The 576,716-nt window shown below is 44.1% G+C and overlaps 1 protein-coding gene across 2 annotated transcripts; it reads left to right on the top strand.

The window, feature by feature from the left end:
- The first annotated feature begins 97,099 nt into the window (after positions 1 to 97,099).
- PTCHD4 (patched domain containing 4) lies at positions 97,100 to 567,987 on the top strand. Of its 2 annotated transcripts, none has more exons than XM_078646758.1 (3): positions 97,100 to 97,525; positions 226,102 to 226,582; positions 565,416 to 567,987. In XM_078646758.1, the coding sequence occupies exons 1-3, from the start codon at positions 97,100 to 97,102 to the stop codon at positions 567,047 to 567,049; spliced, it is 2,541 nt and encodes an 846-aa protein (XP_078502884.1). In that variant the 3' UTR covers positions 567,050 to 567,987. The 2 variants fall into 2 exon arrangements, with proteins under 2 accessions (XP_078502884.1, XP_078502883.1); XM_078646757.1 differs by having other exon boundaries at positions 97,100 to 97,699.
- Positions 567,988 to 576,716: the final 8,729 nt, after the last annotated feature.

Here is a 576,716-nt window from a genome sequence, read left to right as displayed (position 1 = left end):
CCCTCGTGGAAATAGATCACAACAAAAAGCACAGAATGAAGACGTATGCTGATCAACGCAGACACGCCAAAGACTCTGACATACAAGAAGGAGATTGGGTGATAGTGCGAGGTGATAGGCGAGCCAAAGCAGACAGTCGATATCTCGACACTCCCATGCAAGTCACTAAGAGGAAATGAACCATGGTCACAGCCAAAGCTGACCACAAGCAAATAACGAGAAACATCTCACACTTTAGAAAATGCAACCGGCGCAGCCGACATGAGACCGTGTCAAATCAACCCTCAAGTGACTCCTCCAATCAGAGTGACAACAGTGACCAAAGCCACCACAGTCCCATGCGAATGGTGGAAATCACAAACCACCACAGTCCAGCACCAAGACACAGAGAACGGCCGCAACGTCTAATAAGAAAACCTCGACGTCTGGTCGAAGAGATATAGAGGAAGTGAGACTTTGCAAAACAGGGGAGATGTAGCATCGTCCCGCCTGACCCTTGCTTGGTACAGGACAGGCAAGCAGGAAGAGGAAGGGACGTCACAGGAAGTTGGTAGTTTGTAAGCCAGTGTGAGGCTGGCAGGGAATAAAGAAGGAAGCAGATAGCCTACCTCTGTGTCGGTGTGTTATTTCCAAGAGCGCTGCGACACAGTCCTGAGGCTGGTAGTGCAGCGAACTCGCCATTTCTTCATCTTTAAAGTAGAAGGTTTGCGGGAAGTATTATCCATTTTACCAGAAATGGGGGTAAATGGCGATAATGGCATAGCTGCTTTTTAGTGCTCACACAAAACACATCAAAAAGCATTTTAATAAGCCATGCAGACTTCTAGCTAGGAAGGAAAAATTGATGATATGTTGCAAACCGTATCACTTGTTTGCATCATATTAGTGTATTGACTGACATTAGAAAAAATTGTTACTTAGATCTCCTACTGTGTCAGCACATCCTAAATCTTATTTTGCCATGTGGACCAGGCCTAGATACCATGTTTCTTTGACACGACAAAGATAAACTGGGCCAAAAGATAAATATTAACCTGTTGCACTCGGGGAATAACGTAGATCCCTGCACCCCCTGAGAGCGGGGGGGGGAGGTGCAAGGCCATTGAATATCAGTGATATAGGGGAGACTTGCGGGAGGTGCTTATCACTTTCTCCAAGGGGGCCCCATCATTTTGCCCTATGCCACTGGTCGCACTAGAAAGAATGAGTTCAGCAACAGGACTGCATTTGGCGGCTTCCTTCATTCAGGTTTACAAATAAATATAGCTAGAGATTCTTCGCATGTTTTCTACACGGTATTCAGGAATCCTCTATAAAAGGTTCTGTGAGAAGGGCATGTATTTGTGATAAACAACTAATGGTAAAAAACAGAAATATAGCCAAAAACGAAATTCACATTTGACAGTGCTCGACGAGCTTGCCTCTATGGCGTGAGAACTTTTCAGGTTTTCCAACAAGTTTTCTCAAGTTTTCCTTACTGGTGCAGTGCAAAAGCTGTCCATCCTTTACATGTCACGAAATAGGACGAGGTACATGAGAAAATGTTCACAGAGAGGTGCACTTTGCACATGTTTCCTAATTTAGTGCTTCATGAGAAAAGCTACACAAGATTTATTAGAGGAGTGAATTTATTGTAAAATTAGAGAATACTTAGGAATATGCGATTAACTATGTTGATTAAGATGTTTTAATGAAGCTTGATAATACCAAAACCATCCTAACTCTATAACATTGTATCTTCATTGATGAAGAAATCTGACTTTCCTAAACGTGTGCTACTCTGACTGTATAGCATGTAATCATATGAAAAGTCATTAATAATCATTCTTGTATGTGTAAGATCATGCTGCAAACAAAACGAAATTTAAAATATAATGTATGCATTCATGTTACATGTATGCACATCCAAGTGTAGTTCTCAGCCACACTTGCCTTTGACTAACGTGATTATTTAAGGAATGCTTTATGCAATATGAACTAAAATGTATTAATTAATTTATGTTTGTTCATAATAATGTGTGCACATGCATATGAAATGTACACCATTCAATTAAATATTTAACTTAGCTTGACTCTAAAGGCCTGTATTTCACCCCTCTTCATAAAGCTGATTTCATGTTCTGCTAACTCGACAAATTCACATGCATAGTTAATTTGAAAGTAGATACATATGTATTAGTAATAGGTAAATGCCTTGAGAAACAGATCTTGATGTCGAGCACACGAGAAACCAAGACATTAATGAAAGGACTTTTATTCCTTAACCTGAGTGTGGGAAGGAGATGTCGTTCCCATGTCTAGTGTGGGATTTTGCTTGGATGTTGCAGTCTGCAACGTGTGAATACAAAGGAGAATGCAACAAATACAAATGACATTTGACCAGAATGTGTCTGCAGGGGTCTCGCCTACAGACTTTTTGCATTATAATATACCGCTCATCTTGGCTGACTAGAGAGAGATCGCTTTGGACTTTCTTTGAGGACTCTATGTTGGACTTTTTGCTGAACCCTTTTTTGCAGACTCTATGCAGAACCTTCCTTGGACTCTAACCCGAGCCCTTTCATGATCCCTAACTGCTCCCTGAATGCAATTTGAGAGGTTTATCCCTCATGCCCATTTTGCCTTGTTGCTCCGAGTGTGGCTTAGTCTAACACTTATTCATGACCAACTCTTACCTGAGCTTCTGAAATGCTAATTCTTGTTTTACTTACTTTTTCCTTAATGGACCTCTTTTATTTCGGAACTTCATAAATACTTGAACCATTTCTGTGACTTGGACTGTGCTTGGAAGACTTAGATTACTAATGTATAGAAAAGACCAATTGAGATTGTTTTCTGAGCATCAGCTATTGATGTTATTGTTTTGTATTGCACCCACAGAGTTCTTTAACTCTGGTCTGCCTCAATTTCTTCCAGAGACTATGCTGACCTGTTGTCATTCTGTATCTCTATAGTATGATCTTAAGAATGATCTATTTGAATTTGAATACTGGTTTCTAATAAACACCCTTGAACTAGGCTAGTGATTCTTGGTCCTCATTCTGTAGCCATATGGTTGCACTGTTAATAATTGAGTAGATTGGAAGACAGAATGCTAACTCTCTTTCCGCTGTGTGAGGCAAAGAAAAGATTCAGCGGAGGACCAAGATAGAAAGTAAGAATAAAGAGTTCCAGAGAAACAAGAGCTGTGGGCTCAGAAACCCTGGATCAGTAGCTAGTCCATCCATAAGGTTTCTAGGCGTGATTGAAATATTCCACTTTCCAAAAGCAACTAATCAAGACTCCAGTCTCTGCTAATACAAATATATGAAGCCATTGACACAAACAATGGCTTTGCATGACCTATAGTTACACTGGCATCTAACAGATTCATCAAGCCCAATTTCGCTTCTTGAAGCTTCAGTCTGTAGCAGGAGGTTATTAAGTCTGCTGGTCAGAACCTTTCACTTATACAGCTGTGCAGACAAGGTGAGCAGCCACATGTAACTCGAAGTTGAATTTGAAAAAGTTTAAAATTTCCCAAATGTTCTTTGAAAATAATTTAAACTCCATTTTTTTAATATAGAACACCAACACCTTTCTCTGGAATTCTAAAATAAAAACACCAGCAGGTACTCAACTTCTTACAGTGGCACCAGAGAAAGACTTAGTGGTTACTTGGCACTGCTGCACATCCTAAGGTTCATACGGGCATAAGTAAACTAAGTTCAGAAATACTAATAAAAAAGGACTTATCGTAAGAGAATAAGATTCCCATTCTAACTCGGGCATTCATTTCTTGCCAGGTATTAACTCCAGTGATGTCTGGTGCAAATCGTGGGTCACCAAGCCCTAATTCTGGATTTGCGAACCTCAGAACAGTAGAACAATTGTTTTACTTCCTATAACAAGGTCTGAAACTGTGAATGGTGTAGAAACTGCACACTTGCCAAGGCTCGTATCACACACTGTGATTTGGTGGTAGTCAGAGAAATTGATGTGAGGAAGAAGGTGGGATGAATTCATTTGTCTTCTCCTGATCAGTTTCGTGTATTCGGTCTACAGTAGTTTTGCTATTCCATTTAATGTTATTGCGGATTTGTTGATTTTTGCCAATGAAGAAGATCTGGTGAGCATCCATTTAAGCTTTTTAGTAAGATCGTCCTCTCAAAGTGTCTACAGGAAAGTTGTCATGCCCATGCCAGTCATGTGTGTATTTGATAGACAGGAGTACAGAGGCATGTTACATTTTTTTGAAAGCTTACTTTCCCAGTGTAACCAACTAATGGAGGCTATTTTGCTGAAATTCATAACGAGCATAATGTTTCTACAAGTTGGCTTTATGAACTGAATGCTCACCACTGACAAAATATGGCAGTTTAGAGGTCATGAACAAAGGCAAGAAAATTAATTGTTGGCATTTGTCCATACTTTCCATACTTTGCACTTTGTAACCTAGATACACAGCTGCAGAATCCTTCATGACCAATTAAACAAGCATTGGCATAGCCAATAGGTCTCGCCTTTGGGACCTTATAGGTGTTTAGCCATGCAACAGTTGGTGTTGTTGCACCAAGGATATTGTGCTGGTTAACTAAATACTTATAAGGTGCCAAAAGCGAGACCTATTGGCTAAGCCAGCTTATTTACTGGACCAGTCTGCATTTTTAAGCCCAGGCTAGAAAAAATATAAAATAAAGCAGTGAAATCCTGTATTTTTCCCTCCTGAAACATACATTTAAATCATACAACACAAAGAAATCAGTTTAAAAAGTATTTGAGAGCTGTCTAAATTGTTTCAGGGTGATTATTGCAGTCAAAGGAGACGTAATTGCTACCTTACATAACAAGGCTGGCAACTGTAGAAGAATTATTTTTCACCTACCATTTCAGTAGGCTGTTCTAGAATAGCAAACTTAACTGAATGGACGGTATTTTTGCAAAGAAAATAGGTAATCCTAATTAGCAGGGTGAGCTTCATTTTGTAATATACAAAAAATACTATTGGTTTTGGTGGTGCGTTGCCTGGCTGTCCTCCTGCCCTCCCTCTAAGTGATCACCACTCCGAGGCAGTTAGAAAAGTGTATTCGAAATTCATTACGCATGCGCGGGTTTCTTCCCATGATGATGATGTTTTTCACGAGGGGACGAGTGATACCACGTGAGAGGGGTGTCATGGGGAAGCGGTTTGCACTCTCGTGTGCACAGAAACAAAAATATAAAGTCGTGAGGGAGCAGCATAGAGAAACTAGAATACAAAATTAAATGTTAACTAACCCTGAAACCCAAAAGCGAAACTCTTGTGGTGCGAACCTCCAGTGAGGTGTGTTGCAATGACGGAGAGGTGTTGTGTGATTTTCTACGGCCCGTTGGGGTTCCCCTTTATGGCTAAATGGTTTGTGTTTGTTGTGTATATCGTGCCAACTACAGGGAGAGCAGGTTTGTGTCGCTGCGTTTTTGAACCTGTTAACTGATTGCTCCCCCCGCTACCGGTTACCTGCTGCCACTGGACCTTGTTTTCGTTTCTCCTCGGACGGGGGCCACCTCCATGTGGGCGTCATGTTGTGGTCTGCTGAATGAAGTCATGGGGACCGGAGCCGTCCGAGGCCATCAGGCGGGTTCGGAGGTGGCGCAGGGCCCTTCAGATTTGCACCAAACGCCGATTTGAATAAATACAACAAGTCAAAACGAAACCTAAGAGCCGCGCGCGTGAGCTTCTACCGTAGACAGCTCACGTCGCGCGGCTCTTAGGTTTCGGTTTCCAAGGCGCATGGCAGAGTCGGATTCGGACGCGCGCGACCCAATCCCAAGGCGCGCGTCAGAATCCGACTCTGCCATGCTTCTTAATGTTGCGCGCGGCCACCTCTTGTCTCCACTCGTTAGGTCTCGGCTAGAAGCTGAAAAGATCACTATAGTTCTCTGGCGAGAACGCGCTTCGCGCGCTTTTAGCCGAGACCTAAAAAGTCACTGGAGATGCCGGAGATTGATCCTGGGGCCTCATACATGCAAAGTATGAGCTCTACCACTGAGCTACATCCTCTGATGGAAAACATGAAAACTAGTCTCATATGTGGGTGTGTCATTGACGGAGGGAAGTTTTGATTTTAATGTTGGTTTGAACATATGTAGTGCGTTTTCATATGTTTATTCCTCTATCATTCTGCTCACAGGTATGTGCTTAGTATGTACGAAACGGGTATTTTAGTTGTAATTAAAATCTTTGCTGGAGGAAAAAATATTAAATCAAGTTAGTATTTCTGTTAAGAGCAAGAAATATGCAGCATATTTCTCCTCTATAAACACAGTATGCGTTTTTTACAGTTTAAACACTATAAATCGGTTCATGTTTCGACCGAGCTCCTTACTAATAGAGTTGTTTCATTCAATGTCGCCCTATTTATATATCTGCTTTAAAGAACTCTTGTCTCACTATATTTCGCAAAGGCTTCAGCTGACATCCAAGTGGTCCCCATACAAATATCCAAATAAGGCACACTTGTCAGAAATGCATATACTTCCATGTCATCTTGCCCCAACAAAAAGGCTATTTATCACACTTTTATGGCATGTTGGCTTGGGAGATAGCTTGAGTAACTAGATGTTAAACAAGCACAGCCGCTGTAAGAAGTAACAAGCACAAACATGCACGCCTCACGCGGTGGGGGGGAGAGGAGGGGGACGGGCGCTATTCACTTGTGGGAGCGATAATTGCTGCCAGATGGTGGCGCGCACTCCCGCGAGTGAATCTCCCGATGTGCACACGTTGACATTGATGGCAATGGAACGCGTGCACGGGCTTGGCTGAAAAGCCAAAGCAACAGGAAAAGGTCTTTTTGCCTTGCAGCGCATGCGCGCTGCGAAAGCCGAGACCTAAAAAAGGAATTCCACCTAAATGTATGTCTTTCTTACCCAGTTGAAGCAGGAGCAGGGCAGACACCTTGCCATACTGGGCACACATACTGGAGTCTTGAAATGCAGTTGAATTAGTCCTGCAGTACACTTGGAGTGAGCCTTAAAGTTGATCCCACTTGCCGCACTACCATGCATGTTATATCTTATTATTTTGAAACCACGGTTGCCCACCTCAGATGACTTGTGCCAAATATGCTATTAATGAACCATATTCACACAAAATAGAGAGGTAACATTACACAAGGACATGAGTAAGGTCTATGTGACAAATGTACAACACGAACAGTTGAACAGAGAGGTTCTGCCAGTGATTCTTTAGATTTTGATTCTAAATCTTCTGTTAACCTACACAGTTGTGCACAGCCAAAGCGTTTCATCCGGTTATAGGCTTCCTCGGGGCAAATAAATCAAGTAGTCAGTCCTATCACATGATTCAGGGCACAAGACACACTGTGTCATAATTCAAATGCAATTTTCCTGCCTGTTTTCTTGGGGCACAATCCAACTATTGTGCTGTATCTCTTGATTTCTGTGTGCCAAGGAAGGGTCACTCTTGGCATCCAGTCATCTGGGGCTGTGTGGCGTCTTCCTGCACTATCACATTAAGTGCATCTCTACAGAGCTCTCACTCATGGACTGCTTTAAAAGAATGTAAGAGGTCTAATGTCATTGGCAAGGATGTGCTGGGGGAGCACAGTGACAAGAGCACATCATTCATGTAAAGTGGCATTTTATGTTCTTGTGCCCCGAACGGTGTTCCAGCCACTGAATCAGTCTGCCATATCAATTCTACAAAAAGGGCAAACAGAAGTGGAGAGATTGGGCACCGCTGTCTAGTGCCCCATGCTAGTCCCCCTCGCAGCATGAAGGGCACCAAAACGTGCCCAATCAGGGTAGCTCTCACTGCCAGTCCTGCATATTTGGAGGAAGTCATTTTCATAAAAACAGGGCCTATTTCCATTTTCTGCCGAGTAAGGTGCATAAAGGTCAAATATACACAGTCAAAAGCCTTCTTGACATCTCAGTATGAAAGAATTGCCAGAATTTTCTTTAGGTAGGCCATTTTAACCAAGTGGATAGAAGTACAGATATTATGCTGAGTCTGGTGTGCCCTGACAAATCCTATTTGGTTGGGGTAGACCAGGGATTGGAGCATTTCATTTATGTGAGTGGCTAAAATTTGGGTATACAATTTCACATCAATGTCATATAATGTAATTGGGCGATAGGACGAGCAAGGCTCGGGGTCTTTGCCATTCTTTGGAAGAACTGCAATCATGGCTTTCCCCATAAAGGATGTGACAGCCAACATCAGGGGAACCAAATCAGAGGACAGTTTAGAGGTAAATGTCTTATAAAATTGGGAAGAAAAGCCCTTTGGTCCTGGGGCCTTGCTTAGTTTCAAAGATGTTGTATCCTGTTTAATGTCTTCTAACTGGATCGGATGCTCCAAAGTTTTCCTCTGTATTCCTCTGGTTTGATGGAGCCTTATATTTTTCAAAGAAGCTCCTCTGTCCCATTGTGGAGGCAGGTTCTCTAGTGTAGCGGGCAGAGGAAAAGCGGCAAAATGAATCGGATTTTTCAGTGTAGTCAGTTCGTTTTTCTCCAATGCAATTGGAAATTTCTTTTATGTATCCTTTCTCCCTTTTCCCTCTCAGTATTTTGGCTAGTTGAGTTCCTCACTTTATCCCCAGCAATGCATAAGTTTTTTTAGGGTTGAGAAGGGCAATGTATTCCTTATTAGTGTAATGCATACAAAGTTGTCCTCTGGCCGCAATGAGTTTGAGTGTGATTTGTCAAGAGGGATTCAGTGCTCTGTCTCACTCCAAGACCTTAATTTCCTGTCCCAATTTTTATACCGCTAGCTTCTGAAGGCATTGCTTTTCTGCTGCAGTCACTAAAAAGTGTCTCCTAAGCAAAACCTTTAATGCATCCAAAACCCTAGTAATCTGTATGTTCCTGCTCTCGTGAATTTCAAAATATTTGTCAATTTGGAGACTCATTTCATCTCATAGGAGCGAATCGCACAGTTGTGAGGGGCATTGACACTAACCCCTCTACTGCTTTGAGGAGGTATACCACAATCAGAGACTGGTTGGAAATTGAGACTACTCCAACATCTATCAAACTGCTCCAGGCCTTCATTGCATTGTTCAACCAAATATAATTCAATGCGGGGAATAAAAGGTTTAAAACGGGTCAGAACTGCATAATCTGCACCAAGCATCTCTCAGACTAAGATTGGTTAGGGATGTCTTCAGCTGCTTAGAGAAAGCCATTGTCTGAAACACTCTCCCTATTTTCTGTCCCTGCGGGAATCTCAAACAGCATTGAAACATACAGTAAAGATAATGTCTCTGCACGCAACCTCTGCCAACCCCTTCAGAAACTACAAAAGGAAATTATTGTGTGTTACTTTGGGGCATAAACTGTGGTCAGGTTTATTGGGTGCCCCTGCAGCTTCCCAACTATACCTCCCATCTTTATCGGTTTTAGTCTGGGAGGTGGAGTAGGGTGTGTTCCATTTCATATACATCGCTACACCCGTTGTTTAATGAGGGCTGGAGAGCAGTAGGCAGACTGATATGCAGTGCATATTATATATGGGCTCATGTCTAGAATGATTTTCCAAGCGGCCCCTCTTTTGTTGGGCGACTAGGTTGACCATCTAACCCACAAGGTGTATGAGCCAAAGAGGTGGGTGTGAAAAGGCAAGATTAAGTGTAGTAAGAATTGGTGGGAACCAGACCTTCCCCCTCAAAAACAACCAAACCATAAGAGGTCAAGCCTACAGTAAAACATAACAGGATGATGTCATTGTCCCTCGGGCCCTTCGCTTCTCCAAGTTTCTACTTTTGGAGGACTTTAATATTCACCTGGATGTTCCAGAAGCTCCTGACTCAGGGGCTCTCTTGGATTCACTTGTATCTGGCTCAGATGACCCAGTGGGTCAAGCAACCATCCCATTCGGGTGGCCACTTAATTTACCTAGTCTGCACTAACTTTGATGTATCTGTAACGGAACCTGAACAAGTAACCTGGTCCGATCATTATCTGATCAGGTTCTCGTGGTCCATGGGGAAGTTTCCTTGCACCTCTGCATTGCCCCCTGGCCCCTCCCCTCGCAAGATTAATCTCCCGTCGCTTTCGGAGGCTCTGCTTCAGGCACGCCCGGTTCCTGCCCTGGATCTTGAAGGGACGGTGGATAACTTTAATTCTTGGATTAGCCGGGGGTGAGCTCCTCTGCCAAACCAGCTTCCAACAGAAGACAGCGCTTTCCTCCCTCAGAGGCTTGGTTTTCGAGCCCTCTTAAGGAGCTGAAATTGGGCTGCAAAAAACTGGAGCGCTGTTGGCGTCAGGAATATTGCTCCTCTGCTAAGTCTGCTCTCTGTATATTTCAGAGGGATTACTATACTGCTATTAGGAAAGCTAAAAGCAACTATTATGCTGGGCGGATTGTGAAGGCCAATATTAACAGCAAGGAGATTTGTGCTGTTGTTAAGAGCTTCCTATCACCCTGTGTGGTGCAAATGACTCTTCCAGTTTCCCAACAATGGTGTGAGGAACTGTCCTCCTTTATTATTGAGAAGATAACAAGGATCCAGGACAGCTTGGGAATATATTCCCTGGAACAGAGGACTCTTCCTCTGGCGTCTCCTCTGATTCCCAGTTTATCCATCCCCTTGTTCACACAATTCCTGCCTGCAGCTGAGTCTGACACTTTAGCTATCCTTAAATCCCTTAAGTCGGGCTCTCCTATAGATCCTTGCCCGGACCGAGTATTAGCTGGGGTAGCTGAGGATATTTTCTCAGAGGTAGCGGTGATTGTTAATTTATCCCTTCGGACCACCACCGATCCTGTGCTCTGAAAGCAGGCTAAACTCTTACCCCTTCTCAAAAAATCTTCTTTAGACCCCTCTGTTCCAACAAACTATTGGCCCATTACTCTTTTGCCAGCTTTGGCTAAAGTTGGTGAGAAGGTGGTGTTCCGGCAGCTGGAGGCCTTTGTGGAAGCATCTGGTGCTCTTCACCCTGCTCAATCCGGGTTTAGATCTTCTTATAGTACAGAGACTGTGCTGGTGGAGATGTCGGAGGCGATCAGGGAGTGCCTGGATGGGGCGGCAGGGTGGCCTTGATTTTGCTGGACCTCTCTGCCGCCTTCTTGCCCGGTTGTCATCTATTGACATTGTTGGGCCAACATGGGATTGGATAAAATCCTTCCTTAACGAATGCACTCAGCAGGTCTGGATGTCTCCCTTCTCATCCTCAGTTAGGAAACTTTCAACATGGGTCCCTCAGGGCTCCACACTGAGCCCTCTGCTTTTTAACATATATCTGACCCCCTTGATCTTTTTAGCGGAGGAGCTGTGAGCAAAAATTATAGCTTACGCGGACGACACCCAGCTGCTATTTACCTGAAAGGGCTCTGAGCTGGACACTAATGCCGCCCAGTTGTGCCTCGCGTCCATCTTCCACTGGCTTGCAGATGCCCGCCTAAAGTGCAATGAGGACAAGTCGGAGGTACTCCTGTATGGCCGGTTCCCTACGACCTTCAGAGAATCTTTGTGGCCTCTGGATTTTCCCTGCCCTAAATCAGTGGGAGGCCCGGCAAAGAACTTAGGGGTGTGGTTTGGCGAAGATCTCCGGTTTGTAGATCATGTTAAACAAATTGCCATAGTCTGCTTCGGTACCCTTAAAGCCTTAAGAAGGGTTTTCCCTCTGCTTCCAAGAGAGGCTAAAGAAATGGTAGCCCATGCCCTTATCCTCTCCAGCCTCAATGCTTTGTTCATTGGCATTCCTGGCTATTTGTTAAAGAAACTTCAAATCATACAGAACGCCGTAGCTAGACTTCTGTTTGACATCTCCAGGAGATTGAGTGTTCGGCAGCATCTGCGGGATCTGCACTGACTGCCTGTGGCCCAACGGGTGCAATTCAAATCCCTTACCCTATCCCACAGGGCCCTCCACGGTCAAGGGCCTGTGAATCTTAGGAGGCGATTTGCTCTGTATGCGCCCTGCCGATCCTTGCGATCTGCCTCTCCACGCCGGATGGTCATCCTGCGGTTTTGTAGATCACGTCTGGTGGGTCAGTCTCTGTCTGTTAAAGCAGCAGCTGCTTGGAATGCTCTCCCCACGGACTTACAGCATACCCAGGATTTCCGACTTTTTAAAAAACATTTAAAAACTAATTTTTTTAGTCAGCTTATTTAAACATTTCTTGCCCTCTCTCCCACAGTTCACTCACGCGCCAGGACACTCAAGAGTATTTGAGCGCGATATAAGTCTTTTATAACAAAACAATATGAATCAATGAGGGGTTGAGAATTCCCTCCAGGACACAATACATGGAAAAGGGGAGATGTCCAAAATGTCATCATAGGGAGCAAGAATACCCTCCCCAGCGATGTCCGGTGGATGCTGGGCAGGGCTTAACCCTCCCCGGTTTCGCCAGTGCGACTAAGGGTTTCAGCCAGGTCTCCCGTTTTTCATTGATGTCAAAACACGTTTTAAAGCTTAACCCGACATCATCAAACAAAGACCCATTCTAGAACGATTGCTAGTCAAGCAGGATAGGCTGAAGAGAACGTCTCCATTTTCTTCACTAGATGGCCCCTTTAAAAAATGATTGCTTGGGGTGAGGGTTTGGGGTTCATCAGTGAAACAGATGCATCCCAGAGTGTGAAAAATTAATAAAGGACTGCCTCTTTGAGTGTGACAATAAAAGATATGCCATAAGGAATTTAGAAATAAATCTGGCACAGAGACATTTTATACTGAAAGTAGAGACATGCAAACTACTATGATTGTAACTTTCATACAACATTAATCGGAACAATGTGTACTTTCAGTATATTACAATACTATCAAAAGTTGCTAAAAAAAATCTAAGAAAAACGTAACGACATACTTTCTGGTTCAAATTCTAGGAAGCAATGCTCTCAGAATGACAGCTTCCACGGAAGATGTTTACCTTGGCTAAGTGGTGCTCCAAAACTCCACTTGCTTCAAACCTTACAGACTACTGTGCTGAAATATCTTTCAAAATGTGATCCTTTTTATTGATCCCCCCCAGCAGCATGGAAATGGAAAAGAATCAGAATCTAGGAGGAGGACCTGTTTATCCAGCTCAATTCTCTTAATCTCCATGACTGCATGTCCTTATCAGTGTTCTCCAGACATTACTCAGAACCAGTGCTTTCCAATTGCTTATTATCGGTAGTAATTGCAATTCAATGGCGCCTGCATGTTTAAACTTCATACATCCTTTGTTTTCCTCATTCATCTTATTACCATAGCACAACATACGTATATCTTGAGTAACATTAAGCACTGCACGAATATATATAATGATGTAATTCGGGATGTCATCAGTGATGTCATATGTGAGGTCATGAGCACTGCATGTTGGAGGAGAAAAATTGATTTTGCATAACTTTCTATAACTAGTGTAATTCCTGAGATTACACTATTAAGCCACAACTCATAATTACACTCCTGTTATAGTACACATTTGTCATAAACACATAGCAACAAAATGAGCGATGGAGCATGAGAGACTATCATTGACAGTACTGTTATTTTTTAGCATTTTGGTTAGCTCAAAACGGATCATTGCGCTCTAAGAAAACACAATAATTAATGTTGTGCTACAGTGCAGTCCTAAATGCCAGTTTTGCAAATTGTATAATTACGCATAGTTTTGCATACTTTTCAGAAAATGTATGTAATTACGGAAAAGCAAATTGTGCAAATTTAAACAATCCTAGCCTTTAGGTTTAGTACTGAGCCATAACATTACGTTCTACTTTTTCACAGAAATTTGATGTTTTTGCAAGCAAATGTTAATAGGTTATGAGCTAAACTGGATTCTCCAACCGCGGAGACTATGTGGCACTCAAAGGGCTGCTAATTAAATCTATTTTACCAAAGTTTCATATAGCACCAGGGGTTATAACCAACACAGTTTGACTGTGGATTGGTCTTGCACTTCGCTTGTGAGCAGCGTTGGCCGCAGGGCTTGCACTCAACCTTCTGCGGGGAGCCAAGGGCGTTTCATACGAATTTAGGAGTGAATCAGTTCAGTTGTTTCTGCTGTTGGCACAAGCAAAATTGCCTATCATCTTTAAACTGTGAAAACATAACTTTTTTCGCCCCCTCGCCCTAACCAGTTTTCGCCTGCACAGACCCCAAAATATGTCATGCGGGTCCTTAACTGACTACGCTGCACGGATATATGTATACAAGGATTTGCCATGGATTAAACACAACAATCCTAAATGTAAAGTGCTCTGATACCCTCTTTGGTCAAGTTTGCGCTATATAAAACTTTATAAATAAATAAATAAAATAAATGCATGGATGGGGTCCATTTAATAGTTAGTTTGAGTTGCTGTACTACTAAACACAAATTCACACTTTTATTACTACAGTGGAAGGGACCACATTTACTGCTTAAGACCCTGAAGATACACGTTGTCATCACTTTACTCAGGCAAATACCTCTGCACAAATGTTAGTCCATGTGCTCTGATTCTGGTTAAATACCAATAGGTCATCAGATAGTGATACTTTAGAGGAGAGAGGCTTCAGTCTTAATGCAAATTGTGACTGAGCTCCAACACAGTTGCATCAATCAATCACCTAGAAACAAATCTCTTGTTTCTGTAAGGAATCCTAGCCTCATAATCAGTAGCTTCCCAGAAAGAGTAAGGGTCTCTTTCAGCGAATGTGCACCTTCTATAATATAAAGTACTGTAAATAAATTCAAAAACATTTCCAAATCAATTTAGTAAACATTCATTATATTATTATAAAGGAAACCGAAATGATACCATGATGCAAAAATAATACACAGATCAGGAAGTACCTAGAAATCGACTTCTGAAGTTCTTTGCAATTAAATACGTTTTTGCAAGTGTGTAAATTATTCATGCCAAGGCCCATGCAGGGATTTCCACAAGTATTCAGTAAGGGGCATCAATTATTCAGATTTTAGAAACTAAATCAACAGGACCCAAAGTTAACTAAAGTGAATAATTCTCTGGAAAAAATGTTGACCTTTAAAATTCAATTCCGGTTATGTACAGCAAAATGGTCGCGCGCTCAAAGTGCCCCCAAATCCTCAGGAACTTATTTGACTATAAGACTAGCATGTAGAGCCAGTGGTTCAAGAATATTCAGGTTCAGTCCTCAATCCTTTCTCAGGCATCCAGGAAGGTGATCTTCTTTTCCTCTCTGTTCCAGCAGTATTCTGCCTTTCAGTTTGGTGAGAGCAATCATTTAAAATGCTATACACATTATAACTGGTGAATTTAATGAAATGTATTGTAGCAAAACTTTTACACAACCCCCTCCCATCTTCCCAGCACTTAGGGCCTGATTTTGATGTTGGTCGGCGGTCCTGACCGCCTCATTAGGATGCAACCGAACACTATTAGGTCATATTACGGCCATGAACTGGCCGTAATGCAAGCTCCCATAGTGAAATGGGAGGTGTGGTTCATCCCTGTACCTTGTGGTTCACGCCTCAAGGTGCCTGCCACAAAGTGCAGGGATCAACAGAACAGGGGGACACTGTAGGTGCCCCTTCAGCCTCCCACCGGAGGCTTTGCACTGATGGGGGCCCTGCTGGGGTCCCCCAAAGACGCTTTCTGACATGGTTTCCATGTCGGACAGGCCAGCATGGAAACCATGCCGGAAACCGTGCATTATAATCTCAAGTAAGAAAAGGCCCGCCCTTAAGATAACTAGCTGACTTCTGACTGGCGGACAGTCTCACCGAGCCCGTCAGAAGCCAGCCAGAATGGCAGCCGGTTTCCTTTCCGACCGCCTCCATCCTAATGAGTCGGTTGTAAAGGAAATCAAGCAGCCCATTACAATGCAGCCCGAAAGCTCTGACCACAGGTCGGAGCCTTTACGGGCTGCATCATAATCAACCCCTATATATGCATTGCGTAAAATGCTATATTTTCCTATTTTCTTAATGGCACTAGAGAATCTTTATCAGGGTTGTCTGTTCGGGTTCCCAAGTTCCAACTCTGAAATTCGCCGCCTGCAGCCATTGCCATGCTTTGCCTCATCAAAGAAAATCAAACCCCTTTCTAACATCCCTCCATTGTCATGCAGTGCCTGGGTGGCTGTGGGATGCCTTTCCATCTCACAAAAGGATTCTGTGAAGCTGTTCCCTTTTCACATGTATCTGTTATCACAAAAGTCAGGATGTCTCATAGTGAGGACTTATGTTTAGCTGTAAATGTTCTATGTCAGGAGGTTCTGAAGCCAGTGAGCAGATAACAGCTGTCACTTCTTTTTCTGTCTATGCATTTGTGAGTGAAATCTGCTAATAACTGATATTTATCAAACCACAAAGAAGGACAGACCTTAGGAAAGTAATTGTCCTGGGACAGCCACAATTATATTGGCCATTTACTCATCCCCCACTTTCTGGTCCAGTTTGGAAGTGATCAAATGAACATAAAACACACTGATGGAACCCCCAAGTAGTAGCTATAGCTGGTAAATTGCTTTTTAATGTTGGGCGCCACTAAATTGCTATAGTTAGGTTTGCCTTCTGTAGATGGAGCATTTTTTGGTTTTCTAATAGCTTGGGCCCCATTTGAAGAATTTTCTTAAAACGTTCCGAAAAAACATTCATCCTTCTCAGCTCCTTCCTTTCGGAGTGATCCATCAAGTGGGTGCTGAGAAAACATGTGCATATTCTACAGCAGCTTCTTTTCGGTCTTCCATTAACATTATGATCAGCCATTTCTGACTAAGGATATTTAACCACTCTTTGTAGCTTTTAGACAGTCTTTTTACCCTGTGCAATTTTCAGGTGGGTCCCACTTCTCCGTCAGTCTGAGCAGCAATCAATACGTTATCACTTTCATCACTTATTTCTAGATTTTCTAAATCTTTAAGAACGATATAAGTCCATTCAGGGCCTCTGAATTTATTAGTCAGCCTTTTCAGTCGTGGACTTCTCCTTCTTGGTTGTATTACAGACTGTTCAGTTTGACTTGTTATTTCATCCACTTGCTCAGGTTCTTCATTTATGGTCTTCAAACTGAATTTCCTAGGATGCCCACCCCAGTGGCATAGTGGTGTCCCTGCTAGCATCAGTGCGGGCAGGGAAACCTGTGTTTGCTCTCATTGGCGGGAGCATTTTGAATCTCCTACCAAGCGGGAGCCAACACCAAGTCCGTTCCCAGCTGGTGGGAACTTCAGAAATGCTACCGCCCGCTGGGAGTGAACTTTTCATCTATTTCCTTGCCCGCACTGATGCGAGCAGGAAAACAGAAAATTCTTCCTTTTATTCATTTTTCCCTGATTAAAACGGTGGCAGGAGCGTTAGTGCTATCTACAATAGACTATTGCAACGCCCTCTATCTTGGCGCTGGAGCATGGCAGCTCACTAAACTCCAATCACTGCAAAATGCAGCAGCACGAGTACTGCTTAGGTTACCTAAACACCACCCCACCTCGGCCAGTATAAAGCAACTCCACTGGCTTCCAGTGGGATGGCAGGTGGAGTTTAAAGCTCTCTGCCTAGTTCCTAAAGCCCTCAGTGGAGGAGACGCAATGGACCTACAATCTCTATTCCCTCGATATGTTCCATCTCGTTGTGTAAGATCTACTGACACTGGACTGGTACAGCTTCCGAGAACAAAAAGAGTAAGATGGGGAGGAAAACGTTTTTCAATCCAAGCGGCTAAGTTATAGAATTCCCTCCCGGTCCAACTTCGACTTCAGTCCTGCCGTACGCTTTTTAGGAAGAACATTAAAACCTGGCTCCTTACGCAACTCTAATTCTCTCTGCTGTTCCGCCTTTCACATTCCCCCAGCACCAAGTCGCCTCTGCAATAGTGCGCTCTATTAATATTTCAGTCAGTCAGTCAGTCAAGCTTCATTTGCCCACATATTGCGGTGTAAATTGCTATGACTTTACACATAGCATAGTTCACAATAATAACCAACCACAAATATATGGGAAACCCTCATTGAGTACTGTGTTCAATCTGTTTACAACTGATCAGAGAAAGCCTAAATATTGAATGCCTATTTGTAATAATGTAATAATCTTCAGATTAGAATACACTATACAACACTATTCCAAAACACAGGCCCTACTCGGGACAGCCTTTATCTGTATAAAAGCCCTGACACACACCGAACCAAAGAAATGAAGTTGATATCAGTGGAAAACTCAGTACTGTAAACAGTGTTTACTCTATAGAGACAGTTAATTCTATACCACACTGTTTGGAAACACTGAAACTCTCACAAGAAATACGCCACAGAGTCTTTAAAAAAATCGACTAAAACAGTGTACATTCTATGCAACAGCTGTCAAAATGGGCCCTATTGGGTACAAAAATAAGCAAGATGAGAAGGTGCTGTAGTGTAGTTCCTAAATTCCCAATAGGCTCTGCGCATTGGAATAATATATCCTATAGATGTGACGTAGGACTTATGTCTACTAGGTCTCTATCGAAATATATTAGACTTAATTGTGAGTGCCAGCTAGCTCAGAGGTCACTAGAAACTTTCTTGAGTTCACAAGAAGGGATTTAGTTTCTGACAACCGCATAAACATGACAACTTTGTTTCCCCAAGATAAAACTGGTCTTCGGAGTCGTGGAAACAATAGATAGATATTTTACTCAGTCATGCAGAGAAATGGATAGACGGGCGTTTTCAATAAAAGGTATTTATTGAACAGTCTTCTTTCTCAAGCAGAAGAAATGAACTGCTACAATCGTAATACTGGTTTCAAAGTAAAATGCGTACAGTAAGAAGAGTAGAATAAAATAATACTGTAAGAGCATTGTATGGTTCCTAGACCATAGATAAATACATACATAAATACCAAAAAGGCTAAAAAGTACTCAACTGGTGCTTCTAAAATACGCCTACCCCGATGTAACTAACCTAAGTCTAGTACGAGGGAAGAAGTAAGTGAGGTGTAGCATAAATTTAGTATTCTTTGCCAAGAATTTATCCAAGATTTCTCTTAGGGTTTATTCAGCTCCGTACCTTGGTTTAGAATGAAGAAGGTCAATCTCAGGACTCGATCTCCCAACAACCCGCAAGGGTAGCTTGGAAACACTGGAGTTGGATTTCTCGGCAAGAGAAAAGACACGTCTCTCTCAGTGCGTCTGCTGGAGGGTCAGCTTCGTTCGGCACTTGCTGTAGCAGGTTGCGTCGGGCAAGTAGATAGTCGAACTGCTCCAAACCACTGTGTGTTCACTATGGCAAGTGTGGGCATATTTATACATTGAAGGTGCCGAGTTTGAAATAAAGGTGGACATTATAACGTCATTAAAGAGTCTCAGTCCTTTAAAAACTCCGTGAGTTCTTGGACAACTCAGTATTCGAGCAAGGGGAAGTCCCTAGCTGCTGAAGCCGAGTTTTCCAAGAAATCGTTGTAGATTTTCGGAACTAGTGGAAGTAGCCTTGCCGTATTTGGACTGAATGAGCTATGTCTAAATATGGTTATAATTTCTATGCCTATATAAGTATATACTGATTTATACCTATTAAGGGCATGAATCGGGAAAATTACAATAGGGTCCTAAAATATTATACAATAGTGCTAAATATCATACTAAATGCACCCTTCATACTGTGGTGAAAACTTTACAGATAGCACTTCTTCTGAAACAGGTGTACATGAGTTAGTATAAATATAAATTATCATTCTGAAATGATTCTCTCTAATAAGTCAAGTCTGCTTACAAAGGTTAGTATCCACTGTATAGAATCTTTCTCCTGTTGGAAACTTTTTCTGCAGAACCAAAACGTTGTGTGGAGCATAATAAATACAAGTCAATTCTCACTTGCACGAATAGTTACTTTTGAATGTAAACATGTATAACATGTTCATTACCTCTACACAGCACACGCATTTTGTAAACATTCAAACTCATTAGCTGCATCCAAACTGTGTACAAAAGTATGTAGAATAATATGGCATTTACTCGCCACTATGTAAACTGTAATTCAAATCTGCACACTCATTAGATGATGTCATTAGTGATTTAATCAGTGATGTCATCAATGATTTCATTTGAGCTGTCATCAGTGATAAAATAAATGATTTCATAGAACAAGTCATGAGTTCAGTCATAAGCAATGCTTGGTGGGGGTGCAAGTTATAGTAAGTGCTGCTAACTATGGGGTCAATTAGGATGGCGGACGGATCGCCACTGCCATGCAGGCGGTGTCGATCCGTCCGGCATCCTTGCCCGTCCGCCACCTATTTCCCCCCGCCATATTACAATGGCTGGGGGGACCGTGGCGGACGGGAAGACCGGCCACCGCTTTTCCGCCGTGGTCGCCTTGCGTCCGCGGCGGAAAAGCTCTAATATGGTGGCGGTGTCTATTAGACACCGCCAGCCATATTAGGATGTGCTGGGGGCTATGCCTTTCCGTGGCGGCAATGCCGCCACGAAAAGGCATACGGTCCTTGCTTTGGGGGCCCGTTGTGGGCCCCCAGGGTGGAGGGGTGAGTGGGGGGTACACATGGGGGGTACAACATGCATTTTTAACACTGCGGCGGGCGGTGCTGCGCGGCAATGTAAAAAATGCGGGATGCACCCGCCACTTTGGCGGGTGCATCCTAATTCCACGGACGGGACCTCCGCCCCTGTGGCGGACGGTCCCGTCCTCAGACAGGATGGCGGACGGACTTTGTCCATTCGCCATCCTAATTGACCCCTAAAACTGGTGAATTTCTGTGTTTTGTTTAGCTCAAAATGTTAATGTTCACACTGACAAATTCATGCATACACAATAAATCTATAAAAATATAAGCAATAAAACAAGGAAAATATAATAATTCATGTAAGCTATAAAAATAATATGAAAAATTAAAAAACCCAAAAAAGACATTCACAAATTAAATATAACCTTTCCAATTAATTTAAAAATAAAGTATTATGAAAACTATTTGAGTCTGAGAATACTACATATACTTTTCCCACTCTAGTTTATGCAACAGTCAAAAAAAAGTTGTACTTTTAAAGGGGTTAGACTTACTATTCCTACTTCTGACAGTGCAACAGTAGGGAAAGTGTTGGACTTCGGAGAGAGGAAAATTACTATTCCCACTCCATTCTACACAAAACTAGGGAAAGTGTTAGACTTTGGAGGGGTGAAATTTACAATTACCACTCCAACAGCGCAACAGTGTGGAAAGGATTGGACTTTGGAGAGGTAAAATTTACTATACCCAATCCAATATGTGCAACAGTAGGTAAAGCTTTGGACTTTGCAGGGGCACACTTTACTATTGCCAGTCCAGTCTGTGCAACAGTAGGCATTTTGGCAGAGTGAAATGTACTATTTTCTTACTAAACAGGGCAAAAGTAGTGAAAGCATTAGATTTCAGAGGAGTAAAACGTACTCTTTCCACCTTGGAGAAATTTATTATTCCTACTCCAGTCAGTGCAACAATAGGTACAACTTTGGGTTTTCGGTGGTGCAAAATTTACTGTCCCACTCCATTCAGTGCAAGAGTAGGGACAGTGTTTAAGAGAATTAACTTTTCAGCCTACACCACTACCAACCTAGCAGACCACAGCTAAAATATAAGTAAAATAAATGAGTATTTCATAGGTTAAATAATAAAAAACCATTTAAATAATTAATTAACAATTAATAATTTATTGTGAATTAATTATTACTTAATATACTTTCCAACCTCAACCCCTACTAACCCAACAGCAAGTAAATAGCATATTTTGTGAACTGATCCGACCCATTATTTAATTTAGAAAAAACATTGTGGTTGTAGTTTGCAACAAGGTTGTGCAAATGTAAAAATAATATATGTGACAAACAATAATATTGTAGCCACCAATGCCCTGGTAGTGATTATATGACACAATAAAACTGTTTCCGGCAGCAGCTTGTGTAGAGCTGTGGTTCTTAACCTTTTGACTTCTGTGGACTCCTACTTAGGGCCTGATTACGAGTCTGGCGTCCAAGGACCACCAGACTCACAGGGGTGGTGTTCCAGCCACCACCCCACCGGCAGTCCAATCGCCTAATCATGAATTGAGTGGATGGACCGCCATGGGACCGCCAATGCTGCCAGGGAACCACTGTTCCCAGGCGATGTTGCCACAGCCAGAGGCCGCAATATGCTTGGCAGGACTGACACAGTCCTGCCAAGCATTTTTACTAGATTCCTCTCTGCCAGCAGTGTCATGGAGGTTCTTACTCCATGTACCCCAAGGCGGAGAGGAAACAAAGAGGGGCCTATAGGGTCCTCTGTGCCTCATCCACATGTGGATGCACAAAGGGGGGCATAACATGTGCCTCCCAGTAGGCATGCACAACAGTTCCTCGACTCAAAAGTCCATGCCGTGCAGGAACATTGATGTGTGATCCCATTGCAGTGCCTTTTCCAAATGCACCTCTGCCTTCAAAATAGCCACTGCAGAGGACCGCCAAGTAGCCCACTCGCCAGACCACTTTAAATTGTAATCTGGCACGCGGGCAGCGGTGACTCTGGGCAGTGCGGGGGCAACAGTGGCGTGCCACCCGCACTACCAAAAGTCTTAATCAGGCCCCAAGTCATCACTGGAATCCGTTAACCCCAAGTCATTTTTGGAATCGAGTAACCTACACTGAGTCATTACTAGAATCCAGGGAACTCTGGCCAAAGCAATTTCCATTATTTGAACCTCAAAACAATGCACAAAAATACAGTAAAATAATTCAGCAAATAAATATACAAATAATGAAATATTTTATTTAATACACAAACCAGTTTGAAAAGTCTTGGAAGGGTGGGGGTTTTCTAAGTCCTACTCAGACCAGCCATTATCCATAACACATTCTGTTTGATGCATTTGCACTGCTCCAACAAATCAATCTGAGGACACCAACTTAATTTGTAGCCTCCAATTTGAAATTCCTTCACGCTTACAAAACATTTTCCAATGTTCACGTAGCATTTTATTTTTTCATTGATATGTCCTTTATTGTTTTGTTAATTGTATTTAATTGTCTAAGCAATTGTGGACTTCCTGATTAGGCATCATGGACCCCAGAGTACCCCGGAACACAGGTTAAGAACCGTTGGTTTAGTGTGCCTGCCCTTAAATGTGCAATGGTCTTCCATCATCGACCAAAGCTACTGAACACCTTCTGGAACTTAACAAAATGCTGACAACCTTTCCCCTAAAACAAACTTTCATCCCTGGCCCTACAGAGTATTTCAGAGGAACATATTGTAAGGAATCGAAACAAGCTACATTCAACACATGCCTTTGAGAAAGGCCAGGACAATGTAAAGACCCTGTAGCATCAGAATCAAAATAATGTTTTTATTATGATCTAACAACTTGTAAAACACTTCCTCTGTAATAGTGATAAAAACCAAAAACTAAATCAATATGCTCACTGATATAGGAAGAGGTGTGGCGCCGCGGCCAGGGCGACTGACGCTGGAATCTGGGGACCACGGTTCGATCCCCGGCTCCGGCGGCAGGTTAGCCCAGCACCATGTGACTCTGGGCAATAGCTTGCTTAATCTTCCCGACGGCCCCCAGCGCCTAGAGACCCTTACGGGTGATTGTGCGCTTTACAAATGTGGACTTTACTTACTTTTAAAGGCCAAATAGTATTGTCTTTTACAAGCAGTTTTATGGTAGTTTAAGTTGAGCGATCGCACCTGTGGTATGCATTTAACTTGCGGGACGAGTCTTTCATCTTTCTGAAGTTTCTAGAAATGAGCACTTATAAATTAAGCAATAGTGGCAGCGCAAATAACACATTTACACTAGTGGTGAGAGTAAGTTGCATATTTCCGTGTAATGTAATCATGCAGAATCACCCAAACATTCAGTGGCATTACGCAGAATTACACAAAAAGAGTAATTTTGCATTTAGCTCTATTTTCTTGGTGCAAGAAATGCCCCCTCACAGCCAAAATGGATACTAAATGTTCTCCCATAGTAGGGTATTTGCCTTTTAAGTACACGAGATGACATAATCATGTTATTATCAGTAATTCTGCATCAAAGAGTAATGCAAAATTACCAAAATAACTCCAGAGTAATTGAAGTTCCCCCTGGCCTAATGTAAACAAATAAAACATACGCTCATTTTCACAACACAGCAAGAAAATAGCATTTTGTTTTGTGCCAAAATACCTAAGAAGAGGTTGTCAAAGGAGTAAATGGATGGAAAAACAACATTTTAAAAAGTAAGCAAAATGGAGAGCAGCCACAAAATAAAACGGTGTGTACATAAAAAGAAAATGTAACGGTTTGCTTGGGGAAATGCCACAAGGGTTCACAAAGAACAAAAATGCAACTGTAGAAACTGTGTTACGGTAAAGCACAGTTTCAATAAATTAAACTTGGCTCAACCCCCTTGCAGCTCTGACAAATGGCAGACAGGCTTGACTTAAGAAACCGTGTGCAGTATTTGAAAGTAACAAAACAATAACAATCCCACAACTTATTTAGTAGAATAGAGAAACATGTTATGAATAAAATTGCACCAAATGCCAAAAATCTAATCTGAAAGCGCCGCCCGCCGCAATGGTAAAAATGCACGTCATGCATTTCAAAGCACAACATGACAGGCACCGCGCGGTGCCTGCCATGTTGTACTTTGAAATGTGGGGGGTACCATAGGTACCCCCCATGTGCACCCCCCACCCCCCGGAGTCCCTAGGGTCTGCAACGGGCCCCCGCAGGGATTCACCGCATGCCTTTCCATGGCAGCATTGCCGCCACGGAAAGGCATTCACATTGGCCCATCATAATATGGCTGGCGGTGTCTCATAGACACCGCCACCATATTATACCTTTTCCGCCCCGGTCGCCTTGCGACCGGGGCGGAAAAGTGGCGGACGGTCTTACCGTCCGCCGCGCTCACTCCCGCCATTCTAATATGGCGGGGGGTTTTCAGAGCAAGGATGGAGGGCAGATCGCTCCCGCCAGGCCGGCGGTGGCTACCGCCAGCCTGGCAGGGGCGATCCGCCCACCATCCTAATGGGCCCCTTAGTCTCTGAGATGAAAGTTTGAATCCTCTCTCTAGTCAGCGTTGCATGCTGTATCTGCGCATGTCTGCTCGAAGCCATATAGTCATTTGACTGGGTCCACTGAAGCCCTTGGTTTTGGTGGGAAAAGCTCTGAGTAGGAGAAATTCTAATTTTGAGGGCACGGAAGTTCTTGATGGTTGGATACTTTTCACAACTTTGTCCAGTCACATTTTCAAACTTTGGACAATGGGCTTGATTTAGATGTGGGTGGACCGGTTATTCTGTCACAACAGTGAAGAATGTCCCGTCTGGTGAAATATAAATCCCGTTATATCCTATGAGATTTATATTTTGGTGGATGGGATATGCGTCACCGTTGTGACAGAGTAACCTGTCTGCCAAGATCTAAATCGGGCCCTTAGTACAAGCCTGGTGTTGTAGTCAACAAAGTCCTTTCAAAACTGGCCTCTTTGGTGTGAGATCCCGCTAAAGGTCAGGAGGTCTTGGAAGTTCACTATTTTTTTTCAAGCCCAAACATTTCAGAGTTTCCGGAGTAACTCCTCTTTATGATTTGTAAGGATCCCAGGACCTCTATAAATTATAAACAATAACATCCAGTTCTTATTTTCTTCTTCGTTTTATTTCCAAGTTCTTGTCATTTAGTTGTCAACAGCCACAGCCAACACGTGTTTCGTCGCTTTTTGGGGGGTTTATTCCCACGACATCCTCAAGGCTGTATAAATGTAAACATACAAAGTGCCTATGTTGATAACTAAATTACAAGAACTCGAAAATAAAACGAAGAAGAAAAAAAAAACGTATGGAATAGTTTATAATTTAGTTTGCATGATGATGAATTCTTCTCAATCATAATAGGGAAAATTTGACGTGTGCTGGGGAGCGAAGTATATTGTGTACTGAGTTGAGGCTCGATGTTTGTGGAGTGTTGTGGTTCTCTACACCTTACAGCACCGTCCCATATAAATGTTATAAACCTTAAATAACCTGTGTAACTCTACCTCGAGGCGCCGTAATCCTAGTAGTAATACCACGTTTCGAAGGCCAAATCATTTTTAGAGTCTACTTCTTTATCCTGAATACAAATGTGAGTAGGGTGAGCACTTCAACTCTCCTCACAGACCTAACATACCAGGTTCAGTACTCTTCTGTTCTTGCACTGGTCCAAAAGAGTGTGCGGGTGAGCTAGGAGTGAGGTGCCAGCTGTGTAGGCCTACCTAGCCAGTGGTTGACTCCTCAACACTGGCTAACAAATTAGAAAACAGATCCTAGAGACAACTCTTCCTACTTTTGCAGTATTACCAGTTTTTCTTGCTGCAAACTATCCCACAGTGCACTCTTCTGAGGCAAATACAGCATGGCAAACCTTTTCTGACCATGAAAGGAGCTTGTATGCCATCCAGGCTGTGTTTGGGGAAATTAGCATTACCCTCTTTCTCAGTTACACCAAACTGGCTCTGGTATCAGTTCCCTATCCCACTGGGCTGGTGCCAAACTGGGGGTCTTGTTGGGACTCCACCCACCTTTGCCAGTCATGAGTGCTAGGGTACGCTCTCATTGCCCACTCATGGCCCCTTCATTTGTTTTAGGATGTGGGGTCCTAGACACTGTGTTCAGCAATGTTAGTCGCAGCAAATCAAAGAACTTCAGGTCTACAGACCTGAAATAGGCAACTGGAGAAACTGCTCCGCCACTTTATCACATTGCAGTATTTTTCAAAATATGGGTCTGCTAATGGTTTGTGATCCCTGTTTCTAACTCCGCTGTAGGTGCCCAACAGTTCCAATTGCCTGCTTCCTCCACTGTGCGTGGCCTAAGCATTCAGCCTTCTATTTTTATTATAGGTTACCTCTGGATTTCCCCTGGACCAACTGTCCAGATAAACCTAACCTTCTAAGCCCTTCATGCCCAATCCTAGCACCTCTTTAAATGATCATTTCTCAAAAACGGCTGCACAGTTTTACATGAAATCAGTGCATATAGGTATACTATCTGAAAAAAGTTTGTCAAATTTGGTGTAATTACAGTCAGCCTTTTTTACTGTATCCAAGAGTATCCAAGATCAACATTTCCATTTGGTGAAGTTCTACTTCAGAAGGTTGCATTTGGTGAATTTAAAATGTACATCAAAGGTGAATGAGAAATCCATGACTGTGCTGGAGCACTGGGAAGACAATATCACTTCAAGTGATTGGCAGATATATCCCTTTATATGTGGATATATCAGACTATTTGTCAAGCTAAACTTTAAAAGATACTATGCGTCTTATGTTACCCTATATTTAGGACCCTACTTCGATGTCGGTCGGAAAGCCTCCGTTCTGCGGTCAGACGCTTTCCGACCAACATCTTCGGTTTCACTTTCGACTGCTGCATCAGTATGCTGGCGGTCGAAAGTAAAACTGGACAGTCATTCCGGCTGGATTCCGATGGACTCAAGGGGTCTGTTGGCCAGTCGGAGACCCCACAGTAATCCCTGAGGACTGCGCATCCGTTGTCGGAAATCCAATGTCAGTTTCTGACGGGCTTTGCATGTTGGGCTTTCCGAAATGGAAAGCCTGTCGTAAAGTGACTTTAGGGCCCCCATTCCTCCACTGTCTCCGGTTGTGGGCCAAGGGTTAATCCCTGCATCATGTGATAGGCACCTTGTAGTGCCTGCCATGCTGTGCAGGGATCGACAGGAGCTTGTGCTACTGCCGGTTATGGCCACAGCACAAGCTCCCATGGAGAAATGGGAGTATGCGACCGCACCATGTGCGATGACATTGTAATGGCAGTGTCAGGCCTGCCGACCCGAGGTTGGTCGGTCCTGAGCCCGCGGTGACATCTGACCGACATCGTAATCAGGCCCATTATATTTAAAAATAGAATTCCAGTGCAGTAGAACTAAATGAGGGTGTTAAACAAAGATATCTTTAAGTATATTTATAATATAAAGTTGATATTGATACTCATAATATTCTCATAAGCCAGACTGTAAGTATGTGTTTGGCTAGTATCTGGGAAGCACCTGACTGGATGGACAAACCTGGGCTTATGTTTAAGTTCTGTTGCTTTGTCTAATGGCCTACTGTTTTCAAAACATTTCGACATGGATTTCAGATGCTATTCCGGTTTGCTCTTAGCAATCAGGGACTACCATTTGTGCCGCTAGCCATAGAGCTAAACAAAAACAGCACGAAGAACACATGGGGTTTCATAAAGTCAGTCCAGCAGAACCAAGGCTTTTGGTCGCCTGTTTGCAACAGAAATTATGATGCACACTCTGCTGAATACGAATTGTGCTGTCCTGCAGGCTGAAAGTGATATTGTTCATTACTACAAAGTATGGGGCATTGGAGGACATTGCTATGGAAACATAACACTGGTATTGCATGTTTAGGAATCATCGTTTTATTCTAGATTACTATTTTTAGTATTATTTTAAGATGGATAGAGTGTCAGTGCATATTTATTTTCCTCTGGCAGCCTGCCTCCAAAATGAGATGCCACAAACCTGCAACTTTTGGTGGAGAGATTTGTTGACGTCCCTACTGACTTATAAGAAAGTTAGGAATTAATGTCAGTAAGACTTTGCATCTCTATTTGCCTGAAGTGGTATTCCAGACTCTACAACAGTTTTCTCCAGCCTGAGATGGACTTGTCTGACAAGGGACAAGTGCAGCTAAAAGTGTCCGCTCTACTTTTCATACCCACAAAGCATGGCATTGGAGTAAAACAGCCAGAGGAAGACACACAGACAAAATACTAAATAAGATTAGAACACTGGAATGTTGGTAGCTCCATTGAAAACAATGGAGTGCTCCGGACTTAAAATGGCTGGCATAAGCCCGGAGCTCCAACATTCCAATGTTTCTTTGTTCACAGCAAAGGCTTCAGGCTGCCTGAGGGGATTCCAATTCCCTCGCACTTCCTGAAGGCTTTGTTTTATTTGTTAGAACATTTTGCCCTCTAGTGGCAGAATGTTCTAATAGCTTTATAGCCCTTCGTAGCAGGGTTATTCCGGCTTTTAAAGTCCCTCTGCTTTGTTAAAGTCCCTCACTTTGGCTCGGGCCTTTAACACTGCAGCGGGCTTTTAATAGCCGGTATAGCCTGCTACATTGTGCTATAAGGCTATAGTACCTTAAATGTGGAGGATGCTTTTAATGATGTTTATTCAATGCACGTTACAAAATATTTCTGAGCACAGGCCTCAAATCTATATAGTTAAAATATAAAGAAACTGTAAGATGTCTGTGTCATGGCTAACAGTTTCTGTTTGCTAATATTTTATTGATGACACAACAATTACGAGAGTAACAGCCTAATTTTAAGAAAAGGGATATTGACAATATATGTCATCTGCTCTCATACAGGAAACTGTAACATTCAAGCATGTAATATGCATAATTGTTTCCTAATTTCCAATTATAGAAATGTAAGAGAGACAAAAATAGCTAGAAACGAAAGGCCAGATTTATATATTGTCGATATATATACTCATTTGCAGCGACAACGGAGTATACATACCACCAATATGAAAGTCCTCCCGCCTGCTATAAATGCAGGCAGACCATCAGTTTGGCCACGGTGGAGACTACTCTGTGTCTGCCGTGGCCAAACCTCTCCGACGGCCCTGGCGAGTAAGGGCTGCCGGAGATATAGCTACATGCCCGCCCACCCAATTTGGATGGGAGGACATGTAGTCATTTTTATGTTTCTTCCTGCAAGGTAAATCCTGGAGGTAAGAAACAATAAAATCGTTATAATGCTTCCCTCACCATGAAAGCAGGATCACATTTTTTCTTCTTCCCATTTCCGGATTTTCTTTTTGAAAAGGATTACTCTGTTCCACATGGCTGCGCCTTGATGCCACAGCCCCATAGCACAGTGTAATATGTTTTGACAGGAACAGCTGTCACGGCCGTTCCTGTGAATGATTTTATAAATGACCGCCTACATGGCTGTCATTTAAAAATTAGGTGGGCGGCCTTTCCAATGGGGTCGGAGTAATTCACTATTATTCCAGACGTTTGACTGTGAATGGTAGAACTCAAAAAAGTCTTAATTTTATAGATATCCCAAAAGTACTCTTTTATAAGGGCATGACTTATAAAGCCTTTGATCACTCAGAAAGGTCTTGTTTCCTGGGAATTGTACATAATACATAGCTATTATTACCATTCAGTAGTGTCTTAAGCACGGCAGGGTGCCTAATTGCTCATAGCACTCTCAAAGATATCGTTCAATTCCCCATGTACAGTTGTATTTCCCTTAAACCCTGTCTGATGAGGTATGAATTTCACCTCTGGCTGCTATTGTTTTGCTGTAGAAGACATATGCACATTTTCACCAATCATTTCTGAGCCACTTCGCCACATTTTGGGAGCAGGTAGGTTCAGACTTTATTGATCATATTGATTTTTTGTACGCTTGGTCAAAATCTTCTCGAAATAATGGCTTTGCCATTCAAGTATATTTGTTTATAGTGATTTCTAGCACATTTTAGGGTGCTCATCTTTATGAGCGAAAACCTTTGTCACAAAGACTTTCCCAATGCTCTTAATTACTTCCTTTCTTTATGGTGTTTCATCAATAACCAGAGGTCTGACTCTTTTCAGTTGAGTGGAGCAAGCCATCAAAGGGCAATAAGGCAGAGCAAATTAAGTTACAATGGAGCCTCTGCCTTGTGTGGGTTATTGCTGTATTGTGTATGACTATTTTAATAACAAAATCTTTTCAATGAATGTAGAAAGCAAACAAAAGATCATTTATTGTGCAAATAAGTAAAATATGTGTATTGCCTGATAGCATTACATATCCACTGAAATGTATTTCTTGCACACTAAATTGATTTCATAGAATTATCTCATCAAGAATGTACTATTACATAAGGCAAAAATTCCAGCATAAGCCGTAATAATGTGATTATATTTCATCAGATGTGAAAAATTAGTTATGCTGGGTATGGCTACCATTATTAACCATTAGCTTGAAAACCAATTTAAATTTCAATTATTCACAGCGTTTTACATAAAAAAAGTGAAAAAAATATGTTTTCACTGTCATGACATCGCCTAGGGAAGCACTTGGGAGCATATTATCAAGGGCATTATCACCACTTTAGCGGAACTTATTCCCGCTAAAGCAGCGATAATTTTATCGCCCTATTAGCAAGCTGTCGCTAACAGCAGTTAGCGACAGCTTGTAGGCGATAGCGACTGGTTTGGGCCCGCTTTGCATGTCCGCGATATTTATAGCTAATGACATGCAAAGTGGGCGAACCCAACCTGTTAGCGACTGAAACCAGTCGCTAACATCGCTATCGCCTATTATCAACGCAGTCGAAGCGATAAAAACATTTGCGCTAAGCACGAATATCTCCAAAACCTAACGCCTGCTCAGACCACTTCTTAACCTCTATATCCAATGGGAGGTGGATATTCAGGTTAAGACCCTATTGGCGATGATGCCTGAATAGCGATATTCAGGTATTGAGCCGCTATCACCGGATATTTTATCGCATTTGAGATAAACGTTGCTAATAGCACGTTATCTCTGCGATAAAATCCGCTGATGCGGGCATTAAAAAAATAATCGCTAAGCTCATTTAGCAATAATTATCGCTATTTGTTGCTAATATGCCCATTAGTCTTTCTGTTTGGTGCTTACCCTCAGCTGTGAACTCGTATGTCAATGATTTAGCAATCGGGACAGGAGGAGAAAGGAAGGCATAGAGCAGGGTGGGCCATAGCGCCAGGATAGCAGGTATTTTAAGTAAAATTTGGGTAAGGAAAGTTGGCTAGCATGGGTCGTGGAGGAGAGTGGCTGATTGCAATGTATGTAGTGTATTTTGTAAAGCGCACAGCTGCCCCAACTGGGCGTCCCGGCGCTGTATAACGCTGTGGAACCCTTCCTGGCTCTCCCTGTGAGAAGCCCTTCCTGGGCACCCCCAAGGTGAAGCCAGGCATCCCAGTGTTGTTGGGGCCGATGTGGAGATTAAGCAAGCTATTGCCCAGAGTTGCAGCGTGGGACCCATGATTAGAGTAGGTGCCGAGGCGAGAACTATCGAGTCCGCGGACATTGAGCTCAAGACCCTGCCGCGTCGGGACTTGAACCCTGGTCCCGGGACTGAACTCTGCTTCAGAGTCTGCCGCTCTAGCCAGTGAGCCACACTTCTTGCTTTATTTTATATCTGGGTGAGGAGAGAGAGTTATCGTTGGTCATGGAGGTGGGGCAGGAATAACATTTCTTTTTCATTTTAAAAGTGAAGTGTTGGCCAGAGGGTAGGTGAGTGATGGACAAAGCATGCATATATAATAAGGTATGGCTAGGAGACAGAGCCCGGAGGAGACAGGGCTCCCCATAACTTCTCTAACTCCGCTCAGTTGATCTTTCCTAGGATAAACTGTTGAAGGTGAGCAGATTTAGAGGCCATACCCAACATAGAATTGTACAAGTCTACCACCGAAGCGTTCCAAGTGCAATCATATACAACTTGACTTTCACTCCAGTTGTCTGTTGAAACCCCTTAAGATCCATTAAATTCCTTTATTTGATGTGATGCGATGCAATGCAATGCAATGTTTAGTACTGCTCTGTTCGGTTACGTTTACTCTGTTAACATTTTTGAAAGACCTTGCATGCTATCATTTACCAGTGGCATATTAAAACACTGACATTTCTAGGTGCAGGAATAATTTTAATAATGCTGGTCTAATTGGAATCCGTGTTACACTTTGATGCAGAATTACAGATTATGACGGGATTATGCTTGCTCGTGTGATTAAGATTAATTTGGGGGAAACAATCCTACCGTGAGAGCACATATTGTGACCATAAGTGGCCGCTGGTGCTCAACATTTGTGTTTTGCCTCACTTAACACCATCTCAAAATGCAAAATGCATCCTCGCATCCATTCTGGAAGCAAGGGTGCATTTTGCACTAAGAAAATAGCACTAGATACCAGGAGTAAGTTGTGGGGAAAATTCTACCCCAACAGCAAATTTAGCACTATTTCCTAGTGCAAAATGACTTCTCATATCCATTTGGGACGCAAGGGGGGGCATTTTGTGATTTTTAAAAAACGGAGCTAGATGCCAATTGTATGTTGGATGAAAATCCTACCCCTAGAGCACATTTAGCGAGCGGCTGCTCACACTTGCTCTTCGTGTTTTGTTGCATTTAGCACTATTTCTTAGCACAAAATGCATTCTTGCACCTATTTTGGACATGAGGAAGAATTTTTGCATTAAGCATATTGCTAAATGCTGAATTACTCTTCTTGCATAATTATGTATGATCTCATAGAATTTTTATACCATTCCGCAGGATTACCCCACACAAATGACATGAGTTACGCCTACCCCTAGTAATTTTTTTAAAATATGACAAAGAAGAATCATTGATGTGCAGACCAATAATACCGTTACTTTGCCTAATGACCACCCTGGTCAATCGCAAACATGCCACCTGACAGTACATTCCACGGACATTGACATTCATTTTGTACAAGGAAAATTGAGATTTGAGATGAAAACCTGCTGTTAGTTTCAATTCAATTGATGGGGATACGTCACACATATATCTCTAATTTGACATCAATGTCCTTCTAGCTTTCTTACTAAACGAGTTAAGGAACAAATCTCTGCTAACCTTATAAATGCTTGATCATTGCAATGAACCCTCCACTAATCTTGATCCTTCTTAGATTCTTAGCATTTGTGCAAGTATATAATATTTCCTGGCATATGTTACAAGATACAATTAGGAGGAATGTCACAATAGCATTACAAAGAATTAGGATCACACAAAGATCATAGATGTTCAATTCTAACAAAAAGATGATTTGTGTTCCAATCTTCAATTATTTTTTAACTATAACAGTACACAGCCAATATGCAAATCTTGTAAGTTCCACACTTTTATTAAAAGACTAAGTAGTTGTTGAATTGTATGGTCATCAAGTGCACTTATAATAGTGAAAGAACCACCTTTGTGGCAGTGGCATAACAATAGCCCCCGCAGCCCATGCTGCGCTGTCACTGTGCATGGGCGGTGGGACCCCTGGCCAGAAAGGTCCTGACTGGGTCCGGCGCATGGGGGGGGGGCCTCTGTGAACTTTGTGGGGGGGCCCTCAAGTTTTGTTATGCCACTGCTCCATGGCAGATTTTCCACTGTTGTAAATGTAGGGTAAGAGACAGGTCACCAGGTATTTCAGGGTGGACCACCATGCAGAAGCATGTGAGCAGTCACAAATGTGTATGTTTACTGGTAGGCACATACTTCTGGCAGATAGTTTACTGCTCAGGAAATGCATGTAAAGGTCAAAAGTGGGCATAACAAGCTTGGTTAGCATTGTAAATTTGGAAATGTCCACACACCTGTTTATACTTGTGGGCATTCCCAAACTCCAGTCTGACTCTTTCTCACCCAAGGGATGGGAAGACTTGCTCCCCTTCATGGATGGGATAGGGAGCAGATCACTTCCAGATTTGGTATTTGTTGTGGTATGTGTTGATATGGATTATAAGAGTGAAGGACTTTTTCCCACTGGCATTTTAAATGTTACATGTTTTAGAAACTATATGCTTTGGGTGTGGCTGGAATGGCCAAGATGGCAGGTGCTCGTTCCTGAGCTCCGAGTCATGGTCTAAATCCTGCCATAATTCTGCTCATTCCAACCCATCAAGCACCCGTCCAAATCCTGATGGAGAGCTGACTCTGTGCCTGGGGGCTCCCTGCAGTTGATTTGACCCCCTTGTCGATGTGGCTGATCAGTCACCATTCTGCAAGCTCGCTGTAGCTGTGGAGGTCAGGCATGAACTACAGTGAACTGTGTTCGGCGCTGGCCGCCAGGAAGTCTAGGTAGCGACACCGGAAACAGGCAGGTTGCTGGACTAATATGGGTTTGTCATTTCATCCCACCACCTCTCCACTGAATAAATACCTGATAAAAACCAGTAACAATGGGCTTACTCGCCCCCCCCCCCCCACGCCTTTCCCTCTTCTTGACAGGACCTGCGGAGATAGTTCAGCCTGGGGGAAGATCCATTTCTGAGGGAATGACTGGGCTACTATGGTCCCAGCCAGGCAGGCGAGGCTGTCGCCCTGGCTGTTAGTCCTGGGTGGACAGGACATTTACCGGGTGGTGACTGTACCTCTTTCCCCAACTCACATCCGCATCTATATTGATTGGTTATACAACCAGTTTGACTCTGCATCACTAGCGGCTCAAACGGGGATGGGTGGCCAGTGGCCGATCAAGACCCATACATTCCTGAATAAATACAGCCTTCACACAGTGGCAGCAAGGACATAGAGCAGGGAGGCCTGTTGTAGAGCACATGGGAGCCATCCTTCTGAACTGGGGCACTGCTTTCTCAAGACAACTTATCCCCACACCTGTAAGATAAGAACATCCCACCCTTGAAACTCAGAAATTCTACCAGCTGTAGAAGTAGTTTATTATTATTAGAAAAGCACACCAGTTTGAATGTCCTTTTCCGATACACAACTGCAAGAAAGGACAGTTTTGACTGACGACGTGGAGGAATTACTTGTTTTCAATTAGTCGACATATGGGTCACGGTGCAATACACTCTGAGGACTTACTATTGGGACAACTCTTGCTTCTGCAAACATTACTATAGAGTTGTACAATTGGTCGCAGACTTCTTCCTGTGTGATCTTCTTATCACAGTCGGATCGCTTCATTCCAGATAACGATTGGAAATATTTGCCTACCACAAACAGCACTTATCTGGTTACTGATTCTGTCATACGGGGTCGCTTTACTGCATTTGGACCCTCTCTTCCAAGAATTCCAGTGGGAGATGCATTCCTGCTAAAGGCAGGCTTACCGTGGAGTACTCTGCTCAATGTGAAGAGCCCAATTTCCGTACATCAACAATTTACTTCTTTGTCATTTTCATCCCTTTCGACGTATAACCTACACATAACATATTGTTTGCCCTGAGGAAGTTCCCATCTTGGGAATGAAACTCGTTGGCTGGATTGTCTTAACTCAATGAATTTTTAAGGAATTTTTGAAATAAAGAAGTTATTTTTCTACCTGAGAGAGCGCAACTGACTTAAATGTATGAGTACATCACACTTACCTGTAGTAAGCACAAATCATGAAGAGAAATGCCATGAGTGCTAATAGTATCTGCAAATATATTCTGAATGTATAGCTAATGTAGAGATTTAAGTAGAATTGGAACTAATACAGAAATGTGTGACATTATATGATTTTATTAGACGTGATTATTTTTGAATCCATGTCGTGAAGCTGCTAAAACATAAGATGGTATGTGGTTAAACGCAGAACGTGGTAGGCCTCAGAGCCAGAGCTGGAGGGAAAGGGAAGATGGTTCTTTTCACGACACAGATTATATTAAGGTTTTTGGTCATTGCATTAATGGGCCATGATTTATAAAATGTTTATTGAATAATAGAATAAGAGTATTAACATGCTTTAATTAAATGAAGAAGTTGAATGCTATAATCATAATGAGAAATATTGTAGGCCTGAAATGTTTTAACGTTGATTTACACGTACATGTCTGGGCTGAGAAATGTTGCAAGCCTTTTTAGAAGTCTATGAGAGTTGGGTTCTTGGCGGCAGATATCTGTCTGCAACAGGAAAGGGGGGATCCAATTATAAATGAATGAATAGAGGTCTGTTCAGTAGACGGCCCAGACATGGAGGAGGGTTCTGGAATGTTTGAGGGGTATCAGCGGGCCGGAGAAGAGCCTGAGAAGCAAGGTCAACTCTAACGTCTGAGGCCCAATACAAAGCATCATGGAAAAAGCCTGAAGCTACACCACGTGAGAGGCGTTTCGCAAGGGGCGTCTCAAATGTTGTTGACTGTTTTGTATTAGGGACAGCACCCCTGGGTGGAGTTAGAGCAGATACCTGAGGACCCTTTAGAGAGCGGATGGGTAGGCAGTGAGGGGTCATGACTGGAGAACTATAGGTTTTCACCAAGAGACTTAGAGTGAGTGACTTCCCTTGGGGGTCATTCACTGCTGACACCTTTGTTAGGTTGGGATTTGGTTAAGTAGGGATACCATCTAGAGCAGGGTAGGGACGCCTAACCTGTGTGTGTTTTCCTCCAACCTAAATGAAGGAGAGATATGCGTCTATGCTGATAGCTTTATTATTCTTAGAACTTGTGTTAGTGATTTCTGTTGCTCGTCTGAGGGCTTTTCGAGAGCACATGTATGTAATTGGACCTGTGTATCTCGTGAATCTCATTCTGAGATGCCTGTATTTGCAGCTCATTATATCTTTACAATAAACTTTGGAAAACTAGAAGTTGTCCGTGATCTTTGGGAGTAGAGTCCTTTCTTGGGTGAACTAACTTGGAAATAGGTGCACTTTCTTTCCTTACAGACAGGCAACAAAGGTTCAGTCGACCAGATCGAGGTTTGGATCAATAGATATAAGGTATCGATCAAAATCTCGCCCTTTCAGTTGGTAGCTATAGAGGATGGTTGCCTTCTTGAGGACGGTAACCTAGGCCAGGTTAGCTTACCCCAAGGCCCCTAGAGATCGATGATTGGAAGAACAGCCCGCTGGAGAAGATCCGGATGACGTGAGACAGGAAAAAGCAGCAGTATCGGTTGAGAGTGAGTATAAAGGGTTATGCGTGTTAGATTGCGGTGTTTTGTATTGTATCTATGTTGTAATGTCTGGCGGAGTTGAATGTCTGTAGAGAGATTGTGGAACAGGTTGTGAGCGCGCGCAACCGGTGGAAATCTTAAGTTCAAGGAGAGCTTAAGTGGTTCGGGTGTATCGGACACCCAGAGTAATTGTCAACTAGTGTGAAGGGGGTCATGAGGTACCATTGATCACCCGAGAGACCGAGATAGGGGGAACGTAAGAGTGAGTGCGTGAGTAACGGACGCTGGTCGGAAGTTACTGTGGGTGTAAGCAACCTATCAGAGAGACGATAGACATCTCGTCAGTTGTGTTGACAATTACAGATAGACTGTGGACGTACAGTCGAGAGAAGTGACCGCTTGGTCGGAAGTAGTCATTTTTCAGTGTATGAATGGGACGCATGCATAACCGGGAGACGAGTTGAGAAAGGAGGGGTGCTGCTGCGAAGCGGAGAAAAGTGACGTCAGGTGGTGTCGCGCAGTGATTGGCCGACCGGAGAAAGACCGCGCTGTGATAGGCCAGCTAGCAAACACGTCAGGTAGGGTCGCGACGTGATTGGCTGACCGGAGAAAGACCGCGCTGCGATAGGCCAAGCTAGCAAAGCCGCGACAGGATTGGTGGATTGTCATCAGGAAGTAAACAGAGTAGCGAGGCTGGATTTTGTGCGCATAATTATGAAGTGTTTTAAGTGGCTGAAAGCGCTGTTTAAGAAAGAGAAGCGGGGATCGTATGAAGGGGAAGAAGCCCCGCCGGAGGGTACGCCAGCTCGTTACATGGCAGTAAATGTTGGGTTGCATACGATCCTTTGGATATCAGAGTGGAGTAAGATTACTGAAGGAAATGAGGAACTGACGTTCCCGAAGTACGGGACGTTCAGATTAGAGGTGTTACATCGATTAAAATCAGTCATGACCTCAATGAGACCCTTGCCTAGACCAACCCAGTTTGAAGCTCTTGAAGCATGGATTAGGGCAGCGCATGAAAAGAATATGAACAGACGACAAGAAAGGGTGAAACGATCGGTAAGGGCAGTGCAGGATGCCAGGTGGGATGCGGATGCTAAAAGGTGGAGAGTGCATAATTTGGAAATAAATAAACTGTACCCAGTGTTAGAGGCGCCCGTAAATAAAACCCCCCTGGAAGAAGATGATGAGAGCGAAACAGAGGATAGCTTGATAAACAGATTATTGACAGACAGGCCACCCCCGTATAATAGAGAAGGGGGAGAGGTCGAGAAGAGTGAAGGAGAAAAGGGGGGCAATGCAGGAGAGCATAGACCGCTTCCCAGTTCAGAGTGGGATCCTGAGCCAAAGAAAGAGCTGTCCCAGCCTAGTCATGTGCAACAGGTGGTCGGTAGGTTTGTGGTACAAAGAGCGCCGGAAACGGAAAGCGCCACATCCTACCCATTACCAGATGCACTACAGGTACCTGTTACCATAGGTCCTATAATATCGATATATGACCAAGAGAGAGCAAGAGGGGAAGAACGGAAACGGAAAGACAGAGAAAGAACAGAGGAGGCAAGGAGGAACGATACCACTAATTCCCCAAGTCAGATGCCGATACCCAGAGAGTGGAGTACACCGATGCACACAGGAGGGGACCCAGGAGGAGATCCTGGGGGCCCTAGATGGCCAATGGATCTGAGGGGATCTGGACGAAAATCCTTTCAAGAGCTAAATGAGTACATGAAGCAGTGGGATGAGGCAGTGAAGGCTCAAAAGAGCATCAATACTGCGGAAGCTGAAAGGGAAAGTCAGGACAGCAGAGCACGGACTCACTGCGGGGCTGGGGAGAGTAGCCCGGAGTGGGACTGTAGAGGGAGTAGGGGAGTCACCCATTGGGCCCGGAATGGAGGTAGAACAGACCTGGAAAACGGGGGCCCTGGGAGCGAAGGGGTGGCGCGCCCAATACTCAGTGAAGGGGAGAGGAGAGCACAAGAGTATAGAAACAGCTTTAAATGTCCACACTGTGTGCCCGGCACCAGAGAACTGAATGGGAGTTGTGAGAGGTCGCACCATAGTCCCTGTGATGATGGAAATGAGCGCAGCCCAGGGAATATGGGGAACCAGGAAGGATCGTATCGGATACTGAGCGATACGAGGCAAAGGGAGTGTAGCGACCAGAGGGAAAATAACAGAGAGATGTGCGGTGAGAGGAGAGAAGAAGATGAGAGTGGGCAGAGAGAGAGTGGGGGTAACAGGCCCGTGTTCCATCACCTTCCTAGATCGGATGGCCGAGCATGGGACCTGGAGAGATGGGAGCGAGGGAGACCACCCATTAACTCTCCCGAGCCCAAACGTAGAGCTCGGAGTTGGGATGGTAGGGAGACCAGTGAGCCCCCTTCAAAAGACATATTGCGAGCTGAGATAAAAGCCAAGAGACTCGATGTCTCCAGTTTAAGGTCAGACCTGGATGACATGGTAGATGGTACCCTGCCTTTAGAAAGAATGGAAATGTATGAACAGGATGAAATACTGTATATGGCAAAGGACATTACTCGAAAAGCGAGAGCAGTCCATGAGAAGTTAGTCGAACTAGCAGGCAAATATATGGTGGATCTGTCAAGAACCAAAGCATTACAGGGTAACCATAGGCTACATTACTCAGATCGAGACCTAGATGAGAGGAGAACGATTGGGCTGAAAACACACATAAGGGAACTGATTACTGGAATAAGGACGTGGAGGGCACTAGATAAGTGGGAAGAGAGGTGGTCCAAGAAAGGGACCGGCAGGAGAAGCATGATTGGTATGACACCAGGACAGCAGGGAATAGAAGCTTACCCTTTGCGTGAAGTTGCAAACGGGAACTATGTACATGTCCCTTGGAGTAGGGGAGATTTAGCTGCTTTTACCACCTCTTTCCCCAAGTTACGAGAGAACCCAGTGGAGTGGTACAAGCAAGTGGAGAGATTTGTAAAAATCTCAAAGGTCCTTTGGATAGATCTGAACACGCTGTTTGACATTGTAGTACCAGGAGATCTGTGGACAGCATGCAAGGTTAGCGCTGAGTGGCCCACAACGGAGCCAGAGAGAGATGCCAAGACTAATGGGCCGTCCGAGATTGTGATGGCAAAATTCGAGAGAGTGATGACTTGGCTGAAAGAAAAAGTGCCAATGCAAGACATAGATTGGGTCAGAATAGACCGAACAAGACAGGAACCCAAAGAGACAGTTCATGAATATTACGAGAGATTGCTGAAGGCGTTTAAACAGTATAGCGGCTTGGATGTAATGGATCCAAAAGACATAGGGCAATTTGTGTCCAAGTTCGTCCTGGGACTGAGACCGGATATTAGTTTAATGATTCAGCAACACTCGATTTGTTGGCAAACTAAACCCCTAGATGAAATACTGAGATATGCCAGGTACTGCTGTGATGAGATAGATTCCAAGGCTAAGAAACTAAAAGAAAAGTTGATGGTGGTACAGATGCAGGCAGCAGGGAAGGGGGGACAACAACAACAGCAGCAAGGGACAGGTACAGGAGGAAAGAAGCAGTACAGTCAGAACAAGGGCAATGAGGAGAGTTCCACCTTTAGACCCAGAATAGACATAGCTACCTTGAAGAAAACGACTAGGTGCCACCAGTGCAACGAGGTGGGGCATTGGAAACGCGAGTGCCCTTACAATGTAGAGATTGGAGAGCAAGAGATAGAGGAGGAGGAGGTCCAGAGCGCACCTACAAGAGGGGTAACGCCATACCAAGGAAAGGTGCTCAAAGGGGGGGGGGCTCCTCCCCGAGCCCAGTTCCCGCAACCTCCTCGAGTAGGGAGTATGGGTAAGACCTATAGACAAATGCCCCTGTTTGTGGAAGGGGAAGAGTGCTATTATGTGGACCCATTAACCGGACAGAGAGTGGAAAGAGAAGACTGCACCCTCGGGGCAGCCTTGGAGGTAGATCAGAGGGGACCCTATGTTGAAGCAGAAGTAGCAGGGTGCCCTACGACATTTCTGGTGGACACAGGAGCCACTAGATCCACGATCAGATCAGCTGCAGTTCCAGACCTGCCCATGTCTGGAGAGACCATACAGGTGGTAGGGGTCGCAAACAGGAGAATAACCAGCCAATTGACAGAACCGGTACAGGTGAAAATAGGGAAGTACAGTGATGAGCACCAGTTTGTGGTTTGCGATTCAAGTCCTGTGTGTCTGCTAGGAAGAGACCTGTTGTGTAAATTGAATTGTACTATATACTGTACACCTCAGGGAGTGGAGGTATTGACCAATGATGATGATGCAGATTTCAAAGTTGCAAACTCTAGAATATGCGTGGAACTGTACCCTACTTTAACAGTAGAGGAGCTCCCCTGGGACTTGAGAGAGACAGTGGCACCAGAAGTATGGGATTTCACTGGGGAAGAGATTGGATTGGTCAAAGGGGTGGACCCAGTGAAAATTGTAGTGAAACCGCATGCTGAGTTCCCAAGAACACCCCAATACAAATTGACTCCAGAAACGATTGCAGGAATAAAACCCGTGATCGAGTCCATGATTAAACAGGGAATACTGAAAGAAATCGTGGGTAGTCCATGCAACTCCCCGATTATGGGTCTGCAGAAACCAAATGGGAAATTTCGGATAGTGCAGGATCTTCGAAAGATTAATAACATAGTCGTTTCATGTTGTCCAGTGGTACCGAATCCATCAGTGATACTGTTTCAGATTCCATTCCAAGCTGAGTGGTTCACTGTGATCGATCTTTGTCAGGCTTTCTTTTCGATCCCTCTGGACGAAGAAAGCCATTTTCTTTTCGCATTTAAGCTGGAAAATCGCGTCCTAACATGGTGTCGTATCCCTCAGGGGTATACAGAGAGCCCATCGATCTTTAATCAGCTTTTGAAGAAAAATCTTGAAAGTCTAGTGCTGCCCCAGAAGTCAGTTCTGGTCCAGTACATAGACGACCTCCTTGTGGCGTCAGAAACAGAAGAAGCTTGCAGGGAAGACTCCATTGCTTTGTTAAATCACCTAGCTGCCAATGGGCATAAGGTGTCCCCGGGAAAATTGCAGTACTGCCTGACAGAAGTGCAGTACTTGGGACACAGAATTGAGAAAGGCAAACGAAAAGTGTCACCAGACAGGATAGAGGCGATCATGAAAATGAATGCGCCTCAGACACAGAGAGAGGTCAGGATGTTCCTAGGGATGGTGGGTTATTGCCGACAGTGGATCGTGAACTTTTCACTGAAAGCAAAGCCCTTGCAAAAACTGACGCACAAAGAGGTGAGTGATCCGGTACCATGGGACAAAGACTGTTTGATGGCGTTCCTACAGCTGAGAGAGGACCTGTGTCGTGCTCCGGCATTGGGAATGCCTGATTACACTAAACAATTTTTTCTTTACTGTTGTGAGAGAGAAGGTTGCGCGTTGTCTGTGTTGGTCCAAATCCATGGGAATGCCCGTAGACCAGTTGCTTATTTCTCGGCTACTTTAGACCCAGTAGCCGCAGCGTTGCCCGGATGTCTCAAATCCGTTGCTGCAACGGGTGTCAGCATTGAAAGATGTGAAAATATCGTCATGGGGCACCCGTTAGAGGTGTGCGTGCCACATTCTGTTGAACTGTTAATGACCAGGACCAAAACACAGCATCTGACCAACAGCAGGCTCACGCGCTATGAGCAAGTTATTCTTGCTGCAGAGAACGTGACCCTCAAGAGATGCTCTGTTTTGAACCCTGCTACATTGATGCCACTTCCAAATGATATTGAGGATGATGATGAGTATACAGACCATGACTGTCTCGATGTGACTGAACTATGCACCAAACCCAGACCCGACATTGTGGATGAGCCACTGACCGACCCAGACGAAGTTTTCTTTGTCGATGGCTCATGTGTAAGAGACGAAGTTGGGCAGTTGAGAGCAGCTTATGCTGTTTGTACAATTGAAGGAGTTGTGGAAGCTGGGTGCCTGGAAGGAGTACACTCCGCTCAGGTAGCCGAGATTATTGCCCTGACACGTGCTTGCTTAGCAGGCAATCAAATTCGAGTCACCATATACACCGACAGCCAATATGGCTATGGGGTAGTTCATGATTACGGGCAGTTATGGTCTCAAAGAGGGTTCATGACCTCTTCAGGCTCTCCCATTCGCAATGGAGAGTTTGTGCGTCTGTTGTTAGAAGCATTGCAATGCCCAGCAAGTATCGCAGTTGTAAAGTGCACCGCACATACCAGAAATGAGGACTTTGTTTCGAAAGGCAATAGATATGCTGATGAAGTTGCGCGGTATTGCGCGGAACAAGGGTACTCTTTCACAGAGGTGGAAGTGGGTGGAATAAATGTAAGAACTGAATTAGCCATGATTCTGGAAACTGTTGATACTTGGGATGAATTGTCAACCATGCAAGAAAATGCTCCTGATTCTGAAAAAGAAACATGGGAAAAGGCAGGATGTGTAATGGGTGAGACCCATTTTTGGGTCTCAGCAGACGGCAGAGCAGTGTTGCCCAATGAGATGGTGAGTCCAATGGCTAGACTCATACATGGTCCCGTACACTTAGGGAGAGATGCTATGCTGAGAGTGTTTAGACAGACTTGGTACAATCCTAAGTTTAGAATAGCAGCAGAAGCAGTGTGCCAGCGTTGTGTGACCTGCCAGCAGCTGAACGTAGGGAAAAGAACACCAGTTGCACTAAGTCACATAGGAAGGTCTGGAGGTCCATTCAATCGAATGCGGATAGATTTCATTGAAATGCCAAAGTGCAACCGCCTCCGATATGTCTTGGTGGTTGTTTGTGTGTTCTCCAGATGGGTTGAGGCATACCCTACACGTAGGTGCGACACCCTCACAGTGGCCAAGTTACTGCTTAGAGAACTCATTCCTCGCTTCGGGGTGCCGGCCTTTTTGGAATCAGATAGGGGAACACATTTTAACAGCGAGCTTGTGAAGATGATCTGTGTAGCTCTAAATATTGACCAAAAGCTGCATTGCAGTTACCGACCAGAAGCCTCAGGAATTGTGGAGCAGATCAATGGCACGATCAAGAGCAGGATAGCAAAAGTTTGTTCCTCAACGACCCTGAGTTGGCCTGATGCCCTGCCATTAGTTCTCATGAGCCTTCGTAGTACCCCAGACAGAAGAACAGGGTTGTCACCACATGAGGTGTTAATGGGGAGAGCAATGAGGCTGCCATCTATTCCAGCTACTGCACTGTTAAATATCACAGATGATATGATCCTGGACTATTGTAAGGGGCTGTCTGACGCCATGCGTTCTGTGTCCCTCCAGGTGCAGGCTGCCGAGGTTCCAGCCTGCCAGGGCCCTTGCCATGACCTGTATCCTGGGGACTGGGTCCTGGTGAAGAAACATGTGAGAAGAAGCTGCTTGGATATTCGTTGGCGTGGGCCCTTCCAGGTCATCCTGATCACAAACACAGCTGTAAAGGTGGGAGGCCTGCCCAATTGGATCCACGCGTCACATACGAAAAGGGTTCCAGCACCTCTGGAAACAGCTCCTCTCTCGGATAGACGTCCAGCAGAGGACCGAGAAGCCATAGAGGGGGCTAGCCAAGCTGTAGAGGTGCCAGCGGAAGCAGGGAACGAGTCTGACCAAGCTGAGGACGGTCAGTACAACAGCGAAACAGAAGACGCTACAGAAGGAGAAAGTAGCTGGGAGTACGAGTCAGACCCTGACAGGTCTGAGAGAGAGCGAGAACAGAGAAGAAGAAGAAGGAGTAGAAGGGCACGTGGAGAAGCTAATTGGCCGCAAAGAAGGAGCTCTAGCCTGAGGTCAACTCCAGAAGCAACCCTTCCTCCGATATCAGAAGACTCAGACCCAGAAGAAGGTGCTCAGGGCGCTGAAGCACCGGACCGAAGAAGGTCAAGAAGAGTGCGTGTGCCTAACAGCAGATACTCCACACCTGAGTGGACATATCTGGCGACAAATGTCTGTGAAACCGGAGACAGGGAGGATCCGAGCGGTGGTGGTGTCCAGTTCTGAGCCCATTATCACCGTGGAAATACGACTGTTGGTACCCGGTGTCGAACAAGAAGGGTCACTAACATTCATGCTCCCCAGACCTCCCCGCCTCAGCAAGTTAAAACACATGTTCCTTACCGAATTGCAATTCCCCGACTTTGGTACAACGATAACAGCACATGAAGAGCACAATCTTCGTTTGGAAATACTGAACTATGCTATTGAAGCTGCAACCACAAATCTGATAGTAGACTGTTAAGGGACTTTGTAAATAAAGCAAGCAGAAAAAAGAAGATTACCTAGCGCCCAGGAAGCAGTGAATTTTAGGGAACTTCCCTTGAGTGGATGGAGAAGGGCTAGGGTTGTCTTTTTTGAACTGTTAAAGGACTTTTGCGAAGAAGGTTGTCAGCCTCCAGTTGTGTGGATTCTAAAGACAAAAGGATTGAAAAGAGACTGTAAAGGAACGAGAGGAAAAGAACTTTTTGCTAAGATAAGAGAGAGCCAGATTGTCTGACGAAATGGAGGCCGGCACCCCGAACCGCAGAGCTAAATGTATAATAGGTACACTGATAGTAGGAGTGATAATATTAATAGCTTTAGTGGTAACAATTTCTTATGTAAAGGGACATGAGGAAGAGGTAAAGGTAACTGATGTGAGTTCTGTAGTAACGCTTACACCTATTGTTGCTGGTGAGAAAAGGGAAAACACTCAAGAGAAAGCGTTATTGGCTGCAGAAGCCCGCAGGTTACACGTGGACGAGTCCCAAGGAGACTTTAGGTCAAATGCTTATGCTAAACTTTTATATGAATACGTGGATGCCATGGAGGTTAAGGATTGTTATGTCTGCATGCAGTTGCCGGCATCTGTAGACGAGGGTATTAGATACCATCACCTCCCTCTGACATATGGCATTACATGTAGCTTATTGCTTAGTATATTTTATGAGAGAGATAGTTTTGAATACTATTTCTCTAATTATGATTCAGTGTTGCCAGAAGTCCCAAATTATAAGCAGATGAACAAATGGGACTACTGGAAGAGTGAAGACAGATTGGCCAAATTCTTCATTCCTTGGATTACCTTAGATACTTCACATGCCCGTAGAAATAACCTGACATGCAAGGTGTCAGAAGTCGAGAAAAAGTTCATAGGGCAGGTGGATGATCGTTACAGGAGACAAAAGATTTTGAAAAAATCAGGACAAGGGAAAATAGATTGGACCGAGGAAGAGAAGTCACATAAGAGAAAGGGTAGTAGTGGTCCAATAGCTTTAGATAAAGCGCAGAGAGGAAAGTTATGTCTTCACCGAGCCAAAACGTATTATGAAAATGTATACGTGGGTGAAGTTGACTGTGAACATGCTTTTAATTTAGAGTACTACACTAAGGATTTCCTGAAGGGAATGCAAGTGATTCCAAATGTGTATTTTGTATGTGGAAGAAATGCTTACGTGAGACTACCTGACAACTGGTATGGATCATGTTACTTGGCAATTGTCTTCCCCAAAATATATCATGCACAAGACTTAGTGATCATTGAGGGTCAGACATCCTCGAGGGGAAGGAGAGATGTAGGTGATGCCGAAATGGTTGGAGATGTCTTTGGAGCTATGTTCCCTCTTTTGGGAATAATCCTTAATGATGTTAAAATTAGACGACTGGCAACAGTTGTCGACAGGTTGTCTGCCAGCACTGCTCAGTCCTTAATGCTGGTAGAAGGAGAGATGCAATCGATAAGAGCTATGGTTCTTCAAAATCGGCTTGCATTAGATGTCCTATTAGCAAAAGAGGGCGGAGTCTGTAAGGCTTTGAAGGTCCAGGAATGTTGCACTTACATTCCAGACAATTCGAAGCCCCTTGAGAAAGTTATTAAGAACATAACTAATATTCACAAGGAGATCGAAGACTTGAGTAGAGAAAATGTCTGGGAAAAGGTGGGCCACGGAATGAGTACAGTTGGAGGGTGGTTTTCCACCTTAGGCAAAAGCTTTGTATGGTATATTCTAAAGCCTATCATCATAATATTGATCTGTGGGATAATATTGTGGGGATTGGTGAGGGTATTCAAATGGTACAGAGCAAGAAAGTCAGAAAGGGCCCAAAGAGAGCAGCTGCAGAGATTGGCTGCCATACAAGATAATCAGTACAGGAGCCTGAGGGCTCTGGAAGCGCAGAGAATGCTACCCATAACTTCAGTTTAAATGTTAGTGATGACCCCGAGAGGTCATCAAAGGGGGGAACTGAGAGAGCGCAACTGACTTAAATGTATGAGTACATCACACTTACCTGTAGTAAGCACAAATCATGAAGAGAAATGCCATGAGTGCTAATAGTATCTGCAAATATATTCTGAATGTATAGCTAATGTAGAGATTTAAGTAGAATTGGAACTAATACAGAAATGTGTGACATTATATGATTTTATTAGACGTGATTATTTTTGAATCCATGTCGTGAAGCTGCTAAAACATAAGATGGTATGTGGTTAAACGCAGAACGTGGTAGGCCTCAGAGCCAGAGCTGGAGGGAAAGGGAAGATGGTTCTTTTCACGACACAGATTATATTAAGGTTTTTGGTCATTGCATTAATGGGCCATGATTTATAAAATGTTTATTGAATAATAGAATAAGAGTATTAACATGCTTTAATTAAATGAAGAAGTTGAATGCTATAATCATAATGAGAAATATTGTAGGCCTGAAATGTTTTAACGTTGATTTACACGTACATGTCTGGGCTGAGAAATGTTGCAAGCCTTTTTAGAAGTCTATGAGAGTTGGGTTCTTGGCGGCAGATATCTGTCTGCAACAGGAAAGGGGGGATCCAATTATAAATGAATGAATAGAGGTCTGTTCAGTAGACGGCCCAGACATGGAGGAGGGTTCTGGAATGTTTGAGGGGTATCAGCGGGCCGGAGAAGAGCCTGAGAAGCAAGGTCAACTCTAACGTCTGAGGCCCAATACAAAGCATCATGGAAAAAGCCTGAAGCTACACCACGTGAGAGGCGTTTCGCAAGGGGCGTCTCAAATGTTGTTGACTGTTTTGTATTAGGGACAGCACCCCTGGGTGGAGTTAGAGCAGATACCTGAGGACCCTTTAGAGAGCGGATGGGTAGGCAGTGAGGGGTCATGACTGGAGAACTATAGGTTTTCACCAAGAGACTTAGAGTGAGTGACTTCCCTTGGGGGTCATTCACTGCTGACACCTTTGTTAGGTTGGGATTTGGTTAAGTAGGGATACCATCTAGAGCAGGGTAGGGACGCCTAACCTGTGTGTGTTTTCCTCCAACCTAAATGAAGGAGAGATATGCGTCTATGCTGATAGCTTTATTATTCTTAGAACTTGTGTTAGTGATTTCTGTTGCTCGTCTGAGGGCTTTTCGAGAGCACATGTATGTAATTGGACCTGTGTATCTCGTGAATCTCATTCTGAGATGCCTGTATTTGCAGCTCATTATATCTTTACAATAAACTTTGGAAAACTAGAAGTTGTCCGTGATCTTTGGGAGTAGAGTCCTTTCTTGGGTGAACTAACTTGGAAATAGGTGCACTTTCTTTCCTTACAGACAGGCAACAAAGGTTCAGTCGACCAGATCGAGGTTTGGATCAATAGATATAAGGTATCGATCAAAATCTCGCCCTTTCATACCTATATACTGGCTTATTGGACTTCTTGAGCTGCGCCCCCCCATTTGTCCCACAACTTCAAGAAATATATTTATGTAACTAAGTAGATTCCCACAAGTAAATTTTCCATTGGTTAACAGGTGTTCTCTTTTAGAAGCAAAAGTCACAATCTCTAACTACACCTTCATGATGTGAACTGGGCTCACAGCACTGAACCGTGTTCATCGGGTGATGCCTGGGCAGCAGAGAGTGGGGGTGCCCCAGGCATGGACCCTTGTTCTGACTGGAAGTCTGCTTAATAAGACTCGGACAGACACTGGAAGACAAGTTCATAGGAAATTTGGGGCGAATCCGGACAATCTTATTCACCCGATATCTAGAAGGGCTGGTGCTAGGTCAATCACATGTGTCTCCTAATCCCACATGACCAGCTGTGCTGGGGGCACAGCCAGCCACATGTGAGCTTGAAACATGGCTGCCTCTACCGCATGCCAGACAGTTTTTGAGTCACAATCCTTTTTACAAAGGCCCATTCTCAGGTTGAAGTTTGTATTAATGTTCTATTAGTAGTGCAAACTCCACTGTTACATTTCACCCTGCCTCGTACATCACTGCCTTTACACACCGCAGTGCTTCACAGGTAAGGGTATAGTACACACAGGACAGTACAGCATCATTGGTACACTCCTTTAACTCGCCTGAGGGAGGGGTGTATGCCTCGCCTCACAATTCTAAGGTTTTCTATGCACACACCCTTTGCGTTGCTGGCTGTGTTTGCTATGCGAGCATGTTCAATTAGAAGGTTAATAGGCAGATCAAAGAGTCAGAAACAATGAAGCAAAAAAGACGAACGTGTGCTCAGTCCTGTTGTCATACCGTATTTTCTACAGCGCGCTAGAGAGTGGCAGCCCGTCGTTCAGGGAGCTAACCCGCAGACTCACTCTTTAGGAAGGTGTGCTTTCATTGACCTGATTTCTGCACCTGACATCACCAGCTATTTTTAGAGCGCGCGGATCAAACGGAGCATCATTTGCATCTCAGAGTCCGCCAAGGCTGTTTCCATTTGTGCAATAGACATCTGTGCCCAGTTTCAAAGCCATGAGGCACTCTCAGTCTCAGGTTAGTCTATGGTCGTTTTGGAACTGATTAAGGTATGACTTTTCGATAATCACCACCCTGCCCCTCCCCTGGGGACCACATTTTCCCACCCCCTACCTGTACACTTAGTAATGCCAAAGACCTTTTTCAGTGATAGGTTTTCAGCTGTATTCAGTTCCAACTGCAGACATTTAATTTTTGCTCATCCCGCCCAATATGAGAATAAAGTTCTGGTATTCACACTCTCTGACGGTATTTGTTATGTACAGAAGTTGGATTTGGGATCCCAAAAATGTTGCGAATGTGACCCTTTGTATATAATACAGGTGCCAGCATTTTGCTTCATGATGAATGTTTCCATGACAACTACAGGCAAGTGTTCTTGTCCCAGAGTTTCATTAACTTTCTTATGTACAAACAGGAAAACACATTTTCTCCTCTCGGTTTACTTGTAGAAATCAGTCAAAACTGAAACAAATTGAGCCTGAAGCATAAATGTCCTCATAGCTTTGACATTCCCAAAGGGTTATACGTTCCTGTCACTGAGATGTGTTAGTTATTCCATGCCATTTGGACTAGGAAAAGCCAGCAACTTCCCTCTGCCTACCCTGACATTTATGAAAAAACATACAACTCTTCATCTTCAGAATGTTAGTAGCATGCGAGTATTGATGTGTTCACACTGATTGTCCTATGAGTAACCAATTTTGGTCCACCTTGTGTCCTTGGTCCCATGCAATGTTCGAGTAACTGATTGTTTAGGACAAGAGAACTATTCCTTTCAGTGACTTTGCTTGTATTCATTTATAGCACCGATAAGACATTTCTCCTGTCTTTTTTTGTTTTTTTGCAGTAATGTGTGGAGCCCCAGATTGTGAGGGACCCCTGGAATTGCAGACTGGTGCTTCTCATGGTCACACGTTTTGTAACCCTCAAATGGAAAGACCCTTCGTTGGTCTCCCATCCTATACTCTCCAGGGGATAACTACTCCAATCCTCTCTGCACAAACCCTATTGATGATAACATGTCTATAGTTTTCAGGGTGAGCGGTTGCACCCCGGGGTGCTGCCCATTGGCCTCCCAATGTAGGTTCAAGGTTTCTGGCTTCTCCTGGCTGCTCCTTTGCATTCATTATGTTGTGGCTGAAAAGTTTGTGAACCTTATGAGAGATAATCTTTGCGATACCACATGTGCACACGGTATGTGCTTTGCAAACACTGTTGATGGACCAGTCGTTAGGGTCACCTTTAGCGATTTGTGAGCATTGATTTTTGCATGAATAAATGTTGGAAGGTGGAGCTTATCTGCTGCCCTCGTCATAAAACCTATTCCTCGCTTCTTCCTCTGCTGGGGTTTGTTTTCCAGTGTATGCTGCCCAGAGCAGCCGTGGCCCGTTCAGGTAAGAGCAGTGGGGCCAGGAAAGGGGAATATCGACGGATGATGACAAGTTAAAATTAAATAAATAATACATTTTCACTCGTCATCGTCTGTCAACATTTCACTTGCACGACACGGCTCGCTGCCTCACCGCTCTTACTTGGACAGGCCGCAGCTGGCACAGAAGAAATACACATTGTTTCACCCAAGATGCTTAATTGAACAATGAAATATAAGATGTGATTTAAAAAAACGTTAGCAAGCATATACAGTCGATTGAGGTGTACTGTATAACTAAAAATGATTTATAAATGTAGCAGAAAAGCAACTTTTTCGTATATTTGCTCAGAGATTGGGCCGTTGGTCAATAGATGCCAAACTTTCTACTCTATTTAGAGTGGCTGTTCCAACATAATTGTTTTATGTTCAGGCCTTCCAGGAAAATCCTGGCGTTCCTGGCCAGGAAAACATAAAACATTTCCCCCACACGCTGGGATAAAACTCCCTGGGTATCAAACCATTTTTTTTTGTTTTTCAAAAACAAATCCCAGCCTTGGGTGCTTGTTTTTGAAAAAAAAAACTTTGCTGAGAGAGCCCATTAAACATATTGGCTGCTGAATAAAGTTATAGCGCCTTCAGAGGAGCCACCGTGCAGGCAGCACTATTGAAAGCAGAGATCTCCCTCAAGCAGGTGGAGAGCTATGGGTGTGGCCGAACAGCAGGCAGCTGCCTGCGAAATCTTAAAAGTGGTCTCAAATTCATAAGAAGTTAACATTTAGTAACTTTCAGAAAACGTATTTGATGACAATATGGAAAAGTATACTGGTGAATATATGTATTTGTTTAATGTAGCAAGCAGTACGTGTCATTTATTGAGAAATTATGGGTGCCTATGATAAATGGTGAACAAGTCATAAAAAATCAAATTGTAGACTTTCTCCTTCGAAACACTGAACCTTTTCAGTGTGCCAAGGGTAAAACTCAGAAGACTCGTGAGGGTGCACAGTCAGATAATACTTAAAGGCTTGCTCGGAGAGTGGTCACTTAAGGGCTTCGATTTTTATATGAAATGTATTCTTCTCCAGTTACTATAGAGAGCTGCAATTGTTATGTAGGCTGATGGAAGATGGGTTATTCAAAGGGTATGAGTGTAAAGGCGTTACCCCTGGCAAGGTTGGTTGGTTTTCAGGTATTGTTCACAGAAACCCTACACAAGTTAGTTTGGAAACTTTAAATATACTTTGAGACTTTTTGATGCAAATATGAAAATGAATAATTATATTTTTCTCCTCTTTCCTAGCATAATGGTGTCCTCGCCTACATAATGGCTGTAGAGGCACTATTGTGGTAATTCTTTTTTTTTTTAATTCTTTTTTCTTAACAATGATCGTGAGACTATTCAATACAAAACAATATTCATGCAGCACTTTGGGAAAAACACAAGAGTTGACAAAAAAGTAATCATTAGGAAGCAGCGAGGATTGTGGTAGTTCTTGACATATTGTAGGCACGCTCAGAACTATATGGTACATGCCCTTGGGGTAATGCTTGCACTTTCATTATGTTCATACTTTTTTACATATATTGTTGGAATTCTTGGCACGATGCCACACATCTGTATTTTAGTGAATCCACAGTCATATTATTGGTAAATCTTGGGCATTTTACAACACTATTGCTACTACTGTCTGAGACCTCAACTGATAGTATTGATTTAATCTGCCTCCATCCATCCATTTATTCATCTATTAATCGAGTAATTCACTTGACATCAGTTCCAGTGATCCATTAGTGCACTAACATATTGAACCAATCTATCTATGTGGACACTCGCTCTATATTTGCACTCACATAATCATTCACCAATCCTTGCAATCACTCATCCTTCCAGCTTTTGACTTATCATATTTACCTTCTCACAGACCCACACAGTCACATACAGAGCTCGCCAATTAGAGAAACATCACTTCAACTTGTAAGTAAAATGTCTAGATTTATTGGCAACACACAAGCAGCATAGGTTGCAATGTGACCAAGTTTCTTTTTTTACTTCCTGTTATCAACAGGACACCACATGCCCAGTTGCACTAAAATATAACACACTTGTATTGATACAGAATTTCAGTTAAAAATAACTGAAATATGGGTCGCAAACATGTACAGTTTGTTTTTCCTTACAGTTCCTATCTTTACATTTGTCAAGCTACGAAAACACCATCTATTATTTCAATAACAGGTAATCAATTACATATTATCAGTAAATTACTGAGATTTTTCAGCAGTCATTTTTCTTTATATGTCTCACCAGTGTCTATGCTAATTTTACAGAACATTTTTCTTTATTATACTTCTTTCTGATTGCCATCAAGTTTGATGCAAAGCCTTATGCATTCCTTGTTGTGTACCTTTGACCCAATTTATCCATTTATCCATTTAACAATGTTCTTCCATGCCATTTCTGAATCTCACCTTTCTTCTTAGTTTGCATTCTATACTTATGTGAAAGCCCATCCCTTTCCCTTTTCTAGCCAAATAGTCTAAAGAGTACACAATTTAAAATTTGCAAGCAAATTAGAGCGACAGATCACATGACTGGAACCCTCTCTTGTTTCCAGAACTGCTCCAAGCCCACAGATTACATACACCTTGTGGTAGAGTGTTGCAGGCGGGTTCTCCCATTTTATACACCAGGAGTTTTTGTTTTTAAATCACCCAATTTCTGGACCTTCACTGTGAGTGAGTCTCACAACCTGAGCCTCACTCACAATAATTGCATGGTGATAGGATTGCACATGTTTACTACCAACTTCCACCTTTTCAGATAGGTCTGATGCGATGAAGTTAAAGTAAAGGACACTGAGCTGGGTACACATGAACACGAGTGCGCACGTGTGTGTGTCTATGTGTGCTTGTGTGTGAGAGACTACAGTCATGAAAAGTCTGCGGCCACTTTACACTGCAGATTTAACTTGTTGAAATACCCATTTTCACAGGCCTAGATCTTCCTTTTAAGTATTTAAGTCACCTCTATGTAGGCCTTACTGGCCATAAAGATAGAATGTAGATATTTAAATATATATTTAATATTGAATATGTCCTTGCACTGAAATATCCCCCAAAACTATTTTCACTATAGTGGGCAGACTGCTGCCATAAGGAATTATTGGGCCACGTTGTTACATTTATTGAATACTAAATTCAGATTGGTAACAGCTAACGAAATACTTCTTTCACTCATTTTAATTGTAATTTAAAATCATCTTCCATGGTACAGATGGATTTTAGAAATGCCACAGTAGAAAGTCGGAATTTCCTTGTGTAAAGTTTCTGGGGACTTTCTGGGAGTTTCCTGCTGCCTAGGCTGGCGATGACTCTCCCACTGAGAAACGTTTATTGGAACAAGAGTGTGAACAAAAGAGCCTGGGTGTAGAGGGGAGTGTGTCTTCCTGACAGGATGGCCGAGGAGAAGTTGTACCCTGACCTGATTGCGCTTCAAAGGAAGCTGCCACGAGCACACACAAAGGAACCTGACACCAGGCCTGCCCTTGCCTTTGTCTCACCAGCCGGGCCAGAGCCAAACCCAGGGGAAAGGGAGAAACTGACCAGAGTATTAATACTAAGGTATCACAGATTAAATTATTGTAAACTAAGAACAATATAGAGCTGTATTTTCTCAATTTAGCTGGTATTTGTGGGAAATCAGATAGTTAAGCTATGTTGAGACAGACCGTGGCCCTAATGTGAGCTATGAATATCCTATCCTAAATTCCAAGAAATCTGACTAATGACAGACTGGTTCCTATAAGAAGTGGCTAGTATACACAAGGTTTTACTCAGAGAAATATATGTAGTACATGACAATTGGTCATGAGTTATGACAAAAAATAACTCTCCCATTAAAAATAATGGGGAAGAGAAAAGTCAATCCTATCCTAAATACTGCAATAGACCAATTCTTAGGCACCTTTCCTGGACAACTTGTGATCGAGTACAGCTGGAGTAAGTCTGTGGTTCATGCCAATCAAATGTTTTGTCTTCACATATAGAACTATTTCTGCAGGTCAGAAGCATCAGCGGGGTATGTTTGGAAGCTGGAGTTTAAAATTGCTTAATGAAGAAAGATACATTTGATGAGTATCATGTATGTAGCCTTTGTTATTTGTGTCAAACATTCAGAGAAGGAAAAACACTCAGATAAAGCAACTGTTGCCACAAGGATTTCCCAAGTATGTTTGACACCTTGTCCTTGTGCTCTAGCGATGACATTTGTTCTAAGAATCAACTTAAGAAAACGTTCTCTAACTTTAGTTTCCTGACCCTAAAGTCTTCAAACATTTTCCAGCTGCAGAAGAGCTACTCACACATCTAGCTCAGGTCCACAGCAAAATGTTCAGTTCCAACATGATGTTAAGATTTCCCTGCAGCAAATTCAGTTGCTGTTTCACATGAGCAGACTTCTCCAGTTGAAATTGGTGCAATAGTTTCCTTTCAAAGAGTGTAGAGTTTTCTCTGTTCCAGGTTCTTCTTCATTCCTCAGCTACAATTTGATAAGACCCACCCCAACAAACATGCCACACTGGTAACAATGTGGCCATATGTACTTGTGGTTCAGCAAAGGTTCTTGCCAATAGATATTATAGAGAAAGTGGTGTAACATCAGCCCGTGTGGATCTGGGGGCCCTGAGTTCCTGGGAGCCCCGCCAGGCGCTGTGCACAGGTGGTGGGCCGTGGCCTGAGAGCTTCTGACTGTGTGCAGCGCATGGGCAGTCTCCTCTATGTACTTTGCAGAGGAGTCCTCTCAAGCTTCTTTACGCCACTCTACAGAGCAGCTTTTCAGTCCCAGAAGTTCAAGACAACGCTAGAGACGAACCTTTTACGGTCCTCTGGTCGTCAGGAATTAATTAATGCAGGAAGCAGGAAATGTTATGTCCTTCCCGAAAGTGAGTTAACAGTATCTCTTTAAAGGGTAAAATTAATCTGCATTGGTGAGGACTTTTGAGACAATCAAACTAAAATTTCCATGCTCCCTAATCCCACTTTGTGCAGCAGTATGATCCAATTCCTGATTTAGGGATTTACATTTGGAAAGTTATCTCATAGTCCCCTTGTTAATTTTGGCTCACTTCTTGCTTTGCAAAACGCACTGGCAAAGGCAAACCAAATATTCCTACCAAGGTTTAAAGAAAATGGTTACCACCAAGCCCCATCTGACTATCCCTTGTGTTATTTATGGATTCGCAGGTCCAAGCATGGCCTTCCACTACAAAAGAAATGTGTTTTACTGGGGCCAGCCTCAAACAGATGTTGCTTGGGGTGACCTGTGGGCATTTTGTCTGATTGCATAGGTTGTCTTTAATATATCAATTGCATGTTCCCTCCGAGAACATATTGACTGTGAACAAGAAGAGGTCAGTCAGGATTATAGATGGCCTCTTTTAAACACTGAAGCTGTGCTTTAAGGCAGACTTCATTTAATATGTTACAAAAGGAATAACCTCTTATAGGCAAACAAAACAGGATTGTTCATTTGTTTTCCTCATATTGATCAACCTCTACACTGCAAATATAATTTTGATAGCTGATCTTGCCAAAGGTCATCTAAAAAGAGTTGTTTCAAGATTGACTATTAAAATGATTTCTGCGTCTTAGCTCCACAAACTATTCACATCCAAAAGCAATGATTATGTTGTAGGAGGTGGTAAAAATGTGTTTGCCTCCTTCTGGCACCTATATCTGTGATTACACCTTTAGCACACATATAGTCGATTTATCAAAGTGCCATGTATGATAACGTTAAACTAAAAATAGCTATTTAAAAAAAGAACAGCATAGCTCATTTAAATGAGACCAGGTAATCAAGTATCAGCAACTTGTGAGGTTGAAATATCAGGGTTGCAAAGCACAAAAAGCAGAACAGCAAACGGAAAATAAAGATTTCAAATAGTATTTAAAAATGATAGGCATGATAAAGTGGAGTTGCACCCACACCCATGAAATGAAAGAAGAAGGTTGACCATAATAAAATACTTGACATGATCTTAATGTGGCTGAGGGTAACAGGGAGAGATATTTTTATGTGCACCTATCTGCAGGCAATGGGAAACAGACTTAAGGGTTCAGCTCTGTGACACAAAGGAATAAGATCTAAATATTTTTACGTGTGGAGGATTTCATTATCTGGAGTAGAATATGTTAAGGAAAATAGCTGCGATAGATTATTTTTAAGTGCTCTGTTCTAAAAATGTTTATCCCTTTAAATGTTGGGATTACACACAAGGCAATGAATATATGAAAACATTTGCATTAATGCCTCAAAATCTCTTTGAAAAGAAGTCATGAAATTATTTTGGAAATCACTTGAATAATAATAACCATTAAAAAGACAAAAAAAGCAGTTGAGAAAACCTTCTAATTCTTTCTGAGCATTGTGTTATATTGATGAGAAAGTTATCACTAGTCCAGTGGCGACTTAATGGCTCACAAAGTCTTTAAATGTGATAGGGAGCAATAAGTCCTAAAGCCTTGTTTCAGGGGGGATGGAAGGGAGGGTTTTTTTAGGGTCAGAGGGGGGTGCAGGGGGTGGGTCACAAGGGTGGGGAAAAAAGGGTGAAAAATCTGCAGTTATTCGAGAAGTAAATAAAGAGAATCTTCGGCAAAACCAAAAATACTGTGTAGGCTTTAATCTGCAATTTGAGATAGCATTGACAGAAATACCAACTGACCAATTATTATGACCTCTTTGGGGTACAAATATGTACCTGGAATCTCTCTGGTCTAAACAGTTGGAGTAAAAGAAATCGTGTTAGAGCTAAATTACGTAATACTCAGCCTGATATGGTCTGTCTCCAAGAGACGCACATACCTTGGGCCCAAAGAGCACTTTTAGAAACCTTGGGATATTCACTAGTAGTGGCTTCACAACAATCATCCATGATTAGAGGAGTTGCAATATTAGCTAAAGATAATAGGGTTACTATGGGACAGTGTTTAGCGGATAAGTGTGGAAGATGGGTTATCGCAGAATGTGGTTTCGGGCAGGCTAAATTTACAATTTGTGTTGTATATGGATCTAATTTGGATGAAGCCTCCGTTTTTGAAGAATTAAACATAGAATTAGCATCATGGGGGGAACTGTTGATTTTATGTGGGGACATGAACATTAATTTAACAAATCTAGATTTTCAGAGAGGACCAGGGGGCTATCATGGGCGGAAACCACGGGCGTTTAAAGCCCTGTATGATTTTGTATATGATCATGCCCTGATTGATGTATGGAGTAATTTAAACCCGACAAACCCAGGGTTCACCTATTATTCTTATCCTCATAAAAAGTGTGCTTGCCTGGATTATATTTTTTTTGTCTTTCTCTTTAAAAGATGATGTCGCAATCCAAGTTCTACCAAGGATTACTTCAGACTACTCTCCGATTATATTGACATTAAATGTCATTACTCAGTCTCCATTTATGAGGACTTTTTCGTTTGATCGAAAACTTTGCTTAAATGAGAGTTTCAAGGAACAAATGTCCCGGTGGATTAGTGAAGTTTTCATCAATATTAGAAATTCGGCCCATTGCACTGTAGTCTGGGACTCATTTAAAGCATGTTTTAGGGGGGAAGTGCTAAGTTTTGTATATTGGCAAAACCGGAGGAAAAAGGTAGAGCTACAGGACGTGTATGTAAGGCTTAAGGATGCTGAGGACAAGTTAATCCAGGGGGTTAGATCAGGGGTAAATAACATTGTGGAATTTGAAGAAGCCACTGAACAGGCGAGGGCTAAAATACAAGGGATCTGGAACACTGAAAATGCTCGTAAATAATTGGCTAATAAAAAAGAAATGCATAAATAAGGGGAAGCCGTGGGTCGTTGACTGGCATGGCGGCTACTAAGGAAGGAAGCTATGGGGCGGATTAAGGCTCTAAAAGATAGGGATGGGTACTTTCTCAGTAACCCATAGGGATTCTATCGATTTTACATAAATGTTATTCAGATTTATATACTCAACAAGCACAAGATCATAGCTATTTTATTAACCTAATCGATGGGGCTTTGAAACATTTAGATCCTAGTGATATTGCACTATTAGAGGAGCCCATCTCAATGGTAGAAGTAGAAACTGCTGTTAAAGGTCTAGCCCTAGGAAAAGCTGCTGGGCTAGATAGATTGCCCACAGAGATTTATAAGCTTTTTTTAGCCTAATCAAAACTGACATGTTGAATACATTTAGGGCTGCACAAGAGGGATGTGCGCCGAAATCCTAGGCAGATGCCACTATTGTAGTATTCAATAAAAAGGGTAAAGACCCAGAACTAGTAGGCTCATATGGGCCAATATCATTATTGAATTGCGATAGTAAGATTTATTCAAAGATACTGGCTACTCGCATTTCTAGAGTTATTAGCTCATTGGTTTCACGTTTCCAACATGGGTTTATTACAGGACGGAATACAACCTCGCATATTAATAAGGTAGTGACATTATTCGATATTGCACTTGTTGAGAAACGTGATTTGGGTTTCATTTTATTAGACACAGAAAAAGCGTTTGACCGTGTGGAGTGGACATACCTGTGGGCATTAATGCGTCATATGGATTTTGGTCAACGTTTTCTCACAGCCCTACAGGTTTTGTACACTTCACCGGACGCAAAAATGTCTGCCATGGGATTAACATCTGAGACAATAAATATCACTAGGGGCACTAGACAAGGGTGCCCCTGCTCACCATTGTTGTTTGCACTTTATATTAATCCATTCATTGAATTATTGGGCAACAATGATTTGATTAAACCGTTCCTTGTACATAATATCCCATAATCAGTATTTGCCTATGCTAATGACGTCGCAATAGCTACTTCAGATCCCTATTTGGCATTGCAAGAGATAGAACGAGTGACTATAATTTTCGGTCGAGCATCAGGATATAAACTAAATGCAACTAAAACACAAGTATTAACCTTAGAGATGGTTATAATGGATGATGCTCGCGTCGAGAAGGAAGTAACATACTTAGGTATAAAAATTTGAGCAGCTATGCAGGAAATACTGGAGGTCAACTGGGGTACGCTAGTAACTAACATTCAGAATTCATTAGATAAGTGGTCACTATTACACCTCACATTGAACCAATGTTATTAAGATGAATGTATTAGCCAAGGTATTATATCTGTTTAGAGTGGTTCCTTTAGAAGTTACTGTAGTTCAACTACAACAGTTACAATCTATATGTTCTAAATTTTTGTGGGCACCTGGTAAACCGAGAAGGGCTATGCGATTTTTGACTCTACCAATTGAGCGGGGGGATTAGGTATTCCTGATTTTTCTCTTTATTTTTGCTACGAATGTGGATACTTCTGACTGGAGAAGATATAGGTAATGAAGCAGAGGCCCCCTCAATCTTTCAAATGCTGTTAGGACCAGAGGCACGACAATAGAAATAGATGGAAGCTATTTTAAACGGACTAGGTTTAAGGTGTTAATAGCCGCGTTTAATGTATGGAAAAAAATTCAAAAGTTATGTCAAGTGGAGAAATTATCCTGGTACACCCCTATCAATGCCATTAAACTTTTACCTTCTATTTTTTGGGATGCTGTGGTTGCGGGGTGGCGGGCTCGAGGTATTGTTCAATTGGGCGATTTTGTAGGCATAGATGGTTTGTTAATATCTTTTACAGACCTGTCTCGATTTTATAAATTGCCGGAGCAACAATTTTTTAAATACTTGCAAATTCGCGATTTCATGCTACAGAAAAGAAGTACATTGACTTCTAATTTAGTTATAAAGGCCACGCAACGACAGGCAAAAATTGGGGAGGTGTACCAGCTACTGTTGGCATATAGAACAGACGATCTAGAGAAACATGCTGATAAATGGTCTGGGGTCTTGGGGGTTGATAATGTATCTCTGAAATATGCTATTTTAATGGCAAGGGAATCGGTATTATCTGGCAATCTGCGAGTGCAATGTTATAAAAGGTCCTTAATTTGTATTATACCCCGGCACGTATGTCTAAGTGGAAAATTGGACAAGATGGAAAATGCTTTTGTTGAGGGGCGGACAATGTCGATATGCTACATATTTTTTTCAGTTTTGGTCATTTGGGGAATTTTATTGCCAATATGGAAAAGTTTCTAAGTAGAATTAGTGGGAAACCGATTGTTATAACATTTACAAGTATGCTTTTGGGTTTGGGGCCGCAATTTGTGAAGGGTGCTCCTTTATTTAAACATCGATATTTCATTTTCATTGCGATGACGGTAGCAAGGCTGTGTATTGCGGCAGACTGGCTTCAATCGGAAGCTCCATCTTTTGTACGTTGGAGGAATAGAATGTATATTTTATTTAATCTTGAGTTTAGTTTATATTCAGTCAAAGGGGTGAAAAAATGCAAGATTGGTATTGGAATATGGGGAGTATTTGCCGAACATATGCATATACATCTTTGAAGTGATATAAAATGATATGTATTGTTTGTTGTTAATATACTGCGGAACAAAAAATAAATAAATAAATACATAAATAAAAAATGTGATAGGGAGTGTACTGTATTTTGTCGGCCTCTTACAAAGGCCTGATTATGAGGCTTTCGTTTCTTATCAAACCGTGCCTAAATCCCAGTTTACACACAAGTCAGAAATATGATTTGAGTGTTCTTGTTAAATACCCCAACCTCCATTACATTTCAGGAGGTCAAACCTGCAGAAATTTAACAGGGCAACCCCATATGGTAATTACTGAATCATGCAGATTTTGGTGCGTTAAACAGCAAAATCCTCATGTTGTTCCCCAGAAACATTTATCGCACCCAATATAAACCAACAATGTGGTATTGTTATTTACCAGAGGCGTTAAGTTGCACGTACACTTTTGTTTTTTGAACTGAGTTTTATATAGCGCAAACTTGACCCAAAGGTATCGGGTATCAGAGCGCTTTACACGAACACCAGTTGCATTACATGAGGACACATATACTTTTGTTAAGCACGGGGAGATTGTGATTTGCCCAGCATCACAGGATGTTCAGCATCATTGCTGAGACTCGAACCCAGTTCCCCCGAATCAAGGTCCATCACCCTAGCCGTTATGCCAACTCCTCTTGTATCAGGACTTTGATATGTGGAATGTCATCAGGTGTGAGTGTTAGCAGAATTAGGAATTCCAAACCTACAATAATGCTAGACATCCATAATTGAACACCAGTTTTGTTAAAGTTCAACTCTTGGTTTATATGCAGTCTTTCACTCTGCAACACTTGATATTAAGAAAGCCAGTTAAGCCATATTTATAGCAGAGTGTGGACACCTTTGATTCACTGCAAATCGTACAGTTTTAGAGATGTTTTTCATTTTAGTAATCTTGCCCTTAAGGTGTGTTATTTAGGTATGCACTCACTTATTGTCACTTTGTGGTTCCTAAAAAGAGTGCAGTGGGCCATCCACAAGCTTTTGTACTGGTAAGAAAGTAGATATTGTGGATTAGATAAAAACAAAATTCACCATAATCTCTTTAATGGCATAGTGAGTATATAGGAATAACTTCACATAAGGACCAGGTTAGTCTTAGCATTTATTTTAGTTCATGACGCATATGACTCTTTCCCCTGTCACTAAATGAGTCTCTTGTCTACCACCATATATTGTAATGTTATTTAATGTGGATTTGTAGAGTGTGCTTGCCACCTGTGAGGGTATCCAGGCACTGGTAACTTTACATTCTTTTTGAAGTCTGATAGCCCATTATGGCTCCAACAGTGTAGAAGATTAAGCAAACATGATATGTAAATGTAAATGTATTTCGATTTATATAGCGCACTAATCACCCAGAGGTCTCAAGGCGCTTGCTTAGGGAACCCGTCCTGGTATTCCCCTGTGTGATAACCCCGGCAGGGTATCCACAAGGTGAAAGCCAGGCATCCCGCCGCGAGGGGCCATAGTGGAGATTAAGCAAGCTATTGCCCAGAGTCGCAGAGTGTGAACCCATGAGTTGAGTAGGCACCGGAACGAGAATTATCGAGTCCGTGGAATTATTGAGCCCAAGACCCGCCGAGGCGGGGAATTGAACCCTGGTCCAGGATCGATCTCAGCTTCCGGGTCTGCTGCCTCTAACCCCTGAGCCACACTTCTCCACTAAGGCAAATCGTAATCTTGGTGTGAACTGTAACTGAGGCCCAATAACTGTCTAAAGACAAGGAATCAAAAGTCTGAGATACTTTTTCACCAAGGGCACTACTGCTTGCCCTTGGTTGCTTCTCCTGAGCAGCAATACAAATAGAAGAAGTGCTTGTCTAAAACATATTGAAGTACAACAATACAGTAAAATTAAAGAAACTCTCAGTCAAATTAGAAAAAAGAATACAAAAAATGCATAGGCGATTGGCCACAAAAAAGAGAGCACAGGATAAGTGGTTCAAGAGATGTCACCTCATAGTACTATAGGAAACAACATGAAAGCATATTTTAAATTCCTGTAAAATGTCATGGTTCCTCCACAGAATATTCAGATGCAGCTAGTGGTCCAGCAAAGTCAATCCTGAACTCAATACAGTCCGAACATTTTTTAAGCTTATTGTTAGACCTGTCAGCCTTAGGGGGGTCTTCCCCCAACATTTTGCCATCCTCCACTATTTTTACTGGCTTTCTTCTGCTGGCCCTAGGCTTCTGTACAATTTACCACTGCTAACCAGCGCTAAGGAGCTTGAGCTCTCTGCTCTGAAAATGGTAATATTGGCTTATTCCCAAATGGCATATTTATTTTGCTTATACATCCCTAGTAAAGTGGGCACTACATGTGCAAAGGACCTGCAAATAAAATGCTAGAGTGACTGCTACAATTATTGTGCCATCCTATTAAGTAGGCCTTTAAACGTGTCTCATCCTGCTACTGTAGGGGCTGTGTGTGCAGTATTAAACTGTTGTTTCGACCTGGCAAAATAAACCTTTTGTCAAGCCCAAACCTTCCATTTTGATGCATATAAGTCACCGATAGGGTAGGCCCTGGACAGCCCAGAGTGCAGGATGCAATGTATTTAAAAACCAGGCCATGTACCGGTAAGTTTTGCATGCCCTGGTAGTGAAAAACTCTTACATTCATTTTACACTACTGCAAGTCCTATCATTCCCATAGTATGAAATTAGAGTTGTCTTATTGTATTTTATAAGTGTAATTTCAAAATGGGAAGTGATGATCGGTTTATGTTTGGTGTCTCTGGAATTTCAATTTAAAATCCTAACTTATGGTGAAGTCAGATTTTAAATTGCAATTCTGAAATTGCCACTATTAGAAAGTTGGTATTGTGTTCACCGTGTCTATGTAAAATCAATAAATATATATATATATATATTTTTTAAAGAAAGTTGGTATTTTCTTGCCTTAGCCATTTAGGGCCGGATATGGGTTTACATTTCCCCATAGACACAGAATTGGTAAAACAGTTTGATACATCAGGTCCTTAGTGATTGTAACCTGTCTTGGGTCACATGACTGGGAGTAGTTGCCAGTTGAGCTCTGTGTATTCATATTAGAGAGCAACACATAAAAAAGAGCTTAGGTGTGCCTGGTAGGGCCATCACTGGTAGGACGGTACAGCCCTGCTTACACCTGGATAGGTCGCCTCCTGCCTCCACGCAAAGAGCTGCATACCCCCTGTAGTTAGTCTAGAGCCAGGCAGGGTAGGCAGGATGCCTGGGGACTTCGAAGAGAAATCTCTAGAAACTTTTCCACCACTTCAAAGGCTTAACTGGGTATTAATACTGGACCTTAGACACCAACTCTTTAGTACACTTCTAGACCTTTGGACACTCTGCCAGGAAAAAGGACTGCTTTGCTGCTGAGGGACTGCACTCTGCTGAACTCCTGCTTTGCTGCACTGACCTGCCATCAGCTGCACTTTTGCCAAGCTGAGAAGGACTGGACCCGCATCTCTTAAACCCAGAACCCAGAGTTACTCCAAAGGCTAATTGTCTGGCCACCTGATCTGAAGCCTCATGGACATATCAGGCTTCCAACAACCCTGCATCTGCACCTGGACTCTACCATCTGTGAGTTTACCCGGCCAAGTGATGCCACCCCAGCCCTTGACCTTTGGAAGTGGGCTTAAGGTGCACCACCGGACTCTGTGGACCCAGTTGAACCAATGCATCTCCTCTGCTGCGTGGCGCAGTCCTGAGCAGAACCAATGCATCTCCTCTGCTTCGTAGATTGGGCCCCTTACAGAGACCCACATTGTTGCCGCATCCTGTAAGGCCTTCGGAACTGCTATGCGTAATGCATCCTCGGCGCAGGCCCTCACATCCCTCTTTGATGGCAGCCTCAATGACGGACTCCGCATTGCAGCTTCACAGTTCCTCAGAACCGTTGTATCGTCCAACTGTATGCCGCATCCTCGATGCCAGACTTAGCATTGTATACCCCATCGACATGATCCTTAACAATGATGCTGTCCCACGCATTGCAGCCTTGCCGCACCTTGGAACCGGTACTTCGGTTCAGTTGCGAGACATCTTTGATGCGGATCCATGCAATGATCTTTCAAACCAGAATTTAAGGTAATTTGTTCAGTGGGCCAAACAGGTTCTCTGTAGCTGGCCCATGTCCATCGCAGTCCACCTGAACTTGTTGACTTTGTCCTGTACGGTGCAACCAGATATTCACAGCTGGTGCTTTACGCCTGTTGGTGCTATTTTCTCTAAAACCTTTCAAATTCAATTTCTCCAGTTCTACTAATTGCACGTTTTGTCATTTTGACCTTGTTTTAGTTACTAAATTAAGCTCTATTTTCTAAACCAGGTATGGCATTCTTTTGTGCATGATGTTTTTAACTGGTATACTGTTTGAAGTGTTGTACAAATACTCTACACGTTGCCTCTAAGTGAAGCCTGACTGCTCTGTGCCAAGCTTTCCAGGGGGTTGTGCACAGACAGGTTAATTTGGGGTTTGCTTGTACCTTACCCATAACAAGGATTGTGGTTGTTGCGTGACTAGAGCCCACACCCCAGTCAACCAGTAACCCAATGTTATTCACTTATGTTAGTGAAAATTCTTTCTTTCATGAAGAAGAAGCATTGAAATAGAGACTCATGATTAAAGGCATGAATTGAAGACTTTAGGGTGAAAATCTCTAGAATGAGACAATAATATTCTTTCTTGCAAGTTTTTGCTTCAGAGGCTTAATGCTAGATGGTCACTTCGATCTCAGAGGTATAGAAACCTGGAGATTTTTCTAGTTAAAGATCAAAGCTTTATCTCCCGACAGTTAAAATTAGTCTGCGCAATTGCAACACACAAAGGCAGTTTTATGGGAAGGGTATTAATTTTTTCACAAATGGCTCAAGTGAAAACAGTCCACTTCAGGGGAGTTGTAATTTTACTCCACATTTGGATGCAGCATCCAGGCTTCTCGACAGACCAAGTTTCAGTATTTCTGGATGTCTGTTCAGAAAAACTGAATGCTAAAATCTCTGACCCAAATTATTTTCAGGTAGAGATTGAGGCTGAAGGTTAATTGACTTTGCTAATGTTTGCCCAACAAGCAAAACTGGAAAGTTCCTTTTCTGAAGAAACCAGAATCTTCCTTCTTCTCAACCTTTCCCAAGTTGAACTGAACAACTTTTGACTTTGCTGTGATTTTTAAAGTATTCGGACTAGCCTTTCATTGGTGCTATCCGCAACCCAGTGCCTAGCTGTTGTTCAAGTGTCTGACTGTCCTTTTCGCAAGAGTTAGATGAAAGTTCATCTCTATGACCTGTTATGTTTCCTTAATGGTAAGAAAAATTTCACAGTCTCTAAATTTCAAGATGGTGGAAGGCTCTCTTTTTGAGGTGGAGCTTTGCTTGGCCAGTAGACCCATCTCTTGTTTACCAGACTATTCCCCTTGTGTACCTAAAACCTACCTCATGGCTGGTTGAAAACCGGAGATTTAGACCGAGTGAAAGAACAGAGATGGAAAGAGCAGAGTTTAAACACATCTTCACACCTCATTCAAAATGTGGGAAATCTTAGACAAGTAAAAGGAAACCCATTCCCTCATCATTTTTTATTGTATAGAAATCTTTAAGTCTACATCAAAACCGCTAATTCCATTCACAACAAATCAGCTGCTAATCATTCATTTAATCCTATCTAAAATGTATTTATTTTATAAACGTGTATGCATAAATAAATAGAATAAAATATTGATAACGTTTTCACGTTTGTACATTTTCACTATTATATGTTGCCTATAAAACCTTGCCCGCCGATATTACATGACAGTGGTTTCACTTGGCTGCCAACCCGAGACTACTTAATGTATTTAAGTAAAACATAATTCATACCATTATCTTTTGCACCCGAAGCGCTGCCAAGATTAAGTCATCTAATTCTGTAGCAATGACTTCAGAAATAAATTGCATGTTCTGGAAAAGTATGAACATAAATTCACACATTTATTTAACCCTTAAACCCACCTACTTTAGAATCCACTATACATTAGAGAATACTTCTTAAAAATGAATATTATTAACTTTTACACATTTTCTGTCTAATTCTGATTAATCAATGAAACTCCATTAAAGCACATGTTAATAAGCAGGTAAAGTAATCCGTCTATGTAATATTTAAATAGGAACTATGCATACCATTTTCAATAATATTTCTGTTGTTATTGAATAACTTCAGAGCAAACATTTGTCGCAATTTGTTTGATCGATCAAATTTACAATTATCTCCAATTAGACGTTAAGGAGAATTTGGGGCAAAATTAAAAAATACCACAAATATAATATCCAGCGGTGCATGCTCCCCCGTTCCTTTCAAAATGTAATGTTAAGTGTGTCAATGTATGCAGCAGCTGGCAGCAATGCAAGCTTCTTTCACATACACCATGCACGTACAGAGAATAGTTAAAGCACAGAAGGCTGTATGTAGTGTAAGCTGTGTCCTGCCTGTTATTAGTGCAGCAAATGACAGTGGACGAGGCCCCAGAAGTTTGAAGGGCCCATTAACATTAACCATGACTATCTTTTACTACAAGCTGGTGGTGGTAACAGTCCTATTACCTATTCTAATCCTGCTGAGATAGCTCGGTGCGTTCAAGCAGCTGTTTCAGAGGTCCTATTTTAGGCAACTGGCCACAGTTGTCAATCCTGGTACATTCATCAGTTTATTAGGCACCTGCTGCAAACCTGCGCCTGCTTGGAAAAATATAGTATATTAGTAGGAATCACTTAAAATCATAGACTTTAACACTAATTTATTTCATTAGGTGAAAAATACCATTAAGTACACAAATTGATACAGTTTGCAGTGTTTGCTTAGTAAAAGGTCGCATTTCAATAAAAGAAAGCCCTTTCTACGCGACTTAAACATTTCTGTGGTGTGTGGGGTTTCTTGTGAACCTCGTGCAAAAACAAACCCATATGTAGCAAAAGATCACAGAAGAAGGCTTTCGATCTGTTCCTAATAAGGCCATCGAACTGCTAAAGAGACTGCAAATGTGAGCCCGATGTCGACCCGAGAAGAAAACAGAGTGACATTCAAAATAGGACACAACTGTATGTGGACATGTGGTGGCGCTTCAGACACAGGAAGAGTGGAGACATTCTTAGGCTGAGTCAGTGAAGGGACACTTCTGTGTGCACTGTGTGTTGTGTATGTGCCCACAATGAATGCCAGGGGTGATCGATCCTGGGATAAAGTTGTCCATATGCTGGGAATTCTTTTTATGGAACTGTGTGCAAGTGTAATTAAAGTCATTCATTTTTCATTTATTATCTTTATTTCAGATACAAAACCCATAAAAGTACATAAATACAACCAGCACAAGTAAATTATTACAATACTCATTAAAAATCACGACTAAAACAGGTCAGCATGGTATAAAATATGCTGATGGCTCTAAGATTATAAAAAGGTCTTCACTGCAATAAAATATTTTATATAGCAAGGATTGCACTGACATATGAACAACATAAATCTTGGTTCTGGATGAAACAACCACAGCCGCATTTTTCCTAAGGAATAAAAATCTTCAGAAAACATAGAATCATTCTCTTGAGCACTTGAGCACTTGCCTTCCTAGACATACTAGCCTAGGACAGGTGTTACTAAAATTGCACTGACTATGGGGCCGATTAGGATGGCGGTTTTTCCGCATCCTCCGGGCCGGCGGAAGTGTCCGCCGGCCTGGAGGATGCGGAAAAACCGCGGCGGAGACTCCAAAGACCCACCGCCAAATTAGGATGGCTGGTGGGTCTGATAATCTGTCCGCCGCTTTTCCGCCGCGGTCGGAAGGCGACCGCGGCGGAAAAGCACTAACATGTCTGGTGGTGTCTATCAGACACCGCCAGGCATATTAGGATGTCTGAAAATATATGCTTTTCCGCGGCGGCTTTACCGCCGTGGAAAAGCATACGGACCTTCACTTCGGGGGCCCGTTGCGGGCCCCCTGGGTGAAGGTGGGGTGGGGGGTGCACATGGGGGGTACCTATGGTACCCCCCTGCATTTGCGTGCACAATGCAGCAGGCACCGCGCGGTGCCTGCCGCTTTGTGCACGCAAATGCTGTGCATGGATTTATTACATTGCGGCGGGTGCAGCTTGAAGCTGCACCCGCCGCAATGTTAGAGGTAGAGGATGTGACCGCCACCCTGGCGGTCACATCCTAATTTGATCGGAGGGAACGCCGCAGCCCATGCGGACGTTCCCTCCTCCTCAGGGGTCGCGGACGGACTCAAGTCCGTCCGCGATCCTAATCGACCCCTATGTTTGGAGTAAAAGCTGAAAACCTGTTACCTTGACATCTAGTTTAAATAGAAATTGGGATTTTACTCCATACAATTTATAACATGTTATGTTCGAATCACCAAAAATCCATAGAGTAATTAAATTCAGCTTCTTGTGTAGAACTAGTTCCTTATCAGAGAATGAGGGGCGTTTGGCAAGCTGCAGTGTCAGAAGATAATAAGCAACATGAAGATTAGACCTGGGTGGTGAACTCCGCTCCGCTTTATAGATTTGATAGAAATCCAATCAAAACGCCGTCGGCAGGGCAAGAAATGCAGAGACTTACAGACGGTTGACGAAAAATACCAGAACCTACGTAGACTCCAAGTGAGGATTTTCAAAGCTTTCCTAAAGAAACACAAATTAAATGACGTGTTATGTTATTGGGAACACTGTGCCAGGACAACATACAAGATGGCACTCACTAACGTCCTATCCTGAATTTCCCAGCCCTGAGGAAGGCCTTCAGAAAATCCTCACGGTCCCCACACGATGGTCGAAACGTGTCAACACCCCCCTACACTGAGGCCAAGGGTTTCCCTTGTATGAAAAAACAAGCTCCTAAAAGACATTAAGTCTAAGCTGAATTCAGACAGATTTGTTACGGACTTCCACAGGTTTTTCCCTGTCCTCAACACTTTGGACCCAAGAACATTATACACCAACAAGGCCCGAAACATCACAAAAATAGAGTAGGACTATTCTACCTGATACGATGAAAATTTGTGTAATGTATTTTAAGGTTTGAGGTTTCACTGTATATAGAGTCTTAAGTACAATTGTCATTGAAGTAAGTCTTTTGTGTTTGTAATAACTGTTTTGTCCTAAGAAAAGAAAAAACAAAAGAAACAATATAATGTTTTGATAAGACGAATAATGCGTTGAACTTTTTTGATTACTGAGTAAATGTTTATTTTATGGCTCTTACCTTTTCACATAAAAAGAAAATGAAATAAACACAGTTTATTCCCTAAACAGACTCGCAAGTACTAATCCAAATACCTTTGAAGTTAAATGATTAGAATATTGATGGTCCAAGAGGCAACTGATAATTGTATTGTTTAAACAAATTCCAGCTTCTTGGGTCCCGTTTTTCGAAATGTATCGGAGTTACCACTTGGTCATACACATTTAATTGACAGTGTAACCCATTTGGCTACACAATATGTACCAGGAACAAGCATATAGAGTTGCGAAGTTGTATTATAAGTTAGCAGTTAGGTTGATATTAATCAATCTCAATACCATGCTGTAAATGTACAGAATAATAACTGGATTGTCAAACCTCCTGATGAAGTTCAGGCGCGTCAGTATAAGACAAAAAGTACAGGCTCAGCAATACAAAGAATTAACAACAGAATCTGATGCTCAGAAAACAGTCTTCGATCTTCTCTCCTAAACATGGTAATATCTAAAGTCATCTAATTTAGAGTATTAGATTAACGAGGAGGATAATTTGAAAAGGATTTTAAAATGTTAGGAAGTATGCAGGAAGGTTGTCAGAGGGTGACAGCATTTCAGAAGCTCAGGCAAGAGTCTTCTAGGGATAGGGAAATAATTTTAATCCTAAACCACACTCAGCAACTAATCTAATGGGGTAAGTGTTGAGGTACTTCCCTCTCAAAGTTCAAGGTAAAGTGGCCAACATCATCCTGCGAGAAAACTAGTTAATACCACAAGAACTGGCTAGGCTATTGATCACACCATCAAAGGCTTCTTTGTCTTTTCCATTCTCACTCTGTCAGCTGTAACATTAGCAGATTCTCCCAGGCTAGTCCTGAGAATGACATTGTCCTTGGTAACCTGTGACTCCTCACTCATTACTGAATAAAGCCTGTCAGTTAACGATCTGGCTCTCCATGTTCTTTTCAACGTCTTCTTCTCAGGCTCTCTATTGCTAGTACAGAGTTACATCTATTCTCAACCTAACAAACCATGTGTCACGCAAGCAAAAATGGAAATGCTGTATTATATGGAAACAAAATCACTGAAAATGAAGGACCATTTAAATTTCTACAATATGGTGCTTTTGACTTAAAGATTATTGAAAACATATGAGAAAAGTTAAATGAAAGGAAGCCACCTCCTACACCCACATAGTTTGAAGCATTGAATGCTTGGGGGAGAGTGTCTCATGATAAGGAAAAAGAAAGGTACCAGATCAGAGCAAGGAGAACAATGTGACATTAGCAGCTGCTCAATGGGATGAAGGCTAGTGGAGGAAGTGTGTAGTTGAGGGAGCTAGAATGTACCCAGCTATACTACAGAAAAGACTAAAAAGAATCATAAACGGGTAAATGATGATAAAGTAGCTGCAAAACAGATACTGAGATTGACTCATGAAATGATATTTTTAAGACTTTGTTGTCCTCACGTCCACTTCCATATGAGGATCCTCCAAAAAATACAGATGGTGTTACAACCACTAGGGCTATGGTGGCTATGCCCCTTTTGATCTAAGCACAATACAGAATGAGACCACTTCCAGCACTTTATTGTTCCTCTACCTACTGAAGCATCAACTACTGTAATTTCTTGGGGTGTTACTGCTTCAGTTGTGACTATTCCTACACCAGTGTCACAAGTTGTATACGCTCAGACATTGGCAGTGCCAGTTACTACTGTACCAATAAATATTATTCTGAATACTGTTGCTGAAGGTGCTAGAGGAAATGTGGCTGTGACAGGGTCTGTCCTAACATCGCAGAATTCACAGGTTGTTGCCTGGCCACCACCACAAAATATCCAGTCAAAATCGAGTGAGTGGTGACGGTCAAATACAAGGAATGAATCAAATGCAAATGCTACATTTTCTACTTCATGTACCTGCTCAATGAATGGAAATGGAAATGTTGCTCACTCATACAAAAACACAGTATCTGATAAAAATCAGATTTACAAAGTCTGAACAACAAATACTTGCACTAGAGAATGTTATATTAAAAAGATGTCAGATGCTAAATCCAGCTACATTATTACAATTGCTTGAAATAAAATTGATGGGGATGAGGAAGGAACAAGTGTGAGAAGAGAAAGACCCCCATTGAGATCAGAATGGATGAATGGCATGAAGCAATTGAGATCAAGTGTGACAGTTGATTAAATACCACAAACCATTGTTGAAGAAACAGATTAGCGGTATAAGCGAAACAGAAGATCAACGGACACAAAAGAGATCCAAGAGTGCTCGAGTGCCTTTTAGAGGTATAATGCACCTGAATGAACCTATTATGCAGAGAATGTACCAAATGTGTCACGTCAACTTCCTAATGAACTGAGATCAGAGATATTTGAACCTCCATGATATGCCACACTGAGGAATAGCACTGATTAAGTGAGATTTCTGAAACAAAATTACAATCAATGAATTTGACAATCACTATTTAGTGAAATCAAAAAGTGAATCAATTGAGATGACACATGATGGACTGTATTTGAAACTACGAAATAAAAGACTTTAATAAATTAAACAAAAAATTTTAAATGAAAAAATTAAGAGGAGTTCCCTAGGGCCAGAGTTGCACTAGAAAAGTTGAGAAGACCCATATAGAAGATGGAGTTGGGTTAGAGATGTCTCACAAAGATTTCTGAGTATAAGTTTAATGAAATAACTGCAAGATATCAATCAAGATGTTTTACATGTTTGCACAAGTAGAATCAATGCAGAATATTGAATCTGTCTGCTGCTATTATTCCAATACAAATTCAAAGTATTGTTTTTACCCAGGCAGTTCGCCTGCAGAAAATACTCTAAATGTTCAGGCAAACAGTTTCATGAAAATAGAGAAAAACAAGTCATAATCGGTAAAGAAGTATTAAAATTCCTGGCCAAAACTGTCAAGTTCATAATGGACCCCTAAGATGGGCCACATCAGAGAACTACAAGGCAAGACGTGGTACAAAATCCAACTAATTGTGCTTGGTCTCACATTCACACAGCATTGAGTAGTAATTTTACCTATGCAGTGACAAAAAAACCTTTGGCAACCTTTCACTTTGGAACATACATTTCTTTTTTGGGAATTTAGCATGTCCCACTTTAATTTATTAGGCAACCAGCCCTGCAAGATTGCAGGACACTCTCTGGGGTGATTAGCTAGTGTACGAATGTAGTTGGAAAGCAAATGAACACGCTTGTTCTCTCTCTGTATGAATGTGTGTGTGTGTGTGTGTGTGTGTATGAGAATACTGTACAACTGGGAACCTGCAGCTCTAGACGGCAGGTGATCCAAACATTCTGTCAAATGCAAAGCCATGCAATCAACATGTGATATTCAAAGAGACAGCCCCATATGTGAGAGCCTGTGGAAATGTACCCCTTTTTTTAAGGGTACACTGGTGCAGGGTCACCCTTCCGTCCATGGGTTCAAAAACCAACAAAGTAGAGATCAGCTCTGGAGTAGGAATAAATAACACGTTTATAAATCACTGATCAGTGGGACTACGTCCAAACAGCACTCTCAAGTGCTGGATGAGGTAGTACACTGAAATCACAGAACACAGGTTTACTTCTCAGTAAGCATGTGAACAGAAATAGGGAGAACACGTTTTGGAAATAGTTATCAACAAACAAGGGCAGATGAAAACTACATGGTCATCAAAGTGAGAGGGGGAACAGGAGTGCTTAAGGCAGTAGAAATGATTGACAGACTGTACTGGCAGCTACAAACTCTCAGCACGTACATCGCTTTTAGCTGAGTAAGAAAGTCAATTAAAATAGATAGCACAGGCAGAAAAAGACGAGCAGCAGAGGACAGGAGAATTAGGAGGGAAAGGAAAAGGACACCACAGCCAAAATGGCTGGTGCTTATGCCAAATACAATATTACACGTTTTCCACAAGCCTATGTCATCTATGTATTAAAGCAGCAATTTCTTCATCCATAAAATGATTCAAAGGGCTTATGCAAATGTGATACTAACAAATGTATGGCAAAAATGCATACATGCAAAAATATAACAATAAATGGATTCCAGGCTCAACCCTCAGAAAACTAAAGTAGATTCAGGCAGATTTAATCAGGCACCCCTTTACCTATCTGGTCCAACAGAGTTAGCTTGGTGTCAGACCTTTTGAAATGAATGCACCCTTAAAGTTAAATAATAATAGACATAGCAATGCTCTGGTCATTCTCAAAATACTGTCTCTTTTTTGGGTGTCCCTCACATCTTGGATCTGGCAACAACACATCATACACACTAGGGGTACCAGAGATCAGTTTATTCATTTGAAAAGTGGGCAGGGCCGGACTGGGTACGTAAACTGGCCCTGGCAATTAAGTCTGACTGGCCGTGGGGTGAGGGGGAGGGAGGTGCTGGTGGGAAACACTGCTGCTGCTTTTGGTACCGGGGGTTGATATTGCAGCACTGCTGCAAAACTGCCCCCCTGTAGAAGACATGGCCCTGCTGGTCCAGAACCAGCCCCCACCCTTCTGACCACTGGGAAAACGCCTGGTGCCCACCACGGCCGGTCCGACCCTCAAAGAGGGTAACCATTCTGTTAGACCTGGCATCTTTGTTGTGGTTTCCTCCTATCTTTTTGCCTCTACCTCCGGTATTTTGTATGCTGTGTTGGATTTCGTTTTTGCTGGTTTAGATGCTTTGGGCACTTTGCCACTGCTGTTCAGTGTCAAAGTGCAAGTGCTCCCTGTGTAAATTGATATTGTGATTGGTTATCCATGATTGGCATATTTGTGCCACCAAGAAGTCCCTAGTAAAGTGCACTGAGTGTGCCAGGGCAGGTGATAACAAATGCGACTAGTGGGCCTGCAGCACTAATTGTGCCACCCACATGAGTAGCCCTAAAATGGTGTCTCAGGCCTTCCACCGCAGTGCCTGTGTGCAGTCTGTGAACTGCCATGTCCTCCTGGTCAGTGTCCCCACTGGCCAGGCTTAACCCTTCCCTTTCTGTACACATTGGTCACCCCTATGGAAGGCCCAAGGTACCCCCTTGGGCAGGGTGCAGTGTATGTGAAAGGTAGAGCATGTACTTGTGCAGGTGACATGTTCTGGTAGTGAATTACAGCCATTTTCGTTTTTCACTATTGTAAGGCTATCTTGCCACATAGGCTATCATGGGGGATGCTGGCTACAGTGGCTACCAGCATATCTTCCCATAGGAGATAGGACATAAAAGTCTGGTATCCCTGAACTCAGAATTTTATAACACATCTTTTAGGAAAGGTTGTTTTTAAATCCTGTGTTTGAGAACAGCACTTTTAGAAAGTTGCTGTTCTCTTGTCTGACACTTCTGTGTGCCTTGGCCTGTTTGTGAATTGGCTGTCTGGTTTGAGAGTGACAGGGGCTGGGAGCCCCCAGGAGGCTGGCTGGGTCAGCCCTAGGCTGAATGACTGAATCTGCATCTTGAGTCGTGGGAGGGGATAGCACCTGGGCCTGAATAGGGCTGTGCCTGCCTTCCACAATGCTGGCTCCACCTCCTGCTGGGCGGCTGGCCACCCTGCCCCTCTCCCTGAAAGGAAAGGAGGGGACAGGAAAACAAAGTGCTCAAGGAACACCCAGAACTGGTTCAGACCGGGCTCAGAGCCCACCTGCACAAAGGGATCAAAGACTTTTAGGGGTATAAGTACAGGACCCCTGACTACAGAACATTAGGTCATCCTGGAAACAAGAAGGAACCTCTGTCAAGGAGAAAGCTGGAAGACTGAAGAAAAAGGACTGCCCTGCTGTGTGATGCTGGACTGACCTGCAGTTCCTTTGCTGCCTAGGAGAGGGGAAGGACTTTGTTGTTGCTTTGTCCCCTTACTTGAAGGAATCTCCAAGGGCCTGTTGTGAGCTGGCTCCCTGTTTTGAAGTCCCAGGAACAAAAGGACTTCACCCCCAGCTTCCCTGAGCTCTGCTGAGAGAGCTCTGTCCTTCCTAGAGTACTTGGGCCAGTTGTGGTGCCTCTGTAAGTGATACTTGTGTTGGGAAGCTGGAAACCAAGATTTGAGAGACTTTGCTACAGAAAAATGATCGCATCGCTCGCTTGCGGAGCGCATTCCGGACAGTGCGAGGATATTCCCGCCGCTTCGAAGGCCGAGATCGTCACAGCGCCTGTTGCCGCTGCCGGAGACGTCGCATCCTTTGTTTGCAGGAAGATTACCATACCTGCAAGCATCGTCGCAGAGCCTGTCATCGCTGGGTGAGATCGTTGCACCGCTTGCTTGCGGAACGCATCACGTCGCTGCGAACATCGTGGCAGAGCCATTGCACGAGGAGCTGCGAGAGGAAGATCGCCGCTGGATCATGCATCATCGCCCCGGAGATCGTCGCAGCCCCTACGGATCATCGCATCATGCCTTTGCGAGAACCAACTTCCTACGGAACCTACGCACCGTAATCCATACAAGTCATCGCCTTCACCCCCATACAGACCGGATTTGTCGCAACACACCCGCTGCTGCAGCGGGGCTGTCGCCAACGCCTCCCAATGGTCTCAGGAGCAACGCATCGCTTGTTTTCCACCGCACCAGCGTCTGCTTTGGAACTTTGTCACATTTAAAAGGTACTGTTGGTAAAACGTGACGCAACTGTGAACTTTTCACACAACTGTGGATTATTTTTTTTCGCAACTTTAAGAACTCTTTCGCAACCGTATTCTTGAACTGTGTATGTTGGATTTATGTTGTTTTGGTCTTGTGTAGTTTAGATTAAATACCTTTATTTTTCTAAACTGTTGTGGAGTTAGTTTGTGGTGTTTTCACTGTGTTACTGTGAGTGTTGGTACAAATACTTTACACATTGCCTTTTGATAAGCCTTGACTGCTCGTGCCAAGCTACCAAGGGGGTGAGCAGGGGTTATCTAAAGAGTGTAACCTCCTTACCCTGACGAGAAGCAAGGGTCCCTATTTGGACAGTGGTACCTACCTCTCCCAATTACAGACCCCCAGTTCTGAGACATTCCAATTTGGTAGACACAATATGGTTGGGTCGGATGTATGTCGCAACAACGAAGGCTTTTACCACAAATGCATAATAACGACACACCCTTTACCACGCCAGTTTCTATAGCAAATATCATTATCACGCCAGCACGTAGTGAATCATTTAAATAACTGTAACAACGAATGCCATTGTAAAGCTACCTTTACATCGATTAACGTTTTATCGCCTAATGGAAATAAGTGTTTTTAAATATAGTCAATCCTAACGAAATTGAGCTGTGATTTTTTTATAGTTTGAGTTCATTGGATTGGTAGTTCTTGAAATTCGAGGTAGCTGATTGGCCTTGTGTGTCAACCAATGAGGTAATTTTTAAGTTTTGCCTCGTTCTATGCTCCAGATTTCCTCCGACTTCCTGTACATGCAGTGGGGGCGGAGACGCTTGACAAACTTTGATGCCTCTTAACTTTTAAAATGATATCCGTTTTCTTGGTTTGTGAGTACTATTTTTATTTGTTTGCCATTAATTTCTGTTATGTGGGCCTTCCCCTACTTTAAGCCCTAAGACCCACACCATGTGCACTTCCCACCCCTCCACACCCTCAAGAAGCATTGTTTGTCAGCTGAGGTGGGACATTTCTCGACAAGACAGTTCCCATGAACACCAAGAAATCTGTAACCGACTGGGCATCCTGCTGTAATGTTAGCTGTGTCTGCCTACCATGTTATAAACTGATTTCCAATTAAACAAATACATTGTCATGTACCCCGAGAATCTGTCTGGCCCACTCCAAACAGCACCTCTCCCTTAACGATGCACCAACAGTTTTTCACTTCAAAATGCCGGTGCAGTGTTAGTTTTACTTTCGTTGTGATGCCATGGGTTGTAATAGAAGACGGTTTGTCGTAAAGACGAGCATAGTAATGACTCTATCGTGGTGCCAGTTACGTTGTTAAGGAATCTCGTTATAAACCCAATTCCCCAAGGAAATTTTCATTGAGTTCAAGTAGTATTAAACTTAAGGAGAAAACACACAAAAATCCTCAAGACAATTTAGAAAAATAATTGGAACTTTTATAGAGATATGACACGGATATAGTGCAAAGCATATTAGAAGAACCAGATATGTGCATTTCTAATGTTTTACAGCAAAAAGAACCAAAAAACAGCAAAATGCCATGAAAGACAATGTTTATGGCAAATTGGCCCTTGACGTGATTTCATGCCCCAAAAGAATGGGGGTGAACTAAGCCTAGTTTGTCACACCTATCACAGGTTTTTACTGTGGGACTTTGTTGCTTTTCTGGTCCTCAAGACAGAATGAGGGAACACCCTCCATCAGTCTGATCTGACCTTCCCACCTTGCAATGGGCTGAAGCGAAGATCAGCAGGACCTTGCTAGAGTAAACAGGTTCAGTCAAGTGGGTTCCTATTTTGGACCTTCCGGTGAAACGGGAGTTTGTTGCCAAAGTCCTTTTTAATACAATTTTTCCTACTCCTCCCACATGGCACATCCCAGGAGATTTGCATTACAATAGCCTCCATGGATGTAAAAGTGGCTGTTATATCCCGTAGCAATCAATCAATCAATCAACACATTTGCAGTGCGCGCTACTCACCCATGAGGGTCTCAAGGCGCTGAAGGGGTGGGGGGAAGCAGCTACTGGTCGAACAGCTAGGTCTTGAGCAGTCTCCTGAAGGTCAGCAGGTCCTGGGTCTGCTGCAAGTGGGCTTGGAGGGTGTTCCATGTCTTGACGGTGGGAGAAAGATCTGCTGCCGGTGGTCGTTCAGCGGATGCGTGGGACGAGGGTGAGGTCAACTGAGCGAAGCTGTCAGTTCGGGGTGTAGAAGGATAGTCGTTCGTTGAGGCATGCTGGTCGGGAGTTGTGGAGAGCCTTGTGATCATAAGTGAGGAGCTTGAAGATGATCCTCTTGTTGACCGGGAGCCAATGCAGATCTCTCAGGTGGGTGGTGATGTGGCTGTGGTGAGGGAGTCCGAGGATGAGGCGTGCTGAGGTTTTTTGTATGCATTGGAGTCTCTTCTGGATTGTAGCTGTGATTCCTGCATAGAGGGCGTTGTCGTAGTCCAGCCTGCTGCTGACGAGTGCCTGGGTGACCGTTCTACCAGGTGAAGTCTTCACCACAAATGTGAGTGCTAACTACAGCCACTGGAGAAAAATCAGCCAGCAGAGCTAATGTAATTATCTTTAAATTTCAGACAACACAAAGTACATTTTTGCTGTGTTACTTTTAAACTACAAATAATAAAAACATAAAACCTGCATTTTCTTTACAATTAGGCTTGCTCAGTACAAAAGGTAACGTTGCCGAAACACTGACATATAGCTTTTAATAACCTTTGACTAAGAAGACATACTTTCCTTTAATTCCTTTAATATTTGGTATGTTTCACTTTTCTACATTAAGTGCACAGACCTGTGTTTTTTCATGCCACACTTAATCCTCAATGACCATTTGCAGAGTACTGGGGTGGATTTACGGGACATTAAATTTAATTTGTATGGAAATGTGTTGCTTCTGTACTGTAAATCTTAGCAGTTGTAAATATATGTGGTAGGCTCTCTGTAGGTTGGAGGGTAAGGGAGAGAGATGGGCAGGGCAGGGCAGGACTGGGAATGGAAAGCACCCCTGAAAACGTTTATCAGACTAGCCCCCATACTGCATGTAACAAGAGCCGTGAGCAAGCTTGACCACTGCAAGAGGGAGTTTGGGGGTCCCCTCCCCCAAGAATATTTTGAAACATATTGCAAATATGGTGTGTCTTACAACATATTTCTCATTTTCAAAACTTGTCCAGTCATTGGATGGATGGACATTGGAAACATGGCAGCATGGCTCAAGGAATAAAAAACTGGATGGTCTGAACTGGGTGGATAAATGAATTCAAGAATGGAAGACAGTAATAAATGTAGTGCAAATGGAATGGTCTGAATGCACCAACCTAACAACAAAAAAAACAGGAATGAGACTTGACTGAAACAGCCAAAGTTTCATGAGATTCGTCCGGATGGTTTCACCAGTCAAATAAATCTTGTCAAGTTGTTTCACACCCATTTTTCAGGTCTGGGGGTACCCAAGACTTTCTTTATCTATGCAATCTTGTCTATGTATGGAACTCTATCTATCTATCTCTCTCTATCTATCTATCTATTGTGGAACCTATGTATACAGCTCTCTCTAGTTGACTTTGCAAGCCTCCCTTCTTACCTATCTTTTCAAGGCTACTTATATATTTGTAATAAAGAATTACCAAAACATTACAAAAAAAGCATTAGAAAAGAGGCTGCCAGCAAACAGTACTTTGGCTTTTTTACGGTATGGTGTTATTGATTTGACTAAAATTATGTGTGTAACATAGGGGCTCATTATGATGGCGTGCAGATGTCCCATCACTGCAATTAGGATGCGTCCGCCATGCTGGCGGGCGCATCCAGGGCATTTTACATTGTGGACGGTGCTGCTGGCTGTATCACCGTACGCAAAGCTAAAATGCCATGCAGCATATTTCCCTGCACTATGTGGCAGGCACCATGTGGTGCCTGCCACGCAGTGCATGGAAATGCAGGGAGGGTAGCATGGTACCCCCCCAGTGCAACCCCACAACACAGAGGGGGCCCGCAACGGGTCCCCGAATCCAGTGTCCGCCTGTGTTTTCGAGGTGGGATGACATCTGCAAAAAGACAGGCGGAAAGGGATTTCATAATCCCTATGGCGGTGCCTGCAAGCCACCACCGCAACGCTTTCCTGTGTTTGATTCCGCAAGGCGGGTGAAAAAAGACCGCCTTGCACAACTGTGGCGGACGGACTTTCCTTCCGCCACAGACACATTGGGATTCCCACTGCCATCCTAATGTGGTGGTGGGAATATCCTGTGTGATGGCGGAAGGACCGCCACCGCCGGCCCGGCAGTGGCAGTCCTTCCGCCATCTTAATTACCCCCATAGTTATTTAGAGGATTTTTCAGTCCTTCATGCACTAGTCTTGTGATTCCTAACATGTGATCTGGGGATCCCTGTGGGTCCGCGAAGCCTACTCAGGGCGTCCGTGATTACTTAGAAAATTACTAAATATTAACTGATTAATAAAGTCTATTTAAATAAAGAAGCTAAATGTGCAATTGCAAAGTTTAAATGTGCTGTAAATGTGAAGAAATTAGAAATTGGAGGCTAGAAGTTAAGTTAGTATCCTCACCTTCTAGGAATAACTCAGTGGGTGTCACCAATTCAAATAATAATTCACAGGTGATCCCCGGTTTCCAGTAATGATTAAGTAGTGGTCCTCAAAAGTCATATGGTCAGGAGCCACTGTCTGTTGTGTCATTCAGTTTTGTCTTCCATTCACGGCAGCATGCATCATGGCCAATGTGCCAGTCCCCTTCAACCATTGACTGACTTCATAGTGATTTGCTTCATGCAGCCCTTTCACAAAAAGCACATCCACACTCAAAGTAGTTCTGTTAAGTGCCATGGACTACTAAGGTAATGTGTGCTTTTTGCAGATCAAACAATATTTTCTCCTTCAACCAATTTTTTTTTTGGGTTGGTGAGGGCCCAGCAGTTTCTCCAGTAAAAACACTTAGCTAAAATCACAACAGAACAATACAAAAATTGCCAAAACCAAAAGGGCGGCGGCCTGCGCCAGACCTCTTGGCTTTGTCAGTGCTTGTTCTGGGTGTGGACGAATGTAACAATTATTAATCAGGGGGAGAAAAATTAACGCTTGAAAGCATGCATTGATTTTATTTTGCCTGAATTTCTAATAGGGCCCTTAGTGGAGATGTGTTTATCGTATAAAAACAGGTTTACTTCATGGCATTACCCCTGTTGCTGCCATATCTTTGTGCAGGGGTTTAAAACTGCAGCAAGAAACATCAACAGTGTACAAACTATATTTTACCCTGCACACACCAAATGTAGAATATGTATTTGCATTCAAATTTAAATGGTTTTTAATATATGTTAAATTGTACACCATTTTAATTAATAGCTCCATGTTCAATGTTTTGTGTCTTGTAATCCGAAGTAAGATGTCCTGTTACTGAAATCTATCTGAATTCTATATTTGAAACATTGATGAATTGTGCTAATCATGGACTGTATACCTTTATTTAGAATTCACAGTATACTCTTCATCAGCTCAATGCATATTAATGAGCATTTTAGGAAATTCTGTAAAGAGACACCAAAGAAACAATACACAGGTATATACAGATGGAACACATTTCTACCTATTAAAACGTTTGTGATTCGTTTGTATGTTTAGACCTCTCTGGACATGGCAGGTAGAATGAGAGTTTATGTCCTGTGTTATCTAGATAAATGCTGATAAGCATCCGTAGACTCGGACAATGGATCATCTTTGTATTCTATAAAAATTGCTTGGTGATGTCATCTATGCATAGCATCATGCAGTCAAATCTGTGCATAGCATCATGCGGTCAAGTCTATCTTCACTTTCCATACTGTTGTTACTGCATTATGATGTATGATGTGTTGTAATCCACCTTACACGCCTTAGCTAAGCCCTGACCATTGTCTCTCATTACTTTTGAAAGTCCGGATGCTGCAGTACTCTACAGTTCATAAAATTGTGTATTCCGTTTGCGTACGCATTGTTCCTAGTTGGATCCCTGAGTGAACCACATACATTGCTTGTGAATCAACCATATTTTTGTATTCCTGAATGCTTGAGCCACAGCTGAAGTAATGACCATCACAAATAAGATGCTGGGAGAAATAATATCTATAGAACATTGTAGCATCCTCCCCAGCCCGGGAGCATGTAACAGACCACGCCATACATGGCTCTATGTTAGCTCTATGTTTGCACGTATTTATTCTTCAGCATGCAACCATTAACTGGACGCACTGCATCACAAACTTTATTAACCACACCCAGCCACACCCGCCGGATTACGTAATACTTGTAAGGAGTCTGCAGAGGCCCACTAGAGGCCTCATACACACAAACACAGGGCCCGACAGGCATGTTGTTTTATGATTAAAAAAAAACCATCATGAGGTATATGTCGGGAAAATATGATATACACAACTTCTGTGCTTAAAGAGAAATAACACCTAATTAAGTACTGTGAAATAGAACAATTTCCTTCAGTATTATCGCCAATATATTCCTTAAAGTATGTAATTCATCAACATACTTATCGCATTAAATTAAGAACATCTAATGCCATTACATGCTACATAAATCACAAAGAACCATCCATGATACTTAAAGCATTTAGAGCAAAACAAACCCTCAAAGTATTGGACAGTTGACCATCATTTTAGGTTGTTTGTGAGCAGCAGCCACATGAAACATCGAGCAGTCTGTGTAGTGGCAGGACTGTGCAAACCTATTTAGTCCACACAGTACACATACAGGCATGCTCTGGAAAACACCACTCTATAAATTGTCAAAAGGGTGAAATACAGAGTGGTAAGGGTTCTCTACATCAGTCTTCAGCGCACTGGGCTACTTTACAAGCTCGTAATATCTACCTGTACTCAAGATGAAGGATAAAGCTTATAGGCTGGTCAAATTATAAATGCACAAATATTTACATTTCCTACCCTTTATGACTGCTTTGTTACTTTTCCATGAAAACATACTTTCTTCCATTAACTAAAATAAATGGTTCACATAACACTGAATCTTCGGCTACACTGAGATATTTTACCAGCCAAAGTTCAAGGGTCTCATACTGATGATAGCTTCTGTCCAGCCCCTCAAGGGTTATACTTAGATTTAGGGCGCCTGCCTTTCCTGATTAGTGTCCCTGTCTAGGGAGTTCTCACAGATCCTTCTGGGGACTCCGGTCTAGCTTCTTGAAGAAACCTAATGAATGTAATGAGAGCACCTTCTAAGGACTTTTCTTCAGTCTCCTGAGGGCTCCTTACAGCATCTTCGGACTCCAGCTAGGTTTTTTGAGGGCTCAGGTTCAGAAGACTCCTCTCTTGAGAGTTAATGCACATACAACTAGGTAATGCCCTCAAACTAACAAGTTTATTGATTTTAACAAGACATGTTTTTACCGCTTCAAATGTTCAGAGAGGTATTTCTGTCAATGTCAAGAGTATATATGTATCCAGGTTGGCAGTAGGGTGTAGTAGGGTGTAAGAGAAGAATCTACTTCACTGAACAAACATTTTCTCTTGCTGGAAAAAATATGTCTTCAAGTGATAATTGGTTACCAGGACACCACATGTCAAACAGAGTATCAAAAACCACAATATTCTGAAAGGTTTCATCTTGGGCTGCAGGGTTTTGTTAAACACCGTTACCTTTCCTGCTCTACATATTAATACTTTCCTGTCCTTCATTTAACCACATTGCTGCTTGCTAGTTACCCCTCCTGTGATGGACAGTAACGAAAACCGGTGTGGTCATGACGAGCTCAGCTCGTCATGAGCACCTGAGAGCTGGGCTCGTCATGAGCATGGAAGGGGCTAATTTAATTTGGAATACAGTGAAATTTAAATTTAGAGACATTGAATGTGTAATTATACAGTTGCAGAGTGATAAATCAAATGGTTCCTTTTAAGTCAGTAGGTGAGTTATGACATATCCACCTATATACTATGCAACATGAACAGAACGTTCCCTAAATGTTATAAGGGTATGTATGACATTACAACGCATGCTTTTACCACGCATGCCTTTACAACACAGTTTTTACAACGCATGCCATTACAACGCATATCGCTTTGGGGTGCTGGATAGTGAATAGTTTAATTTACTATTCCAACTCCAGTCCCCGTGGATAGTAGGGAAGGTGTTGGATAGTAAATTAAATCTATTCCCTATCCTAGAGCGCCCCCCAGCGCAATGCGTTGTAATGGTTTGCGTTGTAAAAGTTGCGATGTAAAAGCACTGCGTGGTAAAAGTTGCGTTGTAAAGGATGTTTCCCGTTATAAGGAGATAGGCAAAAACATTCAGATGCTCAAGGGTTCAGTTGGGTTGTGTTGCCATACTAAGGCTAGAGGATATGCCATGGTACATTATATCGCGAAGCCTATGATTGGAGAATTCCCATGGTGTGGGTTCTCACGTGGAGAAAGTGCAGTGACCTGTTTGACTACCATCATCGATAATGCAGGGCATTTCATGGAAGATGGATGAAGACACCACTTTCAACAGGCTGAGGGGGGGAGGCATAGCACTGCCTGGGAATTTACTGAAATAATTTAGTTGAATGGTTGCTAACTAACCACAATGTTCGCTGCTAATAGGGAACTTTTAGTGCCTGCTGCTGGAGGTAGACCTAAGTAGTCTTTATTCAAAAAGGTAAACTTACACTTTTGGTGTTAGTGTAGCATTTTTTTTTATTCACAAACTGAGTTTAGTTTTACGTGTGCATCTTTACAACTGCTGAGAACTCTGCACATAAAAAAAGATAGGGCAGTCTCTAGAGTCGTAAACATACTACACATTAAAGTACATTCGTAGCGCCGGATTCAAAAAGGTAAACTTACACTTTTGTGTAAGTTTATTACTGTGAGGTATTCACAAGGGCAACCTTAGACCAATAGTCAGTATTCACAAAAGGCCTTTGCAATCACTATCTTTACGTCGCCCTTGGGGCGAAATCTCTGCCCTGAGTGCAGAGATTCTACTCCGGGTCTGGAGAGTACACTTTGGGTAGGAATTGTACTCTCCACACACGGAGTGAAATTTTCTGCCCTCTGGTGGAAATTCCACCAGAGTGTGGAGATTCCGCCCCGAGTGCAGACGTAAAGATACTACTCGTAAATGCCATTTGTGAATACAGAAAGTCATAAACTTGGGAGCCCATTATGATGGTGGGCGGATGGCCACCGCCAGCCTGGCGGGGGCAATCCGCCCGCCATCATCTCTAGTTTTCCCCCCCGCCATATTAGTATGGCGGGGGGACCTCGGCGGACGGAAAGACCGTCCGACACTTTTCCGCCCCGGTCGGCTTGCGGCCGGGGCGGAAAAGGAATAATATGGTGGCGGTGTCTATTAGACACCGCCAGCCATATTATGATGCCCAAATTACAATGCCACCACGGAAAGGCATGCAGACTTCACTCTGGGGGCCCCCTGGGGGCCCCCAGAGTGAAGGACAGTAGGGGGTGCACACGGGAGGGTACCTGTGGTACCCCCCTACATTTGCATAATCAAAGAGGCAGGCACCACGCGGTGCCTGCCGCTTTGATTATGCAAATGCATCACAAGCATTAATAGCATTGCGGCGGGTGCTGGTGTGAAAACCGCCCGCCACAATGTTATTAAAGCATGATGCGCCCGCCACTGTGGCGGGCGCATCCTAATGCCCACATCGGGACCCCCGCCCTTTAGGCGGGCAGTCCTGTTTACCGCAAGGGTGGCGGTCGGGCCTAATAGGCCCCTTAGACTTTTTATCTAAATTTATCTTTGTGAATACCTAAAAGTAGTAAACTAATCCAAAAGGGTACGTTTACTTTTATGAATCAGGCCTGGAGTTTGTGAATAGGAAACAAATAGTAAGCTTACAACAAGTTTACCTTTGTGAATAAGGCCTGCTTGGCCCAAGAAAATGTTGATTTCTTGAGTATAACAGAGACTCGCACTGGGAAGGTGGCCTAATGGTGCACCACTAAATGGGCTGCCAACAAACTTGCTGGCAAATTACCCAAATAAAATGAATTGCCTCTTTTCTTTATGGGCAGGATGGCATTTCTGAAAATAGTGCCTGCTGGGAATTTCCCCATATAGCTCCTGGTGTATAATATAGTAGACAGGTGTATAATATAGTAGACAGGGTTGTGATAGGTTGTGCTTGTGAGGCAACTAACATGTAAAAAAGGCATACTTTCAGCATGCAAGATATTTCACTCCCACTGCTAACCCAAGCCTAAAACAAGGCCATAGAAAGATGAAACATGAAAACATATGGAAGTAGAGACCAAAGTATTGCAAACTACTCATTTCACTAGACATACAAAGCAGTTAGTGTAATAGCATGTAAAGGTCATCCAGCATTAGGAGTGGGTAATAGGCAGGTTCAGGAGAGCCCAATAGGGACAGGGTACACAGGATAAAAGGGGCAGTGCGGGAAAGGTAAGAATGACAAGGTTCGGAGAATAACAGGACCAGGGTGCGAGGAGTCAAAGGTGAGATAGCCAGGGTAGGGTAGGTGAGTCAATGTTTTTAAATAATTGACTTTTCAATGCCTGCTCTCAAATGGGACAACTATATCATTTATAACGTGTAAACAGATGAACACAATGTGAGCAGTTCACAAAGAAATAAGTACATGTGTTTTTTCTTTTTACTGTGTTGCAAGAATCGTTTGATAAAGTAGGATTTTGAATTTTGCGCACCCTTTCTTTATAAAGTCATGCCTTAAACTGTGCATGCTGTTAATAACTCATCCCAAGGCCCAATACCTTGTATACACTACCTGTATGTATGGCTGCTTTCAGCTGCTATACCAAAGATGTAGTCTTTGACCTTATTGATGCTCTTAACTTTGGCATGTATTTAGGTATGCCTTGACTCATGTTTCATAACCCATATATGGATTGGCAAAATTAAAACTCAACATTTCCTTGTCTTGTTACATGCCATACCTACCTTCAGCACTGCTGCACAAAAGTACACAGAATGTGCTCATAGCTTCAATAAAATAGCCTGTGACTCATTGCCACTTTATAGCAAACAAGATTGTCATATTGATTTTTATTCCCAGGACAAAAATACGCTGACGTGCCTTGAATGAGGTTGAAGATGAATTTCCTAAAAAAGTACATCAATGACTCAATACATGCTGATTCATCATTCTGAATGCCCTGCAGGTTCTCCTAAATGGAAGGGAATTGTGCCGTTGTGTTGATGTTTGGACGGACATGTCCTCTGCATGGTAATGGACATGTTCCCCTGCCCTGAGTGCCCAACAGTACTGTTGTCTGCATCCCTAATGCTGATTTTTGTTGTCATAGGCAAACACGGATCATGCGTGTGCTCCATGACATAGTACTGCCTCACAGATTGTGATCTTGTTGGACTGGGAGGGGTGCTCAAAGCGCTCCCTTCATAGTGGTGGAAGGTTACTGCCTTCATCAGGAGTTAAGCAGCAAGAGCGCAGTGGTGTCAGCATACCATGTAATGATCAGTAGGAGAGAACAGGACTTTTTTAACCTGTGTCAGTAGACTGAGGCCTACAGGCTCCCTCATTTTTAAAGTTCCACTGCTGTGTGTTTGTTCACCCCTTGGCCTCAATCAGTTAGCTGTAAAGTGCTGCACAGTGCAAGAGTGGTTACTCTGCACTGGTTGTATGTGTGCCTTGGAAGGGTACCCTAAAGGGTTGGAGTGGTATGGTGCAGTGTGGGCATGGTGAGTGCATGTACTGGGTGTATGTGGAACTGCGAGGAATGCAGTACATTAGAGATGTAGTGCTATGCAGTATGTGCATGGTGTGTGCATCTACTGGGAGTATATGTACCTGTGAGGAGTACAATACATGAAGTGTGTAGTTTTATGTAGCATGTGGCACAATGTAGAAAGGCTACAGTACTGAGCAGTGCATGCAGAGTGAATGTGTGTGCGGAATGTATATCTGCCTGGGGTGGCACAATACATGGAGATAACCTGGCTGGAAAGTGGATATGCTGTGTACATATAGTGAGTGCAGGTGTGCCTTTAATGGTACATTACATGGAGGACCCTGAATTCCATTTTGGGAAGCTCAAGCCTGCCTGGTTTAGACACGAGGAGGTAGAGGGATCCCCCAGCCAGAATTGTCTGTGTATTGCTCCATTTCTATGAATCAGGTGAAACATACTGGAGAAAGGAGAGAGAGAGAGACTCCTCCTGTACACTTCAAAGGGTACTCTTTGAAACAGTGAGAGATCACTAGGAAGGGATACAGAAGGGGATGATGGACGGAGTGGTTAAGCAAATCAAACACTCACCCTCAATCAACTGATCTGGGTTTAATCCATCACCATTCTTTAGCTCACTCCGCCACCCCAGTTCATACATACATATGCAAATCAGTCTGACCCTGTGCATCATGGGAACAGTCCAGCCCAAACTGCCAAAAACATGTCTTCCCTGGACCGAAAACAAGCATCCTGGGACCGGTTTCTGGCATTCCAGCCGTCTTCAGCCCGGCTTGCTTGAATCCAGTGGCAAAGTGAGCAAGGGACTCACGTCTGAGCATACCCTGCCACACTTATGGCGGCCAAAAGTGGTACAAAAGGGGGTGGTGATGGACGGAGCATCTGAACCAATCAAACACTCACACCCAGTCAAAAGATCTGGGTTTGATCCATCACCGTTACTACTACCTTGTTTATTTCGCGACCAAAGTCTGACTTTGTGTAAATTTGTGTATGTCATTACAGACACTGCCCCCATCCTAACATTTTCACCAATAAATCACTGATTTCTGGTGTGATAGCCTAATCAGCTTAATAGATGTAAAACCATCACACAAAAATCCAGGATTGGAAGCAAAGTCCGTAATGATCTGGAAGGAGGTGGCCACCTTACCTCCTGGTGTCAGTATTAAAATTTCGAGTTCTAGTTGGTGCTGAAAATGGGTGTGCCTTTTTTTTCTCACAATTTAACTACGAATCATTTTTCCTTACGACTTTGACATTGTCTGGATGTTGGATTTGTTTCTCCAAACAACTTCAAAGGGGCACTAAAGTCTTAATTTTGATCTCAGAGCCAGATTTAAGCTTGCCCAGTCTAATCAATCACTTAGGTCGAATCATCTGTGCCTCTTATGTTCTCCCCGATTTCGTCGCTCCAGAACGGGGGCCAGAGCCTTCATGGGAACAGTCCAGCCCGAACTGCCAAGCCATGCCTTCCCTGGACCGGAAACAAGCTTCCGAGGACCGGTTTCTGGCATTCCAGCCGTCATCAGCCAGGCTAACTTGAATCCAGTGGCAAAGTGAGCAAGGGACTCACGTCTGAGTATACCCTGCCAACTTAGGGCAAACAAAGCGATACAAAAGGGGATGATGGACGGAGCCGTTGAGCAAATCAAACACTCACTCCCAAACAACTGATCTGGGTTTAATCCATCACCATTCTTTAGCTCACTCCGCCACCCCAGTTCAGACATGGCCATATGCAAATCAGTCTGACCCTGTGCCTCATGGGAACAGTCCAGCCCGAACTGCCAAAGACATGCCTTCCCTGGACCGGAAACAAGCATCCTGGGACTGGTTATTGGCATTTCAGCCGTCATCAGCCAGGCTAGCTTGAATCCAGTGGCAGAAACCGGTCCCAAGGTGCTTGTTTCTGGTCCAGGGAAGACATGGCTTTGGCAGTTCGGGCTGGACTGTTCCCATGAGGCACAGGGTCAGACTGATTTGCATATGGCCATGTCTGAAATAAAGAATCTTCAAAGCTTCTTCGGCTACTTGTCACACATCACAACACAGTGCTTAGAAGTCAATAGCTCCAACTGGGGCTATCTGGTCACGCTTGACTGAGGCTAATCCAGTCCTACTGTGATGGAATGCGGGCCAGATACAGGAGTCACGCAGACCCACTGCCAGTACCGTGGATGCGTCGACGCTCGGGGATGATGCGTTTGTATCTGGAGGTGATGCATCAGTGTCGCGGGTGATACTTCCGTTCCGAAGTCACGTAAGGTCATTGATGCGACAATGTCAACAGCACAGTGCATCCGTTCTGAAGGCGTAGAACCGCTGGGCTAGAGGTGATGCGTTGATGAGGGAGACATCATCATATAAAGACAATGGAGAAAGGACTATAGTGCCTAACCTCCCTCCCCTTGGTAAGAAGAAGTATTATTATATAATAGAAGATCTCTGTGATTTGTCAGCAGACCCCATACCTTAGACTATAGATAATATTTCTACATTGTACGTGCATGTTGCTCTTCTCCCTGGAAAGGTCCCTCTCCAAGTGTCTATCACCTAAACATGTATCCCCATAATATCAAAGTACAAGTCTCCAGCAGCAGCTGCATTAGTATATTTTACCTAGGTGCTAGGGCCTGACCAGAACAGAATAACAAGGAGCATTGTTTATCGACCTTGCTCACAATCAGTTGTGGCTGGTGGCATTTGAAAGTAGTGGGGCGTAAAAGATCAGGATGAGTGTCAGCAATTTTGTACTGTGTGCACAGTTTGAACTGACCACTCTATTGTCCTCTGTACTGGTTGGAAATGCCTACAGTCAAAAGCAGCCATTCCTAATCCTGCATACCAGCCATGCGAGGCCAAGCACCCAATGAAATCATTCTCACTAGATACTAGTGTCAGACAAAGCAACTCATGAAAGCAACTCACATGAGTCCTCATATGTACCTACTTCCTAATGCATGTCCGATATCACGATTGTGAGTAAAACGGTGGACATTTGAGGAACAGCTGAAGCACCACAGGTTTATGAACCAGTAACATACTGCTGCTTCCCAATGAAAGATGGTGGTGTCCAAAAGGCTGCGAATGTAAATGAGTCCAGGCAGTTAGACCTGACTTTTTGGCTAATACCAAACAAAAATTGAGGTTTAAGAGTATTTTGGAGCGGGGGATCACGAAGGCTTGCGCTGTGCTGTGGTCAATCACATATATATTTTTATATAAGTAACTTTTTTTTTAATGAAACAATTTTATCTCCAAGGAGATAAAAACAATTTTTGCTACTGGGATGATAAATAACTATATTCAAAACACTTACATGCTAGAAAACACTACACAACAACCATCCATACTACCTAGTCCAGTTCGTTTTGTTATCCTTTCCCTCAATTGTTATAAAAACGCGTACACTATTATATAACTAATGCAGACTCGTATTATGAGAATATCGGCTTCTCTGACTTCACGATGTTCAATGCTTCGAAACCCGCAGGGGTCAAATCCGCGCTACATAAAACAAATATACATAAATGAAATAAACATGTCAATTGTAGCATCAGACAGGAAGACGAAGAGCGACACTCTTTAAGCCACTCACTACTTCCAGAGGTCCTCCGAATCATATACACGACCATGTTATACAACGAGGCGGCTCAATAGCCTAGGGCTTTTTCAAAGCTCCAAGGATAGAAATGGTGTGGTTGAAGGTAAGTTTCCTACATCTTAATGAGCAGGTGTGTCCACCACCATGGGTGAGGTGAAAGGATAGGGAAAAAGTGACCAATTAGATAAAGTAGTGTGATGTTAAAAGAGTTTATTAGTATTTTGTGTGAGGTACATTTTAGAAAATGGGTGATGTCTATTTTCCACATTCATATATGTACAAGTCCTCTAACTCTATAATTTAATTTGTAAGGTCTAGTATAAAGTTTTGGCCACAAAAGATCATAGTGTGTAACTGGTTTTCTAAGGCAGTCATATTGTGTTGGGTACTAGCATGCAACTCTTTTGTCGGACGATGGGAAATTAAAATGCTTTTTAAAAAGTTCAAAAAAATAGAATTAAACGTGAAAAGCCCCATAAAAGATTGTGAAATATTCCCAAACTTCATGTAGTTTTATAAATACAAATCCCTCATTTGATTTGAATTATGTTCCTGCAAATACTTTTTCTTCCCATACAAAGATTCGTTTAAGTCCTTATAGTTCTTGATACGGTTCTGTTAAAAGTAATGTTCAAATCATTGTAGGGACAGTGTCTAACAGATAGATCAGAGTGTTGATATTCATAAAACAATACATTTCCTCATTTAGGATGGGTTCAGATCATGGGTGCTTTAGAAGCAAATTGTGCTGCAAGTTATTTGCTCTAGGAGTAATAGTCTTGCCTATATAACATTATAAATCTGACAGTGCTCTACATTTAAATGTGTCAATGCAAGCTACGTCTCAAAGATACACATTGGTCGACTAACTTATATGTTGGAAGTAAATGGGCTTGCAGGAGGTTTATATTGGTAGTCATGCGAGGTGTATTGCTTTTAGAGTTTAGAAATGCTAAAAGTGTACTATGGTCGTGCTAGACGCTCTACGAGTTAAATGAAGTCAGTACGGAGAAAAACTATTTTGGAGGTAGTGGGCTCGCGAAGTTTATACTTTTGGGCATACAAATGGTCTTGCTCTAGTATTCAGGTATGCTAACAGCGCAATACGGTTGCGCTAGATGCTCAACGAGTTGAAGAAGTCAGTGCTGCTATAATTGAAGTTGCTCCATGGTCTTGCTAAATTGACCCAAGTCCGGCCTATGGAGGTGCTGGATACGGGCATGGGCCCCTTGTCCCACATAACTTAATGTTATGCTAATATTAGCCGCTGATACTAACCATTTTAGGAGTAAATAAGCAGTAGTTTACAAAGGATGACAAAAGTGGAAGGAAATGTACAGATTGTAAGTACTATGTTGACATATGTTGTTGGAGTAAGGCGAAGAATGATAATGTTTTGTAAATCTTTGTACATATTCCTTGAATGCATTAAGGATCTTATTATGAGTCTGGCGGTCCACGGACTGCCAGACTCTGGGTGGCGCTCTCTCACCACCCTATTATGACCTACCACCCTATTATGACTAGGGCGGTCAGGCCGCCCTGGGACCACCGCAACCGCCAGGGAACTGCCGATCACCGGTGGTTCTGCAGCGGTTCTGAGGCCGCAAAATGCTTGGTGGGACAACCGCAGTCCCCACAAGCATATTACGAGTTTCCTCTCTGTCACGGGTTTCATGGTGGGGAGCCCACCATGAAAACCGTGGCAGAGAGGAAACAAAGGGGGCCTTACAGGGACCCCTGGTGCCTCACGTCGGGTGGATGCACACAGGGGGACACAAAATGTGTCCCCTGTGTGCAAGCACCGCAGTACCTGCATGGCATGGACTGCAGCAGTCCATGTCATGCAGGTACTGCATTTGATGTTCCCATTGCGGTGCCTATTTCATCAAATAACGTCAAAGAACTGCCGCCAGACCAGGAGAAAACTCCTAATTTGGTGGGCAGTTCCTACCCAGTTTGGTGGTACGGGAGTGGGGCGGTCCCACTCCCGCACTGCGAAACTCATAATGAGGACCTAAGTTATGTGGGGCAAGAGGTTGAGTCAATGAGCTGCAAATTATGTTTTAATAATATTTGGATAGCTTCTTTTTTGGTGCTGTCTTGTCAAGATGGGCTCATAATGTCAATGGATTACACGAAGCAAGATGCAATAGGAGAAAGAGAGAGAGTCATGAGCATTGTATCTGGTTTTATGTATTTTATGTGTTTTAATGTTTGGGTTTGTATATATTTTGCTTTGCAACCCTGATGAAGTACTCTTGGAAGGACGAAACGCGTTGGCTGGATTGGATGGTTTTATATTTGAAGAATAAACTTTGTTGAAGACTCATCTCCATGTCTTTAGTGTATTTATGGACTATTACAAGAAATCTTTCACCTGTTTTGACGGTTGATTTTGTTTGTGTTGTTGGATATTGGACTTTTTGTTTAGAAATTTCACACTACCTAGATGCTCCAGTAGTACTATGGTAGCGCTCCCTATGCTATCTTTCGGTATACTGCTGCAGAGTCATCTACTCAGAGCTCCCAAAGAGACTGATAGAGTCCAAAGACTGCAAAGAAATATCACCATAATGTGAATGAACCTTCGCAAACATGACCACATCAAAACAAAGCAACATTGAAAATGCTTCACTTGTTCTAGGTGGCAGCAAGGATTATTTATAAAATCCACTACATTGTCCATGTAACCTATTTATAGAAAGGCCCAAAACATTTGCCATCTCTTGTCCCCACTATTACACAAACAAGAACCTTCACTCCATGACTGCACCCAAAGAGCCTGTAAACCACTTAAAACAGACTGGTCCTTGTGAGTACAGAGCCCTAAGCCATCAAGTGTTGTGGGCCCACATCTGAAAGCGAATGTATTGAGATTTCCATGCAGCAAAGGGTCTTGATGGCGCTACTTTAAAGATCAATCACTTACAAGCATGCAAAGCAGACACTTTAGTTTTAGATTTGTTGTGAAGAATGTTCTAAGTAATTACATACCACTGCACTTTCCTGTTTCCATTGCAGAAGACAACTTTCTTATTGGAGGGAACACGGCAGTTATCCAATTATTAATATCTTGTCTTGGGCTCTGACAGCCTGTGAAAGATATAGGCACCTGCATTCCGTTAGTCTACATTTCAACATATTTTACATACCTTGATCGGTAAAAGTTTCTAAATCATAATGCACATTTTGAAAATGGCATTCTGCCAGTGTGTGTGCAGATGTATACATTACAGTGCAGGTCTGAGCAGGCTGCCAGCATGCAGTGCTGCATGCCCAGGGAGATGCATATCATCCTGCCGCTAATGCTGTACGTAAACACATTACTGTAATTGTTAAAATGCTGCATTGGCCAGGTAGTGCTCTACACAAGTACGCAGACTCTGCTGGCTTCAGTTCTTGCCGCATGCCGGTGTCATTACATTACCACGAACAGAAGCAAAAAAAATCCTTTTGTGAAATTGCTCTCTTGCTGCAGCGCATAATCAGAACAATTAGTTAATTTTCAATCCTTCTTTCTCTGATTTATTGACCTGGAAACCCGTGCCATTGAAAGGCTAGTGAAATCAGCCATCCGGGTTTTATTGTGTTCCCCTCTCTCTCTTTTTATCCCCATCTCTGCCTTTTCTCAATCGCTTTCTCTCCCTCTCCGCCTCTCACCCTCGCCGCGCGCTCCCTCCCTTCAGGACAGCGAGGCACGTGGTTGCAGTGTAGTACATAATTCAGGCGGCACTGCCGGGCGTCCCTGGCGTGGCACCGCGTGGAGCATTGGTAGTGCGGCAGGAATCTTCGTAAACACCAAGTCTGACCGCCGCCGAGGGCAGGGAAGAGCCGGATCCAGCAGTGCCCACGGGGCAGGGAGGGCACCGCGGGTGTGACTGAGCCACGCACGTCCAATGTACTTTCTCCGGCGCTCTGGAGTCTACGCCGGCAGGGTTCGGAGAAGGATGCTGCAGCAAGCCGCCCACAGAGGACTCCGGGCGTTCTTCTACAAGCTGGGCTTGTTGGTCAGCAGGCACCCCGTGTTCTTCCTCACCGTGCCCTCGGCGCTCAGCCTCATCTTCGGCTTGCTGCTGCTGCACCGCTTCAAGGCGGAGAGCGACCTGGAGAGCCTGCTGGCGCCCAGCCACAGCCTGGCTAAGACGGAGAGGAGCCTGGCCAGCAGCCTCTTTCCACTGGACCAGTCCAAAGCCCGGCTCTACTCGGACCTGCACACCCCCGGGCGCTACGGCAGGTTCATCCTTCTGGCCAAGCCGGGGGGCAACATCCTGCAGCAGGCGGAGCAGGTGCTGCGTGTGCACCGCTCCGTCCTGGGCATGAAGGTGAACTACAAGGGATACAATTACACTTTCTCTCACCTGTGCATGTTGGGGGACGAGGACCGGAAGTGCGTGGTGGATGATATAGTGTCAGTGATGGAGGACCTGAGGCAGGCTGCCCTCTCCAATAGGACCACGACCAGGCTGCATGTCAGCTACCCCAGCACCAAACTCAAGGTATGCCCTCGCTGCGTGCTGTGGCACACTCGGAGGGGCAGAGCGTTGCACGTGAGCTGAAAATGTTAAGAGCAATCTAACTTACGCCATTGTGTCCCTGATTATTTGTAGGTCGGGGGCCAGGTCTAAATTTATTGCAACCAATAACATCTCAATCCTTGGGATCAGAATTTATCAGGAGTGATAAACTGCACATGTTGTAACTTTTTGTGGAATAACATGAACTTTTTGTTCTTACCGCACCAACATCTTCCCGCAATGGTAAACATTGCACACTTTTCCCCCTTATAAAGTTCTGCAGGTTTGACCTGGAGGAGTGTACTAAAGAGTGAGGGCCTTATCACACCTGATAATTACTGGTTGCAGTAAACTGCACACCAATCGGAATTCTGACAACTCATAATCATAACCATAGATGTGGACATACTTCCAAAAATCCCAATTGTGGTGGGTAGTTAGTAAGTAAAGATTACAACAAATTATGCATTCTAAGTTTTTACGTGACATATAATCAACCAGTCTCTAAGACATAGTGGTCTGGAGGTATCAAGGCAGTCAGTTGAGTCCTCCTAACAATATTATAATACTCATAAGAACTGTCTGTCCCTAGTGTGTAGGACTGACACAGTGAGTGGAGAGTACACTGGATGGGTATCCAGGGTTGCCATGAGGCCGTTTTTAACTGGTTCCATCTGAACGGCCTCAAGTGCAACTCGGATAAATCTGAGGTACTCTTTTTTGGATGCAGCGCGGATCCAGAGTGGCAGGAATGGTGGCCGAAGAACATGTTTCCACCTTCAGGTTCATCTCAGGTGGCCAAGAACCTGGGTATTAAGATCGACAAGGACCTGTCTTTGCGTTCTCAGGTAATTGGGCTCACTGGCACCTGTTTCGGTTTGCTTCGGATGCTCCGCAAGTTTCTTCCCATCCTATCAGAAGACCATAGGAAGGTAACGGTACAGGCGATAATCGGTTCTAGACTAGATTACGCCAACATCTTGTACCTTGGCCTACCGGAGTATCTGTTAGAACGATTACAGGTGGTCCAGAATTCGGCAGCTCGGGCCATTTTTGGTCTGTCAGGCCGGGCTCGAACCTCGGGTCTCCTGCAGGCTCTGCACTGGCTCCCTATTCGGAAGCGAATAACTTTCAAGGCCCTGACCTTGGCTCATAAAGCTCTCTATGGGTCAGGAGCCAAATACCTCCGGAAAAGGGTAGCTTTTTATCACCCTACAAGATCCCTGAGGTCTGGATCTTTGTTTCTTGCGGCGGTCCCTCGGATCAAGAGGGCCCGCATAGGTGGCCGCTCTTTCAGACTGTTGGCACCCCAGCTCTGGAATTCTTTACCACTGGCGCTGCGCAGCACATCCAACTTACTGATGTTCAGGAAGGGCCTCAAAACCTGGCTTTTTTCTACTTAGCTTTGGTTTCTTAGGCGAGTCTGTATCTTTCTGGTTTTCTCCTCCTTTTGCCCTGCTTCTTTTAACTGTGTTATGTTTTCAGTATGTAGCGAAAAGCGCCGGGACACTCTCTGAGTAGCCGTGCGCTATATAAAACAATTATAACATAACATAACATAACATAACATGGGAACTAACTTATTTAAGGGCGACAGCCATTCCCCACCTGTTGGGTGGCATGCTTCATCATCGGGACCCTCCTGGCACCTTCCTATGGTGGGTTCTATGGTGCAAGCTACTGTGCAATTGATGTTTTTTTTTTATGGCGAGGTTATGGGGAGATTTTCTGATGGCTTTATTGCTATGTCACTAATATGATATCTCAAGAGTGAAGATTGTGTGCAGAGGGGATTCAAAAAGTGAGTGTTAAGAACAACCTAATGGCTGGAAATTCAGCTTTTATTGAGTCCCCCAGTGGTGATGTTAAAAAAGAGCGGGAACTATTTCAACCTACTAGCGGAGGTCGACATGTTTCTGCCCATTCGACCCTTCATAGAGGTGTTATTGGCATTCTTCAGGAGCCTGGTTGCCCTCTGATGTGGGCAGAGAGGGCAGCAAAGGTGGGCCCTTGAGTGCCCCTTAGAAATGAAGAAGTACCAGGAAACCATTCAACCAGCTCCCAGTTCCCAAGGTTAGTCATCGTTTCTTCCTGCTACTACACGCCGAAACTCTACTTTCTCTCTGCAAGTAGAGTCTAAGGGGGTCATTAGGATGGCGGGCGGACTTTGCCCGCCGCCATCCTCGTGCAAAACGGGACCGCCCGCCATAGGAGTGGCGGTCCCGCCTTGAGCATTAGGATGCGCCCGCCACACAGGCGGGTGCATCCTGTATTTTTACCATTGCGGCGGGCGGTGCAGAAAGTGCCGCCCGCCGCAATGGTAAAAATGCACATTGTGCATTTCAAAGCACAACATGACAGGCACCGAGCGGTGCGTGCCATGTTGCACTTTGAAATGCGGGGGGTACCATAGGTACCCCCATGTGCACCCCCACCCCCCGGACTCCCAGGGGACCCGCAACAGCCCCCGCAGGGAGTCTCCGCATGCCTTTCCGTGGCGGCATTGCCGCCACGGAAAAGCATGTCAGGAAGGGCATCCTAATATGGCTGGCGGTGTCTGATAGACCCCGCCACCATATTATTCCTTTTCCACCCCGGCCGCAAGGCGACCGGGGCGGAAAAGCGGCGGACGGTCTTTCCGTCCGCCGAGGTCCCCCCCGCCATCCTAATATGGCGGGGGTCTTTAGTGCAACGATGTCGGGCGGATTGCCCCCGCCAGGCTGGCGGTGGCTACCGCCAGCCTGGCGGGGGCAATCCGCCCAACATCGTAATGGGCCCCTTAGAGTTAAAGATCTGCAGATTTACTATGGATTTCACACTTGGGGATGGGAACTCCTGTGATTGACCCGACCGGAATTAAAAACCCATGCACGACAAGGAACAGAGAGAAAAGCAATGCCACCCATCTGCAGCCAAGAGGTGTTAGCTGTATTTTGTTTAATGTGTTCAGATAGTGGTCACCCTGCCTCGAAGGCAGGTAAGAGTACTGCACTGGAAAATACATGTTATTGGCAGCTTGGCTTCATTTTAAAGTTCTAGTGGAATACTCTTCACAGTTTAATGGCCCTTCCGATTAATAAAAATAGTAGGAAGTTAATTCAGAAGTGGAGCAGAACTCATTAGGACAATTTGAGAGAAGGCGTTCGATGTCTCACTGTGCAGGAGTAATGCATTCAGACTGAAACTGACATGAACTTTATTGACTTGACAAGTTCTTCACCTGTTGCTGAAGTAAATGCAGCGAGCAGACAAAACGGCATGAAGGATGCATTATTATTTTCCAGTTTGCACCAACACATATTTGTGCAGACATCTCTGGTATCAGATAGTGCGCTTGGCTGATAAGAAGGTGTGACAGGTCTGAATGCTTTTTGTGCTTTGGAACGAGGCTTCACAGTTCTTCATTTTATCGCTCTCCTTCTGATCTTTAAGAAGAAAGATAATCTAGAACTGTTGTTTTTTTGGATAGTGCAAAAGAAAATGCCTGTCTATATACAGAAGCATGTCTCTCTGGGTTTTCACGTCTGTTTTTGTCAAACAGATTAAATCAGTTGCGGATTACTAAATAGACAAAGGAGGCAACAGCCTATGGGCTCCACTCCTTTTAGTGCCCGTGACAATGGATCAAATAAAACTTAAAGTACATAAACCAGAGACATCAGATTCACATAACAGTTTTTCTCTTAAAAGCTCATCTTCTGGCATCAGTCAGTTTGTAAAAAAAAATCCGGTGCATTGGTATTATAAGATAATTTGCGAGGGCCCCCCTAAATTTAGGCTGCCTAGGCGCCTCCACAGGGTTTAATCCCGTACTGGTTTTAATCAGTTTCTTTTGTGGGCACTGAACCCCACCCTACATTTGAAACGTCCTTCTATATCCGTATAAGTACTGTCATTAGATATGGTTTTGTTGGTACTTTTATTTGTTAATTGCAAAGCTCTTCTTGGAGCCATCTGCAAGCAGTAGCAACTTAACGAACCTGGACCAAGTCACCTGTGGCGCTGCAACACTTTTTCGAGAGATTATACAAGGAAGAAGAGAGGCAATAGAAATATGCAGTTAAGTAGCCAAAATAAATGTTCTTGAGTCTTCAATAAAAATAATTCTTCTTTATTGGTTTCAACCCAGTGCAAGTGCACCCCAATAAATCGTTGGTTGTTGTTCGCGTTTCCCTGATGAAGCCCTGTTTAGGGAGAAACGCGTTGGCTGCACATGCCCTGGGTTGAAACCAATAAGTAAGAATTCTTTTTATTGAAGACTCAAGAACATTTCTTTTGGCAACTTAACTGCCTATTTCTCTTGCCTCTCTTCTCCTTATGTTTTGTACTAGCAGCCCGCCCCAGCGTTGCCTGGGGCAGAAGGGGGCTGGGGGCAGCATTTCCGGATTGCGGCAGCGTTGCCCGGGGCAGAAGGGGGCTGGGGGCAACATTTCAGGCTTGGGTGCACTCCCACCCCGGCCCCCGCCCGCCCGCCCCGACATTGCCCAGACCTCCTCCCGCCTCCCTCCCGCCTCCCGTCTCCCGCCTCGCCTTTGCCTTTGCCTTACCTGAGCCGTCGCTCTTCCCCGCGCTTCGGACTTCACCGCCACTCATCGCTGCTCTTCACCGCTCCTCCCCGCCTGTCGTCATCACGCACGTTGCGGACATCGCTAGGTCGCAGAACATCCATTACAACGCAACTATTACAACGTAGTGCTATTACAACGCAGGTATTACAACGTAATTACTATTACAACGCATGTTTTTACAACGCATGGTGTTACAACGCTAATGCTATTACAACGCATGTATTTACATCGTATATTAATTTTTATAATTTATTTTGGGTATTTAGATAGATAGTTATTTATATAATTATTTTATAAAATTATTATTATTTTAATAAAAATAATTATAATACTTAGTGATTATTTGTAGATTTTGGGTATTATAGATATATTGAGAATTATTTATTTATTTATTTATTTAATTATTAATAATTGATATATATATATATATATTGAATTAGTGTATTAGTATTTTATAAATGTAAGAAGTATTAATATTTAGGAAATTATGTAATATAATAAAAAAATAAGTATTAATACTCAGGTAATTTTTACAAGATAAATAACATTATTTTTAATTAAACTGAATTATAATACTTAGTGATTATTTGTAGATTTTGGGTACTATAGATATATAGAGAATTATTAATTTATTTATTTATTTAATTATTAATAATTGATATATATATTTATATTGAATTAGTGTATTAGTATTTTATAAATGTAGGAAGTATTAATATTTAGGAAATTATGTAATATAATAAAAAAATAAGTATTAATACTCAGGTAATTTTTACAAGATAAATAACATTATTTTTTATTAAACTTAATTATAATACTTAGTGATTATTAGTAGATTTTGGGTATTACAGATATATAGATATTTAAAAAAAAATTTTTTTTAATAATAATATTTATGGGGGTATTAAGATAAACATTTATTTTTTATAATTTAATTAATTGTTTTAGATAAATATATATAAATATATATATATATATATATAATTAGTCTATTAGTATTTTAAAAATGTAGGAAGTATTAATATTTAGGTAATTATTTATTATAAATTAAATTAAAATTTAAGTATTAATACTTAGGTACTTTTTACAAGATAAATATCATGTTTGTTAATACTATATTTTTTGGTAGTTTAAATTAAATATTAAATCATTAAAAAAAGTAAAGAAGATAAAAAAATCAAGTATTAATATTCAGGTTTTATTTAAACAAAGAATGTAATATTGTAAAATGTTACATTAGCAATAAATAAATCTATTTAATATTGTTTAGTGTTTATAATATTTTTAATGAATTAATAATATTTTTAAAACTATTTATAGAATCATATTTATACTTTTTCCCACGCTTTTGTATTGATTTCAATGAAGCGTTTTGTCCTTCATTTATTTCGTTGACGTCTTGAATGGGATCCGCGGGACAGTTTGCTATGCTTTTAAAACAACGGATGCAGGGGGGAGAAGAAGGAAATAAGGGTAGACAAATGGTAAGTGATAAAAAACATAATTTTTAATGTGTGTATTGAAATTAATAACGTTTAAAATAAAAATAATAAAAATAGAAACCATATTTTGTTCGAATAAAATTTTGTTTATTGATGATATCAAATGTAAAAAAATATATGTATTTTTATTTCATTTGCAAATATTTTTATGATTTTTTTTATTAACATATAATAGATTTTGGAAATAATATAAACATATAATAGATTATAATGTAATTGTCCATTTTCTATTTTGATGTTTTTGGATGACGTCTTCACGTTAACGTCGACGCAAGCCGCCATCTTGGATTTTCCGATTGCTGGAAGTAGCTGGAAGCTGATCTGCGCTAAAGGTAGGAAACTTTTCGAACTTATTTTATACTAAAACATATTTAAAAAGATATATATAATGTAATGAGAGGTTAAGTAGAGGTTGCTTATTAAACTAATAGTTGTTTTGATTATATTACAACATGTCGCCGAACATTTCACTGTTATATGCCATTGTCGGGTTATTTTTCGGGACAAATAAAGGGTAAATATGTTAAAAAACATAGAGTGATGATTTATATTGTATACATTTTGAACGTAATATGTTTTGTGTAGTGGTAGAATAGTTTGGATTCTTTTCATTAGATGAACACAGATAGGAAATGTTAGAAACAATTTTTAGGAAAACTGATTGCATTTGGCTTGTTTTGTATCAGAGAAAACTGTTTTTTTGGGATTTAAAAAACAGTTCGTTGTTTAATTAACATGCAAGGTTTTGTTTATTTGCTTTTTAGAGAATTTACAAAAATTTTCAAAATTGATTTCTTTGTTTACATTTTGATGTTATCGATTTGTTTGAGAAAGTTGATTTCGTGGTCCGTTATTTTAGAATGGAATTGTTTTCATATTGGAAATAAAAAGATTTTCATTGAAAGTATTAATTATTTTTTGTAAAAATGCCAATTTGATTTTTTTGTTACTGAGAAATACTGCAGTTAGGTTGTTTAGTTAGCGAGAAATACTGCAGTTAGGTTGGTGTGAAATAAATAATGAAAAAGTCAAATTATTTGGGGTAGATTTGACAAAAAATGCTTTAAACTTAAGCTTAGAAAAAAAAAGTATCTTATCTTTTACAAAAAATATTTCTGTTTCAAATAGCACAGAAATGTTTGAAAAATATAATAAAGAAACAGATATATTTTTCTATAATAGTACCAGTTTACTAATAAAATTTTTCACAAGCCAGCATCAATTTTCTAAAATAAAGGGGTGTCATTTTGTATAGTATAAATTTTCTTGGTACGTTCAGAATGTTTACAAAATTAAAAAAAAAAATGGAATGCAAATTATTTCCATTTAAGTTTTCATAAAGATTTTTAATAACTATTATGTTAGGGTTTTCTTCTTTTCACAGAGATAAGAAAAACATTTTTTCTTATTTTTAACAGGTGTACTTTGAGAGAATTTTTTTTAAAAAAGGTAAGGGAACCCGACAAGTAATAATTTAAAAAATGTTTTAAAAAATTTCAAATGAATTAAAATATAGAAAAAATAATTTAGGGCAAAGCAGGAAAGTAAGTTACATAAAAAATAGTTAAAAATGTAAAATATTAGCAACATTCTCTAGGTAATCCAAAGCCACACACAACGAAAATTGTTGTAGTACACCCAATAGTCTCTCAGACATTTCCTTTGTTTGCCTTGAAGGACGTGGGTTTAGAATACCTGACAATGCCTGAGCAAGTCTCATTTCTTGAAAACTTTGCTCCTTCTTCAAAGTTTTCAGGAAAGAGTAGAAATTAGGATGGTGTTTGCCAATCGTGTGACTGAAGGAGTTATGCCATCCCTCTATGGCATTATTTGTTTTTGCACCACCTTCTAAGCAGGTTGAGTAGCAATTCCACCACTCCACATGGTAACGTGGCTTCCTCCTGCGACCCGATCTGCCTAGACGTCCAATCCATGTGTCTTCGAAATAATTTAAAATGGGTGCCAATTTTTCCTCATGTTCTACAAAATATTCTGACTCTGAAATTGCTGTGTAGTAGTCATCTACACTATCAGGTGGTACAAAACAAAGTGCAGTTAATTTTTTTAGTTCGAATTGTAATTTGCTATCAGACGAGTAATCAGCAACCAGGGATGTTTTTTGAAGCTTACGCCAATATGCCTGGGAAAAATGAAAAAAACATCCCTGAATTTGGGTATCCGTGTACAATTTGTTGATGACATTCATCATTGTCAATTCAAAATCTAATATGATTTTCCTAGGACTTATTCCAGAAGTTTTGTCTTTAATAACTGATAAAAACTCAGTATAGGTTGCTGATTGCTTATCTGGTAATAAACTGTATACTAAAGGTACTACATTATTATTAATTTGAGCATGAATACTGTAAATTTGGGTGAATGGATGGGGCGTACTTTTAAACGTCCCATCCATCATCCAAATTTCTGTATTTTCTAATTTAAAAAGGTTACGGGGAGTGCTAAATATTAACATGCGTTTGAGAGGGTTTTGGTTATCATACAGTAGAAAAGGTTCATTAGAGAAGGAAAGAGTTAAATCATGAGGAATTACAATGTCAGCAAAAGTTTGAGGAGTAACAGTTTGTGTGTTACTTGCCTGCTTTTTTCTTTTAATAATTCTACGCAAATTTGGGATTGTTGGCATATTAGAAGCAACATGTCCAGGGATATGTTGAGCAACCTCTCTCAAAATCTGACCAGGAGTTTGATTGGAGGTGGATGCAATATCTTTCATTTCATTGATATTATCGCGTATCTCAATCTCCATTGCAGAGGCAGAGTGGTTATGTTCTGTGGTTCTTACCACTATCTCACCAACAGTAACAGCTCTGCCGCTGCAATGGGCGGTATAATATTGTACACACCTCCAATGTCTCCTGGGTTCACTTAGCCTCTCATTACAGTATATATACCCACAATGTTTCAGGAGTCTGTTCCCTTTTCGAGATTTGGTGTAAGTTGCAGTATTTTGGCTTGCCATTTCCTGTTGAAAAAAGGAAATATAAATTATATTCTATTTAAGATACACACATTTTTTAAATTTTTTATTTACACATAATTTGAAAAATATTTATTTGCTTTTACTGTAGATTTTAAGTATAAAATGTACTTTTTCTACTTGGAATTGTAAGTGGCATTTTTATACTATCCATCATATCCTGTTATTTCTTTGCACTATCCAGCACTTTCTCTGTATATGCACTTTTTTTGAGTTAGAATACTAAGAAGTAATAAGACACTATCCTGCACTTTCTTTGATTATGCATTTGCCAGGAGTTTGATTAGAAAGTGGCATTGGGACACTATCTAGCACTTTATCTAATCATGCACTTTTATGGAGTAGGAATACTAATTGGCACTTTTTGACTAATCAGCACTTTCTCAGATTATTCACTCATTTGGAGTTAGAATAGTAAATGGCACTTTGACACTATCCAGCACTTTCCCTACTCATGCACTTTCACAAAGTTGGGATAGTAATTGACACTTTTTCACTAACCAGCACTTTCTCTGAATATGCACTCACTTGGAGTTAGAATAGTAAATGGCACTTGGATACTATCCAGCACTTTACCTACTCATGCACTTTCACAGAGTTGGGATAGTAATTGGCACTTTTTCACTAATCAGCACTTTCTCTGAATATGCACTCATTTGGAATTAAAATAGTAAATGGCAGTTGGACACTATCCAGCACTTTCCCTACTCATGCACTTTCACAGAGTTGGAATAGTAATTGGCACTTTTTCACTAACCATGCACTTTCTCTTAATATGCACTCACCTGGAGTTAGAATAGTAAGTGGCACTTGGACAATATCCAGCACTTTTCATACTCATGCACTTTCACAGAGTTGGGATAGTAATTGGCACTTTTTCACTAACCAGCACTTTTTCTGAATATGCACTCACCTGGAGTTAGAATAGTAAGTGGCACTTGGACACTATCCAGCACTTTCCCTACTCATGCACTTTCACAGAGTTGGAATAGTAATTGGCACTTTTTCACTAACCAGCACTTTCTCTGAATATGCACTCACTTGGAGTTAGAATAGTAAATGGCACTTGGATACTATCCAGCACTTTACCTGCTCATGCACTTTCACAGAGTTGGGATAGTAATTGGCACTTTTTCACTAATCAGCACTTTCTCTGAATATGCACTCACCTGGAGTTAGAATAGTAAGTGGCACTTGGACACTATCCAGCACTTTCCCTACTCATGCACTTTCACAGAGTTGGAATAGTAATTGGCACTTTTTCACTAACCAGCACTTTCTCTGAATATGCACTCACCTGGAGTTAGAATAGTAAGTGGCACTTGGACAATATCCAGCACTTTTCATACTCATGCACTTTCACAGAGTTGGGATAGTAATTGGCACTTTTTCACTAACCAGCACTTTTTCTGAATATGCACTCACCTGGAGTTAGAATAGTAAGTGGCACTTGGACACTATCCAGCACTTTCCCTACTCATGCACTTTCACAGAGTTGGAATAGTAATTGGCACTTTTTCACTAACCAGCACTTTCTCTGAATATGCACTCACTTGGAGTTAGAATAGTAAGTGGCACTTGGACACTATCCAGCACTTTCCCTACTCATGCACTTTAACAGAATTGGGATAGTAATTGAATAATTTTACTAGTTATTATACTGCACTTATAATGTGTTTCACAATGATTTCTAAATGCTCTGAAATATGATACTCGGATGTGTTTATTAAGGAAAATTACCTTGGGTTTCGGAAGGTTCTTTTCGAAAAACTGTTGTATATAGTTGTGGAATAGACTGGCTTTTTGTGGATATCTGCCTTGCAGTGGTTTCTGGTAGGCTGTGAAGAAAACAAGTTGAAAAGGTGTTCAATGATTAGAAAATGTATTATTTTATTGCCTTCTCTATATATATGTGGGGGGAAAAGCATTTACCTTTATGCATGTTTATAAATATGGCACATGTTATCATTAAACTGCATTTTCTTTCAATATGCAATGATGTGGTGTTTAAATAGTCAGAGGCACTTTAACACTATTCTGCACTTTCCCTACTCATGCACTTTCACAGAGTTGGAATAGTAATTGACACTTTTTCACTAACCAGCACTTTCTCTGAATATGCACTCACTTGGAGTTAGAATAGTAAATGGCACTTGGATACTATCCAGCACTTTACCTACTCATGCACTTTCACAGAGTTGGGATAGTAATTGGCACTTTTTCACTAATCAGCACTTTCTCTGAATATGCATTCATTTGGAGTTAGAATAGAAAATGGCACTTGGACACTATCCAGCACTTTTCCTACTCATGCACTTTCACAGAGTTGGAATAGTAATAGGCAATTTTTCACTAACCATGCACTTTCTCTTAATATGCACTCACCTGGAGTTAGAATAGTAAATGGCACTTGGACACTATCCAGCACTTTCCCTACTCATGCACTTTCACAGAATTGGAATAGTAATTGGCACTTTTTCACTAACCAGCACTTTCTCTGAATATGCACTCACCTGGAGTTAGAATAGTAAGTGGCACTTGGACACTATCCAGCATTTTCCCTACTCATGCACTTTAACAGAATTGGAATAGTAATTGGCACTTTTTCACTAACCAGCACTTTCTCTGAATATGCACTCAATAGGAATTAGAATAGTAAGTTGAACTTGGACACTATCCACCACTTTCCCTATTCTTGCACTTTCACAGAGTTGGGATAGTAATTGAATAATTTTACTATTTATCATTCTGTACTTATAATGCGTTTCACAATGATTTTTAATTAATCTGAAATATGATACTCAGATGTGTTTATTTAGGAAAATTACCTTGGGTTTCCAAAGGTTCTTTTCGAAAAACTGTTATATATAGTTATGGAATAGACTGGCTTTTTGTGGATATCTGCCTTGCAGTGGTTTCTGGTAGGCTGTGAAGAAAACAAGTTGAAAAGGTGTTCAATGATTAGAAAATGTATTATTTTATTGGCTTCTCTATATATATGTGGGGGGAAAAGCATTTACCTTTATGCATGTTTATAAATATGGCACATGTTATCATTAAACTGCACTTTCTTTCAATATGCAATGATGTGGTGTTTAAATAGTCAGAGACACTTTAACACTATTCTGCACTTTTTCGACATATGCACTTGCACAGAGTAGGAATAGTAAGGGGTACATTTTCAGTATCCAGCAGTTTTTCAGAATAGACACTTACCTGGAGTTAGAATAATAAATGGCACTCGGACATTATCCAGCACTTTCCCTACTCATGCAATTTCACAGAGTTGGAATAGTAATTGGCACTTTTTCACTAACCATGCACTTTCTCTTAATATGCACTCACCTGGAGTTTGAATAGTAAATGGCACTTGGACACTATCCAGCACTTTCTCTACTCATGCATTTTCACAGAGTTGGGATAGTAATTGGCACTTTTTCACTAACCAGCACTTTCTCTGAATATGCACTCATTTGGAGTTAGAATAGTAAATGGCACTTGGACACTATCCAGCACTTTCCCTACTCATGCACTTTCACAGAGTTGGAATAGTAATTGGAACTTTTTCACTAACCAGCACTTTCTCTGAATATGCACTCACCTGGAGTTAGAATAGTAAGTGGCACTTGGACACTATCCAGCACTTTCATTACTCATGCACTTTCACAGAATTGGAATAGTAATTGGCACTTTTTCACTAACCAGCACTTTCTCTGAATATGCACTCACTTGGAGTTAGAATAGTAAGTTGAACTTGGACAATATCCAGCACTTTCCCTATTCTTGCACTTTCACAGAGTTGGGATAGTAATTGAATAATTTTACTAGTTATCATTCTGTACTTATAATGCGTTTCACAATGATTTTTAATTACTCTGAAATATGATACTCAGATGTGTTTATTTAGGAAAATTACCTTGGGTTTCGAAAGGTTCTTTTCGAAAAACTGTTGTATATAGTTGTGGAATAGACTGGCTTTTTGTGGATATCTGCCTTGCAGTGGTTTCTGGTAGGCTGTGAAGAAAACAAGTTGAAAAGGTGTTCAATGCTTAGAAAATGTATTATTTTATTGCCTTCTCTATATATATATATTGAAAAAATCATTTACCTTTATGCATGTTTATAAATATGGCACATGTTATCATTAAACTGCACTTTCTTTCAATATGCAATGATGTGGTGTTTAAATAGTCAGAGACACTTTAACACTATTCTGCACTTTCCCGACACATGCACTTGCACAGAGTAGGAATAGTAAGGGGTACATTTTCAGTATCCAGCAGTTTTTCAGAATAGGCACTTACCTGGAGTTGGAATAATAAATGGCACTCGGACACTATCCAGCACTTTCCCTACTCATGCATTTTCACAGAGTTGGAATAGTAATTGGCACTTTTTCACTAACCAGCACTTTCTCTGAATATGCACTCACCTGGAGTTAGAATAGTAAGTGGCACTTGGACACTATCCAGCACTTTCCCTACTCATGCACTTTCACAAAGTTGGGATAGTAATTGAATAATTTTACTAGTTATTATTCTGCACTTATAATGCGTTTAACAATGTTTTTTAATTGCTGTGAAATATGATAATCAGATGTGTTTATTTAGGAAAATTACCTTGGGTTTCGGAATGTTTTTTTTTAAAAACTGTTGGCTGCCTTTTAGCGGATGTGCGCGTTGAAGTGGTTTCTGGTAGGCTGTGAAGAAAAAAAGTACAAAAGGTGTTCAATGCTTAGAAATTATACTATTTTATTGGCTGCTCTATATATATGTAGAGAAAAAAATTTACTTTGAAGGATGTTTAGAAATATGGTAAATGTTATTATTATACTGTACTTATAATCTTAACGACATTGCTTTTTATTTACTATGGCATCTGTAAATGCAATATATATATTCATGGAAATTACCTTGGTTTTTTGAAGGTTGTTTTTTAAAAATTCTTCAAAATACTCTCGATTTTGGTTGATTTTTCGACGTTCTGTGACTTTTGCAACTTCTTCAGTTTGGCTTTAAAAAATAGAAATTCACAAATTTTATTTAAATGTGGTGTTTTTTAATCAAGATAAAATTGAAAAATAATATATTACTGCACATTATCGTACGATTTTGTATTAGCTTTTTAATTTTTTAGGATGGAATGGAACCTTATTTTTTTAATATATATATATACAAACTTTTTAAACTGTATTTGCTTTATCGTTTAATCATATTTATTTTTAGTATTTCAGGTTATTTACTGAACTGAGTGGGGGTATAAATGTAAATGTAAATGTAGTATACTTGTAAAGCGCACAGCTGCCCCAGCAACGGGGCGTCCCGGCGCTGTATAACTCTGGGGAACCCGTCCTGGCTTTCCCTGTGGGATGGTCCCTTGCTGGGAGTCCCCAAGGTGGAGCCAGGCATCCCCGGAATTGGTGGGGCCGTTGTGGAGATTAGGCAAGCTAATGCCCAGAGTTGCCGAGTGGAACCCCTGATTAGAGTAAGCACCGAAGCGAGAATTATCGAGTCCGCTGACCACGGTCCACGACCCTGCCGCGTCGGGAATTGAACCCAGGTCCCATACACGGTTCGTTTTTTTACGTGATATGTTATTTTTGATTAAATAAAATAATTTAAACAAACCATTTATATTTTTATAAGCAGTTATTTGATAACGATTTTTTTAATATACATTTAATGTTCCAATTATATGGAAAATATTTTTCAATAATCCAGTTTATTTAATGCAATTATCAATTTTTGTTTTCCACTTAGGTCTGGCTGAGATAATATTTCAGGAAACTTTTGAAATGGATTAATAGTTGCGTTGTAATGGATGTTACCGTTTTGAAATATATGTATTATTTATTAATAAATCGTTTACCATGCATTTGGATGTACGAATAAAGAAATATTACTTTTAAGCCATTTCTCATTAGTTTAGAAATGTTGGCGTTTCTATAAATACATTTTTAAAAAGTTTATTACTTCACGAAATATTTTAAATTGTTGAATTAATTATATTTTGTTTATCGTTCATTAAATACATTTATTTCTCTTAAAATAATTTTTAACTCTTATTACCGTTCACTATGTTAACTAAAAAACGAATAAACCTTACATATTAGGTTCTAAGTGTTACTAAATTAAAGTATACTACTATATTAATTAATACAAAAATTAAACAGTTTTAGGAAATATTACGCTAATAATATGTTAACCTAAAACATTTTACCAATCGTTTTAAATATCTTACTGTTCTATGAAATAGAAATGCTTCTACGGTCGCTTTCGGTGATATTTATCTCAAGAGGTCAGAGGGTCAGGTTTTCACGTCTGATTACTCTGCTAGTTGATAATCAACTGTTTTCAAAATGGTGGGATACGTCTATTTATAACTTTTCTTAAATAGCATTAAATTTTTCGTAAATTATATTGATTAATTTCATAAATTTTGGGGAATAATTTCATGAGGAAACATATAATTTAAATTGTTTTATTTAAAAGTAAGCTCAACAAACTTTCGTTCCGTTTTAACATCCATTTTGAATGTCTTGTTGACATTGGAGGGCATAGAAATAGTAGATGGACATTATTTTTCATTGCAGTGTTTAAAATGGCGTTCATTTCTTCGTAAGGTCATTATTTTTGTCTATCGAGTATTGGAAACTCTTATTTCTCCTTTATATTCTTAAAATATATATATTCTTTTGCGTTTTTAAAGAATTCCATGGTACACAGTATTTTTATAAGTAATCGAGTATTAATTTATTAATGGTCTAAATCGGTATCGTGTTATTATTATAATTTTTGAACCCATTTTTAAATATATTTAGCCACCCCTAACCTCTATTTTCCATGTAAGCCGTTCTACGTATTATTTAATAAAATTTATGTATTTTTTTGTGTGTCACTATAGTAATCGATGTTAAATAGTATTATTTTTTTATAATTGGGTATTAATTTATTAAATAAATAAATATGTTTTTTAATACTCGGGTATTAATTTATTAAATAAATAAACCAAATTCGTAATATTATAGTAGTTTAATGACCCGTTTTTAATACACTTAACCACTCAAAAACCCTAATTTCCTTGCATCCCGTGCCAGATTTTATTTTATAAAAAAAAAAAAATATATATATATATGTAATGGTATGCTTTGAAATGTATTATTTTTTAATACTCGGGTATTAATTTATTAAATAAATAAACCAAATTCGTAATATTATAGTAGTTTAATGACCCGTTTTTAATACACTTACCCACCCAAAACCCCTAATTTCCTTGCATCCCGTGCCAGATTTTATTTTATAAAAAAAAAAATATATATATATATGTAATGGTATGCTTTGAAATGTATTATTTTTTAATATTCGGGTATTAATTTATTAAATAAATAAATATGTTTTTTATTACTCGGGTATTAATTTATTAAATAAATAAACCGAAATCGTAATATTATAGTAGTTTAATGTCCCGTTTTTTAATACACTTACCCACCCAAAACCCCTAATTTCCCTGCATCCCGTGCCAGATTTTATTTTACAAAAAAAAAAATATATATATGTAATGGTATGCTTTGAAATGTATTATTTTTTAATACTCGGGTATTAATTTATTAAATAAATAAACCAAAATCGTAATATTATAGTAGTTTAATGACCCGTTTTTTAAAACACTTACCCACCCAAAACCCCTAATTTCCCTGCATCCCGTGACAGATTTTATTTTACAAAAAAAAAATATATATATGTAATGGTATGCGTTGTATTAAAATGCGTTGTAACAGTACTTTTGAATCAGTAACACTATTTTACGATGTAATAGCATGCGTTGTAAAAAAACGCGTTGTAATAACAGTTGCGTTGTAAAAAATGCGATGTAAATGCATGCGTTGTAATAACATGCGTTGTACTGACACCAATCCGCCAGCGCTATGTCGCGGCCGGCGCTTCTTTTAGGGGACTACTTTGTTTTTAAAGTTTAATTTTTTAATTTACGTTTTTTTTTTTATGCAGCCTATGTCCATCTACACACCCTGAGGATTACAACAATGTATTGGGTGTGTGAATTGGCGCTGTGGTTCCCAAGTTTACCTTGCCAAAAGGTTTCTGTTCTCTCTTTATAATAGTAGTATAGATAACCTAATTGTATGGTCTAGAAGCAGCAGACCTAAGGCGTGGGCAAAAAGTTACATGTGAATCTTCTGTTTCTATGTTAATTCAAGTAACTAACTGGGCTGTGTGGCTTTAATCATCCCCATCTGTTTGTGTTTGGAATATGATTATTTTTTTAGAGAGGGTTTGCTGTCCTTCACCATCACTTGACTTAAGTGCCTTGCTTGTTCTTTCCTTGCTGCTGATACATATACTGATATATTTGTATGTTACTTTGTAAAGCTACCACATCCTTATGTACCTGATGGAAAACCTCTGACATTCTTTAGCATCCTTCTTTCACCGGTACCCCAGCAAGAGTTAAAATTACAAAAAACCCTTACCATGCAGTAAGAGAAGAGAATAGTAAATACAGCTCTCCTTATTAAAAGGACTAGCAGCACCTTTACATTTGGGATTGACTGCCACCAGACAGTTTGTAGATGAGCACAGGCCTCTTCATTCTTCGTTCTCCATCTGAACTCCATGACAACATTTTATGGGTGTTGCAGCGCCCCCACGCCCCTACTTCCAGCGGCACTGCACCTGCGTTCTGATTAAGGAGCCTATTCGCAAAGGCGTTTTGGAGTATGTAAACTTGTTCTCCTTTAGTACCTTTTATGTACTCTTACATGCCACGTAAATATACCGAAAAATACCTAGAAGAAAATAAAATATTCAGGGAACAGTCACATATATTAGTACAAATAGAAAGGACTTACTCCTCTTTGCACTTATAGGGAGTTGGAAGTTTTGGGGCTGACTCACAAAAGCATGTAAGAGTATTTAAATGAGTATCCTGCAGTACTCTTTAACATACTGTTATATGCCTTTGTGACTAGACCCCTTACTGCGCATGAACTACCCAGGGCCCGATAGACTCCCCGTATGGCCATCCCAGAGTTCCCACACACTGTGCAGAGTGCCACTGCTTTCTGCTTAGGTTTACAGTTTATTTAGACACACATACTTACAGTGAGATTATTCTACATCAAAATACCAACAGTTTTCAATTTCAGCATTCTAGCTGTCTAATGTCACTTCTGCCTCAACGAGAGGTATTTTGGGGCAGAGGTTTCACACAGGACTATACCAGGTATACAAAAATGTGGTTCTCTGATAGTGCTTCACTGACTTACTTAGTGCATCTAAATAACTGTTTACCTAGTTAATATGAGAGCGAACAAGGGAAGGGAAAACAGTATGGAGTAGTGTACAGGAACACCCTGTATAAAACACATAGGCCCTCATTACGATCTTGGGTGGACCACCGCCGGCAGGCCATCAGTGGCAGTCCGACCAACATACAGGGCATCGGTCCGACTGCCGCATTGCGATGCAGGCAGTCCGAGGGATAATACCGGTAGGAAAGACTATCATCTCTGACAGGATCCAAGATCCCGTCGGGCGGGCAGTCTGACTCCTGTCCCTACAATGGAGGCAGTGCCTGTGCAGGCACTGCCATAGGGATTAAGATGTCCTTTTCAGTGCAGTGCCAGAAACAGACTTTGGGAGCATCAAGCAGGGCCCCTGTTCATTGTGGGCCTACTAAGTGGCCTGGGGGGCACATGTTTTCTGAACATGCCTTTACACATAGATATGTCATTACATGGGTAGGTACAGAGTTCAAGGATTACCAAATGTTACCAAATATAGTAACATAAACTCAGGAATTCTAAAATTCCAAAATGAAGCAAGTTATACAGTAGATATTTACAGCAATGAAACAGTTGGTGCATACAGACATGAAACATTTGCTAGCATTAAAACATCTGTACTTGTTCCTCTCCAACATCCTCGAAGACTCCGCATTTGTCCTTCTTGAATGTCAAGTCTGTACCTGTTCCTTTCAGCATATAGGTGGGATCACCAGCGTCGGATTGGTAACGGGGGCATTCGGGCAATGCCCGAGGGGCCGGGGTCCGAGTTCCATCTGAGGGTTGCTTTTGAGCAGCCTGGGGGCCGATTTGGGCGGTGTCTCTGTTGTTCGACTATACCTCCAGCGACCCAGTGGGTGTCTAAGTAGCCTTTCTGGAGGGAGATGGGCACTCATTACCTCCCGTATAGCAGCAACAGGTAGAGGTGTCACCCCTTTTCTCTCGCTGGGCCTCCCATTAATATAGGCATACTAAGCGGGGGAGGGGGCCTGAGCAGAAGTGGCCTCACTTGTTTTTTTATGCGTGCCCGGGCCGATTTTTAATCCCAAAACAACCCTGGGGATCACATCATTTTATACTCTTCAGACTCTTCCTAGCCCTTCTGTGTGGTCAGATGCCCAACCCTGAATTACCTGTTCAGTAGTAGAACCGGAGTCCTCTTTGAAACGTTTCATCATTTCAGGGATGTCGAGGCTGGAGTTTTTCATATAATGAAGCGCGCCAGCTCCGTCCCGCCCCTCACACTTGCTTTCATTATTCCTTGTCCATTTTGTGCTGATGCAGCTTCCGGTTGCATGACAGGCTTTACAAATAACGAATACATGAATATTCCCACGGTAGCCCTTTCACGTTTCTCCACCTGTACATGCAGTTCAGAAATCTTTCCAGAATCTCTTTGGCTGTCCCTTTAACTCAAATTAATGTTCCAGAGAATCTTCCTATTCTCTCCCCCTATGCCTTAAATTTTCCACAGAGGATCTCCACATTTGGATGTTTCCCAACCATCTTATCAAACTCCACAGCGGTCTATAACTGTTCCTCACAAATCTGGCCAGTAGTTTTTAGCTCGAGCCTGGGCAGCGCATGCGCTGCTCTGCGAGGCATGCTGTGTTCGAGTTTGGACTTGAAGCTCCGCCCATGTTTCATTGGCGAGTCATTGTCCTTTGTAAATGATTGCTTATGATTAGTTAATAGGCATGTTTATTTCGCGGTACAAAAGGGGGTGGTGATGGACGGAGCATCTGAACCAATAAACACTCACACCCAGTCAAAAGATCTGGGTTTGATCCATCACCGTTCTTTAGCCCACTCTGCCACCCCAGTTCAGACATGGCTATATGCAAATCAGTCTGACCCTGTGCCTCATGGGAACAGTCCAGCCCGAACTGCCAAGCCATGCCTTCCCTGGACCGGAAACAAGCTTCCGAGGACCGGTTTCTGGCATTCCAGCCGTCTTCAGCCTGGCTTGCTTGAATCCAGTGGCAAAGTGAGCAAGGGACTCACGTCTGAGCATACCCTGCCACACTTATGGTGGCCAAAGCGGTACAAAAGGGGGTGGTGATGGACGGAGCATCTGAACCAATAAAACACTCACACCCAGTCAAAAGATCTGGGTTTGATCCATCACTGTTCTTTAGCCCACTCTGCCACCCCAGTTCAGACATGGCTATATGCAAATCAGTCTGCCCCTGTGCCTCATGGGAACAGTCCAGCCCGAACTGCCAAGCCATGCCTTCCCTGGACCGGAAACAAGCTTCCGAGGACCGGTTTCTGGCATTCCAGCCGTCTTCAGCCCGGTTTGCTTGAATCCAGTGGCAAAGTGAGCAAGGGACTCACATCTGAGCATACCCTGCCCCACTTATGGCGGCCAAAGTGGTACAAAAGGGGGTGGTGATGGACGGAGCATCTGAACCAATCAAACACTCACACCCAGTCAAAAGATCTGGGTTTGATCCATCACCATTCTTTAGCCCACTCTGCCACCCCAGTTCAGACATGGCTATATGCAAATCAGTCTGACCCTGTGCCTCATGGGAACAGTCCAGCCCGAACTGCCAAGCCATGCCTTCCCTGGACCGGAAACAAGCTTCCGAGGACCGGTTTCTGGCATTCCAGCCGTCTTCAGCCCGGCTTGCTTGAATCCAGTGGCAAAGTGAGCAAGGGACTCACGTCTGAGGAAACCCTGCCACACTTATGGCGGCCAAAGCGGTACAAAAGGGGGTGGTGATGGACGGAGCATCTGAACCAATCAAACACTCACACCCAGTCAAAAGATCTGGGTTTGATCCATCACCGTTCTTTAGCCCACTCTGCCGCCCCAGTTCAGACATGGCTATATGCAAATCAGTCTGACCCTGTGCCTCATGGGAACAGTCCAGCCCGAACTGCCAAGCCATGCCTTCCCTGGACCTGAAACAAGCTTCCGAGGACCGGTTTCTGGCATTCCAGCCGTCTTCAGCCCGGCTTGCTTGAATCCAGTGGCAAAGTGAGCAAGGGACTCACGTCTGAGGAAACCCTGCCACACTTATGGCGGCCAAAGCGGTACAAAAGGGGGTGGTGATGGACGGAGCATCTGAACCAATCAAACATTCACACCCAGTCAAAAGATCTGGGTTTGATCCATCACCGTTCTTTAGCCCACTCTGCCATCCCAGTTCAGACATGACTATATGCAAATCAGTCTGACCCTGTGCCTCATGGGAACAGTCCAGCCCGAACTGCCAAGCCATGCCTTCCCTGGACCGGAAACAAGCTTCCGAGGACCGGTTTCTGGCATTCCAGCCGTCTTCAGCCCGGCTTGCTTGAATCCAGTGGCAAAGTGAGCAAGGGACTCACATCTGAGCATACCCTGCCACACTTATGGCGGCCAAAGTGGTACAAAAGGGGGTGGTGATGGACGGAGCATCTGAACCAATCAAACACTCACACCCAGTCAAAAGATCTGGGTTTGATCCATCACCGTTCTTTAGCCCACTCTGCCACCCCAGTTCAGACATGGCTATATGCAAATCAGTCTGACCCTGTGCCTCATGGGAACAGTCCAGCCCGAACTGCCAAGCCATGCCTTCCCTGGACCGGAAACAAGCTTCCGAGGACCGGTTTCTGGCATTCCAGCCGTCTTCAGCCCGGCTTGCTTGAATCCAGTGGTAACGTGAGCAAGGGACTCACATCTGAGCATACCCTGCCCCACTTATGGCGGCCAAAGTGGTACAGAAGGGGGTGGTGATGGACGGAGCATCTGAACCAATCAAACACTCACACCCAGTCAAAAGATCTGGGTTTGATCCATCACCATTCTTTAGCCCACTCTGCCACCCCAGATCAGACATGGCTATATGCAAATCAGTCTGACCCTGTGCCTCATGGGAACAGTCCAGCCCGAACTGCCAAGCCATGCCTTCCCTGGACCGGAAACAAGCTTCCGAGGACCGGTTTCTGGCATTCCAGCCGTCTTCAGCCCGGCTTGCTTGAATCCAGTGGCAAAGTGAGCAAGGGACTCACGTCTGAGGAATCCCTGCCACACTTATGGTGGCCAAAGCGGTACAAAAGGGGGTGGTGATGGACGGAGCATCTGAACCAATCAAACACTCACACCCAGTCAAAAGATCTGGGTTTGATCCATCACCGTTCTTTAGCCCACTCTGCCGCCCCAGTTCAGACATGGCTATATGCAAATCAGTCTGACCCTGTGCCTCATGGGAACAGTCCAGCCCGAACTGCCAAGCCATGCCTTCCCTGGACCGGAAACAAGCTTCCGAGGACCGGTTTCTGGCATTCCAGCCGTCTTCAGCCCGGCTTGCTTGAATCCAGTGGTAAAGTGAGCAAGGGACTCACGTCTGAGCATACCCTGCCACACTTATGGCGGCCAAAAGCGGTACAAAAGGGGGTGGTGATGGACGGAGCATCTGAACCAATCAAACACTCACACCCAGTCAAAAGATCTGGGTTTGATCCATCACTGTTCTTTAGCCCACTCTGCCACCCCAGTTCAGACATGGCTATATGCAAATCAGTCTGACCCTGTGCCTCATGGGAACAGTCCAGCCCGAACTGCCAAGCCATGCCTTCCCTGGACCGGAAACAAGCTTCCGAGGACCGGTTTCTGGCATTCCTGCCGTCTTCAGCCCGGCTTGCTTGAATCCAGTGGCAAAGTGAGCAAGGGACTCACATCTGAGCATACCCTGCCCCACTTATGGCGGCCAAAGTGGTACAAAAGGGGGTGGTGATGGACGGAGCATCTGAACCAATCAAACACTCACACCCAGTCAAAAGATCTGGGTTTGATCCATCACCATTCTTTAGCCCACTCTGCCACCCCAGTTCAGACATGGCTATATGCAAATCAGTCTGACCCTGTGCCTCATGGGAACAGTCCAGCCCGAACTGCCAAGCCATGCCTTCCCTGGACCGGAAACAAGCTTCCGAGGACCGGTTTCTGGCATTCCAGCCGTCTTCAGCCCGGCTTGCTTGAATCCAGTGGCAAAGTGAGCAAGGGACTCACGTCTGAGGAAACCCTGCCACACTTATGGCGGCCAAAGCGGTACAAAAGGGGGTGGTGATGGACGGAGCATCTGAACCAATCAAACACTCACACCCAGTCAAAAGATCTGGGTTTGATCCATCACCGTTCTTTAGGCCACTCTGCCGCCCCAGTTCAGACATGGCTATATGCAAATCAGTCTGACCCTGTGCCTCATGGGAACAGTCCAGCCCGAACTGCCAAGCCATGCCTTCCCTGGACCGGAAACAAGCTTCCGAGGACCGGTTTCTGGCATTCCAGCCGTCTTCAGCCCGGCTTGCTTGAATCCAGTGGCAAAGTGAGCAAGGGACTCACGTCTGAGGAAACCCTGCCACACTTATGGCGGCCAAAGCGGTACAAAAGGGGGTGGTGATGGACGGAGCATCTGAACAAATCAAACACTCACACCCAGTCAAAAGATCTGGGTTTGATCCATCACCGTTCTTTAGCCCACTCTGCCATCCCAGTTCAGACATGACTATATGCAAATCAGTCTGACCCTGTGCCTCATGGGAACAGTCCAGCCCGAACTGCCAAGCCATGCCTTCCCTGGACCGGAAACAAGCTTCCGAGGACCGGTTTCTGGCATTCCAGCCGTCTTCAGCCCGGCTTGCTTGAATCCAGTGGCAAAGTGAGCAAGGGACTCACATCTGAGCATACCCTGCCACACTTATGGCGGCCAAAGTGGTACAAAAGGGGGTGGTGATGGACGGAGCATCTGAACCAATCAAACACTCACACCCAGTCAAAAGATCTGGGTTTGATCCATCACCGTTCTTTAGCCCACTCTGCCACCCCAGTTCAGACATGGCTATATGCAAATCAGTCTGACCCTGTGCCTCATGGGAACAGTCCAGCCCGAACTGCCAAGCCATGCCTTCCCTGGACCGGAAACAAGCTTCCGAGGACCGGTTTCTGGCATTCCAGCCGTCTTCAGCCCGGCTTGCTTGAATCCAGTGGTAACGTGAGCAAGGGACTCACATCTGAGCATACCCTGCCCCACTTATGGCGGCCAAAGTGGTACAGAAGGGGGTGGTGATGGACGGAGCATCTGAACCAATCAAACACTCACACCCAGTCAAAAGATCTGGGTTTGATCCATCACCATTCTTTAGCCCACTCTGCCACCCCAGATCAGACATGGCTATATGCAAATCAGTCTGACCCTGTGCCTCATGGGAACAGTCCAGCCCGAACTGCCAAGCCATGCCTTCCCTGGACCAGAAACAAGCTTCCGAGGACCGGTTTCTGGCATTCCAGCCGTCTTCAGCCCGGCTTGCTTGAATCCAGTGGCAAAGTGAGCAAGGGACTCACGTCTGAGGAATCCCTGCCACACTTATGGTGGCCAAAGCGGTACAAAAGGGGGTGGTGATGGACGGAGCATCTGAACCAATCAAACACTCACACCCAGTCAAAAGATCTGGGTTTGATCCATCACCGTTCTTTAGCCCACTCTGCCGCCCCAGTTCAGACATGGCTATATGCAAATCAGTCTGACCCTGTGCCTCATGGGAACAGTCCAGCCCGAACTGCCAAGCCATGCCTTCCCTGGACCGGAAACAAGCTTCCGAGGACCGGTTTCTGGCATTCCAGCCGTCTTCAGCCCGGCTTGCTTGAATCCAGTGGTAAAGTGAGCAAGGGACTCACGTCTGAGCATACCCTGCCACACTTATGGCGGCCAAAAGCGGTACAAAAGGGGGTGGTGATGGACGGAGCATCTGAACCAATCAAACACTCACACCCAGTCAAAAGATCTGGGTTTGATCCATCACTGTTCTTTAGCCCACTCTGCCACCCCAGTTCAGACATGGCTATATGCAAATCAGTCTGACCCTGTGCCTCATGGGAACAGTCCAGCCCGAACTGCCAAGCCATGCCTTCCCTGGACCGGAAACAAGCTTCCGAGGACCGGTTTCTGGCATTCCAGCCGTCTTCAGCCTGGCTTGCTTGAATCCAGTGGCAAAGTGAGCAAGGGACTCACGTCTGAGCATACCCTGCCACACTTATGGTGGCCAAAGCGGTACAAAAGGGGGTGGTGATGGACGGAGCATCTGAACCAATAAAACACTCACACCCTGTCAAAAGATCTGGGTTTGATCCATCACTGTTCTTTAGCCCACTCTGCCACCCCAGTTCAGACATGGCTATATGCAAATCAGTCTGCCCCTGTGCCTCATGGGAACAGTCCAGCCCGAACTGCCAAGCCATGCCTTCCCTGGACCGGAAACAAGCTTCCGAGGACCGGTTTCTGGCATTCCAGCCGTCTTCAGCCCGGTTTGCTTGAATCCAGTGGCAAAGTGAGCAAGGGACTCACATCTGAGCATACCCTGCCCCACTTATGGCGGCCAAAGTGGTACAAAAGGGGGTGGTGATGGACGGAGCATCTGAACCAATCAAACACTCACACCCAGTCAAAAGATCTGGGTTTGATCCATCACCATTCTTTAGCCCACTCTGCCACCCCAGTTCAGACATGGCTATATGCAAATCAGTCTGACCCTGTGCCTCATGGGAACAGTCCAGCCCGAACTGCCAAGCCATGCCTTCCCTGGACCGGAAACAAGCTTCCGAGGACCGGTTTCTGGCATTCCAGCCGTCTTCAGCCCGGCTTGCTTGAATCCAGTGGCAAAGTGAGCAAGGGACTCACGTCTGAGGAAACCCTGCCACACTTATGGCGGCCAAAGCGGTACAAAAGGGGGTGGTGATGGACGGAGCATCTGAACCAATCAAACACTCACACCCAGTCAAAAGATCTGGGTTTGATCCATCACCGTTCTTTAGCCCACTCTGCCGCCCCAGTTCAGACATGGCTATATGCAAATCAGTCTGACCCTGTGCCTCATGGGAAAAGTCCAGCCCGAACTGCCAAGCCATGCCTTCCCTGGACCTGAAACAAGCTTCCGAGGACCGGTTTCTGGCATTCCAGCCGTCTTCAGCCCGGCTTGCTTGAATCCAGTGGCAAAGTGAGCAAGGGACTCACGTCTGAGGAAACCCTGCCACACTTATGGCGGCCAAAGCGGTACAAAAGGGGGTGGTGATGGACGGAGCATCTGAACCAATCAAACATTCACACCCAGTCAAAAGATCTGGGTTTGATCCATCACCGTTCTTTAGCCCACTCTGCCATCCCAGTTCAGACATGACTATATGCAAATCAGTCTGACCCTGTGCCTCATGGGAACAGTCCAGCCCGAACTGCCAAGCCATGCCTTCCCTGGACCGGAAACAAGCTTCCGAGGACCGGTTTCTGGCATTCCAGCCGTCTTCAGCCCGGCTTGCTTGAATCCAGTGGCAAAGTGAGCAAGGGACTCACATCTGAGCATACCCTGCCACACTTATGGCGGCCAAAGTGGTACAAAAGGGGGTGGTGATGGACGGAGCATCTGAACCAATCAAACACTCACACCCAGTCAAAAGATCTGGGTTTGATCCATCACCGTTCTTTAGCCCACTCTGCCACCCCAGTTCAGACATGGCTATATGCAAATCAGTCTGACCCTGTGCCTCATGGGAACAGTCCAGCCCGAACTGCCAAGCCATGCCTTCCCTGGACCGGAAACAAGCTTCCGAGGACCGGTTTCTGGCATTCCAGCCGTCTTCAGCCCGGCTTGCTTGAATCCAGTGGTAACGTGAGCAAGGGACTCACATCTGAGCATACCCTGCCCCACTTATGGCGGCCAAAGTGGTACAGAAGGGGGTGGTGATGGACGGAGCATCTGAACCAATCAAACACTCACACCCAGTCAAAAGATCTGGGTTTGATCCATCACCATTCTTTAGCCCACTCTGCCACCCCAGATCAGACATGGCTATATGCAAATCAGTCTGACCCTGTGCCTCATGGGAACAGTCCAGCCCGAACTGCCAAGCCATGCCTTCCCTGGACCGGAAACAAGCTTCCGAGGACCGGTTTCTGGCATTCCAGCCGTCTTCAGCCCGGCTTGCTTGAATCCAGTGGCAAAGTGAGCAAGGGACTCACGTCTGAGGAATCCCTGCCACACTTATGGTGGCCAAAGCGGTACAAAAGGGGGTGGTGATGGACGGAGCATCTGAACCAATCAAACACTCACACCCAGTCAAAAGATCTGGGTTTGATCCATCACCGTTCTTTAGCCCACTCTGCCGCCCCAGTTCAGACATGGCTATATGCAAATCAGTCTGACCCTGTGCCTCATGGGAACAGTCCAGCCCGAACTGCCAAGCCATGCCTTCCCTGGACCGGAAACAAGCTTCCGAGGACCGGTTTCTGGCATTCCAGCCGTCTTCAGCCCGGCTTGCTTGAATCCAGTGGTAAAGTGAGCAAGGGACTCTCGTCTGAGCATACCCTGCCACACTTATGGCGGCCAAAAGCGGTACAAAAGGGGGTGGTGATGGACGGAGCATCTGAACCAATCAAACACTCACACCCAGTCAAAAGATCTGGGTTTGATCCATCACTGTTCTTTAGCCCACTCTGCCACCCCAGTTCAGACATGGCTATATGCAAATCAGTCTGACCCTGTGCCTCATGGGAACAGTCCAGCCCGAACTGCCAAGCCATGCCTTCCCTGGACCGGAAACAAGCTTCCGAGGACCGGTTTCTGGCATTCCTGCCGTCTTCAGCCCGGCTTGCTTGAATCCAGTGGCAAAGTGAGCAAGGGACTCACATCTGAGCATACCCTGCCCCACTTATGGCGGCCAAAGTGGTACAAAAGGGGGTGGTGATGGACGGAGCATCTGAACCAATCAAACACTCACACCCAGTCAAAAGATCTGGGTTTGATCCATCACCATTCTTTAGCCCACTCTGCCACCCCAGTTCAGACATGGCTATATGCAAATCAGTCTGACCCTGTGCCTCATGGGAACAGTCCAGCCCGAACTGCCAAGCCATGCCTTCCCTGGACCGGAAACAAGCTTCCGAGGACCGGTTTCTGGCATTCCAGCCGTCTTCAGCCCGGCTTGCTTGAATCCAGTGGCAAAGTGAGCAAGGGACTCACGTCTGAGGAAACCCTGCCACACTTATGGCGGCCAAAGCGGTACAAAAGGGGGTGGTGATGGACGGAGCATCTGAACCAATCAAACACTCACACCCAGTCAAAAGATCTGGGTTTGATCCATCACCGTTCTTTAGGCCACTCTGCCGCCCCAGTTCAGACATGGCTATATGCAAATCAGTCTGACCCTGTGCCTCATGGGAACAGTCCAGCCCGAACTGCCAAGCCATGCCTTCCCTGGACCGGAAACAAGCTTCCGAGGACCGGTTTCTGGCATTCCAGCCGTCTTCAGCCCGGCTTGCTTGAATCCAGTGGCAAAGTGAGCAAGGGACTCACGTCTGAGGAAACCCTGCCACACTTATGGCGGCCAAAGCGGTACAAAAGGGGGTGGTGATGGACGGAGCATCTGAACAAATCAAACACTCACACCCAGTCAAAAGATCTGGGTTTGATCCATCACCGTTCTTTAGCCCACTCTGCCATCCCAGTTCAGACATGACTATATGCAAATCAGTCTGACCCTGTGCCTCATGGGAACAGTCCAGCCCGAACTGCCAAGCCATGCCTTCCCTGGACCGGAAACAAGCTTCCGAGGACCGGTTTCTGGCATTCCAGCCGTCTTCAGCCCGGCTTGCTTGAATCCAGTGGCAAAGTGAGCAAGGGACTCAAATCTGAGCATACCCTGCCACACTTATGGCGGCCAAAGTGGTACAAAAGGGGGTGGTGATGGACGGAGCATCTGAACCAATCAAACACTCACACCCAGTCAAAAGATCTGGATTTGATCCATCACCGTTCTTTAGCCCACTCTGCCACCCCGGTTCAGACATGGCTATATGCAAATCAGTCTGACCCTGTGCCTCATGGGAACAGTCCAGCCCGAACTGCCAAGCCATGCCTTCCCTGGACCGGAAACAAGCTTCCGAGGACCGGTTTCTGGCATTCCAGCCGTCTTCAGCCCGGCTTGCTTGAATCCAGTGGTAACGTGAGCAAGGGACTCACATCTGAGCATACCCTGCCCCACTTATGGCGGCCAAAGTGGTACAGAAGGGGGTGGTGATGGACGGAGCATCTGAACCAATCAAACACTCACACCCAGTCAAAAGATCTGGGTTTGATCCATCACCATTCTTTAGCCCACTCTGCCACCCCAGATCAGACATGGCTATATGCAAATCAGTCTGACCCTGTGCCTCATGGGAACAGTCCAGCCCGAACTGCCAAGCCATGCCTTCCCTGGACCGGAAACAAGCTTCCGAGGACCGGTTTCTGGCATTCCAGCCGTCTTCAGCCCGGCTTGCTTGAATCCAGTGGCAAAGTGAGCAAGGGACTCACGTCTGAGGAATCCCTGCCACACTTATGGTGGCCAAAGCGGTACAAAAGGGGGTGGTGATGGACGGAGCATCTGAACCAATCAAACACTCACACCCAGTCAAAAGATCTGGGTTTGATCCATCACCGTTCTTTAGCCCACTCTGCCGCCCCAGTTCAGACATGGCTATATGCAAATCAGTCTGACCCTGTGCCTCATGGGAACAGTCCAGCCCGAACTGCCAAGCCATGCCTTCCCTGGAACGGAAACAAGCTTCCGAGGACCGGTTTCTGGCATTCCAGCCGTCTTCAGCCCGGCTTGCTTGAATCCAGTGGTAAAGTGAGCAAGGGACTCACGTCTGAGCATACCCTGCCACACTTATGGCGGCCAAAAGCGGTACAAAAGGGGGTGGTGATGGACGGAGCATCTGAACCAATCAAACACTCACACCCAGTCAAAAGATCTGGGTTTGATCCATCACTGTTCTTTAGCCCACTCTGCCACCCCAGTTCAGACATGGCTATATGCAAATCAGTCTGACCCTGTGCCTCATGGGAACAGTCCAGCCCGAACTGCCAAGCCATGCCTTCCCTGGACCGGAAACAAGCTTCCGAGGACCGGTTTCTGGCATTCCAGCCGTCTTCAGCCCGGCTTGCTTGAATCCAGTGGCAAAGTGAGCAAGGGACTCACGTCTGAGCATACCCTGCCACACTTATGGCGGCCAAAAGCGGTACAAAAGGGGGTGGTGATGGACGGAGCATCTGAACCAATCAAACACTCACACCCAGTCAAAAGATCTGGGTTTGATCCATCACTGTTACTACTACCTTGTTTATTTCGCGACCAAAGTCTGACTTTGTGTAAATTTGTGTATGTCATTACAGACACTGCCCCCATCCTAACATTTTCACCAATAAATCACTGATTTCTGGTGTGATAGCCTAATAAGCTTAATAGATGTAAAACCATCACACAAAAATCCAGGATTGGAAGCAAAGTCCGTAATGATCTGGAAGGAGGTGGCCACCTTACCTCCTGGTGTGAGTATTAAAATTTCGAGTTCTAGTTGGTGCTGAAAATGGGTGTGCCTTTTTTTCTCACAATTTAACTATGAATCATTTTTCCTTACGACTTTGACATGGTCTGGATGTTGGATTTGTTTCTCCAAACAACTTCAAAGGGGCACTAAAGTCTTAATTTTGATCTCAGAGCCAGATTTAAGCTTGCCCAGTCTAATCACTTAGGTCGAATCATCTGTGCCTCTTACGTTCTCCCCGATTTCGTCGCTCCAGAATGGGGGCCAGAGCCTTCACAGTTATTACTGCTCAATCATGGAACAGCCTGCCATTATCTCTTCGTATGATTGAATCTGAATGCCTGTTTCGACACAATTTAAAAACCTGGCTGTTTTCCAACCCTTAGCCACGCTGAGATACTCACTGCTCCCTATCGTCCATAGTGCCGGGACACCCCCGTTGGGTGTAGCTGTGCACTTTATAAGCTTAAAAAATAAATAAATAAAATGTGACACGACATCCATTCACCAAAGGGGCAGCAGAAGCGACATAAAACACCCTTGAACTAAATGACATCACAGGGGCAGTAGAAGTGACATCAATCACTCTTAATCTTAATGACATCACAGAAAGTGAAATGCATCATCTTTGCCCCTTAATAGTCCTAAGAAGTGATATCACATGATCTCATAAAAACACAACTTAGATAAATGTATATTTTACACAAAACCTATATTCAGGGCCACTGGAATTATGTGGCAGGAGAGGGCCTCAATATGCGGTAGGGTTGAGTAAATAATGCGGCATGAAATGGCAAATATTGCGGCATAAGGCAGCACATTTTGTAATGGTGTCACTTCATTTTTTAAATAATTTTTAAACATGGTAACTCTGTCTTCGCATTGATTTCACCTCATTAGTACCAGTTGAACACCCAAATATAGCAGTAAGCAACAGAAAACTGACCAGTCAAGTTTTGAAAAGGGTCTACCACTAATGTGCAACAGCCGGTGATTCAGATGATGTATCGATGTCGATAACACAAGAAAATTCGAAGGGTTGGGAAGCCACTCTGTAAAGCAGTTTGCAAAACAGGACCCATACCCTCTTTTTAGGTCTCGCCTGGCGTCGCTGCGCGAAAGCACTGTCGCCAGCGAGATCTATTGTCAGCGACTTGCCTCCGAAGTGGGACAGACCGGGGCACGTGCAGGGCTTGTGGCGATTGGGGTCTGTGGGCACGCTTATGAAGACGCGCTTGCATTTAATGGATCGGATGTGCACGTGTACGCTGGTGCTTGGCGCCGCGTTAATTATGCTGGAAGCGGGAGTTAACTTTGGAATGCGCGCACACACGTACCGGCCGCCCCCAGCCACGCACACACGCACCAGCTGCCCCCAGCCGCGCACACACGCACCATCCTCGCCCAGCCAGTGCATGCGTACACCAGCCCCCACGGTACAACCAAGCTCCACTCACCGGGCTCTTTTGTGGCTGCTACAGGCTCCGTCTCAGGACTACCCTGGTGTCAAATCCTCCGCCTCCATTGACGTGGCACACGCGGGGCTTCCCTCACTCATGGGAGCCCTGCACTTGCATCGACAGCCTCAGCCGCCACTTCTGAGCCAGGGCTTGTCCTTATTACTTCTGCCGCCACCGCGGGGCTCTCCCTCAGGCATGGGAGCCCCGCGTCACCACTTTCCTCTCGGCCAACCACTCTGTGGGCACGGGCTTCCCGCGGAAGGCAGAAGTCCCGCCCCACAACAGGCATGATGCTGCCGGACTTCCGGCGGTGATACATGGAGGTCTGACGTTTCTTGCAGGCTTCCTTCCAGGGTTTGCAGGGGCTCCCAAAACACCTTCTGCCTGGTTGCCTTTGGGGAAGCCATGAGTGCAACTACCTTGGAGAAATTGAGCAAGTGCGGACAAAACATAAGTAGGTTCACAAAGGAAAGAAGGTCCTTGGGCCAACACGTTTTGATGTTAGTAAATCTTTATGTATAATATACTTATGTATGGGGCTTTCTGCCTGCTCTCTGTAGCATTAGTCACATGTAGTCATTCACATTTTCTTCTGCCCTACACAGCGTACAGCATGCGTGCAGTCGGTTCGACCCCTTCGGCCTTTGACTAACTTCACTGTTAGGCAGCCCTGTGAGAATGCATGTTTTCTTTATTCCAGCACCGCGCTCCTAGCGCCAGTACAAGCTGTCAGTGTTATGCTGGAACTGAGGATTGGGGGACCTGTCCCGGAGGGACGCTCGCCTCGGTTAATTTTTGTTTCTAGAGTGCACACTCTTCCCGACATGTCCCTCATGTTACATAGAGTTACATCTTGTTGTTTTGAGAATCTGGTCACCCTACACTGGCTGCGCGTGGCCATGTGCACACGGAGCACCGGCACTGCTGCACTGCAGCTATACCATGGTCTGCAGTGCAGCATTGCCAGAGCCACTGGTGCACGCCAGCAGGGTGCCAATCACCCGCCACTGCAAACCGCCACTGCAAACCGCCACTGCAAAGCAATTCTTTATTTAAAGAAGCCCTGTGTATTAAATGGAGGTCAACGCATTAGGCAATTTTATGAGTGTTAATATGGGAGGCTGGACAGCGTAAAAGGCTGGCCTGGCCGACATTGGCTCTTTCTTCCCTTTAAAGGGCCGCTTCTGACAGCCCCCACCCCCCAGGTTCTCGCATATAACGCCCAGCCCCGCATCGGCCCACAGAAGCTTGCAAAGTGAGTCGTGACAGTTGCTCGGTTTGCACAATAGAGTGCGAGCGGGAATATGATAATCTGCTGTGTGTCACGATAGTCCGTGAGCTGAGTCGCGATCGCATGTAGGCCGAGCCACAGTAGCCTTGAAGACAGCATGGCATGGTAGCCCGCCAGAGTAGCCCGAGGCTGCACAACGGCATTCTAGCCCTTTGACCAGGAGTGACTTTTTATTATATCTACCACCCACGCAAATGTCAGGTGAAAACTTTGGAACTTCGTTTAGTGTGTAAATGTTTTTGCTTCGGGACGTAAACAAATGAGACTTTGTGACACTTTTATGGTGTATATTAGTGTTGTAGTTATCAGAAAACACAGTTCATGTTTCTCTGTTTCCACAATGACATTGTGAAAATAAGACCTCTGCAAAAAATAAATCATTTCCATTCTATTTATAATCTTGTGTAATTTCAATTTACACTTGTTACGAGTAAATCCCCAAATTATACTATTGTTGTGTAATTATTCCTTTTGCATAAAACGTGTTGCACACGGGCGCAGAAAATTAGAATAATCCCAATGACGAGAACTGAGAGGCTGCAGCTTATGACACTTATGTTTCTTGTGCTACTTATTCTGACCTTAAATGTGTTCTCACGTCTATTTCATTTTACGCTAATATATGGCATCAAATGCAAAACCCATAATTTTGTATTCTTCGGATGATGTTATTGTACATGGAAAGCTCCGCATATGGCGTCGTTACTACCAAATAACTGCACTTATGTGTCTCAAAAGCAAAATAGAGTAAGAGTTGAACACAAGGGAATAGGCAGAAAATGAAAATACCCTCCCCCCAACTTCAAACCAAAGCTCTTATGGCACCAAGCAAACACATCAAGTCATCGCGACCCTCCCCAGAAGACCTCTCTTGTCTTTTTCATTCAATAATCTGTCCATCCACCTGGTGATATCTACCATTTTACCTTTACATCTGTCGTCCATTCATTCTTTCATCCATCATTCAGTCTTTCTTCATTTTGTCTGCTTGACCATCTATATCCAAACCTATCCATTAAACCTATCCACTCATCCATCATTCCTTTCTCTCATCATGTGTCCATTCTCAGTTTCACTCATCCAGTCACCCTTTTATCTATCCATCCCTCCACCCATCCTCCCTTTCACTCATCCATCCATTCTTTCACTCATCCATCTATTTTCCCATTCACTCATCCATCCATACATCCAATCATTAATTCATCTATCTACTCATCCATCCTTTCACTCTCCCATCCATCCACATATTCACTCGCATCCATCCTTCCATCCTATCACTCGCATGCCTTTGCCTGCCAAGTTGCAGACAGAAGATGCCGATCAAGAACATCACCCCGGCTGTAGCTGCTAAAGGTGGAGTTCATAATGCCCCAGCATCCACCCTTTTACTCATCCATCCATCTTTTCGTTCATCCATCCATCCTTTCGCTCATCCATCTATCCACCCTTTTACTTCATTCATCCATTCAGTCAGCCATCCATACTTTAACTCACTCATGCATCTATACTTTTCATCCATTCACCCTTTCAACCATCCATCCATCCACTCTTTCATCCATCCATCCACCCTCTCTTTCAGTCATCCATCCCTTCACTCATTTATCCATCCAACTAGTTTCTAAATCCATTTAAAACAAGCATTTGCAATGCAATAGATCTCGCATTAATAAAGTTTGAGCTATTGGCATTGCTAAATATTGCAACACCAATAGCTCAAACTTTATGCTTGTTTTATTTGTGCTGCAGCCCTTTTCCTGGGAAGTAGTACAAGTCACAGTAGCGATAGGCAATTTCTGACCAACAGCAGGGCGGTCCCATCCTTGTTTGGTGGATAGGACTGCCGAATCAATGTCGGGCGGTCTCCTGCCCAAAGCGATGGTCGTCCGGCCGACTGCCATCGTAATAAGCGCCTAAGAGTTAAGTCTTAAAAACACATGCATTTGTGTACAGGATACAGGAGACAGTGAAGTGGAAACACAGTGAGCGAGGGATGACAGTGCAAAGCAGGAATACTCGAGCATCCATTCCCACATGACTCCTTATTCGAATGACAAATCTTAGTTCTGGGCAATCTCTCCGTGGCACCTACACCGGTGCCATAACTTGGCCAGTAATAGCACACCAGGACCTGTATTACAAATGGGGCAACCTATCCCTGCTTGCGTCACAGTACACCTTTAAACAGGTTCGCTGGGCACAGACAGGGACTGTTGATCCTATTACAATGAATGCACAGGCCTAGGACAGCAGCGAACTTTGCACTGCGCCCGGGGCAGTGCATTCAATGAAATACAGAGCTTCTACTTCAAAACAACTCTGTGAGGGGAGAGAGAGCTCCTTGCAGGCGGGTGCCGTGACTAGCAGCACCCCAATACAGAGGGATGTCTGGGGGGGGGAAATCAGTGGGACCACCTGTTACCCCTGGAGAGGGCTGCCTTCAGGGGCACACTGCAAGTGCACTACTTTTTCGTGGTGCACTGTGAGTGCACCTCCCAATGTCATATTTGCATGTGCACCTGCATCTATAATGCCATGCAGTATGCTGATGCAAAGACATTTCTATATTTGCATGGACCCCAATGCAAATGTGGGAATACCCTCTCAGGACAGCGCTGGTGTTAGACTTGGCATCTTTGGCATGGTTTCCCCTGACTTTTTGCCTCAACCTCCTGTATTTTTGATGCTGCACTGGATTTCATTTTCGCAGATGCCCTACCATGACAGCGCTGGCACTACATGCGCGCTAGCGCTACCAATATTACAGAGTAGGTCTCACAAGTGGCTGCAGCCCTTTCTGTAATACCATTGTGCCCCAGGGTGCATAATGCAGGCGCACAATCCTGTTGCTCCCGTGTGGCACAATGTATAATACGACCCCTAGTGGATTTTGGAATGCACAATTTCAGCAAGATAAATCAGATATGAATCGTGTTAGCAAACTACGCACATACTGAGTTTGCTGTCCTCGAGAGAGGAGAAAACACGTCATTACAGTAGTATAGTCAGTTTCGAGGTCCAAAACTTGGAAAAGTATTATGTGTGCACCTGGTAAATGCATAGTCAGAAGCATCTGTGTTAACGGAGTGTGCAATTGCAAGAGTTGCATAGAAGGAGGAATAAGTCCTTTAATGTTTATTCTTAAATATTTGAAAATAGTTTCTGCATCAGTATATTCCTTTTTGTGAATGTATCCATTCAGTACCAATTGCTTGTAAGCCTTTTCACTGTAAATAAACCTAGGTCACGTTTTGTCTGAAATACACTAGAAAGGAGTGTAAAAGAAATCAGCAATAATAACTGTGCAATTATTAAGTAATCAAAAATATGAACACAACTGCCAATTTTAGAATTTGCATGTGTGTGACCAAATTTAAGGCTAATGTTTTTGATGCGAGTAGTTTAAGTTGAGCTGTTTTCTGAGGGTGAAGCCTGTCCCATAAAATAACGAATTCGTGACTTTGAGTAATTTTGAAAAGTCATCAAAAAAAGTGAGTACGTTTGAGATGTAACATTTCTTTCTGGACAACTTCCATTCCAAAAACACATTCCTAGAGAGAGAGAGACTTTTAGTCAGTGTAGTATTGTATGACTATGTAATGGGGAGGGAGCAAGGAATAGAAAATTAAGGCACAAAGGAAAAACATTAAGAAGAGAAAATGACATTATGAAAAAAACTGAAATATTACGAAGATTTAATGGTGAGAGAGCTAGAAGAGAAAGTCCAGACAACAGACTTGGCCACATCCACATTCTATTTGTTCTCCTATGGTCAAATTAAATGTATATATACATGCATTTCCTAAGGTCAAATTAAATTTATAGATACATGCATTTCCAAGGGCAAAAAATAAATCCTTATCCACAGAGTCAGGGCCAGTTGTACGACCCTTTTTTGCGACTACAAACAAGAGATCCCCCCGTTTGTGAACGCAAAAAAGGGTAACAGCATGTACCAATGCTATTTTGCGAGTCACTGACTCGCAAAATAGCATTTGCGACTCTTGCTATTAGGAAGGGGCATCCATTCCTAATAGTGAGTCAACATGCTATGTACTAATGTATTGCGACCGCATTTGCAGCCGCAACACATTCGCAGTTTACCACCTATTTCAAGTAGGTGGTAAACCACTCGCACAGGGGAAGGGGTCCTTTGTGAGTATGTGGGAAAAAAAATTTTAAGAGCAGGCAATGGTCCCAGAGACCACTGCCTGCCCTTAAATAAATGAAATTGAAACAGTTTTTTTTTCTTTTTTAAATGCATCCCGTTTTCCTTTGAGGAAAATGGGCTGCATTAAAAAAAAAGAACTGCTTTATTAAAAAAGCATTCACAGACATAGTGGTCTGCTGACCCCAGCAGGCCACCATCCCTGTGAGTGCTAGTCATTCCTAATGGGGTCGCAAATTGCGCATGCCTCATTAAAATAATGAGGCATGCAATTTGCGACCCCATTAGGAATCGCAAACAGTGTCTGAGACACTGTTGTGCATTCCAATTAGCGAGTTGCAATTGTGACGCAATTTGCGACTCGCTAATTGGCGGGTCCTACATCTGGCTCTCGGGATTGGTTGGATTTTACCAGAGCAAATGGAATTTGATTCCGCAGGAAATCCTTGCTCTTGATGGAAATCCCATGTCAGAAGGAATAAGGGGAGCTTCTATGTGTATCCTGATAGGTGCACCTGCAAAATGTGATGGACATGTGCAGGCGAGATAGTTGCCCCCTTCATTGCAAATTTACTTCTGAAAAGGTAAGAGTACAATTTTCAAGTTTCAAGTTAATTCTGAGCACACTTTGGGACAGAGACGGTTTGTGTGTCAGATATAAGGCATGATCCCTACCAACTGCAATAAGATAAAATCATAAATACATAAAAATAAAATCCTGTACTGAACGGGAAAATAATCTCCTCCTATTATGGATGGACAAACAAGAAATTTGTGGAGCCAAAAATGGATCTGTTTTCCCCTTATCAACTAGTGCCCAATATGGGAAATGTCCTCTGGCATTGAGAGAAATCGTGCAAAACATAGTTGAGATTCGAAGAGTACAAAATTGGGGGACTTGACTAGGAATTGTACGTAGGTGGGGGAAAAGTGAGAAAAAGTGCTGCATAGGGCAAGCCTGAAACATGAGATCGACTGTCTCGAGTCTTAATTATGCTTCAAAGACTCAGATAGACTGCTTTCTAAATAACAAACGAGATGAGTTCATTTCATTTATCTGCATTGTCCTCAGTACCTTCAAATCAATGCTAATGATATCCACCGAGACCATTCTCTCCTTCAACCAGAATAGAATGTTATTTTGTAGTGACTCCCAATTTGTAGTGCCCAATCTACCAATACCATCTTTTACTTGAACTGGAATAGAATGCTATTTTGGAGTGACTCACAGCTTGTAGTGCCCATTTTCTGTGATGCATCCGAGCATAATATGCTGTTAACTTTATTTATATATGGCACTGATCCTGCTCTTTTTTTCTCCAATGACTTTCCAGTTTCACATCTCAGTTTTCTTTATGTGAAAAATCTCACTGTTCACATGGATGACCCAGTCTACTACTAACCACCACATTAGTCTTGTATGCTGGAGTCACTGCGATATGGCAAAGGTGTGCTTTGGAGAATGGGAAGAGTAAGAAAGGACAAGTTTGTAGTTGCCATAGCAACTGAAAGTACAACAGTTCAAGCTTTGGGGCTTTGGCTGGTTTGAAGGTTGTTGTGTGCTCGGGCTTTTTTGGTATCATTACCAAAAATTGCATCAAATATGTATGAATTGAATGCTTCGTTTGTTGGCATGTGGTGGGCTTGTTTTGGTGGGGTTGTCTCTTCTCTGAAAGAACTTCAAGCAGCTCTCCGTGGAGCCCTTTCCCTCCTTTCTTGCTCATTAACTCAGCATGTGCTAGAGTTAAAAGATTTTCTGCAAGTCTTCCCCAGGTATTGTAGGCCTGGCCTATCAGGAACATCCCTACTTTAGATAATTTAAATCCATTTCAGTCACCAGGGAACGATCCTTCCTATTATCCAGCACACTCCGTTTGCCCAGTGGATAGGTTAACCTGAGCTCCGCTTTAGTATTTAAGGCTACAGTCAGTTATCTCCAATGTTGACTGAGGGTATTGAGTACTAGGAGAATTAGAACGATCCTTCTAAGGGTATTTTTAATTTACTTCTAATATGGTACAGCAGAGGATAGATTCTGCGTTTACACTTTTTGGATATTTTAGAAAAAGTGTTTTTTAGTTCCCAAGGAATTTCTTCCATTCCTGCCAGAAATCTCATTGGCACCCCTTCTTCTCTTTTTCTAAGCAATACTGATTCCCTAATCATACTCCAGGTTGTAGGTCCATCCTTTAAAGACCCCACTCCGTTCTAAAAGTCTTTAGATCACGTAGGGCTTGTTTATTGCCAGATTCTCTTTACAATTAATTTGCAGTGACTTAAGTGTGGATTGATTAGAGGGCAGAACGTGAGTGTTATTGAGGGAAAGCCTTTGATATAAACTGGTGAGACTAATATAATTATCTGTTATTTTGGGGTTGTTTCCCATTAAAATTCTCTGTAATATTCCTTTGCCTTGACTTATTAAGAACATGGACATCATGAAAGAAATTGTAAGGAGTGGCTTACATGTGAGGGTTTGTTGGGGTCTAAATAAGGGTAGAACCTAGAGGATGATGTTGGCCTAGTAACTATGCGTACTCCTTGTCACTGGCAGGCAACAACTGGAAGGAAGGATCTTGGGCCTGGTTTTGGCCCCCAGGCAGGTGCCATGGGGCGTTGATTACAGGGGCTAGCCTGAGGACAGGCTCTGCTGCCAACCCCTGTTGTCCACGGCCAAAGTTTGGGTGAAATGCAGCGGGGTAGCTGTAGTGATGTTATAGTTAGGTGTTGAAACGAGTTTATAACTAACATTTAACAACCAGAAAACCACTGAAGTTCGGCAATCATAGTTTGCTGAGCTAACTGTAACTTGCGCTGCCATCATGCACTCCTATGACTTTACATATTACATCAATCATGACATTAAATTATAGCATTAAAGACATCACTTGGAGTTGGCTGCAGGGCCTGGCTGCAACCTGCAATTGAGTGACCAACCCTCTTGCACATGGCCTTTGACTTATAGTTTATAAATGTCACCCGAACCCCTTGATGGCAATAAAGGTCCATATTACACATTGTATTTTATATATAAAAATGAAAAACCTTTTTTCATGGTCACCACAGACTATTTGCCTTTTTCTATACCCTTTTTTTGCTGGCTTTACAGTTCTATGCAGTACACCACTGAAAGTATCAGAGTGCTCATTCTTCCCCTCTGAAATATGTACTGTATTTTGACACTTGCTATTTGGCCTATTTAACTTTTCCCATAAATGCATTTGAAATGGTGCCTAAAATACACCTATGGTATGGAAAGGTAAATGCCTTTTGTGGAATGCATGATGGATTTACACCACCCACATTTATATCTATCTGTCTATATATATATATATATATATATATATATTACTGCTCCCAAATTTCTCCACGTTCCTTCCGAAGAAGAAATAGCACTCTCAGGGGGGTATCAGTACCAACAAATCTTTATTGGTTAACCAGCACGGACAAGACGAGTTTCGGGACTTAGCCTTTGTGAATTGAGAGTGCTATTTCTTGTTCGGAAGGAACGTGGAGAAATTTGGGAGCAGTAATTTTTTCGGCGGGTACACCCCCGCCTTGAAGAGCACCCGCTCGCGAGTGCAGCAGGCTGGTGGCTTTTGGAGCAAACATATATATATATACCGCTGTGACACATTGCAGGGAAAAATACCTTTGCCATTTGTGCTATTTATACATATCTATGTCATCCCTACAGTGTGCCTTTTAATACTATAGGGCGGAATATTTAAAATTGGACACACTACATGTTGGGATTAATGTGCCCTCGCTGTGAAATAAAGCCAAATGCTATTTTTTAGTGTGGACTTTGCTAGACCTTTCCCATAGTGAGCTTAGATGGGGCTCAAATCTTTAGTCCCTATCTCCTCTTGGAAAAAGGCTAGGAAAACGATTCAACATTATATCCTGCTTGGTTTTTACTATAAGAATTAATAGTGAAATCCGATATTTGATGACTTCATCAGAAAAGTAACTTTATAAAAATGTATTTTAAGTTGCCTGATCCAGAACTAGCATAGAATTGGTTCTGCTACTCATCACATCTCCAGGGCTGGAATACACATCTTTGGCTAGAAGAGTTAATGGGCCTGTGATTTAGAGCTAAAGCCATGCATGTATGGTGGCAGCTGGGGTTTGCCATCTTGACACTGGTGCTACTGGGTAATTTTACAGTAAGGAAAAGAGTAAGTGATATAAAAGGTGGCGTGAGAAGTTAACATTAGGAGGCACAATTTTTCCAATCATTGGTTAGTGCACACAATAAACCGATCACATACACCATCACCACCTCCAACATTCCTGGACATAGAAAAACTACATCTTAAGAAGAAGGAACTGCTATTGCTAGAAGAGGACTCACCCAAGGACTCCTATTTCCTGCTGGCCCCCAGGTATTGAAACTGCTCTGCAACACTGCGACAACCCGCCTTGTTTGCCTGCACTCCTCTTCATCATGGACAGTCTAGGATCTGTTGGCTGCCTTACTAAATGTTGTAAAATGCTATTGTACAACAGTAGAGACTGGTGTCATCAGGCACTGGAAGGCAAAGTGTCTTATTTAGAGTTTTGCATATGTGTAATAATAACCAAAAGGCAGGAGATGTACTGCCTGACTGTATGAGTGTGCATTGAGGCCATACTGGACATCCACCAACTTTAGGCAGATATCTTGCATCCAACAAACTCCGTAAAAGGCCCTAGTTTCCTGTTCCCCCCCTCCCGTTCATTTGAATTTCTTTCACTGTAGATTCCTTGCACTTGCTTACCTGCCTGTTTGGGGTCAATCAATTTGGGACCTCATCAATGGGCAGGAACCACTAAAGAAATGCTATAATTAAATATAATAAAACACTTCCCCTCCTTGATTTAAAAATTATTCAACCATGTTTTTTGTGTCTTCACTATATATGTATGATAGTGGTGCGGAAAAGCTAAATTGTCTAAAGCATGGATCGCAGAAATGGGTCAAGAAACAAATAACGGGCAGCTTTCCTCAGCTGGATAGGGGTGCCTCAGGGAAACAAGTGTTCTCCTGCCATTCACATAATAATAATAAAAATAATTATGGTAATTATCTGTTTTTATATATTGCTTCATACTACACTGCTGCTGTTTCCATTACCTAATTTAAAATACTCAATGTACTTTCATCAATGTATGAAAGGCTGAGTATGACTTACTAGGATTACATTTTTTGTCAGCAGCGAGCATTCAGGTCACGGAGCGATCTTCTTTGAGTCATAATGTGCAGGACAAAAGAGCCCTTTTATTACTTCACCTGATTGACTGTTTTTCAGCTTTCATCTGCAGGTAATCAGAATGGACTCAATAGAGTGACCAGTTCTGCTTGTCAGTAGCGCAGATCTACATATTGGTAGCATTACATCAAATTAATTGGGATTCTTCACTGACCATTCTCTCTTCCTGACATTTGCCCTTGGTTGATGGAGGTAATTTGTGTTTGCATGCCAGAGAGGCAGATCATATAGCTTTGTAATGCTTTCAACAGTAGACAATGAGAATGATCTTAACAATCTGGTTTTCTGTTATTGTTGTCTATCTGTTCCCTTTATTTTCCCCAATCTATTGTGCCTTGTTGTGTCCTTTTTTATTGCGCCTTGTTGTGTCCTTCTCTTGCCATTTTCTCACCGCTGCTGCCCCTGCGGCCCCTTCCACCTGCGGGTTCACGCCTCCTAGCAGCGCTCCCTCCGCTGGCACGCCAAAGGCAATTCCATCAGTGTCTGTCCATGATCGCGACCAGCGCCAGGAACCCTTCTTCTCCGACTCCCTACCGCTACGACTCAACCGCCTTCCACGCACTCAGAGAAGAAACAACTGCCAGCTGTCTACGCTGGACACCACCAATGGCTAGTATGCCTGCCGACACTGCCACCGAACTTTATTCAACATCTGCACCCCCACTGCCCACCCTCCAAACGTCAGCGCACCCGAACCCCTGAGGTGCATCCTCCTCAACCTATGCTCCCTGCACAGATGCACAGTAGAGATCTGGGACCTCCTCGACACCCTTTCGCCAGACGTCGCCTTCCCCACAGAAACCTGGAGAAACTCCACCTCTGGCCCCGACATCACCACTGCCATCCCCAACGGATGCAAGATCCACATAAAGGACCGCCCCAACCACCCAGGTGGAGGGCTCACCATCGCGCACAAGTACTCCTTCCTACTCACCACTTCCAGCACAAACGACTCCTCATCCCCCACGGAACACCTCCATTTCCTGATCCAGACCAGCCCCAGAACGACCCTACACAGTACCCTCACCTACAGACCTCCTGGACCATGAACCACGTTCACCACAACCATCATGGACCTCATCGCGCCCTACGCCTTCACCTCCATGGACTACATACTGCTCGGAGATTTGAACTTCTACCTCGACAACCTCATCGACCCCAATTCCACCGTCCTCCTGGACAGCCTTGCCAACATCAGACTGAGACAGCTCGTCACCACCCCTGCCCACGAGGCAGGACACACCCTCAACCCTATCTTCGCAGGAAGGAACAACATCCACTTCAGCTACACCACGCAGCCTCTCTGGATGGACCACCACTGCTTACACTTCTCGTTTAAAAAAACCTACTCGCACACTTACACCACACCCTCAATGAAGGAATTGGAGCATGGTCACCAAGGAACACCTCAACTCCACCCTCAACCATGATCCCCCTCCCACATCGACCCACATCAACTCTGCAGCCAACAAACTCCACAGATGGATCACCAACTGCACAGACAAGCTCGCCCCCTCCGTAACTCCGACACACACCGCCCCATGAAAGCCACCTGGTTCACCACCAACCTCCGAGAATCCAGTCGCACCCTCAGATGTCTCGAGAAGGTATGGAGATACACCAAAACCCCAGAAGCTCAGACCACCTAAAAGAACCCATGACAAAATACCACCAACGCATCAGATCCACCAAAAGGACCTTCATCCAGGACAAAATCCTTGTTAACTCCAGCAACTCGAAGGAACTCTTCAGCATCATTCAAGAATTCACCAAACCCCACAGCGAAGCCTCGGACGTCACACCTTCCAGGGCCTCTGCAACAAACTCAGATCCTGCAGCCATCTCAAGATCAAGTCCCTCTACAACAACTTCAACAAACAGACACCACACTCCAAAACCAAACCCACCCCCAGCAACACCAGCCAGCCTACCACCTCCGCCTGTAACTCGGTCACTACCAAAGACACCGCCACGACCATGAAGAGCATTCACTCAGGAGCCCCCATGGACCCCTGCCCACAGCACATCTTCCACAGAGCCACCACCACCATAATACCCGAGTTACAACGCACCATCAACACCACCTTCGAATCCGGCACATTTCCTAATGACTGGAAACGTGCAGAAGTCAAGCCCCTCCTCAAGAAGCCCTTTGCATTTCCTTACCGGCAGAGCACAATGAGTCAGACTCCCGCCTTTCCTCTCCGAACCCACAGAGATCAACTGCAGAGTACCCCAAGGATCGTCACTCAGCCCCACGCTCTTCAACAGCAACATGGCCCCCTCACCCCCATAGTCAGACAGAATGGACTCAGCATAGTATCCTACGCCAACAACACCCAGCTCATCCTCTCCCTCACGAGGCAACCAACACCACCAGACTCCAGGAAGGAATGAAAGACGTTGCATCCTGGATGAGCAGCAGCTGTCTGAATCTCAACTCAGACAAGACAAAAGTCCTCTTTCAGCATGGGACAACACTTGGTGGCCCACCGCCCTCCCCCCACCACTTCAGACCACGCCTGTAACCTCAGCATCATACTCGACTCCTCTCTCACCATGACCCGCAGATCAATGCTTTCTCCCCCACGTGCATTAAAACGCTCCACATCCTTCGCAAGACCTTCAAGTGGATCCCCCCAGAATCCAGAAACACCATCGCCCATGCACTCATAACAAGCAGACTGGACTACGGAAATGCCCTCTATGCCGGAATCAACAAATCCCTTCTCTGGAAAATCCGACCATCCAGAACACCGCTGCTAGGCTCGTCCTCGGCGTCTTACGACATGAACACATCAGCCAGAACCTACAAGACCTCCACTGGCTCCCCATCGAGAAGAGAGTAACCTTCAAGCTACTCACTCTTGACTACAAATCCCTCCACAACACCGGACCCCAATACCTCAACGAAAAAGTCTCCTTCTACGCTCCCAAGAGAAACCTCTGCTCCGCCGGCCATCGTCAAAACCCAGCAGAATGGATGGAGAGCCTACTCCTTCATCATAGCAAAAACCTGGAACAAACTCCTGCTGAACCTCACACATTCCCCCACTCTTCACACCTTCAGAAAGAGCCTCAAGAGCTGACTCTTTGGCTGATTCGGAGCTGCACGCCCCCCCCCCTCCCCAGCGACTTGAGCCCCCCATGGGTGAGTAGCATGCTTCACAAATCCTTGATTGATTGATTGATTGAATGCTGATTAGTCAAAATGTGTCCTATCTCAATAGTGCAAATAAACATCCAGGAATTGTAGGCAGTCTGATTGGCCACCCTGAAACTAATTAGAATTGAACCTTTGTCTCACAATTGTGACTAGCAGTAAAGGAGCTAATCCCAATAGGTGGGCAGGTGCACCTTTCTGCACTGGAATTTTGATCCAGGAGGGTGAGGGAACCATGTTGAATTCCTGCACGTATGTGTGGTGAGTACATTTGGCGGCACTGAAATCTATGCGATTGCTTAGCACCAATGTTGAAATATGCATCTTTCATATCTTCCATGTTCTGAAAATTACCTACTCCTGCGATCCACTTCTATCCAGATTTTTGGTTTACCTCATCTACTTAAATAATTTAATGAGCGAAATGATTATACCCATTTTATCTAACAAACTGCATCGCGCCTCCCCCACTGAAGTGACATACAGAAAATATTTTCACTTTTAATGTAAGAAATATTTTATCAATTCCAAGAGTAATTTCAAGGCCAACAGGCAGAACAGAATAATTTTGAATTTTAAGGATGCTGGGCCTCTGCCAAAAAATGGTAGGTGCCCCACCCGCCAATCTCACAGTTCTCACTTCCCACTTAGATTCGGGGGAACGATCAGTTTCAATTGGTGGAACCTCTCCTGGCTCCACTATTGGGATCCATGAAACTGATGGCCCATCCACCTCTGGGTTGCTAGGTCAAGATGATGGTCACCGATCTGTATTTAGGGCATTGCCACTATCACTGGGTGCGAGGCATGGTGGTCCTAGGAAAGGAAAACAAATAATAGCCCAAATGCACAGGGAGTAATCTAGTTTTGCAGCATGGCCATTGTTTTTTTTTAAATTCCTATCAGGTTTTGGTTGAGAAACAGAATTTCTTTTGTCCTATAGAGCAAGCATGGATCCTGATTGGCAAACTGCTATGCCTACGACGCATCTACTATAAGAACAGATGCACAGCTGCATTGTATTGAATTCAGTGTGCTCCTGCCAGGCAGATAGGGATCTGAAAATAGAGTGGGCGGTCTACTCCAGGAAAAACGGGACCAGGGCCTCCATTGACCTGGCACACCAGCGGGCCTCCAACCGAGGCGCAAAATTACCTAATTTCTTTCCCTCCAATCTACATATTGATTTGTTGAAAAATATCAATGATGAGACTGGCCTCATTTGTACCCACATTTATATAATGCTATATTTATGGGGGCCCACCAGCTTCTGGATTGTTTGAGAACTTTCGTATTTTGGAGATTCTTTTGGGTCACATCCACCATAGAATTCTTCAAATAGAAATTCAAAAAATGAGAAAAAATAGTTTTGACATAGACATTGCATTATGTGGGCTCACTTCCTGTGCCAGGCCCAATGTTGTTGCTTCCATCTACAATTTTGGCTTTGTTTCTGTGGGCACATTATACCCATTAAGGAGAGGTCGGTGTCATAATGTAGGTATTTTCAAGATATTCAAGTCTGGGGGTGCTCATTGATAGTGAGCTCTCATTAAAACCACAGGTCAACTCAGTTGTGTCCACTTGTTTTTTTCCAATTGCGGAAAATAAAAAAGATCAGTCAGATGCTTACTCAATCTGCTCTGACCCAGGTGGTAATGGCCTTGGTGTTGTCACATTTAGACTACGCCAACGCCATCTATCTAGGCCTCCCCGCCACACTCAGTAAACGGCTGCAGATGGCACAAAATCAGGCGGCTAGACTTATATATCGTCTTCCGCGATGGCAGTCAGCCAGACCTCTTTTGAGGCAACTCCACTGGCTTCCGATCACACATCGTGTCACCTTCAAATCGGCCTATATAACCTTCAAGTCCCTACACGCACGTAGCCCTAAGTTTATTCAGAAACTTCTGCTCAGATACACTCCGTCCCGTAGTCTTCGGTCCACTTCTCAAATTCTTCTGACTGTCCCCCGTTACAAGTTCTCACGCAAGGAAGCCCGCAGGTTTGCCACTCTTGCCCCCAAGCTGTGGAACTCCCTCCCTCTGGAAATTCGTTCCTGCACTACTCTTCTTCCAATCAGGAAGCTCTTAAAAACCTGGTTGTTCATCCAGGCTTCGGCCTAATGCTTTGATGGTCTCCAACTGTAGATTTAGAGTCCTTTCGGTAAGTGCCATGAAACCCTTGGCTGTGCGATTGCTTTATGAAATCTTGTTAAGATAAGATAAGATAAGATAAGATTCATGGTGGCAGCTCAATTTAATATGAACATGTAAATATATATGCATTTAATGTTAAACCTAAAACAACTAAAATTATATTGCTATGACCTTACATGTTAGCTTAGTTTTACCAGTTATGAAAAGTAACTGTAATTCAGTCAGATCTAAACATACTGCTGTACCTGGATTTGATTTGGACTGTATGTTATCCAGAGGAGTTTATTGCGACGTTTTTCAAAGTGGACAATTTACACATATAAACATGTAGATTTAAATCATTGTATATTCATGGCTTACTTTGGATATGTATAAAATTGTATTTGTTGATTGATTTAAGCTATGTGTCATGAATTTATACTATATACACTACTTGCTGAACCGTCTAGGAGGCAGTTAAACTGCCATTCCGAATGTTCATGACCATTCATGCCTGGGGCAACAATGAAAACACTTATAACAAGGCAAGTTCTTCGCACATCATTGCAATAAATAGCAAGTAAAAATGGAGCAGCAGGAAAATACGGTGCATACAAGGTCATTAACTGCATTACCTTCTAGAAAGGGAAAAGCCAGCCAATACACTAAAACTTCATATACGCATGTTAAAGAAACAAGGTTGTAAAAATATTCGGAAGAGCATTTTACAATCTGCAGATAATGCGCCAGCACAGATAATAGCACCATACAATAGATAACAAAACACAACCATGAAGCCAATCAAAGCAATATAGTAGTAAACATATTCAAAGGAAAACCCAGTCATGACAGAGTGCTTCAAAATAAGGCACAGGCAACTTGTTCAAGATTCCATGGCATTCCTTCCTACTCTGTTATTTTTCATGCTCCTGAAGCAGTTCTTCCTTACTATGTTCTGATAGGATGACTTGTGTCCTTACACTACTTGCATTCGGCAAACTACTTTTTTTATCTCTCACTGTGAGTGCATGCGTTTTCTTGCTCTTTCCTCTGCGTGCTTCTTTGTCCTGTTTTCCGTGTTGTCTCAAACTCCTGGTCCCCCGTACCTCACTGTAGTGTCGCAGTTAGGGCCTAGTAGGGAACACACTTGAGACCGCACAGCACGAGTCGAGTGGTGGCTAGTAACGTACATAACCACGCCCAGTGACCCCGGGCATTTTCATTCACATTCGTGAGTGCTGGCCGAGCGTACGCCGGGTCAGCCCATTGCATGGCGTAGCTGGGTAAAAACCCCTTATTCTCTATCCATGTGGATTAGCCCACCCGGACAAACATTACATTTCCCCTTTAACCAAAAGAACAAACCAACAATTACAAAGCAGTAATAGCATTAAACACTTTAGCAATCAGTCCATGACAAATTGGATAATAACGGAGCAGTCTTACTTGGTCTGCAGGTACCCCCTGTGTCTTCTGCCAGGAGACCGACAGCAGGTTACAAAGTCCTGATACTTCTGGGATGGCTTTTGACAGTATTGACTCTGGCAGTATTGACACTGGCTGTTCCTGGCAAGGGGAGTCGACAAAGGTTCCCCCGGATTGTCATTGCCTCGTGGCGGCTGACCGCTCTGGGAGTCCTGATCATGTGTGTTCTCGGGTACTGGGGGACTTAGATCCACTTCCGTGGTGACAACTGGGGGATGGTTGTCCTCTCCTATGGACCTGCGTGGACTGCCTAGTTCAGCCATCCTTGGCTCATTGAGTGGTAGAAACTCTTTTGCGTCATCGGCTGGTACTCTCTTGATGAAAGAAATGTTGCGGGTCACGCTGTCGTGTCCCCGTGGTGCTGTCATCATCGTACCTTTGATCCTTGTGACGGTCCATGGGGTTATCTCCAATGGTAGTCTGAATTTTCCACCCGGATGGCGATCCCGCACAAGTACTCATTTACCGATGCTGATCAGGCTCTCAGTTGCATGCCTTCTCTGGGACGCCTCTTGGTTAATCGTCTTCCGCCTTGCCAGTGACTGGTTTGGACGGTTCGGGGACTCGGCCCACGACGGATGGTGTGGGATAGTGTCGGTCACCGCTCGACCGAAGCACAGGCGGCTCGCAGAGATGCCGGTGGTGCAGTGAGGGGTGAGGCGGTATTCTCTGAGAAACTGGTATAGTGCTTGTTCAAGTATGTGGCCGTCTGCCAGAGCTATTTGGATCGTCTTGTTTAGGGTCCGCATCAGACGCTCAACTTCCCCGTTCACCTGAGGCCACCTCGGGGTTATCCGGCGGTGCTTGATCCGGTGGAATGATAGCTACTCGAGTAGCTCAGCGCTGGTGAATGGCGGGCCACTGTCTGTCCGGAGTTCTTCTAACAGGCCATGGGTGGCCATAATCTTTTCTAGCTTGGGAATGATTTCTCCTGCTGACGTAGAGGACACAATTTCGATCTCCGGGTATTGCGAGAAATCGTCCACAACAACCAACTTTTCTCCTGGTAGGCTGCCGAAGTCTGCGCTAGCTCTTTCCCACAGAGGTTGGGACCTGTTTCGGTGATTACCGGTGCGGGTCTGCTGGGCAGGCTGGTTGCAAGGCAAACTGGACAGTGCTGGATGATCGATTCGACCGGTTGATCAAGGCCGGGGAACCATACTTTGCTACTGGGGCGGTTCTTTGACTTTACAATTCCTTGGTGTGCACTGTGTGCAAGGAGGGCTGCTTGGTGTGTCAGGTGTGTCAGGCGTCCTGGCAAGACAAGGCGAGGGCCTCTCAAAAGGCACCCATCTGTGGATGCAGACAACTCGTGGTGCACTTGATGTAGAGCCTTCAAATTGGTTTGAGCTACGGTCGTGCGGAAGCGCGTCAGGTTTTGTAATGGCTTCCAGTCACCCGAGGTGATTGCCTGGATGGCGATCTGCAGGCAGTCGTCCTCTTTGGTGCCTTGTATCACTTCATTCAGCGAGATCGTATGTGGTCTGGACTGTTAGATTATCATCCGCACATAGTCCTCAGTCGCTGGTGCTTTCGCAGCTTCTGGCTCGGTGACTGGTCTGGCGTGCCTGGAGAGGAAGTCCGCTGGATTCCGGGTGCCCGGTCTGTATTCTACGGTAAACTGGAATTCTTGCAGCTGCAACACCCACTTCTCTATTCGTGGGGGAGGACGGGATGATGACCCTTGGAACAGCGGGATGAGAGGCTTGTGGTCGGTCACTACAGTAAACGGATGTCCGTACAGGTAAAAGTGGAAATGGCGACAACCCCACAGGCGATGGCCTCTTTCTCAATTTGAGAGTAGCGTTGCTCCGTGGATGTAAGTGTTCTGCTGGCGTAGGCAAACGGGGCCCACTCTCCGCAGCTCTGCTGCTGGGCCAGGACTGCTCCCAAACCCTTGCGGCTGGCATCTACCACCAACTGGGACTCGTTGCGGGGGTTGAAATACACCAGCATCGTGTCAGCCTAGAGAGCGGGTTTCGTGCGGCAGAAGGCCTCTTCTTGTTCTGCTTCACACACCCAGTGGCTGGTGGCTTTGGTGAGGTCACGGAGGAGTCCAGTCAGGTCAGACAGGTTTTTGATGAAACGTCGGAGAATCGAAAGTCAAAGAAACTGATGTCTCTCCACAAGAACTCACAATTTGCCCCGTGGAGGGTGAGTCTGCTATCTCGGATACGGGAGAATACGGCTTGGAGCTGCTGGATGTGCTCTTCCAGTGTGGGTGCATGCACCAGAATGTCATTGCTTACGTTGAGCACACCTTCTAGCCCCTGGAGGACATTCTTGACTATGTTTTGGAAAACTTCGGCAGTGCTGTAGATCCTAAAGTTGAGGTGGGTGTAGCGCCAGAGTCCTGCATGGGTGAAGAATGTAGTGATGGGGTGAGAGTCTGGATGGAGGGGAATCTGGTGATAGCCTAAACGAAGCTCCATTTTTGAGAACCATTTGGAACCGGCAAGTTCCCCGATGATGTTGTCTATGGTCGGAGTCAGGTGGCGCTCACGTTGGATGGCGAGGTTCCGAATCCTCATATCCACAATGATGCGGACTGCTTCGGGCTGCTTCAGTTTCTTATCGACGACAATGGGGTAGGGCCGCATACCCGTTTGATGATTCCTGCTCTCTCCAGAAGGTGTAGTTCTGCTTCCACTTTTGGGCGCAGATGGAAGGCTATTCTCCTGGGGCGACCGGTGCGACAGATTTGTCGATGTGTAGCCGGATCTCTCTGCGTTTCAGGCATCCAATACCATCGAATAGCCTTTTGAAACCTTGCAGTAGGTGGTCCAGGCCGTTGGTATGCATGGTGAATGCAAAGCGGATAGGATTGAGGTCCTGCGCTGTGCGGCAGCCTAGTTGAAATCCGGAATCTTCCTGTGACACATAGACCTTGGCTTGTTGGTGTGCCGGCTCAAGGGAGAGATTGGCCTGGAATACCCCACACAGCTTGAGTGGAGAATGTGTGCGGTAGGCATAGACTTGTACTCTGGTAGGGCGTAGTGCAGGAGGGTTGGGCAAGTGTCTGTAGAGGCTGGCAGCCATGAGATTAATGGTAGCACCTGTGTCGATGAGGGTAGCTACAGCATGTTTTTGCACTTTGACTGTGCACACGGGTGTGGTCTTCTGGGTGGCCGATGGAGTGTTCAGCATCCTGACCACATGAACCGTGGTGGCATCGGCTTCATCGTCGTCCATTTCACTGCAGGGGGAACCATTGGGGGGTGGTTCAATTGCACGAACTCGCCGTGGTGGACCGTTTTGTCTCCTCCTCTGCGTGGACCGGCAAACCATGGAGAAGTAGTTCACTTTTATGCAAGCGCTGCAAGTTTTGGCTTGCGCGGGGCAGGCTCTCAGAAGGGGTGAAGGGCCACCACACCACCCACACGGGCGACTGCGGGAGTTCAGCTGGGACGCTGTAGTCTTCGAACGGGTGGACTTCTGTTGTGGCTCTTGGCTGTCGGTGCGAAGGGCACACATCGGTTCTTCCTTCACTGTGACTGCCTGCTTGGGGTCCATGTGCGCTTCCCTGGCTTTTGACAGGTTTTTGGAGCGGCCCAGGGTCAAGATGTCCCTCATTGGCATGTTGGGCTCCTGCAGGATTCTTTCGCGCAGCTTGGAGGACGCGCAGCCCTGTATTAACTGGACTCGGATCTCATCATCCTCGTCCAGGAGGGTGCAGGTGCTCGCCAGTTCTTTTAGCCTTGCGAAGAAAATGTCCACCGACTCTTCTGGCAGTTGGCCTGCCTGGCGGAGTAGGAACCGCTCGTAGTCGGGGTTGGCAAAAGGCTTGATGTGAGCCATGATAGTGTTGCGCATCATGGCATAGTTCCTCGGGGGCCCGCCTCTCTCACAGTCTTTGAAATTTTGTGAATGTCGGCTCCTCCGAGGTGAAGGAGCATGGGCCTTCTCCAAGGGGCAGGGATGTCGGTGGCATTGAAATATGTCTTGCGCTTTCCACCGCGCTGCCTGGGAGGGTGGAGGTCCTGTGATGGTGAAGGGCTCCAGATGAGGTATCGATGACATGGTGGGCGAGGCGGATCACTCGCGGTGTGATACTGGTGGGCAGGGCACGTGGCTAGGTGTGGCGCTGAGTGAGTCACTGTAAGACGTGTGGACGATGGGGTATTGGATGCGGCTGGGCAGCTGCCAGAGGTGGGGCGCGTATGTGGGTGCACACGGCCACTAGAGGGTGCTGAGGAGAGAGTTTTTTTAGGCCTGAGCTCACGCACCTCGTGTTCCCATCTGATGGGCGCACTGCTGTGTGGCGTTACACATGGCCAATTTGAGGCAACCTGGAAGGCTCCTGGCGTGGGCAGGAGGATGGAACTCAGCAGCGCTGCAGCTGACAGCACGTGGTGTGGGGAGCGCTGGTGGCAGGCAACGTCGCTCTTACCAGGAGCCTGGTAGGCCATAGGAGGTCCACTGTGGAGGGAGCCGGGCGCCAGAGGGCACAGAGCGACACAGGGCATTAGCCTGCATGTGCGCAGATCAGCCGGTGGAGCAGCTGCTGCCGGGAGTGGGTGCGCCGGCTGTGTGCGGCTCTGGAGGCCCTGCGAGGCCGACGACAGGTGCGCGGTCGAGGGCACAGGGTGTCTGGCGGAGAGCACTGAGGTTGCGGCCGGCGCCGAGAGACGCAGCTGGAGCGTCCCATCGGTAAGGCTGCAAGCGGCAGGCACAGCAGGTTCGGTGTGATGTGGCGGGGTGGGGAAGACCACCTCGTCGCCAGTGTAGTGTTGCAGTTAGGGCCTAGGAGGGAACACACTTGAGACCGCACAGCACGAGCTGAGTGGTAGCTAGTAACGTACATAACCACGCCCAGTGACCCCTGGCTTTTTATTCACATTCGTACGTGCTGTCTGAGCGTACGCCGGGCCAGCCCATGGCATGGCATAACTGGATAAACACCTCTTATTCTCTGTCCGTGTGTATTAGCCCACACGGACAACATTACACTCACTATCCCCGCTGCTCCTGCTGCTTGATAGCTTTGGCTTTCTTCTGTCCATCCCCATCCAAACCTTCATTGCTTTCCAACCCTTCACCATCATTACGTGACATTTTTATTACAATAATATTCATCCTTTTGAGGGCCCAAATGCCGCAATGTGCTTTTGGGCCTCTCTTTTAAAAAAAAAAAAAAACTGTTTTGTGCATTTTTTTTAACTTGCCAATCCAAAATTGGTGTCAGCCATGTTCAGCTGATACATTTTTAAAAAAAAGCACAATGCCCACCATGTGATGACGAATACACACATACATGTCCTCATGCAGCAGCCTGTGGCATAAAGATGAATACTGTTGGACCTGGCATCCTTGGTGTTCGTTCTCCCGAACCTTTTTTCTTTCAACCATTCTGTTTTTTTACGTTTTTAGTGGCCTTAGGACTCTGCACTTTTTTACCACCACTAATAAGTACTACAGTGCTTGTGATCTCTCCCTAAAACATAGTAACATTGGTTTACACCCAATTGGCCCATTGAATTTAATTGTAAGTCCCTAGTAATGTGATACTACCTGTACCCAGGACCTGTAAGTTAAATGTTACTAGTGGGCCTGCAGCACTCATTGTGACACCCAGTTAAGTAGCCTATTAAGCATATCTCAGGCCTGCCATTGCAGCCTGTGTATTACTGTTTTAAGCTGCCATTTCCACCTGGTAAAATAAACCTTTTACTAGGCTCCAAACAGTCCACAGGGCAGGGTGCAGTGTATTGAAAAAAAGGTGGACATGTACTTTTAACTTTTAAATGTCCCGGTAGTGAAAACTATTACATTACATTTACACTTCTGCAAGGCCTACCCCTCCCATAGGATAACTTTGGGTTACCTTATTACATTTAATAAGTGATAACTTTAAATTGGAAGCAAGTAGGAATGTCGAGAATTCCACTTTTAGAAAGTTGCCGTTTTCACGTCCAAACCATTTGGCACCTGCAGCCTGTATCCTGGGTCACATGACTAGATGTTGCTTGCAGTTGGTCTTTGTGTATTGCTCACAGACAGTGAGACAAAGGGGGAATAGATGTTGGTACGATGGGCAATCTTTGACTTGATATGGTACCGTTCACATTGATTTTCAACGCTGCCTTAACTACCAGCGCTAAATTGCAGCGCGAGCTGCATATTTTCTGCCCATTGGCAGAATTCAGTGGACTCTCGCTGAGTTTTCTGTAAATCACAGAACTAAGCGGAGTGAAACTCCATGCGTTCTGCTTACCCCTACTATTTTGTAACTGTTACTGATCAGGGAGTCCATTCCTTTTCTTCTGGAGTCCTTTCTTTGTAGACCTTTGTGAGTTCAACAAGTGCAGTCTTTCATAGTGCCATCCTTTCTCTGGTGCAGTTAAGGGGTCCAGCAGAGCGGTCTTTCTTCTTCCCCTTATCCAGGCAGTGCTCTAGTTAGTTCTGCAGAGCTGCCTTTTAATCCTTCATTTCTGGGCTGGAGAGAGGGGGGCTTCAAGCCAATAGGAATCAAGCTAATTCCATCTAGTATGGACACTTCCTGTGAAGTGTGACAAATGTATAGCTCAGAATGCAAAATACTCCCAAAAATCAAAATGTTTGTGTGACCCAACCTAGAGTTGTGGCTAACAACTGACTACACTCCCCTTCCAGCCCTTGTTCTATTCTAATTAGCGGGGTCCCATCTGGCTAGAGACCAAGAACTGGTGGTGGTCTGGGTCCTGTGACATCTGGTTTCTTTAGAGGCTCCTGCCTTTGAAGTCCAGCTTATCTGGCCAGCCCCCTTCCTCTCCCTGGCTTCGCTAGAAAGATCTCCTCCAAATAGCTCCATTGTTGTAATCCCAGGCCTACTCAGGGAGCTGCTTGACTCAGGCTGTCAACGGCTGAGCACTCAGAAGAGGCTGCTACAGTTCTGCTTTAGGTAGTTTCAGGATACTAAGTTCCGTATCTACTTTCCTGCAATAATTAAAATAAATCCGACCTTGGTAAGTTGTTGGATTTAATGTAACTATTAATTGGACTTCGAATGATATTGGTAGCTAGCTGCCACCCAAAGTTAGACTTTATTACCCACAATGGTTTCCCACATGTAGCTGAAGGTCATGCACATATTGAATTGGTGGGGGTGGTGGATCCTATAGTGCATGGGATCAAATCGTTTTCCTATAACCTTTTATTGTGTCACTGACTCCCTTCATTATAATAAGTTCAACCCATTATAAACTGGTTGCCTCACTTCTCTTGTATGAATGGGGTGAGTATTGTGGAATGTATCATGCATGTAGTGTTATTGTGGTTGTTTCTTACATTGTTGTATCTGTGTGCTGTGTACGTAGTATCTGCTAAATAAATGGAAGATTGCCTCCATGCTACCCTTGCAGATGTGTCAATCTTCATGTAGATTTGTCCCACACAAGTGCTGTTGCCCATCCTGGAAGCAATTAAGAGTGTCCACATCAACAAGCTGTCAGTCCCATATTAAACCAAGAAACCATGGATTGACCAAAACTAATCTGGCTACTTTATTTTATTTATTTGCCTATTTGGCACCTCATAGTGCACTTAGGGCCAGATGTAGGAGCCATTTACCGACCGGTAACGGACGATTTCGGCCGTTACCGACCGGTAAATGGGTTTTTGGGATGTAGGGCACATTTTTACAGAATCGGTAAATTTAACGATTCGGTAAATTTACCGATTCTGTAAAATACCGAATCGGTATTTTTACCGATTCGGTAAATCTCAGATGTAGGTGGGACTCTTCAGAGTCCCAAAGGCCCTACAAATTCGGTATTTTACCACCCAATCCAATTGGGTGTTAAAATACCGAATTCAGGTGTGCATGCACATGTGTGCATGCACACCTATGCCATGTGACAGACAGACATGCCCTTAGGGCATGTCTGTGTGCCACATGGCGCACATGTCAATTTTTGGGGTGCCAGAGGGTGTCAAAGTGACACCCCCTGCACCCTTGCAGAATTCGGTATTTACCGATTCGGTAATTACCGAATCGGTATTTCCCATTGATTCCTATGGGCTGTGAAGCCCATAGGAATCAATAGGAAATACCGATTCGGTATTTACCGAATCGGTAAATACCGAATTTTACCGATTCGGTAATTCCACATCTGGAATTACCTACATCTCCCCCCCTCTATTTTACCACTTCTTAAATACCGAATCGGTAAAATTCGGTATTTAAGAAGTGGTAAAATAGAATTACCTACATCTAGCCCCAAGTGTCATATTGTGATAACATTACAGACTTATTCTTTTAGCCATTTTAAGAAAGTGATTTATTAATGGGGGCAGATGGTAGTCCACCACAATTGATAAGGTCTCTAACCTTTTAGGTCTAGGCAAAGGTGCCAGTAATTCAAACCTGAGCTCATCCCCTGGTACCTATGGCACAGACCAGACCTGCTTGACTTAGAGAAAATGTGTAAATCATTTGAGATATCAAAACTGTTAAAGAGTCAAAAACACAATGTAGTACAAGTCCCATTCCAATGTATAATAATATAAAAAAAATGTAATGAACAAAATGGCACAAAAACGACAACATTCCAAAAAGATGAACCAAAGATGGGAATTTTAAAAAAGTAAGGAAAAACCATTGAGAAAAAGTAAAGCACAAATCAGTAGTCAATGTTTGCAGTTGGCCAGGACCTAGGCGTGATTTCTTGCTGACCGAGATGAAATGCGTGTCGGATGCACAAAGCATTTTTGTCCCAGTCAAAGATCCTTTTGACTCAGTGTCTGATATGGAATATGAAATCCTCCAGCAGGGTAAGGTTGCAGGTCGTGGCTGCCGAAGTCATCTCAGTATTAGAAAGAATTTGGCTGAGGTCCAGCTGAAGCAGTTGGTTATGGCGGGAACGTCTTCAAGTGGGAGTAATTCAAATTTCATATCAAACAAAGTTCTCACGTTGGGCAAATACTTTCACTCCTTTGCTCGGTTAGGATTTCTACCTTTTGACGTAGTTTCTTTATGGAGCTAAAAATCCTCTAGCGATACAAGCCTATGGCTGTATTCAATGACTTTGCATTATAATCTGACCTCTTTGCCACCGGGTCGAACTGACACACTGGAGGTCTTTGAAGTTCGGAAATTTTCAATGGCGCCAGGACCTATTGACTGCACTTAGGGGTCAGTACTTACTCTGGAAGAGGCCACCAGCAGGGTCCATTCTTGGCCCAGTAGTAACTAGTCATCTGGTCTTTGCAGAAAAAAAGCCTGCCAGCAGGGTGTGATGTCTTTGTAGGTATAGAGGAGGTCAGCCATTTGACCCCTGGGGTTCACCACTTTGTTCTGGGTGCAAGGTGGTGCAGATCCAGCCTTCAGGTCTTCTCGCATGTCTCAAACAGTAGGTGAAGTCCAACTTCTGCTCTTATACAGGTCCAGGAAGTGTTCAGCGTGGCAGGTGGCAATGCCTATTTTTGCACAGTTCAGTCACTAGAGAGTGAGCATGACTCCTGGAGACTTCCCAACCAATGGGGATAATGTTCCTGGGGGCAACCTTAACCACCCAGAGTGCATTATTCTAAGGTAAATCCATCATGACATAGGACTTCTGCCTCTGAAGGGATTCTGTGGGCCAGCTAGGAGCATGTTTCGATAAACAAGCAGTCTGCCTCCTCAGCTACACCAGTATGGCTCTGGGAACAACGACCACTTCCACTAGACAGTCAGGTGCCCTGCTACCTATATATGATCTCAATACCAAAGGACATTCCTTCCTTCTGTCCTTCCTTACACTACAGCTGTGAATGCACAAACCTTCCTTGTACATAACAGGATTAATATATTATTCTGCACTCTAGTCTTCCTTATAGGACAGGCAGAGCCTTCAACAGTTATAGCTTTTGGAGGTTTGTCACTGTAATGACATGCTAACATTACATTTCTTCACATCCCAGGTTTCAATATTAGGCACCCTGCCTTGTGGACTAAAAGGCCTACATGGGGTGACTTTTCAATGTTTAAAAGGAAGGTTTTCCCTTGTCAGTCAAAATGGGGTAGACGGCTGGTTTAAAGTGCAGCAGTCAGGCTGCATTGGTAGGACTGAAGCCATGTTTTCTATGTCACACTATTGGTTTGCAAAATAAGTGTTGGAGCCCAGAGAGGCCATTCAACTTTCAATGCCATGGTTGTAGTTTCTACACCATATACTAGGTACCTACAGGAGGGTTAAATATGACAATCTGGGTTAGCCAATTTTTACATAATTTAGGGGGCAAAGCACATACACTGGGCACAGGACGTCAGTACCCCAGTGTGTAGAGTCTACAAATAAGCAATAAAATTCAGGAAAAAGAGGGGGTTTCCACACGCAAGGGACACTTTCTCACAGCCATCAAGAGATGACTTATCCATGCTTGGTATATCTGAACATGGCTTTAGCAATAAACATTAACAAGGCATTCTTCGGGCTCCTTCTTCTGTCTTGTGTTTTAGAAATGTCTGGAAACAGCGTAGCCCACATTCTGGAGCTCTGAATTGTGTCTCTTAGAATTCTTGCCACTATCTGTTATATCTGCTTTCTCACCTCATTTGTGGAAATGCCATGGAAGAAGTGGTCAGTTATTGATTTTGAATATGACTTTGCATGCATTTGCTGTGCCAACACATGTGGGTTATAGGAGTAGTCGTTTTAAAGTTATACAATGATTTGCCTCTACCACTTGCAAAAAGGCCACTAACACAGTCTAGGGCTTAGAATAGGTCTCAGAAAATTATTCCCATGCTCAACCCTTGGTAGCTTGGCGGCGAGTAGGCTGGCTTAACTTCAGAGACAGGTGTGTACAGAATTTAAAACACCAATAAATACAGTAAATAATTAAGATACAATGGGGGGGCGGAGCTAGCCGAGCAATGGAATGACGGTGCCTTGAGCGAGCTCCTCCAGGAGGCAAGGACTAACATCCTCATCCTGCACGCATGACATCGTACTGACCCACCAAAAACGCTGACATCAACTAGATAACGTGTCCCCTACCTCCGCTGCAAGTTTAAAGGCGCTCGGCTGAGCAGAAGTGCGGAGAACATCGATTCGGGGCCCGAGTGGTACTGGGCCTGATTGCGCACCGTCCCACAGCTAACTACCAGGCCGCGATGCATGGCACGTACGCCGGATCGCGGCTGACCGAATTGCCGGAAGGTTGAAGGTGAAGGAACTCGACCTTCCGTTGGAGGCACAGAGGGACCGGACAGCCCGCGCTGACAGGGCTTATCAGGTACAGGAGCGGGGAAGGGGAGATACGTCCCACGCAAGCGAAATTCCGGCTCCGATTGGCGGGCAGAATAGCGTGACCGGGCTGGCTCTGGTGGTGGAGATGAGGGGGCTAGAGACGCCATGTTTGGCAGAAAATGTACAGTGAAGAGCACTAACCCGCAAACGCACATTGGCAGGCCCCCGGCAAGTCCCTGAACACGGCCTCTGAAAAAGTGAAAGAACATAACATTTGGGGCCTGGAGCCAGGTAGCAACGTGCTGCTGGCTGCGGGTGCAGTGCTGCACGGCTCCCGAGCTCACCTGCAGAGGCAGACTCAGCATTACAGGGCTAACGGCGAGTGGGGCAAGATCCCCAGATCTGCTGCTAATATAAGGGGACGATTCGAGAGCAAGAAGGAGATTGCATATCGTGGTGCTGAAGAATCCTCTTCACCTGCGCAGGACAACGTGGCGAGAACTAACTAAAGAACGCCCATTTGTGAGCCAGACTGCTGTCCAGGTGAAGGGCACGTGGAGACAGAGAGCATGGCGATCATCTTTCAAGTATAGACACTGATCATGAGGACGCCATCACACCAGGGAGTTGTGAGTGCTAAACGTAGGATACGGCTGAGGACACGCTGCAATATAGACCGGGGGTCAATAACTATCTATAGCAGTAGACGGTTTATGTGGCCTTTAGCATTGCGCTTGAGGATTCGAGATTCTATACTACCACACCGTGCCTCACGAGAAGTAAAATAATTGGTCAGCATTAGGAGCAAACTCTTTGGCCGCAGCACTTGATCACCTACCTGAAATGACTAGGACCTGCCTACCCTTGGTGTTAAGATGGGGAAACCAGACAAGAACCAACCAAAAATCACGTTTGAGCATTCCAAAAAACAGGTGGAACAGTCTGGAGAGGACCAACAACATACCCCGCCTACGATGTCTTCGTCCAGTGGGACCTCGACAGACAACATCCAGTCAATGTTCCAAACATCCAAACTGCGCTGACAAACATAGACGGCAAAATTGACTCTCTCACACACAGAGTAGATCGTATGTCTGAGAGATTAGACAGGCACACAGAGAGGATAGCTATGGCTGAATGCAGGATCTCAGATGTGTAGGACACTAACAATCAGATTACCGCTAAACAATCCGGGATAGATAAACAACTAGCTGCGCTCTCTGCTAAAGCAGAAGATTTAGAAGCCAGATCCCGAAGGAGCAACGTCCGCCTGATGGGTATTGCGGAAACCACAAATACGGGCCCCATGGAGAAATATGTGGAGCAGCTTCTGATCATGCTAATGGGCAGAGACACTTTTTTCGGATGTGTTCCTTATTAAATGGGCACACAAATCCCTCGCTCCCAAACCACCACTGGGCACCAGGCCGAGACCTATCAAAGCTAAAATGCTGAACTATAGGGACAGAGACCCGGCATTGCAAAAAGCACGTGAATTAGGCGCTCTACGTCATGAGGGTATGGACATTGCGATATATCCGGATTTTACGCAAACTGTGCAGGAAGCACAGAAAAAATATGGTCCGGCGAAACAAAAACTTCGGGACCTACAAATCCCCTACGCTATGTTATATGCGGCAAGACTTAAGATCACAGATGACGGAGCCACGAAGATCTTCAATGAACCTAAAGATGCCATGAAGTATCTACAACAGCGGAAGCCGAAGGGAGAGCGCAGAAGATCACCATGGGATAGACTTGCAGAGCACGAGCCATTTGTTCGATGTGGAATGATGTACCACTGGCGGAGCTGGACATACTGTACTTTTGCTATATGCTCTAGCCTCTCTGGCTTGCCTGAGCCTCCTGAGTCACTAAATAGGTGCTTCGGCGGGCCCTGCCTTCTGGGTGGCTCAAATGAGGGCGGGCTGCCTGTTGATGCACCACGAAACGCAATCTGGTTGAGAATTGGTGGCCGAGATGAATACACGCCACACAGCTAAGTGACTAATGAAGGGACTGTCTTTATTAAAATGGACTGGGTTAACTGATAATGCTGTATTGGACTTAAATGTTTTTCATAATTATAAACAGACATAATATGTTGTTAAATAGAGTGTATAAGGTCGGTCGAGGTTGTGGTGCATTGAAGTGATCTTACATGACCTCCCCCTTCGCGCATTTCAGTGAAGGAATAGAACTTGGCAGCTACCGCCCACTCGAGTGAACCACACTTGTTTCATTCTTTAGGGTTTGGTTGATTTCTTTGCGGGGAGGGGGGGTGAGGGGATATGGTTGGGTTGCAAGGAATTGTCTTCGTTGTTAAGGGAATGACGGAGTGGGACGGGGAGGGAAGGGGGGACCACTAAGAAAACCACCGAGCGGCAGCAGTTGGGTTCATAGTACGTGTTTATGCTTTTCATTTAAGAACCTCATGCTTACATATCCAATCATTGTGATTCATAGTTGTGATATATGGCGACAGATGTAAGACAAGTTAGAACATTGGCTATAATGTCCTGGAATGTCAGGGGTCTACACAACCCACAAAAAATACGCAAAGTACTCGCCTACCTAGACAGACAAAAAATTGATGTGGCATGTCTCCAAGAAACACATCTTACGCCACATCGAGAAAATAGAGTAGGATATAGATGGGCACAATATCAGTTGGCATCCTCCTACTCAAACTATGCACGGGGAGTGCTGGTACTGATTAAGCACACTACTCCGTTTACGCTTATACATGCACACACCGATGACCAGGGTAGATATGCCATTATTTGGGGCTCAGTTGCGGGCACGGATCTTACGATCATAACGATATATGGTCCTAATGTGGATTACCCACTGTTTTTTGAAGACATTTGGACCAAACTCAGGAATATGCAGCCCACGGCTATAATATGGGGAGGAGACTTTAATACATGCCTAGACCCCGCACTGGATAGATCATCGGGTGCTGATAGATGTGGCAGCCCTTTTGGAGGGCATTAAGGACTGGTCCTTAGAGGATGTATTGAGGATGAGACATCCAGGGCACCGGGAGGGAACTTGCACATCAATGACACATAATACTTGGTCAAGATTACATTACTGGCTGACTACAAGAGAGGTTAGTACCTGGGTCACGACGGTAGAACACCTGCCTAAAACACTATCGGATCACTCCCCTGTTTGATTGAAGCTGGATATCCCCACACATACTCCCAAGCAGTTTACGTGCCGACTCCAGCCATCTGCATTAAAAGATCAAGTGTTTCGCAGTGAGCTGCGGCAGGCAATACTGGACTTCTTCCAAACAAATGTGGGCTCGGTAGAAAGCACTAGATCCCTGTGGGAGGCGTTTAAGGTTACTATAAGGGGCCATTGTATAAGTAAACATGCGGGGATCCTTAGGGATATACAACAACAATTAGCCATGGTAGAAAGGGAAATCAAGTCAACGGAAGAAGACTACACTCATACTTTAAATGCATCTCTCCTTGCGGATATACGGAGTAAGGTGGACACATATCACGAGTTTGCGGACTCTGAAATAAAATACCTCTCCAAACGATACACGGCCAGAACATATGGCAAAGGGGGTAGACCGGGAAGGGCATTGTCCAACAATATCAAAACTGCCCATACTGCGGCACATATAACGCACATCTCAAATGCACAGGGCACAATGGTCTATGACACCCCCTCCATCTTAGATAACTTTCTGACCTACTACTCTACATTATACACCTCGCAGACAGCAACATCCCCATCGTCCATACATGAATATCTAGATGATATCAGACTGGCATGGCTCTCAGATACACACAGGGAATACCTCAGTCATCATATAACAGAGGACGAATTTAAGGAGGCGATTAACTCACTACCAAATTATAAAGCCCCGGGGCTAGATGGACTGCCGGGCGAATTTTACATTAGGGACTTATTGATACCACACTTGGCCCAGATGTACGAGGAAGCGTACGAGGAGGAACTTCTTCCATCGACGCTACGAGAGGCGCTGCTAATAGCTTTCCCTAAACCGGGCAAGGACCCCCAAAAATGCGAGTCATACTGCCCCCTCTCACTTATAAACATAGACGTCAAAATCCTGGCCAAGATCATAGCGACCAGGATACAACCATTATTGGGCTCACTGGTCTTGCCAGATCAAGCGGGCTTTATACCCACTAGAACCACGACGCAGAACATACGTACTATATTTGCTCTATATCATAGCCTAAACCCGGAACTGCCTGCTGCGGCTGCACTCCTGGATGCGGCAAAGGCTTTCGACTCTGTAGATTGGGAATTTATGTTCACATTCTTGACCAGAATGGGATTTCCGCCCCCATTTTGTAAATGGATAGCCTTATTATATAACGATCCAAGTGCTAGGGTGCGTATTAACGGTAATACGTCGCAACCTATTGCGATAAGCCGAGGAAGACGACAAGGTTGCCCTTTGTCCCCTATCCTCTTTGCGCTCACTCTAGAGACACTAGTGTGCAATATTAAACAAAGACACCCGGAAACAGCATTACAATTCGGTCTTCGCCCCATAGGGATCTCACTTTATGCAGATGACATGGTGCTTTACACCAGACACCCGGATGTAAACTTGAACCCACTAATAAGGGAATACATTAAATATGAGACATATTCAGGGCTTAGTATGAATTGGGATAAATCAGTGGTGATACCCTTGACCGCTGAGACCCCACAGCCCAGTTTAGATTGCCCGTTACAATGGACAACTGACCCCGTGAAATATTTGGGTGTCTGGATACACCGTGACCCTGAAGTAGTGCTCAGAGAAAATTATGGAGTGGTATTTATTTTGGAATATCCCGATATGGCTTACACAAGCCTTCTTTGTCAAACTCCGTACAGCATTACAGCGCCTAACATGGGCTGGGAAGCAGCCCAGAGTAGGCTGGAAGACACTCACGAAGCCATACCATCAGGGTGGGTTTGCGGCTCCCGATTTACAGCTGTATTTCTATTGTGCACAGGCCCAACATGCACACTACTGGACACAACCACACTCTCACATACCACATATAGCGGTGGAAACAGAAAGCGTTCATCCAAAACACTTAATCCAATACATATCAGACCCCATTAGCTGTTACCCTAATGACATTATCCACCCGGTAAAGTGCACATCCAGGGCTTGGCATACATTGGCGCTGAGAGCGCGGAAGTTACCGCCTTATGCCCCTGCCCTCCCGTTGGCACATCATCCCAAAAAATTGGTGACGCAGGAAACGAAAATGAGATCGGTGCTAGGGGATATGAGATTCACGTCAATAGGTGCATTGTTTCCGAACAATACCTTTTTCTTGTTTCACAGCCCGATATTATGCGCACACCAAACGCCACTAAAAATATTCGCATATTTAAGACTACGTGCAGCATTTAAAGATTTGTATGAATCATTCCCAGCTGCACCTGAACAGCTACGATCCCTACAGGTACTGCTGACTGCTCCCACACGCAAAAATCTAGTTACACATTTATACACAACTTCCCAGAACGAACAGACCCTAGGACCTGACCGATCACTTCAGAGATGGGAAGAGCTCGTAGGGGAGTCCATATCGGAAGACGAATGGAGCTATAGCTGCGCACAACTACCCTTACTCACATCAAACTGCAACCTGAAGATCATCCATTTTAAGTTTCTCCACCAAACATGTTACACGGAGGTCAAATTACACCGTTATGGCCTCAGAGCGGATGATAAATGCCAGCGCTGTGCCTTGCCTGGGACTGATTTCCTGCATATGGCGTGGGCCTGCCCCGGTCTGTACAACTACTGGCAGGAAGTGACAGCTGCGCTCACACACATGTTGACTGAGCAGATCCCGAATATGCCACTAGTATGCCTACTAGGTATATATAAACTAAAACTAGCTAAAAGACGAAAGCTGTTGGCAGTAACACTGCTGCTTGCGAAACGACGAGTAGCCATTAAATGGGGCAGCAAACGACCACCCAGATTCAAAGACTGGATAACTGATTTACTATACTGTAAGGAAACGCTGAGCGACTATGAGGAGGAACTACCTCAGGCCTCCCGACCTAAAGATTTTTGGCAACCACTGGTAGACTATTTACAGCAAAATAATCACGATCCATAGTCAGAAAGCGAATCACGATGCACTGATTAGAGAGTGGGATTGCTATTCCGTGGGGCCCCATGGGTACAATACCTTAGGTATGACTGCACATTATGTTTTTTGTTGAGAACAAGAGATTTTAAATATAAGTTTATTTGATTGTACTTATTCTTATATAAGGACTACATCAAATGCCAGAAGTCACTATGTATCTTTACATTATTTACATGTGCTATATCTGACAAATGTTGTGGGCATGGGTAATCGAATTTGTATAAATATCTCTATAATGTAGTGTGTTTACCCTGTACTGCTGCTTGGTGAATAAAAATAAATAAAAATAAGATGCAATACACAATAAAAAAACCAAACCAATTAATAAAAATAGGATTTTTTAAATCTTTAACATGACACCCAAACAAAAACAATTCAATGTAGGGAACTGGAGATATGGATTTTTAAAGATTCAGCACTATATTGCACATACAAATGTATAGCGTCTATTGGGACATCTGGTCACACTAGACCGTGACAAAGTCAAAGTTTCAGGCCGAACGCAATAGAGAACTCACAGTAAGCCTCAGTCACAGTTATACCTTCGGACTTTACTTTTCTGGAGCTTTTTCCTGCCGGGGTTCCTCAATGCTCTTCACCTGTCCAGGTTTTGTGAGAGTTCACCGGCTTGCTTTCCAAGGAGCTCCCGGTTAAACTCTGAAAGTTGAACATCTGGAGCTTTACAGCGTGATGAACCAGGAGAGCAGCGTTGAAGGTCACCGGCGTGGCTCTTGCGGTTGAGTCGGTCCCCATCTGGAGCTTTTTTCTAAAGTTGCTCCAAACTTCTGGAACTTCTTCCTGAAGTTCCTCTGGGGGTCCTAAAATGTCAAAAACACAATCCAAGGGTCTGGAATGTCCAAGATGGTCCTTAAAAATGTGGGACTTCAGTTCCCATAATCCACTTGAACAAACCCTTACAAATGTACTGGATGCACTGAAGGCTGGGGATTCTTGGTGGTGATGGTCCGGGTGAGTTCTGTTAACCTGTAGCTTGTGAGAAGTCCACAGGACTGTAGTTCCAGAGTGTTTGGCAGGCACATTTAGTCAGAGTGCAGGGCCTGGTTAGTGCAAATCAAACTTCCAGCATACACTCTTCTTCTTTTCTTAGTTTTAAGAGACAGATCTGAGAGGCTTTGATCCACCCAGATACTTATTCATTGGCCTCTTGTGTCAAGCAGAAGGGCACTCCTGTCCAATGAGGTGCAGAGCAACACCCCAGCGATTAACCACTTTCTCCAAAGTGTGGTCTCATAGAAAGCACTATTCCTCCAAACTTTTATTATGGCTGAAATCTCACCAGAGGAGCAAGAACTTGTTAAACCAACTTCCATTAAGGCTCATTTCTATAGCTATCCTCCTCTTGACATCTGCAAATTCCTTCCTTAAGCCTGCCATCCAGCTGTGTTCAGAGGTGATGGTAGGTAGATGGACCTGGCATTCCCTGCCTGTCCTATCCTCCTTTGAGCCTCCATGGTTTACGACCTATTTCCACTGCTCTGGCAATACTGTGTAACAGAGCCCTTTCCTGCCATATAGCCTCTCTCCCCGGGTACCACTTATCACTTCATCAAAGCAATCAGGCTAATCCAGTTAACTCTGACCAATCAGGGAAGAGGGCAGGAAGGCTGAATTTTGGCTTACAGACAAAGAAAGTCTTATAACTTATTTTCTGTATACTGTAGGATAAATTCAATATTAGCATATTGTTGGATTTATCAATACCATTCTCCTAAGTCCTTGAATGATATTTTTCGGTAATCCATAGCGATAGTTCTGAGTTCCTAAACTACTGCAATGTTAACCTATGTTGGTTGAGGATCTACAATGGGAAAAATTAAACGTACAATTCTCCAAAACCAGGACCTATAAAACATATGTTATATGGACCCTGCTTATAGCTACATGGCCCCCACCCTGGGACAAGTAGGGAAGACTTTAGGCATCCTGAATATGCATACATAGTGTAGATCTTCACTCCACAGTGCTACTAATACAAAAGTCGATTTTGGGAAGCACTTTACTACAGTGAGGGAAGTGAAATGTGCAATTTATCTATCCCTAGGGCATATAAAACATATTTTATAAGGATCCTCCTCATAAGTACCTGACCTCGACCCATGGCCCTGGGACACCTAGGGGAGACACTGGGGTTGCCTAATATGCCCTAATACTGCCGTTTATCAATTTGTAATAGCCCCTACCACCAAAGTCGAGTTAGGGCACAATTTAAATTTAAAAACAGTTGTGCATTACAGGGCTGCTTTAAAATCACCTCAGGCTCTCGGCAGTGCACACATGCAAGTGCAGAAAGGGCTGCTGGCCTCTAAACTGCCATGCCCTATTATATACTAGGGACTCAAAGGTAGTTTTAATCCCCCTGTCCTTTTATGTACTAGGGACTTATAGGGAGTTATTTCCAATCACAGGGGTACCCTAATCCATAGTGTCCCCTTGTGTGTATGTGTGTTTTCACTGTGTTTTCACCATAGCACTAGCCATGGGCCTAGTTAGGCAGAGCCCAGGGTCAGTCAGAGTCAGTTACCACCAGTACCAGTCAGCAAAAAATGGAGGTGCCCAGGGCACAGGATGACTCTGCAACAACTGCCAATAACAAATGGTAAGGGGTCCCATGGACACCCCTTCCCATTTGCGACTGGCTTACTACCTCCTTGAAGTAAGTGGTAAACTGCCATTGCTGTGCAACCGCATTCCAGTCGCAAAACAATTGTACGCCCCTCTGCGGCTTGCTATTAGGAACGGACGCGCTTGGCACGCCCCTTCCTAATTGCGACTCACAGCTCCTATTTTGCAAGATGGTTACAGGTTACCGACTCTCAAAATAGGGCTGATACATGCTACAACACTTTTTTGCGGTCGCAAATGGCCCAAATCTAAGCTTGCGATCGCTAAAATTGTCATACATGTGGCCCCAAGTGATGAGACTCTATTGTTAGGTGGTGTGATAGGCTGCAGACAAGTCTAGCTTTACAGCAAGTGTTGAACAAACACTGCCCATGTCAGCTGACAGGATTGGAGTTTCCATTCTCGCCCCAGATAAAGCTTGTCTCTTAGCACATCTCCTTTTTACAAGTTCCAAGTTGCACTGTAGCAACATTTCCTGTGCTTCGCCACTTAGGAGACTTTGGCTAAAGGCTCACAGTTGGTTTTGGTCGATTGTACTTAGGAAAGGTTGTTATCGAAGTGAATCTATCCGTGGCGGTTTTAACACCACGGGAACCAATTGCTGCTGAGTGTTGGCACTGTTAAGGTCTGCAATGCCAGGTGCTGAAAGATTTGCAAGGCTTGCACTGGCATGGGCACTCATTTATATTCTCCTGGTTAACTTTTATAAGGAGAGTTATGTCCCCGAAGGGACCCATTTATAAACTTCTAGAAAGTACTTGAGTGCAAAGAGTAAAAGCAAGCATGTTTTTTTCTTTGATAATGTTCTCTTTTTGCAGCTTTACTGAAGGCATGTGGCATAGAAGACGGCAAATCCTGCGCAATATTTCATTTTCACTTTACCATCTGAGCGTGCTACTTTCAGATGTTGTGTTTTGAGTCCCTGTGTAATACAGCGTTGTAATGTGTGAACATCCAAGCAGAAAAGAGGATGAAAGGTTCTTTTTTATAACTTAATTTACATGTCGAGTACATTTCTACAATCTTCATTTCTAAAAGTCCAAATGTATCTCTGGAGCCTGCTCAGACACACCTTCCGACTGTTTAGAATATCTGTGTATTCCTTCACTGAGCAAGAAGTTAACAATGTGCTGCTTGACTGATAATACCTCAGCACATTTTATATGCATGCATTTATTTACTCAAATTTATGAGGCGTGCAATTCACTGCGCTTACTGTGTTAAGCAATAAGCGCAATGTTATGTTATGTTATGTTAATAGAAATTTCTTAAGCGCACTAACACCGAATGGTTTCTTGGCGCTGTCAAAGATAAAGGGTGTGACCAAAGGTTACAAAGCGAACAAGATTTATTGGAATGCTTGTTAGTAGAGCCAGGTCTTTAAAGCTTTCCTAAATGACAGGAGATCCGGACGAAGCCGGATCTCCCGAGGGAAGGCATTCCACAGCCATGGGGCCAGTGTTCCGAATCTGCACCCACCAGCACGTTTGCGCTTAAAAGATGGGACCTGAAGGAGACCATGATTGGCTGAGCGCAGGTTTCGGACCGGGACGTGCTTTATGATGAGTCTCTCAATGAATTTAGGGCTTTTGCAGTATAATGCTTTGAAAATCATGCAGCCAGCTTTGAAGGTGCAGCGTTGAGCCACAGGGAGCCAATGAAGTTTTTCCAGGAGTGGGGTGGCTGATTGCCATCTAGGCTGGTTTAAAATCTATCTGCCTGCATAGTTCTGCACCATCTGAAGACGTTTCAGAAGGTACTGAGGCAGGCCCAGATAGATCGAGTTCGCGTAATCTAAGTGGGAGATCACAGTGGCGATCACCACCTGCATCAAGGCCTCCCGAGTGAAGAGGCGGCAAACCTTCCGGATTTTCCTGAGTTGAAAAAAGCCCTTGGAGACCACCTTACCTACTTGTGCTTTAAGTGATAGGTCGCTGTTCACGGTGACTCCCAGTGTCTTTTCTGACGGCCAATAATGCGGGCCCCAATGTTTAACACTGTCTCTTGTGAGGACCAACTCAGTTTCACCTGGGTTTAACTTCAAGTGATTTTGGTCCATGCAAGCTTGGATGAACCTCATAGTGGATTGGAAAGTGGATATGGAAGCTTCGGAGTTGTCAATTGTGAAGAGTAGTTGCAGGTCGTCTGCATAATTGAGCACTGTCACCTGTTTATCTCTAAGAGCCTGAATAAGAGGAAAGATATAGAGATTAAACAGGTGGGGTGACAGGGAAGAACCCTGTGGTACACCACACGTGATGGTCTGAGTGGTGCCCACCAGGTCGCCCATGCGGACTGCCTGAGTACGGCCCTCAAGGAAGGACTTCAGCCAACTGGCTGTTGTGCCCCGGATGCCGGCCTGAATGACACGGTCGATCAGGATGGTATGATCGACCGTATCAAACGCGGCCGACAGATCCAGGAGCACTAGAGCCTGAGGGGAACATTTGTCTGCACAGTCACGGAGAGAGTCAAATACCGAGACTACCACCGCCTCTGCTGAGTGGACGGGGCGGAATCCCGCCTGATGTGGATCAAGGCATTTAGATTCCTCCATAAAGTTAGACAAGCATTTGGCGACATGAGCCTCCAGTACCTTTGCTAAAAATGGAAGGAGGGAAATCGGCCTATAGTTTGCCTTGCATGTAGGATCCGCCCCAGGTTTTTTCAGGAGAGGTATAACCGTTGCTTCCTTAAATGCAAGGGGAACCAGACCGGATGTAAGTGAATCGTTTAGAAGGGTACATGCCAGAGCCGGGATAACTGAGAGGCAGTCTTTTAAGATGTAGGGCGGGCATCTGTCCGATGGGACGCCGGATTTCACTCTCACCAACAGCTCCTGGAATTGAACCGGGGTAATGAGGGGAAAGCTACTGAGTGTGCTAGTGTGATTAATCCTAATAGAGACATCTGTGGTGGAGTTTGTGTTTTGTGGGATGGTAGCTTTAATGATTGCAATTTTCTCAATGAAGAAGAGATTCAGAGAGTCACAGAGCATCTGGGTCGGGGGTAATCTTGGGCGGGCATTGTCAAGATTCGTTAGCTCATTGAGAATGGAAAAGATGTCTTTTGATCTGTTCGTGGAGTTAATAATGCGAGAAGAGAAATAGGCGGCTTTGGTAACTAAAATAGTTTTCATGTATTCTTTCCTGGCCATAGTGTAACTGACTTTTAATTCTGGGGCGTAGCTGCGTCGCCAGTGGCGCTCAAGTTGGAGCAAGGCCAATTTCTTTGCTTTAAGGTCCGGTGAGAACCATTTTTGTGCGCCCGCACGCCGGGCCAGTTTGATCTTTTTGTATGGAGTGTGGCTGTCACTAACTGCTTGCAGACAATCAGAGAGATTGGTTTCAGAGATGTTAATATCGGGATGGTGGGGTGGAATGGACATAGCCAGTGTCTGTAAGAATTCTGGTCTGTCTAGAGAGGTCCATTTCCTTGCTCGCCCCCCCCCCGCGGCGATAGTCCTATTAAGGGTATAAGCAAGGTTGAATTTAAGGAGCAAGTGGTCAGACCATACGCATGGGGTGGTTCCCGGGGTTGTGACCAGTAGGGAATTAGACCAGACTTGGTCCAACGTGTGGCCTTTACAATGAGTAGGTGAGCGCACGTGTTGTACAAAGTTCAAATTTGTGAGGAGCTCAGTGAGTTCGCAGCAGTGGGGACATTCTAATGGGTCATTGAACCAATAGTGCAAGTCCCCAGCCAGGAGAATCCTGGCATGTTCTACGGCCAAGTTGGCGATTAGTTCACTAAACATGAGAGGGAAAGTCGGCATATCAATTGGGGGTCTGTACAAGAGGACACGGACCACTGTTGTGTGGGAAATTTCTAATTTTAGGACTAGGTTTTCAATGTCTGGGAGATTCAGGCCAGTCAGGGCAGTGACTTTCAGATTGGAGCGAAATATAGCCGCGACCCCCCCGCCTGGTTTGCCCGACCCACGGTCGGCATGGACGATGCAGTAATTCGGCGGAAGTGCCGCTATTATATCTGGAGCTGAGTCTGGAGTCAGCCAGGTCTCAGTGAGTAGCAGAATATCTGGTTTGTCCATCTCAAGCAAAATAAAAAGGTCCATCTAGTGTTTCACCATGGAACGGGTGTTCAGATAAAATATGGACAGAGGTGGGTGCTGTGAGCCAGGCTCCGACCAGTTATGGGGGCATAGGGTCAACTGGTTAATGTGTCGGAGGGAGAAGAAAGGTTGACTGAGATCCCTAGTCTCTGAGCCCGCTGGAGTGAATCCCTGGGCAGGGAGCCCTGGCCATTGTTATAATTCAACAAGTCCTCGCGGGCATAAGGGACCAAACCGGCAGCATGCCTAGTCCCAGGGCCCGTCTGGGCGCGGACGGGCGCAGACGGGCGTGCCGCCGGCGCGCCCGCTGCGCCCGTCCACTGCGCCCGTCCGCTGCGCTCCCTGGGTAAGATGGCCATTTTATACCCACGAGGGCGGTAGGGGCCAAGCACTAGACCGCTCGCCTGCTCCTCGCCCAAGATGGCGGCATCTGAGGCGTCTAAGGCAATAGTCCAGCCAGCGCCTGATCGACTGCAATGGGGCGAACTACAGGGCAGAGAGCTAAAGAGGCACTCGAGTGCTCTGTCAATCGAGTACAGGATTGTAGTACCCCAAGTTAAAGGTCTGTGAGTAAAATAAAATCACGGCGCAGTGAGGATTAAAATGCAGTGAGTTTTACAAATACACGCATACTCTCTTGTCCCGGCTTTCCGCCTCAGGACACACAACACTCTATCAGTCAGCAATGCCCTGCCGAGGTGCTCTTGAAGAAGAAGCCGATATACAGGTCGTAGTTTCATCTGTTGCAGGTTTTTACTCAAATATTTTATATCATTACATACAGAAAACCGAGTCATTACTACATGTTCTTCATTTTTGATCTCTCCAATGCCCACAGTTTCCAAAGGCTCTCGTTACTGCCTTTCTGTATCAATAATCATGCTCAGCTGGGTCCATTCCCTCTTCGGAATTCTAAGTTGACGGTGGGAGCCTGCAAGGAAGAAGGATGACGTCAGCGTCCTCATGCTGGTCCCGTCTCTGTCCCCTCTCCCATACACTGATTGCTCGTAGGTTCCCTTGCTTTTCTTGTCTGCAAGGAAGGAGGGAGTTAATGCTTCTTCTGCCGGCCCTGTATTTGTTCTCAGGTACACAGCGGACCTTCGGAAATCTGCCCATGCACTTCCTTTCCACCCCTTCTGACTATTGGGCTCACGGTCACACACCTCTTCCCTCTTTTGCTAGGTAAGGCTCTGATTAGTGTTGGTTTTCTGTGGGGATGCATAGCCCCACTACCGTCAAAGAGTGACCTCTCTCCTGGTAGCTGGCATGCGTGGCATATCGTATCTCCTGGTTTGACCTCTAAAGTCCTGCCCAAATTCTTGTTGGGAACACCAGATGAGATAGGGTTTGGTTGGAGAATTTCTATTGTGAGGAAAGAGTTGGCGTCTTGACCTCCCCGTCATGCTACCATCCCAATCATTGGAGTAAACAAAATTGGAGATGCTACCATTATTGCTTTCATTTAAATTTTCTTGATGGTGGAAGGTTGCTTTGTGCTAATGGTCTGCTTAAAGGATTGAAGTGACTTACTATATCTACAGTACCTGTATTGCTAGGCCCTGAAAGTAGAGATTATACCGCTGGCTGGACATGAAGCCCTCTCTGTTCTGCTGTGCGCGAGAAGGATTGCCAACTACTGGGACTGCCTAATCTTGATTCCACGTGATGCCTCATTCTTCATCACCCAACACTTCCTGTCCTTTGATCTCACTGATGCAAGCACTTTTTCATCTCTGCTTTCTCACTCTGGTGCTGAATTCAATTTTTTTCTTTCTCTTTCCTTCTACCTTTTTTCTAATCCCTCTCATACTCTGGTTCAAACAGTATTTTCATAACAACAATAAAGACAGCTCATAGACCATCTATGATCATATTCAAGAATTGCCTGAAGGTCTTACGATTGCTGCTTGATGAGTTTATTCCTTCCTAATGTTAGCTGCTGAAGTCTGCTTATTAAGCGTATGGCCAGCAGGACACTGTTTTTTTCAAACTGCTCCACTTTGTTATCAAAATGTCCCTCGGATAATTGTTGTTGCCTCTTTCACTCAGTAAATTACAGTAACTTGGCAAAAATGCACTTTCAATTAGTATGCTCTGAATATCTTCATCGAAAAATGGCTTATCATACAACTTTCATCAACAAATTATGTGCACATAGACGCTCAAGCTTTAAGATTCAACTTGTTTTGACTGATTTTATTTCCTTCAGAATGATGAAACATAAAGTATGCCCTACCCCTGCTCAGACCTGTTATAGGCTAGGTTAACGACACGTGTTGAAGATACTGTTGTACTGGACTTAGACACTGGGCACTGCATAAAGGGTAGTATGCTTAGAAATAATGTCATCTATTTATACTCTTCATCCTGAACCACCTCTTTGCACAAACCTGGTGGAAGGCCTTCTAGTTGAGGATGCAGACACAGCTCAATGTATACACCGCAAGGCTGTGATTTAGAGTGGGGTGATAAATGAATATCTTGTATTGTCCTCTTGACACGCAACTATCAATCAAGTCTTTAGTCCAGTAGGACTAGAGGCCTTAACTCAATTGTCACTGGTTGACTAAAGCCCGGAAACCCAGGACTGAATGCAGTGGATACCAACAGTAAATCACATCATGCAGGCAGATTCTCTTGCCGCAAGCGTATTTCAAAGATTGAGATGAAGCGCTCGAAGCGCTCTCCATCATGATGTCATCAGCGGCCTTTCCCAAGGGTCCTGTGTGGTTGATGGAAACCGGTTAGAGCGAACACGTGTACTTTCAATCACCAAGTCATTACACAAAGGCTTTTCAATCAATGTTGACAATTTGTCAAATGGTAGAAATGAGGCTTGGGAGCAATTCTTGCCTCTTTAATGCCCGTCTCCCTTTGAAAAAGGTCCGCAGGAAAGTCTTCTGTGGACTTTATTAATCCTGGTTGTCATGTGGGACCAAGGCTGCCCTCGATGGGAAAATTCATTAAAGTATTTTGCAATTAGCTTAAATAGTGTACATCCATCTTCATCTGGGTAGTTTAGCGTCAGTTGCTGTCATCTGTGGACATGAGCTGTCAATTGTACCAGCGGCGTAATTTGTTGGACTGCATAGTCCACAGAGGTTTCCGCTCGCCCCCGCCAGCAGCCCATCCTGCTTGGATAATATGGCCTTCTTTACACAGAGCAAGATGGTTGGTGTTTCTAAATCTATATAGAAAGATATTTTTAAGCGCCATCTTGGCCATTTGTAGAAACACAGAAGGCCATTTTACACTTCATATAAGCTGAGAAGTTAACACTCTCTTTAAAAATATCTGTTTTAAATATTTAGCTGACACATTGCGTATAAGAGAACACAATTGGAGGCCTCTGTATGCCATGACCAGTAATAAGTGAGAGATGCTCTTCCTCTTTTCAATGCATAGTGCGTATATATTTCTAAATCTCCATCAATATGTTGTTTTCTGCAATAATTGTAATAATGATTATTGCTAGGCTTCTCGGCCCACTGAATAGTAAAATCGAGTCAGGTTCTCAGGGTGTAGACTATGAATATTTATGATGCTAATTTACATATAATGAACTTCAATTGAGTTTATTAGAAGGTGTGTTGGCAATTTCGAAAACTGACATAATGATATGTCGACAAGCCTGGACATAAAACTATGAGGCCAGATTTAAGGACATTTAATCCAGATCTACCCTAGTGTACATTGGAGGAAATACAATGTGCACACGCGTCAGTGTATGAGGAGAATTTGCACAGTTGCAAACTGACAGTAAATGAGCCACCTATCTACTGAGCGCACAAATCTGCATGCGGTGCAAAATTTGCTCTCAGGGTGTCCCAGGGACAGTGAGAGGCACAGATCTCAGCACATCCTCTCCCATTCACTGGGGGATGTGCTGAGATCTGACCTGACCGAGCTCCTGTTCCCCTATGACACACCTGTCTGTACCTTTTCTAAATTAGCACAGTGGAAGGCGCAATAAGGACAGTGGTCGACAAATGTCCCATTGCTGGCCCTCCACCCCACTCTTCAAGTAATGCATGAGCGGAAGGGTGGTCTTCAAGAGCACGGATTTGCTGAATCAGTCCAGACTTCTCACCATCTGTCCCAGCAAAAAAGTAGGAGGGTAAATATTTTGTGTGAAATTTCTAAAGATCATTTCAAAATACATACAGCGACATAAATAGACATTGTGATGCACGTGAATATCTACTGCTTTGTGTGGCAAGACCGATACAAACAGCCACATAAATAGAGATTGTCCTGCCCTTGAATAGCGAATGCTTTGTGCGGTAAAACTAATGCAAACAGCCACATAAGTGGGCGTTGCTCTACATTTCAAAATCTCCTGTTACGTGCAATGAAAGTAAATGTAGCATAATTTTCAGACAGGCCAGACTAAAGCAAATTTTCTTGTGCTCTACTCCAGAGCAGGATTAGTTTGCCTCAGAAACCGATATAATTAGCTGGGAGCCATTCTAGAAGCGAACTGCTGTTGCTGATAGAACTCTTGGCGATTCGAGGCCATTTGAAATCCTTGCCGCTTGTGCTCTTGCCCACCCGCCTCCCGCCGCCAGACTCCAATTTCAGGCTGCCAGACGGAGCGCGGTGCGGGACGAAAAACTACAGTTCCCAGCAGCCTCTGCGGCGCTAGCCGCGTCATTCGCGCGCCAGGAGGCGCTTAAGTCTGCAGTCACCCCGGTCGAGGGGGGGAGCCATTCTGGAAGCGAACTGCTGTTGCTGATAGAACCCTTGGCGATTCGAGGCCATTTGAAATCCTTGCCGCTTGTGCTCTTGCCCACCCGCCTCCCGCCGCCAGACTCCACTTTCACCTCGGAGTCAGGCTGCCAGACGGAGCGCGGTGCGGGACGAAAAACTACAGTTCCCAGCAGCCTCTGCAGCGCTAGCCGCGTCATTCGCGCGCCAGGAGGCGCTTAAGTCTGCAGTCACCCCGGTCGAGGGGGGGAGCTATTCTGGAAGCGAACTGCTGTTGCTGATAGAACTCTTGGCGATTCGAGGCCATTTGAAATCCTTGCCGCTTGTGCTCTTGCCCACCCGCCTCCCGCCGCCAGACTCCAATTTCACCTCGGAGTCAGGCTGCCAGACGGAGCGCGGTGCGGGACGAAAAACTACAGTTCCCAGCAGCCTCTGCGGCGCTAGCCGCGTCATTCGCGCGCCAGGAGGCGCTTAAGTCTGCAGTCACCCCGGTCGAGGGGGGGAGCCATTCTGGAAGCGAACTGCTGTTGCTGATAGAACTCTTGGCGATTCGAGGCCATTTGAAATCCGTGCCGCTTGTGCTCTTGCCCACCCGCCTCCCGCCGCCAGACTCCAATTTCACCTCGGAGTCAGGCTGCCAGACGGAGCGCGGTGCGGGACGAAAAACTACAGTTCCCAGCAGCCTCTGCGGCGCTAGCCGCGTCATTCGCGCGCCAGGAGGCGCTTAAGTCTGCAGTCACCCCGGTCGAGGGGGGGAGCCATTCTGGAAGCGAACTGCTGTTGCTGATAGAACTCTTGGCGATTCGAGGCCATTTGAAATCCTTGCCGCTTGTGCTCTTGCCCACCCGCCTCCCGCCGCCAGACTCCAATTTCACCTCGGAGTCAGGCTGCCAGACGGAGCGCGGTGCGGGACAAAAAACTACAGTTCCCAGCAGCCTCTGCGGCGCTAGCCGCGTCATTCGCGCGCCAGGAGGCGCTTAAGTCTGCAGTCACCCCGGTCGAGGGGGGGAGCCATTCTGGAAGCGAACTGCTGTTGCTGATAGAACTCTTGGCGATTCGAGGCCATTTGAAATCCTTGCCGCTTGTGCTCTTGCCCACCCGCCTCCCGCCGCCAGACTCCAATTTCACCTCGGAGTCAGGCTGCCAGACGGAGCGCGGTGTGGGACGAAAAACTACAGTTCCCAGCAGCCTCTGCGGCGCTAGCCGCGTCATTCGCGCGCCAGGAGGCACTTAAGTCTGCAGTCACCCCGGTCGAGGGGGGAGCCATTCTGGAAGCGAACTGCTGTTGCTGATAGAACTCTTGGCGATTCGAGGCCATTTGAAATCCTTGCCGCTTGTGCTCTTGCCCACCCGCCTCCCGCCGCCAGACTCCAATTTCACCTCGGAGTCAGGCTGCCAGACGGAGCGCGGTGCGGGACGAAAAACTACAGTTCCCAGCAGCCTCTGCGGCGCTAGCCGCGTCATTCGCGCGCCAGGAGGCGCTTAAGTCTGCAGTCACCCCGGTCGAGGGGGGGAGCCATTCTGGAAGCGAACTGCTGTTGCTGATAGAACTCTTGGCGATTCGAGGCCATTTGAAATCCGTGCCGCTTGTGCTCTTGCCCACCCGCCTCCCGCCGCCAGACTCCAATTTCACCTCGGAGTCAGGCTGCCAGACGGAGCGCGGTGCGGGACGAAAAACTACAGTTCCCAGCAGCCTCTGCGGCGCTAGCCACGTCATTCGCGCGCCAGGAGGCGCTTAAGTCTGCAGTCACCCCGGTCGAGGGGGGGAGCCATTCTGGAAGCGAACTGCCGTTGCTGATAGAACTCTTGGCGATTCGAGGCCATTTGAAATCCTTGCCGCTTGTGCTCTTGCCCACCCGCCTCCCGCCGCCAGACTCCAATTTCACCTCGGAGTCAGGCTGCCAGACGGAGCGCGGTGCGGGACAAAAAACTACAGTTCCCAGCAGCCTCTGCGGCGCTAGCCGCGTCATTCGCGCGCCAGGAGGCGCTTAAGTCTGCAGTCACCCCGGTCGAGGGGGGGAGCCATTCTGGAAGCGAACTGCTGTTGCTGATAGAACTCTTGGCGATTCGAGGCCATTTGAAATCCTTGCCGCTTGTGCTCTTGCCCACCCGCCTCCCGCCGCCAGACTCCAATTTCACCTCGGAGTCAGGCTGCCAGACGGAGCGCGGTGCGGGACGAAAAACTACAGTTCCCAGCAGCCTCTGCGGCGCTAGCCGCGTCATTCGCGCGCCAGGAGGCGCTTAAGTCTGCAGTCACCCCGGTCGAGGGGGGAGCCATTCTGGAAGCGAACTGCTGTTGCTGATAGAACTCTTGGCGATTCGAGGCCATTTGAAATCCTTGCCGCTTGTGCTCTTGCCCACCCGCCTCCCGCCGCCAGACTCCAATTTCACCTCGGAGTCAGGCTGCCAGACGGAGCGCGGTGCGGGACGAAAAACTACAGTTCCCAGCAGCCTGTGCAGCGCTAGCCGCGTCATTCGCGCGCCAGGAGGCGCTTAAGTCTGCAGTCACCCCGGTCGAGGGGGGGAGCCATTCTGGAAGCGAACTGCTGTTGCTGATAGAACTCTTGGCGATTCGAGGCCATTTGAAATCCTTGCCGCTTGTGCTCTTGCCCTCCCGCCTCCCGCCGCCAGACTCCAATTTCACCTCGGAGTCAGGCTGCCAGACGGAGCGCGGTGCGGGACGAAAAACTACAGTTCCCAGCAGCCTCTGCGGCGCTAGCCGCGTCATTCGCGCGCCAGGAGGCGCTTAAGTCTGCAGTCACCCCCGTCTCGCGGGACGCCGGGCGAAGCCCGGGCAAAGGGCGGGCCGTCTGAGGCCGTCCGAGGTCGGACAAGGTTGGGTTGGGCCAGGGATTCTGCCTTTTCTACTAAATACTCTCCTTTGGATAAAGCATACCAGGCCCACTGAACTCCAGGTAAACATAAATCTCATTCCTTCTGCATATTATAATATTTTGTTTCAAGTGCACCATTGCTGAGCAATGCCTGTTAAAAAGCTAACCTCTGTCTCAAACACAATGGAGAATTATCTTGTTCAAGTTGTGACAAAAATTAACACTGATAGAAGGACTTCTTTGGGATTAGAATCCCCTATACAATCACCACTGGTAGATATCGAGAATGAGGATTCATTCGCTTTGCTAAATAATAGCCTCCTGGGTGGGGCACACGACTCCCTCCAGGATATAAATAGCATTCAGCCCAGTGGCATAGTAGCCAACACTGAAGAAAATAGTGACATTGACGCTTTGACTGTGCTTTCTACAAATAGCGAATCTATTATCTCCATCGCTCCCCCCATCCCCGCACCAAGGGTTTCAGGGGGTAAAAAAAAAGCCATTCAAAAGCGTGGAGGCCTAAGATCATCCAAAAACAAAGCTGCTACGCCACCAAGGAAATCTACCGATGATGAGGAGGAAGATTTGACAGGGGAAACATACGTGACTCTTACCGATGATCTATTGCAGAAACTTTGTTGCCTGATGGACACAAAAATCAAAGGGATGGTAAAACCCCTGATTAGTAAAATTGATAAATTAACTGCTGAGGTAAGCAAACTGGAGGGTCTATTAGGAAAAACTCTGGGGGAAGTGAGAAAACTTCCAGAAGTTATTACAACAAGTGTCCAGCCATTGATGAGTGAAATCCAATCTGGCAAATTTAACGGACCGACTCCTGTTGTTGCACCAAACCCCCCGTTGACTTCATTGACAAACGTATCTGATAGGCCCTCCAGCGACGCACCATCTGCTTTACTTCAGGGGGAACCTAACTCCTTGAAAGGATCATCAGAGCTTGTTGTGGAAGCTTCACCATTAGTTCTTGTTCTTGCAAATGTACCCCCACTAGCCCCAGGTGATGTCGAATCAACTTCATCATTGCTAAACAAATCTTTATCATGGCTAACCAACAACATGGCCATAACTTCCTGGGGCAAAGAGCAATTAGCCGAAGAACTGGTGAACGCAAGAAGGGTTGAGTGGATTGGGAATAGGGTAAAAAAAAAAAAAAAAATAAGGGGGACTGTGTTGTGCTTAACTTCTCTGACCCCGAGGTTTTGCCAAACATCCTGCCCAATCTTCACCCACCTCAGAAAAGATTTACCCCAATTGTCCCATTGACCCTAGATTTCTTCTATCCTAGGAAAGGCAGAGGCCCTAATTGCAGCACACTAAGAACAAAATGGAACGTTGTAACCAAGAGGGGCAGCAAGAACCCTGGTCTTGGTGAGTGGGGTCTAGGATTGGAAAACAGATTTTCTGCTCTTTCCAACCTAGACGCATGCGATTGACTACCATCTAACCCCTCCACCTTGCTGCAAATTCCTACGGCTGCATGTTCTATAGAGATGTCTAGTTGTTCAACACTTTTACAAAATGTGACAGTCATTAATGTACCTAGAGCTGGATTAACTGCAGTAAACATAAATGAAATTGGTATTGTCGATTCAACGCCAACAGGGCCAGCTCATAGTAATTATCCAATAATGGTAAATGCTACCGGGAATTTATTGTCTTGGAATATTGCTGGGCTTTGTTCCAAAATGGATTGTGGAGAATGGTTCGGTTTTGTCAGCCTGTATGATGTTTGTATTTTTCAAGAGACCTGGGCCTGCGACCCTGTATTTGCATTGGGTTATTTGAACTTTTATCTTCCGGCCACCAAGAGCCCAAAAGGGCGACCGATGGGCGGACTCACTATATGGGTGCGCCAGTCTCTTAGGATTGATGTGAGAAACATTGAGCTCTACCAAAAAGACATCCAGCTCATACGACTAAAGGGTATCCCATCTACCTCCATAGATATTTATAATGTATATGCTAGAGGGGGTAGTGCAGGAAAATCTGAGGTCCTTTTGTCTTTGTATAAATTGCTAGAAACTCACTCATCTGGGAAAAATACACTAATAGCTGGCGACCTAAATCGCACTTTTGAACCTTTAGATGTTGGCGATGCACATTTGGGCATGGAGGAAGATATGTTATGGGATATTCCCGCTCTTAATACAACCCCAATAACACGCTGGACTGAGGATATTCTTGGCCTAAACGCTATGTGCCTCGAACATGGGTTAAGGGCCTTGAATGGTCGGACAAAGTCTGACAGAGTACCAGCCATGACATTTAATAATGGGAGAAATAAGAGCCGTATTGACTACGTTATATGTAGTATGCCCCTATGGCCAACTGTCACTGATATGGTCGTTTCGGAAAGGCTCGAGAGTGACCATAATCCTTTATGTGTTCTCCATAAATGGTGGCTGTCTGATGTTGTTTCAAGTACCCGTGTTGAATCTCTTCCACCGTTGACTGTACCCACCAATGATTTGCGCAGGCTGAGGTGGACTAGTGTTAGAACTGACCCGCTGGTCTTAGAAAAAATAAGTATGGCAACTGATAAGGCTATATTGGCCCTTGAAGGAGAGGCTGGGCATTCTCCTACCCAAAATAATGTTACCAAGGTCCATAATGACCTTTTCAAAGAAATAAAATGCCATTTCTTAAAACCGGCAAATAAAAAGAAGCCCGGGGTCTACAGGCCTGCTAAATGGTACAATCAGGACTGTAAGGGGGCCAGGGCCCGCTTGGGTGATGCAATCAAGAACAAAAATAAGGAGGCCACTAGGATAGCTAGGAATGAATATAAACGTTCCATAGCAAAAGCGAAAAAAGACTGGGATGAAGCCCATTGGAATTTGCTACAGAGTGCTAGTGACCAAAATCATTCCAGGTTATTCTGGCATATAGTCAAATGGGGTCATGACAGGCTTGAAGATGCCACTACAAACAATGTCCCCCAGGATGCCTGGGTAAAATTCTTTAGCGAACAATACGCCTCTAGTGACCAGTCCGTTGATAGTGTACGCCCACCCTCTTCTTTGACAGAAGATGACACTTTTTTGCAGTGTGAAATATTGATTGCACTCAAAACTGTTCATAGTGGTCGTGCCCCCGGCATTGACGGAGTTCCTGCAGACGTCTTTTTAAACGACACTGCAAGATGGTGCAAATATATTCATCTGTTAATAAATCATATTGCCAGAGGTGCAGATATTCCAGAAACATGGCGGGGTGCTGTTATCATTCCGATATATAAGAAAGGAGACCGCGCTCAGCCTAGTAATTACCGCCCAATTAGTTTGATCGACACTATCCAAAAAATAGTGGGGCGTGTAATCGTTAACAGGTTGCTTGAATGGGCTGAGGATAACAACATTTTATCCCCCTATCAGGCTGGTTTTCGCAGGGCAACCAGCACTGTGGACCAAGTCTTCCGTCTCCAACTGATTCAGTGGAGAACCGTGGTACTAGGCGGAGGCAGCCTGTATGCAGCATTTGTTGATTTGCGGGCTGCCTTCGACCTGGTACCAAGGGCAAAATTGTGGGAAGTTCTTGCGACTCTTGGGGTCCCTGGGGAACTGTTGTCCTTAATTATGCGTTTACACGAGGGCAATTACGCTAAAATTCGCTGGGGTGGGTACGGTAATGACACTGCCGAATTCCCAGTTGAGCGTGGGGTTCGGCAGGGTTGTTCAATGGCCCCTACTCTGTTCACCCTTTTTATTAACGGTGTGGTTTCTTGCATGCAATCTCAGGCAGTGGATGCTCCCTCTCTTGCAGGTGAAAAAGTTCCAATTTTAATGTTCGCCGATGATACCTTAATTTTATCTAAAACACCAGCTGGGTTGCAAAAAGCATTGGCAATATTTGATGATTTCTGTGTAGTTCATGGATTGGAGGTAAATGGGTCCAAGACAAAACTCATGGCCTTCAATCCCCACAGAAATTTTAAACCCAAAATTTCCCTGAGTGGTCGTACCCTGGAGGTTGTAAAATCCTTCACTTATCTAGGGATCCATATCTCTAATGACAACAGGTGGCAGCTACATCTTAATATTGCTACTTTAAGGCACAAGCAATTAGCTGGCACAATTATTAAGGAGCAAAGGAAATCGCTCACTAAGCCCATTAAACCACCACTGATAATCTATGAGGCAAAAGGAATAGGGTCTGCCTTGTATGGTGCGGAGCTATGGGGGCATGAAAACCTTCAGGAACTCCAAACCTCAGAAAACAAATTTTACAGGACACTGATAGGTGCCCCTCAGAGCAGCCCGCTATTGCCCCTAAGATACGAATTAGGTAGGAGAGCGATCTCTGATAAAGCCAAACTGCGCCCGATTTTACACTGGTGCAGGCTTTGGACCACGCCAGAGCTCTCTCACTACGCGAATGGGTTTAAAGATGTTGTCAAAGCCGACTGCTATAACAAAATAAAATGGTTTAAATCATTAAAGATTGCTTTGTTTGAACTAGGACTTAATGCTCTATGGATTGATCCAGCTGGGGCTTTATTTCCTTCCAAGTCCACCCTAAAAAATATTTACTGGGAACATGTTGTTAATAAGAGTATGCTTAGTACAAACAGTGGGTCTATGACCACTAGTTACTTAGAGATCAAATTGTACCCAATTTATGAAATGTATTGGGATTACATATCAAACCCCACGGACAGGAAATTGCTCTTCCAATTGAGGGTAGGTTCCCTCCCCCTCGGTAATTTAACATCTAAATGGAAAGCAGGGGGTGTACCAATCTGTCCAGTCTGTGGGGTAGGTAACGAGACTCTTGGTCATTTTTTGTTCTCTTGTCCAATGTACTCTGCACCAAGGCGAGCTTGGTTGGCTCCCATGTGCAGGAACCTAGGTACAAAAAATAGTATGGTAGCATTGCGGATTGTAAGATCTACTTCTGTTAATTGGATTATAATTGCTACTGCAAAGTACCTGGGGTGGGCCTGGATTATAAGACAGAGATTGCTGGCAGGATAACTATTTATCGCTTAGTTGACAGTAAATTGTTAGATACATGTCTATTCTCTGTAACAATTGAATGTAAATTCAGAGACTGCTAGACTATTGTTTATTCTCTGTAAATGTTGATTAGTTGGCCAGAGACTGCTAGACTCGTGTCTATTTTACTTTCTTAATGTAACATACTAATTTAATGTATCATCGGTATGAAATTTTATGATATTAATTTTTACAAATTGCCTTTTGTGATTATCAATCCGGCACTTTTTTATAATGAACTTGCACCTGACATTTTATACGTGTATTGTTTTTTAAATATCATCTATGTGCTTATGTCTAATTGATTTGTAAATGTAATCGTTTTTTATTACATGTATGTATGTCTGCTTTTATGAGTAACACTCGAATAAAGCACTTTTGAATTGAATTGAATTGATATAATTAGCACAACGTATAATACGTGTAAAAATAGCATTTAATTTTCACTAGAGCCTCATTGTCTGTGTTTGTATGTTTGTGAGCTCTGGCAGTAAAGTTATTCAGTGCCCCTTGGTCGATGCAAAATGTGTGTCTTACCTCTATGCTTGTGGAATTGCTTTCTGGGATTTAAAATGTGATTTCCCAAATGAGCAGTAATGTGCAAATTAACATTTCTAAAAGTAAATGCAGTTTAACATAGTTTAATGCTTTTGAGTATTAGCAGGTTGTTTGCAATGCAAAAGTAACTGTTAACTATTCTCTTTAAAATATTGCAGTCATGAAATGCAAGGCGAGGTCCTGTTATTTCCCTGGTTAACAAAATGCGGTGCGCTGAAGGAAAGGGGAATGTTCGCAGCTCACATAGCACAATACCCTAGTATTTTTGTCTTTGATTTCGGGGCATGCTGTGCACTGCCAGTCCATCTGCTGCCTGTCCCAACTTGTCAGAACAGCAGAGCGTGGAAAGCAAGGTTTCCAAACAGCCTTCAGTTACAGGAGATATTTTCAGCCAGAAATCTGACACACTCTTCAGAAGCACTGCATGTGACCGCAGTGAGGTGCCACTGCAAATGTAAACATAACTCACACATTCTGCTGCTAAAAACACGGCTTTGGGAACTCCAGCCCTGCGCCGAGGGCATGATGTTACAGCTGAACTCCCTTGTTTGTCCGCCATAAAGCAATATCCCTTCTGATTTAATATTTATGGAAAAAGGGATATTTTCGAAGATAAGTGCCGAGGGATATGTAGCTCATCCCAAGCCCAGCAGTCTATTCCTGAGTGCGGTACATGCCACTTTTGTGTCGTTTCACTGCGCTCATCTCAAAGGCTCGACGCCTCATGAATTTTATTGTGCCACTTGAATACGATGCTCACTTTGTGTGGATTTTCATACCTCTCGATTCTATTGCCGCAGGAAGGAAAAATCCATGGCAGCGTCAAAAGATTGCATCTTATTCAATAAACTCCGAGTCACAGAATTATTCTTTGACATGGACGTTCTGTGCAAAAGTGAAAAAGTGCAAGTATCTTAGAACGCTTGAATGGACATACAGTATGCAGGGCATGAGGATTTGTGCTGGAAGGGGTTGGCAATTAAGCTGTTGCCAGTGCACCCTTAATTCATTGATGGATGACTTCACCAGTGCTTTCCTCTTGGTGCAACTTTGTTTGTGCTTGCTCTGTTTAGGGGGATGTGCAAGGGACTTAATTTTTGGCAATAAATACATCAATACATACGAATGCTGAGTGCCAAAGTTTGTGTTAGGAGCTGGCTATACAAGGCCGACTAATAACAAGGCTAACGTCTCAATTTTACACCATGCCTATTTCTTCCACCACCCTAAACTTCCTGTCTCTTTATTTGAGTCTTGTGCGTTCTTTTTCATCTCTTCTTACCGAGCATGTCTCTGTTTTAATATCTTTCTTTTTCTTAATGTTTTTAATGTATTTATGTGAGTTTATATATATATATTTTTATCTTCCATGATTATGATGTATTATCGAATAAAGATTATTTCAATACTATACATATCTTTCTCTCCCACCTTCTTAATATCTTTCTGCACCTCCCTCTCTCACTCAGGAGCGACCACTGCGCCTTCTGGCCAGGTCGCCCCCACGCTCCTCTTGCTTCTGCCTGACTGCCTGTCACCACTGCCTGCCTGCCTGCCGCTGCAGGCGACCCAGCCGCCGCTGAGCCGCCCACACTCACCTTACCTGCCGCTGCCTACCTGCGGCCCCGCCCCCCGCCAGCCGATTGGCCCCCCCGCTCCCGCCACCCAGTGGACCCTCCCTCCCGGCTCCCTTCTTATGACGCCCCCACGCACGCGCAGCATTGACGCACAGCGGGCGCGCCGATTGTGCGCCAAAGGCGCGCCAAAGGCAAGCCCGTCTGCGCCCGTCCGCGCCTGGCCCGCGCCCAGCGCCAGGACCACTGGCCGCCGCCGAGGCAAGACGACCCGACAGACCTACGATGCCGCCGCCCTCAACGCACTCAACACCGGCCGGATCCCTGGATGCTACCGAGCCACCCCGAGACGCACACACGGACCCTTCAGCTGCCACTCCTGCAAGTTCACCTGCATCCGGACCTGCACGGCACCCGCACTCGCCAAGCCGAAAACCAGATGCAACCACCTAAAGTGCATCCTGCTCAACACCGGCTCCGTCCACAGACACGCCGTGGAACTCTGGAACCTGCTCGACACAACATCACCAGACGTCGCCTTCCTCACGGAAACCTGGATGAACGCCTCCTCAGCACCCGACATCGCCATCGCCATCCCGGACGGATACAAGATCACCCGGAGGAACCGCGCCAATCAGACCGGAGGAGGCATCGCCATCATCCACAGGAACACCATCCGCATCACGACCAACATCGACGACACCCTCAGAGCGGCCGAGCACCTGCACTTCCAGATCCACACCGACCCCAAGACCACCCTCAGAGGCACCCTCATCTACAGACCCCCGGGACCACGCACACAATTCAGCGAAGACATCGCCGACTTCATCAGCCCGCACGCCCTCCCCTCCGTTGACTACATCCTCCTCGGGGACCTCAACTTCCACCTGGAGAACAACAACGACTGCAACACCACCACCCTACTGGACAACCTCGCCAACCTCGGTCTCAAGCAGCTGGTGACCACCCCCACCCACTACGCCGGACACACGCTCGACCCCGTCTTCTCCTCCAGCAAGGACATCACCTTCAGCCACGCCACCGGACTCCACTGGACGGACCACAGCTGCGTCCACTTCAGCTTCAAAAGAACCATGACCCACCACCACCCGCAACAGGTGGCACGCAGAAGCTGGAACAAGATCACAGCCGACCAGCTCGTCGCATCCCTGAGCCAGGACCCCCCCGCCAGCTCAGCGAACCCCAGCCAGGCCGCCAACAACCTCACGAGGTGGATCAGCAACTGCGCAGACGACCTCGCCCCACTGAGGACCCCGCCCAGCAGACCCGGCAGTAAGAAAGCACCATGGTTCACCAACGAACTCAAGAGCTCCAAGAAGAACTGCCGAACCCTCGAGAGAGCCTAGTGCAGAGACCCAACACCAGACAACGTGACCACCCTCAAGCTCGCCACTCGAAAACACCACCAACTGATCCACACCACCAAGAAAACCGCATTCAAGGAGCGACTAGACAACAACGCACACAACAGCAAGGAACTCTTCAAAATCGTCAAAGAGCTCTCCAACCCCAGCGCCGGAAACAAAGACATCACCCATCGCAAGACCTCTGCAACTCCCTCTCCTCCTACTTCCACAACAAGATCGCAGATATACACAACAGCTTCAGCACACAGTCAACGCTCCCCACGACCGCACCGCCACCCCCCACCACCACCCTCCACGCCTGGACCCCGATCAACACCGAAGAAACCCTTTGCACGATGAACTCCATCCACTCCGGATCTCCAACCGACCACTGCCCTCACCACGTCTTCAACAAGGCCGACTCCATCATCGCGCCCCACCTACGAGACATCATCAACACCTCCTTCGCCACCGCAACCTTCCCGGAGAGCTGGAAGCATGCCAAACTCAGCGCTCTACTGAAGAAACCATCAGCGGACCCCACCGAACTAAAAAACTAACGCCCCATCTCGCTCCTCCCGTTTCCGGCCAAAGTCATCGAGAAGACCGTCAACAAGCAGCTGGCCGCCTTCCTCGAGACGAATGGATCCCTCGACCCCTCGCAGTCTGGCTTCCGGGCCAACCACAGCACCGAGACTGCCCTCATTGCCGCCACCGACAACATCCGAGCCCTGCTCGACAACGGGGAAACAGCGGCCCTCATCCTCCTGGACCTCTCTGCAGCATTCGACACTGTCTGCCACCGCACCCTAGTACAGCGCCTCAGCAATGTCGGAATCCAAGAGAAGGCACTAGAATGGATCACCTCCTTCCTCGCCGGAAGAACACAGAGAGTCCGCCTCCCCCCGTTCAAATCAGAGGCCACCGATGTCATCTGCGGAGTCCCCCAAGGTTCATCGCTCAGCCCCACCCTCTTCAATGTCTACATGAGCCCCCTTGCGGCCATCGCACGCCAGCACAACCTCAACATCATCTCTTACGCCGACGACACCCAGCTGATCCTCTCCCTCACCAACGACCCCGCCACCGCCAGAGCCAACCTACACGAAGGGATGAAAGACGTAGCCGAGTGGATGATGAACAGCCGCCTGAAACTGAACGCTGACAACACGGAAGTCCTCATCCTGGGATCGTCGCCCTCCACCTGGGACGACTCCTGGTGGCCTCCTGCCCTGGGCAGCGCACCCAAACCAACGGACCACGCACGAAACCTGGTCTTCATCCTGGACTCCTCCCTCTCCATGGCCAGACAAGTCAACGCCGTCTCCTCGTCATGCTTCAACATCCTGCGCATGCTACGCAAGATCTTCAGGTGGATCCCCACCGAGACTAGGAAGACGGTCACCCAGGCCCTCGTCACCAGCCGACTGGACTACGGAAACTCCCTCTACGCCGGAACCACTGCCAAACTCCAGAAGAGACTCCAGCGGATCCAGAACGCCTCAGCAAGACTCATCCTGGACATCCCCCGACACAACCACATCTCCGGACACCTGAGAGACCTGCACTGGCTCCCGATCAACAAGAGAATCACGTTCCGACTCCTCACCCACGCACACAAAGCCCTGCACAACCAAGGCCCAAGATACCTCAACAACCGCCTCAACTTCTACACTCCCACCCGCCAGCTCCGATCGACCAGCCACGCCCTCGCCGCCGTCCCCCGCATCTGAAGAGCCACCACGGGAGGAAGGTCCTTCTCCTACCTGGCCGCCAAGACGTGGAACTCCCTCCCCACCCACCTCCGCCTCACCCAGGACCACCTCGCCTTCAGGAAGCAGCTCAAGACCTGGCTGTTCGAGCAGTAGCGGACCCCCCTCCCCCAAGCGCCTTGAGAACCTCTGGGTGAGTAGCGTGCTATATAAATGCCTTGATTGATTCACTCCTGGTCAAGGTCTGGGCACGAACAATATGCCCCAGTCTTCAAAAATGAGTTCTGCTTAGTCATGCCGACCACCTGCAACAAAGGAAGACATGTTGGATTCCTATTATCTTAGTAAAGTTGTCTATAGCAAGGCCTATGCAGTTTGTAATTAACCCCATACATTTGTATCTTCTTACCACATACGGGATGTGGGGGGCAGAAAAGGACAGACGCATTTTAAAAGATGGCCCCTTTAAAATGCAACTGGACATCTGCTTACATCAAATGTGTGTGGAGGGGAAGAGGCACTCCTACCGTGTCCGTGAAGGGAGCTAATGAATAGCTCCCATTAGGCGCATTAGATATTGATGGAAGGCTTATGGCCACGCCTCCTTCTGACATGCAAGCAGAGGCGTAGCTTGCTAATTAAGATTGGTGGTGGGGATGTGAACATCAGATTTCCCGACAATCATGCTGGCATATAATGTTTAAATACATTATACGACACACAGGGAGTATGACAGAGGCTTAACAGGCACTGGAAAGGGAGAAGAATGCGGACTGGTAGGAGTACTAAGTGAGAGAAACGATATTTTGTAAAATAACATATTTTAGGACTTTCAAAACAGAGAGGAGAGAGTGTGTGTTTTTGACTCCGTGCTCATGCAAAAATCTGAGGTAAAATCAGACAGACACTTCACAATACCCGACTGAGAGCACCTGTACCCAACTATTCATCTGGAAATACATTGATTAGGTAGAAACACCTCAAACACCCCCCCTGAAGCTACTTGCCTGCCAAGCATCACGCAACAGACGTGACTCTAACGCATTTCAGTGTGGTGATCCGCATCACCGCACTGAAATGCATTGTCACGCATTTAAATGCCATTGCCACTGTCTCTGTACCAGTGCTGAAACTGGTTAGGCCAGGATGCTAGGGCGCGCACCGGCTCTGCTGCTCCCTGTGCAGAGACTTGCCAGCAGGCTCTGTAAACAGTTAATAATCTGGAACACTGCTGCCTGCTACAATGTTACATCTTTTGAGCCCTGCTGACTCTGGCCTAAGAAATTCCCACCCGCGCCGTGGCTTTCGGGAAGTGAGGTCGGATTCAGGTCAGGAAGGGGGGAGCTTGACTGGAGTGGTGTTGTGAGTGCCCTCTGTGTCCTGGCGACGCAGCATATTAAGTGTGCTGCTGCCTGCGCATATTACCGGCAGCATCAACACTCTCACCATCATGGCCGTGCATAAGTTGAGGCCTCGGGTGTTGCAGGGAGTTCGAGTGCTGTGCGGCCGCGACCAGTGCGACTCACCGCCGCTGCACCGAACTCTCGCCAGAGGACTGTGGGCTCCCTGACTGACTCGATGCGGGCCGCGCCGGCCTGGCCGCAATTTCGCGACTGCTAGCCTGACACTAGATTGGACTACAGAACAGAACAGAAGTAAGTTTCTTTGGCAAGACAGCCTGCCTTAACCATAATGCGTACTAAGAGGGGTATTCCATGTATTAACCTCAGGAACCCGCAATTTGGAAAACGATTATTCATGGTTTTATGAAATGTAAATTATGATCGAATCCCTTCTTAAATATCGACGGAGAATTGTGTATTTACCTGTGTTAAAGTGCTGTTTACTGGGCCTGTGTTATGGACAAAGGGGTCCCAGACTGAAAGAAACGAGATATACAAATAGAAGAAATTATTCAACATAAATGAGAAAAAAACAGAGAAACAAATCCAAAGTGCGATGTTTTTATTCACAAAGCACTTTATGAACCTTATTATAGGTTGTAGGATGCGTATCAAAGAAAATTATACTATTCTCAAATTGTTTTGTGCCCACATAGGATAAAAAGGGATGAGGGAGGGGGAAGTGCTGTGAGGGGATTTCATGAAAATTGGTGAAGAAAAACACAGTATTCATTTACGTGACATATAAATCCAATATTCAATGCTCATATATACAATCCTGAAATGGTCCCCCTGCATCGGGCCACAAAAAAGATCTGCACATCTCAATACAATTCTTAATACCAAGCTCCTATAACAGCTGTACAAATCCTGCTAGCGGTAGAAGCTGGTGAGGCAGGCGAAAGTGGTCTACGTTTCGACCCTGTTACATGTAGGGATAGTTGCCCTTACAGCGCGGGTCTTCTTCAGGACAGTGGGGACAGTGGGCTGACCTCCTAGGGGTGAAAGAGTGAAAAGCAGATCAGGGTAAAGGGTCTGCAAAAACGATCCCTGGCTAGCCATAGCAGGAACAACCCACTTGGACAGAAGTCTTCTTTAAAAACACATACAGATATAGAGGACTAATGAACCGATTAGATTTATCATGACAATAGTGAGGAAAACATTTCGGTAAAATTTGAATAGGATATCTTGATCCATATTGCGATGTTAATTACTTTAAAGGGAATTACCTTTAAAAGACGGACATGCTGACGGGTGTGCCAGAGACCGCGCGGTCTGATTCAGTCGACCATGTAGTGATCTGGGGGCCCGAATGGGATAAGGTTAGGCTACAGTTGAACTAATGAGGGAGAACACACCACGAGCATAGGCATCATCAGTGATTTACCTTGTTGCTCGGGGAACGAAGTCCGAAAAGTGAATTAATTCGGATTTCCGTATCTAGGAGTAAAGGGAAAAAGAAAAGGGGGGTTTGAGTATAATTTCCGGTTACCACAGGGTTCCCAAAAATGAGAGGGTCTCGAAGTACAGCGCGCATTGCGGGTTCACCTGTCCAAATTATTTGGAACACGGGGATGTCGTGTTGTTGATCCAGAGGGCAATGAATGCTCACGTCTCCCGTAACCAGGAAGTCGGTAATGGGGCGCGTGGCTACGCTTATAACGCGTTGGATGGAAAGTAAGAAAAGACTATGGGGCTGTGAGCATATTCGGTTGCCAAGGAACCCAAAGGGACGCCGCATCATCCCGTAAAAAATAACAGAAATGGGAGGAAAATGGGGAGTGAGTTTAAAAACAGTGACTAACTGACGGACATCACTCCATTGAGAGTACGTTTAAATAGCGCATTGTCACATTATTCTGGTTTGTTGAGGAATAAAAACCTATTTGGATTCTAAATTGTGCACCTACTAAACAAATGCGATCAGTTCAACACTTGTGCGTGTACCTACCCAACATGGTGGTAAAGCACACGGCATATCTATATGTATTGCAGGTGCTAGACAGTGGTAAGAGGAAAAACGTTTTCAGATTGACTAGTGGTGCCGGACTCTTCTCGGACTAGTTGAGACCTGGTGTTGTACATTCAAAAGGTGTGATCTGTTCAACATATGTGTGTGTACCTACCCAACACGGTGGTAAAACACACGACATTTTAAAGTATAGCAATAGTGGCAGGCGCCAGAGAATAGTAAACGGAAAAAACTTTACAGATTTGCTAGTTGTGCAAAACTACTCTCAGACTCATTTAGACCATTTTGCACCGAATCAAAAGAGTTTATCCATTTTAGTTCTCTGACATTAAGGATGGGAGCTATGTTACCCCCCCTAGGGCCCAATTCTACGTGTTCAAGTACAATCCACTTTAAACTTTCAGGTAGATTATTTTCTTTTATACAGTGCTCTACCATTGGAGCCCCAGTCACTTTGCACCTGATGCGGCTGCAATGTTGCAAGAAACGCATTTTTGCACGCTGTTGCGTTTGGCCAACGTAGATTAAATCACACGGGTAGATTATACAATACACCACGTCCGTGGTGTTACAGTTGGTATGTGCTTTTAATGTGATCCGGTGATGCTTGAAATGGAATTCTTTTGTTTGAATAGCCGATGGACAGGCTTTACAATTGCCACATTTATAGTGACCCACAATTGGTGGAAGGTTCCAAAGTGAGGTAAGAGTAGATGCAGACGTTGTATCCAAAAAAGAACATACTACATAATCACGAATGTTTTTGGCCCTCTTAAAGGAGTGCAAGGGTAAGCTGTTACTACCCAGGTCTTCTGAAATCATGGTCCAATGTTTGTTTATAGTTTTCTTAATTGCATTGCTCTTGGTGGAAAAAGTGGTTACACATATTGGGCGTTGGTCCTCATTGTTAGTTCGTTCACTCGGTTGTAACAGAGATTCTCGTGGGTTGAACCACGCTCTCTCCCTTGCCTTTTATATTAAACGCTTAGGGTAGCCCCGTTCAATAAGGCGGTCCATCAAGTTCTCTGATTCATCCATGTAATCATCCTTCTTACTGCAATTACGCCGGATCCTCAAGAATTGACTGAAGGGCAGATTGTCCCTAAGGCCCCTCGGGTTGGTGAATGGAGTATTGAAGTAATGAGACCCGCTCTGCCGGTTTTCTAAAAAGAGTCGTATGGAGTACTTCATCTACAGCGATGATGGAGAGATCCAAGAAGTCAATTTTGGTCTTATCAAATTGGATGGTAAATTGGATATCCTGAGATTTCATGTTCAGCCAGGTGTGAAATTCCATTATTTCGGTTTCTGTACCAGCCCAAACCAGGAGAATGTCGTCGATATACCGCATCCATAGTTGTATATTCGACCTGAAAGGATTGGAGTCATTAAGGATAAAGGTATTTTCAAAAGTTGACATGAAGATTATCGCCAGGTCAGGGGCGTATGCAGCCCTCATCGCTACTCCCTTTGTTTGTAAATAAAAGCAGTTCTGAAATACAAAAAAGTTTCTCATCATCGCAATTTTGAGAAGCAGAATGATGAATGAGGTGGGAACACGTTCTGGTGCCTCACGTCTATCCAGGGCCATAGCAACCACCACCAGAGCTTCTTCCTGGGGGATACTCGTGTACAGCGACACAATATTGCATGTTGCCAGAAGTTCTTCATGGAGGTTGAAAGGACGTCCGTCCATTATGTTGCAGGTGTGCGTGGTATCACGTAGGTATGTTCCCGTTTCTTCAGCTAGAGGCTTCAAGAAAAAATCAATGTAGCGGCACAGGGGTTCGAGTATCGAGCCGCACCCAGATACTATCGGCCGGCCCGGAGGGTTCTGCATGTCCTTATGCACTTTAGGAAGTGTATATATAGTCGGAAGGCGAGGGTTCTTTTTGTTTAGATATTGGTATTCCTGTTCAGACACAAAGCCTTGATCCAAACCTTCTTTGGTGACTCGTTGGATTTCTGCTGCAAGATCTTTGGACGGATCACAGGCCAATTTCTTATAGCTGATTCCATCGCCAAGCTGTTCCATGATCTCATTTTTGTATTTGCTCACATCTTGGACAATGATGACACCACCCTTATCAGCTGGCTTGATGATAACGTCCTTGTTGTCTTTCAGAGATGACAAAGCCATCTTCTCTGCTTTACTGATATTGTATTTGGTGTATTTTTTCTCATTGAGGATCTTTTTCACGTCCCGTAGGACTATGCTCTCATACGCCAGAACCCTTTGTGTCATTGCGTAGGTGGGTGGGACAAAAGTCGATGGTATTCTGAGGCCGGTGGTAGATAAATTCATCTGTGATGGTTTGTTTTTGAAGAAATATCGAAGTCTGATTTTCCTAAAGAAACTGTGCAGTTCGGCTACTGTTGTAAATTCATTGGGTAAAGCTGTTGGTACATATGATAGACCTCGACTGAGCACTTTGACTTCTTCGTCCTTCAGAGTGTACGATGAAATATTTATCACTGGGGTACTCACAGGTTTCACCACCTGTAATTCTTGCGACGGGTTGACCTCTCCCCGTGTTCCTCTGGGGGAAAGCGGACTTGCTTCTCGCCTCTCCCTCTCCCGGTCTCCCGCTCCGCTCCCAAGTTTTGTTGGCCCCTGCCCGTACCTCTGTTCCAATTGTTGCCCCTGCCTCGTGGGGGTCTCCATCCACCCTGCCCTAAAAAAAGGTTTTGTGGGTATGTTGGACCGTATGTGTCTTGATATCCGTAGGATCCACTTGGACCAGCTTGGTCAGAGTCTTCTCTGGAGCTGTAGGAAGAATCAGAGAACGTTGTGAAATTCCGTCTACCCCTGGGCCTGGCCTTCTCCTTTCCTGTGGTGACATCCTGCTCTTCAGATGGAGACGGCACTTGAAATGAAAGTTACCAGTTTCTCTGTGGAGGACCTGTTTTTGTTTTTTAATACTGCGTGGTAGGTGCTGGGTGGGTAGAGGTCTGTGCAACTCGTTAAAAACAGCAGGCGGCTGCACACCAGACCCGGGGGTAGTGCGCACCTATTGATTTAATCACACTGCATAACGAGCCCTGTCGGAAAAGCATGAAGCTACCACAGTGGCAGGAGTTGGAAGAAATGCTTTCTTTCAGCAGATGTTTTGTGTAACCGGGTGTCGGCTTTGAGAGTGTAAGGTAAACTTTCCTGGGTTGTCAGTATCTGCGCGCAAAGATAGAGCAGCTAAAATACTCACTACCGAGATATTTATTTCTAATGTGTAGGCAGTAATTTCCCTGGTCCGAGCTTTCCTATGTGCTGCGCTACTGGCTCAACTGAAGGAGCAGCTTATATTAGCTTTTGTGTCTGATGTGAAAATATTTAAGGATTTTCCAGTCACGCTTGCGACTAAATAATTTTGAGTTTAAAGTTGAGTTGAAACATACAGTTCTTCCATTTTGCAGTCAATTAAAGTTATAGGCCATTGCTTACAACGTTGAGTTCGGAAAACCATACCAATACCTTTAAAGTTAACCACAGGCTACATCTGTGTGTGGGGGGAGCCGCTCGGCATGTCTGTTATTTCTGATATTTATATCCCTGGTCTTCATTACTTGATGTCACTCATAGTTGTTGAAATATCACTCATAACTACACTGATGTTATGAAAATGTCACACATGGCAATCTGAAACCTTGGCAGCTAAGAAGCTATGCTCCTGCATGGAAGTCTTCTTTCTGAATAAGGTACTTGAATGTTTAGCGTCTCCAGCAGTGCTTAATTTGAGCCAGTGGTTTTCCGGTGCTCGGCACCAGCTCTTAATTTTTCAACACCTGCACTTATAAGAGTATGCCACACAGTGGTGCTGGCTGTTAAATTTGAGTTGAGCACAACATCTATTTATTAATGCGATATCCAATTCTAATACCTACCACCCAGGCCGTTTTATAGCTTTGGACTTCTGTAATTGGTAGTGAGTTGTTGCTCTCATTGGCAATGAGTGGTGCACACTCCAGTGGCCTCCTGATGAGGGCCCTGCAACTTATGTTTATTTTTATTTTTACAAATTAATCATTGGTCCCCAGTAGCCATTCAGTGATGGGAAGTTTGCATATCACAATCTTCTTACTAACAATGCCAACAGTTTTCTTCTCCATAGAGTAAATCTCTGCTTTTCTCAGGCTACTTTTTAAACACTGGCTAGTTGCCACACTCATTAAAAGTTCCTCACTTCAATACAGCACTGATGCACAGCCGCGGCCAGTAGTGGGAGTACCTGCCGGGCGGTGACGTGGGGGGGTGGAAGGGGCAGGGTGGGGGGTAGTAATGTATGGATTACGGACCTTAACACATAAGTAAACATATAAATAAATAAAATGAATTTTGTTGCGTGCACTGCATTACCAAATGTGATGCAGAGCGTGCAACACATTTTTTTTATTTATTTATATGTTTACTTACCTGTTAAGGTCCGTAATCCATACATTACTACCCCCCACCCTGCCCCTCCCCACGTCACCGCCTGGCCGGTACTCCCACTACCAGCCGCGGCTGCTGATGCACGACCACAATATTTATATCTAATAATAATAGACCTCACACTCACATTGATTGAGTAGGAGTATTCAATGTGTGATACATTTAGACTATAGCTAGCTACAAATATGAAGGACCATTGTACTTCCTAAGACTGAAACTTGGTATCAATGTTTTCCCCTGTACTGGGTATCTCGAAATGTTATTTTTACAACTCTAAACAAACTAGACATAAAGAAGCCGTGGGCCTCGAATATTCTAACTAATTACTGAGAGAAGAACAACACTGATTGATATTTTGAGTTATATATACCATTGATTACACATTGGTATATTTAATTGCACTGTAATGATCCATATTGAATAAGTCACAACTGTAGGTCTAAAAATAAATTGCATAGTTGTAAATGCTCAAAAATGAACAGCACGACCATTGAGAATAGCAAAGATTTCCTGCTAAAACAGAGGTCAGAAAAAGTGAAAGAACATGAAAATGACATGAAAAATACATTTATAAAGCGCACTTATGCTCGAAGGCGTCTAAGCTCTAGGACCAATTGGAGAACGAGACAGAAGAAAAAGGAGAGAAAAACTTGCTCATAGGAGAAAGAGAGGAGATCCCAATCTGATGTAAACTGTAGAAGCCTATTGGATAAAAAGCCATGTTTGAAGCGCTTTCCTAAAAGGAAGCAGGCCTTTGGAGTTTTTTTAGCCGAGGGGGAAGAGAGTTACAGAGTTTGGAGGTACAGGTTATGAAGCTTCTGCCACCCCAATTTGCTAATCTGAATCATGGGCCTACTACAAGGTTAGCTGAGGATGACCTTACAGATCTGGGGGGAGCATACCAGCGGAACTTGTGTTTGAGGTAATCAAGGCCAGAATCATGTAGTGTTCTTAATACAATACACAGAGCCTTGAAATCAATCTGCTTCCTTATGTGAAGCCAATGAAGTTGGACCAGGGCTTGTGTGGCCGAATGATGTCTGAGAAACCCAATTAAGAGCTGGGCTGCCGCATTCTGTAAGATCTGCAGTTTGTTTAGTAGTTTTCTTCTGCAGGTTGAGCAAGAGAGCAGCACAAGAGCTCCTACTATAGTTTCTGTATCTCATGAGCAATAAATAGGAACACTTTCCAGAGAAGTTTCAGTGTGAAGAAGGAAGGGGATATGATGGCATTGATCTGATTTTCAAATTAAATATTATTATCGAATAAAATTCCTAGGTTCTGTCACTTTTGTTACAGGTGTGGGTAGGGTACCGATTCCTGTGGCACCCAATAGGAGACTAGAAGGACGTGATTAACTTACTGCAAAGCAAAACGCTAAAATACATTTACAACAGCCCTGGCAGGAAATGGCATCTGATAAAGATGGAAAAGCATCATAAGTCACCTGCTTAAACAGAAGGCACTAAAGGAAAAATGAAAACTCTGACACTGAAGAGAACTAGCTTTTGTGCAGATGTGCACCTTGTGAGAGAGCAAAATGCAGTCACTCAAAGTAAAGTTAACCAGTGGCTTAAATAGGCTTACCCATGCTATATGCTGTAGTGGGTGGACGCAAAATGTGAACGACACAATGGATAAAGAGAGGTGGCAGAAAGCCCCTATATTTATGTATATCATACATATTTTACATATTTTAGTAAAATCAAAAGGTCTTGGCTAATGCCAGAAGTAAAAATGCTCCACTCAGGGATGGCACTGGTGCAGCCTCGTTCTTGTAGGGGCAAAAATCCAACACTTCAGAGAATCACCCTTGCTTGTCAGTTCTATACTTCCCTTTTACCCGGAGATTTCTTTACAGCCTTTTCTTTTGGCACAGCTTATGGGATCCTATTCTCTGAAGTCCCTCATACTAAATATACAATGCTCGCTCTTAGACCTGACATCCTTAGGGTGGTCTTCCCCAAACATTTTGATTGTTTACCTCCTATTTTTGCTGATTCTTTTTATTGGCCTTAGGACTTTGAGCACTTTATCACTGCCAACCAGTGCTAAAGTGCATGTGCTTCTCCCCATAATCATAATTTAATGGATGAAGCCACAATTAGCACACTTAATTCACTTGTAAATCCCTATTACTGTGCACTACATGTCCCCGGGGTCTGTAAATGAAATGTTACTAGTGGGCCTGCAGCACTGATTTTACCACCCACTTAACTAGCAGTTTAAACATGTTTTAGACCTGCCACTACAGAGCCAATGTGTGAAGTTTACTCCACCATTTTGACTTGGCATTTTAAACGCCTTGCCAGGCCTTAAACTTCCCTTCTATTACATATGTCACCCCTAAGGTAGGCCCTAGGTAGCCCATAGGGCAAGGTACTGTGTAATTGAAAGGTACAACAGGTACTTTTAAGTTCTACGTGTCCTAGTAGTGAAAAACTCCCAAACTCGTTTTTTTACTACTGAGAGGCCTCTCATCTCATAGGTTAACATTGGGAATTCCGTATTGGAATGAATAAGTTGTAGTTCGTATTTGAGAGGAGGTAGAGTTGTCATGTTTAGTTCCTCTGGATTGGTATTGACAAACCTTTTTTACTGGTAAAGTTGGATTTGAAGTTACGATTCAGAAAATACCACTTTCTAAAAAATAGACATTTTTCCTGCTATTAACCATTTGGTGTGTTCTGCCTATCTCTGCACTCCCTGACTGGGCTGGGTGACAGTTCACGTTGTGTATTCCCTCTAGAAAGCCCCACACAAATGAAGGCTGGGTGGGACTACATGCATCTTCCTGGGAGGAAGGGAGTGAGGAGCTGGGCTCAGCCTCACACTTACACTTGAATAGGCAGGGCCCTACCCACACACAAAAGGCTGCATACCTCCCTACAGTGAGTCTGGAGCCAGGGCAGGAATAAAGGACCTTTTTGCACTTCCAAAGACCCTTCTTTGATGTCATCCCCACATCAAAGACACAACTAGAAATAAGTACTGTACCTCTAACCCTACAAAACAGTTCGCTGCTGGACTACTTCTCTTCAGCTAGGGCCAACTTAGATTCATTTCCATCTTAACACCAAAACATTGGGTTTCAATTAACAAATAATGTGTCCTGATGATGTACATACATGATTATGTAAGTGCTATTCATAATACAATTGCTCTTATTCTGCTATGGTCAGTGCAGATTGATTACCCTGATTTTTTACACTAAAATAAAGGCTTATAGGAACACATCAGAACTCCAAATGACGTAGACATACGATGTAAATTTGCTAGTGTATTGTGCACCATAAATCACAGTGAAATTAGGTTAACAACGACTTGCACTGATGATATTACACGATTACACATTGAGGGTTTATGATAGACATCATAGCTAACCATTGTTTCAACATGGCACCCACTTTCTAACGGCAATCGTTTTCTCAACATAGGAATTTTTTCTTTAATTTTCGCTACATTGCACTCGGGTTCATATTGTTACATACTGGCCATGCCAGTTTTTCGTCATTTAGAATTTTTATTTTAAAACAGAGATCTTCTCTGTTATTTAAAACGTGTTACAATTTCGCAAGTCCTTTCTTTTTGTTTACATCCCTTTTAGGCCCGGTAACAGCCACATTGTCCTTCGTTTCTGTCTAGTAGTCCTATTTTTACGTTTGCCATAACCAAACTCGAAGATTCACTCGGCAAACACGCTAGAACCCCTCTTACGGTGTTCACCGGAACACTACCGGTAAGTTCCATCCGATTTTTGCCGCTCATTTTATTCAGGACCCGCCTATTGGGTTCCGTTAGTATTCGCACTTCCTAAACAGGATTATTCTTTTTCTTTAAGCTCCTGCATAATCGCGAGGGTCAATTTATTTACGACCACCGTCCTGGCTGGTAAGTGACTTTTCTGTCACGAGAGTACATTTTTTGTAACAAACTGTACGTGTAGATACAGTAACTAAAACCATCGTTTTTATAGGATAAATATCTTCGTTCCACAAAACGGGTAAGAATTCATTTTCATTTAAAGGGCCAACTAACAGTATCATCACAATACCGGGTTAACGACGGTTTTTACACTACAGGTACCAGTTTTTTCACCTCGCGTTATTAGAAACAAAAGAAAATTCGGACATATATTGAGGCTCCTCAGGTGAGCTTCTTTTTACACTTTTGCACAGAGCACATTGCCACTAAGGTTTTGGTACATCACTTCCCAATTAGGGCACTTCACTTTGTTTCACAATACCTATTTGAGAATATGCATAGGTGCACATTCGTTTAGGAGTATAATGGTGCAATTTACATATTAACCCAATAGAGCTGTTAATGGACTAGGTTCCTCCAAATGTTTATCTATAATGAAGTGTTCATTATTTTTGTTTGTTTCAGATTTGCCTCTGACGAAGGGACAGAGTAGTCCCGAAATGCATTGGGCTCATGTACAATTTCCTTTTGGAACATTAAGCTAATATGTGTTTGGAATTTACGATTAATTGATGACATTGTAAATCACAATTTGTGGATTTATGAAAATAATTATCACATTGATTGTTGGACATTATTAACGTACTTTAGTATGGAATATTGCTTTGTGACATGAATATAACAATGTTTTAACAAAAATGTCAGTTTGATTTACTGTTGAAGTTGTGTTTACTCAATGAGATTTTTGCATCATTAAGGGTATTCATTCCATTAGGGTACAGTGCCACCCACAGTCAGGATTTTGATCCTGATTCCCTTTCCTTTTAGGCCCTAGGTAGCCCATAGGGAAAGGTGCTGTGTATTTGAAAGGTACAACAGGTACTTTTAAGTTCTGCGTGTCCTAGTAGTGAAAAACTCCCAAACTCGTTTTTATACTAATGAGAGGCCTCTCATCTTATAGGTTAACATTGGGAATTCCGTATTGGAATGAATGAGCTGTAGTTCGTATTTGAGAGGAGGTAGAGTTGTCATGTTTAGTTCCTCTGGAATGGTATTGACAAACCTTTTTTAATGGTAAAGTTGGATTTGAAGTTACGATTCTGAAAATACCACTTTCTAAAAAATAGACATTTTTCCTGCTATTAACCATTTGGTGTGTTCTGCCTATCCCTGCACTCTCTGACTGGGCTGGGTGACAGTTCATGTTGTGTATTCCCTCTAGACAGCCCCACACTAATGAAGGCTGGGTGGGACTACATGCATCTTCCTGGGAGGAAGGGAGTGAGGAACTAGGCTCAGCCTCACACCTACACTTGAATAGGCAGGGCCCTACCCACACACAAAAGGCTGCATACCTCCCTACAGTGAGTCTGGAGCCAGGGCAGGAATAAAGGACCTTTTTGCACTTCCAAAGACCCTTCTTTGATGTCACCCCCACGTCAAAGACACAACTAGATATAAGTACTGGACCTCTAACCCTACAAATCAGTTCGCTGCTGGACTACTTCTCTGTAAGACTGCTGCCTTTCTGTGCTCCCTGCTGCCTGCTGCTCCCTCTGATTAGACCCACATCACCTGACCCAGAGAGACTCCTAGGACTAGCTGACTAGCCTCCTGTTCTTCATAGACTCAGTAATATCAAAGTCATTAACCGTGCTTCTGTGCCTGGTTAATTTGAAGTGAATCCTGATGCGTGCTCCAGTCGAAACAATGTATCTTCTTCAGCGACAAGCATAACCGCTGTTTCGCAGCTGTTGCAGGAGCAGAACAGGCACATCGCACTTGGAACAACTACATCGCCACCGGAACCGCTACATCCCCGCCACTGCTGAAGGATAATCGAAGCATCCCTTTGTTTGCATGGTGAAACCCAGTGCATCAGCTTCTAAACTAACCCTTCTTAGAACTGGCGCTTCCTCTTTGGAACCAACACATCACTATCCTTGTGTGAGGAAAATCAGTGCATCTAGATAAAAAGCTATCAGCCTGATTCATGAAGCGAAATAGCGCCCGCAATCGCAGCGAAAATGCAATTGCGGGTGCAATTTACGGAATTGGCATTCAAGAACAAAATAGCGAATTCGCTAACACATAATAGCGAATACGCTAACACATAATAGCGATTACGCTATAATAGTCGCAGATTCCCGGTAGTCGAGCATTAGCGATACGGAAATAGCGACCAACCACGGAATCTGCGAAATAAATAGCGAAACGCAATATATTCTCAATCGGCATTCATGAAAAATCTACAATTGCGAAAAAACCCAAAATCGCAGTTTGCGCGGCGCAAATTAAGGACAACACAAAGCAGGTGGTAACCATAAAAGCCATGAATAAGTAAAATTTGAAAAACCGTTGGCCAATCACCAACAGGTTCAGGCCTGACCAATCACACATAAGGACATTCAGCAGCAGCATTAGGCGTTCCACAATGCCAGGAATGTACATGGTGGTGAGGCGGCGAAGGCTACAGCGAGCAGCACGGAGGAGACGCATGAGGCAGGAAAGGATTTACCGGCAGCGGGTCACCTTGCTGGGCCAAACCAGAGAACAGATATTTGCTAAATACAGGCTGAATGGGGAAATGATCATCTGGCTGATACATGAACTTGACCCCCTCATGCAGCACCCAACAAGGCGAAACAATTCGGTGCCTACACATGTGCAGGTATTGTGTAGCCTGCACCTCCTGGCCTCCGGGAGTTTCCAGGGCATAGTAGCGGCTGCTGGGGGGATATCCCAGCCCACCCTGTCACGCTGCCTCCACACTTTCGTTGACGCCATGCTCACCCAGCTCCACCGTCACATCACATTTCCCACGAACCAACAGGAATTGGACTTGACAAAACTACAATTTTACAATGTAGCCCATTTTCCCCATGTCCTCGGCTGCATAGACTGTACCCACGTCGCCATCTGCCCACCAGCTGCCACGGAGTATATGTTCCGCAACAGAAAGTCCTACCACTCCCTCAACATACAGATGGTCTGCAATGCCAAGACCATCATCACTGACATTGTCGCCCAGTACCCAGGGAGTACCCATGACTCCTTTATCTTCAGGCACAGCGGACTCCACACACGACTGCTCAGGGGAGAGTTTGGGGAAGGACACCTACTTGGTAAGTACACTTTGTCGACAATGTCACATTGCTATGAAGTAACTGCGCTGCACAGGCAATCAACATCTGCTCCTCTCATTCAGGTGACAGTGGCTACGCCCTACGGGAATACCTCCTGACCCCTTACCTCAACCCTGCCACACCTCAGCAACGGCGCTACAATGTTGCGCACATCCGGACAAGGAACTGTATAGAAAGGACATTTGGCCTGCTCAAGAGCAGGTTCCGTATACTGCACAAGACAGGTGGGGCCATGTATTACAGTCCTGCTGTGTGCTGCCGCATTGTGGCTGTCTGTGCAATGCTTCATAACATTGCAACCAAGCGCCGGATACCTGTTGACATCTCAGGCAGTGAATCAGAAGGGGACGACATGCCACCAGCACATGCGCACCATGCACGCGGGGAGAACCCAGCAGAAGGCCACAGACGTCGCAACCACATCACAGAGAACAATTTCTAGCCCACCCTCTTCCCTCACCCCACAAATCACAATTGCATGCAAAATGTAATGATTACACAACGCTAATGTGTGCTGCAAAATAAATATATTTGTTTCATTCACAAAAAAAAAGGTAATCAGTACAACTATTTACTACTAACAGTATTCCTTCATACTGCAGTGTCAAAGGACAGGGCAGGCTTATAGTCAGCCTGTGCCAGTGATTGTCTGAAAGAGTCAATTGCGCCTCCTGCGCGTTATGCCCAAGCGCCTCTGAGGCTCTTCCTCTTCCGGGGCACCTGTACCTGGCGTTGCCCTGGTGCTGCGCCTAAGTGGCGGGACTAGTGTGGCAGATTGGCTGCTGATGCTGGAAGCCCCCTCACTGCCATCGTCACCCCCTACAGTGGCAGGTAGAGCAGGAGGGTGTAGTGCCGTAACCGCCGTGGTGAGGTGCTCCAGGACCCTGGTGATGTCCTCACAGCACTGTACAAGTTGGTGCTGCTGTGTTAGTGACCGCCGCGACAACTGTGAGGTGGCATTTGCAGCCACATAATTGGACCTGCTGTAGGAGGACAGCCGGCTCATGAGCTGGTGGTGGCGCCGGCTTGCTGCACTGCGCTGCTTAATCATCGCAGCAGTGTTGGCCTCCATGGCTGCAGTCATGCGGCCCATGGCCGCCGTCATGCAGTCCATGCGGTCTCCCACTCCGGCCACATTGCGCCCAATCTTGTGTAGCTGGAGCTGAATGGCACCTTGCTGCTGTGACTGGCGCTGATGGATCCTCAACATGCGTCTTTCGACGCTCAAACAGGCATGTCTCTGTCCATTGCCCCTCCTGCTGATTGCAGCAGTGGTGTGATGGCGAGACCTCCCACGCCTGCTCTGCTGGCCTGTCACTGTGGCTGGCCGCTGTGTTGGCGCTGTCGCAGGCCCAGATGTCGTAGCACCAGCTGCAGGTGGTGTCACAGCAGGCGTTGCTGGTGCGGCAGGGACTGGAGGCACATTAGTGGCGTGCCTGGCTTTGGCTGTGGGTGGTCCGCCAGATGCAGGGGGTACAACGGTGGGTGTCCTGGCTTTGGCTGTGGGTGGTCCGCCAGATGCAGGGGCCACAACGGTGGGGGTCCTGGCTTTGGCTGTGGGTGGTCCGCCAGATGCAGGGGCCACAACGGTGGGGGGCCTGGCTGCTGGTGTTGTTGCAGTGGCAGGGGCTGGTGCCTGGGTTAGCGGTGGATAATCCTCCTCCTGGGCCTCCTCATCTATTTGCAGCCTTTCACTGTCGCTGCTTTCTGCGCCACCTGTGAGGGTAAGTGGATACTCATTAGTTGCATGTGACTGTCAGACGTGCTGATGTTTCATGCATGCTGGGTGACATTCCCTGGATGGCTGTGGATTTGCGTACTTTGGAACCTGTCTGGCTGCATTGTGGTACTACTACATTGTGGACAAACTACATCTCCCACAATGCTTCAGGGCATTTCCTGATGCGCAACAAAGGCATGACTAAGGGACATTATGTGAGCCTATTTGGTCAGGGACGGTCATAGGGGACAGGGTCGCAGTCGCATGCCACTTACCTTGGATGTCTTGGGTGGGGCGGGAGGAGTCCAGAAGTGTGACGCCAACGCACGCCTCCCTCTCCAGGGTGTTCTCCACCTGGTCCTCCAAGGGTGTGTTCGGAGGGACTGTAGGTCCGCCACCTCCAGTGCCCGATGACTCTCCAAGGCGCTCCGCCACCCTCTCCTTGGCACGACCTCGGAGGTCATACCATCGTTTCTTGAGCTCCTCCAGTGACCTATCGGCCACACCCACGGAGTTCACACTGGAGGCTATTCCCAGCCAGATCCTCCTTTTGTCTTGCTCCGGGACCTTCCTGGAGTTTATCCCAAAGAGTCTGTCGTGGTTGGCCACCACCCCTTCTATCAAATTTTCGAGCTCCTGCTCGGAAAACTTTAGCTTCCTCTTCCGCCCTGTGCTGTTGCTGGGGCCAGGAACAGGTTCCTCTGACATGGCAGCAGAGTAGTAGGAATTTCGCAATCACCAGAATAGCTGCTGCTTTCCAACTTGCTCCCTCGAGGTCTGCCTCACTGTGGTGAATGGGGGTGGGAACTGCCTGCTTCCTGGTTGTGATGTCATCACTGAGCTCGAAAAGCGACTTCCCGTTTTCCCGATCGCGCGAGATTGCGATTCGCATTCCCGATCGCACGAGATTGCAATTCGCATTCCCGACGCAGGTAGCCGGAAATAGCGATTATCGTTAGTCGCTAACGGATTTTGCGCCCGCGTGCGAGTCGCTTTTTTTTCCGGTAATCTTCATGAATTCTGATTTGCGAGTTCTCAATAGCGGTTCGCATTTTATCGCTATTTGAGACTCGCAAATCCCGTTTTTCATGAATCAGGCTGTTAATCACCAATTTCGAGTTGGGTCCCTGCCAGTAAGATCTTTTACAAAAAATTGGTCCGGTCATTCTAATTAGCTCTGCCCCTGGTGTGTTGACCAAAGGGAGAGTGTGGGTCATTTCGTCTTTGCATGTCCAGCTTATCATGCTCCTAGAACTAAATGGATCAGGCCTATTTGTTGTAAAATGAAAATCAAAGAGAGCACTGAAGCTTTGTGGGCGCTACGTACTAATACATCAGAGATGGTGGTAATAGGGGTGTCCAAGTATTTGGGGTGGGCATGGATCATCCGAGCCAGATACCTGCAGACATCTGCAGGCACTTGATTGATAAAAAAAAATTATTTTAGGGCTTTCATACATTGGGTCTTTAATAAATTGTTTAATTGTCTTTTTTTAATGATGAAATGTTCTAGGTAAATATGTTGTTTTATCCATTTTGTATTCCATGAATTTTACTGTACAAATTGTCTTTTATGATGTAAGAATCGAAATAAAGACGTATGAAACCTGAAACCAGTGCATCTTGTGTTGTGACCAGGCTGCAGGTACTTTATTCAGCGGTCTCTGCGTTGGCCCTGCATCTGGCCTCATTTGGGCCCACAATTACATAGAAATCAAGCAAGACAGAGCAGCAATGAAGTTTGCTGTGTTGTGTGAATCGGAGAAAGCAGATCAACCCCATATCTTCTAAGATGTGAGGCTGTTCTGCTCTCTCCCTATGCTGGCATACTTTTAGCTGCCATGCACCATTACAGAGACCGTTGTGCCATAGAACAATGGCGTCTGCATTGTAGGAAACAGAGGTTTTGTGCTTTAAGGGGTCACTTCCAGTACAAAAGCTATGCTTTATTCAGTTACCCCCTTTGTATGTGTGCTGCACAATACAGCTCCCATGCAAAGTGGAAAAACAAAGATAAATGAACACTTTTCTCCTTGTTGTGGCTGTCTCAAGGAGGAACAGGATTTTGGTGCAAATTTCGGCCTACAGTTCTTTGTATATAGGAATTTGCTTTCCAGCCCTTGGGTTGCTGCAATGGAACGTCTGTGCACCACCATGGAACGGTCCCTTGACACAAAGTCAAAGCATTGTGCAGCTTTACAATTCAAATTGCGGTTTCAATCGGATTGTAAACCCCTCTACAACATTTTGCATCGTATTTGTGTTACAAACGTAATGCAAACCCGACGCAAAGCAATAGTAAATAGCTATGCCTTCATGGCATGAAGTAGAATTGCCCCACTATACTTGTTCTGGTGTTTATTGATGAAGTGACAGTTCCATGCCAAGCCAGCTGTTTCCTGGCTAGCTGGAGTGAATCGTGCTCAAGCAGGTTGCCACAAATAAATCCAGGTTCAACTCTTCCCTGGAGTCTGTGGTATTACTCACTACAATTTGGGGATGCGTTGCCAGCCTTACAGCCTGGGAAGTGATTCACGAACCCACGTGGATATATCTCCTGTATAGGTTTTCTGCTCTCTACTCGCATCACACAATTCTCAGATACGTGACTATTCAGTAAAAGCTTTATTTCAACTCCGTGGCCCATATTTATTTTACTCCGTTAATTACTCTCTCTGACCTAGAGGTTACTGAGGTCAAGATAAGCTAATGGAATCAAATGATAATTTGTTTATATCATTGACTCTCTGTGTGGCCTTGACACACATTAATCCTTACTTCAATTGAGATAAGGAGTTTGTCTTGTCGAATGACTGCTGCTGAGGCAGGAATAACATTTACAGTCCCAGCTGCTTTATTATCATTATTGTGTACTCAAGACTCCTCTGCTCTGTTTCGAGTGTTTCTGATGTTCTGAGCGTGAGTGCTCTGTGCATCCACGCACACTATTAGAAGTGAGACGCGCTCCTGAGACTGGCGGAAGTACACTCGTACACTGTACAACTGGCGGAAGTGCACTCTACAACTGGCGCAGGTACACTCATACATCTAAAATGCAGGGCTAATTAATTATTGTGAGATACGCTCTCCAGACCCACGCAGACACAGCAGCCCATAAACAGCAATTTCAATTGTTTATCTTGAGGTTCAATAAATACAGATGCAGTGTACACAAATAAATAAATAGAAAAACGTAATTTTCTTTATACTTTAGTCGGTGGTCGATCTACACTAAAATAACCCAGTAATTGTAGTAGCAGATTATGACCAAACTGCACCATGTCCCTTCCTACTCTGACTCCTGTCACCTCTGAGCTCCTTACCTAATCTACTGTGCATACCATAAAAAAGTGTTTTATCCCTCCGACCGCACAGTGCCTAAGGCCTCTTGGCTAACATACCGCTAACTGCAGTTTGGAGAACCAAGGCACGCCTCCACCTCTCCAGGCTCCCCAGCTTTGTTTAGCATGTATGTCGTGTATAACACCCAAAAATTCTTAGGTCGGCTCCGTGGAGGGAGCAGTTCACTGTAATTCTCCATCTGTGTGCAGCAGTATAGCATATCATGTGACCATTGCTACATACAACATAATGCTACCCTGCGCTTCGCGATCAGCAGACCCATATCTCCTAGCCTACGTAGTGTTTTTGCCAGAGTTTTGGAATATCCTAAGAGCGCTACTGCGGGGTCAGGTGCCAGCTCAGTCTCCACCACTCTACTCAATTCTTGGAATATGGCCTCCCAGTAAGATAATTTGCTGAACCAGTTTTTATTGGCTTTAGGACGCTGTCCACTTTACTCCCCTTAACCAGTGGTAAAGTGCTTGAGCTATCCTTTCCAAACAATGTAAAACTGGTATGCACCTTATTGTATTATTTAAGTTACCTTTGAGTCTATAGTATATGGTATTACATATACCCAGAGCCTGCAAATTAAATGTTTCAAGTGGACTGCATCATTAATTGTTCCATCCAGTAGAGTAGCACTGCAAAACATACCAACAGTTTTGTGTGCATTCCTTCAAGACAGTAGACAAAGGACTCAGGTGTTGTATTCCTCTGCTGAGACCCAGCGCTTCCTGAACTTCAACGGGTAGTCTAAAGGCTGTACTCAGCCTTTTCCTGACTTCAGAAGATGCCTACCTAGTCACTTCCAAAATGCAGTTCATACTAGGGCCTGCCTACCCTTTGTTTGACTAGACATACTGGAGCCAAGTCCACGGAAAAGGGAAGAACTGACCAGAGCCAGTGTTAGCGTTAGACAAAGAGGCCACAACCCACTGACTGGCACTGGGTATAAAAGTAGCGACCTCAGAACCTGAATACAAAATTCTACTGGACCTGAGAAGGTTCAGAAAAAAGTCTGCCCTGCTGTCTGAAGAAGAAAGATTGGACCTGCTTGCCTTGATCCCAGATCTCTAGAAGTGAGTCCAGCGGTCAGTTGGCTGGCTTACTGTGTGAGCTACCGGGAAACAATAATCTTCCAGGTCCAGTGGCGGCTGGTGAAGTTTTAAAGTGGAGACCAATAAATGAAATTTGGTGAGTAACCATAGCAAACAAGCTGGGTTTTTTCACTGGGGTTTTGAGAGATTCTCTTTTTGAGAATATTTTATATCTACATGCGCAATGGTGCATTTTTCAGCATAATGTTTAAAAATATCAATCTGATAGCTGAATTGAATTGCTTAAAAGCAAGAAACCTGTGATCAATACCATCCGCCTCAGACCAAAGTGTGTGATCCTAGGCAATTGCCTTATTTCACTATGCTTCTTTGTCCTTTATCATCACACTCTGTGATCCTAGGCAATTAACTTACTTCACCAAATGTGATGATGAAGGACAAAGAGGCTCACACAATTTGGTCAAGTGGGAACCTGGGACAGTTAGAGGATCTTTAAATACTTTAGAGTGAGTTCTATGCTGAAACAACAGACTACAGTATTGCTCCATCTAGCCTCGCAACCTAGGCCACATTAAAGGGCACATGATAAATAACTTGTCTTTCCATGTTTAGCAACGTCATCAGGTTGGTAGGTAGAGGGACAAAATTGGCTCACATTTAGACGCTACCATTACTAATAAATTGCTCTCAAAGTATACTGTCTAATGCACTAAACTGAAACAATTGGCATGGTAAAGAAATGCAGTATTTCTTTATCATGCCGAAGCGTTTCATTTTAGTGCATTACATTGTTACGTTGGTAGCGGCAGCAATGTAATCATTTAAAGCACTAAAGTTAAATGCTTTGGTATGCCAAAGAATACTGCATTTCTTTAACATGCAAATGTGTTGCAGTGTAGTGCATTCAATTGTAACGCTGGCAGTGATATCAGTGTAATAATTTAATTAACTAAACTGAACAGTACCGCATGTTAAAGAAAGAAGGGATTACCTGTGGACGGCAGAGTGCACACATGAGTGAGGGTCCGGTGCTTTCGACCTTTGCTGGATCATGCGCAGTGATGCAGAGTGAACTGCATGTGACTCCAACGTCAGAGGCAGCGATGATTGGCATGCAGCCCCGGGCAGGACAAGGCAGCCAAAAGCGCCCGGGCTGCCTTTTAAAATCACACTTCTGTGCGTCATAAAGGGGAGGCTTTGAAAACCCACCAATACGGCAGGCCTTCCACTACTTTAAATACTGCAGTCATAGACAAGCTCATGCGCACTTGCACATGTACTTGTTTAACAGTGTCTGACTGCCTGGCCCTCGCTAAATCTAGGGTCACAAAACAACAGCCAACCGATATTGAATTAGGGCATTGTATTGCTAACTTTAATGCTAATTTTAAAAATACTACTCTTAAAACTAGAGTTAAAGATGGCAATACAAAACATTGGGTAATCATTCCGAAAAAACAAAAGGCGTCGCCCCGTGCCCTAAAGAAGCAGCCGCGGCAGGTCCCTTTCCTGCTTTCCAGCTGACCAGTTCCAACTTGACCTGACCTTCTCACCTCTGCTGGCCTCTGTGTGAGTGAGTCCTGACCCCTAAGTGCTGTTCTCAAAGTCCTGTTCCCTTTGCTGGAGTTCGAGAGTACTTCTCCTTGCCAAATCTGATGCAGCACAGCATAGACTGAGGCGGAGCCTCGCAGCAAAGCGTGGTTCTTGATTGCCGACATCAACAGACCCAAAGCAGAGAGACGTGATGAGCTTCACATCGCAGCACCGTGTAGTTTCTTATCGCCGGATTCCACTGACCCGATGCAGTGCCACGCATTATAGCACAGTGTAGCTCTTGATCAGCAGCTTCAATGGACACAACACAGAGCCCGGCATCGCAGCTCTGCACAGTCCCTTCACCAAGGGCAGAAGGTACAACTCCCAGGAATTTGAACCCGGTCCTATAGCCGGCCTGCACTCCATCGCGGTTGGCCTGAACTTGTGACTTTGTCCCGGTGCGGTGTGACCAGATACCCACATTTGGCACTTCAGGCCTTTCGGCATTCATTTTACCTAAAACATTAAAAACTCATGACTCTGGTTCTAATGACTGGTTTTTGGTGTCATTTTATAATTAATAATTACTTTATTTATTTATTTTTCTAATTTGATTTTGGAATCCTCCAGTGTTGTGTTTTCTGCATAATACTTTACACATTGCCTCTAAGTTAAGCTTTTTTGCCAAGCTACAATTTCTATTGAGTGACTTTTGTGGTTCATCCTGACAATGATTATGATTCTTCTTCGAAGAGGGTCTTATCCACCTGAACAAATAATCCAGTTTCTTATAATATGTTTGACAACTATTTAATAGCCCTAGTAGGTCAAGACTTTATGTCTGAAAGAAAAAGAAGCAGTGTTGTTGAGCACACTGGGAAAGGAAGGACAACATATTTAAACATTTCTCACAGAAGCACTGAATTCCATTGGAAAAACATACCTGATGTCATCAAAAAGCCCAACTGAGGGTGAAGAATAGATTTGTCAAGGAAATAAATGTTGTCATGACAGAATACAAATTCTATACTTGACTGCAACGCCTGGGAAGACCATGGATTCATTTGTGAGGTTGAGTGAATTGTCAGTAAAGTGCCAATTTGGCCACATGACTGAGGAACTCATATGTGGCAAATGGATTGTCCAGTGTAAAAATACACCAATTCAAGAGAGATTGTGGGCAGCCAAAAACCCAACCTTAAAAGATGCCTTTAATGTTGCATTAAGAGGTGTAGAAGTCTGAATTCTGTGTGAGAGAAATGATTGAGACAGACTCTTTGGGTGGTAATGGTGAAGTGATTTCTGTAGACAATATTTAGAAACAACATTATGTGAGCTTGGTGCTTAAATCCTCCAATAAAACACAGAAGGGGTGGTAAAAAATCAGCAAATTGTGTCACATGTGTGGGAGAAGTTTTCATGGAGCAGAGTCAAAATCTTGTTTTGCCATTAACAAGGAGTGCAGAAAAAGAACATTTCACACGTTTGCGCAGAGAAAATGACTGATCGGGAAAAGCTGTCATGAAGGAGTTGAGTAACATTAAACCATCTGATTGTGTTTTAAGTTTAGTTCAGGATGATGGTGACAGGTGGAGCAAACCCAAGCCAAGAGCAACCTTTCAGTTCAAAGGTGAGAATGTTGAGCTTATGATTGATTCTGGTTAATGTATACCATCTTGCCCTACAGTATTCTCGTGAGAGAATGGCCTGATGTGGTACTATCTCCAAAGCCTATCTGTCCAATGGAAACCTGGGGGTAAGAAATTGAGATATTACTACACCTCCTATCCACTATAAAGTTCATGGCTAGAATATTTGAGGGCAAAGAATATGTTGCAACAGAAAGGTTACCAGTATTGGGTTCAGTGCATCAATATGATTTGCATTTTGTCATCAATTCAAGAATTTCCCACAAAGTAATGATGGTAGATGACATGAAATGATATGAGCCTTGATAATATACTCAGAGGAGTGAAGAGTGTGTTCAGATAAGAACTAGATATAAGGATATGTGCTTAAACAGTTGTTAAGCCTGGAGCTGCCCCCATTAAGCACAAAATGAGACAGTTTGAGTAACAGCCAGGGAAGAAGTCAAAAAGATCATGGAAGAATTGTGTAAATCAAAATATTGTCACCCACAATTTCCCTTTACCCAACATTAATGAACTGCTTTTTTCTCCTTTATGAGTGAACATTTGTGCCAAAAGTAGATTTGAAGAATGTATACTATCATATCCGTTTACATGAAGACTTTAAATATCTGACACGATTCATCATCATGGAAGCAACATTCCAATTTACAAGGATGCTTTTTGGGTTGTGTCTCCCAGCACATGATGTCTAGTTGTCAAGGGGTTATCCAACATTATTTCTTTTCAGGATGAAATACTTATTTTTGGTGAAACAGTGTAAGAGCACAACCAAGCTCCTGTCAGGCTTTGAACAGCCTCTATTGAAGGCTGGTTTTAACTTGCATAAAGACAAAGCTAAGTCTTTGTCAGAGAAATTGAATAGCTAGGTCACACTGTCTCTGGAGAGGGTGTGAGGCCTAAGGAAGATCTTCTTAAGGCCATCAAAGTAATCTACCTTACCTCAACTCAAGGAACAATTAATCATTCAAAGTTTGTTGAGAACTTTGTTGTTAAAACAGAAGGATTGAGAGTCATTTCTCTGGATAGCCAGAAATCTTGTAACTTCTAACACGTGTTTAGAAACTGTTATAACTGTGGAAGCTAGTGCCACGGTGATAGGAGTCATCTTGCTTCAGTTGCATAAAGGAACTGAAAATACCATGGCTTTTGCTTATTGTTTTCTTTTGGATTCTGAATGGAACTACTTTGTCATAGAAAGTGAGGCACTGGCCGCAGCCACAAGTTCTAAATATCTTACAACATGTTTGTGGGCCTTTGTATTCACGTTGCATACTGACCACTAATCTTTGGTCAAGATTCTAACTTCCAAGAGGAACAGTAAGGGATCACCGAGATTGACAAGGCATACGGCAACTCTACAGGAAGATCACTACAATACTGAATATATTTCTGGTTGGCCTGCCGTTTGTCTGTAGAATGGTGTTCAGTTGATAAAGATGACCTGTTAGCTAGGGAATAGGAGAGATGCATAACTGGGCAAGCAACATTCAACAGTGTGGAAGAGGTGCATTCACATCATTAGAGTGGGAAAAAGAAATGGAAGGTGATACATTACTTAAAGATGTGGTCTGTAAGATAATTGAAGGTAGATGTACAGAAAGTGCTTTATCTCCAAAGTAAGACCTGTTATTAGGGTTTTAGAGGAATGGTCGATTTGTAGTTAAAACGTGCTAATGAGAAATGACAAGTTTGTTGCTCGTGAAAATTTGAGAAGGAGAATCATACAACTTGTTCATGATAGGCATCTTGGGCAAACATTGACCAAGAGAAGGATAAAAAAGGTAGGTACCCAGGAGTTGGTAACATTCAAAATCTGCAAATGGCATAAAGTGATATCTGTATGGATTTTATTGGACCACGAGTGGGTGTGAGAAATGAGTTTAGATTTGCCTTGGTCTTAGTGAATGTCCATTCAAAATGGTTGATTGTCAGATTTCTGAGGGAAGTTACCACAAAAGCTACGATCTCTGTCTTGGGAAAGGTATTCAGAGATTATGTTTTTCCTCATGTGCTTATGACAGACAGAGGAATGTAACTTACCTCTCAGGACATAAAATCCAATGGTATTGGGTTAAGGTCCAACCAGCTTGTCAAAGGGGTGAGTCAGATAGCAGTTCAGAGCAACCAAGATGTGGCGACGGTTGTCAATGATTTGGTGTGCCCAAATCACACCACTGTGACTGTGAGTAAGGTTTAAAATTATGAGAAGGAGAAAATGAGGGACAACTTTGGTGTCACCATGGTTAAAATTGTTTGGTGGGAGTGGTGGGTGCCATGTAGGACAAAAGGATGTTCATTGATCAATTGAAGTGGATTGGGTGAAGGTTAATGATGGGCGTGTGGGTGTAGGTGTGTCTATATCTCAAGGCGCATTTCAAACAAAAGTAGGTAATGGATTGTACATAAAGTTAAAGAATGGCAACAGTGGAATTTATTAAGGATGGCCCTTTACCATAAAGGCGGTGAATGTAAAGGTAGTATTAGATAGGTTGAATGTGGTGGAAGATGAAGGTTAACGCTTGCTCGGAGAGAGAGAAGTGGAGATGATGGTCTTAATATATGGAGCGATAAGGGAACATCCAACAGGAGGGCAAACGGTTGGAATGAACCAAGCACAGAGACATCACAGACCTCCTGTGTATTGGAGGATTATGTCCATGGTTGATACTCCTCCTAGCACTTTACAATTTCATTTGCTCAATCTGGTAGGTTGATAAACCTGACCACACTAAGGGTCTGGCTTATCAACATATTGAGTTGGTTCAAAGGCACCAAAGTGACATAAACTGGCTCAAAGTGTTCATTTGGGATTTTGCTTTGGGAAAGTTCCGTAAAAGTAACACAAATTGGTGCTATGGGCTGCAATACATTACCAGGGTCACATGACTGTGAATGGCTTTCCTGTGGTGTGGGTTGTTTTCTTTCCAGACATCATAACAACAGGGCCTGGGGTGTGGGGCATGGTGGTGCTTTCCCATGTAGGATGTCCTTGGGGTTCTTCTCAACCTTTCCTGGGCTTCAAATGATAGCTTAGGAGCTATGCCCAACTTATTCCCGATTTCTAAGGGCGGTCTGCGATGCCACTGATAACTGCCCGCCCACCCTTTGTTAAGCTAGACAGTTTGGAGTCCAACCCAGAAAAGGGGGAAAGTTAGGAAAAGAGGATGTCTCACACCCCCAGGCTGGCATTGAGTATAAGAATAGCACCTTCAGAACACTCCTCGACCTGCGGTAGATTCAGAAGAAGGACTGCTCTGTTGTGTGGGACCTTGAAATCATGCTCCTCAGAAGTGACTTTAAGTGTCAGTTCGCTGACCTATTTTAGTTGCAGGGACATACCAAGCTTCCATAGGCCTCCCTGGACTTGCCTGAGCCCTGTAACTGGCCTCTGCTGGAGGGAGTCCTGATCCTTAAGAGGTGCCCCTCAGGTCCTGGAACCTTGGCTAGCATCCAAGTGTACGCCTCCTGATTCCAGGTGAAAGTCCAGAAGTTGTGAGATCTTTATGATTGCCTTTGATCTCCTCGCAGCTAATAATGACTGTCTGCGATGCCCGCTGACATGGATCTCCAGAGATAAGTGCTCTTCTGCCAAGACAGTTCACACCAGCATCGTCAGCAAACGTTGACCGACAGTGCAAAGCTCCAGTAACAACTGGCTCTTCGCTACACAACAGTGGCCATCCACTATGTCCGACCTGCTCCTCATGCCATCAACAATCTCCTTGTGCTCCCCTTCAACACGAAACTCCACCTGCAGCTTGTCACTTGGACCTGAAAAAGTCAACTCTTCAGTGGATTGAACCTGATCCCTGTATCGGATCCGTGCTCCATTGCGGATGGCCTGAACTTGTGAGTTTTCCCTAGTCCAGCAAAATCAAATGACCGTGGGTGGTGCTTTATGCTTTTTAGCATTATTTTCTTCTAAATCTTTAAAAACTCATTACTGCCATTCTACTTATTGGATTTTTGTTGATTTGGTGCTATTCTATTTATTAAAAGTGTCCATATTTTCGAAATTGGTTTGGGATTTTAATTGCATATATAATAAGATTTAGGGGCACATGCATCAAGGGTTTTTGCATTCGCAAACGGTGCCAATCGCAAAATTCGGCCGTTTGCGAATGCAAATCCCTTTTTTGGGATGCATGAAGCTTTTTTCTTTTTTCGCAATTTAAGAAATCGCAATTTATTTGCGATTTCTTAAATTGCGATTGCATTTAAGAAATCGCAATTTTGGGATTTCCTAAATGCAATGCATGATTTTTTTTTTATTGCGAAATTGCAAATAGGTAGTGGTAAATGACCATGAAATTAACCTTCATAGTAATTTGCGAAAACTTTCAAAAGTGCACAAAAGTGCATTTTTGAAAGTTTCATTTTACACACACACATGCCCTTGGGGCATGTGTGTGTGAAAAATGTACTTAAAGCTACATTTCAGGGGTGCAGGGGGGGTCCTTTGGACCCCCCCTGCAGCCTTGAAATTGCATTCTCATTTTGCGATTCCTTAATTGCGAATCGCAAAATGAGAATGCCTTCACATTCATTCCTATGGGCCTCTAGGCCCATTGGAATCAATAGAAAGGGATTCCTTAATTGCGATTCACAAATTGTGAATCTCAATTAAGGAAAATTAGGAAATCGCAAAAAAAATTCTTGATGCATAGCCGTTTGCGAATTCTTAATTGCGATTCCTTAATTTTCGCAATTAAGAATTCGCAAACGGGAACATTGATGCATGTGGCCCTATATCCCTTAGGACTACACATATCTTGTCTTGCATATGAGAACTTATTTCACCTCATTCTGTCTATACCCTGCTGGTTCATGACTGGACAATGAGCTAAAATGTGGAGGGTTTTTATTGATTATTTATTTGGAAGTCTTATTAAACTCTGAAAAGACATGTATTTCTCTAGAGCTTTTTTTTTAAATCTATAACTTCTCAGTAGAAATGCAAATCACAAACTATGCTGTGTCTAGACCCTCACATGAGTGGTTCCTGATCTACAGTATATCTTATGTTGTACTCTAAATGGTGTGAAACAAATGGGGGGTCTCTAAGATAGTTATGGAAAAAGTAGTGTTATAGGAATCTTTTACAAGTGCTGGCGCTAATTTAGTTATGAGCATGGCTCAAAATATGAACCGGAATCCTTTTCTGGACACAACGTGCCACCTAACTAGTATTTGGTACCAATATCTGTGTTTTTGTTAGTACATCCAAATATAAGTACATCACATAACAATGTACTAATACACCGAAAAAGAGTCAGGCTTATTGTCTCCATCAATGCATTTGCCATACATTTGTATTCAGTGTGAGCTAAATGAGTAAAAACTCTCGTTCTTCCCTTCATATCACTTTTCCCTGCAACCTCCCGCTCTGTGGTAGTCACATACGCCCTTTCTATTCACACAACCCTTTCTGTAGTTGACCCATCTGCATGTCTCACACTGAGGCCCAATTGTAGCACTCTTAGTACAGTTTGTTTTGCCCCACCCCCTCCCATAACCTTCTTCTCCACGGATTCCCTCACTGACATTCTCTAACAGTGCTCATCTCTCCATAACCCCTCTCTCACATACATTTCATTTGCTTTAAGGTGCTGGTTGGGGTTGGCTTTACTAATAATAATGTATTTCTACCCAAACAAACACTATATACGCAACATTTGGAATAGATAACTAAAGACTGGTCAAAAAAAATAATGTCCTACATTATGCCGTTTGATGCAGCTCTGTGATGACAGTTCATACGCCACTGTGCTATATTAGGATTGTAACTTATGAACCTGAACTAATAAAAGGATCTTTGTGACAAAGATAGTAGCCCACTGAGTATCCAGCTGTAGAATCTGGGTAGTACATGTTCTTTCTCTGCTACTTTAAGATGAGTCAAACTGCGACTAGACAAAACTCTGATCTCTTTCTAGCAGGAATATTAATCACCAGTTATCTTGACATTTTTTTTTTGTTGCCTGAAAATTGCTGGACCCACAGAAAACTCTGCAGCAGGTGCTTGTATACTCATAAACTATTTCTTAGTGCAGAAAACCTGCCAACACCCCCAGGTCAGCGCTAGATGTAGCTGCACCGGTCGCACCGCCCTAAAGACGGCCCTGCTCATTCTTCATCTTCCTCCTCGTCCTGGCTGTAGTTTCACTCTCTCATTCTGCATGTGTCTCCTTTCCTCTCCCCTGCTTCCTCATTCCCTCACACACACATACATACACATTACTTTTTCTTTTCTTTTGACACAGTCCATTTGCCATCATTTGCTTACTTTCTATACACACTGACCATAAAATCACAATTACAATGCGAACATATGTAACCCTCACTCTCGGTGCTCTGCAGAGATGTCAGGATTGGATAAACATTATGTCAGGGGACTTTATAACTGGCACTTTCAGAAACTCACACTTCCTATAGGGGAGGAGACAGTGGCAGTGTCCCCGACCCGCTTGGCGAGATAGGCCTGGGCAGTAAGAGTTCGGATAGCGCTTTGTTAAAAACTGCTATTTTACATTTTATCTGTGTTACTGTGTACTTTTTAAAATCATGTGCTTTCTGCTAAAATTTACAAAACTCCCCTGCACCACACGCCATCACTGACTTGCCTTGACTGCCGGAGCCGCCTCCCTGTTACACCTTGTGGGGGCCAGCAGGCACTTCCGGTCGGCCTGCACGAAGAGCGGTTAGCGCTCTAGTGCATTACTTCCTCTGGGCTATTTAGGCTGAGCAGGGACTGTAGCTCGCTGCGGGAAGGAGACAGTGGCAGTGTCCCCGACCCGCTTGGCGAGATAGGCCTGGGCAGTAAGAGTTCGGATAGCGCTTTGTTAAAAACTGCTATTTTACATTTTATCTGTGTTACTGTGTACTTTTTAAAATCATGTGCTTTCTGCTAAAATTTACAAAACTCCCCTGCACCACACGCCATCACTGACTTGCCTTGACTGCCGGAGCCGCCTCCCTGTTACACCTCGTGGGGGCCAGCAGGCACTTCCGGTCGGCCTGCACGAAGAGCGGTTAGCGCTCTAGTGCATTACTTCCTCTGGGCTATTTAGGCTGAGCAGGGACTGTAGCTCGCTGCGGGAAGGAGACAGTGGCAGTGTCCCCGACCCGCTTGGCGAGATAGGCCTGGGCAGTAAGAGTTCGGATAGCGCTTTGTTAAAAACTGCTATTTTACATTTTATCTGTGTTACTGTGTACTTTTTAAAATCGTGTGCTTTGTGCTAAAATTTACAAAACTCCCCTGCACCACACGCCATCACTGACTTGCCTTGACTGCCGGAGCCGCCTCCCTGTTACACCTCGTGGGGGCCAGCAGGCACTTCCGGTCGGCCTGCACGAAGAGCGGTTAGCGCTCTAGTGCATTACTTCCTCTGGGCTATTTAGGCTGAGCAGGGACTGTAGCTCGCTGCGGGAAGGAGACAGTGGCAGTGTCCCCGACCCGCTTGGCGAGATAGGCCTGGGCAGTAAGAGTTCGGATAGCGCTTTGTTAAAAACTGCTATTTTACATTTTATCTGTGTTACTGTGTACTTTTTAAAATTGTGTGCTTTCTGCTAAAATTTACAAAACTCCCCTGCACCACACGCCATCACTGACTTGCCTTGACTGCCGGAGCAGCCTCCCTGTTACACCTCGTGGGGGCCAGCAGGCACTTCCGGTCGGCCTGCACGAAGAGCGGTTAGCGCTCTAGTGCATTACTTCCTCTGGGCTATTTAGCCCTCGCAGTTCCCCGAGCGCGCGCGCGAAGACCCGCCAAAGAGCTGCCCGTCTGCGCACGTCCGCGCCAAGGCAGCGCCAGGCGCCAGACATCTTGTTACCCTCTAGCTGCAACTCTTGCGGTAAGATGTGCTATTCCAAGATAGAGCTGCTGAGTCTTCAGCATCACACCTGTTCATGTACCAGGCGGAACCCAGCCCATATTTCGAATCCCCTGCTACACCCCTCCAAACTCTGCACTGTTACTAAATCTAAACCTAAACCGCCCCAGGTCCTCAGGTTAGGACACCTCAACGTTAGAGCTATACAAAAACACTATTTAGAAATCCATGACCTTTTAGCAGATTACTCCCTTGATGCCCTGTTCATGACCGAGACGTGGCTCCACGACGACATGGACTCGGTTAGTAATTTAGCTACTCCCACGGGATATACTACATACACCGTGAACAGGAACTCAAGAGGGGGCGGTCTAGCTCTCATAGTCAAATCGCATCTCGCCTGCCAACTAACTAAAGTGGACATTAAGGGCAGCGAAAGCGCTCGCTTTTCTATCAAAGCCAACCCACAGTTCTGTGCTACTGGCCTCTTGATCTATAGACCTCCTGGCGCCGACGTCCCCTTCATCAACTCGCTCCTACAGTATCTGGGCACTAACATCACTAAAACCGCTAATCTTACGATCATGGGTGACCTCAACCTACATCTAGACAGAGACACCGAGCCCAAAATTGCCACCTTTCTCGCGGACCTCGCCGCCTTTCAGCTTAATCAATTCGTAAGTGGTCCCACCCATAGAGCGGGACACCTCCTTGATCCCATCTTCTCTAACATTTCGAGTGGATCCGCATGCTCGCCTATTCCTATGACCTGGACAGACCATCATCTGGTAATAATGTCAATTTCTTGCAACTCTGTCCCTGCTTTAGTGCCCACCCCGCAAGTTCAAAAACGTCCATGGAGAAAACTCCGCCTAGAGGACCTGCATAACCTCTTGGTGTTAAATCCCCCTCCCTCAAGTGACGACCTTGACGTAGGGTACGACCAGTTTTGCCTCTGGATTACCCAGGCACTAGACACCCTGATCCCTGCCAGATGGATCAAGGCTTGCACCCATACGGCTAGTCCCTGGTATAATTCAGAACTAGCCATTCTGAAAAAGGAATGCAAAAAGGCGGAGAGAGGTTGGAGAAAACATTATGATGACAATCTCAAACAGAAATATGTTCTACTCCAGAAAACCTATCACCGAAAGGTTTGCAGAACAAGAGCGGCACACTATGCCGATGAAATCAACAGCAGCTCCAACGCCTCTAAACCTGTCTTTAAAATCTTGAAAGACCTTACCGCGAAAAAAACTGCTATTACTGCCACCACCTCCCTTGACCTTTGTAACAATATGGCTAATTTTTTTACCAATAAGATTAGGAAAATTTATGACACCATCTCAAACTCTCCCCAGCTTTCTGTCACTCTGGACCCCACCAGACCTTCTCTCTCCTCCCTCCCTATACTTGAGCGAGAGAGTTTTCAAAAAATGTGTAAAAAAATCAAATCTGGTTCCCCGGCTGATCCCTTAAAACCTGAGACTTTCTGTGAAGCCCACAAACTTGTCACAGAACCTATACGAGACATTATTAACCTGTCTCTCTCTACCGCCAGAATTCCCTCTAAATGGAAGCAGGCATGGGTATCTCCCATCTTAAAAAAACCTACATTAGATCCCACGCTTCCTGAAAATTTTAGGCCCATCTCCCTCCTTCCCTGGCCAGCCAAAATAATCGAGGCACACGTTAACACCATTCTTACCAATTTCCTCCTAACCAATAACATCCTGGATAACTCTCAACACGGGTTTAGAGCTGGTCACAGCACCGAGACAGCCTTGCTCAGTGTAACAGAAGACCTCCGTACCATTCTTGACACCGGCGGAACGGCAGCACTGGACCTGTTGGACCTTAGTGCTGCCTTCGCCACGGTGTCGCACGAGGTTCTTCTGATGAGACTGGAGGAAATTGGAATCACGGGGACAGCCCTAGGATGGTTTAGAGACTTTCTTTCCAACAGGTCCTTCAAAGTCTCCACCCCCCCTTACATCTCTAAGGAGCATAGCATCGGACAGGGAGTGCCGCAGGGTTCATCCCTGAGCCCCACCCTGTTCAATGTCTATGTCCGTCCTCTTGCAGAGGTGGCTAGAAGGAGCGGACTGGCATTGGTGTCCTACGCTGACGACACCCAGCTGGTGGTGGCTCTTAATGACAACAGTGGTTTGGAGGCTCTTCACTTCAAACAGACACTTACTGACATCACCAACTGGATGACGGCGAATTTCCTCCAACTTAACGCGGGGAAAACAGAGATACTGCTCCTGGGGAAAAACACGGCGTCCTGGGGAGATGGCTGGTGGCCTGACACCTTGGGCCAACCTCCTAAGCCAAAGGAATGCTTTAAAAATCTGGGAGTCTGGGTGGACTCAGCATTGAAGTTTACTCACCACACTAAAAAGGTGGCTGCCACCTGCTTCGGCATCCTACGCAACCCCAGACCTATTTTGAGGTTCTTCGATTGCCGCACCCGCCAGTTAATTGTCCAGGCGACCATCCTTTCAAGACTGGACTATGCCAGCTCTCTTTTATTGGGGGCTAACCTTGCCGAAACCACCAGATTACAGAGAGTCCAGAATGCGGCTGCCAGGGCACTGGTAGGCCTCCCCCGCCACTCTTCGGTGGCCGGACCCTTGAAAAAACTGCACTGGCTCCCGGTGGGCAAAAGGATCCAGTTCAAGGCACTTTGTTTAGCCTTTAAAATTCTTAAAACCGCCTCTCCCCCAATGCTGTGCCCCCTCCTGTTGGAGTATATTCCTAGGAGGTCACTTCGCTCAGAGGGAAAACATCTCGTGATCATCCCTCGTACCAAACTGGCCAGAATAGGCGGTCGATCCTTTAGCTTCCTAGCTGCCAAGCTATGGAACAATCTACCGGAAACAATCCGTGGCATGCAGGACCTTTTGGCTTTCAGAAAGGCCATCAAAACTCACCTCTTTCAGTAATGCTTCTTCTTCTCTCTGTGCTCCTAACTTTCTGTAATTAGTCTTCTCGCAGCGCCGGGACGCCCCTTTGCTGGGGCAGCCGCGCGCTATACAAATCACTATAACATAACATAACATAGAGCTCTCCATCTGGCCCATCATGAACACCCATTCACACCCTGAATTCACCATACTCAAAGACACGGCCCAGTTTACAGTGTGCATTGTATAAAGCAAGTATGATCCAGGAAGGAAAAAAATACAGAAACACATCTTGGCAAAGGAAATACTTACAGAATATAGGGGCTCATATACCATTCAACATTAGGTAAAACATTAAATACAACATTGAGTGCATCACTGAGTTGGATTTTCTTAAGGATTCTTACACACATTGTTGAGAAAGAGATCAATGCTTTTCATTGTAAAGCCACAGTGAATACATGCACCGGTAGAGATTTTAAATGCTGCCGGTGTAGAGCACTGTCAGGATCCGCCCGAATTAAAGGCTTTCTTTTTATTGTGTATTTAAGTTCATGCTTTCCATCGTGCAAAATAGCAAACATGGATTGCGACCGGGATCTTTAAGTGCATCAGAGAAAATTAGTTTCTGTCAATTTCTTTGTAATCAAGCCAATTCGACAACAAGGCAAGTTTATTGTTTTAGTAAATTAAAACCATAAAAAGTTTACAAAATAATATTTAAAAAATAGCATTTTACTGACATCTTTTAAATTGATAGGGGAAGCAATAATCTCTTGCCGTGGCTATATCTGCCCCACATTTTAAAATCTGTTGTCAAGGTAATAGCTTTTATTTATCCTATCAATAAACATTATACGATGCATGGCCAAAGTGCGTAAAAGGAACATATCCGAACCTATAATGAACGATGTGGGAAAAGGGAAGTGGGAATTAAGGTGCAATATGAAATGAGATAAGATACTAGGCAAAAAACCTACAATTTACATTTATGCCAGGGAATCATCAACAGTGTTCTTTTCCTCAATCCTTTACATGTTTTCCATCAGAGTGCCTAGGATGTTTTGGTGGATCCTGGCATTTGGCGTGGAAAGACGCATATTGAAAGCGCTAGTGAGATAAATTCATGTAGCCTATTGGTTGTGACTTGGGTCCATCCTCATATTGTTGTGGTTGAAACACATGCTGCGGCAGGAAAATTAGTTAGCTAGGCTACTCAAGCAAAGCTATTTCCAAAAACTTAATGAATTTGCAATTTAGTTGTGGGTCACCATGGTTGAAACAGGTTAATATGGCTTCCCTGCTCATGCGTATATGTCTGTCGATAAACTGTTCTTTAAGTAAGGCCGCCTGGGCATTCACAGCCCTTGACAGATGCAACTCAGGTACATATGGTCCTCTTTCTTATCATTCCAGTGCCTGCATACTGTTGGGCCAGTGTATTTCCATGCAGGCATTGTCACTTGTGCTGGTATGTTACCCATATGTAAAGACAAGGATCTATGTTGAATACGTGCTGGAAAAGGAATGAACATGAATGGGGCAGGGGACAAATCTGTGCACTACTTTATTACCATCCATGTGTGCGAACGGGTACTCAATATATTTTTATCCTCTAGCAAGAAGATCATTTTTTTTGTTCTATTTGTTTCCCATTTGAACGTTTTATACATGGCACTTGATACCTATAAATCTGTAAGACCCAATTGCTTGATGAAGGTGTACTTATGATGTTCCGATGATCGGATATTTTGAAGTGCTAATAAAGAGGCTTGATTTAAGGGATCTTGGGCACAACTGATTTTGAACCAATTTTTAATAGCTGCTGCTCCTCTAGCTAAGTCGTGTCTAATAAGGCCAAATTCCATGTGAGTTTGTGCTGGAGAGAAATTCGGTGGTAGGTTGAATATTCGCCTGAATGTGTTCATTTGTACAGTTTTAATCTTCAAATAACTCATGATTTCTCTCTTTTTAAGGATGGTCGGCAGAGTTTTATTGGCCACCAGCTGGGAGGAGTCTCGGAAGTACCCAACAGCAAGGACCAGCGTGTGAAATCAGCCCGGGCTGTTCAACTCACTTACTACCTCCAAACCTATGGCTCTGCCACTCAGGACACAATTAGCGAGATATGGGAGAACGGCTTCTGCAACCTTATGCAAAAGCTGCAGAAGAACCACACAGACATCCAGCTATTCTCGCTTACATCCTTCAGCCTGATGAGGGACTTTCAGAAGACCATTAGCCTGACGCGCACTAAGATCTTGGTGAGTTTGATGCTGGTGCTGATGAGTGCTACCCTCTCCAGCTCGATGAAAGACTGTCTCCGAAGCAAGCCCTTCCTGGGACTTCTGGGAGTTCTCACGATCTGCATCTCCAGTGTCACAGCAGCGGGGATCTTCTTCGTCACAGATGGCAAATACAACTCCACCCTGCTGGGAATCCCTTTCTTTGCTATGGGTAATTTTTTTATCTCCCTAATAATTATACAGCACTTAGGAACATGCTTTATAAAGTATCCTCGAAGTTGTGCAAATGATTGTTCTTCTAATGAAAATTTGGAGATTTCCTTCAGGTGGAATTGATTGACTTGCTGCAGAGATTTGGACCCAAACTATGAATGCTTTCAGAATTTGATACAGTTTTCAATGCGCAGACATATTAATCCATGTTATAAAATGTGGTAATGATAGGAGTGATTGTTGAAACCAATGACTGAAGAGAAGCCTAGAAGAGATGGCAAAAGGGAAGATGGGAAGGAAGGAATAATGGGCCGGAGGAAGAACGGAAAAGAGGGTGTTGGATGACAGGTTGGAGATAGCGCGTGAAAGGGAGATGGAAAGTCATGAAGGAAAGGAAGAACACATGGACCAATAGGGGGAGGTAAATGATGGAGTAAAAAGGAGGGACGGATGAAAGTATTGAGATGCTGGCGAGTAGGAAAGCAGGAAAGGGAATGTAAGAGGAAGGTAAGAGAGTTGATGAGTATGGGACAAGGAAAGGTAGGGAAGATATAAGTTGAGAAAAAAAGCTGAGGAAGGGAGTGAGAGCAAACATGAGTGATGGTAAAATGTAGCACGAAGACGAGCTGCAAAGGTAAAGAGGAAGGTAGGTTGGAAAGTGGAAGGAGGTCAGAGAGGATGTGAGTCAGAGAGAGAGAGAGGGAATAGTTCAAGGAAAGGGTCGGGGCACAAAATGTTGACTGCACTATGGGTATGAAACATTTATATTTAGAAACTAATTAGATTGGAGGCTAGTACGACATTGCAGAGAATATATATATTTTTTCATGTACTTAGTGTGTACGCGCTTTAATACCCGGTGCTAAGGCACAGCATTATCTACCATTAACTGCACCGTTAAAATTTAAGCAAGCTGTTTATCTACAAAAGTCTTGAGACATGAATGGCACAATGTTTTAGTTTTTTGTTTTAAATGAGCTTTTTAATTAGCAGGTTGATCCAGGAAGCTCAGAAGCAGCCAGAAAGCCTTCTGCTGCAAGCACTTTAAGTCACCAGGGCCACCGTTTAAAGCCTATGGTGGAACACATGCCAGTTGGACCAGTGTTAATGATGTCTTTACCTTGTTTACTTTAATTGCATTGTGCCACTTAACTCTGCAAAGCGGAACACACGCATACTAATATTAAAATTGTAGCACAAAATATATCTTCCTGGCCAATTTAGCAGTTCCATAATAAAAAATACTAATTAATCAGGGGAAAATGCTAGTGTTTAATGATTATCGTCCTTTAATCAGTGACCAACTACGACAAGTAATTGTTTCATCTCATCAACAGATGTTCAGAATATAATGTATAAAGCAAAGTAGTAAACCCCAGTAGCCCAATGTACAAAGGTGAACCTGATCTGATGGTACTTGCTCCTAGGAATTTAAGAGTAAGCCGAGAGTAAGTCAAGCTTACTAACAGAAGGCTATTTTTGAGTCAGTAGTAATGTGTCATGGTTTTCGAACTTTGCAGAATTATTGGAAATAGGAAATAAATGCATCCTGCAGCCTTCACGTGTGTTTACCTTTGTTACATTTATCACAAGTCTAACCTAGACAAAAGTTAACACATTATCGAACAGTCTTGTCCAAAGGGGAGAGTAGCCTCTGGTCACCCGTAGAAAGAGAAAAAGGCATAAGTATATGGGAGCACAAACAATAATAATATAGAAGATTTAATCACTGTAGTTGTTTTTCATTTTTTTTATCAATCTTGATTCCAATCAGATGTTTATATAGAGTAATTTTGAAAAAGGCCAACACGTGTTTTGTTCAAGATGACTTTGTCAAGGCTGTGATTGAGCAACACAATTGGTATATCACAGCAACTAAAATGTAAAAGCAAACATATTTGAACAAAAGAAGCTTGTGTCAAGGAGACTGGAGCACCAAGATCGAAAAAAAGTCTATAAGGAAGCACAAATAATTGTTTGATTAACGAGAAAAAAGTGTAAAATAGAAATTGAAATATTTTGCTCACAGGAATACATTTAGTAGTAATCCAGATATGTATTGATGACATCTGAGTGAGTACAGCAAGAAACTGTCATGGCCATAGAGTAGTAGAGAAAATGTGAAGAACGAAAAATGTACAATTGGCCATAGAAACCTGTGACTATGAAGTAAAAGAGCCAGGTGCGGTGAAGGAGATGGCAAAAAGTAGATGAAGAAATTTTGCAGAACTGTTGATAAGTAAAGACGTGGCGAAACTCTAAAAGTATAATAGGGTAAGCAGCCAAGGTATGAAAGTATGGAGGCTTATGGTTACAAAGATGAAGGAATGGGCAGGTACTTACTGGCACAGTATGTAAAATCAGGAAAATCCAGAGTGGATATATATGTGTGCTCTGTAGAGTTGCATGTCCCTACCAGCGAAATTTGAATCAACAAAGAACTTGTCTAGGGATATAGGAGAAGTTAAAAGAGAGAAGAATTATGAACATGCACCAACTTTTGTGTTATTTTGAGTATGGGCGAAGTAAACCTAGTAGTAGGTATATCAAGAAAGCTATGATATTCCGATGAGACCGAATGTAGAAAATTTGGAAAGATGTAAGTAAAAATGGCATAGGTTTACATGTGTGTTATAGAGAAACGTGAATTATTAGTGACTGACTGTTTTCATCCACTTACTCATACTAAACCAATGGGTATAGAGTGATACTTGGTGAGCACCAATTTCCATTTGAACCTACAATGCATAACTTGGGGTCTCCTGTTTAGCCATATGTTTTCTTCTGGGATGTGCAACTCTCTTGTTTCCACCGCTACCATTGCAGTAGTTTACCTGTATAGAGAGACATGGTTCGGAGGATCCCGTTACTTTGCACTGTGCTTTTCCTGCTGGATTGCAAACCATTTGACAGTGTATTTCTCATGTTTTTAGCCTCAGGTGGGCCAAAGAGAAAACACAAAAACGGTGTTAATTCATCTATAGCCTGAAGAATCTTGGATATGGGTCAATGGGGCAATTTTAGAAGTTAAGTGCGGTAGTAGGAACCATCCCTGGGCCATTCAGCCCTGTGACCAGGATGGTGACCATTTAGCAGAGGCCTCTCAGAGCGGGAACTGTTGGCATCGTCACAGAGGGAGATGTTTCTCAGATTTGATTAATTTTGTTTTTACAAACGGAGCCTACATCTTAAGTCGGCCATGTATGATTTTTTTTATTCAGACACAACCAAGATGAATCAGGGCAGGTGGAAATTTATGAATTTCTCCACAGTGACTTCAAGAATAATGTATCCATGTTTTTATTATACCAAGTTATCCGCAATGGAATTTGCCTCATCCTTCTTGATGGATGTGTTTAACCATGATGCTTTCCCAAAACTATTGGCAACCTACAATGTCACCCAATAGGTGCAGGAGAATGTCTAAGGTTGATTGGAGTGTATCACATGTACACCAATGGCTTAATTAAATACTTCAGAAATTGAGGATTACTTGCTTCTGCCAAGAGTCATTTGTTTGCTTTGGAAGAACAGTGTCAAATACATTTTGCTGGCAGTTCACACTACAATTCCTGCAAGCACTAGAGTTGTGTTTTTTGCGCTATTAGGGGGAAATGTTGCTGCAACCATGTTGAATAAAGAACAGATGGGTCACAAATGGGTGGATGTGGACAAACTGAAAGGTGTTAGCAATGTAAAAAACATGCTGTGAGACAAATAGAAAGGAAAGGATGCAAGAAGTGCTACGGTGGTGGTAGGCAATGTAGCAGGAGTGAAGAAGTATGGTTGGGTAACCAAGAGAGAAAGAAGATTTTCAGCTCACAAAAAGTTGGAGAAGGTAAGGGTTGATGTGTCAAAGTTGGAGAATGGAAGATTATGGAGCAAAATGTAAATGTTGTTTGTCACCCAACTGATCAATCAAGAGGTGTCCTGGAAATTGAATAAAGGGGAGGAGACTTTAATGATCACATGGCTAGTGGTTGTTTGGCGAAGGAATATGGTAACAACAAAATAATGGTCTTCCCTCAAGACAAGTGATCAAACCAATTTATCGGAAAGGTTAAGTCACAATGTAAACATATTCTGTAGCACAGACTTAATATATTGTATACAGATTTTTTGGGATTGTGGGCGCAAGACAGATGGAAGTAGAGGGTGTTTCTTGATCTGCTATATATGGTAATTTTCCTTTTCCATTCTCTAAGTGGTCCAATTCCTGTTATGCCAGGTGGATTTTATCTGAGGCCGTCAATTGTTGCTAAAGTGTGGCTATTGCTGATCCTGGGTACTTTTAGGGCTTTTGACAACCTTTTCATGAAGACCTGCTACAGGTATTCTCTAAAGTCTACTCTCGTCTCTTTCCTTGTCACAGCTAGGTTGTTGTTATAGCACATTGGTCCAAAGAAAACATAGGATTTTTCTATTCTATGGGCCTGATTCACAAATATAAACTTACACTTTTGTGTATGTTTAAGATTTTTTGCTATTCACAAAGTTATTTTACGAGAAGTAAGTATCTTTATGACTGTGGAATCTCCGCACATAAAATGCTAGTACCGTCATATCCTTTTATCTGCAGAAACTCCTCAGTCGTAAAGATACTTCTAGTAAAATTCCTTTTTGAATATCAAACAATTGTAAACTTACACAAAAGTGTATGTTCACCTTCGTGAATCAGGTCCTATATCTTTATGCAGGTAATTGCTAACCTCTTTCTTTCTTACTTGTAACATAAGTTAAGACTTTGAAGGGGCATTGCAGCACAAACTTTATTGAATTGTCCCAGAGTAACAATTCCCTTTGCTATGAACAAAACAGTGCTACTGCAAAAAAAAGTAACTATAAAAAATACAATTAGAAATGTAATTTGGACTGTGCTCAGTGGTTGTAGGAGGTAAACCCTGATATTCAAAAAAAGCTTTAGAAAATGCATTTACCTTGCAACATATACACATATTTACTTTAAGTCTTCTCTCAGTGCCTGCATACTGTCAGTCAGCCATATCCTTGAAGCCTGCATTATGTAAAGCATTCACATTTACTTTCAAACATGATGTTTTTGAAGTATAGACAATCTGAGAATTTTACGTAACAAAAATGATTAAAGGATTTAAATAGAAAACTGCAGAGAACGATTTGTTGCATTAAGCAGTCTCTCTGGAACTAGAGAGGCTACAACAGCAACATCATGCTGAAGGGTATTGGAGAAAATCAATGAAGTTAAGCACGTTTTGTTCTCTATTTTCAGCAAAACCGGGTAGTGTAAGAAAAGCAAAAACTGTACTTGCCAGAAACATAGGGCCCTGAGCTATCTTGCACAAAATACTTCATATATATAATTTGAAAATAATTGTTGAATAACGGTAACCAAGTTATTAAGAATTTTTATATATCTGTAATGATATAAACACCATATGTGAAATGTTTTGCAGATACAAATCCGGAGCCCAAGGCAAAATGTATGTTTTGTATTTAGGCACTGTTTGTCCCCCATTAAAAGTTTTTTTAGGCCAGTCTTTGCAATTTGTCATTCTCTTGAGGCTATACGTGTGAATGCTGCAAGTTAGAAGTCTGTACTTACTTTAAATTAGTATCCGAAGGAGCAGATGTAAACAATATAAAATAGAGCTGCCAAGAAATAAAGCAAGCTACAATTTGAACTAGTGGAAGAGGCGGCGAGGAGCAGGGATAGATTCTCAAATGATCATTAGCATAACGCAAAGAGCAGGCCTGGCGTCACAGACGGTCGTCGCTAGTGCATAGATCAGGTTGGGCAGTATTGATGGTAGTTGTAGTATAACAGATGCCAGCCTTTGAAATGGGGGGATTCCCTATGCTAACCCTCATCTTCTTCTGGAAAGTTCTTCTCATACCCTCTCAAGGATCCAAGAAATCTTGCGTGACAAAAGATTAGTGTCAGGGTCCTTTCTGTGTGCTGGAGGCAAGCTCTTTAAAGTGTAAGTGGGGCAAGGCAGAGCTCTGTCCCAGCCATCCTAGCAGGATGACCCATCCTGCCAACATCTAGTCTCCTTTATCACACTGTCTGGGATGAATACATATATCCCAACAGCAGAGCCATTCATAGTCAGGTGACTTAGGAAACTGACAGAAAGCACGAACGGTTCAAACAATTGCACATTTTTTTAAAGTGGCATTTTCAGAATTATGACTTAAAATCATCAGACTTAACCATTAAAGAGAATTTTCAATTATAATTTATTTGATTGCAAAAACCATACCTCTATCTGTGCCCAATCAAAAGTTATCACTTATTTAATGTAATAAGGTAACCCGGTGTTAGTGAATGGGAGAGATAGACCTTACAACAGTGAAAAACTGTCAGGACATGTGAAACTTAAGTACACATGTCCTATTTTTTTTAATACAATGCACCCTGCCCAATGAGCCCAACCTTAGGGTTGAATGTAAGTATTAAAATGGAAGGGTTAGGCCCGGCAAAGGGTCAAAATGGCAGTTTAGAACTGCCCTACAGGCTGCAGTGGCAAGCCCGAGACATGTTTTAAAAGACTACTTTAGTGGGTGGCACAATGAATGCTGCAGGCCCACTAGTACACGCCATGGGTATATGCAGTACCATTTACTAGGGACTTACAAGTCAATTACATGCATCAATCAAGTACATGCCAATTGTACCATGTTTTAGAGAGAGAGAGAGCACAAGCACTTTAGCACTAGTTAGCAATGGTAAAGTGCTCATAGTACTAAAGCCAACAAAAACGGGTTCAGCAACAGAAGGCAAAAATGCAGGAGGGAGCCTGCAAGATGTGCCAGGTGCAACAGGAATGTTATGCAATTTCCTTCTCATGTCCTTTCACTATAGATGCACATAGTTCTGCTGTACCCATTTGTGAGAGACTGTGTTCTGATTCATTTCTCGCCTGGCCCTTTGTCACACTATGTTCAACTTCTGTTCCCCATCCTGTCTCATTCAGAAACTGTCTCAACTCCTTTACACATTATGTCCTGTTGCCAAATATGCTATTAGTACCTCATTCTTTCTCTGCATAAGCCTGTCTCATCTTAAAATACACACTTCAGTGCATGGTATCTTCTAATAACTATTTTTTATTTACTGTTCTGTGACATTGAGCACCTTCTAACTTAACAAATTGGGGAACATTAATTCCAGGAATGGAGTAAAAGCTACTTCTCTTCTTACTGTAGCACTACAAAATCAACGTCACGATCATTATTGTATTTGGAATTCTGTACTATGTCGTTTTTGGCACTAAAAGCCAATGCAGTCCATATGTCCCTTGTAGCCAGTAACTGCTGTTTGATAACACGGAGAGTGTGGTGACATAGGAGAGAAGGCTGACGTTGGACTGATTTCAGCTCTCATCTTGGGGTGAATTCAGATCATTGACAACATTGCTGTTGACTGTATGCAAGTGTCTGTAGGTTGTGGGCGTACTATTTTTTCCAAAAGATAGGAAAAGCTGCACCACCTGTCATCTCATGTCAGATATTGTTATAGAGTGCACTTATCACCAGAAAGTCTTAAGGCGCTTGCAGCAAAAACAGCAACAACAGACACCCTCAACATTGAATGGCGAGGTATACACCTGGTGACATGTACATTAGGAAGCTGTAGTCAGATGTATTAGCACATTTACTGGTCATGTGAAAAAGTGGATAATTGGTTGGGGTAGATAGTCTGCCACAAATGAAAAGGTCACTATTCTTGATAGGTCCAATAAAGGTTTCAATATTTTAAACTGTGACTCAACCCCTGGTAGCAATGGCAAAAAGCAGATAGGCTAAATTATTTAGATGTAACAAAGTAGTTAAAAAGCTTAAAACTCACACCATACAAATCCCATTCAAATTCATAAAAATAGAGAATAATAATGAACAAAATATCACCTAACAACATTAATTCAATACAGAGAACCGAACATATACTTTTTAAAAGTTTAAATAAAAATATTGCCAAAAAGGATTAAGTGCCAACCACTGTCATCTGGTTGTGCTCGATTTAAGGTCAGACACGATGGAGAATGGGTTGCATACAGAAAACAGATTTTTCCCAGTCAGAGGTTTTACCTTCTGGCATAGCCTCTAAAATGGAAGTCATAAATCCCCAGTGGGGCAAGACAGCAGGCTGTGTACAAGATGGGATCCATGACGCCAGATAAGCATTGGACGACATGCCAGTGAAGCTATTGACTTTTGGCAAGAAAACTCTGAGTGGGAGGAATTTAAATTTAACACCCAAGGAAGGTTCTTCGCAGGCTGGATACTTTTGGTGCATTTGCCCAGTGAAAGTTTCTGTGATCTGACTTATTTACTATTTGGAGCTTCGATTCCTCCAGAGGGGCAAGGCTAGGAGTTGTAGCTGAAAAAGGCTCCATGAGGCAGGATACCATCTCCATGATTTCTCACTGAAATCAATTTGCTGCTGCAGAAAAGCACTGAGATTGTGCAACCTGAATCTTTCATCCAGCTGTACTGCACCTTCGTCAGATTGACTAGGCAGGTTGACCCGGTACTCCAGAGGTTTTTATGCAAAAACGTTTCTAAGTACCAGGTATTTCAGGATGTTAGGAAGAGTGCCCTTTGACACAGCCAAGGGTTACAGGACCTCAGGAACAGCACTTGGTGGCCAAGACTCAGCAGAATCCATCAGCAGGGTCCAAGGCAGGTCCAGTTGGAACTGGTCTCCTGTGCTCTTCAGGAAAAGGGGCATCTTGTAGCTTGTTGTGTCCCTGTAACGTAAGAGAAATTAGGCCAACTGACCGTTGCCGTGTACTTCTTTGTCCTGGAAACAAGTGAGAGTTGGTCCGACCTTTCAGGTCTTCTCACAGACATTAGGCACATTCTTTCTTCTGTCTAGGAGGCCCTGTTTCTCAGAAGCAATGCCCTCAAGATGCCCTCCTTCTGGCTGCACTGACTCAAAGTTTTATATTTCACCAGAGTATCGATGTGGCCAAATGGTGGAAGGGAAGTTAGGATGGGTACTGCAGGCAAGGAGACCTGGAAGAAAAGTGTTAGTCAACAGTTCTAAGTTCTACTTTCTCAAAGAATGATTCCAAAGACAAATCTCTACTGAGGGTAAACTAGGAGTACGTACTCAATGTGTCTCTCACGCTGTGGTTGGTTGATCTCGCTTCACCAATCACTAGTGCAGACTCAAATGTGCACCCCAACTCGCTACCTTACCAGAGTGCTGTTTATTCCCATTTTGCCACAAGAACTTCTGATCTAGTGCCAGAAAGCAGTACCTCATCCGAGCGTATGGAAACAGTGAGTGGCTACTGAAAACGGATGTATGACGTTACCACGCATACTTTTACAACGCATACCTTTACAACGAAATTTTTACAACGCAAAAACCATTACAACGCATGTATTTACAACGCATGTTTTTACAACGCAGGTACCTTTACAACGCATACCATTACAACGTAAGTATTGGTAAGTATATATTAATTTTTTTAATGTAAATTAATTGAAATTAATTTAATTTAATTTAATTTAATTTAATTTAATTTAATTTCATTTCATTTCATTTCATTAATTTAATTTAAATTTAAATTTACTTTATTTTTACCCTGTACCCCTGTACCCCAAAAACCCAAAACTGACCCTGAACCCTAAAAATACCCTTTTACCCAAAAACCCAAAACTGTCCCTGAACCCCAAAAATACCCCTTTACCCAAAAACCCAAAACTGACCCTGAACCCTTAAAATACCCCTTTACCCAAAAACCCAAAACTGACCCCGAACCCTAAAAATACCCTTTTACCCAAACACCCAAAACTGACCCTGAACCCTAAAAATACCCCTTTACCCAAAAACCCAAAACTGACCCTGAACCCTAAAAATACCCCTTTACCCAAAAACCCAAAACTGACCCTGAACCCTAAAAATACCCCTTTACCCAAAAACCCAAAACTGACCCTGAACCCTAAAAATACCCCTTTACCCAAAAACTCAAAACTGACCCTGAACCCTAAAAATACCCCTTAAAAAACCCAAACATATAACATTTTAAATATAATTATATACTTACAATACTTACGTTGTAATGGTATGCGTTGTAAAGGTACCTACGTTGTAAAAACATGGGTTGTAAATACATGCGTTGTAATGGTTTTTGCGTTGTAAAAGTTTCGTTGTAATGGTAGTGCGTTGTAAAAGTTGCGTTGTAAAGGTTGTTTGCCCTGAAAACACGCAGTTAGAGTGCACAGTGTCGCAAAACTCATGTAGCCTTGATCTGTAGGAAGACCAGAACAGCTCTCCGAAATCAAGAAAACCACTTGGGTGTTTGGCTCCTTGATATGGCAGCTCCTGTCAAAACCAAACATGAATAGCACGCACAACTAAAATGACACAAACTCTTTCAATAGAGGTCCCTTTTTAGAAGGTGGTGTACTCAAGCATGTTGCAGAACTTACACCTGCTGCCAAGGAGACACCACAATGAAGACATCAGAGTCAACACAATCAGCAAGTGAGGAACCAAACACCCAAGAGGTTTTCATGATCTGAGAGAGCAGGTCATTTGAGCCCATTCCATTTGAGCCTGTACGCCTGCTGCCAGAGGGAATCAACAATGAAATCTCCAGAGTCAGCACAAAAAAAAGACATCAGTGTCAGAAGGTCATTTAAGCATATTCCAGAACTGGCATCTGCTGCTAAAGGGAAGTAACAAATGAGTTGTCAGAGTTAGCAGAAACAAATGAGTCACATAGTGAATCCTCTTACTGGCATCATTGTTAAAGCACACAGAACAATAACAATAAAGACATTACAGTAATACAACATATCTTGTTTAAGCATTAAAACACTATTTGTTACAAACATGCTGATAAGATGGACTTTTAATACTTGCTTTAATATTTGTGGCAGGGAGTTCTTGACAATGTCTTCTGCAGCTCCATTAGTGCTCTGAAGAGGGCGCCTCGGGTGCAATGTTTATGCCTGGCACGAGGCGGGTATGGGAGGAACTGCTGACCCCTCCCAAACCAATAGGAAAAAAAGTACCCTGGGGGTTAGCTTACCCAGATTTGCAGCAGTTCCTGTTTGCCCATCTGCGTGCAAACAATCCCACAGTGCCTACCTTTAGCTAAAACCAAGATGGCAGAACCTTTTTTCCATTGTGCAGAGTTCTTGTGCCAACCACAGTGGTGTGTCTAGCGAAACGAGCGATGAAAACACGGAAGTCGGTTTACATGCTTGCTCCTTACGGTTTGGCAGAGAATTGTTCAAGGTCACTCAATTAGAGTTCACGAAGCTTGTGAGAGGAAGTTGAGATTTTGTTCACAGGCACACTGACAGTTGAGACACTGAAGATTAGACCCTGAAGAAGGAACTCATATAGTTCCGAAATGAAATGCATTGGGCGCCAATACTGTAACAACAAATGAATTTGTAAAAATGACTGTTAACATTCGTTTTGTATAAATACATGAATGTTATGATACAGTGGTAATGTAATGCACAATGATGAACAATTGTTTTTGAGTTCAGTGAGAATATCGTTTTGAATACGTAGAAATGAACTTTGAAAAATATTGTTAAGATTTGATTTTTTAATTGTGGAGATGTTTGTGTTAATTAGGTCTCATTAACAACAAGGGTCGACAGCTCTTGCTGGTTGCAGCACCCCATAAAGATAAGAGGTTAAATAGGAGTACTACTGGAGTGCACCTCTACTTATCAATACATTTAACCTAGCCGGAGATAACATTATTAGATTGAATATTGTATCCCAGTGCTTTCCTATGGAACAGTTAGCCTTGCTACAGTAAAAAGGACTTTTGAGGCCTTTTCACTGTAAGGACATACTTAGCATTAATCATTTACATGTCCTACTTTTAAATATGATAAACCTAGCCTCAGGGCTGCTAAGCCCTACTTAGGGTGTCTTATTATTATTTATAATGAAGGGTTAGGCCTTCCAAAGAGAGTTTTTTTAACAGGTTGATTCCGCAGTTTTCAAACTGCATATACAGACTGCTGTGGTAGGCCTTCAGTCATGTTTGCGCTGTAGTGGGTGGCACAATGGTTGCTTCAGACTACTTTTTGACATTTAACTTACAGGCTCTGGCTACACTTAGGACAGGCTTATCTTGTTATGTGCAACGTTCTCAGCCCCAACTGCAGGGTCTGCTCACGTGCAAACTTACTATTAAATTGGAGTTTGTAAATAGCAAGAAAATTGTAAAATTATACAACTGCGCAAGTTTACCTTTGTGAATCAGACCCTTTATGTCAACCAAGCAATGTTTAAAGTCTCAGGCCACTAAAAATGACCATTACTGGTTATCCTGGTAATTCTAGGGCAGGGAAAATACAAGGGTTTCAATATTTTGGGGGAAAAAGTGCAGGAATCGATGTTCCCCTGCTGGTTCCCCATCGTTTTCCCTCAGACTTCCACACAGTAATTTGAAAAACAACATGGAACTCCGATTGTCACTGAAACTCAGATTACCAGGCCCATCGGAATTATCGGGACACATGCAGTCGAGGCCATAGTAGTGGATTTGCAAAGACAGGTCCTCAAAATCAAATCCACACTATTGCAAAGAGCAAGTGATTAAAGGATCATATTTCACAAAATGCTTGGATCAGGAAAGGGGCATAGCTTCGATTTATTAATAAATTGATGTGACGTGTAATAAAATGGACATCATTATGTAGTTCCTAATTCCTTTCACCTACAAAAAGAGCGTTCACTGACTAATTAGTATTTTGTCCACTGAGCCAATACATGACTCATCTTTCAGATGACAATTGTTGAGATGTGGCAATCTAATTATGTACGTATAGTTGCTCGAAAGATTCCCCACGTTAGAGCTATATGAGAGAACAGATAACATATAACACACAGACATAGAGGTTTACATTCAAAACAAGAAAACGCCCCAGGGTAGTGTTTCATTCTTTGAGTAATGTCTTTCTTTGACAAGGGAAACATAGTAACAAATGTGAGTCAATACAGCTCAAAGGTTTTCATTTTATAATTCCACTCAAGCCATATTGAAACAACATTCTTTAGTGCCTGCAGTAACCTGCATTTTACGAACAAGAACAGGGTGGACAGTGATAAATTGTATATAGAATACAAGCTCTAGTGCTGTATCCGTCCCAATGCACCAAATAAAATTACAATTTCATATAACCCCCTTCCTATAATTAAATGTATGCCATAGTTTCCGCTGCACTGGAATTGAGTTATTGCAGGGTACTGCACAACTGGATAGAAATGACTTCTGAGATGATTTACAATGTGCAATATCTCCAAATAATAACCTACCAATTTATACGCATTTGTGGCATTGCAGCATACGAGAGCGGGAAAGTCTCATAGTGCTGTGCAGATGGATATTTGCTTTAGACCATTTAGATGATGGAACACTTTTTCTTCCGTATTAGCTAGAAGTAGTGTTTCTTTCTTAGCAAGCCTACTTTTGAAACTTCTAGATACACTGAAAGTTCAAAATAGTGGTTACATAAAGGGTGAAATTGTGACCACAGAGAAGGAAGGCCAGTCATCCAACAGACCTCCACCTGCATGTTTTATTATTAATTATATAAATACCATTATCAGACAGGTCTATTAACTTGTACATATTTGGTAATAGGATTCATTGCCCATATAGACCCAACCCTTTTAACTTTGATTCAAATCCACACATTTATTTAAGGTATGTGTAAAGCGCAACCTCTTCCCTAAGGGATAACCCGGCGCTAGACCTCACACTTGCCACACTCCAACCATTGCAAGAGTTATTAAAGTGGCAACAGCCAGGTGTCAGCATTTTCCCAAAAATTAAAAAATCTGACGTCAAAGTTACATTTGGTAGCAGCCCAAAAATTAAAGGAGGAACCACCCATTCTGAATTTCATAATGCACTTACTTTATATCAACGCCTGATTAGCGGAACGAAGATCCCTCACAGGCTAATAGAAAGTAACTGTGTCATGTAGAGTTGCTGGTCTATTGTCTTAAGGGGCCAGATATATGAACATTTCATTTTGCTACTCTCTAATTATGATTTTTTGCAACTAGCAATTAGAGACTTGCAAAATTAAATGTACCAATGTGACACATTAGCGATTCCCAATGGGGTCGCAATTTACCTGCCTCATCAATATTCATGAGGCAGGTCGCAATTTGGGACCCATTGGGAATGGGCAAGAACACAGGGACGGTGGCCTGCTTGAGACAGCAGACCACTATGTCTGTGCTTGTTTTTAAATATAGCAACTTTTTTTTTTAATGCAGCCCGTTTTCCTTAAAGACAAGCATTTGCAATGCAATAGGTCTCGCATTAGGAAAGTTTGAGCCATTGGTATTGTGAATTACATTTTTTTTATTTATGTGTTGGTTGTGAAAATAGCTATAGTAATAGCTAAAGTAATAGCTTTGTCATTTACAATGCCAATAGTTTTAACTTTCACAAATGTGACACCTATAGCATTTGTAATGCAATATGTGTTGTACTTTCACGAAAATCCAAGAACAGAAGTGAAATATTAACATTTTTTTGTGACATTTATAAGACAGACGTCATTGTCGAGTACTTTACGCTGGTGTTTGGATTCCTGTAAATCCCCAGTGTTGCAGGGTGCTTAAGAATTTTGTGATCACAGTGGTACTGTATTCCGGGCTGGGGGGAGGGGAGGAGAGAGAGAGAGAGGGACGGGAGGGAGGGGAGGAGAGAGAGAGCGAGAGAGAGAGAGGGGAGAGAGGGAAGGGAGGGGAGGAGAGAGAGAGAGAGAGAGAGAGAGACACAGGGGAGGAGAGAGAGGGGGGAGGAGAGAGAGAGAGAGAGAGAGAGACAGGGGAGAAGAGAGAGAGAGAGAGAGAAAAGGTGGGGAAGAGAGAGAGAGAGAGAGAGAGAGAGAGAGAGGGGAGGAGGGAGAGAGAGAGAGAGAGAGAGAGAGAGAGAGAGAGAGAGAGAGCTTGGGCTATAGTATGCGGCAGCGTTGGGTATAAAAAATAAAAATACAAAAAAGAGGCCAAATTATGTGGTAACAAATGTATAAAAATCACAAAGTTGTATAAAACAATTATCAGTTATTGTATGGAAAGGCGAGGTGGGATGGCGCGACTTGAAAGCAGTAAACCTATTGGAAACCAATGAAGAAGAGGTTAATTGGGGCTAGACGGGCCCACGGTGCTACCAGGGACGTACCAATATGCTGGCTTTACTGTAAAGGTCCTTGGTAGGTCTGTGCGGGCCATTCACAATGTTGAAAACCTGCTGCACACACTTGTAGAAAAGGACTGCGAACGCTTCAACACACACCATTCAGCAAGTGAAATGTGACGAGGGGGAGGAAACGATACAAACTGACTCACCCGAGCTAGTTCAGTCAGACCAATTATAGTTAATTATGCGGTCAAAGCGCCAGACAGGCGAGCGGCGTAACTTGAGCTTCAGATGAAATCCTATTAGTCTGTCCCGCTTTTAATTCTAAGCTTTGTGCCATTTAATTGGGTAATAATACATGAAGTGCAATCTTGAAATTACAGGAGCGTGAAGGCAAGTGCTACATAGGCAGCATTTTATTTTAATGTCAAAACGTCACCTATCCGTAAACATTAAGTGGAACAGCAGCTGTCTAAGAACGACTTTATTCTGTGACAGACAGCTGTGCCCACAAATGAACAGTGAGGCATTAACCGCCCTATTAAAAGTCAGTCGAATATAGGTGCAGGAATGAAGGTGTCTCTTTTCAGTCGTCATCTGCATGACGTCACGAGCTGTCAGCAAAACCAAGCGCTGCTGAGTTTCGGAGCAGAGACAGAGGGTCCGAAGCGCTAGAAGCGGGTCCGAGGCGCTAGAAGCGCATCCGAAACCAGACATCCAGGAACACAAACCAACCGGCAGCATCGAAAAAGAAGCTGAACACTCGTCAGAGGTTACAGCTGCCAGTGAACACTGCAGGGCACGGGAGCTCTCCAGAGACACCGGGAACTTCCTGAGACAAGCATTGTGCACCCCGAGGTGTGTACATTTCCATGCATAACCTGTTCTTCAAAAGGGACCTCAAAGTTCTCCTCCTCCAGAGACACCTCCAAAAGTAATTCACGTCCTCTTGCTATTGTGAGGAAGACTTCCCACTACTGATAATTTCTACTTTCCATGACCATGGAAGTGCCTTCCCAGTGTATGCCTGTGATTGGAGGGTCTGCCTTTTTGCAGTATTTTCCATGTACTGGTGTTCGGTGCCCTTTTGTAACATGCACACACCACTCTGCCCTTGCAACACACGGCTGCTACCTCTCACATGTCTTTACCTTTGATACTTGCACAAGTGCCACCTTGCTCATGTAACGCTTGTTCCTGAGCCTGAGTGTCTAGCACTTATTGCAGGACTATACCTCTAATCATACTCTGTTTTCTCTTATAACTGCACACTTGTCACTTTCATTTCCTCTTGTGCACTTTTGACTACCTCATGTATTTTGGTTGCTCACAATTGTCACTATTACCTTATGTAAGTAACGTATGTTTTTGCAACCTGTTCTTTTGTAATGTTTCTCATTATGTTTCATTTCTGTTCCTGTTGTGAAGCCTCCGACGCCTTCGGGTAAAGTCCGCGCTATATAAAAATGCATAAATACATGAATAAATAAATACCGCCTTCGGGTAAAGTCCGCGCTATATAAAAATGCATAAATATATGAATAAATAAATACCGCCTTCGGGTAAAGTCCGCGCTATATAAAAATGCATAAATAACTAAATAAATAAATACCGCAAATCCAACATCCTCGTCACTCTGCCGGCCTGCGACCAGGAAGTCAGGCAGGCTGGCGCGACAACCGGAAACAGGAAGTAGGAGGGCGGGAGCCTACCCCGCCTCCCACGGAAGAGCCGCGATTGGAGCTGTGTTGGGAGCACCGGAGCAGGCAGGAGCCTACCCTGCGCCCCGGTGCCGAAGGAGGGAAGAAGAGTCCTGCTGCCGCCTTGCAGCTGAGGAGAGGAAGCCGGTGAGTGCGTTGCTGAGCTGCGGGCGGGCGGGCGAAGGGGCGGGGAAGCGTGTGTGTGCACGCGCGCGGGGGCGGCCTGTGTATGTGTGTGTGTGTGTGCGTGCGTGTGTGTGTATATGTGTCTTGGAGTGCGTGTGTGTGACTGTGGGGGAGGGGGTGTGTGTGTGTGAGCGAGTGTCTGACAAAAACGAACGAAAGCATTCAGTCTACAAAAACGAAAGAATTCAATTAAAGCGATCGCGCTCGAGAAAACGAAACTGACATCACGCTTACACAGCCAAAGCGCGTGCACGCAGTCAAATCCAGGAGAAGGAAAGCTCGTACACCTTCTCGTCCGTCCTTCCCTCGAGACAGATAACTATAAGTCTCCAACCTGGACGCTTCCTTCGGAAGCTATTCCAGGCGAGACCTAAAAAACGGGATGTGTTTCAAAAAGAAAAATGAAACATTGCTGTTTCATTTTTAAAGTGTAGGCAGTGGTCTCTGGGACCACTGCCTGCTCTAAAGAAAAGTTTTCACTGCCATTTCCAAAAGGTCCCCTTGGGACCCCTTCCGGTTTGTGAATGGGTAACCACCTACTTGAAGTAGGTGGTAAACTGTGACTGTTTTGCGACCACAACCCGGTCAAAAAACAATTGTACATCCCAGGGCAACTCACTGTTAGGAAGGGACACCCTTGGCACGCCCCTTTCTAATAGCAACTCTCAAACCCTTGTTTGTGAGGCGCTAATAGTTTACTGACTTGTAAAATAGAGTTAGTACATGTGAAAAGGATATTTAGTGGTCGCAAACTGCCTGATTTTCCTTTTTTGACTGCTGGAAGCCATCGAACATCTGGCTCAAAATGCTCTGTGCACATGACAAACTAACTTAAAAACAGCTCTCCTGCAAACTATAAGCTAGTGGAGAGAAGTAGAGGTGGACCTCCAGCTAGGCCTATTACAAATCAATCTTGTTGCCGCATTTTAATAAATTGAAGGCCGGTGAAAAGAAAATCTGACATTCTGACGTACAACACATTACCATTGACTAGTCTCCTCATAATCATGGCTTGTACAATATTCCTTTTCCATGATACTGGGATCCACCAAAAATGTCTACGAAGAGTGCGTTGAAGTTCAAAGCAGCTCCTACACACTGCATTTGCCTGATCCTGCACTGAAAGAGAGTTGTCCAATCTTGGGACCCAATTTCATAGCCACCCTTTTAGGCCTGAGTGCAGTACCTAACAAAGAAGGCCACCAAGAGTCAATTTAGAGTTTGCAGGCCTCACCAAAAATCTGAATTTCGGTTTTCTCTGCATTAAGTTTCAGAAAATGTGCCTGAAGTCACCATGCTACTTCTGAGGGGCAGCTTACTAAGTTCTCTCAAATCTCAGTATGTTTACCATCAGTAGAGATAATCAACTGAGTATAATCAGCATAAGTAATAATCTCAAAACCCCAAGCTTAAACAATGCACGCCAAAGGTGCCAAGTAAATATTAAACAAAGTGGGACTCAGGGAAGATATCTGATGAACCCTACAAAGCGACCTCAGAGGGCTAGACTTAAAAGGTGGATGCTGTGCCGAATGAGATCTGTTGCTCTAAACCACTGCAAGGTAGTAGAATGCAGGCCAGTTTCATACAACTTCTTAAGCAGAAGGCATTTTGACACAGTGTTGAAAGCCGCCACCGCAACTAATAGAGTAGACTCGGTGCTATTTTAGCTCTGAACCCAGTCTGAGGAGAATCTAACAAGTTTTGCTCTCCAAATACTGAGAAAGTTGGATGTTGCCTAATCTTTCCAATACCTTTGCCAAATAAGATAACAACGAAATAGGGCAATAGTTGGACAATATAGAGGTGTTTGCACTGGCTTTCTTCACCAAAGGCAAAACCAGAGCTTGCTTCCAAACTACTGGAAATTTTGGCTCGCTCAAAGGTTTATTTAAATGTCATGCTACATAAGGACTTAGGATAGGGGCCAAGCAATTGTAAAGTAAGTGCGGTCATGGGCCTAAAGTAGAACCTGATTTCACCTTTACCTTCGTCTCTTCCATTACTTCCACTGTTAGTTCTCTGAACCTTCCCCAGTTGGAATAAGCTTCCAGGTGTGGACTAATATCCTTAAATAGGTCCTCCACCCCCCGGGATTGATCTCCAAAGGCCACCTAAATCATATCAATTTTGACGTTAAAGAACACATCCAATTCCTCACTAAAGGAGGCTGGGACGCTAACTGTCTAATATCCTTGAACTGATCTTATCTTCTGGTGCCTCAAAGGAATATATCCCGAGCACATGTTTATAATTAGTCCATCCCAATTACCTGATTGGCCTATATATTTACCTTGAGGTTCAGTCCAGGCCTTATGGACTTTATTTTTAAGTAATATCCCTACCGCTTGGGAATCAGATGGGCTGACATCTTATACTACACATGGACATGGCTTTACAGGAGTTGCCCAGGAGATGGGTCTCTCGAAGCAGACTGTTGTTGGGGTTCTGCCACATAAGGTATTGCATTACTATCCCCCTCTTCACTCTGTCACCCAGGCTATTCACATTACACAACAGTATTCTTAATTGGCTACTAGAGCAGTGCAACATTGATGTCTCCTGCTTCAGGTAATTGCCTTTTCTTGCCTCGTGTGCCAAACCTGGATCCCTGCATCTGATTTCTGTGAGATGAATCATGCCTGCCCTTCAATATGAATATAACATGTTTCCTCTATAACCAACACCTCCACCATACCACCCTGCGCCATGAGCACTGAACAGCCCACCTCCTCCCAAGATGTAGAGCGCCTATTGCCTCTGTGAGCTTGGTAGTAAAAATCTTCACAATAGGAGAGTCTCCCCAAACAGGCAAAGTCATCAGTATAACTCACCCAAACAGAGTGTGCATTTGTGGTTTCCCCCTCACAGTGCGTGTTATAGTCATTGACTTGACATAAATGTGATTGCTACTTTCCTCTCTTTTGTGATAAATCACTTTACAATCCAACATCAAAACTAGGCATGCCTTCAGCCATCACAGCTTCCAGAGTTCAGCCTAGTGTGTCTTTGGTGCTTCCCCGTATTGCCTCCATGTGATGGATCAGTCTGACTGCACGTTGTGTTGTGCTTGCTGTTCTCTGCGGTGCTGGGGGAGCCACTGCGTTTTCTATTGTAGGGTGCCGGGCACCAGTCTTCCAGCTACTCCCAGGCCTCCTCAGGGGAGTTGAAGTGCTAGGTTCATCCATGACCACACACAATTAGGCTGGAAAAAAGCAGCCTAAGCTCAGTGAAGCTTTGTCTCTGCTGTTGGACTTTGAGTGTGAAATCTGGATAGAGACTGACTGTGCTGTTTTTGAATTTCAAGGCTGGTTAGTATATAGCAATTTCAGCCATAATCATTCGAACAGCTCTGTCTGCAGCATCCTCTGTGAATATGAAGGTATCATCTGTGTACAATGCTATAACTTGTCTAACACTAAAAAGTGGAATTCCTTTAACATTAGGAGCTGGTCTTTAGGGCTATCAGTAAAGGTTCTAACAACAGCAATAATAACAAGGGGGATAGGCATCCTTGCTTAGTACCCTGGGATAGTTTAAATGGGTTCGAGAGTTGCCCGTTAATCCTTACCCTTTCTTCCAGGAAGGAATAGAGTATCAATACCATGCAGATGAAATCTTTTCCTAGGTCATATCTTTGCAGGTTTGCATGTAAAAAGATACAGCAGACTTTGTAACAGCCTTCTCCACTTCCAAAGCTAAGGCACCTGTTAGTGAATTTAGACTATAGATATATCGAATCAGAATATTCTTATGTTATCTGCTGCCAGCCTGCAGTTTTAGAATACAGCCTGGGCCAGGTGTGTTAATTTTTCTATAACTTCCTCCAATCTGCAAACTAAAATTATTGCATAAAGCTTGCAGTCAATGTTGTTTAGTGATATGTGTCTTTAGTTCTAAGTATACATGTGGTCTTTCCCTTCTTTTGGCATGACCACTAAGACAATGTTGGTTGCTGTACTAGATATGGCTCCTTCTCTGGAAAAGTGTTTTATTAGTGAACTCAGTGGGTCAAGAAGTACATTACCGAATGATTTATCAAAAGATCTAGTGTAGCCATCCGGTCCAACGCGCATTCCTTGATTTGAGTTTCCGGATGACCTCTGTAATTTCTTCCTTTTCGATTGATTTGTTGAGGGAGATGTAGCCAGCAGTCTCAATGCTTGTGATGGGCATATTGTCTAGATAGGATTTTTATTCCTCGATAGATATGTCTGGTTTGAATTGTATAGGTTGGAGCAGAAGTCTTGAAATTACTTGAGCATGTTTTCTGTTGAGGTTAATACTTCCCCACTTTTATTTCTAATTGCACACATCATGGATTGGCTGTATGTGTATTTGTACAGGTTTTTTAGGCTCTATTTATGTCAAACCCTTTCTGTGCTCTTTCGCTCAGGATTTTGTTGCATTGTATTGGAACACATGTAAGCTTTGAAAGAGGGCTGAGCCCCTACCATGTTTCCTAAGTTTGTTATTTCATTTTCCAGTTCTGAAAGTTTTTTTTACAGATCTGTTTTTGATTGACATCAGGTTTATTACAGTTCCCATTAGGGTGGCTTTTAGTGCGTCCCATCTAACTACCTGTGAGGTCATTGAGGGACTATTTTCCTCTATATATTGAGTGATTACCTTGAGAATTTTGTTTTTATTGGTTGGATCATCTAATTAAGTCATGAAGTATCCATTGTTTTGGTGGTGGCATGTCTCATATACCTCTACTTCCAGAATTATCCATGCATGATTGGAGACATTGATCGTTCTATCCTGGGGTTGGAGCTCCGGTGTACAAGATTTTTGTCAACTAGTATATAATAAATACTAGGAAAAGTATGGTGTGGATTCAAATGAAACAAATCCTTTAGGATTGTATAATCACCATATACCTATGGTATTATGGTCATCACAAGGGTTCCTCTTCTGAGAGTGCGATGTGTAGCCTTTGAATTTGATTTTAGAAAGCAAATCCAGGGTTCTCGTCCATAGGGAGGTTGAAATCACCTACTAATATGAAGGAAAGGTTCAATGGGAAGATCAACTAAGGCTGTTTAGAGATCTCCAAAACTCAGAAGAATTTTCTGTGGAAGCATATATATTAACAATGTAGAAGGTTTTGTCATTTATTTTTAGCTTTAACTATCAGCCATCTCCTCTCACTTCCATGTGAGTGTGGTAGAATTAAAATCCCAGACGATCTTAAAATGATTATTATTGCATTTTTCTTGTGTAGTGCTGGAGATTTTCTACAGTCTTGTAAAATACTGCAGGAGAAAAACCCATCAACCACGTTGGGATTGGGGTAGATAATAAAATACAGTCAAATCAACTCAGAACTCAAGCTTTACAATTCAGTTGGAGCCACATTGTTTCCAAAAAATTCTGTTCACTGTATATATTCCAGCACCATTCACTATGCGCCGTTTATGCTGATTACAATTGTCACTTACGTCGCCACCCTGTATAACACTTGCACACCTTGAGCACCAAGTAAAATTTGGGTTGTATTGTTATTTGTCTACCTACAGTGCTGTTACAACTGTAAATTGCCTATCTACTTCCATCTAATACATGATGCCTTGAGCACATTAAAAAACTTTTCGAGTCTCCTTACTTCTGTTCTCATAATGCTTTTTGCATATCTTTTCTATTTATCTTATTAATAATACCAGTTGGGATATTGTATATTTAGCCAGGAGATTTTCTACAGCCAGCTATCCATGAGGCAATCATTTTAATGTTGTCTTTTGAGTCAATTCTTATCTCTTGTAGCAAGATTATATTGCCTTTCGATCTGCAACATTATTCTACGGCCTTCTGTCTCGTAACAGAATGATTTGACCCTTTAGGTGTTTAACAATAACAATTTGAGATTGCAGTCTTTTAATGTGTTGTGTTAGGAAGTATGTGCAATATCTGCTAAGGAAAAGAAGGTAATATTGGTGTAATCATATCATACCTTGTGTTAGTCTCATGTTGTGTTTCATGCACAGCTGATAGCTTGTTGAATTCTTGAAAGAGAGGTATGTACGGGACGGGGGAAAGAATGGAATGGAAGGAAGACATAAAGAAAAAGAGAAATGACAGAAACAATCTAAAATTCCTTAGGAATACCCACCCACCTTGAAATCCACCTGTCTTTAAACAGAAACATGAAGTGCTATGATTAGGCACGCCACAGACCACCATGGTCGTCCCAGCTTTGATAACAGATAAACACATAAGTATGTCAATAACAGTGTTTTGTCCCCAAATCATGGGGATAAGCTTGGCTAAGCGTACATGCTTAATTATGCATTTCAACAAAAATGCTTTAAGATCATTAGATCAGATAGATCAAATAGAACTACAACACACTCTTAGAGCAAGATTGACCCTCCTTTAGTGCAGGGCAACTGCATAAAGAGTAGCAAAATAGCTCAGAGGTCGCTAAATGCTACTTGGTGTTAGGTATGTAATGAAGTACAAAATGGAAGGTATAACATGATCTTGGCATTGACGGTAAACCAAATATGGTAAATAACTTATGCAACGTGGCAGTGAGAGTCGAAGATTAAACCATTTGTTAACTGTACCACATGCCATATAAGGCTACCTGGATGGGTAATCTCCCACTCAGAGCATAGACTTGCATAGGGTGCCTGATTTAACACACTTCACAAATGTTTCCATAAAAAATAAAAAGAACCCACATTATTAAAGCTCCCATAGGTCACACAGGAATCATCAAACCACACACAGTGTGTCAGACATATTTAAAAAGTACCAGTAATAAAATACATCGATATTGTGTATGAACTGCCCAGAAATGCAACCCTAGTACAATTGAGCAACAACAATAGACCCATACTAGTGACCATGCAGAAGTTTCAGGGTCTGTGTTACATGTCTATCGCTAATTGCACTGATGACAAAAGGAAGGATTGTAGCTCTTGAGGATCAGTGGAGATCATATATTTGCCTTTGTAAATAATTTTTAATTTCAACGGGCCAATAAAATATAACTGCATGGATAAGTCGTCTAGGTATTGCCTCACTGCTAGAAATCCCTTCCTACAGGTGACAGTGTCTTTTGAATAGTCTTGATCAATTTTAATCTTCACACTATTTCATTGAATATGCTATATTTTCCTTATATGTGCTAAAATTGCTTCTGTGTGGGGAAATCTTTAGGATTTGAAGATCAGAGGTCTCCCCGAACGTGATGATCCGTTTGCGTTGTCCACTCTTCTAAACTTTGGGATTCTATGTGCCCTCTCGATTTCAAATTCCTTTATGAATGAAATATCTAGGGTCTTTGGGATTCAGGTTTCCAAGAATTCTACACAGGACTTTACATCCTGTTCTACGTCTTCGAGGAGGCCAATGATTCTCAAATTCCCCCGCTGGTTGTGATCTTCCAAGTCAGTTGTCTCTTTCGTAAGTGCAGCCATCTTGTACGACATATTGCTGGTTTATTTTTTTAATGCTCTGTTTGAGTATTCCACTGCAAATATTCTTTCCTCTGCCTCATAGATCCTTCATGTTATGTCCTTGATGTCCTTCTTCATGGTGAGAATATCATTCTGTATAATGTCTGAATTTGTTTTAGTGCCTTGCAGTGAGTTATGGAAATAACAGTTGTTGCAGGATAATATCCGTATTGGTAGCAAAGTACACCATTGGCTTAATTGGAGATTCGAGGGTTGAAGGGGAAACCTTAGAGCATTTCTGACCAGCTTTTATCTCTTTGTGATCCCTCATTTCTTTGCTCTCTTCACCTCTTGAGTCAGCCATTGTGAGGGCCTTTCAAGAGTGTATTCTGAAATATGACTTGGGATACTTCTCACTATGGGCTTTATGCAGACTCTATACGCTGACCTCTGCAGATATTATCAGTGCTGGGAGAGTTTTATTCCCTGGCTGAGGGCTAATTGCATTGCTGTGTGCGCTATGCATCTACTTTGTGCAAATCAAAATTATGGTGTGAGGGCATTGACACTTAATTGGAGGGATTTATGTCAGTGGTGAAGCAAAATTGAGATTGGCATAGACCTGACCCGTGTCCTGTCGGTGGTGAGCAGCAAAATCAATTGATGGAGCACTGTTCCACATGCTTCTCCTAAATACAATGGAAAGAGGAAGGTCAGCGAGGTAGCAGCGCTATATCGCCTTCCTTGTTGTGGAATCTGGATCTTGGTAGTTGAAACAGTAGAGTGCACAACATTATAATATTTCATGGTGTCGCAAGATAGACCCCAGCCTTTGCACAGCTGAGTGTTTTCACCACATATTAAATGCAGCCTGAGCCTTTTTTTTAATAAGTGCAGGTTTCTGGTGTATGCTCATCTGTATATGTCTCTCACCTGTTTGGGCGACAGATGTTGCTGCTTGCTGCTCATGGAGCGGTATGTGAGGCAGCCTAGAAATGGGTATATCCTCTTGGTGATACCAGAAGAGGCCAGGAGATGGCAGCCATGTTGTGTGAGCCAATATGGAGGCTTGAACGAGCACACTGTAAGTAGCTTACTTTCTGGTGTCTCTCCCATTGCTGTTGTTGCTGTTGCTCCTCTCTGCACACAAACTGATGTGTGAGGTGGTTTTGAAAGGAGCCTTCTGGTGCCGTCAGGAGCCGCTAGTTGATGATGGCCATGTTGCACTCGCTGCTGCGGAGGATCTTAGCAGCCCTCAGCCCAACTGTACTGCTTACTGGCTTTTTAGAGGCCTGTGCTGCAGGGGTCTTATAGGCTTTCGACAGGCATCAGGGGTTGCTGTTTTTGAGCATACATAACACAAAAGATCTGTTATTTAGGTGGCAGGGATGGAGCTGTTGGGGGATCAGGCGTCCATTTTGTTAGGGCGCTAGCCATGCCCCTGACATTAAAACGCTTTATAAATCATAACCACTGTTTACGAAGTGAAAGAAAAAGAGGGAACACCCGGATAAAAGAGCAAATATTACGATTCGAAAAATAACAAATGCAGTTTAATTCAAAACACAAAACAATAAATTACAATAATAAAGAATGATTATCAAGTAGTGTCTATGTGGCTTAAGTGAGATCTGAACAGAATACTGAATTAAACTGTCCCAACTATGTCAGGGGACCAAGCTTGGATGCCTAATTTCCAGGTTCTTGAAAGTAAATCTGCAATATAGGCTAGAACCAGCGCTAGATTATCTCCAACCGCTTCTAGCAAAGAAGCTTTTTCTTCAATTGACACATGGGGTGCCTCCACTTCGATCAGTTACTAATAAGTATGAGGGCTCCCATATTCCTGATTGCCCAGGGTGTGACCAAGCAGAGGAAACTGAATTGAATGTACTTTTCTTCTGCCCTCTCTACGGAAAGTCAAGGTCTCGGTGGATACTACAATTGTGTAGGAACATGGGGACTAGACATTCACTGAGGTTTTTAGGCTTTTTAAATATGATACTGATATGCCTATTGTGTTCTCCATCTTGCGTTTTTTTGTATTCTATGTGGTGCACCCGTAGAGCTATTTTCAAAGAAGTCCCTATAGGACATTTTTAGATTACCATCAATTATTAGTCATGCTATGTTATGCACCTTTTAGAACAATGTGGAATGCATACATTCTATTACAAGTTTACCCCTACCGCAGTTTACCTTTGCCAAGGTGTTTTAGATTTCCTAGAATTTTATCTATTTCAAATTGGCATCCCTATTATCCTAACTCTAGTATTTATTGGTTAAGAACAACGTTTTTAGTACTAAATAGGTGTCTTAATCATTAATGAAATAGCCATTTGTTACAGCACATGTTATTGCTCCCCACCTTGCACTTTTTGTAGAAATCATGTATTCTATGCACATTGCACAATCTCCTGCTATAGAACACTAAGCAGGCTTGGGGGAGCTAACTCAAGAATGCAGCCACGATTTGCATACATATAGTGATTAAAAAAAACTAAAAAAAAGTATTAAGGGGCACATGCATCAACCTATTTAGGAAGTGCAAACGGTGCGAATCGGTAAATTCGGCCGTTTGCACTTCCTAAATACGTTTTTGGGATGCATGAAACCATTTTCCAAAATTCGCTTTTTGTTGCATTTCCTAAAAATGCGAATGCATTTAAGGAATCGCATTTGTGCGATTCCTAAATGCAATGCATCAATTTTTAAAAAAATGCGAATTTTGAAATAGGAAGTGCAAATTAACACGAGGTTGACCCTCGTGTTAATTTGCGAAATCCTTTAAAAAAGCACAAAAATGCATTTTGGAAAGTGTCATGTTACACACACACATGTCCTAAGGACATGTGTGTGTGAAACATGCACTTTAAAATACATTTCAGGGGTGCAGGGGGAGGTCTTTTGGACCCCCCTCTGCACCCTTGCAATGCATCAACAAATTGCAAATTCCAAAAAAAAGAAATGCAAAACGGCATTGATTCCTATGGGCCTCTAAGCCCATAGGAATCAATGTAATGCCATTCCTTAATTGCGATTCGCAATTAAGGAATCGCAAATTCCGAAAATTAGGAAATCCTAAAAAAATTTAGGATTTCTTGATGCATAGGAGTTTGCACTTCCTAAATTGCGATTCCTTAATATTCGCAATTTAGGAAGTGCAAAATACTACAATGATGCATGTGCCCCATAGTTTTTAAGATGCTGTGCTGTATTTCGCTAATATTTGCTGTACTGTTTTATGTGTTTTTATGGCCTGTATGGCCGAAATAAAGATTTTTTGATTGACTGACTGACTAAATTAAAAGCAACAGATCGTCAGAGTAATTCTTTGAGGAGCAATAGATTAAAGTATGAAGAGGTCTCAAAGAAGATAAGAAAGTACATAATTGTAAGGAAATACCTCTTTTTGCATGATCACCTCCAAAGCTTGGACTGATGCTGTTAGTTTTTCAGCTCAGAATACACTGAAGCCTGCTAACCAAACCTCAATGCCAGTTCTCTGACCCTTATAAGTGTAGGTTTATTTGCCTTATACTGAATTCGCATAAGGTAACTTACTTACAAGTCCCTGGTATATGGTACCAGGGGTACCCAGGGTCTGTCGATTATTGTGTCCCGTACAGACTGCAGCACTTATTGTGCCACATTGTGTATGACAAAGTAAAACATGTTTCCAAACTGGCCACTGCATAATGGTATAGCAACTTTAAACTGCTAACCCGATTTTGCCATTTACACTAATGAAAAAGTCTGCACCTTTATTTTTAATATATATAAGTCACCCCTAAGGTAGGCTTGTCAAGCGCTAAGGCAGGGTGCTGTATATTAAAAAGTGTGTCCTAACAGTAAAAACCCACATTGTTGCTTTTACTGTAGAAAGGCTTTAGAAAGTTGCCACTCTGTAGTTAGTGTTTAGAATTCCTGGCCATGAGACATGTCTGCACTCCTGAGGAGACATGTGAACTACTCATAAGAAACGAAGCAATAGAGGCCTGGTGTTAGAGGAGGTGAATTGCCTCTCACTGGCAGTAAGCCACACAGGGTGTGAGCCCAAAAGATGGGCTTTATAGGGAAGACTGCCTTTGAAGGGCACATGGCGGACTCATATATAGGCTTTCTTGAGACTTATCGTTCAAAAAACTGACACATATCTACCAGACACAAAATCAGTTCTTTGCCTACTCCAGGATCTACAATTTGACCCAACCAATAACATCCTAATCGGCTTAGATGTGGAAAGCCTATATACGAGTCTCCCCCACAAAGAAACACTACAGATATTCGAAGATGTCCTATTTGAAAACCCATGGGTGTATCAGACACCAAGACATGTAACACTGGAATGCTGCCGCCTGGCCTTGACCGAGAATTGTTTCAGATTCAAAGACACTTTATTCCGCCAAGTACATGGCACCAGTATGGGCAGCATTGTTGCTCTGATTGTGGCGGGACTCTATGTCCACCATTTGGAAAGACAAAAAATCCTAAATGATTCTAACCCTTACAGGAGACATCTGGGACTTTGGAAAAGATACATCGACGATGTTTTGCTGATCTGGGAAGGGACAGAGAAAGAAGCAAAAAGCTTCATCAACTGGCCAAACCTCAGGACCCATTTCTGAAATTTACTTACACCATGAGTAGGTCACAGTTGGTTTTCCTGGATCTCAACATCATAGCAACTGCAGACACCCTGATCACTACCACTCATTTTAAACCAACCGCCAGGAACTGTCTACTGATCTACGACAGTTTTTACCCCAGACAGCTGAAAGAGAATCTTCCTTTCGACCAATTTTTGAGATTGAGATGCAACTGCACAGCAAAAGAAGATTACAACCAACAAGCAAAGGATCTCTCAGAACAGCTCATAAAACGACGTTATCCCAAACACTTAGTCGCCAAAGTGAAGAAAAGAGCCACCAACAACAACAGGGAGGCACTCCTGGAACCAAAGAACAGGCAAGAGGGCACAACAGACAAAAGGCCAATATGTATCACCACCTACAACATCGCATCAGATAAAGTAACACAAATCATAAAGAAACATCGGCGCACCCTAAACTGCGGAAACCTCGACATCCCCAAGCCAATGTTTAGCCACAGAAAGGGTAAAAATGTAATGGACTATCTGGTCCATACTCGCCCCAAGACTGAACAAAAGGGAACTAAGCAGAGAACCCTTCAAACCTTACCCAATGGACACTACCCATGCAGTAACTGCAGTGTTTGCCACCTGACCACTGCTACCAAGAAGGTGCAATTCAACAATAAAATGACCTGGGAAATCCGCAATTTCACCAATTGTAACACAGCAGGGGTGGTATACATTATTACATGCACCTGCAACCTACAATACATAGGAATGACAACCAGAGAAGCTAGCATGATGATCGTGAAACACCGTAGCAATATCAGGTGCAAAAAAAATACTACCAAGATGACATCCCATTTCATTGAATAACACCACACTCCCAATGATATGAAATGGGTTATTGAACACCTGAACAGTGGTGACAACCTTGAGCAACGCCTCCTGGAAAAGGAGCAACGTTGGGTGTTCAAACTCCGGACAGACAGCCAAGGCCTCAATGATGCAATCCCATGGGGCCGCTGTCAAAATGAACCACCCAAAATATTGACTATGTAACTGCATCACAAACCCTCCTTTGGGACTTTTCACATAGACCATCATTGATGTCGGTAATCTACAAACAAAATAATTATCTGCATCACATACCCCCTAAATTAGACTTTTTCCACCACCCTATGTGTCATTAATCTAGCAAAATAATAAACCCAACCATCTGTGTTCAATCAGTTTTGGCTACAGAAAACCATACCTGATCAGGTCCTTTAGAGGAAATTCTCAACCAACATTTATAGTCACTTGCTATTATTTACCAACTTTTGAACTTAAGATATTCCATAAATAAATATTATTTTGTTCTCATCCACAAAACTCTATATATCAGGAACAACTATGCAAGTTCCACCTTTTTTCAGAATAGCCAGTTTACTTACTTCAGGTCACTTTTTAATACCTAAAGACTTCGACTTCACTTTGTCTTAATGTGTTGTATTGAATGTTGCATATACGCGAGAATTCCAACAGGGTTACACTATTGGTACGTCTATCGGTGGCCATTTTGTGAAGTCCCCGATCTAGTCTTTCCGACATGACTAGGCGGGAACGCTTCCTTTAATAGCGGTTCCCGGCAGAGAGACAGCACAATCCAGTCTCGTGGGAAGCCGAATAGGTTACCGGCAAGGAGAGAAATCTTTACAACTAAGTCCGTTCCTTTACAGGCACCAGAACCGGGGCTTAACTGTGTTTGACATACACAGTACGGCCCAGGCAGACCACCATGAGAGTCCACTAACTACAGAAAAGTAATCGTACTTTCTTTTCCGTTTTCAGATCATTCACAGAACTCTCTAGCCCCTCGATCTGACCATGAGGCTCAATATAGCCTTTTTGAAAAGTATGTTTACATATATGTTTTGTCCGTTGTGTTTAAATGTGGCACTTTCACTAACGTTGGGCATTTGCTATTGGATAGTTTATTATTCTGTTACCCAGTCACTTTAAAAACACTGCGCACCAAATATAGCGTCCTTTTTCCCTTCTAGTACCACAGGTGCATGAGGAATCACAATTGAATATATTTATATGTAGACTGGTGCAATATATGGTTTCTTTCTTGTCTAGGCACTACAATTGGAGAACATTTCTTAGAAACCTGCAGAGGGAAGGTTGTTGCCCCTTAACATCATGTTTTCTCTATTACAGATATCTACTGAACATTATCATATGTTGTATGTATATGGTTTCTATTGATGCTCATTACCTGGCATTGTGTGATTATTTTTTCACTGCACTTTGGAGTGGTACACAGAGGGCTGGTCCCTGTGGTGTCCTGAGGAAGAGCTAGGGGGTAAGCTCGAAGCATGTTGGCACTCTACTAGGAATCCTGACTCATTGCTAACCAGGTAGACCTGGAGACCCACCCCACTTTTAATATATCAACTAAGAGCAAGAATAAAGTGATTCCGCCCATAGTTAGGTATTTTTAAATCACTCCACTCCACACACACCACCGCACCACACTTAGGGGCCGATTCTGACCGCGGTTTTCCTGCATCCTCCGGGCCGGTAGAAGCCACCGCCGGCCCAGAGGATGCGGGAAAACCGCTGCGGAGCCTCCAAAGACCCACCGCCAAATTAGGATGGCTGGTGAGTCTTGAATTCCGTCCGCAGCTTTTCCGCCGCGGTCGCCTTCCGACCGCGGCGGAAAAGCACTAACATGGCTGGCGGTGTCTATCAGACACCGCCAGCCATATTAGGATGGAGGGAATCACATGCTTTTCTGCGGCGGCTTTTCCACCGTGGAAAAGCATATGGACATTCACTTCGGGGGCCCGTTGCGGGCCCCCTGGGTGAAGGGGGAGTGGGGGGTGCACATGGGGGGTACCTATGGTACCGCGCGGTACCTGCCCCTTTGTGCATGCAAATGCACTGCTTTCATTTTTTACATTGCGGCGGGTGCTGCTTCAAGCAGCACCAGCCGCAATGTAAAAAATACAGGATGTGACCGCCAGGGTGGCGGCCACATCCTAATTGCCATGGAGGGACCGCCGCTGCCCATGCGGATGGTCCCTCTTACTCAGGGGGTGGCGGACAGACGCAAGTCCGTCCGCCATCATAATAGGGCCCATAGTTCCTCACTGCAAGTGCTCCTACGTATTTTCGCAAGTCGTAGCACGCCTCAACCCGCAGCGGGTTGGGATGGCCCCTATGATGAAGCATGTCATCGTGAGGAAACTCTGGTAAGTGAGGGGACTCAAGAAAGGACATTTTTCCTTTCAAGATTACATCTATCACTGATGACAATCTATTTATCCAGCTTGGTTCCTTATCCGAGACCTCAGATGTTTTGTTTCTAACACTGAATTTCGGACATCTAGATAGCACACTTTTCAGGAAGTCGCCATCAGACGGGAAGGGACCTGGTAGCCCAGTGGCTAGTAGTCATCACATCCCCGAAAGCAAAGCTGTGGTGTGGACATAAAAGTGGGGCAACACCCATTACAATGCAGCAGTTACCACGCATAACCATTACAACACAGCCGTTTCAACGCAGGTACCGCTACCACGCATATCATTACCATGCAGCATTTTTACAACTCCTATGCCTTTACCATGCATTCCTGTACAATGAATTTCGTTGTAAAAGCATGAATGGTAGAGGCATATGTGTTTTAAATGTAAGTATTAGGTTAGTATTAAGCATTCACCAGTAGTTATAGTTAGGACCTAGTTTCCAGAGGAAGAGTGTTTTTAGTTTTGTCAATACCTTTGGCACCACTTAAAGAATCTATCCAACATTATATAAACTGATAGTTTAATTGTTTCACCTTCTGTGTTGAAGGTTTTGGGGTGATTTGTCAAGCAGGGGTCAGAAAAAGAGGGTCCCAAAACATGTTTTCCCATACATTTTACAACTGAGATTTTGAACATGAATACAGCACGAACTGCAGGGAACTGAAGGGAATTACACCAAATTTGGCAGAAATATAGATGTTGGTGTAGAAAGCGTGCTTTTTGTGATTGGCTGTAAATTCATAGTTTTAGAGGTATTAAAGGTAAAAAAATATAGATATGCATATAGGGACACCGACCTTCTGCAGATCTACTACGGTTCGATCCGCTGATCCACGCCCCAAAGAGAGAATCTGACTGGCTGGTAGCAACCTGACAGAGAAGTTGCGGCTACCATTTTCGTTTAACAGGAAACAGTCCACGGGGATTCAATTTTGGCTGTAATGTTCATGAAGGGGTCAGATTAGAGGTACCCTGACCCCATGGGTGTGTTAGAGGTGTCCCAGGGGGACCCATAAAGGGCAGTAAATAGTCGTGTAACTTTTTTTCTCAATGCACAAGAATCTACGGATCCCCCACAGTGCTCAGCGGACCTCCATCCCCTGTGGAATTGTGAATTCTGATGAGGCTCATTGGAGGCCCTGCTCAGTTTGTCCACCACACTGCAAACACTTCTCCTGTTGCACTACTTGTTGGAGGATGAAATCCACTTGGATGCTCAGGGTCCTTGGAAGCAAAGAACCCCTCCTGTTACCTCCAGTAAGTCCCACACAGGAGATAACTGAGAGCTCGTCAGAGGCCTCGCCCCCTTTCTCCACTACTTTGCAAACGCACCTCCTTGCTCACAACTGATTGCGGAATGAAGTTTCCTTGGATATTGAGTGTTATTGGGGGCCAAGAACTCCTCCTGTTACCTCCAATAAAATCCAAACAGTGGGATTTCAGAGAGCTTGTCAGAGGACCTGCTTCCTTTCTCCACCACTCTGAAAACAAGCCTCCTGGCACACTACTGGCTGTGGAAGGAAGCCCCCTTGAATGCTGATGGTCCTTGGGGCTAAGAACCCGTCCTGTTATCTCCAGTAAAGCTCACTCAGCGGAATTGCTGAGAGCTGATCAGAGGCCCTGCCTCCTTTCTCCACCACTCTGTAAACACACATTCTGGCAAACTACTGGTTGGGGATGAAGCCCCCTTGGATGCTGAGGGTCAGTAATGACCAAGAGCCCCTCCTGCACAGTGGGATTACTGAGAGCTGGTCCGAGGCCCGCCCCCTTTCTCCAGCACCCTGCAAAACCACCTCCTGGCACACTACTTGTTGGGGAGAATGAAGTTCCCTTGGATGCTGAGGGTCCTTGGGGGCCAAGAACCCCTCCTTTTACCTTCAGTAAGTCCCACACAGCTGGATTATTGAGAGCTTGCCGGTGGCCCTGCCCCGTTTGTCCAGCACTAGGCAGACATGCCTACTGGCACACCACTGGTTAGGGAATGAAGTCCTCTTGGATGCGGAGGATCGTTGGAGACCAAGAACCACTCCTGTTGCCAGCAGTAAGTCCCACACAGTGGGGTTACAGCGAGCTGGCCGGAGGCCCTGCCACCTTTCTCCACCACTCTGCAAACACGCCTCTTGGTACACTACTGTTTGAGGGATGAAGTCCTCATGAATGCTGAGAATTGTTGCGACAAAGAGTCCCTCCTGTTACCACCAGTAATTCCCACACAGGAGGATTGCTGAAATCTAATCGGATCGAGGATCCTGCCCCCTTTATCCTCCCAGTGTACAGACCCAAAAAAGCCACTAACACACCCACTCACAACCCATACAGCCTCTCAGAAAACCATTCACACACCCATACAGCTACTCACACACCCACTCTGACACCCACATAACCACTTAAACCCCCAGTCACAGACCCATAGGGCACTCACAAACCCACTCACTGACTTATACAGTCACTCACACGCCCACTCTGAAAGATTAGAGGCTACAGTTAGGAAATAAAATTAAAAAACCTTAGAAATTCACCGAAAAAACAAAGGTTACAGAGATGGTATTCTTGAGGAATAGAGTTGAAAAAACCTTAGAAATCCACTGAAGAAAACCAAAGGTTCCAGGGACTTTATAGTTAGGCTAAGATTTCACTTGTATAAAACCAATGAAATTCAGCAGTTATAGTTACCTGTGCCAGCTATAGCTTTCTCCCCCTCAATGCACTGCTTTTGACCTCTTATATTACATCACTCATTAGATGGTCAGTTACATCACTGATTACTTCACTCATGGCATCTCAGATGATATCACTGATGGTATGACTGGTGACATTATCAACAGAAGCACTCACACACATCCATTCACACACCCATACAGAAAATTCATGTGCCCACTCAGACACCCATACAACCCCTCACACACCCACTCACTCAACTATACAGCCACTCACTTCCCATATGTCTATTCACACAGCCACTCACTCACCGATACAGTCATTCACACACCCACTCACTCACTCATACAGCTACTCAGACACCCACTTTTTCACCCGTACAACCACTCGCACACCCAGTCACTTTTCCATACGGCTGCTCAACAGAGCCACTCATTCACCCATACAGCCACTCATCCAGACACTCACTCTCCAATTCAGCTACTCAGAAAACTAATCAGTTACTCAAATTCCCACTCAAACAGCTTCTCAGTCACCCATACTGTCGCTTCACCCGAACAGCCACTTATCGCCGATACAACCACTCACATATCCATTCACAGACCCATACAGCCACTCACCCAGCCACCCACTCACCCATACAGCTACTCATACACCACTCACACACCAATAAAGACACATACCCACTTACTCAACCATAGAAGCACTCCCACACCCACTCACTCCCCCACACAACCACTCACACAGCTATTCACTCACCCATACAGCCACTCATATATCACTCACACACCAATACTGTCAGTCACACACACACTCTCACACAGTTACTCACATGCCCACCCACTTATTCACCCATGCAGGTACTCACACACCCACGTATTCACCCATATAGCCACTCACTCACCTATACAACCACTCAGACATCCACTCACACAAAAAGCCACTCAGACATACACTCACACAGTCACATAGCCAATCACATAATATACGTTAGAAATCATATCACTCCTTAGTAGTACACACAGTATAGCAATTTAACTTTTGTAGTACCTTATATATATATGTTTAACACTCATATAAAGTCCAGGACTAGAAACAGTATTTGTTTTAACCTGGAGTGTAGTGGTCACGCGAACCCATACCCAGACCCTTACCCTAAACCATGCGGATATTAGTTTTACAAACCCGACTTTAAAATAAAATAATAATCTCTAAGCAAATATTTGCCAATGTCCTTTATGGCTTTTTTTAAATAACCCAAAAATGTATCCTTTGAGTTCTCACTTTAATGTTTTCTCTGATAAGGTATTTTCCTGTATAAACATAAACATGAATATGTTTCTGTTTAAAATTATGGTTCTCCTCAGGTTTCTCTGTATTGAGATAATCACAAAAAAGGTTAGGACAGAAAGAGGCCTGCAAATGTATTGTGAATATATAAATTATATAAACATTAAAGGGCTTCTTGACACAAAGTCAGAACATTTGTCATCATGGTTAGCAAAACTGTGAAAGGCCAGGTTACAAATGTCTTTGGGAAGGTCAGATAGTTAGGCAAGACGTGCAATGATGGAACACTAATGTACAGATACTTTGTCAACACCCATATCCAAATAATTAAATCTATTCACACATGCACATTTGTGCACCCAGACATGTACATAGCCAAACGTGCATAAGTAAAACCACCTTTGCAAATTATTTATTGGGGATATGGTAATTCTAACATCACTGACACCCACACACACACTGTTAGAATCAGGGTAGTGTGGTGCGGAGCGGGTAGGCTAAACTATGAGCATTGTGTAAAGCATCTGCGCAGCACACACCCACAGGCGCCACACTGGGCACACTACAAAAGAGAGAGACTCCACGCCAGGTTGCGTAAAAAGTCTCTGTATTAGGAAAACACAAAAGAGTCGTAATCATATAACATATAACACTGTGCCAACTGTCACCAGGTAGCAATTTACAGGGGGAATATATACTGGGCAGGGCCAATCGGACCGCTGCCAGAACCAATTCAGAATAAACAGTAGTTGCAAAATCACCCAAATAAGGGTGTAATGGCCAGTAGCTACTGGCAAGGCCATGCACGTAGCATAAATCCAGTAGGCATAAACATGCAGCATGAACCTCATTAGCCTGAAAACATTAACAGCATGAAGGCATCATCTCAGGCATAAGAGCACATTAGGTCAGGCATAAACCTAAAACAGCATGGCATAACAGCAGGCCTGACCATCAGTTTCTTAATGGCATAACCATGTGTGCATAGAGGCAGAATATGCACAAAAATCAGCAGCGTAAGGGCATCAGGCAAAGTCGTCTTAAAATGGGCCTAATGCATGAGGCATTATCAGTAAGCATCAACACATTTGCATAAATCACTTTAGCAGTAGGCCTGGAATGAAACAATCAGGTAAGGCATAAGGCAAAATCACATTAGCTTGAAGCGTAAAAGTGGAACCAGGCATGAACCTGGAACATCACATTAAGGGGCCGATTATGATGGCGGACGGACCTGAGTCCGTCCGCCACCATAGAGCAGGAGGGAACCTCCGCATTGCCAGCGGAGTTCCCTCCTGTGCAATTAGGATGTGACCGCCACCCTGGCGGTCACATCCTCTATTTTTACCATTGCGGCGAGTGCGGCTTCAAGCTGCATCCGCCGCAATGGTAAAAATGCACACATTGCAATTGTATGCAGAAAGCGGCAGGCACCGTGCGGTGCCTGCCGATTTCTGCATACAAATGCAGGGGGTACCATAGGTACCCCCCATGTGCACCCCCCAACCCCCCTTCACCTAGGGGGCCCGCAACGGCCCCCCACAGTGAAGTTACACATGCTCTTCCACGGCGGAAAACCCGCCGCGGAAAAGCATTTTTTAAAGCCCTTCCTAATATGGCGGACGGTGTCTGAGAGACACCGCCACCATATTAGAGCTTTTCCGCCGCGGTTGTAAGCCAACCGCGGCGGAAAAGCTGCGGACGGAAACCAAGACCCACCAGCCATCCTAATGTTGCGGTGGGTCTTTGGTGGGTCCGCTGCGGTTTTTCCGCATCCTCCGGGCCGGCGGTGGCTTCCGCCGGCCCGGAGGATGTGGAAAAACCGCAATCATAATAGGCCCCGTCTGCACATGAGGCATAATCATATGCATTAGGCATCCTTGTAGGCATTAACATTAGGAGACCAGATTAGCAGTGGTGTAGCCCTAGAACATCCTGGGATGTATGACATTACAACGCAGGCTATTACAACGCCTGCCTTTACAACGCGGTTTTTACATCGCAAACCTTTACAACGCATAGCGCTTAGAGGTGCTGGATAGTGATAAGTTTAATTTTCTATTCCAACTCCAGCCCCCGTGGACACTAGTGAAGGTGTTGGATAGAAAATTAAACTTATTCTCTATCCTAGAGCGCCCCCCAGCGCAATACGTTGTAATGGTTTGCGTTGTAATGACCGCGTTGTAATGGTAGTGCGTTGTAAAAGTTTCGTTGTAAAGGTTGTTCAACAACATCCTGGCATGCACAGACAGTATCAAATACATTATGCAACAGTCAGTGGGGCGAACATTAGGGGAAAGCGTACAGCATAAATGCATTAGGCATAACCCTGCAAGAATAGGCAAACATAGTGACCCCCCAACAAGGCAGATTAGTCTTTGGTGCCACTGCGCCTAAGGAGCCCCCCTGTGGGACTCTGGAATCAGAAATGATCCAGCCCACAAAGTTCTGGCCCATTGGAGCCTAGACTCTAGACTTGAGGAAATGCGCCTTCGTTGCAGAGTCAGTTCCAAAGGAATGGCCCCAAAGAGAAGGAAGACACTTGCGGTGCTTTGGGAGCGCCCCCTTCCCGGGGCTCCGCTTCGCAGGTTTCAGGGGTCCCCCCAAATCAGCCCCCGCAGTGTCCAAGATTCAGCCCCTACTTGTAGTGTAGTTCCTGTATTCCCAATAGGCTCTGCGCATTGGAATAACATATCGTATAGATTTGACGTAGGACTTATGTCTACTAGGTCTCTATCGAATATATCAGACTTAATTGTGAGTGCCAGCTATCTCAGAGGTCACTAGAAACTTTCTCGAATAAACAAGAAGGGATTAGTTTCTGACAACCACATAAACATGACAACTTTGTTTCCCCAAGAATAAAACTGATCTTGAGAGTCGTGGAAACAATAGATAGATATTTTACTCAGTCAATCGTGCATGCTTCGTTTCATCAGAGGTGCAGAGAAATAGAGAGACCGGCGTTTTCACTGAAAGGGGTTATTGAACACTCTTCTTTCTCAAGCAAGTAAAGTGAACTGCTACAATCGTAATACTGGTTGCAAAGTATAATGCGCACTGTAAGAAGAGCATTATAAAATAATACTGTAAAAGCATTGTATGGTTTCTAGACCATAGATAAATACATACATAAATAACAAAGGCTAAAAGTACTCAACTGGTGCTTCTAAAATACGCCTACCCCAATGTACCTAACCTAAGTCTAGTACGAGGGAAGAAGTAAGTGAGGTGTAGCATAGGTTTAGTTTGTTTTTGCCAAGAATCTAACCAAGATTTCTCTTAGGGTCTAATCAGCTCTGTATCTTAGTTTTAGAATGAAGGAGGTCTGGTATCTCTGTCTCGGGACTCGATTTCCCAACACCCTGCGAGGGGAGCTTGGAAACACTGGAGCTGGATTTTCAGCGAGAGAAAGGACAGCCTCTCGGTCAGTGCATCAGCTGGAGGGTCGGCTTCCTTCGGGACTTGCTGTAGCGAGCTGCGTCGGGCAAGTAGATAATCGAGCTGCTCCGAACCACTGTGTGTTTGCTAGGGCAAGTTTAGGCATATCTATACCTTGAAGGTGCCTAGTTTGACGCAAAGTCAGACATAATATCGTCACCAAAGTACCCCAAGGGAATGATAGTTCTTTAAAAATGCCATGATTTCTAGGACAAATCAATATTCAAGCAAGGGGTTTGAATGCTGAAGCCGAGTTTTCCAAGAAATTGTTGTGACTTTTTGGAACTAGTGGAAGTAGCCATGCCTGTATTTGGACTGGATGGGTTATGTCTAAATATGGGCAGGATTTCTGTGCCTATATAATGGCAATGTGAATTGTACCTATATAATGGCATGAATCGGTAAATTACGCTTGGATTCTAAAATGCTCCACAACACACTCACCAGCAGTCTGGGGCCTCTCTGGGTGTCTCTGCAGTCTCCGGGCACCGGCAATGTGCCCTGACAGGTCTGCTGGGACCTCTCCTCCACTCTCGGCGGAGCCTTCTCCTCATCGGCAGCGCGGAGGGGCAGGCACCGACAACATGCCTCGGGCCCCCTCCACCGCAGGACTCCTCCTTGACTCAGCTGCTGTCACGGGGCTCTCGCCATGCACGGGAGCCCCTCACCACACCGCACTTCTCTTGGCTTCACCCAGGCCCCCTCCTGGGACCCGGGACTTCGATGCGGAGCCTGCGAGGCTCCAGCCAGCTTCCCCCAGGCATTTGTTTGGTTGGCGCCAGTATGGAGTGGGCACCCGCCTCAATTTCGAAGGCAGGCAAGACGCGGGGTAGGCACCTGTTGTGGGAATCAAATACACTTGCGGCAGAAACACGGGGTGGGCTCTCGCTGTTTCAATAATAATGCGAAGATCTGCAAAATGGGGGTAGGCACACGCGAAGGCTGCAAAATGTGATACAACAGCGGGGTGGGCACCCGCTTGCGAAAACAGCATAAATGCGGGGGGCACCCGCTCCTTTGAAAAAAGGTAGGGGGGAATCCCACATGCCGGGATTCCCTCGCAGCCCAGCACTCCAGGCACCAGCTCCTTCCTCCTCCTGGGCAGTACAGATAAAGTGCTCTCCTCATGCAGGAGTAAAGTTGCAGCGCTAAGTCCAGGAATGCAGGACTAAGAATCCTGGGGGCTGGAAAACAGTTGTAGCACTTCACAAGGCGCTAGACAGCAAGCAGAGCACAGTCAATGCGAATATAGCACTCTGGCAGCACAGCGCTGCAGGACCCACGCACCTTCTTCTCCTGGCAGGGTGTCCCCCCTCAATCAAGTCCACATTCAGTCTGTCACATGGAGGCCCAGCCCCCTATATATACACCCCTCACCCCACCTACCAGAAAGGCCCAGAAGCTTCAAGAAGGCTCTATGGTAATCCGGTCCCAACTGGTTTTGGGAAGGCGTAGAGCACCCTGCGTGCCAGGCGTCCCTCCAAAAGCTGGGGGTGCTGGGAGACAGACAACTAGACCGACAACCCACCTCAGACAGGCAGGCACAAAGCACACCAAACAGGGTGATATTTTTAAACAGCGTAAATAAACCTCTGCACGTCATTGTGCAGCATTCCACCACACAAATACAGCAAAAATGCTGGGGGGAAAGGCGAAAAAGTTTCAGGATGACCCTGAAAGCAGGGCCATGTCCAACACACACACTTTGTCAGTAATAATAAGCATTTTTATTATGCTTTCTCTCTCCATCAAGTGACTATGCAGCATTTTTGATTTCCGAAAATGGAACGATTTCTTTATTTGGCCACATTCTGGTGTTGTCCACTTTGGCGTCACTAAGTGTTAAAATCACTGTACCTTTTCAACTGAGGTGAAAAACAATTGAACATAAATATTGCTTAGCTAGTGAGTTGTTCTGATCTAATCTTGAGCAGGCCTATAGATTCTTCTAGGGTACTTTTAGAAGATCATCCATTCCCTGCTAATTTCATGTAGGATTAGATGAACTCCAAGGAGCAAATATTGTAGGCGACGAATGTGGATTTCACTTTGCAGAATATGAAGGTAGAATGGTACAGTCTCCTGCTCACATATACAGAGACAGGGTATAAGTCATAAAAGGCTTTGGTACTGCACAGATGAAGGCTTAGGGCCTGATTTAGATATTGGTGGGACTACCACTGTCACGCCATGGTGGCGGTTCCAAGTACTCCCTTAAGCTGACGGCCGTCCGTCCACCGTATTTAGATGTTGTGGCAATAGACAGTAGACCGCCGCTGTGGCAGTCTTTTCTTCTGGCTACCAGTAGTCTGTCGCCGTCAGTCCGTCGGGTTTGCATCAAGCCGATATAGATGTTCCTGTTGTGCTGGCGGTGCCATTGCAGCAGTTTGCTGATGAAGTGAGTTCCTGGTGGAGACTGGTAAGTACAACTTATTAATGTGTCAAATCACATATGTCGCATGTTTGCATGAAAAACAAATGTAGGCAATGTGTTAGGTCCCTTTGTGTTCCATGTTGCATGCCACTCACAACATACACACACTATTGAATGTCCACCCACATGAATCACAAGCACAATATCCCCAACCAGCACAATAACAAATATTCTTTAAATGTCAATACAGGTGTGTTCAATTTACCTTGATAAGTAGGAAAATTAACACTACTGCATTACACCCAAGAAAAATATTGCATGTAAAAGCAATGCAGAATTACACAAGGCTACACCAATTGTGAACACATGATGCATAGTAATGCAATTGTACAAGTAGCTTACCTTAGATCTTGGCTAGAACAGAGTCTTTTGGCATTGTGGTGTAGTTGGAGCAGCAAAGGAGGGACCTGGACGATGGGGTACAAGACGGAAGTGGAAAGCAGTAAATAAGGTATGTTTTTACCTAATTACCTCCAATTCCGCCAACTTAAAGTAGGAGAGATTCCCACCACAGTTACCTTGACAGAAAGACACATTACAATCAGCTTGGCGAGACTTTTGGCTGGAATCTCGCCAACAGCCGTTTCTGCCTACGGTGCCGTTGATGCGGACAAGGTTTCCTGGTCGGAGGTGGTGGGACTGGGACGGTCTTTCACCCATGGACCCCCCGACATCTAAATCGGGCGAGCGGACAGCCAAGTCTGTGGATGGGAAGACCGTTGAAAAAGCAATGGCAGGACCTGATCTGCCAACATCTAAATCAGACCCTAAATCTCCTACCTAGGGAACCTTTCATATATATTTTACCGTACAATATTGGGCGATTCATCTACTGATATTAGCCTATGTAAATGAAGCAAAATACATTTGTAAACAAATGTTTAGCTGTATTTTTTATTTTTTATTTATTTAAGTTTTCTGGAGCGTATATCCAACATGGCATATATAATACAGAGGTAGTTACATGCTTGGTAATGAGATTTAGGTGAAATGTAAATGCATCACATTATCCCGGAACACCAGAAATATCAATAGATACATCTTAACATTGCTCATATGCGACAAATCCACAGTTGTCATCAGGGAACATATCTGAGTAAGCTTAATACATAATTTTGTTGCCAAGTATATAAATATCAAGCAGAAATGGAACAGTAGCCAAGTATTGTGTTCAACTGACAATGACGTGTGTAGTGCTCGTGTCATCGACAGGATGTTCCAGAAGATACACCTTTAGGGGGTCCCAAATATCTCGAGAGCGCAATGTGGTGGGGAGGAGTTCTGCATAAGTTTATGTTTGTTCCTGCCAGAACAACATGTCATTGATCCACTCCTTAAATATGAATGCCCTGCCACAACCCAATCTGCATGCTATTCTCCTTTTAGCCAGCAAGAGACCAAATGAAACAAATTTCCGATATGCTGTGACAAGGTTTTCAGTGTATCCTAGTATGACCAACATGGAAGATGGTTGGAGCATCAGGGAAGTCATCTGCTCCAATGCTGTAATCACTTGGCGCCAGTAGACTTGAACAGCGCTACAATACCAGGCAACGTGCAGGAAGTCAGCCACCTCCATCCCACACCTGTCACATTTATCATTATCTCGTAGTTTATATCTGCGCATTTAGACCGGGGTATAGTATGCGCGGTGCAGAAATTTATAGTGCGTGATGCGCAGGCAGCTGCTAGATGACACTTGTTCTGTCTGAGAACAACAATATGCCCATTGCTTGCCCGTGAAAATATGTCCCAGCTCAACAACCCACTTGTCTCTAGCAGCAATAGGGGTTAAGGTTACATTTGTGTATAAACTGTGATGCAGAGTGTAGACTAAATGTGAGGCAGCGTCAGCCCGTAGTATGTGCGCAGTGGGGTGACTTCCTGGGGTTCATGTGGGTATGATACCCTGTCTTACTCTGACATATAGGAAAATATCCATGGGGGAGGGTGGTTGTTTTGAAAATAACTGTTGCAGTGTACTGAATTTCCCATTTAAATAAAGGTCTCCCCAGCAAGTGATATCACACTTAGCTTTAGTTTTTTCAAAGGCACCTTCCTGCAAGACAGGCATTTTGGGGGGGTGAACACGAGGAAGGATAGGCGAATACAGCATGGGGGCTTGTAGTTGTCTAGCAATGTGTTGCCAAGCTTTTACTGTGCAGTCAACAGATGACGGGGCAGCCGCCCGGGGAGAGGGTGTGGTTAAAATGGCACCTTCCAACGGAACAAGGTCCGCCTGCCAGTGTTCCGCTGCCAAGTGAGGTGTGTATCTAGGGGGGGTGGAACCAGTAGTAGACATAATGTGCCTGTGCGCAGAGATAATATAATTCCATATTAGGGACATCCAACTCTCCCTGGGAATAGGGTCTGGTACTTGTTTCCCTTTTCACCCGAGATTGTTTGCCACCCCAAGTCAGATGGGTCAGTTCAGAGCAAAGTGCGTAGAAAAAATGCCTGCCCGGGTCAGAAGGGATGTTTAAGAAAAGATCTAGTAGTTTGGGGAGGACAACCATTTTTATGAGAGAGGTGCATCCTGCCATGGAAAGCGGGAGAGCAATCCATCTTGTGATACTGCTTGTAATGTTTTCCAATGCTCTGCCATAGTCGAGCCACATCAGCTCCAAGTATTTCACTTCAGTGGCGCACCATTTGATGGGGAAGTCAGGAGTGAAGCTTGTCACTGAAGTAGTGAGTGGAAAAATCAGGGATTTCGCCCAATTAATGTGAGTACCGGAATTTCCCCTGAATCTTACAACCTCCTGAAGCAGTGGATTGAGGTTGTGGTGTGGTTCTCTAACGTATAAGGAGACATATAGAGAAATGAGTATTGGGTAAAGGAAGCTGCACAGCGCCTTGTCTTGATGATATTTTCTGATTTTGGCCTCAAGAGGCTTGATTGCGAGCGCAAAAAGGAGTGGCTAAAGCGGGCATCCCTACCGGGTACCCCGGGTGATAGAGAAGGGGGAGGAAGTGTGTCCATTAATTAAAACCCGTTCTATCGGAGTCGTGTACAAGATTCGTATCCATGACAGAAAACATTTGGGTAGCCCCATATTTTTAAGGATAACAAATAGGTAGTCACATTCCATTGAATCAAATGCCTTCATGGCATCTAAAAAGACTGCCACTAGTGCCAACTATGGATCTACATTTTGTAGGATGGAGAAAAGGGTGCGAAGGTTGTATGGCGTCTCCCTGCCCAGAAGAAATCCAGCCTGATCTGGAAGAAGAGGGCAGTAGGAGTCAGAAATGTTCGCAGGTTTACCAGGTTTCAGAAGAGAGGTGATGAGAGCTTCCCTCTTTAATGGGGAGGCCATCTGAGCCCGGGGCCTTCCCAGACTGCATCTGCATAATTGCAGTTCGTATCTCATCATTTTCAAAGGATGCCACAAGGAACTCTCTCTGGGCGTTGCCAAGCCATCCCAGAGATATTTTCCTCAGGTATGCGGAGAGGTCAGGGGGCTCACCTCTATGATTGATATTTAAGTCAGCATAAAACTTGGTGAAAATGTTAAGGATATCAAGACTTTCCATGATTTAATTGGAGAAGCAGGGCAACCGAATTTCCATCGCTAAAGCTCTGTCCAGTCTCACTCCCTCCTCGAACTTATGAGCTATAAAGTATTTTCCCATGGAATCGAGCTTCGCGCTGAGCAGTATCCTTGTATCCAGAGAGTTTATCTCTAAATGTTGCCCGTTAAGTCCCAGAGGTGTCTCGCCACAAGTTACTTTCCAATTGTTTCAACTCGTCTTCAAGTTTCCGCAAACTACAACGGATATCTCGTAAGACTCCGAAGTTCTTAGCTATACAAGACCCCCTGAACTGCACTTTGAAGGCCTCCCAGACTATGTGCAAGTGGGTAACCGAGCCTATATTTCTCTGAAAAAAGTCAGCAATTTCTGCACCAAGTTCCGCCTTAAATACAGAATCTAGTAGAGCCTCTGGCATGAGTCTCCAGCACCTTGGAGTAGCGATCGAGTTAGGAGGTGCAATGGTCATGAGAACCGGGGCATGATGTGAAAAAGTTCTGGCTAAGTGTTCAGCAGCTTGTATCCATGGGACAACACCTCAGGAGACCACCCAGTAATCTAACCCAACCCAGGTAGAGTGCGCCGCTGTGTAGTGAGTGCCTTCCCTGCCAGCAGGATAAATGTGTAAGACTGTGGGCGGAGAACATGTTAGAAAGTGCTTCCAGTGTTTTGGTGTAGACATTAGGGAGCGGCGGGTTGGATCTGTCAAAAGTGGGGAAAAGCGCAGTTTTGAAATCTCCCCACCCCCCGATAATATGAGTGGATTCTACTTTAAGGTTTTTGGCCCATAGCGTGGTGAAGTAGTCCGGGTTATCCACATATGGCCCATAACAGCACACTAGTGTGACGGACTGTGTACCTAGTGTTCCCCAAATCATGCAGCTCCTACCCAAAGAATCCTGATACGTCCCACCCAGAACGAAAGGAGTGTTCTTTTTTATAAGAATCACTGTGCCCCTCGAATATGTAGAATACGAAGAGAAGACTCGGTGTGTGGCCCACTTATTGGCAAAACAAGGAGTGCCATGCGGGTCAAAATGTGTCTCTTGCAGCATAGCAATGTTTTTTTGATGTCAGTCGAGATATGTAAGGATTTGTCAACACGTACAGGAATCCCCCGACCCCCTGATGTTCCATGTAAGAAGATTTATCTTCAACCCCTCAGTATGTGGAGTGATAGCAGAGTGATATGTGGTTATCCTGATGTGTATCGGATGTAAAGCTGTGAGTGCATCTCTATGAGTACTTGCATGTCTACCTGTTGGAAAGGAAAATTGGTGAACATTTTAAATAACAATTCCCGTTCCCACCCAGTACCCCAATTGTACTGGCATTTTTCCGACCACCCACCTCCCAAGTAACCATAGACATTTCAGTCCAACTTAAGTACCCCTAAAGAAGAAAACAGTAATGGGGAACACCTGTGTGGGGGTCGCTAGCGGGCAACAAGATTCTCCTTTCTCCCAGAGCTGACAAGGCAGCCTCCCAGTGGCAGGGGATAGAGGGAGGAAGGGGGGGGGTGTGCTTGGCACAGTCCAAAGTTTAAACATGGGGGATATCGTGCCCGTCGCTCACCAATGAGAACATAGATATTGCATATATCACTTTTCTGTCTCTTATCATCCACTATCCGGACAAATGGCGTAGGAGTTGTGATGTAATTCTCTCACTGGGAGAAGTCTGTAGCATTTTTCCGCCGCTCAGGCACCACAAGTTCAAGATGCAGCACATGGGGAGACAGGGTATAATGGCTCGTCTCTAGTGCTGTCAGTTTTAACTAGAAGAGTCAGTCAGTCGTGGGAGATGGAGATGGAAAGGCGCTCCCTGGGTTAACGATGTGTAGAATGTTTCTTGACATTTTTGAGAAAATCATCAACCTGTTGTAGGGTAGTAAAGAAATGCTGTTTGCTCTGATATGTAACTCGCAAGCGTGCTGGGTACATGAGCGCCTATTCAATTTGTGCCTTCCAAAGTTTTTGTTTAGCAGGTATGAATTTGCGCCTCGCCTCCTGAACTGCAGCCGTGACATCAGGATAGATGGTGAATTCTGTGCCTTCATAATGAAGTGTCTTTTTTTCCCTGGCCCTTTTGAGCGCTATATCGTGGTCTCAATAGTTAAGAAGATGGGCTATAATCTGGTGCGGGTTGCTGCCCGGGGGGGATCTGGGGCCCAATGATCTGTGTGCCCTCTCCACTATCAATTGAGGGGAGAAGACCTCCGTGCCAAAAGTGTCTCTCAGCAGGCTCTTGATAAAGTCCTCCATGTGCCCAGTGTTGAGGCTCTCCGGTATCCCAATAACGCAGATGTTATTGCGACAGCTGCGAGCCTCTAAATCCTCATTTTTGGCAGCAATAACTTTAAGAAGTCTGTTCATTTGTGCCATTGTTGTATCTGGGCCATAGCGTCTTCGTTGTCTGAGATCCGCCTTTCCGCCTCCTTGATTTGTCCGTCCTATTTGTCCACCTTCTGGACTATAAAATCTATGTGGCTATTCATGCAGTCCATTTTGCTGGAGATTTCTGTAGGGCTATTTTGCATAAGTAAGATTTTGACTTCATCATCTTGGGTGGTCGGCGGTGACTGCACTTGTTCTTCGTTGGGTTGCCCGAGCTCCTCTGAACTGGAGCATGCAACACACTTTTTGGCTTCGAAAAGGAGTTTGGACTGGCGACCATTTGCCTTACCCATGATAAAGGGAGTACACTGCGCTGTAGCTAGAGAAACAAAGGAGGTGGGAGCCTTGACGGTCTATCATTGTCAAAGGTGAGATGGAAAGGGGTCAGGGTGGCTTCACCACCAGCTCTCCTCCCAGCGTGAGAGGCAAGTAAGCTTGCATATGAAAGGGTCTAGTACAAGTCACACGTGGTAGACCCTTCTTAAGCAGAGGGAGGGAGCTGCCTAGGCAATGCTCTAGAAGAGAGGAGTTGTTTGTTGCACCTTCTATAGCAAGTGTGATGAGTGTAGGTCTTCGTGCCCACAGGAGAGGAGCGGAACGGGCCGCCACTGCAGTGCTATTGCACTGGGCAGTTAAATTGGTTGCGCAATAAAACTGGTGTATAGAGAGAGCACTGTGATGCCTAGTGGATTTGGGCAAATGGCGACAGCATGCACCACAAAGCACCGAGCATTCACTATGTTGTAGCAGGCGCCCAGCAGATGTCCTTGAAAGTGAGGCAGGAGGCACCGCCAGCAAAGGAAGTGAGGATAAGTATGGGCCAACGTGGAGGCTAGTGGCTCCTTATTCACAGTGCAAGCTGGATGTAAGACAGCCTGTGTGTTAGCGGGCTGTTGTGAGTCTAAGAGCGCCTCCCTTTTGTAAGGCTCCATCAGCAAGTGTTGTCTCTTTTCTCGCACAACTCAACGCAGTGGGGAGAAACTGGAGGGTGCGCGGCTGTGCAGTCTCTGTTCAGTCGTATGAGGTAAACAGGAGCAGCAGGTTCCCATTCAGAGCAGCGCCTTGCCACGTGTTGTTGACTACAGCGCAGCAGGCCACAGAAGCAGTGTATTTTTTTTTTTTGCGGGGAGATGAGCTGGTGCCAAACCAATTATGCAGCGGAAGGCAAGCTAAGAGGGCTAGTGGAGGGTGCAAGTCAGTAAAATGCCAGAAGACCCCATTAACTGTGCAAGAAGGGACATATAAAGCACTGGCATCAGCGGGTCAGCACAGTCAAAAACAGCGCGTCTTTGTCTTTATCACTGATGATATTTACTGCCCTCTTACCGCACACGCTTAAGTGATGGATGATGAGAGTGTCAGGGCGTGCAGCAATCGGTCTTCACATCAGAGGTCCAGGAGGTAGCGGATATCAGCGCGTGTCTCACCATGGCCTGCACACCACATGAACTCCCCGGGGCTCGCATAGCGGCAGCAGCTAGGCCAGCCTCAAGATGCGCTCCACATCAGTCTCCACTCAGGACATCACCCGACTCCAGGACCGCCTAGAAATGTTTGCGTATTAAGAGATGCAGGTTGGGACGTGTGCTGCATTAGGAGGCGATGTTGCCTAATGACTAGAGGTACTGATTTGTTAACTTGGGTTCCCAACTTGGAACATCTGTCTTGGGGCATGATTTAACATCATGTGGAATGTTTGAAATTGGTTTGTTTAATCCCCTCTTTATGTACACAATCTTGTATATTACCTCCGAACACCCCTGTCAGTTAAAGTGCTCTGATGCTTCTTAACTAGGTTTGCACATATAAATATCAATACATACATGTGCTACGCGATGAGACAGGTGTATTTACGAAGATGGGGATAAGGGTTATACAACATTTGGCTGCATAGTGACAGGGGATTCCGATGGAGGAAGTAAGGATGGGGGAGTATCATGCACAGTGATTGGGGTGTAACTGTTAATGTGAAGGAGGAGCATGGAGAAGGGAGTATCTGTTCAAAGGCCAATGGCAGTCAAGTGGCTAAATGGTGACAGGATATATGTGAGAAGCAGAGTCGGCTGGTGAAGTTGGGGGCTACGGGAAGCAATGAAGCTTGTAAGGAGGGCATGATCACTGGGACGTAATAGCGGGGTGAGGTCTTGTTTGAAGGACTGGGTCTTTACTTTTTTCCTGAAGTTACCTCCTTGGAAAATAGTAGAAGAGGATCTGGTAAAAGGTTTTGCCTTACTGGCATATTTTGAAATGCTGTGTTTTCCTAAAAATCAACCTCAAGATTGATTTTGTACACTATAATTTAAAGAGGAAATATGTAGCAGAATCTGTTTTAAATTCAGGCTTTTGGGGATTGAGAAATTAAACAGTCTAAGGTAGAATGTGCATCAATGCAATGAGGGGAATCTCTTTCACAAGTGTCTCAGAAGAGGTATTGACTCAATTGAAACCAGCTAAGTGTTGAAAGTTAGATAAGAAACTCATGACTTTATTGAAATCACATTTCTTCTACGAAATATTGCTGAGGCAAAAACCACATGAAGCTAATCTCATGTTGTGATGTCTGTCTAAGGCAAAGCCATAAGTGGTTTGAAATTACAACCACAGAAGAAAATGGAAACGAGTCCTTGGTTGTCCTTATAGTGCAGACAGAAAGGCGTTAATTCATATGCTTACTTATCCAAAATTCCGGAAGAAAACTCAGTTGATGACTCGAATACTGTCATCATTACTTAGACTAAGTAGGACACAATCTGTTATTAGGGCCAATCATACTGTATTCCTTTAAGGAATAGTCTGATTGAAAAATGTAAATTAAAAAAGCAAGAAAAAAATCGGAATAGTCAATTGAATGATGCCATGCTATTATTTCCTGTTAGGATAGCGCCTGAGAATATTCTACAATAGAGGTTATAGCGAACCCAGCTCTGATTATATCCTCGCAGTGGTTTTAAATATTATGGTTGACCAAAAATGAGCTTGATGTTTGTTAGTGTTTTTGTCACTACACTAACTGTACATATTTAGTAATGATTTTTTACTTGTAATTTATTAATTTTGTAATGGCTGCTACAACATACTCTCCATGTTGACTCCAGCCAAGCAGGGTTTACTAATCCACTTTAATAGGCTAACTAAACTCTACCTGGACCCCAAATGTCCAGATATCTCTAACTTTTTACACAAGTGTTCAGCCATTCATGCCATACCGTTTCATGTTAGTTTCTCAATAACGGGTGAATAGTTTTACAGCAAATAACAAAAGTGAGTTTTCTGAGCAAAGTTCTAATTTATTGCCATAATTGGTCTAATTCCAGTCAGCGGTTTTTGTTTTTTTTTGTATGAGGAAATTAACTTTCCTATAGGAATTGAAATCGGAAATTGCAGTTTTGAGACCAACCACAATTTTTTTTTCACCCCTGCTTTATTAATCCGCACACAATTCTCCAAGAAAGAGTTATAGTGGATACCACATTGGAATCTATTTTATTTTTAGGACTCAGCTAGGCAGCGCTTGCGCTGTCTCGTCGAGACATGCTGTGTTCAGGATATGGGCTTGAAGCTCTGCCCAATGACCACCCATGTTTTCAATTGGCTCTTGTGACTGCCCTTTTTAAACGCTTCATTGTGGTTGGTTACTTTGCTTACTAGTACTGCCCGAAATGTTGTTCTTGTAATTGTTTCTTGTAATTTTAGGTGTGTTTTTCAAAGGTTTCTGTTGCATTAGTGTCTAAGGTAACATTTAAAAAAAATTTAAGCGTGGCACGTACAACTTTTTTTCTTCTACTCATTGACTTTCATGACAATGGTGGCACGCCACACTTTAGCTTTAAACATCTAAAGCGCTAAGTGCCGCCATTGCTACAAAAGTCAATAAATAAAAAAACAAAGGCGGACGGACACCGCATTTCTTTTCCATTTAATTACTTTTATAGCAATCACGGCATGCAACGCTTTACTTTTAAACATATTAAGCTAAAGTGTGGCGTGCCGCAATTGCTACGGAAGATATTAAATGGAAATCAATACGGTGGCCACACAACTTTTTTTTCTTTTTATTGACTTTTGTGGCATGGCCTCACTCTGAGTTTTCTCTTTAAACATCTAAAGCTAAAGCCAGTGTGCTGCCATTTCCACAAATGTAAAAAAAATAGAAAAACAAAGGGGAGCGGATGCCCCATTGTTTTCCCATTTATTTACTTTTATAGCAATGGCGGCAGTCCACGCTTTACTTTTAAATATATTAAGCTAAAGTGCGGTGTTCCGCGATTGCTACAATAGTAAGTAAATAGAAAAAAATGTGATGTGTTATTGGGTGTGTCATAGTGGAATTGTAATTGCTGGGAGGGTGTTTTTTGGGATCTTCATTTATAATTGACAAATATCTTCCTTTCTATTCTTTGACTGGTTAATATAGGTTAGATTTTTTAAATTTGGAGATAATCTCCATGATTTGCCGGATGATCCTGAGTGCATACTTACAGCTTGCATAATCAGACCCAAGCAGTTATATGCCTCAGATCCACTGCCAGATATGGGTTGTGATTTAACAATGTGCACCCACCATTACTGCAAACTCCTTGTCGAAAACATTGATCTCAGGGTGACTGGATTCATCATTTTATTTTCCCACTAGCATGTACATCTTCTGCGATCAATTGCAACATTTCTAAATATCAATAAACCATTGTTGGCATATTTCTGGCATCATATCAGTTAAAGTATGCTCTGGTTTTGCTTTATGCCCAAGTCATAGTTAGATTCTTCAAATGCTAACACTCTGAAGCCAAAGGTCTTTGTGTCCTAAAATGGCATTGCATTAAAGGGAATGGGTACTATTACACGAACACCTACATCTTGCTGCTGATAAGATATGTCACTCCTTATTGGCATGTTGTTAGTTCTAGGACCAGAGAAGATTGCATTGTTAAGGGTGCAGCGTTCTAAGGAGAAAGTAATGAATGGACTGAGCGCAGACAACCATGTGTCTGTGATAGTTTATTTATAGCCTGAGAAACCATTTAACAGAGGGAAGAAACTGTATATATTGCAATCTTTTCCTCAATAGATATTGATGTCAGGTATAGGGCACCAGAACAACGAGTATTCCCATTTTTTTTGTGTGGTTTTATATAGCGTGAATTCGACCCAAAGGTATTGGAGTACTTTACATGAGCACCAATTACGTTATACAAGGACACATTAGGTTTTTGGCAGGCAAAGGGAGATTAAGGGCCATATGTAGGAGCCCAATTGCCATCGCAAATGCAGAAATTCGGGCAGTGTGCTATGTAGCACACAAAAAGCCACAGGCAAAATAAGGAATTGCAAAATTTGCGATCCCTTATTTTGGGATTGCATTTAAGGAATTGCAAATTGCAATTCCTTAAATGCAATGTAGGAAGCACCCAAGTTGTGCGAATTGTGGCTTAAGGAATCACAAAATATCACCAACTTCAGGTTGGTGGTAAATTGCGATTTCTTTTAAAAAATGCACTTTTTTGCATTTTTCAAAGACCCATGTGGGTCACATACATGCCCTTATGGCATGTATGTGGGCCACATGTGCACACACGTTAATTTCAGGGGTGCAGCAGGGTGTCCTATTGACACCCTTGCAACCCTGAAATTGCATTCTCAATTTGCGGTTCTCTAATTGAGAATCGCAAATTGAGAATGTCTTCCCATTCATTCCTATGGGCCTTCTAGCCCATAGGAATGAATGAAAAGGTATTCCTTATTTGCGATTCTCAATTTGCGATTTGCAAATAAGGAATAATTGGGATTTGCAAAAAAATTTGCTAATCCTACCTACATTTCGTTTTGCGATTCCCTAATGGTGATTCCCTAAAAATCGCAATTTGAGAATCGCAAAACAAAAATTACCTACATATGACCCTAAGTGATTTGCCCAGAATCACAGGATGTTGAGCCGACGCAGAGAATCGAACCTAGGTCCCAGCTCCAAAGTCGGCAGCTCTGGCCATCAGGCCACATCCTACATTTCTCTGCCTGCCAAAAACCTCAAGGCCTGTTCTTCCTCCCACAGGTTGTCTTTCCTCTTGCACTGAAGATATTGAGACTATTAATTTACATTTTTTATCTTCTGGCTGACTCATTTCTCCTATGAATTTTCTACAAACGACTCCAATTTACACAATCATATTTCACAACATAGCCCTGTGCTTAACGCACATAAGATTATCTTTGCTATAAGCGCAAAATCAGACCTATGTTTACTAGAATGTCCTAAAATGAATTGCTCATTATATTTAAAGGCAGTGGCTGCTATGATGCTCATGGTGAAGATCAGGGATGCAGTATATAAGTTGCATTGAGGTGCTCATTAAAAGTCTAATTTATTTGTAAATCCAGATGAATCATGAAATCAGATGTGGAGACATGTATGCTCGCAGATGAAACTCAGTGCAGCGAAAAATCAAATCTACCAGTATGCAACAATGCTTATTCGCTGGGCAGAAAAAGACAGCCATAATTCGGTTTAAGTGAGCCCATCACATGCCGGCTCGGACTAAGTTTAAATCCCTTTGCCTTGCACACAAAGCAATAAAAAATAGAGGTCCCTCTAAAATCAAATATAGTCTCATTGACGCCTCCTAAGAACCTCAAGAATCAAGAGAGCGAGATGGTGAGACAGATTATTTGCACATCTGGTCCTGAGTTCTGGAACTATTTGCCTATCCGACTGTGACTCATGGAAGAGGAATCCAGCTTTAGGAAAAAGCTCAAGGCGTGGTTGTTCCCCAGTAGCCCTAGAACAGGCCTAGTTACCCCTTTTTTCAGCAGGCCTAAACAGCGCAGGGAAGCCTTTTGGCAGCCATGTGCTTTACAAAAACCTAAACATAAACTGCACCTGCTGCACAAACTATTTTATGCCCTGTGACAAACTACCCCAGCAAATAGCATTCCAATTTATCTGTGGTAGTGTCCAAAACTACTTGCCACCTGTTTTATGTATAATCAAGGACAAATATGCAAAACATTGACACCCTTGCTCAAACTGTCTCCCCCCACCAATTTCTAGATTTGTTAAAATCACCAGTAACTGCACTGTGTCCTCCAAAAGCAATCCCTAGATCACCCCTAGGGAAATATATGCCCATACTTATGCTTAACATTCATAATTTGTATCAATCACACTAACTTTTCAAGAAGACACCTTTTAATATTGTTTTGAAGCCCAGTGACAGATGCATCTTTTGCCACCTCTCCAAAACCTTTGATTTCATATTTACTGTACATGAAAATGAAGTATGCAGGTCATGGTGTGTGCCATCTCCGTCTTTAGGGGCCTTGAGAAGACAAGTGCTGCTGTTCATGCTTTTTATCGAGCAAAAATCTTGAAATATGTAGCTTCCTAAACTGAAAACCTCTGCAATATTACTGTTTTAATAAACTCTATTTGTGAAGTATTGGACGAAATGGGTGGCAAAGATAACTTTTTTGTTCACATAAGTGACTTGGGGCTAGATGTAGGTAAATCTATTTTACCACTTCTTAAATACCGAATTTTACCGATTCGGTATTTAAGAAGTGGTAAAATAGAGGAGGGGAGATGTAGGTAATTCCAGATGTGGAATTACCGAATCGGTAATATTCGGTATTTACCGATTCTGTAATTACAGAATCGGGGTATTTCCTATTGATTCCTATGGGCTGTGAAGCCCATAGGAATCAATGGGAAATACCGATTCTGTAATTACAGAATCGGTAAATACCGATTTTAGCAAGGGTGCAGGGGGTGTCACTTTGACACCCTCTAGCACCCCAAAGACGGGCATGTGTGCCATGTGGCACACAGACATGCCCTAAGGGCATGTCTGTCTGTCACATGGCATAGGTGTGCATGCACACATGTGCATGCACACCTGAATTCGGTATTTTAACACCCAATTGGATTGGGTGTTAAAATACCGAATTTGTAGGGCCTTTGGGACTCTGAAGAGTCCCACCTACATCTGAGATTTACCGAATCGGTAAAAATACCGATTCGGTATTTTACAGAATCGGTAAATTTACCGAATCGGTAAATTTACCGATTCTGTAAAATTGTGCTACTACATGCCAATTCTGTAATACCGGTCGGTAACGGCCGAAAAATACCGATTTTCGGCCGTTACCGACCGACCTACATCTGGCCCTTTAGTGTCTTGGCCTCCCACAACAGGGCTATAAATGGGATGAAAAAAGTGGGGGGTCTGCAATGGGTGCGTGGCCTATGTAATTAAGGGCATGGCTTGAACACACAAACTACATTTCTGTGATTGCCATAGTGTGCCACCTGACTATTCAGTCAGTCAGTCAAAAATGCTTTATTATCGGTTAAAAACCATAAAAGCACAAATATACACAATTTGGAATAAGAGCAAGCCATTAGACAACAATATAATACATTAAAAATTCAAAATAACGGACAGTAGTCCTAAAATAGTTTAAAATACAATATTAAAAAACATGACAAAATCCTATACTGATTAAAATAGGGCAATAAAAGGACAAGTAAATCGATCCCTAGGCGTATGGTTTATGGATACCTTCTGGATTGCAGTAATTATGCTAGCGCGGTTGAGGCAGTTTGACATTTTTTTATTTGAGCGCCTCTTCCGCACCACATAGACAGAAGGTATCTGGCAGTTGCAAACACAATCAGGGGGGGTAGTGTCATATTTTAGAATTCTAAATACCTCCCTGTAATCCCTGAAACCTCTGGACTTGCATAATTGAATGATCCATTTAGCTCTTGCCTTGGAGTAGAAAGGACAGAAGAGCACAACGTGCAGATCTGTCTCTTCACTACCTTCACACCCTGGGCAAGAACTTGATATGAGGGGAACGTTTGACCACTTGTTTGTCACGGCCCTCACTGGAAGTGTTCCATGTCTGAATTGGACATATAATTTATTTGCCAGTAAGACTGGATGTCGTCCAGGAATTTCTCAAATTGGTGATTATCCTTGACCTCCAGGAAAGTATTAGTCAACCTACCCAGAGAAGAATTTGATAATGTAAAGTCCTTTCGATATTGCTTAAGAGCAACGCCCAACGACCTCTTAGTAGTCAAGGCACAAGATTCCTCGGGAGCGGACCACATGTCTCCCCTACCCACAGGGCACAGCTGTTTAACATGTTTTAACCAGAGGATTTTTCCCACACCCCTTATGGTCAAAAGGTCCCTTAGGTCCTCCCTATAGCTTAGGAGCTCTGGGGTAGACCAGAGTCGCCTCCAATACAGCAGGGGGCGATTTAAAATAATCTCCTGTATGGAGGCCAAGCCTAAGTCTAACCGTAAAGGGGTCAAAGATGTGCTCTGGGGAAGTCTCAATAGGCAGCTGATGAAACTATTCTCAGTGGTAGACAAAGAGGCGGCGCAAACGTGTCCCCAAAGGTCTGCTCCATAGAGCGGCCCACCTGTCGCCTGAGCTTTGTAAATTTCCACTGGAGGTCCCAATGATTTAAATGAGCACTCATTATAAACCTTTAGAATACCGCCAGAGGATTGGGACAACTTCAGATTTGCCCTGGCCATATGCGACCCCCAATCCATCCTGTCGTTTAGTGTTACCCCTAAGTAGTCGAAAGTGGACACTCTTTCCAACACCGAGCCATCCATATGGGGGTGAGGGCAGTTGGATGATACAGCGTTGTAGACCATATACTTGGATTTGGAGAGATTAATCTCCAGGGTTCTAGATCCACAAAAGTAGCAAAACGCCTCCGGTGTTCGCTGTATACCCATGGAAGATTTTGATAGCAAAAGGGTATCATCAGCGAACATCAGGGCTGGTATCTTGCGGCCTGCTAGACTAGGCGAGTCTAGATCCCTCGCTCCCATTAGATGTTCAATCAATCCATTAAGGAGCAGGGAGAAGAGCGTAGGGGCCAACATGCACCCCTGCCTCACACCCTCTTCCACCAGAAAGGGTGCCGAAAGCTCCCCATTCCTCCCATACCTCACCCTTGCATAAGTGCCTTGATGCATACGTTTAAACAGTTGGCACAGATATACCGGGGCACCCATCTCTAATAATATCGCCCAGAGCTTATCCCTCTGAACCAAGTCAAATGCGGATCGGAGATCCACAAAGATCAGGTACAGACTGCCCGCCCCCATAGTCACCGTCTTCCAGTAGACCAGCTGGAGTCTAAACAATTGGTCGATGGTAGAGACCTTGGCACGAAAGCCCGCTTGGAGGGAGGTTAGGATGTGATGTTCGTCCATCCAGCTCTGCAACCTTGATAGTAAGAAGCGGGCAAACAATTTCTGGAAGACATCGATGAGACTAATAGGTCGCTAGTTAGCCGGGTCAAGAGGGGAAGCCTTTTAATGGATGGTGATAATCTCTGCACCCAGCCAGGTTGAAGGGATCTCCATGCCATGTAGGATGGCATTAAAATATAGCCAAATATAGGGGGCCCATGCCTTCTGCTCACTCAAGAATAGATCTCCAGGGATCCTGTCTAGGCCCGGAGCTTTCCCAGAAGACAAGCTTCTGAGGGCCGCCTGGATTTCAAGCATAGTGCAAGGGGGACAATCAGGAACCTTTGCATCCGATAATACTAACGCAGATGTACTCTTCATTAGTGGAGCTAGATATGCTGGAGATGGGGAGTCAGTGAGGGAATAGAGAGGCTTAAAATGGGCTAACCAACCCTCTTCGCTCAGGTTAGGAGTAATAGCGGATGACCCCTCTGCCGAGCCTGATCTAACTAGGTTCCAGAAGGCCCTGTACTCGCGTCCGTCCAGGGTTTCTTTTATGTTTTCCCATCTCATAGCCTCCCATTCCGACCTAGACTTCGTAATCATTCTTTTGTAAATGTGTTTAGCCATTCTGATACTCAGCAGCGACCCGGTTTTAACCTCCTTTACAAGAGCACATTTAGCCGCCCTACAATTTTTGTTAAACCAGTGGGCTAGTTTTTTGCCCATGGCCTCTTGTTGTCTGTAGTGTAAAAATAATCAGCCAGAGTAGAGAAGAGCTTAGTGTGGATGTGCTCTAGCTCCTGAAAATAGGTCTGATCGTAAATGTCAACCTGGAGATCAAAAGCCTTTGCTAGGGAGCAGGCGGCGTGTTGGTATAGCTCAGCTATTTTGTCAGGAGCTAATGCAACCTTGGCCCACCTGAAACGTCTGCCACCTGCCGCTGTGAATAGATTCGAGTCAGCGAAAGTCTCCTGTACCCCCAGTTCATGTTGATGTCCCAGTGTGCAATTTAATTCTAGTGACACCTGAGCTTTCTGGGATTGTATCCGATATATACTACAACAACTGACATACACCTAAAAGCAGCCAGGACGATTGGCTTTGTCAATGGTTGTTAATTATTTAAGATGAATGAGTAACAGCAAGGTTTTAGTTGTACATAATATTAAAAAAATGTTTCAATTCTGAAAATGAGACTGTGAATTTAACTTTACTGTGGCTGTGGAAGTGGTAGAGGTCTTCAGAGTGTCCATTTTTTCTGTTAGACATGTATGCCCCATTTCTGTCCACTGATAAATAAACAAGGAGAATCCTACTTCCAGTGTGCACCACAAGGATGGGGAACACTCAGTGTTGTGTAAAATACCCCTCACACACCAACAGGCCCCTTGGTGTCATGCTTCATCATCGGGGTCTTCGCACCCCGCTAAGGGGATGCGGCACGCTACGACCTGCGACTACGCGGGAGCGTTGACAAGTAATGACTATGTGTGGTGTGTGTTGAGTGCACGTGAGGGGATTAATGTGAGTGAAGGGTGTGGTGAAAAAATTAAAAAGTACCTGGCTAGTGGGTGTTGCGAAAAAACTTTATTCCATACCCCTAGCTGGTGCTATTAAAAGGTGTGCAAAAGACGAGGTTCAATGTCTTAATTAGGGACAGGACCTCTGGTGTGCGTCGACATGTTTCGGAACTGGTGTTCCTTCTTCAGGACGGGGCACAACTTCCCAACCCTACTCACGTATTTCTATTAAAAAGTGTTATTCTACTTATCAAAAAGTGATAATAATCTCACGAAGGCTAACAATGTGCCTACAGCGGTATCTTCGGTTCATGCAATTGCATGCCCTGAAAAAAAGAAAAATTCATTTTTAGTGTGGTTGTCAAATAGGACTGGCTCAGACAGGTGCAGTCACCTGGAGCCCCAAACAGTCAAATTGACCTGTAAAAAAGAAGGACATACACAACACACAACATATAAGACACACTAGAAGGTTTTTTGTATATATTTTCTCTTTTGGACATACTCATAGTCACTGTTGTGAATTGCGTCATGAGCATATCCAGAAACATCAGGGTAGGTAGGTGGATCCACAATCTGTGAGGGTAAAGAAGTGGTTTCAGTACTGTTACTCCTATTACTCACTGTTGGACTCCACATTAGATCTGGATATCTGAGAGTTGTTCTCGTGTTTCATATGCATACTCACGAAATCCGCCTAAATTGGCCTCCTTCTACCACCCTGTGCTGCTCCGCCGTGAATGCGATAGCGAGCACCATTGTGGTATATATTGGGGATTTAGGAGGTCTCTCATTCGTTAATTAGCGGAAATCGGATGATGGCCTAAAAAGGCACATCCGTGTGCCCGCCTATCATGTCCCTTTGCACGCTCTCCGTGTGACATGTATCCTTTTACCATTGGTTTATTGCCGGGTTTCTTTGCAGACCAAATAAGGAGTGTCCGCTTCCCTGCCTATTGCGAGCCCGGACAACAGTACTTGTCGGCCAAGGTCCCACCGCGCATGCCTCGTTGTCAGAATGGTTTCGAAAAAGGGACGCGCATGCGCCTTTCGTGATTGTAGTGCCCTTGATTTTCAGGTTACCAGCGCATGCGCGAATGCGTCCCACTGGTCGTGCGGTGTTTCGGAAACCCTTTAGTTTTTCACCATATCGGAATACTGTTATTACCTCCATTCTGGGTCATCCAATCGGGCCATCATTTTTCAAAAAGCGCATGCGTATTTCGTGTTAGGTGCGCCCTGGTTTTCTAGTTACCAGCGCATGCGCAGATGTGGCAATCGCACTGATCTCGTGCAGTGTAACAGGATGAGTGTTGCTTTACTCGAAATAAGAGTGTTATTTATTACTTATTTACTGTTTGTCATGACGGAAAAATGAAAATAAAGGGCATGTACCCGAAAGTATTAAAACTGTCCTTTTCCATGACTATTTATACCATTCCAAGGGTAGGACACATCTCAGGATCATGTTGATATTGTAGGTTCTTATTCCCCTCAACCCTCGAGAATGATAGAATGAAATGTTTTCAATTATGGTCCAGTAATTTGGCTCCACGGAATGTCATCATTAAGTCCTGTGACATGGGTTCCCAAGCGAAATACCCACCGTTGTTCTTTCTGGAACAGGCCTGTGTCAGATGTTAGACGTTCGATAACCGTCCAGCGTAAATCATTGATACAATGCTGAAATTCCAAAAAATGTGACGCCATCTTGGTGGTCGTTTTTTTACAACGTATGTTGCTTTTATGTTCGCCTATCCTCACTTTGACAGGTCGGGTGGTCATGCCTATATATTCCAAACCGCATGGGCACGTTATCATGTATACCACGTTCTTTGTGTTACAGTTAGAGAACTGGCGTTGTTCCCATGATGTGCCATTCCTAAAGGTTAGGGTTTTGCTTTTTCGGGTTTGATGACAGCAACTGCAATTGCCACAGGGGAAATGTCCCTGAACCCCAGTCACATTCTGTCTTCCTGTGGTGTTTTCTCGTGGTCTGGTATGTACAAGCATGTCTTTGATGTTTTTGCCCCTGCGGTGTGCAAGCATTGGTTTTTCGAAACCCAGGTCTCCACAGTTCAGTATTCCCCAATGTTTGTTTATGACTTTCGATACCTGGTTTGATATGGATGTATATGTCGTAACGCAAATTGGTCTTTTGTTTGATCCCTTATCTTTAGGATTGTCTTCTAGAAGTGCCTCCCTATGGTTGTTCCTTGCGCGCTTCATCGCTTTTTCAATGGTTTTGACAGGGTATTGTCTCTGTATCAGTTTGGTTTTCAAATCTTTTGCCTGTTTGTTGAATTGGTGCAATTCTGTGCAGTTTCTTCGGAGTCGCAGGAATTGACCATACGGTAGATTCTCCCTAAGGTGTCCGGGATGGAAACTGTCGGATCGTAACAAACAGTTTCTGGAGGTGGGTTTAAAATGGGTGGTACTTTTCAGCCTTCCCTCCTCCGTGTATATATTCAAATCCAGGAAGACCATTGATGTGTTGGAAATAGTACTGGTGAATTTCAGGTACTCATTTTGGTTGTTGAGCCAGGTTACAAAACTGGTGGCACTGTTTATATCCCCATTCCATATAATCAAAATATCATCTATGTACCGTTTCCAGGTGTCAATCTGGGAACGGTATGGGTTATCTTCATGTAGGATCTTATGCTGTTCCAAATGGTGGACGTATAGTCCCGCTAGACTTGGGGCAAAGGTGCTACCCATGCTTGTTCCATGGGTCTGCAGGTATAGGGTATCCTTGTATTTGAAAAAATTGTCTTTCAAAGCCATGGCGATGCATTCTAGGACCAGATTTCTTGGTGTCTGGTACTTCCATGCATTACTGTAGAGTAATGTATGGAAGTACCAGACACCAAGAAATCTGGTACTTCCATGCATTACTGTAGAGCCTCCCACAGCCTTCAGCCTCAACTCCAGAGCTCTCATACATGGCCTGTTATAAACACCTGGATGTGGCACAGTTCAAAGTATGCACTATACATAAGTAATAGGCTGCAAGAAAAAAGTAAAGAAACACAGACTCTTGGAAATGGCTTACTTAATCTTGCATTCTGCAATAGTGGTAAATGTAAAACAGAAACAGAAACTAAAACACTGACATGGGTTACTTTAACGTTTATTCACATTCATTTTTCAGAAACCGATCACACTATGTTTGATATTGCATACAGAGTATAATAGAGAAACATTTCAATGTTCATTTTTAATTTCCACGCCTATCCAGGTGCTGCGCTCTAACTGGTATTACCCAGCATGAGAGAAGCAAGATGATTGGTGTGAGCGCCATATTTAGGCGCCCACTAAGGCCCTACGTCACTCTGCTTGTCCTCCAACACAGCTTGGGTGGAGAGATCTAAGTACGTATGACAGTTTGCTCTGCCATAGACGGACGGCCAAACTGTCATGCACATTCAAAGTAGTGCCACCAATCCTCCTCCTTGCTGCATCTGTGTCAAAGTGTGGGAATGGACAGCCTGCCCTCGGCTCAGTTGCAGGAAGTAAGCGAGGAAAAATAAAATGATGGTAACCTGTGTTATTATCATTTAATTTTTCTTTTTTCACTGCTCATCAGCAGTGGGGCGAAGCTCTTCCACCATATAGGAGGAGCCATTGCAGTATTATTGCCTGCTAAGATCCTGCTACACTTTTCGTGATGATGATCTAGGCCTCCACCCATTCACTGGGCGAGAACAATAAAGAATAGGCCCCATTCAGGTACACCCAATAAAATTCTCAAATGCCTATCTACCAACTAACTACTACCATTTTAGAGGGGGTTTAGACCCCCTCTATCTACCTCTGGATCCCTATACAAAAGATAGCAATGCCCCTACAAGTTGGCAGGTTAGACACAGTACTGTACTTTGAGGTGAGAGTGACTTACCTCTTACATTTTCCCTTGATGAGTAGGAGATTATTCCATCAGCAAAGAGACAGGCTGACCACAAGACCCAAAGGCCAATCCAATCCAAAAATTCTTTATTTCGGCCATATAGACCATAAAAGATACAATATAAAACACAAAAACAGATTTAAAATACATTATTAAGAAAAATACATTATATAAAATTCTCTTCTCATCCAGCGAGGAGTAAGGAGTGTCATAACAGTACCAAGGTTCAAAGGGCTTTTTTCTTTCTGATTAGCCCTACTGCCATTAAAAATTTGGATATAGCGAACACAATGTAACCCAAAGTGCTGGTTTTCATTACTCTGAATGCCTGGGTGTACTTTCTAAACCCCAGGTTTCTACAGAGCGGCGCTATCCAATATTTTCTAGGTCTTTGATAGGCGGGGCATACAAACATGATGTGGAGGTCATCTTCCTCATAGATGTTACAACATGGACACATTTTGTCACCCCCCTTGGTCCATTTATGGGTAAATGTTTTAGTGGGGAGTGTGCCTAGCCTCCATTGTACAAACAATTTCCTCGCCAGGATAGGGAAAATAAAATCCATATAAGATTCAAATGCATAAGAATTTTTGGATTCCAGGAATCGCGCAGTAAGGGTGCCGCTATTTTGAGCATTCATCAGAAGTGAGAGGCTCCTGTCTTTATAGATTTTGGTCAAGGCTTTACGTGAGATCCTCTGGCAACCTCGCACGGGATCCTCCCATAGCTCCGATAGGTTCATAGTGAGCAATTCATTTTTTACAAAAGCAAGCCAGGGGATTTTGCTATTGCGGTTCAGGCTCATGACATGGATAAGGTCCTGTCTATAATGGTGCAGTTCGTTTGTGGACCAAAGCCTGTGCCAGAACTTCACTGGCCTTGACACGAGCTCCTCCGCAATAGGGGGAAGACCCATGTCTAGTCTCAATGGCAAGAGTGGCGTGCCGCGTGGGAGAACTAGTAGGCACCTTAAGAAGCTGTTTTCTACTCTTGCCAAATCCTTACCTGCTTTGTGCCCCCATAGCTCGCTGCCATACATGGCCGCTGCCTTGGCTTGCGTCCTGTAGGTTTCAAGAGCCGGACTTATGGGCTTGAAGGTGGAGGTGTTGGCCACCTTCAGAATTGCACCCGAGAGCTGGGACAATTTAACCCTCGATCTTGCTATCTGACGGTCCCATGACAGATTTTCCTGTAATGTAACCCCCAGATATATGAAAGTAGAAACCCTCTCAAGGCTAACCGTACCCAGCATGGGATTTGGCCTGGCTTTGCTTGGAGGATTGAAGATCATGAACTTGGTCTTCTCTATGTTCAGCTCCAGACCATGCTGCCGACAGAAGAGACCAAATCCATCCAGGATCCTCTGGATCCCCATAGGGGATTTGGAAAGCAGGAGGGTATCATCGGCAAACATGATTGCCGGAACCCTCCTGCCTGCCAAATGTGGGGCGTCATTGTCCTTAACGTTTTCTAGATGTGATATAACGTTATTAATGAAAAGACAGAACAGGGTCGGTGCCAGGACACATCCCTGCCTCACCCCTCGACGGACAGGGAACCTGGACGAGAGGTTGCCATCCCTCCCGCACCTGACCTGCGCATAGTTGTTCTCGTGCAGCCTGGTTATAATACTGAGTAGCTGGGGGGGTACTCCTAACTTTTCCATGACCTCCCAGAGTTTCCAACGCGGAACTAGGTCAAAGGCTGACCTCAGATCCACGAAGACCATGTACAGCCTTCCCCCCTCTAACCTCACCGTCTTCCAATAAAGGAGGACGAGGCGGAAAATCTGGTCCATGGTCGACGTGTTTTTTCTAAAGCCAGCCTGCAGGGGGCTCATGATATCATTGTCCTCCACCCAGTCAAGCAGATGGTTCAGGATAAGGCGCGCAAAAAGCTTTTGGGGAACATCTATAAGGCTAATCGGCCTGTAATTGGCCGGAAGCAGGGGAGACCCTTTCTTGTATATCGGGACAATCTCTGCCCCCAACCAAGAACAGGGGACCGCCATACCTCCTAAGATAGCGTTAAAAAGAATAAGGAGGTACGGACCCCAAATGTCAGGGTGATGTCTAAAGAGATCCCCCGGTAGCTTATCCAACCCCGGCGCCTTTCCCAGCGCTAGGCGCTCCAATGCAGTCACCACCTCACCTAGGGAAAATTCCAGGGCCATATCCGGGGTACAGGGGGGCTCAGCCGCCACTCCATCAGGCCATAGAATAGTATCTTGGTAAAGTGCCCCAAAATGGGCCTCCCAGACAGAGGGGACGATGTTAGGTTCTACTGCGGATTTGAGTTCCCCCGTCCCGTTGTTTACCAGGGCCCAAAATTTCCTAGAGTCTTTAGCTTTTAGGGCTTCAGACAGATCATGCCAGTGGTTCCAATCCCACTCTGCCCTAGCATTGGCCATTGCTGCTTTATACTCCCTCCTGAGATCTGCAACCTTAACCTTATCAGTGCCCTCCTTGATGGTAGCAATTAGTTCGGACTTAATTTTCCTACAAGAAGTGGTGTACCAGGTGGGGGTACGAGTCTTTTTCCTTCGTAATTGTACCACCGGATGGAAGACCTCTGCAAGGTCCCTCACTAATTCCTGATGGATACTAGCTAGTCTCTCATTATAATCAAGGGGTCTCGGTTGGTTAATGAGAGCATCCACTTCCCTGAACCTGGGGAGTGCTAGGCCATATAACTTATTTATAGCGTCTTCTGTGTCAAGCAGCTTTCCCCATTTAACACGACGCCTATTTGTGGAGAGAAGCATGTCCCCATGGTCGTCTCCATAAGCGGTGGTGGGGGGCAGCCCAGCTAGGGGGGCTGGATGCTGGATCTCCAGTTGAAGGGCATTATGGTCACTGTCTGTCCTTGGCATCACCCTGAAGTCGTGAAGTTTGGGCCACATAGTGATGTCTATTAATATGTAGTCCAGCCTTGACTCATGGTCCCTTCTATTGAAGGTACACAATGAGGGGGTATCAGAGTGGGTACGCCCATTGCATGCCCTCAATGCGAAGTTCAAGGTAAGGGACGTAAATTGTACTGCCAGCGGAGACCAAGCTTTAGGGTGAGGTGAGGACGAAGGTGGAACGCCCCAATGGTCGTCCTCGGCGGAGAGAGCACCCTCTTTTAGTCCTTCTAGGGGCTCAAAGTGGCAGTTAAGGTCCCCTCCCATCACTATCTTGTGGTCACCTGACAGTTGACCTAGGAAGGAAGACAATTCATCTAGGGTGGGGGATTCATTGGGTGCGGCAACTGGACGCGAGTAAACATTAACAATGGCCCATGAAGTTCTGGCAGGCCATCTAAGCAGCACACACTGGATGTCCTGCGAAAAGGTGTCCAACCTTTCCGCCTGACACCCAATGTGGCTCGCTACCCAAATTGCCAGGCCTCCCGAGGGCCTCCCCCTCCCGTTCCACTTTGCTAGGATTTCGAAAATTTCAAACCCCCTTCTAGTCTGTGGTTCCCTCGCCCATGTCTCCTGAAAAAGGAAGATGTCGCTACCTTCTATCAGGAGATCCCAATCTGGTGTGCCTGCCTTGTTTGTGATCCCTGCCACATTCCAGGAGAGAATTCTCAGCCCTGGACCTTGCGGTGGTGGACCTGACCCACAAGAGGGAGATGGTACAATAACAGAGGGGGGGTCAAGATCTCGCGGGCCAGTTGTAATAGCCAGATTAGTAGGCGTTGCAGCCACCTCCGCTAGTTGCGAGTAGTGGGCAATCCGGGTATTGGGTGGTAACTCTACTTGACCCGAGACACTTCCAAGGGTAGCCCTTCCCTCTTTAGCATGGTCCTGCGCCCTATTATCAATTACGGGAACAGCTCTCACTACCCCCCTATCTGGGACCCCATAAACAGATTTATCTGGAGACTGTAGAATGTCACCCTTTTGTGGTCAATCCACCTGGTCTAGACAGGAAAATCTATTCTGATGGATAAAATTACCATAAGCAGGAGATACATTGTGCTTGGGCCTGTAACGTGAGCCATCCACTGCAAAGCCCACTCTAGTCCAACCCAGTTCCCTCCCCACCTCTGAATTACAAACTTTTGGATAGAAGTGTGAGAGAGACACTAATTCAATGGTGGACTTATCAGGCCTTACAAGCCAATTACAGATGTATTGGGCAATCTGTGGGCTTTTGAAGCTAATAATGATACAATCCCCCGCCCTATTCTTAGGAGTAAATCCAATCCATGGAATCCTTCTGACCATCAACACATCTCCTTTAAGGTTCGGGGGGAGGGGCCTGTTGGTGTTAAGCCAACTAATTACCTTGTTGCGCAGTGAGACCTGCGGCTCCCTTGCATCACCAGTAAGTTCAGGCACTCCCACCATAATCGCCGTGTATGCCACTGCCTCTGGGGGCAGATTGACCACCCTGCGCCTAGCGTTGGGGCTGAAGGTGCCGGGAGTAGGGCCGTTAACAGAGCTCTCCTCTCTCGTCTGTTGGGGGGTGCGGGTTGCTTAGACCTCCTAGGAGCAGGAACAGGCGGCCTTGACGTTTGAGATTACGATAGGGGCATTTGGGGGGCAGAAGCACTATTGTTGCTGCGCAAATTCCCTGACTGGACTGGTGCCACGATAGGGGCCTGGGTAATCGTTACAGGCGTCAGAGATCTATTCCCAGTTGTCTCCCGAGGGATCCTCTGTGCGTTTGGACCCACCCCCGGACCAAGACTGTTTCTTTTGTAACTATTTTCTAGATCCATCAGTCTAGCCTCTATAGAGTCCAGTTTTACAGACAAAGGGTCCAATAAGTTCTTAAAAATGTCCGTGAGTGAACTGATAAGCAAGTCTGTGGTATTAGGAGGGGCCCCACCAAATATAAACGGCCCTGAACACACTGGAGCGGCTGCAGCTGGAGGAGGGCCGGAGTATTCCGACCTGTTACCCGGGGGGCTAACCTCAGACAGGGCCGAGATGTCTATACTGGCATCCAGGTTTTGCTTGGTTGGATCAATTTTAGCCCTCTTTGCCCCTCTCGACTTCCTTGGCCTTTTTCTTTTCAGTGGTTGATCCCCTCTACCACCTGCGGGTTGTGTTAGAATTATGGCCTGGCCCACATCCTGCGATTCAGTTTCCGTACAATCCACACTAGGAGAGGTATCTACAACCCCAGAGAGGCGTAGTGACTCTCTATTCCTCTCGGGGTTTGCGGGAGTCCTAAGTTGTTGTAGGACTGACTCAATTGTCTGATCGATACTGTCCAGGAGTGACAAGTGAGTGGCATCAAGAAGTAGTGGGGTGCTAGCATCAATTGAAGAGTCCGGAGAGTCCAGTGGCAAGTTTTCTGTGCCCACCTCGGAGTGGATATCCAGCACTGTTTGCCCTTTATTGGCCACAGCACTGGCCTTGGGGAAGAATCTTTCCAGGGTGCTGGAACAATGTTGGGCGGCCTTGCTCCCGGATACCCTGGTAGCCATGCTGAATTAAAGTACACAGGGGTCACCGACTTGGGGAAAGGAAAAGTTATTGAAAGGAACAGGACGTCAGAGAAATGGCCCGGTCCGGTCTCTTCCGGCCTCTAACGGCCTAGAACGGCACCGCCCTTTGCCCGGGCTTAGCCCGGCGTCCGCCCGCGCGCGTCCCGCGTGGCGCGTTCGCTCTGAGTTTATATACCCGGTGATTCTATAGGTTTCCTGGGAGAAGGAGGCGGGGTCAGGGGAAGAGTCAGCACAGGTGCGGCCGATGGCAGAGCCGCAGGCTTCCTGGGACTCGCAGTCCCACTCTCCCTCGCCGTCCAGTGAAGTTTTAAAGCACCCAAGGAACCAGGGACACAGAGGCAAAGTCCTTCCAGTTACACACCAACACGCAGCTTCGAGCGGCACCCGCGGAGCGGGGGCCGCGAGGCGTGTCTTTTAACTCCTGGGAGGAGGCGGGGTCAGGGGGAAGAGTCAGCACAGGTGCGGCCGATGGCAGAGCCGCAGGCTTCCTGGGACTCGCAGTCCCACTCTCCCTCGCCGTCCAGTGAAGTTTTAAAGCACCCAAGGAACCAGGGACACAGAGGCAAAGTCCTTCCAGTTACACACCAACACGCAGCTTCGAGCGGCTCCCGCGGAGCGGGGGCCGCGAGGCGTGTCTTTTAGCTCCTAGGAGGAGGCGGGGTCAGGGGGAAGAGTCAGCGCAGGTGCGGCCGATGGCAGAGCCGCAGGCTTCCTGGGACTCGCAGTCCCACTCTCCCTCGCCATCCAGTGAAGTTTTAAAGCACCCAAGGAACCAGGGACACAGAGGCAAAGTCCTTCCAGTTACACACCAACACGCAGTTTGAGCAACAGGGACTATTAGAGCCCAAAGGGTGCCGGACATTTGTACCCATTGATTGTTTCTGCAGACACTTTCACTTTCTGTAATATCGATCACACTAGCACACATTTAGTGTCGGAATGATCCCAAGAGAACGTGCCCCCATGCATGGGGATGTGGCACCATACAAATGAGGAAATTACTTGCTTATATCACAAACATGGGCACAGTGTCAAAAAGGCCAGCAGCAGGTACCTTGAAGGTGGTGCATAGTCAGTGTGCCTCCCAAGGGCACCCTTTGAAGGATGGTATAAGACTCCCACAGATACCCAGGCATCCCACTGCAGGCCACTCTCTTCACCTTCCTGCAGCGGGATCTCCACTCCAGTTTAACATGGAGGCCTGCCCAAGTCCAATGAAAGGCAGGTGGCTTCAAATACGCGCTCCACCTTTCACCAATGAGCTATTCCCATTGCAAGTATGGGCTTTCCGGACTTTAAACTAAACTATGTAGAAAACTCAATTCAATTTCAGTCTGTCTAGACTGAGACTTCCCTCTTTGAAGGAGAAGAGTATTCATCTAATGGAAAATAACATTTCTTTGGTAGAAGTCATTTGAACAAGTACATCACTAACCCCTTGGATGTCACCTGCGATCATTGTTGTACCACTGAATTTTTAAAAAATACCTATAAAGGGCTTAAAGCAGTTGTTCTTGTCAAGCTTTGCAATGGGGCAATGAATACTGGCTCAGTATTTTTAGGAAATCATCATAGGCTTCACAGTTGTGAATCCAATACGTTATTAATCAGGTCACCATTCTTTCACTTGAAATGGCACAGAGCAGATCAGCTTACCGTAAGAAAATGTGTAAATCATTTAGAAGTACGAAAACAGTTACTAAGTTTAACACATATCACAACAAAATCCTACTTCAATTTATAAAATTTGAGAATATTTTAATGACAAAAGGACACAATAAAGACAAAAATCCAAAAAGGGCAGTCAGAGATATGATTTTTTAAACTTTTAAATGAAAATATCACCCAAATAAATCTTATACATTATTAATCAGGTCACAATTTTTTACTTGATTATGTACTGAGGGAATAATGATTACAAGATTAACAGGAACTGATTCTGCAGGTTTTAAAAATAGAAGGAAATGATTAAAATATACGACAGGTAATGCCTTTTGACAGAAAAATGTATACACTTGTAAAGGGGCTAAAACTGGGTGCCTGACTTTCTTTCCCTTACTTAGCGACTTTAAAACTCTAAGATCTTGCTTCACATTGTAGTTGTTTGTCTTGTGCATTAAACTTGTAAGTGTGGAGTAAAGAACTGTGAGAAAGTGGATTATTAGGTGGGGTGGATGTTAGTTCACCACAAGCAGTAAATACACTATTCTTGTTAGGTCCAGTAAAGGTTTCAGTAATTTAAAGTTTAAACCTGAGTTCAAACCCTGATAGCTATGGCACAGAGCAGATCAGCTTACCGTAAGAAAATGTGTTACTAAATCTAAAACATAACACAATAAAATCTTCAATTTATAAAATTTGAGAATATTTTAATGACAAAAGGACACCAGAAGGACAAAAATCCAAAAGGGCAATCTAATATATGATTTTTTTAACTTTTAAATGAAAATAGCACCAAAAAGAGTGAAGCGCCAACTGTGGTCATTGGTTTGTTCTTCACTGGGACATGGGTAAGGTTTAATGTCAACTGTGATAGAGCATAATTTGGATATAAGGACCAGGTTCATCCCGGTGGTAGAGTTACCTCCCGATGTAAACAGCTTTCAGTGATAGCAGGCAATGAAGTGGCACAGAGAGAAGGGGGCTCAACATCAAAAGAATCTGGCATTGAGATGAAGCCTTGGTGAAACTGCTGGCTTAGACTGGATAAAAACCCCAGTGCGAGAAGCTCAAAGTTTTGTCCCCAGAGGTCTCTGGCATCGATTGGGCAGCTAAATCCAACATGACAGAAACCTTTCTGTCCCCTGCAGACCTCCTGTACTCGCCCTTGGGGTGTGGTCAAAGAAATGAGCAACCTCTTCTCTGCGGTCACTCAAAACAGGTTATGAGGGCACCTTCTCTCCCTTTGCGATTGGTGCCTGGCTGACCTGAGAGCAAAGGCGAGGGCAGACCCTGGTGTTAGTTACAACTGTGTGTGACAGGGTGGGCCTCTTTGAAGGTAATTAAATTCCTGGGCATTGCCCAGATGGCCATCCTGTCAGGTGAAGAGATCACCACACAACACCCAAGACCTTTGCATCAGCTCTGGGGCAAGTTCATACCTCATCAAATGGACTATTCAGCTCCTGGGTGCTAGTTGGAAAGTCATTCAAATGGCTTCTAGATGCCTTAGGCAGGTAAACAGTAACTTTTTAAACGTACAGGTGCTAAAAATGTTAGTACAGATCCTACTTTACCAATGAATTGGTCTTGCAATAAATATTTTATAAAAGTCCAAGAATTCATTTTGTGGCTATTTCCTAAGCAGAGATAACAATTTTTTTGAATATTATTGCCCAATACTTTCCATGTCATATTTTCAAATACCGTCGACCCTGCTTTACTGGGCATTAAGGTCTACTTAGGGGTGACTTATTGATATATATTTAAGTGGAGGAATAGAGTCCGGCCAAAAGAAATTATTTTGACAGGTCGTATTTGCAGTTTTAAAACTGCACAAAAAGGTCACACCAGTAAACCAATAGTCATGTTTTGTATTGTCATTAAGTCGTGGCACAATGTCTGGTGCAAGTCCACTAGTTTTTCAAAACACGGGGATTGATTCAGTTGGGGAACTTAAAGGCTGGAATCTATTAAACATTGAATATGAAAAAAATGCCTCTATGACAATAAATTCAAAACAACTTCTTCCAAAAGTAGGGAGAACTTCTTGCCTACGTTGCTGTTCAACTAATGATCTGGATTTCTTATAACCACTTTATTTTGTGATCACGGGTGTGATCAGCCCGGAAGCCAAAGTCAGAAAATAGAGCGCCTCAGATCACTAATGAAACATACAAAAAGATAGAAACGCATTGGCATGCATTGTCTCAGTCCATTTAGTGAAATATGTGGGAAGAAGATAATGTGGTCCTCGTGATTTAACTATGAGACCATTAGAATAAATTAATTGATGACATCATCTCAGAATGGATGAACTGCATTCAGAGAATGCCAGTTTTGTTTTGCTCTCCCATATCCTGAAATATGGAATTCATTACAGAGCAGTCTAGCGATGCCCTACCAGGAATCACTGCGTGCCCAGTGCCTTTGGGGCCATTATGGAGACAGGGAAAAAATTCTGGCTCTTCCAGTCGTCTGCAGACTCATGTAGAAGAAAATCGGATCTGATTACAATAGGAGAGATGAGACCGGGAAAATAAATGAAAGACTTATTAACAGACCCTAAAACCATAGTTGATGTGCAAATAAGAATAGACTGTGGAGCAGTTACATACTGGACTCTTTTGAAAACGAGAGGATAAGCAATTGTTGTAAAAGATGAGAGCTGAATGTTTGGGCACTTTAAAAAAAATCAAAGAGTCACTTGTGTAATTATAGCAGAGTGATGAATCATGAAAAAAAGAAATGATATTGTGGTTCAATTTTTCAGCGACTTTCTGCTAAAACATTCTTTTATCAAACTAGAAGAGGTACTCACACCTGTGAATAAAATCCTGGATTCGAGGTTTGATGAACTTAGTATTAATGGGACAGATCTCTCACAGGTTTCATTTAAAGGGTGGACTATACATGGAACACAAAAGTTTTTTTAATAGGCACATGTTTAATGTCTGGAATATATCTAGGGTTGAGTGATTTTTATATTGATCACCGAAAAGTGGATAAAAATCCTTGTAAACATGTGTATTTCACACCAAATATGCATCCTCATCCTACAATTGAAAAAAGAGAAAAAATGTGCTCACGGTTCTCTTTCTCAGGGGTTGGTGGTCCTATCTCTGCTACTGACAGTGGCCTCTGCTATGCACTTCCCCAGGGTTTGTAATGAGGGCTATTGCAGCCTTTTCAATGATGCCACTTAGGAAGCCATATGATGCAGCCCCAGTGGAGATAATTGCTAATTGAAACACCTTCTGGCATGGGAAGTCCGGATTATGCTTTACTTGCAATGTCATTATGCATATAAATAGCACATTATCTGGCTCCCCCACCTATTCAGTGCTTTATTTACCAGTTGTCACTATTGGGGGTAAAGACTGTATCATATAACTCCCCCCCCACCTTTTAAAGTGTGTTCTGGCACCACTATAAAAATAACACCTTTAGAAACGGGGGAAATGTGACTGCTTGATTGAATAATGAAAATGAATAAATCGCACTACCTATTGTCCTGGCCAGAAGCTGTTTGGCATTAAGGGATTGCGATTTCTATCACTATTATTGAGACAAAAAATATTTTTCAGTCTGCTGTCCTGTAAATCTGATAGTGAAGCAAATTTTCTGGCCACAGACTAATAAAAAAAAAGATTTCTCTGATTTTTCATTTCGACTCAGACTTTTGCCCAGCCCTATATTTAAAACCCTTTGTACATTTGTTCCTGTCTGACCATGTGCAGTGCTGCACTTCTTTTGGTCGTAAAAGTAGTTAACCTGAAGTTTGGTTGGTCTTTGTTAAAAGAAAATGCAAATCAAGTAGCTTTCTTGATGTAAATTATGCATGATTGCCATAACAGGAAGACACTACCAACATTTAAAAAAACTGTGCATCTTTAACCATGGCACCGGTTTTGTTTATCTTGTGCATTTCTTGTATTTTATACCTTCTTCTGGTCCCTACTCTTTTGAGGGAGGTGATGAAAAAGACCTCTGAGGTGTGTGTGCTTGGACCTGTTGCATCACCCATGGACTGGTACTGACAGTAATGTTTGTTGGTACATCAACAGAGCTTAGACATTGTAATAGTCAGCAAAAACACACATCACTTGATTTTATGCATAAAAGGCTAGACCTCCCTTTTGTTATGTCATCATATTTGTGCTTCACTTGGTGTTACATCCTTCCCCTGACTGTTGACTAAATCACATTAGCAATACAGGAAGACACATTGAGACAGCAACAGCTGTATCACACAAACGGAAAGGGGAGAGGGTCCGCTACTCATCTACACCGAAACCTCTTCTACAACCTATTCACACCAAGAGGGGTAGAGAGGAAACCGGGACTGAAAAATGCATGCGGGGGCACAAATAATGTTAGTAAAACTGCCCTCACTCACACACAAGTCTCTGGGTGACATGCTTCATCATCGGATCTGCTTACAAAACACCCTGGCATAGCCACGCACATTCAGCTCTCCCATCCTACCATCTTACCTCACTCCCATTGCACATGGCTTGCAGCGGGGCTCTCAGTGTTGTGGTGTGGCCCAAACGTCATGTCTTTTTGCAGGCTCATGGTAACTGTCTTGGACCTGCCCTCCAGTAGCTTTCAGGGTGGGCAATATTAGTGCATCACCTGTCGGAGGTCCAACAAGGGAGAGGGCGCAGGAGAGATAAATCCAACGCTGCTGACTTAGAAGGCTATCCACAGCTCATAGAGGATGATCATAGAGTATGAGTGCCAGATTGTCTTCAGACCATAGAGTCACATTAGCGAAACAGGAAGACACAGTGAGACAGCAACAGCTATTTCACACAAACGGAAAGGGGAGAGGGTCCGCTACTCATCTACCCCGAAACCTCTTCTACAACCTATTCACACCAAGAGGGGTAGAGAGGAAACCGGGACTGAAAAATGCATGCGGGGGCACAAAGAATGTTAGTAAAACTGCCCTCACTCACACACAAGTCTGTGGGTGACATGCTTCATCATCGGATCTGCTTACAAAACATCCTGGCATAGTCACGCACATTCAGCTCTACCATCCTACCATCCTACCCCACTCCCATTGCACATGGCTTGCAGCTGGGCTCTCAGTGTTGTGGTGTGGCCCAAACGTCATGTCTTTTTGCAGGGTCATGGTAACTGTCTTGGACCTACCCTCCAGTAGCTTTCAGGGTGGGCTGTATTAGTGCATCACCTTTAGGAGGTCCAACAAGGGAGAGGGCGCAAGATAGATAAATCCAACGCTGCTGACTTAGAAGGCTATCCACAGCTCATAGAGGATGATCATAGAGTATGAGTGCCAGACTGTCTTCAGACCATAGAGCATTAGGGACTGTCACCTTTGGTCCACACATATGGAATGTAAAGATGGAAAAGAGACTTCAGCTTCTAATAGAAAGCTAGAATGGTAGTTCAACAGTGTAGTTCCTCATTTTAAATGAACCCGGCCTAATGCAGACGTTTGATATGGAATAAAATGTGCACACTTTTACCCACACTCATGCACAAAGGCTTATTTGTGAGTGATTCACATACTGATTTATGTTTATTTAGTGGTTGTCATAGCCCTGTGGCTTCTTGTGCTGTCCAAGGGAGAAGCTCTGCTTTTAAAAATCATGGGCACTCAGTTTTATCTACATCAGAAGCATGATGGCTTGAGTTTTCACAGGGAATTCTGCAGCAGGTACACTGCTCACCTGAACTACTTACCCAGTTCTTAATGCATGGCTCTATTAGTGCCAACTAGCGAAGTTTCCAAGGAAACGAGCATTTATTTCAAAATTTATCAGATAAAGAATCTGTGGAGCAGGTAAAGTAGGTTTGAGGAGTAAAAAAGGACTACAGATTGTTGTTGCATCCAAGTAGTACTAAGAAGTGCTTGAAAGAGGAAAGCAGATTTAAATGCCAAGGTAAAGAACAAACTGAACTATTTTAGCATAGAGACATATGATAAATGAATCATGCCTTGTGAGCTAGGAGGGCTTTAAGGTGCAATGTAATTTGAATCAGCCTGAACAAGAGGTTCAAAATGCTGTCAAATATTTTAGCGCAAACCAGCTCCAATATTGTCCATTTGGTTATTTTTGTGTGTTTTCATTTCTAAATTGCAGAACCGGGTCACATAAGTTCGAATACCGACTCCTCCACTTGACAACTCCATGGGATCCTGAGCAAATTATTTCTGTCGCTTCATCCATATGTGTTATTCATTGCGGGCACCTAGATACGGGTTAGCTAGCACCATGCGCTGCAAAGGGACATGCCTTTTTTGTGAACCATTTCAAACAGAGCATTTTGTAAATGCTGGCAGTTTGAAACAAAGCTCCATTAGAACTTGTGTTTGGTTTGCTGTGGTTGAAGTGACCGCAGCCACGCTGGAAGAGGTTAACAAGTAGCGGTGTATAAATGTTGAACACCACTTGTAAGAGCTGCTAAGTGTCATCTAACAGTAGGAGTGAGGTTGGGGCCGATGCGAGGAGGCCACAGTAACAGCGGCCACAGGTAATAAACGTGTGCAGTGAAACCCTGCCAGCAAGGGTGAGCCGCCATCATTGCAGCTGAAGAGATTGTTAAACGGCCAACAAAAGAGCCCTTCAGTTTAACAAAACCATGGCTCTTTTGATCATCCTTTACACTGGACTGTTGTGCAGCAACTAACCAAAGCTCAATCCAAGAATGGTCACTGTAATGTTGTTGGCTGACAATGAAGCGCTGAGCCAATGTAGGTGGATAACACTCTTTAATGTAAATTATTATCTCGTTACTGAAGAGCGCAGAGCCGACTCTGTGTTCCCCTCGGAACTCGCGCCTTGACTCCAGGCTGCGCGCGCATCTCTAAGATGGCCGCCGCACGTCACGTCATGACGTGACGTGCATCAACTAGTATGCGCCACTACATATCTCCCCTTTTTCACCCAACAATAAAGTCACTTACAGTTCACTGTCAATTTCGAAATCACGATACCTGGAGGGCCTCATCACAGTCCTACCGCTCCTGGTCACTCTGGCAGTGTTCTCCGGAGGGCCTTGGTTCTGCACCTCCTCACTACTTTCCTCTCTCCTTCCAGCTGCCGCTCCTTCTGTGTTCCTCCTTCGTAAATCCCCATCTGTTCCTTGGTGATCATTTACACTTCTTTCCTTTGTAAGTCCATCTCCAGCATCTCTACCTTCTTGCGGCACGTCGGCTTCTTGTCCCGGCTCAATGTCCTGTTCATCTCCGTCTCCCCAGTCGTTTCCCGTCTGTGTCCATTGTAGGATCTTGTTGCACTTGGCCATGCGGTCTTGGGACCATACATTCCCATCACTGAGTAAGGCCGCCCGATCATATACCTCTTTGACTTGCATGGGCCTGCTATATTTACTGTCGCCTTTCTTCTGTAACGTTGCCAGCTTCACTCTGACCCACTCGCCCTGCTCTAACCTTGCTCCCTTCACATTCTTCCTTTTGTTGTAGTGGTTGGTATATATAGACTGCGCCCTTTCCAGGTTGGCGCGTACTATCGCAGGTGACCACTCACTGGTGATAACTTTTTCTTTCCAAACCCGATTGTCATGGGTGAAGGGCTCGCGCCCTCTCAAAATCTGGAACGGGCTATATCCAGTTCCGGTTGGGGTTATTCTGTAAGCCCATACCATGTTCTCTATGGCTTTCTCCCAATCCTTGTTGCCTGAGATTGCAGCTTGTACGGCACCCATCACCACCCTGTTAAAACGTTCCACCAAGCCATTCCCGGCTGGATGATAGATGGCTGTGTGTTTGCTCGTGATGCCGTTCCTCTTCATGAATTGGTTCCACATGTCGGACGTGAATTGGGGGCCGTTGTCACTGAGGATGGCTTTGGGAATGCCCTCCCTCACGAATGTGTCTGACAGGAATCTTAGAATGTTCTCAGTGTCCATGGTCTCATCCACCTTCACCTCCGGCCATTTGGAGTATCGATCCATGAGGACGCATACATATTTCTGAGTGCCTTGGTCATCAAGAATAGGCCCTAATATGTCTATGGATAATTCCTCCCACGGGTTCCGTGGAATCTCAAACTGTCCTAGTGCAGGACGCAGGGGTTTGAGCGTTTTGTCGGCTCCTTGGCACTGGGGGCATTCCCTGACATGCCTCTCAGCTCTTATGTCCATGCCGGGCCACCAGTAGTTCTGTTTTGCTCTTAATTTCAACTTTCCAATGCCCAGGTGTCCTTCATGTAGCATGTCCAGTAGCTTATTGATCAGGTTCCTCGGGGGGATCACCTTGTCCCCTCTATATACAAACACTCCTCTGTCCCCTACTGATAGTTCTTCTCTCACTTCGTAGTATGGCTTGATATGTTCATTCACATGTCGTTTGTCCGGCCAGCCCTTGACAATGTTTGTTTTCACTTCCTTCATGACATTGTCCTCCTCGTATTCATCCATCCACTCCTGGTAGCTGATGATCTTCTCCTGGTCCTCTACTAGGGCTACCAATTCGCTGTGGTCCGTGGGGTCCTCTTCACCTGGCTCCATGGCCGCTGCCCTGCTCAGGTAGTCTGCTACCCGATTTCGATTTCCAGGAATATACTCCACGTCATACCTGAACTCAAGTAACTTCAATGTCATTTTAGATATCCTGGGGGTGGCGTTGGCGTGCCCGCTAGATGTTAATACCTTCACCAAGGGCTTATGGTCTGTCCTGAGCAAGAATCGGGGTCCCCCATAAGAACTGCCGGAATCTCGATGTGGCCCACACCACGGCCAACATCTCCTTCTCGATTACGCTGTACTTGCTTTCTGTGGCTGTTAATGTCCGGGAAGCGAAGCTGATCGTCTCCATCTGCCCCTGTCCACGATCTTGCATTAGTACTGCACCTAATCCCTTATCGCTGGCATCAGTCGTGAGTACTGTGACACCCTGTGGGTCATATCCCTTCAGCGGTACTGCTCCTGTGACATCCTTTTTGATCGTGTCGAACTCACTTTGTGCCTCTGGTTTCCATTGGAAGCAGGTGTTCTCTCTGGTCAGCATCCTCATGTGGTGAGTCTTGGAAGCGAAGTGTACCACAAATTTACTGTAGTACTCCGCCATACCCAAACACGATCTAACCTCCTCTTTGTTGGTGGGTGGCGGAGCCTCAGCGATTGCCTTCACATTCCCTGCCTTTGGCGTGATGCCTTGGGCCCCAATCTCATGGCCCAAATAGGTCACTGACTCCAGACCCAGTCGCATTTTGCCCACTCAGCCGTGAGGCCTTTGGTTTCCAGGGTTTTCAGTACCTTCTCCAGCTTCTGATCATGGTCTATTTTGTCTCGCCCCATCACCAGGATGTCGTCCTGGAAATATTGTATGCCCGTTATGTCCTTAAACAACTGGTGCATTAGTTTCTGGAACACGGCGGCTGCCGAGGCCAGTCCAAACGGCATGCGGCGGAACTGGTAGCAGCCGAATGGGGTGATGAACGAGGTGAGTTTCCTGCTGTCTGGGTGTAATTCTATTTGGTGGTAAGCGGAGGTCAAATCGATGGTGGAGTACCACTTGACCCCTCTTGTTCTTGCCAACATTTCCTCGATTCTCGGGAGGGGGAATTTTTCCACGACAATGTTCTTGTTTAACTCCCTCAGGTCAACACAGAGCCTGACCTTTCCATTTGGCTTCATGACTACCACCAACGGTGCGAGCCATTCAGCACAGGTGATAGGTTCAATTATCCCTTTCTTTTCCAATTCTTGGAGTTCTGTTTGGACTGCCTCCCTTACAGCTATTGGTACATTCCTTACTTTGTGGGCCACCGGACTGGCGTCATCCTTGAGTATAATCTTGTGTTGGAACCTCTCCAGTTTCCCTACTGTGCCTCCGAATACCTTTGGATAACTCTCTTTCCATCTCGTCAAATTGGGCCAGGTGTCCGGTTCCGTGAGCAGGATCTGTTCTTTTCCTCCTGGGTCCAGTTTTATTCCCAAGTCACCCTGGTCCAACCATCCCAGCACAGACGGTCCCTTCTCTGAGACGTATAGCTTACACATCGCTGAACGGCCTCTGAACTCGAACTCTAGGAGCCGGAACCCCGCCATGGGGATGCGGTCACCATTATATGTGACTGGTCGGATATCCAGTTTCTCCAACTCGGGTCCTAGTTTGGGTCTGAACGTGTCGTTCCACACCGCTCTTGGTACTATGGTGAAGGGTGAGCCGGTATCTGCCACCACCTCGACGGCTATTCCACCCATCTTCATTTCTAGAACGGGTTTAGTTGTCCTCTTCCCCTCCACGCTTAAGATCTGATCATAAATGCACAAGACTGTGACGACTTCTTCATCCTGGCTCTCATCCTGGTTCTCCTCTTCCTGATCGACGTATCGCACCGCATTCTTCGACAATTTCTTCCGGCACACTTTCTCGTAATGGCCGATGATGCCACAGTGCATGCACTTGGCCCTGAACGCAGGACATCTCCTGTCGTGTGCCTCATGTGACCAACTCCCGCACCTGTAGCACGTCTTTCTTGTGTCGTTGCTGGGTTGTCGTCCATGCTGTCCAGTGCTGCCTTGCCCTTTGTTGTAACTTTTCCTCTCCGGGCCCTTGTATTTCTGGTCTCTCCGCGGTCCCTCTTCGTATACTTTGTTCACCATGGTGCAGGGTGCTGTGTCTTTCTTGGTCGCATCGGCGCACCTGCGTGCCAGCTCTGCCCTCTTGACGATGACCATCACGTCTTTGAGTGTGGTGTCTCCACTCGCCCATAGCTTGTCCTGGACGTTTGTGCTGGAGGTGTGCATCACTATCTGGTCTTTGATAAACTCCTCCTCCCACTCTTTGTACCTGCACGTGGTCGCTAATTTCTTCAGGGCCGCCACATATTCCTCGATCGATTCTCCAGAACGTTGCTTCCTTTGCTGGAAGTTGAATCTGTCGACTGATACACATACAGTGGGCCGGTAATGTTCATTTAGGTCATCGAGGGCATGGGCATATACATCATCGTCCGTGCTATCTCTTTGTTTGGGCACCAGGCTCTTGTATATCCTGAGTCCTTCTGGTCCCAGATTTAGTAGTAATATGCGTTTCTTCCTTTTGGAGGTGAATTCCTCTTCGTTTTCATCCTCCAGAACCCCTATAAAGTTGTCTATGTATTCACGCCAGTCCTCCCATTTCATCAATGGTTCCCCTGGTTTTGGTAAGAACTGGACCGGCGCTATGGCGTACCCCGCTGGTGTGCTCATCCTCTCTCCCTTGCCTGTGGATGCTCTGTCCGCTTTGCTAGTGGGGCTGCCTGGGGTGTCGTCTGCTTCTGCTTTGTAGGGTTGTGCCCGGGGATTCTCGGTGTCAGCCCCCTCCTCTTGCTTTGTGGTTGCCAGTTCGCTGCCTCTAGTGTAGTGGGGCCGTTTTTAGGTTTGGCGCGCTTTTTTGTAGCTTGTGCATAGTGTGTGCACCGCCCCCCTGCTGACTTCTCTGTTCGGTGGTTGTGGCTCTGCCACGCTCTTCAGTTTGTGTATCTTTTCCCTTTTATAGGCACTTATCTGTGTCACCATTCCTGGCTGTGCTCGTTGGTGCTTCACGTGTCTTGTGTGTCCTCACAGGTCCTTGCTGATCCTCCCAGGGTCTGCCTGCCTTGGCCTCGTGAGTCTCCCACGAGGGTTCTGGTCGCGTCCCGACCTCGTCGCCACTGTAATGTTGTTGGCTGACAATGAAGCGCTGAGCCAATGTAGGTGGATAACACTCTCTAATGTAAATTATTATCTCGTTACTGAAGAGCGCCGAGCCGACGCTGTGTTCCCCTCGGAACTCGCGCCTTGACTCCAGGCTGCGCGCGCATCTCTAAGATGGCCGCCGCACGTCACGTCATGACGTGACGTGCATCAACTAGTATGCGCCACTACAGTCACGGCATGGAATTAACATACAACATCTGAACTAAGAAGAAATATTTTAAAAATGTAGGTACGCTATTTGCCATTCCAGAAATGCTCACAAAAGAAGGTTTTCTGTTCACTTTTGACATGTTATTTGCTATGAAGAAGTGATTGATTGAGTGCACGGCTATTTCTGACCTGCTAAATTAGTGGGACAGTCAAACAGTATCATTAGCTGTGTTATAAACTTGGGGTAAGTGCAGCGGCTGGCGAGCGCGCTGGTAAACTCCACCCTGCCGGCAGTAGGTGGAGTTTATTCGTCAAGCTTTGTGCTTCAAACGAAGTGGAGTTTGCTGCCCACCCCTAATCAACAGGTATGGGGCTACTCAGTATCTCAGTACCCAGGGGCAGCTTTTCCGCTAAGGTGAGCAGGTCAATAAGGAAAAAATAAAAATGATAATAACTCCTTGTAAATATAATTTTATTTTTCTGTTGTTGCTCAGCTGGGTAGGGGTGGGCGGGGCTGGGCTCTGACCGAGGAGCTGTAGGAAGGTGGTTTGCACTCTCTTAATTGCACATGACTGTTTGGCTAGCCATCTCGGGCCAGCCAAACCGTCATGCGCACTTCGCATGTTCTACATGCCCAGGCTACCTGTCCCTGTCTGAATGCCGAACCGCAGCGCTCAGACTAACCGCAAGGCTGCATTGCAGCGTTGTGATTGGCTTAGGGGAGCCTGGAAGCCTGGGTGCTTCCTGTTCTTTCCCTGGAAGTGGGCAAAGAGGACCGAGAGGCGGCTGCGCACAGGTAAGTGTTGAATAGTTTTTTTTCCCTCTCACTTCCCCCTGCAAGTTGCCTCTCCTCCCCCACCAGTGTTAAATAGCAGCCATCACTGTCAGTACCTTTGATTATACATCAGCTTACCAGCAGTTCACCCTCACAGAGGGATCAGCCTTCTCCACTCCACAGGGACACTATCAGTTTAGAGTGATACCTCTGGATTAAAGAATGCACCCACCACCTTCCAGAGGCTGGTGAGCCAGGTTATTGCTGGTATTGAGGCCTTCTCTACTGCTTACCTGGAGGACATAGCTGCCTTCAGTAGCAACTGGAACAGCCATCTTTTTCACCTCCAGGGAGTGCTTCAGACTCTGCAACGAGCAGGCCTGTCTATCAAGACAAGTAAGTGCCAGATAGGACAAGGGTCTGTAGTGTGCTTGGGACACCTAGTGGGCGGGGGTAAGGTGCAACTCCTTCAGGCCAAGATAGAAACCATCATGTCCTGGCTGCCCCTCACAACCCAGACTAACTTCAGCACATCCTTGGTCCTCACTGAGTACTGTAGGAGGTGTGTGAAGGATATGGCACCATTGTTGCCTCCTTGAGCGAGTTGAATTCAAAGAAGCAGCCCAGGAATGTGATTTTGACAGAGGCATGCCAAACTGCATTTAATTCCCTTAAGTAAGCCATATTCACAGCTCTTGTGCTCGGGGCCCCTGACTTCTCCCAGGAGTTTATAATTCAGACTTACTCCTCAGAGCATGGCATAGGGGCAGTACTATCCCAAATTAATGAGGAGGACCTAGACCAACCTGTAGCCTTCGTCTCCAGGACGCTTTCCCGCAGTAAACATAGGTGGAGTGCTATTGAGAGAGAAGCATTTTCTGTTGTCTGGGCACTGAAGACATTGAGGCAATACTCTCTTCCTGAGTCAGATTGACCACAGGCCCCTTAGGTGGCTCATACAAACGAGGGGTGAGAATCCAAAACTGTTGAGGTATTCCATTTCCCTACAGGGTATGGACTTCAGGGTGTAACACAGAACAGGGGTGAGTTAACACCAATGTCTATCTATGTTTTTCTGCCTTAGTGATGAGCACTCCCTAGCGGTTGGGTAGATCACCCCACTTTCAGCTGGGGGGGCACGTGTCAGACCTGGCATCCTTACGGGGGCCTTCCCCTAGACTTTTTTGCCTTTGTATGTATGTATGTATAAAATATTTTATTACGCGCTCTGCTACTACAGAGTATCCTGGCGCGATATGTAACCTTAGACAGAGCCAAAACAAAAGGCGGAAAAGGGTAGCTAGATACTGAGATTAAAAAGGTGGGTTTTTAGCCCCTTCTTGAATTCTGCCAGTGTGGCTGAAGATCGCAGAGAAAGCGGCAGGGCATTCCAAGACCGAGCTGCTTGGACAGAGATAGACTGACCACCCAATCTCACATATCTGACTTTGGGCGTGAACATCAGAAGGAGATTAGCTGATCGGAGAGCACGGCGAGGAGTATAAAAAGTGAACCTCTTGTGCAAATATTGAGTTCCTTGTTGGTGCAAGGCTCGAAATGCCAGGACCAGTGATTTGAACACAATGCGATGGGCCACCGGGAGCCAGTGGAGCTTTCGAAGATGGGCAGATGCGCTAGTTCTTCTCGGAAGATGGAACAGAAGTCGAACCGCCGCATTCTGAATGATCTGCATTCGATTAATGAGATATTTAGGGAGACCGCTAAAGAGGGCATTGGCATAATCCAGCCTTGATAAAATCAGAGCACGCAGAACCGTCTCTTTTGCTTCCCTATGAAGCAGCGGAAGGAACCTTTTGAGTGACTTGAGGGTCGCAAAACAGGTCGCAGTAAGTTTTTTTAGGTGCGCTTCAAACTTAAGATCCTGTCCAAACCAGACCCCCAGGTTTTTGACTGGGCCTCCAAGAGAGCTGGGACAAGCAAAATCAGTCGGCCAAATAAGGTCCTTAAAATCGCCGAAAGGTTGCCATAAAATAGCAGCTCTGTCTTGTCCTCGTTGCATTTGAGCTGGGCTGAAACGAGCCACCGGAAGACATTGGACAAACAAGAGCAGACAACACTGGCATCTAAGCAATTCTTAGGCCAGGTAAACAGCAGCTGCGTGTCGTCGGCATACGCCATTATTTTAGCTCCCCACTGCTCTACCAGATGAATCAGCGGGGTCATATAGACGTTAAACAACAAGGGGCTTAACGTCGAGCCCTGGGGAACCCCTGTGGTGAGCTTCTTGGGAGACGAGGCGTATGGAGGCATCCATACTTACTGCGTCCGCTCTGACAGAAACGAGGACAGCCAGGCCAAAACCGCACCTGACAGCCCTACCTCTGCCAGCCGATTCAGCAGCTGAGCATGGGGTACCGTAGCGAAGGCGGCAGATAAGTCCAGCAAAACCAGGACCGCTCTGCCGCCTCCGTCCAAACACTCCCTAATGGCCTCTGAGACTTCCACCAGAGCCGTCTCAGTGCTGAAGGCCGCCCTGAAACCCGATTGAGCCGGGTGCAGGGCCTGAGAAGACTCAATAAAGTTATTCAGTTGCCTAAAGACAACCTTTTCACAGACCTTCGCCAGGCCTTTGGCCATGTTGTGCTGATTCTGTTTGTTGGCCTTAGAACCCTGAATAGTTTACCATTGCTAACCAGTGCTAAAGTGCATGTGCTTCTGCACTAAACATTATGAAATTGGTGTATGCCCGATTGGCTGATTTACTTATAACTCCCTTGTGAAGTGGTATAACCTATACCCAGCGCATGTACCCCAAATGCTACTTGTGGGTCAACGGCACTAACTGTGCCACCCACAGAAGTAGCCTTTCAAACCTGTCTCAGGCCTGCCTCTGCAGTGCCTGTACGTGCAGGTTACTGTCACTTTGACTTGGCATTTAAACTATTTACAAGCCTTAAACTCCCCTTTTATTACATATAGATTACCACCAAGGCAGGCTCTAAGTAACCCAGGGTGCTATGTAAGTAAAATTAGGGCATGCACTTTTATATTTTGCATGTCCAGATAGTGACAAACAGCCTATTTCATTTTTTTGTTACCTGGAGGCCTACCCATCACATAGGCCAGCATTGGGAATTCCTTAATGAACTTTTTACCCTGTAATTCTTGATCAGAGAAGAGTAGCTTTTTCATGTTTCATATCTTTGGAATGGTAATGATAAATCCTCATTACTGGTGAAGTTGGATTTAACACTACCTTTTTAAATAGGCCACTGTAAGAAAGTGGACATTTCTCTGCACTTACTGCTCTATGTGCCTCACAGCTTGTATCTAATAATACACATCTGCGGTGGGTGGCAGCTACACTTTATGCATTCCCTCAAGACAGCCACAAACACAGGAAGATGAGACTCATCTGCATTCTGAGCACTCATCTACATTCATTTACATTCTGATGGCTCTTACTGGGCAGGGAGGAATGGGAGGGGCTGACACTTACCCTTCAATAGGTAGTGCCCTGTCCACAGTCAAAGCACTGATTTATCCCCTATCAGATAGCCTGGGAGACAGGACTGGATTGAACGGGATCCTTGTGCACTTCAGAGAGCTGCTTTGAAGTTAACCCCTACATCAAACACACTTTTGGGTATAAATACTGGGTCTCTGAACCCCTCAAATCAAACACTTCTGGATCTTGAACTGAACCTCTGTCAGAAGGCCTGCTGTGCTGCTTAAAGATTTCAACTGGACTCCTTTTCTGAAAGGACTGCTTTTCTGCATGTTGCCCTGCTGTTCCCCGTCTCGGCTTAAGGAGAGTTAGACTCTGCCTTCCCTCCAAGTGATCTCAAAGCGCTTGCTGGCTTGCCTCCTGTTTTCTGAATTTTAAGGGACACAAAATACTTCCTACATTTCTGGTGATGCCTCTAAGCTCTGCCTTCTGTGAGTCCTACCATTGCCTGAGGCCCCCTCTCCAAATTCTGGGCCCCAGAAGTTGGTTCTGCAGCTCTTTTGCTTCAAAACTGATATATCATCACCTTTGAGCTCATCGGAACCGACGCCTCGCCCTTCGACATCGACACAGAGGCTCTTGGACGATAGCCATTCTACAGCCTGCGCGGCCCAAAGATGATGCTCTGTGTGGCTCAACAATGGTTCATTGCCTTCACCTCAGCGACACATCATGCCCTCAGCATTAACACTTTGCTTCAGCGAAGGTACTTTCTCAGCAGGCCCTTCTTGGTCCTGTAGGACTGAACTTTGGATTTGCACCACTCCCTCTCGACCTTTTGACCTCTGGTGACTTCTAAGCACTGTTTTTGCATTTAGCCTTTAAGAATTCATATCTCAACATCTACTGAATGGATTCTTTTCATTTTGGTCTTAATGTTCTCAAATATATATTCTCCATTGGGACATTCATTGTGTTACTGTGTGTTGCACAAATACTTTACACATTGCCTCTTCAGATAAGCTTAACTGCTGTGTGCCAAGCTACCAGAGGGTATGTACATGTTATCTTCTAGGGTTTATCTAGCTTTCCCTGACTAGAGTGGTGGTTCCTGGCTGGCTTGGGTGCATACCTCTGCCAACCAGGAATCCCATTTCTAACAATGATGTACTACATAAATCACCTCTCTTGAATCTTTTGGTCTTAGGAGTGTGCTTCACTAGTTAGCATATCTCTAAAGCTAGAAGCACTGTCTCTTCCTGCCTTTTGCATCAGATCAATTTACACTAGTCAGATGCTGCTTCACATAGATTTCCAATGCTTACTCAAGACTAAAGAAATTGACACAGTTCAGAAACACTTATCCGTCTGCATTGCACCCACAATGACGCGCTTCCAGTGTCAGATCTCATATGGGTGGAAGTGAGCTGGCCATGCTGAAGGAATGATCTAATAACTCAGTTTTGAAATGTCTATGAAAGGAAGCAAAAATAATTTGATATGAGTTTGATTTTACTTAAAATTCCAAGTGGCACATTCCTCTACCATATCACACCCATGTAAATTCGGGCATTCACTAAATTTACATTTGTATTGTGTTAACATATTCACATATTAACTCAATATAATTCTAAATACAACATATGTGGATAATTAGGGGATTGAGCAGGAAGCATCAATGTTTGAAAATCTGAGTTTTTTGTTTCCTGTAGATGTTGGCGTAATGCCACAACACCTGTAACAATAATGTAGAACAGAACAAAAAGTTCTTTAGATGATTTTGATTACTTCAAATGAGAGAAGTGAGAAAATATTTTTAGCTTTTGATTCTATGGATTTTGCACTAGTAAATGAGGTAACATTGATAATAAAATCAGTGACACTTCAGCTTCATACATTTGGAGATGGGGTTAGATGGTTTCACAGAAATTCCTTCCAAAAAAGCAAGGAGCAAGATGGCAGTTGTTAGTAAACTGGATTATTTCTGATTTAGGTCCATGGATGATCGGGCAGTTGTTTTGCTTCCTTGAAGTGATATATATATAAAGGAATATGCAATTAACTGGAGATCATGGTGGAACAGACCTAGTCAGAAGTAGCTGTGTTGCTTACGTGCATATGAAAGTGCAACTAGCAGTTACTGATCAAATCAGCAAGAGGTAATTATGAATAATTCCCTAATTTTGAGCCATGGTTTCCATTATATCATCAACAAGATGTATTTGGTACTGGTATTTTGGTACAGATGGTACCTCTAAGCAGCTCAGGCATGGTGTGAGAAAGTGCTCCTTTTTTGCTTGATCAGTTCCATTTTGTGGGAGTGATGCTGCTATTTTTAAGACTGTGCACTGGAACACAGCTAATAAGGACCAGTGCATATGCTATGACACATAAAATATGATAAAAGTGGCATATTTGACTTTTCTATAGGGCCATAGTATAAGTGCAAAAATACACCAGTCAAGTGGAAAGTTAGATATCATCCATGCACTGCAGCACTTATTGTGCCATCCACTTGTGTGACACAAAAAACTTGGCTTCAAGCCTACCATTGAGCCCTGACTGGTGCAGCTTATTCTGCAGCCCAATATATCACCTTTTGACAGGGAAAAAACCCTCCTTTAAAATACTTATATGTCACCCCTACAAAGGACTTACGTTGGCCCTTTAGCTGACCTAGTAGGATGTATGGCATTTAAGAGTGAGACATGTTGAAATGTAATGTTGGCATGTCCCTACAGTGACAAGCCCCCAAAAGTAATTTTCACTGTGGAAGTCTCTGGTTGTCTTAAGATTACTAGAGTGCATATTAATGTATTAGTTTTGCTATCTCAGGTTTCGGACAAACTAGAAAAACTGTTTAACCACTTTCTTTTATATTTATTAAAACTGAAATACAATAGTGAAGTTGGATTTTTAATAAATATTTGCCTCAAGCTAGTGGAGGATTATTTGCTTCAGCTTCCCAGGAGCTGACTTTGCGTGACCTAAATGAAGTGTGAAAACTACTCCGACAGCAGGACAATGGCAGCTGGGGAGCTTCCACAAGTATCATTGCTTACCACTTTCCTGCCTGAAAACAAACTATTATATCCATCCCAATCCAGCTTTAGAACTCACCGCAGCACTGAGATTATTGGAGGTCTCAGAATCTATTCAGACCAGTTTGGATTCTGGATTTAATGTTGCTCTGGTAATGTTGGACCTGTCAGCAGCATTTGAAACGGTGAACCATAACATCTTTCTGTACAGGCTAAAACATCTGGGCGTGATGGGATCAGCAGTAGGCTGGTTGGGTTCTTTTCTTGAGAGACGAGAGGTGGTAGTTTGGATGAAGCCTTATGCCTTTGTTGCTAAATTATTAAAGCAGCGAGTGCCTCAAGGCTCCTCTCTGAGACCTACTCTTTTCAACATTTATATGTCCCCCTGGGCATATTTGGTTGAATGCTTTGACATCAAGGTCATAATATAACCGGATGATACGCAGCTCCTGCTTACTTACGATGGGGACTCTGGAAGTGCAGAAGCAGCATTTGTACTTTGCCTGAAGGCATTGCTAGAATGGATCAGTGGTAATACATTATAGTGCAACCCAGACTAAAATGAGGTATTTTTGTTTGGGTTGAACCCCCCTCCCTGGGTGGGCAGGAGCCTGGCCCTACAGCGTCCACCCTCAGCCCCTCCAATGGTGGTGGCCAGAAATATGGGTGTTATGTTTGACTCTCAGCTATTTTTCAGTACCCAGGTGTCAGCAGTAGTTAAATCATTCCCTTGGATTTGCCTCATGCCTAGGAAATTCTGAAATATCTGGTTCAGTGTTTACAAGTTGTACAGAATATGGCAGTCCACCTACTTTATTACCTACCCAACTGTTTGATCCTCAGACACGTGGCAGTCAGCATGGCTCCATCCCGGAGTAATGTGGAGCTGGTCCTAAAACCAATTTGGTGCAGCTTAGAGGAAGGGACTGTTCATTTCTATTAACACATCACAGACTACCACACAAGCTCCTTCCAAGGGCAGAATGCCTGTATTATCTTGGATGTCCCTTAGCATAGTGTATTTTGGGATAATCTTCAAACAGGATGTGCTGTAAGATTGTGGAACAACAGAAGAAGTACTGCATTTGCTATTTGAGACCTATGATGTGACCTCAATGACTGGGCCTTCTTCCCCCGTGTACCCAAGACAAAGAAGTAGGCTTCAAGGGTCGATTGGCTGACCTCTTGTGTGGCTACAGGAACACAACAAGCAGCCAGAGACCTTTTTCCTGAAGTGCCCACCCAATCAATTGCAACGTGACCTGGAAAGACTTTTGCTGGTAGTCAGTGCTAGAATACTTTCTGACCCCTAAGTGCTGTCCCTGATGCTCTAGAACCATTGGCTGTGTCCAGCTGGACTTCGCCAATGATCTCTGAAAAGTTGGGACTTAGAAACATTTGGGCCTTTCAGACCTTCAAGGAACTGGTACCAACTACCGAAGTCAAGTCAATCAGAACAAAAAGGCATGACCTCTGCTGGCAAAGTCTCCAAGTTGGTCTCGCTTGAACCTTTTTGCCACTCAACAAACCTGCTCAGGGGACCCTCTCTGCAAGCCTGTCTGACTTCAGTGTCTTCCGCAGATACAGTATACAATCTTGCCCCTCAGATTCCATAATGTGCCCCTGGGGCGCAATGGGCATTTGCACCTGCTTTGTGTGCCCACAGGGCACTTTGGTAAGACAGAAGGGCCCGTAGACGCTTGTGCGGTCCCTTCTGTAATACCAATAGCGCTGGTGCACATATGTTATGTTATTCTGAATTTGTTAAGCGCATGGGCACCCAGAGGTTTCATGGCGCAGGTAGTGAGGAGAGATGACAGGCAGTTGACCTAATCTGACGCTTGCTTGAATAACCAGGTCTTCAGTGCGCCCCTGAACTCCATGAGATTAGTGCATCTCCTGAGCGACACGGGGAAAGAGTTCCAAACCTTTGGAGCCAGGTGAGCGAATCGACAGCCGCCAAGACGTTTCCGTTTGAAGGAAGGCCGAGTGAGGATGGAAAGATGGGCAGAGCGGAGATTGCGGGTCGGCTGATATTTGGTTATAAGGCTGTTAATAAACATGGGGCTTTTCCCGTGGAGAGCCTTAAAGGCCAAGCATCCTACTTTGAATGTTACCCGTTGGGCTATGGGTAGCCAGTGAAGAGTGGCCAACAGTGGTTTCGCCGAGCTCCTACCGTGACTTTTGAAGATTAATCTGGCCGCCTGATTTTGCACAATTTGAAAGCGTTTAGACAAAAACAGGGGAAGGCCTAGATAGATAGAATTTGAAAAATCTAATCGGGAGAGGACCAATGCGAGAACCACCTGAATGAGAGCAGGGTGCGTGAGTAGATGGGCAATTTTTCTAATCTTACGTAACTGAAGAAAACTTATAGCGCCAGTGTAGTCTTCAAGGGGGCCTTCCCTCTTGCCCCACGCAATGAGGTAATCCCTTTGCCTCTGCGCCCGCGCCGTATTACCACTGTCAGTGTGTCCCCCTGATGGCAGCCCTCTAGCGGGGAGAAAGGGAGTCCCATGAACTCCCCAGACATTCCCTGGGTCACTGACTGCACCCGCCTACAAGGGGATCAGAAGGGTTGGCGCTTGCACTGTGAAAACACATAGCCGCTCTGTTTTTCAACTGAATGCGCTTTCCCAGTATCCGCACGAGTTTGCGGGGGCCGCGCATTCATCGTTATAGGGCGCATTTTCATTGTTTGCACAGGGTGCAACTTTTTGAAGGTGTACCCAGCACAAACAATGAAAATGTGCTTTATGCGTAATGTGGCCCCTGGAGGATTTTGTCCTCCATTTCAGAGATTAAGTCAAAAGGTAAAATCTTTGAATGTATGAACCTACTTGGTGTATCTGACTTGTGCTCCCTCGCGTTCTGCTCGCAGGTTTTTATTTGAAAACTTTTTAAAATTCATATCTTCTGTTCCCCTTATTGGATTTTTATCATTTGCTCTTTATTTTATATATTGGAGTGGGATTTTCATTGTATTTTTTGCTTGTCTTTTTACCTGTTTTGGTACTTCTAAATGCTTTACACATTTTCTCTACGTTAAGCCTGCCTTCTCTGTGCCACAGCATCCAGGGGTTGAGCTCAGGTTTGAATTATTGAAACCTTTGTCTGGACCCAACAGGTTTGTGACTTTATGATTTGAGGTAGATTACCTTTCACTTTAATTAATAATGTCATACACATGTTAAACAGAACACTGCTCAATGTGTTCTACCCCCCCAAAAAAATTAGGTTTCAATTTCCATATTTGACATTTGGCAAGTCATCTGTTAATGTGCTCAAAGATTTTATACATCCCAAAAAATTCAAATCTGGAGTGTTAGCTTCACAGAGATGTTGCCAACTTACATCTAAAAAAATGTAACATGCTCAGAGTTCCATGTTTGTGCTAAGGCTGTAGGTGCCTTCATCTCATTGTGACAATTTAGACTTAACCCCACTGTATTAACTTTTAATGGGCACATCGTATAATATTTGCAGAGTGAAAACATTGGATACTAATTATACATTCTCTAGTATTATTTATAATTTTCCATACTGCCTGCTTGAAATGTAATAAAGGTAAGGAAGGGAAGTGTTGGGAGCCAGTACCATATGTGGTTTACAGCCATCCAGCTCATTTCACATATACAGTAGACTGAGCTATCGCAGGAGCCCTCCTCAATCCCAAAGCCTTGTCAAAAGGGGCTATAATACTTGGCTGCTTTGTCTAGAAGGGACCCTCCAATCACAGTAAAGCCCTTCACAGCATGGGATGGAGTGCAGCTGAGATCGGGAGAACTGGGGAGTTTGCTTGATTCTTGGTGATGTATAAAGGCCATTGAGATAGCCACTGTAGCACTGCACCTTTTCTGAAGCAGGAACTAAAGAAACTGTTGTAAGTTATAGGTGGGGAAGTTCCAGGAACCTCATACATTGCTATGAGCAGCTCATAATCATGTAACCCACTCACTGGTAAAGATACCAAGGGGTGTGTAAGTGGTGAACAGCCATTAGGTCATCATTGAAACTGTTGGTGACATACACTCTTTAACTCTTCATTACAAAAGCTCTCTATTTGCACGTTCATTGTTCATATCTCTTAACCATCAAATACTGGTTATAAGCTTATTTGTGCCCCTGTCTGCATATATTTTCGCAAACCTTATTGTGTACATATGATGCTTACCTATCCCACCTTATCTAGTTTTATCTGTATCTTCTACAGGTACATTCAATGAACATACGATTCATTGATGCATTTTCTCTCCCTGTGGAGTAGCAACACTCTATAATATATAAATAACTACTAACATATAGATATAGAGGAGTAATTGCTGCTCATGGGAGAAAAGGTGTGAACCTGGCATGTTGCCCAACAAACTGTACTGTATGGCTCCCAGGGCCAGATGTATCAAAGGGTTTCGTCCATTCTGTGCCTATGAAAAAATGTGTTCGCACATATGACCCATAGACCTGTGCCTGGCAATCAGTGAGCAAAGAGGGGTATTTGCTCTTATTTTCACTTGAGGCCAATGCCATGGCAATCATAGAAAATCTCCTTTTTGACATTGTCCTGTCAACAGCAGTCCCCCAAAACATCCCCCACTACAGTATAGTGGGGAATGTGGGAAGAGCCTGATCTTGTGTAGCAGCTTGTATTTTGAAAATTTCAGACTAGAGCATGTACATTGTTGCAGGCTGAGAATACAGCATTAGGGGGTAATTTAGACCCTGAAGTGTGACCCACCAGTACACAGAGATTCTGGCTTCTGCTCCCTTGGTAGAGGACTGCCCACCCTGTGATGAGATCCCCACATGTCTTGCCTGGGTCCCACGGCCTCTAGTGTGACATCTGATGTTGCAGGGACGGCAAAGCCCTTTGCCGAGCTCGCACTGTGTTATTATGGACCCTTTCAGCTAAGTTTTTTGTTTTTGAAAAACAAAGGGGCATATTATCAAGGACAGGCATTAAAATTATCGCCGCTTTAGCGGCAGAAAACGACCGCTAAAGCGGCGATAAGCCCATTATCGCCGCTTTAGCGGCAGTTTTCTACCGCTAAAGCGGCGATAATTCTATCGCCGTGCTTGATAATATGCCCCAAAGTTCCCAAAGGCGTTTCTTTTTTAGGACTGATGCTCAGGAATTTGCTGGCACCTTCCATAAACACAGAACAATAGAAATAATCCGTGGTTTATAGAAAAAGCTGCTATTTTAGATACAATTCTGAAAAAATGTAATATCCTATCAGTATGTATATTTAATATGGTTTTCCACGAATAATTATTGCAGTAGCAAAGATTTCTTGCAGTGAGGTCTTGAAGAAAGCCGGGGAGAGTAGTCCCCATAGGTTGAAACATGTCGACCATACATCAGCAGTGAATATTTCAAACTGCTGTTTTTCTCCTGCACTGTTTTAATGTAGGAATGCACTTGAGATCATAGAAAAGGAAAGATTTTGTCTCTCTTACTAATTCTCTTTTAACTACACTTTTTTCCATCGTTTGCAATGAACCTTCCCAATTGGATTATACCGAAGGGCCTAGATACAAAACATTCCTATATGTTCTTTTTATTCCTCTGATAAGAACTCAACAAGAGGATACAAGTCATACAGTATTCCTCTATGTTTGGCGAGGAAAAAGGTAGAGTTGGTTGGAACCCCAAATGATGACACTGGTTACTTCGGTGAAATGATGGTATACTCACAATCCCGAATGTGTTCTTCCTTCTTTTTTTTTCCACGTATTTCATTAATTCCTATCGTGTAGTTTGGCCTTCTTTGGATACACTCAGTCTGATAGATGCTACTTTTAGAAAAAAAAATCAGAATTGTATCCAAAGTAGCAGCTTTTTCTATAGACCACGGATTATTTATATTGTTTTGTGACTAATAGAATAGGGGGACTTTCTGTTTGAGTCTCAAAAAATCCCTCAGACCCCTTATTGATTTTTTTTTTCCTTCCATAAACACACAGAGCTAAATCTGCTTCGATTCGGAATGAAAGTGAAAACCTGTGATTTGTGCTTTTTTCTATTAATTCTCCTTGCCCATAGGAGAGGGTGTGGCCCAACGGCCAGAGCTGCCGACTTTGGAGTTGTGGAAATAGATTTGAGTCTCTGCGTCAGCTCAACAACCTGTGATTCTGGGCAAATCACTTAATCTCCCCATGCTTGCAAAAAAGGAATGTGTCCTTGTGCAATATAACTGGTGCTAATTTCTGCTATTAATTCTTTCTGCCACCCACCTCTGCCACCTCTTCCCCCCTCCAGCCCCAACCTCTTCCCATCTCCCATAAAGGGAAGCATAGATTTACTATTCCCAACTCCACATCTCCGTACCTTGCACATATATGTACCCTCTAGGTACATGTATGTGGAGTTAGGTTTAGAAAATCTAGATTACTGGATAATTTATTTTAGGTATTCTGTCCGCTATACTCTGTCCCATCGATATTATTGACTACATATTCAGGGAACATACTGTAGGAAGTTTATACATTAATACATATTTTACACTATATTGTGAACATCAAGCACAGCACACTATACAATCTTCAAACCCACCAGGAAATGCAAGACTGTTTACTTGATCCAGTCCATGGTGTTTTACTTCAGCATTTCTTCATCTGTGTAGGGCTTAACTAGCTTTAATTGAAAGATGTTACATCAGTACTTAATCTCTACTCAATACGTGCTTTTAAAATTCATTGATGCTCTGCAGCCTTAGTTTTGCTGTTCTCGGATAGATTACCAATGTAATTATAACGTGGAAAGTTGGAGTGTTTGTCATTTTTTATGTGAAAATCTAAAGGGGATTTCCATCTAGCAAATAAAAAGCACTTCTGATAGGAAGCAATAAAAAAATCAATCAGGCATTCCCCCAAGCAGTATTTAATGGAACTGATGAAGGAGGCCTGCGGTATTTTTTGCCCGTTACTCAAGGGGGGGATTATTTCCTGTAACCGCTCTGTCAGCTCAGAACTACATCAGTAACCTTCATTTAATGCAGACCTGGAGGCCTGTGTTCTCGCGGGGTTTCGCTTTATTCAGAACCTTCATCTGGCACATGACGTGTGTTGTGCGGCCCTGAGTAAAATGTCGATGCGGATGCAGGTTTTCTAAGAATGCAGCTTTTGCGGAAAACCTGTTTTACCTATTGTCTCAATATTGTCTCAATATAAATTTGAATGGGAATGTAAAGAATAATAAATCCGTTTTTTTAAAATGTAATGAAGCATGTAATAGATAAAACAGTTTTTTCTTGAGGCTGTATAGCCTTTAAAAAAAACCAGGCAATGTGACACATTGCTTTATAGTATGTCATTGCATACCATAAATAAATAATGCACATTGACAGAGATCTTTCAAAAAGACAGCAAGGTTATGAAAGCAAACCTGAAATATTACAAACATGAAGTTCTCCATACATTAATAAAGCTTTCTTATTTAAAAAGCATAAATACAAGTGTAATATGTGGTTGAATACAACAACAATCATGCTTCCAGCCGGATGCTATACATTTTGGCTTCAAGGACAGTCAAATAGGTTGTGGGCGTATTCACAAAGGTATTTTGCATATGTAAAGTTGTACTTCTGTAGTGGTCTTTTATTTAATCCTACATGCCTTTGCCAACTAGTTCCAAAGCATTTAAAAAGGGAATATTCATAGAATAGTCAAAAACAATTAGTACAAACAGAAAGGACTGTGCCAAGTTTGCACTTTTAGTAATAGGGGAATTCGATGTTTTAGGGATGGTTCCCTAAACTCATAAATGCTTTTGTGAATTACTCTGGTAATATTTTAACTAATAACTAGATTTTATATAGCAGTTGGCTCGATGTTTCTCAGGTTGTTAGTATGTGGCACTGCAGTAAGAAAAATATGTGAACACCAACAAATAGGGCGTAACTCATGGATCATATAATTTGTGCAGTAGGCACAGTGACACCGGGGTCCAGAGGTGTGAAGGGTTCACTGCATCCTTACTATGGCTGTCTATTGCTACACTAAAGGGACTTAATAGGGTTATATTTGTTCCTTGCACTAGGTTTAATTAATTTGCTGTGACTGCTTAATTTTTAAAAGATAAAACACTTAGGTCCCGATTACGACTTTTTGAGCGGCGGATGGCACACCACAGCTGGGCCCCCGCACTGCCAAGATTCACCACTGCCCGCCTGCCAGATTACAACTTAAAGGTGGTCTGGCGGGCAGCGTGGCGGTCCTGTGGCAGTGCCTTTTTCTAAGGCAACGGTGCCTTTGAAAAAGCCACCACAATGGGACCGCACAATAAGGTTCCTGCACAGCATGGACTCGAAAGTCCTTGCCATGCAGAAACTGATGTGCATGCACACATGGGTGCGCATGTTATGCCCCCCTGTGTTTATCCACATGCGGACCAGGCTTTTCCATGGTGGTGGCGGTCCAATGGCAGTCCAACCGCCCAACCTGCAATACTGAGGTAGGACCACGGATGCGGCGGGGGCTGGCACACCCTCGCAAGTCAGGCAGTCCTCGGACCTCCAGACTCGTAATCAGGCCCTAAGTCTGGCCTGCTGGGCTCATTTAAGTTGCACACATTTCTCACCTCAAGTAAATAACTCATACTGATCATAGAAATAGCTCAAGAAATGTTCAAGCACAACTCATTACATGTAGGAGATAAAGTTTCCCCAACCATGTATTACACACATATTGCAAGTCACTGAGGTGCACTTCAATTAAAAAGAGGTGGGAAAATATAGGCAAAGTTTGTTTGAGGCAGTATGTTTCTTACATATGGAGTGGGTGTAAGAAATTGGTTTACTGGTTGTGGGGATGAAACCCTACCTAAGGAGCAACTGCAATCCTTGTCGGGGGGAAGTCACAAGCAAATGGTAATTATCCTATGGTAAACATTCTGGTCGCTTGGCACAGAATAGTCAGGCTTAACTTATAGGCAATGCGTAAAGTATTTATGTAGTATTTCAAACAGTAATAGTGACAACACAACACAATAATAATCCCACAGCAAGTTACACACATAGAGTAAAGTGTAATAAATAAAACAAGACTAAATGACTAAAATCAAAGCAGTAGAATCAGAGATATGTAAGTTTAAAGATTTTAGTGAAAGTAGTACAAACAAGCACAAAGCTCTATCTGTGGAATCTGATTGAGCTGGAGTGTGATAAAGTCACACGCTCAGGCCGACCGCAATGGAGGGTGGGTCAGCTACAGGGGCCCAGTTGGCCTGCTGAACAAGAGTACCTCAAGTCCTAGTTGCAGAGCGTTGCGAGGTCCTGTGTCGCGTATTCGTCGTGCAGTCAAGGCGATATGTCGGCTCCGAGGAGCTGTTAGGCTGCGATGTGAGAACCTGCTTCATCCTCAAGGCTGCATTTGCCAAGAGATTTGCGATGAGAGAGCCTACCTTGGGATGCATCATGCAGAGGTGATTCTGAGACAGACCGATCGGGGGCCTTGCACTGGGAGAATCTTCACAGTAGAGGTGATGCATCGGTCCTCCTTGGGAGATGCATTGGCCCAGCTTAGGAGATGTGTCTGTTCTGTGGCATCCTCAGCTGGGCTGACAGAGCACCTTCAGGCCCACTTTCAGGGATCCAGGACTCAGGAGCCACAACTTGGTAGGATAGAGCTCACAGCTACAAAGTCCAGGTGCCGGGCTACACAAGGCTAACCCTTGGAGTCACTCTGGTGGCCCTGGACACAGGTTGCAGGTCCAGTACTTCTCACCAAGGCAAAAGGCAGCAGGCAACAGGTCAGCACAGCATGTAGCAGTCCTTTAGGCCAGCAGTCCAGTAAACGAACAGTCTTTCAGCCAATTCTATCACGTTTAAAGTTGAGTGCACAAGCACTCTAGCATTGGTTAGCAGAGGTAAAGAGTCCTAAAGTCAGCAAAAAAAGTCAGCAAAAGAGGAAGGTAAAAAGCAAAAGGTTAGGGGAAAAACACACAAAGGATGCCAGGGGGTATTTAAATTCCTACAATATATGGTCATACCATCACCCACTCCGCCCCATATTACAAATATAGCCTAGTTCCTGATAAAGTATATTAAAAGAAGAACCTGTTATAGGAAAATAAAGCCACCAACAAGTAGAAGTCCTATTCAAATGATGGGAAGGATGTGTTCCAAAATGTGGTTGGCCTTGGAAGTTTTGGAACACACAAAACATCTGTGTTTGTGGGCATTGTCAAACTCCAGTATCACCTTTCTGATTCTGAAATAGGTCAAATAATTTAGTCTCACCAAACATTGAAGTAGCTTCCATTCCAGGATGGGAAGCAGAATGGCTCATCGCACATTTGTTGCACCTGTAGTGAAAAGGCCCTTTTTATGGGAAGCATGTTTTCACCACTGAAAAAGTGCATGTTTTCACAGGGGGGGGGGGGCAGTCCCCACCTGTACAGGATTTTATGTGATGTAGAATCTCCATAGGGGAATTGAACCACAAGTGTACTTCTAGTTTGAAAAACTGAGGTAGAAATGTAAATCCCTTCCCATATTTCCACAGGCATTTTTGTGAACAGGTGCCATTGATTATTGTTTTGTTTTGACCCTACCAACATCCCATCATGCTTCAGGATTTTGATTTAATGTTGAGCATTCCTCTACATAGTTTGAAATGCACTGAAAGTTTAGTCAACCTGGCTGATGAGGCCCACTAGGGCGAAACCGGTCCTGGGTTGCTTTTTTCCGATTTAGGGAGTACTTGGCCTGGCAGTTCGGACTGGACTGTTCCCATTGGAGCTGGGCCAAGACTGAGTTTCATATGGCTGGGTCCAAACTTAGCTGGCATTTTGTGTAAAATAACAATGGACTGGATTGTGGACCTGATGAATTACCAGTGCCCCTTCCTGCACAAAAGCAATTGTGTCCGCATCTGTTGCACCCTTACACCATGGTGCAAGGGTGCCTACGTTGGTTCTAGGCTGCCAAAATTCCATCAGCGTAGGCAGACGGACAGGAATGCACGGTATTGCTTAAATACGGTGCATTCCTGCCCCTTCACTTTTGTGTAAGGCAGTGCAGCAAGGTGCCTTAAATACCATAAATGATGCCTTTAGTGGGCAATTCACAAAAGTGTTTTCGGCCTTAAACATTTGTGTATGATCAAAAATGCCTGCATCTCTATTCACAATAGGAATCTTAGCAGGTATAAAAGGGTTTATTGCAGCAGATATCGCTGCCACAAATGCAGTGAAATATGCAGTAGTAAATCCAAGCAAGGTAGAAATGAGCTGGAGCAAGACATGGTTAGACTTGTGGACATTCACAGTCTCTGGTGCAACCCTTTGCTTTCATTGGAAAGAGTCGGAGATTTACTCGAACAAAGGGCTGTATTTACTCCCCTCTGGCATTGGCAAGGGAATGGACCACCTCCAAAATCGGAGGAGATGAAGAGGATGTGGTTTCTCCACTGGGAAAATGCCTTCTCCATGGTGAAAAAAAGAATGGAAAAATATGTGCGCATTCCACATCGTGCTCCATTTCTCCAGTCTATGCTACGTACACAGCAGCGAAAGAGGAGCCCAGGTAATATGTTACGGAATATTCTCAGCAATGTGTCTGTAAACCAACACCTGGTGCAGCTTTCCAGATGTACTACTGGGAATATTTGTGAGTGCCAAACATATGCAAATCTTTCCCAGTTCATATAGGTACCTTTATTAGGTATATTCCTTTCTTAATGAATTGTCCCTTTAGAGTTTAGAAGAAGCCCAATCGTGCAACATTTCTTTTGAAAGTCAGTCTGGGATCTTACTGTGCCTTCTGGTAACTTGTTTAGTAAATGCATCGAATTTTGAGCACTGACGTTTTTAATGAAATGAGTTGCCTCCAGGGGCCTTCTAATGTGAACACAGGGTAAACCTAAACCTGAAGACCAATTTTAAAAACAAATGTGATAAACAGCATAACAAAGGTTCACTTTACTTACAAAAAGTGCTCACATCATGGTATTATTTCTCTAGAATGCAACACTAAATTTTAGATAATGTTTGTTACTCTGGAAGTTAGAAAGTGTTAAGGAACCTGTTTTGCTTTTATCCACGGAAGACATCATAACTTCAATCAATCAATCAACCAATATGAATTTATATAGTGCAGCTTATCACCCTGGGCGGTATCCAGGCGCTGAAGGTATGGAGAGCCTTAGTCGAAACCCAGGTCTTGAGTCCTTTTTCTGAAGTAGACAAGTGAAGGGAAGGTTGGGAGGTGGAGTGGGAGGTCGTTCCAGGACTTGACGGCGAGGTAGGAAAAGGAACAACCTCCACTGCAGCTTCGCCAGATGTGGAGGACATGTGCGAGGGTGAGAATGCAGAGCAGATTTGCCTGGTTGGCTGGTTGAAGGTCAGGCGGTGGTTGCTGTAGGAAGGTACAGCATTGTGGAGGGCCTTGTAGGCGGAGGTCAGCAGCTTGAACTGGCATCTCTTCTGGATGAGGAGACAGTGGACGCTTCTGAGGTGGGGTGATGCTGGTTTATTTCGGGAGGTCGAGGAAGAGTCTGGCTGCGGCGTTCTGTATGCTCTGTGGTCGCTTAAGGAGATGGGTAGTGGTTCCGGCATAGAGTGCATTTCCGTAGTCCAGTCAGCTGGTGACAAGGTCTTGAGTCAACATTTTCCTGGTGCTGACGGGGATCCACCTGAAAATCTTTCGAAGCATGCAGAGTATGTGTAAGCAGGAGGAGGCCACTGCGTTGACCTGGCGCTTTATGGAGAGATCGCTGTCCAGGGTAATGCTGAGATTACGGGCGTGGTTGGTTGGGTAGGTGAAAGTCTGAGTGCAGTGGGCCACCAGGTGTTGATGAACATCAATTTAAATGGACCTGCTGATTTTCTATAGGTTTCTCTCTCAATACACCTTTGTATGCTGTATAAGGTAGAGGTTCATTTTGTATCAATCTGTGTTTAAACATCCAAACTGTATCATAACAACACCACAGAATGTGCTGCTCAATGTCGCGTAATTTGCCTTTTGCTTCCACATAATTTCACAAATCGTTCTGCATTACTGGGTCCTCAATAGTTGCGTAATCCCAATGGCTTTGATTATAGTGGTGCAGCTCTATCATTTTCTTATTACAGGTTAATAATGCTGTCATGCATAGACTCTAATATGAAAATTAGAAACCATTTTTTCAACAGCGATTGTAGCTTCCAGTCTGCAATGCTATTTATAATGTTCTTTAAGCACAAGGACTGTACATGCCTGGAGTGCATCCAACTGAATAGATAGCTTTATTGGACTGAAAAAAAAGAAATATAATAATAGTATTAAATGAGAGACTAAAGTACCAATAGCAAAAACATTAGTAAGATCAGGGAATAGTCTAAGCAAAAGTGGGGTTCAACCAAGGACACGCTGTGGCTGTTTTTTGATCCCAAGCCTCAGCTAAAACAGACGGAGCTGTCTCAAAATAACCAAGCACGAAATAGGCTGTCTGATAAATCTCACGCAGAAAGACTGGTCCTCAAAAGAACTGTTACTGAAAATAGGTGCTCCTCGAAATAGGTAAAGGGCATATTTTGTTGTGGATTGGATGCAAGCGTTCAGCTGATCTTTTGTTCCTTTCCGTGCTCTGCTCCCGAAGCACAGGTTGAAGGCACGCTAAGGTGTCGCACAGCATCAGTGGTGTGGTCCAGGACAGACGCAGTGCAACACAATCCTTTTAAAATCATAACACGTAGAAGAATTCAAATCACATGTACGACTCGAATCTCAATCAGGGCATGGGTGGCAGGTTGCACTGGAAACTGAGCTACAAACCATGTGATAAATGTGCACCAAGGGTATTTTTCCTGCACAAGTATCAACAGGTGAAACCTGGTGAAAATGTTGCATGCAAATAATGGATTAAGTGAATTCCTGCCCTTCAGAAAAGTGTCAAATACATGCAATGTGCGTGCTGTCCCCCATTCTAAATTAGTTGTGAATTGCACGTTCAATAAATACGGAACACCAGGGTCAGACTGGCATCTGTCCTCTGTGGCACGAGCCCAGCACACTGCAGGCTAGGGCGCTGCTTTGAGAGAACAATATTCTGAAATAAAAGGTGCAAACCCAGTAACTCAGGAACATCGGTATGACAACTTCTAACTGCAAAGGTGGTCCCTAAAGGAAGTGTAACCCTTGACTTCCAATCAATCAATCAATCAGTCTACTTTTAGAGCGCGCTACTCACCCGCAAGGGTCTCAAGGGGATGTATGACGTTTCAACGCATGCTTTTACAACGCATGCCATTAGGACGCAGGTTTTACAACGCAAGTCGTTACAACGACTTGCGTTGGGGGGCGCTGGATGGTGAATAGTTTAATTTACTATTTCAACTCCAGTCCCCGTGGATAGTAGGGAAGGTGTTGGATAGCAATTAAACTATTCCGTATCCTAGAGCGCCCCCCAGCGCAATGCGTTGTAATAACTTGCGTTGTAAAAGTTGTGTCGTAATGGTAGTGCGTTGTAAAAGTTGCGTTGTAAAGGATGTTCCCCGTCTCAAGGCGCTGGGCGGGGGGGGGCTGCTACTTCTCGAAGAGCCAGGTCTTGAGGAGTCTTCTGAAGGTGAGTAGGTCTTGGGTCTGCCGCAGGAGGGTGGGCAGGGTGTTCCAGGTCTTGGCGGCGAGGAAGGAGAAGGATCTGCCGCCGGAGGTCACTCGTTGGATGCGAGGAACAGCGGTGAGTGTGAGCCTGGCAGAGCGGAGTTGGCTGGCGGGGGTGTAGAAGCTGAGTCTGCTATTAAGGTAGGCTGGTCCGGTGTTGTGTAGTGCTTTGTGTGCGTGGATGAGGAGTCAGAAGGTGATCCTTTTGTCGACGGGGAGCCAGTGTAGGTCTCTTAGGTGGGGGGTGATCTGGCTGCGGCGAGGGATGTTGAGGATCAGACAGGCGGAGCCGTTTTGAATGCTTTGTAGTTGTCATAGGAGTGGAAGGGCGAGATTTTGATCGATACCTTAGCACTATTGATCTAAACCTCGATCTGGTCGACTGAACCTTTGTTGCCTGTCTTTAAGGTCGAAGTACATCCATTTCCAAGCTAGTTCACCCAATAAAGGACTCTACTCCCAAAGATCACAAACAACTTCTAGCTTTCAAAAGTTTATTGTAAGGATATGATAAGCTGCAAATACAGGCATCTCAGAATGAGATTCACGAGGTACACAGGTCCAATTACATACATGTGCTCTCGGAAAGCCCTCAGACGAGCAACGGAAATCACTAACACAAGTTCTAAGAATAATAAAGCTATCAGCATTGACGCATATCTCTCCTTCATTTAAGTTGGAGGAAAACGCACAGGTTAGGCTGTCCCTACCCTGCTCTAGATGGTATCCCTACTTAACCAAGTCCCAACCTAACAAAGGTGTCAGCAGTGAATGACCCCCAAGGGAAGTCACTCACTCTAAGTCTCTTGGTGAAAACCTATAGTTCTCCAGTCATGACCCCTCTCTGCCTACCCATCCGCTCTCTAAAGGGTCCTCAGGTATCTGCTCTAACTCCACCCAGGGGTGCTGTCCCTAATACAAAACAGTCAACAACATTTGAGACGCCCCTTTCGAGACGCCCCTCACGTGGTGTAGCTTCTGGCTTTTTCCATGATGCTTTGTATTGGGCCTCATACGTTAGAGTTGACCTTGCTTCTCAGACTCTTCTCCGGCCCGCTGATACCCCTCAAACATTCCGGAACCCTCCTCCATGTCTGGGCCGTCTACTGAACAGACCTCTATTCATTCATTTATAATTGGATCCCCCCTTTTCCTTTGCAGACAGATATCTGCAGCCAAGAACCCAACTCTCATAGACTTCCAAAAAGGCCTGCAACATTTCTCAGCCCAGACATGTACGTGTAAATCAATGTTTAAAACATTTCAGGCCTACAATATTTCTCATAATGATTATAGCATTCAACTTCTTCATTAATTAAAGCATGTTAATACTCTTATTCTATTATTCAGTAAACATTTTTATAAATCCTGGCCCATTAATGCAATGACCAAAACATTAATACAATCTGTGTCGTGAAAAGAAACACCTTCCCTTTCCCTCCAGCTCTGGCCCTGAGGCCTACCACATTCTGCGTTTAACCACCTACCATCTTACATTTTAACAGCTACACGACATGGATTCAGGAATAATCACATCTAATAAAATCATATAGTGTCACACATTTCTGTATTAGTTCCACTTCTACTTAAATCTCTATATTAGCTATACATTTAGAATATAATTGCAGATACTATTAGCACTCATGGCATTTCTCCTCATGATTTGTGCTTACTACAGGTAAGTGTGATGCACTCATACATTTAGGTCAGTTTGCGCTCTCTCAGTTCCCCCCTTTGATGACCTCTCGGGGTCATCACTAACATTTAAACTGCAGTTATTGGTAGCATAACTTGCCTCTGCGCTTCCAGAGCCCTCAGACTCCTGTACTGATTATCTTGTATGGCAGCCAATCTCTGCAGCTGCTCTCTTTGGGCCCTTTCTGACCTTCTTGCTCTGTACCATTTGAATACCCTCACCAATCCCCACAATATGATCCCACAGATCAATATTATGATGACAGGTTTTAGAATATACCACACAAAGCTTTTGCCTAAGGTGGAAATCCACCCACCAACTGTACTCATTCCGTGGCCCACCTTTTCCCAGACATTTTCTCTACTCAAGTCTTCGATCTCCTTGTGAATATCAGTTATGTTCCTAATAACCTTCTCAAGGGGTTTTGAATTGTCTGGAATGTAAGTGCAACATTCCTGGACCTTCAAAGCCTTACAGACTCCGCCCTCTTTTGCTAGTAGGACATCTAATGCAAGACGGTTCTGAAGAACCATAGCCCTTATCGATTGCATCTCTCCTTCTACCAGCATTAAGGACTGAGCAGTGCTGGCAGACAACCTGTCGACGACCGTTGCCAGCCGTCTAATTTTAACATCATTAAGGATTAGACCTAAAAGAGGGAACATAGCTCCGAAGACATCTCCAACCATTTCGGCATCTCCTACATCTCTCCTTCCCCTCGAAGATGTCTTGCCCTCAATGATCACTAAGTCTTGTGCATGATATATTTTGGGGAAGACAATTGCTAAGTAACATGATCCATACCAGTTGTCAGGTAGTCTCACGTAGGCATTTCTTCCACATACAAAATACACATTTGGAATCACTTGCATTCCCTTCAGGAAATCTTTAGTATAGTACTCTATATTGAAAGCATGTTCACAGTCGACTTCTCCAACGTATACATTTTCATAATACGTTTTGGCTCGGTGAAGACATAGCTTTCCTCTCTGCGTTTTATCTAAAGCTATTGGACCACTACTACCCTTTCTCTTGTGTGCCTTCTCTTCCTCGGTCCAATCTGTTTTCCATTGTCCTGATTTTTTCAAAATCTTTTGTCTCCTGTAACGATCATCCACCTGCCCTATGAACTTCTTCTCGACTTCTGACACCTTGCATGTCAGGTTATTTCTACGGGCATGTGAAGTATCTAAGGTAATCCAAGGAATGAAGAACTTGGCCAATCTGTCTTCACTCTTCCAGTAATCCCATTTGTTCATCTGCTTATAATTTGGGACTTCTGGCAACACTGAATCATAATTGGAGAAATAGTATTCAAAACTATCTCTCTCATAAAATATACTAAGCAATAAGCTACATGTAATGCCATATGTCAGCGGGAGGTGATGATATCGAATTCCTTCGTCTACAGACGCCGGCAACTGCATGCAGACGTAGCAATCCTTAACCTCCATGGCATCCACGTATTCATATAAGAGTTTAGCATAAGCATTTGACCTAAAGTCTCCTTGGGACTCATCTACGTGTAACCTGCGGGCTTCTGCAGCTAATAACGCTTTCTCTTGAGTGTTTTCCCCTTTTTCACCAGCAACAGTGGGTGTAAGCGTTTCTACAGATTTCACATCAGTTACCTTTGCCTCTTCCTCATGTCCCTTTACATAAGAAATTGTTACCACTAAAGCTATTAATATTATCACTCCTACTATTAGTGTACCTATTATACATTTAGCTCTGCGGTTCTGGGTGCCGGCCTCCATTTCATCAGACAATATGGCTCTCTCTTATCTTTGCAAAAAGTTCTTTTCCTCTCGTTCCTTTACAGTCTCTTTTTAATCCTTTTGTCTTTAGAATCCACACAACTGGAAGCTGACAACCTTCTTCGCAAAGTCCTTCAACAGTTCAAAAAGACAACCCTAGCCCTTCTCCGTCAACTCAAGGGAAGTTCCCTAATATTCTCTGCTTCCTGGGCGCTAGGTAATCTTCTTTTTCTGGTTGCTTTATTTACAAAGTCCTTAACAGTCTACTATCAGGTTTGTTGTTGCAGCTTCAATAGCATAGTTCAGTATTTCCAAACGAAGATTGTGCTCTTCATGTGCTGTTATCGTTGTACCAAAGTCGGGGAATTGCAATTCTGAAAGAAACATGTGTTTTAACTTGCTGAGGCGGGGAGGTCTGGGGAGCATGAATGTTAGTGACCCTTCTTGTTCGACACCGGGTACCAACAGTCGTATTTCCACGGTGATAATGGGCTCAGAACTGGACACCACCACCGCTCGGATCCTCCCTGTCTCCGGTTTCACAGACATTTGTCGCCAGATATGTCCACTCAGGCGTGGAGTATCTTCTGTTAGGCACACGCACTCTTCTTGACCTTCTTCGGTCTGGTGCTTCAGCGCCCTGAGCACCTTCTTCCGGATCTGAGTCTTCTGATATCGGAGGAAGGGTTACTTCTGGAGTTGACCTCAGGCTAGAGCTCCTTCTTTGCGGCCAATTTGCTTCTCCACGTGCCCTTCTACTCCTTCTCCTTCTTGTCTGTTCTCTCTCTCTCTCAGACCTGTCAGGGTCTGACTCGTACTCCCAGCTACTTTCTCCTTCTGTAGCGTCGTCTGTTTCACTGTTGTACTGACCGTCCTCAGCTTGGTCAGACTCTTCCCCTGCTTCCGCTGGCACCTCTACAGCTTGGCTAGCCCCCTCTATGGCTTCTCGGTCCTCTGCTGGACGTCTATCCGAGAGAGGAGCTGTTTCTTCCAGAGGTGCTGGAACCCTTCGCGTATGTGACGCGTGGATCCAATTGGGCAGGCCTCCCACCTTCACAGCTGTGTTCGTGATCAGGATGATCTGGAAGGGCCCACGCCAACGAACATCCAGACAGCTTCTTCTCACGTGTTTTTTCACCAGGACCCAGTCCCCAGGATACAGGTCATGGCACGGGCCCTGGCACGCTGGAACCTCGGCAGCCTGCACCTGAAGGGACACAGAACGAATGGCGTCAGACAGCCCCTTACAATAGTCCAGGATCATATCATCTGTGATATTTAACAGTGCAGCAGTTGGGACAGATGGCAGCCTCATTGCTCTCCCCATTAACACCTCATGTGGTGACAACCCTGTTCTTCTGTCTGGGGTACTACGAAGGCTCATGAGGACCAATGGCAGGGCGTCAGGCCAACTCAGGGTCGTTGAGGAGCACACTTTCGCTATCCTGGCCTTGATCGTGCCATTGATCTGCTCCACAATCCCTGAGGCTTCTGGTCGGTAACTGCAATGCAACTTCTGATCAATATTTAGCGCTACACAAATCATCTTCACAAGCTCGCTGTTAAAATGCGTTCCCCTATCTGATTCCAAAAAGGCCGGCACCCCGAAGCGCGGAATGAGTTCTCTAAGCAGTAACTTGGCCACGGTGAGGGTGTCGCACCTACGTGTAGGGTATGCCTCAACCCATCTGGAGAACACACAAACAACCACCAGGACATAGCGGAGGCGGTTACACCTTGGCATTTCAATGAAATCTATCTGCATTCGGTTGAATGGACCTCCAGACCTTCCTATGTGGCTCAGTGCAACTGGTGTTCTTTTTCCTACGTTCAGCTGCTGACAGGTCACACAACGCTGGCACACTGCTTCTGCTGCTATTCTAAACTTAGGATTGTACCAAGTCTGTCTGAACACTCTCAGCATAGCATCTCTCCCTAAGTGTACGGGACCATGTATGAGTCTGGCCATTGGACTCACCATCTCATTGGGCAACACTGCTCTGCCGTCTGCTGAGACCCAAAAATGGGACTCACCCATTACACATCCTGCCTTTTCCCATGTTTCCTTTTCAATATCAGGAGCATTTTCTTGCATGTTTGACAGTTCATCCCAAGTATCAACAGTTTCCAATATCATGGCTAATTCAGTTCTTACATTTATTCCGCCCACTTCCACCTCTGTGAAAGAGTACCCTTGCTCCGCGCAATACCGCGCAACTTCATCTGCATATCTATTGCCTTTTGAAACAAAGTCCTCATTTCTGGTATGTGCGGTGCACTTTACAACTGCGATACCTGCTGGGCATTGCAACGCCTCTAACAACAGGCGCACAAACTCTCCATTGCGAATGGGAGAGCCTGAAGAGGTCATGAACCCTCTTTGAGACCATAACTGCCCGTAATCATGAACTACCCCATAACCATATTGGCTGTCGGTGTATATGGTGACTCGAATTTGATTGCTTGCTAAGCAAGCACGTGTCAGGGCAATAATCTCGGCTACCTGAGCGGAGTGTACTCCTTCCAGGCACCCAGCTTCCACAACTCCAGTAATTGTACAAACAGCATAAGCTGCTCTCAACTGCCCAACTTCGTCTCTTACACATGAGCCATCGACAAAGAAAATTTCGTCTGGGTCGGTCAGTGGCTCATCTACGATGTCGGGTCTGGGTTTGGTGCATAGTTCAGTCACATCAAGGCAGTCATGGTCTGTACATTCATCATCATCCTCGATATCATTTGGAAGTGGCATCAAGGTGGCAGGGTTCAAAACAGAGCATCTCTTGAGGGTCACATTCTCTGCGGCAAGAATAACTTGCTCATATCGCGTGAGCCTGCTGTTGGTCAGATGCTGTGTTTTGGTCCTGGTCATCAACAGTTCAACAGAATGGGGCACGCACACCTCTAACGGGTGCCCCATGACGATATTCTCACATCTCTCAATGCTGACACCCGTTGCAGCAACGGATTTGAGACATCCGGGCAACGCTGCGGCTACTGGGTCTAAAGTAGCCGAGAAATAAGCAACTGGTCTACGGGCATTCCCATGGATTTGGACTAACACAGACAACGCACAACCTTCTCTCTCACAACAGTAAAGAAAAAATTGTTTATTGTAATCAGGCATTCCCAATGCCGGAGCACGACACAGGTCCTCTCGCAGCTGTAAGAATGCCATCAAACAGTCTTTGTCCCATGGTACCGGATCGCTCACCTCCTTGTGCGTCAGTTTTTGCAAGGGTTTTGCTTTCAGTGAAAAGTTCGCGATCCACTGTCGGCAATAACCCACCATCCCTAGAAACATCCTGACCTCTCTCTGTGTTTTAGGCGCATTCATTTTCATGATCGCCTCTATCCTGTCTGGTGACACCTTTCGTTTGCCTTTCTCTATTCTGTGTCCCAAGTACTGCACTTCTGTCAGGCAGTACTGCAATTTTCCCGGGGACACCTTGTGCCCATTGGCAGCTAGGTGATTTAACAAAGCAATGGAGTCCTCCCTGCAAGCTTCTTCTGTTTCTGACGCCACAAGGAGGTCGTCTATGTACTGGACCAGAACTGACTTCTGGGGCAGCACTAGACTTTCAAGATTTTTCTTCAAAAGCTGGTTAAAGATCGATGGACTCTCTGTATACCCCTGAGGGATACGACACCATGTTAGGACGCGATGTTCCAGCTTAAATGCGAAAAGAAAATGGCTTTCTTCGTCCAGAGGGATCGAAAAGAAAGCCTGACAAAGATCGATCACTGTGAACCACTCTGCTTGAAATGGAATCTGAAACAGTATCACTGATGGATTCGGTACCACTGGACAACACGAAACGACTATGTTATTAATCTTTCGAAGGTCCTGCACTATCCGAAATTTCCCATTTGGTTTCTGCAGACCCATAATCGGGGAGTTACATGGACTACCCACGATTTCTTTCAGTATTCCCTGTTTAATCATGGACTCGATCACGGGTTTTATGCCTGCAATCGTTTCTGGAGTCAATTTATATTGGGGTGTTCTTGGGAACTCAGCATGCGGTTTCACTACAATTTTCACTGGGTCCACCCCTTTGACCAAACCTATCTCTTCCCCAGTGAAATCCCATACTTCTGATGCCACTGTCTCCCTCAAGTCCCAGGGGAGCTCATCTACTGTCAAAGTAGGGTACAGCTCCACGCATATTCTTGAGTTTGCAACTTTGAAATCTGCGTCATCATCATTGGTCAATACCTCCACTCCCTGAGGTGTACAGTATATTGTACAATTCAATTTACACAACAGGTCTCTCCCTAGCAGACACACAGGGCTTGAATCGCAAACCACAAATTGGTGTTCATCGCTGTACTTCCCTATTTTCACCTGTACCGGTTCTGTCAATTGGCTGGTTATTCTCCTATTTGCGACCCCTACCACTTGTATGGTCTCTCCAGACATGGGCAGGTCTGGAACTGCAGCTGATCTGATCGTGGACCTAGTGGCTCCCGTGTCCACCAGAAATGTCGTAGGGCACCCTGCTACTTCTGCTTCCACATAGGGTCCCCTCTGGTCCACCTCCAAGGCTGCCCCAAGGGTGCAGTCTTCTCTTTCCACTCTCTGTCCGGTTAATGGGTCCACATAATAGCACTCTTCACCTTCCACAAACAGGGGCATTTGTCTATAGGTCTTACCCACAGTCCCTACTCGAGGAGGCTGCGGGAACTGGGCTCGGGGAGGAGCCCCCCCCCCTTTGAGCACCTTTCCTTGGTATGGCGTCACCCCTCTTGTAGGTGCGCTCTGGACCTCTTCCTCCTCTATCTCTTGTTCTCCTATCTCTACATTGTAGGGACACTCGCGTTTCCAATGCCCCACCTCGTTACACTGGTGGCACCTAGTCGTTTTCTTCAAGGCAGCTATGTCTATTCTGGGTCTAAAGGTAGAACTCTCCTCATTGCCCTTGTTCTGACTGTACTGCTTCTTTCCTCCTGTACCTGTTCCTTGCTGCTGTTGCTGCGGTCCCCCCTTTCCTGCTGCCTGCATCTGTACCACCATCAACTTTTCTTTTAGTTTCTTAGCCTTGGAGTCTATCTCATCACAGCAGTACCTGGCATATCTCAGTATTTCGTCTAGGGGTTTACTTTGCCAACAAATCGAGTGTTGCTGAATCATTAAACTAATATCCGGTCTCAGTCCCAGGACGAACTTGGACACAAATTGCCCTATGTCTTTTGGATCCATTACATCCAAGCCGCTATACTGTTTAAACGCCTTCAGCAATCTCTCGTAATATTCGTGGACTGTCTCTTTGGGTTCCTGTCTGGTTCGGTCTATTCTGACCCAATCTATGTCTTGCATTGGCACTTTCTCTTTCAGCCAAGTCATCACTCTCTCGAATTTTGCCATCACAAGCTCGGACGGCCCATTAGTCTTAGCATCTCTCTCTGGCTCCGTTATGGGCCACTCAGCGCTAACCTTGCATGCTGTCCACAGATCTCCTGGTACTACAATGTCAAACAGCGTGTTCAGATCTATCCATAGGACCTTTGAGATTTTTACAAACCTCTCGACTTGCTTGTACCACTCCACAGGGTTTTCCCGCAATTTGGGGAAGGAGGTGGTAAAAGCAGCTAAATCTCCCCTACTCCAAGGGACATGCACATAGTTCCCATTTGCGACTTCCCGCAAAGGGTATGCCTCTATTCCCTGCAGTCCTGGTGTCATACCAAGCGTGCTTCTCCTGCCGGTCCCTTTCTTGGACCACCTCTCTTCCCACTTATCTAGTGCCCTCCATGTCCTTATTCCAGCGATCAGTTCCCTTATGTGCGTTTTCAGCCCAATCGTTCTCCTCTCATCTAGGTCTCGATCTGTGTAATGTAGCCTGTGGTTACCCTGCAATGCTTTGGTTCTTGACAGATCCACCATATATTTGCCTGCTAGTTCGACTAACTTCTCATGGACTGCTCTCGCCTTTCGAGTGATGTCCTTTGCCATATACAGTATTTCATCCTGTTCATACATTTCCATTCTTTCTAAAGGCAGGGTACCATCTACCATGTCATCCAGGTCTGACCTTAAGCTGGCGACATCAAGTCTCTTGGCTTTTATTTCAGCTCGCAATATGTCTTTTGAAGGGGGCTCACTGGTCTCCCTACCATCCCAACTTCGAGCTCTGCGTTTGGGCTCGGGAGAGTTAATGGGTGCCCTCCCTTGCTCCCATCTCTCCAGGTCCCATGCTCGGCCATCCGATCTTGGAAGGTGATGGAACACGGGCCTGTTACCCCTACTCTTGCTCTGCCCACTCTCTTCTTCTTCTCTCCCCTCACCGTACACCTCTCTGTTATTTTCCCTCTGGTCGCTACTCTCCCTTTGCCTCGTATCGCTCAGTATCCGATACGATCCTTCCTGGTTCCCCATATTCCCTGGGCTGCGCTCATTTCCGTCATCACAGGGTCTATGGTGCGACCTCTCACAACTCCCATTCAGTTCTCTGGTGCCAGGCACACAGTGTGGACACTTAAAGCTGTTTCTGTACTCTTGCGCTCTCCTCTCCTCTTCACTGAGTATTGGGCGCGCCACCCTCCCATTCCCGGGGCCCCCGTTTTCCAGGTCTGTTCTACCTCCACTCCGGGCCCAATGGGTGACTCCCCTACTATCTCTCTCTCTACAGTCCCACTCCGGGCTGCTCTCCCCAGCCCCGCAGTGAGTCCGAGCTCGGCTGTCCTGACTTTCCCTTTCAGCTTCCGCAGCTATGATGTTCTTTTGAGCCTTCACTGCCTCATCCCACTGCTTCATGTACTCATTTAGCTCTTGAAAGGATTTTCGTCCAGATCCCCTCAGATCCACTGGCCATCTAGGGCCCCCAGGATCTCCTCCTGGGTCCCCTGCTGTGTGCATCGGGGTGCTCCACTCTCTCGGTATCGGCATCTGACTTGGGGACTTGATCGTATCGTTCCTCCTTGCCTTCTCTGCTCTTTCTCTGTCTTTCCGTACCCGTTCTTCCCCTCTTGCTCTCTCTTGGTCATATATCGATATTATAGGACCTATGGTAACAGGTACCTGTAGTGCATCTGGTAATGGATAGGATGTGGCGCTTTCCGTTTCCGGCGCTCTTTGTACCACAAACCTCCCAACTACCTGTTGCACCTGACTAGGCTGGGACAGCTCTTTCTTTGCCTCAGGATCCCACTCTGAACTGGGAAGCGGTCTATGCTCTCCTGCATTGCCCCCCTTTTCTCCTTCTGTATGCTCGACCTCTCCCCCTGCTCTATTATACGGGGGTGGTCTGTCTGTCAATAATCTGTTTATCAGGCTGTCCTCTGTTTCGCTCTCATCATCTTCTTCTAGGGGGCTTTTATTTACGGGCACCTCTAACACTGGGTACAGTTTATTTACTTCCAAGTTATGCACTCTCCATCTTTTAGCATCCGCATCCCACCTGGCATCCTGCACTGCCCTTACCGATCGTTTCACCCTTTCTTGTCGTCTGTTCATATTCTTTTCATGCGCTGCCCTAATCCATGCTTCAAGGGCTTCAAACTGGGTCGGTCTAGGCAAGGGTCTTATTGAGGTCATGACTGATTTTAATCGATGTAACACCTCTAATCTGAACGTCCCGTACTTCGGGAACGTCAGTTCCTCATTTCCTTCAGTAATCTTACTCCACTCTGATATCCAAAGGATCGTATGCAGCCCAACATTCACTGCCATATAACGAGCTGGCGTACCCTCCGGCGGGGCTTCTTCCCCTTCATACGATCCCCGCTTCTCTTTTTTAAACACCGCTTTCAGCCATTTAAAACACTTCATAATTATGCGCACAATATCCAGCCTCGCTACTCTGTTTACTTCCTGATGACAATCCACCAATCCTGTCGCGGCTTTGCTAGCTTGGCCTATCGCAGCGCGGTCTTTCTCCGGTCGGCCAATCACGTCGCGACCCTGTCTGCTAGCTGGCCTATCACAGCGCGGTCTTTCTCCGGTCGGCCAATCACGTCGCGACACTTTCTGACGTCACTTTTCTCCGCTTCGCAGCAGCACCCCTCCTTTCTCAACTCGTCTCCCGGTTATGCATGCGTCCCATTCATACACCGAAAAATGACTACTTCCGACCAAGCGGTCACTTCTCTCGACTGTACGTCCACAGTCTATCTGTAATTGTCAACACAACTGACGAAATGTCTATCGTCTCTCTGATAGGTTGCTTACACACACAGTAACTTCCGACCAGCGTCCGTTACTCACGCACTCACTCTTACGGTCCCCCTATCTCGGTCTTTCGGGTGATCAATGGTACCTCATGACCCCCTTCACACTAGTTGACAATTACTCTGGGTGTCCGATACACCCGAACCACTTAAGCTCTCCTTGAACTTAAGATTTCCACCGGTTGCGCGCGCTCACAACCTGTTCCACAGTCACTCTACAGACATTCAACTCCGCCAGACATTACAACATAGATACAATACAAAACACCGCAATCTAACACGCATAACCCTTTATACTCACTCTCGCCCGATACTGCTGCTTTTTCTGTCTCACGTCATCCGGATCTTCTTCGGCGGGCTGTTCTTCCGATCATCGATTTCTAGGGGCCTTGGGGTAAGCTAACCTGGCCTAGGTTACCGTCCTCAAGAAGGCAACCATCCTCTATAGCTACCAACTGGAAGGGCGAGATTTTGATCGATACCTTAGCACTATTGATCTAAACCTCGATCTGGTCGACTGAACCTTTGTTGCCTGTCTTTAAGGTCGAAGTACATCCATTTCCAAGCTAGTTCACCCAATAAAGGACTCTACTCCCAAAGATCACAAACAACTTCTAGCTTTCAAAAGTTTATTGTAAGGATATGATAAGCTGCAAATACAGGCATCTCAGAATGAGATTCACGAGGTACACAGGTCCAATTACATACATGTGCTCTCGGAAAGCCCTCAGACGAGCAACGGAAATCACTAACACAAGTTCTAAGAATAATAAAGCTATCAGCATTGACGCATATCTCTCCTTCATTTAAGTTGGAGGAAAACGCACAGGTTAGGCTGTCCCTACCCTGCTCTAGATGGTATCCCTACTTAACCAAGTCCCAACCTAACAAAGGTGTCAGCAGTGAATGACCCCCAAGGGAAGTCACTCACTCTAAGTCTCTTGGTGAAAACCTATAGTTCTCCAGTCATGACCCCTCTCTGCCTACCCATCCGCTCTCTAAAGGGTCCTCAGGTATCTGCTCTAACTCCACCCAGGGGTGCTGTCCCTAATACAAAACAGTCAACAACATTTGAGACGCCCCTTTCGAGACGCCCCTCACGTGGTGTAGCTTCTGGCTTTTTCCATGATGCTTTGTATTGGGCCTCATACGTTAGAGTTGACCTTGCTTCTCAGACTCTTCTCCGGCCCGCTGATACCCCTCAAACATTCCGGAACCCTCCTCCATGTCTGGGCCGTCTACTGAACAGACCTCTATTCATTCATTTATAATTGGATCCCCCCTTTTCCTTTGCAGACAGATATCTGCAGCCAAGAACCCAACTCTCATAGACTTCCAAAAAGGCCTGCAACATTTCTCAGCCCAGACATGTACGTGTAAATCAATGTTTAAAACATTTCAGGCCTACAATATTTCTCATAATGATTATAGCATTCAACTTCTTCATTAATTAAAGCATGTTAATACTCTTATTCTATTATTCAGTAAACATTTTTATAAATCCTGGCCCATTAATGCAATGACCAAAACATTAATACAATCTGTGTCGTGAAAAGAAACACCTTCCCTTTCCCTCCAGCTCTGGCCCTGAGGCCTACCACATTCTGCGTTTAACCACCTACCATCTTACATTTTAACAGCTACACGACATGGATTCAGGAATAATCACATCTAATAAAATCATATAGTGTCACACATTTCTGTATTAGTTCCACTTCTACTTAAATCTCTATATTAGCTATACATTTAGAATATAATTGCAGATACTATTAGCACTCATGGCATTTCTCCTCATGATTTGTGCTTACTACAGGTAAGTGTGATGCACTCATACATTTAGGTCAGTTTGCGCTCTCTCAGGAGTTTGGCTGAGATTCCTGCATATAGTGCGTTGCCGTAGTCTAGTCTGCTACTGACGAGGGCCTGTGTCACTGTTCTTCTTGTTTCGGTGGGGATCCACTTGTAGATCCTGCGGAGCATGCGGAGGGGGTTGTAGCAGGAGGAGGAGGTGGCGCTTACCTGCTTCGACATGGAGAGGGAGGAGTGGAGGTTGATTCCTAGGTTGTGTGCGTGGTAAGTGGGTGTTGGTGCTGCTCCCAGTGTGGTTGGCCACCAGGAGTCGTCCCAGGTTGATGGGGCAGGTCCGAGGATGAGGATCTCCGTCTTGTCTGAGTTCAGCTTCAGTCGGCTGCTTCTCATCCATTTGGCGACGGCCTTCATACTCTTGTGGAGGTTGGTTTTGGCGGTGTGCGGGTCCTTGGTGAGGGAGAGGATGAGCTGGGTGTCGTCGGCGTAGGAGATGATGTTGAGGTTGTGCTGGCGGGCCACTTGTGCGAGGGGGGGCATGTAGACGTTGATCAGTGTCGGGCTGAGGGAAGAGCCCTAGGGTACGCCGCAGATGATGTCGGTGGCTTCAGAACGGAAAGGTGGGAGGAGGACGCTCTGGGTTCTGCTGGTGAGGAAGGACGTGGTCCAGTTGAGGGCCTTCTCTTGGATTCCGGTTTCTTGGAGGCATGTCTTTAGTGTGTGGTGGCAAATCGTGTCGAAGGCTGCTGACAGGTCCAGAAGGATGAGGGCTGATGTTTCGCCGTTGTCTAGATGGTGCCTGATGTCGTCTGTGGCGGCGATGAGGGCTGTCTCGGTGCTGTGGTTTCTTCTGAATCCGGGCTGGGACGGGTCTAAGATGTTGTATGTTGACGATTTTCTCAATGACCTTCGCCGGTAACGGGAGCAGGGAAATGGGCCGGAAGTTCTTGAGGTCCTTGGGGTCCGTCTTGGGCTTCTTGAGAAAGGCGTTGATCTCAGCATGCTTCCAGCTTTCCGGGAATGTAGATGTCTTGAAGGAGATGTTGATGACTTTCCGTAGTTGGGGTGCGATGGCTGCGTCTGCTTTGTTGAATATGTGGTGTGGGCAGGAGTCTGATGGTGATCCTCAGTGGATGGAATTCATGACCTTCCGTGTCTCGTCGTCTGTAACTTTGGTCCAGGAGGTCAGGCCATTGATGCGGGTGGTGTGTGTCGGGTGGGTGTGGCCTGTCGTTATTGGGGCGGGTTGTTGAAGCTGTTGTGGATTTCCAGGATCTTGCGGTGAAAGAAGGTGGCCTGTGCGTTGCACAGTTCTTATGAGGGGGGGATGTCGTTGGCGATGGCGCTGGGGTTGGAGAGTTCCTTCACGATGCTGAAGTAGTCGGTCAAGGCCCTCTGGACAGGTGAGGTTTTTTTATGCAATTTATACATTTATACATTTTGTTTCCATTCAGACAAACAAGGCTGTTTGAAAAAGAATTCAAGATTCAAAGAATCTCTTAGCTTCCTTCAATCTTCTATACTAGGTGCTCCTATTCAATGAGAGCACAGAGCAAACGAATAAAGTAGGCATAAACTACCCAGTGTTATATACAAGACAGTATGTACATGTGACTGATAGGGATAATGTGATGTTAGGGCACATTCCAATAATAGCATCCTGCACTGCGGGGCTAGTTTGGACATTTTTGCCAGTGCTGATTTTGTTTTGCTCAATACCACATGAGTGGTATTTTTCAGCTCTGTGTTTGGCACCCATATCGTGTTTCTGTTCTGATTGTGGGTTAGCTTTTCATCTTTCTGGGACTGCCAGCAAGAGTGACATTCAGTTTGGTATTAAAAAAAAGCAAGTGGCAAGTCAGGGTTCAGTATGAGGTTGATAGAACACAAATGCCCATGATATTGTTAATGGACTGTAAGGGAAATTAGAACCCTAAAACCTAAAAACCGAGCCCCCACACTGTCATTTCGCAGTTTACACCACGGCGCCTGTTACTGAAATGAGGCAATCGCGGACTCTCTGTAGATTCTGCTGAAAATTAGGTAAAGGTTTAAACGATAGAGATTCAGGTGTCTTTTCATATTTCAAAAGACACACATTTGATGGACGGAATGCAGAACAAATCAAAACATTCACCCCCAGTCAAGAGATCTGGGTTAAATCCATCATGCTTTTGCTCACCATGTCACCCCAGTTTAGGCCTGGCCATATGCAAATCAGTCTTGACCCTGTGCCTCGTTGAACAGTCCAGCCCGAACTGCTAAGCCAGGTCCTCCCTGGACCAGAAACAAGCATCCTAGGACCGGTTTGGTCTGGACATACCTGGCGCACTTAGGGCGAGAAAGCAAAAGACACACATTTGATTAACAGAATGCAGAACAAATCAAAACATTCACCCCCATCAAGAGATCTGGGTTCAATCCATCATTCTTTTGCTCACCATGCCACCCCAGTTTATATGCATATGGGTTCCTAGGAGGCACTTTTGAACCACACCCCACCCTCAGCTTGATCAGGCTGGTGCTGATCTCATGGGGGGTTTTCACACCCCTTAATGGGCGTTGGCAGTTCAAAGCCTCTTGAAAATGAGCTGGAAAACCACTATTTAGAGTGGTTTTCCATCCATTTTCCCTGCCACAGTGTGATATCGGCTCCTCAGGTGACCGTGTGATGGGGTCTGATATCGTGTGTCTCGCTGTATATGTATGCACAGTAACTGTGCCGCACGTACACTGATCTACTCCAAGCATGTAGCTCCTTTTGACGTTATGGCCGACTGTACGCTCCCAGCTGAAACCATCCTGGTGACACAGTGGCTGGTTGAGCACCATACTCCAGGGGCATGCCTCCGGATCAAGCTGTCAGTGTGTGTACGTGACAGGAGGAGCTATGAAAGAACAAAAAAGACCCTTGTGGAATCAATGCTGGACCAGTTTCTCACAAGCTAGTGGGGGAGGATTTGGCCTTAGGGCAAGAGCTGCTTATTTTGAAGCTGGGAAGCCAGGTTCGAGCCTCGGCTCAAGCATCTTGTGATTCTGGGCAAATCATTTAATCTTCCCGTGCCTACCATAAATGAATGTGTCGTTGTGTAACGTAATTGATGCTCATGTAAAAGTGCTCCATTTCCATCGGGTCGAGTTTCCATTATATAATTCTGCAACAACAAAAAAAGATGACCGTGCCTCACTCAACCTCACATCCAGGATTCTTTGCTCTGTCTGGGCCACTCATGCCCAGGGGCAAGCACGTGCACACACGACTGGTACTTTTAACATTTTTAAATCAATAGCTGCGAAAAGCAGTAGCATAATGAAACTTGAGCCCACCCCTCTGAAAGCCAGCCGCGGTCCGTGCAGGTAACGATTCATTTAATTTCCCCTCTGCATCGTCCCTCAAAATCCCCCCTTACCCGCCCCCACCGCTATTACCTACACATGGAGGAAGGGGGCAACCAAGACCCGGACCCACTAACGAGTTGGCGAAATGAGTGCAAAGAAAGAGCAAAGAATGGAAAACAATAATAAAGGTGAGAAAAAGAGATTAAGATAATTGTGGAAAAAGAAATGATAGGAGATAGGGGAGAACACAAGACAGGAATGAAAACTAAGGAAAGCTCGGACAAGCAGAGGGATAAAAGAGGTTATGCATTGCAAAAAAAGGCAGTGGTCCTAGACAAGTGGAACCAAAAAGGATTGATCAGAAAGAAAATAACGAAGAGGCAGAATTCAGCAAACGAAAAACTAAGGAAACAAGAGGTGAATGGAAACACTGCAGACGGAACCAGAGCATTACATTTCAGGAGGGGAGAGGAGCAAAGGAAATGGAAAATATTGAAAATATTAATGGACCCAGCAGAACATGAACAGGTTCGCCTATTGCAGGTTAAAATAGGAGTGAGACACCAAATGGGATCAGTGTACCTACTGCAGATAACTATGTGTAAGGTCAGTGGGTCACTGTTTGCAATCTCTGTGAGAGGTTAGTGGGTTAATATACTGATTGCAAAGATGTACGTGCAACCTGCAGGTCACAGTTTCTAATCTCAATCGGGAGCTGTGGGAAATGTCCCTCCTACAGAGATCAGTGTGGATGGTGGAGGTCACAGATTTTATTTTAGCGACACCGATCCTGGGTTAATTCACCCACGCCATACCTGTACGTCACAGGTACCAGTCCAGTCCCATACTGAGATCACTCCTTGCAGCACTCCACTTTCCATGTGAGCTCTGTATTAGCTGTGTTCTAAGCTTGACAGAAAGAAACAAAACAAGCATTGGCAAATCCAATATGTCTTGCCTGTATGAAATCTATTGCCTTTCCCAATGTCTTTTACCTTGTTGTAACCCAGCTTGGCTGTTCAGCGCTGCTAAAAGTAAAGTTAGAAAAAATACATATTATGCCAAAGTGTTGTATCACTTTTTTCTTATGGTGGGTGGGGGTTGTCAACACAGACATCAGGAGGGAGAGCGCAGGAGGGAAACACAGACAGTGGTAATGACAGTGTTAATGAACAACACAGACAATGAGAGTGTCGGAGGATAATGCTAATGGGACAGTTAAAAAAGTGCTATGACAAACTGTCCACATCATAACGGGAGGGTGGTCAATGTAGACAACAGTGGGGTGCGAATGAAGAAGCAGCTTGGAAAATTGGAGAAAGCAAGTGGGAGGAAAGAAGCAATACAGGCAGGGTTGCAGGGTAAGAAGTATCGCGGACAATGGTGGGGTTTGGAAGGGTAAGAAGCAATGAGGACAAGGGTGGTGTTTGGAAGGGTAAGAAGCAACAATAACAAGGGTGGGGCTGGACGGGGAAGAAGCAACACGGACAAGGGTGGGGCTGGAATGGGAAGAAACAACACAGACAATAGGTGGGGTGGATCAGGGAAGAAGCAATTTGGGTTGGGAGAAACAGAAGTAAGGTAGAAAGAATAAAGAAAATAGTGCTGAATCACAGCAATCAGGGAATAGACAGCGGAAGGACACTACTAAAACTAGATCAATTAATACTTGGTCCATACGCCAACTCAAAGAACAGGAGGTGACATCGTCGAAATCTGGCCTATTAGGAGGCAGCAAATATGATTGACAATGAGGCTAATGAATGGTAAGCAATGGGCGGGCTCCAAGCCCCTTATTGGAAACAAAACATCTTGCAACAACAGTGCATACACTGTCCGCAGGAGACACCTAAAAACCAAATACATTGAAGCAGTCTCTCCTAAAAAGGCTCTGATCCTGCATCAAAGAGCATTTCAAATGCCGATCATGGTTGCCCTCTTTACCCACTGCACCCTTTAAATGCCTGGCGTCATTTATTTTAATGCTGCCGCTGTCTGAACCCACCACAAGCCTACTCCAATGGCATGAATGACGTGTATAGTTGACATTAGTTGTCATCACCCTCTGTTAGGGAGTGGAACTCCTTACATTTGTAGTAGGCAAATATCTAATGATACTGCTAACTCTCTCCATAACTTACACCTATGTGTCTTTCTACACAACTTAAATTTACAGTTTAACATCAGCTAGATACCCTTTACTCTGGTGGCAAGCAATTCTCTCATGATTAGTTGACACTGCGGTCGCCCTACATAACCTATGCATAAGCATGTCTTTCTACACAGCCTGCAATTTAATTTTGAGAGAAACCCTTGACCGCCAGACCACCTACAGGCTAAACAACAGGTTCGATGTACTCGGAAATCAACAAATAGTGCTCTGAATCTGCCCCTGAACATCCCACAGATAGTGTGAGGGCAGCCGTTCATTAAAACCCGCAGCTTTAGCTAATCTCTAAATGATGAACTAGATCAATTTCACAGCTGGCCAATTAATTAATCCCGAAGACAGTTTATCAAACAACCTATAATCTCTAAAGGTGGCGGCAATTCGTGTGCCAGTGTCATGACAGAAGTACGAGAAAACTCATACTTTTAGAAATGAATCTCTTGCGCATGATTCGAAATCTTTACAATCGTATTTCAAATAGAATGGTAACGCTAAGCATCCTTCATTTTACTCCAATCGGTCCCTCAAGTGAATCACCCCGGCTTGGCCATCTGTCTCTTTAAAAATCATAAAGCACGCATTGCATTTGTGAAAATACAAATTGCAAGCTGCAGCAGAAGTAACTCAATCACTTTAATGAAGCAGAGCAGTAGAGACCTATTGATACATGTAATCGAAAGACCCCCGGGACAAGCAAATAAGCGAACAAGCTACAGCAAAAGTGTGCTGGATTTAAAATGAGTAGAAAGCCCAAGACAGATTATGCAGTCAGTTCTAGTTTCAAGTAGCATTGGCATTCGGGTCCCAAGTCTCACATTATTTTACTGTAAATGATGAATAAAACATTAAACCTCTTGAGTTGTGCGAGCAGTTACCCTCACATATAAAATCTAAAATAATGTAGGGAATATGCTTATATTTTGCCTTCTTTAGAGGGAATCAGTAATAAGAATTATTTCCTTGGAGGTTTAACCACATCCATGCTCAGGACGGCTGCCGGCCGTCATGAGTCACAGTAGACGTGTGCTCATGACGGCCGGGAGCCGTCCGAACTTTGCCGCTCCGCCCATGCGCGGTTAATTCCCCGCCTGTGCGGGAGAATTAATCAGCTGGCAGAGTTCGAATGGCTCCTGGCCATGATTTATGACAGCCGGGAGCCGTCCTGGATACCTGAGCGCCACGCCCAGCCCTGCCCCCCCCCCCTCGCACCATGGCAGAATTTGCTGCGCGGCGAAGTGGTTAAAACATACCAAGGGTATTAAGATTTTTAGTTTAGTGACAGCTGATGATTGTACAACATTTACAACATTTCTGGGGGCGTATTCACACATGCTCTAAAACAGGGGTGTCCAAAGAAGGTCCAGGACAACTAAATGCACGTAGGACTTTCAAGATATCCACATACTAAATATTTACATATAATGATTCCAAATGAACATGATTTGCACATGAGTAGTCACCCTCAAAATCCTGCATTGATCCTGGCCTCTCGGCCTTTGCTCAAAACTGCTGATCAATGATAGTCAGTAGTTTCATATAGGCCGATCCACAGCCAGGAGAGTCAATACCATTTATCAGGGTGGTTCCAATATGTCATCGTGCTCACAACTTTTTTTTTATCAGCAAGTGACCTTATTTGAAATTAGAAGAATTATTGAACACAATATAGCTTTTTGAAGTTAATCCACTACATAAAACTCTACTCGTAGAAGGAAACAGAGTATTCATTCAACAAGATCTTCCAAAAAAAAAGAAGTGAAGCTACGTCATTAATTTTCGAATCTAAGACCCAGGCTGAAAGATGCAGGATATAAATATGGCCTTTTTGATCCATCTATTATGCGTGTTTGAAAAACGATATCTCTAAGTCCTTTTCTTCTCCAATGGAACTGAAAAAATATCTTCATCAACACAATCCTATAACTATGGATTCACAACCCTCAGGTTTTGTTGATTAATTCTGGTCCCACGCAGTGTTTTAGATATCGTATTTACAATAGCAGGTACATTCCGTTTGTTCTACCTTGCTTTACACCTTAGTCTTTACTTCTACATTTAATATGTGGTGTATTATCTCTTTTTGTTTTGTTTGTCTGGTTTTTTATGGGCTACTTTTTCTGCTATGTGTTTTTCTTCTTTTCCTTTCCCTTCTGTATAATTTTATGGCTCATCAACGTAACCTAAATATTGTCTCTTTATTGTGAAAGGCCTACGACATCCAGTCAAGAGGCGTAAAATAAAGGAATACTTAATAAAAACTAATGCTGATATTTGTATTCTCCAGGAAACCCATATTAATGATAATATTGTGCAATCTATTTCTAAAGTATGGACAAATAACATTATGTTGTCACCAGTCATAGATTGCAAAAACCGAGTTGCCATTCTTTTCTTATGCAAATTTAATACCAAAATTGTTGAATCACCATCGTGATTCAGTTGGTAGATTTGTATATGCCAAAGTCAAAATGATCATCATATTCTCAATTAAGTTAACATCTATGGCTCCACACTAGATAACCCTTTCTTTGGAAAAAATGTTACCACAGAACATTTCAAAATAGGTAATGCTCCTCTGATTATGCGGGGAGACTTTCATTTGATTTGTGACCCACAGTTATACCATTTCCCTACTTTAAAATTTAGAGCTACCAAATCTTTTAAAGTATTGATTTTTTTTTCTCTGCCACTAAATTGATTGACTTCTGGATGTTACCCCATCCTACCGCTATGGAATTTGTCTTTTTATTCTAACAAATATTTCTTCTTACTTCTCAACACTTAATTAATATGGTTACTAAACCTGCTTTTGTACCTATTACAGTTTCTGATCATGTTCTAATTTCCTTTTCTCTAAACCCGAATGAGTCATGTTCTCCTCAAACTCCATGGATAAAGAACTCTCACTTTGCTCTGAATCCCAAAAATCCAGCAAAACTTTTAAACGGCATTAATGAATATTTTGTGCAAAATATCCCTGACAAATCTAAAAATTTTTATTGGGAAGCTTTGTTTAAATTTAATTAAACTATTTTTATGGCTCATGAAAATGAAACCTTTATGCTCACCTATCTAACCTCGAGAAGCAATCAGCTGAGGTAGAAAGTGTTTTTATCTCTTCAATAGTAAACAAAACACAAATCTAAACTTAAAAAATTACAATATGAATGCAACACTCTACTGACTAAAAGGGTGGTTTGCTTGTGTCTAAAGCAAACTTCAATTGTCAATTTAAATCTTATGAATCTGGTCAACTCCCATCTAATTATTTTCGAATCAGAAAAGATAGATAAAAATACCAGCTATTAAGAAAGCTGAAGGCACTGTCCTTTTATAAACAAGAGATAGCAAAGGAATGTGTATCCTTTTTCTCTTCTCTTTACAATAAGCCTCTGAATAAGAATACACATCTTTTAGATACTGTTTTAAATGATTGCCATTTCACTCACATTTCTACTAAACTTTGAGCCAAATTATAAAACCCAATTGATATCAAAGAAATTCATTCAGCAATCAAGGCTTTGAAATCTAATAGAGATCCCAGCTCAGATGGCATCCCTGCAAAATTTTATAAATGTTTCCAAACTCAACACTCCCCACCCTTCTTTTGTTATTTACAGAAGTTCAGATAACTTTTACAGTGGGTGAATATTTAAAAAAACGAATATTATTGTTTTTCCAAAACCAGAAAAAGATCTTATTTTAGTTTCCAATTATCGTCCAATACCATAGGCAAATCTCAGCACACTCGCGTTCTCTGGGAAAACTGCGCAAGCGCCCACGCATTTCCCGCAAGAAACGCTCATGCACGAGCTCGTGCACAGTTTTTCCAGAGAACGTGCTGAAGAGTAGGAGGGCAGCCCGGGGACGCCGCAGCTAAGGTAAGGTGTTTTTATTTACTGTAAAGTAATTTCCTGAAGTTCTAAGCAATTGTTAATAGGGCAGGTGGGAGGCGGGGGCTGGTCACCTCTGCTCTGCCGCAGAGTGTGCTGAGATTTGCCTATTCCGCGTTCTCTGCGGAACACGAAGTAGGCAAATCTCTGCACACTTCGGCGAAGCTCTCCACCAGCGGATAAACACCTCTACTCAACTCCATTGTACACTCAGACCAAACAGGTCTTATGAAAGGTAGACTTGCTGCACACATTACCCATCTTCTGTGTAATATAATATCATTGGATGACAAAATTAAACGTCCAGTGAGTTTGTAAAGACTAGATGTAGAAAAGGCATTTGTTAAAGTAAATTGACAGTTCCTGTTTTGAACTTTGGAAGGTTTTAATTTTTAAAGCATGGTTAAAGCATTATAACCCACCCCTTCAGTTACAATGTATATCAATGGTTCCCTTTCCTCTTTAATTAATTTACATAGAGGCAAGTCTGCCCTTTATCCCCTCTTTCATTTATTATTGCTATTGAACCTCTTTTATGCTCTTTACAGAACAATGAGGAATATAATGGAGTAGTATAAAAGTATACTATTCTAAACTGTTCCACTTATGTTGATGTTTTATTTTCTATCAATGATTCTGATAAATCGATACCTGTTATTGTACATATTGTTTAATATGCTACTATTTCTGGTTATTCGTTAAACTGCAGATATGCACATTTTATTGAACTCAAATACCGCAAATTACTTAGGCATTAGGTTTTCTGATTTTATTAAGGATTCAACAGAAATTATTTGCTCCAAAAATCTTAGTAATTTCAAAAGATGGGATGGGGATGTATTGAAGCAATTGAAATGACTATTCCTCCCCAAATCACTTACAAATGAACTATGTTACCAATTACATTTGATTTAATACATTATATAAAGTATTTAATATTTTCATATGGAGCAACAGGCCAGCATGCACTAGCATCAACACTTTACAAGTGCCTCAAAAATATGGTGGTGTTGGATTACTTGATCTTGAAAAATACCACGCGTACAGTCCTATAGCCCGAAGTTCAATATGGTTTCAAGTTATTGAGCCTATACCTGCTCCTAAATGGCTTCTATAAGAACAGCATTTTTATAGTCTTTGCCGTTACCTGCCTTTTTCACCATGGTAGGCACTAAGAGTGGTAACATTTCACCTATCATTAATGCCACTAAACTTGCTCTTTTATCTTTTGATGATGATTTTGATATTAGTATTAGATCTTCTAAAACGTTTCTCTAGTATAACCCCAACATAAACTCAATAAACATATTTGTTTTTGGTATTCTTGGATTAACACTGCTGTCTGTTAAAATAGTGATATTTGCCAAGGAGATATCTTCTACTTTTTTAATGAATTAAGAACAAAATACCATTTCACTGAATCAGATTTCACCAAATATAAAGTACCCTGTAATTCTGTAATCAATACATATCCTAACTCAATCCCATCTACGGATGTATGACGTTACAACGCATACTTTTACAATGCCTACCTTTACAACGCGGTTTTTACATCGCATACCATTACAACGCATAGTGCTTTTAGGCGCTGGATAGTGATTTATTTAATTTACTATTCCAACTTCACTCCCCGTGGATAGTAGGGAAGGTGTTGGATAGTATATTAAATACATTCCCTATCCTAGAGCGCCCCCCAGCGCTATGCGTTGTAATGGTTTGCGTTGTAAAAGTTGCATCGTAATGGTAGTGCGTTGTAAAAGTTTCGTTGTAAAGGATGTTTCCCCCATCTACAAGGATATCCAGTATGGAACTTTGTATAAGCCGTTTGTTAAATCTGGACACATAGCTTTCAAAGTACATAAAAAATATAGTACCATTTCCTCCCCTTTAGCCAATTTCACTCATGAATGCTCTTCTGAATTAAATGCACAACCAACTATTATACAATGGACATCTATTTTATTAAGTAATTTTGCTAGCTCTCTACCGGCTACTTTCATACAAACTTATGTATACCTCTTATTCAAATGTTTTATGGTCTCCAGTTAAAATGTTTAAGGCAAATGTTTGACACACAACATTGTTGGCACACAACATTGTTGGCTCCGTTAAACTGCTTTAGGGAGTTTTAAACATGTGCTTAATGAGTGCCCTGTTTTTTCTAATTTTTTGACAGGACTATGGAATGCTAGTATGCAGATTTGTAATTTTCAATTTACTTTGTCATTTAATGTTCTTATTTATAAATCTCAAACTCATAAACATTTGTTATGTCCTGCTGATTGTAAGCTTTCTTTCTCCTTCATATCTACTACTTTTGAGTCAACTAAATCTAATTGAAAAGATGGATGTGCATTAACTGTTAGTACTTGGTGGGACTGGAGGATTTTTCTCAGATGTGTTTATTCTTCAACTCTAGGTACCTGCAAGGATTCTACTTTTAGTTTTTCTAGTGTTTGGTATAATCTTGACTCTACATTATCAACTCTACTGACTTATAATGCTTGTAATCATTCAATTTGTATTTATTACTGTAGCCCCTATCTATTTTTTATTAATATTTTTCACAATAATAATTGTTTAAATATGTTTATGTAAGAAGTTGTTATCATACTTCTTATATATTTCTGTGGAGTTTATCCTTGCAGTTACGGTACTATTTTTGTATGTTCTGCATTATTTGTTTTGCAAAATTTAATAACATTTCTTAAACTTAAAACAAAATGTTTACAAGTGGCTGTAGAAAATTTGCAGCCCTTTTGGGACATTGATTTCATCCCTTCTTTTGAAGATTTGTCGGTGGAAATTAAAAGAAGGGGATCGCTGGTCTGACACCCCGCCACTTTGTGTCCCACTTTACTGGCACTAAACGATGCACTAAGTGTCTTCATGTAAAAAATACATCGTTTAAGGCTGGTATTGCCAGGAGGGAACGTGGCCTAGCTAATAAGGGGTGGTTGTATTTCTTTGCGAGCAAGTTGGAGAAGGCAAACATCTGACATGTTATATTCCACATTGTTACTTTGAGACATGCATTATAAACACTTTATATAAAATATCTGGGGCCAGTCAAAGAGAGACCACAATGCTGTGGATATTTTGCATCACTGTGTCTGGATTAGATGCATTGCACTGGTTTTGGTGCAATTAATTTTACCGGACCTTGGTTTTACAGTGCTAGGCATGCGTCCAGACTTTTTTGAGGTGGTGCATAAATATGAATGGAAACTGATATCTCAACTAGGTCTGGGTGGATTTTCAACTATGCTGCAGTAATCGGAATAATTACGGCAATTCCACATTACTCTTCGACGTGGAATTACTAATGGATTACTGGTTGACTGTGTGTGAGCCCTGATCAAGCAACAACTACAATACTAGTCAGGGTAAGGTACAAGCAAACCCCAAATTCACCTGTGCTCAACTCCCTGGTATCTTGGCACAGAGCAGTCAGCTTTAACTTTGAGGCAATGTGTAAAGTATTTGTGCAACACTTCAAACAGTAAAACTGTGAAAATACCACGCAAAAAAAATCCCTTACCAGTTTAGAAAAACAGAGCTTAATTTATTAAATAAATCAAAACCAAAATGACAACACTCCAATCAGTAGAACCAGAGATGTGAAATTGCTATATATCACCTAAAAGCATATAGTGTCAACAGCTGCTATCTGGTCGTACTGGACCAGGTTAATGTCAAAAGTTCAGGCCAACCACAATGGAGCACTGGTCAGATCCAGTCCCAGATTACTGCTGCTGAAGTTTTACATTCTCAAGTTTTGAGCCAAAAGTCCCGTTCGCACTGGAGAGGGGTCACAAGGAGCATGGAGAGTGCCGTAGGTGGCAAATGGCGTGGTGCAAAGAGCAGGCCTGGCTTCGCAAATGGGCAGGCTGCACTGCACAGGCGGCAAATGCTGGTGCATAAAGAGATGGCCTGGCTGCGGCTTGCACAGAATTTTAGGTGGAGCAATATGGTTCCGCTGTGAATGGGCCCATTTGAAGTCGGGAAGAACCCAAAAGCTTGATTTCAAGAGATCGTGAGCCACACCGAGTGTCTAGGACCTGAGAGATGCCACTTGGGGATCAGGAACACACTGAAGACGGGTTGAGGAGCTGTTGCTGAGCCTTTTATGTCCCTGAAGCTCAGATCATGAAGCCAGTAGGCTACCCCTTTGAGTCACTCTGGGGTCCTGGGTTCAAGATAAAGTTGTGGGTCCAGTTCTTCTTCCCCAGGCAGGAGGGCAGCAGGTCAGCACAGCAGCACAGCAGGGCTGCAGTTCCTTTAGAGCAGCAGTTCAGCAGAGTGGCAGTCCTTGTAGAAGCACAGCAGTCTTTCTTCCTGGCAGAGTATCCACAGGTTCAGAAGTGTACTGAAGCTTTGGTTCCTGAGGTCCTTCTTTTTGGCACAGTTGAGCCTTTGAAATGGGGAGAAGCTTTTAGAGACATACCTTTGAAGTGCATGCATTCCCTGCCTTCCCTGCCCAGGCTCCAGACTATCTACAGGGGATATGTAGCCCTTTGTGTGGAGTAGGACACAGCCTATTCAAGTGTAAGTGGGGCTGTGCCCAGCTCCTCCCTCCTATCCTACCAGTGATGGCCTATCCAGTCGTAACCAAGCTCCCATTGTGTGTGGCTGCCTAGGAGAAATACACAAGCCCAACTGTTACCCACACCCAGTCATGTGACCCAGAGACAGACTGCCGGCACCAAAAGTCCAAGGTAAGAAAATTCCAATTTTCTAAAAGTGGTATTTTCAGAATTATAATTTAAAATATGAATTCACCCTAAATTAGGATTTTAAATAAGGATTAAAGAGACACCATACATGAAATGATTATCTCTTCCCATTTGCTAATTACACTTATACAATTAAATAAGGCAACTCTAGTGTTACCCTATGGAAGAAATAGGCCTTGCAGTAGTGAAAAACACATTTAAGATTGTTTTTCACTTCCAGAACATGTAAAACTTGAAAGTGCATGTCCTAGTTTTTAAATATATTGCACCCTTCCCTCTGACCTGTCTAAGTCCTACCCTAGGGGATCACATGTATGTATTAATTCTTAGGTGAAAAGCTACCGGCCCATATCATGCTTACCAACATCCTAAAAAAGCCAATCAAGCAAGACCTAACTGGCTATCTCAACACCAATGACCTTCTAGATCCCACCCAACATGGCTTCAGACCATGCCACTCCACCGAGTCAGCTCAAATTATGGACACTGAGGAAGGAACAGCTGGACATGGGAGGAAGACCCATCCTAATTCTACTTGACCTATCAGCAGCATTTGATACTGTTAGTCATCTGGTATTAACGCAGCGGCTGAAGGAAATAGGAATTAATGAGGCTGCCTTAACATTACTTACCTCGTTTCTCACAGCGAGAGAACAGAGGGTGTGCTGGTACAATTTTAAATCAGAGAGGTTCTCCCTTCCTTGTGGAGTTCCCCAAGGCTCAGCATTGTCGCCAACCTTGTTTACCATCTATGTCACACCTCTGGCCACGCAGCCTAAGACTCATGGTTTCTTGTTGGTATCGTATGCCGACGACACTCAGATTGTTATCTCTATTTCTTCGAGTGTGGAAACCATTGCTGGAAGATTTCACAACTGTCTGACGCACGTAATGGGGTGGGTGCATCAGAACTACCTCAAGTTAAATACAGACAAAACGGAGGTCATGGAGTTTGGGAAAAGGCCACCTCTCTGGAACCAATTTTGGTGGCCCGCAGAAGCAGGTCACTGCCCGAAATCTTTGGTAAAAGCTAGGAACTTAGGATTCCTGTTTGATGACCAACTAAACTTTGCAGGACAGATCAACCTTTTGACATTTTCTTGCTTATTTCTACTAAAGACCTTGCACAAAATGTTACCTTTAATTCCCCCGGATCTCAGAAAATCCGTTGTAATTGCACTAATTCTCTCACAAATTGAGTACTGCCATTTTATTTTTCCTGGGTATAGACAAACGCCAACTGTTAATACTTCAATCCTTTCAAAATGCAGCAGCTCGAGTGCTGCTCAATATTCCCAAATACAACCATAATTCTAGCAGCATCAGGGAGCTTCATTGGCTTCCGGTCAAGCAGCAGATTGAATTCAAGGTGCTGTACCTGGTGCATAAAGCATTGTATGGTGGTTGGTCAACAGACCTACAGAAACTTTTCCAATGGCATTCCCTACAGCGGAATCTTAGATCTGCCAATAAAGGACTATCCAGGTCCCTAAAATCCAAAAGGCACCGCATAGCGCACCGGCTCACCGGGGTACCTGAACATAGGCAGCCCACACAAGATTCTATTCATTCCATACATAGCGGGTTAGGGCAGTAGAGTCCAGGACCACCAGCAGGTCAGTCCCCGCCTACCCTCTGCGCACATCCATCCTATCCCCTCCTGGGGTCCATCCAGTTGTTGAACCTCCATTGCTGTGCATGCCCCTTTGCTGCTACCTGTCAGCGCTCCGCCACAGGGTGAGAAGCTCCCTGGCGCACTCGCCCTTAATCCCCTGCTTCCCGCCGCATTCACTGGCCACCACAGCGCCCACCCAAAAAAAAAAAAAAGTGAAAATTAATGAATTTGTTGCGCGTGCTGCCCTTAAATTAAAATTGAAAATTACCAATAGAGAAATTAACCATAGCAACTAAATTGGCCCATATGGAATCGAACCCATGAACTAGGGTTCTAGGCGACTACAATCAACTGAGACAACTGCTTGATGTCTATGACTGCCACACCAGGCCTCCTTGAACCCACGCTCCCCGCCTCCCATCGTTTTCTACGCTCCTGCAGCTTCTCTTAGAAGACAAGGAGGACAAGACCCCTGGGACGCTGCCTTAAGTAAGTTAATGTTAGGTTTCAGTTTCGTATACGTATTGGAGATGCCACCTCAACCAGCCCCCGGAGGATGCTCAGTTTCATGACGCAACTAAGGGCGCCCCTCCCATAGGCACGGGGTGTGCCTACTCAGGAATGAAGCTTCATCACTCAAGTTTTTACACATTTCCTCGCTATTCTAAGCACCAAGACGCCTCGGTGTTCGTGCGCTCTATAAGTTATTACTTACTTACTATTAAAAAGGAAGGTTTGGGCATGGCAAAAAGTGTATGTTGCCAGGTAGAATTGTCAGTTTAAACTGCACACACAGGCTCTACAATGGCAGGTCCTAGACATGTTGAAGGTGCTACTTAAGTGAGTAGCACAACCAGTGCTGCAGGCTCACTAGTAGACTTTAATTTACAGGCCCTGAGCACATGTAGTATCACTTTATTATGGACTTGCAGGTAAATTCAATATGCCACTTGGGTATAAGCCAATTCTACCATGCTATAAGGAGAGAGCACAAGCACCTTAAAACTGGTTAGCAATGTCCTAAAGCCAACAAAGTGAACTCAGCAAAAAGTAAGAGGAAGGCAAACGGTTTGGGGTGACCCTCCAAAACGGGCCAAAACCAACACTGATAATAGCACAATTACCAATGCTTGCATAATTAAGAGTCATTTGGTGGAAGAAAATCCTACTGCAGGAGCATATTTAGTGAGCGGACCCTTTGCTATTCACCTTCTGCTGCATTAAGCACTGTTTCTTAGCCCAAAATGCACCCTTGCAAACATACCGAATTATGAGGAGTTGGGGATGCTGGGATACGGAATATCATTGTTATTCCGTAATGGATGTCCATGCCCCATTTATCTTTACTTCTTTTAAAATATGTAAATGTTTTTTTATTTATGTAGATTCTCATCCACAGGTGCTGCCCTTAGAGAATTACATTGGCTTCCGATGAGGAAAAGGATCTCTTTTAAGGCTCTATGTTTTTATCATAGAATTTTTAACTCAAGGTATCCCTATGCTTTATTCCCCCCCTGATACAACCATATCAGCCCAATCTCTGCTTACGGTCCTCTGATGCTGCTTTGGCGTGGTTCCAGGGATAGCTTGAGCGCCTCCAGGAGGTAGCTCCTTCAGTTATCTTGCCGTTAAACTTTGGAACACGCTGCTGTTACATCTCAGGCAGGAACGGTCGGAAACTTTTTTCAGGAAGAAGTTAAAAACCTGTTTTTTCATACAACTCTAGGTTGAATTTCCTCTAGGCAGAATCCTCTGTAGCCACCTTTCTGTGTGGAATCTTCGCACTGGGACACTCTGTTGGAGTAACCATTGCGCTCTGCAAATTACTTACATTACATTAAAAGGAGTGCTTTAAATGGGAAAAAATAAGTGCAGGTACTCATTAAAATGAGCGAGAGGTGTGTCGAGTGGATGGTGCTAGCGGCAGGGCTAAGAGCAAGACATGATGATACCTATTATGATATATAACAGTAAATAAAAGCATAAATCATTCAATCACTTCAAAAGTGCAAAAGTATTTCCGTATATATATGTACAAAAGAAGTCTGGTTCTACTTTTGCCTAGGTTTAGAGTAATAAGTTGCAAAGATTGTATTGGTATGGCAACATCCACTAACTGAGACAGGACGGTAGCTATATTACCTCGTATGTTGCATGTAGCAAATCTATGCTTGATTTTAATCACTCAATATGCACCTTTTTAAAAACAGTATGTATTCCAAGAATATGAGGCTATGTAATATATATGAAAAACGTAATTTTTCTAAAATAAATATATATTTTTTCTAAATCCAATGGAACATACGTTTGCGCACTTTTGCACTTTATTTCCCAAAAGTGGACAATGTCTGCACAGTTTTTTCCACATATTTATCTGATTCTGCTGCTTTTGCACTATTTTGCACATCCTCAATATCCCCATTTACTAGCTCCCTTTTTTCAGGTCTTAATATGAATGAATCAGCATTAATTATAAATGGGATTGTCTACTTCCAGGATTTAACCTGATATAGATATAAGACTCTGACAGAGTAATATTGTATTGAGGTATTAATATGGTAAATCCCGCTTGTTATGAAATCAATAATTGTAATATATTTTAATATTTTAAGTTCTCATGACATAAAATGTATTTAAACATTAATATTTATAGATAGACCGATGTGAGAATCATGAAAAATGGTGTACTAAACCAGATACAGTGACAGTGTATTTTGCACGGATAGTATGGTGGTGCAGTCTGTTGTTTAGTTCTATCACCATGTGATTGGAGCATATGACTAGGGTGGGATTGCAATAATATTTAAAAGCTAATGGCATTCTTCATGTGAACAAGTGCTCTTGACCCCGAAACGCGTCATCCTTTTATGTTGAAGCTGGGTTAACCAATAATAAAAAACATCTTGCCTGCATTCAGAGGCCCGTCTCTCCTTCCTCGCCGTGTGTGGGAAGTGGTTGGAGTTTACGAATGTGAATATATATGTATATATTCAGCTCCTGAGTTCTCTCTTACGAAAAGATTAGGCACTCGCGGAAAGAGTTATAATGTTGTTTATTTTCAACAACAGCAGACAAACGTGTTTCGATATTCCTTCTTCAGTGTCTACTCGCGGCACTGACGGAGGCCATTTTAAACCTTATCACATTTTTAGGCATGGGCATCGAAAGCGGATTGCTCATAACATAGTGAGTCAAATTCATAATTTGTAATATTTACATATTTACACATCATTTTGTATGGTAATTTCATTATCTTGGTACGCTATGTACCACGCTAATTTTATTACACTGATGCCCTTTATTGCAAACAATTTGTAATTGTCACTAGCATCTTGAATTATAAATATTAAAATGCATACATATATTCTTATGATGATTATACCTTTATTTCGATAACAAGCCCATATTATGGCCGTATTCATAATCCATTCCTATGAGCGTTGTCTCGCAAGACCTCAAAATAGTTCATGATGAAGCCGTGGATCTGCAAATCTCACTATGTTACTCTTATTATTTTACATCTTTGGCAAAAGTTTTATATTTTACTTAATTTTTCAGACTTAGGTTTCTGACTAATAATTACTTCCTCTATTTACCCAAGTGTACATATAGCTTCCCACTTCTGTTAAGTCCTTTAGGTGCTCTAGTCACAAGATCAATTATGTAACGCAACTCCAATCTCCGCAACTTTCTAGATCTGTCCCCACCCCTTGGGTCTACCGGGACATGATCTATAGCAAAATATTTCAAAAGTTCCCTATTGCTGTTTTGTTTGATTGCTAAGTGTTTGGCCACTGGGTAATTAAGATCTCTGTTTACTATTGCTTGCTGGTGCTCTAGTATTCGCAATTTGACACTGTTTACCGTACTGCCTATGTATCTTAGTCCACATGGACATATGAGGCAATACACGGCATAGGTTGTGTGACACGTGAGGAATTACCTGATTTTTTTCTTCTCTTTTAGCCCAGGTATCTTATAAGATGTTACCCTTTTGCCTTTGGTACATGCCTTGCATTTCCTGCAGGGATAAAAGCCTAACATATCCTTGATCTTTCCAGTTTTCTCCGGGTATTTTGTAAATGATTATGTAAAATGATATCACGTATGGATCTTGCTTATCTAAAGGTGATTAGGGGGGCTTTAGGAACATCCTTTCCGATGATGTTATCTGTTTTTAGAATGTGCCAACTTCTTTTCATTATGTTTCTTAAATGATTGGCATCATCTGAAAAGGAGGTGATTAGCCTAAACTTCCCTCCTTCCTTTTCTTGTGATCTCTCATTTCTCACCTTGTCCATCAAAATCTTTTCTCTGGGAATTGTCTTTACCTTTTTGAGAGTAGTGTCTAATAACTCTTTTCCGTACCCTCTTGCTGGAAATCTATTTATGCTGTCCCTTGCTGCCTTCATGAAATCACATTCCCTGGAACAATTTATTTTTATTCTTAACGATTCTCCGTATGGTATACTCTTTACCAAATTTGGGGGATGATTGCTGTCAGCATGTAAAATAGAATTACCGGCTGTAAGTTTTCTAAACAGTTGGGTTTCTATATTTCCATCATTCACAAACACTCTCAGATCTAGGTAATTCACTGTTTTTGGACTGATGTCTGCAGTAAATCTCAAATTGATATTGTTTTGATTTAACTGTGCATCAAATTCTTCAGCAGAAATTGGCGACCCCTGTATAATTAAAGGGGAGAATGAGTGTGTGTGTGGTTGGGTGGGGGGTGTGTGATTCTGTGCATAGATGTGTGAGTGGTTCATTGACTGGGTGTATGCCTTTAAGAGTGGATGTGGAAACAGTTCTATGGGTGAGCGAGTGTGTGTATGGATGTGTTGGTGAGTGAATTGAATTCTCAGTGGTAGATGTCCAAGCAACTACAAAAGTAAAAGGCAGTGTATGTAAGAGTTGAAGTATATAATTAACTATATGTGAGAGTCAGTGATTGTGGGAGCGGCTGTATCGATGAGTATATACTTGTATTAGTGATTATATAAGACAGTAAGTATGATTTGTATCTGTATGAATAAATAAGGTGGTGTCTGTATAACTGTGTGGGTGTGTAAATGGAACTGTGATTGATTCTTTGCCTGACTGACTAGAATGAGTGCATGAATGACTAGGTTGAGTGGTGGTGTGTGAGTGTCTGTATAGGTGTATGAGTGCATATGATAGTGTTGTATTAAACAGTGACTACATGTATGAATGGTTTTATGGATGAATGAGTGCATGTGTCTGTAGACGTAGGAATTAGTGAGTGCGTTTGTAGTAACTGATATTGGTGTGTCGATGGTTTTAATAATGGTAGTCTGTATTTTACAGGGGGTGTATCAAAGGTTATATTAGGGTGTAAGTAGGTGCATCAGATTGTCTCACAGATGATGTCACCAGTGATATAATCAGTGATGTCATCAGTCATCAGTGATGTCACTAACCATGTCATGAATGATGTAATATGTGAAGTCATTAGCAGTGCATTGTGGGAGCCCGAGTTATAGTTAGCTCAACTAACTATAACGTCGGAATTTCTCTGGTTTTGTATGAGTGTCCAACGAACTATAACGTCCCTGAAACCTATGTTTTTTTCAGTGCATTTCAAAGGTTTTTTAAATGCTAATTTCTAACTATAACGTCCCTGAAACCTATGGTTTTTCAGTGAATTTCAATGTTTTTTTTAAATGCTAATTGCGAACTATAACGTCCCTGAAACCTATGTTTTTTTCAGTGAATTTCTATGGTATTTTAAATGCTAATTTCTAACTATGACATCTCTATTAAGTCCTCTTGAATGCTGAAGTTCCCCGGTGGCCAAGTCCTGTGCACAAGCTTCACTGCGATTGGCTGTGCACACTCCAAACCAGGAAGTGTTGGCAGCCATCTTGTGGCTCAATAGAAGTTAGTTAGAAGATTATGCTACGTGAAAAGTCCTTCATTATGTCTAAATGAAATTAATACAGCTCTTTTGCATGGTTCAGTGTTGGATGTAAAGCAAGTTTGTGATGATATAGAGTTGTGTTTCTTTGCTAGTCAAGAGGAGTGTACAGAAAATAACAGTTTGATAAATGTACGGGTTGAAGAGGAGATGGAAGGTAATACTGATGTGAAGTTTGAAAAAGAAATAACAAAGTTTAAAGTAGTTTCTGCTGAAAATCCCAACTATGTTTGTATTTGTTCTCGATGTACTCATTATAAAATTCAAACTAGGAATGTAGATGTGTTTTTAAAAAGTGAAAACGATAATGATAAAAAGAAAGAATTTCCTGTTTGTGGAAGCTCGTTTTAAGTTACGTACTGTACAATGTATTTGTAAATATTGTTTCAATAAATTAGAACAAAACAACATGCCAGCTAGAGCTGTCCATAATGACTTAGAATTAGTTGACATACCTCCTAAACTTACAGATTTAAATACATATAAGGCCATCCTTATACAATCTGTGCACCCTTTTCAGGCTATAATTCGTATGCAGCCTAAAACAGGTAAGCTGCCTTCAACAGATCGATAAAGAGCTTTAAGTGGAAGAGTTGTGTATTTACCTTTAGATTTTAAGAAAAATGTCGAAACTGTTAGTGTAGAAAGAGATGATACTGAACCTGTAGTCATTCTTGTTAATGGTGTACCCACAAAGAGTCGGAAAATATAGCAAGAGTTAGTAGATGTCAGGAAAGTCCAAAAGGTTACATTATATCTGGTGCAAAACCATATTTACCATACAATTGTAAATGTAGAAGGAGAAGAAATGACTTTAGAAGATGAAACACATATTTCAAGTGGACAATTCAAGAAAAGAAGAAATTTACTAACATTATACTATACATCCTCTACATTCAAAAGAACTGATAGGACATACTATTGAATTGTTCCAGATGAAAAAAGCAAAACAAACTCCTATGAGGGTGTTGGAAAACAAGTTTGGAAACTCGTTGTTTTCCACAGCTGTTCCCTACTGGAAAAGACGAGCAATATGATGAAAGTCCAGTTCAGATTCTAGCTTCAGAATACCGTACTTTACAACTGTACTCAGAACAACCGAGATTTTCTCAGTGTATTCCATAAATGTTTCATCTTTTGTTCCATACACCTACACTGCGGTTAGCAAAGCTCACAATTTAAATTAAAACATGATTTATTTATTCATTACTCTATGTCCTCGAACTTTGTCAAGAGCAAGTGACTAAAAACATTCCTCGATGTCTGTGCTGACTACTACTTTCGATGTAAACTAGCGATAGCAGGGCTCACAATTCACATTGAGTTGCGATTCTGTGGCTCGCCCGCACCACGCATCATTGCTGGCTGCACAGACGCTAAAGGCTTATAATGCCTCTATCTCAGTGCAGCACAACTCATGCACACTTTCTGATACAATATTTTGTGTATATTTTAACATCTGCTGTCCTATCTCAGTGTAACACAAGTCATGAACCCTTTACGATAGAATCTTTTCTGTATGATTTCATATCTGGTACCTGTAGCTTAGTGCATCACAAATCATTGACCCTTTATGATTGAATCTCTGTGTCTGATCCAATGATTACTGTTGTACTTGTTGCCAGCACCAACCATTCCCGGAGGGTTTGCTTACAACCAGCCCACACGCATCCAGCACAGACGTCACTGGACATGTGACCCTGGTAATAAAAAGGAGTCGAGCGCACGTGCCCGTACCCAGTTCCACTATCTATCTGTGTCCTAGGCCCTTCTACATTACATAGTGCTCTCGACAGCGTATGCAACCATTTTACCTTTGACAGTGGGGGAAAACTTTAGTTATGTAACTTTGTCTCAGTCATTGTACAAGTACATACGTAGAGACTGCATCATTACAGTGCTGCAAGCAGAGTGTATAGAGAATTTATAAGTGTGTGAGGATCGTCGCAGTGATTGTATAAGTACATATGTTGGCGCAGCCTAACTCCGACAACGAGCTTGTCTCTAATTGGCTGCTCTCCATGTTCCAAAAACTTAAACTTCAACTTTCCATGGCCCTGTATTGCTACAGCTGCAACATTCCACTGAATGTGCAATAAACATTCATATTCACACAGATGTCTCATGTCCACCATCTTTCTTGTGTGGAACTATGGATGAATATAGGGTCAGTAATTCCCCGTACCTTCCATGTTGGCCATATTGTTGGACTTGGCTCACAGAGTGACACTTTGGCTTTTTCAACCCGAGTGACGGTAGCACTCCAACATGGACACCCGCATATTGCCACAGCCACTCCCTCACGGCTAGTATACACCCACACCACACCCATCAGGCACAGACGTCACAGGACATGTAACCCTACTAATATAAAGGACCTGGTGCATGTTCTCTATGCCATTTTAAAGTTTAGAGTGCGTGGCCTCACTTCTCACTGAGTTAGTAGCACCGCAAGCACTGATCGGGTGTACAACCTGCGATCATGATAGGTGCACTGGTATGTCCTCTGCCATGGCGATATCAAGACTCAGTTACCTTGCAGAACGGAGCTGCATGATGTGGAGGGTGCCGTGACCGCGAAAAGGTGAGCAGTGAGGCCTTGTTGCGCAGGGTTGGGCAGATACCTCTGGTCGGCGGGAGTGCATTGGGTACAGCAGCCTAAATGCAGAAAGACGGCAGAGCGATTCAGGCGTACCCACTCGTATAAACTCTGCCACATCGTTTGATTGGTTACGCGGGCACTGGTCCAATGCCCGAGGGGCCGGTGCTGAATTCCAACTAAGGGCTGCTTTTTGGAGCAGTCTAGGGGTAGATTTGGGAGGTGCTGCTGTTGTTTGAATACAGCCAGCGGCCCAGTGGGTGTCTGAATGGCCGTTATGTGGGCAGATGGGTGTCATTAACTCACATTTAGCAACAGGCAGAGGTGTCACTTTCTTTCTCTCGCAGAACCGCCCACTAATGTATGCATACCTAAAAATGTAAAATGTAAAATGTCGGAATTTGTAAAGCGCACAGCTACCTCCACCGGAGGTGTCCCGGCACTGTCCGTATACGGCTTAGGAACCCTTCCTGGCTTTCCTGGGAAATGTCCACTCCTGGGCACCCCCCAGGTGCAGCCAGGCATCCCAGCGCTTTTGGGGCTGTTATGGAGACTAAGCAAGCTATTGCCCAGAGTTGCAGCGTGGGACCCATGATCAGAACAGGCATTGAGGCGAGAATATCCAGTCAGGGGAATTAATGAGCCGGAGACCCACCGAGGCGGGAATCGAACCCTGGTCCCTGGCCAGAGCTCTGCATCAAGGTCTGCCTGCTCTAACCATTGAGCCACACTTCTCCATGGCAAGGCAGGGGGCCTGAGCAGAAGTGGCCTTACTTGCTTTTTAAGTCAACAGTGTAAACAAATCCGTGCATTTTTTTTGTGTCTCCCACCCCCCCTTTTTTTAAATAAAATTTCGCCGAAGCAGTGTTGTTGAGGAAAGGCAATATGCAAAAGTGGGCCACTTGTTTTTTAGCATGTCCACCCTGCTCTGCCATTACTAATTCTGTACTATCTTTTGGATGTGGGAACTTGGGAGTTCCACTAGGTCGCAGCACTTGGCGACAGAGCGGTGGCATAAAGGTAAGCTGTGATGGTTTTTACACAGTGTATACAGTGTGGGCTCTCAGTGTCCCTCCTCATCTCTTCCTTTCTCTCCCTCACACTCTTTCTATCTCCCTCTTCCTCTTCCTCTTACACTGTTTGTCTCTTTCTCTTTCTCTCTCTCTCTCACCCTTCCTCTGTTTCTCTGTTCCTATTTCTCACACTCTTTCTCTCTCTCACTGCTTCTCTCTCTCCCTCTGTCTTCTTCTCACTTTCTTTCTTTTTCTTTCTCTTTCTCTTACTCTCACTGTTTCTCTCTTTCTCTGTCTTCCTCTCACTCTTTCTCTCTCCCTCTCACTCTCTTCCTCTCTCCTTTGATGGACGCATGATGCACAAAATTGACGTTCACCCCGACACCACAAAAGCTGAACGTGCGAAAAATCTGCGATGATATGCGGCCATCCTGAACGCATGACAAAATTGCTTTGGCATGTGGTGGACCCTCTTACACACACGCCGGTGGCGGGGAGGCTTCTTTCCACAGCAGCAGGCAGTCACCTCTGGGCGGCAGGAGTGGCTAGTGTGCAGCAGTCTGGGTGCACAAGAGCGCACAGACAACTCGGAGCAATGGTATGGATTGGGTGCACGAGCCTCATTGCGCATTAGCGACAGAGAATTACGCATGTGCATTTGTATGTACTCTGTAATTACTAATTCTATACTATCTTTCAGATCACTAAACTTGAGGGCTGTGCTATCTCCCGGCATGTGGTTGGAGACACACCAGTTGCACAAAGGTAAGCTGCAAAGATTTTCTCCAGTGTCAACACTCTCTCTTCATCTCTTCCTTTCTCTCGCTCACACTTTCTCTCTTTCTCTGTCTCTTACTGTCATTCTTTCTTTCTTTCTTTCTTCCTCTCTCTTAATCATTATCTCTTTCTCCTCTCTCTCACTCTTTCTCTCCTTCTCTTCCTCTCACTCTTTCTCTCTCTCTTCCTCTCTCACACTGTTTCTCTCTTTCTATCTTCCTTGTATCTTACTCTTTCTCTCTTTTACTCTCACTCTTTCTCCTCTCTCTCTAACTCTTTCTCTCTTTGTCTGTCTTCCTCTCTCTTTGTCTCTCTGTCTTCCTCTCTCTCACACTGTTTCCCTTTCTCTCTTCCTTGTGAAGAAATATAAACCTCCTAAGGGGTTCTCTCTGATACACCTGGTCCTTTTAACCAATAAAGAAGAGAATGGCACAAAAGCTCTAATTTCAAGAAAACATATTTATTAACCTCAGATGGGGGAGACTAGGTCACACAGTACCCTCAGGCCACTGTAGGAGGCATTCTAAGGAGTACAAAGAACAGGAGCCTTATATATGCATAGGTTACAGTCAGCATAAAACCAAGGGGAGGCCCTGGCACATAACAGCATGCTTACTGAGTAATATGGCTATACAAAATGTGCTTGCTCAACAAAGTGGGGGAAGAGATATTTCTCCTTACATTAGCAAGAATAGCCTGACAGTTCTATACCTAGGAGCAGGTGCATTCTATCATCTAGGCCTTTCTGAGCATGTGAAATACTCTGGAAGAGGGAGAAAGCACATGGCTAACTAAGATGGCTGCCAAGTACAAAATGGCTTTCAGCTCATGCTAACAGCGATCCCTGCAATCTTTAACAGATAGTCCTTTTAGCATAAGCTAAAAGCATTCCTATGATCTAGTAGGAACATAAAAAATTTATAAACATTCTAAACATTTCATTAAGCGGGTATATATAAGGTATAAGCAGGAGTACAAAGGGAACAGAGCATTGGGTCATAATTAACATACAGATAGCAGGAGAGAGTAATGACTAGTATCACAAACTGAATTATCAATCTTTCCAGCCCTAATCAAAAAGCTAATCCTAGAACCATCTAGTCCAATTCTATGTAAAAAACATTTTCAGGGCTCCTATACATTTCAGTGACCATCCATTTCAATTTCAGAATAGCCAACAGCACATATCTAATAAAAACATTTTCAATAGACTTTTCCAGTGTTCCTTTAATGAGGGCTAGAATATCAATTAATATATTCAAAAATAATCCTGGCTCCAGGGGACCAGGAGGACCACACAGGGTCATGGGAATTAGGATGAGAAGCGGCAAAGGGCTGCTCCTCCTCAAAAATGGGATGTCCAAAGGGGTATATTATTAACAAAAAAAGAAGTCCTTGGGAAAATTAAAGCTGCTGTACAATCAGCCAGAGGGGATTCTTCTCCCTGTGTCCCTTTGAGCCTCACAGGCAGGCTCTTGTTGTTCCCACGGTGGAGATGCACAACTCGGAAATCAGGAATCACGGCCCAGTTTAAGAAGGAAAGAAGTCTTTCTTTCAGGATAGGGCAATCACCCCCCACCCCCCATGTAGCTAGCTAGAAAACATTATTAAGAAACCACCAATCCCTTTAGCAAGTATACTAGTTGTAACATGAGGGCGAATGAATTCAAACTAAATCCCATTGCCTTATTATCTCAGCCGTTCCACAGTAATCTTCAAACTAAAAGCATTAGTGCTGTATACATGGCCGAGCTATTCTCTTAATCAGAGCCCACACACACCATTATATTGCCTTCTGTTCATATCAGTGCATATAAACTTGCTTTTGCCAGAAAATAGTAAGCGAAACTTCTCTTTCTCTCCCAGCGCTGTAAAAAGTTTCAGAGGTCTAAGTGTCAAAGCAAACCTTGCTCTGAGCCCTGCTAGGCTTCTAAATGCAGAACTCGACCTTTAACCCTTAACAGCTGTCCCATTTCTGTGCAAAGCTTTCCATGCGGCTTTCTAATTCAAAGTGACTATGAAGAATCACAGCTACAAGTCAGTCCTGTTATTCCTGTTTTCCAGTAATTTAGAGGTACGCTTAATAACTTCTGCTGGTTTTTATATTTATTTACATTTGTAAGCAATGTGCGGTGATATTTTTAGCAGTATAGAGGTCAGCTCTTTGTGTTATACTTAAATGTGTGCATTTACTGAAGCCTGAGATCAGCTTGATAACTGCTCTGAGTGGCAGAACTGCTTTTAAATAGTGAATTTTTGCCCAATTTCGACTTTGGTGTTTGGGACCCTTACAAATTAATTTCCTACAATATTGTTGCATAATAGGAATCCCCAGAGTGTTCTCTAGATAGCCCAGGAATGGGGGATCAGAAATGTATAAGGTACACCCTTATAAAAATGAGTTTTGTACACCTGGGTAAAGTGATGTTTTCCATTTTAGTTCCCCCCATTGCGGTAAAACGCTGCTTAAATTCAACCTTAATGCTAGGAGTTCACAGTATGATTATTAGGCATTATAAAGATTAAAAAACAAATTTAATGCACTTATTTTTAATTTAAAAAAATTCATATAATCAAAATTCCCCTTTTTAAAAGTTTTTTTTAATAACACCAACCCTTTTGATGGTTGCACATATGAAAAGCAAGCCTCATTCCTTTCCTATCATATTTAAACTCATTCATTTATAACCCTAAGCACAGAAGCCTTACTTTAAACATGAACATTCTGCACCACTTTTTAAAGGACAGTTAATATTTAAAATCAGAACCACAGATGTGCTTATGTAAAAAGGCATTAAGAAAGGAAAATCCCTACTTTCAATCTGATCTCTGTTATCCAAAATTAACGAAACTGTCTTTGGTAACTTTTAAAAGCATGCAGGCCTCTATACCAGGTTTACACTACACTGACTTAAAATCGAGTTGACTCAGCAGTTTCCTTATGGCTTGCGGTCAGGAATAGCCATGTGCTATTGACGCAGCTGTTGCTTGACCAGCAGGCGTCAAATTTGCACGCCTTTCAAGCCAGCACAAATCTATCGTTCTGTAATGTGAGTTTAGTTCAGCAACAACCAACTCACTCGGTGATGTGAATGCAATGTATCTAAGGAAAATGCTGTAACATTTTGTATTTTAGTCATAATTATTACAAAGTACACAATTTCGTTTTTGAGGCCTATTTTATTCCTATTGTATGTGAATTCTAATAGTATCTTTAGCATTGTGGCAATTTGCACATCTCTATAATTTTATAATTTGTCAATGTTTATGATAGCGGCTGCTATTTAGCACATGTTACATAATTAATTTCTGGATTTTTTATTTAATATATAATTAATTAAATACCATTTTGCATAACAGAATGATAACAACAACAAAAAACACTTTGAGCTCATTCCAGACATTTACAGAAGGGGGTCATACACTAAGAACACACAATACAGTGCGCATAAGGCTAGCCATTCTTACACAAAAAGTGCAATTGCTATTTACTCACACAAGTACCACTGATATCAAACCACATAGACATTTAAACACACGATTAACCCACAAATCAACACTTAGGACAGAAACAAAAGACAGCCCACAGACTGTACTTAAACCAAACCATTTGTAAATACTAATTGTAAGTCATATTTACAAGAAAAGCTTCTCAAAAGTAGCCCAAAATACTGCACAAAACAGCCCAAAGACTGTTCCATGTTCAAGAAGCCAAAATACACCAAATTGGCTAGTTTTGGCTGGCAGAACACTCAAAAAGCGCTCTGCATATCACTACTTTTAAAGTGTACAAATCAGGATCCTTTTTTATGTATATATTTAATTTCATGGGGTACGTAGTCACCAAGGAAGAAATACGTTTTGTATACCTAAACCTATTTAAGTATCCCCTCTAGGGGAGCCTGCTGATTCCGTTCAAATTCCAAATGGTACCTCTAAAAAGCAACACATTCTACGATGTGTGCTAAGAATAAGCATGCCAAAAATACTGCAGCATATGCAACATTATACGCAGAAGTAGCACTTAAGTTACGATGTGCTGTTCAAATTTTATAAAAAAGGAGAGAAAATCTTCTCATTACCTGTCTATATTATTTGCAATTCATATATATGCAAATTTCAAATATTGGCCAATTTCCATGCAATTCCAAAACCTAAAAGCGTCGCACCAAACGACCTTACCAAGCACAAATCTCCAACCTCTCACTGCCAAGATCTGAGTGACCTAATGGTTGTTTTTAGAATACTCACGCCAAAAGTGTTCTCAGTCAGGAGCGGTAAACATTTGGAGGATCAAATTAGGAAGACCAGAAATATACTGGGCTACAGAGACAGAGAATGCCTGTGCGCAGGGTACCTTCTTAGTAGAGTCCTGTCCTGTCCTCCTCAGTAGATTCCTGTCTCCTGTCAAGACCACTCCCTTGGATAGCTGCTTCTCTGATGAGGTCCACGTCGGGCGCCATTTGAAGAAATATAAACGTCCTAAGGGGTTCTCATTGATACACCTGGTCCTTTTAACCAACAAAGAAGAGATTGGCACAGAAGCTGTAATATCAAGAAAACATATTTATTAACCTCAGATGAGGGAGACTACGTCACACAGTACCCTCAGGCCACTGTTGGAGGCATTCTAAGGAGTACAGAAAACAGGGGCCTTATATATGCATAGGTTACATAGTCAGCATGAAACCAAGGGGAGGTCCTGGCACATAACAGCATGCTTACTGACTAATATGGCTATACAAAATTTGCTTGCTCAACAAAGTGGGAGGAGAGATATTTCTCCTTACATCAGCAAGAATAGCCTGACCGTTCTGTACTAGGAGCAGGTGCATTCTATCAGCTAGGCCTTTCTGAGCATGTGCAATGCTCTGGAAGAGGGAGAACGCAATTGGCAAGCACATGGCTAACTAACATGGCTGCCAAGTACAAAATGGCTTTCAGCTCATGCTAACAGCGATCCCACCAATCTTAAACACTTGTATCTTACTCTTCCTCTCTCTCTCTTACTCTATCTCTTTCGCTGTCTTCCTCTCTCGCTCACTCTTTCTCTCTTCCTCTCTCTCTTTCTCTCTCTCTCTCTAGCTCCTTTGCTGGACGCATGACGCACCATCTTATCTTTCTTTTTGTCTTGCAGGCTGTGAATCACAAATGGACCAGCGATGACACGCCACGGCTGTACATAGTTTTATTTGTTGTTGTTTTGTGTTAATAAAATGTTTTATATGTAAATCATTACATGACTTAGGGCCAGATGTAGGTAGCCCAATACAGGTCGGTAACGGCCGAAATTCAGTATTTTTGGCCGTTACCGACAGGTATTGTGATATTGAGATGTAGGAGCCCAAAACAGACCGATTCAGTAAATTCCGAATCAGTAAATTCCGAATCGGAATTTACCGAATCGGAATTTACCGAATCGGTATTTACCGATTCGGAAAACACCAAATTTGTATTTACCAAATCGGAAAATAAGAAATGGTAAAAAATTTGAATCGAGATGTAGGAAACTCCTAAAATACCGAATTCCATGAAATTCGGTAATTAAGAGTCGGTAATTACCATGGAGTGAAAGCAGGTGGTGACCAGGTGCAGGCTATAAAAAAGGCCCCACAATGCAACAGTCTGACCAGAATGGCGGCATTCTACGTGATAACAAGGCGGCTATGGCTACAGGCAGCAGGAGAGAGGATATGCAGACGGGAGGAGCAAGTCTACAGACAGCGGATCATGCTCTTTTAACTTACTGAGGCAGAGATCTTGCAACGGTACAGGCTACACCCCCACACCATCCTGGACTTGATTAGGGACCTGCACCCACTCCTGGAGCACCCAACACCAAGGGCGCACGCCACCCCACCCCATTTGCAGGTGCTCTGTAGCCTACACCTGCTTGCATCTGGGAGTTAAATGGGGGTGATAGCTGTGGTAGGTGGGGTGTCCCAGAGCTGCCTGTCCCGTTTCTTCCAGAAATTCCTGGAGGCCATGATGCAGAGAATGCATCATTACATCAGCTTCCCTGACACACATGCGGAACTGTTAAAGACCAAGACTGACTTCTATCAACTGGCACATTTCCCTCACGTTATAGGCTGTATTGATGGGACACACATTCCAATCTGCCCTCCTGCAGCCACAGAATACATCTACAGGAACAGAAAGTCCACCCACTCAATAAATGTGCAGGTGATATGCAACGCTGGCAACATAATTACTGACATTGTGGCCAAATTCCCTGGGAGCACCCACGACTCCTACATATTCCAGAACAGTGGGATCTACACACGCCTTACTGCTGGAGAATTTGGGGAAGGATACCTGCTAGGTACATCACTGTGACACACCCTGATAGATACTGCAGCTGAATGTATTTTCAGTATGTAACTAATGGCACTCTCTTTTCCACCTAGGCGATAGCGCTTATGCTGTGCGGTCCTTTGTCCTCACCCCCTACTTGAATCCATCTACCCGGAGTGAGAGACGTTACAACGTGGCCCACAGATCAACATGCAACATTGTGGAGCACACCTTTGGACTATTGAAAAGCAGGTTCCGATGCCTCCACAAAAGCGGAGGTGCACGGCAGTACACACCCATCATCTGCTGTAAAATCATTGCAACCTGTGCTATGCTGCACAACCTTGCCACAAAAAGAGGTACAGAAGTTCAAATAACTCATCATGAGGACATTGATGATGGCCTTGAACAGCCAGAGCCCTACGCAGCAGGAGCAGCGTCAGCAACAGATGGGAGACTGAGACGGGCAGAGATCACACGCAACTATTTAAGTAAGTAAGGAGACACAGCCAGGCGTTGCATGTGCATGACATAGTTTAATAACTGCTTACTACGTCACTCTGCAAATGGCACACCATGCCAGTCAAATTTGCTACAACCTTAATTGTTAGTCATGGGTTACTTCACCCAAATAATGGTAATGAAGTTGTGGGCAGCATTAATGTCTGCACCCACGCACTACAGTGCTTGATGTCTGCAGCTGCCTTTCCACACTGCCTGTTGATTCATGGCCCGCAGAATGGCGCCTGCTGCTCCTCCTGGGTTCAGGTACAGGTGTACTGTTGCTGCTCCTGCTAGTATTCTCTTCGCTCTCCCCCACACCTAGAGCACCAGTGTTTCATGATTGGGTGTTCAGCAGCAGTTCCATTGCAGATGTCACCTTCCCCATCCCCCTGGTGACATCAGTGCAGCAGTGCATGAGCCCCTCCTGCATTGACACAGAGCGCTTGCATAGCAGGGAAGTGGCCATTGCTAGACGGTTCACCGCCTTGGTGTGCTGCTGCATGTACTGCCTCTCCCTGCGCCTTCTTGCCCGGTCCTCATCAAGTTTGTTGCAGAGTGCCATCATGGACTGGGGCATGTCCCGCATTCCCTCTGCCATTTCCCTCATGCTCTCCGCCATGGAGCTGATGCCCCAGTCTATATTGCTCATGTTATGATTCAAGTGCTGCATCTGTCTTTGCACTGATAGTATGGCCTTTCCCTACAGGCGCTGCACTTTGACCATGGTGGCCTCCAGCCCGTAGAAGACCCCCCTCACCCTGCCCACTTGTGCTGCTCTCCTAGGCCCTACGGCGTCTTGAACCTGTGTGCACACCCTCGAAGGTGGACTCCAGCCCAGCATTGGTTGACTCCAGTGGAGCAGTTGTGGTGTCACCCTCCCTTTCGTCGTCAGAGTACGTCCCATGACATGGAGAGTGGATACAGCATGCCTCCTGGGCCTTACCACTACTGATGAATTTGAGGCTGGTGAGGCTGACTGTGCTTGGGAATCCTGCTGCGGAGATTCATGCAGCAGTGGCGATGCTGGCTGTGCTGTTGTGGCTTGCTCTGGTGGTGAAGCTGCCTGTGGTGATGGCGCAGGTGGTTGTTCAGTGCAGGGGCCTGGACTCCTGTGGGCATCCTCACTCCTTCCCTTACTGGGTGCCCTTCCCACCTTCTCCTGCTCTGTCCTGAGCGATGACTCTCCTGTGGACAGATAGGGAAAGTAGCTCCGTGGTGCTGCACACCTGTATTTCACTATTAAATCACAATCCTGTCACACTATCTCAATGTCCTCAACTGCTTCTGGATTATGTGTTTGGCATGCCTTGTTGTTTTGTGCGATGACTGACATGATGGGTGTTTCAATGACTACCTCTCCCATGATGCATTGCTGGTGTATACCAAAACCTGGACTGGAGTGTGAGTCACACAGCCACATTGGGGATGGGGGAGAGGATTGCTGGGCATTCTCCTTACCTCGTTTTGTTGCAGCTCTGGCTGAGCTGTCAGCATCCCCGATCCCAAACACACTCTCGGGCTCCAGGGTGGACTCCACCAGCTGTTCCAGGTCTTTGAGGGCAGGTGCCCTGCTCCTTCCTCCCCCAGTGGCACTGGCCTCTTTCTTCTGTGCTGCCAGCTTCTTTTTGGTAATGATCCTGAGATCATTCCAGTGTTTCCTTAAATCATCTATTTCGCGTGGGCTCACCCCTATGGCGATCACCTTTGCCTGGATTTCCAGCTAGGTCTTACGTTTCACAGCCTCTGCTACCTGCAGGGACTGTTTCCCAAAAAGCTGGGTGTGGTTTTTGACCACCTCCTCCACGAGCATCTGAAGCTCACTTGTGCTGAACTTCAATTTTCTTTTTCTATCTGCTCCTTCCCTCTGTTACTCCTGGGATGCCATCCTGCAGTTCTGCTCAGCTCTGTACAGCCAGTAGCTCAGTTGCTCACAGCTCTCCAGAATGTTCTGATTGGCTGCACCTGCATGGGTGTGGCCACTTCCTGGTAGTGGGGTGTGGTGGATGCACAGGTTTGGTTGGTTCCTCAGATGCTGGGTTGTGGGGTGGATGCACATGATTGGTTGAATCCTCGATTGCTTGTATTTTGAATCTCTGATTCGGTATTTACTGATTCGGTATTTACCGATTCGGTAAATACCGAATCGATAAAATTTCCAGATTCGGTAAAATTCTACCGAGCCACAAGATGGCAGCCAACACTTCCTGGTTTGGAGTGTTGGCAGCCAATCACATTGAAGCTCAGGCATGGGACTTAGGCTCAGCCCAGATATAAACCCTTTATTTTTCTAATTGCTCAGCAACTACTGAATGGATTTACGCCATTTAAATAAAAGGTCACTTTCGGACCCACGCGCTATCTTTGTGCCAAATTTGGGGCAATTCCGTTCAGTAGTTTCAGCTGTAGCCTTGCACAAAGTTTCCCATGGGAAATTGATTTTTTGACTCTTAATTTTTGAATTTCTGAAAACCACTGAACGGATTTACACCATTTAAGGAATTTGAGGAATTGCAAAGGGACGCCTCTGGTCTTTACCAGCGTCTCTACAAAAGTCGACTTCATGGCTCAGTGTGATTGCGAGATCCGGAAGTTGAGCGGCATCTGTCCTGTGTTGGAGGGGATACGGGACCTGAGCCTGCCGTGCCATCAATCAGGGTACCGGTACTCTCACTGACTAAAGAAAAGTGCCGGCACTGAGGGCTAGAAAATTTGGAAGTACTGGTACTCAGTACCGGTGAGTACTGGCCCATTTACAGCACTAATTAAAAGAGAATGGGAAAACTGACCAGTGCAGAACGCTGTTTGTGCACTGCTCCTATGATCTAATTTCGTTTCGGCACTTGCTGGTTGAGGCACTTGTCAGAGTGAAATTGCATGGCCGGTTGTGGACCTTTTGACCTCTCCATCAGTGACAGTAACTAATATGGCACAGCACAGAAATACTATCCCTCGTGAGCCCCAGCAAAAGGTTAGATATGCACAATATACTGCCAGTGACCTCATTAACACGTTATTCCTCTCTCCTATGGCTGGCAGTGGTAAAGGCTCGTAGCAGTGCATTTATCTACAGCACGAGGCGTTTCTGCTGCATTTATCTGCAAAATGTGACTCATCAATGTGCTGTGCATTCTCCATGCGAACTGTATGGCTTATTTACAAGCCCCTTGCACCGATGGTACGTCACTTTTTCCCATACCATAACATACTTGCAGTGCAACGGGTTTGTAAATAAGGCCCTGTGAGTTTAGAAGCCTTTAAAATGAGTATGATACAATATGTTGCATGCAGCTTTGTTGAAACTACCAGACAACACTGATAGGAAAATAATTCTCGTTTACCTCCTAATACTAGCATATTATGAGATATACTGGCAATGTTTTGTAATACTAAACAGGCAACTTCCTATAGGTAGCTATCAGTTTGAAATGCCAGAGCAATGTTTGCTATTTTAATGTATTAATTGGCTGCTTTGGCAAGGCACTTTGTGCTGCATTCTGCAATGCTCCATATCATAAGGCTACCCCATCCCGGAGAAACCTGGCTGTCCCCGATACTCTAAAATAACTGGCCAGGGTTATCTGTACTAAGGCGTTCTTAATCTTCTGTGAGCTGTGGTGATCTTTGTAAATATACAGCAAATATCCAAGAATTCTTCGTCACAAAAGCATCTATTTTCAGAATACTGGCCATTATGCAAAGTAAGTTCAAATGAACTAAAACACAGCTAGACATTCCTCACATGTATTTGATAATTAAGTGTACTCAACAGCCACGCTGTTCTACCGCCATGCCCTTCTGTCCTTTCTGCACTGCCCCGCCTCCATCCTGTCCATTCTGCACCTAACTGGATGTCACTCTCCACACAATACCACAATCACTGGGAGAATCCTCGCCTTTGACTCGTCTCTCTGCCCCTGGGATGCTGTGTCCTTCGAAGTGACCTGTCTTTGTCTGCGATCCAGCATGGACTTGGAAGTGACCTGCCTTTGTCTGTGAACCGGTTTGGCCTTGGAAGTTACCTGCCATTGTCTGTGAATCAGTTTTGCCTTGGAAGTGACCTGCCTTTGTCCGTGAACCGGTTTGGCCTTGAAAGTGATCTGCCTTTGTCCGTGAACTGGTTTGGCTTGAAAGTGACCTGCCTTTGTCCTTGAACCAGTTTGGCCTTGGAAGTGACCTGCCTTTGTCTGTGAACTGGTTTGGCCTTGGAAGTGACCTGCGTTTGTCTATGAAACATCCTGGCCTTGGAAGTGACCTGCTTTCGTCTGTGAACTGGTTTGGCCTTGGAAGTGACCTGCATTTGTCCGTGGACCGGTTGGGGCTTGGAAGTGACCTGCCTTTGTCTGTGAACCAGTTTGGCCTTGGAAGTGACTTGTCTATGTCTGTGAACTGGTTTGGCCTTGAAAGTGACCTGCCTTTGTCTGTGAACCGGTTTGGGCTTGGAAGTGACCTGCCTTTGTCTGTGAACCAGTTTGGCCTTGGAAGTGACCTGCATGTGTTCGTAAACCTGTTTGGCCTTGGAAATGACCTGGCTTTGTTTATGAAACAGCCTGGCCTTGGAAGTGACCTGCCTTTGTCCGTGAACTGGTTTGGCCTTGGATGTGACCTGCCTTTGTCTATGAACCAGTTTGGCCGTGGAAATAACCTGCCTTTGTCTGTGAACTGGCTTGGGCTTGGAAGTGACCTGCCCAAGTCCGTGAACTGGTTCGGCCTTCGAAGTGACCTCCTGTGTTCATGAACCGGTTAGCCTTGGAAGTGACCTGCCTTTGTCTATGAACCAGTTTGGCCTTGGAAGTGACCTGCATTTGTCTGTGAACTGGTTTGGCCTTGGAATTGATCTGCCTTTGTCTATGAAACAACCTGGCCTTGGAAGTGACGTTCCTATGTCCGTGAACTAGTTTGGCATTGGAAGTGACCTGCCTTTGTCTGTGAACCAGTTGTGCCTTGAAAGTGACCTGCCTTTGTCTATGAAACAGCCTGGCATTGGAAGTGACTTGGCTTTGTCTGTGAACTAGTTAGGCCTTGGAAGTGACTTGCCTAGGTCCGTGAACAGGTTTGGCCTTTGAAGTGACCTGCCTTTGTCTGTGAACTGGTTTGGCCTTGGAAATGACCTGCCTATGTCTGTGAACTGGTTTGGTCTTTGAAGTGACCGCCTTTGTCTCTGGAACAGCCTGGCATTGGAAGTGACCTGCCTTTGTCTTTGTGTTTGTGCTTGTAATTATTCACACTTTGAGATTAGACCAGTTAAAATATATTTTCAATGTTGTAACATGGGTTAATAACTGATTCTAAATTAAGACAAGTCAGATAAATAATAGGTAAACAAATCACTTCACTGAGTGATGGGCAAGAGAACCATATTATCTTGAATGGTGTATAGTATACACTGAGATGTGCATCCTACCCTAGTGTGTAAAGAGTGCTCACACGGAAAAATCAATTTCTTTTTCAGTAGATGCACATGCAGATCCACGGGAGGGAGCTCACGAGTGGTGTTGGAGCCGGAAAACGCCATTCACGAAAAACGCCTCATCGAAACGCTCCTGCTCCTGCTCTCGCTCTGCTCCCCGTCATCGTACCCGTTAAGGGGGCTGCAGCGGAGCAGCGGAGCAGCTGAGGAGCATACGGACCATACGGGGCACAAGCGGCAAGGTTCGGGGCGCCGGGATTCACCGGACCGCCCGTTGTTGGTCTGCCTGTTGGTCTGCCTGTGTGTGCTTCGTTTCACGCCATAGCAGGTACATCGGAGAGAGTCCGACAGAGTGTGGGAGGAGCGGGCAGGGACGTAGTGTGCGGGCGGGCGGGAGTGAGAAGGTGCGAGCGCTGCCTAAGCTGAGTCTGAGGCTGAGCACTGAGATAACAGCACCCCTCTGCCTCCGCCTGCGCTAGTGCCAGTGCGAGCCTGCTCTTCAGTAACCTGTAGCCTGGAACCTTGTAAGAACTGCAGAATTGGAAAGGGGATCGGTTGGAGTCCCATTAGACTGCTGCTGCCTGTTGGTTGGTTGGTGTGAGTGCTCGCTAGCGCTGTGAAAACAACACTGCCAAGCAGGGGAGGGGAGCCTGTCATTTTTGCCTTACTGCAGGATCAGACCACGGACTACGGACTGCGAGTTGCGTACCCAAACCTTTCTTCCATATATAGTTCCTACCTCTGGGTTATTGGGTTAATGGGTCAATGGTTGGTGGGGCAAGGTGGAAAACTTCACATCCATAATCCATAACCCATAGCCCTTAGCCCCTACCCAGGAGAGCTCAGGAAAGGTTACGACTAAATTGTGATTAGACTGGAACTTTGGGGCTTCAGACAACACACTTCTCAGGCTCTGTGGATTCGTATACACCCTAATCCTCCCTTACTCTGTCCTCACTGCAGTGCTGCCCCCTGACGGCAGCTGCTCCTTGCTCTGTCTTACCTGTCGTGTGGATCAGCAAGCGGTAGGGTTCCAGAGCCTAAAAGGAGTAGACAGGCTTGGGAGCGCACTGAGGAGTTGGGCATTCTTACGTTCTAGACTCGTGTCTATAAGAGGGGAGTAGCAGGTCTGTGCTGGAGTCCTATAACGTACCAAAATCGTACCCACAAGGAGCAAAAGCAAATATATAACCAAAAGCACAGTCCTAGACATGAGATCAGGAAAGGTAAGGACTGTGGGAACAGCAACTAAACGCACAAAAAACTGCAGCAATCAAATGTAGCAAAAAAATTAAAAAATAAACACTCCAGGTCAGAACCAATCTCTTATATCCCCGATTGCGCGGATGTTCGAGAAATCTGGTAAAATACCAGACAAATTTCAATTTTTGAAGGATCCTGCGGGTGGTATGATGTCAATGACAATGGAAACAAATAAAAACAAATTACAAACACCTATGAAACCTATTAATACTAATACTAATACTGAGGCCCTAAATCAGTCACAAAACAACAAAGAAATAAAAGAATTGGACCAAATAGAATTTATCTGGAATGAAAATGAATCTGTGGACCTAGAAACACAACCTGGGCCCAACAGCTGTGGAAAACTCAGGAACAACCCTCAAAAGATATGAGAAATTGCTATACGACGAAAGAAAATAATATGTCTGTAACGTCTAACCTGGATGTCATTACCGCAAACAAATTGCTGTCGCAATCTATGGAATCCAACCAACAAGACTGCCATGATAGGACTGAGCCAGCAGGGCAAACAGCACAAAGGATCCCTTTTGAAGTCAACGTTGAGATAACTAAAATGTCGGGCATAAGCTCTGAGGAAACTGAAATACACCCAGATCATCATCAGGAATCCCAAAGGAGCACTCGGAGTAATAACATATCCAAGGAAGCGGCTGACAATGGTGGCAACAAGGTTGAAACTAGGGAGCAAACGATAGACTCCGTGGGAGCTGAGCAATCCAAATATGAAACATTAGAAATAGGAGCAAAACACCAGGGTGTAGTCAAACCCTGGGATATTTTCTACCAAACATCAACCCTTATGCTAGAAGCCCTTCACTACCAATCAAATAAAATGGATATACAAATTGACCTTCTAAAAATGATGGCAAATAATGTGGCTGGGATTGACAACAAACTGGCCCAATTAAATGACCTGATAATCAGAGCACAAAGAGATAATTAAAAAACATCCTCTGACTGCATTTATGTGCCTATCATGGATAAGCTATCAGCCCTACCTGCAGTATTAACAAGCATAATAGATGACGCTAAAAGAACCATCCATCACAGTAAGGATAACCCTAAAACGAACATCACCTGTATGATGGGAATGAAAAAAATTACACCTGGGGTTGGTACGGACAACTCTAATCCCATAGAACCACAACAATTAATAAGACAATCTGATGATACAGTTAACATACATATTTCACAGGCAAAGGATCAACTGGATAATGAAATCCTGTGTGAAGCTCCGTGTAAAGTCTCCAAAAACGACCAAAATGTGAATGATACTGAGTCAGATGGTTTCTCCACGATGACAAAACGCCAAAAGAAAAAACTTCGCAAAGCAAGAAAAAATGAGAAACCGAAGCTGAATATTACAAGTAATCCACCCGAGGACCTCAAATCACCTAGCTCAGGATCTAACAACTTCTTCCCTATCTTCGGAAAAAACCCACTAAACGACCGTAGTTCGATAAAATCTGACAAAATAAATGAATCACAAATCCCGGTATGGGAAGAAAATAGAGTAGTGGAAGTACGAGTAATAAACAGTATGCCAGAGAGTCTGCAAATGGAACCTAACCAGGATGAAAACCAAAATAAAGAAGAAAGAGATCAAATTACTTATAACTCTGATACAACGAACGGAAGCATCTCAATTAAAGAGACGGAAACAATGAATCCTCATCTCAAGGCAGGTATGAAGAAAAATACAAAAAAGACATTGTCCTGATAGAGAGAAGGGCAGAAAGTAGCCTTGATATAACATCCGAACGAGACTATTTGCAGATTAAAAGCGTGGATGGAAATAAAACAGTAAGCTATACAACGAAACAAACTAAAAATGAGCCGCAAATCAACACACTACTGAAATTAGTGAGAAACTCAAATTTACCGCTCTAGAGGTAGACACGACATTCTTAATCGAGGGAATTTACTGCGACTTTTCAAATTCATACCTTCACTCAATAACATTGTAACTAATGACATTATATCTGTTCAATTTATGGAGGATGACCAGAGTAGCCAGACCCCAACCTTAAGCTCACTATCATCAATATCCATATCTGACCAGATAATGAAGGAGCAAAAGATATTTAAAACCTGGGGCATAATACTCACCAAACAAATCCCAGAGGTTTACCCTACCCCTTTTATAGAAGCTGATACTCCACTGAAACAAAAAAAGGTAGGGACAAAGACTGTATCAGTCCTGAGAAATGCACTTGGCAGATCACCAGAAAAAAATTAATGTCCCACCTTGCAAAAAGAGGTAGAAAGAAACACAGAAATAAATTAAAAATGGATCAACTTGGTACTCCATAGTAATCAGACACAATGATACAGAAGTTCATTACAAATAGGAGCAAATAGCATTAACAAAGAAATAATACGTCTATGTTCATGGAACATTAACGGTTTGAGGGGGAAAATTCACAATGCATATATAGACTCTATAGTGGGAAACCCAGATATCGTAGTGCTGCAGGAAACATGGGAAACTAACCCATTTATGCTACATGGTCATGCAGGATACTATGAAAACTCAAAAAAAGAGCAAAGGTTCGGGCGAGCCAGTGGGGGGCAGGCTATATTCATTTCTAATGCGTTGCACATTGACCATGAGCAAGTAGAAATAGATGATTCGAACATTCTGATGGTCAAACTTACCTACAAAATAAATAATCAAAAACCTAGAACAATATATTTGATTACTGTTTATATATTGCCCACTAACAAGAGTAGGGAAAAACTTGTGGAACCCTCAATAATGTACTAAGTAATACAATGCTCGAGGAACCGATAGCAGATTTTCTGATTACCGGGGATTTTAACCTCAATTTAAAGTCACCACACTTAAGAGATGAAGCCACGCAACTGGAAAACCAACAATGGCTAATACCTGAGCAGGACCTAGGGATTGATAATAACTCCAATATAAATAAAATGGGTCAGAAACTTGTAAAGGATATGGAAGCTATGGGTCTTCGAACACTTAACGGCAGAGTAAAAACGGATGTCCCACCAAGATATAGTTATTTTGGGCACAAGACAAAATCTAGGATTGACTACACCATGACAACCCTAAATATGTTCCAAAGCATCACCTCATACCAACTAACGAAAGTAAACGAGAGTGATCATGCCCAGCAGTCAATACTAATGGATATGGGAATAACTATGAAAAAGACCTATCAGACGGTCCAAGGGCATTGCGGTACTATTAACTATAAAAAATTGATCTGGAACTTAGGTAATAAAGATGAAATGAATGAGCAAGTGGAAAAGATCGTGGAAAAATGCCTGAAAGACACTGCAACAAAAACAGAAATTGAACAATGGGAAAACCTGACTGGGATGTTGACTACAACACAAGGGCAAATAGGAAAAAAAGGTCTAAATATGGGAATGACCAGAAGAAGGAAAACAAAGCAAATTTAAACCTCCCACATACAATAAGATCACTGAAGAAAGAACGAAATAGGATTATCAGACTAAGCAAAAAAACGTATCTAAAAACGGAAAATCTTGGAAATTTAAAGTTATTAAACCAGAATTTGAAGAAATTAATATGGAGCGAGAAAAATAAAGCGAAACAAGCTATTTGGGCAAAAATATTCCATGCCAGTAAACAGAAGAACTCAAGACACTTTTGGTACATTATCAATGGCCTTGCTAGACACAACAAGCAAGTAGTCTCATCTCCCTTAACTGAGCAGGAATGGGTCAAGTTCCTGAGGAGACATTTGAATCAAGAACTTATACACACTTCCTCAATGGAAATGCAACAGGGGCGTAAGACTGACAATGAGAATGACTTTATCTACCAAGATAGCGATACGGATATTCAATTTCCCATAGAAAAAGAAGAGCTAATTAAACATAAAACGACAGAAGAACGGTGCTCCAGGACCAAATGGAATTCCATTTGCGCTTTTAAAAGAAAATCCAGATCTATGGGCAACAATCCTACAGAAGTTGTACTTAGAAGTCGTGTTGACTGGAAGGGTACCTAAGTCATGGCGTGGATCCCTAATATCCCCAATCTTTAAAAAAGGAAATTGGGCACTGCCGGAAAGTTACAGGTTGATAACATTGCAAGACTCGGATGCCAAGCTATTTGCCAGATCAATACTAACTAAACTAACTGACTGGGTGACGGAAGAAAAAAGAATGCCTTTAAACCAAACAGGCTTTATTCAAGGACTAGGAACTTCTACTAACATAATGATTCTCGCCTTACTTATGAACAAATCGCTTAGATTAAAACAACCTTTATATCTTTGTTTTATAGATTTTAAATCAGCATTTGACCGGGTAAACCGAAAATTACTCTGGAAAAAACTAGAAAAAATGTAAATTCCGGTTCCACTGCTCAAGCTAATTCGCCTTCTATACTCGGAGACATGGGTGAGGGTGAGGATGGGTGATGGGCACACACTATCTATTGAGATCCCAGCAAATGAAGGATTAGAAGCAGGGTTGTGTTTTAGCCCCCCTTCTTTTTAATTTGTTTCTTGCTGACCTACCAGGATTATTGGACAAAGAAAACGCACATCCGCCGAAATAGCAGATAGATGGCTCACAAGTTTGATGTATGCGGATGATGTCATACTTATGAGCCACACAAAAGTGGGCCTTCAGCGTTTAATGAAAAGGACGGATACCTACTCAAAAGAGAATGGAATGGTTATAAACGAGACCAAAATCAAGATTATGGTAGTTACTAAAAACGCAAAGATAAAACAAAAAAGTAAATGGTTCGTGGATAAAATCGAGATCGAACAAGTTGAGGTCTACAAATACCTAGGGGTATTATTTGATGCAAAGGGCAATTACCATTTTCAAAAAGCAGTCGTTAAAAGGAAAGCAAACACATTAATTGCTGCATTTAGAACTGTGCAAAAGTCTCTCCCTAGCCTGACTTATGGTCCTCTCCTGAGCATTGTTGGTGCAAAACTCTTACCCACTATTACATATGGGAGTGAAGCACTAATGGGTAAAGATAGTGATACTTTGAATAAAATTATAATCAGAGTATACCGAGCGCTTTTCCATCTCCCAGTGAACGCTTCCCCAGCGCAAATAAGGATGGAGTTTGGCCTAACAAATCAACACGTTGCAAGGCAAGTCCACTTTATTAAAGTTTGGAACCAAATAAAAAGTGACCATCAAAATGAGATCTCATTGCTCCTATGGAGAGAAATAAAGAAGGACACTAACTCTAGTGCAGCTCTTTATCTTAGAGATGCGATTAATGAATTTGGGGTTATTTCGATATGGGAAATGTACATAACCAAGTCTTCATTTAAGAAAATCATTAATAAAGCTGCAGACCACCTATCCATCCTAAAGGACAAGGCTACCCTTACCAACAGAAAACCTGCCTGGACGGTGCTAAATGGCTATAAAAAGAAGGAGATACAACAATATCTGAAAACCCCGTGGACGAAAAAAAATAAGCAGGTGCTCATTAAAGCGAGATTTGGATCCCTGCCAGGCCTATGTCATCTTCCGCCATGGGATTTTCAAGAAATCCAAACGAAATGTAGACTATGTAACATGGGCGAAGAAGACATTCAACATCTTCTGTGTATCTGCCCTGCACTCATGCAAGAGAGAAAATCAATGCTCAAGTTTCCTCTAAAATCACGTGGCATTCGGACATGCAGGCAGGCAGTGATTAAGTGTATGGACTCAAATGACATTGCTCTAAACGCATCCTTCGTAAAGTTCCTGCTGCTGGTTAAAAGGAAACTCGGAGACGTAACTACTGCAAAACTTAACTATTTGTAAAGGTCCGGCAATGATAATTTTATGCGATTTTATGCTGTAATATATATTTTAAAAGTTTCGTTTATATGTGCTATGTTGTAAGATTTTAAATAATCATCACAATAAAATACTTTGTACTTTGAATTTCTTTTTCTTTTTCTTTTTCAGTTTTATTAAGGCCATATATATTTTAAGTATAGCTTCTATAGAAAAGGAGAATAAGGCACAGTGATGCACAGCATTTACATTAAGACATTTTGCCATTCTGCCTTTAGTGTGTACCCAGATACCTTGAGTCTTACAACTGAAGCAACCAAAAGCCCCATTCTCTCAAGAAAAGAAAACGATTGGTAAAATGGGGCCAACAAAACCAAAACATTTCCCCAAAAGTTTGAAAGTGCAATCCATGCACGTCAGAGGCTTTGTGTAGTGTGTGAGGTTTATTCAATCTTTCAGCCATTTATTCCTTACTGATTCACCTCCCCCTCCTCCAAGGCAGCATTATGGAGTGATGTCATGTGTGTAGTGCAGAAGGCCTGCACAAGCATATTAAACTTGTGATCTTGGTGTGTTGCATTTTAGGTTTTATTCATAATTTAGTTTGTGTGCATTTCATGCTCACAGTTGGCGTGTGTTATACCTGTATCCAAGTTAGTTTTATTGCGAGTGTACACTGCTCCCTATATTAAGATGATTGATGGGGTACGAGGTTTGCATCATAAATATGTTCCATTCATTTGCAGTGAAATAGGATCCATCAATTAAGTGCTGTAATTTTTGCTTGTATAGTGTCCTTGGCATGATGACCGAGGTGTAGCTTTTCAGACCCACTGTACACAGTGCAATTGACAATATTGATACGTTTTTTCACTTGGGGACATAGCATGATTGAATGAACGGGACTATTTCATGGGCAGTTTTCTGAGCTGTTCATGCAGGTTAAAAAAGTCAAGAATGCAGGACACCTCTGTTTGTGTCTATGATGCACCGAACTTTAGATGAATCGTGCAATAATGCCATTTCATTGGTCGCCTGAATATTCTGCCTCAAGGCCTGATGGTGTTGGTGGTGACAGGAGGCATTAAGACAATTTCCAAGAGATGAAAGTAGATGCCCTCGCTGGGGTCTAGGATGCAAGAGTGATGCTCTAGTGCTGCTGAAGAGATCACTGAATCTGAGGTAGAACATCAGGGGAAAGACCCCCGACCGCAAATGAATAGGACATGTTTGGGCCTTCCAGAGGAAGAGACGTTGCAAGGTTCAATGAGGCAACAATAGAGAAATTTGTGGACTGAAGAGTCAGTTGTGCCAAGCGAAGGCCTCTCTTTGAAGTGGCCAGAGATCTAGGCATGGAGACTAGACATATCTGGTCAAATAAAAGACTTGGCAGAGATGTAGTCAAAAAAATCGACCGCAAACCTACCTCATGAGATGCTGGAAACCTGTCCTACTTTTGTGGAGAGACACACGGGGATGGGCCTTTTCTTATTCCCCACCCAACCATTAGAGCACCCAAACCGGACAATGTCAGTGGCTGACTCACTGCAGGACTACCGTACTTCTCTCCGAGAGCGCACATCTGGGACTATCCACTTCCACACATCTGTCCCAGCCCTAACAGTATGCTGTAGCAGTGCCCTCACGGTGAGGCTCACACGCACATCAAACATCTAGCTAACATTCTTTGCACTGGTAACACCACTCCCACTGTGTGTACCCACAGCTTCAGGTCTCCACAGACAGCTACCCAGCCTCTGTTTATCTGTAAAGGGCTTACCTCTCCTGTATACTCTAATTAGGGTGACCAACCGTCCGTAAATTTTACGGACCGTCCGTAATTGGGATCTCACGTCCATTGTCCGTGAGGATCCCTTTTACGGACGCCTTTTGTCCGTAATTTTGGGTATTGCGGGGAACAGCACTGTTCCCTGCATGAAACCTCAGCACCCAGATGGGGCACCTCGCACTCCTCCTCTGAGCACAAGAGCAGTTCCACCCGGCCCATTGTCATTCTGTATGGGGCTGAATGGTGCATACAGAATGACAATGGGCCCCTCTGGGGTGTCACAGCATGCGGTGGCCGGACTTGTACAACCTCTGTCCTGGGCAGGGCATTATGCCAGACAGAAGACTGCCTGAGGGGAGGGGGCAGAGGGGGGGAGTTGTTTCTTGGCGTTTCCAGAAGAGTTTTGTTTTCACTCAGGAGGCCTTTCAGGCTGGCAGCGAGTTTGAGCAGATTAGAGAGGTAAAGCGGAGAGTTAGTTTGGATTGTGTTGTAGGCAGGAGCTCTCAGTTTTAATTTTATTCTAGACAGAAGACAATGTAACTAGATGAGGCTTGTGGTGACATTAATACATTTCATTGAAAATGGGATATGTGGAGTGTAGAGCAGTTTTGAGTGGCAGGAGTTTGGAATGGGTGATGCCCATTAGAGTGCCCCCTTAATTATCTAAATACACACGTTGCTGAACAAACTTGTAATCATTATTGGCCTCTGGGGTTTAATCCTCTGCAGTGAACGCATCTAATCCAGCGGTTCATGCTCGCGTTCTCACCTCTAGAAAAACGACAGATTCTGATGAGACTCAATGGAAGGATGAAGATTTTTTAATAGTTCACATGTGTAGGAACTGCCATGTGATATGTGTTTTTGTCCCTGCGACGATAGATTTTACCATGATAAAGTTTCTGTAAGGAACAAAACGTGTTGGCAAGGCTAATTCCTGTTTTTTATATATATATATATATATATATATATATATATATTGAGTCTATCGAATAACGCATTATACTATTGAATGAAGATTGGTTTCGCCATAGTTTGTGAATCCAAGGAGAATTATTGATTATCTCTTCTCTCTTAACATTTCACTGAATGCCGAGGACTTATAGTACATTGGGAAGTTTTTAAGTATGCCACCCTACTAGAATATTATATTCTGAACCATCCAGGTTTGAATGTTTACATGTACAGAATGGAACCAGGTCAAGCAGTGATGAGGTTTTTACGGTGTATTTAGTTGTTCTGAAAATCGTCTAGTTCCTTGGAATGTTAATCCATGTATTGACCAGTTCTGTTACCAGCATTTGCACCCTTATACCATTTGTGGTGCACTGTACTTCTTTAGGATCTCACTATTCTTTCAATACAGTTGTGGAATTTTGACTGATGCATTGTGTTAGTAAAGCTTTGTTTGTCCACTCTCTTGTGTAATAATGTTTTATATTGGTTAGTGTGAAAAATAAAAGGTGAGATGGGGGATTTGTGGTGCACTGTGTGCATGGTTGCACATGCCAAAGGATACGTTTATTTCATTCCACTCGGGTCAAAGGATATTAGGCTGACAGTCTTGCCATTTTAGAACTGATGCATTTTCAATATTAAAGTAAGACATGATTGCTCCTTTTTTATTTTATGCAACTAACAACCATTGACAAAGTCAATAGTTCTGGCTTGTTGCAGGTGTAGCGTTACTTGTTGTGTTATATGGATACGGCAGAAGACGCAAAATACCAGTCAGGCGGTACACCATACTAAGCACAGATTTTTAGCTTAGGTGTTTAAAGCCGCACCCTTAATTATATCAAATATCCACTTTGGAGAGACCCCACAGTTTTTTCATCCCACTTAAAGCCCTGGAAACAACACCATGTCACAGTCACCTCATGGCCTGGCACTGTGCATCATACGTGACTCATGACTCAGATTGCCTATGTGCAAGGGCTTAGTGAACCCTTCCCCGCCCCACTCGTTGCTTTAGGAACTAGAGCAAGGGTGTCGTTCTTGATGGGCCACTTCTGTCTGCAACTCTGCAGACAAAGGCTCATTTCATAATTAAAATGAAAAGGTGGGTGTGTGAGTAAGTGAAGGGATGGGTGGATGGCTGGATAGATTAGTGAAAGGGTGAATGAATGAATGAGAGGGTGAATAGATGGATAATGAAAGAAAGGATGGATGGATGAGTGAGTAAGTGGAAGGATGAATAAAACAAAATGTAAAAAGATAGATGTATGGGTGGAAGGGTAGAAGGATTGGTAAAAGGGTGGATGAATGAGTGATAGGATGGAGGGATGAGTTAAAGGGTGGATGATGGGCGAGTGAATGGGTGGATGGATAAGAACATTGATGGATGGATTGATGAATTGATAAGTGAAAGGGTGAAAGGATGGACCGATGAGTGAAAGGGTGGATGTAAGGATGGGTGGATGAGTGAGTGAAAGGGAGGGTAGTTGGACAAAAGGATGGATAGATGAGTGAAGGAGTGAAAGGATGGATGGATGGATGACTGATAGGGTCAATGGGTGAATTCATGAGTGGATGAGTAGATGGATGGGTGGAAGGAAGGATGGCTAAGTGAAAGGGTTGATGGAGAGAGAAAGGGAGGAATGGATGGATGACTGAAAGGGTGAATGGGTGGAAGGATGAGTGACTGGGTGGATGGATGAGTAAGTGAAAGGATGGCTGGATGGGTGAAAGGTTAAAAGCCTGGATGGATGAGTGAATGGATGGATGGGTACAAGAGTGGATGGATGAGTGTACCATTGGATAGGGTGAAAGGGTGGATGGATGGATAATGAATGGATGAGTGAAAGGGTGGATGGAGGGATGGATGGATGAGTGAAATGATGGATGGAAGGATACATGCTGGATAGGTTAGCAAATGGTTGAATATGTTTGGATATGGATGGGCTTAATTATATACTATTGCGCGACCTCCTCTGATGTGTCTGTAAAAAGTACCTTTTGTCCCTAAGGTTTGTCCTGAATTTTGACCTCCTGCCCTGAATTTTTGCCCTGAATGTTGATGCTTTGTCCTGAATTTTTACACTCACTGTCCTGAGTTTGGACCCATGCCAGTTGGTCACCCTAATACAGATATACTTGTACAGAACTCCAACTACCACCATTTGCCCCTTTATTTACCAGATCAATATTCCACTGGGCCTATTTGAAAGATGCCAGTTTCCCAAACCTTACTCATCATAAGATACATTAATAATTCAAAAAACAACGGCGGTTTAAAAAAAATGTCAATGGCTGCCCTCTGCGGCCACTCCCAATGCCACCACCCTTGAACAGCAGTCTTCACTCAGGTTCACCTCGTCGCCACCACTACAGCAACCGACAACAAACCATCTTAAACCCCTGCTCTGACAGCAAACGCTACCCCTGCCGCCCACTGTCACTTCACTAGTGACGCAGTTTGTCCCCTTTTTTTGCACTTCATTGCCCTTTGACTAAATCGTTCACACGATCAACATGTATTGAATAAAATGCATCTGTATGCATGTCTGGACTAGCTTTCGTTCACCTTGTTCTGTGGGAAAGGCACAGCATGGCCTCAGGTGGCTGCAATCAATCACCCGCCGATGGTCAAAACGCCGATGCCACACAGCACCACGTCATTACTGCCGCCTTCATCCACCCGACGCTCTGCTTTCATGCAGCATCACACTCTATTATCATTTCACGTTCATCACTATAATATAGTCTTACAAATGCTGTTCGATGAAAGCCAGGGCTGGCTGAAAGTGGCACATTTGAAACAGGCAATTTGGCAGCTGTGCTTCCACCACAAACGAGCTGCTGGAGGCGGCCAAGAGGGGAGGAGGGAAAATGCAATTGAAAATGGAAAAACACCAACTGCAGCCTGTGTTTGCAGTCTGACTCCCGAGTGATGCACGTGAACGTGCAGGATGACAACAAAGATCTAATTAAGGAATGCATATGCTAACACCCACACACACACACACACACAATCCTCGACCGCCCCCCCCCACACACACACACAAATTAGACATGCTGCTTCCAGGTTTCTCCAGTGTAAGATACACAGCACTGAATTAATCTGGACCCTAAGGAATAGGGTTTGCAAAGAGATGGAATTGAGTCGTTAGTGGCATGTTTCACATCATAGTTTCATATGAAGCTTGATCCAAAATGTAGCTCTGAATTTAGCAATCCACCTCCCACAAAAAAGCTGAAGGGGGATGGTCAGCATTGATATCTCAGAGGAACCAATCTTTAGTAAGGCACAATTCATTCTATGTATTTGTCAATTTATTTATGGAGTTTCGTGTAGCATGGAGAAGAATCTAGGGCGACAGAGTGCTTTTCCACATAGTATCAATAACAGTTTCTGCATTTGCATAAGGAAAACGTGCGATCAAACTATGAGAAGATTACATTCCTGGTTGAAGCCAAACAAGGTGAAATAGATACATCCACTTGAACAGGAGGACATCCATCAAAGCCAGGCGTGTCCAACTGGCCAGTAGCTGGTATTCAGCCTCTGACGTGATAAAATGTCAGCTGGTTTAAGAACTACTGTAACACTACTGTAACACTGGAAAGGCGGGATTTCAGCTCTAGAGTCTGCTTACCATTCTCCAGAATCCCGTCACAGGTCGACTGGACCTTTTTACCTGTCATAGAGTGATTAAGGCAACCTGTTCACAATTAGCAATTTAATTCCACTGATTCCCAATTGCTTTCCCTCTAAGAACCACGGACTAGAGACTAAAATTGAAGGTTTATTACATAACCAAAAACAACTGAAGGTACAAGCACCTCAGCAAGAGGTTCAAAAGATAGACAGGCACTAATACAAACATAATCCTACGGAAAAGTCTCAAGCGACTGATGAATAATACGAGGATCAATTCCAGAATCATCAGACTGAACAGAATTGCTATAACCTGAGTTCTGGTACTCATCGGAATAATTGACATAAATTCAGATTAGTCTGTCCCTACACTATACTAAGTGACATCCCTACTCAACGATAGCCCAACCTAACCAAAAGGTGTCAGCTGTGGTGACTTCCCAAAGAAGCTCGTACACATTCTCTCTTAACTAGAGACTCCTTCTTCGCAGCTAAGCTCCTTGACCATCCAACCGCTCTCTCTAGCTCCTCAGCCCATCTGCTCTGCCTCCACCCTCGGGGCGCTGACCCTAATACAAAACCCCACAATGCGAACGACACGCCTTCAGGTACGCCCCTCTCGGAGGTATTAACTTCAAAACTTTCCAGTGTGGCTCTTGTCCATATTTGTCTATGCAGACGTCCTTGGGTCCCAGACTCTTCATCCCTTCTGGTTGCTTCTTCAAATTCCTGGTCTACTCCTCCATGTCTGAGTCTAGCATTTCTAACTCTCATACACAATGGGCCCTTCTACTCTACAATCTACTTGGTGATGCACCTGCAAAGAAATACATATAATTCGGCTCACATTCCACTAATGTTGCAATAGTTTCTAAAAGCATCTTTGGCAAACATTTCTACAATTTAAACGTTAAGCAAACTTTCGAACAGGCCTGCATCATTTCCGTGAACTAGGCCTCAGCTTGATTTAAAGGCCCATCATTTTACATTTGCAATCCCTTGTTTCACTAGGCCTTCAACCTCAACAGCAAATGCATTTTCTACTTTAAGCTAGTTATCGAGTATATAAAACACTGTTACATAATTCAATAAAAGCCCTCTATGTGCACATTAGTGCTCTTTTAAACACACATCTCATTAGTGAAAGATTTCATTTTAGCAACATCTCTAGGTTAAACAGCAAGTGTGGATTTGCAGTTCATCTATCCCACACGGCATCTAAACATGATAAAAGTCCTCTATATATACAGGTGCTGACTACTTGTACATATGATGCACCCCTACAAATTTCACTTTCATTTTGCGCTCTCTCAGTTCCCCCCTTTGATGACCCGTGTCATCACCACCCTTACACTATCCTCAGGGTAAGAACCAAGCTAAACCGAGCTTGTGGCCATTTTCCCTCGCTTGAGCATTTCCAATGCTCTCAAGCTGCGGTATTGACTGTCCTGCAGCCTCTCCATTCGTATCTCTTGCGCTCTCATTGATCTCGCCAATCTAGTGGACTTGTACCATTTGTGCAATCTCACTAAACCCCACAATCCAATAACACACGCCACTGCTATGATGAGGGGTTTCAGTACAAACCCAAGAAAACTCTTCCCCAAATTTGCAAACCAGTTTCCAACTTTCCCAAATCCTTTGCCAACCGTCTCCTACGCATTCTCTTGAGTCAAACCTCAATTTCATAATGGATTGCAGTAATGTTGCTTATATATTTCTCCAGATCCTTAGAGTTGTCTGGCATATAAGTGCAACATTCTTGGACCTTCAAATGTTTACAGACCCCGCCCTCTTTTGCTAGAATGACGTCTAGGGCAAGACGGTTCTGTAAAACCATTGTCCTGATCGACAACATCTCACCCTCGACCAGCACTAATGACTTAGCTGTATTCATTGACAATTCATCCACTACAGTTGCCAACCGCCGTATCTTCACGTCATTCAAAATGACGCCCAACATAGGTATCGCTGCTCCAAACACATCTCCCACAATTGCTCCAGCACTTTCCCCTCGCTTTACCCTCCTTTGAGGCCCTCCCTCTAAGAGTGCAAAATCTTCAGTATGATAAATCTTGGGAAAGATAATTGCTAGATAGCAAGTTCCATACCACTTCTCTGGCAATCTCACATACGCATTCCTTCCGCAAACAAAATACACAGTAGGGATCACCTGTACCAGGCTCTTCAAGAAATCTTTGGTGTAATATTCCAATGTGAAGGTGTGTTCACACGTCGTATGACCCACATACACATTTTCATAATACGTCTGTGGTCGGTGAAGGCACAACTTCCCTTTCTGCACTTCATCTAGAGCTATTGGACCATAACTCCCTCTTGACTTATGCTGCTTCTCTTCCTGCGTCCAATCTACTTTGCCTTGCCCTGAATCTCGCAACTGTTTTTGCTTCGTGTACCTATCTTCCACCTGTTCAATGAACTTCTTCTCCGTCTCAGATAATGAGCAGGTCAAGTTGTGTCGTTGTGCATACGGGGTGTCTAACTCTTGTGTGGGAATGAAAAAATATCCAAGTCTGTCCTCTGACTTATAATAGTCCCACTTGTTCAAATGCTTGTAATTCGGGACTTCTGGCAACACAGCATCATAATTCGAAAAGAAATATTCAAAATGATTTCGCCCATAAAGTATACTAATCAGCAAACTACATGAAATTCCATATGTCAATGGAAGGTGATGGTATCTAATGCCCTCATCTACTGAAGCTGGCAGTTGCATGCACACATAACAGTCCTTCGCATCCATCGCATCGATGCATTCATACAACAACTTTGCATACGCATTCTGCCCAAAATTTCCTTTAGACAGATCCGCATGCAACCTACGACTTTCTGCAGCCAGCAAGGCTTTCTCTCTTCGCTCTCTGTCTTCTTTCTGACTAGGGGTGGTAGGTGTCGGTGTCCCCTCAGTCTTCACTAGCTGTTCGTGTGGTACAAAATAGGAAACTAAAACTACTATAGCTATAAGGAGTATCACTCCTCCTAAAAGAGTGCCTACTATGCACTTGGCTCTACGATTCGGGTTTCCAGGCGCCATTGGTCTCAGCACAAAGTAGCTCGTTTTCGGAAAGCACCCAAAAGTCCCTTTCTTAGTTATTTGAGTCTCTCGAACCACCTCAAAAAGCGGAAATCCCCAATTCAGTTCTTCTTTTGCTTCAACAATAGACAGCCCTAACCCCTCTCCGTCCTCTGTGGAAAGACCCTAGATTTGTTCTTCTTCAACTCGGCTCTAGGTTAAGTTCAACAGCTATTTACAAAGTCTTTTCAAAGTCTTTTCAAAGTTCTTTCAAAGTCCTTAATAATCTATGATTATACTCGCTCCGATTGCCTGCAACACATAGTCCAAAAGTTCCATGCGGAGCACAACTGCGTCATAAGATGTGTATCCGGACCAAATGTAGGAAAAATCAGTCGATCCAGGAGTAAATCACGTATCTTGCTCAGGAGAGGGGGATTAGGAATTGTGAGTGTCAGTACGCCTTCAATTTCAAGTCCAGGTACCAACAGTATTACTTCCAGCTTAACATTTGGGATCGTACTGATCACCGCCACTGACCTCACCCTCCCGGACCTCAGTACTCCTGGCATTTGTGAAAGGTTCGGTCCACTCTGGAGTGGCGTATCTTCGGCAAGGTACTCTCACCCTCCTTGACCTTCTTGTTCTCCCTCTTCCGGATCTGATTCTTCGGACACAGGGGCAAGATCTCTTTCGGAAGCCAATCTCACATTCATTCGCCTCCGTCTCTCGGGCCAATGAGCCTCTGCACTTCTTGCTCTTCTGCTTCTCGTTTGCACCCCCTGTTCGTCTCCACTGTCAACCTCCTCTGCACTCAGATCACCTTCTCCGCCACTTCCTCCTTCTGAGGCAGATTCAGTGTCACTGTCGTCGTGGTCGTTTCCTGCCTGATCAGGGGAGTCCCCAACTTCCACCGGCACCTCCACAGCTTGAATTGTCCCCTCTTCTGAATCCTCTTCTTCGTTATTATTTTCATCTACGAGGGGAGCTGTTCCCTCCAAGGGTGATGGGACTCGTCGGGTGTGAGAAGCATGGATCCAGTTTGGCAACCCGCCACACTTCACAGCAGTAGTAGTGACTAGAATCACTTGGAAAGGTCCTCTCCAACGCACATCCAGGCAGCTCTTCCGCACGTGCTTCCGCACCAGGACCCAGTCACCAGGGCACAGGTCGTGACAAAGGTCGCTAGAAGCCGGGATTTCAGCAGCCTGCACCTGAAGAGACACAGAACGTATGACATCAGAAAGTCCCCTGCAGTAATCAAGAATCAGGTCATCTGTGATATTCAGCAAAGCAGTTGTAGGAATAGATGGCAGTCTCATAGCCCTCCCCATCAGTACTTCATGAGGTGAGAGCCCTGTCCTCCTGTCTGGGGTACTACGCATACTCATTAGTACCAATGGCAACGCATCGGGCCACTTCAAGGATTTGGATGAGCACACCTTTGCCATTCGGGCTTTGAGCGTTCCGTTTATTTGCTCCACTATGCCAGAAGCCTCTGGACGGTAGCTACAATGCAGTCTCTGGTCAATGTTCAGGGCAGAGCAGAGCATCTTCACAACTTCGCTATTAAAGTGCTTTCCTCTGTCCGATTCCAAGGAGGTCGGAACCCCGAATCGTGGCACTAGTTCCCTCAACAACAGTTTTGCTACTGTGAGTGTATCGCACCTACGAGTGGGATATGCCTCAACCCATCTTGAGAACACACACACAATCACCAAGACATACCTGAGGCGATTGCACCTCGGCATCTCAATGAAATCTATTTGCATCCTGTAAAAAGGTCCGCCGGACCTTCCAATGTGACTCAATGTAACTGGTGTTCTTTTCCCAACATTTATCTGTTGACACGTTACACATCTCTGACATACTGCTTCCGCAGCCTGTCTAAACTTCGGATTGTACCATGTTTGCCTGAACACACGCATCATCGCATCCCTTCCCAGATGCACAGGACCATGTATCTGTTGTGCCATCGCAGTCACCAGCTCATTCGGCAACACAGCTCTTCCATCAGCCGAAACAGACATGTCCAAATCTCCTTTGACACAACCAGCAGATTTCCACACCCTCCTTTCATAATCTGACGCCTGTCCCTGCATGTCTCTCAACTCTTCCCATGTGTCTGCCACCTCAAGCATCATGCTTAGTTCGGTTCTTTCCCTTGGTCCCTCAATAGTTTGTTCAGTAAAGTAGTATCCCTGTTCCGCACAATATTGTGCAACCTCATCAGCATAACGATTCCCCATTGTCACAAAATCAGTGCCTCTAGTATGGGCGGTGCATTTTACCACGGCTATTTCTGCAGGACCTTGCAAGGCCTCCAGCAATAACCTGATAAATTCGCCATTCCTGATTGGGGAGCCCGATGATGTCATGTAGCCCCTTTGAGACCACAATTGACCGAAGTCATGAACCACCCCAAATCCATACTGGCTGTCAGTGAATATGGTGATCCGAATCCCGTTGGCTGCCAGACAGGCATGCGTCAACGCAATTATCTCAGCCACCTGCGCGGAGTGTACTCCTTCCAGGCAGGCTGCTTCAATTATTCCAGAAACAGTACAGACAGCAAACGCTGCTCTCAACTGACCAGTATTGTCTCTTACACATGAGCCATCCACGAAGTAAATTTCATCAGGGTCTGTCAATGGCTCATCAACAATATCCGGTCTAGGTTTGGTGCATAGTTCAGTCACGTCAAGACAATCATGGTCTTCCCAATCATCTTCTATATCATTTGGTAATGGCAACAAAGTAGCAGGATTCAAGACAGAGCACCTCCTGAGAGTCACATTCTCCGCAGCAAGTATAACCTGCTCGTAGCGTGTGAGTCTGTTGTTGGTCAAGTGCTGCGTCTTGGTCCTGGTCATCAACAATTCCACAGAATGAGGTACATGCACTGTCAGTGGATATCCCATCACGATACTTTCACATCTTTCAATGCTGACACCTGTTGCAGCAATGGATTTGAGACATCCGGGCAACGCTGCGGCTACTCGATCTAAAGTAGCCGAGAAGTATGCAACTGGTCTACGGACACCTCCATGGTCTTGCACTAAGACTGCCAATGCACACCCCTCTCTCTCACAGCAGAACAATGCAAATGATTTGGTGTAATCGGGCATTCCCGGAGCCGGAGCGCGACACAGGTCCTCTCGCAGCTCGAGAAAGGCCATCATACAATCTGTGTCCCATGGTACCGGATCACTCACGTCCTTGTGCGTCAGTTTCTGCAATGGTTTTGCCTTCAGGGAAAAGTTAGCGATCCACTGTCGGCAATAGCCAACCATGCCTAGGAACATCCTAACCTCTCTTTGGGTCGAGGGCACAGTCATTCTCATGATCGTCTCAATCCTGTCAGGCGACACTTTTCTCTTTCCCTTCTCTATTCTGTGACCCAGATACTGCACTTCTTGCAGGCAGTACTGTAACTTGCGGGGGACACCTTGTGTCCATTCTCTCCCAAATGGTTCAGCAAGGCAATGGTGTCAATCCTACAAGCATCTTCGGTGTCTGACGCAACAAGGAGGTCGTCTATGTACTGCACGAGAACAGAGTTCTGCGGCAGGACCAGACTCTCAAGGTTCCTTTTCAGCAACTGATTAAAGATCGATGGGCTCTCTGTATACCCTTGGGGGATACGACACCATGTTAAAACGCGGTTCTCTATTTTGAACGCGAAAAGAAATTGGCTCTCCTCATGCAAAGGGATGGAAAAGAATGCCTGACATAAATCAATCACAGAAAACCATTCAGCTCGGAACGGTATCTGAAACAGTATCACTGATGGATTCGGTACCACTGGACAGCATGGAACAACTATGTTGTTAACCTTTCGTAAATCCTGTACAATCCTGAACTTCCCACTTGGCTTCTGCAAACCCATTATCGGAGAATTACAGGGACTGCCCATAACCTACTTTAGAATTCCCTGTCTAATCATAGACTCAATCACGGGTTTTATCCCTGCAACTGTTTCCGGGGTCAACTTGTACTGGGGTGTTCTTGGGAATTCAGCATTCAGTCTCACTTGAATTCTGACTGGCTCTACTTTTTAATCAATCCGATTTCCTCCCCTGTAAAGTCCCACACCTGCGGTGAGACTGATTCTCTCAGGTCCCAAGGGAGTTCCTCCAATGTTAACGCAGGGTACAATTCAATGCACACATGCGTATTTGCAACCTTAAAGTCTGCATCGTCATCGTTTGTCTGTAACTCAACTCCCTTGGGGGTACAATAGATGGTGCAATTGAGTTTACACAAAAGATCTCTTCCTAACAGGCACACAGGACTGGAATCACACACTACGAACTGGTGTCTATCTCTGAAACTTCCGATCTTCACCGGAACTGGCTCAGTCAGGGGGTTTGTCATTCTTCTATTTGCTACTCCTACAACTTGTATGGTCTGTCCTGAAAGGGGTAAGTTGGGGACTACCGCAGACCGCACAGTGGAGCGAGAGGCACCAGTGTCAACCAGAAAGGTGGTGGGATGTCCATCTACATCTGCCTCTACAAACGGTCTTCTCGGATCTACCTCCAGTACTGCTCCAAGAGTACAACCCTCCTCCCCATCCACGTACCGTCCGGTCACTGGGTCAAATTGGTAACACTCGTCCCCTTCCACTATGAAAGGCATTTGCTTGTATACCTTGTTCCCTGTTGAAATCTTCGGTGGCTGGGGAACCGGAGCCCTAGGGGCTGACGTCCCCCCTTTCGTCGTCTGGAACTTGGTCACTGTCACCTTCCGTACCGGAGGGGCTTGAACTTCCTCCTCCTCCTCCTCCTGTACCTGATTGTCTGGGTTATGGGGGCACTCGCGTCTCCAATGCCCGACCTCATGACATTGATGACACTTGGTCGTCTTTTTCAGGGTTGCTATATCTATCCTTGGTCTCTGACCTTCCTCGTTGTCCCTCTTCTGTCCCCCTGATTTCCTCCCCAAAGTGCCATTGCCTGACTGACCCTGTCCTCCAGATTGCATCTGTACTAACATCAGTTTGTCCTTTAGCTTCCTTGTCTTTGAGTCTATCTCATCGCTGCAGTACCTCGCATACCTCAAGATCTCATCCAGATGCTTGTTTTGCCAACAGATTAAATGTTGCTGTATCATAAGGCAAATATCAGGCCTCAGTCCCAGAACAAATTTGGATACGAACTGTCCCATGTCCTTTGGGTCCATCACGTCTAACCCACTGTACTGTTTAAAGATCTGCAACAGTCGCTCATAATATTCATGTACCGTCTCCTTTGGTTCCTGCCTAGTCCGGTCTATTTTCACCCAATCTATGTCCTGTGGTGGTACCTTGGTTTTTAACCATGTGATCGCTTGCTCATACTTCGCCATCACCCTGGGTGATGGTCCATTTGTGGCAGTATCTCGCTCTGGCTCCGCTGTGGGCTATTCAACACTAACCTTGCATGCTATCCACAAATCACCCGGAACCACAATGTCAAACAGCGTGTTCAAATCAATCCACAGTACCTTTGAGATTTTAACGAACCTCTCTACCTGTTTGTACCATTCCACTGGACTCTCAAGCAATTTTGGAAATGTGTTTGTAAAGGCAGCCAGGTCTCCCCTACTCCAGGGTACATGTACATAACCCCCATGAGCCACCTCCCGCAAGGGGTACGCTTCTGTATGCATCAGCCCTCCTCCCGGGGGTGTCTCACTAACACTCCGCCTAACGCTCTTTCTCTTTGACCACCTCTCCTCCCATTTCTCCAACGGTGTCCACGTTCGGATTCCCACAATCAGTTCCCTAATGTGAGTTTTCAATCCGGTCACCCTCTTTTCGTTTAGATCTTGATCTGAATATTGTAACCGGTGGCCACTCTGAAGTGCTTTTGTTTTTGTCAAGTCTACCGAATACTTATTTGCTAATTCAGAGAGTTTCTCATGAGCTGTCCTAGCCCTCCGTGTAACATCCTTCGCCACAAACAATAGCTCATCGGGTTCGTAGAGTTCGATCCTTTCTAGTGGCAATGTACCTTCCACTATCTCCTCCACTTCTGTTTTTAATCTCAGCACATCTATCCTTCTTGCTTTTATCGCAGCCCTCAATGTACCTTGGCTAGTAGTTCCATTAGAGTCCCTCCCGCCACTGTCCTGACTCTCTCGTCTGTTTTCCTCAGGTGTGTTAGGGGGAACCCTTCTGTTCTCCCAGCCTTCTCGAACCCACTCCTGTCTACTGTCGCTAGAGGTGTGGTGGGACGCCCCCCTATTCCCCACCCCTTCTCGTTCCCATTCCTGCCGGCTTTCACTAAGCGCACAGTGAGACACCATCCTATTATCCTGATTCTCAGACCCAAAGACATTCCTTGATCTATCACTCTGAGTGTCCACGATGGTTTCCCAAGTCCTCAAGTCTGGCCTTAATTCTCTCATCGACCTCGGCCTTGGTGCCCTCAAATCCATTGGTCCCCTCCAACCCCCTTGCTTTTCTGAGGAGTCTGCCGATGCTGCCAAAGGAGTGCTTCTTTCTACAGGTTTTGGCATCTGTCTCCACCCTTCCATCCCATTACTCCTGTCTTCGCCGGCACATCTCTCACTCCCCATTTGCAGCGGACTCTCGTCTTGCTTCTGTTCTGGGTTGTACACTGATACTATGAGACCTATAGTAACAGGTACCGTAAGAGCATCTGGCAATTTCTGTGAGTGGACACCCTCTTCTACCCAAACCTTTTGTACTGTGAACCTTCCCACTACTCTCGTCACTGGAGAAGGTGGGGGTGCTTTTTCTCCCTCCGCCTCGCAAAACTTGTCCTCTGAGGTACTCAAACCACTCACCGTTTGAACCCCACCAACACCTTCAGAGACTTCCCAGTTCTTGGCTGATGTTGGCGTGCCCCCCAACTCAGGATTGTATGGAGGTGGTCTTTCTGACAACCGCCTCTCTATCAGGCTATCGTCGGTCTCACTGTTCTCATCCTCTGTACTTTTCCTCTGTGCATCCCCTGTGTTTTCCAGCAGCGGGTACAACCTATCCCCTTCAATGGTCTGTACCCTCCATCTCTTGGCCATGGCATCCCATCTCGCATCTTGGACCGCCCTAACTGATTGTTTCACTCTTTCTTGTCTCCTATCCCTGTTCTTTTCATGGGCCGCCCTGATCCACGCATTTAATGCTTCAAACTGTGTTGGTCTGGGCAAAGGTCGCAACGCAGCCATAATCGCTTTCAGCTGATATAACACCTCTAATCTATAAGTTCCATATTTAGGGAATGTCAATTCTTCGTTTCCATCTGTCATCTTACACCAATTATCAAGCCACAATATGGTATGTAACCTGACGTTCGTTGCCATATAATAAGCTGGAGTATCCTCGGGCGGAGCCTCCTCCCCACCCCGAGGTTCTATCATGTTGTCGCCCTTGAAACATTTCCGCAATACTTTAAAACATTTCATGATGAAAATCCACAACGTTTCCTTGTTTACTACACTCGTTTACTTCCTGATGACAATCCACCAATCTCAGCGCGGCTTCACACTAACCGCCCTATCCCAGCGCGGCTCCATGCCAACCGACCAATCCCAGCGCGGCTCTTTCTGACGTCACTCGCCTCCGTTTCGCAGCAGTTCCCCTCCTCTATCCGTTCGTCTCGCGGTCTCGCATGTGTCCCAATCATACACTGGAATTGATTACTTCCGACCAAGCAACCACTTCCTTGACTGTACGTCCACAGTCTAACTGTAATTGTCACCTGAACCGGCAGATGTCTGTCTGCTAACGGCTAGACAATCGCCTCAACTGATAGGTTACAAACTCACGGCAACTTCCGACCAGCGTCCGTTACCCACGCACTCACACATTCGTTCCCCCTATCTCGGTCCTGCGGGCGATCAATGGTACCTCATGACCCCCTTAACAATGGTCGACAATTACTATGGGTGTTCGATACACCCGAACCACTTGGACTCTCCTTGAGCCTAAGATTTTCTCTGGTTGCGCGCGCTCACAACCTGTTCCTCTTTCACACTACAGGCACTCAACTCCGCAAGACAATACAACACACAATACAACATAACACCGCAATCTAGCAACGCAAGACCCTTTTCATACTCACTCTCCTTCGACCTGCTGCTTTCTCTGCCGCACTGTCACTCTCCGTCAGTTTCCATGGAGCGCCATCCGTCCGCAGCTTTCTGGACTCTCTTCATTGGTTCTCTATGGGCCTCGGGGATATCTCAACTTACTTCTAGATTACCCTCACTCCAGAAGGTAAACCATCCTACTCTGCTACCAACTGGAAAGGCGGGATTTCAGCTCTAGAGTCTGCTTACCATTCTCCAGAATCCCGTCACAGGTCGACTGGACCTTTTTACCTGTCATAGAGTGATTAAGGCAACCTGTTCACAATTAGCAATTTAATTCCACTGATTCCCAATTGCTTTCCCCCAAAGAACCACGGACTAGAGACTAAAATTGAAGGTTTATTACATAACCAAAAACAACTGAAGGTACAAGCACCTCAGCAAGAAGTTCAAAAGATAGACAGGCACTAATACAAACATAATCCTACGGAAAAGTCTCAAGCGACTGATGAATACTACGAGGATCAATTCCAGAATCATCAGACTGAACAGAATTGCTATAACCTGAGTTCTGGTACTCATCGGAATAATAGACATAAATTCAGATTAGTCTGTCCCTACACTATAGTAAGTGACATCCCTACTCAACGATAGCCCAACCTAACCAAAAGGTGTCAGCTGTGGTGACTTCCCAAAGAAGCTCGCCCACATTCTCTCTTAACTAGAGACTCCTTCTTCGCAGCTAAGCTCCTTGACCATCCAACCGCTCTCTCTAGCTCCTCAGCCCATCTGCTCTGCCTCCACCCTCGGGGCGCTGACCCTAATACAAAACCCCACAATGCGAACGACACGCCTTCAGGTACGCCCCTCTCGGAGGTATTAACTTCAAAACTTTCCAGTGTGGCTCTTGTCCATCTTTGTCCATGCAGACGTCCTTGGGTCCCAGACTCTTCATCCCTTCTGGTTGCTTCTTCAAATTCCTGGTCTACTTCTCCATGTCTGAGTCTAGCATTTCTAACTCTCATACACAATGGGCCCTTCTACTCTACAATCTACTTGGTGATGCACCTGCAAAGAAATACATATAATTCGGCTCACATTCCACTAATGTTGCAATAGTTTCTAAAAGCATCTTTGGCAAACATTTTTACAATTTAAACGTTAAGCAAACTTTCGAACAGGCCTGCATCATTTCTGTGAACTAGGCCTCGGCTTGATTTAAAGCCCCAACATTTTACATTTGCAATCCCTTGTTTCACTAGGCCTTCAACCTCAACAGCAAATGCATTTTCTACTTTCTAAGTGTGGATTTGCAGTTCATCTATCCCACACGGCATCTAAACATGATAAAAGTCCTCTATATTTACGGGTGCTGACTACTTGTACATATGATGCACCCCTACAAATTTCACTTTCATTTTGCGCTCTCTCAACACCTTAAACATTGTGTGGATAGTTCTAGTAGGTCTGAGAACCATACAGTGCAAGACCTCGCAGGCCAGCCTCTCCTGAACCATACTTTCTTTCTCTTTTGTTCTTCATCTCTTTATTTCTCTTTGATTCCTTTCTTTCTCCAATTCCCTCTTTGTCTTACTTTTGCACTTTTCATTTTTCACTCCTTCCTTTCATTCTTTCCGTTATTTATTTTTATTCCCTTCTATCTTGCTTGTTCTTTCACATTCTTTACATTCCTCCTATCTTTCTTAACAAGTCAAGTCAAAAGAAGTCTTTATTCGATTATTCATCTTAAAAGACAAGCTACACATCCAACATTATGTCTCAATTTCCAAAGTGCAAGCATAGTTATTAAAAGAAATAATTTAGTTTGGAGTTAAAAACATGAACTAAGACAGAAATAAATCATTTATACACGACTTCATTTGCAGATTAAAAAAATTAAACATATTAAAAAACAGTTATTACAGGATAACACACAGTCTGACTCGGACCTAATAGATTATTTAACTGGGACCTTGATGCAAATTAATCAACCTCGAGCGTAGAATCCAAGCCCAACCAAGGTATTTTGCAACCCCTATTACTATCAAGGGCGATAGATCAGATTTTAGAATTCTACAGGCTGTAGATGCTGAACGAGTGCCCAGACTTCTACATAATGGGCGTAGCCACTTTTTTCTAGGGGCAACATACAGGGGGCATACAAAGAGAAAATGACACACACTTTCACCTTGCCTGATAAACAGTGGGCAGTGCTCTGGCCCTCCCTTACCCCATGATGTAGTTAGGCACCTCAGTGGTAGCGAGCCAACTCTCAATTGATGGAATAGTTTGCGATCCAAGGGCTTGGTGATGACATCCCAGTATTTTTCAAGGTTAGATACATCCTTCAAAAGAACAAATGTCGTAGTAAGGGGACTTCCTGTCATTTCCGAATGTCTTTTGCCAACAACCCAGTCCCAGTATAGGTTTCTTAGCTCTTTTTTGGGAGGAAAGGTGGCCGAGTCAGGGCTATGCCATAGTTCACCAAGCCCCATGGCGCACAGAGTAGATCTTACCCCTTTAAACCATCCTATATTGTCAGAACCCAGGGAATCCCTTACCTCTAGACATGCTTTGGCATAGAGCTGTAACTCTGGTGTGGTCCACAGACGCCGCCAAAATGCTAGGGGTCTGAATCTCGCTAGGTCTTCCACTGGTTGACACCCTAAGTCGTACAGGAGCGGGATGCGCGGAGTGGATTTCGGTAATCCAGTCGCCGCCCTGAGAAATTTGTTTTGGGCTACCTTTAGGGGATCCAGGTTACTGTAGCCCCAAAGCTCTGCTCCATACAAGACAGAGGGCAACATTTTTGTGCCATAGATTTTCATAAGCGGGGAGATTGGCCGGGTGTAAGAACTTTTAAGTTCTTTAAGGAGAGCTCCTCCTATTTGAGCATGTTTTAATGCCAGGAGCTCGACTTGCGATTTCCAACTAAGGTTTTCACTAAAAGTGACACCTAAGTATGTGAATAGCGTAGTCTGCTCAAGGGTGGTACCGCCCATTGTAACCCTGGCAGCAATTGGGGTTGGTCCTCTCAGCACCATAAACTTTGTTTTGGACACGTTGACCTCCAGCTCATGCTCGCGGCAAAACAGCTCAAATCTTGACAGGGCCTGCTGGAGACCCTGCCTCGTCTTGGATATTAACAAGGTGTCGTCCGCGAACATGAGCAGAGGTACTTTCATCCCCGCCAGTGTAGGATCATCCGTTGGGTGGTTCACAAAATAATTGGTGACCCCATTAATAAATAGGGAAAACAAAGTAGGGGCCAGAACACACCCTTGTCTAACTCCTTTGGCAACTGGAAATCTATCCGTAACCTCCCCAGGCTTACCCCAACGTACTTGTGCAAAGGTGTGGGCATGTAAATTCACCAAGAGTCGCACAAGAACAGCAGGCATTCCCAATTTCAAAAGGCATTCCCATAGCTTGGTCCTAGGAACGAGGTCAAATGTGGACCTTAGGTCCACAAAGGCTGCGTATAGCTTGCCCTTCCCAAAAACAACTATCTTCCAATATAGGAGCGCAAAACGGAATGCTTGGTCAAGAGTGCTTACATGAGACCGGAAACCTGCCTGCAGAGGTGTGAGGATATCAAAATCATTAATCCATTCGTGGATCCTACCTAATACGAGGCGGGCTATTATTTTTTGCACCCATAGCTTGGTCCTAGGAACGAGGTCAAATGCGGACCTTAGGTCCACAAATGCTGCGTATAGCTTGCCCTTCCCAAAAACAACTATCTTCCAATATAGGAGCGCAAAACGGAATGCTTGGTCAAGAGTGCTCACATGGGACCGGAAACCTGCCTGCAGAGGTGTGAGGATATCAAAATCATTAATCCATTCGTGGATCCTACCTAATACGAGGCGGACTATTATTTTTTGCACCGCATCGATGAGGCTGATCGGTCGGTAGTTTGAGGGAACCGAGCGATCGCCTTTCTTATAAATTGGAAGGATTTCAGCCCCGTACCAGGAATCTGGAACCTTCGCTCCTGAAGCAAGAGCATTTACCAGATGGAAAATATACGGGGCCCAAAGATCCTGATCCTGCAGAAATACATTAGCAGGAATACAATCGGAGCCAGGTGCTTTGCCTCTCGGGATTGTTTTCATAATATTTCTAACCTCGACAATAGAAAACGTGAGTGAATCCTCAGAAACGGAGCATGGGAGATCAACCGAAACAACATTGTTACTCCTGAATTGATCCTCAAAGAAGCTTACCCACTGTTGTTGACCAACAGATGCTGGGCTAGGGTCATCATCCTCGCCTTTCCCCCATTTTAGTAGGTGCCAAAACTGTTGCATATTTAGATAACCACAAGCTTCAGTCAGAGTTAACCACCGGTCCTCATCCCATTTAGATTTTGCCTTTCGTTTCGCTTCATTGTAAACTTTTCTACAGGACCTAATTCGTCCCTGGTTTTTGGATTTGATTGCTAAAAACAAGTCCCCTTGTGTCCGTCGACACTCATCATCATACCATGTGACTACTCTAGGCTTCATCTTCCTGACCTGTTTAGGGATGAGCTTAGTAAACAGCTTTTTGAGGCCCAGAAACAGATCGGTATGTATACTTGTAAGATTTGCATTAATCTCGACCTGCGACCCACAATTGTTCAAAAGCTCCAAAGAGCTGGACACTAAAGATCGAATCTCCTTTCTCGCCCCGTGATCCACAGCATTTTTAGGCCAACGCACCCTTCTCATATCACTACTTTGGGTAACCTCAGCTGGGACTACATATAACTCACAACTCTTGGTCCTTTGAAAGCTATAGTCCCTTAAAGCCAATACAAGCGGGTCATGATCACTTTCGGGGTGTTCCATGATTTCCATGTCAACAACAGCAACCCATAGCTGCACATCGACTAAAATGTAGTCAATACGACTACTGTGTCTGCCGTTGTTGAATGTGTGCCTACCCTTCCTGTCTGAGCTTACCCTACCATTAGTTGCTCTCAAGCCCTGATCTAGACACAACCCCTTGATAAATGTGGCGGAGCAAGACCATTTCCCAATCAGTGGTAACTCGAGCTGTGGTATTCCCCACGACATGTCTTCTTCCTCTGTAAGGGAACCATCTTCAGTACCCAGGGGCTCAAAGCATGTATTAAAATCCCCCAACACGACCTTATACCCCTCATCAGATGCACTAGAAAGGAAGTCGTCCAGGAGGAGAAGGGTGGGTGAAACACTTCCACCCTGGAGGCCCCTAACATACATATTAACTAAGAGTTTATTTAAGCCTTTAGAAGATCTAATCCTAATTATTAATATATCTGGACTATCTATAGCAACTTCCTCAGCCCATACACCCTCACATTGGCGAACCCATGTTGTCAGCCCTCCCGCCGGGCGCCCTTTTTGTCCTTTTGTAGCGGGTTTACTGAAATTTAAAAACCCCACCCGGAACACCGGCAAAAGTGCCCATCCCCTTGATCTATAAAATCCACCCAGTCAGGGATGCACAAGCGGGACTCAAGCCCAGCAATGTTCCAACCAACACACTTAGTGTAGTTGGAGACCAACAAATGAGGATTTATTACCGCAAGCTGGCCTGGCGCAGTAGCTTGGGGATTGGATGGGATATTATCTTGTGCCGTTGTTGTTCTAACACTAATACTAGGTTCAGAGCACTGCGCAGTGGATGAAACATCCGTACCTATATCAGCTGGTGCAAAGCCCCCCTTTTCCCCTATATTACATAAAACCTGCCCAGCAAAGAGTCAATGATTTTCGTCAAGATTAGACAATGGAGCATATCTCCCAGCGGAGATCAAAGACTCAATGCTTAACAGGTTGGACTGTCCCCGGGGAGGGATATTGTTAGGCCTGGATAGCAAAGGTGTCGCATTAGGACTGGGGCGGGCTTTAGGATAAAAGTCAGAGAGTTCCCACGTTACAATCGGGCCATCACCACCTTGTGGACGCCAGCCTCTAAGGAATGGAATTACGTGGGTACTCCTAAAGTTGACGATGACCAGATCACCTGATATATCTTTAGTTCTGTGGCCGAGCCACCCCCCCCTTCGAACATTTAGGATTCTGCCATCTATAGTAGGAGGTAGGGGTCTATTCTTGAAAAACCAGAAGGCTACTTTGTTTTTTAACTCTTGATAGCCTTCAGTTTTCCCTTGTTTAAGTTCATGAACCCCTGAAAGTATACACACAAAAGGCGCAGCCTCAGGGGGGAGGTTGATTCTAAGATTTTGGCTATCATTTGACTTTGTAGCAATGGGACCAGGTTTTCTGTAACCAGAGGGCCCTTGATTAACTATGGGTGTCTTAATTTGTGTGGGCCTCTCTTTAGGAAGAATTTCTACACGTTGCAATAAATGTACAGGGCTATTTCCAACCTGATGCTGCCCCACAACGGGGGCTTTGTCTGCAGACCCACTCACTTCAACCGGAAAAGGCTGAGTTTTAACAAGAGCCATCAGGCTATCAACTTCTGAGGTGAGTGCATCTATTTTGTGCAGCAGTGGGGTAATGATTTCTACCATTTTGTCTCTAGTTTAGCCTCGAGAGTACCCAGTAAGAGTTCAAATTGTTCCATGTTAATACTACAGCCTACAGCAATTTGCGGCGATTTAGGTCCCCCGTGTTTGCCTTTATTTTTGCGAGGGGAAAACTTGCTCTCTAAAACCTTTCTTGGCCTCCCACAACTTTGTTTAATTGGCACTTTCCTACAGGCCCTGACTGCTCTTACTAATTTTGAGTGTTTCTCATCAGGTCCTGGTGATCCTACAGGACTGGCAACAATATCAGAAATAAGTTCTGATGGGGGTGGGTGTACCTCGGCATCTATCACTACCATTCTCCTGCTTCCTAGGTCATTAGCCTCGAGGGGGGTCACTATTGTATCTGAGAGGGAGCTAGGGAGCAAATGCCCCGGGGAACCAGATTTTCCTACAGACGCTCTCCGATCGCTATTAATCTTAGAGACCATTTTTACTAGGTAATTGTCGAGTGTAGATACTCCAGGGCCTTTGGTGGTGTTTTTACAGTTAGACATAGTTACACAGCGTGATTGAGGTGTAAGCCAGGCAAATAACAATGTTAGGTTAACTACTATCTACCTGATTACACACCTCCAAAAGCACAACTAGCCTGACACCCTAGTGGGTTACAGGGCAGGAAAACTATGGAACTTAAACCTCATTGATATTACGCACAATGAATTTGTGCACACCTAAAAAAGGTGAATTTACCTTTCAACCATAGTCCGTTGCCCAGTCCAGCCTCCTCAGGCCTCTGAGGGCCACAGAGGGCCCGCCCTTTGCCCGGGCATAGCCCGGCGCAGGCCCGCGCGCGGTCCCGCAACGCGGGGAGATGTCCTTAGCTTTATGCGCCTCCTGGCACGGATTTCCCAATAGCGGCTTCTGGCCGCGAGGGCTCTTGGGGCCTGTAGTCCCTTGCACTCGTGGTCTCCTCCCAGCTGAGGCCGCGCTCTGATGGACGAGAGCTGCGGTGGCGGGGGAGACCAACTGTGATGCAGCCGGGCGGCGGGACAGGCGGGGAAACAGCAGGCTCCGCTCCGCAGCGAAAGATGCCCCCTGCAGCTCTGGGACACAGGCGGGGGAACAGCACACCAAGCAGCGACCCCGTGAAACAACCAGTGAGCACAGGTATCAGAAACACACCCCCGCTCCACCGGGAGATGTCCTTAGCTTTATGCGCCTCCTGGCGCGGATTTCCCAATAGCGGCTTCCGGCCGCAGGGGCTCTTGGGGCCTGTAGTCCCTCGCACTCGTGGTCTCCTCCCAGCTAAGGCCGCGCTCTGATGGACGAGAGCTGCGGTGGCGGGGGAGACCAACTGTGATGCAGCCGGGCGGCGGGACAGGCGGGGAAACAGCAGGCTCCGCTCCCCAGCGAAAGATGCCCCCTGCAGCTCTGGGACACAGGCGGGGGAACAGCACGCCTAGCAGCGACCCCGGGAAACAACCAGTGAGCACAGGTATCTTTCTTAACGTTTCTCTTTCATTATGTGTTGTCTTCTTTCAGTGTAGGTTTTTGTTGTTTTTTTCTCTAGTTTCTGTGTTTTTTTCTCTTTCTCTACTTTTTTACCCTCTCTTCCACTAATTATTTTTTTCTCGTGTTTCTTTCTTGTTCTTTTTTACTCTTCTTTGTCTCTTTTCTTTTTTCTCCTTTTCTTCCCCTCTCCCCTTTTCTTTTCCTCTCTACCGTTCCATGTTGCCTCTTCCCTACCTTTACCTTTCTCTTTCTCTTCTCTGCTTGCTTTCCTGTCTGTTTTTTGTCTGTTCTGTTTTCCCCCTTCTTGCTTTCATCTTTTTTTTGGTCCTTTGTTTATTTTATTTTTTTGTTTTTTCTTTATCTTTCTTACTCATGTTTAATTTTCTCCTGTCTTTCTTTCATTCTCTTCTTTCATCTTTGTTTCTTCTTTTGTCTCTTCCATTCTATTTCTAATTTTCTTTCTCTCCTATCTCCCTCTCTTCTCTTTATATCTACCTTTCACATTGTTTTGTTTCTTTGTCTGTATGTCTCCCCCCTGTTTCTACCCTGCCTTTTCTCTTTTTGTTTACTTTTTCTTCCTTCCTTTCGTTTTTCTTCCTTTATTTGAACTCCGTTGCTTCTTAACTATGGTTTCATAATATCTAAATACCAGTACATGCTTACATTTATTTAAGTGCCCAAATACCTAGTGAGTGGTTGGGGGGAGGGAGGGTTGCACTGCATATAGATGTTTACTTGTAGAGACCTATAATGTCTGCATGTGCCTTGCAAAATGTATATTTGCTAATACTTCTAGTTAAGGATTACATTTATGTACTAAGACTCTTGTTTGAGAGCAGCTACCTACCAATGGACTACGGGGCAGTTACCTAGATAGTGAAAGACATTTGGCCCTTAACACTTTCAATGAAAGCAGTGTCATTGCATGTATGGTATGACAATGAGACCCATAAACCCCAACAAGTCTCTCACATCTTGGAGGTCATTTATAACAAGCATTTGCAATGCAATCAGTCTCGCCTTTGGGATGTTATATGTATTTAGGTTTGCAGCACATTAGCCTGGGTGCTGAAACATCTACTGTTCTTTAACATGGAGGGAAAGTAAGCACCAAACTGCGTGACATGCCAGGTATGGGAACACATGGAGAGAAATATACAATTTCAGCGGGAAATGGTTTAGTCCAAAGCTCTGTTTTTTTTAAAAAACAAATTTTATTTTGGCAATTGTCACAAGCAATGCAGAGCTCTGTAACCCAGAGACAACCTGCCACATATTTCAAAAAACATGTTGCGTTGACATTTTACATAAACATGATACAAAAACTGAAATTATAAGGAAACAAAACCTCCCGCACTGTCTTTACGCACCACCATTATTAATACACAGTCGCCCGCACATAAAAAAACACAAGTCACAGGACCCAACTAGCCCAGAACTACAACTCCTGCCCAGCTTATCCCTCGAGTGTCACATCTCTCACAACAGGGGGCTCTAGATCCAAGACCCACCAATAAAAATGTTGTTACAAAAATATTATCATTAAAATTTCAAATTTTTCTTCATGATCCCAAAATAAGATGAGAGTGCATTAAAAAAACCATAATAAAAGGCAATTCATTTCTCGGCTATTTCTTAATTAAAATTTACAATCAGCTTAATGGGCTAAATGTCAACCCCTTCCTCTCCTTCATACAGGCCCATAAAAATGTTGCTACAGAATAGCAAACCAAGGGGTCGGGTAGTGTTTTTAAAAAGAATAATGCTAACCGGCACTGCTTGTGTCCCATTTTCTTCAGAATTCTCTTCAGGTAGGCCTTCCTTTCGCTCTCATAGAGCCCACAAAATAAAACTATATGCAATTTGGTTTGTGGTGATACATTATCACACGGGCACATAATTAGATTGGAATGGTTATATGTTTTTCCTGGATAACCAAGCATTAAGGGAATTAAATTAGTGTGGAATCTTAGCAGTATAAATCTATGGCATGAGCTGTTTATGTTGGCTAAATAGGAAAAGTCCCCCACCGTAGGCAGTGGGTTAAGGTGATAAACCTGTGCTGTAGATTTCTCTTGGTAATATTCCCTGTGCTTGTGTTCAGCCTTTAACATAAACATACTGATAACTTTCTGCTTAGACACCTTCTTGCATGCCAGGTGTTCTTTAAAAAGTTCGTGGAGCCCTATCTCGTTTAAGACTGACTCCACGTAAATTAGACACTTTGACCTTTTCCAGTTATCCATCGCTATACAGTTCCTTATTACCGTTTGAGCCAACGGTACTGTATCTCTCCTCCATATGGAGTGCCTTAGGAGGAGGGGGGCTAGTTGTATTTATTCTGATATATATATAAGGGAGGGCCAATTCGGTATGTAAAATGCTATTTGCAAAGGAAGGGGGAATACCCACTACCGATTTAAAAAAAAAAATTCTATAATTTGTAGTGGTGTAGGTGTAACCGTGCCCCATACCCCAGCACCGTAGGTCACTGCCGCTTTTACTCTGGCCTGATATATGTTTTTTATTGGCAGTAAGGGTTTGGCACCCAATTTCTTTACAAAGGTTTTTATGGCCATGAGACCCCTCTCCATCACCAGCCTCCTTCCTTCCATCAGTTTTGCCCATGACAAGTCTTTGTAAAAAAGAATACCCAGATAGGGAAAAGAGTCTACAACCGCAATTTTCCCTGTGTCCCGCTAAAATGTGGGACACTCCTATTAAAGTCCAACCCATTTTTCCAACCCGACAGCGGGATAAAGCCCCAGCCTTCCACTTATGGACAATGTCCCGCTTAGCCAGCGTAAAGCCCAGCAGCATCAAGTGGCGCTATAGATATTCCCCCCACCCCCTCCATTACATGTAACAGCACCAATTTTGGGGAGTAAGGGACCTCCCACCCCAAACCCTCTGTGAGGCAAGCCAAAACGTTTTGCCAGAACCTTTCTATTACTGAGCATTGCCAAATTGTGTGAAATAGAGTACCATCCTCTGAGCCGCAGCGCAGGCACACCGGGGACACTATCAGGCCAGCCCTCCACAACCGAACACGAGTATAATACACTCAGTGGAGATAGTTAATTTGGATCAACCAGAGACGCATGGCTATCGCCGCTCCCCGAGGGGATGCAGGCACTTCTGTCCAGTCCTCCTTATCCAAGGAACCCAGGTCATCTTCCCACCTTTCTCTAAGCTTATCTAGACTATTTGGCACCAGGGTTTGATATATTTTAGAGATTTTATGATCTTGCAGGCACCCCATAAATACTTTGGCTTCAACGGGGCTGTACTCGGGAAGAGAATCTAACTCCGCTACCTTGGGAAGAATGTGTTATGTAAATATTGGTTCTGTCGGATTGTGATCAATTTCTTTGTTCCGTTTCTACTTTACTTAGTATATAATCATATATACCTTTTTCATTATTGATCATGGAATCACTTTCATGAAAAATTCACACACCACACGTTTTTAACAGAAGGCAAAGTTGTAATTATTCAGTCACTTTGCAAAGTTTTTTACATCCGAATTCTTCAGCGGACGGTGATAAATTCTTGATAAACAGGTATGTGTCCTTATGAACCATGTGTTCGCCTTAATTTAAATCCTGAAAAACTTGATATTAAATGTCACCAATAATCCACAGATTCAACACTTGAATATAGGAGAGGTTAATCATCCTTTGGAGGCAACGAATAAGACTCCCCGAGCATTAATCCTCAGGTGAGCAAGCCCAGCTGAGCTCTCTAATCACCGGCGCTAGTATTTCACACACCCAATACTAAAACAGGCACCTTTTATTGAATTTTAGGTTGTCCCCCCCCTTCCCATGTCCTGATGAAGACCCGAACCGGTCGCTAATAAGACAGCACCATATCCCAGGGTCGAAACGTCGACGTTATTCCACCAATCGGTCCTCACTGCATCTCAGCAGAAAAATATGTATAGTTACACTGTTTGAGAAAATTGAAGTTACTGTTGGACCTGTGTTTTTAATTGCATTTCTATGAAACTGTATCACTATACCAGTCACAGTTAATCACTGATCACGTTTATTCACTTGTGCACCTTGTTCTATTGATATTACTATTACTGTGTGGACAACCGAACTTTTAATGTTTAAAAAAACTTTGCAAAGTGACTGAATAATTACAACTTTGCCTTCTGTTAAAACGTGTGGTGTGTGAATTTTTCATGAAAGTGATTCCATGATCAATAATGAAAAAGGTATATATGATTATATACTAAGTAAAGTAGAAACGGAACAAAGAAATTGATCACAATCCGACAGAACCAATATTTACATAACACGTATTGCCCAGGTTCTGAGGGTCACTGGGTTACCCCATTAAAATTAATGGATACCTTGGGAAGAATGGCATGTCTGAACTGCAGATATTTGAAAATTGCGTTTTCAGCATCTGATATTCCCGCTGAAGATACTGAAAAGATTTGAAAATGGTGCCCCGCATAACATCCCCTAGGGTAGAGATCTCGATATTATCCCAATCACGGAAGGCCCCCAGACCCGCAAGCTGTGGCAGCCCGCTATTAGACCACAGGGGAGTCTCCCGTGTCAACCTGTCCACCACCCCATCCTGCGCAGGGCCTGCCTCCTCGTCTGGAAAACTACACTCGTAGCGGACGGCAGCATCCTGTGAATAGAGGCCGAATACAGGATTATGTGTAAAGAATAGGATTCGATCTGGCACTGTTCCACTGCATACGCCAGATCTGAGCGGTCCCCCTACCACCATTCATTAAATATCAATAATTACGAGGCCACATAATAGGACTGGACGTCCAAGGTGGCCAGGCTGCCACTAGGTGGACTGAAAACAAGTCTGGAGCGCCACCCTAGCTATTTTCCCCTCCCAAAGGAACTGTCCCAGAACTGAATTAACCTGGTGGAACCAGGAAGGCTTAACAGGGAATGGATAATTTTGCAGATGATACAGCAATTGCAGCAATAAAACCATTTTAAAAATGGCCGTCCGACCTGAAAGAGAAAGGGGCATCCGAGACCAAGTTCGCAATTCGTCGCACACAGATACCCAAACTGACACCACATTACGGTCCCAAGACTCGCCTGCTGAACCGGATAAAAAGACACCCAAATATTTCATGCCGACTGAGGTGACCTGTACTGTAGAAGCCGAGGGGCCTACTTCCACCGGACGCCATAATGTCCACAACACGGACTTACCTGTGTTCATAAATAGGCCGGAAGTCTCCCCAAATATTTCCATGATAAGCAGCAATCTAGGGCCATCCTATTAACATTAGTCGAGAAGAAAAGAACATCGTCCGCGGAGAGCACGATACGGTCCGATAGTCCAGACGCCCATTCGAAGCCCACCACTTGCGCATCAATCCTCACCCACGCTGCCAATGGCTCCATCGCGAGGGTGAACAAAAAGGGCGAAAGCGGACACCCCCGCCTGGTGCCCCGCCCAATCAGAAAAGTGAAAGATACTGCTCCCGCAACCCACACCAACACTGTGAGCTGCGTATACATTTTTTTTAAATAGGCCAAAAAGCGTGGGCCCAAATTCAAATTATCTAGGAGCGCAAAAAGATATGGCGAACTAAGGGAATCAAAAGCCCTGTCCATATCCGCCAACAGAAGCGCCGCTGGGACATCCGACCTCCAAATCATATCTATGGCAATGTCGAATACTGTGCTGTGTGGCCCGTTGAGGCCTGAAGCCCGCCTGGTCCATATGGACGAGCGAGGTGATATGGGAACGAAGGCGAGTGGCCAATGCCTTGGCTAATATCTTGGCCTCGATATTTAACAGTGAATGGGGTGGTATGAAGAGTGTTGGTCCAGAGGGCGGCCCGGCTTTTGAAAAACAACCACCTCGGCATGTCTCCAGTCCCGCGGCAGGCTCCCACACTCCCGCGCTTCCTCCACCACCTGTAGGAGATGGGGTCCCAGTTGCGAGAAGTATCTCTTAAAGAACTCACAGGGGAATCCATTGGGCCCCGGGGCCTTCCCGGAACTCACATCACCCAACGCCGCACCCAGTTCCTCCACCATAAGCGGGAGATCTAAGGCCTCATGAGCTTATCAGAGAGAGACCGAGGTGGAAGATCTGTAATAAAACGGCAAACTATATCCTCTGGCAGGGACTCCCGTGGGGCATACAAATCAGCATAATAATGTGCATAGCTCTCTACAAGATCTAAAGGATCACCCAATGTCCTCCCATCCGGCCCCAGAAGCCCAGGCAGAACCAGGGAACTCACCGCCCACGGGCATAGTCAATGGAGCAATTTGCTGGACTTATCGCCCCATTGATAGATCCTACTGCGGGACGCCAGCCATGCCGATCGGGCCTCATCCAGCAACAAATCTGCGTGCGATTGCCTCACCACTAGCAGTTGTCGACGTGTCAGCGCTCCCCCTCCTCTCTGCCTGCAAGTTCCAATTCTAACAAATGGGCCTCCGAGCGTACCAAGGACTCCTTTTTGGAGCGCCGCGCCGCGGAGCAGTAGGATACATCCACAACCCGAATAGTCGACTTCATTGCTTCCCACAGCGGCACAGCGGTAATCACCGAGCCCACATTAACATCAAGGTAATGTGCAATGGCCTGACCCAGATCAGCTCTGTACTGGTCATCCTGCAAATGCCAGGGGGAGAGATGCCAATTAAAGGGGGGCCTCGCAGGGTCGAGCCGTAACCTAAGCGCAACCGGGGAGTTGCCCGACAGACCCCTGTCGTCTGACACTCTCCCAAATATGGCAGCTGGTATGAAGACATAATCTAACCGTGAAAACGATTCATGTACTGCTGAAAAATACGTGTAGCCCTGCTCCTTCGCATGTTGTCACCAGGAGTCCACCCAGCCCAGACCCGGCACCATACAGGATAATTTAGTTGGTTGGCCCGCAATTGGTGCTCCCCCTCAGCGCCATCTATTTTGAGCCCCATCCATCACATTGTGGAAAAGTAAATTTTGCCATGTTCTGTGTCCCTACGCGTCCTCCATCATATGTTATGTGTGCATGATTAATATGCATATGTATTCCCCATGTTCGATTAATGACGCAATTACAGTTGTGTCCACCTCTAGTATGTCAGTTTCCAGTTCTCGTGAATACTACGAATATCAGGCCTATGTAAAGCTACGTTGCCACGTTTCTCAGTGTGCACGTTATTTCATTGTAAAGTCCCCGTTTCTAGGCCTCAAAAGGGCCTGGACACCAGATTCAGCTCCTGTCTCCTGAACCCTCGCTGAGGAGCGATACAGCCCCCACCTGTATCCTCGACCCTTCACTTACTTCCTGCCTCGCAGTGCCCGGCTCAGCCTGGCTCTGCCTCTGAGTCTGCCAAGAGTATGCTATGATTCCAGTTATCAGTTCAGCCCTCCTTCTCTGCATTCCTAAAGCTACTGAACTGCATCAATAGTTTCCGTCATTGTCTAGCCTTCACGTCTCCACGTTAGAGAAATACTGCATTTAATGATCATTTAATATTCTTCATCACGCACTACATGTAGAATAATGCATGCACCATTCTTAGAGTCTGTTAGCCTTTACCCCGATAACTTTTGGATTCTATCAACATGTTCTCTAAACATCAGATACTAGATATTGTTTAGGCACATGTCGCCCTGACTCTCCAGACTTCAGTCTCTGCTCCTAGCACAGAGTTCGAAGCCCCCAGCTTCTCCTAGTAACACGTCATTGCCAGCTTGCGCGCACCATTAGGTCAGAGGTCCCGGCTCCTTAGGTAGCCCCCTCCATGTTTCCGCCCCATTCATGACATATTCTGTTACGTTTGCATCACATGTCTATGTATACGCCTCTGTTACACCTACTTTCACCCTTATCTTTCGCGACTGCTATTGACCACACCCACTGCTCCGCCTATCGTATGTATTGTAATGCAACTGTTTTAGTATATATGATCGTGTATTGTTATTAAATGTTAGCGCGCTCATCCCAGATCCAGCCCCGGCAGCTGCTGGGCCCTGCCATCCTATTCCTATGCAGGTTGTCCTGTTCCTGTCCTTTATGCTGTAATAAACCTGCAAAACTCCTACTACCTCGAATCTTGACTCTTATTTATTGAGCTATCTGTTATTGCTATGCCTAGACAAAAATAGATCCGGTATTATTTATTTATATACCACATAATGGCGCCCGAACAGGGACTTGCCCTTTCCCCACGCGTCGGTGAAGCCACGCCGACCCCCTGACCCTCTGCAGTCGTGACGGAACTCTTCTGCGCACCGGCAGATATTTCTGCTTCAAGTATCCCTCAGGCCCACGGAGGAGACGGAGGAGGTGGTCCAGCATCCAGACGAGACGGTGGAGGAACGCGGCGAGTCCCGACCAGAGCCCAAGCCGAGAGTCCAAGGTCCGAGGTATCCGGAGGCCCACCCGTAACAGAAGTCCGAAGTTCGTCCGTCCGGCGTCGAAGCAGTCCAGCCCAGTCTGAGGCCTTCCGTTCTTGCTGCCCGGTGAGTACCGTTGCTGGGGTAGTATCTAGACAGGGTCAATCTAATTGACTCTGGTCTGTGGGTTGGTGGTACACAGGCCCACAAAACGAAGTGTCCACTTCGGTGGATGCGGGTCCTGACGTGTCTCTGTATGAGACCGGTAAGTTTCGTACTGTTTCAGCAGTGCATCTAGTTTCTGTTCTAGTCAGTTCTGTTCTCGAGAAAATCCATGTATTCTGTTTTCCGTATTCCAGGTAGTATTCTGTTCGAACTGTTATTCTGAATGTTATTCATGTATTTTAATGTCGTGGTATGAGTGTGAAGTAATTATCGTGTTTATTGTTTATTGTGTATTGTGTTGTGTCCAGATTATAGTTCAGTCATGCCGCTATTTTCAAAACTGCGTCAGTTAAAAACCAGAAAAGGTCTGCTAGAAGCAGCAGTTCCTGTCCCGCCTAGGGACAGTCCAGGTCATTTCATGTATCAAAAGCATGGCATAAGTGCCATACTATATCTAGATTTATGGGTAGAGTATACCAAACAGTTAGAAGAAAAGTATAGATGGCCTGTATCAGGCACGTGGGATGCCGAGTGCATCATGAGAGTAGAAGAAGCATTATGGAAAAAGAAAGCCAGACAGTCACAGAAAGATGCCATTGAGTTATGGCGCAAAGAATCTCATAAAAGAACTGAAAAAGAAATCAGAAAGTCAGAACTAAGTAGAGAATCCTTGGAACGAGCCCAGGAAAGGGAATTAATCGAGATTGGTGAACGAGTCAAAACCGAACAGTCAGACAGACAGAGGCATGCCCTTATTAAGGGTATGTATCCTCTTCTTGCCGAGGGCTTGCCAAAAGCGACCCCGGAGGCATCCAGTAATTTCCCGCCACCACTAGTTCCGACCAAGCTACGTCACAAACCGACCGCAGCTGATATTTTCATCTCGTCCTATTTGGACGACACAGTCCCAGAATATGCAAATCCTGTTCCTGCTCCGCCAGTCCCTGTAAATCAGGCACTTCCCGCTCCTCCAGACACCGGAGTACCTGTTACGGTACCCCCGGTCCAGCCCGCCATACAAGTCCAGCCTGCATTTCCATTTCCCACTCTGCCAGGACGAAGAGCATCAGTAGACGACTCTAGTTTAGGGGCGGCAGGGGGAGGTCCTCCTCAAACCCCGCCGCCACACAAGCGTTTAACGTTTGCCGAATTACATGCACAAGCGTCACAGCGTACGCCCAGATATCAGTCTGTTGCAGAAATAAGAAAAGCCCTTACCGAATGTGGCTATGATCCAGTCCCAGGCGAGGATAGTATGGTTTTATATTCATTACGCGTAAGAAAGGTGACCGAGTATCTAGTCACCATACCAGATATGAAAGAAGATCTAGACAGAATATATCGTTTCATCCGTACAGGGAATGATCCAGAAAGTATTAGTGACGTCATGTGCCAAAGAAAAGTTGAAGTCCAGCTCATGATATTAAAGTTTCTGATTAATTGTCTAATAAGGGAACAAGATTATCCGACCAAAGATCGAGTCGAAATGAAAGTCCTGACAAGGTGGAGTGATAATATAGCCGAGGGTAAGCATAAGACTATCAGTAGTATAGAGAGTATGTACAAGAAGATCCGTAAAGAAATAATAAGGGTACACGAACAACGCAAAGAAGCACAAGTAAGCGAGAAAGAAAATGACTCTTCTACAGAAGAGGTAGAGGACGAGAATCCCGCCAGAATAGCGTATGTAGGAAAATCTAGATTTCCAGATCGCCATTTGCGCCTAGAACACAAGTCAATTTTTCATCATCCAGCACCAGAACAAGGTTCTCTGGAACAAGTATTTCAAGCTACCGATCACATTCTGAAATCACGAATCGGTTATAGCGAGTCAAGTACTATGCATGAACAAGAACTAGCCCGATCAGCAGTCCGATGGACTACTGATTCTACCACTTTTCCAGACGAAATAGTGGCACAAATGTTTCTGAAATTGCCCCCAGCCGAGCAACGACTGGCGGGTATGTATATGATCCAGCACCTCATTACATTGTATGAGGGTCAACATTCTGATCCAGGTCCGTTACACGATGTCCTGAACGAGTTACTCCAGTATAAATGGAAAGGTTTAGGTACCGATTTAATTAGTGTCATTCTAGAACAGCGCCACAAATATAGTATGTTTCTGAACCCACATTTTGTTCATGCCTCACCCCCAGAAAGTAAACCCTTTTACATAGACAGACAGAATCCGTTACGAGAAGTACATCCAATTAAGACAGACGGTGGTGAAATGCAACGAGTGTTTGTTTACACCCCTATCACAAAGATGGAACTCCTAGAGATGAAAAAAGTTAATTCCCTGTCATGATAAAGATCCAGCAGGGTTCCACCGAGAATTAAAAGACATGCTCCGTATGGGAGAATACACGTATCCAGATATTATTAAAATGTTAAAAGTCTTGTTGCCCGCAGGGGTATATGAGAAACTCAAAGAAAAAGAATGGGAGGTGGGAGAGAAAAAGATCGATTGGGCAGTTCTAGAAGCTGAAGACAAGGCACGAGTACCAGGTACCGGTCTTGGAGATAAATGTAAAGAATTACCTGAACTGTTAATACAAGTTTTGCCTAGGTTATTGACAACTAGAAAGGAAGACTGGGATGCAATTTCAGCCTGTAAACAGAAACAAGACGAAGATATTAGTGATTATTATTCTAGATTTGAGAAATGTTTTACCATAAACAGTGGCCTCAAGACAAGTAGCGAATCATACCCTCATCTTTTTGTTACTAAATTAGTCGAGAATTCAAGTCCACAAATTAAAAACCGAGTTTTGAAAGTCGAAAGTACCTGGCAAGCTAATACCCCGTCCCAGATGTTACAGATGCTTCAATACCACCAGAATAGAATCAGAGAAGAGCAAGAACATGAGAGAAAACGTATGAAAGACACGAAAATGAAAGTACTAGTTGCACAATCTGTTCCTCAAGACAGTCAGAAAAGAGGACCAAATCAAGCCAGTCATCCTGCAGCTCCCGTTAAAGGAAACTGCAATTATTGTAAACAGCCAGGTCATTTTATAAACGAGTGTGCAGTTCTGAAACACAACATAGCGACCGGTAAGACTAAAGAAAGACCACGTCCGCCTAGACAAGAGCAAGTTTCACAGACTCCTCAGTCACAGATTGCACCACAGACAGTTACAGCTCCGCAGCCTATCGCTGCAACACAGCATGTTACACAGCAGATGTACCAGTATGCACAGTCTGAGTATCCAGAGTATCAACCGTATTCATGAAACAGCCTGGAGAGGGAGGTAGGCTTGCCTCTCATCGAGATACCTGTAGATCAAGAAGGTCCCTATGTTCATAGTCAAGTATTAGGGAAAGACAGAAAGTTTTTGATTGATACAGGGGCAAGTAGGACCACCATAAGTCACGCCGAAGTTCCAGGGGCTCCGCTCTCAGGCTCAAGAAATGTTTCCCTTGGATTTTCAGGAAAACCTATTGTAAATGAAATATCAAAGCCAGTTACTCTATAAGTAGGTCCATTGTCCCGCACTACTGACCTGTTACTTACTAAGTCATGTCCAGAGAATCTATTAGGCATTAAGACACTGAAAGAGTTAGGTGCAGTCATATGCTGCTCCCCAGAGGGAATACGATTGTTCCTATGTGACTTCAAAGGTCACTATGTATTACGAGATTTTGATCCCAGATTGTCCAATGTTCCGCAGCATCTATGGGCGCAAGGTCCAACTGATGTTGGTTATATGCAAATCACACCCCATCGTGTGACTCTCAAGCCAGGTGTAGTTCTGCCACGAATAAGACAGTACAGATTGCCACCTGAGGCTGTAGCAGCCTTATCCAAAATTATTGACGAGCTCATCGCTCAAGGAGTAGTTGTAGAAACCGACTCCAATGTATGCAATTCTCCGATCATTCCAGTTATGAAACGTACTGATCCGAATGCACCCCCAGTATATCGATTAGTGATTGATCTCCGAGAACTTAATAAATGTATTATTCCCCAGTACCCAGTTGTCCCAGATATCTCTTCCCTATTGACAGCCATTGATTCAGAAGCTTCATTTTTTTCAGTCATAGACCTCAAGAACGCGTTTTTCAGTGTTCCCATTCATCCAGACAGCCAGTTTCTTTTCGGATTTTGTTTAAATGGAAGGAGCTATATGTTCACACGCGCTCCTCAAGGTTTCACAGAAAGTCCTAGTATTTACAGTCAAGCACTCAAGAGACAACTAGACAACATTCACATGCCAACTGACACTGCCCTGCTCCAGTATGTCGATGATCTACTGATCACAGCCCGTTCTGAACGTGCTTGCGAGCGAGCATCACTTACAGTCTTGTATTTCCTAGCCGAGATGGGACACAAGGTGTCCCCTTCTAAGCTTCAATTCTGTGTCCAGCAAGTGGTCTACTTAGGACACTTACTGTCCAAGAGGGGTAGGCAGTTGACACCAGACCGTATCCAGTTAATAGCGAGTCTTCCTCAGCCCAAGACCCAGAAGGAGGTACGTGCTTTTATTGGCCTCACTTCTTACTGCAGACAATGGATTCCTCAGTATGCATTTCTGGCCAAGCCACTGATACAGTTAACGACACAGGAGGCAGCCGTATCGACTGTCCTCCCTTGGACATCTGAACATACACTTAGTTTCAATGAGTTAAAGAAAGCCCTATGCCAAGCTCCAGTTCTAGCAGCACCGAACTACAGTAAGTCTTTTACACTTTTCGTCACAGAACGCGAAGGTACAGCATTATCTGTCCTCACACAAGATCAAGCAGGACAATACAAGCCCTGTGCTTATTTTTCGAGCACATTAGATCCTGTAGCCCAGGCTCTGCCTGCGTGCCTCAAGTCAGTTGCAGCCACAGCACTAGCTATCAGACAAAGTGATTCCATAGTATTAGGACACTCCCTGACAGTACAAGTTCCACACTCCGTGGAAGTTCTTTTAAACCGAACACAAACTCAGCACTTGACAATTGCACGTTTAACAGGTTATGAATTGACACTGTTCCAGCCACACATAGAAATCAGACGCTGCAACGTTTTAAATCCTGCTACATTGTTACCATCAGTTACTTCGAATTCTGCCACACACGACTGTGTGGAAGTAGTTAACATTATGACAAAGCCAAGACAAGATCTGACAGATATTCCATTACCAGACCCCGACCTGACACTTTATGTGGATGGTTCATGCATGAGAACTAGTACAGGAGAACTAGTAGCCGCGTATGCAGTGACTACTGACACTGAAGTTATTGAAACACACCGCATTGACACCCTGTCTGCTCAAGCAGCAGAGCTAGTTGCTCTGACACAAGCCTGCATTCACGCCAAGAACCTGAAAGTTAATGTTTACACAGATTCACGCTACGCATTTGGAGTCGTACACGACTTTGGAGTGCTCTGGCAGGAGAGAGGTTTCATGACTTCTCATGGAACCAAGATTCAGCATGGTCTCCTTATTCAGGCTCTGTTAGATGCCATACATTTACCGACATCCATTGCTATCATGAAGTGCAAAGCACATACGAAAGTTACTGACATTATTTCTCAAGGTAATGACCTAGCAGATCGCACAGCCAAGCTTACAGCACAGACACCAGACATTCCAGTTAATAAGACACCGACATACACTCCAGATCCGACTACATGCATGACAGTTAAAGACCCTACTCAAGATGTCATAGATATCCAGTTACATGCTACTCCCGATGAAATCAAGAAATGGTCCGAACAAGGAGGGGTCCAGACAGATCAAGGATGGTTAACAAAGGGTAGAGCCACATGGTTTCTCCCCGACTCTATGGTTCAAGTCATTATTAATACCGCACATAGTCCAGCACATTTAGGAGAAAAAGCTATGTTAGACAGCATCCAGAATATTTGGTTCAACAAGCATTTACGAGCTGCAGCCAAGCAGAAAGTCCGTACCTGTATGATATGTTGTCAGTTTAATCCAGGTAAAAGTGTCCCGGTGGAACAAGGTGGATTCCAGCCCCCTGACCACCCTTTTGAAGTCCTCCAGATGGATTACATTCAGATGGAGCGATGTCGAGGTTTCAAGTATGTCCTTGTAGTTGTATGCGCTTTGTCCAGGTGGACAGAGGCATATCCAGTCCCAGATTACACAGCCGCGACCACTGCCAAGCAGTTGCTTCGTGAGTTCTTCCCCCGTTACGGACTCCCTAGGGTCGTATATTCTGACAACGGCCAGCCATTCTCATCCGAGCTAATGAAACATGTTTACCTTTTGTTAGGGTACCAGTGGAAGTTCCATTGTGTACGCCATCCTGAAGCAGCCGGTCTCGTAGAGAGACATAATCAGACCCTGAAAATCCGAATTGCAAAGGTTTGTCAAGAGAAAGGTGTGGACTGGCTCGTAGCTCTGCCAGTCGCTTTGTTTTATATGCGCATGGTCGCACATTCCAGATCAGGTCTGTCCCCGTATGAGGTCGTTTTCGGCCGCCCCCCTAACATGTGGGGTACTCCTAGACCCCGAAGTATTACCGATGTTTCAAGTAATATGCTGACAGATTACCTAGCTTCCTTGATGTCTGCCCTCAACTCTTGTCGTTCACAGGTTGCCGCCGCATTTCCAGACAATACCGAGGTGGCACCGCATGAAATCGTTCCCGGATCCATGGTCCTAGTGCGAAATTTCGATCGCTCAAGTCCGCTGGAGCCTCGCTGGAAGGAGCCCCGACAGGTCCTCCTGGCCACCCGTACAGCCGTGAAGTTGGAGGGACGCAAAGGCTGGGTGCATCTTTCACATATTAAAAAATGTTATGGATTGAAGCCAGTCTCAAAGAACATTTCCCAGGATTCAAAGGACTGCCAAAGTACTATTCTTAAGGACTGTCCCGCAAAAGACAATGATACTGCACCCTCCCTGTTAGAGAAAACTCCGCAACAGGAGTATAAGCTTAAGTTAAGGTCTAGTAAAATAAGTCAGCCAGTTTGATTGTCTAAGTCCTCCCCTAGGTGAAACGGTTAGACCGGTTTCTGACATGTATAAAATAGACCCCCATAGTGAGAGAGTTAGTCAAAACTCAATCCGATGTATCGTTTTTCTATGTTTCATATTATTTCTCAGTATTATGATTTCCTGCACCAGTTATGCGTTTTATCTGTATTTTCCAGTTCCTCATGTAAATAAGTCTTCTAATGCTACAGTAGAGCACACGTTTAGTGATCTGCCTCCTCATGAACTCTCTTACCGCCTCGCTATGCGTAACAATTCCTTTATCCGCATGTTACATTATTCACACCAGACCAGCAATGCCACTAATTGTTGGGTGTGTGGTCGACTCCCCCCTTTCCAGACACCGAAGGGAGTTCTGCCACTCTTTCCTTATCCATTTTCACATAATGGTTCGTGTGGAGCATGGTCCACGTTAACGTCATCTTCAACAGATATGTCTTTTCTTAACAGTACATGTTTTCCAGACAAGCAAGGTCTTCCCCACAGAACAGGGTTAGATCTAGAAAACGAAGTTTACAATTTAGGTAATTATTCTTCGAATTTTATGGTCCTGAATGTCCAGTCTGATTCCACTCCAGACTTACCTGCTATTTCAGTACTACCAGTCAAAGGCGAATTATGTGTTAGAAATAATGGTTCCGTACATGTAGGACATAGCGATTGTACTACTATTGTCAAATATAGTGACAGTGGGAAATCTATTTTCAAAGCTTCACGCCATTCTTATTTTATTTGTGGTCAGACCGCATATGTTCGTCTGGCCCTCGATTGGGAGGGAACCTGTTACATTGCCTTCCTACTGCCACCTGTTTTCCTAGCCCCATCTGATTATCATAGAAACACACATCTAGTACACATTAGACATAGAAGGGAGTCCCCCATTGTCGATTATACTGAAACTGCTCTAGAACAGTATACAGATTTCAATAGAGGTTTCTTCTTCTTTATAGGACCTATCCAGAATAGTAAGCTAATTCGTAGGTTGACCAGAACCCTTGAAATAGTAGTCAATGAGACTGCCTCTGCTCTAGGTAACTTAACTGAAGAGCAATCTGCTATGAGATTTGTCGTTTTACAGAATCGTCTCGTCCTTGACGTCATATTGGCTGATAGGGGCGGGGCCTGTAGAGTCATCGGATCTAGTTGCTGCATTTTCATTCCAAATAACGCACCGTCTGTTTATTCAGCTATAACCAGACTCCATAAAATTGCCCATCTGTTACACCAAGATCCAGGCACCTGACATGGTCCGGTTGGTTCTGGAATATAATTTCCGCTTGGGGATGGAAAGTCTTGTCCTTTCTAGGTATTGCAGTAGCGATCATATTCAGCTGCTGCCTCTGTATACAATGTGGCCCTGCGATTTGCAGCATTTGTGCTACCTCTTGTATTCCTAGTCCCAAGTCCCGTTCTAAATCCCGTTCCAAGAAAATTCGAGACGAGCAAATGATACTGTATGAAATGATAGATGGTATCATGAATATTGATGTTTCCTGATGGAAACGTAGTGACAAGGAGGGAATGTGGAAAAGTAAATTTTGCCATGTTCTGTGTCCCTACACGTCCTCCATCATATGTTATGTGTGCATGATTAATATGCATATGTATTCCCCATGTTCGATTAATGACGCAATTACAGTTGTGTCCACCTCTAGTATGTCAGTTTCCAGTTCTCGTGAATACTACGAATATCAGGCCTATGTAAAGCTACGTTGCCACGTTTCTCAGTGTGCACGTTATTTCATTGTAAAGTCCCCGTTTCTAGGCCTCAAAAGGGCCTGGACACCAGATTCAGCTCCTGTCTCCTGAACCCTCGCTGAGGAGCGATACAGCCCCCACCTGTATCCTCGACCCTTCACTTACTTCCTGCCTCGCAGTGCCCGGCTCAGCCTGGCTCTGCCTCTGAGTCTGCCAAGAGTATGTTATGATTCCAGTTATCAGTTCAGCCCACCTTCTCTGCATTCCTAAAGCTACTGAACTGCATCAATAGTTTCCGTCATTGTCTAGCCTTCACGTCTCCACGTTAGAGAAATACTGCATTTAATGATCATTTAATATTCTTCATCACGCACTACATGTAGAATAATGCATGCACCATTCTTAGAGTCTGTTAGCCTTTACCCCGATAACTTTTGGATTCTATCAACATGTTCTCTAAACATCAGATACTAGATATTGTTTAGGCACATGTCGCCCTGACTCTCCAGACTTCAGTCTCTGCTCCTAGCACAGAGTTCGAAGCCCCCAGCTTCTCCTAGTAACACGTCATTGCCAGCTTGCGCGCACCATTAGGTCAGAGGTCCCGGCTCCTTAGGTAGCCCCCTCCATGTTTCCGCCCCATTCATGACATATTCTGTTACGTTTGCATCACATGTCTATGTATACGCCTCTGTTACACCTACTTTCACCCTTATCTTTCGCGACTGCTATTGACCACACCCACTGCTCCGCCTATCGTATGTATTGTAATGCAACTGTTTTAGTATATATGATCGTGTATTGTTATTAAATGTTAGCGCGCTCATCCCAGATCCAGCCCCGGCAGCTGCTGGGCCCTGCCATCCTATTCCTATGCAGGTTGTCCTGTTCCTGTCCTTTATGCTGTAATAAACCTGCAAAACTCCTACTACCTCGAATCTTGACTCTTATTTATTGAGCTATCTGTTATTGCTATGCCTAGACAAAAATAGATCCGGTATTATTTATTTATATACCACAACATCATTCAAGTCACCACCCACTAACGCCACCCCGTCCGGAACGTCCGCCCACCAAGTCATCATAATGCGTTCAGTCAATGTCCAGGACAGGGAGTGAGGGGCCTAAACATTGCCCAGTACCACCTGTTCCTCATAAATGGATCCTTGAATAAAAACATACCTCCCTTGGGTGTCCGCCCACGTCTTAGAGTGAACATATGGACCCCTACGGTGGATGAGAAGTGCCATTCCCCGGAGGGCCCTTCGTGAACCCAGACTGAAAGACCCGGGAATACCCATATCTCTGTAAACAAAGGGCCTTGGTACCCAGGAGGTGTGTCTCCTGCAACATTAGAACATCAGCCTGATAACGCTTAGCCTGATGAAGTATCGCCCCCCTCTTGACTTTATCCAGCGCCCCCCCCTGACATTCCAACTCACGATCTGAAGGGACCCAACAGTAGGCCGTGGGCTAGCTACAGGAGTGAACATACAGTAACATGATCAATACCATGAGCAGGACCTGCAGTGACATATAAATACGCTGCGACACATGGCAGCAATATGACAGAGCAGTGAAATCAAAGCAATCCCCCAAACCGTAGTAAAAAAAAAAAAACTGCTGAGGAACAAATAAACAACTCACATAGTGATCCACAACAACCCCAGCAACCCCAACCCCCCACCCCAATACCTCAAAAATACTGAAGTATCTGTCGCGGTGGAGGCGGCATGGTGACCCCAACAGGAGCCACTGGCCCACTGCCGCCAATGGATCCCAATAAGCTCCCCCTTGCACACCCGGGCTGTCCCCTGGACCACAAAGGCCAACAGGGGATAGAAGCCCGATCATGGGTTACGACAGTTGAAATAGAAATGTACAAGTGGTAGTCCACAGGAAAGCCCCTCATGGATCACGAGGCCGGCTTCACCGAACAGGGCACTGAAGCCTATCTGCTGGCATCGCTATGAGACTGCGAGCGGCGTCTAGAACCTGAGCGTCTGCGTCCCTTAACCTTGACTTTAGGCGGCCTGCGAATGGGTTCACTTGTTGACGAGTCAGACTCCAGTCTCGGCGGTGCATGCGAACGCACCTTTACCGTGCCGTCAGTCCAATAAAAGATATCTTCAGGAGAATCAAAGAACAACGTGCGTGACTGATAGACCACTCTCAGCTTAGCGGGATACAGGAGAGCATATGGCAGCTTTAGTTCCCAAAGGCGGGCCATCGCTGCCCTAAAGGATTGACGCTTCTGCTGAACCAGGCGAGTGTAATCAGGAAATATAAGGATGCGAGCAATATCAAAATGCAGTGGCTCCTTAACCCCTTCCATGCTGATGACGGCCCCCAGCCGTCATGCACTACAGTGCTCGTGTGCTGATGACGGCTGGGGTTCGTCATGACCGCACCCTGTTCTGAAATCTGCAGCACAGGAGCAGAATCGGCCCAGCATGGAAGGGGTTAAGGCGGGCTTGTCTCAGGATAGCGTCCCGATCATGATAGTTGAGGATTTTTGCTATGACCGGGCGAGGTCCGGCCCCTGGTGGCGGCCTCTGCATGAGGGCCTGATGCACCTTCTCAATGATAGAGCAGGTGGACATGGATTCTGGGGGAAGCCACTAATGGGCCATTTGGTCAAGAACTGTTCCATGCTCCCCCCTTCGCAGCCCTCCGGGAAACCCACAAAGCGCAGGTTACTCCTCCGTGCCCTTCCTTTCGCATCCTCAACACGAGATGCCAGGACCCTAGAGATGGTCTCCAGAGACGCTACCTTCTTCTGCAAGATACCAACTGAGTCCTCCACCCCGGATACCCTGTTTACCGTCTCCCTGATGCGTTCAGTAGCCTTGCACAGGTCTTGACGTAGGAGTAAAACCTCAGACCACACCTCCCCTATTTTTTTCGCAAGGGCTGTGCGGGATTGAATAATGGCCTCCAAGAGGGCAGCATTGTCCAGGACTCCTCCTCGCGCACCCCTCTGACCTGCAGGCGAGGCCCCATGCCCCGCGAAGCGTTCCACAGTGCTCTGCTTGGTCGAGCCCCCGTGAGCCTGTCCCGTGTCATAATGGTGCTAGATCTCCAAGCCCGGATGAACCATCAATGCCACAGTATATACAGCACCAATAATGGGCCACACCCCTACGCTGCAAGGGCACGTTGGCATCCCACAGATATAGGCCACCAGTTAGCAGTTAGTAGGGTCACAACCGGGCCAACCCGAAGGTTGTAAAAGCTCCACGCAATCACTCAACATGCGGCCCGACCCAGCCGCCAATTCACACAGAAGGGAGGAGAACTCTCGGCCCCAGTGGAGCCCCACCAAGGCCAAAGGCGGCACCAAAGGCTCCACAGAAACCCCCAAATGCACATACGGCCCAATATGACCGCTGAATGTACGCCCGGGGGGAGGGGAGAGAAACTGCAGAAGCTGGCACAGAGCCCAACACCCCCAAGACAAGGGCACACACAAGCGCCCCCTAGTCAGCCCGCATGTGGCCCGATCTGGCCACCGAAGTAGGGGCAGGGCAACAGGGAAGAGGTCCCATGAGGCTAGGGGGTCACCAACATCGACGGGGCCGCATGGGGAGGACTCTCTGCAGGCCCACTTGGCTACCTCACCCCGCCTCAACGGCATGCCAATACAGCCCCGCACTCATGTCTGACTAGGCAGCCCCCGGCTACCCGCGTGGATTGACTTGACCACCGAAGCGGAGGCAGGTTCACAGAGGCAGGGGACGCACACACCCCTCAAGCTAATGGGCCAGGGACTCCGCCAGAGCAAAGGGGGAGGGGGCGGTCTGCAAACTCACCTGGCCCCCTCCGCTACAGCCAATCGATGCCGCTCAATCCGCCACTTCCATACGGCTCAATAGACCCACCGCCGAGGGCTGATGTCGGCGGTGCAGGGCAACCCCTGTCTCTGATTTCCTGCGCGCCCGGCCCAGTTGCTCCTCACCGCCTCAAGTGCATCACAGGGCCCACCAGCTGCACACCTCGGCCGGACGTACTGAAAAGCGCTCGAGACCGATCGATAGCCCCACCGCCAGGGAGCCGTAGCAGGTTGCACACCGTCACAGCACTTTCACAGTGGCAAACAGCGTAGAAGCAGGATGAATGGAGGATTACAGCAGCGGACTCAGCCGAGTTCGCCTACAATGCCACCGCCATGGTGAATCGGTAGGCCACGCCCCATAAATCTCTGTTGTTAATTTAAAATCAGGGCCTACGGTGGTCATACCACTGAAAATATAAGATTTGAAAAAAATATTATTGTCTACAGGTGCTTCTGGAAGACAATTTCTATGGACTGGAATCTAGAGAATGCTAAAGTGATTCTGGTATTTTACTGACCTCTGCTGGTCGTTTTCTATCAAGACAGTTAAATAGAGGCAGTTGAACAGAAAAAAAGTCCCTACGCGGAAGCAGACAAGTCCTAGGGCTGATCTCCAGAGTCCACAAAGTACATACACATATAAGTATATAATAAGGATATACTAAAGTATATTCAAGAGGTCTCGAATGCTTAACCTAAAAAAAGAGTAAAAGGACAACATATATCATTGGAACCCTACCAGATTTTGTGATATAGCTCTTGTGTATGCTTGCAGGCTGAGGACTGGGATGCTTAAGTTACTTGGCCTTTCTGTGCCTTTATCAAATCCCTATCTTGGACAGCAGCTCAGCGTGATTGCTAATGATCAGAAGTAGCTATATCTGCTGGAAAGGTTGGAGAACCTTGACCTAAAAATATGATGTTTTATGTGGGCTTGGATTGCAAAGGTTTTAGGTATGGAGGGTAAAACATGTTCTGAGGTTACTGCCGGCTAGCTAGCGTAGGGGTTGCCTATGTTAACATAGCATTTTATGACTTTGGGAATATTATAGCATAGGTCTGACATCTTTAATTGGAAGTCACATTGGAATAGTAGGATTTCCGTTCTCTGTGAATGATTCATATGAAGGAACAGTGCTGGGGGCACTTCTGAGAATTATTATTTCAGTGTTTAGATCATTTCTGGACTGGTTTTGTGTAGAATAGGAGAATGTTGGAGCTCCTCATCAGTGTGGACCTCCTGAGATCTACAGTTTCACATTGTGTGAGTTTAGGGTGCCTTCATGCAGTACCTTATGAGTGAAGCATGCTAGTTTTAGAATGCTTCTTCCTTTAATAGGAAGCCACTTCAGATAGGTAAGAATGGACATGATGTGGGCAAATGTTTTGGAGCATTAGATGATTCAGGCAGAGTTTTGTAATGCTGCTTTGAGGTAATGAAGTGACTTTGGGACATCCATACCAGTAGGGAGTTGCCATAGTTTAGTCTCTGCCCAAGAAAGGTAAAAACAGCTAGTTTAGAATCAGAGCCTGGGTTGAACTGCTTGACACTCCGTAGAAGTCTGAATTGAAATTGAGCTCCCCTAGCAAGGTTATTAATATGTAATACTTTGTTTTATTCGTACGCTGGCCTGCTTTTCAATGGGTACTTTTGTATAATGCTAAGGCATTTGCATTTGATATGGTTCTTCATTGTAAGCAAGTAGAGGCTGTTTCATTCTGCAGACGTGATCTATTTTAATGGCTCAGCAGGCACATGTTCTCCCATATCTAGTGCTACTATTTTGTGCTGCCTAAAGCTTCGGATATTTAATGCAAAAGTACATACTTTTGCATAATCTGTCTAGTAGGTGTTAGACCTGTCAGCCTTAGGATGGTCTTCTCCCATACCGTTTGCCTTCACCCCTTCTATTTTTGCTGATCTCGTTTTTGCTGGCTTTAGGACTCTGCACTTTACCACTGCTAACCAGTGCTAAAGTACTTGAGCTTTCTCCTTAAAACATGGTGAAATCAGCTTATACCAAATTGCATTATCCAGTTTACTCAAAAGCCACATATACCCAGGGCCTGTACATTAAATGCTACTGGTGGGTCTTCAGGACTGATTGTGCCACCCACTTAAGCAGTCCTTCTAAACATTTCTCAGGCCTGCCACGGCAGCCCACATCTGCAGTTTTTAAACTAACATTTTGACCTGGCAGACTAAGCCTTTTTCTAAGCCCAAACTTTCCTTTTTAATACATATAAGTCACAGAGGGTAGGTTCTACACAGCCCAGAAGGTAGGGTGCAGTGTATTTAAAAAGTAAAAAAATTACTTTTAAGTTTTACATGTCCTGGTAGTAAAAACCTGCACAATTCATTTTTCACTACTGCAAGGAATACCCTTTCCATAGGATATTATTGAAGTTACCTTATTACATTGTATAAGCTGTAACTTCCGTTTGAGAGCAGGTAGACAGGTTGAGTTTGCTGTCTAAAGAATTGTAATTAAAAGCCCTCTTTAATATTAAAGTTGGATTTTTATTCACAATTCTGAAACTGCCACTTTTAGAAAGAGAGAATTTTCTTGTCCCTCCCTATTGGTGTCTGCTGCCTGTATCCTTGGTCACGTGACTAGGTGTAGTTGGCAGTTGGTCTTTTTGTATTGCTCCCAGACAGTGAGAAAAAGGGATGCTGGCAGGATGGGCCACTCTGGGTTAACGAGGAGGGTGTATCACCCACCACACTTACATATCACAAAGACACTGCCTGGGCACTCTCAAAATCAGTTTGACACTAGTCAATTGTACCCCCAGAAAATCTGGGGCCAGGGCAGGGAGGCAAGAAATTCCAAGCATCTCTGAGGGGAGGGGAGGTAGAATCCTCTGAAATCTTCTCCCACTTCAAACTGGGCACCGGGTATAAATATTGGACCTCAGACACCACCTCTTCAGTACACTTCTGGACCTGTGGACTCTGCCAGGAAGAAGGACTGCTGTGCTGCTGAAAGTATTTCCACTCTTCTAGACTGCTGCCCTGAAAGCCTGATACCCTGCTGAGCTGCCCTGCTGTCCCTTTGCCTGGGTAAGAAGGACTCGACCTTCCCCTTCTAAGCCCATGATCACAGAGTGACTCGAAGGGCTAGATGACTAGCCACCTGAACAGAAGCCTCTGGGACACAATAGGCTTCCAACAACCTTGAACCCAGCCCCTGGACTCTGCCATCTGTGAGTCCTACCTTGGCAAGTGGTGCCACCTTAGTCCTGGACTCTTGGAAGTGGGCCTGAAGCCCACTTGAGAAGCCAGCAGAACCAACACATCATCTCTGTGACATGGACTTTCCCGGCGGTAGGGCTTCGCATCACCCTCGCAATCCGGCAGCCTTATTGGAAACACTGCTGCACAACACATTTCCAATGCGGACCTCACATTGCAAACCTCTCATCAACGACAGTCTCCACAACGCTGGACTTCACATCAGAAGCCCTGCAGTGCTTCTTCGGAACCAGCTTGTCCGTGACCTATCCTTGAAGCAGGACTTTGCATCACACGAATTTCTTACAACAGTTGATAGTATAAATAATAGAATTGTGCTGCAGATATGTTGGTCTCTGCATAGATCACATTTTTATATATGTCAGGATGGGAGTACATAGTTTGCCCAACATATGCAACATGTGCAACATAGGCCTCCATGGTGGTGTGGCTCACTGGTTAGAGGCGGCAGACCCGGAAGCAGAAGTCGGCCCGGGACAAGGGTTTGATTCCCGATGCGGCAGGGTCGTGGACCAGGGTCAGCGGACTCGATAATTCTCGCCTCGGTGCCTACTCTAAGCAGGGGTCCCACTCGGCAACTCTGGGCATTATCTTGCCTAATCTCCACAACGGCCCCATCCACGCTGGGGATGCCTGGCTCCACCTTGGGGATTCCCAGCAGGGACCATCCCACAGGGAAAGCCAGGACGGGTTCCCCAGCGGCATACAGCGCCAGGACACCGGCTGGCAACAGTGCGCTTTACAAGTTTACACATTACTTCACATTACATTACATAGAAAGATGAGCATGTGGAAAGCCAGAGATTCTTACATTGCGTTATTCTTTCATTGAAGCTGCCAAGATCCACTTCGGGTTGCAGTTGCCAACCAGTTTTCCAGGCCTGACAGGACAATCTGAATGTCATTAAATCGATCCATTGACCTTTTTAGTTTTAGTAGTGGGTGACAATAAGCGTATGACAGGAAGGTGATTCTGTGCTTTCTATTCATTTCATTTCTAAATATGGCTTTATTAAGACATTAAATTTGCTTGCTGACAAGAGGAAACCGTGCTGGATTTCTTCAGAAAATACATGGTGGAGATATAGAGAAATGGCTACATAACCCTGATGGTTCAAATTGTAAGGGGTAATGTACGTCACACTAACGCACAGGAATTGAGCACCATCCCCTTTGTGTTTTTGCAGTACTCATGGGCATAATTCTGAGAGGAGAATTCTGAGAGGGCACCAGAAGAAGGATAGGTAATATACTGCCCCCATCCAGCGAAAAACGCTCTAGATTACATGTTCACTTGGTACTAAAATCAGAGCCATCCCATGCTCAGCTAAATTAATACTTGCTCAAAGCAGACATCCCTTGCCTACCATAGACATCAGGACTACCCCAGACATGTCACAGCCAGAACATCTACATATTTATTGTCACATACAGTACAGCTATCTCTCATGATTGGCAGAAAAATCCCTTGCTTAGCTGCCTGATATCTCACTCAGAGCAGCGGACATCTGTCGCAAACAACAGAGTTACCTGTCACCTGCAGAAGACAGCAAGGCTACAGACAGCAGAACTATGCCTTGCCCCACTGCGCTCTCTCCAGATCTGTATGTATCTACCTAAGTCTTTGCTTGAATGTTGTGTCCATGTCCATCTATCACAGACGACTGAGACATCGAGCCTGAAGATCAAGGAATTTTGAGGGACAATGAACAAAGGACCTAGGGGCATATTACCAACGTTAAGCGATATTTATCGCTAACGATGCTTAGCAACGAATTCTTTAACGCTAAGCATCGTCAGAAATTATCGCAGATAAACCTTGCTACTATCAAGGTTTATCGCAAATGCGATAAAAAACGGCCGCAATGCATGAATATCGCTGAAAAGTCAGCGATATTCATGCATTACCGAGCTAATGCTCTTAGCCATGTTATCCACCTCCCATTGGATAACATGGCTAAGAACTGCTCAGGGCAGGTGTTAGTTTTTGGAGATATTCGCGCTTAGGGCGAACATCTCCAAAAGTTGGTAATAGGAGATAGCGATGTTAGCGACTGTTTCCAGTCGCTAACATCTTGGCACGCCCACTTTGCATGTCATTAGTGATAAATATCACTGACATGCAAAGTGGGGCCCAAGATGTTCGCTATCTCCTACTAGCTGTCGCTAACTGGTGTTAGCGACAGCTAGGTAATAGGGAGATAATTTTATCTCCGCTTTCTTGGCTCTTAAAGCCAAAAAAGCGGAGATAAACCCCCTTGATAATATGCCCCTCAGGGTCTTGTAGAAAGAAACCATAGCAGCTACTCTAGAGGAAATCTCATAACTGCAACATTGAGCAGGATTGGATTTTAGATTTCTAGAGCACACAAATGCTCTTAGGCATCTTGGCGCTAGCATTAACCAAATTCCTGACTTGGAACCAAAATGGGGGTAAAAGAAGAATTAAAACAAAGAGAGAACAGCCAGCATTTCAGTTGTTTTCAAAAGCTTGTCATATTAGACTGACATTTAAGACGCATAGGCAGTCTATTCCAAAGTTGACAGGTGGAATGAACAAAACGTCTGCCACCCCATGAAGCTTTCTTGATTTTTGGAACAAGGACTGATTTGGAGGTTGCAGATTGCAACAGTCGGTTGGGGGTGTGAATTTCTTTTCTGGGTACTCTGGTCCAAAGCCATGCAGTGCTTTGTGCGTGCGCCAAACAAAGAGCATCAAAGGCCACTCTTTTTTTACCTGGGAGCCAGTGAAGCTCAGACAAGGCACCAAAACAGTTTTGTACTTTGGTATCTTCTTCAAAAAACAACCAGCTGCATTCTGCAGCATCTGAAGCTTATTTAGAGAACATTGTTTAATGGCCAAATAAAGGGAATTATGGTAATCCAGTCTGGATAATACTAATGCAATGACAACTAAATCCTGCAAATCAAAAGGAATAAAAGACTTAACGTTCCTCAGAGTTCTCAGCAAAAAGAAAGAAGACAAGTTCAATTTATTGATGTGATCCATGAAAGATAGCTCAGCATCAAAGATTACCCCCAGGTTCCTGACTTTGGATACTGCCAAAGGGGGAGGGCCCAGAGTCTGAGGCCACCAGGATTGATTCCAGAAAGAAGTGTCCTTTCCAAAAAGGAGAACCTCTGTTTTCTCCGAATTCAAATTCAGGCAATTGCCGCTCAACCAGCTGACAATTGCATACACACATCTGATGAACAGGTAGGTGACCTCATCTACATTACTTGAGATCAACACCACAATTTGAGTGTGGTCAGCATAAGACACTGTGGTAAAGCCAAAGGAACAAATCCACTTTGTTCAGGGGGGCCACATAAATATTAAGAAGAATTGGGCCCGTGATAAACCCTGGGGGACACCACAAGGCAGAAAAAAAGGATTTTGAGTTGTACTCTCAGATGGCCACAGTCTGCTCTCTAGTTGTTAAAAATGAAGAGAGAAGATCATGGGCTTATCCAAACATTAAGATTTCTGCTAGAAGCTTAAGTAGGACTCCATGTCTCATGGTATCAAAAGTTGTGGAAAGATCCTAAAGAACCTCCTCCGCCCTCGCTCCATTGTCCATAATGCCTCCAATCTCATCAGAGAGTATGACCAAAGCTGACCTGGTACTGTAGCCAGGTACTTTGAGAGAGTATTGTCAAGATGCTTCTCAGGAACTTCGCTGGAAATAGTAGACGTGAAATGAGTTGATAATTTTTATCTTCCTTAGGATTAAGTGAGGGCTTTTTCAATAAAGGAAGAATTTGAGACTTTTTTCCATTCTGTGGGAAAAATGTCTACATTGATAATGGTGTTTTACAAAGTGGTTAGAACCAAGACTATTTTGGCAGCTATGTCTTGTAATAATTTGGGGTACAGGGGCCTGAGGGAGCTCCTGATTTAGTGTGACCAATTAACTCAAGCACTTGGTCAAGTGTCATAGGAGGAAAAATGCGGGGCATGCTATTATTAAATCTTGATCTCTGTGCTTGGATCCATAAAGGATTGGGTAGAATCAAATTCACCATATACTGCCTCCACTTTATTCTTGAAAAAATCCACCAGCTTATCACAAAGCATCTGGCTGAGAAGGAGAGCATTAGGAGGATTAGGGCTAGAAAGTGCCTGAATCATTTTAAAGAGCTCTCTTAAAGAATCTTTGGCCAAATAGATTTATTATGTGTAGTGATTAGTTTTCTCCACAATAATGAGTTTTTTATACTCCTGGATAAATTCTTTATATCTACATCTTTCCACTTCACAATATTTCGCTCTCCAGACTTTCTCCCACCAATGACATTTTGACATTTTTGTTTCAAGGCACTTAGTTTGGGCAGAAACCATGGTGTGGTGGGTATATTTCTAAATGTGTTTACATATTTTAATGGTGCCAGCTTAGTAACTGCCTCATTTATCCACTCTGTGAAATTTGCTGCAGCTACATTAGGGGCCTTAGTAAGTGCGGTTGTGTAGCTTCAAGACTGTCTGATAGGTCATCTTTAATTCTATTCCAGCCCCAAATTTGTTTCTCCTGCCCTACCATGTTAGTTGTGCAGTTAGAAGCCAGAGTGGTAAGGCTAAAAAAGATCACCTTATGATCAGACCAAGGGATGGGTAATACAGTTTACATCTTAAGAACAGAGTGCTTAGAAAAAATGTGTAGTGGTGTTCACCAACTGATTAAGATTAAACCAACTTAAATTATCATTTAAAAGTGCTGAATCTTAGTTTTTGGGGTCTTCCAGGTGAACATTAAAAGCACCTATTAAACGGAAGTTGGGGTATTGCAGACTTAACTCTATAAAATTGCTTAAGGCGTCTAAAAACGTAGGGTCTGATTTAGATCTTGGTGGACGGGTTAGAGGCTTTATTGGGATTTATATTTCGGCAGATGGGATATCTATCACCGTTGTGACGGAGTAAACTCATCTGCCGAGATCTAAATCAACGCGCAATAGTTCCGAATGTGTAGAAACATTAAAAAAGATTCTAACTTTTATATAATGACCCAAGCATTGTAACAAGTACACATCCATCTCCTTTCTGCTTGTCAATATACAGCTAGAAAAGCCGATCAGAAGGAAGAAAAGTAACATTTTGTTTTGTTCCTTAAACAGCTGCTTTAATTATGCTCTGTGGCCTGACCTGCCTTTCTTCTCAGCTGCTGGCTCTGGCAGCAGGAATGATGTAATTTCTTTATAATAGTCGACTGGGTGCATCACAAGAATTTACAGACAGGTTTTTATACATAGATTTCAGAATCCCATTTATTTTATGTGTATCTCGATAAATAAAAATGACATCACAATGCCCGCTGCCAGCAGCCCACGGGAAAGGCAGGTCAGGTCATGTATGTAGTTGCTTCATGGCACGAATATAGTTACTTCAGTTAACTATAACTTGTGAATTTCAGTGTTTCTTTTAGTTTCAAATGGTTTGTTTTAAATGACATTTTCACCTAATTATAATGTCACTTTAACCTTTGTTTTTTCAGTGAATTTCTAAGGTTTTGTTTTATATATTGTAAGATATTATTACCATACTTAACTATAGAGCCACATGCAACCTTTCTATTTTTCACTGAAAATATATATACATTTAAATATTGACCGTCCTCCTTGTTTGCACAAAATGGTGTTGTAAAAAATAAAAATTACCTCTACCTGAAGAAATTACGTTTTTGGATTCCGTTTGTGCTGTGGTGTGTCCGGACTGCTTGGCTACGAATTGGAGCTCGGCTGGGTCCGTTCTTTGTTTGAGGAATATATATATATATACTTATATATATATATATATATATATTCACTGAAAAAACCATAGGTTATAGACCATATATAGTTAGGAATTAGCATTTACAAAACCTTGAAAATTCACTGAAAAAACCATAGGTTATAGACCATATATAGTTAAGAATTAGCATTTACAAAACCTTATTTTACTCACACAAAACCATTGAAATTCCATATATAGTTAGTTGCACTAACTATATATCGCGCACCCGCAATCCACTGCTGATGATGTCACATATTACATCATTCATGACATGGTCAGTGACATCACTGATGACATCACTGATGACATCTCAAATGACATCACTGATGACATCACTGATGACATCACTGATGACAACATACAGTGACTGTATGTTTCTGTAAAGTTAAAATGTGTCTTACATATTGAAGAATGAGTGGAAGTATAAGTGTCTGGACAAAGGATTTAGTAGGTGCATGACTGAATGTATGAGTGAGTGATTAAATGTGTCTCAATGAGTGCATGGGTTAGTGACTAAACTGTCTTAATTTGTGCATCATTATGTCTGTTGTTCTGTAAACTGCTGCATGTGTTGATCAGTAGCTATATGATTAACTATATGGGTTACTGATTGATTGTCCAAGTACTTGTATGGGAAACTGAGTGTGTGTGTGGCTGGCTGGGAGGTGTGTGACTCTGTGCAGATCAATGTGTACTTGTATCAATGATTGTATAAGAAGGTAAGTATGTGTTAGTATATGTTTGAAAATGTAAGGTGCTCTATGTTTAACTGTATAGACAAGAAAATGGAAGTGTCATTGATTCTTTACAGGACTGACTAGGTGTGTGAGTAACTCCATGGATGAGTGGCAGACTGTGAGTGTCTGTATAGGTGTATGAGTGCATATGATAGTGTTGTAAAGATGAGTGATTGTATGTATGAATGATTGTATGAGTGAATGAGTGAATGTGTGTGTAGACATAGGAATCAGTGAGTGCGTATGTAGTAACTAGTATTGGTGTGTCAATGGTTTCAAAAATTATACTCTGTATTTAACACTGGGTGAAACAGAGGTTATATTAAAATGTGAGGAGATGCATTGTATTGTCACATGAATGATATCATCAGTGATGTGGTCATTGATGTCAAATGAGATGTCATCAGTGATGTCATTTGAGATGTCATCAGTGATGTCATCAGTGATGTCACTGACCATGTCATGAATGATGTAATATGTGACATCATCAGCAGTGGATTGCGGGTGCGCGATATATAGTTAGTGCAACTAACTATATATGGAATTTCAATGGTTTTGTGTGAGTAAAATAAGGTTTTGTAAATGCTAATTCCTAACTATATATGGTCTATAACCTATGGTTTTTTCAGTGAATTTTCAAGGTTTTGTAAATGCTGATTCCTAACTATATATGGTCTATAACCTATGGTTTTTTCAGTGAATTTCATTGGTTTTTTAACAGCTAATATCTGTAGCTGTAAAATGTATTCTTCTTTAAATCCAAAAATATATTTTATATGTTTATGAATATTTTTTTTTTTAAATATTTTTTTTTCTTCGTTCCCGCTTCGCGAATCGGGAAGCTTCCCGTTAGCTGACCTTGATGCCGCGAAATAGACCGCGAGCCGGTAAACGTTTCTTTACCGCAACTGCCGCGTTAGAAAACAACATCGTGACGCCTCCCGTCCACATGACGTTTCACGTTGTCGCGTGATACGTCATATGACGTGCTACGTTAGCGAACTGGTACGCGAAGCGAGTCGCAAAGCGCAGGTTTCTGGAAGCAAACCGGGAGGCCCTGCAAAGCGCTTAACGTAAACACAGCAGGTCATGTGACTTGGTAATAACACTTTTCATTGGTTCATTTCACTTTTGGTTTCCTAATGATGTAAGACTAGGTCATATAATATAAAATGAACACTTTTCATTGGTTGAGAACTCTTGTTTTTCCCAAATGATGAAAATCCCTCCTTCTTTCCTCACTCTGACTTTCATCTTTGTGAGAGAAAGACCCTTTGTTACCAGTGAGCAATGGCTTCTTTAGTAGCTTCAGCTGGTGCTTCCCCACCACCTCCACCACATCCAAGGAAGAGTGGACCACCTGCTCAAGTTATAATTCAACAAGAAGAGGAAGAAGAGGAACAGGACGACGAGCACGAAGAGAGGCAGTTTTTGCCTGAGGAGCCCAGGACGTCTCACCGGAAAGAAAACTTCATTTGGCAATTTTTTTAAATTCCCAAAGGTCAGAAAAAAGTAAATGCAAGATACGTAACTTGCCTTATATGTCAAGATAGACTGTCCAGAGGGACCGAGAAAAAATACAGTTTCGGAAACTACACAATGCATCGCCATATGACTAGGTGGCATCCTAACAACTACAGTGCTGCACAGTTTCGGAACGACCTAGATAATCTCCCTATTATGGCCAGAAGATCTGTTGTACCGGAAGTAACGGGACCAGAGGGCAGGGAGATAGTGCCAAATATACAAATGAGATTTGGTGAAGTAAAACACGTCTGCGTACATTGCGATGGATTCATTTGCTACGGAGAAAGAAGCATCACTCTGATCAGCAGAGCTATTGACTATCATATGCAAGTTTGTACGAAACGCCCAAAATAATAAATACTTTTTTTTTGTTTTGTTGCTCCTGTTGAGCCCTTTACAATGAATCGTTTTCATTGCCCCCTCCAAGAAAAACCCCCAAAAATATAAAACTGTTCAGAAAAATTCAAAAAAAGTAAAAAAATGTTCAGAAAAATAATAAAAAAAATATAAAACAACAAAAACAATAAAAAAAAAGTTCTTTTCAGAACTACCTCCCCGTTATTAAAAAATTGGTACAATATTTGGAACTGTGCCAACCTCTATTTCTCGTAGTTCGCTTCCCAGTTCGCTCACCGGTACGCGAACCGGAAGTGAACCAAAATTTTTTTTTAAAACACAGAACAGTAAGTATAAGGGAAGGAAACAGACACTTATGTTAAAAGAAAGACAGCTATAAGTGAGTAAACTAGAGATACTATTACCCGTAATCCACTGCTGATGATGTCACATATTACATCATTCATGACATGCTCAGTGACATCATCAGCAGAGGATTGCGGGTTTTTTGGCAACGTGCCTTATCCACGGTTTAATAACGCTGCCTTTTGCTTTATATAAGTTTTCAAATTGTATGAAATATATACCAATAGGTCGTTATGAACCTTTAGGTAGTGCTTTTCTTCATGAGGTCTGGTCGCTTCCATACACATACAGATGTTTCAAAGATGATCAAGAAGTTTATCTGAATGGAGAGGAATGCACTGAGACGCCACATCATTCACTAATGTGTAGGCACATACAGTTACACGGTTCATGCAACAAACACCGACCAAATATGGCTTGCGTGTTGCAAGGCACGCCAGTTCCTGCTATCATCCCCACGTTCAAGTTGTTGGAAAATGGTAGTTATTTGATGCTCAATAATGAAGATTGTTCTGGGTTAATTAAAAGTATTCCTTTTATCGTAACAGTAAGTGAACGGGTTATTTGCTGCAGAAATGTTCTATTTCCTCCCACACATGAACATAGGGAGTTTTCAATCTCGCCACAAATACCAACCTTGGGAGCAGATTTCAACGGCATGGCAAGAATAAGAGCTCTTTTGTCTCAGAGAGAGGTGGCCTTGAGTTCGGCCCGTGAAACTTTCGTGCTTCACATAGCGAACACCCGTACAGAGGTGCAGACCCTTTTCAATACAGATTTGCCTTTCCATTTCAGCAAGATGGTTCGGACTATCTTTAACGCGTCCTCCACAAAGGCCCTGGCGCACTTTTTTAAAGTTGTTACCAGTGGTCTCGTGACTTCATTTGAGAAAATCTTTGGAGTCATCCCTGCTTTCTTTCATTCTATTTTTTCCACTCTGCTTCGTGGATTCCCATTTTTACTTGCATTACCAGCGGACGCTCTTGTGCTTTTTTACATTTTTAAATATGGATGTCCCTCCTGTGCAAGCTCCCGCCCTGCAGCTGCTGACACTGTTCCGCAATCGCATGCTAGAATATTATGGCACAATGCCGTTGGCGATATTAAGCACGGCATATGGATTATCTTTTCGATTCTCCTACTTCACCTGTGTCCAGCCTGTATTTCACTGCCTGACCTGTGATTTCGATTGGGCCATTGATTTGTGTCTCTGCGGACCGGTTTCTCCTGACGTCGACCTTAATCAGCTGATGACTCCTATCATTACTCACGAGTTGGTTTGTCCTGGCGAAAGGATTATGGCTGTGGCATTGATGCATGGACTAATTGGTCCCTGGAATTTACTGGCGGCAACACAGTCTTTCTTGGAACAGAGCTTTCTTGAAAACCCACCGAGCTGTCCTCTGATGGTGATAGAGGATCCGGTGCTGGGAGAGCACGTATGTTCTTTTCCGCTTTTAAATTGGATGGCTGAACTCTTTTCGGATGAAGACGGTGACTTCCTATTGGAGGCTGTTGCAGCTTATTTTGCATACACAGTTATGTCATAGACCTTTTTCATGTTTGATATGCTGAGTACTAGCATTTCATTGACAATTCATTGACTTATTTGTCAAGTTTTTATTATTTAGCTTGCCTATTGGCTTAAGACTCGATAAAGTACTTGGCTGTTTTATTTTTCTTTAGCATTACATTTTCCTAGTTTTTAATGCTTTACCTTGCGGACCGTCCACATATAAACTTGCAATCTGCTCTCATGAGATGGCACTTCTATTATCTTATTCAGTTCGTTTCCGGATTATGGGGAGGTGTCATCTAGGTCCTGGATATCTTTACACCGTGTTAAGTTAGCATGGGCTCATTACCGGTTTAAACGCCATTTTTCCTTTTTTGCAACTTCTGCACACGACACTTAGTTGTTGCTTTAGCTTTCAACCTAGTAGTTCATCGTGGTTTACATGAGAATAATATGTTCTTGCTCTACTATCTGCTTTGCTTGTTAAACTATATCTGTACAGCGAGTGCTGAAGTTTCAAGAACAACACGATACAGAATTGTTATGAGGTCTGATCTCCACGACTTCATACTCATAACATAAGTGCAACTTCTGCCAATTCTGGGCATGAGGCGGGTTTTATATTGCTTTGCCGAACACACATACACAACAGTTGATGCGGTTCACATGAAGAGAGAGCTGGTGTATGCTGATGTGATTCCTTCAAATCTAAGACACTAAAGTATGGGCACGCCCTAAACCAACACAAAGAGACCTTCTTAGCAAATAATATAATATGTGTATTAGGGAGGGTGAGATATAAGCAGCCGCGGGCCGTGGAGGGAGTTACGGTGGGGCAGGGAGGTGGGGAGGGGGAGGGGCAGGGTGGAGCCCTCTCCACCCTGCCCCTCCCCCTCCCCGCCTCCCTGCCCCACCGTAACTCCCTCCACGGCCCGCGGCTGCTTATAAGTGTTGCTAACTCTTATTCATTTACAGCATGTTAACATACTGTCACCATTCGCTTTTTATGTACTAGTAACTATGCTGGTAATTTTGCTACTGATAATATGTGTACTTGTATTATCTAACATACTACGCCTGAGAAGACGGCATTAGTAAATAAACATTTCAAATACACATGTGTTCTTCTTAACTCCATGTTCTGGTTTCTAAGAAATATATAACGACCGACTGTTCATGAGTTCCACGTATCCTGAGGTACTATAAGTTCATATTCTGGATTGTCTAAACATTGAGAGTTTGTTATATCCAATGTGACACTGTACCTAGCTTGCTAAGGGGTTTTGATTACTAAGGTGAGTTCTGGGACACTTTAATTCGCCGAGGTTCCAATCCTCTGTCCACAGTTCTGTGTGAGAACAGAAACCCTGCGACAGGGGCACCCCTGAGCCTTGCTGGAGCTTCATCACACTTGCGATACAACTCCAGCAATGCGCCACCTTTACGGCACAGATACGTCACGCATCTGTGCTGTTTTTGCCCCATGATGCGCCGCATTGTAAATGCAGCACACCATAGGTGACGGAACAGCGGCACAGAATGACTAACACATCCCTGGTGATGCGCCAGTCATCATAAATCTATCCCTATGCTTCTTATCTTGTTAGAGATGAACCGCCATATGTATCATCAAAGTTTTTTGCATTTCCTAAATAGCGAACTTTAAGGAATAAATAGCGATTCTTTACCATTCCTAGTTTGCGATGACCTATTTGCTAATTACAAATTACCCATTCATTTCCATGCAGCAGGAGGCCCATAGGAATGAAGGTGCAATTTGCGATTAGCAATTACCTCATCGCAAATTACGAATTTTTCCGAGGGTGCAGGGGTGTCTCAAGAACACCCTGCTGCACCCCCGAAAAAGAAATTTGGGGGCATATGGCGCACATAAATTTTGAAAACATTCCTTTACCTCAAAAACGATTTTCTTTTTTTTTATATATTCATACTTTGAGTTTCAAAACAGTCTCAGAAACACACCAATTTGTCTTCAGCAGAGCAAAAGGTATGCACTCCAGAGTCTGCAGCTATCAAAAGCACAGAAATGCTGTAATTCCTCACACATATCTCTCATGTCACACCAATCAAAACTCTTCCCTCACTTTTTTTCAAAGCAAAACCCTGCCCCCTCTCTGCTTTTTCTGCATAGCAACCACCTCTTGCAAAACCTCTGGTGTTTCCAAGTTCACACAACAATGTTGCAATTGAACTCTGAACTCTCAGTGCACCTGCATATCCAGAGCATTCTTTCATTTAATGATTTTTTCTTCGCCACTCAAAATACATCTTTCAACGAACTCATCCATGCACACTAACTTTCTGTTTTCAGCAATCAAAATCCACCAATCACTCTTACTGCTTCATTAACACAGAAACTCCTCAGTTTTTTTCATTTTACACTCTCATTTTTTCAACTGCCATTTCATTGCCACACTTCATCTGACTGCAGCAGAACCTTCTCTCGCCATGTTTTCTGTCTGGATTGTTGGACATAGTTATATCTATTGGGCTCAAAGGTACGCTGAAAACAGGAATTTACCTAACCTCAATTTACAAGATGTGGAAATTAAGTGGTTTGGCCACAGAGGATTAAAATGTCACCAATTGATACCATTGGTGAAAACCTTTATGCATTTGCCAAAACCTGACCTGTTAATTGTGCACTGTGGAGGTAATGATTTGGGCACTTTGACTGGGGTAGGTCTGGAAATGCTTTTAAAGGACACCTTTGAGCAATTGATGGCACTTTTTCCTCAGACTGCCTTGGTATATTCAAATATATGCCAAAGACAAAAATGGAGGTGGTCGAACCAATTTTGTCCACAAATTGAGAAATCGAGGAAGCATGTAAACAAATGTGTTTCATCTTACATGAGAGACCATGGAATGGGCTCCCTGTACAACAATAACTTGCGTTACTACATGCAAGATATCTACAGAGGAGATGGAGTTCACTTCTCAGATGAGGGCAACAGAATTTTCACTCTGAATTTAAGACTGTGCATTGGTACCTACTTATAAGTACCTAAATGTACCATAAACCCAAAAGCTCTTCTCAGAGCTACCCTACATCTGATCACTCACAATTATTATTTTACTCTAACTTTTTTCACTAATTTTCAAGAAAGTACGCTCCCCAGAACGCTTCCCGGTTCGCGAACCGGGCGCACTCCACGCAAAAAAACTAAAAAAACGGTATATTTTTTTTTTGCCCTGCGAGACCCTTTTAAAGCCTCCACATCAAACCTAGGGGGTCAGGGACGATCTACTATGCCCCCTTATGGTCATTTGCCCCTTCGCTTTGGCCTCCTCTTGTCTCTCGATCCTACCGAGAGACAAGATGGCGGCCGCTACGGACTGTTTGGAATGTTTACAGACGCCGAAGAACCAATCAGCTTCGCAAACCTCCGTAACGTGAAAAGTACACGAAGCGGAGCGCTATTACAGATATATATCTTTTTTGAGCTACCAGTCCCTAATATTTTACCAAGTTTCGTGCAAATCCATTCAGCCGTTCGATTATTATTATTATTTTTTTTTTTTGCTCCGCGGGGCCCTTTTAAAACCTCCACATCAAACCTAGGGGGTCAGCGAGGATCTACTATGCCCCCTTATGGTCATTTGCCCCTTCGCTTTGGCCTCCTCTTCTCTCTCGATCCTACCGAGAGACAAGATGGCGGCCGCTACGGACTGTTTGGAATGTTTACAGACGCCGGAGAACCAATCAGCTTCGCTTCACAAAGCTCCGTTGCGCGAAAAGTACGCGTCCTGGAGCGCTGCCCGGTCCGCTGTTACAGATATATATCTTTTTTTAAACGTTAATTTCTCAAAATCCACTGTAGCACATATATTGAGACCTACAAAAGGCACATCGGGCTACCAGTCCCTACAATTTTGCCAAGTTTCGTGCAAATCCATTCAGCCGTTCGGGCTAAAAGTGAGGCCAACCGCCCTATGGAAAACTCAATGTTAAAAACACGTTTTGGGACCCCCCTTTTTTCTCGGCCCCCCCTTGACGAACCCCCCCCAAATTTTCAAGGGCTGCTCAGAAACAAAATGTGCCATTTTCCTGAAAATTTCAGCCAATTCCGTCCACAAACGCCAAAGTTATTAGACATAGAATTTTCAAAAATCCCATAGAGAAAAAATCCTAACTATATATACCTACTGGCGACCGCCAGTAGGTAATATATATATATATATATTCACTGAAAAAACCATAGGTTATAGACCATATATAGTTAGGAATTAGCATTTAAAAAACCTTATTTTACTCACACAAAACCATTGAAATTCCATATATAGTTAGTTGCACTAACTTTATATCGCGCACCCGCAATCCACTGCTGATCATGTCACATATTACATCATTCATGACATGGTCAGTGACATCACTGATGACATCACTGATGACATCTCAAATGACATCACTGATGACATCACTGATGACAACATCCAGTGACTGTATTTTTCTGTAAAGTTAAAATATGTCTTGAGTGGATGTATAAGTGTCTGGATGAAGGATTTAGTAGGTGCATGACTGACTGTATGAGTGAGTGATTAAATGTGTCTCACTGAATGCATGGGTTAGTGACTAAACTGTCTTAATTTGTGCATCATTATGTCTGTTGTTCTGTAAACTGCTGCATGTGTTGATCATTAGCTATACGAGAGGCTATATGTGTTATTAATTGGTTGCCCAAGTATTTCTATGGGAGATTGAGTTTGTGTGGGGGTGGCTGGAAGGTGTGAGACTCCATGCATAGATGTGTGAGCAGTTTATTCACTAGGTGTATGAGTTCAAGAGTGCATGTGGAAACAGCTACATGGGCAGTTGACTGTGTGCATGAGTGTATTGATGAGTGAATGGATATCTCAATGCTACATGTCATAGTAAGTACATATGTAAAACACAGTACATGTGAGAGTTGGCATATATAAATAACTGTGCATGAGAGCCACTGAATGAGTGAGTGGTTGTATCGATCATTGTGAACTTGTATCAGGGATTGTATAAGAGAGTAAATATGTGTTAGTATATGTTTCAATAAGTAAGGTGTGTTTAACTGTATAGTTGAAGAAATGGAGGTGAGATTGTTTCTTTGCATGACTGACTGGGTGTGTGAGTAACTCCATGGATGAGTGGCAGTGTGTGAGTGTCTGTATACACTGAGTGTATCTAAGGTTATATTAGAGTCTGAAGAGGTTTATCGTATTAGCACAAGAATGATGTCAAATGAGATGTCATCAGTGATGTCATCAGTGATGTCATTTGAGATGTCATCAGTGATGTCATCAGTGATGTCACTGACCATGTCATGAATGATGTAATATGTGACATGATCAGCAGTGGATTGCGGGTGCGCGATATATAGTTAGTGCAACTAACTATATATGGAATTTCAATGGTTTTGTGTGAGTAAAATAAGGTTTTTTAAATGCTAATTCCTAACTATATATGGTCTATAACCTATGGTTTTTTCAGTGAATTTTCAAGGTTTTGTAAATGCTAATTCCTAACTATATATGGTCTATAACCTATGGTTTTTTCTGTGAATTTCATTGGTTTTTTAACAGCTAATATCTGTAGCTGTAAAATGTATTCTTCTTTAAATCCAAAAATATATTTTATATGTTTATGAATAATTTTTTTTTTAAATATTTTTTTTCTTCGTTCCCGCTTCGCAAATAGGGAAGCTTCCCGTTAGCTGACCTTGATGCCGCGAAATAGACCGCGAGCCGGTAAACGTTTCTTTACCGCAAGTGCCGCGTTACAAAACAACATCGTGACGCCTCCCGTCCGCATGACGTTTCACGTTGTCGCGTGATACGTCATATGACGTACTACGTTAGCGAACTGGTACGCGAAGCGAGTCGCAAAGCGCAGGTTTCTGGAAGCAAACCGGGAGGCCCTGCAAAGCGCTTAACGTAAACACAGCAAGTCATGTGACTTGGTAATAACACTTTTCATTGGTTCATTTCACTTTTGGTTTCCTAATGATGTAAGACTAGGTCATATAATCTAAAATGAACACTTTTGATTGGTTGAGAACTCTTGTTTTTCCCAAATGATGAAAATCCCTCCTTCTTTCCTCACTCTGACTTTCATCATTGTGAGAGAAAGACCCTTTGTGATCACTGAGCAATGGCTTCTTTAGTAGCTTCAGCTGGTGCTTCCCCACCACCTCCACCACATCCAAGGAAGAGTGGACCACCTGCTCAAGTTATAATTCAACAAGAAGAAGAAGAAGAGGAACAGGAGGACGAGCACGAAGAGAGGCAGTTTTTGCCTGAGCAGCCCAGGACGTCTCACCGGAAAGAAAACTTCATTTGGCAATTTTTTAAAATTCCCAAAGGTCAGAAAAAAGTAAATGCAAGATACGTAACTTGCCTTATATGTCAAGATAGACTGTCCAGAGGGACCGACAAAAAATACAGTTTCGGAAACTACACAATGCATCGCCATATGACTAGGTGGCATCCTAACAACTACAGTGCTGCACAGTTTCGGAACGACCTAGATAATCTCCCTATTATGGCCAGAAGATCTGTTGTACCGGAAGTAACGGGACCAGAGGGCAGGGAGATGGTGCCAAATATACAAATGAGATTTGGTGAAGTAAAACACACCTGCGTATTTTGCGATGGATTCATTTCCTACGGAGAAAGAAGCATCACTCTGATCAACAGAGCTATTGACTATCATATGCAAGTTTGTCCGAAACGCCCAAAATAATAAATACTTCTTTTTTTTGTTTTGTTGCTCCTGTTGAGCCCTTTACAATGAATCGTTTTCATTGCCCCCTCCAAGAAAAACCCAAAAAAATATAAAACTGTTCCGAAAAATTCAAAAACAGTAAAAAAATGTTCAGAAAAATAAAAAAAAAAGTTCTTTTCAGAACTACCTCCCCGTTATTAAAAAATTGGTACAATATTTGGAACTGTGTCTTAGTTCGCTTCCTAGTTCGCTCGCCGGTACGCGAACTGGAAGCGAACCAAAAACAGTAAGTATAAGGGAGGGAAACACACACTTATGTTAAAATAAAGACAGCTATAGGGGAGTAAACTAGAGATACTATTACCCGTAATCCACTGCTGATGATGTCACATATTACATCATTCATGACATGCTCAGTGACATCATCAGCAGAGGATTGCGGGTTTTTTGACAACATGCCTTATCCACGGTTTAATAACGCTGCCTTTTGCTTTATATAAGTTTTCAAATTGTATGAAATATATACCAATAGGTCGTTATGAACCTTTAGGTAGTGCTTTTCTTCATGAGGTCTGGTCGCTTCCATACACATACAGATGTTTCAAAGATGATCAAGAAGTTTATCTGAATGGAGAGGAATGCACTGAGACGCCAGATCATTCACTAATGTGTAGGCACATACAGTTACACGGTTCATGCAACAAACACCGACCAAATATGGCTTGCGTGTTGCAAGGCACGCCAGCTCCTGCTATCATCCCCACGTTCAAGTTGTTGGAAAATGGTAGTTATTTGATGCTCAATAATGAAGATTGTTCTGAGTTAATTAAAAGTATTCCTTTTATCGTAACAGTAAGTGAACGGGTTATTTGCTGCAGAAATGTTCTATTTCCTCCCACACATGAACATAGGGAGTTTTCAATCTGGCCACAAATACCAACCTTGGGACACGTTTCAACGGCATGGCAAGAATAAGAGCTCTTTTGTCTCAGAGAGAGGTGGCCTTGAGTTCGGCCCGTGAAACTTTCGTACTTCACATAGCGAACACCCGTACAGAGGTGCACACCCTTTTCAATTAAGATTTGCCTTTCAATTTCAGCAACATGTTTCCGACTATCTTTAACGCATCCTCCACAAAGTCCCTGACACACTTTTTTAAAGTTGTTACCAGTGGTCTCGTGACTTCATTTGAGAAAATCTTTGGAGTCATCCCTGCTTCCTTTCATTGTATTTTCTGCACTCTGGTTCGTGGATTGGCATTTTTACTTGCATTACCAGTGGACGCTCTTGTGCTTTTTTACATTTTTAAATATGGATGTCCCTCCTATGCAACCTCCGACCCTGCAGCTGCTGACACTGTTCCGCAATCGCATGCTAGAATATTATGGCACAATGCCGTTGGCGATATTAAGCACGGCATATGGATTATCTTTTCGGTTCTCCTACTTCACCTGTGTCCAGCCTGTATTTCACTGCCTGACCTGTGATTTCGATTGGGCCATTGATTTGTGTCTCTGCGGACCGGTTTCTCCTGACGTCGACTTTAATCAGCTGATGACTCCTATCATTACTCACGAGTTGGTTTGTCCTGGCGAAAGGATTATGGCTGTGGCATTGATGCATGGACTACTTGGTCCCTGGAATTTACTGGCGGCAGCACAGTCTTTCTTGGAAGAGAGCTTTCTTGAAAACCCACCGAGCTGTCCTCTGATGGTGATAGAGGATCCGGTGCTGGGAGAGCACGTATGTTCTTTTCCGCTTTTAAATTGGATGGCTGAACTGTTTTCGGATGAAGACGGTGACTTCCTATTGGAGGCTGTTGCAGCTTATTTTGCATACACAGTTATGTCATAGACCTTTTTCATGTTTGATATGCTGAGTACTAGCATTTCATTGACAATTCATTGACTTATTTGTCAAGTTTTTATTATTTACCTTGCCTATTGGCTTAAGACTCGATAAAGTACTTGGCTGTTTTATTTTTCTTTAGCATTAAATTTTCCTAGTTTTTAATGCTTTACCTTGCGGACCGTCCACATATAAACTTGCAATCTGCTCTCATGAGATGGCACTTCTATTATCTTATTCAGTTCGTTTCCGGATCATGAGGAGGTGTCATCTAGGTCCTGGATATCTTTACACCGTGTTAAGTTAGCATGGGCTCATTACCGGTTTAAACGCCATTTTTCCTTTTTTGCAACTTCTGCACACGACACTTAGTTGTTGCTTTAGCTTTCCACCTAGTAGTTCATCGTGGTTTACATGAGAATAATATGTTATTGGTCTACTATCTGCTTTACTTGTTAAACTATATCTGTACAGCGAGTGCTAAAGTTTCAAGAACAACACGATACAGAATTGTTATGAGGTCTGATCTCCACAACTTCATACTCATAACATAAGTGCAACTTCTGCCAATTCTGGGCATGAGGCGGGTTTTATATTGCTTTGCCGAACACACATACACAACAGTTGATGCGGTTCACATGAAGAGAGAGCTGGTGTATGGTGATGTGATTCCTTCAAATCTAAGACACTAAAGTATGGGCACGCCCTAAACCAACACAAAGAGACCTTCTTAGCAAATAATATAATATGTGTATTAGGGAGGGTGAGATATAAGCAGCCGCGGGCCGTGGAGGGAGTTACGATGGGGCAGGGAGGCGGGGAGGGGGAGAAGCAGGGTGGAGCCCTCTCTACCTTGCCCCTCCCCCTCCCCGCCTCCCTGCCCCACCGTAACTCCCTCCACGGCCCGCGGCTGCTTATAAGTGTTGCTAACTCTTATTCATTTACAGCATGTTAACATACTGTCACCATTCGCTTTTTATGTACTAGTAACTATGCTGGTAATTTTGCTACTGATAATATGTGTACTTGTATTCTCCACCCTGCTTCTCCCCCTCCCCGCCTCCCTGCCTCACCGTAACTCCCTCCACGGCCCGCGGCTGCTTATAAGTGTTGCTAACTCTTATTCATTTACAGCATGTTAACATACTATCACCATTCACTTTTTATGTACTAGTAACTATGCTGGTAATTTTGCTACTGATAATATGTGTACTTTTATTATCTAAGGTACTACGCCTGAGAAGACGGCATTAGTAAATAAACATTTCAAATACACATCTGTTCTTCTTAACTCCATGTTCTGGTTTCTAAGAAATCTATAACGACCGACTGTTCATGAGTTCCACGTATCCTGAGGTACTATAAGTTCATATTCTGGATTGTCTAAACATTGAGAGTTTGTTATATCCAATGTGACACTGTACCTAGCTTGCTAAGGAGTTTTTGATTACTAACGTGAGTTTTGGGACACCCTAATTCGCCGAGGTTCCAATCCTCTGTCCACAGTTCTGTGTGAGAACAGAAACCCTGCGACAGGGGCACCCCCGACCCTTGCTGGAGCTTCATCACACTTGCGATACAACTCCAGCAATGCGCCACCTTTACGGCACAGATACATCACGCATCTGTGCTGTTTTTGCCCCATGATGCGCCGCATTGTAAATGCAGCACACCATAGGTGACGGAACAGCGGCACAGAATGACTAACACATCCCTGGTGATGCGCCAGTCATCATAAATGTATCCCTATGCTTCTTATCTTGTTAGAGATGAACCGCCATATATATCATCAAAGTTTTTTGCATTTCCTAAATAGCGAACTTTAAGGAATAAATAGCGATTCTTTACCATTCCTAGTTTGCGATGAGCTATTTGCTAATTAGCCGAATGTAGCCCAATGAAGCCCAATGTAGCCCAATGTAGCCCAAAGATGGCCGCCAGACACACAAAAAAACAAATGTAGCCCAAATATCAGCCAGATGTAGCCCAACTATAGCCCAGTGACAGAATGACCAATCAGCTTCGCAAACCTCCGTTACGCGAAGCGGAGCGCTGTTACAGATATATATCTTTTTTTGAACGTTAATTTCTCAAAATCCACTGGAGCACATATATTGAGACCTAGCAAAGGCACATCGGGCTACCAGTCCCTAATATTTTGCCAAGTTTCGTGCAAATCCATTCAGCCGTTCAATTATTATTATTATATTTTTTTTTTGCCCCGCGGGGCCCTGTTAAAACCTCCACATCAAACCTAGGGGGTCAGCGAGGATCTACTATGCCCCCTTATAGTTATTTCCCCCTTTGTTTTGACCTCCTCTTGTCTCTCGATCCTACCGAGAGACAAGATGGCGGCCGCTACGGACTGTTTGGAATGTTGACAGACGCCGGAGAACCAATCAGCTTCGCTTCACAAAGCTCCGTTGCGCGAAAAGTCCGCGAACCAGAGCGCTGCCCGGTCCGCTGTTACAGATATATATCTTTTTTTAAACGTTAATTTCTCAAAATCCACTGGAGCACATATATTGAGACCTACAAAAGGCACATCGGGCTACCAGTCCCTACAATTTTGCCAAGTTTCGTGCAAATCCATTCAGCCGTTCGGGCTAAAAGTGAGGCCAACCGCCCTATGGAAAACTCAATGTTAAAAACACGTTTTGGGACCCCCCTTTTTTCTCGGCCCCCACTGGACGAACCCCCCCCAAATTTTCAAGGGCTGCTCAGAAACAAAATGTGCCATTTTCCTGAAAATTTCAGCCAATTCCGTCCACAAACGCCAAAGTTATTAGACATAGAATTTTCAAAAAACCCATAGAGAAAAAATCCTAACTATATATACCTACTGGCGACCGCCAGTAGGTAATATATATATATATATATATATATTCACTGAAAAAACCATAGGTTATAGACCATATATAGTTAGGAATTAGCATTTAAAAAACCTTATTTTACTCACACAAAACCATTGAAATTCCATATATAGTTAGTTGCACTAACTATATATCGCGCACCCGCAATCCACTGCTGATCATGTCACATATTACATCATTCATGACATGGTCAGTGACATCACTGATGACATCACTGATGACATCTCAAATGACATCACTGATGACATCACTGATGACATCTCAAATGACATCACTGATGACATCACTGATGACATCTCAAATGACATCACTGATGACTACATCCAGTAACTGTATAATTCTGTAAAGTTAAAATATGTGTTACATATTGAAGAATGAGTGGATGTATAAGTGTCTTGATGAAGGATTTAGTAGGGGCATGGCTGACTGTATGAGTGACTGATTAAATGTGTCTCACTGAGTGCATGGGTTAGTGACTAAACTGTCTTAATTTGTGCATCATTATGTCTGTTGTTCTGTAAACTGCTGCATGTGTTGATCATTAGCTATATGATTAACTGTATGGGTTATTGATTGGTTGCCCAAGCATTTGTATGGGAGACTGAGTGTGTGTGTGGGTGGCTGGGAGGTGTATGACTCTCTGCATAGATGTGTGAGCAGTTGATTGACTAGATGTATGGGTTCAAAAGTGCATGTGGAAACAGCTGTATGGGCGGTTGACTGTGTGCATGAGTGTATTGGTGAGTGAATGGATATCTCAGTGCTACATGTCAAAGTAAGTACATATGTAAAACACAGTACATGTGAGAGTTGACATATATAAATAACTGTGCATAAGAGCCAGTGAATGTGTGAGTGGCTGTATGGATCATTGTGAACTTGTATCCAGGATTGTATAAGTGAGTAAATATGTTTTAGTATATGTTTGAATAAGTAAGGTGTGTATAACTGTATAGTTGAGGAAATGGAGGTGTGATTGATTCTTTGCATGACTGACTAAGTGTCTGAGTAACTCCATGGATGAGTGACAGTCTATGAGTGTCTGTTTACACTGAGTGTATCTAAGGTTATATTAGAGTCTGAAGAGGTTCATCGTATTATCACATGAATGATGTCATCAGTGATGTGATCAGTAATGTCAAATGAGATGTCATCAGTGATGTCATCAGTGATGTCATTTGAGATGTCATCAGTGATGTCATCAGTGATGTCATTTGAGATGTCATCAGTGATGTCATCAGTGATGTCATTTGAGATGTCATCAGTGATGTCATCAGTGATGTCACTGACCATGTCATGAATGATGTAATATGTGACATGATCAGCAGTGGATTGCGGGTGCGCGATATATAGTTAGTGCAACTAACTATATATGGAATTTCAATGGTTTTGTGTGAGTAAAATAAGGTTTTTTAAATGCTAATTCCTAACTATATATGGTCTATAACCTATGGTTTTTTCAGTGAATTTTCAAGGTTTTGTAAATGCTAATTCCTAACTATATATGGTCTATAACCTATGGTATTTTCAGTGAATTTCAATGGTTTTTTAATAGCAAATATCATAAGCTGTCGAATGTCAAGTACGTGGTAAGTGAAAACATTTTCGTGTTTATGCACACTGATCTGCTTTGAATGGTGCCCCCCCCCCCTCATTTCTATTAGGAGTACTCTCTCTTTGCAGATAGTGAAAGGTAGTTAACGCAGGCCTTTGCCCCCGTTGTAATCCGTCGTGCCTGCTTCTCTCTCCATTTGATTGATTGTTATCCAAGTATTTACTGTTTTAGAATTAGTTCTCTTTGGTTCATTCTCTATTTACAAACAAACACAGAGTCGCAATACTCTGTTTAGTCTTTGCAGATAACGAAAAATCGTGTAAAAAAAAGAAAAGGAATCGAGCAAAATCAGTAGGCCACTAATGGGATCTCTTTTTGACCTCGCTAAAATAGAAACATTAGGAACAACCCCTCATGACAAATACAAAACTAGTGAGATGAACTGAACTCCACACAATGATGGCTGCAAAACAGCTCGGCTCCGCCACCCACCCCGCCCAAAATAACGATAAAGAGCGGCTGCCATGATTGGTTGCGGAATGGCCACGACGGAGCTACGAAATGGTGCTGCTCTCATGCTAACCCCAGCTTCAGTCTGAAACATCCAGAAACACTGTACACTACCAATTCGATCAGTTCCGGTAGCGCCCCAATGTAACCCGGTAGAGAAGAACTAGCCCTCCCCTCTTTGACTGATGGTTCTTGTTGCCTGTCCCTTCTGTTGTCATTTAACAGAACTATTTAGCCTGCTGAAAGGGGTTGTGTTCCGACCGCTGGTTGGTGGAGACATTTTGACTATATTCTGGACCTGCGTTGTCGCGTAATGCGTCATATGACGCGCCGCGTTAGCGCATCCGGAAGTCATCCGGGGCGCGCAGCGCGTAACGTAAGCATAACAAGTCATGTGACTTGTTAATAAAACTTTTCATTGGTTCATTTTACTTTTCTTATTGTAATGATGAAAGGCTTGGTCATATGACCTAACAATTACGCTTTTCATTACTTCCGAACATAATTTTTTCTTAAATATATGTTATAATGTTCCAGGCTAATGTACTTTCCCGGAAATTTTACAACTGTCCTGCAAGTAAAATATATTCTTTTTTCGAGAAAAAGAGCGTTTCTTCGTCCCATGACGGAGCCGTTGAGCAAAAGAGGGTCGACCTGCTGTCTTAGTCGCCGATACGCCTGAATATGAGATTCTTATCGATCACTTTATGTTGCAGGAATAGAAAACACAACAGCCCTTGACCATTTATCTTTACTGCGTTCCTTCGTATTATACCTTTTACCCTTCATGTAATTGGTCTGCTTTATTTCACTTGCCTTTTAATGATTCTAAAACAGTGACTATTATTAAAAACTTTACCAATGTATATACTACTACCATGTTTTCTTTTAAAAACCTTTATTGTGAAAATTTCATTATACAAATACGAGCCTATAACCACGTGGGCCTGCCACGGAGCAAACTGTAATCGTATATGATGAATAGACATTTACACTGTAGAGGAACGTAACGGGCGGGCCATTAGGTTGCAAGAACTAAGATGTCTAACAGTTACGGAATCGGTGGACGTACATTTTATAATTAAAATACGACAGGGCCAGTTACAATAAAATTATCTAGATATACATTTGCGGGCAAGTACCATGGGTGATGTTAATTCGAACTTTCAACAGTACAGTAATCAATAACACATCAGAACTTAATATCAATAGGGATGTCGAAATATTCAATCAATTCTCGTCCCCGCCCGCCATGTGCTTCAAAACTGCATACGTATCTCGTGATTTCAAGGTTCTGCAACCAGTACACAACAAGGAGTTACGAGTCCCATTTATTCCGGCGCCATTTTGGGCGAGGACGGGCAGGTCCAGCATATAGTCAAAATGTCTCTACCAACCATCGACTATGATGATGTTCATATGCTGTATTTATTAGAGTAACACTCATCTGTCCACATGAAATTAATTTGCCACAATCTAAACATGTCATTTTAATCTTTCCAAAGTTCTTCTAAATATTTGGGACCGTTTCCCTTGCCTCTGAAGCTCTCAGTGCCACTTCTTTGATGAATGTACTAGCAGGTCAGGGGTTCTCCTCCAAATCTCTCTTTTATGCAGCACTATAATTAATTGGTGCCACCTCTCCATATGACGATGCATGGTATAGTTACCACAACTATATTTTTTTTCGGTTCCTCTGGAGAGTTCATCGTGGCAGATGAAGCGTGTAACGTACCGGGCATTTACCTTTTTTTGCATGTACAGGAAAGGAAAAAAAAATCGAGCGTCTGAGTTCTAAGGTGTCCCAGGGCCATTTTAGTGGACCAGGCCCAAATCCAAAGAACAGGCCGCCATTTTGAGAGTCCTCTTGCAGCCGCCTGTCGCTGTAGCATCAAGAGCAGCCGAAACTCAGCTGAATGGCAACTGAAACGGTAAAGGGGCGCCCCACTACAGCAGACGAGCCTCCACCTAGGAAGGCCCATTCACGCCGCCTCCCCCTCCCCCCCCCCTTCGGGCACCCCACGCCGTTATTCGGAGCAGTATTGTAGGATGGCCACACCAGTGCGGCAACTTGCTAGACATCACCTCGGTGGTAACCGAATCTCAACGCCTTGTGGTGTCTTCTATTCAGAAAACATTGTTATGCTGCCTTCGACCTATTCGCCGCAAGTGCGCATACAACTCAACTGCATAGCTTGCTAGACACCACCTCGGTGCCATCCGGATCTTGGAATCTCAGCGCCTTTTGGTGTCTTCTCTTCAGAAAATATTGTTGCGCTGCCTTTGGCCCCATTCGCACATCAGTCCGCTACTGACGCCATCTCACAGGCTAATGGGGCGCCCCACGTCGACTTTCAGCATTGTAGGATGACCACACCAGTACAGCAACTTGCTAGACATCACCTCGGTGCCATCCGGATCTCGGCGCCCCACTGCAGATGAAGTGCCTCTCAACTATGAAACCACCACGGTGACATCCGGATCTTGGCGCGTTGTGCTGCCTTCGGCCTATTCGCACATCGGTCCGCTACTGACGCCATCTCACAGGCTAATGGGGCGACCCACGCCGAGTTTCAGCATTGTAGGATGACCACACCAGTACAGCAACTTGCTAGACATCACCTCGGTGCCATCCGAATCTTGGCATCTCAACGCCTAGTGGTATCTTCCATACAGAAAATATTGTTACGCTGCCTTTGGCCCCATTCGCACATCGGTCCGCAACTTAGACATCACCTCGGTGCCATCCGGATCTTGGCATCTCAGCGCCTTGTGGTGTCTTCTACTCCGAAAATATTGTAGAAAATATTGTTGCGCTGCCTTTGGCCCCATTCGCACATCAGTCCGCTACTGACACCATCTCACAGGCCAACAGGGCGCCCCACGCCGACTTTTACCATTGTACGATGGCCACACCAGTGCCACAACTTGCTAGACACCACCTCGGTGCCATCCGGATCTTGGCATCTCAGCGCCTTGTGGTGTCTTCAAATCAGAAAATATTGTTGCGCTGCCTTTGGCCCCATTCGCACATCGGTCCGCTACTGACGCCATCTCACAGGCCAACGGGGCGCCCCACGCCGACTTTCAACATTGTAGGATGGCCACAGAAGTGCGACAACTTACTAGACACCACCTCGGTGCCATCCGGATCTTGGCGCGTTGTGCTGCCTTCGGCCTATTCGCACATCGGTCCGCTACTGACGCAAACTCACAGGCCAACGGGGCGCCCCACGCCGACTTTCAGCATTGTAGGATGGCCACACCAGTGCACCTTACTAGACACCACCTCGGTGCCATCCGGATCTTGGCGCGTAGTGAAGCTGCAGCAGCTGCAAATAAGCTTCAGACAGTGTTACAACCGCTGCTCAGAACTCTCAACTATGACACCACCTCGGTGCCATCCGGATCTTGGCGCGTTGCGCTGCCTTTGGCCCCATTCGCACATCGGTCCGCTACTGCCGCCATCTCACAGGCAAACGGGGCGCCCCACGCCGACTTTCAACATTGTAGGATGGCCACACCAGTGCGGCAACTTACTAGACACCACCTCGGTGCCATCCGGATCTTGGCGCGTTGTGCTGCCTTCGGCCTATTCGCACATCGGTCCGCTACTGACGCAAACTCACAGGCCAACGGGGCGCCCCACGCCGACTTTCAGCATTGTAGGATGGCCACACCAGTGCTGCAACTTGCTGGACACCACCTCGGTGCCATCCGGATCTTGGCGCGTTGTATTGCCTTCGGCCTATTCGCACATCGGTCCGCTACTGACGCCGCCTCACGTGCCAACGTATTTTCTCCGCATTTTATACCCTATGCCGCATAACAGGTCATGTGACTTGTTTATAAAACTTTTCATTGGTTCATTTTACTTTTGGTTTCCTAATGATGGAAGGCTTGATCATATGACCTAAAAACAACACTTTTCATTGGATGAAAACTTTTTTTTTTTCCCAAACGATGAAAACCCCACCTTGTTTCTGGATGTTTCAGACTGAAGCTGGCGTCAGCATGAGAGCACCACCATCTCGTAGCTCCGTCGTGGTCATTCCGCGAGCAATCATGGCAGCCGTTCCCCACCAGAAGCCTGCAGGAGTCGGGGCCCCCAAAACTTTTGATGAATTCTCAAGGCGGAGGGGACGCTTTCGAGAATGGGGTCCAAGACCTAGCAGACAAGCGTCCGATTTCCAAGGTGTCCCAGGGCCATTTCAGTGGACCAGGCCCAAAAAGGAAACAGCCTGCCGCCATTTTGAGAGTCCTGTGACAGCCGCCTATCACTGCACCGCAAGAGTGGGCGCAACTCAGCTGAATTGCGGCTTTTAACACAGTGGACCAAAAACGGACGGAATGGCAACTGAAACGGTAAAGGGGCGCCCCACTACAACAGATGACACTCCACCTGGAGAGGCCCGTTCACGCCGCCTCCCCCGGGGCGCCCCACGCCGTTATTCGGAGCAGCATTGTAGGATACCAAAACCAGTGCGGCAACTTACTGGACATCACCTTGGTGCCATCGTTCTGCTGCCTTGGAACTATTCGCACAACAGTTTGCTACTGATGACCCACCCCCCGCGACGCCCCACGCCGGAAATCTGGACGTTGTGCTGCGTTGGGACTATTCGCACAGCCGACCGCTACTTCGTTGTTTTTCCCTAAAAATGTTTATATGTTATTACTATTTTTGTTTTCTTGTATATATTTATAAATTATTAAAGTTTTATAATCTTACTACTTTGTCGGAGTGCTATATATTTTTAATGTGACACATAATTGTAAAAACTTTGATGTACAAAGAGTCATCCCTGGAATCTTCCGCTTCAGACTCGGTCCCCTCCCCAATCACAATACAGGATGGTTTTCAGATAATAGCAACGCTTCTGCTGTGACGGATCTCATCGAGTGTGGGCCTTGATCTACTATAACTCCTTTGAAGAGGGGTGATTCTTTACAGCTGTGGCCAGCTGATACCCTAGGACCAGCCTGGACAATCGGACACAGAGGAAAAGGAGTGTCAGAGGGTGCGGTAGTGAATAGGGCGAAAGGGAGGTGTCGGGCAGGCACAGGGTGTGATTCTCAGGGAAGAGCAGCGCAGATGGGGGGAGGTTTATTACCCATGCATAAGACAGAGAGCGGGGGTGACCACTGCCTGGGGGAGATGCTTGCGAGGGTGGGGAGCCATGCTAAGGATCGACAGCGTGCACAGAGTGGGTCTGGTCAAGGCATCTAAAATGGCTGCCGTGCACGACAAAAGTGTGGCATTTGAAAAAAGACAAGATGGCGCAGACAATGTTTTTCAACACTTCCTGATTTCCTTCGAATCGAACGTTAACAGACGTTGGGGCATATTACCAAAGTTAAGCGATATTTATCCCTAACGATGCTTAGCAACGATTTTTTTACCGTCAGAAATTATCGCAGATAAACCTTGCTATTATCAAGGTTTATCGCAAATACGATAAAAAACGACCGCAATGCATTAATATCGCTGAAAACTCAGCGATATTCATGCATTACCGAGCTAATGCTCTTAGCCATGTTATCCACCTCCCATTGGATAACATGGCTAAGAACTGCTCAGGGCAGGTGCTAGCTTTTGGAGATATTCGCGCTTATCTCGAATATTTCCAAAAGTTGATAATAGGAGATAGCGATGTTAGCGACTGTTTCCAGTCGCTAACATCTTGGCATGCCCACTTTGCATGTCATTAGTGATAAATATCACTCACATGCAAAGTGGGGCCCAAGATGGTCGCTATCTCCTACTAGCCGTCGCTAACTGGTGTTAGCAACAGCTAGGTAATACAGATATAATTTTATCTCCGCGAAGCGGAGCGCTGTTACAGATATATATCTTGTTTTTGAACGTTAATTTCTCAAAATGCACTGAAGCACATATATTGAGACCTAGCAAAGGCACATCGGGCTACCAGTCCCTAATATTTTACCAAGTTTCGTGCAAATCCATTCAGCCGTTCGATTATTATTATTATTTTTTTTTTTTACCCCGCGGGGCCCTTTTAAAACCTCCACATCAAACCTAGGGGGTCAGCGAGGATCTACTATGCCCCCTTATGGTCATTTGCCCCTTGCTTTGGCCTCCTCTTGTCTCTCGATCCTACCGAGAGACAAGATGGCGGCCGCTACGGACTGTTTGGAATGTTTACAGACACCGGAGAGCCAATCAGCTTCGCTTCGCAAAGCTCCGTAACGCGAAAAGTACGCGAAGCGGTGCGCTGTTACAGATATATATCTTTTTTTGAACGTTAATTTCTCAAAATCCACTGGAGCACATATATTGAGATCTAGCAAAGGCACATCGGGCTACCAGTCCCTACAATTTTGCCAAGTTTCGTGCAAATCCATTCAGCTGTTCGATTATTATTATTTTATTTTTTTTTGCCCCGCGGGGCCCTTTTAAAACCTCCACATCAAACCTAAACGGTCAGGGAGGATCTACTATGTCCCCTTATGGTCATTTGCCCCTTCGGTTTGGCCTCCGCTTGTCTCTCGATCCTACCGAGAGACAAGATGGCGGCCGCTACGGACTGTTTGGAATGTTTACAGACGCCGGAGAACCAATCAGCTTCGCTTCACAAAGCTCCGTTGCGCGAAAAGTACGCGAACTGGAGCGCTGCCCGGTCCGCTGTTACAGATATATATCTTTTTTTAAACGTTAATTTCTCAAAATCCACTGGAGCACATATATTGAGACCTACAAAAGGCACATCGGGCTACCAGTCTCTACAATTTTGCCAAGTTTCGTGCAAATCCATTCAGCCGTTCGGGCTAAAAGTGAGGCCAACCGCCCTATGGAAAACTCAATGTTAAAAACACGTTTTGGGACCCCCCTTTTTTCTCGACCCCCCCTGGACGAACCCCCCCCCAATTTTCAGGGGCTGCTCAGAAACAAAATGTGCCATTTTCCTGAAAATGTCAGCCAATTCCGTCCACAAACGCCAAAGTTATTAGACATAGAATTTTCAAAAAACCCATAGAGAAAAAATCCTAACTATATATACCTACTGGCGACCGCCAGTAGGTAATATATATATATATATATATATATATATATATATATATATATATCCCAGTATCACCTGTTGTACGTTACAATTAAAAATGCATTCTCCAGGAGCTGTGACAACAGTTGTATATTGTAAAAAAAAAAAAAACAATTGAGGCACTGTTAGAAGTGGCTGTCTCTAGTTGGCAGAGGTATACACTTCTGACAAATAGGGACACACCTTTTCTAGTCAGGGCAAGGGGATCACACACTTAGATAACCCCTGCTCACCCCCTTGGTAGCTTGGCAAAGCAGACAGGCTCAGAGGCAGTGCGTTAGGCATTTATGACCACATACAGTAATAAAGTGAATACACTACAAATGGACACGACACAGTAGTATTATAAAAATAGGAATGTTTATATAAGGCTTAGCACAAGACCAAATAACGACAAAAATATACCACAATCTTAATAAATACTCTTGGAAGAAAAAATAATTGTTCAAGTACGGTTTCATCTTAGCACAAAGTCTTTAGTAATAAAAGCAACTCTTCTTCTTTAAATCAAAGTTCTTGGCAACAATGTAACCCCCACAGGAGTCATACGACGTCGAGGCAATATTAATCCAAAGGTTCGGCGTCGATCGCGAGGAGCGCTACGTCGAACCCGGAGTCGCAACAGACCCCCACAACACAGTACCTTGGAAAAGCGAAGCACACGATGATCAGCGGCGTCGAGATGTCCGGCGTCGCGTCTTTGGCGTCGATCGGGCCTCGGAGTCGGGGCTATCTGCAGCGGCGTCGACAGATGTCAGGCAGGAGCAGCGCTCACGAGGCGAAGCAGGATACGGCGTCGTCGTCGATGCCGATGATGATGTTGCAAGAGTGAGCAGCGCTTACGGCGTCGATCGGGCCCGGCGGCCGGCATCAAAGCTGCGGGACACGGGAGCTGCACTCACGATGTCGAGCTGGATTCGGCAGCGTCCGTCGGCGTCGAGATTGCTGGATTCTTCAGAGGTGCTGGATTTTCAGGTTCCAGCAATCAGCACTTTCAGCAAATGATGAAGTCCTTTAACCCTGTGACTTCAACAGGAGGCTGGCACTCTTCCAGCCCTTGGAGATTTCCTTGGCAAAGCTTGAGAGTACACACTCAATTCCTCTCTCCTGGTTCCTTGGCAAAAATAAAGAAGCAACTGCAGGATTCCCCCAACAAACAGCAAATTGGCAGAAGGGGTAGGCAAGTCCTTGGATCAGCAGGCTGCTTGTCCTTGGTTCAGGTTTCCTTGTCAGAAGTGATCTAAATTCTCAGTTCAGGGGTCCTTCTCTTATACCCTTTTTGGCTCTGATCCCTTTGTCCATGCAGGGTAATTTCCCCCCATCCTGGGTTTGTTGTGGGTGTTGCCAGGCCGAGGCACCTGGCCTATTCACTGTGCAGGGCAGAGTCTTCAGCCGCCCAGCAGGAAGTGGAGCCAGCATTGTCACTGGCAGGGGCAGGGCCATCAGTCGCCCGGTAAGAGGTGGGGCCAGGATCGTCCCTGGCAGGCACAGAGCCATCAGTCGCCTGGCAGGAGGTGGAGCCAGCATTGTGTCAGGCAGGGCAGGCTATCAGGAGCTACTCTTCCCCTACTCTCAATGCAAATGCCCCACTCACCCCACCCTGACTCATTCAGACCTCTGGAGCCACCCAGCTCCTGTCACACGCACACCAAACCAGCAGAGACCAGTAGACAGTCAGACAAGAAAATAGCCACTTTCTAAAAGTGCTATTTTCAAACACAGAGTCCAAAAACCATCCACCCAAACGGATGCGTTATTAAACCCTGAGTTCAGGGATACCAAACTCGACATTGCACCATGCTCCCCGAGCCCGCTAGGATTATACCATTAATAATCCTGGCAGCCCATTCTAACTTATGGAGAGCAGGTTACCTTACAATAGTGAAAAACGAATATGGCTGTAATTCACTATTAGGACATGCCAACCTCATCAGGCTTGTCCTACCTTATGCTTACAATGCACCCTGCCCTTGGGCCTACCACAGGGGTGACTAACATATAGTTAAGGGAAGGTTTAGGGACTGGCAAGTAGGTGTACTTGCGCAGCCCACGTGACAGTCAGACTGCACGTAGGTCTAGCAATGGCAGACCTGTAGACACACTTTTACTAGGCCGCTCTTGTGGGTGGCACAACACGTGCTGCAAGCCCACGAGCAGCATTTGTATTTACAAGCCCTGGCACTCCTGGTTCACGCTACTAGGGACTGACAGTAAACCAAATAAGCCAAAGATGGAATCCAATCAATACATCAATTTCACATAGGGAGCACTTGCACTGTGGCACTGATCAGCAGTGGCACAGTGCCCAAAGCAATATCCCAGCAAAAACATCGTAAACAGATGAGGCAAACAGAAAAAATGGAGGAGAGACTCATGCCAATGATGCCAGGTCTAACACGTGTCCCCTCCAGCTGAAATGTGGGGAGAACTACCCTTACCCTAGGGAGTCCTCATCACTAAGGCGGAAAAATCTGGACAGACCATCAGCATTGGCGTGATCTGTACCAGGGCGGTGTTTCACCGTGAAGTCCATCCCCTGTAGGGAAATGGACCACCTCAACAGCTTTGGATTCTCACCCCTCATATGCATCAACCATCTGAGGGGCCTGTGGTCTGTCTGAACCCGGAAGTGAGTCCCAAACAGGTAGGGTCTTAGCTTCTTCAGCACCCAGACCACAGCAAATGCTTCTCGCTCTATCGCACTCCACCTCTGTTCCCTGGGAAGTAACCTCCTACTGATGAAGGCTACAGGTAAGTCTCGGCCCTCATCATTCACCTGAGCTAGAACAGCCCCCACGCCATGCTCTGAAGCGTCCGTCTGGACAACAAATTCTTTAGAAAAGTCGGGTGCCTGGAGTATGGGTGCTGTGCACATTGCAGTTTTCAGGGTGTCAAAGGCCGTCTGACAAGCGTCAGTCCAGATCACAAGTCTTGGCTGCTTCCTGGAAGTCAGCGAAGTCAAGGGGTGCACAATGTTGCCATAATCCTTGACAAACCTCCTGTAGTAACCCGTGAGAGCCAAGAAGGCTCTCACCTGAGTCTGGGTTTTGGGCGGTGCCCAAGCCAGGATGGTATCAATCTTGGGTTGCAGGGGGGCCACCTTGCCGCTCCCTACTTGGTGCCCCAAGTACACCACTGAACCCTGCCCAATCTGGCACTTACTGGCTTTGATTGTGAGGCCTGCTCTGCGCAGGGCCAACAACACTTCCTGGAGGTGGCGCAAGTGTTCCTCCCAGCTGGCGCTGAACACTGCTATGTCGTCCAGGTAGGCGGCACTGAAATCCTCCAGTCCAGCCAATACCTGGTTGACCAACTTCTGGAAGGTGGCAGGGGCATTCTTCATCCCAAAGGCCATAACCCGGAACTGGTAGTGCCCATCTGGTGTGGAGAATGCTGACCTCTCTTTTGCCCCATCAGTCAAGGCGATCTGCCAGTACCCAGACGTTAGATCAAACGTACTAAGATACCAGGCAGCCCCTAACCGATCTATGAGCTCATCAGCTCTGGGGATGGGGTGCGCGTCAGTCTTGGTGACTGAATTGAGTCCTCGGTAATCCACACAGAACCGAAGTTCTGGTGAAGCACCAGGCGCTGCAGCCTTTGGGACCAAGACCACTGGGCTGGCCCAAGGACTGCTGGAGGACTCAATCACCCCTAAGGCAAACATTTTGGAGACCTCCTCCTTGATGTATGCTCTGACCTTGTCAGTCACTTTGTAGGCCTTGTGCTTTACAGGAGTTCTGTCCCCGGTGTCCACATCATGGACACACCACTGAGTGACACCAGGAATCAAGGAGAACAGATCAGGGAATTGTCCCAACAGTTGGCGACAATCTTGCTGCTGCTCAGGTGTCAGTGTGTCAGAGAGGACAACACCATCCACTGGCCCATCTTGCTCTTTTGCATACAGGAGGTCAGGAAGAGGCTCACTCTCCTCCTCCATCCCAGCATCTGTAGCTAGGAGCATGCCCACTTCGGACCTTTCTAAGTGGGGCTTTAAACGGTTGCCATGCAGGACCCGCAAGGGGTTCCTGGGAGACTTCAAGTCCACCATGTAGGTGACATCGCTCTTTTTCTCCACAACCTCAAACGGTCCAGTCCACCTGTCCTTGAGCGCACAAGGTTCCACAGGAGACATGACCCAAACCTTCTGACCAGGCTGAAGCTCCACCAGAGTGGCATTCCGGTCGTACCATCACTTCATCCCTTCCTGGCTGGCCTCCAGATTTGCCTGAGAAAGATCTCTGAAGCGCCTAGTCTGGTTCCTAAAGGCCAGCATGTAACTGTATACATCCTGGGGAGGTTTCCTGGGAGATTGCTCCCAGCCTTCTTTGACCAGACTCAAAGGTCCTCTTACCGGGTGTCCATACAAAAGCTCAAAGGGGCTGAACCCTAGAGACTTCTGTGGCACCTCACAGTAAGCAAACAGCAGGCATGGCAAGAGGACGTCCCATTTACACCTCATTGGTTCTTCAAGACCCATAATCATGCCTTTAAGGGTACGGTAGAATCTCTCAACCAACCCATTACCTTGAGGGTGGTAAGGAGTGGTGAACTTGTAGGTTACCCCACACTCCTTCCACAGAGACTTCATATAATTGGAAATGAAGTTGGTGCCCCGGTCTGACACCACCTCTCTGGGGAACCCCATTCGGGAGAAAACACCCATCAGTGCCCGTCCCACCACGGGGGCCGTCACTGTTCTGAGAGGGATGGCTTCCGGGTACCGTGTGGCATGGTCCACCAAGACCAGGATGAACCTGTTGCCCATGGCTGTCTTGGGGTCCAGGGGCCCAACAATGTCAATCCCCACCCGGTCAAAGGGGGTACTGACCACGGGAAAAGGTTGGAGGGGAGCCTTCTGCTTCCGCCCGCTTTTCCCACTTGCCTGGCAAGTTTGACAGGTTTTGCAATGGATATCTGTATCCCTTCTCATCTGAGGCCAATAAAAATGGGTGACAAGCCTGTCATAGGTCTTGTCCTGCCCCAGATGTCCAGCTAACGGAACGTCATGAGCCAAACCCAGTAGGAAGGCTCTGAAGCGCTGGGGTACCACCAGCACACGGGCTGACCCAGGCTCAGCAGCCTTAGGCTCGCTATACAGGAGGTAGTTCTCCCAGTAGACCAAATGTGACTCTAACTGATCACCTGATGTCTGGGCTGAGGCCTGCTGCCTCATACCCACAAGAGAAGGGCACACTTTTTGTTCAGCACAAAATTCTTCCCTGGAGGGACCACCATCCTGCTGCCAGTGGGTCAGATCGGGCAGGTCTCCTAGTTCAGCAACTTGTTCACCTGTGGGTTCCAGGGCATCCCCCTCAGGGTCTGCCTCCTCCTGGACCACGGGAACTATGGGCGCCGGTTTCCCACGCCTCCTGCCACTTCTCTTCACAGCTGGGTCCTGGGCCATACTTTCAGGCTCCGGGACCCCATCAACACCCTTACTTGCTGTCATCGATCGAGTGGTTGCACACACCCACTCTGGCACACCCAACATTTTCAAATGTGTCTCCCTCTCCACCCTAGTCCAGGGGGAGTTCTCCAAATCATTGCCCAGGAGACAATCAACAGGCATGGCGGGCCTTACAGCAACCTGAAGAGTACCTGAAACCCCCCCCCCATTCAAAGGGAACCTGAGCTACCTCACACTCTCTCTGGGAGTTGTCAGCAGCTATCACGGGGTAGAATGCATGAGGGACCACCTGCTCTCTGGACACCAAGTGACACTTGACAGCTGTCACACTCGCTCCGGTGTCTCTGAGAGCTTCCACCCTATGGCCATTAATGGTCACCCACTGCCTATATTTCTTAGTGTTACTAGGCAGAGGGGGTGGAGGGACCATTTCCATGTCTCCTAAAGAGACCAGGGACATCTCTGCGGGACCCTCCCCACCAGGGGCAACCATCTCCTCCCCTGCCAGGGCTACACTCGCCAACTGACGGGGGTGTGCACGTGGTGGTGCATTAGAGTTCTTCAGGGGACACTGGGGATCATAATAACGGTGTCCCACCTGCTTACAAACATAGCAGGTCATTGGGCCCCTATGAACAGGTTTACCTGTCGGGGCCTCTGGCTTATTCACAGGGGGAGGCTGGGAACCCTTCCCTTGGTTCCCTTGGGGATTACTTTGGGGCCCTTTCTGGAACTCCCTCTGTTTACCCTTGTCCCCCCCACTCTTCTGCTGGGGACCCTGCCCACCTTTGGCTGAGTCTCCCACTGGACCCTTGTGGACCCTGGTACTGACCCAGCGGTCCGCCTCCTCAGCAAGTTTTCTAGGGTTAGATATCTTGCTATCAATAAGGTGCTGGCGCAGCTCTGGAAAACAGTTATTAGACAAGTGCTCCCAAGCAAACAAATCATAAAGAGCATCATAACTTTCCACTTTGCTGCCCTTTACCCAACCATCCATGGCTCTGCAAAAAAATGACACATATTCAACCCACGTAGTACCAGGCAATTTCTTACATTCTCTAAAGGCTTGTCTGTACTTTTCTGGGGTTAGGCCATACCTTAACATTAAAGCATCTTTCATATGAGCATAAGACATCCTATCCTCAACAGGCATCTCTAACAGGGTATCTCTCTCCTCATTCACAAAGCGACCCCACAACCCCGCTCCCCAATCCTTCTCAGGGACCCGGTGGGCCAACAATGCTAACTCATATGCTTTAAACCATTGGCCAATATCTTCATTCTTATGAAAATCTTTTATCACATCTTTGGGAAAATAAAACCTACTTTCTGCAGGCACAGATGGGATGCTGCCGCCAGAGGGATTCAATTCTAAATTCTTAGCCTTGAGCTCCATTTCCCTCACCATTCTCTCACGCTCAAAAGCCAACTTTTCTCTTTCAAACTCCAACCTTTTGATCTCCATGTCAGATTCTCTCCTGCTTCTTGCATTTTCTAACTCCAACTGCCCTTCTAACTTAAGTTTTGCAATTTCTAACTGGTATGCTCGCTCCTTCGCCCTGTCTTCCAATTCTTCAGGAGAAAGACCTTTAGCGGAAACACTGCTGCCGGGAGAGGACCCAAACCCATTCACGGGCACCTCCTCTTCCCCTTCCCCTGACGGTACCACCACCGGATCAGAGGGATTTCTGGCCTCTAACCAGGCCTCCAATGCTTTGAGAACTTCCTCTTTGTTTTTGCAGCCTGTGGTAGGAACTTTGAACTGCTTGCAAAAATAGTCTAATTGCTTCCTCTTGTAATCTTTGATCTTGCTTCAATCAAATTCCTCCACAACAACAGGGGTAGTGACTCCGGCATCACTCATGGTCAAAACTGGCAGTTTAAAAAATGAAGCTCCAGGAAAGCGGAGAACAAAAATAGAATATCCTACCAAAATAGATTGTGGCTGCGCTATGGTCTGCTTTCACTATGTAGCGCACACTAATCACTGCACATGGGTAATAAACGCAAAGTTCAAATCCTCACCGCTGACCCACCAATGTTAGAAGCGGCTGTCTCTAGTTGGCGGAGGCATACACTTCTGACAAATAGGGACACACCTTTTCTAGTCAGGGCAAGGGGATCACACACTTAGATAACCCCTGCTCACCCCCTTGGTAGCTTGGCAAAGCAGACAGGCTTATCTCAGAGGCAGTGCGTTAAGCATTTATGACCACATACAGTAATAAAGTGAATACACTACAAATGGACACGACACAGTAGTATTATAAAAATAAGAATGTTTATATAAGGCTTAGCACAAGACCAAATAACAACAAAAATATACCACAATCTTAATGAATACTCTTGGAAGGAAAAATAATTGTTCAAGTACGGTTTCATCTTAGCACAAAGTCTTTAGTAATAAAAGCAACTCTTCTTCTTTAAATCAAAGTTCTTGGCAACAATGTAACCCCCACAGGAGTCACACGACGTCGAGGCAAAGTTAATCCAAAGGTTCGGCGTCGACCGCGAGGAGCGCTACGTCGAACCCGGAGTCGCAACAGACCCCCACAACACAGTACCTTGGAAAAGCGAAGCACACGATGATCAGCGGCGTCGAGATGTCCGGCGTCGCGTCTTCGGCGTCGATCAGGCCTCGGAGTCGGGGCGATCTGCAGCGGCGTCGACAGATGTCAGGCAGAAGCAGCGCTCACGAGGCGAAGCAGGATACGGCGTCGTCGCCGATGTCGATGATGATGTTGCAAGAGTGAGCAGCTCTCACGGCGTCGAGAGGGCTCGGTGTCGAGGCGTCGGTAGCGGCGTCGCTACTAGCGTCGATCGGGCCCGGCGGCCGGCGTCGAAGCTGCGGGACATGGGAGCTGCACTCACGATGTCGAGCTGGATTCGGCGGCGTCCGTCGGCGTCGTCCGTCGGCGTCGAGATTGCTGGATTCTTCAGAGGTGCTGGATTTTCAGGTTCCAGCAATCAGCACTTTCAGCAAATGATGAAGTCCTTTAACCCTGTGACTTCAACAGGAGGCTGGCACTCTTCCAGCCCTTGGAGATTTCCTTGGCAAAGCTTGAGAGTACACACTCAGTTCCTCTCTCCTGGTTCCTTGGCAAAAATAAAGAAGCAACTGCAGGATTCCCCCAACAAACAGCACACTGGCAGAAGGGGCAGGCAAGTCCTTGGATCAGCAGGCTTCTTGTCCTTGGTTCAGGTTTCCTTGTCAGAAGTGATCTAAATTCTCAGTTCAGGGGTCCTTCTCTTATACCCCTTTTTGGCTTTGATCCCTTTGTCCATGCAGGGGAATTTCCCCCCATCCTGGGTTTGTTGTGGGTGTTGCCAGGTCGAGGCACCTGGCCTATTCACTGTGCAGGGCAGAGTCTTCAGCTGCCCAGCAGGAAGTGGAGCCAGCATTGTCACTGGCAGGGGCAGGGCCATCAGTCGCCCGGTAGGAGGTGGGGCCAGGCTCGTCCCTGGCAGGCCCAGAGCCATCAGTCGCCTGGCAGGAGGTGGAGCCAGCATTGTGTCAGGCAGGGCAGGCTATGAGGAGCTACTCTTCCCCTACTCTCAATGCAAATGCCCCACTCACCCCACACTGACTCATTCAGACCTCTGGAGCCACCCAGCTCCTGTCACATGCACACCAAACCAGCAGAGACCAGTAGACAGTCAGTAGACGGGCAGACAAGAAAATAGCCACTTTCTAAAAGTGCTATTTTCAAACAAAAACCATCCACCCAAACGGATGCGTTATTAAACCCTGAGTTCAGGGATACCAAACTCGACATTGCACCATGCTCCCCGAGCCCGCTAGGATTATACCATTAATAATCCTGGCAGCCCATTCTAACTTATGGAGAGCAGGTTACCTTACAATAGTGAAAAATGAATATGGCTGTAATTCACTATTAGGACATGCCAACCTCATCAGGCTTATCCTACCTTATGCTTACAATGCAACCTGCCCTTGGGCCTACCATAGGGGTGACTAACATGAAGTTAAGGGAAGGTTTAGGGACTGGCAAGTAGGTGTACTTGCGCAGCCCGCGTGACAGTCAGACTGCACGTAGGTCTAGCAATGGCAGACCTGTAGACACACTTTTACTAGGCCGCTCTTGTGGGGGGCACAACATGTGCTGCAAGCCCACGAGCAGCATTTGTATTTACAAGCCCTGGCACTCCTGGTGAACGCTACTAGCGACTGACAGTAAACCAAATAAGCCAAACATGGAATCCAATCAATACATCAATTTCACATAGGGAGCACTTGCACTGTGGCACTGATCAGCAGTGGCACAGTGCCCAGAGCAATATCCCAGCAAAAACATCGTAAACAGAGGAGGCAAACAGAAAAAATGGAGGAGAGACTCATGCCAATGATGCCAGGTCTAACAGGAACCATTTAGATTTGCTAGGAAATTAGACCCTAAACCCCTAGATGCATTAATTAACATCTATGTTGCATGTTGCTGTTCTGTTATTATGCCTGAGACAGGAGTTTTTTTTTTGTAATGCTTCAGCCCAGTAGACAGCAGAAAATCTTTTTCTGTGGAGTCTCCTAGCAGTTCCACTGAGTCCGCCCGATAATACTCTGTCATGTGAAATTAGGCTTGGTCGCCCTAGAAGATCGTATTCCAATTGCACTGACATCTCTCTATTTGGTCAAAAGACGATCTAGCTCTTAACCGAGCAATAATTTAAGACTGTTTGCGACTTGATCATGTACATAAAATTCCATGGATTACACATGATAAGAAGCAGCTTGAACATGTGGGGGGAGTTGTCTGTTTTCTTAACCCGCAGCTTATTGCTTCTATCGCCTAACGTCAGCTGAAGACTGATCTCTTAACAACGCAGAGGGAACCTACAGAGATGGGTTAGAAGAGGGTGGTTGAATATTTAACCTTATTTACTACTGAATTTTCTTTTCTTTATTCCACTCAAAAATTTATTATTTATTTTAAATGTTTTATATAGGGATGGCTAGACCCGGAGGTATCAGAGAGCTTTACATGAGCATCAGATCGTAGTTACAGGTTACAGTGTTACAAAGGTTACACAGTTATTAGAGCATGGCAACATAGTTACTTGTAAAGTCAAGATAAACAATAAGCACAAATACGAAAGGGGAAAAGCAAGCAAGGGGAAAGATTCAGGGGAGGGTGGAAGGAACTGGGGAAGTAGATAGGTAATGAAGGCGGGAAAGAGGAGGGGAGGGTGAAGGACATCACAAGGAAAGAGGAGGGGAAGGGTGACGGGGACATAAACCGGTAGATGAGTCAAAGCAACGTCCAAAGTCCAGTAAGCTGTGATCCCAGGGGAAGTGGTATCACTTCCCTATCTCTGTTGCGGGAGGCTCCCTTTACGCCGTGGACTCTCTCAGAGGGGTCTCTGAGACTCCAGGCCTACATACTGGATCCTTCCCCAAAAAGGGGAGAGGGAGTGCTTTGGCAAGGGGTGCCACACCATACCTCAGCTGTGAGTGGCTCTCTTGGCGCAGTGGACTCTCTCAGCGGGTACGCTGAAACTCCAGAGTATAAATATTGGATATCTCTCCAACAAGGGGAGAAGGAGTGCTTAGTCAAAGGGCACAAGGGACAGGGGGCTAGGCTGACTAGCAGGTAAGGTGAGAGATTCAGGGGAGAGAGGATAGGAGCTAGGAGCTAGGGAGGTAGACAAAGGGAGAAAGAGTACTAAATGGGAACAAATTTAATTAATGAGTTATTATATAGCACTGGCTAGAGCCGATGGAATCTGAGCGCTTTACATGAGGGACAATAGTGTTGCAAATTACATCAGTTAACAGTTACATAAGTATCAACAAAAGCATTTAAATAACATAGGGGAACAAGGTGAATGCAGCAGGAAGGGTAAGGGGATAGGGTAAAGGGGTAGGAGGAAGACAGGACGTAGAGATAGTTACAAAAGATACCAGAAAAAACTTTTTAGTAGCATAGAAGAAAAGGAAAATGGGGTGAGGAATGGAAAGGGGGTGAGGGCAAAAGGGGTAGTGTATAGATACAGCGGAGAGACGAAGGGAATGTTTGTCCAAGGTCCGGATGGGTAGGTGGCAGCCGAGGGGGACTCCTCGGTTCATCTCCTCTTCAGCTATCAGGTAGGTCCACCGGGCATCGGTCAAATGGCTAGGTCTCAACAGAAAAACTTTAAAGGGGAAGAGGGCGAGAAGAAGGGATTATATAGCAATCCACAGAAAGAATGCATAACATGTTATTAAGGGCTTGAAACATCAGGTGATGTAGGCTGGTCCTGTATTATTGGCAGCTCCTTCAAGCTGAACAAATATGCCTAATGAAAAAACAGGAAGCACCCAGCCTGAGGCTTCCCTGAGCCAATCATAACGCTGCAATGCAACGATGTGATTGGTTTCCCAAAGCCAATCAAAAGGCTACAATGCAGCCTTGTGATTGGTCTGAGCACCTTGGTTCGGTGCTTAGACAGGAGTTGGGGGCCTGGGCATGTTCTCCATGTGGGCTGTAATGCAGCCTGCCTGAAGAACATGCAAAGAGCACATGACTGTTTGGCTGACCTGAGAGGGCTAGCCATGCTAACCTTAAGTTATTATCATTTTATTTTTCCTTTCTTTCACTGCTGCAAAGTAGTGGGGGCGATGCTCCTCTGCCTTAGCGCAGCAGCGGCCACTGGCGTTCCCCATTGTTGTGTGTAACAACCCCCTACTGTTATTCTCTCCCATGATGCATGCCTGCATTTTACATAAAAATGTTTTGGATGTGATTGAAATTGAATGGCATACACTGATTGTTTTTAACTGGTCAGATTCAAGAAGCTCAGACTGTGGTAGCATACACTTTTGTGACTGCGCTGCCACCATAACATTATTTTAAGTAGCTTGTGTGTGCTTCATATTATAATGTTTCATTTGTGAATGAATTGAATGACACACAAAGACCCCTGGTTAGATGTAATGGCACAGCCTGTGTTCTTACATATTTCTGGGTTTGTGCTGCCAAGATGACCTTCTCCGGACAGGCGCCTTGACTAGTAATATTGCCACTATTGTCTCTTGTGGGCAACAACATTTTAATATAGCCTCTATGGATTAATTGTTTCACCTTATTTTTTAATTTTCTATGATTGATCGTCAACGGTGTAAATATAGCTTTTTTTGCACAGCTAGTGGCAACATGTAGCTCTGTGATTTTGCTGCTATGACCATTATCGCCTACACAATTGTCTCAAATGACACTTAACAGCTTATTTAGGACACATTTTTTTTGTTTTGTGGTTTCTTTTAGCCAGATGCAGCATCCAAAGACAGCAGTAACATGTAACTCTGTATTGTTTTCTTTTTACTGTTATGATCATGAAACATAATTGTACATATCTTTTTTGGTTGCAAAACCGAATAAAGAATTTTGAACTGAACTGAACACAAAATTACCTGTCAGCGGACTAGGGTGTTTACTTCTCTACCACCATTTTACTTTAAGTATGCTTATTTTTGGGATTACAGTTTGAGGACATTTTATGGATGCTAGCAATTGAGTCTCTAGTTGGCAGAGGTTTGCACCCTGTCCAAGTAGGAACCACAAATCTAGTCAGGGTAAGCTAGATGCACACTTTAAATTAACCTGTGCTCACACTCTGTTAGCTTGGCAAAGAGCAGGCAGGCTTAACTTTAGAGTGCAAAGTATTTGTGCAACATACACACACAGTGACACAATGAAAACTCCACAAAAGGACTGCAGGTTTAGAAAAATAGAGAACATGTATTTGATTAAAACAATACCGAAATGACAAAAATCCAATAAGTTAAGATATGAATTTTTAAAGAATAAACCAAAAATAGTGTTTAGATGTCACCAGCGGTCAAAAGATTACTTGAAGTCATGACGGTACAAATCGAAAGTTCAGGCCGACCGCGATTGAGGGCAAGCTGACTACAGGACTCAGACAGGTCCAGCTGAAGAAATACTTTGGCTGAAGAGAGCCTACTGCATTGTCATCGAGCTCCATTGAAGTGAATGCAATGTGTCATCGTCGAGCCATGCACAGCGTTGTCATCGAGCCATGCAGGCTGTGAATTCGCTATTGTTGAGCAGCTTCTGCATCAGCGTGGAAGGTCGATGCAGTGGAATTTCTCACACAGACGAGGCAATGCATTAGTTTTTGCAGAAATCGGCTGCAGAACCCACTCCTGAGGCCCAAGACTGGAGGGGCACATCAAGAAAGGGTAGGACTCACATATGGCAGAGTCCAGCAGCACCAGTAGGATTGCAGGAAGTGTTTTGTGTCCCTGATACTTCAGAAAACAGAAGGCAAACCAACAAGCCCTTGTAGTCACACTCGGTTCAAGTGTGGGTCCAGTCCTTGTCCTCAGCAGGGCCGAGATCAGCAGGCAGCAGGGCAGCTCAGCAAACCAGAGAAGCAGTTCTTCAGAACAGTCAGTTAAGGCAAAGTGCCAATCCTTACAGCACAGCAGTCTTTACTCCAGCAGAGCTCTTCCTAGATCTAGTAGTGTACTGATTTGGTAGGGTCAGAGCCCCAGTACTTATGTCCAGAAGTGCCTTTGATGTAAGCATGGGCGAATTTTGCGAATTGGCAATCCGCGAAATTGCGTATTTACGGATTCGCAATCCGCAAAATCCGCGAACTCTCGCGAATTTTGCGGATGTTTTTTTTTTGTGTGTTCGCAAGTGTTTCTGCCATTTCGCAAGGTTTTCTTACCAGTTCGCAAACGCGAACTTACTTGTCGGGTATCAACGGTCGCGACCATGTTGTTTCTACGTCTGGTTCATCACAGCACCCTCTGTTTCACCACTGCCACCCTCTGTTTCACCACTGCCACCCTCTGGCTCACCCATGCCACCCTCTGGTTCATCACTGTAGATTATGGGTGGAAAAGCACACCTGCCCCGCCTCAACTGACATGAATTAATTTGGGGCTGATGAATGTGTCACTGAATTTGAGTTGGCACCTGCTTCCTTAGCTGTAAGTGCTTCCTCATTAATGATGAGCCTGAACTTTTGCACCTGCCAAGTGCTTTCAGTTTTGCACAATTCGTTAGCACACCTGCCCTGCCTCAACTGACATGAATGAATTAGGGGCTGATTAATGTGTCACTGAATTTGAACTTCCAGGCTGGCACCTGCTTCCTTATCTGTAATTGCTTTCTGTTGCAGTGTATTTTTTTTAACAGGACCTTTGTGGCATACTTGTAGCTATTCTCTAAGCCTGCTGTGAGGGTCAGAGCAGGGTCATAGAATAGTTGCAAGTAGGCAACTGAACTCTGAAGGGGCCCCTCAGGAAGCACTACAGGGAATGGTTACTAATGATAAGATTGAACTTTTGCTCCTGCTGAGTGCTTTCAGTTTTGCAAAAATCGTTTTTCTGCCCAATATATTTTATTCAATGTTCTGAAAAAGTTCCAAAATTGTAGTTGCAGCAACTGTAATGCCCCAAACAAACTTACTTGTGAAATTTCGAATCCAAAAGTGATCCAAAGAAAGTCAAAAAGGCCTCAACTCCAAATATCCAGCAGCATCCACAAAAAGTAATCCTTCCAGGTCAAGATCCAAATCAAAGTGACCAGCACATGAAGAAAGCACTGGGAGGAGCCTGCTGGACAGGAACAGGAAGTTGGAGACTGTGGGGCACTTCCTTCCTCCCACCCCCCCCCCCCCAAAATGGACTCCTTGCAAAAAAAAAAGTGCAGGCAAATGTCAACCTGAGGAGTTATTCTGATAAAAATCATAATTTTCAAGGTTTATGCTGCCTGCTGGTGGATTTCTTGTGCAAAATTGCAAACTTTGCAATCTCGCAATAGCGAGATTGTCGCTGCCCGCCTCATCTACGTGTTCGCAAGTGTTTACTCCCGCGATGCGTGATCACGGGCCTTTATGACGTACTCGCGTTGCCAAACTCTCGCTCTGCAAGGTGGCAAGCCGCGATAACGTAATAGCGGTCGACAAACTCCCGCGGGATCCCGCAGCAAGATCCAAAATGGCGCAGCACACGCAATCATGGAGAAAAACAACTCTTCAAACGCTGAATGACGGTAAGTGAACGCTGCGCGCCGCAAAATTGTATAGTATTCTATTTGGCAAGTGCGACCAAGCAAAAAATCCGCTTCGTGCAGATTTGCGAATTTTCGGCAAATTCGCGAGAGTTCGCGGATTGCGAATGTGCCGAAAATCCGCAAAATCCGTGAGCAGAACGGATTTTACGCCCATGCTTACTTTGATGTAGAGGATGACTTCACAGAAGCTCTCAGAAGTGCACATTGATCCTTTTCAAACCAGTTTTGTCTGCCAGGCTAACTGTGAGGGGTGACTGTGCTTTGTGTGTGGACAGGGCACTACCTATTGAAATGTAAGTGTCAACCTCCCCCATTCCTTTCTGCCAAGGAAGACCCATCAGAATGCAGATGGGTGCTTAGAATGCAGACGAGCCTCATCTTCATGTGTTTGTGGCTGTCTAGAGGGAATGCATGAAGTGTAGCTGTCACCCAGGCTAGATGTGTATTGAACACATACTGCAGGCACACAGAGCAAAGTTTAAAGCTGAAAAATAAGCACTTTCTAAATGTGGCATTTCTAAAATAGTATTGTCAAATCCAACTGTACCACTAAAGAGGATCTGTCATTACTATTCCAAAGAAATGAAACATGATTTATCTACTTCTTTCTAATCAGGGATTACAGCTTAAAACTGTTTTATAAGAATTATCAGTGCTAGCCTTTGAGAGGAGTATGCCTCACAGTAGCAAAAAACGAATTTAGCTGTTTCACTACCAAAACATGTAAAACCTAAAAGTACACGTCCTATCTTTTAATTACACAGCACCCTGCCCATAGAGTTACCTAAGGCCTACCTTAGGGGTGACCTATGTGTAAAAAAAGAGGAGTTTAAGGCTTGGCAAGTGATTTTAAATGCCAGGTCGATGTGGAAGTAAACTGCACACACAGACCTTGCAATGGCAGGCATGAGGCAGGTCTGAAAGTCTACCTGTGTGGGTGACATAACCAGTGCTGCATTCCCACTAGTAGCATTTACATTACAGGCCCTGGGAATATGGTGTACCACTTTACAAGGGACTTTACAGGGAAACTAAATATACCAAGCAGGTATATGCCAATGTTACCATGTTTTAGAGGAGAAGCATGTGCACTTTAGCACTGGCCACCAGTAGTAAAGTGCTCAGAGTCCTATGACCAACAAAACAATACAGGCAAAAAGTTGGGGTGAGACCACCCTAAGGATGACAAGTCTAGCAGTGGAGCTGTTTGAATTTTAACACAATGCTTCTAAATGGTGGTCTATGTATCTATGGCAGTGATACATCAAACATTAACATCTTGCTCTTATTAAGCACCAAAACTTCTTTTCACATGGATAGTTTGCACCTTTTATTGTGGACAAACAAAAAATGAGACCAAAATGTATCAATATTTCACACAACGCATCAAGACAATTTGAAGTGTTGCACTGCGCTGCGTGAATGGGAAAGGGCAGAAATTCACCGTATTTAATATTACATGATGGTGCATGGGTGCCTGCGTTGCACGTAGGATTGTTTTTGTGCAGGAAGGAGCATCTTCTGGCACAAAAAGCAATCCTCAGCATTTTCCTCTTTCTCTGTGTGTTGCATAGAATTAGGAAAAAACAAGGAGAAATTAGGATATTTCTCCTTGTTACGCCTCACCTGGGGAGTTGTAGCATATTGACACATTCCCAGGTCTACCACTAATGGTAAATCTTAGAATACACCAAAATCCATTGGTGGATGTGTGGGAACACCCAGGCTCCACCCATGGAACACCTCTCTGGTGCAAAGTAAGACAAGGTAGCGTTTTTGCGCTGCTTTGCTTTACTCCAGAGTTATCAAGCCATGTAGGGCCATGCAAGGTGTTTTTTTGGAAAAATGCTTGCACCGGGCTCAGTGTTAATTATTTAATTGTGCAGCAGTCATATCATAGATATTTGAACAATGATATACTTCATACTTATATTGTGCAAAAATATATCTTTTTTATTTCTTTTTCTTTTTTGTTTCTTGTGATTGATATCAGATATTACAAAAAAACATACACACATACAATACAATGTTTATATATTTAAAAAGGTATTTCATTTCAAGTCTTTTTCTATGCAAATATAACCACAAAGACAAATTGAAATTGAGGTAATGTAAAGTGCAAAAGAGAGATAATTACAACAATATTTACTATTTCATTTACAAAGTGCTATTTTATAGGCAAACAGTTATTAAATAATGATTCTCACACTTGTAGCCTAAACATATCACAAAGAAAAACACTGGTTACTAAAGGTTATTGCCACCAACGCGTTTCGGGTTTAAGCCTTCCTCAAGGTGTTCTGACCAGTGGTATACTAAAATAGAAAAAGAATTCACTTAAAAACAATATCATGATACGACTGCAAAAAGCACTAACTGAATTGACATATCTCACATTAAGTTATAATCCCAACACCCCATATGGTTGAGGTATCTTCAATTCCAAGGTTCACAGACTGGCCATAAGACGCAAACTTCTCATTCATCCCTACATACTACATACATGCTGTTACACCATCCACACTCAATCTTTATATATTAAAACCTTATTTTATCTAATATATCTCAAATATATCTACATGGAGTCTCATGTTCTGATCACAAAGGATGTGAATACAGATGTTATTCTCTCTATCTTGGGATGAGAATAAAAGACTCTACTTTTTCAAAGGAAAGTTCTGGATAATATTCTATGGTCATAGCTCCAAACAAGCTCACTATTCACTCGACCTTTAGTTCACTAATGGGATAGATTTGTAACTAATTATCTCTTTACATGGATGCCAAGATATCTATGTCTTCTTACCTAAGAGATAACAGTTATGTTTGATTTTAATGTCTTTATTCTTGTCGTTCTATCATCTTCTGACAAGGATGAATAATTCAGTCCAGGGACTCGTCATAAAGATAAGTATGTATTTTTATCTATGAAATTTACCAAAAGAGAAAATGTATCATTTAGTATCTCAAATTAATGAACACAGGTTCCCAGATCTCTCCATTCCACCCGTCTTAATAACATGCTTACCCGATTAACTGAAAGCAGGGTACGTGGATATTTATTTTATTAATGTTCTTCAATGATTAGACATGAGGACGTATGAAATGGACATCTCACATCGTGTAGCTGTAATGATAATAGTATTACGATTATCTATTGGCTCTGAATTAAGACACTCTCCTAAATAGATCTAAAAATGGAGAGGATTATATGTGAGGCTGTATGACATGCTTACCTCATTATTATATTTCAAATCTCTCACATAGGTTGTAATTGGTTCCAAACTATTTTTGTTGTCTGAGATCACTCTTAAATAATCACTTGTGTCGCTGGATTCCCGACAGGATATGAGGACACCTACTGCGTAAAAGGAAGGGAGATAAGGATATATCAACCATTTCTGCCCCAAACCCTGGCTAGTAAACATGCTAAAGCCTTCTATGATTCCCACCTATCCTCATTAGTCTCTAATCTATTATGGGTGCCTATATAGCTATAACATGGCTTCTTTATACATTTCTATTCCAAAAAGGATATGATGATACCTGGTGCGTGTAGGGGCATATAGAGCTTAGTATAAGGCTCTGCGCTATAACATGTGCTTACAGAAGGAAGTGCAAAAATAATTGCATTTGTTCTCAATATATTTGGAGCGTATGTAGCTACCTATGCGTTATCATGATCCCTTGTTGAAATCAGTTTTAATTTGAAAGGGACGAGTATGTAGTCCTAGCAGCGCCCTCAATTTCCAGCTGACACCTCTTAGTGTATTCGTGTATGGAGACCATTTACTGCTAGGCAGTTTTTAAATAAGTTTTAAACATTATCATGCATTGTGGCATCGATTATAAAAATTATTATTCGATCGGAAGTCAAGTGTAATATATCTCCCCACAGTTTGGATATAAAGTGGATAGTATTATTGACTTGTTTAATTTATATCCGTGCATATCATGCATTGGGAATTGCTAAACATGACAGATAAACTCTATTGAACGGTTCAACCAAGCAATGCTGAACATAACAGCTTAGCTGCAAAAAAAGGGTTTAACCGAAGAATGCTCGACACTGCAGGAAAACATCGTCACACATTGTGGCGTCGTTAATAGAAACTGCAGAATCAGTTCAATGAAACTGATGTTAAGTTGACTGGGAGACCAAAAAACCGAGCTATAACTTGAACTTGAATAAGTCGATTCAACCTACGCGTTTTACGAGCTTACCTGTCTATCTCAAAATATAGCGGCACCAGTCACGCTGCCTCAGTATAGGCGGGGAATTTTAACCGACTGGCATCTCGTTCTATATGTAGAGGCTGACGAAGCGCGACAACATCGCGTGATGACGTCATCATTGTGAGTTTTACTCGATTGGAAAAATGGGTAAACAAAGCGGCCATCTTAACCGTCACTTAAGTGGATGTGTATTTCAATGCGCACATATAGTAACACCGATATTCTGAAACCACATATATATTGTCACAGGTTTCAAATGGATATTTATATTTAAAATGCAGTGGAAGTAATGAAGTTAGTGTACCAGTGCGAATATATATATTCACTAATAGATCAAAAAGTTTTTTTAATACTATGCGTTCTATTTGTGTTAGACTAAAGAATTTTACTCTTTAAAGTCATTGTTGTTATCTTTAGGTCTCACGAACCTACATATATCACATTAAGGGGTTCGATGTCCTGTGATGATAAATCTTATATTGATACAAATAATATTCAAAAAAGATAAACCAATTTAAATAACGGGGTATTGACCTGATTCGGGAAATCAGACTTATTTTCCTATCATGGTTTCTCCCAAGGGGTATCTACAGGTCTAGATTTAAAAAGCAACACTCTGTGTTCATGAACAACAATAATGTCTCAAAAGCGCCTATTGTCATTGATATTATCGAATTTAAACTAGTCTTATTATATCGATAATCCTACTTGGTGACTAAGTGCACAACAAGAAGTAACCACTCATCTCTCCAAGAATATTCATTGAGTAGAGCAAATGCCATTTGTAAGCTTATTACGAATCTGGCCCCACTCTTTCTACATATTAACTGTGTCTGATGGCTTGGACCCAGGGTATTTCCATATTCAAACCTTTTGTAACTGTACCCAACAAAAAAACTCCAGAACACTTCTCTCGTTTTACGTGTTGCCCCCAGAGATTTACCATCCTTTGGGTATATGTGTTCTAAAATATACCAACGCAAGTCATCTGGAGTGTGATTTTTTCCAAATAATGGCTGACTATAGGCGCTGACATTTTCCTAGTTCTTACTGCAGATCTATGCTCTGTTAGTCTAACATTCAAAGATCTACCAGTTTCACCGACATAACCCAATTGGCATGGGCAAGTTAACAAATAAATCACATTAGATGTTCTACAGTTGTTCAGTTCTGTCGGTGTTATCATTTGATTATTGAATGTTAGCATGGAGGCCTCTATAGTGGTATCACACGATTTGCATTTAGTGCATCTATAGTTGCCTGTCACAAAGATAACCCTGTGACGCTCATTTGTTTTATAGGACCCCTTGTGTTCATACGAGAATGTACCACATGGTCTTTCAAGCTTTTGTTTCGTTTGTATGCAATCATGGGTTTAGGAATCTTGTCTTTATCTGGTGTGTCTGCATTTAAAATCTGCCAACTCGAAGATATAGCCTGTCTAACTCTTTCATTCAACATTGAATGTCGTGAGATAAAAATGAGAGATACATTCTTCTCCCTTGTAGTGCCCTCCAACAGCTGTTGCCGGTCAAAGAATCGAGCTCTTTTGTATGAGTCCCTGATTATTTTGTTCGGATAGCCCCTTGCTAGGAACTTCTGTTTCATATCAATTGACCTAGTGTCGTAGTCACAAATATTTGTGCAATTGCGCTTGAGGCGCAAGAATTCGCCAAAAGGTATACTGTTCTTTTGTGTCGCTGGATGAAAACGATCGTAGTGTATTAGCGTGTTCCTGGCGGTCGGTTTAACATATAAATCGACCAACAGGCTCCGCCAACACACTTGATTAGTATGTCTAAGTATTCTACTTGCTCTGTGCTAGCTGTATATGTAAAGTGTATATTCTCGTCGCAGAGATTTATCCACTGCAAAAATTGGTGCAAGTTGTCTTGACTATCATTCCAAATAAAAAATATGTTGTCTATGAATCGTGACCATTTGATCACTGATTCAAAAAAAGGGGCGATTTCATTGAACACAAATTTGCTCTAAAAAAAGACATATTAGCAATTGTTGGTGCACACGAAGCCCCCATACTGACACCTTGCTGCTGTTTATATAAACGATTATTGAATTCAAAGATATTGTCTGTTAAGACAATCTTACGGCATTCAAGTACAAATATAGTAGGGCACTCTATACTAAAGGCATGTAGAAACCAAAGCACAGCAGTTAAAGCACCTTCAATTGGGATGTTGCTGTAAACGCTTCGATGTTTATCGTAACTAAGGTTTGTCTTTCTGGGCAGAATTGTACATTCTCTACAAGATTAATAATATGACGTGTATCCTGAACAATAGCTGGAGTTTTAGCCACATGTCGGCACAACATAGCGTCTACATATTTTGCCAAAGGCTCCATCACTGAACCAATGGTTGTGACTGTTGGTCTTAGAGGGGGATCAGATGTATTTTTGTGAACTTTCGGGATGCCATAGATGCTGGCCATTCTCGGTGTGTCCACGTTTAAATATGTCCACTCTTTCTCACATATATCACCTTCTAGTAAGGCTCGGTTGGTAAGTTTACGTATCTTAGCAGCTATTCATTTTATGGGGTCTCTATTTATCACTGAATAGAATCTAGTATCACTTAACATCTCTTCCATCTTTGCCATGAAGGTGGGGGTATCATAGACCACTATGCCCCCTCCTTTGTCACAGGTTTTTATAGTCTCACTTGCACATGTTTTGAGATTGTTTAATGCCTCATGCTCTTCTTTTTTAAATTGAACGGTGTCTTCTGTACATGTTTCGTAAGATTAACAAATTTATTGTATAAATCCTTTTCAAAAACTGCCACTTTAGGCGGTAGTTGATCAATAGTTGGAGTAAATGTGGATCTAAGAGATAGTCCTGATCTATTCTCAGTGTCATCCATTCACGGTTGGTTTGAGAAAAATATTTGTAATCGTACTTTTCTTAAGAACATATGTAAATCCCTTTGCATGACTTAATAAATCTCACAAAGGTTTTGCGTCCGCCTATGTGCCCCCTTGCTTGGTGCAAGAGTGACGGAAAAACCTTGATAAATGTAGCCCCCGGTTTCATAACTGCGTACAATCTATGTATTGAGTACTTCATATGCACATCGTAAAAGGACAAAGCAAGTCAAAAGGACAAAGCAAGTCAATACCTTACAGTCGATAATGATGAAGGTAGATATTTAAAAGTCGATATTGTGGAAGCACTTTTTTCTCAATATATTGAGCAAAACAGATTGTCCGAGGTGGAAGAATGTAGTTATGTGAGGCTGCCTTTGCCCCTAAATGACCCATAAGTTCTCATGTACATATTCTTTCATGCTATTTAGGTTTATGATCACAGAATACCAGATTTCTAGATAGAGCTATGATTCTCTGATCTTCAAAGAGAGGAAAAACATACCAGGGTTTGCCTATTTATCTGTTTGCCTTGGATTGTATTTTACAAATCCAAGTGATGCAGTACTTTGCCTTGAATTGCAGTTACTTGGAGCTCATAAGGACATGAAAGTCTTTCAATTTCCGAAATTCCAGCTGATTTCCCTCCATCATAGGGATAGTCATGTAAAGGAAATTCAGATGGAGGATTCTATTCCTTGTCAGTGTTTCCTCCAGAGACTGGAAGATTCTGAATTATTGACTCAAAATGGATGTTGTATCCTTGAACCAACTCTGAAGATATTTGTCAGAAAGGATATACAAAAGTGGGACAAACAGAGACGGCTGTAAGGTGCTTTAACCTGCACAGCTTCCTCCTACAGGATGATCGTAGGGAGAACCCAGAGTTATAGACGAGAGTAAGACATTACTCATTTAACTATTGGAAGTGATATAAAAAAGCCCATCGTGCCTGCACTATTAATGAGCCAACACTCGCCCGTCAATGAGCAGGGACCTAAACTGAATATTGCATACATTGTTGGTCTATGTAAATCATAGGTTTACGCATGCATTATCTTTTTACAGAGAATTAAATGGTGGTAATAGGTTGTATGCTTTTACCATTACAAATGATGTTACACCTAAGAAGGTGAAAGGCAATACCTGTTTCAGATCAAGTCACATGAAAGTAAACGTCCTCTTGTTTCAAAGCAATGTCTATTAAATTGATTTATTTAAATGTCCTCACATATCAGGCCATCTGCATCACCTGACAAACTTTCCGCATAAATCCACTTCTCTTATCCTCAATAGTGCTGCCAGCAAATGTTCCATGAAGCTGGTGGATCAAAGCTCGTGTTCTTGTCACATCTTTGCTACTTCTTCCATCACTCAGGTTTACAGCACTAATTACAATCTGTCCATCCTCCCCGCTGGCATGTGTGCTCCGATAAGAGAAATGCCATCAGTGCAAGAAAGAGAAAAATCAATAGGCTTCCTTCTGCCAGCAGCTGTGATTAGAAGTAAATTCCATACAGAAACTTTCTGACCTCAACACTAGATCTTCTAGATTGCAAGTTCTTTGGTGGTCTTTTAACAAATTCATTGCCAGGAAAGCTGCTATAATAGTTTCGTTTTTTGCAACATTTACCCTGATTCCATAGATCGCCTAGTATCAATTGTATTTGTGTTTACTGTGTTGTGGTCAAATATTGTCTTTCTTATTGTGTTTACCTGAAACAGGAAAACATTTAGGTAATTAGACTGATGACACACATTGTTTTAAAGCTATAGGCAAAGAGTTATCAGAATACTTACTACTGAACGACCTGTGCAAAAAACATAAGCCCTACATTAATGAGTCAGAAATGCCTTTTATACTGAATTATTAGAAGGAAAATGTTTTTTAATCTGTCTGTAAGTGCAACTTTCATTTTTGTGCGCCGGCTATCAGGGCAAATTGTGCTGCATCAAAGTGGTAATTCGAGCCAGTGGTTGAAGGTGGGGCCCACCCGGCATTCATGTTTGGGGACTGAGACTTGTTTTTCATCACCAGATTTCGACCCAAAAAAAAGAGTGAGTGAAAGTTAGAAAAGGGTAAAGAATGAGAAAGAGGAAGATGGCAAAATAGTGACAAAGGTAGAAAGCAGGGATAAAAAAGAATCAGCAAGAGTGAGATAAAAAGCAAGGAGTATATTTGATGATGGATGAAAGAGCCGTGAGGTTAAAGCAAGACTAGACAGCCTCGGCAATTAGCAAACTCAACTTCGGCAGCTCTAGCTGGGGTATAGTAATAAAACCTGTAGAACACAGTACTTACTCTTTTACACACTAGCCAATCCAAATATTCATAATCTAGGCCTTGATCTCTTGAACGTTCATAAACAGAAGGTGGGCTCCAATGCAGCAGATACAAGAATGCATCCAATTAATAGAAATGGTACACTTAAATGAAATGACCCACCCCCAATCCCTAGGGTATGCCTTTCTTTCTAGACGGCTTATTGTTGACGGATACAGTAACTTAAACAAAAAGTAGAATACTGTGACCAGGGTTTATCCCGCCCAGACGATGTATTGTCTCTGAATTTAGTAGTAGCGTTGTAGTGCCCCACAATTTAGTGGTTCGCAACCTACCGAAATTAACACAATTGACTACGTCACAGTGACAACAATTGTTATTCCCCATTCTGTAATGGTCATGTATATGGGTGTAGTTATTGAATGCCCTCAAACATTTCTCTTTTACGGGAGGGCGCACACCCTAAAGGCACATTACATGCACTGTGCCAAGTCTATACAAATGCTTTACTCTTCTCAAGGATCTTTCATTTCTTCGATCATTGGATCCTTCAATTTCAGAAACAAGTTTATTCCCATCCCGTAAATTTTTCTCGCCCCAGTAAAAAGCGTGTTGCGCCATAGTTAAGGCCCATTGGAATTCCCCTTCAAACATGGAAATAAATCTGACTTATTTCATCATCATGGGCGATAGTTATGAAAATTGTAGAACCGGGCAGGACAGCAAGTCTCATTGCTGCGCTTCCTAGCGCCAGGGCAGGCACCCTTGCACCATGGTGAAAGGTGCTTTTGTTGTAGGCAGGATAGTTTTTGTGCACAAAGGGGCACCATCCGGTACAAAAATAAACCGGAAAGGCTTTTTCCTCTCACACATAGAATGAAGAAAACATGTGGGGATTAAATATATTTCTCCTTGTTACACCTCTCCTGGGGAGGTGCATCTTTTTGGTGCATTCCCAGGTTTACAAGTCCTTGTAAATCTGTGAATGCATCAAAACCACAGGAGTTGCATGGGAACACCCACTGCAATGCCCATAGAAGGCCTCCCTTGTGCAGAGTGAGGCATCGATTCAATGTGCACTCGATTGCCTTACTCCAGATTCTTTAAGCCATTCAAGGCCACTCAAAGTGGCTTTGCATGGCTTCGTACACCTGACTTAGAGGTTTAAGTTACGCATGTACCACGTTGTGTGGTGCAAGCATGATGCAAAGCTCTCATAAATATGCCCCTCTGTTTTTGTTTGTTACCTTTTCCTGTTAATTTTTCTATTATTTCCCACAGTATGGATTTCTGACAGATAGGGTCTGATTCACAAAGGGCATCCAAACTCGTGGCAGAGGCCCAGAAGTCGTGGGGGAGTCTCCACACTTGGGGTGTATTTCCAGAGCTTCCGCCCTGAGTTACAGAGACTGCCCCACAACTCTGTAGCCTTCGCCACAAGTGAGGAGGCTCCTCAGTAAGCATGTGCTTTATGCTATGTAATTTTGCATAAATGAATAGCCGAATGAAGGAAACTGACCCAGCATTTTGTACAAAGCACTTCAGACTAAAGAGTCAAACATGTAATTAGAGATCTTTGGCTCACGCCAGGTAAATGGACCACAGCACACAAAACGTGTCATGAAAAAATGTGTGATGGTTTGTGTGCAACACGCTAAGCATCAGTGAAAGAAAATAACTATGTAGTGATCCACAACAGAGAGCAAAAAACCATAAAGAGAAAAATACATCAATAATGAAAACAGTTGCTCAGGGGTGTAAAGGATGTAAAGCAAAATCAAAAAAGAATATGGTAGGTAAGAGACAACAGTCCAACTTTATTTAATGAGGTAACTCAGTTATCCTTTAATAACGTACACATCTAGCAGCATAACCATATTGTTATAATTGACTTGTGTCTCTCTTTTCCAACACTTATGCAATGTGTTAGGAACACAAGTCAAGCCAAATAGCCAGAAAGGGCATGGGGTCATCTCCGGTGCATGGTAAGTGACAATGGCCTATTTATATTGCGGCTTTAAATAATTTTCAGATCATACGAGTCAGTGGGTTAAATCAGAAGGCTGCTAGCCTAAAATCAAATTTGAATCCTAATACACGTGGGAGGAAGTGTGTTGTGTTTTACCTCTTCCTTTAAGGAACACTTGGGTCATTACATCATAGTATGAGAGCAATGTTCCAATGTAAGGATGGGCAGTTACTGAGCTGTTACTGTTGATGGTTGCACTTAATAAACTTGCTCTTAAACCTAGAAGATTTGAGCACTTTTATCACTGGCGACGAGGACCGAGGCTTGATTGGGGACAAGCAATGATGACCATCAACTCCCCTGTGAATTCAGAAGCTGATTTTTTATTTCGATTTTGATCTTAAATGATTTTTGTATTTGGATTAATCTCGAGTGACTCTACCGATTCGGATTTTGCAAGAATACCTATCTTGATTGACTGGATTTACCAAGAGACTAAGTATACATTGTTGTGGAAGTTTGAATCTGACTGCTGGAATCCCCGATCTTGGAACATTTAAAAAAAAAAAAGAACATCAGTACCACAAAAGGATCGAAGGAGCTGCCTGATGTAAGCAAGCAAGAAGACGACAATAAGTATATATTTTTTTCTATACATATTTTTAATTTCATCAGTTGGACTTACTTGGGAGTATATCGTTTTTGCTCGTGCCACGCAGTGTTTTCTTTTAACTTGATTGCGTGTGCCTGCCATTGTTTGAGGGATCGCGAAGGACGTTCCATCTTCGCGCGTCGATGCTTGCAGAATATTAACTTTGACCCTGACGTTTTGCATGCACAGCGTATGACGTCAGAAATCAGCGGCGGGTCTCGGGCTCAAAATTCCACGGGCTTGACAATTCTCGCTCCGGTGCCTACTCGACTCACGGGGTCACACTCTGCGACTCTGGGCAATAGCTTGCTTAATCTCCACGACGGCCCCTCGCGGCGGGATGCCTGGCTTTCACCTTGTGGATACCCTGCTGGGGTATCTCACAGGGGAATACCAGGACGGGTTCCCTAAGCAAGCGCCTTGATACCTTCGGGTGATACGTGCGCTATATAAGTCGCAATACATTTACATTTACATTTACATGTGGCGGCCATCTTAGTTAAACACAGTTCCTTCGTATTTCAATTACCGATCTCACTTTCATGAAAAAGAACTTCCTACGCTGTTACATTACCGGAAACGATTGTTTTTTCAGATGGATTATATTCCTGCCACGCGAAGGCGGTGATCTTGTGACAATTTATGAGGTGAGATTTCAAGTGTGTTAAACACCATCGTTTTTTTTTTTGGGACAATCATTCTTTGATTTGTGGTCACATTGTGTGATACTTCTGAACTAATCGAGCAATTGAGGAGGAAATACGACAGAGATACACAGCAAATTAATTAACACTTGGCAACTTATTTTCTATCTTTGTTTTTGGTGCCTTCATTTATCAATACAATGACTTCGACTTCAAGTATGTCGCAACCCCCACCATTTCTCTTTGGGAAGGGGAGCCTATTCTTCCATGGAAGAGGTGGAGGAATTTGTTTGATTCCTATTTGGTGGCTATTGGGGGTAGGAGTTTTCTGCGTTTAGAAAACAGGCAATTTTGCTACACAATTTAGGAGTGGAAGGTAGGAATACTTACGATAGTATGGATCTAATACCGATTGGTGGAGGAGATGGAGAACCTGCAGAAATATTTGAAATGTCCATGACCATGTTGGAACGCTATTTTGGTCCCAGAATTAATGTTGTCCTTGAGCGACACAGGTTTTTCAAGCGCGTACAAGGTCCTACTGAACGTGTTGGAACGTACGTGGCTGCGCTTAAAACCTTGGTGCGTACGTGTAAATTTGAGGATTTGTCTGAGTCACTTGTGAGAGATCAGCTTGTACGATGTACAAACAGCTCAAGGGTTCAGGAAAAGCTGTTATCAAAAAATCCTACGTTGAAAGAGGCACTGGCCTTTGTAGAAGGTATGGAGAATACTTCCACTTGGGTCAAAGAAATAAGTAAAAAAGGAGAAGAAGGAAATCACACTGATAGTGACAGTAAAAAGAAAGGTCATGACAATGTGCATATGCTTGAAGACAGTGATATTATTGAAGAGTTCCCTGAAGGAGTGGCCAAGGTGACTGTTGGTGCAAAAAATAAACTTGCACAAAAGAATCCTCAAAATCCTCATTCTCAGAAGAATGTTTCGAACAGTCAATTCCATCCTCCTTCCAGTAGAGAGTCTCCTTTAGCCAAAGAACGTGATCCTAATCAACAACGTTCGTTCACGCATCAGAGAATGCGATGTTTTAGATGTGGCAGTTTTTCTCACACATCGAACTTTCCTAACTGTTATGCAAGAGACTGCATATGTAACAATTGTGGTGTTAAGGGGCATTATGCTTGTATGTGTAAGTCAACAAGGAAAAAGGAAGTGAATGATTATGTTGCGGATGTTGTTCGTACAGTAGTGGTATCAAATGTGAAGTTAAGTGAGGAAAGTGTTGATACAGAACAGATTAGTATGCCATTCTGTGATGTTGGGATTGATAATTATGTGTTTAAACTCATGGCAGATTCGGGTTCTCCTTTTATCCTGATAGGGAACAAAATTTGGGATGAGGTTGTGGGATTTGAAAATGTGCCACTTTCACCCCCGGACATTGCTCCTGTAAGCTATGGTGGGTCAAAAATTGACATCTTAGGTTATATAGTGGCAAAGATCGCATTCAAGGGCAGGGAGACAACCGGAAAAGTATATGTAGCTGTGAGGGGTGATAATCTCCTTGGGTGGAGACACCAACACGATTTAGGCATAATCCTCAACCCTGGTGCCAAGAATCCTCAGAACCAGGTAATGTTAATGGAAGAGCTGCTTGGTAGTATTCACTCTACAATGATTGATACAGTGTGTGATTCCCATAGATATTTCAGTGAGTATTCAAATGTGTTTTCGAACACACTTGGATGTTTGAAAGGTTTTGAACACAAAATAATTCTCAATAAATCTACCAAACCTTGTGTTCATAATTTATTTATTTATTTATTTATAACACTTAAAGAGCGCGCAAATACCGATCGGTGTCCTGGCGCTGAAAGTGGTACTCCCTGAGGTTCAGATTCCCGGGCTAGAGGGTAAAAAGCCATGTTTTAAGGTTTTTCCTAAAGGCTAACAAGTTTGTGTTTAGTTTGAGGGTCAAGGGGAGGGAGTTCCATGCCTTTGCTGCTCCCCCCACAAAGCTCCTGCCCCCCCCAGCGTGCCTTCTTGATCCGAGTTGTTTTAATCAGTCCCATAGTGGCAGACCTCAGTTGTCTCCCTGGTCTGTACCACTGGAAATGATCCTGAAGAAACACCGGGCCCAGACCATGCAGTGCCTTGAAGACAATGCAGAGGGTTTCGAATAAAATCCTCTTCCACATCGGGAGCCAATGCAACATCTCCAGTTCCTTAGTGACTGATGAAAACTTGGACAGGCCCCCGATCAGGCGGGCAGCTGCGTTTTGTAGGACCTGAAGTTTGTTCAGTACCCCCTGTTGAGCCTCTCGAAAGAGGCTATTACAGTAATCAAGGCGCGAAAGAACGAGTGCCGTCACCACCGTCCTTCTGCTTCCCTCTGGTAGGAAGGGAAGAACCTTCCTGATGGTTTTCAGAATCCAATGTATGGAAGAGGTCAGCGCCTTGACATGGGGTTTGACGGTCAGTTGGTTGTCTATAATGACTCCAAGATTCTTCACCTTTTGAGCTGGGGATGGCGGAAGGCCCATATCTGTAGGCCACCACTTGGAACTCCAAAGATTTGTGTTTGACCCGAAGATGAGCACCTCGGTCTTGGAGGAATTTAATTTTAAGCAGCTTTTTGCCATCCAGGAACTGACTGCAGACATACAGTCCTGAAACCTAGCTGCCACCCCCAGCTCTTTCCCCGGAAGCACCGAGTCCACAATCTGGGTGTCATCTGCGTAGGATGTTAACTCGAACCCGAAGGAACGAATCACTGGGGCACGGGAGGATACATAGATATTAAATAAAGTGGGGCTAAGGGAGGATCCCTAAGGGACCCCCCGGGGAGTTAGAAAGGTCTTGATTCGAAGTCCCCCATAGCCACCACTTGTATCCGATCTTTCAGGAAGGCCTTCAGAATGTTGAGTGCTTGACTCTGGATCCCGCAGGCCTCCAATCGGTCCACCAGCATGGCATGGTGAACTGTATCGAAGGCCGCTGACTGATCCAGTAGGATCAGCACTGCTTGGCCCCCATCGTCAAGCACCTTCCGGACCTCCTCTGTGGACTTAATCAGGGCGGTCTCGGTGCTATGACCTTCGCTAAACCCATAAGGTCAGGAAAGTACCTAATATGATGGTTGAACCTTTGAAATTGGAGATAGAGAAGTTGTTGAAGGTAGGAGTAATTGAGGAGATCGAATCTTCAGAATAGTTGGCTCCGGTAGTTTTGGCACCCAAGGATGATGGTAAGTCAGTGAGAATGTGTGTGGACTTGTGCGTATTGAACGAATGGATCTGGGAGGATCGTCAGCCTCTTCCGAACATTTCTGAATCCATTAGTGTGTTGAAGGGAGCAAAGATCTTTAGTGTGCTTGACCTTTCGTCGGCTTATCATCAAATTGTGCTTCACAAAGACTTGGGGCATCTGACATCTTTTGTTACCCCTTTGGGAGCTTACCAGTTCTTGAGTATGCCCTTTGGGTTGGCCTCGGCTGCGGCTTGCTTTCAGAGGGTGATGAAAATGGTTCTTGGAGGCCTAAGAAATGTGATGTTCTTCCAAGACAACATTTTGATTTATGGTGTGAGCATGAGAATGTGTTGAGATCTGTGTTGGATAAGTTGGGAGAAAGGGGACTCACAGTAAAAAAAAGAAAAATGTCGTATTGGATTGGAATCTGTTACTTATCTTGGACATGTGATATCTGGGAGTGGCTTACAACCAAAGTTGGAACTAGCGGAGAGTATTGTTAAAGCCCCTGCTCCTGAGGATAAAGGTTAAGTCATTTTTAGGGATGGCATAATTTTACTCCAAGTTTGTCAGGGGTTTCGCAAGCATTGCTGAACCCATAAGAGCCCTTTTGAAGAAGGGTGTATGTTTTGCATGGTCTGATGAATGTGAGAAGGCTTTTTGCTCTATAAAGTCAGAAATTGGGAAAATGCCAACCTGGGGCTACTTTGATGCTAAATTGAAAACCATCTTGACTAACGCGGAAGAATTGGGAAAGGCACTGGCAGCGGTACACACAGGCAAAGCAATGGGACCGAACGTTCTGCCGGTGGAATTATATAAAGCACTGGCCCGACAGCTCATCCCTAACATGCTTATCATGTACACTGATTGCCTAGCGCAGGGTACATTAACGGCGGATCAACGGTTGGCCACCATTGTAGCAATACATAAACCTAATAAACCTCCCGACCAGACGTCCTCTTATCGTCCGATCTCGCTAATAAATGCGGACGCGAAAATATTGGCGAAACTGCTGGCGCTACGCCTACAACCCTACCTCACAACACTAATCCACCCGGACCAATCGGGCTTCATGCCTGGGCGAAACACATCGCTTAACCTGAGACAGTTGAATGGGGTACTCCACCGCATCCCTGACCTTCGAGAAGAGGCAGCCGTCCTCTCTCTGGACGCAACTATGGCATTCAACCTTGTTGAGTGGCCATTCCTTTTTGCAGTACTCAAGAAGATGGGCTTCGGCCCCACATTTTGTAGTTGGATAAAACTGCTATATACGGCCCCTCTAGCACAAGTGGTGGCCAATGGCCATACATCCCGCGTGATTGCCTTGGGGCGTGGCACGCGACAGGGGTGCCCCCTATCCCCTCTCTTGTTTGCCCTTATTTTGGAACCGCTGGCAGTACTAATTAGAACAGACCCGATGGTCCGCGGGATCACATGGGAACCGGGTTGGGAAGATCGCATATCCTTATATGCCGACGATGTATTAATCTACCTCATGTCCCCGGCATCATCCATAGCTACCCTGACAAACATACTCAAGACCTATGGGAAAGCCTCAGGATACACAATAAATTGGACTAAATCGCTCTTGTATGTAGTGCACGGCCCAACGCCCACGCTTCCCCCCGCCTGCCCACTACAAACAGTGACCAGGGGCTTCAAATACCTAGGCATTTATGTCACTCCGCAAGCCACCGTCTTTACGGAAGAGAACCTGCAGAAACCCTTGCAGAGGCTCAGATCGGATGTGGCACATTGGCGCTCCCTCCCACTAACGCTGTTGGGAAGAGCGGCGCTCTTTAAGATGCTTTCACTCCCACGGTTCCTCTACGAACTACAAAACACCCCATTCCCGGTCCCACTTACTTACTTCAGGGCTATAGACGCAGAAATATCTTCCCTGCTCTGGGACGGGAAACCGGCCCGTATAGCAAACTCCAAATTAATCCGTAGCTGGTATGACGGGGGGATAGCACTACCAAGTGTCAAACTCTACTATTGGGCGACACAGTTGACAGTAGTCAATCAATGGCTACACGCCCCCCACAATGATCCCGCATACAGTTTAGATAGAACACTACTCCCCGCAGACCAACTGATGAAGGCCCTATACACCAATAAACGGCGTCACACACTTGTATGTATGTAATGTATGTATGTATGTAAGGCATACTTATAAAGCGCGACTGTCACCCGGCGGGTATCCTGGCGCTATGATCTTTCATGACCTGAACACGAGAAAACATTACATTTGAGCCATCTATATTGTTCTTCGGAAAAGATGAGTTTTTAATCCCTTTTTAAAGGTGGAGAGGTCTCCCGTACTCCGAAGACAAAGTGGAAGCGTGTTCCACAGCCTGGATGCTGCGTAGCCAAAATAGCGACCACCCATCCGTATCCTCCGGATTTTAGGGACTGCCACTAGATAGGCTGAGGCAGAACGAAGGGTTCTGAGGGGAGTGTACCAAGAGAACATCTCTCGTAAAGAAGACGGACCCAGATCATGAAGAGCCCGTAAAACCAGGCACAAAGCCTTAAATTCAACACGTTGGGATATGGGCAGCCAGTGAAGATCTTTGAGTGCCGCTGAGGAGGAATCATAGCATCTACGAGAGAGGGCCGATTTTGCGGCAACATTCTGAACCCGCTGCAATTTGCCCAACAAGATGGCGGGGGCCCCCAGAAGCAGTGCGTTGCAATAATCTAGTCTACTTAAGATTATGCTCCGCACTACCTCTGGTCTGGCGTGGGTTGGGAGCAAAGGGAGGATCTTCCGTAAGGTGCACAACAGCACCATACAGGTGGATACGGTTTTATTTACAAAACTGTCAAGTTGAAGATTAGAATCCATCGTCACTCCCAGGTTTTGAACAGATTCAGCCGCAGATACCGTGCCTTGACAGGCTAAAGGCCAGAAGTCGTGCGGAAGAGGACGAGGAATACGGTCTGCTGAGCAATAAAGCACCTTAGTTTTAGAGCTGTTAAACTGTAAGGAGTTATTGCCCAGCCATTCCGCCGTACTGACCATGCAGTGATGGATGGACTCCTGTGACACTGCATTCTTACCCTCAAAAGAGAAGATAAGTTGCGTGTCATCGGCGTAGTTGGAGACTGTAATGCTGAAAGATTTGATAAGCTTGATCAGGGGTCGGAGGTAAAGATTAAAAAGGATGGGGCTGACGGCCGAGCCCTGTGGTACACCTTGCTCAACCCTTTTGATGGAATACTTAAAAGGGGGCAGTGCAACTACCTGATGTCTGTTGGCAAGGTACGAAGCCAGCCACTCCAGGGCCGAGCCAGCCACCCCGGCCTCCTCCAGTCTCCTGATCAAGATGGCATGACTGACCGTATCGAACGCTGCCGACATGTCGAGCAGCACAAGAAATGCTGCTCGACCTTGGTCAGCACGCAAGCGAAGGTCATTCAGTACAGTCACCAAGGCTGATTCTGTTCCATGGGCTGGTCTAAAACCGAACTGCGCCGAGTCCAGGCAGTCATTGGTCTCCAAGAAACTGGACAGCTGTTTTGTGACCATTTTTTCCATGATCTTAATCGGAAAAGGGAGCAGTGAGATGGGTCGATAATTTGCGGGGCACAGAGGGTCCAATGATTCCTTTGTCAGCAGTGGAGAGACTACCGCGAGCTTCCAGTTAACCAGGACTTGGGCAGTACCAAGAGACTGGCAACAGATAGCATAAAGAGGAGGAAGAAGTTCATCCCTGAACAGTTTCCAGAATTTATGTGGAAGCACATCAAGGGGAGAGCCAGACGCTACCCCATCCGCAAAAGAGCAGAATTCCACAAAAGAAGGAACAGAAAAGTTGTCCAGCTGGGCTTTCCCGGGTTCCAACTCAGAGACTGAGGGAGACGCCATCACCAGTGCCGGCGGACTCAAATTGCTTAGAATGGTCCTGATCTTATCTTCGAAGGCTTTAGCCAACGAGTCACATAGCAATTGAGAGGCCTTACTGGCCCTACGGCCCACACAGTCAAAATCTGGCACGCAGGTCAGAGAACCTTGGGCTGGGAGGGGGTGCTCACGTTGGCCACCCCGCTTTGGGACACACGCCGCCTGGGAACCCTGGCTAACACCAAGGGTTTCCGACAATGGGACCTCATAGGTATTTCAAGAATAGGGGACCTGTGCAACAGGGGCGACATCATCACATTTGAAGCTCTGCAAGAAAAATATGGAATGGCAAACACAGAACGGTATCGCTACACGCAAATTAGACACGCCCTAAGGGGAGCCATCCCAACGGGAACGACCCTGGTTGAATCCTCCCCACTGGAGGATAGACTCCTCACTGACCATCTTGAAATGAAAGCAATTTCATTAACTTATCGCAAGCTGCTAAACAATCTTCCAGACCCCACAGTGGTCCTCCGCAGCAATTGGGAAGTGGAATTAGGGGATATAGAAGACGAAGGCTGGCTTTATGCCCTTGCCTCAGCCAGAGACGCCTCCATACTGTCTCGGGTAAAACTCATACAATTGAAGATTCTACACCGAGTCTATTATTCCCGCACCCTACTACATAAATTAGGTAATGTCCCAGGGCCTGAATGCATGAGGGGTTGCGGCATCCCGGGAACATACTTCCATACTCTTTGGGACTGCCCCAGGATAAAAACATACTGGATAGGAGTAATGTCGGAACTTTCAACTGCGAGCGGGGTGGAGATACAACTTGACCCACGATGCTGTCTATTAAATATCTGGCCGCCCACAGATCTTAATCGGGGGCAACAGACCTGGGCAACACTGGGCATGACATTAGCTAAGCGAAACATAGCTAGAAAATGGGGATCCGGAACCATTCCCACAGGATCGCAATGGGGGAATGACATGGACACGGCAATGGTGGCTGAAAAGGCGGTATTCATACACAGGGGGTGCCCACGAAAATGGTCCACTATATGGGGCAAATGGAATACATACCGAGGGGACATATGCGAACCACCACAGGAGATGTCTGAACTGACAGCGAGCCCATAAGAGGGGGCAAAGGAAGTAACACAAGGTAGCGGACACAGATACCCTCTCGAGGTCAGTAACTGGGTAGAACTGCAAACCAACATAACTCGTTTCTGACATGAAAGCTGGATATTAAAGGTCCTCCACACACACAACAGGTGGGCTGTGCCCAGGGGGAAATGTACCCAAGGATCGCCTTGCTGCGGTCGACACAAAGATGTTGTGCTGATTGTAAATATTCACTGCTTACCAAATGTAATATTATTGTTATATAGTGCAGAGGCCAAAGTACGCTGTTCCTCCACATACACAACAGGTGGGCACTGCCCAGGGGGAAATATACCCAAGGATCGCCTCGCTCCTGTTGACACAAAGTTGATGTGCTGATTGTACATGTTCACTGATTACCAATTGTAATAATAATGTTGTTTAGTGAAGATGCTAAAGTATAATGCCTGCATGTACAAAACGAATTCTACCTGTACTGTTACACTGAAAAAACCAATAAAATTGTTTTAAAAAACAAAAAAAAAATAAGAAAACCATCTTGACAACTGATGCCAGCCTTAACCGCATGCGTGCGGCCTTTTTACCCGCTGTATGCGGCATTTTTCAAATTACCGCTAGGCACACGGCAGGTAACGCTGATGACGAGCTGAGCTCGTCATCAGCATCGAAGGGGTTAAAGGTCTTGGGGCAGTTCTCTCCCAAATAGTGAATGGGGAGGAAGTGGTTGTTGCTTTTTCTTCAAGGGCTCTTAGGGAAGCAGAAATAAATTACTCTTGCATTGAGAGAGAAGCTTTGGGTGTGTTTTGGGCTGTTCATCATTTTAAATTTTATCTGTGGGGCATTCCATTTGTCGTAAAATCTGATCATCGTCCTCTTGTAGAGGTATTTTCATGTCACCAAAATAATTATATGACCCCCAGGTTGAAAAGGTGGAGTGAGGGGTTACAAGAATTCAATTTTGTTGTGAGATACATATCTGAGCAGAACAATAAGCCTGCTGATTGCTTGTTGTGATTACCCATCAAAGGAGAACATATCTTGGAAGTTGTTGAAAGTGTGAATTGGGTAATTGAATCATCAATATCTAGGGAAGAATGGGTGAGGTGTGTTGAGAATGATAAGATTTTTCAATCTCTTAAAAATGTTATAACGGCAGGTTGGCCAATTATGAAGTACTTGATGGCGATTTGAAGTTATACTGGACAGTAAGGGATGATCTGTCTTTTTGGCAAGACAACCTAATGAGAGGTGACAGAATAGTTCCACCTAGGGATTTGAGGGAAAAGATTGTCAATTTGGCTCATGAGGGTCATTTGGGAAGGAGTCTCACCAAAGCGCGTGTTAGAGAAAGGTATTGGTGGCCTGGCATGGACCGAATGGTTGAATCAATTGTGAAGGATTGTCATTTGTGTGCTGTTAACGACAAGTCATGCACCATGTGTCAATCTCCTCTTTCCCCAGTGGAAGTTCCAACTGCAGTTTGGACTAAGGTAGGACTTGATTTTGCGGGTCCTTTTGAGTTGATGCCCTCATATGAAAGATTTGTGATATTGTTAGTAGATTATACTTCAAAGTGGGTCGTCTCAAAATGTATGGGGGTAGTCAACTCTAAGGCTGTAATTGAGTTTCTTAAGGATGTGTTTGTTTCGGAAGGAGTTCCTAGGTACTTAGTTACAGATAATGGGGTGCAATTTACCTCCAATGAGATGGACGTTTTTCTCAAAAATATTGGAGTTATTCATCAGAGGACAGCTCTTTATTCTCCTCAGGCCAATGGTCTTACAGAGAGGATGAATAGAGTGGTGAAGAGTTGTGCACAACGAGCTTTGCAGTCTAAAGTTTCGTTTAGCAGTGTACTGAGAGAAACGTGGTGGGCACATCGCACTGTTCCTAATGCTATTATGCAGAAATCTCCTTTTGAGGCCTTAAGAGGAAGAGTAGACAGTTCTAAACCTAACCTGGCTTGGCTTCCAGAGAGGATTGGTGGGGATAGTGTGGTGAGTGATTTGAAGAGGAGGGATGTGTTAGCCAGGTATCAACAAAGGTATAAACAACGGTATGACAATAAGATGTCTGTCAAAATAAGGAAGTGGAATGTGGGTGATTGTGTGCTGGTAAAAAAAACAGGCACTTTCCATTTCTGTGGTCCTTTTATCATTGTCGCGATTAAAATTTTTTTGTAACATTGGACAATGGTTGTACTTGGAACATGTCTAAGTTGGCAAAGTGTACTGAACTGAAAAGTGATTCCATGAAGTGCACAGAGCATAATGGTGATTCCATGGCCACCTCATCAGAATTTAACTTGAATAACAATTTTGAAAGACGCAAACATCTGCCTGTAAAGTTTAAAGATTATGTTATGTATTGATGTTTTGTTCAATTGTCATTGTTTTTATTTTTTCTTGCATTAGAGTTAGTTTCTTTGTTTTATTACTATGTAAGGGGGATGTGTTGTGATTTACCTCTTCCTTTAAGGAACACTTGGGTCATTACATCATAGTATGAGAGCAACGAGCTGTTACTGTTGATGGTTGCACTCAATAAACTTGCTCTTAAACCTAGAAGATTTGAGCACTTTTATCAAAGGGATGGTAATGTGTCATTTAGTGCATCAATACAGTCATGCTAGCAATGCACAGACCAAAGAACAGATTCTGAGATACGTGAAGTAGTTTTTCAGTAATATTTCCCTGGGACAAATATGGAATTACCTTTACTGATAGAAATATTATTAGCTGACTTACCCACTGGTAAAGGATAAAAAGTTGTTGGAGATTTGTTTTCTCTCAGCCTGATAGATGTGAAGGACCCCTACTCTTTGAGTCCAATACCCTGGGCGACTCTGTTGAGGCAGTAGAAACAAATCCAGGACATTTTATTTGTCTTATCAAAACATATGAATAATGTATTTGTACAGTTTGGTGAGAACATTTGCTCCTTCTAGAACTTTATATTGCTTTAGGAGAGCTTGTTTCCAGGCAGGAAGTGAAGCACACAGCTATCATTATTTTACCCAGTAGTTCTCTGTGAAATGTTACTATTCAGAAAGCAATTAATTTAAGGCCTGCATTAAATCATTTTGTTGTGAGAGTGTCTCTTTGTGTTACATGTGGTAAATAGTAATCTAGTGGAATATTTAGTTTAAATACTTGAATACTATTACACAGCTACTGTTTTAATGTATTTAAGACTTGAAAGGAGAAGCTCTTATGATCAGAAATCTATTGTATCCATGAGGAGTTTGCAGGCATACTGTTGATACCCTTTCATGAGGTGAATATATATAAATGCTTTTTATGACCCCCCTTTTTCATAGCCCGGAAGGGGGGCCGCTCGCCCTCCCTCCTTTTTTACAAAATGTTTTTTTTTAAACTAGGTCAGTCCCCGGGAATGGGGTCCCCGGTGCCCGAAAGGATCAAGGGAAGGGAGGCCATATAGCCTACCTTCCTAAAATACAACCTCACCGGAGGCCCTCCCCTTTCTCCTCTACTCAGCAAACGCACCTCCAGGCGAGCTCTTGGTTGGGGGATGAAGTCCCCTTCGCTCCTGAAGGTTTTTAGGAGCCAACTAGCCCACCTGTTACCACCAGTAAGCTCCACACAGTGGGATTGAGGAGAGCTGGTTGGAGGCCACACTCCTTTTGCCAACATCCTTTATATCTCCGTTTTTTAAACTGCACCTTGAGTAATGATCGTAACTTAAAATGTGTTGCTTCGTAAAAATTATGTCGAGCGCTGTGTCACTGCACTTCAACTTGTAAACGCGCCCTGCCCCTACCTCCTCTTTGACTCGCCCTGAAAGTCCACGCGCTTCACAGCGGCCGATTTAGGGCCCCTGGAACGCTGGACTAGGCTGTAAGCACTGTAGGGAGGCGCCATATTGGGCATACCGCAGGTCAGCAGGCTAGTGCTCAGGGCGATTAGGCCCAGCACTACAAAATGCCCTTACTGCTTCGGAAGCGCAGCGGACGAGCGCAGCGGGCGCGACGAGGGCGTGACGGAAGTGCGCCAGAGGTAAGCCCGTCTGCGCTCGTCCGCGCTAGGCAGAGCTCAGAGCCCAGCACTCTGGGAGACAGCCACCAGCCTCCCCTTGTCTACTCTAAAGATGCCTTGCTTCTCATAGGCAAAAATACTGCTTTATCCTGCTCCCACTGTATCCCTGTCGATGGACCTTCCATTTACTGTCCTCATTGTTCATTTAAATTTTCCACTATAATAACTACTGCATCTCCTATGATGGCTGTCCATATGGCTCTAGTGATTTGCAGATCGCTCCCCAAACACGCTGAGGAAATCTACAGCCTATTAGAAGACCGTCAGCTGGATATCTTGTTCCTGACTGAAACTTGGTTAGGACCTGAGTCCGACTCAGACATCATCAGGTCCCTCCCTCCAGGCTTCCTTATACAGCACTTAGACCGCGTAAAAGGCAAGGGAGGAGGAATAGCCGTCATTCATAGAGACTCTTTCTCCTGCCGTTTTCAAGGCAGCCCCCTCCTTGATTGTGAAAACTCTTTATTCACAATTCAAGTGTCCCCGTGCAAATCCCTGTCTTCTTATTTATCGCCCTCCGGGCTCAGTAGGTCAATTTTGCAGTTCACTTGTGGAACACACATCCACGCTGGCCACCACCCATTCTAATTTTATGATTTTAGGAGACCTTAATCTCCATTTTGATAAAACAGAAGACAAACTGGTCTCTGACCTTGTTGCAGATCTTGCAACTTACCAACTTCGTCTAGAAAGTCTCCTTCCCACCCGTATGCTGGGCCACCATTTATACCCCTATTTTTTCCAATGTTTTACATGTTTCCATCTCTAGTCCTTCCCCGATACCATGGTCAGACCATCATCTAGTATCTTTTAGGTGGCAGATTCCCACTCCCTCCCGCAACAGACCACCACCGAGCAAACCCACTCGCTCGTGGGCAAAACTGGACCCAGAAATATGGAAGCACAACCTGAGTGCTCCCTTCCATTGTGTGTCCCTGATCCAATAACAGCTGATTCTGAGTTTACTTCATGGATAGGGAAAACTCTGGATATTACCCTACCTAAAAAATCCACATGCAAACCTAGAAGCAAAAAGTCTTCACCCTGGTTCACCCCAGAAGTACGCCTCCAAAGGAAGCTATGTAAAAAATCTGAAAGGGCGTGGAGGAAGGACTTCGACCATTTAAAAAAGTTAGATTATAAACGCACGATGCTTTTCTATAAAAGAAACTCTTAAAACTGCACAGTCTACGTATTTTGATGAAAAGATCAGGCTATCCGTTAATTCGTCCAGGGAGACTTTTCAAATAGTAAAAAAACTTTTAAAACTCCCTAACCCTCCTCCGCCTGTGGACCCCTCGACTAGTCATTGTAACGGACTAGCTGATTTTTTCGATGCCAAAATAAAAAAAATCCTTATTTATCTCCCAGCTTCCCCCCCAGCACTTCGACTCTTCGACTCTTGACCCTTCTGACCCTCTGGAACTCCCCTCCCATGCTTATACGCCCATACTAAAAAAGTTTGCTCATACAACCCCTGACAAACTTCTATCCGTATTACAATCAATCAAAAGCGGATCCCCTGCGGACCCTGCTCCTTTAAATATTTTAAAACTGGTAACTCCGACCATCTTGCCCTACTTAACCCACTTGATCAACACCTCCTTCTCACATGGTGTGGTGCCACCTATTTGGAAGAAGGCAATTGTTAAAGCTTTAATCAAGAAACCCAATCTTGACCCGCTAGATTTAAACAATTTCCGCCCAATTTCTCTGTTGCCAAGAGTCAGCAAAATTGCTGAAAAGATAATAAATCGTCAGATTTCCGACTACCTGGAGTCCAATGGTCTACTCCAATCTTCCCAGACGGGTTTTAGACCGGGTCAAAGTGCAGAGACCGCAATGGTTGCTGTGGTCGAAGAAGCAAGAAAGATTCTGGACGAAGGAGGGTCAGTGGCAGTGATCCTCCTGGACCTCAGTGTGGCCTTCGATACCGTGAACCATTCCACACTGATTCACAGGCTCAAGGATACGGGAATCTCAGAGGTCGCTCTGTCCTGGCTTACCTCCTTTCTGAGCGACCGGTCCTTCCAGGTGGTAGACGGGAATTTCATTTCCAAAAGTATTCCTATACACTGCGGGGTTCCCCAGGGCTCGTCATTAAGCCCAACCCTTTTTAATGTTTATATGTCCCCCCTGGAGAAGATTGTCACTGCATCAGGAATCAAACTCCTTACCTATGCAGATGACACCCAGATGGTAGTATCTCTTAGTCAGCAAAACCCCCTCTCCCCTAACCTCTACACCTGTCTTGGAGAAATCTCCAAATGGATGGACAGATCCCATTTGAAATTAAACAGTGGAAAAACGGAGATCATGATTCTGGGCAACCCCTCCCACTACCGTCCTGAGTCCTTATGGCCCCCTTGTATGGGTCCCCCTCCAATCCCCAAGAATGAAATTAAGAGTCTGGGGATTTGGTTGGACGAAGGCCTTACTGTCTCTGCCCAAGCCCGAAAAACAGTGGGCACCTGCTTTGGTCTCCTGCGGTCCTCTAGGAAAATTCTACCACTGCTGCCCCCTCAATCTCAAAAACTTCTGATTCAAGGTCTAATTTTGTCCCGCCTGGACTATGGAAACGCCTTGTACCTTGGAGCCCCCAAAAAAGTGATTTCGCAACTCCAGGTTGTACAAAACACAGCAGCCCGTCTCCTTACAGGCACGCATAACCACTGTTCAGCTAAACCTTCTCTCAAAGCCCTCCATTGGCTCCCGATTCAACAAAGAGTGCATTTTAAAGCCCTGTGCACTGTACACAAAATTTTGCACAAAAAGGCTCCCCCGATATTGAAGGAGCTTATTATCCCCCACACAACCAATAGAGTTCTTCGATCATCTCACCTTCACCTCACTACAGTAGCCAGAATTAAGAGAGCACGCTCAGGCGGTCGTCTCTTTTTCCTACAACGCCTCCAGGTTGTGGAACACTCTCCCACTGGATATCCGGGCTCAACCGAACCTGCTCTCCTTTCGCAAACTTTTAAAGACATGGCTGTTTCCCTAACTCACTTCCCACTCACCTTCTTCTTCTCTCTCTAGCGCTGGGACGCTCACGGGCAGCCATGCGCTCTATAAATCTGTAAACATTAAACATTAAACCTGTTACCACCAGTAAGCTCCACACAGTGGGATTGAGGAGAGCTGGTTGGAGGCCACACTCCTTTTGCCACCACTCTGCAAATGCGCCTGTCAGTCCTTTTACGTCCTGAGGGTCTCGGGACTAAAGTGAACTTCATCTCCCAAGCAGCATTGCACCAAGAGGCGCGTTTGCAGAGTGGCGGAGAAGGGGAGTGGCCTGCTATAAGAACTCCGCAATCCTGCTGTGTGGGACTTACTGGAGGTAATACGAGGGGTGGTTGGCCCACAAGGATGTCCTTGGGGCAAATTACCCCTCTTGTTAACTCCAGTAAGTCCCACAAGGTGGAATTTCCAAGAGGTCTTCGGAGACCACGCCCCCCTTTCTCCACCTCTCTGCAAAATGCGCCTCCTGGCACACTAATGATTGGGGGATAAAGTCCACTTTACTCCAGGGGGATCTTGGGGGTCAAGAAGCCCTCCTGGTAGCTCCAGTAAGTCCTACGCAGTGGAATTCCTGAGAACTGTTTAGAGGCCCAGCCCCTTTTAATCACCACTCTGCAAAAGTGACTGCTAGTTAAAAAACCTTGGAAATTCTGCTTGTTTCTCACCTTTATCTTGCCTCCCTGCTTTTTACTTACCTTTATTCTGCCTCTTTCTGCTCGTTTCTGACCTTCATTTTACCTCTTTCTGCTCGTTTCTGACCTCTACCTTGCCTCTTTATGCTCATTGCAGACCTTCATTTTGTCTCTTTGTGCTCGTTTCTGACCTCGATTCTGCCTCTTTCTGCTCGTTTACTGACCTTTATTCTGCCTCTTGCTGCTCCTTTATACCATCTACTTTGCCTCTTTCTGCTTGTTTCTCACCATTGATTTACCTCTTTCTGCTAATTGCTGAGCTTTATTCTGCTTGTTTCTAGCCTTTAGTCTGCCTATTTTCTCCTCCTTTCTCACCTTTATCTGGCCACTTTCTTCTAGGTTAATTGTATTTGGCCCCAGGAGATGTGTTTTTTTTACTGAATTTGGCCTCTGGGATGGGGTCCCCGAGGCTTAATGAGGCCTGGGGAGAGGGAGTACATAGCCCCCCTTACCCTTTTTTATTGGCTTTGGCCACGGGTTTTGGGTCTCCGGGACCTGATAAGGGTGGGGGAAGGAGGTCTGTGAAGCCCCCTCCATTTTGTTGTTGAATTTGGCCCCAGGGATGGGGTCCGCTGGGCCTAATAAGGCTTGGGGAGGAGGGGGTGCATGCCCTTCCCCTTAATATCTATGTTTTGGCCTCAGGAGTTAGGTCCCCGGGGCCCAAAGGTCAATCCTACACTGCGTGGACAAAGACCATGTGCAGCCTGGGGTTAGCTGCCTGTGGCTGTCCGCCAATTAAAAAAAAAACTAGAAATTCACTGAAAGAAATATAATAGTTAGATGAAATTTTCAATAACAAGATAACATTCTAAACTCTAAAAACAACAGAAATATATTAGATACAGTTATACTTATCTCAAGTAACTATAACTCGGGCCCTAAGTTAACTATAACGTGTGTCAATAATAGCCGCGGGGATCCTATCCCCTGTGGCCAAAACATATTTATAAAGGGGAGGGAGCACATGGCCTCTCTCCTTGATCCAATATTAACCCCGGGGATTCCATCCCTAGGTCCTTTTTTTTTTAAGGGAATGGGCAACACAGCACTCTCTCCCCAACCCAAAATTGGCCCCAGAGATCCAATTACCCAGGGCTGTTATTAAATTAAAGGGGTGGGAGTGCTCACCTTCACTCCTGGAGCCTTTTAAAGGCCCTAGTGACCTTATATCCTGGTCCCTAAATTCTTACTATTAGGGCCGGGTTGCATGGAATCCACGCTCCCCAAGCCTTAAAGTGTCTTCGGGACCCCATTCCCCAGGGACATTTTTTTAAAAGGGAAGGGGCACACAGCCTCCCTCCCAAGTCTCTAGTTGCTCCGGGGACGCCATTCCCTGGAGCCTTATCTATTTAGGTGGGTGCCCCATGTGCCCACCCAAGGCACCCACAAAGCTTAATGTTGGGTGAAGCAAACCCCCTGCAGCCCCAGCCGGATCCCCATACGGGAACTGGTATTGCTCCCACCTGGCAGGAGCAGCTGTTTGTGCTTGCTCCAGCCGGGCGGGACCAATCAGAGTTTTCCGTGCCTGCAAGAGCACGGACAGGAAAGCATAAGTGTGCTCCCACATGTTGGGAGCATTTTCAAAGCACATGTTTTCTTTTCCTGTCCTGGGGGTGGGCTACCTGGGACACAGTAAAAAGAGACGACCCAATAGGATGGGTATCTGGACCCTTTTAAGTCCTGCCGCAGCAGATGGGGTCCCCAGGACCCATTTGTGGCTCTGGAAGAGGGTTCTGCATGCCCCTTTTCCTAATACAAACGTTTTCAACCTTGGCTCGGGGAGGGGGGCCAGGCACCCTCTCCTTAATATATCTTTTTCATTCCTGGGGGATAGGGTTCTGGGTTCTTTTAAGGATCAGGAGGGGGGCCGTGTGCACCTCTCCACTTTCAACTATACTCAGCCCAGGGCCATATGTGGCTCAGAGAGGGGGACAACATTCATGCACCCCTCCTCATATCAATAAATGTAATTTATTTAAAGTGCCAGTGGGTGATTTCCTTTCATCAAAAAAATGCCAATCCCACTCGAGTCCCATGGGATTCACTCATGCCATCTCAAATAACATAATTTATGAGAACACTGTGCATGGTAAAGGGCTGATTATAGTTCATTTACTCTACCAAGCGTGTTCACAGCACTCTGTATGCACAAGTTATAGAAAGCTTTGGGCTGGGTGGAAATTTTAACTAAGTGTTATAACTATTGTGTATTAAGTTCTAAGATTTGTGTAGTTACAGTTGGTTTAGTATGGAAATAATAAATTAGGTGTTCCTAACCATAACTAATCCTACACCTTTGTTATTTACATTGAATTTGAATATGTGCTTTTATTCATATAAACTGTTATTATGCTATCAATAATTTTTTAAGTTTGTTTTGGTATGGACGTACTTCCGATATAGTTCAAAGTTAATTATGAACGTCTGTGTCATTTGCATGATCGTTTTCCTTTTCGTAGAGGCTCCTCAAATGTTCTGCAGTACCTCCATAAAAATTTTGAATAATATTTACACCAAAGATTTCTTTTTTATTTAAGATATCAATTCAGGATTTCATGGCTATTTTATTTGTAATGGTATATCTGTAACTATTTGAACTTTAGGTTGTGTTTGTGAACTTTATGGGTACCGCAATGCTAACAAGATACTACTCCTGCACGTTACGTTTTTTAAAACAGCATTTTAGCTCCTTATAACTCTGTCAATTGTAGGAAACAGGAAGTGTACACCTTTAATCGTCATTTCCAATTGATATCTTCAAAGCTGAAAGTTGTGCTCTTTGTAAGAGGGAAATTCTTCTGTTCAGAAGCCACCTTTGAGGTTTATGAGAACTGCAATGGCTGAAGAAGATGTTCTTGTGGTGTTGAAAGAGGAAGAAGAAGAGCTGGCATGAAGGAAGAAATTGAAGGGCTCCACAGTGAGGGAATTTTTGTGTTTGCCAACTGGAAATGAAAAACTGAATGCAAAAGTTGTTACATGCAGCCTACGCAATACAGTTATTTCCATTCATAAAACATGTTAACTTTACAATAGACTGCTACAGTGAAATGTAATTGTTTTTAATAAAGATAACATAAAGTCAATCCATCATTGTTTTCCATTTCATGTGCTTTAGTCATAACTACCATTTCTGTTACACTACTTTGTCATCAGTTAGAACATCACCCTTTGCCAGGCCACATAATGACAAATCTCTTTATTTATGAAACCACAAATCACAAGTACTATTTTAACATTATAGGAATGGTAACATTATAACTTAGGATTTTGATGGAAAATAAGAATGTAACTGTCTTGTAAATTTTAGGTGTGGGTGAGTAATTCTGCTCCACCGGTGGAGTTTGCAGAGTTTTGCCCACTTTGCGCTCTGCTTCGAACGCGGAGTTCCTATAAAAATCCATCAACCGCCACATGTATAGTTTTTTCTCATGACCGGCTCGCCAATGCTAAGTTTGCGAGTGAGAATTTGATTCCCGTAGCGCAATTTCCGGGTGCTAGAACACCTCCTAGAGAGATTTCTCAACTCAGGTGTTCACGGCAGTCCGCAACGTTGACAAAGCTGTGGCTCGAGTAGATCATTTACTCAAGCTGCAGAAAGAAGCAGTGCTCTGAGATATGCCTGGTGGTGTTACTATTTGTGCTGATTTTACAGCATAGAACAAGTTCCTGGCTAAAACTCGGTGTGAGCAGTGCGATGTACCGAATTCCACCCACTCACAGAACTCTTGGAGTTCATATGTAACTCAGCGGAATTCCGTGGAGTGAAATGCCATGTGTTCCACCCACTCCTACTAAGTTTTTAGGGAGTCTGTGCTTTCAAGTAAAAGTAGTATCATTACAAACTGTGTTTTTCTTTAAGTAGATTGTGTAGTGTTCCCATGCAGCAGTCTTCATGATGAAAAATTATGGCATTAGTAATATAAGTGTGTCCTGAAATAGAAATTTGGGAGGCATTAATGCTAGAAATAGTATTAATTATTTTTGTATCATTGCCAGTACATCTTTGAATCATACAAATTACATATTTGGTTATCATTGTTAAATTAAGTGTGGAGACAGTTCTGATTTACAGTTTGGACATACGTTGTTTTGTACAGCTTTAGATATTAAGTTCTTAAATGGAATTGATTTTCCTTCAGGTATTGGTAGATATACAAATGTTTAAAACTTTGTAAGGGTGCTTGATTGTAGACCATTGGGGCATTCATGTTGCCAAGAGTAGCTTATACTGAATGTGTTACAATTCAGGTGAGTTTTGGTAGCTAGTGTTCCCAGAACAGCCATACAGAATTCTTGAGCATCTTGTTGTTGATTGATAGAGAATTGAATCACATCTCTACACATATCTATGATATCTCTTATGGCACGTGTAGAGTGGCATATGTGGCTCTCTGACAAAATCCGTTCACAAAGAGTTATCAAGGTTTTGCAAGAGCATTGATCTACATGCTGGTGGATTATCTCTCTGACAGATGGCAGGTGAAAAAGATGATTAATAATTACATTGCTGTAACAATGTATACCATTCTGATATTAAAATGGATGTCCTGTCATTGCTGTGTGTTTTTTTCTTCTGAGTTATTTTATTAGGCTCCTCAAAATCTTCTTTGTCATTGTAGTTTGTTTCAATTTTTTTTTAAAAGACACTTTAGGTTTTAACAAAATGGAATATTAACCAAGATGAGAAGCATGTCTGTTTCGCAAATGATTATATTCTGTTACAAAGCTACTGCCTGCATTAATTCTTGTCTCATCAAAATTGATAATATATAGGGCCAGATGTACGACCGTATTTTGCGGTCGCAAAAGGGTTTTAGGCTTGTTGCAAAAAACATGTTGGCCATGTACCAACCCTATTTTCCGAGTCGCTAATCAATTAGCGACTCACAAAATAGGGTTAGCGACTCGCTATTAGGAAGGGGTGTTTCAAGGGCATCCCTTCCTAATTGCGACTCCAAAACCAATGTATGAATGTTTTGCAATCACAATTATGGTCTCAAAACACTTGTAGTTTACCACCCTTCTCAGAAGGGTGGTAAGGCACTCGCAAACGGGAAGGGGTACCAAGGGGTACCCAGGGGACAAGTTTCATTTTTATTTTTGAAATGCATCCCTTTTTCCTTAAAGGAAATGGGATGCATTTTCTAAAAAAAGACTGCTTTATTTAAAAGCAGTCCCAGACATGGTGGTCTGCTGATCCCAGCAGGCCACCATCCCAGGAAATGCTAGACATTCCCAATGGAGTCGCAAATTGCGACTGCCGCAATTTGTGACCCCATTGGGAATCGCAAACAGTGTCTCAGACTCTGATGTACATAGCATTTTCCCACCCGCAAATTGCGACTCACAATTTGTCACAATTTGCGAGTCACAAAATGCTATGGTCGTACATCTGGCCCATAGTCATGTAAGTTTTGTTAATTCAAGAAAAAGCAACATATGCCATACCCCCTTTGAATACTGTTGATGAGTTAATGAGTCGAAGTTCAAATTCGATCAATCTTTATTCAGTCAGCAATATGACCATAAGACACATATTAAAACAAATGCAAAAATGTCATGCAAGTCATATCACAATTTAAAATACAAATGCACATCTTCATTGGACTTCCGTATCGGCATAGCTAAAACCATGCTGCATATTTTTTCCTTAGACTCATTGCTTGAGTAATAACATTTAGCACTGCATAGCAGATTGTTGGGCACTCAAGCCATTGTAGAATCAGTAAAGCTTCTTGGTATTTTTGGAGACATTTTCCTACTAAAACTGGACATAAAAAGTGGGTTCTAAAATCAGAGTACAATGTGCAAAATAACATAAAGTGCTTAGTGGACTGTGTGGAAATACCATCACAGGGACAGCAGGGTTAAAAATCAAACCAAGTCCCAGTATGGGGAATTGCCACTAGAAAATGGATTGTGTTTGCTCAAAAATGGGTTAGATACAATCTGTGAGCTGGAGCCTTTATCCAAGATAGAATGGTCTGTATGAATAAACAGTAAGCATATCTAGAACTTTCTCAAGTCTCATCTTATCTCTGTGGGCACAACATATGTCCTTTACCAAGGTCTTCATTAGTGTGGTTATCTAGCTGGTATTCTCAAAGAGACTTCATTATCCTAGGTCTTTAGGAGTGTTTTTTATGTACTTCATCCATGGGATAGCTAGCATATTAGTCTGTTTTAAGCAATCCTCCACACTTTCCAGAGTAATCCCTAAGTCTGGGGTGGACCAGGTTTTAACCCACAACAAGTTGGGTGCCAAGCCAACCCTGCCCTCTAAGAAATCTAGACCCATTTTGTTGTGAGATTTGAAATCCAATGTAGATCTGGGAATTCCTAAAAGTCTTACAGGTGTATAACCCCACACTCCAGCACTGTATGTGCCGACAGACAAACATTTCCTTTTATATAACATGGTCAGTTCTTTTGGAGGGTTATGTCCCAATTTTTTGGCAAATCTGAATAGAGATTCACATACCGCCTCCATCGAGTGGGATTAAACGTCCCATCGCAGTTTGACACTAAATAAAATACTCTGGTAGCAAAAACTCATAGTTTTCATAATAGGTGTATTTCCACTAAAGAATTTCTTTGAGTGGGTAGTCTTTGGTCCACATGTTAAGATGTACGATTTATCATTATTTATCTTAAGATTCAGCCTCTGCATAAACCTATAAAAGCTATCTAAAGTGCTTGCAGGCCATCTACTGTGTGAGCCAAAACTAAACATGAACCAATTTTCGGGATGTCAGGTGTGCAATTAGTTAAGAAGGAATAACCTTGCCAATGACTTGAACATGTGAGGTTTGTTCACTCATCTGGGAGGAACAAACTGTCATGTTTGTGTCTTGGTGGAGACTTTTTAACATGCATGTCCAATAATGTCCCATTGTTTATTTCTGTCTACTTAGTCAAAGCCACAGAAGAGGTCCATAAAAGCTGTATGTATGGCACTTGTCCTGGCAGTGACGTATTTACCCAAGATTTGGGAGATATTTAGGACTTGCTCGGTGGAACCAACTCTTGGGCGGAACCTATATTGCACTTTGGTAAAAAAAGGACTGTTCATTTACCCATGCTTACAGCTTTCCCAAAATGACCCTCCCAAAAGTTTCAGAGATAAGTCAAGCAGTGCATTCAGCCGATAATTTTTGGGGACATTCTTATCTCCTTTTTTAGGTCTTGCCTGTGCAGCGCGCAAGCTCTGCATAGGAGGGACCTCTTGGCATCGCTCTTTACTTTGTTGGAAACTCGTGCATGTTTTGCACTGTTTCCAATGAGTACTCGTGCATGCAGAGCGTTTGCCTTGTGGGAGCAAGCAGCGGTGCCATCTGTTTTCAATTACCGTGCCTGCCCCTGCTCGCTCCCGCAAGGCAAACGCTCTGCATGCACGAGTACTCTAACTTTCGTGGCCGTGCTTGTGCGCTTGCTTTAGTTGTTCACATTTGTTTTGACACCATTAAGGTAGCTTGCCTCAGGCCGTTGTGTACCAGTGCATGCCTTGCAAAAGCCTGTTTTTGTGCTCACACTGCCCCCTAGTGGCAGTGTTGGCTCCCAGCACATTCACAGTAGACAAACACATGCTGCTAGGTGGGGAAAAGCAGATCTTCAGCTTCACGGTTCGTGTGCTGTCACCACCACCGGGACCCCTTGTACAACCGGGCCCCTACTATGCATACCAGCTGGTCGGCCATGGGAGCACCTGTCACAGGGTAGGGCCGTGCTGCTATGACGAGGGTTCCCACTGCCTCACATGCACTTGGGTGCTTTCCCCAAGTGGGCTGTGAACCCTTTTGCAGATGTGCTGAGATAGTGAATTTGTACGTGGTTTATTTAAGAAAAGAGCTCCTTTAAAAGTATCTGATTGTAATAACTTTAGACTGATCTCGAACGTGCCTGTAGATTTACATCTTAAGTGTGAGATGCTAATTTTCAAAAACTGTGCATACGTTCCTTGGCACCTTGGCTGGGACTCCCAGTGACTGCGTAGTTTGAAACAATTTCAAATGGCTCCTTCTAAAGTTGGTGCCCTGAGTAGGCCTTCAAACCTTTGTGTGACCCCGGTTTCTTCACTCTTTCCTTGTTCATCCGATGAAGAGGAGCTGTCACTCCAGGTGAGCAGTAAAATGAGCTTTCATAGAGTGGGTTTCCAGCTTGTGTGTGATGTGTCTGCATCGCGAGAGACCGTGGAAGGTTTGACACATCCCTAGGACTTGCTGAGCAGCTCCAGGCAGCTTTGCTCTGGGGCGGACTTGGTGCCCAGAAGGGTTGGTGGAGGCAGACCCTTGTCCACCAACAGCCCTCCACCCCTTTAAGGCTGCATTATCGCCTTCCCCTTACCATCACCCGGTCTACATTGTTCCACTATTGGCAGGCATTCAAATGGCCGGCAGTCACATGGCAGCACGAACCATGAAAGACATAGAGTCAATGCAGATGTAACAGGCATCTGAAATGCCACCTTTCCATAATGTGGACATTCTTCATGTACCGAGCATGACTTTTGGTGCATTGTGAGTATGTCATCCATTGAGTTCACTGCCACGGAGCTGCCATGCATGATTGACTGCCCTTAGCTACTGGCATGTTGCAATGTCCCCTAGTCCATGTAGTATAACAGTTAAAAGTTTACTTTTTTGGTGTGATCTTCACTTGTAATTGTGTGCCCATGACAGCTGTGAATACTGCAATGTTTATGTGTAGTGTACTGCACAGTTATGTTTGTCACAGGTCTGGTGTATGTTCCTTCCTCTAACTAACTAACTCACTAACTGTCTCACTGTCCCTCTCTCACTAACTACCTCTCTCACTAACTAACTTTCTCTCTTACTAACTGACTAACTATCTCAATCCCTCTCACCAACTCTCTCACTATCTAACTCACTTTAAAAACACAAATTCTAACTATCTCTCTCTCACGAACTATCTCTCTCCAAACTAACTCTCTAACTCTCTCTCTCTCTCTCATGGACTCTCTCTCTCAATAACTAACTCTCTAACTATCTCTCTCTCTCACTAAATAACTCTCTCGCTCTCACTAACTAACTCTAACTCTCTCTCACTGAATTACTTTCTCTCTCACTAAGTCACTCACTCACTATCTTACTAACTCTCTCACTGTCTCACTAACTACCTAACCAACTCTATCATTAACAAACTAACTCTCTCAATAACTAACTCGCTAACTATCTCACTAACTGTTACACAGGTACTATTTCCCAAGCTTCAGCGTCCTGGTATTTATGCCTCCCATAACAAAAAAGCATAAGCAAGCATTGGCACACGCAGAATCAAGTTGCCAGCATTTAAAGAACAAAATTAGATCAAGACATTATTTATAGGTAATACGTTTTTAATATAGTGTTTCACTTGTACGTAATGCTTTCTTGGTCATATATAAGCTAACAAAAGTGCTTAAAACACGTCTTTATTATAACTTTGCAGCATCGGCCAAACTAATGTACAGCACAACTTAAAAACATAGACAAAGTCAATATCTCTGGCTAAACACTTATAAGGTCCCAAAGGCGAGACCTATTGGCTATGCCAATGCTTGTTGTAAATGGGGACTGTGACTGTCTGCTTCCACAACTCGAAGTTAATGAATACATAATCGACACTTACACCTTGGGATTTGTGTATTGTTATCACATAATCCAAATAAAGAGGAAACTGTTCTCCATGAATGTAAAAATCTTTCAGAATTAAGAATCTTGCTGCAAATCAGGAGATATGTTTTTGCTGGTTAATGTGGTCACATTTGACCACAATAAATTCCATGTATTTAACAAAGTCCAAAACAAACCCCATGGTTCCATTTAGTAGTCTTTCTTCTACATGTGAATTTCAATGTAAAATCACACAACAATTTTTACATTGCTGTAAATCTCCAATCCTGCGGTTCGTGAAACAGATTTTTCCATCTTTTGTATTCATTCCAAACCTTTATGTAATTTTAGTTAAGATGATAAAATAAGTGGGGTTGTTTGGGATGTTACACCTCCCTCATAATTGTATTTTCTGGTAAATAGTTGGGTACAATTGCTTTCAGTCAGGGATGGTGAAGTGACTGTCGGATTTCAGAAGGAATTTTTACATACACACATGCAAACACTCTGTCTCTCTCTCTGTTTTGAAAGAGTTCAAAATGTTGGTCATTAGAGTTTTCTCCCACCTTGTCAGTATTCTTCTCCTTTCCACTGCTCCTAAAGGGCCTCTAATGCTCACGCTTATCTATAATGTCTTTTAACATTCTATCCAGAGTGGTTGTTGGAAAATCCAAAGCTCACCCCCCCAATCTTAGTAACCAAGCTACACACCTGAGTACAGTTGCAAAAGAATTGTATAATACATACAAATTGCAGAAAGGAATAGAAACGACCTGCTGAACAAATCAAAAAGTGCTAGGTGCATGAAGGAGGGTAGCAGTAATGTATAGTAAGGCAACATGTCCCACTTGTTACAAACACATCCGTTAACAAAAATCCCCAGTGGGTCTGCTATGTTATATGATATAGTGATTAGCCTTTTATTGGCAAGCAGGCATAAATCCCTGTGCCTTTGTATAAGGGGCCAACTGTTCATATGTAAAAAAGCATGTCTAAGAAATGAAAGATGCTATTTCGGTTTAACCTTCATGAAATTTCTCATATTGTTCATTGTTCAATAAACTAACAGTTGTAAAAACAAAGTAAAATAAAACACACATTAGTGTATCAAATCGATCATTAAAATCCATTATCATATAAAATCAGAGAACTTCATACCGATAACATGGCACATGGGTAGAGAAAACACAGTTTCATGCTGTGAGTACAGAGCGTAAATGTATGGCTCGCTGTATCATAACTGCAATGAAATATTATTAACTCACAGTTGGTATCTTTTGCAAAAACCGCTTCATAACCCTGCAATGCCTTACGTTTGACTGCTTCTGGAGTGGTAGAATGAACGTCTGTTCTAATTTATTAGCTAAAGTTTTACTTATAGGTCTGTTTAGTCTGTGATTCTCCACTCTGTCTTCAAAATGAATATGTACAATTATTTATGTTTCTAGATTTAGCATGTCATAGTTTAATTGTGCATTAAAGAAACAAAAGGTTGTGATTTTGAGAGAAGGTAATGCATAACTTCAGCAGATGAATGAAGGTTAGGAAATTATTTTCTTGTATTTCGTTTCTTTAGCATAGTGTTTACTTCATTTGTTACAATGCCAAGACAAATGTCTTTCAATATCTTGACATTTTCCTCATCCTTAGCTTGCCTGATATTTTGTGTTAATTCTGTATATGTGAAAGGCAACCAAATGTTGACATACCTATGCTTCCCAAACAAATCCAAGTTTTGTCTTGCAAAAGTCTGTTGAAAATCAGTTGACCTTTTACAGGTGTTAGTTGTCTCCAAACACAATCACGTTTGCCTCTAAACAGCACATCATACGTAATTTTGAGTAATTCCTGCATATGAAGATGAACAAACACCAGCATTAAGGTAAAAACCATACTAACTTCATCTATAATCAAGACTTTTCATTTTTTAAGGAGTCTTCCCAGTTATTGGCATTTTCCAGTATTTAATTTTAAGTTTTCCAGTTTATTATCATGTTCCACAGTTAGTAATGGTAGAAGATGCAAGGTAATTCCTTTGAAGTTATATGTTGCTAAGCCAGTAGGAGCAGTAACTACTCAAGATATATTAGAGCCAGTTACTTGAGGCACATAAGCAGTAACTACTTTTATAAGAAGGTTTTTCTCTGTTTCTGCCTGTCCACTCACATATTGTAATATAGGTTCATAAGTAGTGCATTGCCATATTCCATTTTCATGTTGATGTCTGTGATCTACTGATTCGTTTATGTATTTGTAGATTTGTAGCTGTTTACTATTTAGTTGAGATACTAATTAATCTAAATTATGTATGTCCTTTTTGACATGGTGCATTGTATTTTGGACTTCGTTCATGGCGACCACAGTTTCAGTATCAATAGTTGGTTGTCCAAGTGGGTCAGAAGTTCTGCAAGTAGGAGTATTATTAGTAAATAAACTATTGTGTTGAATTTCTGCATTAATATTGTTCTCTTCTTCTATTTTCTGAATGAGAATCTCTAAGTATGTCTGAACATCCAGGCAATGCAATGTAATTTTTATAAACATTAAATACATCATCACAGCATTGAAAGTGATATATTAGTTTTTCTTTGCACAATAATTTAAATAATTGAACAAATGCTAAAGGGTATATTTTTTTCTTTTCTCCTTTGTCATAAATTAGGACCTGATTAGTTCTCAATGGACGGGCTACTTTGTCACAACAGTGATGGATATCCCGTCTGCCGAAATATAAATCCCGTAGGATATAATGGAATTTATATTTTGGCGGATGGGATATCCATCACCATTGTGACAGAGTAACCCAGAGATCTTAATCAGGCCCAGTGTTTATTTTGATTAATAAGAGTAGTTTCACTTTTAACAACCATTGGTATCTTCTACTTAAAATATTCCAGTATCCTCTGTGTCTATATGTGTAGAACTGAGCAACCCCATAGAGGCATATATTTTTTACAGTGAACTTCTCTTTGGGTAGTATGTCTTTGTTTTCGGAATCAAAATGTGCAAGGTAATCAATTTTGGTCAGGCTTTTCAGAACTCATAGACGTCATGAAGACAAGCCTAAATTTAGCCACATGATTGACCTTGATTTACCATATAAGCTTGAGGAACTTAAGCAGTATCAGGATTTATATCTGCTACCCTGCCTGTGAGATAGCATTTGTAGACTAAATCTGTGCAATCTTTTTCTTAAAGGATGCTCAGCAGATATATCTTCCCATATTTCTTTCATATACGTGTTTTCTGCCTTTGTATATCCATGTTAGCACCACACTTATGTAGAATTAAAGGGTTGCAGTCATTGATTTGTTGTGATGCATGTGGTCTTGAAGATTGAACACGTTTTGCAGTGATTTGCCACATGTAGTCATTGATCCATTGTGATGCTTGTGGTCTTCTAAGATTGTATGTGTTTTTTAGTGATTAATCACATGTCCTACAGATCAAATTAAATTGTTGACTCTTTCTTTCTGTAGAAGTGGTCTTGAAGTAATATTTAGACTTCTTCGGATGTTTTCTTACTCAGTATTTACTGCACTTTTTGGTTGAAATTATAAAACTTGTTCAGATATTTTCTTGTTGTTTTATGTTTTTTGGGATGTCATTAGTCACATAATATTTAATAAACTTTAGAACTGAGTCATCAGATTCCAAACTTGGGGGCATCTTTGATCCAGAGAAGCATATGAATATGTGGTGCACCTCGTGCTTAATACTCTTTTGCCAAGTAATTAAGTACTTCTGCAACATGATTTTTCTATTTGTTTGTTAAGTAGTGAAGCATAGTTTGAAATGTGTGGTTGAAATATCTGTAAACATTGGCAGGATCAAAGAATATATTTCTGCAGATATTTTGCAGTTAGTGTCAAGAATATTAGCTTTGAGAAGACATTAATACAAATCATCCCATTTGTATTCAGCACAGCTTGAAGTGATGAACGAAGTAGGTCGTCCTAAATGTCTGAGCATATTTTAATTCCCCTTGTCATCAAAACCAATGTCAATTGTCCCTCATTGTCATGCCATATGGTTGATTAAGTTATATTCCACATTTATATATCATTTTCCTGCACCTTTTCAACAAAATCCTGTACATGTATATTAGCAACACCAGTTCTCATAATGTGCAACTGCATAAGAAGTGTCCAAAAGTACACTTTTACGTAGTACTGTGAAAATATATGGAATATTTTGTCTAAAGCATGGATCCTCTGACTATTATCTTGTAGCTCAGTACTCACATACTTTAATTTGGACTGGACAATCATCATATAGTCCACCTTTTCCAGGGGGGAGTAAATGTAGATAAGAGCTTTGCTTCTAGTGTTTTTTTTCCCAGACTCTAGCAGGCTCCCCTTTAGCTTCCTTCATCTGATACAGTTCTAAAGCATCATGTGTCTTGACTGTATTGTGTGCATACATATATTTATTCTGGTTGTTCTTCAGTAACCTGTTCAAATTGTCCTGTTTTATTTGCTTTACTCAAATGATAAGTATGTAGACGAAATTTAGTTAGCAACATCAAAATCTTAATAATATATGTTGTTTTTCTGAAGGTAATGTAGTGCTTTCTTAACTTTTTCTAGGCCAATTAATTCTTCCCATTTTATTTCTTTTTTGTAGGTACTCCATTGCATAAAACCACTATAGGATCTTCTATTTTGTGTTCAATTACAAGCGTTACTATGTTTTTGTTGAAATCAAATGGGAGAAAATCTACTTTTACCTTCAGTACACATACTAATTCATGTGGCTAAAAGTTTCCAGATATGGGTTGCATTCTACTTCAGTTTGAAAAGGGTGCACTGTTTGCATTAAAATGCTTTCATGTATATTCAGTTGCTGTATTTCTGACGGGACTGGATATATTTCCAATTTTATATGAGTTCCACATGAAGAATGAAGTAATGGTCTAGTTTTCTAAGGCAGTTTTTGCTGACTACATGATATTCACATATATCATATCTTTCTTCTGCAAATAGAAAGAGAGATTGCTCCATGCCAATTTAACCTCATTTTCTGTTTTGTTTTCAAAAAGATAAATTACTTTTACTTGAGTTTTATAATGTGTTCTTCTGCAACAAATGCAAATCTGATTAGGCATTTCAGAAATTGGTTCTTAAAATTCAAGAATTTCCATTTTGTAGTTGGCTTAGTCCATTAATGGATTTTCTGAGTCACGACAACGTCAGGACAGTTGTTGTTCTCAGAGAGTGCATCAACTTATTTAGATTGGTTATAGTCTGTGATAATGTTGACTTTTCTGGATTACAATGAAGTAGAGCACAGTTTATTCGCTCGAAATTGCAAAGATGATGTTTTCACAAAGTATAAGGTCTGCACAAGATTTCATACCATTGAATGATGTGTGCAGAGCATTTTGATATGATGGAATGTGGTGTTGCACATGTGATTTCTCAAACAACCTAAAGAATGTCCTTTGAGGTTAGTAATGATCTGAAATGGGCAGACATCTAAGGTTTGTAGAATATTATTTTTTTTAAGTAGTGATGAGATTTTATATATCATTAGAATTCAGAATGGATGTGTCTCTGATATTACAAATGGAAGTACATTTCCATTCATAAACAGGGTTCTGTATTTTTTCCCTGCATATCATGACTAGATATTGTTTTAGGTGTATTTCTTTTCTTACCTACTACATTTCCATGTAAGACTTCTTAACAGCAGCCTTCACGAGTGACACAATTATTCTGTTGATGGTAACTCTCTTCTTCAATGTACGATTTAGTGCTTGAAGTATGTGTCAGGGTTCCCTTGTTAGCTGTTTCTAGCGCACTTTATGTATTTTATAGATTGCAATTAAATGATCAAGGGTTTTGATTTGTTCATATGAAAATGTAGAGTTTTGTTTGGATATGAAATGCTTTTCCAACAATATCTTGAACATATTGTTTTGTATACATTTCTCTGCCTGATAGGAAGTGTTTGAGCTGGCGTTTCAGGACACATTTTTTATAATGCTTTACAATGATACTCTTAATCAATCAAACAATCTAGGGTTGGTAAAGCGCAACTACTCGCCCATGAGGGTCTCAAGGCACTGTATTAGTTTTGAAACAGTATTCAATTAAGAAAAGTAGCTTTTTTATGTTGAAATATAAAGATGATCAGGTATCATTTTAAATTTTTCTGTATTTTCTTTGAATAAGAAATAGAGCTGTATTGCTTTCCAGCAGTCAGTGTTGGTGTTATTTAGCCCCATACTACTTACCAATCACGTAATACTGAGTACTACGTAAACATTTTGCCGCTATGCCTGATACAAAAGTCTGTGGAAAATGCATTGGGGAATAAAGTGTTTAGGGTATCCCCTTTATTCTTTGCACCTCCTTACCAAATCACAAAAAAACTTTACATCATCAGCCAATGTAGAAAAAAGAATAGGTCTCAAACATTTCATGGAGATTTGTTAAACGGTGACAAAGTTATTAGCAAGCAAAAATCTGAGGAATTCCTAGCTCTGGGAATCCTAACTATAACTTCAGAGTGACAGTTGGCTACCACCACCCAATCTATATTTTTGGTATAGTTTATTATCTCATTGATATAGCAGAGTCACATAAAACTACAGGAAGAAAACAGGGGTTCTGCATTGTTTGGAAAATGCGAAATGTCAAAGTACTGGACAAAATTAGTGGGAAGTCCTTTCATTTTCTGATCCCCTCTCTGACTATGAATAGAACTTGCAGTCTGCAATCTGGTAACAGAATAAATACATTGGTGTATTTTAATAATGAGGTGATTTGCTTGCATTCTAGTAGATGTATATGGGGTCATTGTGTACAGGTGTGAGTGAGGGATACTATAGGTTGAAATGCTGTCCTTACAAATTATGTACTTTACATTATTACAATCATAATGCAGGAAGTTGATTTTGTGAATTAATTTCTTCTGTGCTGTAAAAATGACTAACATGCACCCTCTTCTCCTGGCCACTGAATACCCATATCAAAGCAATGCAAACATATTGTGTTGCATTAGGAAAATACCAAACCATGTATAGGTATATTCTTCATGACAGCATGTTGTTCAAGGGCAGTGGACATTGAGCCAATTTAATTTTTCATTGTTTGGCACTAGTGCCTGCTAACATGGCCGCTGTTTGAAGGAAGCCATTTTGAACAGCAAATGCACTTGGCATGAGCTGAGCTACATGTTTTGAGGCGGTATCTTTCCAAAAGAACAGGTGGTGTTTTGAAACAATGTCATTAACGGCTGCAACATTTGAAGAGACACCAGATTGCTTCTTTAATAACCGTGTTTGTCTTGAATCCAGAGGAAAAACAAAGAAGCAATAGGAAAATCACAGCCACGCAGTAGTAATAAGAATGACACCACCATACTTCACCGCTGCCGTTGTGTGTTACTTATGTAAGCTACACCGAGATTGTGTACCAGTTGTGAGATAAATAACTAGTACTGCCTTCTAACTGAAATGTACATCTTTTCACTTGAGAAAGTGGAAATGTGAAGAGGAAATTTATGGTCAGTTTCTCAAGTTAACTTGTGGGTGTCCTAAATACACAGCAGTTTGCATGATGACACGTACAGCCCAGATACATAGGCGGTTCTACATACTAAAAGTACATGCTCGATTCACAGCTGTTAGTCAAATGCAAGCACACTGCACACAGGGCTCACTTAGGTGCTGTATGCAGTGTTGAGCAGGCAAGCAAATGTTCAACTAGCCAGCATTGGTGGCATTGCTCACGAGTAATTTTTAACACCTTTATGCCAAAAGAAATAGGTACTAGTCAGCTTGAATGCTAATGATGTATCCCTCAAGGTTCATTATCTGGGGATTACTGGCACCATCCAGAGTTAGAACGACAACTAATTTGAGAATGATCGTGCTCTAGGACAGTGACAGCATGATACACAAAGAATTGTGCACATCTCAGTGAGGCTTGGGGATGTAAAAGTGTTATCTAGGCCCCTAAAAGGCAGATCATGATTAACAGAATCAGTATCTCTTCATATATACGTGTTAGGGGTCTCTTCCAATTGTGAAACATTAACCAAAAGCCTAGATTTATGAAATCATAAGGTTATGTTGCGGGCGGCAAACAGTGTCATGAGAGCCCCTGTGAGTGCCCATTGCATATGGCGTTACCTCCAAAAAAGTACAACTTTGGGAGAATTCACAATCACAGCTATTGCCACTGCACTCCCACCTAACCGTACATGTTAATGTGCATCTGAAAAGGTAAAGTGCAGTGGAGTAACTTATGGGACTTCTCCACTCAAACATTTCCACTAATTGTAAACTTGTGCGTTGCTTATCCTTTAGACAATCAACTGGTGCGTTTTTAGGTTCGAGATACATACCCTAAAGGAAACTGTGAAAGTACTATGGAAACAGTAAAAGTGCCTTATTTCAACTCACAGGTGTATCCTACCACCGTCTACTGCATTTTATGTAAATCAGACCCTGAATATTCAGTAAGGAAACCAATGGGATTCTCAGCCCCACACTATTTACCAAGGACCGGTCCCTGCACTGTACAGAAACGGTGCAGTTCTTCACAATAACATCTGTGCTACACGGAAGACGTGCACCACCTTGAATCAAGTACAATAGATATTGGAATGTACCACAGAAAAGATCACACTTTACTTGATCAGCTATTACTCTGAAAAACAATATAGCAGGTGGAGAGTTTCTCACAGGAATACTGCATTTGTCAATTTATAAATTTAGTTTTCAGGCTATGTGTTGTTGAATACCTATTGTGAACAATATAATATGTAGAGTGAAGTGCTTAATTTGAGCCAGTGGTTTGTGGTGTCCGGCACTTCATTGTCAATGCCAGCGCTTGTGGCTTCTCCCACATTGTGGCCCTGCCTGTCTAATTTAGAGAGAACACAACAGTCATTTATTTATTCAAAATAAATTGAAATGGACTATTATCTGCCGGCTAAGCCAATCTTACAGCTTTGGGGACCTGGAATAGCCTGAATTGTCACACTTATAGGAGTGTTATGGAAAGTAGTTATGTTGGTACTATTATTGGCAGCGCTGGCGGGGCAATGTGTGGTGCAAGCTGCAGTTGTCTCCTGACGAGGGCCATGCCACTTATTTATTTTCAAATTAAGCACTGGTAGAGTGGGCTTTGGGTCAGAACATTACTTGTGATTGGTTGTCTTTCTTGTCTGCCGTAGTTCCCTGGTCCTGGTTTGGTAGCTTTCCTTATGATTTCTGTGTTTGTCCTACCCAGGATCATGTAATTGTCGCTGTGTTCTGAATGAATGTCAATTAATAAGTGGCTGCTTGCATCAGACCTTGCATGCTCATCAGAGGGACTATTGTTGCTCCCTCTTTCAATCACAGCTCCCCCATGGCCATCTTAAAATATTCTTTAAACCATGCACGGCTGGCATAATTGGATGGGTGTTATGCATTTTTCTTAAAACGTAACACAATACATTCAAAGATAATCACTGCAGATGTGGGTACATTTGCAACCGACTTCTTTGAATGCACTTTCTTGAAGTGAAACAAAATGTTATCAAATACTGCTGCTGTGGATGTAAATGCATCGGCTGCAGCCTTCTAGGAAAAATGCTTTGGCGAGGCCAATAGATTTCACAGGCTAAGCCTACTGTCTTTGTTAATGCTTGTTCAAAGAAGTTGTTAAAAGAATTCTTCTTTGGTGGTCATTTGTCGGTGAATGTTTACTGACCAGGGCAATATCTTTAGCTGTTGTAATATTTTCTCGGACATTGGTTGCCATACTTTTTTACACCATGCAATCCTTGAGTAAAAAATAATTGTCTAGATACCAAAAGTAACATAAATTGCTGAAATATTTACATTGCAGGGATAGTGAGTTAGAAGCTAATTGGTATTTCTGTGCGACTGAATTCAAAGATAGCAGAGCAAACAAAATATTAAGAGATACATGCGCTCACCTCCTACTCTAAACATCAAGAACCAGATTTATCAAGTTTTTGCGTCACCCTTGCACCATGGGAGGGGCAACGAAGAACCTAAGTGAGATTTATCAAGCCAGGTCAGGCCACCATGCATGGCCCTGCATGGCTAGATAAATCTAGAATGACGCAAGGCAGGGCAAATCGCTGCCTTGCATTACTCTGTGGCAGGGAGGTTTAACCTCACATCCACCCATGGATGTTGGCGGATTAGCAGATTTACCATTAGTGTTAGACCTGGGAATGTGTCAAAATGGAAGGCCTCCCCAAGTGAGGCCTAACAAGGAGAAATATTTGTATTTCTCCTAGTTTTTTCCTCTTTCTACGTGTGCTGCAATCTGCAGCACACCTAGAAAGAGGAAAATGTCTCTCAGGATTGTTTATGTGCAGGAAGGTGTCCCTTTCTGCAAAAAAACAATACTGCCTACAATGCAGGCACCTTTGCACCATGACGCGAGGGTGCTTGTGTTGGTGCTAGGCAGCCAAAAGTGCAGCAACGCTAGGAAAGAACAGGAATGCACTGTATAATGGTTAAATTTGATGCATTCATGCCCTTTCCCTTTCACACAGTGCAGCAAGATGGGCTTGCTGCAGTGCACTGCATAAAAGAATCATAACTTTGCCCCTGATTAAAAAGTGTGTCTAACAATATATAAATAGTACAGGTGGAAACAGAAGTGCAAGCTCCCTGTGCATGCAAAAAATAAGTACAACACAGTAAAGGACCAACAAATAGCACCCACAGCTGACTACAAGTTGAGCACCTCAATCTTAAAGTCCCAAAAATATCTCAAGTTCTGTGCAAAAGGTCTCCGGGATCTGCTGTGCCTTGATCTCACTGGATTTCCAGAGAAAGACTTCAAACAGCGTGGAGGCAGCACCAGGTATGTAGTCACAGACCAAAGCATAAAGTTATTACTCATCATACTCTCCGCCCTGACGAAGTTCCTCGGGTAGGAACGAAACTCGTTGGCTGTTTTTGCATTACTTACATAGAAGAAAAATAAAAGACATTTCAAAATAACTTTATGCTTTGATCTGTGACTACATACCTGGTGCTGCCTCCACGCTGTTTGAAGTCAACTCAGTAAAGGACTGTGTAAACATCCCTAACTCACAAATAGCAGATACAGCAAGGCAACAGCTGTACAAGATTTCCGTGAAGCACATAACAACACAGCAGAGGTGAAAGCAGTGTATGCTTTCCTCAGGCATGAAATAGGCAGAGCAATTCAAGATTACCTCAATGCAGTACATGCTGTAGTGTTGCTGCCAGTGGGGTGTACCACTGCAGCACACGCCCCCTCCCCACTGTTGTGCTGGCAAAAACCCCCATAGCGTAGATGGACCTGGTTTGGTCCAAACATTAGCGTGGACACGCAAGGCTGCCAATAAAAGGCCCAGGGAAGCTGGGCGTGGTTAGGTTACACACTGCCACTACTGTTACTCCACGTGTCCTGTGTCTCCTTGTAATGCCCACACCAGGACACCACACTGGCGACGAGGTGGTCAGCAATCCACCCAGTGGCCTACGCTGCTACACCCACGAACCCCCAGCGTGCCCCGCCGCGGAGCGCTGTGCAGGCCTGCACCGGGCGCCCCGCCCGTCACCCAGCGATCTACTTACGGAGGCCTGCCGACGCCGTGGAGCTGCTCCGCGTGCTGCCCGCTCTGCTGCTGCTCTACTGACGGGGCCACCACCAGCCAGGTACCCCGCTGCCTCTCGCTGCCCCCAGCCCCTCTCTGCTCCGAGTTCCACGGCCCGCTGGCGCTTGCCGGCTCTGGACATTTCCCGCGCATGCGCGGTGAGATCTCGCACCGCGCTCCTGCTGCCCGGCGCGGCGGCTCTACCTTTCCTCACGCATCCCGCGTGAGCACGGACTTGCCGTTCCTCACGCATCTCGCGCAACGGGCTCCCCAGACCCTTCTGCTCAGCGGAATCCGGTTTTGAGCACCTAAAGACTACCTGGTGCCTCCTACACCCATCCTGCGCGACCTCCACCAGTATCTCAGGCGTCATGGCCACCGTGCCACATCTGGAGCCTTTCGCTGTCACAGGGAGCCCCCCCTCTCAGGCTGCCAGTTGGAAATCATGGGTTGAGCGGCTCGAGAACTATTTCGTCGCGGCGAACATCGCTGTGGGACGTCAACGGGCCATGCTGCTCCACCTAGGGGGTGAGGCTATCCACGACATATCCAAAGACATCAATGAAGGTGCCCCACCACACACATACGCAACCATGCGTGACGCCATTACGAGGTACTTTGAGCCATTTACTAGTGCGGACTACGAACGGTTCCTGCTACGCCAAGCGCGCCAACTCCCGGATGAGTCCGTTGACTTTTTCTACGCTCGGCTCAAGAAATTAGCGAGCACGTACACCCTCCCGGATGCCGCGGATGAAATTCGCGCGCAATTTATTCAAGGGTGCTCCTCCCTGAAGCTGCGAGAGAGGGTACTTGAAACGGACGCAATGCCTATGCGCGACATCCTTGCTATGGGACGATCCAAAGAACTCTCCAAAGCACGTGCCGCGCACATGGAACCTCCCCCCTCAGTGGCGATCAAAACGGAGCCCGTGTGTGCCATCAGGTCACGTCCTGCAGACGGCAGGGTGAAAACCCCCAGGAGAGAGCGACCGAGACCGAGCAAATCCAACCACGACCAAGGCTGCATGTGGTGCGGAGGTGTCACCCCCCACAATGGCGCCTGCCCGGCCCATGGGACAATATGCAGCGCATGCGGAAAAGCAAATCACTTTGCAAGTGTATGTTTGTTAGCCCACGGGTCACACCAAGGAATCGTCAAGTCCAAAAACAGGCTCCGAAGTAAATTATGGTTCCCTGGACTTGACAAAGCCGTTGAAGACATAGTTCATGGCTGTCCAGTGTGCCTGGCAACGAGCTTGCCAAACCCTCCAGCACCGATCATCACCGAAGAAGGACCGACATCCCCGTGGATTCAAGTGAGCGCGGACTTTGGCAGCCTCCCAGGAGGCAAGTACATGCTAGTCGTAGTGGACGACTACTCCCGCTACCCTGAGGTAGAAATTGTAACATCAACGTCTGCGGTGGAAGTAATACCAAAATTCGAAAAAATCATCGCCACCCACGGGATTATGAAGGAAGTCCGCACAGACAATGGACCCCCATTCAACGGCAGTGAATTCACAGACTACCTGCAGAGCCATGGCGTCAAACACAAACGAACAACACCAAGATGGCCACAAGCCAATGGGGAAGTCGAACGGCTGATGAGAACTCTGAATAAAACAATCCAGATTGCAGTCGCAGACGGTCACTGTCTGGAGATGGCCATCTACCAGTTCCTCCGCGAATATCGCCAGACCCCGCACTGCACCACTGGCGTTGCCCCGAACAGACTCTCTTTCAACCGAGCTGTTGCTGACACCATCCCACACCACCCCACGTGGGAGTTAGCCCCAAAACCCAGTAACCGATCCATGGAACACCGCACGAAAAACAACCAGGAAGCGTCCCGAAGACGGAGGGCTGCAGACAGCCCCATTCAAATCGGAGACGCAGTTCTTGTGAGAGACCGCCATCCCGGCGGAAAGTTCCGTTTGCCGTTTGAACTAGATCCCTGGACAGTAACCGAGGTGAATGGAACCATGATCACTGCGATCAGGAATGGAGAAGTGGTCACAAGGAACGTTTCATTCTTTAAACAAGTGCCAGAAAGAAGAGAAGACCCGGAACAGGACGACAGAGACGTCAGCCCAGAGAGATCCACTGATGGGCCCAGCGCCGCAGAGTCGGAGGAAGCCGGAGAGACCCCCACAGCGGAGGGAGGAGATCGCAGCCAATCGAGATACAGCCTACGCCCATGCCCCAAGCCTTCCCAAAGATACCGAGACTTTGTGGCCCTGTGCTGGCGATGAGAATCTCCTGATGGCTGACCCCACCGAGAATACAAGTAAGACTGTTCCAAGTTATATCCAGTTGTCACGTTTGTTAAAATAATTCAGAGACTGCCTCAGAGACTATTCCAGTTGGACTTTATTAACTTTTGCTGATCCAGACTGTCACAGCGCCTCCGCTGCCCACCAGAGTTTGTTTGTATCCCACTGTGTTTCTCTTTTGTCTTACCCTTAGGTAAAGGAGGAATGTAGTGTTGCTGCCAGTGGGGTGTACCACTGCAGCACACGCCCCCTCCCCACTGTTGTGCTGGCAAAAACCCCCATAGCGTAGATGGACCTGGTTTGGTCCAAACGTTATCGTGGACACGCAAGGCTGCCAATAAAAGGCCCAGGGGAGCTGGGCGTGGTTAAGTTACGCACTGCCACTACTGTTACTCCACGTGTCCTGTGTCTCCTTGTAAGGCCCACACCAGGACATCACACATGCGTGCCACAGGCAACAGAAAGCAAAGCTTTGGAGAGGAACCTACCTTAGAGATGCTAGGGGCCCGTAGCCAGCCCCATGTAATCCTTACTTAATTCTTTGAGTCCCTTGGATAAATCCTTCCCTAAGCCACTATACACAGAACTATAGCTTGCACCACCCAGTATGTCCGCAGAGCTCCTGAGATGTCTTGCCTGGCTTTAAAAAGATGCCTATATTACACCCCTGCTTGTGATTATGGTTACGGTTCAAAGTCGACCTGGACTTAGGTGCACTTTCAGGCTGACGCAGAGAAGCAGGTTTGGATAAGCCAGGCCTGCCTGTTGCACTCCTTAAAGTTTTTAACTTGGAGCTTTTGGTTCGTAAAATCCTCCAGCTGGGCAAGGAAGAACGCTGAAGCCAGTTAAGATCCATAAAGGTCAGGTACTTCACATCAAGCTCCCTTCAATTTTGTTACTAAAGCTCGAGCAGGATCTCGACCTTTGGACTTAGTCCCATTTTTTAGATCTAGAAACCCACCACTGGGCCACGGCTAGAAACTGCTGCTGGGCATGGCTTCAGGAGGCAGGATACCTTCACAGTGAGGTTTCTCTGAAGCCTTTTTCTTTGTGGCAAAAAGCGCTGAGTGAGATGAACCTGGATAAGTGGCTCATCGGGGGGGGTACCCTCCTTGAGGAAGTCTCAGCAACTTGTATGGTCCTCCAAAGTTGCAAAAAAATGAAGAAGTGTGTAGTAAATGGGTTTTGCCAATTAAATTCCCCTGGATTTTCTTTTTGTAACTCAGTTATAGACTTTAGCTGTGAGTGTGTCTTACTGACTGAGGGCAAGAGTTAGATCTTGTCGGATGGGTTACTCCTTCACAATGGTGATGGATATCCCATCTGCTGAAATATAAATCCCATTATATCAATGGGATTTAAATTTCGGTGGACAGGATTTCCCTTGTGATGGAGTAACCCAACCACCAAGATCTAAATCAGGCAGAGTCTCCCACATGATAAATTCTGTGAACATGGTCTGAAATGCTAACCGCAAATGACTTCCTTTTAAGTTAAGACTACTGCTGAACAGGTAGTGTAGGAGGTTGTGGGCTAGTTACATGCATGCATGTGAGCACACATGTGCGCACATGTGTGGGCTTATTGCATGAGATTATCTTCTAACTCAGTTTGGTATGTGCACACAGGTAGCCTGCCACAGAAGGAACGCTTCAGTGATTGGTGAAAACCTGACGTAAGCCTTATGTGAGTGGGTATACATAGTGTATGTCTGAAGTGCTTTACTGAAAAATATCTTGGCTCACTGTATTTAACCTTATGGGTAAATTATGCGCTACCAAACAGTTTCAACTTACTTCGGTCTGGAGATTCTGGTCAGGTATCAATTTTAAGAGAAACAGGTACACAAAGTGCAGATTCACTGTCACTTAGTGATATCTGTACTTGTTATGGTACTAGAAGAATTATTATATTTCCCTGGCTCGACCATAATCAAATTTTAGGCCTTTATCATATGCCTCCCATTCTGGGCCAAGTTAATTGCTCTTCTGGCAAGCAGTTCCTGGGAAAAGAAGGGGTGAGTAGGAAATCAGAATGTACTAATTAACTTTTTAAAATGAATCTGAATTGGGCAGGCACACAGAAATGAAGGAGGTAGGCCTGATCTGGAGACAAACACAGGAGGGTCCCCCCTTGAAGATTTGGTGGGAAAGCATCAGGCAGCAAAGACAGGTTAGGGTGGTGCTTAGGCTCCCAGAGAAGGTCTTTTTATAGACCACTTCAAGTTGCCAGCTTTAAATATCTTGGAATGCTGTAGGGGCAAGGGTGGAGCGATGATCTGGCATCATAGGATTGGGAAGAGGTGCCCAGCTCTCAAGCAGAACAAAGTACACTTTTAAAAAGTTACTTTTCTACCAACTTTATCAAACATCTACATTCACCACTGAATTACATTTTTATTATTTACTGGCAATTAACTGTAACTGACAGCTCTAGGACTTTTCCTAGAAAAGACGTTTTTATTCAAAACTAGACCTGTTTCATGAATAATAGAGATTTATCTACACAGTTGTTCATTTTTCACTGTGTCGGACATACATTTCCTGAAAATCTACTGTGTCTTAATTTCATATAAAGTAACCAACTTTGTGGGCTTGCAAGCTATACTTTAGGGAAGACTTACCTAATATCAAAAAGTAAGTCTTCCTACATGACTCTATGGAGTCACACGGTTTGGTCATAAATGTGGGTAGTTGAAATGCACACTGCAGGCCACATATGACATTCAACTACACGATTCACTGGTGTGCCTGATGAACTGATTACTATTGCCTTCAATGAAAGTTAAATAATGAGAGTTAAATTTGCCAATTATGTGAACCTAATTTACTCTACATGTTTCAGGGTAAAAGCTGCATACTGTGTCACTGTTTATGAGTGTCTTAGCTCACAGTTTCTTAAAAACCTATAAATCAAAATAGAAAGAGAAAGGGACAACTACGGTAAGATCTTTTCTTACTAGGAAGAATTCCCCTTTTGTGCAGAAATGTGTATCAAATAGGGTGACACCATGTACACTATTTGAGTGTTTAAGATGCTTTTTAAATATTTAGTCGTAGAGGATTGAAGGATATTGAGTGGTGAAGGCAGCTATGTGATCTATCTGATGTATGTTTACTTCCTTAACATGTTGAAAAAGCTGTGTCCTTTCCCTCCGTCTACTGATTCAGGAGCAAGATGTGCAAATCAATTTTGTAATCTTAAAGCCTACAATTTTAAAATCACAGGGTTTGCAACCACAATATGGCTTATCAACTTGTAAAATGGGTTTTGTTACTCATACTGACTTACAATTTGAAAGAGGCATAAAAGGGACCTTCCTTCCAAATTGTGATTCAGTATTCAATGTATCAATTGTTTATGACTGCAATTTCGGTTCCAAACCACTGAAATTTTATTAACACTAGAGAGGAGGTGGTAACACCCCCGATATTGTCCTGAACAGAAAATTTCATTTTTTTTAAAGCAGCACTGGTTCCTTTATGGAGCACAGACTGCTTTAAAACGTTTTTAGTTTGAGAATGCAGACACAAGGATGGGGGTCTGTTGTCCTTTCCAAGCCAGCATTCCTGTATTTGTCGCAAATTACAGGAGGCACAGATTGCTGCCTGCCTAATTAATATTCATTAGGCAGATCATTCAGCGACCCACTGTAACTAGTGCTTTTGCAAAGCAACCTCTTAGTTCATAGGCTGCTTTGCAAAATCAAAATACTGGTCCACAAAAAGTCAGTATGCAATTTACGACCACTATAGCACATCTGCCCCCCCCCCTGTACCCAGACCCATCTACTCCATCACAGATAGTTAACTATAAGAAACCTCTGTGTACTAGTTGTTACCTATATAGGGATAGAACATTTTTTATTAACCACAGCGGCTGAAGCTAGGCTCAATGTAATGAACATTTACAAAAGCCATTCTCTTCTGTTTTTTGTCCTCTGCCACCTGCTTCATGAACAGAATTGTCATCAACAGTAAAAGTCATATGTGCTTGTTCTTTTGGATTAAGTCATCAGCGTCACTACTTCAGCCCCTTTTAATCACTTCAGGCGCGCTCTGATCTCCCTCTGCCTTCAACAAGCTGGCTGGCTGCCTAAGTAGCACTGAGCCCTGTGCAGACTTTTTATCTTATTATTAAACCAATTCATAGCTCTGCCTCACATTAGCCCAATCACTGAAGCTTGTCAGATAAATTGAAACAAGAAATCTAAGCTTGAATCCCTTCTATACTGCAGGTCAAAATCAAACCCCGATCCTGTGCCTCTTTCACATTTTGTTCCTTGAGCTCTTTAGGGTTCTTGAACTGGAGCACCCTCCATATTGGCATGGGTATCATTACTGCACTTCTGTCTTTTAAGGGAGCATTGAACTTGCGACTGTGAAAGTTGAATTCCCTTATGAATGACCTTCTACCTCTCACTTTCTGGCCTCAGTGATTCACCAAATAATATAAGACCTGTCAAGCTTTATTTTACTCTATGTATGTCACACGGATGCCGCCACCATTCACCACCTTCACCTAACTCTGAACGTTTTCACCCAGTCTACGTTGCTATCCATTAGGAGCCTCAATACAAGTTCCCTGGTAAACTGAAGGACCAAGTAATGGAAAGTACTGGCCCATTTGGATTTACACAAGAATGCTAACACTGGATATAGACAGTTTTCCACCTGAAGATTTTGCCTGCTGAAAACAGATGAAGTCTCAGAATAAAATTCTGCAGAAAATGGGGTAGATCAGTTAAGAAACACCAATTCCTACATTTTATTCTTCTTCATACTGTCTTCTTGAGTTATCCCTTTCCCCTGAATCTTCCAATGAATGTGGGTTTATTAACAAGTGCCAGATACACTGATTATGAACCCTAAATCTTGCTAGGTGAAGCATTTCTGTGCATTTGAAAGCTAAATTTAACTTCAGAGATCCTGATCTCTAGAATCAGGATTGACATACTTTGCAACAAAATTCCTTATGTAATGGAAACCCAACAATCAATGTAAATATTTTGTAGTGGCAATTTTAGGGGCGGAGAAAGAAAATGGCCTTTAGAGTTGGGGCCAAGGTGGAATTTAAAATATATAGTACAGCCATAAATCCTAAACTAGATATTTCGAAACCCTTTTGTATGCTCTTACTAAACTGGAAGCATACTTAAATCTGTCCCTAAAAGGTCATAACTAAGCACCATGACCATCTGAGGTCCAAACGCGTTGTCACCAACTTGAGGAACGATGGGTGACATTTTCCGCTCATAAATTCAAAAGATAGCCATTTAATTTGGACATCCCCAAATGAACTATATCATGGTTTCCTAATAGGATAAGTGGAAATTACATCATGTAAAATTGTTTACCCATCCTCATGTTATAATAGGGGAACACATTGTTTCTTTATGTATTATTTTGGACTTGGTGAATATATCTCAAGTATTAAAAAAACAATTTCTGGATCGTTAATGTTGTTTTTGATGTCTACGTCGAATTGATGTTGTGATTTGTTCGTACATTGTTGTGTCTAATTGTGACTTCGGAAAGATTCGATTTTTTTGCAGAAATCAGGAAATATGTTTGTATTTTACATTTTCAAAAAATAATATTTTGATAAATTCGAAAAACACACTGAATTGATGTGCATGTTGTTTGAAATAAGTATTGATTTATGACCAAGGGCCAGATGTAGGAGCCCTAATACCGGTCGGAAACGGACGATTTCGGCCGTTTCCGACCGGTATTAGGGTTTTCAGATGTAGGAGCATGCTTTACAGAATCGGTATTTTACCGAATCTGTATTTACAGATTCGGTAAAATTACCAAATCGGTAAATACAGACTCGGTAAAAATACAGATTCTGTAAAAGCACATGTAGGTAGAACATCTTTGAGTGCCGCAGGCCTTTCAGATTTGGTATTTTACCACCCAATCCAATTGGGTGTTAAAATACCGAATTCAGGTGTGCATGCACATGTGTGCATGCACACCTAGCCATGTGACAGACAGACATGCCCTTAGGGCATGTCTGTGTGCCACATGGCGCACATGCCTATTTTTGGGGTGCCAGAGGGTGTCAAAGTGACACCCCCTGCACCCTTGCAAAATTCGGTATTTACCGATTCTGTAATTACAGAATCGGTATTGCCCATTGATTCCTATGGGCTTCAAGGCCCATAGGAATCAATGGGCAATACCGATTCGGTATTTACAGATTCGGTAAATACCGAATCTTAAAGATTCGGTATTTACCGAATCTGTAATACCTACATCTCCCCCCTTCATATTTACCACTTCTTAAATACCGAATCGGTAAAATTCGGTATTTAAGAAGTGGTAAATAAGAATTACCTACATCGGGCCCCAAGTGCGGTGCCGTTATTAAATGTATACTGTGTTGATCCTCTATACGTTGTAGGCAATTACTCCGTCCCCATTAAATCAGGCATCTACCTAATTTATACATGTATAATTCCTAGGAATGCATAGTAATCTGTGTCATGTGGCTGAGGCAGCAGGGCACAGCCCTATAGCACAGAGTAATCCTTTTTTCTTCTCAAAAAGAAAATCTCGAAACTGGATTTTCATTTTGAAAAGAAAAATATAAAGTTCTGCTACCCATGGGAGTCTTCTCCCATGATATGGGGGAGCATTATAACGATTTTACTTTTCTTTACTGCCAGGTATTACCTGGTGGTCATGTAGCCCTTACTCCCCACGACCATCGAAAAAGTTTGACCATGACGGAGACAGGTGGCCAAATTGAAAGTCTGCCCACATTTGAAACAAGTGTGCTGACCTTCATATTGGTGATATGTATACTCTGTTGCGATGGAGTATACATACTGCCAATATATATCTTGGGCCCTTAGTTATTCAGGTGTGGTGTCAATTGACTAGAAATATATTGGGGAGGGGGGGTGTGCCACATAGAAACTGATAGGCCAAACTTACAGAATAGCATGTTTACTCAAATATATATTTGGCCTACATGAACAGATCAGTTCTAGTGATCCCTATTAGTTCGATAATTTGAAGGTTGTTTCAATTTAGGTAAAATAATCCAAATTTGCAAACAGATTTCAAATAACACTTTGGAACAAATCGATGACAGATGTACCTTTTACTTTTGCTACCAAGACAAATTACTTGCTAACCACACCTCTAATCTGGGAGAGAACTGATTAAGTCATGCATATGTACATGTCAGTCCATACACGGTGTTGCAAATGCTTCAGGGAACAAAATATTAGAAGGTGGAGACCTGGGCCTTGACTGCCACAAGGCACATCTCATATCCAGAAGTGCATGCAACTGATGCAAAGATACAATGGATCACATCAAGGAATAGCTAAAGATTAGGCCAGGTTAGCCAATGAATGGTGTGTACCTGAACCCCGGTAGGGCAGGACGGGGCTAGGCTCCCCGCACCTCACAGGAAGAGGAGTGGTGGCAGCACCAAAAGTGAGCATGACTCTTTGGCCGGCCGTCTCGGGCTGGCCAAAGTGTCATGCACACACAGTGCATGTTCTCCACTCAGGCTGCACTACACCTGGGTGGAGAACATGGCCAGCCTTCCAGCCCCTGTCCAAGCGCCGAACCACGGCGCTCAGACCAATCATAATGCTGCTAAGGCAGTGTTGTGATTGGCCAGGGGATTCTGGGAGGCTGTGTGCTTCGCTTCCTGGTTCCAGGTTTCTCCTGAGAGGACAGAAGAGAGGTGGCGGTATGAAGGTAAGTAGTATTTTTTTTATTCCCTTCTTTCTCGGTCCCCTCGCCCTCCCACCCTTTTTGGGTAGCAGCCGTGAAGCCATGACCCCTATGTTCCCTTGCCTCCTGTTCTCTTTGTGCTATATTTCTCTTTCCATTAATCCTCTCTTCTCCTCTTTTCTCTCTCTCTGATTTTCTTCTCTCTACTTTCTTCCTCTCCCCCTCTCTATTGTTTGCTCTTTGAGCCTATCCCCCTGCCTGCTGTAGTTTACTTCAGGGAGCTGGGGAAAGTGACAGCGGCACCAGGAGAGGCCCTGAGCACTCACAACCGGCCTTCAAGAACCAACCCCACCAGGGAAATGCCCGGTGGAATAAGAAGGCAGTCCAGCCCTGATAATATCACACTTAGCGGCTCCTTCTCTCTCCCAAGCAAATCCCCATTCAGGGAAAAATTCATGTTCGCGTCCAAATTGCATTTATACTTTAGACGGTAATTGCACACCCCATTGGTGATTGCTCACACAATTTGTGAAAGATACAACGTGGCACACTTTGTGCAGGCAAATAGCGCACATTCCGTGTAATACATCTCAGAATAGTGAACTAAATGCCCTTAGTGCATTATGCCCCTCTCAAGGTCTGAAACTCAGAATAGGATAGTAACTAGCCACCTTTGTAAAGGTCAAACCTGGCAGTATTGGACTGTGTCACAATGAACTCCTGGAATGGCTCGGGTGTCATGATGAGTACCTTAGACCAAATGAATGGCATTTCTTGGTCAAAGCTACCATACTTAAGCAATTGTGATAAAGTATAAATGGAAGTTAGAAAAGCTGTCAGATCATAGGCAATCTGACCTATTAGTTTCTGCCATGAAAAAAATAATATTTAGGGAAAAGAGTATTTTTAGAAATGTCTTTCAGAATGGGTTAGCTGAGAATTGATTCTTATGAATAATCAATGCAAAGAAGGAATAAAGCAGACATAATACAGTTAATAAACACATTATGTTGTTCTAAAAATACTTGGAGGTTCACATTTCTTGAAGCTACCAACAAAATGAACACTGGCTGCAAGAACATTTATGCTGAAAATGCTCTAAATAGGAAATGCAGGCACTGCCAGTGCCCTGTGGCAGACTGGTTATTCCTTAATGCTACAAGTTTATGTCACTGAAGTTCAATTAGTTCTTTGCAGCAAATTACCACCGAGGGCCTTTTTTAATCAGTGCCTTAAGTAGACATTCTTTGTTATTAGAAATCTACAATGAATAATAAATAGTTCATTACAGAGCATTGTGTTAACTTATGAATTCCGAGAACATGTCTTTAATCACTGATGAATATTTAAAGATTGCCTTTGCTCTTAAAATGACCATGATGCTGCTGCAAACTACTGCAGGGCCTCTAAGTCTAAGACTGCATGCTGTCGGTGGCTGAGTATATTTTGGAAACTTGCTTGCTGAAATTGAGATTGGCTGAGGGCAGGACAGGACCATGGTCATTCAAACAAGGGTAACACCTGCCAAAGAATCAAGATCTGTTTATAAGCCTGGTAGTCAAAGCACCGTTCAAGAAGATGTGGGGAACACATTATATCATTGTAGGGTCGTGTCAGCCTTTCATCATTTCAAGGCGGAACACATGAGTGGGGCCGGACTGGGAACCGGCCCTAGCAAAGTGCTCGGCAGGCTCCCCGGGGGTTTGGGGGAGCGGCTGAGATGTTTGCCAGGGCCGGTTTTGGCTGATTTTGTTACAGGAGCAGATATCGCAGCTATGCTGCAAACAAGGTCCTGTAACAAATACTGTCCTCTAAGGGCCCAAAACCGGCCCCCACCCTGGCGGCCCACTAGGGAAATGCCTGGTGCCCGCCACGGCCAGTCCGGCCCTGCACATGAGTACCATTTAGTTGAGTAATATCATTTATTCTTTAAGCCACTAAATCAAATATGTATGTGTTGTCCACTGTGTAGCGGATTTACACAAAATATGTACATCTCTGAATTTTAAAATTGTACCCACAACTTGCTTCATTTACCAACAAAATCCCAGGACGCATCATTTTGTGTAGTTCCACATTTTTGGTAGTTGGAATATTTTGAAGTCTGGACAGTGCAGATAGCTAATTCGCTTCCTACTGCATGTGTGTACCCTATAACCAATTGGGATGCTTGGCTTTTGTGTAAGTGCATGCCAAAAACTTTGCAACATGAGCCCAGGTGACCTAAAGGTGAAAAAGACAAATATGAGACACAGTGTGGCTTCATACCACCTGTTGGCCCTTTTTTCAGGTGCCATCCCAGGACGTTTTTGCCTTCTTCCGGTATACTTTCTGACCTGTTGTTTGTGGTTTTAGGACTCTGGGCACTTTATCACTGCTGTTCAGTGCTACAGTGCATGTGCTCTCTTTGATAAACTTGGTAAGATTGGTCTACACCTGTTTGGCATATTTAATTTACCTATCAGTCCCTTGTACAGTGGTATCTCATATACCCAGGGCGAGTAAATTAAATGCTACTGGTGGGCTTGCAACGCTGCTTGCGCCACTCACCAAAGTAGCCTATCAAACCTTTCTCAGGCCTCTGCATTGCAGGGCCTGCACGCACAGTTTACTGCCACTGTGATATGGCACATGAAGTGGTTGCCACATCTGTGACTCCCCTTTTACTACGTATCAGTCATCCCTAAGGTAGGCCCTAGCTAGCCCTATGGGCAGGGTGCGGTGTAGGTAAAAGGTAGGACATGTGCCTTAATGGTGTGGCATGTCCTGGTAGTGACAAACAGCCTATTTGGTTTCTCACAGATGTGAGGCTTCCCTCTCATAAGTAATGCATTGGGGATTAGCCTGATAGGTGCTTCAGTAGTAACTCCTGACATGAGAGGAGTAGCGTGATTTAGTTTGGTATGTTTGGAATAGTGGTGAAAAAGTCTGCGTACTGGTGTTCACAGATTTATTATCACTATTTTAGAAATGCCACTTTTAGAAGTAGGCATTTCTGTGTGCTATGTGTCTTTGTGCATGCCTGTTGTGTATTGACTGTCTGGCCTTGGAAGTGACAGGGGCTGGGGAGGTGCAGGGGACTCCAGAGGGTCTGGGTGAGTCATTGCTAGGCTGAATAGGCCTGATCTGCATTTGGAGTTATGGGAGGAGTAGCACCTGAACCTGAATAGGGCTGTGCCTGCCCTCCACAATAATGACTGCGCCCCCATGTGGTGTGTCTGGGGCCAGGACCTACACTTACAATGGAGAGTGTTGTGCACTTGACAAGTGCACCCCAGAACTGGTTTGAAGTGGGCACAGAGCCCTGTGCCAGGGGGGAGAACAAAGACACTTAATAGTAGAAATATTGCGGGTTGACCCCATATCTGTTGTACTCGCTGAACTAGTGCTTACTTGAGGACTGCTGGGTGAAAGGAGGAAATGCCACAAAGGACTCCCCCTCTGCCGGAAGGCCCTGTGAGCTGGCCTACCTGGGCCCAGCTCTGCCCTTTGTGACCTGAAATCCAGAGCGTGGTGAGGGCTGTGTTTGATACACCACCCTGGAGCAGGAGGAACACTTTGTCTCTGCTGTGCCCCTCAGCGCTGTGACACAAACCATAAGTGCATGATGGGCTCTTTTTTATTACAATCCAAAGCCGAGAAAGGGGGCTCCAACTTTCTCATAACGAGCACTGGAAGTCATGCAGAGGACACCTACCGTGGGTGGAGAGCCCCGCGTGATTTCTGAGGCTGTTGTAGGCAGGTCTGGTGGTGAGCTTGAGCTGGAGCCTCACGGGCTCCATTCTGCAACTTCCCCCCCCCCCCCCCCGGCCTGGTAGAGGGAGAGGTGGGTCACCAGCAGTAAACAGGAAACCGGATGCCTGGTAGAGGCCGAGCCTGGTTGTGGGCGGGACCCACTGCCAGGAGAAGACGGGAAGGAGGAAGCCGAGCCCCGCGGCCTCCCATCAGCTGGGGGCCGCCGTAGGTCCGTAGAGAGCGCAGTCGATGGAGACTCCGCTTCGTGTGGTGCTGGCTGTCATCCCCATTTTTCTTTCGACCTACTGCGGCAGCCGAGTTCAGGCACCAGCCACGGGGGGGGGCCGGGGGGGGGGCTGTGTGTCGCTGTAATGTGACGACTGCAGAGCTGGTTCATGTACGAGCCAGCTGCTATGGTGCGCAGATGAGCATGAGTGCACCAGAACGGTTTAGGCGGGCTGGTCCGACTAGGAGGAACCATTTATTTTGGCAGCACCATATCCCCACGTGGGCTCACGTGGTTTTGTGGGGAACGCTGCTTTTGGCTCAGCATCCGTGCTGCACAATCCCGGGTGGTTGCCTGTTGAGGCATTCTTGGTGGGGTTATACCGAGGTGAGACCTAGACGGATGACCCTGGTGATCGGGACTGCTGCTTCCAATAGCCTCTATGTGGGATACGCAGGCATGGTTATTGTCTGGCCGATGTGACTGTACTGTGTGGTGAGGATTTATATGTGTAATGTCCTATGCTGATTATTGTCACAATGTTCATTCCTCATGCTTTGTGCTAAGTGCACTCTTGCCAGTAGTTACTGGTTGTCCTCACTAACTGTGAGTTGTGATGTTATGGCAGTGTCCCGATTGGGCTCATGATGTATGCGAATACCTCTAAAATCATGATGAGTGCCTGGTGCTGCAGTGTATATATGTGATATGTTCTAATGTGTTTTTATGCTAATACAAACGTTATTTTTTGTTTTTTTTGTGGTGTGCCTAGTGTGTCGCTGCTGTGTGAGTGCGTAGCACAAAGTTTTACACATTGCCTCTGGGATAAGCCTGACTGCTCGTGCCAAGCTACCATGGGGGTGAGCAGGGATATCTTCAGTGTGTAACTCCCTTTCCCTGACTAGAGTGATGGTTTCTGCCTGGCTTAGGCACATGCCCTAACCAACCAGAAATCCCATTTCTAACACCGCCCATATGTGGAAATGTTTAAACCTGTCAGAATGTAAAGTGAGATTGAAGAACACATGATCCAGTTCATACCTAAAGGGCCTAAAACTGAATCATGCACATTTTGCTTACTTACTTACATCTGAGATCATCGTGCACAAAAATAGTTACTCACTGATTAGGTGTTTTTTCAAAGACAAAGCTAGCAATACATTTTAAAAGCATTATTATGTATCTCAGTCTAGGTAACAGGTATAGTTGTTATTCTTGTGACATTCAACTTGCACTATAGAAACCTAATTCAATTGTGCAGTTAGATTTGTAGTTCAAATGTCACAAACAGTGTCATCAAATCATATCTATGGTGAAAATCTGCTTGCAGTGCCTCTAGCTAGGCTTGACCTAAGGTGCTGCTGAATGGCTTGGCTGGGCTTTTGGTGCAGCTGCGGGCTTGCTATCAGCACAACAACTAGAGTAGGAGTACAGGTAGAGCAGAGGTATTTCCATGCCTTTGTTGTGTCCTGTGTTTATGCATATTAGGTCTCTAGTGGTCTTCGGCAGACTCCTTACTAGTGTTAGGTAATCTGAGGGGAGTGGCTACATGTGGTAAATAAAGTTTGTGACGCAGTGCAATCAGTTAACGATTGCATGCAGAAGAATAAAGATGTTCAAACCAGAGCCCTGTGTGTTGCATGCGCCCTGGCTGAGGAAGATGCTCCAGCTGGCGATCAGATTGGGGATATGTGCCCTCAAAGATACAAGACTACTCTCCCTGACGGTTTGCTGTTGCCGAGCAAACTGCTCATGCATGCCATGTGGGCCTCAAGACGCAGTCTACAGTTGGTGTATGTGGAGTCAAACCACAACTCCAACTTTTGTGAGGCCCTTGAAGAAGGTCAAGGCCCTACAGAGGAGCATGGCTAGTAAGCCTTCCAAAGATTTATTTGTAAGGCTGAAAGAAAAGATACAGGTTCAGCACACGTAGCATTTGTTGCTCCCATCATGGTCAGAGCGTACGGAGTCCCCGGCCCTTCAACCATCACTTACATAATACCGCCTATTTAGGCTTGGATTAACAATTATCTACTGGCCTTGTGCTCCTTTGGTCCCGGACAGGACATTACCTCATCTCCCCTGCCTCCTACCTGCCGTCAGACCAGGCTCCACCCTCCACATTTACTTCTCTGACTGCTCACTGCCTAGATGCCTTAATTCATCGGTATTCCACCAGGCTTCCAGCGACTTCCCCCACAGCAACTTCCCAGGCACTTATTTTGTCACTTAGTCCTGATGAGATCCCAATACCTATCCGGGATCGAAAGGTCGTCAACACAAACATCTTCAACTCTATACTGTAATTTGTATCTAATTGTGGAGTATGAGATGTAATTTTGATTGATAAATTGTGATATTGTACCAATTTACCTTGTATGGGACCATTGTTTTTCTTAACATATGTCCACCCTTGGTCCTTTCAGACTTCTAGGGTCTCCTTGTTCCTTTTTTTGGAAAGAAGATATAGAGTGCAGACTCAACATCATCTCCTATGCCGACGACACACAGCTCCACCTCCACCACAAAAGCTAACTTCCACAGATGCATGATGAACGTTGTAAACTGGATGAAGGACAACTGTATCATACTCAACAAGGACAAGACAGAAGTCCTCATCTTTGAGAAAAACATCTTTCCATGGAATGACACATGGTGGCCTGCACAGCTCAGCACCACCCTGCCCCAACAGACTATGCCCGTAACCTCAACATCATCTTGGATTGCAGGTTATCTATGAAGAAACAAGTCAACACAGTCTCATCCACCTGCTTCCACACCCTTTGCATGCTTCCGCATGATATTCAGGTGGCTCCCAGTCAATACCAGAAGGACCGTCAGGCAGACCTTCATCTCCAGCAGACTGGACTATGGGAACACATTCTACGTAGAAATCACTGCACACCTCCTGAAAAGACTCCAGACAATACAGAACTCAGTGGCAAGACTCATACTCGGCCTCTGCAGAAGGACCCACATTCCACCTCATTTCAAGAAACGACACTGGCTCCCGATTCAGTAGAGATGCCAGTTCAAGGTGCTGGTACACGCCAACAAGGCTCTGCAAAATGAAGGACCAGCATACATCGACAAACGCCTGAGCTACCAATCAAACGGACCCCTTCAATCAGCCCCCCTCTCCCTCACAAACACCCCACGGATCCACCGAGCTAACAGCGGAGGACACTCCTTCTCGCACCTAGCAGCCAAGGAACAACTTCCCCCTGCACCTCAGGACTGCTCTTTTGCTCCAGGAATTCAGAAGGAAACTAAAGACCTGGACGTTTGTTTTGTCTGACTTCCACGCAGCAGTCAATAGCTCCAGCACCTTGACGGGTGAGTTGCCACACTTTATAAATGCTTGATTGATTGAAGAGATACAGCACCTCAGCATAACACAGAGCCAGCACTGATACAAAGCAGAAATGCTAAAGAAAGTGATAACGAGGTACAAAGAGGCCGTAAAGGCAGCCACAGCCTGATGAAAGAAAGAGCTAGAGGCAGAGATGACCAGGTGCAAAGAAACGCTAAAGGCAGTTACAGGTCAGGTATAATGCATAGAGTCGAGAGCATTGAGGAGCACATGCAGGAAGCAAAATCATTACTCATCGTGAAGGAGAAAGATGGTGCCCACCGACCTCAGCTTGGGCCTTGGGACCCAAGCACCAGTGAGCAGGCTGATGCTTGCAAAGGTGCTACCAGTTCCAGAGATGCTGAGGATCAAAAGCTGTCTGAACAGCATATACTCTCGACATCAGTAGGAAATAACTCAAAATAAGATGCCGTTGTATTACTGAATCCACCACCTCCTTTCGATACTGCCAAAATGCAGAATATTGCCGCCTGATGGGCTGCCTGAATCAAAATGTTCAATGACTTCATAGATTCTATAGAAGAAGCAGATGACAAAAAGATCAACAAATACTCAAAGAACCTTGAGGTGATGGAGTAAAAGAAGTGATAAGGAAGATCTCATAAGCAGATAAAGTATCATACAAGCAAATCGAGAAGACGTTGGAGGCCAAGTTCAATCCAATGTCGACTATGAAAGGTACACTTTCAACCAAGCAAGACAGCAACATGGTGAGATGATGGATGAGTTTGTTGCGAATCTTGATGCGCTTATAAATGATGAAGAAACCATGCGTCGTCAAGTTATTGATGGTTGCCTTTCCGACTCATTCTGACAATGCATGCTGAGAAAAGTACTCAGTTTGGAGAAAGTGCTGCAAGAGCAGAGGAACGTGTTGATCGAGAAGCTGCTGATATGGAAGCTGGAACAACCCAAAATGAATCAGCATGAGCATGCTAAGTAAGCAGAAACACACGGCAGAGGCACGCCGAGTGAGGTCTCTGAAGAAAAGGAATTTGTGTTTTCACTTTAGAGTCTCCTTTCCACATGAATGTAAATGCCCTGCTATTGGACAAATATGCAAAGGCTATGGAAAGGAAAACCATTTCATACTGGTTTGCAAAGCAAAAGAGAAACTTGAGTGTGTGATGAAGAGACAAGGAGATGGACGCCAAAAAGTTCAAGAAGCACTATAGCACCTCCAACAAGGTCAAAAGGCACATCAACTAAGGCAAGTGAAACGAAACAAAGTTGATCGTTATCAAATTCATCGTCCAACAGGTCATCATCGAGTTGTGCAATGGTGATGTCAGTCACAGATCGAGAGCGCATGTAGGATTGGCCACTTGCAAAGAAAAATATATGTCTGAAAAGAATCACTACATGAAGCAACAAAGGGGCACATGCATCATTGCTTTTTCCGGTCGCAAAGGGGCAGATCTACATGCTAAAATCACTATTTAAGAAACTGCAAAATTTGCAGTTCCCTATATGCAACGCAACAAAAAAAAATTTGCGATTTCGCTTTTAAGAAAAAAAATTACCATCAACTTAAAGTTGATGGTAATTTGCGAAAACTTTGAAAAATGCACACAAGTGCATTTTGCAAAGTTCTGTGTTGCACAAAAACATGCCCTTGGGGCATGTGTGTGTGCAACTTGTTTTTTAATTGCACTTTTAGGGGTTCATCATGGTGTCCTTTTGGCACCCTTGAAATTGCATGTGCAATTTGCGAGTGCCAATTTGGTACTCACAAATTGCGCATGCAATTCCCTTTGATGCCTAGGGCCCATAGGAATGAATGGGAAGCCATTCCTTAATTGCAACCTGCAATGTGCGAGTCAAAATTAAGGAATGTGAAGGAATTGCTAATTTTTTGCAATTCCTACATGCATAGGCAATTACGATTCCTTAATTGCGATTCCTTAATAATCGCAATTAAGGAATCGCGAATGCCTATATTGTTGCAAAAGTTCCTTTGGCCATTGTCCTAAAATCATACTCATAGTGAATGGGTTCCCTACAACTTTCATTATAGACAGTAGTGAGTCGATAAACATCATGCTGGCAGAAAAGTACAAAGAACTGACTATGATATCACATCGCACACCATCAAGAACAAAGGTGTACACCTGGGCAACTTCTACAGCATTGCGGAGTAAAGGATCCTTTATGGTGACCATGCGATGCAAGAAAACCATAGTGCAAGCACCGATTAATGTCCCCCCGGGTACTTCGCTGAGAGCATGCATATTAAGTTTCATGGACTGATCTCTATTAACTACAACATGATTACCCTTCTGAAATATTGAGCCAATTCGGCCATTTGTAAGACCCTATTTTTTTTAATATTGAGTCTGCGACTGTGACGGTGCCTATTCCTATGGTTTGGTCCGACCATTTGTTGGTAGAAATGTCCTTCCCAATCTTAGAGCCGCTCAATAAGGCCACTCAGCGACCTGTCTTTAAATGTCCTAGCCGGAAATTGAGGCTAGAGGACTTTCATACACTTCTCAGTGCTGACCCTCTGGGTCCTCTTAATAGCTCTGAGTCAGGTTATGATGCGGCGAGATGGCTTAAGGGACGTACTCACGACACCAGTCCCTGGTACAACGACTCTTTGACTACATTGAGGAAGGCCTGTAAAAGAACAGAGCGTGAGTGGAGAAAAGATTACGACCCCGGGAAAAAAGCATGTTATCTGGCTGAGCTTAAATCTTACCATAGAGCTGTTTGTAGGGCTCGGGCGGCCTACTATGCCAACGAGATCAAGCTTAGTCCCAACCCTGCTAAATGCATTTTTAAGCTCTTAAAGGATCTCAGAGCTAGGAAAAACCCGACGCCCGTAATCTCATCTGAACTCCAATGTGAAGAGCTGGCCTCCTTCTTTGTGGAGAAAGTGCACTATTTATAGGTCTTTCCCTCCTATGACCTTGCCCCCTTTGTCTGTCTCTTCAAGACCTGTGCCACGCTCCAGTCTTTCGGTCATCCCCGAGATTTCTCAAGACGACCTTACTCGGCTGAATGTGAAAAATAAATCTGGCTCCCCAGCTGACCCTTTAAAGCCAGCTCAGTTTAAGGAGGCCTTTGCGATCTTCTTGGCTCCTCTCTGCCGGATAATTAATTCTTCCTTCTCTTCAGCAATGGTGCCAGTGCGGTGGAAACATGCAAAACAACAGTTGATGGACAGAATGCAGAACAATGTCATACATTCACCCCAGTACAGAGGGCCTAAATCCATCGTTTTGTTGCACTCCACACCACCCCAGTTCAGACATGGCCATATGCAAATCAGCCTTGACCCTGTGCCTCATGGGAACAGTCCAGCCCAAACTGCCAAGCCATGTCTTTCCTGGACCGGAATCAAGCATCCTAGGACCGGTTTCTGGCTATCAGCCGTCTTCAGCCAGGATAGCTTGACTCCAGTGATGTGGAGAGCATGGGACTCACGTCTGAGCATACCCATCCCACTCGGGGTGACAAATGCAAAACAACAGTTGATGGACAGAATGCAGAACAATGTCATACATTCACCTCAGTACAGAGATCTGGGCCTAAATCCATTGTTTTTTTGCACTCCACACCACCCTGTTGGGCGAGCAAAATAGCGATGGATTAAACCCAGATCTGTGACTGGGGGTGAAGGTTTTGCCATTGTGCAACATTCCGTCCACCATCTTGTGTGTTTTGTTGTTCACCCTAAGTGGGAAGTGTATGCCCAGACGTGGGTCCCGTGCTCACTACGCCACTGGAGTCAAGCTATCCTGGCTGAAGAAGGCTGATCGCCAGAAACCGGTCCTAGGATGCTTGATTCCGGTCCAGGGAGAAAGCCCTGCCACCTTGTTGTTCAGAGAGCTCTTGGAATGAAGATACCACAATAGAACACCGGCTGGTCAATTGACTGTGACGAGATTCATGTTCTGGACACCTCTCTCAAGAGCAAAATTAAGGATTAAGCTGATAAGCACCTACGCACTCGAGACATGCGTTTCGAGAAAAGAGACTTAGTTTTTGTTAAGCAAAACCAAACTTGCAAGAACACTCCATTTGATGCAGAACCGCTAACAGTTGTGGCGAGCAAAGGACATATGCCCAAAGACCTGAAAAGTCCATAACCAGAAACTCATCACACTTTAAGCCTCTGCCTTGCTGTTTGTCAGCTCAAGACCTTGCATGTAACGCAAGTCCAACTGAGTGCCAAAGCCAAGCATCTGCCTCTTCTACAGAGATGACAAATGAAGGCGCCCCTCCTCTTTCTCATGCAACTAGATCTGAAAGACTTGTACAAGCATTTCAATGACTCATCAAAGAGTTGCAATGTGTATATGTATATATTTGTTCATGCTTTTTATTTAACAAAGGGAGAGATGTTGTGCTCTGTGTTTATGCATATGGGAACTCTTGTGGTCCTCTGCAGACTCCTTACAAGCATTACTCTTCAAAATTCTTCAAATAAAATTACATAATCTGATGGGTGTGGCTGGGTGTGCTTAATCAAGTTTATGATGCAGTGCATTCCGTTAATGGTGTCATGCTGAAGAATAAAGACGTACAAACCAGAGTTCTGTTTGGGGCATGGCCTGTTGCATGCTCCCGGGATGGGGCAGCTAGTTGTGAGGAAAGAAAGAGAAGAGAGTAAAGGTTCTGTCACATAAAGGCAGACATGGCGGTCTGGAATCATCACTGGAATTGTAATGACTTTAACAAGGGAGAAAGGCCTTTATATTAAGTGGGAAAGGCCTTTGGTGTAAGCCTTTGCTTAGCCGAACTGATTTCTAGAATCGCTGTGGGGGTCAATAGATGAAGGTACTAGCTCAGGGAGGAGTTTTTCTTTGAAAAGCAAATGGGTGAATCTGATTGAAATACACTAGCTTAGCAAGCGAAGGGAGATGACCAGGCTTTAAACTCCTTTCCACTATTTTTAAATTGGATTTTCTTGTATAGTTCTAACCATTTTACATGGAAAAAGCTGAAAACCAGAGATGTGGGCAGTGTGAGAAAGTAATAGACTTAAAAGGCATCATCAATCACAACTGAGTGAGTTCTATAAAATGTTTCCACATAGACAAGAAAGAAAATGCTGCTGAACTCGAAGAAGGCCAGACAAGACTGTGGAAGGTGTTTTCCTTTTTCCTGAGGATGTACTGAGGGAAAACTCTAGTGGTGATAGGAGATATAGCCCCAGAAAGCCACAGAAAAATAAGGGTTTAGCAGGATTTTGAAAGAAGAAGCTGCATGTCAGTGGTGCTGCACTTTGGCTAGAGATCATGCTAAAGGGAGTGGTTTAAAAGCTATCTGTGACCATGTATCATAGATCACACACAAAGGTTGAGGAAGAAGATCAATGTGCGTTCTAGTGAGATCCCTTTTTTGGAATTTACACTTTTACCACATTTGTGGCATGCTTCATAATCGGGCATGCTTCTACAACTCCTTTGCCATAATGAACAGAGGTGAAGCTTGATCATATCTTTTGAACTCTATATTAGAGCTAGGGATCTGGTACTCAATGACTAAAACTGCCTTCAGCAATACCCAATCAATTATGTTCTTTAAGTCAGGGTTCCTCAGTTATAATTAAAAACTATAGACAGATGGGCTATGCGCATCCTGACCCTACCAATACAGAATTGAACAGAAAAGTACAGAATTGTATGTCAACATATTTAGTCAATCATAATAGGCTATTCAGAGTCCTCGGCTTTTGTCAGGACTACGGAATCCCTCAATTTATTCACTTCTCCAGTAAGTCAGTTGTTTTTTGGCATAGACAAAACATTGCAAACACATTACTATTGGTATGTATAGTTGACAATGGAGCTTCTCTCTGTAAAACATGTATCATGAGCATAAGGATTATACTCAGCACTAGAAGGTGCACATGCCATGCCACCACAAAGCCTGGCAGAGTTAGGAGTGACCAAATATAACATATTTATCTTTCTGTGAAATAATGGGACACATTATTCACTTGTAGAAGAGCAGGACAAGCTGCCAAGGCCATCCGATAAATGTGCACCCCCGGAAGACAAAATAAATATGTTAAAACATACACAGAATTCCTTACAAAGTTTCATTAATTAGGGTCTTCAAAAAGGCAAACAAAATAATCATTTAATTGTAATTTATTGCCCTACTTATTTGTTGTTTGTATTACTTTTATGGTCGTAGTTTAAGTCCCTGCCTCCATTATTTCCAGTGGGAATGTTTTGTAGTACAAGTGGTTAGCCATGTGTGATACTGGTCTTGAATCAAGGCAGAGCTGGAGTGCTGTTTTGGTACTAACTCTAGAAGTGTATTTCCTGATTGCAATTGTCTTACTGTTTGTGGCTGGGTCTTTTTCCTTCCCAAAACTCCTCCTTACCCCTCCCCATCTAGTCATAAATATGCCTCATTTTCCATCCATTCCTGTTCCTTTCCACAAAAACATAATAAACAAGTGTGGAGAACTACGGAGTCAGGGTGGAGATCTCTGCACAAATTCAAAAGAGTAGGTAAAGACAGTGTCCTAAACATACTACAAAATGAAGTTTGTGAATAAGTCCCTAAGTTTCTAATATTTATGTTTTGCATATTTATTAGGCCTGGGTTGTAAATTCCGTTACGCTCGTGGAATTTGGGAAATTTCGCGTTCCTCAGAGAACGCGGATTGCCCAAAATTCGACGATCCTCTGCTTTACGGATTTTTTGCTTGTTCCTGCTTTCAGAATGCATGTTTGTGAGATATTTCTCCCCGAGCATGCAAACAGCATTCGGGAACAGGAAAAAACATCTCGAACAGGCGGAGCAAGAAATTCCGCGTGTTCTCAGGACTTTTGCGTGCTCGCATAGACTTTTTACCATTTCACAGAGCTTTGCATAACGCTACTACGCAAATTCCGCCCACCACAAATATTTATGCAGTGCAAAGTGATTTTCCAAAGAGTCACAGAATATTGAGCCAGTGATGGGACACAAACCTGGTTGCTTGGTTTCAAAATTGGTAACTTTGGCTTTTAGGCCACTTTAAAGGAGATACTAGGCAAGGGCAAGATTTCCTAGTGTAAGTGTAAAATGAAAAACAAGTCTACAGTGTGACAGAATTCTGGCACCTCACCAAAACTGGGTACTGTACATCTCTGAATATGAGGCATTCTTTAGGAGTCAGGGCTCGATTCACAATACTTCCTGCAAACACAAATGGCAGATCTTGCTTCACAGAATCAGTATGTCCAGCGTAATTACCAATTTGCCACCAAAATAAATCAATCAGCATGGTTGTTTTTGCATAGTACTAAATACATTGGTGGGGGAATAAAAATGGGTATGCATAGGGTGGGAGAGGACTATGGGTATAGGGAAGGTAATTTTTCACACACAACATTGGTCTTTGTGCCATAAAGGAAGCTTAAGTGCACACATAGGCCATCATTATGAGATCACTGATAACTGGAGGAGAAGATACCACGACGTGGTCACGTTTTCGCTATGCCATCAGATTCAAGCTAGTCTGGCTAAAGAGCGGTGTTACGCCCAAACCTGTCCCAGGATGCTTGTTTCTGGCTCAGGGAGGATCTGGTCTGGCAGTTCGGGCTGGACTGATCCCATGGGGTGCAAGGCCACGACTGATTTGCTTTTGGCTGGGTCTTAACTGGAATGGCATGGTGTGCAAAAAAAAAAGATGGATTTAACCCAGATCTGTGACTGGGGTGATTGTTTGATTAATTCAAAATTCTGTCCATTATCCGTTCTTTTTCCAAGAAAAGGAAGAGCATTAAGCTGTAGGCCTTCATGGAAGTGGTAAAGTCAGATTGGCACTAGTCGAGCGCCATTTCCTGCTCCTTACACCACTTCCGCCCTGCCCCTCCACCTCGCAGGTTAGCGGTCTAGTGGCTCACTCCCTGATTAGTATAAAATGGTGACCTGGCGGACGCGCAGCGGTTGAGCGCAGCGGGAGTGCCGACTTCGCGCCGAAGTTGCGCCCAAGTTAAGCCCGTCTGCGCCCGTCCGCGGCCGACCGGGCCCTGGGGCCAGCTATAATGCCTATTTAATTACCTATTCTTCTGCTGACCTTTTAATGCTTCGCCGCATGGTGCCCTTACAGGCCCGCGCCGTAAGGGCTGCCTTGGATTGTGGTATTTTTGTTCCCCCGGATACTCTTGTCTCAGAGACTCTCTCCCTCTGCTCTAAGCCGATACCTTTCGGCGCAAAACATCTATTCTTGGGGCCACTCCATTGACCGTGATATATCTTAATACTCGGTCAATGGTGAAACATCAACTTGAAATATTCCAGCTGCTAGACGATAGAGCTGTGGATATCCTCCTCCTATCAGAAACCTGGCTGACTGAGGATTCAATCCCCGACATTCTTGCTGCTATCCCCGCCGGCTAATACATCCTGCAATCCAATCGACCAACTGGGCATGCCGGTGGCGGGGTGGCAGCCATCATTCGTTCCCAGTATATTTTTGCAACCTTAGCTTGTGCCGTGATCCCCAAAACGGAAAGTTTCATTATCAAATTTACTTCTCCCAGGTCCTCCTTTATAGTTGTTCTTGTGTATAGACCCCCTGACCATATGACCTCTTTCCCTCAACAGTTTGGTGATCTCATTTCCCAACTTATCATTAACCATGCTAAGGTTATCATTATTGGAGACTTTAATTACTGGCCCTCTGACCCCCGGGAAAGCCGTCTCTCGGAGGAATTCTCTGATCTTCTATCAGGCCTGAATTGTCGTCAATATGTTAAAATACCTACTCACTGCAAAGGCCACAATTTAGACCAAGTGTGGACGGCCAACCTTGACATTTTGCCCCCTACAGTGACCCCTTGTTCCTGGTCAGATCACTGTTTCATTTCCTTTTCCCTTAATCTGACTATTCCCAGTCGCCCCATCCCCATGACCAATCTCACTGCTCGGAACTGGAAGAGAGCCAATCTGGTGAAACTTCACTCTACACTTGCCTCTACAGTCCCTCCGACCTCCGCCTTGGTGACTCGCCAGGCTTCCCTTCTTGAACAATGGCTGTTGTCCGCCTGTAATACTGTCGCCCCTCTGAAAACTATAAAAACCATGCGCCCCCATGACGCCCAGCGGTGGTTTACGGACCAACTAAAGCTGGACAAATTAGCTCTACGCCAGGCTGAGCGCCGCTGGAGGCATAACTATGACCAACAACTCAAAACTGAGTTTGTGGACTGTCTGAAAGCCTATAAAAAATCCATCTTACTGGCTAAAACAACCTACTTTTCCCAAAAAATTATGGCATCTGCCTCCAATGCTAAGGACATCTTCTCCATAGTGAATGAGCTCTCTCTACCAGGCCGTGTCACTCCTCAACCCCAACCAACACAGGCTCTGTGCGATTCACTCAATGCCTTTTTCATTGACAAAATCATCAATATTAAGAACAATATTCCCCTGCCTTCATCCCCTTCTCCTCCCCTTTTACCCTCTAGAAATCCTTGCTGCCTGGATGTTTTCCCTCCGATCTCCCTCACGGAGTTCCACTCGTTACTGCATAAAGTGAGTTCTGCCTCCCCCAAAGATTGCTGCCCTCCCCAAAGCCTTAAGGAAATCTTCCTGGCCTGCCCTGACCCTCCACTGGCCTTACTTAACAACTCGCTGGCGACGGGGGTGGTCCCGGACTCCTTTAAACAAGCAGTTGTGATACCGATACTAAAAAAAAATAATGCCGACCCTACGGTCTTAAGCAATTATAGGCCCATCTCCCTTCTCCCCTATCTGGGGAAAATTCTGGAGACATATGTCACTCCCTGCCTGAGTGCTTTAATTGAGAGCTCGTCTTTTCTGGAGGCCCAGCAAGCCGGTTTCTGCCCACTCCATTCCACTGAGGCGGTCATTGTGGCTGTGATGGATACCTTGAGAAAGGGCGCCGACAATAACACCTCCCAAGCACTTGTCTTGCTGGACCTGTCGGCGGCCTTTGACACGGTCGATCATGCAATATTGATCGACCGTGTCAATAATGCCGGCATTCAGGGCATAGCTCTTGACTGGGTTAGATCTTTTTTGGATAAGCGCTCCCAGGCAGTGCACCTGTCTACCTTTTCCGCCTCCTATTCCCCCATCTCCTGCGGAGTCCCACAGGGCTCCGCTCTATCTCCTTAGTTATTCAATTTGTACATGCAGCCCCTAATAGCTTCCCTTCGCAAATCCGCGGCCACAATTTTTAATTACGCGGATGATTTGCAGTTAATTTTCCCTATTGACACCTCCCTTTCCTCCCGCACTAGTTTTCAAACTACTATGCTCAATATATCAGAGTGGATGTATCACAGCCAGCTTAAATTAAATCCCACTAAGACCGAGCTTGTGTTGGTGGGCGGATCAGCCAATCCATGGAATGACAGCTTTTGGCCTCCCTCACTAGGGCCTTCCCCTTGCCCCGTCAACTCTGTGAAGAGCCTTGGCGTAGTCATCTTCAGTGACCTATCCATGAGGTCCCAGATTAGTGCCGTCACGTCATCCTGCTTTTTCCACCTGCGTAGGATACGTAAGACCAGTAGATTCCTCACCAGAGATGCACTTATCCTTGTCATCATGGCCCTCGTTATGTCGAGATTTGACTATGCCAACACTCTGTACATGGGAATTCCTGCATACCATCTCCACAGGTTGCAGCTGGTGCAAAATCAGGCAGCACGCTTGGTTTACCATCAGCCCAAGCACCAGCACGTTTCGCCGCTGTTGCGGAGCCTGCATTAGCTCCCGGTGGCTAAACGCGGCACCTTCAAACTTGGTTGCACGATATTCAAAGCTCTGTCTGATCTGGCTCCTGCTTTCACTTCCTCTAGTCTGAAGCGATATGCCCCCTCGCGAGATCTCCACTCCACCTCTCACAACCTTTTAGTCATTCTTAAAATCAAACGTAAAAAACACGGTGGTCTTTGTTTTTCTTTTTTGGCCCCCAAAATCTGGAATTCCTTTCCGTCTGCCTTCCGACATTGCCCTACCTATGACCGCTTTCGTAGGATGTTGAAAATGTTTCTCTTCCAGTCAGCATTCGAGTAACCCCTGTTCCTGCCCTCCGCATTTGTTATGAGCACCATGAAACCGTTCCGGTGACCGAGCGCGGTATAAATAATTTTAACATAACATAACACTTTAAAGGTACAACAGTCAGTTCTTAGATCCCCGCTACATGGTACCTCCTCTACACCTAGATCAACCACATAAGTCAAGAAAAATTAGTGTTTACTTTCACTACATGTTTGGTAGATCAAGCATGAGGTCAACAAGGCAATGGGTGGTGTTTGCCCCATGTAGCAGGGAAGGGAGGCTGTCTTGTATTTCAGCAGTAGCACCAGAGAGAAATAAGAACTGCAGATAAAGGAAAAGCCAGATTCCATCAGCACAGAGTCCTGGCTCTATCAATGCTTGAAGTAAGCAGCAATTGTGAGTCTGGGCCTGAGTGCAACAGGACAGTACTCAATCATCACTAGAGGAAAGTGGGAGCTGCCAGCTACAGCATACTTGCTGATCTGGCCTATTAAAGTAGCTGTAGGCCACAAAGGAAGAATTCTGATTCTCTGGCCAGCTAGCAATATTCTACTACAGGCATCGCTATAGCATTATAGCCTGCTGCAGAGGTCTGTAACAGTTGTTAAAGGTCCTGTACTCGATTATACCAAGAGTGAGGGACTTCCACAATCGGTGTAGCCCCTGGCAGAAGGTCTAGAATGCTATCAGAACATTCAATTCAGTAAGGGTAGAATGTCTTACATTATAAAGGGAGAAACAGATAAACAAACATTTGAGTGAACAGGTCTGTACCAGCCATTATCGGTACATGGCTGCTCCATTGTCTTCAATTGTGTTTGCACCATTACGTGCTCCTATGTAACACTGTAGCACACCTCCGAGAAGTATTCCAAATATTAAAGTTTTCCTTAAGCAGTGTCCCAAGCCATAGTAAAGGGCTTATAATGAGGAGGAAGGCCCTTAATGAATCTCCTAGGCTGAGACAAAAGGAGTGCAATGTTATTGCAGCATTGCACCTACTGAGGTAGAATATTCTAAATTAAACAGGAACAAACAGAATTATAAGCATGGGAATATTGGGGCAGAAGTTCCAGCTTAAGCAATACTATCAAAGGGAGAAGGCATTCCCAGGTAGTTATTGATTGAGGTAGAGTCAGAGAGTCCAGAGGAGAAGGAGAGGGCCCTACTCCAGCTAGTAAATACATACTCTCCTTTGTCAATAACATTGCTATTGTAAATTATTCATTTATTATATGTTAATAATATCAGTATTATTCTCATAATTATACATTATCTCTAAATAAACAAATGTTGTATGATCTGTGTGTGTATGAAGACAATTGTTTTGAGTGAATTTAACCTAGTAAATTGTTCTACAAATGTATTAAAGTTGAAAGTTTTCTTTAAAATGAGGAGCAATTGATGAGAAAATGTATTTTCAAAATATTGTATTATTATATGTTAATTTTTCTGTTCTATATTTTTGTTTTAGGTCATGGAACCAAAGGTGTTTTTGAGCTTCTTTCTGGCTGGCGTAGGACTAGAGAAACGCTGCCATTCAAAGACAGAGTTGCTGGGGCATATTCGGATGTCATGGTTTCCTATACAATGACCAGCTCTCTGTACATCATTACATTTGGAATGGGTGCCAGCCCTTTCACTAACATAGAGGCTGTAAAAATATTTTGCCAGAACATGTGCATTACCATTTTACTAAACTACTTCTACGTCTTCTCATTCTATGGATCTTGTCTTGTCTTTGCTGGCCAACTGGAACAGAACCGTTATCACAGTGTATTTTGTTGCAAAATTCCCTCTGAGGATTATTTGGATCGGCAGCCCATTTGGTTCCAGACTATGATGAGTGACGGGCATCAGCATTCGTCTCATCATGAGCCAGATCCATATGAGAATCACTTCATTCACCATTTTTTGCGAGAACACTACAATGAGTGGATTACTAATACCTATGTCAAGCCTTTTGTGGTAATTTTATATCTCATTTATGCATCGTTCTCCTTCATGGGTTGCTTGCAGATCAGCGGTGGCTCAAACATTATCAATCTGGTAGCCAGTTATTCCCCTAGTGTATCCTATGCGGCCAGCCAACAGAAATATTTTAGCAACTACAGCCCTGTGATAGGATTTTATATCTATGAGCCCCTGGAATATTGGAATGCCACTGTCCAAGAGGACCTGAAGACTATCAGTCATGGGTTCAACACAGAGTCCTGGATTGAGCAGTATTATCAATATCTTAAAACTGTAAACATCTCTGCCTCTAACAAAACAGATTTTATAGCCACCCTCCAAAATTCCTTCCTGAAAAAAGCTGAGTTTCAGCACTTCAAAAATGACATCATAATCTCAAAATCAGGGGATGACATTAACATTGTTGCATCTCGCATGTACTTGGTGGCCAAAACAAGTGAAAATACTCAGCGAGAAGTTGTTGAATTGCTTGAGAAGTTGAGACCTCTTTCTTTGATACAGAGCATTAAATTCATTGTGTTTAATCCCACCTTTGTTTTCATGGATCACTACAGCTTGACGGTGACCATGCCTGTCCTTATTTCTGGCTTCAGTGTTCTGTTGATGTTGATATTGACATTTTTCCTTGTTATTCATCCTTTAGGAAATGTCTGGGTAATTGTCACAGTGACCTCCATTGAGTTGGGGGTCCTAGGGTTGATGACACTGTGGAATGTTGACCTAGATTGTGTTTCAACCATGTGCCTTATATACTCTTTGAACTTTGCCATAGATCACTGTGCACCTCTACTTTACACGTTCGTGCTAGCCACTGAACATACACGGACGCTGTGCATTCAGGACTCCCTCATGGAGCACGGGACGGCCATCTTTCAGAACATCACCTCTTTTCTCGTTGGGTTGGTCCCACTTCTGTTTGTGCCTTCAAATTTGACCTACACGCTGTTCAAATGCTTGATGCTAACTGGCAGCTGCACACTGCTTCACTGTTTTGTCATTTTACCTGTATTCCTAACCTTCTTCCCACCATCCAAAAAGCGGCACAAGAAAAAGAGACGAGCAAAACGAAAAGAGCGGGAAGAAATTGAGTGTATAGAAATCCATGAGAACCCAGAACCTGTAACAGGAATTTGAAAGGTGTTTAGAAATATTGCTCAGGAGTATTGCAGAGATGCAAGGAAGATGTGGTGGACCAGAGATGCTTGTGCTGGCCCCATGTAACGTGGCAAGGATCAGGAAGAGGATCACAAGACAAAGTGGTGCAGAGCCAACCACTGGAAATAAAGTGATCCAAGTTTACTTTGAATCAGTATCAGACATTTTGGTTGTCCACTGCAACTTGCCAAAATACAGTCTACAGCTATAGATGAGATATGAACAGTCTGGGATACAATTGAAAGGCAAGGTTCACAATGAATTAAGAAAATCACACAAAAGAGCAAAAAAAGGCAGGATTTGTTCGGGGAGCTTACGTTCTAGAGCTAACTTTAGATAATAGAGAAATCTATGCAAAATGCAGCCCGATTTATTAATTGTCTGTGTTCTCTTTTATACAATTCGTATTTCTAAGAATATTAATCATCAATAGTGCACTGATGGTAGTATGTTCATCAATGTTCTCGGGATGTTTTATAAAATCTATTGCTTATTTTCCATTTGCAAAATGAAACCCATAAAACATGAATGCATAGCCCATGTCTATTGCTCCCAGCCTGACAATTAAATAAAACCTGACAAGGCCAGGGCAACAAACCACAGATATATATTACTGAGATTTGTACTCTTTCTTATGGTCAGAATCAGTCAATGAGTGAAGTGATTTATGTAGAACAGTGTTGAAAGACTTAAGCGCCTAGAGGCGATCCAAGACACTCCATCACCCTCACCATATATACAATATACTTTTGGTTTAAAGTTAGTTCAGGACCATTATGCTTTCCACATGCATACATGTAGGTCCATATTCTGTTGCCTTTACTTATTAGGTATGCTATATGTTTAGAATTTCAATCGGGACAATACATGACAGAAGTAAAAAACTGCAAAAAAAAGTGAAAGCTGAAAGGAGTGTATAAATAGCCCAATTACACAATTCCACCATGCAGGAAGTGCTACTATCTATCAATAGAGCACTTAAGTGATTCAATTATATGATCATTAAAATAATCATCAATCAGTCTGTCAAAATGGAAAGTTCTTCATATATCCATAAATACACGAGAGACATAATCTTGAATCTTCAAAAGACTTTTATTCTTCAAATACAAACATCCAGCCCAGTCAACGCATTTGGTCCTTCCAAGACGACTTGTTCAGGGATAAACATATTTATCTCAGTACTCTCAAACTCCCTCTTGCCATGTGTGGAAAAGCTTCTAGCTATAGAATAACATTATAGTGTGTGAAGGGTGCACACTTTTGATGGACTGTTTATTTGGGACTGTTCACCGAGCTGGTGGTTATTACAAGCTTTTCCACCCATGCGCAGGGGGGCAGGGGGGTTGAGATTATTGAAAGAAATATGTTTATCACTGATGAAGTCCTCTTGGAGGGATGAAACACATTGGCTGGGTTGGATTTTTGTATGGGCGGAATAAATGTCTTTCGAAGATTCAAGATGTTAGCTCTCATGTATCTCTGGATTGAATGAAGACCTTCCCATCAGGATGGACTGATTGATGATTAATGATCATATTTAATTGAATCACTCAAGTGTTCTATTGATGTTTAGTAGTGCTCCCTGCATTTATGAGAATTGCTTCACAAGAAGGGTGGAGTATGTGAGTGGTAGGCCCTTCTGGAAGGTGTAGCGCTGTAGTTTGATTTATATATAATGACAATTGTGCCATCGTGGAGAGCCACTACTGCTCTCATTTTTGGATTTACACAATTCAACCATATAGAGATTCCCAATGTATTGTCCTTCAGTTGAATATACGTTCAGATATATTGTCCAACATGAATGTGTCTTTTAAAAGGGTAGGGAGAAGCCTAAATAACTAATGCATAAGCATTGGAGTACTAAACCATTTCCATGTGATATTTGGGTCATAGACACCATTTGTTTATTGCTGCAGAAAAACCCCATATTGGCAATGCTCTGTTTTTTACGCTTTCCATGTTAACACTTGACACTAGTGACTTTTAACTGAAGGGCTGTTTTGTTATCTACATTTTTTCTCATTTCACCTCGTCTTTCATCTTCTAATCATATTTTTTGGCAGCATAATATGGTCCCTTCTTACATTGTACCTTAGATTAATCTCATGCATGTCAGATGTTTTGCAAGACCTGGGTCAACATACCCAAACAGTACTCCTACAGGATGGAGACCTTTTTCAAAGGTTAAAAAATATGCCTGCAGGGAAAGATACAGGTGGCAGATTAATTATCTGGCTTCATCTAATGGTATTCCGCATGTTAGCCACCTTGCCTTATTAATTAATTGGGGGGCTTGTTCAAAATCTATAAAAAAAGAATGCAGCATGAGTGCAGGTCCCTCAGAAAGCAAGGGCCTATGAATAATGCCCCCGTAACTCTCTGTCCCATCTCACGGGCCTGTCTTCTTTTATTAGTGTACTGAGAGCATAGGAAATGCAGACAGTGACTACTCTCTATTTATTCTGTTGTAAGGTTGGATGGTCAAAGCAAACTGAGCACTTGGCAGAAACATTTATCAGGGTGCTAACAGTGCAATCACTTAGTTTCCCTTTCTACTGGTTGACATTTTGCTATCACAATCAAAATAAGGATTTAGTGCATACTTAGGAAATGTACACACACCTGCCAATTGCTACCTTCAATTAATTAAAATGAACCCTGTGTATCGAACCATGAGTACCTCCTACCCATAAATCTTGGGTGTGTGAAATAGGCTTGAATTCACAATGGAAAGAATAAAATCTCATTCTATCATTGGCACATCAAAAATGTATCTGATTTAATGCCATTTAGTACATTACATTATATAAGTGAGCAATAATTTTAAAGTTTTAAATTTTGTTGATACCTCATTATAAATTTCTTTTGGACCTGAATTTTGAATTGCTGATTTACAGACATTACCACAGCCCACTTCTTTCCCGTTCATACTTTTAAGCAGGAATCCTATAATGAGATCCTTACTGTATACCAGGACAAGGGTCTTTCTGTCATCCTGGTTCTACTAGATCTATCGGCAGCGTTCGACACCGTGTCTCATTCCATCTTGACTCAACGGTTGTCGAACGCTGGCCTTAAGAACAAAGCCCTTGATTGGATACGGAGTTTCTTAACAGATCGCACCCAGACAGTCACCATGGGTGCATTTCGCTCGGCGGAAACAGAGATTTCTAAGGGGGTGCCACAAGGCTCATGTTTGAGCCCCACGCTCTTTAATATCTATGTGGCACCCCTGGCAGGAGTGCTGCGTAGATACGGGTTTGTTCCCGTATCTTATGCAGATGACACTCAGCTCCTGTTCCCTTTTAAGACTCTTTCCGCTGAGGTTAAGAACTCTTTCTCATCTGGTATGGAGGAAGTGGCTAATTGGATGTCCAACAACTATCTCCAATGTAACGTCAGCAAGACGGAGATCATGCTATTTGGGGAAGCCAAGATACTTTGGACCCCTGACTGGTGGCCATCTGAGTTGGGAGCAGTCCCTGAACCCAAACAGGTCGTGAAGAATCTTGGAATTCGACTTGATCACGACCTGTCTTTAAAACAACATGTCAGCTACATTTCGGGGATATGCTTCCACACCATTGGCTTACTCCGCAAAATCTTTCCACTCTTACCCAACTCTACAAGAAAAACTCTGGTTCAGGCACTTATCCTGAGCCGGATTGATTATTGTAATGGGTTGTTACTCTCTGTCAATGAAGGAGTATTGGACAAATTGCAGGTTGTTCAGAACACGGCGGCTCGCCTTGTTCTGAATGCCCCCCCGAGAACTGCATCCAAACCCCTCTTTGAACAATTACACTGGCTTACAGTCAGACAAAGGGCAAAATTCAAAATATGCTGCCTAATCCACAAATGCTTGAACGGACAAGGACCCACCTACCTGGAAAGGAAATTCAAACCATATGTTCCTTCACGATCTCTCAGATCAAGCAATAATTTTCTCCTTGTGGTTCCACATGTTAAAAAAGTTAGACACGGAGGTAGAGCCCTGTCCACCATGGGTCCCAAGATGTGGAATAAGCTTCCTTTGGCCCTAAGGTTATGTAAAGAGCACCTAACCTTCCGGAAACAGTTAAAAACTATCTTGTTTAAAAACGAAATCTAAACATCTCTCCACTGTGTAGTTGCTAATTTACTGGGCATAAAGCGCAGAGATACTCCTGGCGGAGTGATTCTAGCGCTATACAAACTCATAAATAAATAAATAAATAAATATAGGCTTATGTCGATCAAAGAATGCTGGTGTACCCTTAACCCCTTCCATGCTCATGACGGCCCCCGGCCGTCATGAGTCATGGTGTGCGTATGAAGGCCGGGGGGCGTCCAAGCCACGCCTGCGATTGGAATGTTCAGCACCACGGCAGAATTCGCGCCGCAGCCAAGGTGTTATTGCTAACTTGGTACAATTTATTTATTTATTTTATTTTATTTATTTGTAAAGCGCAACATTTATCCTGACGGAAATCACTGCACTGTATTGCTGGACACATGGTAGGTTGTATTAGGTACATCAACTGCTCATACTTACTTCATGGGAAAAAGCTGGGTTTTTAGTTTGTTCCTAAAAGTTACATAGTCCTCCGTAAGACGTAGGTCTAGGGGTAGTTTATTCCAGTGTTTTGCTGCCAGGTATGAAAATGATCGGCCTCCTGTTCTTACTTTCTTTATACGTTTGAGCCTAGCTAGTGCTTAGTGTTGTGATCTTAAGCACTTTGTGGGAACGTAAAATTCGATTTTATTCTGAAGAATTCTGGGTCCAAGGTTATGCAGTGTCTTGTGCGCAAGACTCAGCAGCTTGAATCTTGCTCTTTGGAGCATAGGTAGCCAACGGACCTGGTGTGTTTGCAAGGTGTGTTTTATGAGACCCAAGCCTACCTGGTAGCTAAGAACCTACCACACCTAGAATAAAGCCTTGATAATCTCTCGCAAACATGAAAAGCACACACTAAATTTAATATTGCGAACACTAAGACATAACACTTGATGTACTTGTGCTATTTTGGATTGTGCTAACTTGCATCAAGAAGCTGCATAGCACTTGATTATAACACCTATGTTAAAAAAAAACGGAGACATTCACCTAAAATAACACACTTAAAGTGCAGTTATGGTTACAACATAAAAATCACTGAAATTCTCCAGCCATGGTTCAGTAAACTAACTATATTGTGGGCCACCCTCTTGCACTACTTATGACCTTTCATATTACATCACTTATGGCATGTTAAATTACATTGTTGAAGGCATCACTCATACTATCTCACATGTCATTATTGATGACTTCACTGATAATATCATCTAGTGGTGGGTGCGACACTCTGCCCATTCCACTTTTAAATAATTACTTTTAAGAACATCATTGTTTAACAAGTGTCTTGCATAGGTCTACAGATGGCACACAGGTAAGTCTGCAAACCCGGGTTCAAGGACTGTCCTCAAAATACTGATGCAGATATTTTAAAATGTTAATCATTTCCTGCCCGCAGGAAACATTATTATAATAGTAATTTCCTAAAAACTGATGAACAGATTTACAGCAAACCAAGTAAAGCACCTCCTTGAGTACACTTTTAGCTTCATGCCACGTTTTCTATAAATCCAAGTTTCTCTATAGGACCATGGAACGCCGCAGTAGCCTGCAATATCCTTCTAATATGCAACAGAGGGTATTTAATTCATTATAATGCATGGTCACACCATCACTCTTCCCATAAAATGTTTTAATCCTTACAGTATTGGTCTTTCAAGTTAATTGCAAATAAGAAGTACAAAAGTAGAATTGGTACTTCGAAATTAAACACGCTAAAAAAAGTAGTTAGGGCCTTATTACGAGTTTGGTGGTCCATGGGACCACCGTAGTCGTGGAAGCGGTCTGACCACCGCCGCACTGTGGGACCACCCGCAGTATTATAAGTGTGGCAGTTGGACCGCCACTGAACCTCTGCTACCTCCGTGGATCAAGGATCCTGAGGCGGTCTGGATGCTATTCAAGGTCAGAATAAGCTGGCGATGCTGCAGCAGTACAGCCAAGCATATTTTGAGTTGCCTCTCCACCACCCTTTTCATGGCATTGAGGCAATAAAGAGGGGTTCTCCAAATTTCTGCCCTGCTGGCTGTTGCTTTCTTGTGATCATTTATCTCCAAGTATACTGTTTCTGGGATTGCAAACCTGTATCCTCCTTGAATCCGACACTCAAGCTAGAAGCAATCACCATGATAAGAAAAAATCTACATCCTAGATAGGTACTGTTCATCCAGGAGAAAATCACTAAGTGCCAATTTACAATAGCACAATTACAAATCTATAAAATTTTTTACATTTGTTCTATTGGGTTGGAGATTAAATCTAAGCCACCTTTTAAACTAACTAATTGTGAATGATCTGCTTCATGGAACATTTTACTGCATAACTCATCAATGACCCTACTATCGTTATTATTCCATTAAAAAAATGCAGATGCTTAAAACCAAGCTACAAAAGGAACTGGAACGTTTAAATAACCCAAAAAGTGACTCTGAAGTGGCACACATAGTCAGAGGATTGCAGTAGTAAAGTAGATGACTGCCACGAATGCTATTGAAATTAAATCTGCAAAACTAAAAAGAGATATGTTAAGATTTCATATACCTCCTCTTCCAACTCACCACTTCATAAATCATTCTGTTTTTGGAGACATTCTTGTTATTGTAAGTAAACAGCATAAAAACAGACGTTTTATAATTCAAAAAAGACTACATAGCATCATCCAGCTACTGCCCTTCCAGGTACCAGACGCAGTTATTGACTAGACTGTAGGGTCTCTATTAATGCCCTGTACCTAAGGACCATAATAAGGCCAACATGATGAGAGACCTTAAATCTTTGAGGAAGATGCAGACTTGCAGAATACTTTACAATAATTCTAATGTTGGTCTGCTAAGCTACCTTCCAGATCCATTTAAAAGGTTCTGCCATCCCAAATCATGGGCTCATCAATGTGGTACAAATCCTGTTCTTGAGATATGCATTTTATCCATCAACAAACATCAAAGAATCAACACTTAAAAAGATTTTCTATAACATTATCCAAGAAGAAAGAAAGGCTCTCTACCTCCTTCAACAGAGAATAGATTAACTATAAAACTGGCAGACAAAGGTGGTACAGTGATTGCCATGAAAGTAAGTGATTGAGACCAACACTTACACACCTTTAAAAAACTGATTCCACTGAAGACTTCAACATGGTTGTAAGGTACATGAGATTAAACCTCATTGATGAAACAACAGCATTTATACTTGGCCAACCCAAACCAAGACCTGGGAGATTTCATTTACTTCACAAAATGAACAGTCCTGGCCCATCATCGTTGGCAATGACACAGCCACTGAGAGACTATCTTTTTTTGTCGACCTGCACCTCCAGCCCATTGTACAGGACCGTCCATCATTTGTTAAAGATACCAGTCACTTCCTTCAGATTAATAAAAAATTAAACCAAACCTACACATTTGATGATGACACTCTTCTGACTGCAACTGATGTGACATCATTATACACCAATATACCACATAGGGAAAGGCTTATGGCTTGAAGCTCTCAAAAAAGAATTGTGAAAAAAACATCAACAAAATGTGCTTACCAACTTTGCAACAGTTATCCTTAAGTCCAACAATTTTACCTGCAATGGTAAATACTATCTGCAGATACAAAGTACTTCCATTGGCACTCGGATGGCTTCATCCCATGCAACTATCTTCATGGGCAAACTAGAGAACTGTATGCTTGCTTGTTCTAGCATCAAACCACTGGGATGGCTACGTAAATTGATGACATATTTATAATATGGAATGCAGTAGAACATTGGAGCAATTTACAACTTATATCAACAATATCCATCCTACCATCAAATGTAACAGCAGCAATACTAAACAGAAGCATCATCTTCCTTTTCTGGATGTGCTACTTCCCATTCATGAACAAAACATTACAAATAAAAATATATATATAACACATTGGATTCTGGAATCCATGTATGAAATTCCATCTCTAATCTATACCTATATCCCTTATTATAGACAATTTATTTCACCTCTAGTCACCCATATACATTACATTGGATTCTGGAATCCCTGTATGCTATAGAATATTCTATAACTAAGCTTTATTTAACCTTTGTATTTAAACAATATATATATTCATTGAAAAAAACAAAGGTTACAGTGTTGTTATAGTTAGCTGTTGAACTGAGACAAAAATCAAAGGATAAAAATCAAAAAAACTACTGAAATCCACCAGTTATTTTTTAATGGGCTAACTATAACTTGTTCCCCTGCCATGCACTGGTTATGGCCTCACATATTACATGACTCATGACATGTTATATTACATCATTGATGACATCACCGGTGACATCTGAAATTGCACAATTCATGACATCACTGATAATCACTGATAACACCTTAGTAATTTACAACAGTTAGCATGGTGTGGTGCGCCCAAACTCTCATGGGTGGCAAACACCTATGGTGATGGCCTTCGTTCGTGTTTAGAGAGGGTTGGCTGCAGGGCCTAGCTTTCAGTGGGACCTTCAGCCAATCGTAGTGGACAGCCCATCCCCTGCTGTGCACATCCTTTGACCGTGTGCTGCAGGGGATTGGCCGCTGGGCATAGCGAATCCTATTGTGGACGCCGATCCCCCCATGGATGCCCAACCTACATTTCTTTTTTATATATTATTTTGGGGAGCTACAGTGCACCTGTAGTACCAGTTCATAAGCTCCCCCAAACCCCCAACCACCCAATACCCTGCACCCAACCAAACATAATTAAACCAACTAAGTCAAAAAGTTAGAACTTAACTCAGAAAGGCAGTCAACACATTCTGCAGGTTTTGAGCAATTATAGTTTCTAAAGGTGCTTGGTGGAGTTAACATGGTAAAAACCTAGAGGTATCTGCACTGTTGAGGTCCAGATATGCTCTGATTGGCCCATTCAAAGTGGATGGGCTGATCCCGATTGGCTGACCACAACATGGAGAATATGTTGTGGCAGTCATTATAGGCCTTGTGGACTAAGCCTCCAATTCCTGAAAAAAACAAAACAATGGCCACATAAGAGGGCAGGGTGTGCACACCCTGACCTCCGTGGACTTGTAGGGGATCCCAAAGGGACCCCTATTAAGTCAGAGTGTCACAGGTCCTTTGGTTCCAGTATGTGGAACAGGAGTATCCAGGATGGCACCCTGTGGTTCCTCAGAGATCAAGCTCCGCACCTAACTCCTACTCTTCACAGATAAAGTTTAAGCACAGCAAGGGTTGGGCACCCAACTTCCCACTGTGCATGTGGCGATTGGCAAATGTCCTGACTGGAGACAAGGCACTGCATCCACCCCCCACTGTCTATGACCAAAGGCCATGCATTATAAACAATGAGGAGTTGGATGCCCACCGGTGTATGGGCACACTGCTTAGAGGTTAGGCATCATTGGGGAGTTGAACACAGAGCACGGGCCAAACCTTGTAGCCAACCTTGGAACCACTTCAATGGAAACCAGTGCCGTGGTGCCCAGCATGGATAGAATCAGTACTGTTACTGTGGAACTAAAAACACATTTATAAAAGAAAATAAGAAGGGTCTGTCTGCGACCAGTCTCAA

Source organism: Lissotriton helveticus, chromosome 6, assembly GCF_964261635.1.
Source record: "Lissotriton helveticus chromosome 6, aLisHel1.1, whole genome shotgun sequence".
Classification (NCBI taxonomy): domain Eukaryota; kingdom Metazoa; phylum Chordata; class Amphibia; order Caudata; family Salamandridae; genus Lissotriton; species Lissotriton helveticus.
This window is presented reverse-complemented; position numbering and strand designations above follow the sequence as displayed.

Excerpts from the sequence above, each read along its gene's own strand:
- PTCHD4 (XM_078646757.1), top strand. The coding sequence starts at position 97,100 with ATGTACTTTCTCCGGCGCTCTGGAGTCTACGCCGGCAGGGTTCGGAGA. Across the intron at positions 97,700-226,101 it reads ACCCCAGCACCAAACTCAAG|GATGGTCGGCAGAGTTTTAT; the intron begins GTATGCCCTCGC and ends TCTCTTTTTAAG. Across the intron at positions 226,583-565,415 it reads AATCCCTTTCTTTGCTATGG|GTCATGGAACCAAAGGTGTT; the intron begins GTAATTTTTTTA and ends TTTTTGTTTTAG.